The sequence below is a fragment of the Thunnus thynnus genome, chromosome 5 (assembly GCF_963924715.1).
Source record: "Thunnus thynnus chromosome 5, fThuThy2.1, whole genome shotgun sequence".
Classification (NCBI taxonomy): Eukaryota; Metazoa; Chordata; class Actinopteri; order Scombriformes; family Scombridae; genus Thunnus; species Thunnus thynnus.
Genome location: NC_089521.1, coordinates 9077786 through 9588452, shown reverse-complemented (window position 1 = coordinate 9588452; position 510667 = coordinate 9077786). Strand labels below are relative to the sequence as shown.

The 510667-nt window shown below is 39.9% G+C and overlaps 1 protein-coding gene across 1 annotated transcript; it reads right to left on the bottom strand.

Annotated features, from left to right (window-relative positions):
* Positions 1–93723: 93723 nt before the first annotated feature.
* cdh13 (cadherin 13, H-cadherin (heart)) lies at positions 93724–447266 on the bottom strand. Its single transcript, XM_067589068.1, has 15 exons — positions 447041–447266; positions 344880–345000; positions 320103–320314; positions 308615–308728; positions 286760–286765; positions 285955–286107; positions 263407–263551; positions 220661–220839; positions 177448–177588; positions 164658–164840; positions 164123–164376; positions 135970–136112; positions 119245–119478; positions 116585–116803; positions 93724–95348 (listed from the first exon to the last, which is right to left on the bottom strand). The coding sequence occupies exons 1-15, from the start codon at positions 447083–447085 to the stop codon at positions 95341–95343; spliced, it is 2157 nt and encodes a 718-aa protein (XP_067445169.1). The 5' UTR covers positions 447086–447266; the 3' UTR covers positions 93724–95340.
* Between the last annotated feature and the right edge of the window lie 63401 nt (positions 447267–510667).

Sequence of the window (510667 nt, the reverse complement as noted above, 5' to 3'; positions counted from 1 at the left end):
GCCCACACCCCATTGTTGTGAAATAATATATCACAGCAAGTTGACTGTGAAATTACATTTTATCTCTCCAAGGAGCCAAACTTTCTTTTCATTTTTGTCACACTCCCTGTCTCTCTCTCTGTCTGTCCCTCTCCCTTTTCTCTCCCTGTGCCGCTCTGTGTCCTAGAAACTAATGGAGTGAGAAATAAAGTTAAGGTAAATGGCTAGATTGATGGTGTTCAGTTGTGAAGAAGGGGGGAGGAGAATAAAGAAGCATAAAAAGGACAGTTGTTTAAAGGATGCCCTTGAGAGACGGTCTGAGTGTCTCTGGAGATATTGGCAAAAATAAAGAGACCCATACGTCTCCGTGCACAGATGTGCGTGGGGACATGGAAAAAGAGCAATACCGTCATGCAGTCACACGATGGAGAAAGATGCACACTGTGGTATGGGTTGCCATGGAAACAACAATGACATATTCCTCACCTGCTGCTGGCAGATACGGCTTGTTTTGAGCAAGCGGCAACCTACAGGGCTGAAAGAAGAAGCCAATGCGAAAGTGCCAATACCTGTAGTTCCTCGAATGGCCACTTGAGGCTGGCTCCAAAAGCGAGTCAATTCCTATAAACCCCCATGTTAAAATGCCCAACTTTACAGCAGAAAGAAAAATGTTTACAGCCTGGTACAAAAAAGGTTTTGGTCTTTATAGGTAATTTCCCCATTCATGACAACTGTAAATTTTTATATAATTCACCAATTTAAATTTTATTAAGGCTTAAAGTTATGCATAATTAAGGGCATGGCCGTATTGACTGACAGGTGGGTGCCATCACATACAAGTCGCTACCATGGTGACAATGTTGGTTAGGTGACATAACCATGACGTAACCCCAGATTCACAGAGTATAGCCATAGCCATTGCTATTTGTGTGTTTTCAGATCATTAAAGTTAACTGTAACATTTTGGTCACCTAAAAAAGTCTTGTTCAGCATTTGGTTGTACTAAAAGACCCTCTAAGGAGTCCGATGTTCTGTTTTTTTCCATTAAGTACATTTTATTTTAATGGTTTTAAGTGTATTTTTTGCTAGCGAAAATTAGAATTAGCATTATCACAGTTAACCACAGACTGTAAATGCACCATGCTAACCCAGCTAAAGGCTAGCATTAGGGTCAACTCCACCCTCTCATCCAAATATGAACTGTGTCTCAATTCACGAGCTGCATCTTTTGAAGGCTGCGTTTGAAGACTGAATGTGTCACAGCGGTTTGACCAAGGCTGTCTCATTTCGAAGGCTCCTTCAAATGCAGCTGAGAAATGCAGCCTTCTTTTCCCAAATTTGGAGGATCCAACAGAAGGATCCTTCACGTCCCAACCTATCTCAGAATGCATTTCGCACCATCCGGAAGTCCGTGCGATAAAATGGTGGAGATTTTGAGCCAGACTGAGCTGTAGGACTGTTAAAATGTCACTTTATTAAGTTTTAATATTTCTTCAGGCAAGAAAGTAAGCATTTCAATTCCCAATATGTGTTCAGTTTATCCAAATAACGCTTGTTTGTAAATCTGCTTGTGCCTTTTTGGAGATGTGAGGAGCCGCTGACCGGGTGAAACCAGCCGCTCAGCTGTTAGCAGCCCGACTCCTGAGATGATTGGCTGGTTAACATGTTCTCATCCCGGTGAGAACATGATCCAATGAACTGATCTGTGCAGCTCTTTGGTTAATTTACCGCTGGCTCTAATGTCTCCGCAGCGCTTTGATATATGATATAATTCCTTAAGGAAGACAAGTGGTCTCACTGATGAAATCCAACAATTGTAGCTGCTATGTTAGTTTGTCTGAATGTAAAGTGAAGCTTCATGTTTTTATTGGACAGAATAACAGCATCACCTCCGGGGCTCTATATGTACAGATATCACCACATTTCAATAAATATAAATGATTCAAATGAACAGATCAGTCTATATTAAATTCATTTTATTTTACTAAGCTATATGACCGTTTGAATTTTTATTATAGCTACATTACAGACTGAATAACATAATTTACATTTTGTCACAGTCCAGTCAGGTAGGTGTGTTGAAGCTGAGCTGCTGCTGTCAGCAAATACACTGCTGCAGACAGAGAATGGACAGGCTCTTCTCTCTACTCGAGAGATTGATTGAAAAATAAAACTATTTACTATACTATTTACATAAATAAAATACATAAGAAGTGGAATAACAAGGTATATGTGGGTCCTTAAAAGTTCAATTTTAGAAATATCAGACCTCAGAAAATGTGTTTATGTATACTTTGGGTCAGCTGAGCAGGGAGTTCCTGGGGTGTGTTGCTGGACCTGGATGGGGTGCCACAATAATAAAATTAAAAGTGATGGCTCCATTTCTACTAGCTGTGTCCCGATTGTCAACTGCAGCTGTCAAGGTTGCTAGGCGACAGGAGTGGCACTTCGTGACACAAGGATAAGGGCAGGTACAACTAGCGACACAGCTGGAAATCTTACGCAGACCAGACCGTCTCATTTAACAACGCTCAGTTCCGGCCTTTGCGGTCAGCGAAGGACAAGCCTTTGTAGATTGCGTCCTTTGAAGGATGTGGCCCCTGAATTGAGACGCAGCTATGGTCACTTCTGGCTCCAAAAATCCAAGATGGCGATGGTCAAAATGCAAACTTGAGGCTTCAAAACGGGAGTCCACAAACCAGTGGGTGACATCACAGTGGCTATGTCCATTATTTTTTACACTCTATGGGTTTTGAGTCGCCTTTTCCCGTGTAGGTCCAATGTCAACGACCAGAGCAGTTTGGGTTAAAAGTCCAGCAGTTTTTATTAACTCTTAACTAAAAAGCATATTACGCCATACAGTGAAAGTAATGACTTTTTAAAAGTAGTCAGTCAGGTATTTACCATAGGACTAAGAGGACAAAATGCTCACATGGTGAGCAGTTACAGCTCTGAAATCTGATTTATGGACACATTGGGTCACTCAAAATAAATTGATACAAACCTCCTCAGTGGAGGCTTTTCAGAGGACGAGTCAATTCATGCTGCACCTATCTGATGGGAAAGCTTTAAAATTACTGACAGTACAGTGCTAATCAAGTCCACTTTTAATGTGTTGAATGGAGTTAGTTTGAAAATGGCTGTTCAAATGAATTGAATCTGAACATATAACCAACCAATCAATGGAAGACGCCATAGCACACATCCTCCACACCACCCTATCTCTCCTGGACAAGAAACGGAGCTATGTAAGATTACCATTTATTGACTACAGTTCAGCGTTTAACAACATAGTTCCCTCCAGGCTCATCACAAAGCTCAAGGATCTGGGTTTAAACACCTCAGTGTGCATGTGGATTGTTATGGAAAATTCTAACTTAAGGGGCTACAAATTGTGTTATACTGGATCAAGCATGGACCTTGGGTCACAGAGTAAGCAACACTAAATCTTAAGCTGAAGGAGGCACTGTCTCCTCTCCTTGAGACTCAGAGCAGCTGTCTGTGATGTCTGGGAAGCGGAAGCCTTTCTGATAAAGAGTGAACCAGTGTTGTCACGGTAACCAAGGTCAGGGAGATGGCCCTGAGACTCCCCAGACACCACTGTTAGGTGATTGCACAGATTCCATTGGCATAAGCAGACAACAGCGGCTCCAAACTCCATGCAACATGACTGCACTAACACAGGTAAAAAGATCTTCCCTGTTTAGAAACTAATGAACCAATAGATTAATTTTTCATATTGTAGATGCATTCGGTTTGACCATTTCTGGGCGTATAGTATTTGTGGCATGATCTGTAGGGGTTTAAAGACCAAAAGACCTAAAGACGGCATCATGCACATTCAATTGTGATTGATAAAGTTTCTTTTCTCCGCTTGGCCAAGTGTTCAATAAATATTCTCAGCCTAAGAAATCAAAGGCTCCTGGACACTTTCTTCACTGATGAGTTGACCATTGATCAGCATTTCTCAATAATATGAATCCTTGACTTCCTGATGGACAGACACCAGGTGGTGAGCGTAGGTGGACACACCACTTCTACCCTCATCCTTAACACTGGAGCACCCGAGGGCTGCGTTTTGAACACCCTGCTTTATACACTGTCTAGCCACTTGCAACTTCAACACCATCATCAAGTTTGCTGACGACACAATGAAAAGGCTTACCTGAAGGAAGTAGAGGACCTGAAAAGCTGGTGTCAGGACAACAACCTACTCCTGAACATCAGAAATACTAAGGAGTTGATAGTGGACTTTGGAAAGAAGCAGGGAAGGAATTACGCCCTCCCTAATATCAACTCCTCAGTGGAGAGGAGGTACAGCTTCAAGTACCTTGGTGTCCACATCACTGAGGGCCTGACTTCAGCGCTGCATACTGACTCAATGGTGAGAAAGTCAAGGCAGAGACTGTTTTACCTCAGACGCTTGAAGAAATAAGGGGTATCCCCTCAAATACTGACAAATTTCTACTCCTGCACCATTGAGAGCATCCTGACAGGGAACATTACTGCTTGGTGCAGAAACAGCACTGACCAGGACAACAAGGCCCTACAAAGAATGGTTCGTTTGGCTGAACATACAATAGGCGGTACTCTACCCTGCCTAAAGGATATTTACACCAGGCACAGCAAGAATAAGGCCACGAGAATCATTAAACATCCCAACCAACTGGATAATGGCGTCTTCTCCCTGCTGTAAGAAGGTATTGGATACATCAGCAAGAGCCTCTATCCTCAGTGAGTCACTGCCAAAGACTGTCCTCCCCTCCAAGCATATATATATATATATATATATATATATATATACTATTCCTATTCTAATTAAAGTCTTTTTAATGCACAAATTGAAGGAACTGGCAGGATTACATTTCACTGTGATTGTACCTTATATGATTACATGTGACAAATAACCTTGATTGATTGATAATTACTTAGAATATCAATTTAACAAAGGAAGTGTTTGATAATATTAAACATCCTTGATCAAATGGCAGTAAAATTGGATTGCTATATTAGAACCTTTTGTAGACATTGGCTGTCATAGTGCAAATTTAGCAGCAAGTATTCTGATCACTGACAATCTACACCGTGGCGCAGTGTGTACTTAGACCAGTCTTCATTTGTATCAAATCAGATTGCAGTTTTGTCACATTTCCAGCCCAGCACGTTGATAATGGATTCACAGCCAAGCTCAATATTGTACTGCTCCGTTGTCTGACACATCTTAGTGCCAATACTTTCCAAAAAAAGCAGCACAAGACCTAATTACAATTGATTAGAAACTGTCTGCTGTGGAAATTCATGCCTCATCTAAAAATAATTCAGTAATTCAGACAATCTTTTTAATTTTTATTTTCAAGTATGATGGTGGTGTGTGTGCAGTGGGGGTGGGAGGTGGAGGGGGTTTATTTCATTTCTTGTCCCTTGTTCTGAGGGAATTGCTTTACAAATTAAGCTAATCCATTTTTTACAGATCCCAGTGACCAGAAAAGTCAGGGAGTGATGGTGGAGTGGTGGCCACGGCATTTTCATGTTCTAATTCATTCTGATAAGGTCTGAGATGTAAAAGCCTTTTGTACAGAGAGTTTAAAGGGACAACAATGGAAATAAGTGCCGGACCGTAGTATATATTAAAATGATACCAATGCACATGGGGACATTCCATAACTACTTGAGAATGGGAATGCTGTATACTGGCATGATTTTTGATTTGAAATGGTTTCAATACATTCATAATATCACATTTGGTTATTGATCAAAGAGCTCCAAAAAAATTATCTGAACACTTTGTTGTGTTTTTCCAAAACGAAAGGCTTCCTTTCATTTTACCGAAGTTCTCGATCACATTAAATGGTATGGGGTACAAACATTGGCACAGGACACAAACAAACATTTGAACTCAGCTCAGTCCAATATTTCCTCTAAACACTACACTACTGTTGAAAACATGTAGAGTAACAAACCAGCCGAGTCAGATTCAATCCACCAGTGGCATCCTCAAATGGGACAACTCTTACAATACAGTACAAAAAAATCTTAATTGTCACTTTTTGCACCACAAAATCAGCTAAACCTCAGCCAAGCTTAAAGCCCCTGAAAACTTGGTTTTAACTCTTATGTATTTGGCTGTAACATCAAATATTCATGACTGAAGCAACAATCAAAGTTAAAGTTTGGGGGAAAAAAACTTTGGATTTTATTTCTTTAAGTTTTTAAGTAAGTTAAATAAGTAAGTTTTTTTTTCCTTTTTTTTTGGTCAATTATTGCCAAATTCTGATTGATCTTGCTGCACAAGAGGTAAAATAGGTGTCACCACTCCTATTTTAAAACTAATACAGAACCACTTCAAACCAGTAAGAAGAGCAAAGATAAAGCAGCACAGGCAGATTACTCTTCTGTAAAATTATCAAAACTGTTTCACCATTGGCAGGAAACTTTTTGCTTACTTTTTTCATGCTTGCTTTTAAAAAAAAAGTCTGTTAAGTTTCTGATGTGTTTTTAGGGCATCTGCTCAGTTTGAATTGTGTCCACTGGAATTTTATAGGGTGTGGCATTTTATTATAACACTTACTCCTGACATTTGAGGAAATCAATGTACTCGCTTTTTGGGGCTTGAGTCGTTTTTTATGATGAGGACTTTTGCACACATGTTCTAAATGTCACTGTGGCTATTCATAGCAGTATTTGCAGGTAAGTGATGATGTGAGGAAAGTGGGATTTTCAGTTGATACTGAGAGAGAGAGAAAAAAAGTCTGCCCAAACACTGGCTTGTACCTGCAGGCCACTGACTTTCGTGTGTGTATGTGTGTGTGTATGTGTGTGTGTATGTGTGTGTGAGCGGAGGATTCATCCAAGTGTGCTAATCCATTCTTCCTGGTTGCTGTAGCTGGCCCTCCTTCATGCTTCTCACCTCACATCATCACCATTCTCCTCCTTCTCCACCCCCTACCCTGCACCCACAGCCCATCCAATCCCTTGGTCTGTCTTCAAAGGGCTTCACGGTTTAGGAGCAATCATGACACACACATACACACACGTTTCATACGTGCATAGCCACACACGCTCACAGGCTTACACACTTCCATTCGACTGCACCCAAATTATTTGCGTTTTAACCTTTAGAGGGCAGCAGTGTTTCATTCAGTAAATTGTCACACACAGTGCTTGGAGTTTGAACAATGCTTCACTGATGTGTTGGCTGGCCAAACACAATCTTTCTCTCCCTTTTCTAATTCACCATAATCTCTCTGTCTCTTCTTCCTCACGTCCCCTCCTTGCACACCTCCCTTTGTCTCTTTCCTCTCCCTTCGGGGTCTGTGCTGTTATTCTTCTCAGCCCACCCCACCCACCCTCTCTGTCCCAGTTGCGGAGAGAGTTGGAGATTGACAGATCTGCTATATCTGGTTATAGGCTGTAATTAAAACTCATTTGGCTTGCTGATGGCATTTTCCGCCCCCCTTCATCCATTGCAATTAGTCAGTATTAGTTGACCTGACGTCTTGTATCAGATTGGATTATTGAATTAAAAAAAAAGAGGTAAACAGAAAGAGGTAGCAGTGGCATCACCCAAGGGTGACAGCCACTCTAGGCCTGATACAGTTGCCAGACAGATTGAAATGAGAGCATGAAAACGCTCTCTCCCCTTGTCTCAGCCTCCTTCTGTCATACACACACACGCACACAAAGACTTTGTCCATTGATTCTCCTAGTTGTTTCCTTGGATCACAGAGTTTTTTCAAAACAAGTAAAACCAATTCATTCAGGGCCCCAGTATATGCACATATGCATATGACAAACACATGGTTCTGTTCCTGAATTCATTGATCAGGTAAACAGTCCACAGATCAGAGGTGATGATCACTCACAGGCTGAAATCCTTAAAGGCTCATTTACCTCTTCCTCTTCATTCGTCCTTCATCTTTTACCATCAATATCTGGACCACCTGGAAATACCTGAAACAATCTCTCTATCATTTTTAGAGCTAAAGTACCTCCTGCTGTGCATAAGTCAAATTTCCCAAACTTTTGACAGTTGCGAAACAAACCAGATGTTGAGAAATTTAGTAAAACAGATGTTCTGACACACATTTGTGGTGGAAAACTGCCTTTCCATGAACAGGCCAGTAATTGTGCAAAGATAACATTTACGTCAATAAGAGACAGTTCCCAAGGGAAGTTGGAAGGGGATGATCAGTAATGTCACATTTTAATTTTCTTTGTGTAATGAGTGAAGGCTGCTAGGCCATGTGTATTGTGAGAAATACGGAAGATGCCAAGTACAACTGATACATGTTAGAGAAGTCTGAGACACCATTGTTTTCTGAGATGAGTCATGTCTGGATTATTACCAAAGTGTGTTAAGATCAAGCAAGGTGGGGTTCAGCAAATAAGCTCCACATTAGGAGGGGTTATGAGAGGTATATAATTTAATGTTTTATTATTTTTCATTAGGTTATTTTGTCCCAGGTCAAAGCCTCGGTTTGCTCTGTATTTCACTTTAATGCACAGTAAACCTATTCACTTTGGACTCTTTCAGCTTCCAGTGTATTCTTTTGAATCTTTTTCATAACAAGTGGTAAATTAATTTCTGAATTGTGGGTGACCTGAAGATCTCTGGCCCATTTGAAGATTTCCCACGACACATTGTTCGCACCAGCTTTTTCTATCTCAACAAAACAAAATCCGTCTTCCTCTGATTGGAAAAATGTCTTGGATAGACAGACAAACCTTTTGTTTATTGAGTTTATTGAAATCCCTGCCATTATAGTTGAATGATGTCCCACAATGTAACCACAGCATGAGCTACTTCATAGAGATTCATATGCAGAAATAATGACATAAAACTTCTTGATCCACATTAAAGGGTTACTCCAGGGATTTAGAATTACACTGCCTTATAGTTTGGGGATATGCAAGAGACAGATTAAACAAGACTAACACCGTGTCTACACAGGAGGCGTAATATGAGCAGCACATTAGTAGAGCAGCATCAGTAGCTAGTAGCTACTCCATTTGTGTGTCTCATAAACTGTATCTCTATAGTGTGTCTATAGAAAATGTTTTCAGGCACAGTAATGAGTGTAGGTCACCAGTGTTTGGCAGCACTCAAAGCCCAACATGCAATCACTGTAGTTACATGCATAAAAGGTAGGAAAATACACTTAATGCACAAAAATATGTCTCAGGTTGCATATAACACAATGGAAACGTATCTGTTCTGTCAGACGCATGTGAGACGGACGAGTGACAAGCTCAGCTGAAATGCTTTCTGTGTACTTTACAGTCATTCTAACAACTATACTTAGGCACAGTGTTTTGAGCTAATTGCTAACATCAGCAGGCTACCATGCTCACAATCATATCTGCTAAACATATTGATGTTTCGCAGGTATATGTTATGTATAGGCTACCATTTTTGGCAAGTTAGCGTGTTAACATTTGCTAATTAGCACTAAACACAAAGTACAGCTGAGGCCTACGGTAATGTCATTTGTTTTGCAGGTATTTAGTCATAAACCAAAGTATTGAACAAACTTTGACTTGATAGTGGTGCTAGAGGGAAAGTCAAGGGATCACTAGAGTTATTACAATTCATCCTAATGGGCACATGAATGTCACTACTAAATTCCACGGCAATCCATCTAGCAGATGTTGAGATACTTCACTTGGTAAATGAAAACTTGGGCATATTGGTGGTGCTAGAGGAATAGTCAGGGTATCACCGAAGTCAGCATGCTTCATCTTCTAGGGACAATTTCAAGGCAATCCATCCAATAATTTTTGAGATATTTCAGTCTGGCCCACAGTGGTGGACAAACCTGCAACTGACTGACCAGCTAACATTACCATCCCTACAGCCACACCAAAAGAATGGTCAAAATCAATGCAGCAGAGGCAGAAATATCCTAACTTTTTGTGTCTATAATGGATTAAGCTCCAAAACCACTTCTATTCTACACTTCACTTAATACAACGATCAGACCTTCCCAGCCTGGTTGATGTCCACATCTTTTAAACTCCAAACCCCAGTTTGTAACACAGGCTTTCTGTTATAAAATTGTGGTCTCCAAGTCAAAGCTCAGATCACCCTGATGACCCCATCAGTTATTTTCTCAGACATGACAAAGCTGATCCACAGCTACAGAAGACATTATACAGCAGTTCACAGGCTGAGCAGTACTCCCCATCCGTTCCCCTTTAAATGGTTTGAAGAAGCCTCTTGAAAACCAAAAAAAGATCAGAATCTTTTTTTGTCATTATTCTTATTTGAAATAGAATATCTTGGGATCATTTATGAAGTCATGCTACCAATTAATATTTCATTACAAACTCACAGGTGTGTCATTTACACTCCATCTAAAGTTGAAATACCCTAATAGCATGAGAGACAAGCATTTTTAATGAACTTCAGCTTGTCTCTTCAAAAGATTCCACCATCTGATGAAATACGTATCACATGCAGCGACTTTTTCTCTTACTTTTCCTCTTTTCTGGAGACAAACTGAATAATGAGTCAATGGCTTTTCCTGTCAACACGGTTTGTCTTTTACAGTCACTGCGTGCATTCCAGCGACCCATTAAAGCTATAGACCTCCTCCATACTTTCAATCTCGCTCATGCATCTGCAGAGTTATCTTCAAAAATCAGTTTATTCTGTTTCTTTCCCTCAGATCAGCTCACACTGCACTCTCTCCGTCTCCCTCTGTCTCAACTGTGTGTCTACCTCCCTTCATCCAGACATGCACAGCGGTTGCAGAGCTGCATATTGAAAGGATATGCAGTCTCACTTCATGAAGCTGTGAGTCTCATTTAAATAGATGCAGCAGCTGGGCTGACACGCGAGCCTCGCCTCGTGAATCCATGCTCCTCTTGCAACAGGAGAGAGGGGAGAGCGGAAGCCAACAATGGTGTGACAAATTGCGTTTTCTTATTTTTCATTCCGCTGATTTATTCCTTCCCTCTACTGCACTGCCACCCATCAACAACCCACTCCCCCACCGACACCCCTCAGCCACTCCTCCATCCTGTTTCCCATCTTGTTCTACCCTTTGGAGCGGAAGGCCTATAGCAGTGGTAATGAGGGAGGTTAATTGGCCTTGCTGTGTCTTTAGGAGGCTCGAATGTAATGATGGCAATGATAGGTGGGGGGCGACAATTTTCTCTGGATGCCCACCTGCTTACCCTCTATTGTTTTCACATAATCTGAAACCTTCCCCACTGAGCGTCCTCTTCGTCTAGGCAGCGGGCAGATAAAAGAGAGACTTTTCCATGGGAAAACGTTCATACAGACACTAACACCTTTCATGCTGTTCTATTACTCAGGGTCACATTCTGATACTGCGTGCCATCAAAAAGTTGAGTTGCTCTGCATTACCAGGGTGAAATGTTCACTGTGATGGATTGCCTGTCTTAAGCAATTTTCTTTTTGATTTTTGATTTTCATAGTAAAGTGAATGGAAAGCATTAAGTGTATACTAGTATCCAAGTTTTGAACTTTATCCCAGTTTTGGTCATATTTGTGTTATGATGTGTACATGGATGTATACATTATGCTAACAGTTTCCAGGTTTTTGATTGTCTGCATTAGTGCAAAGAATCCAACCTCTCTGTCATTTCTGTGCTGACTGAGATAAGCTCAGCAGTTGTAGAGGATGAACCCCGTTTGGTTTCCAGATGCCTGGACTCTGCTGCAATTACCGATCTGCTGGGTTTGGCCTCTCTTCATAATTTGAGTTGAAGATGCACCTGTGCACTAAGCAGACATTAATGAGAAATCTGGAATAGATCTGACTTTTTCAATCCTGTCTTAAGGCAATAGTCAGGTGCCCAGAATACAGAAACAGATTTTGCTCGCTGTAATTGTGTCTCCTGTTCATATTGACCATGAAGAGATTTGTTCCTATGGTGCTTCCAATATACTGTAAGTGATAGGGGACAAAATCCACAGCCTTCATTCCTGTGGAAAAATACATTCCAAAGTTTCCATCCATCCATCCATCCATCCATTTTCCGCCGCTTACCCGAGATTGGGTTGCGGTGGCATTAGACTGAGTAGGAAACCCAGACATCCTTTTCCCTGGCAATGCCCTCCAGCTCCTCCTGGGGGATCCCAAGGCGTTTCCAGGCCAGGAGAGATATATAATCCCTCCAGTATGTTCTGGGTCTGCCCCGGGGTCTCCTACCAGTTGGATGTGCCTGGAACACCTCCAGAGGGAGTGTGTCATTCCAAAGTTTATCTGAAGTTAATATGAAGCTTCAGCAATCTGAGTTAGCCAAATCAAGTGAATATCTTGCAAAGTTATGAAATTTCTCTTCTGAACAAATTCCACAGCTCTGCAGGGAAGCACAGAGCTTTGGATTTTGGAAGATACCTACCTCATTTGTCTAAGATTGCCGAAGCCTCATATTAATTTCAGATACACTTAAGAATGCATTTTGACACTGAACCGTGACTTTGGATTTTGTCCCCCATCACTTCCATTGGAAGCAATATTCTCTTAGTGGCCAGTATGAACAGAACAAATGATTACAGCAAGAAAAAAACTTTCTATTGAGGGTACTCCAGCTAGCATATCAGGTTTCTCAAAACCTGAAGAGCTTTTTCATGTTGAAACCAGGATATGATGTTTATAAGAGCAGGACACTCTAAAAACTCAATTATAACCTGAATACTAGTGTGCATGTAAACGTACTCGTTGGCTGCCTTGAAGATACGGGGTCAATCAAAAAGCTCACCATATGCACTGGAAAATGGTAAGAGATATTCTTAAATACACACAATTTGCGGCCGCAGTAATGGATTTAAACATTTGAAACCACTACTGTGGTCTTTAAAGTGAAACTGTGACACTTTAAATACTGGGTCTTCACATCAGGCATGAAGAAGAGCAAAATTAGCTTGTTCAGAAAATGGAGTGAATTTAATCTACATAATTAATAGCAACTTCAAAAACTGGCTGTGAAAGGCACCTTGTTGAGAACATTTTTCATTACCCTTACAAAGCTGTGAGTATATTGTATAAATATACGACATGCAAATACCCTGCAGTATGTGTCTTTGCATGGGCCAAGGCTTGTTAATTGTTACACAATCCATGCATTTAGTCTGCAGGTATGTGTCTGATCTTTTTAATTCAACAACGGGAAATGACCATTGAAACTATTTTGTAATAACAGTAACTGCTCAATTTATGTTATGCTATTCCCCAGAGCACATAACTCAGTATCTGTAGAAAGAAGCTGGGAGGTCAACACGATCCATTATTCATCAACTATCTCTTTTTCTACACTTTACCCTTTCCTTCATCAGCACAAACACCTCCTTCCTCTTTATGTCCACTCCATCTCAGCCACTCCCATCTTTCCCCACTCTAGTCCCTTCATCCACCTCGCTGCTGCGGTCAGTTAGGCCACTGCAGGTGACCGATGAGCAGAGCCATTGATCACGATAAAGTCAGCCTTTTACACTTAATGAAATCCACATTCGCTCACTCCCCACATGCAAAGTGTCTGGAGGAGCTCCACCAACACACACACACACACACACACATATAGAAGTCGAGTGTTTGTGGGAACTTGATTAAATCAATACAAGTAGAGAGAATAAGAGGCAGGCAGATGGATGGATTCAGCAGAGCATATTCACCTGTTATACTTGTGCTTATTCATGATCAAGCATCTGTTACCTTTTCTTCTTGACTTTTTGCCCCCCGTCTGCCTCTCTGCATGTTTTTTTATGTGGCATTTATGGATGATAGCAAGAAGCCTTTGAATCTTAGCGAGGTGTTCAGGTGCGTCTTGACCAATTGGAAGAGTGTCAAGATTTATTTACGCAAACCCTGATCACACACACGCCTCAAAGTGCTTCATGAACAAACAAGGAAAGCAAACGGAGAGGACAGCTAATATGACTGGAGGTCAAGGAAACTGGAGCTTCAGTGGCAGCGCATAAGGCCTTTGTTGCTCCAAAGAAATAAAGCACTGTGTGTGTGAGAGAGAGACACATTTAGATTACTGATATTGACAATAATAACATGAGATTTATATTGGAAGGACATACTTAATGAATGTTCTCCCCACAGGTCAACAAGCCAAGTTGAACACTTGATGAATGAGGGAATGCCACTGAAACTATTGCACAGATTGCATGGATATTGCAGCAGAGAACAACAACAAAACATATACTGTTATAGTTTTGACCTTAGTTGTAAATGTTGTGCGCACAGAATATTGAATTACACTGTATTTCAACAAATCGAATTTTATTTGTTTGCAGCAAAATGCTCTTCCAATTCTCTCATTGCAGGTGCTGAGTGCTTTGCATCAGTATTTAGTGTGAATTTGGCCCTGTTCATACATGGCATTAACATGTGTCTTGGGTGATCCAATCACAAGTTGATAGCTCTAAATGTGTCAGTTCACACCCGGCATTAGAATGCGTCTCCACATGTGTCTTGAGTGACCACTTGTGATCAGATCTCACTTCCCCGCTTTATATGCAAATAAACATGTACATCATTTCTGTTTACAAAGACCAAATGCATTGTTGTTTTTAACCGGTGGGAGGCAGCAATGCACTTCCTGTGCCTAGTCTGCCGGAAGTTAAAAGAAGAAGAAGTTTTCCAAGACTTTGGTGCGTGGGGAAAAATCAAAACTCTTCAGCCTAAATGGAAATCAGACAGCGTGTTTTGTGTGTACTCAATCCATAAGAATCCATTTTGCCTGTTGTTTTGGCTTCTTGTTGTTTCGCCCCTTAATATGATGTTGTTGGAGCACAAATGAATACATACCTCCGCTTACGCAGAGGATGTCAGTTGAGTAGGTGGTCCCTAAATGTCATGTCATGTCAATCCCTAAATGCCAATCTCATCTGCACGTGTAGAAAAAGAAAACTGCAGTACACTTCACTACAAAAAACTTTTTTTTTTTTTAAGAAATCTTAAAAAAATAACCTATTACAATAGGTATTTTCATGACACTGAAGTAGGATCTACTAAGAGCCCATCTTCCTCCATGACCACTCCACCTGTTGCTCGCATCTGTGCACATGCATGTTAATTGGCTGCATAGAAACAAATCTAAATTTTAAATTTAAGGAAAACGTTGGCACTAATTATGTGGACATCAAGTCGGGCAGGTGAAGGATTTTTGGAGGCAAGAGCAGAAGGATTTAGCTTCCATCCAGCAGTTGTTCCCTGCTGAGTGTTAATATGCAATTCTGATAGTGAAGAGCAGCAGCATGTCTCTGCCTCTCTAGACTTGTTTGAGGCAAATTACAAGGTGTTGCATCCAACATGTAAGCTTTCAAATTGACTTATAAGTTTACACTTTGTATGATAGCCCCGGGACAACGACTGTCTCAGCCAATCAACGTTTGTGATGTCATCACATAGAGTCCTGCTGCCAAAAAAAAAAGGAACATAGGAGGGGAAAACGGCTGTGCAAAGAGACGCAAATTACAAGGTGAGACCAACATGAAAGTTTTCAGATTGACTTATTAGTTTACACTAGACTGCTAATAGCTTTATTATTATGAGGGTATTAAAATGCATATTTCCTTTTTAGATTGGCATTTTGCCACCATGGAAGTAAGCTAACATTAACTTGCATAGATGAGCTAAAAGTTAGCTAGGTTGCCACCAGCCAAAACTGATGAGCATTACTATCTTTCTGGTTCTAATTGAAACAATCTGAAGTAATATTTGTCATAACTTTGTAATATTTGTAATAACTGAAGAAGCAGCCAAACTACCGCTTTAGAGAGCTGAACGTTGCCCACAAGCATCCTCGTGCCTTTCATACTCAAACAGAAATGCATACGAAAGTGTGAGCTAGATAATATACATAGAACAAATAAACACACACTAATACTCACTGTATGACATTAACACAAAACAATGAATGCATGTTACTTATCGCTGATTATTAAAAAAACAAAAACAAAACAGCTAATAGAAAGACTGCATGCTCTTACTTTGAAATGCGGAAATGACGTCGTCAGCAGGCGATCGCGTGCTATCTGAAAATGTATGAGTGGATTTTCGTTCAGGCCGGTGGAAAGTTTGTTTCAAAACTCCGTGTGTGTAAAAAGCAAATCCACATGTGTAAAACTGAGATCCACAAATGTTTTTTCGATTCACAAATGCCTGTTGGAAAGTTGTAAATGTTAGAAAGATATTCACAAACGCTTTTCATTTATTTGTAAATTAATTTAATGTATTCACAGATATTTTTTTTATTTGTGGAATTTGTTTGTGTATTTGCAGATCTGTTTTACATTTGCAAAATATTTTTGAGTTTACAAAACTTTTTTTGTATTTGTGGAAGATGTTTATATTTACAGATTACACATTTACACACAGATTGTTGATCTGTTCACACAAATCATTATGAAACAAATCTCACTCCATAAGGTCTCCTCCTCTCCAAAAACAAATGTACATGGGCAACTGTAACAATACTGAATAAAGCTGTTTCACGTAAAAAATCAATGTTTCCCCAACGATGTTTGGCGAGCACCGGACTTCTGGGAGGGGCTGCTAGTTGAGCTGTTAACATTTGCTCAGCTTGTTTCTCTGATAACTTAAGATCCAGATGTCCAATGACTAAAATCCTTCATCTGGTTAAAAAATATAGTTAAAAACGACCAAGATCTAAAAACTTTATCATAAAAACTGACTTAAAACTGAATAAAAGTTAATTTATAACAGTTTCTGTCGAACAACCACAATGCCAACGTATTATCTTGTAGGTGTATACTCTTTGGTAGACACAATTATAGTGGACAAACACAATGCAGACACATGCATCTTGTGCGCACATACTCTTTGGTAGAGGGGTATGACACCATCGACAGGTGACCAAATGAAACAGTCCATTCATTTGATTAAAATGACAGATTTCTCTGGGTTTTAAAATTATTGGAAACATTTGGGATAATGTAAGCACACAACTCAACAAAATATATAACATAGGTCTAGTTGTTTTTAGACATTTTAATGTGGAATAGTTACATATTACAGCTTTAAAGCAAATCAATACATGGTACATTAACATTTATTAAATTAACCAGTCCTGTGCTTTAGCAGACCACACTGGGTCTGCAGAAGTAGCTCCTGCAGGTAAGAGCATGGGCAGAGAGAGACTGCAACGACTCTGCTGCAGGCTGAACCGTGAGGAGAAAAGAGACAGAGAAGAGAGGAACTTCTAGTTTTGTTAGTCTGGCTCCATGGGTGAAGTTCAGACTTGGTGCAAACAACCAAGGACTCTGGGAAATTGAGTTTTTTAAGGACTCCCTCTGTTTCTTTGAGTGTTGAAACATGTGGTTGGCCTGTGAGACCCAAACACTGCAGTAAACTGAATTTATACCCTGGCTCAAGCTCATGAACTTCAGTAAGCTTCCAGACACACATGCTGTCATTCGTTCATTCCATGAGCTTCATTACTTATACTACTTTAGTAGACAAGTTAAACAACAGTGGTGAAAACAAAAGACACACACCCCTGTTTACATCATAGGAACTGAGGTGGAGCGGGTGAACAGTTTTAAGTTCCTTGGAATCAACATCACACATCTCCACCCTAGTAAAAAAAAAAAAAAAAGCTCAGAATTGGCATGAGATGTGCACAGCCCAAGACAGGAAGGCTATGCAGCGGGTGATTAAAACCGCCCAGAACATCATCGGGTACCCATCATGAGCATCAGTGATATTGGTAAGGTGAGGTGCCTGCACAGAGCCCAAAGGATACTAAAAGACAATACCCACCCCAACCACAGCCTGTTCACCCTGCTGCCATCCGGCAAGAGATACAGAGGTACCATCAGACTACAGAGCAGCTTCTTTCCTCAGGCTGTGAGACACCTCAATTCATCCTCCGCACTCCAATATAAAATATTGTCTTATTTTTATGACTTATTATTTATTAATCCATTTATATAATTTCTGTTTTTGTGAGTAGCATAAAGGGACTACAAACTATATTTTGTTATACAACCTTGAGTTTTAAAATGAATGAATGAATCTTAAATCTTGAATCTTGAAATATAAAACAAAATGTGAAGCTGGAGTGGAGCTGTGCCCTCTCTGGATGTGGATGTCACTTTTGATTGTGACCCCTTGTTAAAGACAGGGACACACTGTCCACTGTGGCAGATGCTGAGGTAAGGGAATAATGCTTTTTATCACGGCAGATTAGCGATTAGTGTTTACACAGATGGCCTGTTTAGTTTGGAACAGAGGGACCAGGGCAGAATTGCTCTAACAGTTTAGCATCAACTAAATGCTGACTGAATAGAGCATTGTTTGCAATTTCATTTCTTAGATATGACAGCAAAACAACAGTAATACTGAAACTACAGCTAAATGCATGTCTGTGCACCTGGTTTCATGATGTCAAAGCCAAAAGCCCAGCTACTACCCTGGTCTCATATGCATTGCTGGTGAGCAGTGACCCAATATTTTTTTTATTATCTTGTGCAACTGTATCCAAATACAGCATAAGTCTTGCTCATGAGAAAGCATCCAATAGTTTCATCTACATGTATATGAGTCTAATCATCAGGACTTACCTTATTGGCCTTACTGCTTCTTTTTCAAAGATTTATGTAGTGAGCACACGTCCTCATTGAAAATCTAACAAAATATGAATTTTGACTACACAGCAGCATTACAGTGTGCAAGTTTGCCTAAAGCAAAGCATCTGAATCATCTTCTTGGTCTTTCTGACCTCCAAATAAAGCAAAAGATAACTGTATAAACCCATCTCAGTAGAAGTAACAAAAGTTACGATATTGTAACCCTGGTTCTATAAGCACAGACAGAGCCCTCTACTGGACTCTATGGGTAATACTCTAGAACTAGGGTTACAATATCGTAACCTTTGTTCTATCTCACACAGGCTCTGCCCTCTACTGGACTCTATGAATACAGTAGGCGGAGCCCGATGCATGTTTGCCCTGCTGCGATATGTCATCAGACTGCCTCACTGAGCCTGACCAGCTACAGTCCTCCTACTACCCTCCTACTACTAATCCCAGCTACTTAAGTGGAGCAGTAGGGGGTCCAACCCAGTCCAGTTAACATCGACCTGAGCTGGGTGAAAACGTGGCCTAACTTCACGGGGGTCATAGATCATACACCAAACACCTTGCACACCTCGGTTCCAAATCTGCTGCACCACCTCGGGGTTTAGTACCCACTTGTCTGCCAGAGGGCCGCCTCTTGGCATGAGGTCGGTGCTCCTGTTTTCTTGACCTGCAATGTGAAGGGCTCTCAGAGACAGGAAGTGTTCTGAGGCTCACAATAACAGGTTCTCTGCCATCTTCATCAGGGCTGCTGACCAGACTCTGCCCTGCCTGTTGATGTAGGCACTCGTAGTGCAGTTGTCTGTTCTCACCAAAACATGTCTTCCCTCAACCAGAGTCAAGACGTGTTGGAGAACCAAGAGCATGACCTGAAGTTCGACAAGGTTGATGTGTCAGTTTTCCAATGAGGGCAACACACCACCTATCACTCTCCCCAGACAGGTGCCCACCACCTCTTCAGGGACGCATCTGTGAACACCCGTGCGGCTGTGATGCTCCCTCCCACTGACAGCCATTTCAGCGCCGCTGACTTTCCCTGAGCATAAGCCAATTTCTGCGCAGGTCTGTCAGTGCTCCTCGATCCAGCCTGGGCTGCTTCGTGGTCAGGGGAGGGCTGGTGCTGCAGTGTCTCTGTTGAGGTGATGTGGGAGGTGGCTGAGATGGCTGATAGTGCTCTGCCCTGCCTGCGGGCCCTCCAACTTGCTGTGGGGTTGCAGCGATGCACCTCATCTCCTTTCTGGTTTGAAGAAGGCACAAGCAGCAGGTGACAGGTCAGCTGTGCTTTCTCCTCTTCCAGTCTCTTGAACTGCTGAGTTGTTAGCTGCCACAGCCAGCTGCGCGCCCAGTCTCTTTCCTGCATCAGCGGAGGCTACAACTTCCTGCTCACCACCCAGCCAGCTGAGTGAGGAATCAGGAGGGCTGCAAGGGCCTCTTCCAAGGGGAGGCACACCAGGACAGCCTGTCCCCGTGTGGCCTTGCACTCTCAGGAAGGAAACCAGTCCTGCCACTGGTGACTTTGTTTTCAGCGGCTCCTTCCAGGACGCTTTGACGCACTGCCAGATGTCCGGGAAGGGAGGCGAAACAATGGCTGGTTGAGCCAAATGAGCCTTCATGAAGCCAGCTGATTTTGGCCGGGTGGAGGTGGGGGCAAAGGGAGCCAAACACGCTCCATTGCCATGGCCATAACCTTCGGGAAATTGTGGCGACCTGATTTGGGCAGTGGATTTCTGAAGGTCAGTAATATTGCAGACACAGATGAGATGTTGTGGTCATCATCCATCGGTGAGGCCGCTTAGAGAGTCTCAGCCGTGGTGTTCAGCATTAGCGGTGGTGGTGGAGGGCCGGATGAAGCGGTGAGCTCATCTTTGCCACAGAGATCAATCTCAAGTTCCAGTTTGCCCTAAACGCGGCGGAGTGAGACGTCACACAGCCGAAAATGGTCCCACCATTGCTGGCACTGAACAGGAGGGAGTGCCTGGCAGTGCACGCAGGGCAGTGGCTGCATTATGCCACTCTCTGCATGGTCCCATCTGAGGCACTCAAAGCAGAAGAGATGCCCAGTGGCAGCGGCAATGAGACCGGGGCACAACAGGCAGGAACAAGCTTATAGCAGCAACTCCATCCACAGAGAGGTAAGATCAGTGAGCTGATTTTGCCATCAACGAAGAAAAGAGGATAGTGAACTGCAGGGAGACTGCTTTTATAGTGTGCCCGTCCTGATTGGCTGGCTGCGTAGAGGCAGTTTCAGTGGGCAATTGCATGCGTGTGATTGGAGGAGAGTATTACACATAGAGTCCAGTAGAGAGTGGAACCAGTGTGAGATAGAACAGTTATCCATAGTGTGAATAGACCTTTTTGGCTATACTAGTCAAAATGAGCAGCGCTTATGTGATGGAATTCTTCTGTGTAAGTCTGCTGTGTAGCTTCAGTAAGGGACATCTAATGTAGCTTTAAGAAAAAAAAGAACAAAACTGGCAAAGTCTGGTTTTGGGGTGTGGTGTTCAGCTCCTGCACAAGTCCACCATGTACTTCTTTCTGACCTTCTCCTGAACAGATAGGACTTTTAGGTGGCCTGATAGTCCTTTCTGTCAGATAAGTGGAAATTATTCATGATTTTGCTTCCACACGGGTCTGATGCACTGGAAATTATGGCATTTTTTTAAAAAGCAACAATAGGAAAAGTTTCCATCTTTTCTGTACACCACAACATTTTTCCCACAAGAATATAAAATGTACAGCTTCCATTTCCTGAATATTTTAATCTTGTGTGTTGTAAGCAAGCTAACTGTGAACAAGACTGTGGTACAGAGGATATTATTAGATATTGAATATTTTTTGTCTTATACACATGCTTCATGTGGTTTGAAAATTACATGTTTTCACTTTGATGTGGCATGAAACATCAGAAACCACCTCCATTAGTGGTTTGAAATAGCGGATCGAGAACTATTATCAAGACATCTTGGGTGCTTTTCCATTTGAATTTTAATGAAGTTAAACCCTATCCTCACGCACATACATGCACACAAACACAATAGCTTTTTAGCCATGTAGCTTTTTTCTAAACTTTTTAGAAAGACAAAGCACACACACATGCATTAGTGTTTCACAGCCTTGAAATGGAAGACCAAAGGAACATTAATGGATCTATCAAGCATCTCGCTGCCCTCCTTCCAACCATACAGACATCATTAACAACCATGTTGCTACTCTGCTACGGACAGCTTAACCAATCTAAGGCAAAACAGAGGAATAAATAAGTCTGCAGAGGAGAGGAAAGGAGGGCCAGAGCAGAGGGCAACTGACATGGATAAACATTTTCATGAATATTGGACATTGCATGTAGGAGATAAATATCACTTCCTGCACACATGCACTAAATGTACATTATGTTGCTGCATATCAAATGTAGACCACATACTTTAAATTTATTGTAAATCAAAGGAAGTTTGTAACATAAGGCTTGCTTCCTGTTGCCACTAGGTTGTGCTACACAAATGGGTTATTAATGCAGCAATACATTTAGTGGAGGTCGCCTGACATGCATATGCATTTTCATGAATATTGGACATAGCACAAAGGAGTTAAATATCACTTCCTGTGTCCAATATATGGTGCAAGTCAACACTCATTAATTATATGTCATGTTGCTGTATATCATGTGTAGACCACACCATGTAAATTTAATGTAAATCGGATGATGTCACATAAAGCTGACTTCTTGTTGTCAGGAGGTGGCGCTGTGACTATGACTCAATATTAACATGTAGTTGTGTTCAGGTCTGGACTCTTATCAAGCATGAGAAATCTGGGGCAGATTGGACAATGAACACTTGAGTTACAATGTAATGTACAATGGTAAAACATTGAAATGTGTCACATCGCCATGGCAACTGTGTTCAATGAAAGCTTACAAGCATAATAACTTTGCATTGCAAAGGTCTTTAGATGACACTGACCAAATTTGAGGTTGCTCTGGTTAATTCTCTAGGAGGAGTTTGTTAAAGTGCAATGCCTGCAAATGGCAAAAACTGCACAAAAATTGCACAGTACATTCAAAATGGCTGACTTCCTGTTTGGGCTTAGGGTATGGTTCCAAGAGGCTTTTTGTCTGGACATGATACATGTGCCTATAAAATTTGGTACATCTAGGTGAAACCTAATGTGGGGACTTCAACTTTGAAATTTTGTGGGGAGCACTATCAAGCCATTTTGCCACACCCATGCCCAAAACCCTTAAAACATATATTTTTACCACTTCTGATGCATTTGCAAAGTTTTGTGAGTTTTTGAGCACCTTTAGCCACTCAAAAATGCAATTCATTTGGATAAATAATATTTCCTTGCATTATAATAGGGCCTTTGCACCACTAGGTGCTTGAGCCCTAATAAGATATACAGTGGAATGCGTTTATAGTGATCATGTCCGTCCGAGATAAATTGATCACTATAAGCCGATGATTATTATAATCGATTTTTTTTCTTTTTCTTAATTTCTCATGCAGATTACTATCTAATTGACATTTGTATATTTATTACATGAATATAAAGAAATGAAACGGGCAGCTTCTCTATTTACTGAATTTTATTGACTGTTTCAAAATACAGTACAGCTGTTTCAAATGCTTGTTTCGCTGCTGCATCTCGCTGGCTCGTTTGTGGCAGTTTGTCATAAGCTTCAAGGACACTACGTTTTTCATTTAGTTAAAATGACTTTCTTTCTCCCATCATGATTTCATTGTGCATGCAGCCTCAGGTCACCAGCTGGCAGCAGACGGGTTGTGCGTTAGTCTGAGGGGTTGGGCGCCAAAGCGAAAAAGTTGAACCAGAAAACTTTTGGAGAATCGCAACCTATAACGCTGTACAACCCTACCATGAGGGAAGAGAAAAACATTACTAGGAAGAGGGGAGGACATTTCTCTTCGTTTGATAACGTTAAAAGTAAAGTTAGGATTTGCTGACCCCTTTTAAAAAAGATGAGAGAAAAAAAGAGAGAGAGAGAGAGAGAGGAATAAAATGTTATTTTCTCATTGATTCACGGCGGTTACAAAAATGTCCACAACTGCACCCTGCACCTCCACACAACCCTGCAGAGTCGCACTGCAACGTCTGATAATGGTGCCACAGCCGCTATCATCTTTTAATCTTATCGTCTCTCTACTGTTTTTCATTGTCTTCTACTGTCGTCTTCTTAATGTCAGACTGTCTTTGCTTTTGTATTGTACTGCCTTTGCTTTGTCTGTAAAATCAATTTGTTTTTAAAGGTGCTACATAAATAAAGATATTATTATTATTATTATTATTATTATTATTATTATTATTATTAAATACACATCATACGTATATTATGGGAGTAAGGTAAAAAGAAAATAGAGTTACCATAGTTTTAAATTTTTTTCCATATGTTTTGTATGAAATGACCTGTAATGAACATGACTATTGATTACTATAAGCAAATTATTTAAACAGCATTTGCATAGGAATGATTCTGTCCCAAGCTTTTTGATCCGTATCAGCTGTTGATCACTGTAACCATGATTACTATAAGCAGTTTCCACTGTATAATGTGCAATATTATAGTTTTTTCGATTAAATCCCGTAAGCCAACACAGGACACTTTGTCTCAGAGCAGTTCTTTTCTTAAATAACTGTCCAGCAAGTCAGATGGACATGTCATGAAAAGTCAAACGTGTGCCATGTATGTAACTGACATTTGCTAAACCCCTCCATCATACAGTGATAGCCCAATCATAGCTTAGCAACCATAACTAGGCTTGGCATGCTTGTCAAGCTTTGGATTTTTCCACATGCTGAGATGGTCTGTATGAAGCTGTAGTAAAAGACATACTCAGCATTTAGTCCAACTGTCATGAAATTGTTTTTATTTTCTGCTAAAGCATACATATCTGCTCTGTGCCCCACATGTTCTGTGTTGCCCTTTGAGAAAAGAATCACAGACCAAAATGGAGAAATTTATATTTTATCTTATTTGGTTTCATGATAGTGCCCCATATCCATTAATTCTTCAGAATACTGTTGATCAGATAAATAGATTAGACATAGATAAGGAACATGTTCCCATACAGCCAATCAAATCTGCTTCACTTTAAATCATATTTAAGTCAATGACGTCAAAGACACAAATTCGCCCAGGGTGGAGTGAACTGACATGAAGACGCATCCCTTCGAGTTGAAAATGTGTCAACTTGAATGAAGAATTTGTGCTTATCTTGGGCCTTTATGAATCTACTTCATAAACATACAGAACTGAGAGGAAAAAGGAGACGGACAGGATGGGAATAAAAGAAAGAAGCTGAGTTTCTGGTGAGTTTGGGGAGCCACACTTGGTAGTCCAGTATTACATGACACACTGCTCCTGAATCAGTTTGTCTCTTTCCCCCCTTTGTCCTTTCTTTAAATCTTGAATCAGTTGCACATTCTTTACTTTCTCCATGTCTGTCTGTCTCCACTATCACACCTTGCATTTCTCTCTCGTCTGCATCCTCCCTCCTCATTCCTTCCTGCACTTTGTGAATATAAAAAGCCTCAGTTTTACACTAAACTAAAGTACTTAAACTTGAATAGTGCATTAATGGATCAACAACCACTTAATGTCATGGGAAAACAGTTGGCTGTAACACTACAGCATAAAGCAGCAATTACCTACATACATTGGATAATAAAAACAACATTATTGTGTTAACTAGCTACTCCTTGATCATTTATATGACAGATTATTATTTGATGCAGAACATTTCAGATGTCATGTGTCAATCCTTTTGAGCAAGAGAGTTCATTTGTTTTAATTCAAACATTGCGTGAGTGAGTGGGTGGTGAGTAGATGGTTGCTCTGTTTTAACAGAATACAGTGGTGCTCCCATGAGAATGTAATGCTCCACCTGAGCACAAAATGAGCAATGCTAGAATTTACAGCAGAAACTGCTGGAGGGAGCCCAATTTTGCTGCATTTAGTGAACGCAAAGGGAACTGCATAAAAGCTATCTCTTAAAATTAACTCAAAAGCCAATAATGGATGAAAATGAACAAGAAAGTCAGAGAAAGACAAACAAGGAGATGAAAACAGAAATGAGATATTTGAAAAGAGGTTGCTCCATTCCTAAATGTAAGGAGGCAGAGATGATTACATGCCATTCAGAGTCCTGCCTCTGCCTCTCTCAGTCAGATAGCCATGACATGAGGCAATCCGCTCAGCTGTGATCAGGAAAAGTGGGTCCTCTACGCAGTGTGTAGATGTTGTGAATCTTACCTCACCTTCTCTGACTCTAGGCCTTGTCTCTCTTTCCATTCAGCCCCTTTTCATTTCTCTGCTTCTCCATGTTTCACCTACTTTACATCACACAGCCTTTTCCCTGTGTCTCTGCCAATCTTCCCTTCTTTATCTCCTCTCCTTATGCCCAGTGTGCCTCGATGACTTTGCATCTGATTGAGAATCCAGTTCCATTAGATGTAGATTACATTGGCATTAGATATATATTGCTTATAAAACCCAGAAGGCAGAAAGGTTTGCTTTAATACTTGTATGCTAGTCATCGAGAAATCCCCTGGTTATCTACACCACTATCTATGTTTCTTTCTCTCTTTCACATTAAACATGCACATGGTGTGCTGGCGACAGCGCTGCAAACATCGTGTATAATACACCAAGGAATGATGTTTGAATGTTAATGAGTCACTGATGCATGATATTTTTGATTTTTGTCAGAGGCGGAAGTTCACTGCAAGTCTTCCTTTTAACTCTCATTGTGCTTTCCATTATTAATAAAATGGTATTAGGCTGCCTTTGTAAAGCTAAGTATGCCAACATGATGGCATTGTAATATTCTATATTAATGCACAAACATTTCCTTTAGCGCTGTCCCCATGGTTCAAATACTTGATCTGAGAGGAGATGCAAGTCCCAAAAGCTGGAAGGAAGCTGAAAGGCAGGAGGAATGATATTCATGAATAAACTGCACAATTACCCTTTGAGACTAGATATTTGTTATCCCAAGAAGATGAAGACTCCTGAGCTCGAGTGTCACCGCTACACTAATTCTTACTTCATTACACCTCTTGTAGAGTCAACAACAAAGCAGAGAGAAACCAGCTGCAGTAAGACCCAGAGTGACAGCTTGGTTTCTTCATATGAATTGATGATTTATGAAGGTAAAACAGGACTCTCACATTGCAGCTGATGCAAGGTGAGAATTGTTGATTGGTAATTGATTCTGACAACTGCTGTTGAACTCTGAGACACATTTAAAGGTGCAGTGTGTAGAATTTAGTGGCATCTAGCGGAATGGACTTGGCAGAAATGGAATATAACATTCATAAGTATGTTTTAAGTAGTGTATAATTGCCTGAAAGTGAGAACTGTTATGTTTTTGTTACCCTAGAATGAGCCCTTTATATCTACATAGGGAGCAGGTCCTCTTCCACGGAGCCTGCCATGTTTCTACAGTAGCCCATAGGGGTGTGCCCGAATCCAAATATGTTATTTGGCAAAGCACAAATAGTGGGATTTTTTATGAGCATTTATTTCATACAAATTATTTGTTTTCGGGAAGAATGAAAAAACCATGTCATATACCAGCGTGCAGGTTGGTTACATCGCTATCTCAGTCTCTCTCTTCTGCTCCGCTGTTATGTCTATCAGCAGGTCTCAACGAGGGGAGTCACATCCACCTGCTACATGATGCACATTTCCTAATTTGGACATCACTCCCAGAGCAAGGGGTGTTCCCCCGAGATAAAGCTGAGCTACTGACACATGCAAAGTGTTCCCAAGGGACTCTCCATAACCTGTTGTTTCCCTTCTCCTTTCCACATGAATGTTCAGTATATCACAATGTGTTATTAATTAATTCCATTGCATTTCTTAAAGTTAAAAGTGCTGCCATACAGGCATTTCCTTTTATACTTTCACTCTGAACTCATTATAATATGCTATATTCATCTAAATATTTACTGAATAAAATAAAACTCATCTCTTATTTCTCTCTATTTATTAACTTCTTATCTCTTGTCTTCTCTCTCCCTGTTGGCCCAATACTTCTCAAATGTGTCTTTCTCGCTTTGCCTCTGCCTTCTCCAAGGCCCCCTTTTTAGAGTCTTTTCACTTCTGTATAGCATATAACATAAACACTGTCCCCTTTACTCAGGATAACCCACAAATCCCTGTCCATAGTGAGGCATGTTTATAACATTTAGTAATCAGTATATTGCTTCCAGAAAGAGATGTTGTTGAATCCGACAACTAAAAACTGTATCCTACAGGTGTTACTTTTGGGAAAGCCTTCTCCTTTAAAGTGTGAGACAGACTCAGTTAGTTAATGATGAATCCATATATGGTGAGTTAAGGGAGACAGGAAAAATCCTTGTCCTCTGGATGTGCCAGTAGTGTCAATAGAAATGGGAGAAGTCAGGCGATAAATGACTGATTATAATGTCCACGCATGACATGCTGCATTAACATATCAAATCATGCAAATGGTGAGCTGCCCTAGAGTTGCAACAAGGGGGAGCATGTGTATGTTTGCGTGTTTAAATTAGAGGAAGGAGAGCAGAACACACACATGTGTAGACCACATGTCTCAATCATTCTTTTTTCTCTTTCTAACACTAGCAAAGTCATTAGCAAACTGTCGAGTAGTTACAAAATGGCAGAATCATAACGGAAATGGTATCAAATCAAGCTCTAGAAACAATGTTTGTGATGGTACTGATTCTTTCCATCTGTTTTCATTAAAATGAAAATGAGACAGTTCATCCATCTTTCTGCCAAAGTGATATGCCTACATCTAGGGAACAAGGAATATGAAAGCATTCAATTTCCAATATCCATTCAAATGACTATGCAATGGTATGCACAGTATGTATTTCAATAAATTAACCATGGCTGAGGTCATGAAACCTTACATTTCTCATGGAGAATGGAAAAGAATTTCAAATAGTTTGTGGGCTTGAGAGAGAGATTTAAACACTGAAGGTGGAAGTCTTTCACATAATCTACTTAAAGTACAGTATAAAATGACTTGTATCTTTTGCTGCTAACCGTGTCAAAGTAATGCGAACAGAAAGCTAAATATTGTTACAAATTAAGCATTCACGCTTTATTCTAAAACGAATAACCACATTGCTAGCCCTTTAGTCCCCTAATATGAATGGAAAGCAGCATTGCAAGTTATTTGAAAAATGTAATCACACGTTCTATATTACTTATTAAAAGTTATTGCGGTACTTTACCAATCACTCAACAGCAAAAGTCATTAGTTACGTCACATGTTACTTTACTTTTGTTACTCAGCCCAGCTCTGTCAAAGCTGCCTTTTAAACAACTTCAAAGCCTCCACACCCACATGTTATATCTTCTGTGTAAAAGAAAATGAGATGTGGTCATTTAACAATCTAACAGCCTACAGTTTGGCGGTATTTACTGACCATCAAAAGCTAGGTTAACATTAGCCTCAGGGACTGCATGAAGTGCCGTCCTCTCTGTAAAGCTGCATTGTTCTCACACCCCCCAACTATGAACTAAACCAGGTGATTCCTAAATGTAATGCCTTACTAGTGGGTGACATTAGCAAGTCAGCTACTGTAAGAAGACAAAATGTGCAAATAAAACAACTTTGGAGTTTCCTGGAGTTGAATTTCTGTGGCTAACTGTATCATTTCCCACACCAAATTATCATGTATCAGATGCCTGTCCACTGATATCACCCCCCCCCCATCAAACTACTGGTAACATGGCATGTCAAAGTAAGTGTTACTGGGATTAGTAACTGTTATGTAATTACTGAATTTCAAATGTAATCTCTTATACTAATTGTTACTGAAAAAAGCACATTTGCCCATCACATCATAGAAAGCAGCCTGATTAGCTGTATATGCTTTCTTAAAATAATCCAAGTGCAAGTTAACCTGTACTCATTGACTTGACGGTAAACTATGAATAATGGATTTTATTTATCATTAAACTACCAAGAGTGGTGGCTTTTTAGCCGTTTTTACAAATGGCCATTTGCTACCCCTCCCCTGGGTAGTGACTGTCCAATACAGTGTGCATGGAGCTATTAGGTTGAAATTTAGGGGTTTTTTTGCCCATTCAAAAGCAAAACTGAAGATTAAACAGTGTGTTTATCAGCACTAACATAGGATGCAATCGTTAGCATGTTTGAATTTGAATAACTAGCTTACTACTAAAATGCGACTTGAAATACATTCATTTTAAAAATGTCCTTAATTTCAGACACAAGTAGCCAAAAGCAGGCTTCGCATTTATAGCCTGGGAACATGTATTTTGATGGCTGAAATGACAACTGTAGCTGGCTGCTTTCATTAGCTAGTGCTAGCTTATTAACATTAACTACATGAGTTTGCTGAAAACTCCATCTCCGGACAAATAACTAGTTTGGCAGTCATCTCAAGCAACTTCCATTTCAGACTGCAGAGCAGGACTAACGTTATTGATAGAACGGGTACTACAGCAGCTTCCACACGGTGGGTGTCAGTTTGAAATTAGTTAAGTAATGCTGCACTAACAATTGGTCTTAGAAGTAGGTAACAAGCTAGGCAAGCCAGCAATTGCAGAAAAAACATTGCTTAATCCATCCACTTTTGCTCTTGTACCTTTGGTTTTGGAAAGGCAATTCAAAGGCAGAGGGGCAGTGAACCTAAGCCTCAATTGCTTGAATTATTGCTCTCTTCCTTTCCTGCAAGTCACATCCCCTTGAGCTAGTACCTTTGCTTTCCTCTCCAGATTGGCACATTTCTTTTTCCTCTACGTGTTGCTGTGGTTCAGCTCTTCCTCCTCCTCATTTATCAGGCCAGAATCTGTAAATGTGCCTTTTGTGCTAGCCTCCCCTTTTATGTGACCCTGCTGGAGAGGTTGTCTGCATCTACTCCAGCTTGCTCACCTTCTTCTGCCATTTTTCTCCCACCTACCTCAGCTTGGTGGTTGGCCTGCTTTCACGTGAACTCCTTTTCTCCATTTTGCCTTGATCACTGTCAGGTCTTTCTCAGAGGCATGCTCTGATCTTATGGCTGTCCACTTCCCAGGCAGAGCTGAGCCATCATCTCAGACTGTAATGATTTAAATAATAATAGTGGAAAGTATGAGATTTTGAGGTGAGTGTAAAGACGTATAGGTGTAAAAACTACTCTGATAAGTAAATTGATGAGCACATTATAATAAAGTTGTAATAGTCATGAAGATGACAGCTATAACTATGATACAATTCCTCTGGAAACAGTTTGATTGTTATAATTCATTTTTTTACTGTATACCACTGAAGTTCAATTCAGTTAACCTCTTTATTGTACTACTAGAGGAAATTGTTGTTGCAGCAAGGCAGCTTAAAATCCATTTCTGGGTGAAATCCAGGTATCCATAGCTGGGTGTATTATTATGATAATGACGTTGTGGGGTACAGTGGATTGGGACATGTGTGGGTTTGATGAGGGTGTTGTTCGTTTTCCATTGTGTGTGTTTAGGCGACAGAGAGAGAAAGGCCTCCTGTTTAACATACTTGTGCGTGTGATTTCAACAATCCCCTAAGAAAGAAACATCAAGTGGTGATGAGTCATATGCTCGTTCACAGATTCAGGCACACGCTAGACGGTAAACCCGATGTCATTTTAGTGGATGAGAACTGGGCAGTAAAATAAGGTGAAGCCGTCCTCCGTGACTGAATTTACAACTGGATGTTATGCCCGGGCCACTACCTCTACCTGAGCAGCGCGTATGCGCTGAACTGCTGCGGCTTGTACATGTGCGGTGTCGACACAGACAATGTTGCTGCAGCCCTATCTTTCTGGAGTTTGGACAACAAGAAGCTAATAATTTTAAGAGGCACACCAAGTGCAGTTTTTCGTCACTATACATGTTGGAAATGAATGAATGACCTCACGTTTTGAAGGGAATTCAACATTAATTTTAAGTTTGCAATAGGATATTAAGAGAAAGCTGCATTTTATAGTGTAACCCAGTGGCAATAAAGGGTTAACTATTAATAATATATTACTACAATGTTACTGTTTTTTATTTTTTCAGTGAGCGTAGAGATGATCAGCCACTCAGAATTCATAGTTCACTAAGTCCCGCCTCTAGCTAAACATGACTGACAGATCACTACACACCTGCGTGATCAGGTGTGTGTGAGAGACAGAGAGATGTGTGTAATGGCGACAGAGCAAAAGAAAACTGATGAGTAGCATTAAAAAGTTTACAGTAGTTAAGCTTAATGTGGCTACAAGCTAACAAATCAACACAGAAGAAAACCAAAGTACAAGCAAGCAGGAGTTTGGAAAGTCCCATTTTTTCCTTCCTTCTATCTCGGTCTAATGGGCAAGCGTAAGAGCCACTTCTGAAGATCCATTCGATGGCGAGCCTCCTAGCTTGATTCTACCTGGAGCGCAGGATTAACTCATCGAATACTCCACCTGGTGGTAGGGTGGTGTTAGTCTCCAAGACTGCTACAGACAAATCCACAAGAAATGTCCACTCTATTCAAAACAGTCACAGGAACAGTCACAAACAAGAAACTACAGACAGTGGATTGACCAGACAAATATTGAAAGTGATCACAGAACAAACACTCTATTGACGAACTAAAGACTTTTATTTTAAAGGGCCCATTTTTAATTTTTCATTCATCGTTATTAAAATGTTGTGAGCTATCACTTCAAATCTCAAGTCACTAAAGATGCATATTGCAACTTACCTTGTTGTTTGTGTACTTCATTTATGGTTATTGCAGTCTATGTCCCTTAGCTCCTTACGAACCTAGACTAGCAGTGTATTTACCTGGAGTGGGTTACACAGGTTACAAAAGCTACATGCATTACTGGAATAATTACATAAAAATAGACACAAAATAATTTTATTTAATATATTTGATTCCATTCTTTGTAAACAATATGACACCACCATAACAACATCATGTGTGATTCGTTTTTCCATCCTGCCATTCTGTCAGAATGTGTTTGTGTATTCCATGCTGTCCAGGTGTTCTCAGTCTGCCTGAATCCATGTGAATGCAGCAATACTGTCATTCAGTCCTATCTTTCATAGGCTGGTAGCCTTATCCATTGCTTGACTTTTGCTCTGATTTCCATTGTCTTGATTTTTTCCCCCCATTAGTGTTATACTTAGGTATGAGGATGAAATTTAAGAGGACTTGTTGAAAGAAACCTTCAGGAAAGAAGGTCATACTGTTAGCAACAAAGTCCACCTTACAATTTGTCTAGACTGTAGAACAACATAACAGTCTTGGCTTTCCCCACATGTTGTAAAACACAGTAAAAAAAAACCCTTTTCATTCTCACTTTTATCTCCCAGTGTATGTATTAGGGATGTGCAGAGAGCCCAGTATTTGTATTTGTATCTGTATTTGTTGAGGCAGCAAAATTATTTGTATTTGTATTTAAATAAAAGTGGAGAGAGGCTTAAAAATCCTGTTTTTGTTTTTATTATGCTTTTAATTTTAGAAAATTCAAGTGTTACAATAAGTATTCATGAATAAACTACTTTATGAAGGAGGTCCCCACACCGGGTCTCAGACAGGAGTGTCCCAGATCATAGACGACTGCGTTGACTACTGAGCTAAAACTTTAATCATGGTCTCATTGCAGACAGACCCCTACTTTTTTATACACCCACAATACAGAGTCAGCACACCGTGTAACATATAGGGAAGAACTTCAAAGCCGATTATCGCTTTGCACTTTTCATTTATTGCGAATTTTTACAACCTAACATTGTGGAAAGGAGAAGGGGAACAACAGGTTATGGAGAGTCCCTTGGGAGCACTTTGCATGTGTCAGTAGCTCAGCTTCATCTCCAGGGAACAACCCCAACTCCGGGAGTAATCTCCATATTAGGAAATATACATCATGCAGCAGGTGGATGTGACTCCCCTCGCTCTTTAAACCTGCTGATAGACATAACAGTGGAGCAGAGGAAAGAGACTCAGATGGCGATGTAACCGACCTGTGCATGGGTATTTGACTGTTTTTTTTCTTCCTGAAAACAAATAATTTTTGAAAATATGTCTATGGAACAAATATTCTTAAAAAAAAACAAACACTATTTGTGCTTTGCCAAATAACACATTTGTATTTGGGCACACCCCTAGTATGTATGTGGGGAAAGAGAGAAATGAGTATACTGCACATTATGTTCATGAGGACATGATTCCGTCTCTGTGAGCCCGCAGGCCATTTTTGCATTTACAGGTAAGCTGACTGACAGGGTGCATCATAGATGTATATTACCCACCTGCATGATGTCTGGAGCTGCTAACTGTTTCATGTATTCTATCCCATCTGACTAGTAGACTCAGGGAAAAGAGCAGGCCCGCATTCTTAACACGCCATGCATTATGCAAAGAAACATTCTGTACACTATGACAGTCTTTGATTATTTTCTTCATGTTGCCACATCGCACTTTAGCCTTGCTTAAATTAACCCTCCCACAGCCATGATTGTTTTGTGAATTACACAATATATTGTTATTTTTGGTCTCCATTAGCTAGCACACAGTGGAGAGTGACAGGCAGTACAGGGAGAGCAAGAGGGATAATGTGCCCAGCCATTCAGGCCAAGGACATCACGCTTAGATGGTATAAGCCTTAAGGTGTGTTCCAACTCACATTTTAGAGGTGGTGTGACTGCATACATAGGCAAAGTAAATACGTGAGTGGACAAGGGTTCACTGACTGACATTTCACTGAGAGCAAAGTGAATAGAGAATGTGAGAATAGAGAATTCATGTTTGATCATCCTCTCTGCTGCAGAATTTGCTCATTTATTTCATGGTCACACTGTGGATTCACTCACATTCAGATTGAAATATAATCAATACTGTGTAACATCTTAGGACAGGGTACTGTTGTATGCCTGCAATAAAAAAAAAAAAAAAAAAACTTGACACAATTATCAAAGCAGAGTTCCAGGGTTCCGGAGTAAAATCATTGAGGCTTCTTCTGAAAATAGTGGTGGTTCACAAGTATTAGTTACAGTGCAGGGGCAGCCAAAAATATCATACACTGGGAAATCAGCGTTACATTTATAACTATTCTGGTCAGCAAGATGTAGACCCAAACTGAAAGTGTAGAAACTCTGAAACACTCGTTAGAGCTGAGGGGAATTGCAGGCCAGATGTTTACTGGAAACAGTCTTATTATCTTTAGTTTACTGCAGGATAAATGAATAATGAAAGAATAGTAAATCAGCGGGGAGATGGTTTTATGAGGGATTTCATTTCACTTAGTATCCTTCTGTAAGTTACACTAAATGAAATTCAAGTTCCTTCTTAGGCCATATTGAACAATTCAAGGTGTTACACAAACTACTAGTTGTCACTAGTGGAAACAGGAGAGACGGAGGATGGAGTCATATTTTGTTGGGTTAGTTTTACCATCTACCAATATCCATGTTTGCCAGTTTTACATTGTGGTAGGCTGGCTCACAAGCATGGCTTGTGTACATTTAAATGTAATAGAGACATAATTACTTAGTTACTTATGTTGGTTAATGAGTTCCACCTTTGCTTTTCCTGCTATGACAAATCAAAATTTAAAAGTGATATAGCGTTATGTTGCTTCAATATTTTAAGTACCCCTGTAGAATTGGGCCAGCATCAAAGTTTCCTACTCTACATGTATATGAGACTGTCCTCCCAAGAAAAATGTTACAATAGGTTGTGACGTCAGTTGCCCAAAAATGACATAGTTACATTTTAGTGACTGATGCCATCTAGCAGCCATAGTAATTATGACCTGGAGCAGTGGCGCAATTCAGATGATGTACATAAAAGTTGACAATTTTCCTCATTTGGAGGAGGTGGGGTGGTTTGTGGTTGTAACCCAATAATGGACTACCACAGGAGACAGATGTTCATTGTAGGGATGCACAATATTATCGGCACATCATCGGTATCGGCCGATAAAAGCTCTAAAATGAAATATCGGCATCAGCCATTTCTGCTCATTATGAGAGGCCGATTGGTTGCCATCTCCTCCATCACCTGACTGTGCTTCCCCTCCACGGACTGTTTCACCGTGACGGTCCCAGTGCTTCCTCTGCAGGCTTCACTTCAAGCTGCCCGTCAGACCCGCTGCTTCTTCTCACTTAAACTTGAATAACAATCCGGGGCTCAGTGCTCTGATTGGATCCACATGCAGAACCGGGGCTAACGTTAGCTGGGAGGCTAGCAGAGGTTAGCTGGCTGTGCTTCCCTCTGGCCATGCTGCGGCTAACGCTCTGGACCAGAGATTAAATCCTACACATTAATCCTGTCTGTCTAATGAACTCAATGAAAACTTTACTGCTCCACCCACTTGGCAGGTTCATTAAAGTTTTAAGGCTTCCTAAATTCTTCCTTCATATATTATCTTTGTTGATCATACTTAGTACAATCTATGTTTGCATGCATAACAGTCTCCTCAGTCATCTGGAAAAAAAATATGTGCATATATCGGTATCAGCGCATATATTGGTATCGGCATCGGCAATCGGCCACAGTGAGTTGGAAATATCGGCATATCGGATATCTGCAAAAAATCCAATATCATGCATCCATAGTTCATTGCCAACTGTGAATGTCACATTTCTAAATGCTAATCGGGACAGTTTTAAAAAAAACCGTAACTACAATTATCCCCTAACTTTAACCCTCTTATTAACTTTAAGGAAGTAGTAATTTAAACCCACACCATGAAGTAATCATTATAACCCAAATCATGATCGCTCCCAAACCACAATCGATTGATCATTTTAGCCCAAACCATGATCATTCCCCAAATCTAACCAAGTGGTTTTTGTACCCACACTTTCTCATTCAAGTGAATGTGAAGGTGTGTCCAAACCTTTGACTGGTACTGTTATTCATTTTCAACAATGGTTTGTACTGATTTTGGACAGTTCAGACAAATTATGTTGACCTGCTGATTACTGCTAAGAGGGGCGCCAGATTAAAAAATGCTCCTATGTGTTGTTTTTGGAGTGTATGGCCACACAATTTATTTGGTCATTTAATTTGGAAGACTTGTCATGTTTTTTTTTTTAATTAGTGTTTTCTTTTTCACAGTTCCCAGTCCCTTACTCATCCCATTTAGCCCAACATTTACACCCCTTAAAAAGATTCTCACAGGACCATAATTATACCATATTCATAGTCAGAAAAGTTAAGGATTACGGATAACTTCACAGCATATAATCGCAGTTAACGTGACACTTCAATATGAATAAATAAATATTCTCTATGTAGGCACTTTAAATTCACATACAGTAGAGCTGAGATTGCATTAAAGAGGTGCCAGAAGGCATTAATGTCTTCCTTTCTTTCCTTTTCCTTCTTTTTTTCTTTTTACTTACTTCTCTGCACATAAACAAGCATTAATGCATGTTCATGTCTTTCCTCTTTTCTTACACGCACAAATACACACACATTTAAAGGCAGGAAATAGTGAAGCTGTAAATAGACAGTTCTCTGCATGACTCAATTGTGTGTGTGGTTTCACTGTTGCGTGATTTGCATATATCACCTCATCTTCATGTGAGAATATGCTTTTGCATGATTGTGTGCACAGACATGCCTGCATTTGTCCATGTAAACACTACTTCTAGTTGTTTGACATTGAAAATGTAATTGTGCATTCAAATTCAGTCTGAGGTTGTGTTTAAAGACTGCTCTCTTACATGATGAGTCATGACAAATTATGGAAGTAAATTGTTTAGTTTTATGCTTTGTCTCCACAAATCATCGTGGACATGGTATTAAAAACTGGGCACACAGCAAGGACTGGCCATTAAACAATTACATGCAAATTAATGAACAAATAAACAACATGATCAATCAATAAATCCATTAAGTAGGCCAGTCTCACGGGAATCCCAGAGTTTGTTACATTACTGACTGAATGGCTCCTTCAAAAGAAGAGGACAGTTGGTAACAAAGTTAATGGCTTCTTAGCTGACATCTTAAATTAATATACGAGTTGTATATCAATTTGACAGATAGCCTCTTCACTATTAAATTATACTTCTATATCTTCTCCTCTTCAAAGATTTAAAGCACTTAGCACACAATGCACGAGATGATACTCAAGCTGAGAAGCTGCTCTTTGGCTGTTTAAATCCACTTCAGAATGATGGACATAAACTTCACTCACAACAAAACTCCAGGATTAGCTCTCCTCACCACACCAGCCTGGCCTCACAGTTTGGTCAATCAGCTCAATCAGATTGGAGACATTAATTGCTGGGCTCAGCAGCATAGAAGGACTGATTTCAACAATTATGCCATGTCATGTCACAGTGCAGAGTGCTCCGTCATCATTCTGCAGTGAAAAAAAGCCTTCTGTCGTTAATAGCCTTAAGCTTCTTACGATTCCCCACATGCCAACTTTCAGCTTTCTTCTGTAACATCCTGCCTGCCTTTCTATCACATTTTAATTTCCCTGATATTCATATTTCATTTCCTCGCTCTCTCTTTCAGTATCAAGTCTATCAATAACAGGGAGAGCTTAGCAGAGGACTGTCTTCAGATCAGTATCATTACCTGAAAACATTTTATTTTGGTTTGGAACATATTCTAAATAGATTTTATGGAGAAAATGTTTATTTCATTGCATTGCCTCTCAAATTCCTCAGCATTGTTTGACTAGTGTGCATTGCCATTGATAACACACTGGGTAAACTGAAACACTATGTATACTGAACTGCTGAAGAGATGGAAAAAAGCTCTGCTAATGGAGTTGTTACAATGATCAAAACATTCTCACAAGTTTTCATTTTGGCTTTAGATCCTTGGATGATTTCTTAGAGACTATCATTTATTTTTTTCTTCTTTCCTCTCCTATTAATTATCTCTTGACTCATCAGATTCATCTTGTCACCCTTTGGAGGGGGCCCGTCCCCTTGGTTGGAAACCCCTGCTCCATAGTAGCATCTTCAAAATGATGCATTAATGTGGTACTTCACCCACAATCATTTAAGTATCAAACACTCACCCCATACAGATCGTGACCAATGGCCGTTAAAAGAGTGGTCTTTCATTGTTCATGTGTGTTACAGTGGATTCAAAGACAAATCTTCTCTCTTCACCAACATATGGCAAACACTACTTCTGGCAGAGCTTTGTATCTTAAAAGAGGACAGTAGTGCTACACTGAAGCAGTGTATTCAGCTTTATTTCCTAATTTGCTTTTCTGGGCCCTGTTGGGGTCCAAGCAGCTGCTTCGTTTGCTTATGTCTGAGGAGAGCCATCTGATCTCTCCTCTGTATCCTAATCCTGTCCAAAGTAACAATTTCACATAATCAAATGTCTATTTTGCTATGATTCAAGCTATATACTGTAGTTTATGAAACTTTAATATGGCGAATGTGCTGTTGTAAATAACCAATGTCAGGTCTGCCTTTCCTGTGAAAAGACTTTGTTTCAAAGAGAGTGATCTGAGTTATTTGCCCATGCCTCAGCAGTACCAGTTTACTTGTAATGGACAGAAAAGGAACTGCGTAGCAGAATGAGCAGCAACAGTGACTGTGTGGCTGTGCAGATAAGAAAATCATCACAGAAAATCCAGGAACATGACAGCAGTGCTGGCCACACCATAACTACTCTGAGCACTGGGCAGTGCAGGGTAGAGAGATGATCACTTGACAAACTAATATGGCGCCAAAAAAAGCGATGTTCGTTAATTGAGAATAGTTTGAATTCACATTTGAGGAGTTATGCTGGAGGAATTTTCTCATTTATTTCATGGCCACTTCAGTGATTCAATCACATTCAGATGGAAATTATTTTTGAAATTATTTTCTGTCACACTTGTCATGACCACCTCAAAAACCATGGAAAATAATGGGTGACACAAAAGGGTTAAAGCAAAAAATACATGATTTATTTGAAACAACTAAAAATGTCAAAATGGTATTAAGTGTGGCAGCACGTCAGTAGTGTTGTGTGTGTGTGTGTGTGTGTGATAAAATAGTGAGTGGAGTGTTGTATGTTAAAAGGAAAAGCAAAAAGAAGGGGAGCATGTAGAGTAGGGGGCAGAGTTTCCCCTTTCTCTCACATCACGGAACAAGTGGGGTGTGCTCTAGGGGTGTGCCCGGATACAAATACATTATTCGGCAAAGCACAAATAGTGGGTTTTTGCTAAATATTTGTTTCATATGAATATTTTAAAAATTATTTGTTTTTGGGAAGAAAAAAAACAACATGTCAAATACCAGTGCGCAGGTCGGTTACATCGCTATCTCAGTCTCTCTCCTCTGCTCCACTGTTAAATATATCAGCAGGTCTCAACAAGGGGAGTCGCATCAACCTGTTGCGTGACACACGTTTCCTAATTTGGACATCACACCTGGAGTTGGGGGTGTTCCCCAGAGATAAAGCTGAGCTACTGACATACACGAAGTGCTCCAAAGGAACTCACCATAACCTGTTGTTCCCCTTCTCCTTTCCACAAAATTAGATTGTAAAAATAGGCAATAAATGAAAAGTGAAAAGCAAGAATCACCTCTGAAGTTGCTCCCTACACATTACATAGTGTGCTGTCTCTGTGTTATGGGTAGAGGTCTGCTTGCGTCTGTCTGTCTGAATAAAGTTTTAGCTCAGTTGTCAGCGCAGTCATCTATGATCTGGGAGGCTCCAGTTCGAGACCTGGTGTGGGGACGTCCTTCATAAGGTAGTTTATTCACGACCACATATTGTAACACTTGAATTTTCTAAAATTAAAAGCGTAATAAAAACAAAAACAGGATTTTTAAGGCTCTTTCCACTTTTATTCGAATACAAATACAAATAATTTTGCTGCCTCAACCATTACAGATACAAATACAAATACTGAGCTCTCTGCACATCCCTAGTGCGTTCTTAGAGTACTGGGAACACTGGGCCCATGTATTCCCAATAAACAACGACCTGATCACACCTGGTGGGCATCTGACACACAAAAGACAAAGACAAGCACCATGCCCAACAGCCAAAAGAGGCAGGGTCATCACACATTAGATAGGAAGGTAAATAAATAATAATACAACAAACAGTATACAACAACACACAACTGAAACAATAGAAACATCTCAATTTTATATATATCTCATTCACGGGCAGGAAAGTCAAAAAATTCAAGGGGACTTAACAGCAAATAATCATCTTTCAATGTGACACTGCAACATAAATAAATCGATATTCCCTGTGTAGACTTTTACTCTTGCATCCCTGAGGTTGCACTCAAATACCAGAGGACACAAGAAAGTGTTTGTCTTTTCTTTGCCTCTCTCTCTCTCCCCTGCTTTCATTTTTCTTTGTCCATGTTTCCCATCTTCACAAATACAAACATGTTTTGCATGACCGTTACTCACACTCTCCTTCTCTTTATAGCACATACACGTTGTAAGGAAATCGAATCTATGCACCACTTCAGAGTTGCTGTGGTAGCAGGCGACTCAAGCCCAGATGTACTTCTCTCCCTTCACGTCCTCCAGCTCTTCTGGGGGTAGCCCAAGGCTTTCCCAGGCCAGATGGGATATGTAATCCCTCCAGTCTCCTCTCAGTTGGATGTGCCCAGAATACCTCCACAGGTGTCCAGGACGCAGGGAGTCATTTAGGGAAGGGAGCTGATTCTTTTAATGTGAAATAGCAGCAGTGCTACACTGAGCTCCTTCTAGATATCATGGGTTCTTGACCTGTGCCCTGGGGTGAACCCAGACTGCAAAGGAGACTCATTTCAGTCACTTATATCTGCATTCTCATTCTGTCAGTCACTTGAGCTCATGACCATAAGTGAGGGCTGGAACGTATATCAAGTAGGGGCCCAAAGGAGACCACGGTCTTGCCTGGAACTGCATGGGAGAGGGAACATTGGAAGTGGTGTGACAGGACGTGAAAGCGGGGCAAGTAATGAGGAGTGCAAGCTAGGCTAACTGCTAACCCATACAAACTGGCAGTTCCAACAGTTATGCTGGCTAATGTTCGTTCTCTGGACAGCAAAATGGATTATATCAGACTTTTGAGAGCTTTCCAGCGCAGGCTAAGGGACTGCTGTGTCTCTGTGTTTACAGAAACATGGCTAGATGAAAACATGGACAGAGCCAACCCATCCACAGAAGATGCAATATCTACCTCACTTCACCTCACTCTGTCACATCTGGAGGGGAAGAATACTTATACTAGGATCCTCTCTGTTGATTTCAGCTCGTACCATCATACCATAACAGCTGGTGGAGAAGCTGAGGTTGTTGGACATGAACACTGGCTCCTGCAACTGGGTCCTTGACTTCCAGATGCAGAGGCAGCAGGGATGGCAACCGCACATCAAAATCCATCTCAGTAAGCACAAGTTCACCACAGGGCTGCATCCTGAGCCCCCTGCTGTTCATCCTGTTAACACATGACTGTACTGCCAGACTCAACACCAACCATATCATCAACTTTGCTGATAATACAACAGTAGTGGGTCTTGTCAGCAATAATGATGAATCTGCATACAGAATGGAGGTGGAGCAGCTAACGGCCTGGTGCATATCCCACAATCTCTGCCTCAACGTCAACCAAACAAAGGAGAGGGTGACTGACTTCAGGAGGGACGGCAGACATCATCCACCACTGACCAATGATGGCGCCGCTGTGGAGAGGGTCAGTAACATCAAGTTCCTTGGAGTGCACCTGGTGGACGACCTGACCTCAATGAATAACACCTTGGCCATCATTAAAAAAGCACAACAGTGGCTCCATCCCCTCCAGTCTGTCCCACCACCCTTCTCATAATCTGTTTTCCCTCCTGCCCTCTAGGAAGAAGCACAGGAGCATCTGTGCCAAATCCAGCAAAATGCTAAATAGCTTTCACCCAAAAGCAGGAAGGATCATTAACAGACTGTGCCCCCATGAACATGCCCACCCCCCCACCTACCCTCTAACCTCCTCATCAGTGCTGGTCACTCGTTGACACGCACCAGCTGTCAACATCGAACTGAGACATGCACTTTCTCTCCAAATGTACTTTAATGCACCATGCTGCTAATTTTTTGTTCTTTTTTTTCTCTTTGGGATACATGTTTACATGTTTTTATCATTTTGTAAGGGAATTTTTAGATATATATCTTTATCTTTTCTGTTGTTGTTGCACTGCTGTGGGCTAGGAGGAACAGCATTTAATTTTTCTGTGTATGCAAGTACACAAGAAAATGACAAACTAAATCTTGAATCTTGTACCATGACTTTGCATAAACCTCACACTCCATTTTATCCTCACTTGTGAACAATAACCTACAACCTAAATACTTCTTTGCTTTGCTTACACTGCTTTTCTTACATTGCTTCACCTGGAGCAGCACTGCTCCCAACTCACACAGATTAATCCTGGCTGCAGACTTAAAGGTGCTGACCATCCCAACTGCATGACCTCAAGGGTGTACTGTGTATACAATATAAGACATTGCACATCATATTTTACAAGATTGTCATGTGTTTTGTATGTAAAATGTTAATCTGCAAACTAAGTAACCAGTAACGTAATGCTGTGTTAAAAGTAAGTACAAGTAGGCTACTGAGAAAAAAGTCAAGTACATATTTCACTCTAAAAATGTTGTGGAGTAGAAGTAGAGTAGTATACACCAATATAAAATGGAAATATTCAACGTACCAATATGATTGTTCCTGCATTAACTGATTTTTTGGCCACCTGGGGAAGTAGAAACAAGCTATAGACACAACTTGTTAGCAAGCGGTTTCTTATTTACACATACATGAGACACAGCAACATTAGAATTCATTTGCAGGATGTTTCTGGCTAATTCCAAAATTCACTCTCTTTTTAGTTCTGTTTGCTCTCCACCAACTTTTGTCTGCTGTGTGGTGCTGGACAGGTAGCGTACAGTGGGTTTATCGGAACTTTGTTAGTATAAACAGCTGCCTGCTGCATCTGGAAATGATGCTAATGGAGCCCATGGGACTAAACTAAAACAGTAAAACCAAAACATTGAGCTGAAAGACACTAAAACACTGGCCTATACAAGCACCTAAGTTTATGAGCTCTGCACACAAGTTCAGTAGCTCAGCAACATATTATTTACGACAGAGTTGTCAGATTATGGTTGTTTCTGTAGCTTTCATGGTCTTTTGATATGCTTTAACAAAGAGGTAATGTACTGTGAATCATGGCTGAGCTGACAATGGCACTCTCTGTCACCGGTGAGGGGAGCTCCTCTGCTAAAAGCTACCAATTTGACAATGGTGAGTGTCAGTTCACTTTGAAGATTTGTTTATAAAGATTTATTTGTACATGTTTTGAATACCTCTATCTGCTAATTGCATGCACTCAGAAGGGCATAATACTGTCATCTGTCTGCAAATAAGATCTCCACAATGCTTGGATGAGTGTAGGGAGGATAATCACCCCCACCAAACGCATTTCCATTAAGACAAACAATTCCCTCTGCCAGGACAGTAAAGTCATGGACTGGTTCTAAACACTTTTCATCGAGTAAATTATCACCTCCTCTGTTATTTAGTTGGGAACGTCCTCTCACTGAGCAAAATTGAAAACTGGTTCAAATTGCAGAGTCTGAGGAGATCATCATGTTGTCATCTGCCAGCCAACTAAAATTACCACAATCATAGAATCTATTCAGGGAAGAAAAATAATCCCATCAGATACAATTCAGGCCCATTAAAACAATCACTTCATTGACCTGGAGCAGGGTTAAAAATACTACTTTATTAAGATGAGGGGACCTTTGTCGTCATGGTTACAATGATAACTACTTGGTTTATGGTTAGGGGACCCTTGTTATCATGGTTAAAAGAAACCATTGTTAACTGTAAGTAGGAAAAAGGAAATGAACATTGGCCTCCCATGGCAAACTCCCACATTTTGTTGACCACCCATCACCCCGACATTCTCCCTTTGTGGGCTCTAGCATAACGCCACCAAAACAATTAGTATGACTGCTTAAGGACTTTGTCACTTGATTGTGAACAAATGCCATTTTGGGACATTTGCTGAATGTTTTTCTTCAGAGACTTTATAGGCACTCTATCACTGTGAATGAAAGTGTAAATATGGCAATTGCACTTCAATAGTTAATATTTGGTGTCAAGTAACCTTCCTATTGTCCATCCATATCATAGAGTGAATGAAAGAATGTAAACACAGTTACTGTAGAGAATGTAACTGAAGTACCATACAGTATGATCATGTACACCTGTGTCATATTGTTATGGTGCTCTCAAAAGCTGAAATCAGTTACTGAGCTATGAATCAAAACCTATGCGGTAAGGTATCTTCTGTCAACTGTTGTCAAAACAGCCAGGTGCCCATATTAACATTGAAAGAATTTTCCTCACTGTATCATTCCTGTTCATACTGGCTATTTAGAGATCCCCTTCAAATGTGCTTTAAATGTAAGTGATGGGGGCCCTGGAAAGATATCTAAACTTGATTTGACAAATTTGAACGGCTGAAGCTTCATATTAGCTTCAGATAAACTTTTAAATATATTTTTGCACAGAAGGAGGATTTTGGCCCTCATCACTTACACTGAAAGTGCATTATGAAGGGATCTTCTAATGGCCACTATGAACAGGAGGAATGATTACAGCAAGAAAAACACATGTCAATGTTCATTTGGGCTCCTGACTATTGTTTTAAGACAGACTTGAAAACATTGTGAACCCATCATTTAAGGGCGTTTTCAAACCTGCACTTTTTAGTCTGGTTGAATCGGACTCTGGTTTGTTTTCCCCCTTGTGGTGCGATTAGGAACTGTTTGTTATTTATGAGAGGGAGGGGGTGGTGCAAAATGGGGGAGGCACAACAAATATTTTTTTAAGCACTGGGGAGGGACTTATGTTTTTTTTATGTTAACTTCAAAATTAGGGGAGGGACATACAACTTTAAATGGTTGCATTTTGTATTTATTTTAAATACATTTTTTCTTTTCAAAATACGTTAGAGTTAGGGTTTTACCACTGTGTGGTTACAAGACTCAAAGCATTTCAGAGGAAATAAACCATTCAAACTTGCCTATTCAGTTTGTGATGGAATATGAAGGGTTAAATGAAAGAAGCCCCTTTTGTCAGCCTATCAGAATTTTATGCCTCTGCAGTTACTGGGAAGAAAATGCTGCTTTCAGCTCTGTGATCGGTGGTCCACCTATAATTTTACAGACAGTCGAGTAATTCAAATGACAGTAAAATTGACAAATCATAACCATATCTTCCCTCTAAATAGGCGGACTTTGTTGTTACTACTTTATGAGAAGTTCAGGCTGCTGTGTGCTGTGAACGGGTCTGTACCATTACCACGCTTGTACACCTGTGCTGCATCAAATAGGCAGAGTCTACACACCACAGGACAGTCATCGTAACCAGTTGATATGCCTGATCTGCTGCCAAATTTCAGCAGTGAGAGCAGTGTTTACGTCACCACGACCACATGGCCCATACAAATACAATCAAGTCAAAGAAGATTGATAAGACAGAGAACTGATGAATGTCATTTGGGCTTACATAAAATCATATTGTGAACATTACTGTCCATGCTTGCAATTATTTGTCAGCTAGGAAAGCTACCATGGCTTTTGCCCTGTAGGCCAACATTGTTGTTTTGTCAGCTGACAATTATGTGGTTGCTGCTGCTGGCTGACAGATTACACTCCATTTAAATACATAGTTTAAACAGTTTTCCTGGCCTTCGCCGTTATGAAGCGGTGCACTGGCGCACTGAACAAACAAATAAACAAATAAACAAGCCGGCAGTAACCATGGCTAGTGAGGATTCTCCATGCCTTTTTCAAGATTAACTTTTAGTGAAAAGTTGGAGTTAATTGGCAAAGGAAGACTTTCACCAGAGCTAATTTCATGCGGAAAACCAAGGCTTTTTTCAGCTCAAGGATTTCGTTTTCAAGAAACTTTCATTAATGCATCATCAAGGGGGAAGTTTTTAAAATCTAATAATGGCTGCCGAGCCAACTGATATTATTCTGACCGGTGCTGCCACAGTTGTCTGTTACAGTTTATTTGGGAAAACGGTCATTAATATGTACATGTTGCTAATGTTGGCTTTGAGTGTCCTGTGATATGTGTGTGTGTGTGTGTATGTGTAATGTATAGGCTTATTAAATGTTGATAGTTTTGTGTCGTGGGGGCGTGACTGTTGTGCACCTTTATTCTGCTGAAGTGCACATAGCTTGATGATAGTGTGATGATGTGATTATTTCTAAGGAGGATTTGCATTTAGCTTAAGAAATTATCTGTTTGTTTTGGTGATAACTCTCACTCCCTCCCTGCTGTTTGCTTGTTACATTGGTTGGATTAAGTTAGCGTCTTATTTTTGTTTCAGAGCTGGAATTGTTATAGGTAACTTTTGCAGTACTAAAGGAGAGGATTCAGTAAGTTAGGCTGGTAGCTTGCTTTTTTTCCCCCGACGAGGGAAGGGGGGTCAGAGGGCCAAGGTTTAAGAGTCATGGTTCGCTATTAAATGTAATGGTTGGAAAAGGTCAGCCTTTGCTTTTTATTTTCTCCAATACTACCTACCTTTGTTATGAATATAATAAAATATGGTTATTTATGGTGGAGAGAGGGTCATGCATTTTCTCCCAGTCACTCAGGAGGCTCAAGGAAAAATATTTGTAGCTCTGGGGAGGGTCAAGATAAAAAAGAAAAAGTCATTGTACTTGGGTGCGGACCAAAACAACCATATTGAGGCCCTTTAAGGATGTGGTCTCAGCCTGGTCCCAAACAAATTCTGGAGTGGTTTGTTTGTGGTGGGAATGTGGTCCGACTTCGACCTGACCCAACTACTAGGCGTACTCTAGAAGTCTGAGCTAAATGGCTCCTGTAGCCAGGTGTGTTTTGCATACTGGGATGCAGACAGGTGAAGCTAGCAGCTAGCCAGAGAATGAATTGAGGTCTGACTTGGACTAGCCCAACAAAGAATGTTGGTTTAGGACCTAAAAAATATCCTCTAGCCCTCTTTTTCTGTGTTTATGTCCTTTTCCCGCAGCGACAGATGGATCTCACCAATATGCAGATTTAAAGTTCTCACATGGCTTGTAGTGATGCAATTTGGTTCACTTGGATTTTTCGCAGTGTGAAAAGAAACTAAATGGGGGGGAGGGGGGGGGAGTTATCAACTCATCCACTGATTTGGACCAGAGCAAACAAAGTTTAAGTATGAAAACACCCTAGGTCAAGTTTACAGTAGGGCTAGCTCTGCTTTCCCCTCTGTGAAATTGTTGGCATACCAAACTGTATAGCATATGTTTGAGTTTTTATCCATTATACAACTATATATGTAACTTTTGTATAAACAATTATCAGCCTTAATCAGTTAATAGTCTCTGAATAAAAAGATGTTGACACCAGCCAACATGTAACTCTCTTTTAATTTATGTCACTATTTATGGATATCAGATCTGGGTTCTGTTGGCATATAGACAAAGTGATCAGAAAAATCCCTATCCCGAGTGCTGAATTTAAGTAACTGAAAAGTATGAATTATATACAGACAAGTGACAAAAAATAAGATAAACCTGAATTACACAAACCTCCAACAGAAAAACTAAAGCACAAAAAACTAATCTCCATCATTAATTTAACCCTGCTAATATCCTACAGAACAGAAAAGTGTTGCATCAATCTTATAATCCCACAAGCTGCTGGTATGGTACATGAAATGGCTGTTGTAATCTTCCCTGTGCCTTTGTTCCTTTTGGCAGCAGGGATTTCTATCTTTTTCATCCACTGGCGTTTTGACTCACACTTAATCTGCGATTTCACACTGTTTCCATCATTTTCAACCGGGTGTCTTGGCTCCCATCAAAATAAAACAAATGAAAAGTGTGGCACGGAGTGACAATTTTCCCTGCAAAGTCGTACAGTGAAAATGAGTCTGCGGGAGGATAATGGCCTCAGTGGAGTGGTCACTGTGATCAGCCATTCATCTCCCTGCATGCTCCTTGATGAAGGAACAGCCTGTATTTTCAATCCAGTGTCAGATTGCAAAAGGGATAGAAGGCTGGACTGTTCATACACTGCGGGACACATAACCTAAGTGTGTGTGTGTGTTGATGTGGCCAGCTGGTAGGACATCAGCCTGTTGTGGTTAATTTGCTAGAGGGGGGTCCAATGCCAACTGAGCATCTCCCGTTTTACTGCTTCATTAGACACATTCAAACACACACATACACACACACACTGATGTTGCCCCTCAGTCGTACCATATACATGAGCATTCTGGTAAATTGCAGGGGGCAGATTAGCATGGTTAATTCACTTGTTGAAGAGGCACTAGGGCGAACAACATCGCAGCCGTATTAACCGAGGGCATTACACAGAACGCTTCCTAATGTGTGCTGCTCTGGAAATGTCTCATTTCAGCATGTCACCATCATCTCTGGACAGTTCTGCCATCCCATGTGATGCTCATTTAGTTGCCGTTTCCTGTCCTTGTTTTAGCCAGTCAATGTTGTTCGCCTTATCCCCAGCCCTCCTCTTCCTCTCTTTCTTTATCTGTCTTTCTCTTTCAGGTAAAGTACACAGACAAAGTCAAGTTGTTCAGAACAGCAGTGTCTCTTGATGAAAACCCAGGGGAAATGTGCTGGGAATTGCTTTCATTTTGTTAAAGACGGGGCTATTCTTTTCTTTTGTGTTTGGCACGGCCAGGCACAGCTGTTTGCGCAATTCAATACCAACTCCCTTATAAATGGATTTTCCTCCTCTGCTTTTCCTCAACCTCTTCCTCCCTTACAGCTTTATTGGGACTATGTACACAGTTGTAATATGTTTGCTCTGGTTTATTCGAAGAAATGGAATGGAAATGTTAAAACAGGTGGATGTTAATACAATTAAGACTATTTTAATCAGGAGAAATGTAGAATGAATAATAGATTATTTTTGGATCAACAATGACAAAATCTGGGCAAAGGTTAAGAAGACCCAACATGGAACAATCACCTTTATCAGTAGCAAGGTTGTTAGTAAGTGCACTCTCTGTTCTGTGGATACCTCTAAAGCCTGAATGAAATATTCATCAAAGGAAGCGCACTGGCTAAACATGGCAGCATGGAGACTGTTCTGTAATTGAGAGCACAGGGGATCCAAGTTACTCCAACCTGACAGAAGAGAGGGGAGTTGTGCCAGCATTCAGTGAGCTGTTTGTGTGGATTAAATGCTTGTGCCAACTTTAACAATTACTTAGCTTTTTAAGCAGTTTGTTTGGAACAATGTCCAATGAAAACTGAATTATGCCAAACAGTGGCTAAAGAAAAAATTGATCATAATTACTGATGCAGTGACATGTAGACATGATATACATATACATCGAGAGCCTCGTGCAGTACCTCAATGCTTCCTTTTCTCAAATCTTTCACACCTCATCTGGGAAAGCGAGAATGTAAATGTGAATCTATAGTCCCCAGGAATATAACAGTAGTTCTTTTTTTTTTTTTGAAATAAGGACATCCAAGTCATATCAGCTGGAATAGGAATAATAATACATGATAGAGATGCTTAAGGAGAGTGAGATGGGATCTAAAGAGATTTTTTTTAGTTTTTGCTTTCTGATAGTTTCCCATGTTTTCCATTTACTGTATTTGTCAAACTGTCATGTTAAAATACCTTTTTGAGGCATCTTATGCCTTAATAATAGTAGGAAATAATAATAGGGAAAGAAATAAAGAAATAAAGATATAAAGAAATAAGAATAAATAAAGAAATAAAGAAAGATAGAAATAAAGGTCCCTGGCCAGATTTGATGCAGGGACATTGTGGTTCATGGATGGTGTATTAATCCCTAAACCACAGGGATATCCCTCAAACTGTCATGTTGTGTATATTCTACAATGCTTATTGTTTTTTTTGATATAACCTTTCATTTTTCCAGGGTATTTTCACCCAGAGCCCCTTTTCAACAGTACCCACCTCACACAGTTTCACACATTCACACCTTGGAGCTGTCCAGTACAGCCACAGTCTCATCTGTTGGCCATTGAGCAGCTCCACTGGAGCAGGTGGGAGTCCAGGCCCTTAATCAAGGGCAGCTCGGTGGTGATAAATGAGGGAGGAGCGAGTACTGCTCAATCACTTTACCCGGCCAGATTTTTCTGATTTTTTACCTCTGCCCCCTGCCCTCTTACCATTCTCTTCATTCACACAACCAATATATGTGATTAAAGCCTCAATTCTTTTTCACTTTAGATTTTAGGTGTCCAACAATTTCTCTACTTTGTAGCAATCGGCCGGGTGTGTGGAGATGAGAAAGTATTATTGCACCATTATTGCATCTCACACCTCTCTGTGACTGTTCAAAATAATGAAACCCTTTTGCCTTCAGATGTAATTGGACAACATGTCATACAAACTAGTTCATTTTGAGCATACCCTGGTGTTTAGCATATCTCCTGCTCACTCTGGACTACTGTCTGTCAAATATTAGGTTGTTAATGCACACTACACAGTTAGACGCTTTTAAATATGTTTAAACATACAAAATATTTTTCTCTCCTTTCTCACAGGAAGGTCAGAGAACAGAGTCATCCACAGATAAGTGCCTGATGAGATGAAGTGTTTTGACAAAGGGCACTTCAGCAGGGTGAACACAAGTTACAATACACACAGGCTAAAACCAAGCTCTCTCTATATATATATTATATATATATATATATATATACATACGTACACATATATACACACATGCTGTAATGACTGCCGCTTTCTATGATGTTCATTGTATGTCTGTACCTGTCTGATGTGGGTAAAGCTCCTAGGCACTACAAATTGTGAGGGGATGTATTGTTTTGGATGAGAGGCGTTCAGAACGGTATGCTATATGAACATCAGAGATATTTATTAGTCACAAAGGACATCCAGCCTCAAGATGGTCTGTCAGACCATCTGTATACTGCTGTATACTCCCCTTCTCCCTTACCTTCCTCTGGATTAACAGACTGATTTGGCTTTATTTTTGTTCTTTCTCAGACCATCAGCTCATCAACTTCTTCACAAACACAAGCTGCAGTTTGGCGGATGCTCATCAGGTCATCCTTGTAACTCCTGATGGAACCTTTCTTTGGCCTGACTGTTAACACACTCCTACCACCTGCCTTGCTCCAATCAGCATGACTTCAAAGGCTGTTACAAACAGCACCAGGGAGATGAAATATCCCATTGCTGTTCCCACTTACATCTGTTTCCACCCAGTTATGTAATCTTGCATGGAGAAGCAAAGTTGCAGGTCACTGAAGTGCCTTGTGATCAGAGCCTTTATGCAGCCTGGGACATGGAACAACTCCAGCGTGAAATTGATGAGCTGATGCAGAACTGACCCAAAAGTGTCTGGGCAAAAAATATGGAGGTCTTATTTTAAAAGAGAAATATTGAAAAAGGCATGCAGAAAACATTCAAGGTTTAAAGGAAACATATTGTAGAAAGGTACTACATAAATAATATGAAAGTATCAAAACGCTCAGTCCACGGAGAAATGAACGCAGCCTGTATTCAGAAACTGGGCCTTTTAACAAGCTGTTTGGACTTCTGTAAGGTTGTGATGTCACAACTATATGGGCAGCGTTTTCATTACCATTATCTCCTCCAATGGGACCCCCCTGAAACAAACAAAATATGTTTATTTATGTTATTTACCTAATTTATGTGACCTTGTTTCATTTCAGGTCAGTGTGAGAGTCTCCACTGCATTTTGCTGTCATTGTCATTACACAGCCTTCCAAAGGTTTGATAATGTTATCCTTAGGGATGGCCATTTACCATTGAGTTTTACCCAGACCACTGATTTTACCTACAGTAGCTACAGTGGACTACAATCCATTACCTGTGGTTGGCCTGGGTGAGCGTCACTCAGAAAACAGTCAGGCAATCAGAAGAGAGGGGCATTGAGCAGACACAAAACCTCTTTTTAACTGTTAGGCATACACGCAACCTCACCCCTTATAATGTACATTCTCTGCCAGTGCATGAAGTAGTGTGCCCTATATGAAGCAAAGTGAAGAGTAAGGATATAGATGCCATACCCTAACTGTGCCTTAGCATATTATATTTACAGTAACTACAATCTTTTCCCATCCATATGTTACCGGTGCCAGACCTAGGGGATATCTGGACCGACAGCAAAGGTTACACAGGCAAGGGTGCACTGTGTAGCCGATAAAAACATAGTCTCTGGATTAATAAGGGAGAGAGCCAAAGTTAGCATCTTGCTCTAGCTGATGCTCATTTAATATTTAACACAACAGTATAAAACTGCATATTTCTCAGTTATGTCAGTTTTCTGAAACCTGCTGCTTCAAAGTTCATATTTCACATTCACACCAAAACATATGTTACAGAAATAAAATAAATGTTGAAACCAAATTCACAATAAACAATATAAAAAGAAAGAAAAATAACTTATTTAAAATATGACTTACATTTCTAAATGAATAAGAAGAGGCTTAAGTAAAATATAATGTGCTTTATATATAAAATATAGTCTAAGATATATATATATAATATATATATATATATATATATATATATATATATAAAATATAGACTAATATAACAGTACAAAAATTATATTACCCAAAACACACATTTACTTTACTCACATTACTACAATCACTCCTATTTTAACACATACACCACAGTTACACTCATCCTACACTGATATGACGTACACAGAACCTTTCAGCAACATTAGCATAATTCTCACTTGCACTTAACCGCTTAACAAAATGGCGCGAGCACGCCCCGCCATAGACTGTATGCGCCCCGCCAACGAGTGACCGGAAGTGAAACCGGTCTGAACACAGCATCTCTATTTACCGCTAACTCGCGACTGACTGGTTTATACTCTAAAACAATCTTTAAAACACAACTCCGTATGCTACCACATGCAGAGGTCTGTAACTTTCACCGACAAACAGTAGAGAACCGAAACTCACGGAGGCAAACACTCTCAATGGCGGCGCCCGCGAAAACACACAGCAACAAAAATACGTTCCAAATACATCTCTAAACCATGTGACAACTTCACAGAACGACTTGCAATGCATTTACATTAGATATTACACAGAGCTAATCATAGAAAGGCAAGTTTTAACATACCTGTGAATTAATAAGGGAGAGAGGCGCAGTTAGCGTGTTGCTCTAGCCAATGCTTATTTAATATTGAGCTGCGCATGAGCGGAGCAGGTATGAGTGATCTCCCTCAGGTATCCACAGTGGCATTAGAGCGCCGTGTACTGACATCTTTGAGTATTGACCTGATGTCAAAACAGAGTTAGATTAGTTCAAATAATTAACAAAAAATTAGGTGGTGTCTGTTTACATAAAAAACTTAACGTGGCCTTTCCAACCCATTACACATACTGTAGTTTGCATGCACAGATATTGTAGAAAGCAAGAATCTTAGAGTGGTTGGTTTAATCAATCAATCAATGTGTCTGCCTGGTTTGTGTGGTGTGTCTCGGCTGGGCCAGTCGAACTTTGGTGCAGACTACACAACTGCAAAGACAACTGCAAACAAGACCCTCCATTTCAGGAAATTTAGGTCCACTTCCGAGTGAACTCTGGTGCAGTTTGTTTGTGGTTTGAAAGCTAAGCAGACCAACCACAGGACTGTGTGAGAGTAGATACAGTATGTGAATTTAACATTAATAAAATAGCTGATAAACTATTAAGGAGGTGATGTATAGCATCCATTTATACAAGACCACTCTGTAATCAAGACCACTCTCTAATCATGAGCTTGTGTCCTACTCCATGTATTTTAGCTGCCCCCCAATAAAAGGTGAGTGAAACAAATGAAATAAAACGACTGCACAGGAACTACAGTAAACTTTTTTGCCTTTTCTTCACTATTTATGATATACAGGGTCCAGTTATAGTCTGGGCTTATAATGTGCATAATCAATCATTTATTTCTGAGCTCTTTGAGATAAATAAACACATTGTGGGTGCATGTAGCACTGGTGATATGATGACATGTTTATTGTTAACGTATCTGATGTCCACCAAAAATGAAACTATACATCAGGGCTGTGTGGCGACCACAACAACTGTGATTGGTCTGCATTAGCTACTTTGTTTTTCTTCTACATATTAATACAAGTTTTCTTTCCAATGCAAAGTGAATAAGATAATGTGAACATGATTACTTCAGGTATATAATGACACAGCACCTATGTGATATTATGGCAGTGGTTAAATCACACACTGAACTATAAATGAATCCCTGGACATTGTAAAAGTACACACTGCAACACATCCACAGAGAGGTGTAACATTGCCTTCACACCCACAGGCTCAAAACAATTCTGTTTGTGAGATAAAGGCTTATTTTTCATAGGACCAGTTAAATAAATGATTGAAATACACTGCAGTTACTATTATTGAAGTCAGCAAGCAATGGTTAAAATAGACAAAAATCCTTTTAGTTATTCATAGACTTGGTGAGATGACATGTTCCCTTTAGCAACACATTAAACACACACACAGACAGATGTTAATCACATCACTCCTTGTATTTGAGCATAAAAGAAATCATAGGTGGTGTTTTTTATTTCTGTCATAAAAAACTGTTATTTTCCAGACAACCAGCAGGTGATTAGTAAACGATTTCATTATTGTGATGTTATGCTTATCATGCAGACAGCAATTCTAATTTCAGACCGACAAAGATATATGGCCCCAAAGAAAGTCTCATTCTGCTACATTAATGTTAAAATTTGTTCTCTGACCATTATAAACACCACATGTTTCCATGAGGCATGCAAATACTGTATTATGAATATGAATCTACAGAAAGCCATTAAAAACACAGTGACATTCAGTATATATAACTGGAGAATAACAAACAAAAACAGCCGTGCCAAATGCTTTTCCTGGACTGAGTCAGATGTGTTGTTGAAGTATCTTTTGGCAGTATGTCAGATGTTTACTGTACCTCACAGCCCTCTGTCTTTTGGATAGGTTTACTGCAGGAGACCAGCTCAGCAGTCTGACCAAGGACAACAAGAGGTTATTAAGTAAATCTACTCTCAGCAATTGTTGCCTTCCGCTTGGCTCCCCCTCAGTCTCTGCCAGGGTCCCCCTGTGAGATATGGATTGTTTTCAAGTAACAGGCGGTGAAAATGGCCATCTCATTATTTTTAATGGGTGTTTGAGATGGGCTCCGTTGCAGTGGTGCGCTGTCATTTAGGTGCCTGGGCAGATAGGGGGATGAAAAGAAAAAATGTATGAGGTGCACAGGGGAAGGGGACTTCTCCATTGTGGTAGAGGTGTGTTCTAACTATCGTTGCAGCAACAAGAATGTCTTAATGTGTGTTTTTTTTGATCAGAGTCATACTGACAGAGTGGGAACGGACAAGTGAGGAAAGGAGGAGGAACAAGAGAAAGAGATCTGTCCACTGAAGCATAACTGTGTCTGCATCTGGCTGTAACCCAGGCGGCCACAGCACATGCTAATTGTGATCATTTTTCAGTCTACATTAGTCAGTTGGCTAGCAAGCTCATCTTTAAGCCCCCACCCCACTAACACTGTGATTAGGTACACATAGTGTATTTTTTATAACCCTGGAGCTGCCAGCAGCACCGAACAAAATGGCATTTTTTTCAGTGCATTTTCCATCTAGATGAGTTTTAATTAAGTCTCCTCTCTGTGCTCCCCTGTGGCTACTCTAATCAGACTACGGGAGCGTTGCCTCTTTCTCACATGTTTTGTAAAGGATCCTGTGGCCCCTGTTGGGCCCCCCTGTCTCAGTGTAACACCCCCTCTGTCAGTCCAGCTGCACACTGTGAGAGACACAAAAACACAGCCACTGGGTTGAGCATTTTCTCTACAGCAAAAGACAATCAGTGGGTGGTTGTCGTGTCATTGATTAAGATTGGTGAGGTTATTACACTGCATGGATATGCACAGATGCTCCCTGATGAAGGCCAGGCTGAAACATGCTGGACTACTAATTTGTAAAAGTAGACATGGAAAAAAAACTTTGAAAATAAGAAGTTTGCTTTAATCTTACTTTTCATAAAAGTTTTTTTTTAATTTGGCATGTATCACAATCTTAACATGGTAATCATTTCTGCCATCCATATATGTATGTATTTCCCAGACTGTATGTACTTTTGTGTACATATAAATATGTATTCGTATTTGGCTTAGAGTCTGTATGTTTATATATTTTTTATTTTACTTTTCTTTTTTTCACTTTTCTGAATATTATTGCTTATTAGTATTGGTTGGGTTTTCAAGATTGAATGTAAATCCCTTAGCCCATTGTTACTATGCCTTATTATGGATTCGCATTTTTTTTTTGGCATGTATGCATATATGGGGCCCATGCTATTGTTTTAGTGCCCTCTTTTGATTATATACAAGGCCTTATGTGTTGGGTGAAATGCCACCCACAGCTGGTATATAATTTAGACTGATAATGTGTTTGTCGGACCCTGATGAAGACTTAGAGTCAATACACATTGGTCTGCTTGATTGTCTATGCTTGAGAAATAAATTCATAAGATTATTTCACCTGAAGTTGGAGGGCCTTAGTTTTTTCCCCATGTTTATCTGCACCACTTAAGTACAAATATCAAACATGGCACTTTTGTTTGGAATTTTCAATGTGATAAAATGAAAGTTGGAGTGGAGAAGTGTTCAGTTTCTAGAAGAAAGGGTATTGTCTTCTCATAATTGTGTTCTTTCTTCCTATTCAAAAGGATTAGACAAAAAATCCAATTGGAGACGGTTGGAAGGTTTGACGCCTTATCATCGTTCAGTTCTCCATGTATCAAATTTGCTGCTTGATATCCACATTGTTCTCCATCTATTTATGGATTGGATCTAAATGAATTAATCCTTGATTTTCTCACCACCCTTTCTCTGTCTTTTTATGTGCAACAATGAGCAGTGTCGCTAATTAAAGTCTAATTAAAATTTGGTGTCATTTGTCCCGTTATTATCACTGTTTCTCGCTTTGGGGGTAAGGGTTAACACTTAAGGGTAACAGTTGAAGTTTGACAAACTTACCGACACATAGATATCAGTATGTGTGTGTGTGTGCTTCATGTTAAGTAGGAGAAAAAAGATAGTTCCTTTTAAAATGAGAGACTGCTGCTTGTTTTCATTCAGCGTATTGGTCTAAGCTGTATTTCCTTCTCATTATTGTCTAAAAGCAACATGCCAGTGTTTATGTGTGTGTGTCTTCATCCTGAGTGTTGTGTGTATCATTAGCAGCAGAACAAGACGATGAGATGAGATGACGAGCCCCAACTTTAAATCATACCAGTTAGAGAGAAATTCCTTCGAGATATCAAGAAATGTTTTAGGTTTATGTACTGAGCCATAAGCCAAATCGCCCACACACTCAAAGGCCCATATTAGCTTTGGCATATTAAGGCCTTTTTTTCCCTATAATAATTATAATTGTTACTAGATCACGTATTTCATACCAGTTGGGAATAGGATAGCTTGCAGTGATCTTAATGGATGCACAGGTGGGAAAAACATTTCTCCAATGGCTAGCCTGATGGACAAGCACATGTACTTGTCAATGCACAAGTGACCCTGTCCCTGTTCTTGTCCTTGGTACTACGGCAGCAACAAGGGCATTTATTTGTGACTATAAAACACACAGAGATACAAGAGAACTGATTAGTTTCCCAAAAAACATCATCAAGACTAAGATAATTGGAATTGTAATCTGACTAGCCCTCTTAAGCTTTAGAAGTGGTGCCCAAAACCACTGAAATGTAAGACCCTCTTATAAATGATCGTAGATTAGGTAGGTAGTCCTTCTGCCCATTCTTGTTTAATGGCTAACACAATGTCTTCACAACTGTGTAGCTAAAGCAGCATGATAGCAGAGCAGCAGAGTCAGTTGTCTGTTTGTGTCTATGCAGGATGTGTTCACGTACATTATTGAGTGTAGGTCATTCGCGTTTTGGCAGAGCTCAAAGACCAACAAATAATCACTGCAATTACATGTTTAAAGTTGAAGTGTAAAAATATCCACTGGTTTTCGGTTACATGCATAGAGCACAAATGAAATGCAAGCTGTTACGCAGCCTGTTTAGAGAGCTGTATCTATTAAAACAAAAGCATATCCGTTCTGTCAGACACGTGAGATGGACGACTGATAAACATTAGTCATGTTTATCAGTGACTTTCATACTGAGCGATTCCAAATATAAAACATTTCTTTTATATGGTTTACAACTTTTACGCTTTGCGATTTATGTATTTTCAATATAGCATGGCTTACAGACAGTTATATACGCCACGTTACTTTAAAGTGGATCCTGCATTTTCTTCAGTACCACATACAGCCGACGTTATGAAACTCTTTCTTAAGTGCTGCTTTGGGAAACAAAAAAAAATTATAGAGCGAAACACTTTACTTCCCAGATCGATCGTTACTGGGAAACAGGGCCCTGCTCATACCAATTTAGGGAGGAAATGGGATATTATCAATACCAAAAACCTTTTCTGATTAACTTGCTGAACAAAAACTACACAATGCATGCAAGCCTACAGTGACATGCACACTCACACACATACGCTGACATGCACACAATCAATAGCTTAGACCTCAAGCCATTTGAAAATTTCCATTTTAATATCACAATCCAATCCCCAATGACTATACCGACACTGAGAGGCCCGATCATTAAAACCAATGTGACAGGTGATCGTTGGATGACTCAACCTTACCGCTATAAATCAGTGGAGTGAGAATATGAAGCTGCTTCTATGAGGCATAGCTGCAGATGTTTTCACATGAAGAAATCTGTCCATGAGTTATTGTTTTTGTTGGACTTTCCAGCAGCTTAAGTCTTATGTTATGTGTTCCTGTTTTGTTCATGGTGGAAAACGGTTGTGAAGCACAATATTTCCCACACTTTACAGTTAGTCCTTTGAGCAAATGCAGTTAGAAAGTGATGTTATGTGTATGATCCTCTGCCTGTTACGCGGATCTCTATCTTTGTGTTTGTGTTATGTTTTGTGTGCATATGTAAAAATTGCTACCCCCAAGATTAAGATTTTAATCAGATTCACACTTACTTGTGTGCAGAGTAATAGCTGAGGAGATTTATGAAAAATCAGGTTAGGGAAGTGAGTTAGGGAAAATACCCCCAGTCAGCTGATTTGGTTGGAAGCAGAAAAGAAGCATTTAAAAAAAGAGGGCAAACAGAATATGAAAAGTCGTCTTCTTGATTGAACTTTCGCTGTGTTTCATGTTTTACCACATGCAGTATGGGTCTTTTCACTCCCAACTCTAACCAATTAGTGGATTACAGGGTCGTGCTTGTCAACAGTGAATGGAACCATACTGCTCGCAAATGATGCTGGGGACTCCTAACTCTCTAATCGTCGCCGAAACAGAAGCAGCATCGATACAGCAGCACTGGAAATAATGCTGCAGTACAGTTTTAGCATATGTGTGTGTGTGTGTACACTAAAGTACAGTACTTCATACTGTTCACACTTTTATTAATGCATATGTCTTGTGCTACAGATTGGGGAGAATTTGGGAGAGAGCATTGTGCATTTTTCAGACACACACACACACACACACACACACACACAGATGATAATTTCCTTCTTTCTATTAAAATTCAAAACAACTGAGAAATGCCTCTCAGGGATAAACTCATTTGGAAAAAAAATGGCAATTTTTTCAGCTGTGGGATAGCAGCATACAGTATGTATCTTTTCAGGAGTGCACACTGGTAATATTTGATAAATTATCCGTTTTACGGTGGCATTAATATTTAGGCAATTGCTGCTAAACTGGAAAAGAAAGAGAGGTAGAAAGACTGAGATAGTGCGGTGGCTAAAACAGAGCAGAAAGGAAGGAGGAGGTGGAGGGCAGCAAGGGATGAATAAGGATGATGAAGAACCAGGGTCCGGGCAAAGTTTATCCCCAGGGCTTGTACCGTGGCTCTGCTCCTCCAGTCTGAAGGCCCCTTTAGGAGGTTAGGGTCAGGCAGCTGCCCAAATCGATGGGCTGAAAAGGGACTGAGAGGCTCCATGCTAATACCTGCTCCATAATACCGCCTGCTGAATCCCTGCTGGGTAATGTCATCCATCACCCTGCTGCTGCCACCAGCACAGAGAGAGGAGGAGGAAGAGAGAGACGCAGCATTGTACAGATAGATAGATGGCTGAGGATGGCTCTTGCGTCTTTCCTGTATATCCCAGAGCTGATTTTAATAAAAGTGGTAATAGGGAAGCAGGAAGTCCCAGCACTGTGTCTCTGGCCCTTCAGACAGAGAGATAAATGCCAGGTCTTGCGGGTCTAGTGGGACAGAAAGATGTTAATCCATATATTACATATTACTTGCCTCAGCCCCAGCGTCACAGCGCTGATACATCATAGTAGCTATTGATTGGCCCCTGTCCTGACAAGGGCTGCTAAATGAGATATTTCGTCCTCGCGAGGGAAGCCTACTGTATAAATTTTCTAACCAGGGGCCAACTGCCTGGCTAGTGTTGTTTTGCCTCAAGTTTAATTTAGTTTCATGAAAGGTCTCGTTTTTCTGTGGGGCAAGGTCTGAAATTATGTGCCGTCTCCAGAGAAGAGTAAATTCCTTTTTAGAGACTCATACACACCGCCCTCATAGAGGCATTAAGCCATTTTCAGCTGCTACAACCTTTTAAATGTTTTTACAACAGAATATTTAACACTAATTCAAACACTTTTGAGCTGTAATGTGGTCCTCTGATTGATTATGGTCTGTTTTATTTGTACTTATTTACAGGCTTATTAAAGATTTTTAATAATGAATAAGAAGACAAGCGGCATTAAAATACATGACTAAGACCTCAGTCACCCTGGCATTTATAACAGTAACCTATTGGACCAAAATCAGTTCATTTCTGTTTAGGTAAACTAAATATGTCAGTACTTCTGCATTTAGTTGACTTGGTGAACTTTGACATGTATATATGCACCATTGGTCAGTTGCAATTTGTCTTGACATGTCGAGCTTTGTGGTGAAACTGGAGTCCAGTATGGAGGAAGCATATCATCTGTGTCAAGTAATATTTTAAGCCGGTTCAAGTTAACTGAACTTAAGCTGAATAATTAATTCAATGTGAAAATGTAAAACTACATGAATTATGTTACCTCAGCTAGAGATAACAAGTTCAATAAACCTAAGGTGTTAAGTTGAATCATCAACTATTCAGTCGCACTGACGAACATATAACTGTCAGATTTACTTTCCATTTACAGTACCTCAGTTTGAAGACTCAGTTTTTATTTGTCACAAAGAACTTACAGCTGTCACTGTTCATAATGGAGCTAAATTACAGCAGAGGCAGCACAAAGAAAACATGCAAGGCTGCTCTCAGTGAACTTGTAAAATTATAAGTGCTTGAGGGTTGGGAATGAATTCCACACTCTCCTTTATCATGGTTTGCATCGTTTTCATTATTATGAAAAGAAACAACCAAGACTTTTCTTAACATGTATAAAAGACACATACCAAGTTTCCATCATGTTTGTTTCAACAGTGCATGCTGGGGAGTCTGGTAATATGCTGATGATGTTTCTTTGGAAACTGAATGAGCTGAGTGAACTCAGTTATTCATTCCACTCAGCATTTCAAGTCAAAAGACTTCGGTTTGGGTGAACTCATGTTTATAAGTTCTGAAGTGGTCTGAAAACAGAAAAACAACATGATGAAATACAAGATGGCCACACCTCCTCCATTTCTCTCCCTCTACTGTTTTTGAATCTTCTCTCAAAGCTCTCTCCTCTCTTGAAAGGGAAGGGATTGAAGATGGCTGCTTAGGGTATGAGTGGTTTGTTAGGCTCCACTCTTATCCTTTTATCCTGCTTCTCCCTGCTGCTACTCACTGCTTTAGCCATTGCTTTTAAACTAATACTCACCAGTTTTTCCAGTAAAAGGCATATATTTTTTGTAATGCCCCACCAACTGAAATAAAAACACAAACTGATCAAAAAATGTTTAATGAAAAGGTGAAACACTGGCTGAAACAAAACCAAACCTGCGATCATTGATCACTGATCATGCACTCGTGCATGCACACATAGACATAGATATGAACACACAGAGAGAGGAACAGACACACATAGACAAACATACATACTCATAAAGACTTCATGTATGCACAAACCTATAAATATTATGCATATATATTCATATTGCCATGAATTAGGGAACATAGACAAACATGTATTATTATGTGCTCAATTTAACTCATGTATTTTTGGTAATGATGATATGTTATGACAATTTTTTAAGTAGATAAGCCTAATCAGCGACAGGGGTCATAAATAAGCCTGGGCTAGATATCCTATATGCAACACATCTATATCATGTTATTATAACCTGTTTCAATGTTTTTGCATTGTGCCTGACAAATGAACTAATAAAGAAAGAAAAAAAAAAACTCCCTTCGGTGTATTTGTGTGTACTCACCTCATGCTCATTACAGAACCTGCCATGCCTCATGTGCCCTCCAGACACCTTCACAGAGTTTACTCGCTTCTGTGAATTACAGTCACCTGCCTGCACAGCTGCTTTGCATGAACTCAGCCATCGTAACATTTATTACAATACCGTGCTCTTAGCAAAGCATTGTTCTCAAGCTTTCCTTGTGTTTAACCTGGCTGCTTGCACTGAAAGGTCTTCTTGCACCATTTACTCCACTGTCCACACTTGACAGTCTAATAAATGGTTTGAAATACAGTTCAAGCAAACATTGGCTGAGGTTTGGATTTTAATGGGTTTATTTAGATGTAACATATTACTTAAAATATCTCTTTTGAGCCAAGCTTAAGTTAGACCACAACCTTTGGGTCAGTTTCATTGCTTTGTTCCACTAGAGATAAGAGTATGTCATGGGTATCAGTATATTTACAGTCACTATCTCCCCGCAGAGCAGTGCTTTAACTGTTGCCTCCCTTATCAGTAGTGTCCTTCCTCTCCAAATACACAGAACATTTAAACCAACCCAATGCGCCGATCTAATCGCTCACACCGTATTGCTCTTTTTCTTTTCTCTTTTTACCTCTTTTCCTCTCTGCTGAAATGTTCTGTGCACAAATAACAGAGAGAAAAGGGCATTTGAGGTGAGAACTATACCTGTCAATGTTAGTTTCTAATGACAAAAGTGTTATTTCCCTCCTTTATTCTACTCACTATGCTCTATGTAACATTGTGCTAAAAGGTGTCACTGTGAGAAGATAAATGTAGTGTGGGCTATCTGTGGAGGCCAGCAGGAGGAGTGAGAGAGAGAGAGGCTATAAAGGCAAACATTCATTCTCATTAACTCTCAGTTGAATTACTTACCCAGTTGACTCCCTGTATCTCCAAACTGCACCGCTCTTCACTGAGCTGCCCTTGAGCCATCTTTAAGGCCACTGAAGACTTACTGTGTTGTTTTCCTGTCTTCTTTCTCTCTTCCTTTCTGCTCTGCACAGACACACTTTTGAATGGGTACACACATGCCGTTTTGTTTCTGAGCATTCATGCGTTTGTTGCCTAAAACGGTGTAGCAAAGCCACACCCTCCTCATCTCAGTCTGTGGAGTTGATTCATTACCGTTCTTCTTCTCACATGATTATGGAAATGCTGACTGAGGGGGGTAAATTGAAAAGAAAGGGGGATGATGCAGCTGCTACACGTAATAGATATTGACTTAACTATGATGCTGTGATGGCCAATTGATACACTATGTGGTGGGCACCTTACTGAGGTTCCAATTAAGGGAAATCACCTGTAGTTCTGTTCATTTTGTCTGAAAAGGAAGTAAAAAAGATACATCAGCACCTTTCAGTTTGGGTCCAGTTTGTTTTGACAGCATACAATATTTTCAACAGTTTTGTGCTTCAGACTTGTGTATGTGTGCGTGTGTGCTTCAGATTCTAAGTGACGATGCCCCTGTGCAAAAAGTCAGGTCTATAAAAAACTTTTTGCCCTGTTTCCCATTGCTTGTGATGAGCCCTGACCTCACTCCCCATCAAACACCTCCGGGATGAGTTGAGACAAAGATGAATCAGACTGTGAGCGAGGCATTATCACTGACCATCAGTACCTGACACCACCAATGCGCTTGTGGGTGAATGGGAGCAAAGACCTGCAGCCTGGTTCCAAAACCCTCCCTGAATACTGGAGGCTGTCATAGCAGGATATTAATGCCTATGGTTTTGGACAATTCAATACACAAGAGGGGATCCAAAAATGCCTGGAACTGTTGAAAAAAAGTCATTATAAATCTTTCAGAAGTACCTTTCCAATCCCCTTCAAAGTAATCTCCTTGAGATGTACACTTGTCCCAGTGCTTCTCCCATTTCTGGAAACATCTCCTGTAGTCTTCTTTTGTCTTTGTCACCATGTCTGGAGCCTCCTGTGATTCTTCCTGGATTTCTTTCATGATGGCAAATCTTCTCCCTTTCAGTCTTTATTTTAGTTTCACCAAGCTGTAGACATATGCTACCTAGCAGCAAATCTGATAACGACACCCTACTGCTGTGGTATTGATGGCTTCTGGGAATTTTTGGGTCCCCCCTCGTACGTTTAACAAGCATGTACATATGTAATACTCATGTGTCCATATACAGTGCTCTCTTTGAGTGTCTACACACTTTTGTCCATGTGGTGTACTTCCAGAATGTTTGGTCAGACCTTTCTCTTCTCTCTCTCCCATTGTGTGTCTGTTGAACAAGAAAATCAGCGTCGCCTGTTTTGTTTTCAAGAATTTCTGCTGGGACTGAGACAATATCGCCGAAACACACACACCAACCCAACAGACTTGAGTCACACACTCCAGATTAGGAGCAATCAGTGTAAATAATGTTTTGTTTCAAATCACCGGAGGGAGGCTTTCAGTCTGGTGGATAAATGAGTCATATGATAGAGGGACCCACTGAGGCCTCATGTGGGCCCAGATAGATCATTTGACAGGTTTGTGAGGTTATCAGAGGTGTTTGTGATAATGTCAATTGACTGAAGAAACCAAATGACGCAGGAATTAATCCAATGGTAATTAAGTGAACCAGTGCCAGCAAGAAAAAAAAACAAAACTGCAAGAGTGATTGAGTGAAGGAGAGAGAGCTAGAAAAAGAGAGAATAAGAGAGCAAGAGATCCACTGTTGATTTTTCTGTCTACGTTGTTAGACAGCGATCCGTCTTCAGGATCAATACACTCAAGATACAACAGTTAATCATTGAACACACAAACACTTTTACGTGAAGCACACAGACACACACACCCATGTGATTAGAGCAGGCCACGAAATTACACACACAATTATGTAGATTTAAGAATAAGGTAAGTAAAACGTGAAGATGGGGGGAGGGTTGGTATTGCTCTACACAATGTAAAGCCCCCTGGGGGAAATTTGTGATTTGTGATATTGGGCTATACAAATAAAATTGATTTGATTTGAACTGAAAATGGGTAAGGGGGGTATTGCCCACAGCAAGCTGCTGCCTCCTAGGGTTCCCCCTGGGTGAGCGGTCCCCTGGGAGGATGGACACTGTCCACTCTCAGCAGAAATGTTGACTTGCCACTGAAACCAGAGATTATTTTAGCAACAGTACATATGTAGTAGTCGGCAAGACTCTGATTTCAAACTTAATTCAACTCCATTGCTTTTCACATTTAATTGGAATAAAATTCGGAAAGAAAATAATTTGTGCAAAAGCTCCAAAACATCAAGATTGGTTAATAAGTCAGAAATAATTTCAAAGAATAGATCACAGGCTTTAAACATTGTTTGAACTGACACCAGAGCTTATCTGACACCAGTGAATAAGAAAATGTTTAATTCCCTTGCAGTGCATTTGAATTAACTTGCAAGGAATTTATAAGTGTTAACACCTTTAATATTAAGAAAAAGCGCTGTCATTTCACAATCTGTCCAGAACCATGATAACATACTGTATAACAAGCTGTATGACTAAGGCATACTGTATATATGATCCTGGGTCACAGCCAGTGTGTCATGAATAGCTGTTCCTGTTAATGACAGGGTAGAAATATCTGTCCATCATATATGTTAATCATTTCTGTTATTTTATGCTAACCATAGCAGCCTGACAACCAAAGGGCCTGCTGGTGTACAGCAGATTACTCATCCCTCTGAGCTGAACATGTGACACAGCCTACAGAGTGGAATGATTTTTTAATGACTTCCACAGAGGTGGTTTGTCTTAGTGTTTAGACGTAATGGAGAGTGAGCTATTCACTTTAAAATTACATAATTTGAACTATTTCAAACTTTCATAACTTCAAGTTCATTTATCTAATGACATTTTCTCTTGAAAAGTTAAAGTTTCCTGTTTGTAAATGTTTAAGAATATTCCTGAAGTTTGTTTTTTTTGCATTTATTTTAAGATTGCTGAATGTGTGTGTGAATTGTGGTACGTTTGTTTGTGTTCACAGCCTCCAATCCATAAATCTATGTTGTGTTCAAGTGTGGTAGAAAACTTGTTGTCAAAACTAACCTGTAAGCTGATATGTAGTCCCTCTGTCTGCAAGTAGTTTGACAGTTTGTGTAGCAACCTCGAAAATCTGAAGAAAAAGCTGGGCAGCTAATGCAGCCTTTCATACAGTACATCTCTTTAGAGTCTTTGAAGAAGAATCCTAGTAAATAGTAAATAGTTTCCAAGTTGTCTGACCTTGACAAACTCTGTGTTATAAGAACTTCGTCTGGTTTGGCTTTCTAAAACACCTGAAGATCTTCAAGTCTACTTCTTTGGCTCACAGCCGTATCTGTCCATTAGTGGAAAAGCATCTGTTCTGGGCTTTCATGCTCCCACACATTCATCCTGTGAATCATCCTTTTTTTGATGGGATGCCTGGAAGAATACGGAAACGTCAGTAAAGGGAGAGAAAAGGGACCCGCTGGAGATAGCTACTTGATACATAAGTAGTACCTAGGGATGGGTATTGTTAGGTTTTTATCAACACTATATATAGACTTCATAATATCTCACTGGAAACTCATCTAAAATGTCACTAACATAAATAATATTCCTGACATCAAAATACTGAGTGAAGTTTAGAAAGGGAGGAGGGACTGGTTGGGAGGGGGGCTGCCGGCTGAGTTTACAAGAATTTGCCAAATTTTAAGATACATGACAAATGAAGCACAGTTAGACTATATACAGACAGCTTTCGTTTTAGCTTGTTTGTAACAATTCGTTATTAGCTGAGCAAGCGTGCTGTGGTTGTGTAAAACATAGCAGCAATTGATGGGAGACTGTGGACACAACAGATGAAAATATCACTTTTCTACATGTTTATACATGTTTAAGTGTATTGATAAGGTATTGGCTTTTTACTCGCTAAAGTTTTATTGCACTTACAGTAACGATCGTATTTGTTTTTAACTCGAGTAAAACAATATCTTTCACTTCACCTGGTTCACTGTCTCTCTGCTTTGCTTTCTGCTCCGTGTGTGTGTGCGTGTTTGTGGAGGAGCTGAGCCCCAACACAGAGAGCAGAAGAGAGGACAGAGATGAGAGGCTGCAGCATGATAATAAATTACACCAAAACGTAAAATATTACCAATAAAAGAACTGACCTTAAATTAATACCCTGTTTTCTTAAACTTGTAGAACCAGTTCCAATTCAGAACTGGGTTTCGGGGGCCATCCTTAGTAGTACCAAACATGCAGATGATTTTGGTCTTTGAATGTTAGGGTTGTGGACAAGCCTCCATGTCAACCTTGCTTGTTTGATGCATGAGCTGTAGCATTATTAATGCAGTACACCCAAGCAAGACTTTTTCTGTTATATCTGTCTACATCTTAACAAAATATTGGCCAGTAGGTGCTCCTGTCTTTATCAATGAAAGAAGAAGTTCTTGAATGCTAAATCCAACAATAAAAGAGCATTGCCTTTGGGATGCACTGTCCTGGGGTTGTAGCAATTTGCACAGAAATCACCACAGTCTAAGTAAAACCTGCTTCTAGCCTGTGATTGGTGCATCTTCTTACTATCTTCTTTGCGATCAAAATGGGCTCTAAAAAGTTTCCATGATCTGTTATCTACAAGAGTATGTGCTATTGTGCATGAAAACAAAATTGTGACTATTAGAAATGAATAAATGAAGTTGCTGTCTACAGACATCAACTTGGCATTTTTAAGCTACTCTGTAACACAAAACTGCAAATATTAAGGCTCTAAACTATTCATTGCATAGTGTATAAGCATCATTTGTCAACCTTTCAAACCATATTTCAAGCATATGTTCACAAAGTTATCTTCCCTCTGAAAACTTCCCTCTGAAATAAATTTGACAAATTAAGTCAGTGCTGATACAGACAAATGTGCTTTTCAGGGAGGCTAGGCAAAGCAAATGTCTGACAGATGACATATTACTGAAAATACAATAATGTTGCCACAAAAAAATTACTTCCAATCAATAGAGAATCTTCTCCACAGCTGAATATCTTCCACTGCAAGGTCAGTGATGTGAGGAGCAGCAAGAATCAGTCACCTGTCACGCTGACAGAAAGCTAATAAACCAGAACACTCAGCAGTGACATGTGGTTTCAAGAAATGTAGGTACCTCATCTTCAGACAATCCTGCTATACATTCAAATTCTATTATACTTATTAATTATTGCTGCAATGTAATGGACAGAGGAGCAGTGGGATGTACTGCAAGAGAGGTCACTATTGTTTTCCGTTGTTCAACAGGATAGTAAATTGGATGTGTAAGGGGCCCTTGGCAGCTGCCTATTGTGCCAACAATGGTTGTGCCATTAACATTGCAGTCTCTTATTTGTACTTGACATAGACTGAAGAGAAGAAGTATTTTAGGGTCAATTATATAAACAGAGAGTTGTTGAAAACTCAGAGTGTAAAAAATGTTTAATTACTTACTTGTAGATAGCAATTAAAAACAGGAATGCAACACATAAAACTCAGTGTGACCTTGATGAAGACTGTATTGATGCTGGTATGTGTTGAGCTGGGTTTTAAAAAAAAAACTTTTATTCCACAGTCTGTTAAAAAAGAAGAAAAGCTTAATCTTTTCTCTGAGTTTTTTTTTTTTTGCAATTTTCTTTCACAACACTGCCAAGGAATCAAGGAATTATCTCTTTTTGTTCTCTTGTTTTTTGTGTTTCTCTTTTCTTATTTATCTCGTGTATTCCTTCAGGGAGGACAGCAAAGACAGAACCAAGCAAAACATGACAATAACTCTGTATAATACGATAAGTAGCTTAGCTAACCACTTTGCTGACACACAACCTCTAAACTGGTCTCCCAAATCCTCCGCTTCAACTTCAGGGCTTCTTGTGTCAAATCAAATTCAGGTATTAACAGGCAGAGGTTTGATATGAAAGCCCTGAGGTGATGCAAGATCGAGTTTGGAAAATGGTTGTAATTAGAGTGTGCAAAGTCTATTTTACAATTGGTAGACTGTGTTTGTCTGGTAATTCAGTCAGTACAGTGTCTAATTTAATACTCAGGCTACCGTCACTGCTGGCCAAAGTGATCTTCGACTTAACTGACTGTGTATTTAGAGCACATTAAACTGACAACAGCCCCTCTGCTAATCAACATGTGTGGATGTGTTAATTGCTACAGAGTAACATGAATAATGGAGCAGGAACTCCAGTTAGAAGGTATATAAACAGTTTTACTTATCATACTGTATATAAGCAAGTATCTCTTGAATGTTGAAAGTCCACATATTATTTCAGCAAATCTTTTTTGAAAATTCCTTAACAGCCTCTCTTCTATCAGCATGGCTACAAACATTATATAAAGTCTATGCTACAAACCTACAGAGGCCCTTGCAGGTCTCTGGTACTCTTGACTGTCACCTGGGAAACACAAAGCATTGATTAGCACAAGGCCAAATACTCTACATGACTATTAGCTCACATTGTTCATTGTATAAAGGGGTGGTGGACAACATTAGAAACACCTCTTAGTATAGCGCCATACTGTACAATTCAACAGCACCACAAACAGCCTCCAAAACGTTATGGTGAACCAACAAAAACTGAATACTATAAACCTCATGAAGGTGGTCATAAATGCAAAATTCAGATGTTGAGGACAACATCCAACAATGTGAACTTTCTCTTCTTCATCCTTTCATCACTTCTTTATCCCAGAACTTAGATGTTTCAAAGTTGTCTTCTTAATCCTCACTGAGGGAAGCAATGATGATATCAGTCTCAGGCTACAGCCACCGATAAAAGAGCATTTGATTAACAGAAATGACCAAAATGACAGAGAGCAGCAGTTTTGAAACCTAATTTCAGTTAATATGTGTGTGATCTTGTCTACAGCCAGGTCCTTCTCAGTTATTTCACTTCTTCTTAGTGGGAAAAAACTAATAATAAATCAATGAATACAGCTGATACAATTAATAAGGCTCACCTGTTTTTTCTACAGAGAAAAGACAATACTGGTGCTTTTTTTTTCAGAGAGCGTGAGATAGTGAGACGAATATTGACATTTGCATGCACATTCAAACTGCATACATTGTGCCTACAATATACAATCAACTTTTCCCATAAAATAACAAGAAAATAACACTAACTTGACCACTAACAGAGAGCAAATTATTCCACCGTATTTTAAAAATCGTATCTCTTAAGAACTATTAAGAACTAGCATTCACAAACCATAGGTATCATTAGGATAATGGTATACAAAATGCTGTGACTGCTGTTTGTGAATTTGTTGATTTGATTGAGGTAGCACGGCTCATTTCTGAATTACTGCCACAATGTTGACATTCATTTCCTCTGCGTGAACCCAATCTAGTGGTCCATGAAGTCAATGGGAAATGATTAGACCGAAGCAAAATGCGAGGCGGAGGACAAAATGTGTGTGTGAGTGTTATACCCTGAAAAGGGACAGAATCTATAAAGATAGTGTTCACAATGTTCACTCTCTGGCATCTTTATGGTGAATGCTTCAAACTTGTGTTGACAAGGAAGGAAACATATCAACAATGCAGCAATAATCATTTTCACAATAATTGTCTATTACCATTACATTCCATTTCAGTTGCAGTCGAACACAAATCATCTCAGTCCATAAAACTTCCTCCAAGGTCCTTCATACACAAAATGTGCATTTGTGAACAGTCCAACCAATCTCACCATGCCTTCACCAGCAAACAAGCAATATACAGATGAGAATATACAGAATTTCATGAAGCTCACAGCTACATAATTCTGTTAAACTTCCCTTTTAGTCTGGCAGACAAGGCTGCAACTCCTGCACATTAATCTTAACAACTTAATCCAAAATACATACGACAAGTACCTGTTTCGAGCAGCTGTTTTGGTAACAATTTCAATAAACGTTCCTATAACACTGTTCACATATACGTTCACAACCCAACTAGCATACGTGTCTATTCCTGGTTATAGCATGAACACCCACATCAAGATTACCCTTATGCCTCTGGATATGTCCTGGCAATCATAAATATTAGCTATATAAAATGTCTCTGTGCCTTGTTAACTTTCTCTGTTTATGCAGGAATTCAGTAAAAGTTTTCACCTACATGTTTCCACTTGGCACAGTTACATTGAAAACATGTAGTGCCGCCATTGCTAACTATCCGTAGCTGTATTTTCCTTAGTCTGTTTTCACCAGAATAACCCGGCCTATTACAGCACAATTACTAAAGACAACTGCTAACATGTTAAACCGAACTCAAAGTATTTACCAACTTATTTGACATGTTGACAACTTGAACGTGTTTTTCGTAACTGAAAAGGGAGAGAATCAATTAAGATAGTGCTCACGATGTTCACACTCCGGCCTCTTTATTGAGAATGACACAGCCGGGTCAAGAGCTCCCTCTTCTGGACATTTACAGACGTAACCAGTCAGTCACTGAGGACAGCTTCTCTGCTATCTACTCGGCAGATTTAGAGGCTTCCCTCGATTTAGATCAAAGACTGTTTTACTGTTTTTCATTGGCTTACTGTATATTTTTATTCAGGACATTTTCCTGTCTTTTCTTTTATTGCATTAATCCTGTTTGTTTAATTCTACTATTGAATTCCACACATGAATTTCTGTAACTTCACTGTATTTAAATCTCAATATTTATTCCAAAAATTAACAATACGTTTTAACTCTAACTTATTGAACTGCCATGTGCATGAACTTCACTCTACCACATGAGGCATTCGCCCAGCTGCCGAGTTCTGTGGCTCCTGAAAAAAATTAAAGGTAGAGTCAGTGATTCTGGAGAAAGATTGTTCAATACACTTTTTGTCAAATTCAGCGAATATCTCCTCATGGTCTGCTAGCTGCCCATTCTGTGTGTGCACTGAAAAAGTCTGAGTCACTTTGTTTCCCGTTTACAGCACTGGCTCTTTACACGGAAAACAAAGTGAAACAAAAAACAAAACACTATTCCAGCCAATCAGCAGGGGGCGTACATGCTCATGCACAGGACAGGGGGAAGTCATGAGAGCAGCTGTCTGTGTGAGGACATGACAGTCTACCGTCTCCAGCAGCCGTTAAATGGTGAGGGAGGGCTGGTGAACTGGAGAGAGAGAGAGGCTGTGACCAATTCACATAGAAAGTGTTTTCTCATGGAATAACTTCATTTTATTAAATTTATTAATCCACACTGAATTCGAGACAATCTAGAAGACCCCTCAAATTTCTTTATGCTCCGAGTCTGTATCTGTCACACTTAGTAAAACATAATCTGAGCAGGCAGCTGTTTAAATTACACAAATATCCTGCTGTATATGTGTATTGAACTTATTAACCATATCAATGAATCACTAAATACAAACACTGTTGATTTCTTCCAGTGGAGCTGACATGCAAACTATTTTGGTTCAGTAAATTTCGGCTTTCGTCAGCCTGGTGAAGGTAGTTTGTCTGGCTCAGCTTGAAAAGAGTCCATTGTGGTATTGTCAGGCATTGAGCACTTTCACCACAGGAATCGGTGAGTTCTCTTGTGTAGGAGAAATGTTCATAAGCCAACGCTCTGTTTCCTCAGCTCCCTCTATCATCATGTATTTAGTATGTCAATGTACAGTCAATATACCATCACACAGTGCAGGGGTTGTCATTGACATACCTTTATGTTTCTGCTGTCAGACAATTGCAGACATAAAAAAAATACTGAACAGATTGTGAGTTTCAGTGAAGCAGCAGCAGCAGGAATTATGGCCTTGGTTGCTATAGTAGGTAGCGTTTAAAAAGTAACAAATCACTTTTTTATACTCGACTAGTCATCACAACAGTGCCAGAAAGAAACTCAGAATTCTATTAAGTGTATCCATTTGCAGTTATTCAGCAATATAGAATTATATTGAATGACGAATGTTCAGTGCCAATGGATGGCATAATAAGACATTCATATAGCACAATGAAAATGAAGGTTGACATTTTTAGTTATTTAACAGTGACATGATTTAACTGTGACCACAGTCAAACCTTTAGTAGTTTAGATAGCCTAAGCTTAACTTGTTTTGCAGATTCAAACAATATGAACATGTAATCTGGGCATCATCATGTGTCCTACAAAAAATATTTTTGCAACACTAAATAGCTGCATATGAATAGAATTATTAGAGCTATAAGCCAATGAAAATACCTTTGTTGTGCGATAAGCCATCACAGATCCAACTTTAACCTGTTGAGAAGGAGCAGAGTTTGCTGCAGTATTTCCCCATTTTGTTTGCAACAAGTCACCATGTATAAAGAAAAAAAAGGGTAAAAGTAAGAGGTGATGTTTTTCTGACATTTTAAAATTTCAGTGAGGATGCAGACTTTTACAAAGCAATATGAAAACCAGAATCCATTTGGCATATGACAGACTTCAGGGAGCAACATTTGATTGACACCAGTGTGTGCACTAACATAGCTGAGAGGACAAGGATAAGAAAACATTTGTCAGAGTGCAGATTGCAATGTCATTTTTTCAAAATTTGTTGTATTCTAATTAACCTTGCACACACTATTTGAAACCTTTTGAGCCTTTGATCAGTATTTTTCACGTTTCTTTTTTCTTATACAAGCATCTTGATCAATTTGCTTTTTCTGACCCACACAAACACATGCTCTCAGTCATTCCATCCTGTAATATCAAGCCACAGACCTCCCGTCACCTCCATCAACCAAGTTAATGGACTTAGTTGGAAAGTCTGTTCTAAGGAGTCCAACCCGGCTTAACTTGATCAAAGCAATTACAGCTGGTGACATTGGAACCTTGCTGGCAATGTAAATAGCAATTTCGGATATATCCACATTACTGTGGACAAACATAGCCTCAGGTTCACTTCAGGCAGAGATAGCCTGCCAATTATCCAGTTATGAGAAACCAAAGTGATGGGGAAACTGGAAAGGCTAGAGTTCTTTTAATTGACTTTGTCTCCACAGTTAATAAGGTACGAGAGTAAAGGATAGACAGCAACAGCTATTTGTGACACCACTGGCCACAGTTAGACTTACATAAAGAGTTCTTCTTGGCTCAATAAAGAAGTCAGGTATTTGAGTTATCTTTGTTTCGCAGGGGGTCATGATGGCTGAATGAAACCTTATGTAGCAAAAAATGGCTTTTTTAGAAACTGGGAAGGTAAGATCTTCCCCTCTCTCACTACATTTTTTTCACATGCAGCTAATAATCTAAGTGTAATGCAAAGACTTTGTTTTGTAACTTGTCATCATAGTGTTTTGCGCTAATAAAAGAGGAAATTCATCCCAGGGTGCTGTTAATCTCCAAGCAAAGTCCTTTAATTGTAATGCAAATTGATGTTATTTGTAAATCCTTCTTAAATGGTGCTAATTCTGTTAGATCTACATACTTAACAGCAGAGAGCACTGCGGTTAAGTGCTACTCTTACCTAGAATTAAAAATCCTGCAATCATGTGAGAAATATACACAGCAACAGACACTTCACTTACAGCTCTTAAGCTTTAAAAGCATGCGTCTCTTCTCATTTTGCCTATAGAAACTGAAAGTGCAGTTTATGGCGCAGTGCATTGTCAGGACTAAGCTTTAAATACAACTCGATCACACAGCTGTCCCTTTACTTTCACAGGCTTTTAGTTTCTCAAATGAATATGAGGGAGCTGATTCATTCTTTATTCCTCTAAGGAGGAAATTTGCTTGCAGGATATAACAAACAGGAACATCACAACAACACAAGTCTGTTACAGTGTGCTCAGGCTATTTAAGGCAGTGATAGCTGAGAGCACAAAACTCCTCCCAAAGCATGTTTTTTTGCAGAGTGGTTGTCTGTATCTGCGGCCATTGTGGATAATCATATGTGACTGTGCAGTGCGCACATCACATGAAAAGATAGAGCGGTGACTAAAGTGCATATATTAATGTAAGAGCAGATGGACATGCACCTGCAGAGTGAGGGAGAGAAAAAGAGAAATAGAAGAGTGAAATATTTTCACTGATGTGGTGCAGAAATCCAGTTTTCTTGTTTTCTGTTAAATTATTCCTGTTAGTACTAATCACAGTCCACAGCCCATAAATCTACACATAAATTTGCCCCTAACGTGTTCTTGTGACCACCAGAACACCCACTGTGTTGCATCAATGTAAATCTATTCAGGGAGTGAATGTGCTGAGTCCATTCACTGCTCCTCATAGTTATCTGGAGGAAAATCACAGGCATCCGACCGCAAAGAGACACAATGAGCCCAACAGTGAAAACAAATTGGTACTCTGGGGAGCTCTGATGCCTCCTTTTTGCTCCCCGGTTTGGTGGGGGCGACATAATAAAATACTTCTGCTGCAACGATGCAGGTTGAGTCTGCAGAAGAGTGTGTGTGCGTGCATGTGTGTACAGGAATTGTAAAAATATGACAACTATCAGTATGCATGTTTAGGGTAAGCAGCTCAGCATGGTGTCCCCGCGTGCAGTTACTTCTGATATTATGTAGTTAAAAACATGCAAAGGTCAGTCTGAAACGCATCATGCTGATATAAATCCTCAGGATTGAAACTGTGTACAACATAAGTTAAGCATCTTGGTTATATTCTTTGTTGAATTCATGCATTGTTTTCTACTTGTATTCATAATCGCCTGGGGACATTTAATAGCATACCGTACAATGTATTGTATGGTGTGTTAAAACTCACAGACAGATGTGCTGTGTTCATAAGAGCCTCCCATCCCCAACAATCATCTATTTTTCATTCTTTTGTTTGTATGGCAAAGCCTCCTACTGTCTTTTTGTGTTTAACCAACCTGCAGAAACATCTCAGGGTACAACACACTTTAATCAGCATGTGATATTTAAAAGACTGCAGGGTCCAAGAGGAACTGATGTTAAAACTAGTATGCCATGTTGCCAAAGCTTCCTATATCCCAACAATGTAAAGCAGCTGAATTAATGAAAAATCCTCTGAGGCACTTCATTATTAGCCTTCACACAAGGCAAACTATTTCAATGCCTAAAAGCCATAAAAAAACAAACATACAAACACAAACAAAATTAACCGTAGCTGTTTTACATTAACATGGCACCTGAGAAAAATACAAAATCTGTATACTCTCATTCCCCTTACTGTGACCTTATTTCATCATTTAGAAACTTTGGTTAGTACACACTGAAAATCAGTTGAACAACACCTTCTTTTATTAAGTTGACAAAAGGTATGGGGATTGTTGATAAATGTAGTGTTTATCTATAAGGATACTGTTTTTTAAATTAGGCTAGTAATATATGATGGGCTATCACATGCAGGCAGATGTTGTGTTGTTGCTGTCATACACTGACATCAACAACCTCCATCTCTCTTTTATTGCCTCATTTGCATATCAAGGCCCCCAGTTTAACACCTTTCTGTGTGAAAAACAACACAGAAAATAAGACAGCTGTGAGTTAGTGACCTTGAAATGTATCAATGACAAACTGAGATGAGTTGGAAATCATTAAAAAAGATACTTCATACTGTGTTTTGTGTACTTACAGTATGTTGACTAGGCAAAATGGACTTGGAGAGGCTATTAAATGCAACATTTACAGCACATTAGCTGCGCATCTTTGCATGTAATAAAGGAGGCTGTTCTTTGTTAGTGGTTTGTTTGGCTTCACTTTCTGACTCTTTTACAGATGTCATCCTAATGAGGAAGGGAATGCTTAATGAAGTAAAGATCTACCTTTTCTGTGTGCCGATGTTGAGCACAAACTAACATGATTCCACTAACACAGGGAATAAAAACCCTCCAGACCACAAAAAACAAACCTAAGAATGATTTAATCTGTGAGTGAACAAGTTGAACATTTGGGAAATGGGCTTATTCGCTCTCTTGCTGTGAGTTAAAGAAGAGGACTTATAATACTTTAATGTTTGTGTGCTAACTATGGAACAATTTTTACATTTCTGTTTGTGTACAGATTAAACAAACGAGATACAATATGTTCATTAATGAGCTTTAGGGGTGCTGGTTGACAGATGTTTTAGCCTTGGACAGAGGTAGCCAAGAGGCTGACAATATAAGGCCTGATTAAAGATGTTTAATACAAACAACTGGACAGCTACAGCAACAATTAGGCATCATTCTCCATCAGAGCTCCCCCATGAACCACTTTTTCTCACAAAAAATAGCAAAAAAAATGTTTACAAAAAGAATATCAAAGGCTGCACAAGTTTCCTGTAGCAATGCTGTCAGATATTTTCATCTTTGGAATGTTTCAGGAGACAGATTATCAATGAAGTCTTCACAAAGGTACAGTTCAATGCATCCATGGTCACTGATTGTTGACCAGTTGTCTGCCAAAGTTTAGTTTCAGCTGACTGATGAACACTGATGTCTAACTGAGATGTGATGAAATGAAATGAAAAAGCAGAGAGAGACTGTGTCTACATTACGCTCTGTGGAAGGAAAAGACCTTGAGAAAGAAAAAAAAATGGATTCTTATTGCAGACTGTTAATCAAAACACATCACAGATAAAAGCTGGAGGAAGGCACCCCCCAGATCAAGGTCGATGTTGGCTCCTTCTCTCTTTTTGCCTCTTTCATCTAGAGCATGTAGTACAGCTTGACATGAATATCCACAGGGCCGCCAACTTGTGACTCCAGCTTGTAGTGAGAAATGTTCCTGTGGAATTTTTGTTCATAATAAAATGAGCATCATTCATTCTATTGTGTGTTTATTGGGTAACATTTTTGATATACATCCCCAATATTACACATATTTTTCTTCAAAACATAGGATAAGAAAGTCTCTCTGGTCTATTCCAATAGAAGTAATACCTAAATAAATTATCAACTCCACTGGAACGCGCATCGCACTAATTTGTTGATGCATGCTTTTGGTTCAGATGATGATCGGTGCATTCACAGACAATCCGTGAAGAGTGCTACCTTAACCTTGATAATTATGCACTGTAACAGTCCCATCGTGAGCAGAGTAGGTGATGAAGGACAGCACAGCTCACTAATCCATAATGATGAGATTAGAGGGACACCCCTTGCGTAAAAAAACACCAGCACTGACAACATGTCACCGGCCGTCGAGCACGTTCAACAATGAATAAGTCAGTGAGGACTCAGAAAATGTCATGCAGATAAAACTGAATAAAGGGGCACGGAGAGGCTGCACAGATGTCTGCCACTGCCGTTCCTCTGAGAAGAGCTGTGGATGAGGACAAAGCCCTCGTAGAGTGGGCACGGACGCCCTGCAGGGGATGCACCTCCACCACAGCATAAGTTTGTGTGACAGCATTACATGGCCGTGAGCCAAATGCTGCTCCGACAGTGACATACCTTGTGAATGTTGTGAAAGTTCCCTGTAAGAATGTCCCAGAGTGCGCACTGAGTTGGTGAGATGTTTCCTCTGCTTCACTCCTGAGGGGAGGGAAAAACCCCTCCAGAGAAATAACCATCGATCTAAAAGAGCTAGTGATGACCTTAGGCATAAATGAGGGATTTGGTTGCAAAGTTGCTGTGCTCCCTTCTTCTCTGATAGTATGACAAGAAGGTGAGACTGATAGCATGCATAAGTCACTCACTGTCTTAGCTGATGTCAGGGCTAAGAGGAGTGCTGTTTTCAAAGACAACATCTTGAGAGAGATTTGAACTATGGGCATCCCACTATGATGCCAAAGAATGCATGACAGGTCTCTGTCGCCTGACTCCTTTCAAAAAGTGCTTAACCAAAGGATCCGCAAAAAACAGATCTCTCTCCATAGCCTTCAACACAGGATGAGATGGCTGCAGCATACCTCTTAATCATCGATGGAGCCAGTTTCTTATCTACCAACATCTGGAGGTAGCTCAGCATGAGAGGCAGAGGACACAATGTGGGATCTGAGACGCTCTCCATGCACCAGCTCTGAAAAGCAGACCATCTACCTGTGTAACAGGCCAAACTAGAAGGAGCCCTTGTCCCCCTGGATAGTGTGTATCACCGCAGGGGACAGTCCTAAGCTCTCCAGGCGCTCACATTTCAGGGGCCAGGCCCACAACTGCTGGCCTATCACTGGGAGGTGTAGGATCACACTGTCCAGCTGTGATAGTGAATCTCTGCACCACGGGAGCTGCCATGGCTTCCCAACCAGCAGCTGCACCATAGTCGGGAACCATGATGCGATCATGCTTTCTGGGGCCACCAGGATGACTTCCAAATTCTCCTCCTGAACGCGCGCTAAGAGGTGAGGAATCAGGGGAACTGGGGAAAACATGTAAAGAAAAGCTTTGGGCAACAGGCAGTGAGAAAAGGTGTCCACTCCCTCACATTCATGGAGAACCACGGCTAACAGTGTGCATTCTCTCATGAGGTGAATAGATCCACCTCCGCTCTCCCGTATCTGTCCCACAACATCTGGACAAATGTGGGAGGGACCTCCATGTGACATAAAGTCTGTGGTTCTGTATACCCAGGATCTACTCCGCTCTGATGGAGTACCACAGCAGGAGGCTCCTGACTATTTCCAGCAGCTGAACTGAGCATATGCTGCCCTGGCGGTTTAAGTACACTGCTGCTGACATTATGTCTATCCTCACCACTACATCCTTGTCTGTCAGCCGTGGGGTGAAGTATCTCAACACTTTCAGCACCGTGGACAGCTCCAGGCAGGTTATGTGGAGAGATAGAGGCTCTGGCCATCTCCCCCCTATGACATGAGACTGACACATTCCTCCCCAACTGAAGATATATGCGTCTGTGTACACTGAAATGTGTGATGTAGCTCTCCCAAGAGGAACCCCCATCAACAGAACACAGGGGGTTTTCCAGTATGTCCGATCTGACTGCAGTGAGGGAGGAATGGTTGTCATGCATCTCTTGTGCTTTATCAGGTCATGGCAGCAACAGCTGAACCACCCTTGGAGCTGTCTCATATGGAAAAGCCCTTGAGGAATGACCACATGACTGGCAGACATCATACCCAGCAAGCGAATCACCGACAGTGCCATCACCACTCTGTGAGGTGTGATACGTGACAGAAGAGAGTTGAACACTTCTAGCTGGGACACAGCTTTGATATCATGGTAGAGGAGTTCATATGCCTGCCTAGATAAACTATTGACTGGGGGGGGGAGAGGGGAGCTCTTCCGCCAGTTTATGGCAAAACCCAGTGCTGAGAGATGCTGCATGAGCTGCACAATGTACCAATTGTCTAGGTAAAACAGCTCTCTGATGCCTCTCCTGTGTAATGGCTCCAGAGCTGTTTCCACACATTTGGAGAAGGTGCAAGGGTAACTGGTTGAATTGATACTGTACTCCTTGGAAGGAGAAACGCAGGAATTACCTGTGCCTGTGGATGATTGGCACATGAAAGTATGCATATATTAGGTCAATGGATGTAACCCAATCATCAGGTCGCCACATACTCCAGCATGTTTGACAGTGAACATGTGAAACAGTCTCTTCATTATGCACTTTCTGATGAGTGATAGGTCCAAAATTGGCCTCATCTCACCTTTTTTCTTCTTCTTCTTCACCAGGAAATAGTGGGAGTAATAACCCTCATTCTTCTCACCTGGAGGGATACAGGAGATAACCTCCTTCTCCAGGAGGTCCGACAGGTCTGCAACACACCAGTAAACAGCGGTGGGGAGGACTGGTGAACTGAAGCATGTAGCCCTTTCAGATATTTCTTGTCATCCATGCATTCATGGAGAGCAAACTTTGCCATGCTGGGCAGCACTCTGAAAGTGGGTGGGCACACATTAGTGGAGCCTCTGTGGACTTTGTTGATAACCAGTGCTGTGCCCTCGCTGCCACTATGTGATGTGAGCACTTGCTCGCCACAACACATGGGAGGGTGCAATGGAAAAGGCTGGCACTGGCTACAGTGCTCAAAGTACGGAACAGTGTCATCATTCATCTCAAAATGTTCAGACCCTGAGTCCAACTCATGCCATGGTGAAATACCCCCACCAAGTTGCACTGATGGGTGGGAGGTGGGCGATACCCGTTTATGGTCTGTTGAGCAAACTTGAGATGGGGATTAATACCTGCCCGTGAAAATGTGAGTAACCGGGCTGCCTCAGCAACTGACATTTGTGTGCACAGCGGAGGAAACGTGTGTGGGGAACCATGGCCTCAGTGACTGACGCACTGTGTATGTGTGCAGTGGAGGAAACATTTGTGAGGGTTGTCTGTCTTAGTGGAAACAGCCACAAAATGCTCAGTGGAGACAAAAGCAGACTGAATGGGAGGAAACTGCTCTTTTTAGTAATAAATGGGTGGCCCTGAAAAGGGCTGTTGTGTTCAGCAGGATCAAGACACATGTTCCCCATGTCCCATCATTGCCACTGCCACCATTGTTTGTGAGGCCGCTTGGCAGGTGGGTTGGACCAGGTTCACACTGGTCAATGGTTCTTGGTTGCAGGATGGCACAGAGCCTGTTGAGTCACAGCTGCTGAAGGAGGATATTGCAGAGGGGGAGGTTGCACCAGAGCAGGTGCATGCTGAGGCGCAGCGGCTGCAGGGCGCTTCGCTTTGGAGTGAGCATCTCGGTGGTCATGCTGGGAGCCTCAGGAATGCTGAGGCTCAAGTGCAGCTCTGCTTCAGTAAGTCTGTGTCCTTACTCTGTCCGCTTACTCGGCTGCTTTGTGCAGATGTGTAGTGGCACTCTGGAGGAGCAGATCAAAAAGTGTGGTGAGGCAGGTGGGGCTGTCCAGCAGCTCCCGTCCGATTTGTTTGGGAAGCTGAGACATAAGCAGCCCTGAGTTTCACTGCATTATCATTATTATGACTGTTAGCATGGTGATACATTTAAACACTTCCTCACCGTTAAATAGACCAAATCACATATCACTGCTGTTGGGACTCACTAGGGGACCACATGTTTCAAGACCCAAGAAACCTGAGACACTGGATGTTCACGCCTAAGGTGTGAAGCTCCACCCATGGATCCAGGTTAACAAAACCAGAGAGCCCCCTCCTCTCTCTCTCTTTCTCCGCCAGCTGTGGCAGGAACAGCTTCTTGCTCTCTTTCCCCTCATAGCTGGAGCAGCTCTCTGCTGGAGCAGCTCTCTGCTCTCTTGTGTGGCCTGTTCACGGCAGACACACACAGAACTCTTGTGTTCGAGACCCTGCCTAAGACTCAGAAACTAAGTTTCCTAGTGCCAGCTACTACACAAGTCTGCTGGCTGGTTTAACAAGTACAGGAGCCACGAAACAGAGTTAGTTTGCCGCTAACTCTAAACAAAGGAGTGACCTGGGCCCTCTGACCTGCACGGCCGGAGTGCCATCTACCCTGCATCTTTCAGCTTTGGAGCCAAACCCTTCTTAGCCTGTCTCTTCCATGGATTCACCAGCTAAGAAGCAGAACACCACAAAGCATCTCTTCCCTCATGGACTGGTAACAACTGGGCATAGCCTAGCAACATAGTGAAGCATAGCACGGCTAAGCAAGAATGTTTAACTTAATCAATGTACTGTACATGTATTGATTTGGCTAAGGTTATTCATTGAACTATTGTTGTGATGTCCTTGTTGTTCACAGTCAGGTTACTGCATTACCACACTGCTAGGTTAGCGTTAGCATGCTTATCACATGTTACACCCAGTAACTAGGCCTTGCATGCAACTAACCTCTTCCTAACCTGGCACCTTTAGCATACACCAATTGGCCTTGAACAGAGAACCACTCAGTTAAGAGGTTTAAAACCTAGTTTTGCAAACTTTGGTTCAGGCAGCACATGTGGTTCAAGACACCACATGGTCTGGCCTTTTGTCCCTCTGGTTCTCTTTGTCAGCCACATTGTCTGCATGCCATGTGCTCAGTCACCACGTGACTGCAGCCATCTTGCCATTGTCTAGTAGTAAAATATATCAATAAAAAATATGAACAATTCTTGTTAATAATTTTATTGATTTTAATAATTAATAATTATCTTGATAATCATTAATTATTGCTGATAGTCAAACTTGTAGCCAAGGCCCAACACTGCACATTATCATAAAAACAAATTGAATCACACAATAACTTGTTGCTGTTCCATCTAGGTGCTTAATTATCAAATCATAAGAGCTTTATGTTGCAGAGCAATGTCGTATAACTTTCCTTCCTTCTGTGCTTACGTCAATTCACCAACTTTAGATGCGAGATTTGTATTTCTGCTGCAAGGGAACCAAAATAAAAGACCCATAATATTAAAAAAAGGGCACTAACAAAATAAAGTGGTTACCTTACCAACAAAACTTCCTAAGAGTCATTTACAGGAAGCAAGATGGTGGCCAGGTACTATTCCAGCGGTGGGACAACAGGAAAAATGTGCTCCATATCCCCGTGGAGTCTGGTGAAAGGCTCATAGCGGGACATCGGTCCCTTTAGTTTTCCAGGGTTGGAAAACGCCACCTCCGTGTAGGGCTGGAGCTCTGTGAATTAAGGCCACACTGAGGGATGCCTGGACAGTGGTTCCTGGATGTAAACATCTCTGCCTAAGAGGCTGTTTGCAGGTGCAAGTTGGTCTGCTAGCACAGGGATGCCTCTCAGATCTGCTGCCATTTTAAATGTGCCCCGCAGGTCCTGGAAAAGTGCTTTCATGGCAGGCAGTTGGCTGGCAGGTTGTGGCGGAGAAGGAGAGAGCCACAGCTCCGGGGCTCCTGATCGTCGTGGGGAAGGAGAAGGCTGCAGCCATGGGGCTCCTGACCTGTTGTCATCAAGCTCCAAAGCTTCCATTGGGGAGGAGGGAGGGAAAATCTTCACAACTGTGCATGCGTGTGGGGGATAAACCCAACAGCAACAGCTCTTAGAGGGCGAAGCCTATAGGAAATTGAACCATGCCCTTGAGAAGGGCATCCTTGCTGTGTCAAGGTTGATAATACAGTTGGGATTATATTTAAAGAACAGATTTGGATCCTATTTTCAAGACAGATATAGAGTTTAGTGTTGAAAGTAGAGAGTTGTTTCCATTTTATGTGGCTTTTCTGTAGACCATTTCTAAAACTGTAATAAAGCTAAAAAAACAGTATACAAAACTTTAAATAAAGATTTCACTGAGGAAGTTAATGAAAGCAATGTAAAGGCCTACAATAATCTCGCTAAAGGCAATAACTGCATTTTTCATCAAGTGTAAAAGATATCAAAATAAGCATCCACCTCAAAAATAACCATCCAAAGAAATACATATTAGATAAGCGTTTTCAGACTTACAGATTATACCTTGTCAAGGGTGAAGACACAGTTGATGGATGTGGATACACATGACCTCTTTGCATTGCTGAGGCTTCAAACAAAATGGCTGTTCAACAACATGAGGCTGTTTAAACTGCATTACCCCATACACCGGTAGGAGGCAATTGGCAATGTTGATGAATTGTATTTGATCCTAAATTGAATGCCCATGCCAGACAATTTGCAATTAGCATAGGGAAACGCACCAATAAACCTAAATAAGGGCAGCAGACCTAGGTGCTGTGTGCAAACCATCAAACCAAAGTAATTTGACAGGTAATGTTAAACTCAGACAAAAGAAGAAAGAAAAAAAGGAAAGGAAAATGCCACCTAAGGGCAGTAAAAAGAAAAAAAAAAACTTTTCTTCTGCAGAGATAGAAACTACTCAATGAAGTTTCATTAAAAAAAAAAATCGTATTTTCAAGTGTGAGCAGTTGGGTCACCGGTCCAGAAAGGTGCAAAGCATGGCAAAAGATCACCAGTGCAATGAATGCTATATTTGCCAGACGTACCAGCTTTGGGAGGGGGGCAGGAAACTGTCAAGACAACAGACATGGATGAGCACATCGAAGCCATCACTGAAGAGGTTTCTTTGTTGGGGGTGAAGTCTGATATTCCACTGGATAGTCACCTGCCACAGCCAGGAAACATCAGCAGCATACAACAAGATCAAGTAGCTGAAGACAATGGTAAGCATCAATCCAATTTTTTAATCTCCAAAGGGAATTTAATTAAGTTGATTGCTTCATTTGATTCCTTGAATTTTACCTAATCTATAGCCTACCATGCCCATTTTTGTTTTAAGCTACATGCCCATTTTAAATAAGTGGTATATGAATAAATGAAACAAAGCATATGTATTAATGGTCTTTATTTTATTATTCAGATGCATCTGGCTCTGGTGCGCCATCCACTTCCCAGAATGTTCCTGGACCATCAAGACGATCCACCCGAGCAGAGATCATCTCGGAGTCGGTCCTACAAAATCAAGAGAAGATATTAGAGACTCTTCTGCATATCTCTTCTAGTTTTTCACATATTAATGACACTCTAAAATAAATAAATAATCTTTAAAAAACAAGAAATAAAAAACATTTATCAAATAAATGTCATTACAATTTTCTGCCTTGAGTATAGGTCATTTCACAATGTAACAAAAGTGATCTGCTTACATGTTAAAAAAGTAAAATGAGTCACTGTTGGGTTTCAACACTATGTCTCTGGTCAGGTCCCACAAAACCATCTACCCCCATGTCTTCAGGTTGTGGCGGGTGGGGGCACACCATGTTGCATTGCAATATTGTGTAGAACACAGCAGGCCATGGTTATTTTGCACACTTTTTCAGGTGTGTATAAAAGCTTGCCACCTGCTGTGTCTAGGCATAGCCATCGGCCTTTCAGTATACCGATGGTGTGCTCCACCACTGAGCGAGTGTGTGTCAGTTCCTGGTTATTGGCCATCTTCTGCTGGGTCTGAGGGTTGGTAAGTGGTGTCATAAGCCACGGTAGTAGTGGATTGCCCTGATCACCTAAATTAAAAGTTGGATTTATGTTGAATAGTAAAAATACAGACTTATGACAATTCTATCATATTATCACACTTACCAATAAGCCACCTGTCTCTAGCAGCACCTTGATCCAAGCACATACCCACCGAACTGTTGTGTAGCACGAAAGAGTCATATGCTCCCCCCAGCCAGCGGGCTACTGCATTTGAGATGTTATTCTGTGCATCACATATTATTTGGACATTGATTGAATTGGAATTGTTTTCTACTGAGGGAGGGGAACAGATTTGGGGATAGTGATACACACGAATACAGATGATCGTTCCAATAGCAAGCCAGCAATGGCATAAAAATTCCCTTTTATCTGGGTCTGTTGGGCAATGATATATGGAAACCTAATGTACTGTGGAGTTAACTGGATGATTCCCTGGAAAACTTTGGAGCGCACGAGTAACAGTGGACTGGGAAATGCCAGACCTGTCACCGATCTCTCTCTGGAAGGTCCCAGTATCCAGGAAACTGATAGAAGCGAGTACTTGCAGATGAGGTGGAGTGGGATTAGATTTTTTTGTCACTCATCTTAGTTGAGGCTCCAGAACAGCTCACAGGTTTAGAAGAATCTGCCTCGGTAATGGAAAAGGGCTTATGAGCCACTCGTCATGCTCAGCAAACAAATCTGCTCGATCTTTAAATACATGCTCTCTTCTCAAGGTTTGGTTGGTCAACACTTCAAGCAGTAGCAAATAAGCTATTGCAGAGTCAGTTGGGCACCACTTCATACTACTTTATATAGCAAATCCTAATTAATGACGTGTGCTGTCATAACTAATGATTGGATAGGGGTGTGTGGGTGAGTGTGTGTGTGCGTGTGGGCATATTGGTCTATTTTTTGTTGTTATTTAGGCTGGACCTAATCATCTTTAATAAGTGTAAACATTTAACACTATTGAATGAATAAATAATTGCAGAATATTTTTCGTCCTTGTTTTCATGACATGCTTTTCCATCATCATTATCCATATTTCATGGCACAAAACACAAGTTGGCTTTTGTGTGTATTGGCTTATGTGTGGTCCAGGGCACCCTTAAATTTTGATCTTAAATTGTTTGCACACTCAATTTAAGATCAAATCTGTGCATATGCACAATTCATGCATAAGGCCCAGTGTTTCCAACTAAATGACTAGTGGAGCCAGAACAATGACAATGCTAACATGCTTATGTTTAGGTAGTGTTAACCATGATCACCATCTTAGGTTAGCATATTGGCATGATAACATTTGCTAATTATCACTATGCTAAACTACAGCTGTGGCTGATTAGGAATGTTATTAGTTCTGCAATTATTTGGTTAAACTGGACTAACCAAAATGTTGACCTGACTATGGTGCTAAAAAAAAAAGTAACTGAAGAAGTTAATTTGAAACATCCTGAGGGCAACATAAATGTCTGAACCATATTTCATTTCATGGCAATCCATCAAATATAGCTGTTGAGACACTCTACTAAAAAACAAAAATGTCAACTGTCTCAATCACAATTTATGGTAAAATGGTATACCGTGGTTACTATTTTGTAAATGTATTTGTCTGTCAACATTTTTTTACAGTGCACATTTAAGGAGATAGTTGTGGATGGCTATGTGGGATGCTGTATCATCCCTGCTGAGACACATCCATAGCAATGACAGTTTGAGAGCAAAGTTCTGAACTTGTAGCATCGGTGATGGGGGAACACTGACTGCTGCTAAGAATCAGGGTGGCATGGCCAGCAGGTTGAGGTGAGTGATGCTACAATATCAGAATGATGAGTGAGAAAAAATAACAGTTGATGGATAGAAGAGGGAATATGAGACCCTTTAGGCCTGGTTGAATATATTGCTAGTGTAATTACCACCAATATCTGCCAATGGCCCATTCAGAATTTGTCACAGGTTCAGGGCGTTACTTAACCTTGCTAAGCCTAAGTAGAATGACAGTGAAAATGATAATTGAGACATCATTACAGATGAGGATCTTCTGTTAATAGGTGCTAAATGATCATCTAGGAGGGAATAAATGAGTCTGAATGGCTGAGTGGGAGATGGCGGATGGAGGATATTAGTATCATTATTATTGGATATTATGGTTGCTATTGGCATTTTCAGAAATAAAGTTATAGGAGCTGTCAGGAGGAAATCTTCCATGCTGGTGAAGCTATAAAGCAGCCACTCTAATTAGGAAGTGAAATTAAAATGCTCAGCCAATGGAGGGTTTTGTTTTGAAACCACAACGAGGCGGAGGAAAAGTCACCCTGCCTTTCCTCCAGAACATCTTTTTCTGCCATTTAAAAACTCATAAAGTTTGTTTTTCAACTTTGTAACCACTGTAACCATTAAACTTCCTGTTTGTCCTTCCCTTCAGTACTCACCTTGTCCTACTTTGTCATCTCTTGCATCTCAGAGAATATTTCTCTTAGCTGCTTTGTAAGCATGAGCTTCTGATATGAAGCACAAGAATGAGACATGACACATGAATTGGTTAAGCACAAGCTGATGAGCATATGGAAATATGTGCCAATGCATCTCGCAATATTCCATAAAGGAGGTGAATATTAAAGGCTGTACATGATTTAGAAACTGCTGTGATATTGTGTATTTTTTAAGGATGTACTATAACTTGCACCCACCATTTTAGTCTATTTGTCTACAGCAAAACTAGACTAAGAATGAATACATTTTAAGAATATGTCTGTTGAGTTGATTGTACTTATTGTCTCCCACTTTTACTGCCATGAGAAGGCTGCATTTGATCCAAAAGGATGGTTTGACACCTCTATTAGCTGTTGTTATGAGACTGACACACCCAAATCCAATATAGTATAGAGAAAATAGCAGGTTCTTTTTAGTATAATAAGCACTAATCAACTGAGACAGCTTGAGTGCAAATTGTTCACATCTATACATGTCAAAGTCAGAGATCACAGAATCCAGAATAATTGAGCGAAATAACAGCATTCCAACAGATATAAATTAATCTCTGTTGCGAAATGATGCACAAATAACAAAGGAAGACAACATAGGGGTGTTAAGGCTCACTGCTCATTAAAATAGCTTGGAAAAGTGTGGGGAGTTTTTGATGAAAGCTGATTGCATTAATTCAAGTTGACAGCTACGTCTGTAGCAGGCTGACATCAAAATGCTATCCAGACTTCACATACAGTGTTGTAACTCTATGTTGCTGAAGAGTCAAAGAAAAGTATTAAGAAAGTAGAAGTCATGAATAAATGAAATTGACTTTTTCATTTGAAGTTTTTACATCCAACCAAGTTTTATTGTGGCACTGAAATGATAATGTATGAACCAGAAATAAAATGACCATTATTGTAACTGCAAAATTATGCAAGCTGGCGTCAGCACACACTTCTGTCTAGACAGAAATCATTTTATTGTCTTTAATGTCCAGCACCTGTTTTTCCATGTTCTGCCCTGGCTTAACTTAACCTATATGAGGACCTCCATAATCGCTTCGACTGGGACACACTTCATTTCCACACCCAAGATTAATGTGTTGAAAGATTCTGGCATGATCCTTTATTTAAGAAAGCCCCCTTGTGTGCTTTCACTGATTTTACCAGGATGGCCAACCTGTTCTCATTCCCAGGTCATCAAATACCACTGCTTTGTCACGCCCCTCAGTGTCTTATTCCGACACTCAAAGTGCCCTTTAGCGTCTGTATGAGACACACCAGGCTTTCAACTAACTCCAATGTAAACCCATCCATAGCAATATTTGACACCCAGAGCAACTGCTCTGGCCATGCATTTACTCCAATGTTAACCCGACCGTGGTGCTATATGAAGCTATGAGCATTAGTCCAGAGCGCGGACTGGAGGACCAACCGCCCAGAAGTATTTTCCTCACTACCAATTCCCATGTTAAGGTTTTCTTTTAATTATATCTTTAACATTTCTCAACACAAAAATACAAAAGTGTCCTTGATAACTCAACAATATGATATATGATACAGTTAATGTTATGACCATCAGTTTTAAATAACTCTCCTTCGATTCTGAGAAAAAACGTTTTTTTATCAGTCAATACTGTCCTAAGTCAGTATTCAATCAATACTGAGCCATGTCATCCTTTAAAGCACTCCAATGTTGTGTGTGTGTGTGTGTATGTGTGTTTGTGCGTGTGTGTGTGTGTGAAAGGGGGGGTGGTCTCCATGAACCAGCTGCACACAAACATCTTAATCAGTTTGAAATAAATTCAGTAATAATGGTTTCATAACAGGTAACAAGGTCTTTGTCTCCATAGCAACATGGCTGAGGATCATGAGTAATGTAGCCTTTCACTATCCAAAACTGGCAAAAAAACAACCCTCTTTCTCAGAATCAATGGAAAAAAAATAAAAAATGATGGTCATGACATCACCTATCATATCGTTGAGTTATCAAGGACACTTTCATGGTTTTGTGTTGAGACATGTTAAAGATAACATTAAGATTCAAGATTCAAGAAGTTTATCATGTGCACAGTAAACACGGGCGGTTACACTGTAAAATGAAATTCTTCTAGTCCACTCTCTCAAGCAAAAAATTAAATTAAATCAAAATTTTAAAGTTAAACTCACAAACAAAGTATATAAGTTATATATAAGTTACATGTACATGTATAAGTCACAGTTACATTTACAGTATTGCACAGCACAGTATTGTGTGAAAAAGCAGCAATCCTGAAGTGACCAAGCAGCAGGTCATAAAATGCAATGTGCATTATTTCAAATATTGCAAATAACAGTGTGGATACCAGTCATAAAAAAATGCACTATACATTACTGAAAATAAGGTGAGATGACAGTGAAGTGACAGCAGCAATCAAAATGTATCTGTCTGTGTAGTGTTCAAAGTGCAACCAGTCAGAGGTTAAAAAACCTTAAATTTGGAATAGACAATGAGGAAAATACTTTGGGCGGCGGGTCCTCCGGTTCGCCCACTGGACTGATGCTCATAGCTTTGTATAGCACTGTGGTCAGGTTAACATTGGCATGAATGGAAGGCTGGAGTAGTTGCTCTGGGTGTCTAATATTGCTCTGGATTGGTTTACATTGGAGTTAGTTGAAAGCCCAGTGCATTTCATACAGACACTAAAGGGCACTTTGTGTGTCAGTATCAGATGCTGACGGGCGTGACAAAGTGTTAATTGATGACCTGGGAAGGAGAAAGGGTTGGGATGGCTAGGCTCTTGGGGGTCTTTCCAGCTTGCATTTCTGTTTAATGGTGAAATACCTACATGCAATCACTGTCTTATCTGCTGCGTGACTGAAGAGTAGTCTACAATACTTGTACAATATCGAGGAGCGGAACAGAAGAACAAAACAGAACTGCTCAAGTCATCTGTAGGTGGTGATTACCTCAAACGAGTTAACAGTGTAGTACCTTTTTCTAATATGTTCCAATGGGTTTGTAGCATTTTTTGTGCAGTTTGTGCAACCTGGACATCTCATATTTGGCACCTCTTGCATTTTTGATGAACACTCTGACCACCTAGAGTTGAAAACAATAATGCCTGAGCAGACCAATGCTGCTGCTTTTCTATGCTGTCCAACTGCAAGGGTGGAAGGGTCAACCCAACTGATCAGCCATCAAAAATGGAGCAAAGGCTAGTAGTTTTTTCTGCTGACAACACAGAAGAATTTTATCTCAAAGACAGAAATCATCACACCATAAACAAAAACATCAAGTCTTGAAAAATATTAGTGGAGTATTTAGAGCTTTGGGTATGTTTTTTGTTTGTATGTTACTAATTTGGTTTTAAATGCGTCAATGACACTGCTGTACCAAAAATACATAAGTGTGATCAGGATGAGAACACAGGGTGGAAAGCATCATGTTACTTTTATGGCATTCAGTGTGAATCATCTTACAGCTATCAAGTAGGCTAATTAGGCTAAACCATTAGATGGGCCACCAGTGAGGGCACCATGATCTTCTCCCTCAGAGAGATATTCCTACACGATCCAGAAAAAGCAGGTTTTCATCACTTCAGGTAATCATAATGTGCTGTGCAAAAAAATGTCTTCTGGGGTGTCTCAGTGGCCTAGCAGTAAAGAAACATACCATATACTGTGATGGCAATGTCCCCCGAAGTCTCTTCACTCCATGGTCACTCAAAACAACTCCTCACCACTACAACATATTCAAAATGTTACCAAACAGGTTCACTCTCCAAATTTTCTCATCATACTGTATCTGCCCATTTTTAGTGTCTCTTCATGGTTGCACAGAGGCTAAAAATGGCTTTTAGAGTCAGTTTTGAGATTTTATTGATTACTTTAAAAACATGCGTAAACATGGCTTGTGTGCCTGACCTTTAAAATTCCAATGAGCAATAACAGCACCCTGAGGTGTTTGGGCAGACTATTGCTTTCAGTCTATACTCAAGAGCAAAGTGTTCCTGATTGCCCTTGTCATTGAAAACTATGTCTATATTTTTTTTCTGTAATAAATATTCAGCTATTTGAATAGTAACCTTGTTGCTGATTGATATCACACATATTGACTGAAGCTATAACCAATACAGAGAATCTTTTGCTTAAAGATGCTGAAATTCCCTGTAGAGATGAGGTGAATTGCATCATCTGATGATAATGTTTGGTGGGTTTATCACTGTGAGTGACCCATTTCACATTATACATAGTCATTTCATCCATTGTTGATTTAAAAAAAAAAAAAAAAGAAGATTAGAGCAGCTTTAAGAAAAGGAAGTTCAGTGTCACCAATTAAAATTTCAAAGAAAAAGTCTGATGGTATTGTTTAATCTCTAAATGACTATATGAAGTGCAGTACAAAAATATTACAACCTAATAAAATTACATAAATGTTACATCTAATCATTAGCTGACACATAAAAAAAAACAATCTGATAATCAGCCTCCAGATTTTTTCATTAAAAAATGACTGATTAGGGGAAACTGACTAAAATGCAAAATGTAAATGTCACCCATGCATGCTAACACACTTGCTGTCATTAGTCAACAAATGGCCTTTCAGTGAACACATGATCTGCAAAACAGCATTGTGGGAATTTTCAGTAACGGCTTTATTAAATTAGTGCAAAAGACAGACGTAACTCATTCAAAATGTCATCTTTTTCTTTAAGGTGGTCTTCCACACGAACCCACACACGCTACGTTCTTTTGATGAGCGCAAGAGAGAAAAGCGAAACTATCCACCAAAACCATGGCCTCTGTTTTTGTTTTCTTCTTATACATCTTCTTGTGACTTGTAATCAGAGATGGGGAGAGAATAGGAGAGGGCAGAATTGACAGGAGACAAAATTGAACCAAAAAAAACAAACAAACAACAAACTTAACAAAAAAAGATGTTACAATAAAATAGTCAACACATCAATAGCATTAGAAATAGTGCCTAAAATTCACAGAAAAAAGGTTTCCTCTTTTTTTATTTACTCACTGTGTAGGTGACCAAAGAACTTGCAATCAAAGTACATAAGTTAATCAATACTGTATATTTATACAATGGTAAAAAATAAAATATTTATATAATAGTACTTTTTTTAAGGTTTACACCGTCACTATAAAGATATACTGTTTTCCACTCCATGACAACTAATGCAATAAAAACAAGCAAATCGAAGAAACAACTCCAGAGAGTTTGAAGGCTTATGGCTACCACCTTGTCCTAAAAGACCACAACCACGGCAGACAAAGAAACAGGCTTTGTTCTCTCCAATGAAAGAGAGAAACAAGATCAAACACAGTCTGTGACGAGAAAAGAAAGGAACACACAAAGTCAATGCTCTTCCCCGACCAGGACAGTAGCTCAGCCTTCGCAGTGTTCCCTGGCCCATCCAGAGACAGAGAGAGGTTGATAGATAAACATGGGGACAGGAAAAGAGAGGCAGATAGATAGTGGGACAATGTCTTGGCATGGGGAGGGTGAAGGAAGGAGGGATGGAGCAGAGGGGAAAAGAAAAAGTAGAATAGAGGTAGCTATGAGAGGAAAAAGAGGGAAGGGGGGAAAAAAAAGACAGCTGGGGATGGAGCAAAAAGTGGCAGATGAACTTTGGGAAAAGACCAGAGGTTTAAAGGTGAGGTCTAATATGAAATAGATTTATAGCTTTTGTTTTGTTACAATATCAATATACATAGTGTTTCAAGTATCTCCTACAGATGTGGCATGTTGCCATGAACGCTGCTAACACCCAATGTTTGTCTGCCAGTGTAATGGTGCAGTGCTAAAATGGAATACAATGAAAACTGTACAAAGAAATGAATTAATTGATGGTGTGGAGGGTGAACGTGGGGAGAGGAACAATAGACAAAAAGTCTAAGAGAGTCACATAGATTCAGCAATAGATGACGAGACCAGATGAGAGGAGACTGACAGATGCAACAACGAAAGTAAAGACGAAGAAAAGGAGATGAGAGTGACAAAAGGATAAGTGAGTGAATTAAAAAAAAAAAAAACAACAAAAATAACGCCAAGTGGTGTTATACAGCAGTTGTGCCGGTGGGGGATTGTGTGTATTTTCGTGTTTGATTTGTCATGGTGAGAAGACTTCTTCTCGCTTCTTCTTCTTTTTCGTCTTCTTCTCTCCTAAGCCTGGGTTGCGTGGGGGAGATAAGTCGTTGCTTTTCAGTGTTGCAAAAAGGACTACGGGAGGTTTCAGCAGAATCTACAGGCCTGGTGGGAGAGGAGATGAAAGCAGAGGAAAAGACAGGAGAGAAAGAGGGGTGAGTGGGTGGGGGGTTGAGAGGAGAGGAGGAAATGAAAATAATAAGAGATGGAGAGGAGAAATGTGTGGGAAAGAAAGGGGAAAAGATAGGCAATACTGTAAAGTCAAGGTCATCACTGAAGCAGATCAATGGCAATCAATTGCAGAGGACAGATGATGGTATCGCGTCATTAAAGATTCAGTGAGGACAAGACAGAGAAGTTATAATTGTTCACTCTTAGTCCACATTTAGACAGTATGTAACTGGCATTCATGTGAAAGTCCACCCTGACACTGTGTCAGCTTGTACCTTCCTTAACATCCTGGACAGTCCAATCAATATGGTTGAACACAAGCGAGCAACTCTCTTCTAAGTGAGAGTGCAAATAAGTACACCAAGCTTTTGATTTATCATGCCATTAGAGACACTTTCTGGAGTGGCTACAGTGAAGATTAATTGGGTACTGACATGTGCTTGTAGAATACTTAAATTTTTACTTCAGAATGAGTTCAGTTTATGGTACGATGGACAGCTCTGAGACAGAAAATATGACCATGTGCTCAACAAATTAGCTTGGACTCCCCACTTCCTTCGAAGAGGGGAATCTGGTTCGGCTCACTCAACATAATCTTTATGAGAACCTGTGAAATTCAAAGCATCACAGAACATATGTTAATTTTGGGGCTGATGCTGCATTTCCCCCTGTGATCAAGAGGTTTGATTGAGTCTATAAAAAGAGCGTAGGGTAGGGTATGTTCTCTGGTAATGTGACAGTTTGTCTCATCAGTCTGGTAGAATTGCTTACAACGAGCTGGTTCAAAATTTGATACACACAGTCACATAAATACACACAGCGGGCAGACTCACATGTAGGCTACACACACACACACACACACACTGCAGTATGGAATGTGAGAGTTTATTGATTGCCTCTCTGCCAGCCATCTCCTCCCAGTCTGCTCCCTATTTCTGACATGTTTGGAGATGGCTGCGCATTCGACAGAAACCCTCCTCACTCCTGCTCGCAATTTTGCTTGTTCTCTCCCCTCTTTCTCTTTTCCCTTCTCCTTGTTTTATCTGTTTTCTGATATGACTGGAATGACTAGGATGCTTGGGGCTTCTGCTACGTCCTTTAACTCTACTGTAGGACTGAGCAGAACTCAAGCAGTCAAACAACACATTAGATTAAAAGGCGCCTATTTGAAAAATAGTAGTTATACAGGTAGGTGCAATTACTACCAAATGCAGAGTTCATGAAAAAGTCTCTAACTAAATTTTAAATTGTGCTGTACTGAGGAAATGAACAGTTCACTACAAACTTACTTCATAAGTGCGCTGTGGAGAGATAAATCCAAGTCAGTCAATTGTTGTTTGTCGAGACCATTTGCTCCTCTATCAAACACCACCACGGCACAAATTCACCCCAAATCTTCTCTTTATTGAGCATTATATAACATTATGTTCTAAAATTTTAAATAATTGTCAAAACTAGCTTTCTTGTCATTCCACTCAACTAATCCTCTTTTTGTGTATAAATTCATAAGGAGCCCAAAATTGGAGAATGCCTTTCCAGGTTTGTCATTGTGAATTTGTATAGACTGCTGTGATAGAGTGCTGTTTGGTGATATGGTGCTAATTGGAATCTTTATAATAATCAGAGGGGAAACCTTAGGGATCTCTAGGCCTTCATAACATATTAGCATTTTAAATATTTTATTTAATCTCTTTCATTTAATAATTATTCTCTGCTAATTCTAATTTTAGCCTCATTTTCTATCAAGTTTGCTCCATAAATGAAAAGGTTACTATCCTAAAACCATGAAAATATCCAATCAGATTTTTTTGTTGTTGTCTCTAAGTGGAGAAAGGGTTAGCTGGCTCACTCATTGGTTAGGACTTCATAACTGGGACAGAAGGCCATAGCTCCCATAGCTGCATGTGTTTGTTTAGAAAGTGACAGGTGAATAAACAAATTACATTTTGATTTATAGTAGGTGGGACCAAAAATCATAGCCCTGGGCCTCCCTGCAGGCCAGAGCTACTCTTTCTCACAAGGTTTCTCTTTTTTCTGTCAAAGGGTTAGTAGATCAGCAAGAAAAAGACAAGTTTAATAACAATGTAAATTGCTCAGAACAATGTTTTGATTTTACAAAATGATACTATAACTTTAACACAAGGAGCAGAGCAGCTTGGACAGGAGAGAGGAGCAGATGAGGATGATGATGTAGCTAGCTTGATAGCGTTGCCTTTTTCAAGGTGGACTTTCGCAGAGAAGTAATAAATAACACAAATGGAAGGCCAACTCCAACACTGGAATTGACGGAAAAAGGGAAAAGTGTTGAAAGACATTTCAAGACTGACTATTATTAACGCTACCCGTGGATGACTGGCTGCAAGAAAACTAACAGGTTGTATTGCTGGAGTTGCCTTCTTTTTCCACCCTAGTCATCCACCTGGGCTCCTAATGGATATGTTAGCCTTACCAACCTAATGAAGTCAGCCCATCGTCACCAAAATTCTGCTTCACACCTGTAAGCTACAGTGAGCTTAAATATTTTGGGGATACCAGGGCAGACCTTCAGCTGGATGAGCAGCACTGCAACCAAGTTCTTGCCCACAACAACAAGGTCAGGCAGAACAGAGAGATAGTGAAGTATCTCATCAACATCTTGGGCCCTATCTTACGCCTGGTGCAAAGCAGCACCAAGTGCAATGCAAGTGGTTTTGCTAGTTTAAGACCGACGCAGTTGTCATTTTCCCATCAACGTCCACATTGTTTAAATAGCAAATGCACTTGCGCCCATCGGAGCACCCACGGGCGTGTTGGTCTTAAAATGAGGTGTGGTCAGGCGCATTGTTGGCGCATTGCTATCTTGAGGCAGCAGAGAGCGATTGTGCTATTGAACAACAAAAACTTGGTCTTAAGACAGTGGCGCAGTGTTTCACTGTTATTTCAAGGGTGCTTTATCAAGACAGTAATATGCGCCTACATAAGCAGGTGCACAACATACACTCTGCTTGTTACACACATGGATGTGCAACAGCGAACAGACATGCAAAGATTACAAATGAAAGGATAACAATGTGAAAGATTATTATTGTGTATATTAACATATTTAAAAAAATACAACAACGGATCAAACATGGGTCGGCTTTCCTGTTTCATCAGTACATGAGGACATGAGGAACACGGGGGAAATAAATAAGGTGAAAACAATGATTAACCTAAAGAAGGAAGTAATTCTGCACAGCTTCTAGATGCTGCCAGCAGCAGGATCAGCACCTTCGAGAGCTGATCAAGTCCTGATAAATGTGTTGATGATTCTTTACATGATTAAAATTAATGATTTAATTTTTGAACAATATTTAACAAATGTTCTTAAACATTTTTGAGAGTACAGTGATCAGGTTTCTATACTTTCAGCAATTAAAACCCCACTGATTTGATTTGAGGAGCAGCAGTGTGCTTGTTATGGATCGTGCGCTTTCACTTTGCGCATGAGCAGATCTGTCTCCTCTGCAGAGAAGCGCTCCTTCTTACTACTTTGCAAATGCGCCATCATAATCACAATCCGCCAAGGTGCAAGCACACCTGGCTCTTAAAGGGAATGGGAGATGACACTCTGATTGGTTTATTGCATGTTACGGCCAAAACACACCTGTGATTAATAAGGAGACTATGGACAGCCACTTTGAACCATGCGCCTGACGCATTGACCATTTTTTCCACCATTGAAATAGCAAAAGTGGATTTGGACACATCCTAAATGCACTTGCGCCATGTGCTTCAGACCTTCAAGTGTGCTTTAGATCGTTAAAATGGGGCCCCTTGTGTTTCTGGGGAAGCAAGAGCTTGAATTTAGAGGACATTCTGAGAACAAAGGCAACTACTGAGATGCAGGAGTTTTCGTCTGAATATGACATCCCCCTCGGCTGTCATCTTGATACTGCTACTGTTGCCTATCCCTCCCAAAATCTTTTGGAGGCATCTTGTGTCCAGCAGTTAAAGTCTGGAATTTTAATGAGGGAGAAGTAGTAGAAGCCATCTTAAGGATTTTAAAATGGCAATTATCTTTTTTTTGTGGAAAAACCATACCAAACTTTAAGTTTCCAGGTCAAAAGGGAGATTCATCAAATCAGGGTTTTTCAGTCAAAAGGCTGGATTAGGTCGTAGCACCACATGTGTATCTCCTGTGGCAAACTGAAGGCAGTCAGGGTGCACTAAAAATGCGTGAATATCACTGACCCGCTTAGCAGATGCCAGTGCCAACAAAAGAGCAGTCTTAAGTGAAAGCACTTTCAGATCTACCTGCTCCAAAGGCTCAAAGGGGGGTGACATAGTGCATCCAAAATACTTGACAAATCCCATGATGGGGCAAGCTGTCTGGACACTGGTCGCAGCCGACGAACATCCTTCATAAAAGAGCTGATGAGGGGATGTTGCCCCACAGCCTTACCATCAAAACCTACATTGCACGTTGCAATAGCCACCAAGTAAATCTTGACTGTGGAGAGGGCTTTGCCCTTATCCAGCAAGTCTTGCAGGAAGCTTAGAATCACAGGCACAGAGCATTGGAAAGGCACCTTCCTGAACACCAGTCCTCAAACACACGCCATTTACAATCATATAGCAACCTGGTAGAAGAGGCTCTAGCATTCTGAATGGTTGTGATGACATTCTGTGGAAATCCATCTGCATCCAGGTGTGGCCATGGCCAGTGTGGGTGGAATCAGGGCCAGAAGGGGAAATGCATGAAGCAGAACCTGGGGCCACTTGTGAGCCAGAGCATCTATCCCCATTGGTGCATCCTGGTCTCTCAGAGAAAAGAACACGGGACACTGAATGTTCTTCCTCGAGGTGCACAGATCCATGGTGGGGTGACCATAGCGTGCCCAGACCTGACTGGTCACCTCTGGATGGAGTCTCAATTCTCCATATAGAGGTTTGCCTCTGGAGAGCAAATCCGCCCCCCATGTCTTTACTACCAAGATGTGAGTGGCTCTCAGTGACAGATAATGCACACTGCTCCACAAAATCAGTCTGTGAACCAGTGTGTGCAACCGAGGGGAGTGCAGTCCACCCTGTCTGTTGATGTATGCCACCACAGTTGTATTGTCTGACCTTATAAGCACATGAATACCCCTTATAATGGGAAGAAAGTGCCTCCTGCCAGGGACACTGCCAGGAGATGTAGGGAGTTTATGTGGGTGAAACGAAGGTGAGGAGCCCACACCCTGTTCACCATCCTGCCCCTCATGGGTGGCTCCCCATCCCTGCAGTGATGTGTCCATTGTGACCACCTTCCTGGTCAGGACGGACCCCATTGGAACCCCTTGTGTCAAAAGACCGGGAGCTTCCACTGGTGGAGCACTAACGTACATTCCACTAAATTCCTCACACAACAATGTCCATGACATGAGTGGTCCAGGCCAGGGGATGCAACCCAACATTGAAAACCCTTTATGTATCAGTGGCCTAAGGGGATGGCCACTATAACCAATGCCATCAGCCCCCAGCAGCCGTAGGCATGTCCTGAAAGATAACAACTTCCCCCTGTGAAAGAGAGCCAGGCATGCCAAAAAAGCCTTCACCCTCTCCGCTGATAGGTGGGCTCTGAGGGAGACTGTAGTTTAAATCATTTCTCTTTGAAACTGCAGATTTCTTATGGCGGAGAAATTCGGAGTCTGTGCATACTGCAGAAAAATTAGTGCCCCGCAATCGAGTGGTTAGCTCAGTTTGGACATTTAAGCTAATATTCTCGTAAGCAGTTGTGTTGAGCCTTTGCTTTCTGAGTGAAAGGCGAGAGGAGGTTTTTGAATGAGTTGATGACGCTGCACCATCCCTTTTGTAGGGAGAGAATGTCCCTCCTCTGGATGCAGTCGTCATGACTGCCAGCCAATAGGGCTGGTGTAATGGTATAGGGCTTCTAAGGACTACAAGGAGGGGCGTACCCCCATGGTGGGATACAGAGCAAATGTTTAATAGAGAACATATATTATTGTTCCAAGCAGAGTATTTTTATATGTCTTACATGTTTGGAGGTTACTATTTCCACATAGTAACTAAAAGGTGTAACTGTTACATGTATTGCAAACTGAATTAACTGACAAAGCTAATGTTAGCTTGCTAGTGACCATTTTATAGTGTGTAAAGTGTAACAGAGGTAAGTGGCTGACATATCTAACCTGACACTGCTGTTTAATAACGATGTAAACTGGGAAGACTAAATTATTTTCCATAAAAATTATAGGATATCCCTCATATTACAAAATGTTATAACTGTAATGTGATGATCAAACAATGTTGGTTAGCTTAGCGTAGTATTACCCACTCATCCTAAACTGCATTGGATGATTTACGCACTTTGTAAACCTAGTACTGGATTTCTGAATAGCTGGTTTACTTCAATCCAGGGATTGAAAAATACCAGATGAATCAATTCAAATTTAAACTTGAGTTAGGATTGTATATCCTTATCACATTGTGCCATGGAATTGTATAAAATCTGTGACTGACTCATATGTAGCCTTTACAGGATAATGGATGGCAGATGTGTAATATGTGCAAATTACAGTAAATTTGTAGCAAAGAAAGTGAGACCTTGCACTGCTCCATTACCATGGTATATGGTTCTAAAGACTGTGACAGTGTTTAAGTACACTGTAAGTACAACTCCTTGGTGCACAAATGCAGTGGTTACTGTGAGGAACGGATCAGGTGTACCATAAGCATTCTGCCTTACTTAACAGGCTTACCTTTAAGCCTTGCCTTTTACTGCTAATCTAGCCAAATGCATGCAGCAAAATGTGGTGTAAAACAGCCAATTTGGAGGTGGCAATTTGTCATAGCTAGCGTTTGTTTCTAAAGGGTTTACTGTTGCATTATGCTTTCTATGATTCTTTTGTGAGTGCATGAGTGGGTTGCACTGTTGCTCTTACTATTGTGGTCATAGCTCTGCTGTGCTTTGTTTAATAAATTGGCAGTCAGTATCAGTCAGACAAACTCATCATGCGTTTCGACTGTTGACCCGCCAATATGTCCTCGTCTTTTTTTCTGTCTTTATCCTCCCTCATCTCTCTCTCTCTCTCTCTCGCCCTCTCTCTGTCTCTCTATGAGATTAGGGAGCAGTCTTGAGGAATGTGAACTATAATTTTCCCAGACATTCTGAAATGAATTGGACTGTACACTTCAAAAAATTCTGAAGCGATCGAAACATGGCTGAATGGGGTTGAATATCTAATAGGGTAGAGGGTATGTAACGGGTGGTGGTGGGGCCGATTGATTTTTTCTTTCTGTATTGTTTTTCTTCCAGTGCCCCCCCTTTCATAATGCTTAGGCCTAAGTGTTCCCAAAAAAAAGGAAATAAAAGTCAAGAAACACTCGAAGGCACTCGAGACTCAGATATTGGTTTTGCAAATCTAATGAGACAGCCCTGTTTCACCTCACATGAAGAACTGGATATAAAAGAGGCAATTCTCCCCCTCTGGCTAAAAAGTCAAGGCCTTGACATGAAAATACATTGCTGAATCAATTCACCTCAGCTTTCTCGCAGACACAGGCTATGAACTCATAGGTCAGGAACAGATGAAAGAGAGAATTAGGTAGGTAAAAGAGGGAGCAAAAAAGAGGGGAATGAACAGACGGTTGCTGAATATAATCACTATACCTGAGGTTGGCTTGGTTATAAATGAGTCACTTCATGTTACGTCTAGTAGAATTAGCTACAATAACATGCTGTGCTCCTGTAGAGAAGCACAGAGGGAAGTTTTATAATGATTCTTGCTACATTCTCAATGTCTTCTCATTTTTGTTGTTGTCATTCTTTAAATCTTCTTGCGTCTGTCTACTGTTTAGAAAAGGTTATCCATATAAAGTATAAATAGCAAAAAGTTTATATATGAACATCTTTGTGTGTCACTCTCCTGTTCCAACACTGCATTAAAAACAGTTTCCAGTGCCATAGCAAATGAACCAATTTCCATTTCACAACACCGGAAAGAAAGGAATACATTTTAACTCAAACCTCTTTTCGTCATGTATATGAATGACCTAATGCAGAGTATCACAGTGATTCACTGATGTTGACTTATCTCACCATCTCCACTTATTGTAAGTCTCTCTGGGTAAAAGCATCGGCTTAATGCGTAAAATGTAAATTTAACAAGCTGCAGGAGGCATGGAAGAATCAAACGGGACACTGGGGGGAACAGTAACCGTTTTCTAGCCTTTCTAATTGCTGAGAAGCGAGGAGGGTGACAGTTGATTAGCCCAGGTATGTCACGGCTGCTAGACGAAAACAGCGGCATTGCAGCATGAAGAAGAAGCATTACAGAGGAAGACAGAGAATCTGTCAGGGTAACAATGATTGTAATGAAAGTTAATAAGCCGTATCAACCCTGAATTTAATGAATTAACTATATAAAAATAGAAAAAAAGTTTCTTAAATTACAGGAATTTGTAAGTGAAAGATTCATCCCTGTTGCCCAGAAATTACATTTATATACCATACTACTAAATTGCAACAGTAAAAAGGCTTTGCAGGAAACATAATACTGGTTGAATTATGTTTTCTCTCAATGTAATAAGAAAATGTTTTTGATTAATGTAATTGGCAAGTTGGAAAAATGTTAATACTGAACATATGAGTAAAATGTTCAGTGACAGACAACATATTCCTTTTTTTTCCTGCCAAAATATCCAGTCTTGCTGTATAATAGACGCTGGCAATAACTACAGAAATATTAAAGTTTTTATGTTTATGTTTAGACTCTGGCAGCACTTGGTTAATATCAGGGAAAGACTGTGGTCTTGGTTTAATACAGTAAAAAAGTCAGCAGTGACTTGAGGCACAAACTGAAACCATGAATTTTCACTAACCTTAACCAAAGTGCTTTTATTGCCTAAATCTAACCACATGCAGGACTCACGATGCAAACCTCAGTCTCTGGTGCCACAGTCTAGTGTTCTGTATGCCTACCATCCACCCTGACCTCCTCCCTCCGAATTCGATACGATATACTGTATAATTGTAGCACTTAACGTTGCTCGTGAACCCAGCCAGCAATTATGTTTGCCAACACAATGTAAATGCCAAAACAATTTAGTGGAAAATATTAAAGGGTTAGATTTAATATTAAATAATTTTGTATGCAGGTTCTAATCTCATTTACAGTTTTGATGGCAGGGTGAACATTTTGTTTACATTTAGACACGGATTGTGTCATTTAATTGCTTTACAATTTCAATTCAATAGAACTTTATTTATCCCTGTAAGGACACTGTTTGCAGCAGCTCGCTACTACATCAACAGACAGTCAACACACAAAGGAGACAGGAAAATAAGAAAAACACTGTTAGTCAGAAAACTAAAAACAGCAACAATCTAAAAAGATACACAAGGTAACGAGCCATACAAAAGCATGAAAGGAAAAGAGAAATTGAGAGGGCAGACAGCAGAGGGGACACATTTCCTCATGATTTGTTGGTCACAAAAAGAACTCAGATCCCTCTGGTTCGCTCCAGTAATCTTTGAACAAACGTTAACAGTACTGTTCAGGCTGTTTCTGTCTTCCACTGTCAGACTGTGAAACCAGCAACTAAAAGAAAAGGTTAAAGGACTCTCAGGAAAAGATTGATAAAAACCACTAAGAATAACTGACACGAGTGAAAAGGAAATTAGTTTTTGGAGAAGAAGTACTCTTTGCTGCTTGCCGAACTATAGACTTTTTTCAACAGCAGATATGTGTTTTTTTAAATAAATAAACCTGTAATTACTCACAGATTACTTACCGCACTTCACTGAAATGCCAAAAAAAAAATCCCATTTAGTTTTTTTTTGTTTTACAAGTTCATGATGCTGGTAAAATGCATGAAGCTTCATCAGTATGGCTTCTCTGGACACATCTCTGAAATTATCATTTCAACCTTGGCTTTTCCTGCTATAATAAGTGACAGAATGTCTACTGTGAAAAAAAAATATCTCTGTGTTTACAGCCCACATAAGCTGGTTGTCAAATACTTTCAACAACTGACAATTTCAACATTCTCATCATGTCTGATGCTCTGTGTGATGATATCTCTGATGTTTCTAAAATCAATAATTAGCTCCATGATTTCATGGATATACTTCTAACAAGTAGGAAGAGCTACACTGTAGCTCCTGATTATGATCATTTAACGCGTTTGTATTTTATACAATATGTTAGCTTAAGACATTTATAATAATATTTGTGGTCATGGTGTCAGTGAAATGAGCAGAACATGGGGACATTAATGATAGCTTCCTTCAATTTAATTGACCCAGTGAACCATGACAGTTAGCCACCATGAAAAATACCAGGGCACTGGACCACTGAAATATAACACTACCATGATGACTGTTATCAGTTACACCTGGATTTGACAAGTCAAAATATCAACAGGACCACTATGGAAATAAGCAATTCTAACTTTTATCCTGTGTCATGCTTTAATTTCATACGTAACACTTTGTTTTATTTGCTTTTTACAGTTTTTTTGTTATTTTTTGGAAAAGCATGTTATGCGTAGGTTGTTTTATTACAGAATCAAACCAAATCAAATTTGAGGAAAAACAATGAGGAAGGTCTACTCAGCTCTATTTGCCCCAGCGATTAAACAGAAAAAGAAGCTTCCATGATATTTACAGACAACAAGGGTCAGACTGTAGAAATCAGATACTCGATGTTGTCATTCACATTGTCTACTTCATATTAACTCATCCTGTTGCTAACAAATGGCTTGTAAATGACTCTTGACTTATTTTTGGCAGCTTCAGATTTGGGGCTTAAATGTCCCTGTATATTTTTATATAACTGTTTAACAGATGTACCAACAAATGTACCAACAAGTCATTAATAATACATGAGTGAAAACATGTGTACAGTCTAGTGCGACTACTTTATATTCATAAACAATTTATGATGCCTTTAAGCATCACTTGCTAATGATCAACAAATAATTCACATATCTTCAGAGCAAATATGACAACTTTTCAGATTCCGAAAAGGGTAAATTATGTACATATAGCCTTCAGACCTAAACCAAAGTAAGTTGTCATTATGTATTCCATCTGTAGATCATACTGTAGTCTGTTAAGGCTTCTTCATGTTCATTATTGAACAGTGGTAGCTCACTTGGTTGTAGTCTGTTGTTCTGAGAAGCTGTACACCTCTTTAAATACCAGAGAGTGACTTTTCATATCTTGGTTCAAAGATCAAAAACTCTTCACAGCTTGAGCTGAAGGCAGAAACAACTCTCCACCATACACATCGCTCTGGTGCGCGGTCTCTTTAAAAGAAGCTGTGAAAAAGCTATATTTTTACAAGAGTAAATAAGCCCCTAAACATCCTGTCTCTCTAGCTGGAAGGGGATTAGTGTAGAGCTGCCGAAGGAAGAGGCTGTCAGAGCGAAGCGAGGGATCAGAGAGGAGAAATAGTGTGGACTAAAACCCCGGGAGGATGGAGGTAAATTAGTGGCATCTGGGCTGGGAGTTGTTTGTTGTGTTTAATGGTAAATACTTTGTTTTCACTCCGCCCTCTCGCTCTCTCTCCTTTACTCTTGGAATTACATTATTACTCTTGCTGAAATTACAGAGGAACACAGAGAGAAGCAGGGACAAGCAGTTTCTGTAGAACATTATTACAACCACAGACAAATCTGCAGCTACAGCCCATAATCCTGCATGGAAAAGATTTCAGCATGCAGTTTGAGCTTGTAGACCTTCCTAAATTGACCACATGCAGGGTGAATTGGCACAGTTCAGGATGACATGATTGTGCATATGTGTGTGTGTGTGTGTGTGTGTGTGAGTGCAAGTGAGGTAGTAGAAATACTGGTAAGAGCATCAACATCCGTTTCCCCAGAGATTTTCATTTTATCACCTTATTTCACATCCCTCATAAGCCAAATTCACACATTGCCACTTTGGGCAAAACATATCAATCTCCAAAGGCCGGCAATGTCCACACCTCCCATATGTGTAAAATACACATTATTTACATCCTGACTATCTTGGCCAACTTATTGCCTCCAGCCACATGCCAACTTTGAGAATTTCATTTTTAGCGACAGTGAGGCTGCTGAGGAGAGATAGTGCGTGCACTGCACAGAGCACATCAGTTCACATGTGCACTGATAGGGGGCAGTGTGGTCATCTGTGTTGGTGCGCCACCTGTGAGCTGCATCGCCAGCAAAAGTGGAGCGTTCCTTCTAGTAATTACTTCTAAAATTAGCAATAATTCTTATGAGTAGCTGTCCTTTTTCTGTGCGTCTGCAGCCTATGGGAGCATGTATTGACTGCATTTAGTTTGCCCAATTAGGAAGCCTTATCTCAGGTGAACAATGGATGCTTTCACATGAACATTTAACACCCCCAGATCTGAGAGTGTATGTGTATGTGTATGTGTGTTGGTCTTTATATATCTGCAAGCATTTCCCTCTACTGGAGTATAGGATAATACTTTATTTGTTCCCTATTTTAAGCTAATCTGTGCGTGTGTGTGTTTGTAGTGGATGTGTGTGAGAGTCTATTACACACTGATCACAAAAGAAAGGCTTACAATAGAGAGGAGTGAAAGTAGGGCCCTGCAAAGCCCTGGGATTTAGCTGCCAATCCTGCAACAGCAAACAAAGGTCTAGTAAGCATTAAAAGACACAGTATATGTTGGCGTTCACTCACCCTCCCTCTCTGTCCTGCAGGGTTACATACATTATTTAAGGGTCTGAAAAGCAACCCCAGTGGAGGCAGAGAGTGAGGACAGAAAGCCAGCCAGGACGTGACTCTACTTTTGGCAGCGTTGCTACGCTGAGCTGAGTTGAGCTGAGCTGAGCTGAAGGACTCAGTGGAGGATGGATGGATGGGAAAGCACGATCTGACTGCGGTTCCATACTCCTGTTTGGTGACGGCAACAGTAAATTCCCTACCATATTAACAAGCAAGCAGGCTTCACAGCCCACACATCATTTAAAATTCTTTTGGCTTCCAGTAGATGCACACAACAAGAGAAAATCTTTCAGTGGGGGAGAAATGATCCAGTTTCCTTTCTCTTCAACCTGTTTTGATCAGTTCTCTTGATTCAAGTGTCATTTTATGGAGACTTACAGACTTATCTTTCTCTTCCTGCCTTGTTTGTGTTTGAAGGAAATATACGATTGTGAATCAGGACGACTCCATCTGCGTTTTTTTTCCCGGGTTGTTCAAATGGAAACTCCCACTCAGCTGTTAGCAAAAAGCAGTGATGTGGGTTAGAGAAGCCCACCCCCCACCACCACCTCACACACATGCAGTTTGCTGACAGTGTCTTCCTAAAATACTCGCTGGCTGTATGTTAGAGTAGAGAAACTGTCTAGAAATACTACGAGCGATGTTGCAGTGCTGTGTCTGAGTTTGTGAGATGTTTATAATGCACTGGACAGAGCTTAGGGACACACAGCTACTGAGTGCTGAGAGCTCTGGCCCGAGCTTCAAGATGAATAACACCCGCGAGTCCCACCAAATTCTGCTCTATACCGGAACCGTTTACTGGCGGGAGGAGAGGTCAAGAGTTTATTTTTCAAACTTTAAGCAGCAGTAATAGTGAGTGCTCCGTCTGTGTGTCTGTAAGCATGTTTAGCAGAGCAGCAACAACAGTGAGTGTTCAGTCTGTGTGTGTGGCTACAGGCTAGGTGGGCTAGGGGGTATATATTGGTTTATATGTAGCAACGTCATCATGCAGAAACCTACATCAGGTTACGTGGGAACATTTTTTTAGAAGGGCTTGGGCAAATGGCATTTTGACACTAAAACAGACATAGTTTGACCAAAATTTGAATTTTCAGATTTGAATACATATGAAACACTACTGGGATACTACAGAATGATATAAAAACCTTGACAAAACAAAAAATAATGGACCCACCCTTTATAGTCTAGTAGGAAGGGGGGGTTCCCATGCACCCCACTGATATATTTTTCTAACTTAGTTTTTTGTAATCCTCAAGGTGTCTAGTAAACAAATTTTCATGTTCCCAACGCGAAATATTGTCCCATGGGTTCGTTTTGCGGCCATCTTGGCGGCCATCTTGGATTTCTGGCGGAAATTGAAAACTGACATAACTTTTGAACAAGACATCATACAGAGACAAATGACCCCATTTTTCTATATAATTTTGGCATGAGGAATTGATTGAGGTGGTTATTGTAGTGATTTTATCAAGTTTGGTAGATTAAAACTCGAAAAATAAGAAAGAAGTTTGTATAATTTACACTCAAAATCTTGCAAATTGACTGTCTACATATGGGTGTACATATGACGCTTGATAAATATATACACAGTGTTATTACACATCTTGACATAAAGAATAATTACTAAATAATGTGATTTAATAAAATTTATGAAGCATTTTATGGGTCCAAATACCACTTTTGTTCATGTTCCACAACTGTGGTCTTAATGTTGAGATACATAAAAATGAGCTAATTCAATTACAATATGACATTATTTCAAATGAAATATTTTCATATAAATATCACTTTAAACCATATTAAAATTCTTTCTTTTTGTTTAATGATTATTTATATGATTTTTTCACCCTCACTTCTGAGTCTTTACAGCAACGCTGAACAAATGACATAGTAAAAGTTCTATCTCACACAGGCTCCGCTCTCTACTGGACTCTATAGGTAATACTCTTCCCCAATCACACACATGCACAATTGCTCACTGAAATTTGCATGTACGTAGCCAGCCAATTAGGACGCGCCTACCGATTCAAATATCCTGCACCCTATATAAGCAGTGTCTAGCTACCGCATCTTCTTTTCTTCAGCAACAGCGAATCAGCTCACTTATCTCATTCTCCAGGGATGGAGTCGCCGGTACATGCTCATTCCTCCCGTCGTGCCTTGGTCTCATCTCCACCGGACATCACTTCCCGCTTTGAGTACCTCGGGTGGGCCTACACAGAGAGTGGCATGATACAGCCACCGCCCTGCGTATTCTGCTGAGCACTTCCTCCAGATCTATGCCAGAAACGGTGGGAACATTTTCGACGATGTGGTGTCCCACTCCGCTGTGACGAGAAATGGCAGCACAGCTGCGTGTTATCGGAGTAGATGGACAAAACACTGAGACTGGGTTATCCTCTCTAGTTCTGCTGTGTTCCTCCTCCATATTTGGGCATCAAGGAAATAAATCTATTCTCTCAAGAGGAAATAGATTTTCTCTTCGATGAGATCCAGCACCTGTTATCAAAACAAGGTGTTGGTCATTCCCACTCATGACAGACAGAAGGGGTTTTACTCTGCGTATTTCCTTTGTTCCCAAGAAGATGGGATGTTTCAAACCCATTTTGGATCTCTGCATTCTGAACCAATACATTGGCAAAGACGTTCCACATGCTGACCATGAGGAGATTGCTGGAACTGATTCAATCAGGCAACTGGTTCACCACCATCAACCTGAAAGGTGTTTATTTTCATGTCAAGGTGGCACCGAAACACAGGAAGTTCCTGTGTTTTGCCTTCCAGGGGATAGCCTACGAGTACAACAGGCTGCCGTTCGACTACTCCCCATCTCCCTGCACGTTCAGCAAGTGTGTGGACACAGCGCTGCAACTGTGGTGAGAGGGTCTTCTTCTATTTAGATAACCTCATTGTCATGGCCAGGTCCAGAGGATGGGCCATTTTCCACACAGCCAGATTAGTGTTGCACCTAACTCAGTTAGGCTTTGCCATCAACTGGAAGAAGAGTGCCAGATTCAGCCAGGCTGCGGGCTGTTCTGTCAGAACCCAGATGGACGGCACTGCAGTGGCAGTTCAGACTGTGGCGGTGACAGCTTTGACTGTCATGCAGGCATTGGGGCTCATGGCAGCGGGCCATCGAGTCGTTCCACTGGGGCTCCTGCACATATGCTGCCTGCAATGGTGGTTCAGGGTAGACTGTGAGAACAGACAACTGCGCCACAGTTGACTACATCAACAGGCAGGGTGGGGTCCGGTCTGCAGCCCTGTTGAAGATAGTGGAGAACCTGTTGGTGTGGGGCTCAGAACACCTTCTGTCTCTGAGAGCCCTCCACGTTCCGCATCTGGTGAACAGGGGCACTGACGTCATGTTGAGGGGCAGCCCTCTGCTGGACGAGGTGGTGCAGAAGATTTGGAACTGGTTTTGGAGAGTGAAAGTGGACCTGTTCGCCAGTGGAAACAACACCTGCTGTCTGCTCTGGTTTTTCCTGACACCGCAGGATGAACCACCCTTGGGGGTTGACAGGGGCACCGTGGTATGCAGTGTTGGCGGCCCAGCTCTGGTCTATTCCCCAGGTGCGGGGAGCTTTGGCCCAGGAGGTGGGCTCAATAGGCGTGCTGCCCATATTAGGCCAACGTCTCCGGGCTTGGCTCTTGAGAGGGATAGGCTGATGAGGGCTGGACTTTAAAGAGTATGGTCTAGACTTGCTCCATGTGAAAGGCGCCCTGAGATGACTTTTGTTGTGATTTGGCGCTATATAAATAAATTGAACTGAAATTGAATTGACTGTCTGCACAGGTTGTGCAGACTATCCAGGAAGCGAGAGCAGGATCCACTATTGCTTGCTACAAGGCAAAATGGTTGGGATTCCAACGCAGGTGCGAGGAGAGGAGGCCGGACCCCCTGACGTGCAGTGGAAGAGGTCCTTTCCTTTCTACAATATCTGGGTGATAAGGGGCTGTCTCATGCCACTGTTGAAGTGTATGCAGCAGCTGTTTCCTCCTCTCATGAGGGGTTGGGCAACAGACCTGTCTTTGCCCAACTCCTCATGAAGCGTTTCATGCAAGAAGTCAGGCGTGTCTCCACTCCTCAGTGGGAACTGCAGGTGTTGCTCGAGGCCTAGTGAGTGATCCCTGTGAGCCTCTGGAGCGCTCCTCTTTAAAGGTGTGGTCATTCAAGACAGCTTTGCTGCTTGCACTGACTTCAAGTGAGTGAGTGAGTTGGGCACCCTGTCGGTTCACCTTAGCTGTTTGCTGCTTGGTGTCTGCTTCTTTGCCTGACTACCGGATACGTATATGCAAATTTCAGTGAGCGACTGTGTGCCTGTGATTGGCGAGGAGTATTACCCATGGAGTCCAGTAGAGGCCTGTGCATTGCATTTATCTGCAATATTAGCAGTTTGGTATATATAGAGGATTTCCCATATATTCATGTCTTTGTGGTGGCCCGCCATAATATCAACATTGACCACCACATATTGATTTTCTATTTTTTTTTTAACCATTTAAAATGGGTAAAATCTTATTTCATAGTAGAGCTGCATTACGGGTGTGCCCGAATACAAATACAACCTATCCCAACCTATCCCATCCCAACCCTCATGATCCTGGACAAGGCTGGGAGAAGACTGAAGAGGGTAGTTTGGAACCAGTGTGGTCTTGTGGCCCTATCTTCCCCTCTTCCCTCATTGACTTACTAGAGAAAACTGCTGAGGAGGTGGAGGAGAGTGAAGAAGAGGAAGAGGAGCAAGAGATTGACTATGAAGAGCTTCTTAATGATGACGACTAAATATAGCACAGCACGATGAAAAAGTAGCATTGCTTAGCACCTCTGTCGCTTGTTCTGTCATGAAAGATTATACTAGGAGTGGAACACCTTCCTTTTATTTACTTGACTTATTTAACTCATATTTTGTTATTTTTCCTTACTCACTGTCAATTTTAGCTGACTCCAGAGTTTGTGTGGACCGTATAGTTTGGTATACATGTAGACATTGTATTTTGCAAGATTTTGAGTGTAAATTATACAGAATTTTTTCTTATTTTTTGATTTTTAATGTACCAAACTTATTAAAATCATTACAATAACCATCTCAATCAATTCCTCATGCCAAAATTATATAGAAAAATGGGGTCATTTGTCTCTGCATGATGTCTGGTTCAAAAGTTATGTCGATTTTCAATTTTTGTCGGAACTCCTATGTGGCCGCCAAGATGGCCGCCAAGATGGCCGCAAAACGGACCCATGGGACAATATTTCGCGTTGGGAACATGAAAATTTGTTTACTAGACACCTTGAGGATTACAAAAAACTAAGTTAGAAAAATATATCAGTCGGGTGCATGGGGACCCCCCCTTCCTACTAGACTATTAAGGGAAATGTGATTTTTTTAGATTGAATGTGGAACTGAAGTACTTGTTTATACTTGCCTCTTTCTTCAGCCCCTTTCTCTCTCCTCTCAATATTCTCTGAGAAACACTCATACATAGAAATATATTACACCAGGGTCCATGTCCTTATGCTGCCAATATATCACAAGTGAGAAGGTCCTAGTGGATGGCCTGGCATACAAAGCACAGGACTCTTGACACCAAGGGTCCACGGTTCAGGTCTTACATGCCACGCGTTGTTAGGTTTAAGCGATTAAAACACTTTTGGTTGGTTGGGGTTCAGGAAAAATTGAGGTTTTGGTTAAATATTGAAAAGGTCAAAGAATCAATGCTTGTGTTTGGGATCAGGGAGGTTTTATACAGGTCTGCTGGGATTAGGTCCAGACCTCTAGTTGTCAGGAGAAGACGTTGGAGCAACGTTTCACAGATACATACGGACATTTTGTCAGTTTGTGGACAGGTTTGAGAAAAATATTTGCTATTGTAGATAAAACGTCATCTATCTGGCATTATGTTACCTACAAAACTTCTTTGCTGATGCAGATTTTTAAATTTAATTTTTAGCAGACATAATTTGGGACTAAGAAAGACAGAGAGCTAAAACGGAAGCAGGGAAAAGAAAAAATCATACAGATGTGAAGAGTCAGAGGAATAATAAGAATGTACTGCTGCGTGGATGTGCATGTGCCTGTAGCCCAGTCGGCAAAAACAGAACAAAACAGGAGAGTTTAATCTCCACACCTATATACTGGTCTCCTTTTCCCCATCCTTCCCCTCTGGCTCTCTCCATTTTTCTTCCCCTCATCTCTCTCCTGCGGGGTCAGAGTTCAGCTTGGAGATGAGGGAATTGAAACAGGATCCTCTCTGCCTCTCTGTCAGACTATCTGACTATACACTGCAGTGATCAGTCCCCTCTATCTGTCCCCCAGCACAGGTCTCTGTGATGAGCTTGAGCAGGAGTCATCTCTCTAGGCGCCTGTGTGTGTGTGTGTGTGTGTGTGTGTGCGTGCGTGCAATTGTGTGTAGAGATGTTCTCTGTCTGAATTGGTGGAACCTCTGTTGTCCAGCTGTAATACTGTCTGACATTCCCAATAGAGACACACACCGACCCTGTTTCCTCTCTCTGTAATCTCCAACCTGCAGCTCCAGGGCAACACAGCTCACTGTTACTTCTGTTTTAACTATGCAAACATGCTTCAGTCCAAATGAATGGACATGTACACGGGCACAGGATCAGGCAGCTCAAGAATCTGTCATCTGGAGCAGCTATTTGGTTAATGAATGCCACTGTCTATCACGACTCTATTTACAGTAGTGTAATGAATGCTACTGTCATTCAGAGTAAAAGGACATCTGTGGAGAAGATTCTCCTAATGTCATCTTGGCATGTCAACCAAATATCATGCTTTCTAGTTCAGACACTGAGGCTGCTGCCATGGCAACCGCTGATAACAAAATACTTCTAAAAAAGGAGAGTGTGAAAAGCTAACTGACGGTTCCAGCTGCGATACTCTCAGGATCGCTGCCATAAAACTTTTCCGAGAGCTGGCGGCTTGCCTGTCAATGCTGACGCAGCATCGGCTTACGCTCATGATTCATGTGTTGCAGTGAAACTGCAGCTAATGGTCTATCAACGCTCCAGTGTGGCGTTCTCATACTGTTGCTTGCCACGCGTTGTCAGTTTAATTTAATACTTTGTGTCCTGTGAATCATGAGTTTGTAACAGAAGTTGCAGGTAAGTGCTCCAACTGCATCATGAGAGAACAAGATGATGAGTTCTTCATGGCGCAGCTTCAAACAAACCCTTCCCATACACGACACAGTCATCTACTATGAATGAGTGCTTCGAGAAAGATATGCATCAATCAAGCCAGATGCTGTGATTCACAGATACCTGGAGAAAATGAGAAAATGAGATGCAGAGATTCTGCCTCTAAGCAAAGGATTATGGGGAGAGTGTGGCTGATTGCTAAATAGAGAGCAGAGCGTGGTACAAGGAAGGAAAAACAGTGGCACACGGGGCTGAGGGATGAGAGTCAGGAAGCAGACATAATATGCAAACTGGAAGTGATCAACGGGAGATGTGACAGAGGGAGAGAAAAGATGTTAGGATCAATCGAACAAGACGAAGAAAAGAGAGGACAGAAAGCTGAAGAGAGAACGGTAGACAAGACTGTGATTTGTCACGATGATCCTCAGTGAAACATTTTACAGTCTCACAAAAATCAGCAGAGAAGACGATGGAAGTACAACACCATCTTTTAGGCCTAAAATCATAGTGTACCTTTTCTTTTATTGCCTTTTCCTTTTGCCTCTCCCCATCGTCCCTTCTTTCTCTTTCCCTCTCATTCTTAGTGCTACCCCTCTTCTTCTTCTCCACATTCTTTTACTATCCCTCCTGCTGCACCCGCCTCCAGTATACAGTGGACCAGATTATAAACTACAGAGAACAAGCCTAGACGGGAGAGCAGCATCCGCGGGCCTTAAAGTTGCAAATGAATTTTCTTCATACCAAACTAGCTGTGGGACGTCCTCCATTACATTTATGTTGTGAATGGAGGAGGCTGAATTATTCATGCTATTGCTAATGGCTTAAATGAGATATTCAGAGTAAATTCAAGTTTGACTTCCTGGGGAATGCCCTGGGCATCGCATAGAAAAAAAAAAAGAAACGTGAAAGGCACAAGACAGACTTTTAAAAAAATGAATGAAAAAATGAACACTTGCCATATGCAAGGGATGCAAACTGTATCAGTATTACTACATGTGCACACACACACACACACACACACACACAAACACACAGCCACACATAGACATACATTTGCTTATTTCTAAGAAGTCAAAATGGACTTACACATAAAGGACTACTCATTGAGTACAATGAATTGCTTCCTTTTTGGTTAAAATTTTCCTAAGAGTCCTTGGCATTTAACACTGGTCTTCATTGATTTCTCATCAAATTATGAATTAAAAGCAACAATTTTTTTAAAATATAAAACCACATGTAAACAAGGACACCATCAAATGAAACTCCACCTCTGCTTCTCTGTTGTCGTGTGATAATACTTACAGAGTAGGGCGAGCAGGAGTGTCACCAGCAGCACGAGAAGGCTGGCGCTGTGGGAGTGAGCAGAGCTGCATTGCATCTTATTCTTCTTACAGACGCACACCTGAACTTTGACCTCTGTGTTGTTGGACAAAGGTGGCACCCCCGAGTCAGTGATGAGCAACGGAAGCTGGTAGTTGGCTTTCTTCAGACTGTGCAGAAGCATGATTTGCGAGTGTGTAGCTGTGGGGGGACACACAGAGGAAGAGGGAGGTTTAATGGAGTGGATGTGCAGTAATCCCCCCATCCTGAATGTATTGTCTATATATTCTGCATTAACACTGCACAGTAACGGCTGCATATTGTGCAAAGCAGAACTAAATGAGTGTATTATGTCAAAAAACGTATATGCTTTCAAGTAAAGCGTTGCCAAGCCCTTCCTGACAGCTGAAGCGACAAATATTGGCACCAGTTAAACTGCATAAGATTGTTACATTTTGTTACATCATACTTTAAAAATCCTTAAGAGACACAAGAGGAAATACCGGAGCCAGTCACCTCATGCTGAAATGTGCCACAACTACTACTACTTGTCTGCCAGGGCTGTTAAAGTGACTTATAGTTTAGTATTGAATTAGAAAATGCACATTGTCCAACTGTGTGCTCAAAATAATGTCACAAAGCAACAGTAAGCAACAGTAAATATTTCAAAAACATATCCCCTCCACCTCTATGGCTGCTCTGTGTGTTTTAAAAATGCTAGAGTGCAGTGTGAGATGCTGAATTTTTAAATTCAAAGTTTCAACAAAACCTGATCAGCATGTGACAAATCAACAAACAGCAACTGTCAGCACCATCAGATCTCCCTCAGTACAATCAGATTCTGTAAATTTGACATGTTTTAAACAAACATACTTGATCATTTACTAGTGATGTGTTAAAGAAATTATCACTTTAAACTTCAGCCACATGCACACGAAAACACATACAGATGGGTGACAAATTAAGGCTTCATTGTGCCTTGGCATAGATTCTCCAACTCTATGGACTTCTATTGGAGGGATGGACAACATTCTAACAAAATATATTCCCTCATTTGGTCCCATAGGTGTTCAACTGGGTTGAGATCAGATGACCATAAAGGTCATGATTCCCATCATTTTCATACTCACTGAATCACTCAGTGACCTCTCTTGGCTTGTATGGAAGCATCTGCATTCATTACGTTTCCTCACTCATTTATTCAGGTTTTTTCCTGTTAGCTTTCTTGCAGAGGGTTAGATAAGTATATTGATACCACTTGATATACAGTATGTCCATTAGATTTAAGGCTACAGCCAGCAGCTGGTTAGCTTAGCTTAGCATAAAGACTGGTAACAAGAGGAAACAACTAGCTTGGCCCTTGTCGTTTTTGCACTTTTTGTACCAATTCAATTAATAAGTGATCTTTAGAGGTGCTGTTGAGTGGATTTTGTTATCTTTGGGAAGAGCCAGGCTAGCTGTTCCCTCTGTTTCCAGTCTTTATGCTAAGCTAACGGGCTGCAAGAAAGAAAATAAGTGCATTTCCCAAAATGTCAAACTATATTTCCTTAATTTTTCACTCATCTGTATTTTAAAACAAACTGAATTTAATTTTCAAAAGTATAGATTTTAAATTAGATTCAGATGTTAATACCTAATTCAAATTAAGATTTTGTGTGAAAAAGAATAGCATGCTTTGAAGTGTGTCTGTCAGTTCACAAACCACTTCATAAACAATTGTAGTGAGAAGGATTAAAACTAGTCGTTGCATGCCAGGACAAGCAGAAACTGAAGTTATTTTTATATAGAGATATACTGTCGAGGCATAACCACCACTTCCTACCTGTGGTTCTGCACACACCTTTAGGCACACACACACACACACACACACAGCTGAGACAAACACAGTGCTAGTCCGTTTCACTGGGAGCAGGCTCTTTCTCTGCTGGTCCTATCTGTCTCTTCCAGCGGTGGTGATTGAGGAGTGTCTGTACCTCCCTCTCCCGCTGTCAGTCACAACTAATACCTCTGGGCAGGTTTTAGCTCTGCTCTGTCACTCAAACACACACAGACAGTGCTGTCGGTCATGCAACCCTGAATCAATGTCTGTCCCCCCCCTCGCCCCATTTTACTTCCTTGGATCATTTTACTCTTCATCCTTATTGTGTGAGCCATTGCATCCACAGTTAAGAGCATTATGACACAGTATAAACATGATAATATGATAATGACCCTTGAATATTTGTGTAATGTAATTCTATGTTGTGCTTTGGCAGCTCTCTCTTACCCTTCCCTTATTTTCTTAGTTTATTTTATCCCTTGATTTCCCAGTGTGCTTTTTGGCAAACCTGTGAGAACAAACTCAAAGCTCTTGGTTTAAAGAAAATCAGTAATTACGGGAAAGAATAAGTGAGTCACATACACTGATGTGCATTTTGTGGTGTGGTCAATTCACATTATTGTTGGTGAACAAATGGCTTCAAATCTGCCTCTATTATGACAGATTTATTCCTGTGATTGCTGAAAGACTTGCCATTTTTCAGTAGGTGAAACATTTCCTATTTTCATCTCCATTATTACATTTCTGCTGGTTCAGCTCAGTTCACTTCAAGAACAAACAAATCAAATGTTGAGACGGAAATGATTTCAACTAAAATACTCACAGTTGACCCTGGTAACTTTCCAAGTTTTGTCTAGGCCGGGCTGTTTTCCCAGTTCTATCTTAAAGGGTGCAGCATTGGGCGGCAGGTCCTTGTCCCGCCCGCCAACTATGGCCACATTCATATCGTGGGCGTCTTCACACACTCGTGCTACTGATGGCACCACATAGGGGGCGTTATCATTGTAGTCTTCGAGGTTGATGACCAATGTGCCAGTACCTGTGGCTGGAGGGCTCCCTGGAAACACAAGAAACACACACTTATTAGGATAGGATAGGATTCACTCTGCAAAGTTGGTGCTGTAATGTTGGACCAGGCGCTCGTCATGAAGAGTGCGAACAGTAATGATGTGAAAAGAGCAATAATGCGATGTGGCTCTGGTAAAACATAGTGCACTCATGATTATTCACCCTTTTCATTCTACAATGTCAAAATGCTTTCAGCTGACATTCAAGAGCAAAATAAGACCTGAAAAACCAGAACACCAGTTAACTTAATAAGACCTATCCTGTTCTTTTTAACTCAGCTGACCTGATTTAACCCAAAAGAAACAAAACAGTTTGTCATTTCAGTGCCGGAAGAGAATGAATCACAGTGGCTCATGTTTTGCAAAAGAGCATTTTGACTTGGCATATGGCGGGCTCCTGTGTTTGCATGAGATTACACCTTTATTGAAGGATGCTGGGTTAAAAAGCAGCTTGGCTCCTCTCTATTACTGCTCTCTGTTTCACTGCGATTAGAGGTTATTAAAAAACCTACACGGCATCCAAAACAGCTCCAGAGGTCAGTCAGCAATTAACACCTAAAGACAAGATCTGTAATTGGAAAATGGGTCTCCTCCACCTTTTCAAGGTAAAAAAATAATATTAGTATATGTGCAATAAATGTCAAGTGATGCTGGGATGAAACCCAGTCTGGGTTTTTATGGTGCCATTAGAGAAAGCTTCATACACTGAGCAGAAAATTGCATTTCCCAACGTGAAATGGTAATTTGGTGAAAACTTACTTTTTAAGACAAACTTAAAAAACAAATTATTGAGGCAAAATTTGGGATGTTTTGATCTAAATTTCAAAGAAAAAATGTATTAAATTTTCTTATTGGGAAGGTTTGGCCAGAGTTTCATAATATACAAAACTACTCAGAAAACAGGTTACACATAATAAATTAACTATCACTAACTGCAGCCCTCAGTAAACGCTGTCTATATAACCGTGGCAGATTCACCACTCAACACGGGCATAGTTTCCACTGGGGATAGGGATGAGGGTTGATTTTAAATCTGTTTGTGTCTTCTTGCTGTCCAGCCTCCACAATTCAGATGAAACAAGAGAGGAGCTAATAAAAATGTTTATATGCTTTTATATGAGTTGCCTTTAATTTCTACTGTGCTCTCAGAACTTCAGGAGTGTGACAATGCAAAATGTATTTTTTTTAATTGTTTGTATTGTATTGCATTGTCTTTAATATTTTCCTGCCAAACTAAAATAAACTAAAATAAATCATGATTTGCTATTTGTTAGATTCATTTAAATACATATTTATTGCATCCTTCCCACTTCTGAAACTGAACCTACACCCTTGCCACTCAAATTGGTATATAGCAATCTTTGATACAATGATTCCTTGATTTCATGTCCGTTGTTTTAACTTGTTTTAAAACAAGAATTTTGTAAAATGGGTCAAATAGTTCGTAAGGAAACGTTCTCATCTCCAAGCTGTGGCTTTTTATTCACACACAACCTCTTAAACAGGCTGTGAAATCCCTGCATGCAGGCAAATATCCAAGTGCTAAGTATTTACTATTTATATAAATGCATGAGCGTACTCTATGTCAAGTGTAGTGGAAACCTTAAAGGCATGTGTAGGTGCTGATGATTCTCTAGGATAATGGCAGATACATTAACACAACACACACACGCACACACACGCACGCACGCACCCAGTCAACTATTGCTCTCCGCATTCCCACCAACTCACACACACTGTACCGTACTGCTCTCACAAGGTCAATTATAAAACTGAAATGCTCTCACTGCACTAGAAAAAAGTAGTAGTGATAATAAGTATACTTCAACCAGATTTTTCTTCTTTTTAACTCCTTCCAAAACACCATTTGGGTGTATAAATATTTGTAGTCAGAGAAGAGGGCACAGGGCACATATTATATAATGCATATATTTTTACCTGCTTTAGATTCCTTTATAACGGAGAAATCACAGCTGTTATACAACCAGTAGATAATGACCATGTTCTGTTTGTTTGCTGAGCGCAGAGCTTTAATTTCATTCTCAGCTGTGAAACCATCAGCAGATTGTTACTGAGAGAAATCAAATGTAATGGTAGCGAGTTTGCAATTTCTATTGTATAATAATTGTGAGATGTCTGCTATCTCTGCAGTCAGTTGCGTTTCTATATGTAGCCGAAGAATGACACAAAATGGCAAACAACCCCTATATACTGTAGATAAGTGCAGCTGTGACAATATCAGCAGCAGATCAAGAGCAGAGAAGAATAACTTAGCAAAAGCAGAGAGGAAATGTGTTCAAAAGCAAATCAAAGACAGCAGCACTTCAGGCGAGACTGCAGATAATCTATTATCACTCGAGACAAGAGACCAAGAGAGTGAGGATGGGGCTCAGCTCCCCCATCAGTGAGAAGATGTAAATTTCTACCCATTTGTGGTGGGAGAGGCTGTCTCTGTGCTTGGCTAGTTATAAATGAAGCTGTTTGTCTTCCTAAATGAATACTCCCCACACCTAATCACTCTATTTCTCCGCTCCTCTCCTATTCCTCCTTATCTCCATTGCATCATGCCTCTGTCATCATCAGCCCGCCTCCGCATCAATGGAGCTTGTCTGCTGGCCTCTACTTCACACTGCTTTGTCACAAAAGCTCTGATTAAACACACCGCAAGTTTCTAAAGGAGACGGGCAATACACCGATCCTTGCAGCTACAACATGTCCACCCATCTCTGCTTGTTAGGCACTAAAGAGAACATAAAAACTAAAGAAGGCGATATTTAAGAAAAAAGGGACATGGCACCAATGACACTGTTTGGCAGCAAACAATTCCTCTCTAAATATAAAGGTTTCAATTTCCATTTACATCAGTTACATTTTTACAAGAGAACACAGGCTACAGGCTAAATCAACATAAAAGAAGTTTAAAGTGTGTTCTCAGGAACTGTGTGTGTCTGTCATTTAAGGCTCAACTTCTTCCTCTAGATAAGAATTGTGTTCAGGGTTAATTACTAAATTATTGTGTTGTTTTAGTGATTGCTGTGTACCAAATGCTAATTATCACTGTTAAAGGCCATCTTGGTGGTATATAGTAATGAAAGGACAGCCACAGAAAATAAATAGTGTTTAGTTATGACAGTACTATGCAGTTCCAGCTCTGTGCTTACATTTCCATTAATTTATTTTATACCCAAGATTGACTATTCAGGTTATTGCTCAGTTATTTTCAGAAACTTGAAGGAATTATTTAAAGGACTCAGGATTTAGCGATAACTAACGGTGAGGTTGCAGATGGCTACGAAACTTGTGAAAAATGCAAAAAACGTGAAAGGCCCTCTCTTGAGCCAGTGTTTGGTTTGTCTGTTCCGGGCTACTGTAGAAACATGGCGGTGCAACATGGCGGGCTCCGTGGAAGAGGACCCTCTCTCTCTCTTTCAGCAGAGTCTTTGCCTCCTAGTCTTTATTACAGTCCATGTCCCCTCAGCAGTGGTTGACCCTGGGCTTTGCAATTTATTGTATAACTTAATCCCAATGTGTCTGCAAGTGAATTATGTTTCGTTGAATTTATAATAATCCAATTATCTTTAAGGCTCTTTTTGTATCTTGGTAACAGGTTAAAATGAAGTTGAATGGAAATCCATGCATCATTTTGCTCTGCAGCCTTCCTTTTTCTTCCAGAATACTTTCCTTTATTTAGGTTACAGGGATGAAGTCAGAAAGTTTTGAAACTTGCATAAGCATAAGTAACTTCTTTACTCATGTGAAGAGTGTTTTATACAAATGAGATAATTAATGATGTATTATTTTCACTGAAAAATTGAACAGTCGAAAGCTAAAATTAACTTTACAAAAGTGAGGATTGATTCTGATAAATTGGTTTCAGAGCAAGAATTACACTAATTAACGAGCAAGATTAACTTTAATTGTCTCCATCAAAGTCCCTCTTCAATATTAAAGGAGCAAAGCCTGCGAGCCAGTTCAGGCAGACAACTCCAGTTGCAGTGCTAAACTCACACATGACAAATTCTTTCTATTGTATTATTCATCCAATGCACCCTTTGTAATAAAGCGCCCAATTTAAGTGTAAAAACTACAAACTGTGTTCATACGCCAATATTCTGTTTAGGTGTACGAGTAATTTTATTTTATTGCTCTAGAAGCTTTGTAAATGTTTTACAGTTTTGTAACGAGTATTGTCATGAAAGTATTTATTGTAGACCTGTCACATTCTGTGATCTGCAATCCACTTAACAAGGTTGAAGCAGATGTTGATCAAGTGTATCGAATTGGTGTATCTCTAATTTTAAAGAATTAATCATTTAGATGGTGACGAAAAAGCATGATTTGAAAACTCTGTGACAGCAACAAACAGACCTTTTCTGATTTTAGAGTGCTCACTTATGTCTCACTCATTTACTGCTTTCAGAATACTGAAAAATATTTAAAATATTAAAAACTTGAGAGCAAGCAATTCATTCTTATCCCATTTTGAAGTCAGTTATATGTAAAAAAGCAGAAAAAAAGAGCTCTCATTCACAGGAAACACACTTGAACATTTTATGATTAAGTTTTGAAAAGCAATTTTATAATGTCTGCTGGCAACCAGAAACACACACACACACACACACACACACACACACACACACACACACACACACACACAGAGAAACAAATTAATATGAATATGAGAAAAACATTAGCAATATGAAATTATTCTCGTTGCTGGTTAATCATGGCTGAAGGTGGATACAATTTCAAAGACATTTGTGAACACATGATCTTTTTCACATACTGATCTGTACTATTGTAATATCTCAATTCATATTTCTATATTCTATATAACATTTGAGGTTGCAGCAGCCAAAAGTTGCAGAACACTAATGCATGTTTGCAGGATGGATGCAGCAAAGATCCAAGTCAAGGAATTTGTGCACAGGCTGACTTCATCAGCTCTAACCTCTTCCTTTAGGCTTTACCCTCTTGCTTTAGCTCCATCCTCCACCAGCACTCCCGACACCTCCACCTGCCCCTAGCTGGCAGTTACACAGCCCTGTTGTTCTCCTGTCTGCCCAGAGATGAGAGGAGCAAGCAGGCTGTTTGACTCCTGGGGCCGTCAGGGCTAATCCACAGCTACAGGCTACAAACTGTGCTTTCTTTCTCTCCCTTGCTTTCTCTTTCTATCTCTCTATCTATCCCTGATACACTTTGCTGCCAACACTTTGGCTTTAGGCTGATGCTCTCTTTCTGTCCGACTGTCACTTGTTGTTATCGCTTGATATTTTTTTTCTTTTTGTCTGACTTTCCCCTCGCCGCTGTTGTAAAAGAGGAATGAAAGACGAGGTTACGACCAGCAGTTGTTTGAAATGTACCGATTTCTGCCCCTGCATGCTGTGGTGTGTATAAAATCCATGATCTGTTTACTTCATCTTGGTGGGGTAAATGTGTTTTATGAGAGGAGCTAGGGCAGGAAGCTCAGCAAATTTGAAGGGGAAAAGTGCATGAGGATGTACAGCCAGTTCCATTTTAATTTTTGCCAAAGTCATACATTTGATCTGTTTTTCTTGCTGAGAAATAACTCTGCCAAGTGCACTATAGCCAAAAGTGAATTCATAGGGTAAAGAAAAGGTCCACTTGTAGAGTCACCAAGGACAAAGCTGACACAAGACTATTCTTATCTGGCCACATTTCTTTTTTCTCATTAGAATAACCATTAAATGCCAGGACAGCGTTGGTACAAACAACCAGTGGATGATGCCCTTGGCTAAAAATATTCAGCATTGTTATTACTATGATTATTTTCCTCAGCCATATAAAAGTAGATGATGAAGGAAATGAAATAACAACAACAACAACAACAACAGACCAGGAGCAGGGATATGAGGAATGGCTCATTGGAAAATGTCACAATACATCATGCTGCAGCTAAACAGTCTACTACTTCACAGGTGGACTACGGCGAGGTAATAGAGGAGAATGAGGAAAGATAAATGAAGGCAAAATCTAAAATGAGAAAGGGAGGAGATGAGAGCAGGACCAGGGAGCTTTAGAGGGTCTGCCACAGCAGAATATTCAACTTAAATTGAGTTAAATCTCTTTCTCATCACTTTACAGTGTCTCCCAGCAAAACAGGAGAAAACTGACTCTTTATTACCACATGCACACAGCAGCGCAGTACTGAGCCATAACACACAAGGTAGCACATACACTGCTGCATTTTCCCATTTCTCTTCATTTCTCTTCGGTGACACAAGTCCATTCAAACACATAGCGGGGGGTTGCACAATGAGTACACATTATGTTGTGGTCTGTAAAATAAGGATGAAAGATGTATGGTTTCACACTGAAGTACTTCTTTTGCCGTGGCAGCATGTTGAACAGTGATGTACTACAGCTGGTGCAAACTAACATTCCAGAGCCAGAGGAGGAATCACTGTGAAGTAAAACTACACAAAGTAATACACTAAACACACTAAACACACAAAACAACTCAGGAGAAAGAACAAGATAATCCCCACGTTGGAAGACATATATCAGGGAAAGAGTAAACTAAGACACTGTTAGTAAAATTATTATTAAAAACGATTCACAAAGCTGTTGCAGTTGGGACTTAATTTGAACTTTAAATTTTCACAGCAACCATTTTAAGAAGTGAAATTCTACAGAAGCACTCAAAAATATCTTGAGAAGCTGAGAAACACTGCCTTTACTTCTGAAACAGGAAATACTGAAGAATACCAGATTCTACATTACAGTAAAAACACAAAACTCTGCCTCAACAGAACATTCCTGATGCTCTGTGGATTGTAAATGGATTTAAATTGATTTTTTTTCTCCGGTGAGTGTATTTCATGCAAAGAGCAGGTGCAATCATTGTTTTGCTGAAGGATACGGTACCGTATCAGGTTTTGTATTTTCCAGTTTCTCTCTATCCGTTTTGCCACCGTGAGTCCCAGACCTTGTTAAAACTCCCTTCAGATAACCCGCTTCATTCTGTACCATCACTCATCAGTCTCCTCAGGGGCTTCAGCAAACACTATCACATGACATCCTGCTAATCTGATTGGCTGATCGGAACTGTAAATGAAACCATCCAGAGCCAATTACAATAGGCACAAGTCATTAAGAGAGATGACTTCGGGGAGAGAAGCGGTGCCGGGGACAGGTGCATCGCTGCTAGTCTGGCAAATTACTTTCAGAATAGAGTTTGGGTTATCAGTTGTTGGCTATTATACCGAGTGACTGGAGAAGGAGGGTATTGATATGGCTTAAAGTATGCGTACACTGCAAGCCCTTTTTCTACTAATTAAACACCAAAATTGCCTTCCTGGGGAGATTTCTTGTTTTGGTCTGCTCCCAGAAAAACATTGCTGAAGGATTTTTACTGTGATAAGCTGCCAGATCAAAATGAAGTACATCTTTAATTATTCAGTTTGTTAAACTCATACTATTCACAGCACTCAAGCAAGATCGAAAGGCCTAATGGGCCAATTTTTAATTATAATTTTAAAGCAGATTTTAAACAGTTTAGTCATGTTACTTCTATTTCATTGTGATTTGCTTTCTAGCTGTTCTACAAACAGCAGTGAAGCAAAATGAGTTACACATTTAAAAATGGCCAAAGCCCTGTATACCCATTACCAACTTACACAGGTGTTTTCACTTATATTGTCTGATTAGACCTCCCCTCAGAACAGTGTACTCATGAGCAGATTATATGATTGATATCTCCTTCACTCTCATGTTGCACGTGGGACAACTCATGGCTTCTGACAGTGCTTAATATCAGTATTCACTATTCTGCCCATTGTTGCTTTGCTTTCAAGTTCCTGGTATTGTGCATGCTGGCTCACTGTGGCACTGTCATGGCTTACTGGGACACTTGAATAGAACAGAGCCATTGTTAATGTTATTAGTATTAGTAACACCTGTGCTTTTCCTACTAATGACAAGTCAAGATGTCTGCTGTCAAAAAGGCCTATTGAACTTTTGTCATAGTGTCTCTAGACATCATGTCACCTGCCTGCCTTTTTGACCCCATTTACACCTGGCTTAAAATGTGATCTGTATCTGGATACGTTATCTGGATAAAGGAAAATGCATGTCAATACAGGTGTAAATGCACTCAAAATGCATTTTGATCGCATCGGCCAGACCACATTTGGAGGTGGTCAAGCTCACATCATGATCGGATCGCAACCAGGTGTAAATGCAATCTGTACAGCCTGACCACATTTATCAGAAAAAAAAAATCAGACCCGTCAGTTCCTGCCAGCTAAAGCAAGCCTAGCAAAAGCTACAAGTAGTAGCTGTAGCTAGAAATCTTCCCTTGCAAGAATTGATTTAGAAATAAATGACATGCATTCATGGCAGTGGTTTCCTTCACCTGGGATGTGCTATGTTTGTTGACAAGTCCGCCAGTTTCGCCTAGCTAGTTTGCACATTGAGATTCGATCACAATGCGGGCACAGCTGAAAAAATGTGTTAAAACCAGGTGTTAATGGGGCCTATCATGCAATTTGTAAATGAACATCTTGTCTGGATATGGAAAAAATAGTAAACTAGAGTAAATTAATTTGCATCTTGAGATCCCATCACAATGCAGGCAGAATTGAGATAACAAGAGCACTTATTAATACCAGATGTAAATGCAAAGATCCGTAGATTGGATATCATTATCCAGATAATAAAGATCACTTGTTGATATCAAGGGCGATAAATGGGGCCTTTGGATCATGTTACCTGCTAGCTCTCCCAGTAATGAGATAATGAAATTTGTTTTGAATCTGTAAACTCAGTTTTAGCCTCCGAGCCATGAGTCAATTGCTTGTTTTATCCTGTGATCCTGAACATTTCTTGGTTATTGTTACATTGACTTTGTATGTAAATCCCAGCACAGCTCCACCCAGCTTCAACCTAAACTGAGGTCTCATCAGCCAGAGGAATTGAAAGCACTTGTGCAGGGATAAAGTTTTAGTCAGTTTTCATTATACCACAGTCAAACCAGATCTCTATGAACAACCAAATTAAGGCTGATCAAATTTGCTCCATGATTCTTATCAAGTATTTATGTATGTATATGTGAGATGCTTCAGTGAGTTCGCACATGTGCAGGAGGAAGGGAATAGCACCGATATGACTGAGCTTTTCCCTGACCATTCTAACGGGGAAGGTGTTAATTGAGGTGGCCTTTACAGCAGCTTCAAAACTGTGAAGCTGTGTAATTAAAACAACCCCCCACCCACCACCACCACCAACATACATCGCAGACAGATACACACACACACACACACACACACTCCTTTACTCAGATGGTGCCTTCAACTCTTCATCAGGAACTAATCCTCTGACACATTTCCTATGTCAGTCTAATCACATACTTTCTAGATAAACTGAGAGACATCCTCTATCAGCCCGTATTTGCCCGATTCCATCATTTGACTTCATCTTTCATTATCCATCGTTCCTCTCCCTTTCCATTTCCACTACCCACTCATCTCATTTCATTTGGATCCCTGTCATTAAAACTACACCCAAAGCTGTTCTTATCTGTACAGAGAAAGCCCCGGTGGAAAATCCAGAGAGAGATGTGCCGGGTGAAGAGGTGGGGGCACTTTTTAAAATTTTGATCATATTGAATATACTCACTTCCTAAATAGCCAGTACTTTTTTTTTTTTCCTAAAATAAGTATCCTGGTATCACTGCACTCAGAAGTTCTGCTGCTGAGTGGGCAGAGGTGTGCTTGTTTTAGCGTGCCAGGCGTGGTGATAACTTCTGATCTGTGGATGAATCAGTATTCCAAGGACACCAGAGAGACAGGGCCTGACAACAGCCTACAACAGAGAGAGACGTTTCTTCCCGAGCAAAGCTGAACAAAGGTATTCTTTAATCACAGACTAGTCTGTTTACAAGGTGGCGACTTCCCCAAGAGGTTCTGCTACAAGTCAAGAAACGAAAGACAGAGGGAGTTGGAGAGGGACAGGAAGTGAGAAACTGATGTTGGGGAGGAGGTACTACAGTTCTAAAGTGAGAAAGATACAGAGCGTATTTGGGGTTAATGAGGCAGTGCGGCGAGACAGGGGAGGGAACAGAAGGCAAGACAGCATCGAGCTGTGATCTTCAGCTCTTTCCAGAGCATATCTCATTACACTGCCATTATCCTGGGTCAAGATGCCTTGATTCCCTACCCTGCACCCTTCCCTCACGCTGGCATCACCCCCTGCCTACTGCTACGCAGGGTCATAATTGATTGGCTGGGCAAGAACACATTTCAGCAAGGTAGTTAACCTGCTTGCCTCTGTGGCTGTCTCCATAAAGGGATTGACAAAAGAGAGATATATGGATGGAGTGAAAGTGACCTTAAGACAAGCAGGACGCGAGTAAACACTTCCAGCATTCATATAACCCTGTTTTGGTCATAGGCTGCTTCACAAAGCCAAAGATCTTCTTCTTCTCAAATTTTCCTTCCCAAAATTTCACTTAATTTCTCTGTTGTGTCATTTTTTTAATTTTCACCTTTCACTTTTCCCTCTGCCTCATCTGTTGAGCTTGTCTCATTTTCTATGTTTCTCTTTTTGTCTCCTTGACACTGAGCCCTCTATTACTATATTTACCATCCTATTAGACACGATCTGTACGTTAGCTCTTGCTCTCGGCTCCAGTATAATAGATACTTTGGAAAGTTATAGTGGGCAGTCATGGCTAATTTTTAGCATCTGCTAAAAGCCCTGTTCCAAATCCCCTATTAATCAAACATAGATTTATCAGTAACTAAATCAGGTTTTAGTGGAGTTTCATTATACATTTAAAATCCAGCCAGAGAACGAAAAGACTCAATACTGACATCCATCTTCACAAATGTAAAATATTTGCTGCACTATTCTTTTCTTTTCTATTCTATTCTTTTCTATTTACACCTCTTTGGGATGGGCCTGTGGATTTCAGCGCAATGGGCTGACACACCGACTCATTATGCTTTATTATTTCCCTGCTGTAGTTTGAGGCAGCCTGATCACAGCCGGCTAAAGACACAACATGAGTCTATCTATCTGCATTTAGCCTGCCAGGCTGCCTCACTGTGTGCTGGTGACATGACAGACACTTAGCAGTGAAACCGTTGTATCTGGGCTGGCCTGAAACAGGAAAATTACTCAGCCCATTACGAAAATGAGCGACACACTGGTTCCCAGCACTTAGTATGGCAATGAGGCAGCACAGAGGCAGACATCACACACAAAGGTGGACACATGTAGAGACACACAAAGGTACACACGCACACACACACACACACAGAAACAGAAGGTATCTGTGCTACTGACAGTTGGCCACCACTGTCAGTCTTTTTCTGTCTTTTGAGAGAAGAGATGATGAACCTATTATGCGACCCTGTCACAGAGAGATGGACAGATACACACACACACACACACACAGTCCTATTTAATTTTACATCCATCTGAGCACCAAAGAGTTTCGTTCTGTGACCCATTAGAATTCAGCATCCCCTCTGTTTTTGCCTCCTGCTTTTTGATTTAAACCTGAGGGGATGTGATCTGACTGTGTTGAATGCTGAGACTTATCAAACTGCTCAGTCTGAGTGAGTGCATGTGTGTGTAATACTTAATATTCCAGTAATTAACAAAGCTTTCTTTGACTGTGTAGAGGTTGTCTCACTGTGATACAGAAAGACGGACACACACACTCGCCCTCAGTCTAAATGAAGGTCTCTCCCTTGTACATCGATGTGTTCAAAGCAAACACTGCTTGGCTCTTCCGTGACTAACCTCAAGAGTTTTCAATAGCAAGTTTGGTGGCAGCAGACACCAAAGATTGCATGTGTGTATATGTGTGTGCGGCGCTGTGTTTCAGATGACTGGGGCTTTGATAATGTATTCATGCCTCCCAATGACAAATGGCTCCCACCAGGAGGCGGTTTAACATTTAAATGATGAGCAGGAGAAAACATGAACCACAACACACAGCACAGAGTGGATATGCAGGGGCAGGCCAGAAAGGCACCGCATGTACCAGGACAAAGACATTAAAAACCAGGATGAACACACAATCCAGTCCCTGAACTTTAATCCACCCACACACAAACACACAGATCCGCCAACACTGAATACAAAAAGGCTAATGTGAAGGAGGGAGAAGGGGGTAAGACGCGGGAACAGCTGGTGTCCCGACGGGGAATCAGCGAGCAGAAGAGAATTTGTTGGCATGCAAAACCAGCAGCTACTGATGAGAGTTTATATAAACAGCCCGTCAAGCCCTCTGCTCAGGTTGGAACAATATCTCCTCAAACAATATCGCGCCGCTCTGCCGGCCTGCCAGGTGCCGCTTGCCCGGGCAAAACTGGGTTGTGCCTTTTCAGTCATTAACTCAGAAACAGAAACACATGAGGAGGAGGTGGGAGACAATGTGCACAAATACAGATGCAGGGATGAATGTGAGCACCGGTGCATGTAAATAAACTGGGTGGATTCACAGTCACGCATGCATGTGCGTGTACGTGCGCACACACTCATAATAATGTAGGGCGAGTCACTCAGGAATGCAACTTTACACATCATGGAGTGACAAATGGCTACGTCTGCTTCTCCTGCAAGTGAAGTTGATTGCTATGGCAACAGAGTGTAACCTCCAGCGTCCAGAGTTAATGCTGCAAATTCTCCAGCTGAGATGACCCCTGACCTTGATATCAACATTATCATTACTTCACTACCTTGTTAAATCCCTAGATCCTCTCTTCTCTTCTTCCTCCTCTCCTCTCCTCTCCTCTCCTCTCCTCTCCTCTCCTCACTTCATTTTCATTTTCTTTCTTTGTCTTATTTCTGTTCACCATCTTCACCTCTCCTCCTTGATCCCAACTTCCTTTCTCTCCCAGTAGTATGTTCACTCACACTCACATCATTTACCATCTGTTGTTGCCTGGGGGGCCGCTCCAGCTGACCTGCCCTCATGCTATTAACCAGGAGCTACAGTCAATCTGTTGCTAACCATGCAAAACATTTACCAAGAGTATACTTCCAATTTCAAGCTAGCACACAAGGTCAAATCAGCTTAAACTGGCCATGGGACTGGCCCATGACAAAGGAAAAAAGTCTTGTTTCAGAAAAACTCAGACACATAATACAAGACTTAAGGTTACTGACGGCATATTTTGAGTTTGAGAAACATTCTATATTTGGTAAAGTTCTAATTTTAGGATTGATGCACTTGATTTTTGATACAACATGTAATGAAATATAGCTGGGAAAATTGTAGATAAATATAATGTAACATTGTTAAAGACGTCTCTCCAACCTCCGTTATTATGTCTTCCAATCGATTGTCTCTTATTACAGAATGTAATGTTTTCCCAAGGTCTTTTGTGTACAGGTGATTCTCATAAATGCCTCTCTTTTAACCTCTTCCCTTTCTGTTTGACACAGTAAACACTGTACATACTATTATGACACTATTTCTTCCTTCTTCACTCTCCCTCTCCTCCTCAGGGGTGCAGGGTGGATAGGTATTCATCTGAGGTCTCCACATAAAGATAAAGATGTAAGAGGTCAATCGATTTCCTGTTGGTAGTCTACGTAGGTGGGTTGTCATACAATCATTGCACAGATCGCTGTGTGGAAGGAGCAAATTTGTCCTGTCAATGACAGAGCGTGCAGCAAAAGAGGCGAGGCAGGGGTCGAGCGGACATCAGTATTCTGCTCATGTTTCAACTGCGTGCACACGCAAGCATCGCCACAGTAGGTTGTTAAAGGTGTGGGTGAAAGAATAAGGTTCTCCTTGGTTATATCTGTGATTTCTTGCTGAATAGTGGTCTATGGGAGTAGCATGGACACAAGTACCTCTTACACCTTCCCTCTTACATCTTAGTTATAAATAGGACTGGGTATAGTTGGAATTTTATGGTTTGGCTCAAGGGGTGGTAAGAATAGTCTGTATTTCTTAACGATTTTTTGATGGATTGCCATGTAATCTGTCTGTGTGTACAGACAATCATTGTCCCCATAGGATGAATTCCACTGACTTTGGTGATCCTTAGACTTCTATTTTAGCACCACAGTGAGATTGATATACTTAGTAAAATGTCTCAACAACTGTTGAATGGATTGTCATTAAATTTTATACAGACATTCATGGTCCCCAGAGGATGAATCCAATTATTGTTTTGATAGTACATCTAGTGTGAACAGCAGGTGAAGGTTTTTCAATTATCCAGTCAACATCTAACAGATGGATTGGCACAAAATTTTGTTCAGGTAATAATGGTCCTCAGAGGATGCATCCTAATGACTTTGATGATACCCTGACGTTACCTCAAGTGTCACCATGATGTTCACATTTGTGGTTTTGAGTGAAAAGTCTCGACAACTATGAAATAGATCGCTATTAAATTACACACGTTCATGTCTCCCTCAGGATGAATTTAGTGATCCCCTGACTTTTCATCTAGCGCCATCATCAGATTGACATTTAAATCTGTCCAATAGTTTGGTTTATAACCAAATACCTGCAAAACTAATGACATTCCCTTCAGCCTTTGCTATACTTTGTATTTAGTGCTGATAATGTTAGCATGCTAATACGCTAAACAAAGATTTTGAACGCAGTAGACATTACACCTGCTAAACATCAGTATGTTGGCGTTGTCTTTGTGAGCATATTAGCATGCTGACGTTAAGGTTAGGGTTAGGAGCTACTCTCAGTTTTGTTTTGATACTAGTGCCAATGAGAGAGAGTTTGAAGCACTGATACCTTGTTGTCTAAATGTTGTCAAAACACAAGCAACCAAACAAGAACTTCAGGATCCATTAGGAAAATCATTGTATTGAAAACTTCACAATTATATCAAGCTGTACCTTCTTACCCTGCGTCCTCTTCTGGCTCCAACACCAATCTTGCTCATTCTCCCTGCCCTGTCCACTCATAGACTTGGCCATTTCTGTCCCACTTCCCCAGCTCTATATCTATTTCTTGTTATCTCCTCTTATGTCCCTTCCTTTCTCCTCTTGCCTTGACCCTTCCACCTTCTCCTCCTGCCCCATCATTACTCCTCTTTCAATGCTCATCTTTCTGAGGCTCTTGAATTCCCCAGCACAACAGTGCTATTCTGCAGCCTACTAATAGAATCTCTCAGTTCCTCTAATGGATCTGTCAGAATCTCCCTGAGCACAGGAGACCAGATAGATTGATAGGGAGAGGGAGTGAGACAGAGAGAGAGCGGGAAGGGAGAAGAAAAGAGAAGAGGGAGAGACATGCTAGGGCTCTCTAGACTTTTCATCTGTGCCTTGGAAAGTCTCAGAGCAGCAGCTCCACTGACACTGCCAACCAGTGACCATATGGTCCGATAGAAGCAGTGCCACTTAAGGCAATCTCATTGTCACGTTGTACTAACAGTTTCACCACAGCCAGGTGAAACTAACAGAGAGAGTGAGTTCTTTCCGAGAGTGTAAAGGCAGGCTTTGTTTCTACTTTTTCATGTTTGCTGCCATGATTCTGCTCTGAAATATATCACCCAGGAGAAATTCTTTGTAAAATGCAAATGAGAATAAATATATGTTGAGAAGCCTTGTTGGCATGCTGCCACTGGATAGAGTAGATTCTTTATCAAACTGATACCCTTAAAAACACTTTTCAAAAATATTTGTTTAAAGTGAAAGTGAACCTTTTATAATTTTATTCTGTTGACATTTTTGGTATTACATTAAGCAGTTTGATCAGGATTTTGACAGTTTCTCTTGATTTTATGTTGAAGTTCTCTCTGGATTGTAGTCTTTGTTCCTTCTTCCATAGCAGCTATCACTTTCCATATGAACAACCCAATTATTTCTTTATTGTTTAAAGGGGACATATCATGCACATTTCCAGATGTATATTTATGTCCTGGGGCTCTGCTGTAAGTATCTTTGCATGATTTACAGTTACAGTTATTTATCTTATGCTGGCTCTTTATGCAGCCCCTCAGTTTAGCCTCTTTCTGAAACAGACCGTTTTAGCTCCTAGCTAAGGCCCCCTTCCTGATGAGCCCACTCTGCTCTGATTGGCCAGCTTGGGGAAGCTGCCCCTCAGCAGACTTCTGGTGGCTCGGAAGGCTATGTAAACAAAGAGTAGTCATAGGATTTTATTTCTTTTTCTCGTTCTTTACTCTAAATGGGAACTTCTCAAATACATCTGTACATGTTCGAGCCCGAATCCGAACAGAAATATACAAGTGAACAATGCATGGAAAAACCTTAGCAGCAACCTAAACAACAAAGATTATGGAACACATCATCACTTTAAGTGCATCAAATGTAGATTTCTTGTGAAATATCTATGTGGCACCGGTTTAGGAGAGTTATGTTAAAGCTAATCATCAACTAGCTACCAATTACTGTTGTATTACTGTATATCAGTTGGTGAACAATCTAAAGGTCTTACTGAATGTTAAAATGTCATATACTATTAATATATAATTAATCCTCCATCAGTTTCATATTCTGCGACTTACCATTGTCTGTGGCGATGAAGACAGCTGTGTATTTATTGTCATGGACATAAGGAGACTCACGGTCCAGAGAGGCTGAAGTGTTGACAGTTCCTCTGACTGGGTTCACACTCAGCCAGCCTGCTGGGTCTCGCAGAATAGTATACCTGAGAGAAAGTAAAAAAAATAAATAAATAAAGTAAGTTTTGACCATATAATCACCATAACATCAACTACATGGTGTACCTTGCAGAAGTTGTCTTTCTAGTTCATTTTTCTCCTGTACTTTTGGGCGTCAAACCATTTTAATATAAATAAACCCACTGAATTCCAACCAGAAACTTACCAACAGCTTAAAAAAACAGCTTAAATTAACGTTTCTGCAGTGACATATGGAGACTTATTTAATTTCAAGAGTGATTAGGACTATGACACAAGGCACTACTGGTGAACTTATGACTATAAATGCCATAGAAGATCAATTAAGAGTGAAAGAAAGTGAGATGCGTTAGAGTTGTATAGTCCGTTATAGATGTAGTAATGGTGCTGAGGGAATTAGAAAATGGTATGAAAATGGGGCTAGAGTCACTTCCTTTGCATAAGGCCCCCCTCCTGCGTGACTGCATCAGCAGCTCCTGCAGGGCTGAGGTTTGAAGATGATGGAGGACCTCTCCAAAAATCTTGTGGGCGAACGGCCAAGCAGGCATTGGCCTTGAAAACGAGCTGAAGAGTGGATCATGACCCTGCTAATGTGGCCACTCATCCAGCCACTGATGGCTGGTAGATGGTGATTGGAAGGAGCTTGCATCTGCGCTAATGTCACAAGTGATTGATTTAGGAGCTCTGGTGAACTACTTTCCTGCACACACACACACACACACACACACATACACACACACACACACACACACACACACATATACTCTACGCACATACCGTATATACAGTTTAAAGGGATATTCAGAGTTGTTTTTATTACACCTCTAATTTTAGGATATCAAAGTGTTAAAATACGTGTTCTTCCAGTGCTCCCACACTGGGCCTTGCACTCTGGTCTCCCAGACCACAGAAAACTACACTGACCACTCAGCCAAAGGGTTCAGGTCAACCAGACACACAGACCTGAAGCTATTTATACACCCTCGACACAGAGACAGACAGCAGAGCGGAGCAGAGGAGAGAGACGAAGACAGTGACGTAACCTCGCTACACTACGAGTCCTGACCTGCACGCTGTTATTTGACGTCTTTTTTTTTTCTTCACGCAAACAAATAATTTTTGAAATATTTGTATGACATAAATATTTGTAAAAACCAACTATTTGCGCTTTTCCGAATACCGTATTCAGATTCAGCTCCACCCCTAACATATATTCAGTTGTTCTGTTAGATGCACACAAAAACACACAAAGGCAGCTACTGTAAAAGTGTCTCAAACACACACACACACACACACACACACACACACACACACACACACACACACACGACTCCAGACTTTCTTTGACATAAGGCCATAAGGCCATAAGCACCAAAGTGCTCAGCAGTAGACAAATTGTCTCTGAAATGGAGCTCTTCAGCTAACAGAGCGCGACAAAGCCTTGGGAAATGGCTTTGCAATCAACCTTTGCTCACACCTTTCCCCTCTTACTCTCAATCACACACTTTCCCTGCCAGTGATTACTACTGTTAACCAACACATATGTTTTACTGTAACAAAAGAGGCACTGCTGCACTATTAATAATGACACATATATCAGTGTATATGCTCACTTTCTGTTCGCCTTTCTCTCTTTCTTACACACGCACAGACATTAAGCAAACACACATAGAGTAACCACATGATTCATAAGGCCAGCTCCTCCAATAAAACTGAGTCAGGCTCACAAATTATTCCCCTCCATATGTCTCACTCCTTCCATCACTGAATACACTATCAGACACACACTGTGATCTCTGTGTTACATGGCTTTTTAATCACCAGCACATTGTGACACAGAGACACCCACACACATGCACACGCACAAATGCACTGAAGGTTTCAGAGCATTGTGATGTTAAATATGTTGGGTGACAACATTCAAAAACTGATGTATGTTGGGACCTTTGTGACCGCAAAATATTTATGTCTATATATACTGTATATCTATATTGTATGTATCTTTCTTCTAGAACATGACCGGCACCTGACATCAGGTTGTCCTATATTTGGTTTTCTTTACAGTGGGCATTACATTCTCCCAGAGCCACTAGCATGGCTATAGACTCTAACTCCTGTTTGACTGTAAAATGTACCTGGGTCACATTCTTTAATAACCACATTTAAGACATGCTTATCAAAAATGTTAAAAACTAAATAGCCAATATATCGTTTTCAGATTTTTTAAACTCATAAATATTGATATTGGCCTTGAAAATCTTGTATCCTTTGGGCTAAACAACAACAACGATACTATCATAAACATATGCTCTGTACTGTAATACATCACCTACATTTTGACATGTTGTGCCCTGGTACATATTTCAGAGCAACATATAAATCCCTTCGTGGTGACCAGGAATTGAAGCCTGGAAATGAACAGAGCAGTCCAACCAGCCTGTATTCACTTTTGAAATCTTCTCTTAAAAGTCAATTTTCACTCCACATGAATTCACAGCCTGGTTTGAACCTGGGAATCTTTTTCAGACACGTTGGCTATTTAATAGCTAACAGCCAAACACAATGATGTTCTGCAGATTGTTGTGTAAAATATCAGGACATTATGGCTCTTCCTACTTCTGGAGAAGACTAATGTTTCTTTCTGCATTAGTGTAGGCTCAAAGGTAACCACTAAATGAGTCAGAGCCACTGTTCCTTCTCTCTGTGCAAACATGGGGACAGTCCATTAAAGCCCTTTAAAGGGCAAATTAGAAAGACATTAAAAAGCCATTAGGAATATTCATATCTGGCTATACATGTTTATCTCCAAAACCAGAGAAGGTCCAAACAAATCAGTCAACAAATGAGACAGCGCACAAACACAATGATCACACATACTCTAATTTTTGTGCACACGCTGAAGCACACATGCACGCACACACACAAACACACACACACAAAAGAAAACATGGCCTGTATTTTCTTGCTTGCACTGAGAAATAATTCTCAAGGCAGCATAGTGATTTGTCGAGATTTTTGCTTGAGTGTCAGAAAGTGCCATGTCGTGAGGCACAGACTGTGACCCCAATGTTAGAGGGAGCAGGCCGTAATATTGCCTCTTTCCACAGGACTGCCAGAGCTACATCCTTAGGGGCTGTACTGAGCTGCTATAGCTGGCATCAGAGCCCAGTCAGGATTAGTGTGTGTATGTATGTGTGTATGTGTGTGTGTGTGAAAAGTATGTATGTTTTGGTAAGGGGTTGCCCTTCGTAGTGAGAGGACAAAGAGGAGCCTGGTTGGGGCTGGCAGAAGTGGTGCAGGCAACAGACATAATACCAACCTATGAGTTTTTAAAAATTCTTTTACATAAGCCTCTCTAAGAAACTGTTATACTATCCTTTTAGTGTTTATTGAAAACAAAGGATTAGTTCAAATTAGGAGTCATTATGAGTCAAACTCACAATGACCTCATTTTGAGTAGCAAAAATATGTAATTTGAGAAAATTGCAGGCACTTGTTCAACTTTGTTAAGTAGTGAAAACATGTAACTCACCAGTATTTGACAAACATTGAATAAGACATGTACAGAGAACACGCAGGTAAACAAAAACAAACAAAAAATACAACCAACCGTAATATGGATACTACGAAAACCTGGCACGAACTCATACTTCATAAAACTAAAAAGGGAGTCTTGGCCGATACATATTGAGAATGTAAATAATTTACTCTGACAGCTAATTTAAAAGTTCTTAAGTGAGAAAAGAGCTTGACTGTAGCCTTCGTGGATGTGTTGAGACAGATGAGCTCTTTCTAACTCTGACCTAAGACTTGTTATCTCAGACAACTCAAAGGGATCTGGGAGCATGAGGGGGAAAGAGGCTTGCTGCCCACTTGCAACCCTGTTACATCAGGAGCAAAACGCTGGCATACATTGTGGGTATCTGTGCATGTTTGTGTGTCAACAGCAGGTGTGGGTGGGATACACAGAATGAGAGAGAAAACATTTTGTGCTAATTTAGACAATAGATAAAAGCTGAGGAAAGCTCTTTGCATAAATGCTGATTATTGCTTGTTTGTTTTCACTTAAGGTATGGGGCTGTCACCTCTTCTAAGTAATAGTAATGTAGTGTGGTTGTTTGTGCAGTTTGCTCTCTTATAAATACACATAAGTTTGCTGCATCAAGTATATATACTATTACTGTAGGTGGGTCTCTAATAGGATAAAGTAAATACTAGACAATGTACCTTTCTAATAGAGAAGTTGATCACTAAAGTGCTTTTCAATTTGTTTTATTTGATCCCATTCATGCAGTTTGATATTTGTTCCTCCACTTGTTGGTACATTGTGTCTGTTTTTAGACTCTTGATCTCATGAATTTTTTGTTAATTATCAGGAACAGACTTTTATTGTACAATTGACAGTTTGAATCCAGTAATCTGATATCAAAGGAACAATTCAGCTGCTTTAACAATGCAATTTGCTGTAATATGGGAAATCCATTTTTATCCCAATGTTAACATATAAAACATAGTGGTGAACTCCTCAGGCAGTACAAATGCAGCATTAGGAAAAACCATAAGTAGCATGATGCTGTTATACTGTAACTCCACAAAAAGTCTTATGGAGGAGGTTACAGTAGATGGATTGCTGGGCATACAATGTGTCACAGAAAACCACAGTTTATTTTAGTGATATTATTTTTGTTCATAATGAAATGAGCATCTGTGGTAAATTGACTCTTTCTCTCTAACCCTCTCTCTGGTCTTGTTTAAAGCTACAATGCTACAATAACTTTACTAACCTTGCTCAATCATCTTTAAACTTACTATTTTGTTGATATGCGTCAATGAGCCAGCACACTGTGGGCTTGTAAAATAATTACATATAGCCTATAACCTCAGTGTTCGACTTTCAATTATTCCCTCTTTCTCAGTCTGTTCTATTCAACTCAAAACTGCACAGTGGGAGTCGCGCAGACACAAACACACCTGTGCTCACATGCATGCACCAACTGTTCACAGCTCCCCAGTCAAATACATCCAAGAGCTACAGATCAGGTTAGGGTTTGCATGAAACTCCCAAAGCAGAAGCTGAATTCATCCATCTCTCCCCTATAGCTGAGCTGAGTTTACTGCTGTGTCAAGCCTGTGTAGGTTTCCAGGGGTGTGATAGATATTCACGTCCTCACTTCCAACTCCGGATGTGCATCATTAAGTTTCACAAAACAGCCATAACAATCTAGGACGTCTGGTAAGGTCATGCTTCTATACTAACTTTACTATCTTTTAGGAGGTAAACTGGTTTGGAGCAGTGAGGCATTGGTTCTCAGCCTCAGGGAGCTGTGAACTCATATAAAATGTACTTCACGTAAAAATATATGCAAACAAGTCCTGTTTTGCTTTTAATCTTCATAAAATAAGTAATAAGTAATAATATTAGTTTTCTTTTGGGCCCACTTCATTTAACAACCGACATTGTGTGAAAAAAAAAACATTCTCTCTTTTGGTGACATAGTTCATTACCCACACAGCTGTATCAGAGTATTGCAGGCATCACTTCATGTTCAGGCAGTTGTGAGTTCTTCAAAGGCAAATAATGAATACAGAGGTAGGGGCACCGGAAAGACTGAAAGATAGACTACTGTTTGGTTGATTAAAATGCCCAGCAGTAAGGAGAAGATAGTGATGCATAATGAGACAAGGATCAGTGTCAAACAACACTGGCGCAACATGTGTTTCCCAGGTGTTTCGATGAGATGATTCATATCGTCTGAGGCAAAGGTAAACGCATAAAATTTGAATATTTAAATGGCTGTGAGTATGTACATATAAAGAGAGAAAAAGGTTGTATACATCTACTCTGTTTGGTGACTTGATGAGCTAACCATTTTATATTCCTATGAACCTCTATTATAAAACTGAATCCAATTTATGAAACACTTACTCCAATGTAAACTCTATTTTTATCTCACTTATACCTCCTTTTACACATATACTCACACACACCAACACCCGACCCACACAGAAGCTTAGTCTTGCTATTTTAAGTGTCAGTGTTCCCTACTTTCAGTTTTCTGCAGTGCACTGCAACTTTGACAAGTGTACACTCATACACTTGGATGGCAATGACAGCATATTACAGGAAAACCTATTATGCATTTCTCTCACCCCCCCCCTCCCAACACACACACACACACATACACCCTTTCTCTAACTTCCTCTCTTGTTCTTCCTGTCCTCACTCTCTGTTGGCTCTTACTTTATCTCACTGTCTTTATCTGTCTCTCTATCACTTTCTTCACTCTCTCCTGCCAGCAAGATCGTCCTGTGATTGGAGTCTAACTTACTGAGAGAGAGGAGACGGCACAGAGCCAATGCTAATAGTCTGTTTCTATCTGAGAGCTGCTGAGTGTGTGTGAGCAATAGATATGAGAACATCAATCAAGAGACAATCCGTAAAAGTACAGAGGTTGTGTCGACTTGTGTTTGGCTGTAACAACTGTACACATCATCCAAATTTGCGGCTAGCAAAGCGAGAGCAGGAGGACAGAAAGAGGAGGGGGCTGAGCAGGGAGAGCGAAGATAAGGAGAAGGATCGAAGATGGAGATAAGACAGGGACGCACGATACTGGAACTGTGAATAAGTGTGTAATGAAAACGAGTTCTCTCCACTCTCTATGGCCTTCTCCTCCCTGTTTCCTCTCGGATCTACTTCTTCTCTGGTGGTGTCATCTGAGGTGCCAGTCAGTCCGGCACGACTCCAGTTTTGTTGCTGTACCCTCGCTGAACCCGTAAAGTTCCATTCCACAATCCTTTCCACAACTGACGCAACCCGACCAATTAATGTGAAACCTGTTACTTGACCTGTCCTGGATTTACATAGACTCAAAGCTCCTGGCATTTGCACCGCCAGGGTACTAAAGGGTACATAACAGCTCGGGGGAAATTAATTAATGATACAAATAGTGCTATGTGCAGATGACAGAGGGAGAGGTCTTGCACTTGCATTTCTGCCTGCTCAGACCACTGAATCTGGATCTAATCATAATTGACCTTCTGTGCTTTTCTACACACTGGTAAACTCAGATACCAAGTTTAGACAAGAGATAATTTGGAGCATTGAGGCCAACTTTTTACTTTAAGCAAATCGTCAAACCCTATTTGGAGAGGTCCCCGTACAATTGCCGACTGTTAGAACTATTAAAGATAAACATAAAATCCACCCCCGCCCTTTTTACTGTTTATTTTACCCTGGCCTGCCCTTGTCCAAGTTTATATACTACAATTGTTTTGTGCCAGATATGTTTTGACAAAAATGGAAGTGCTGCCTCGATTATGTTTAGTGAAGCGCTATGTTCTGGTTATCAGGATGAATGGTGGGTATACAAAGCACACGACCCTGACACCTCAGACTGGGTTTTGCATCATAAATCTTGTGTGTGGTTAGGTTTAGGCAACAAAACCACTTTGGTTAAGATTAGTCAAATAAATAGAAAAGAAGAAGAAAGTAATGCTTCAAGTCGTGTTTGACTTTTCCAATATTCATCCAAGACCACAATCTTCCCCTAACCTTAACCCTTGTATAGTCTTAAAGGCAAACTATGAAAGATTCGTGGGTTGCTGTTTGTAAACACAACATTCAAAGTTGGCCCCTCCTCCCCGGCTCAACTACATCAGAACGAGCTGAGAGTGAGAGAGAGAGAGAGAGAGAGCGGCGGTGGGCCATCGAGCTAGAGATTGAATGAAGAGAGGGAGAGGCGGTAGCTAGAAGAAAGCAGTGAATCAGAGAAATAAAATGTTATTTTCATGGCGGTTACGTTCTAAGGCACAAATAAACATGCCCACACCTCCACACAACCGGGAAGGTGCTGCATTGCCGGATTTGGTGTGAATGCAGAGCTTAATCCTGCCTGCTGTGGCCTCTCTGCTGTGTGTGTGTGTGCGTGTAGCTCAGCCCCGCCCTTGGTCAAACAGACACAGAGTTCCAACCTCACACCTGCACGCTGTTAATGGCTGGGGGGCACACCCACTGCCCAAAGGTTGATGCCCAGAAACGTCCAAAACACAGCAAAATAATAAGGAAATAAGAAAATACAGGCACAAGGCAGAGTCTCTGTACCCACACACTTCCAGTGGGTCATAAGAGGGGATTCAGAGCGATTATTTTTGTGTGAGTCTCTTTTTCTTTTTTTTTTTCTTTTAGGAAAAACCTACATAATATGCCTTTATCATGCTGTACTTGTCTTGTCTTAAGGGTCAAAAAATGACCCAACACACTAAACCCCTAAAGTAAAGCAGCTGAATTGAATTTTAAAACTCAAATCTGTTTTGTCATTCATCACAAACTTTGTGAATATCTGGGTGCAGAAAAACTGCATTTAATCAGTGGACACCACTTGTTTTTATTACAACACACCTGTCATTATTATCTTCTTTACTAAAGTAAAGGTTTACTAGTATTATTGCTATGGTACTGAATAGGTCTAAACATTATTTTTTTAGCAAGAGATAGTACTTGTATAGCCCAAAAAAATGGCAGAAATGTACAGAAAGTAGTTTTGAATGCATTTTATTTGAAAGGAAACAACATTCTTGACCTTTTTTGGCAACATACTGATATATTCTTTTATGCTGTACAATAAGGAATTCAGCAACAAAATACTAGTCTTCTTCCTTTTTTTGAACCACTGCCCCCACCCACAAGGTGTATAACCAACAATAATAAATAATAATAAAATAAGATAATAGATACAAAACAAAAACATGTAGAACATAAATCAATCAACTCTAATAAGCACAGGCAGGACAGCATGCAAGTATGTGTGCATGGACTTTGCGGATATATTTCTCAAATGTGTAGCACATAGTATTTGTTTTACAGTCCTTCTTTGGGGGGGCAGAATTGGCATCTCCTCCTCTTGCCTGCCCTAGCTGCAGCCTCAGGTGAATCAGAACAACCCCATGAACAGCTATCACAAGCGTTGCAGAGGCTGCTATGCGGGCGACACACTCCCTTCCTGTTCCGCTTACCAGGCATCCAGGTAGGGTTGATTTTGTTCCATATCATGAAGGCATTGTATGAGGACATATCAGTGATGCTATGGAAGTTGACCAGGGGCCAGCGGGCTGTCATGCTCCTGCAGCTATAAGTTCCAATCACCTTGTCCAAGTTGTCCACACCTCCTTTGTTGTGGTTGTAGTCCAGGATTATGATTGGTTTCCTGTCCTCATGATCACTGATCTCAGGCCTTTTGTGCAGTGTGCTCAGGAGGACCATATTCTTGTTCCTCTTTGGGAGGTAAGAAGCTAGAGTGGTGGTAGGGGTGAAGGCAAACTTTGGTGAGAAGGCCTCTCTCCTACAAATCAATGATATTACAACTATACATAAAAAAATTAACAGTGAAAATCACTTACATTACAGATATGAAAAAAAATTAACCTCTGAATGGAACCAGTTGCTCATTTTTTTGTTACCTCAGGCCCAGGGTTGTAGAGGTATGGCAGATACTCCATCCACTTCTCCCAGACCTTTCTCACAGCCGCCAGATTGTCTCTCACATGTCTTGCAAGTTTTGACTCACAGTTATCAAATCGTAGCCGTTTTGAGAGAGTGTGACAGACTTTCAGTGGCATCATGGCATAAATCGCCCTTCCACTCTCTGCATCCCAGAGACTAGATGTAGCCTCGCCTCGGGACCTATACACACCCACTAAGATTAGTAGCCCTATGTAGGCACGCAGGTCAATCTCATTCACCCTTTTCCATTTGTCTCCATATTTACAGAAACCCTCCAAATTTGTCATCTCCAGGATGAGTTTTTGATGGCAGGTGTGATCAATGTGTAGAATGTTGAGGTGATGTGTTCGGCATGGGAAACTGCATGTCTTGTGGGCCCTGGGGTCACCCTTACGGCATTTTGTGCTGCCATCCTACACTGGATGTCAAACAGTATGGTGACAAGGCCCATGTTATTTTGCTGTTCTTTGACAAAAATGTCTTTCTTTCACCTTGGGGGATTTCTTCTTCATTTGATGATGAAGCATCACGCTCTGGGTTGTATTCTTCCCCATCTGAAAAAAATCAGATCTACGACCTGTTGAGCACTGAAACGTGCATTCATGGCTTCAGCAAAGAGAGAACTGGGGGTACTGTCACCTGCAGCACCTTTATAGCCTCTGACTGCATTCCCCATCAGAAAACGATGCTTTCAAGAAATGTTTATTTTGTCTGAAACTGTTTTTGTTTTGTCTGTGAACTTGAGTCATGCGTGGGGTCGTGGAGGGGAGATGCTGCAGATTCAGATAAACTTTATCATCCCACACAAGGGAAATTTGTTTGGTTTTAGTTTTGTCTGAGTTCAATCAGTAGCATACATAATCTCAGTTTCTCATTGTTTGTGTGTGTGTAGTTTTTGTGTTGTGTGTATGATTTTATAACTGCTGGGTCAAAAATGACCCTAAGACAATCTTGTACAATTAGAAAAGCTTTTATGGAAATATGAACAAAGGCAATGTTTCACTTTTTCTAATGTTGGGGTCACTCTAGGAAAAGTCATCAAATTTCAAGTTGAAAAAAGATCATTTAGGGGGTTTTCTCTGCTGTTAAACATAGTGGTGGGTCATTTTTGACCCTTAAGACAACACTGTGAGCATCCAAACATAATCAGAAAGAACCAGAAAGAATCATGCTTTAGTTGCTACAAGTGGATATAAAATTGCAAGAGTGGATGTTGTCGGAAAAACAAGTAAAATACTTTAGTTCAGTTACTTTCTATTTTGACATTTTTCAACTTGGAAGATATGTTCACTCAAAAAGTTTCTTCATTATATTGACATGATTTAAAATAGGAATTCAGGTGACATTTCTATCAAAACCCATCTGCTGTGCAATTAGTAGTACATAAACATAATTTCTAGGGGACAGGGTTGCTGCATCTAATTGATTTATTTCTCTATCTACTGTATATCCATAAATTATATATATATATATATATATATATATATATATATATATATATATATATATGTGTGTGTGTGTGTGTGTGTGTGTGTGTGTGTGTATATACACACACTACATAGATTGACAAGCCCTCCCACTGACATGGTATAAAGGAAAAGAAAATAAGCACTGCATTTCACTTTGAACACGTTACTGAGCTACAGTGGGGCATTTAATGTGATATAAAACAGCGGTCAAAAACATTTGCAGAATTTGGCTTTGAAGCCATTGTGTTCAAAAAATAAGCGACAGCTTTGGGTTTGCCTACAAAGACCCTGATCAGCCGCTCTGGGCTGGATTTCGACTTTAAACTGAGCTGAGCTGCCCACTTTTGGCCAACCACTGCTCCAGGCAATGCGGACAAATTACCCACGTCACACCTGTTCATATTTCTGCTCTGTATCAGCACAGTGCAGCAGGTCCATACAGGGGAAATAAATGTCACAGCGCTGAGAAAGGGGAAAACAAATGCAGGTGCATGTCGCATCAATCATCCCGTCACAGACATCCAGTCGAGGTTTGTCTCCGTGTGAGGGAGTAAAGTATGTGAACTCAGAAAAAGATGTAAAGCGAAGGTGTTTCAACTAAGGTTTACACAGTGCTTTATATGAATATGCATGTTTATGAAAGGCTGATGAGTTTAATCAAACAGCAAACAGCTTTAGTCACTGATGACTTATGCAAGATGCAACAAGTGCATCGGGTGACGTTCTTTACCATACATAGAAAGAAGTGAAGAAAGTCAAACAAACTACCAGCGTTAAATGATCCTATCTGAATGTTGCAAGTGAGTTCCATCATTTTCTTCGTCTCCATGGGTGGCAGCACCAGAGTGGCCAGACTCTTTGTTCTGCCTGTCTCTTTTTGCAGTAACTGATCCCCTGTCCCATCCTAGCTTGTATCTGGGTGACAGTGTGACTGACTATGGATTCAACCTACGTTTGATTTTTACCTTTTACACAACCTCCAAAAGCCTCAAATCTCTCCGTGCTCTCTTCAGCCCATTGACTATTGTTTTGCTGTGAGCCAGGTAAAGTCTAGAGGAGGCTCTCTGCCAACTCCACTCAACAATTGGAGAAGCTCCCCTGAGGATGCTGAACAAAGACCCACTGTGACTACATAACAGCAGTGGAGAGAGAGGAGAGACAGTGGGCACAAAATCAAAGATGAAAATGAAAGGTTTGCATTGTCAATACTTTGCAAGAACAGAGAGGAGTATGCAAGGACACTCCTTTGATACACAAATGCACATTGAAGACACACAAGCTATGTACAAGTCTGTATCAGCACATACACATTGAGTGATACCAGTGTGTCGCCCTCATTGAGTGTAACAACACTTTCATAAAGTAGCAAGCTTGAGTAACAACAGAACAAAAAAAGTTATTATCATAAGGTGGTTAAGGTGCAAAATAGCACCTCTTTGCATCAGTTGAAAACCATAACCCTGTAATTAACAGGAAGAAAAGCAATTTACTCCTGCTTTGCAGCACAGCATCCTTCTCTCCCTGTTCCTCTTGGCATCTTTTAGGATGGTTTTAATTATTTCCTGGCATAGTGACTGTATGACTAAAGCCTCTCCCCTCCCCCACTCTCTCTCTGTCTCCCACACACTCACTCACTCTTCCCTCCTTTACCAAGCATTTGGCATGCTTTACTCATCTGCTAGAAATGAGAAACAAATCTAAACATCTGATTAGCCTGTAATCAGCCCCTTCTCATCCCAGAAGGATAGAGAGAAGAGAGAGAAGAAAATGGAGCAGACTATGACTCAGCTTGTTCTGCTCTGCAGAGTGACATTAACAAAGTGCTGTGGCAAAATGAAAAACATGCAACTCATTTCCTTGAAACTTTCTCTAAGGCACTAGGGCTGAACAATTAATTGTATTTTCATCGTCATCACGATATGAGCATGCACGATAAACACCGCAAAAGACTGCCTGAAACACGATGAATAAGAAACATTGTTTTATTCACAAGCGCCATGCAGGCCAAAGAGTGCTCTGCTGTGTTTTCAACATTATGTCTCCAGCAGCGGAGAGCAGCCTCTCTGCTGCACCGTTACCTCTGGGGAAAGCCATCGCTTTCCAAGACGCTGAGCGGGTGCAGAGTTTCTGAGGTGAAACAGACTAAGCACCGAGTGATTTTCTTCACCTCAGAGTTGGTTTAAGTTGTTTAAAGCTGCAGTGTGTGTTGGCCAGCTGGTCTCATTTGTTACTGCTGGAGTTCACTGCTCTGCTCTGTTAACGTTAGTCTCTGAGTGATGGCGTAGAAAGTTCACAATAGAACCAATCACAATGTTTGTTTACAATAACTTCCGGGTCAGAAACCTCTGTGTTGTGTACATACAATTTAATGGCACGGAACAGATGGGAGCGATGAACAACTGGGATATACTCTCAATTGAAGAGAAAATGGTTAAGTCTTATTGTGTATGGGAGTGCTGGGCAAAGAGAGAGAGTGGAGAAGGGTTCGGGTTTTTCAGTGTGTGTGTTAGTGTGTGTGTGTGTGTAATTCGTCCCACAGTCTCATAGTTCAATCTGCGCGCTAAAGAGTCCACTTTGTTTTCCCCACAACCCCAAATCAGTTCAGTTCAATCCAGTTTTCCAAACTTAAAAGAAAGACAACGCTTCGGGTTTTACCGCTGCTCCCCGAAAAGCAAAAGAAACCAAAGACACTAGCAAAGCAACACAGTACATAAAATAAGCACAGCAGAAATGTCAGATAGGTTGGACCACTGTGTTTAACTATATATCTTTAAATGTTACAGTTACGGCTGGAAGCGACGACAGAAATAAACAAGTCTGTGGATTTCACATATCTCCACAGTCTACCTGGAAGTGACTGTTGTTGTTAGCAAGAGATCATGGTGATTTGATCTATATTCTTCATGTTTGTCTCGCAAAGGTAATTATTTAGTCATCAAATCAAAAAATGCTTGTAACTGCTGCCTTTTTTGAAGATGAACTCTAGTGTGTGTGCACTGTAGACTGTTTGAGTGCTGCACTGCCCTCACAGTTGAGTTCTGCCTTTTTTGTTCCGTCAACATCATGTAATGAAGTAACATTTAGAAAATTGATTTTTGACATTTGTGAAACGAAACCTGCCCTGAGGGGTAGATATTTTTTCCTGATTTTATCTAATTTTCTCTTGATTAAGTGGCCCTACTCTATTTCAATTTCCCCACTCATACCATAGATCTCTGCACCTTGTTTGGCGGAGTCGAGGGTATTGATGATTGTAATGTGAGACATTACAGTTATTTTAAATTGCCATGTTTAATTTATATTTATTTAATGATTTAAGTTGTTTCCCCCCAGATGTTTTTTTTAATTTCAACACTGTATGGTAAGAGATGTTTTGGTTGAGTTTAGAAGAAATTATTTTAAAGGGAGCAGGGGAAATTAGACTTTAATTTCTTATAGTTATAATGCCTTATTTAAATTAATGTTCTGTTCAATTGGTTGGATATTCATGTGCAATTTGTTCAATAAAAGCATGTTTGAAATAATTTATTTCACTTTTTTGTTCAGTGGGCATAGGCTATTCAGTGTTTGGGGTCTATGTTAGCAGTGTACCTATTTAAGCAGAAAGAAATAGGAACTGTACAGCTAATATGCACATTTCAATATTTGTTTATTTATTTCAAGTCATATAGTCATTGCAATATTGAACAATGTTATTGCACATCACAGATTTTCCTCATATTGTGCAGCCTTAGACAGCACATATTCTTCTTGTGAATGATGCAATGCTGCCTCAGACAGTAGCTACGCTGCCTTCTCCCGTACTGCGTACCAGCTTGGTGGAGTAGAGGTTTGAAGAAATCAGGTACAGTATCTACAGAGCCATGTGGTAACCTTATAATCTTGGCAAATGCCAGTTTGATGCTACTTTAACATGTCACCCAGCAGATAGCACTGCTTAGTAAAGGACACAATGAAAGCCTACTAAAATGTTTATTACTGAGATTCACATTCCTTCCTGTCAACCACTTAGTTGATGATATATTAAGGTTATACACATGAGTAAATTAAGGAAGTTTCTTCAGTATTATATATATATACAGTACTGGTTTCTGATGACAATAACTGAGAATTTGCAAAAGTTTCAGTTTTTGACAACTGCGTCACACTACTGATTTCTTGTACTGATGTCTGTACATTGTAAACACTGACTTAACATCTGAAGAACGATCTCCAGCACACATGCTTTCCTTATTTGTTTTAATGTTGCACTTGAGCCATGGTAGGAACAAAAAAGATTTTGAATGTGTGGGTGCATTTTACCATGATTGCAAGGGCAACACACAAAAAATGCTAAAAGATTGGTGTGACAAAAAATACAATTTGTATTTGACAGATTACAGACAAGTATTTAGTGGCAGCTAGTAGTAGTAACTAGTATTTGTGTTGCATCTGTTACCACAGCCAGAAACATTGTAGTGGGAGAACCAGTGGAATTAGGGTGCTGTACTGAAAACTTAAGTTTTCATCTGCAAATGTCAAATGAACAAATGATTTCCAATGTCTTTATTGGTTGCTGACCGGCCATCGGGTGGGTGTTATGGGTACACACTGCATGTACACACACTGTAACAATATTTTTCATTTCAAAAGCTTAATTGCTGGGCACAGACCACGATTGGCTCCAAAATAGTTGCAATGTTATAAATCATACTTATGAAGCTTTGGCAAAGTTCATTAAGGAAGACCTCTACCCTCAAATTTTGCCTTTATTCATCTAGTGGGTGAATGCTGCTATTTCCTCCTGTTATATTTCTCTCTGTCATTTCCACTTTCCTACACTGTCAAAATCCCTACATTCACAACTCTGACGTCACCACACCTGACCAATAATCTTTCTGCCTGTGGTCCTCGAACTAATCAGACCCTTGATGCTGTTCTTTAAATATCCTTGCAATTCTGCCATTCTGTCTCTAAGACCTGCTATTGCACAACCCACCACCTCCCCATCACCACTACGATGTCTATGATATCCAGAGAGACTCAAGTGAACGTTTCCATCAACCACCTGCCGGTTCCACTCCACCACCACCACCGTCTAGACTCCAGGGGATCCTTTCCTATCTCGTAGGAGCAGCTTTATGAAGATGCTTCACAATGATGGAGTCCAATCTTTCCTTGTTTCTAATCTCAATAAATATTGTTATTCACTTTAAATTGATCCCTCCTTATTGAAGAAGATTCATGCCTTAAACTCAAATTAAAGTATTGCAGAAACTTTACACTTTCAGCAGATTTATGTGTAAACAACTTTCTTGTGTCACTGCACATACATCATTCTGCACAGTGAAGGTCAAACATATTTTTGAGTGGAAGGGGACTTAAAACAAACAAATTTAAAAGGAAATGAAACCTTTCTATCAGTTACTACTTTGTTGTCCAGCTTGAGAACTTTAAACCCTTTTTTTTCTCAACTTCACTGATTCTGTAGTTACCCCTCTTTGCCTTGCTATATCCTAAAAAGTTATATAATTACTATTCAGCTTTTTTTTTGAAGAATCATGTTCTACTTGTGGCCCAGTAGCAAATAAATGTTCCATGGCCTGCAGGTTGGAAACTCCTAAACAGCTTGATAGAGGATTAATTTCCAAATGTGGGTAATTATGCTGTTTGATCAGTGATACTGGCGCCTCTGAGCACCCTTTCACAGCACCATGTCAAAATGTGATGCCAAGGAACTAAAAAGCAAGAGAGCAGAGCAAAGTGAAAGAAAGGGAGGAAGCATTAGAAAAAAATTAATCTCTTCTAAAATCTTACTAAATGCAAATAGCTAGCACTGTTTAAAAAAATGCATAGTTGGTATATGGATTGGACTAAACTTCGAACTATGATGTCAACTGCCATGAACAAATTTACACAATTGCAGCCTTCAAATTAAGAAAAAGTTGGTAGTGTGTAATTTTGACTAAAGTTTCATACTGTAGGTTGCTGTTGATGACTAAAGAGCTGTTAAGGTGTCCACTATTACTGCAGCACACTTACTCCTGTAGACCTCTGATGACTTAGCCTACACACAAAGTTCGCTGAGTTGTATGGATGGCCCAGATACTGGGTTACTGCAGCTATTGGTTAATTTTTAATGTGATGTGTTGAGAGAAAGGGAGATAGAGAAGGAGACAGAGTGGCTTTAGGCAAACTCACTTGGTTGTATTTCACTTCTTTGTAGAAAACTTCTGGCCAAACAAAAGTGCTCTGCTGTTGTTTGCCCCTGGCCACTTTGAACTTTGGGGTAACTTTTGGAATTAGTTAGGAAAAGTTCAGCAAGAGTATTATAGATTTCCTCTTTACCTTCCTGTTTCATCCCGATTACCTTGTACTCTGTGCACTTTGCAGCAAACAGGATATTTAACTGGCCCAGCGTATCTGTCTGGACACATTTGCAGGCGGTCTCAGCCAATCAAATCTTCATTAATGACAGTCTACTTGTATTATTAAAAATGTGTGAAAGTCAGTGAGTGAATTCCTCCTGCCTGGCTCCATCCCATCATCATATCCTCCCTAGTGTGCTCTATTCGTATGTCTCACTGTCATCTTTCTGTCCTGTAATGCATCCTCTTTATCGAGGGCTTTCCACAAGGATATGGAGAAACCGGACAGTGGGGAAAAGTAGCCAGCTAGAGGGGTCCGGGGGCATGCTGCATGGAGGAAAATTTTGTCTGTAAAAGCCCAAATTTGGTGGCCTCTGGTACATTCTAATGCCACTATTCCATCATATACACTAATCTTAATTATTGTATATTTTAATGAGTTTGTCTACCTGATTGTAAACATGTAGTGAATTATTGTAAAGGAGAATTAGGCTTCTTGTGTGTTTTAACCCACACAGTCTGAAAATAACTATTAACATTTAAAACCATGCCTGTTCCTGACTGATCAGAAGTTTTGTAATTAAGAATCATTAGACCTTATTTATTATTTTTTATTGACACCTTCACTGTACGGTTGTACAAGACATGCCACAAAGATGGTTAATGCATTGTTTTACTAGAGACATAAATGCACTCTTATTCAACAAAAATAAACAAGGTTATTTTAAGGGGGAACAAGTTTTTAATCCTGTCTTATCTAGCCTATGTATTGGTTTTAAATTATTTATAAAATAAATCTATGCCAAAAATAACTCTGAACTAACAAAACACATGAATCAGTTGACTGAAATCATGTGGATCTACTGAATCAACTCAACTTCTAGTTATCTTCATTTTCATTTTCATCTTCACTATCATCCTGAGTGTGAGGCTGAGGCATGGCCTACATTTCTCATATGCCACAGGCCTGTTACTTTGACATCATTGCCTGTTTTACTGTGTGTTTGCAATGCGTCTTAGAGATGGCTCTGCTGTAAAATGTGCAATGTAGATAAAGATAATTCATTAATTTGTTCATTCATTAAGCCATAAACGTCTGTGTAATGTATATGGAAAATGCAGCACTTTCAGTGGACTTTTCAATAGTTATTGTCTTCAAGTTGCTGCTGTTGGTGTTTTCCAAAGTAGCCCATCTAATGAGGATGTACAGTCTAGGCAATCAATGCAATTCTTAATGTATTTTGTCATAGATGTTAATATATGTCAAATACCGAGGATGGCTCTCTGCTCTCTATTCGGCAGGATACAGCCTCTCAGCTGTGGGCGTACACACACACACACACACACATACACACACACATTCATATAGAGCATGTTTCTCTATCATCATGCTCACACTGTTTTTAAGCAGAGGCTAGTGGTCATAAATGTACTTGCAGAGTTAATCGCAACTTGTTAATTAAAACTATTTTTATTAGGCTCAAAAATGGATATAATAAAGTAGCTGGCTGGACTTAAATGAGTAGTTGACTGTTTGGCCGGCAGCCAGTGCTTATGGAAAGCTCTCTTTATCTCTCTCGCTCTTACTCTGTTGGTCATCCTACGCAGGCAGGGACAATTTCAGGAAGATCTGAAGGTGATCACACTGTCTGACCCCTCTCAGGTCAGCCTTTGTCACATTTGACACCCTTCCCTTCACACAGACTCTGTGGTCCTTGCAGTCTGTCTGTCCATTGATCTGTCTCACCTTCTCTTTCCTCATCTCTCTCCTTACCTTGGCTCCTCAAAGTTCCCTGCCAATTTTCATGCCTGACATTCAAGCTCTCCATCCTTCTTAACTTCAATATGACCAAAGTGAGAGTAGACAGGTGGCTGCTGAATAATGGATAACCCAACGGCTTGAGATTCTCTCTATTTTCAAAGCAAGGAGAAGAAAACAACTTAACTGTATTTCAGAGAAGTCATGGTAGAGAGGTAGCTGAAGTCTGCAGACCTCTGAGCTTTGGATGAACTGGGAAGTAAGGCACCATGTGACAACTTTCAGAAACTTGAACACTGGAAATGGTTTTTATTTTTACAGCTATTTGCAGATTTTATTTCTGTTGCTATGATTTCCAATCCAAATGTTGTTCAAAGCATTCTGCTTTATCTGTCTACAGCTTCTCTCCATGGTAGAAAATCCAGATGTCTGGTTGGTTTCAACCTATTGTCTGCTTTCAGAAAAGCAGCAATATCTACTCTGATCACTTGAGAGAAACAACCGCTAACCACACATGCTAGACAAGAACAAATATCAAGAAAAGAAATAAAAAGAAAAACACAATGTTCTTGTCTCTCCAAGGGTAGTATTAACTCTGCACAGACATTATACAACGCTGCACAATAATGCTATACAATGCTGTGTTCAAATTATGGCCATGAGTTTCAGTTGAGGTCCTTTACTTTCTGATGAAAACAGAGTCTCCTTTTCCCATCAAGCATCAATTACATCAGTGTAAATAGTTACTCAGCAACCAATGAAAGTCTTGTCACTGGAAATGAGACCTAATTAAATTAGCCAAACTTTCTTGATGACACTTCAGATTATTGGTTCCCCTCTTAACACAGCCTGGCAGATTGGCACCACAGGAGCATGAAGTTGAAGATAGGATTTGAAAAAGTAGACTGTCTGACTGAACTTTTCTACAAATTTCAGGGTACAAAACTACCCTGAAGTGCTAGATATTTCCTCAGTGTCAAGTGCCCACGCACCCAGCAAAACATTTCTGTACTCAAAAGGTTTACCAGAGATTTTTGTCAAAAGTGAGTTCAACTCTCTCCGTCTATCATGCACACTGTCATTACCTTGGTCTGATGTGGCTTTATTCTTGAGCACTCTAGTAAAACTATTCTGCTCAACTAAACCAGTCCAGAGGGCTAGAAAACCTGAAGGAACATGAGACAAATCCCCCAGAGCTTAAGACTTTGGCCTAAATACTGAACAGGATTAAAACAACACATATTTGCTATAATGGTGTAAATTGGGACTATCTAAGGTCAGTTTGCGTGAAAGTGGTTTTATATAGTGATGTATGAGTCAAGAGAAATTGCTTTGTGTTTGTTTTTTACTGTTCTTTTTACTATTCTCATCACTGTGCTAGAATAAGGTAAATTAAAAAACACAAGTAATTTGCCCCGAGCACTATTTTAATGAATGCTTTTTAACATTAAAAAAAAATCTATTAATAGTTGCATCATGTGATTTATAGATGCTGTGTGCAACATTTCTTTTATCATTAGGATTTAATTACATCTCCTCCAGAAAATGTTTTCCCTCGCATTGTCAACATTATGAAAGAATGAAGCAGTGATGAGATCATTAAAGCCAGCAGGAGCATTGGGGGCTCGTCAGAATCTGGACTAGTTCAAAGTGTTTGTGGTCAAAGTGTAACAGATTTCATTTATTTATTTGCTGAAATGTTACACCCTTGCAGGGAAATTATCTGTGCCTCAGCAACATTAAGAAAAAAAAATAGGTGAAGGAAAGCTTTCTAATAACCTGGATAATGAGTTAGTCCTGGCTCTGCTTGGTTCTGCTTGGCTGTGGGCTGAAAACCAGGCTAATGAGAACACAGCATATCCTGTTCCTACACACTACAGCTTTTTGAAGACTATTCATGCAGTCTCCATCTTCAAATACAACCAAAACCTGTTGTAATTTCAGTGATTAGCCTTCCAGTTAACGTTTCCATTAATGTTCATGGAGGTAGTAGGTTGTCTAAAGGCTTGATCTTAATTTCATCATCTTGTATAAAACATGTATTGTATGAAAACTGAAACTGCAGTGATGAATGCTTCACTAGGCAATTTGTGGTGAAATATTTACAGTTTATGGACAAGGTGTCATAATGAGTCCCACTCACAGAGGACATCTGAAATGTTGTTAGTCTGGACTTAGATAATACCTTCTCTTTATTTTATTATCTGTTACATGACTTCTATCATGTTGCTGTCATAATGTCACGATAGACCTTTTTCAAACAACTATTATTCAATAGTCTTAATACAAATATGAGCCATACGTATTTTTAATAAGGCTGGTTACTATGATCACACTAATCCACTGGTTATAAAACCCAATAGGCATATATAACCATTATGCTTCTGCCTGTACCTTTTCAGTCACTACTTAATACTTAGACTAATTGTATATTAGATTGTATATTGTATATACTGTTTATACTTATTGTATTATGTGTGATGACTGAATAAAAAATATTACTACTACTAAACTATGCCTACTTTTCAGTGTTCCAATCAAGCAGAGAGCAGAGTATATCTATGAGAGGGATTTAAATCAAATCCCTCTCATAGATATACTCTGCTCACATATTGTGTTTTACTTGGAAATACATCACAATACTAAAGCTAAAGACAATCTAACTTCTGTTTCACTGAGACTTTAACTACCATTGTTTTATAAAATTGCACCATAAGAGACACCTTGTATTTTAAATTGTGTCTCAGAGTGTACGTGTGTGAAAACCTGCATTTCCTTTAAGTTTATTGAGCTCAGCTAGTGACACGTGATTGTCCTGTGGAATATACCATATGATGAACCATCCCCTCTAATTTGGCATTATCTAAAATGCCCCCTGCAATGACAAATTTAGTTAAAGCAGTGTGGCAAATATTTTATTACCCATCTCCCACTGGAGTTTTAATCCTGTCTGAATGGAGCCAGAGTTGCACAGGTTTAAGAACTCGGATGACTGCCGCAATTATTACGAATCAAAGGAGGACCCCAGGTGACAATAGTCCTTTGCAAATAGGGCTTAGGTGCTTAATGTAATGGAAAGGTTTCAAAAAATTGAGTTGCTTAAATAAATTTAGCAGCTGGCTACTTTGTGTTCCCTGGTTTCTCCACATGCTGTTTCTTGACAGAAAGGGCACAGATCAGACTGTTATATAATATATAAAGTAGGCCTGTTCGTATGTATTATTCCTCCTAGTATTAACATAATTGGGGCCAAATCCACAAAAGAATTGCTCTGCTTTTGTGGCTACTAAACCTGTGCAAGTGAGACAAAAAGATAGCATATAATTCACAAAGCATCCGCAAAGGGTGAAATGCACCGCAAACTGCGCTGCCAAGCAAATAGCTTACCATGGTGCGTCTGCGCCATTTGCATTTATGTAAATTATGTCATATTCATATATTCGGTGCAAAATTGGCCCCTTTCTATGCAAACAAGCCTTGCTGCAAAAAAAGTCTAATTCACAAAAACCAGTGCTAATTGCCACACGCAACTAGGGTGGAGTTATTAGCGTCTTCAGATAGTTAGTGTTAACTGTGCGCACACTCACTGTCTCTCTCTGTCTCTTTCTCTTGCTTTAAATCTTCACGCTTGTGAGGCTTGAATGATATTGTATTTATACTGAATGATATTAAGGGTGAAATCTACAGTCAGACATGGGGGGGATCAAGTGGAGTTGTGGGCTTATCTCGGATTTAAAAATAAAAATAACTGCGCTGACGGAGCTTAGGATTCATCCATACAGTAAGGGGCTGCTTTATTACAAACAATTCCACCATATAAACCTGGAATGCGTGTGTAACAGCTTGCCTGTAGGTGTATAGCAAAACACAGAACATTAATTACAGTCAGATCCTGACCATATATCACGCATCCGTACATGGTGGTTTTCAAGACGCACTCCAAACACACTTAATTGATATTTGAATATTTTTTAAACCAAAAAGGGGTTGCAAACATTGACAAAAACTGTTCTATAATTCCTTTTAAACTCAAAAGATAACAAAAAAAACAACTACAAGTTATAGGTTATAGCCATAAAGTGGATTGATGTGCAGCCATATACACCGAGACATGGCCAAGTGGACCTGACTGCTGTCGCAAAAGAATTTGTCCAGCAAAATGAGTGCAGGGACTGGTCGTTGGGAACTGTGTGGGTGCACACACAGAACTGCACACTCCGCTTGTCTCTGTGTGTATATGATATTTATCTCCTGAGTGCTGACTCATGATAATAATGAATGAATACGATGCTGATTTGCACTTGCAGCAGGATGTGTTTTGGTTGTTTAGGAGATGTTTGTTCACTATTGTTTCATCTGTACGTTTATGTGTAAGTAGGCTTGGCCTGTCGTGTGTGAATTTTTGTGTTGGATCAGAGGGGCATGTGTATGCGCGTGTTCATCATGTATGTAGATGTAGCGTTGTGTGGTGTTGGACTAAAAAGTAACATTACTCAATACTCATACAACAGTAATATAGGTATGTCTGTTTCAGTGCATGAGCTATATGCCCCCCCTTTGTTCAGATGCATACTGTGGTCCATGCATTCAGTGACACCTGAACAACATTATTGTAAGATTCAGACATTAATGTTACACGTTTCAGACCTGCCTGAGTCACATTAATAGATGTATATTGATAGAAATCTCAGTAGATTATGTTGCTGATGCGAAATACTAGAGAAATACAAATACATGAAAGTTGGTTTGTGATTGTGGAGAGCTCTGTGTGTGTGCACCACAGCTAATTAAAGACACACAATATGAGGTTTTTGTGCTCTCTGCAGTTTTCATTATGGACCAATCTGTGTGCGGAAATATGGAGAAAAGCCTAAAACACTGGAAACAGCTCAGCTTAATCAGGTGCAAAACAAGGGCAAATTGCACTCAGCTGCAAAACTTTATTGGTGTGTTTGCGCTGACATATCATTAGTGCAAAATCTTTTCTGAATAGGACCTTAAAATGGGGCAGATTGCGGGTGCAAATGCTGCACAATTCACAGTGCTATTCGTGGGTGCATTCCATTATCTGTGGATTTGGTCCTTGGTATAACTGGCTAATGTTAAGGAAATACTCTTATTCTCACAAATATACACATACAACCTTGTGTATGTGTGTGGTGGGCACTGAATGCTGCTGACTCTGACCAGCGAGTAAGACCAATTGTGTTCCTTGTCAAATGCATTTGACCTACACATCCCAGGGGCAGACACAGCGAGACACACACACACACCTGCACAGTTATGCAGAGCCAGACAGAGGAGCAGAGAGAACGGTAAACAGATATCCTCCACTTTTTTTTTTCGTCATTTCATTCTGTGCACGCTCCCTCCCTGTTTCCAACTCTCCAAGTGTCTGTCTCTCACAGTGTCCTCAACCTGTCTGCAGGTTACAGTTGTGACACGTCAAAGTCACTGTTACTGGCGAAATGTCAGAGGATGAAATGACAACAAAAACAGAAGCTATGAAATAAATATAGATATGTATGCCAAGGATGAGAGGAAGACGGATAAAGTTAGAAAGATGCAGATGTGTGACTTGGGAGACAAACTTTTTTAACCTCCTCTAACCCGAGTGAGTCATAAAGAAATTAATTCCGTTATGCTGTTGCTCAGTAGCCATGTTTCCATCTAATGTCAAGCAAATTTTAAGCAAACTTTTAAAATGTAGCAAAAAAATAAAATAAAATAAAAAAAAGCGAATTAGGTGTGTTTCCATCAGCTGGCTTGGAGAAAATAAACTAGGTTATGCAAAGTGTGGTTTCATCAGAAGTTGGTGGTATAGGCTACGTTACGCATAGCTGTACAGTAGGAGAAGTAGACGTTGTGAACCGGAAACTAAACCAGACGTCTTGGCCATCTACGAGAGAAAAATAGAGATAGGTCTTCAGGAATTTGTTTCAATTGGGCAAGTTTTAATTGTTCTTTCATGTCGGCATGTATTGGCCATTTTTTTTCCCATATTTTGGGAATATCTGGGAAGACGCTGACAGTTGAGACGGCTGATCAGTCATGTGAGTTAAATGTCCACTACGTCAGAACTTATTTGGCAAAGGTGTTTCCATCTCCCATTTATAATGCATTAACTCTGTTTCAAAAAAGGCAAAAACCATCTCAAGCAAGTGTAAAAACTTAATGAAACTTGTTCAGATTCTTGCGTCAGAGGGAAGATTTTCTAATGCAGTGCAATTCAGGAGCAGAGGATGTGGTAAACAGGTTAGTGAGGACTATTAGCTGCTGAGCACAAACAGATAAGATACAATCAAGACTGAATGTTTTCTACCTCATATTTAGTTTAGTGAAAACATTTTTGCTGAGTCTCTCTTAACTCCTGGATAGCCTGATGCGTGAAATAAGTGTTTAGATAAAAAGAGGCAATTTGGCTTTTAACATCTGTTCCCTGCCTCAATATTTATACTGAAAGTGATATCAATTTAGAATGAAGATACTTAAAACTGCTCCAAGGGCATTTTTAGACCTGCGCTTTTTAGCCCGGTTGAATCAGACTCTTGTTCGTCTTCCTCCTTGGTGTGATTCATTTGGGCAGATCTGAACACAGTAATCATACTAAGTAATCTCTCTGCTTACAAGTTAATCAGCATACTGGGAAGCAAATAAGTAAATTTAACAGTTGCTAGTAACCACTGCGAGAATTACTTAAGGTACAGCCTGGACTAATGCAACAAAGAAAGTTGTTTTTGGCTAGACTTCCTTCTTCAGGACCTTCTTCCTGGGTTTACATTCATGCTCCCGCCCCAGACACATCTGAACAATAAGTGGAGTGAATGTTCTCACATGGCTTGTAGTAATGCATTTTGGTTCACTTGGACTTTTCTGTGTGAAGAGAAACTGAACCAAAGGGTAAACACAGCAAGTTTACCAACTCATCCACTGATTTAGACCTGAGCAAACAAACTATAGGTTTGAAATCACCCCAAGATTCCTTAAGCCTACAAGATTTTTAACCACACTAGTGATGTGGCTCCGGGGAGCAATGATGACTGAATCTGTTTGTTGGTCCATTACTCTGGCTTTCCCTCGTCTTTTCATCTAGCACCACCAGCAGGTTGGCATTTTTGTTTTTCGGTGAAATGTCTCAATAGATATTGGATGGATTGCCATGAAATTTGCTACAGACATTCATGGTTCCCAAAGGATGAATCCTCATGACCTTGGTGATAACTTGAATTTTGTGTGCCACCATGAGGTTGACATTTGTGGTTCTGAGTGAAACATCTCAACAACTGTTGGATGGGTTGCCATTGGAATTTTGATACAGACACGCCCCCCCTCCAGGATACATCTAGAGCCATCATCAAGTCAGGATTTTCATTTGTGCAAAATTTTGGTTTATGTCCATATACCTACAAAACTAATGACATTCCCATCAGTTATCTGGCATATTTTAGTATGCTAACACATTAAACTACTTTTTTGTTTCTTTCCTTTAAAAGTCTTGTTAAAATGTACATACTTCAAATACTGTACAGATGTATGCTTTAACAGTGACCTTTTGTTATTTCTTTTTTCTTTCTATATTTTTCATCCATTTCTGTTTGCTTTTGATGTACAAAGTCTGTTTAAAATGTTAAATCAAATTGTGACCATTAATCAATGTTAATTCAACTGTCAAGATTAAATAAATGCCCTAAGGTGGCCCAAAGTGTTGAACAGAGCATGTTTCTTGATCTTGCTTACAAAAAACCCAGAACAAAACAAAAAACTGCCCCAGTATTCAAGTAGCATGTTGGTACTACTGAGCAGAATTTGTATTCAAGGGCCATTTTGTGCTCTCGGACATTTTTAAATTTATATGGTTATGTGACTTGACTGGTGATCTTGGGGCTGCCACTTAACAAAGCTTTATGGGCACAGGTCTTGACTCCTACACAACATTCAGCGGAACAACTCCACATTATGTAGCATTTGATACTGACACAGTGACTACATTTTACAGCACATAAAGCAGCATTAATAATTTTAGCAGTAAAGTCACGATCTGGTGGGTTTTATTTCCTTGGATCATTATTATCCCGATGTGTTTACTTAACACTATTTTTTACATGATATATAACTCCAAGGGTAGAAAAAGAGCTATCTAAATTGAGTATAAATTAGGCCTGAAAGCCAATAAATGCAATGATGAGTTTTTCGTCCTGTAAAAGGAAGTGCAGCCCCTGCTATGGGGCTCCCTCCGGCAGCAAGAGGAATACTTTTTATTGTAGCACATAGTGAAACTAATGGCCTTCCTGTTATGATGATGATGGTAATATTTGAGAGAGGGCTTTTTTTTGTACCAGATTTGAAGCTAATGAGCTGCCCCACTCTGTGGCTTTTGAGTTGACTGGGGTGAATGGTTTAACCTATGCCAGTAAACTGCAGATTGTCTGAGCAATATTCATCTGTTTACACAACATGGGCAGATACAGCACTCTGAAAGAGCTTTGGAGACAGGGATTTCAGCAGTGGAGGAGATGTGCATCTGATGAGGAGATACAAAAGAAAAAAGGTAAAAAAAAAAAAAAAAAAGAGTGATGAGAGCAGGAAAATGATGACCTGACAGGCTAAAATTGTGAATTATTGGCATGTTTTTTACCTGCCAGATCACCTTGCTAGCATCATCTGGAGTGGGAATAATGCAAAGCTCACTGACGTAACAGGATTGCACAAGTATAAAAGAAAATTTAAGTGCTGCTCGCAGTGTTTCTTTAACACACAATACTTGATTGTGTAGCTTAGCTCAACTGAGAGACACTGAATGAAAATCAGAAAGCACATTACTGCCTACTGAATACTAAGCCGCAAGCTACAGCAGATGACACTGACATCACACAACACAGAAAGCTCAATCTCATTTGTTCTCTCTTATACACAAGACATGGACAGTTTTGCTGAAGCCCCTTACCTGATGCTCTGTATCTGTAATATATCTGGATCTGTAGCATTGAGTGAGGCCACAAAGCTGCCCACAGGAATGTTTTCCATCCTGGTGACTGTCAGGGGGTCAGGGAAGAAGACAGGACCCTCATTAAAGTCCAGGACTGTGACTTGAACAGTGGCTGTAGAGCTGGGGCCGTAGCCAACATCAGGAACTAGGGGGTCCTCGTTCTCTACTTTGATGAATAGCTTATGGAACGCTGTGGCTTCATAGTCCAGAGGCTAAACAGAGGAAGGTAATTGGGAAAGCAGAAAAAATATATGAATTGAGAAATGAGCAGGAGAAGGACAAGAATTAAAAGTAGAGGAAAGATAGCAAGGGCAGGTAAAGATGGAGGGGAAAGAAACAGAAAATGGAGATGATGCAAATGATACATTGCATTGAATATAGTGCACAGCTCATGATAAAACACACATTATTCATTGCACAACAGTGAAATTGTACAATGTGATTGTGGTGTTTTCTATTGCAGTGCATGAATGCACAGTTTCATATGCTTTACCTTGACAACAGACAGCATTCCTTCGTTATTGTCTGGATTAGTTTGGATTTCAAAGCTCTGTGTAGGATCTCCGTTGATTATAGAGTAGATAGCTCTCCATGCCCCTGTGGCTGGGTCGTCTCTATCATCTACTGTCAGGTTGACCACCACACCCGTCATGCCCTCATGCACATGAGCCTCGAACTGTTGGGAAACAGACAGACAAGAAGAATCAGTGTGAGTTAGCAAGAACAACTGAAGATACCTGGTTATGGAGACTGTCAGGGAACAAATCAGGCTAGTCTCAGACAGAGAGGACACAGAGATGATGGCTTTGATTAGGGCCTTCTGTTAGGAGCTGATTTATGTACCACTAAAGGTGTATTAACACTGAATGTGAGGTGATTTGTATTGGCAGCATGATTGCATTCTGAGTCACTAGAAAGACAACAGTGAATGTGAATGGGTACAAATTTGCTTTTGGTAGCACGAATCAAGGTAAAGGAGTCTTCTTGAGTTAATAATGTTTCAACTTCAGTGAAACAAATTGTGCCTGTTCTAAATCTGAATGACTGCACTTACAGAGTACAAAAATAAAAAGCAGAGAATATGGTGGAAAATTGGAGAAGGAATTGAAGTTCTTGGTGAGCTTTGAGGTCAATCACAGTCTTGTTTGTGCTTTCACACCTGTAGTTCAGTTTAGTTGGTTCAAACCAAGGAAAAAAAAATTCTAAAATGTTGCACTTTATTTCTGGTGTGGTTCACATTTATGAAGATTTAAAAACACCTAAATATAAACAAATCAAATTAAGAAATAAAGTGAAATACAATAAACATTTTTATATGGATTTCATTTTATGTATGCATTTACTTTGTCATAATTAAACGAAAAACATGTTTAAAGGATGTGTTTTTTGTCCTTAATAAGTGAATTAATTATTTTTCTGTCGTGACTGAATTTTCCTTGCCGCACAGAAACAAAAAGAAGTGTACAGGTGTATAGCATTTAAGTGTTGTTCAACAAAGAGCAGCATAGAGCTGCCTAAAATAAAAGCGAAGTAGTGTCATTAATTTTCATAAGGAGGTGCAGAGGACCTTTTTCTTTTTTGAGAGGGAGACACATCATCAATGCCTGAATGAAAAATAATCAACTGTCAAATCACGGTATGATGATGAATATGTAGAGGATTACGGACTAAAAAGAAGTATTTTGTACCGTAATATTATGAGGATGTAGTTACTGTGTGGTTGCTACGTTTCACTCGTTTAACTCATTTTTTATAACTGCTTAAATACACGGAGTAGGACAAAAGCTTGTACTGATGCGCATACATGGTTATCAGAGGATATTACAAAAATATACAGAATCTATATTCAGATTCTTCTCTTCGATCAGCAGAAGAATTTAGCAGTAGCTTAGCTTTGGAATTCTGCTAAAATCACATATCCACTATGCTGTTATCCACTGATGTGCTTCATCTGCTCTGCTCTCAGACAGCAAATAATCTGCACCTTGTCAGGTGGTCTCGATCTGGTTGTTTAGTCCACACCAGAGCTGGATTGACAGCTTTCACACCAACCTAAACAAACCAAACCAATGGACATTAAAGGTAACCTGTGGAGTGTTTGACCACTAGGGCAATGTTTTTTCGGAGTGGGTGTCCGTTTGGTTTATATCATGCACATACTGTACAAGAGGAGGCACATACACAGGGGTCAGCAAGCATGCAATGTGAAAATATTCCTGCCGGCAGTTTTTTGCTATTATACTGATAAACAAGCGGTCAGAACACGCAAGGAAGCATGGCAACGTGCCAAGTCAGACAAGGAAGAGGAGGACTGCATGCTAGCAAAGTTATATGAAATAGAATATACAATGCAGAATTTTAAATTTTAGGGGGAGAAGTGAAGCTTCTCTTTCTTTTCAGCTTCCTGTCCTCTTTTTGCCTTTAATTTTCTCCTCAGTCATACAGTTGTAAAAATGCAAAAGCTATTTTCATACTGAAAAGCTACAGCTGAATAGAAACAAACAAACAAACAAACAAAGAGAAAAACACACAGCACATATAACAGAAGAAACACAACTCATATCCTCCATCATTTATTCCTCACAGTACATCTAATTTATTTTTCAGTGTCAATCACTCCCTAGCTTTCTGCTCATTGCTGGTAGTGGGCCTCAATCAGATTCTTATCAATGCCAGCAGGACTCTCACTAAAGGCTACATTGTGAACAGCGGTGCCCTTGCAGAAGATCCAAGCAGGCAGAATTGCCATTCTATGTATGTGTGTGTGTGTGTGTGTGTGTGTGTGTGTGTGTGTCAGGACATCAGGACCATTATGGTGTCAGAGCTTACAGTGTAATCTTTCAGACACAGAACACTCTGTTTAAGGATAGCGCTGGTCCAGCCTAGATTACTACATCTCCTACAGCCCACGGTATTGTTGTTTCACAGATTACTCTCTTACCACTTTACGCTTCCTGGCTCCATGCATTTATCTGAGGAGAGACAAACATTGATTTCTTCTCTTTCCTTTCTTTTATCCCTTTTTTATTCATCCAAAGTTTGTTTCAAAAACATACCATTCACAGTCATTTAGGGTGCAGATGATAGAAACACATTGTTCTGTAAAGAAGGAGGTTATGTTTGTACCAACATGAGTATTGTTGGTCCTTTTGTCCTGCAAGCCTGTGGCAGTCTGGTACAAAAGCATTATGGAAAATTACGAGGGTTGTGTAAAGGCAGGCTGTTGCAAACATAAAAAAAGCTTGGTGCTCATTTAGCCTTAGCTTTAGTGAACAACCTTGAAGTGATGGAAGCCATTTTGCAAATATTACCTACATGCCACCACTGCAAATACCCGAAGACACGAGCACTGTAATCACTAACAAATACACGTCATCAGCATTCCAGTGCTCATCCTCCTCCTCTGGACTTCAAACTGCAGATAAAACAAACTGAAATGCAATATTAGCAAACTCTTTCTCTGTCTCCCCCTCTGCCACATGAACACACACACACATACAGACAACAGCCGGTCAGATTGGGTTTAATCATGTGGGGCAGTCATGTGGTTGGGTGGTTGGAAGAAACGCTGTATTCTGTGTGATGTGGCCACTGGGCCCCTGCCCTGCCGCTGATAAGGCCCCAATTCCACCTGGAGCACAAAGCAACCAGTCACCTGAAAGACTGGAAGGAAATGACTAACTACTAGACAGAGCTTCTGGCCTGAAATGACTTAAACACATTAAGAGAGAGGGGGGGGGGGGGTGAAGAGAAAAAAAAGGGTCTGCCTTCAAGTGTGTGTGTATGTGTCTGTGCGTGTGCGTGTGAAAGTATATGTGCGTGTTGGCTGTTTGCTGTCTGAGACTCCAAGCCTAGACAGAGCGCCACTTAACAGAAGTGGCTCTTGCTTGCTGCACTCTCAGAAAAAATGACCACATGACAAGGGCAGCACAGGCCAAGAGCCAAATAAATGAGCACATCTTCTCTGCAGCCTGGGGTCTAAAGGACACATGAAAACACACACTGTCATTCATACATGTACTTTCAGATCACAAACACACACACTACTGCATAACTCACACATAGATATATAGATATATAGATAGACAATGTCTGCAGTGGCCATAAATCACAAAACCCTGCACTTCAGACATTTAAAATTCCAAGGAGGAAAACCACAGTGTGGCATTGATTTTTTGTTTCCCATCTCCTTTTATGCCTGACTTTTTCAATAATCTGTCCCATAAATCTTCAAGGTAATGTCACACTGCCAAAAGATAATTGGGTGATAGTCATTTGAGGCAAACAACCTAAGAAGAAAAAAGTAATATAAATGGATAATGTCAAGTTTCGGTCAACAGTTTCAGCACTGTCATTTTGATTGTACCTATGATTGTGATGTTGGCTTATGTTTTTTTGTTTTTTTAATGTCATATGTGGACTAGTGTGACTTCTCTCCACGTTTCATGTGAACATGCTGTAGAAACGTGATGCTACAGCTAAGTCTGATTATCCATAAACATTTAAATTTAGTTTATTACTTAAAGGAACAGTAGTTTTTTCATGTTTTAGTATATTTACTAAAAATCCTGTACATCACAATAAATTAGAACATTTATTTTAACGTTTTAATTTGCCGCTGTTCCAAGCATCCATTGGTTTCCATTCACTTCCAATACAAAAATCTATTAGTACTTGACGCTTGCTTGAGTCGTCTAATCCATCACGGTGAACAAGTCAACAATCAAGTCTATGTACTTTATGTCAGTTGTACCGTACATTATTGTTATGAGGTAGTGGGGTGCGGACCACTCAGACCATTCTGCACTTAAACTGCTTTACCACAAAACAATAATGTGACACTGACACAAATAATTTGCAGACTTGATGTTCACTGTGATAGATTACACAATTCAAATGAGTCTCAAGAGTCGGCTTCTTGATTTTCATTCTGTATGAAAATTAATTGAAACCAGTGGCTGCCTTGAACAGCAAGACAAATACATACAGATCCATAATTGTATTGCATGCATTCAAAAGTCGTCAGCAAATATATAAAGTATATATATGATCTGTAGTTAAAGAACTGAACCTTGAAAACATATTGATATGGCCTTTTAAATGAGCATGTTTGAAAACATTCTGCATAATGGAATGTCTGCATCATGTAACACAGCTAGCCCTTGTAACACTGTCTTACCCTTGCTATTGCCTCATACACAGCATGTAATTTAAACATTTTCTCCACATTAAATCATATCTGTCTCTTCACTGGTTAAATAGCTTGCATATGACACTGCTAATCAGCTTATGTGACTGTCAGTCTGCCCACACACCTATCACTGACGATGAATAACTCACAGGTGCTGGTTGCCGACTGTGTGAACAAGTCGTAGTGAGGACAGTTAAGTCTCAGAATTAGAATCAGAACCAGAAATACTTTATTGATCGCCGAGGAGAAATTGGTTCATGTTGGGTCACGTCCAGCTGCTACAAGATGAGTTTAAATGAGAAACAAATAAACAAACCCAAGAACATAATATGGCCTCGAGAGTGCTTTCTTTTGCCGTGCAGTAATTGCCAAGTATTTAATGGGAATTTCAGCTGTGATTATTGCACCGATTATTGTACTTATAATAGTACCATGGAATAACATAAATTTGATACAGCAATTACCACGTATTGTCAAAGTAATTTTCAGTCATCACTCAAAAAATCCATGGCTAGTGCCAATACACATCTTAGTCAATATACTGTACAGTGGGAGTGCAGGTTCTCCCTGTTAGCTAGTGAAGCCCAATGGCTGTACTTTTAGCATTTACAAGGTCTGGGATGAAAATCTTTGTTGGTTAGTCCACCACTTAAATATTTCAACAACTATCAGATGGATTGCCATTTTCTACAGACATTCATGGTCCCCAGTAGAGGACGCCTACAAACTTTGGTGATCACTTGACTTTCTCTAGTGCCACCATGAGGCTGACTTTTTTGGTTTTTAGTAAAATGTCTTCAAATGGTCCAGATATTCATGGTGCCCAGAGGTTGAATGTAATAATTGGTGATCACTTTACTTCGCATCTCATCGTATCAGCAGGTCAAAGTTTTCAATTACCCAGTGAAATATCTCAACATCTACTTGATGGATTGGCACAAAAGTTTGTACAGACATTCGTGATTCCAATGTGATGCATCATAATGACTTGTGTGATCTCCTGACTTTTACTCTAGCACCACCATGAGGATGTGGGCTTGTAGTTTTGAGTGAAATGTTGTGACAACTATGGGAGGGACTGCCCTGATATTTGGTACAGAGACTATATGAATGAATGAATGAAATGTAATAACTTTGGTCATTTGATTCAGTGATGTAATAATTTTGGTGTTTCCCCTAACATTTCATCTAGCATCACCATCAGGTCAAAATTTTACTTTGTCAAAATACCTACAAATCTAATGCCATTCCCATCACCCTATAAAAGTAAGCAGTAATTGGTGGTAGTAATAAGAAAATTACTGGCAGTAGAGCAAAATTTATAGTTGGTCCGATCCATTCAATCAACTGGAAGTTTACAGTATTGGCATCAGCATCAGCATTTAATGGACCAGTGAGGTACCATTTGGTGCTCAGTATGTGAGAATGATTAACCTAAAACTTCTGTGACTCAGTCAGGACCCAGACTAGTAAACACCTGCAAGCAAAAGCAAAACAGCTGGTTGACTTCTGAAAACACAACATAATTCCACAAAACCTTCATTTGAACATTCAACGTACCTGTTTTCACGGAATACTGAAATTTTGGCAAAGGGCCCGAGAAAGAGATGTGAAGCCTTGAGATAAATATACACATCTGTCAGCTTTACCGAGTAACAATAAACACTCTTTGCCTCATTAACATTACTATGGAAATTGTCTCCTATTTCTTATACAGGTTTTTAATTTGTCCTTCATTGCCAGCTGGCATTGTTTGCCTGTTACAAACCAGTGACTCAGACCATTTTCTTCTAGTCTGAGTGTTATGTGCGGTGCTCTTATAAATGGATAGACACAGAGGGTATAAAAAAGAAAGAAAAAGGTGAGTGTGGTACTGGCTTTCAAAAACCATCAAATTTAATAACTTTTCCATCTTGTCCTCCCTCTCACAGGTATACACAAATAAACAGAGACACATGCATGCAATTAGAGTTAAGTAAACAAACATATGCTTGCCATATTCCTACAGGTAGGACACAGCATTATACACATGCCAGTGCACACACAAACACACAAACGGAGGCGGAGGGAGATCAACTTATTTCATTCCTGGATGTCTGTCACAATGTGTTATTAATACAGATGGCAGTTGGGTGCTGCACTGACAGGCAGCCAGACAGACAGTTGAGCAGCTGTTCATTTGTCCTAATGGAAAGTACTTTGTGACACGTCCCTGTTGCCCCCAAGATTTTCACTGACAGGGAACACACATAACAGCAGCCCATCACAATAAACCTCCCGAGACAAGACTATTTTGCCTCTGAGCAACATTTGCTCTATTGCCACATAACAGCAGGGAGGCACTGCAACAGAGGCATTTGAAGTTTGCCTTCCTGGGCATATTAGTTACTTTCACACCATTACTTTCGCAATGTCTTTTTTTTTTAACTGTCTCAAAATCCATCTCTTTTTTCTTGCTACATTTCTGGTCCTCTAAAGACTAAAATGACACAGATCCAAAAATGGTGCAACACCTTTAACATATATCTTACAACAGGTTTAAAAGTCTGGATGATGGACTCTTGCGCTCATTTGCTAGGTTGGGCCCCTGTGTAATAACAAAATACTGATGTAGTAGTCATAGAGGTAAAAGTCAGATTTAGAAAGCAATCTCCCTCAGTTAAACAGGAATCGTGTACGTTTTCAAGCAGCCACTTGTCTTTCCTTTATCTGCTTTCAAAAGCAGCTTAACTCTCAGTAGAACGAGGTGTAGACAGACCGAAAATCTGTAAAAAGGCACCATTTTCATTGTACCAGCATGAAGCTGAAATGAAACCAAGTGCACGTGATCACTCATCTTGCCAGACAATCCTATACACAGTGTCTGTGTACAGGATTGGCAACTCACCTCTCTGTCTAACCCCCCACTTGCTTTTTACTCGCCCCCCATCTTTAATCCTGCAGTAAGTGTACCTGGAGAGTTAATGAGCTTACCTGTGTCTTTATTAAATTTGAACAGCTTCTGCTCAGGCAGTTTCCAAAGATAGATTTTCGATGAATCTGACATTCAGCAAAGCAGCTTTTCTACCTTTGCAGAACATGACAGCCCTCAATGCAGCTGAGATTTTTTTTTTTAAAAAGGAAAAAGACTTCAGTAGATACAGGCACACAGCATATTAAATAACCATGCTTGAAAGCACTGACAGCCATTCAAGTGTTACAGCTGATGCATTACATTAGATAGTGTTGGACAGTCCGTCTCCAGCGGCCACTCTAGATAGTTCTGCCTCAGAAAATGTTGAAACTACCGGAAAACTGACAGTCTGACAGTCCACACTCACTTTCTGCTGTGTTCTCCCCAATGAAAGTAAGTTTCCATTGATTATTTCAACACAGGACCCCTATTACTACCTCTCTAGACTGCTAGACTGCTAACCATGACTAGCTCTGAGGAGAAAGTCTCTTTATAACTCTCTTTATATGCAAATCTTTATAACACTAACCTTTTCAAATTTAAACCTGTGCAAAGCTGGTGCTCAACATACAGCAAGAGATATGTAATGAACAACAAAATGATTGGACAAGTTCGCATTATCAAAACACCAAATAAGGGAATATCTTTTTGAAGAATGGTGTTCCAGAGACTTGTAGAATCAAGGCTGAGGAACACCATTCTTCAAAAAGATATTCCCTCATTTGGTGTTTTGATGATGGTGGTGGAGAGCGCTGTCTAATACGTCAGACCAAAATTTCCCATAGGTGTTCAGTTGGGTTGAGATCTGGTGACTGTGAAGGCCATAGCGTATGATTCACATCATTTTCATATTCATCAAACCATTCAGTGACCCCTCGTTCCCTGTGAATTGGGGCATTTTCATCCTAGAGGAGACCACTCCCACCAGGATAGAAATGTTTCATCATAGGATAAAGGTGATCACTCAGAACAACTTTGTATTGATTAGCATTGACCCTTCCCTCTAAGAGGACAAGTGGACCCAAACCAAGCCAGCAAAATGCCCCCCAAAGCATAACAGAGCCACCAGATCCTCTTGCTGTAGGGGTCAAGCATTGTGTAACGAAATATAATTGCACAAACATGGTTTATTTGTAAAATGATTTGACAAGGGGATCAGAAATGCTTTAGCGTGAGACCCTTTTTCAAATCTTAAAATTCTTTATGTAGAGGAAAACTGACAACTGACCAACAAACTTAAAGCTCAAATTGCAAAAGTTTCAAGGACATAGCTTACCAGGCCTTACTCTAACCTGCTCCATTTGTCTATGTCAGACACACACACACACACACACACACACACACACACACACAAATGTATGTTATCCTTTATGGCAGGCATCTAACCTGACATATAGTGCACAAATCCTTTCCTATTGGTTCTCCTTTGTGAAAGAGATTTCTGGCCAACTGCGCCACCGTATCACCCAGGGTAAGCGCTGTGTGTATCTCAGAGCTAGTGAAGCAATCATGCAAGACCCGGACTAATCCATGACACCCGTTAGCCATCCCCCAAGACAGACCAGCACTGACAGGGCCCTGCTGCCCCGTGCCTGGTGCTACACCCATCACTGCTAACGTCTTTATCAGCGGGACAGATGGATTGCAGGCAAGCATATTCTCCTGGTCATCATAGAGGAGAGCAGGGAGCTGAAGAGAGAGAGGGAGAGGGGGAAGCAGACAAAAAGACAGACAGGCACAGAGAAAGAGCGCGAAATTGAGTGAGAAAAAAAAATACAGAGACTGGCTGTCAGGGAGTTTGAGTGACAAGAATGATAAGGTCCATCATGGTCTTGTTATGAGGAGCAGGGGGAAATAGGCCCAGTCAGACACGGCGTGGAATTAGCTGAGCCAGAGCAGAGACGAGACGACGAGAGCAAGTGCTGAGGAAGAAAATGAAGGTGGGATCAGGATGTTGGTGTGGAGGGAAGAAAGAGTGAAATAGCAGAGAAGGCAAGAGCTGTGAAGGGCAAAAGGTGGTGGGTGTGGGCGAAGACAAGTGTATGTCAGTGTCTGCTCTAATACCAGCATTAACTGGTGCAAAAGTTTAACTATATCCACAAAAGTTCCCTTGAACAGTGTGAGCAAGTGTAAAATCAAATCCCACACAGCACAAAATCCCAGAAACAGTGCACCTAAGACTAAAAGTAAACATATAGGGATAACATAACCCTTGCTGAGATTGGCAGATAAAATTCACCAGATGAAATATCCATCTTCGTTAGCATACATATCTAACCTTTCAGTTGAGAGAATTACCAAGGGATTCCATATCATTTTTTTTCTTGTTTCCTCATAAAAGCAAGATTAGACCTGTGCTATAAAATTAATCAAGTCAGAGCCCAGTCCCCCACAGAAGGTAGCCAAATGTAATAAATTTCCTACTAAGAAAGGACATCTTAACTTATGATTTAAAATGGAAGATAGATTACGCTGAATCATCCATCCTTAAAAAGTACTTACCAAGGGGGAAAGAAATGGCAGTTTGGCAAACTGTTCAGCTAATTCTTACATCTTTCATGAAAGGGTTTGAGCATACTCTATATGTTCAGTATTGCATCAGTAATTATCAGTGTAGGTCATAACACAACATTTAGCATCACTCTTCAGCTGCTTTCAAGTCAGACTGAAATTGAATTGAATGAATACACAGTAATATTAGGAAAATTCAAATTTCAATTCAATTTTAAGTTGTGAAATCATTTCAAATGGATAATGAAGGCTACCTTACTATTCTCTGTGTCCTACTTAGATGTCAACATACTGATAGAGTGGCTCCAAATCCTTACAACTTTCTAATAATTAACAATAAAAAAGGGAAATGAGAAATCAGCGCAAGAAGTGGTTTGAAAGTTGATTTTTGACTTTACATTTTCATGTTAGTCCACCACATAACAACAGCAACAACAACTAATAAGAGCTTATCTACAGTAAACCATATTTGAGAGAAAATCATAATGCACCAAAATAATGTTCACTTGTTTTATAATTCTTTTACATAAAGCAAAAACTTCAACAACTTCAATGCAGAGAGATGAATTAAAAAGGGAAAGGAGCACAGATTCCCTGCTGGCTGATCTGAGGATCTATGCAGGAGTCGAGTGGTGGTTTGAAACGCAGACTTCAGAAACTATGAATAGCTGTCTCTTTGTATAGAGCTGCGGTAGGTAGGTCTGAGAAAAAAAAGAGGCACCCTATATAGGGATTATGTTTGCTGAATTCAAATAAAATGTCAACTCATAAAACCCAGCTACAGTGGATTTAATGAATAATAACAGGAAGGAACACAATTTCAGAGCATTTATTTGCTTGCTTGTTCTTTTTCTCTCCCTATTCTTTCTGTCCGACTCTTTCTAGTCATCTTTTCCTCCCTCTCTCTATCTTTCTCTGCTTGAGTCCTGCTCACAAGCTGGAAGACAGGCTTTTAAAGCTTATATCTGGTCTGCAGGAGGTGGCGTCTTCAAAAAAAGACAACTCAAGATTCTTCTGAATGAAGGGATTTTGGAAAGTTCTATGAAAAGACTTGAGTATTTAGTTGAATAATTTATATGGTGAAAGCTCGAGAGCTCCCACTGACACAAACCCAGTGCAGATACACATTCGCAAACACACTCACAATATGATGGCGGTCATCTGAGAGGTCATAGATGATTCATGGGCAGGTTAGAGGTGGTCAGGGAGAGTGGAGAGTAGAGGATTTATACAGGGAGCTTAGTGCCTTCAAACACTTGCTTTTTAAAAGCTCCATTTCTCCACGCTGTTAAACGGATCTCTTCCCAGTGAGAAATGAGAACATTAACTGGGACATGGACATGGTGCACTCTGCACGGCCCTGCCGAGCCCTCTGAGCTGTAACATTTCACATCTGAGCTGCGCTCCTTACAAGCTCCCCTGACAACCCCAATGCATCATGGGAGGGCTGTAGGGGAGGTTTGGTTGGGGCAAAGCATGATGTGTCTCCAAACCTGACAACAGCTGTGGGCATTTCCATTAAGAACCACACAACTCAATGTTACAAGTGCACCTTGAGGCGCAGGGAGGGTCTTTTTCTACAAGACCTCATTCCTTTTTTCTGTTTTCTCACCTCCAGAGGTGAGAAGGAGGGATGAAGAGGGAAAAGAAAACAGCCATGGTAGCAGCTTTTGACAAATTCATCACGAGGTGCCACAAACTGGCAAAAGGTGCAATTTATTGTGTGCTATTTTCTATTTTTTGTGCATGTACATTTTATTTTATAGCACGACTGGCAGGTCGCGGTTTAGTCTGTTAGCTTTTCACTAATGCCTTGAGGCATTGCTGACTAAACAAAACATCACTGAACCACAACACGTCTACTCCCACTCCTGCACGCAGATTCCCTTATCTTGCCTGTGCACCCACATCAACCAGTTACCAAGATGTGTTATTATGTGTTATTATTTGCCACATATGTTCTTTGCTCACACATGCATACCTCGTGATCTATGCTGGGCTTCCCCTGAGCTTTAGCAGACAAGGACACGAATATTTCTATATAAGAAAGATAAAGGTTAGACAAGTCCTTGAGTGGGTGTAAATACAAAATACATGAAATGTATAGGTGTATGTTCTGTGAGGTAAAGTAAGCATGCAACAGGTGACTCATCACCATGAATGGGTAGTTGTGCGACTGCATTGACATTTGGTGAACATTTGAATAGTCCATCTATCCATTTCAGTAATGCTTCCACGTTAGTCTCATACTCTCTACTATGTTAGTTAAAAACACATTAAAGTAGATCTGACTGTGCATTTTAGATGAAGAAAAAGCTCCACACTGCTCACGACAAGCCCCAGAAAATGAATCCAATTAGTTGTGCACAATGAGAGAGCCCTTCCTCAACCAGGAGTCCTTGGTTCAAGCTTGCTATTGGGAAGTATCCGCCCTGTTGACATGTTCTTGACAAAGTGCAGTATTTCTACCAGCTCTAACTGACTGTGAACTCTGACCTCCCTGGAGTGGTAAACAAACAATTTCCACACACTTTCTGTAGAAACTACATGTGAGCGACAAGGGGATAAAAAGAAAATGCTCTGTTCAGAAGAAGTAAAAGAGGAAGAAAAAAAAAAGATGTTTCTCACCAGTGGATGTGTGAACTCAGGGGCATGGTCATTCTTGTCTGTGATGGTAATGGTAGCCGTGGCTGTTCCCGTTAGGCCAACCTCACTTCCTGCCATGTCCTTGGCCACAATCTCTAACTCGTACGTTGTAGTTGGCAGTGTCTAGAAAATAAAAACACAGTGACGCAGAGTTAGAAAAGCGATACATAGATGTGCACAAGAAACACAAATATCCACAGAAGAACTAAATAAAGAAATGGCAGGGATATAAGAAGAGGAGAGGAGGTCTGGAGAGGAAGATACAAGGAGAATAATGGAGAAAATAATACCTTAGATAGAGTGCAACCAAGGAGGAAGAGGGAAGAGAGAGGCACAAAGGCAATGCAAGTACAATCACTTTTAAAGTATGGAAGAAAAAATCAAGGTCACAGTAGCTCATGCATGAGGGTGGATGTCACAGAGTTGCAGTAAAATATCCTTGGCGATTAAGTCTGTGAATATTAGAGAATCTATTTGAGAGGTGAATCATGGAAAAATCATTATTAAATGAATGATTAGCCATGTGAGTGATTAAATTAATCCACTCAGAGCAAAAGCTAACACTTATCACCATGTTTTACATTACTGGACGACCCTTTAAAAAAGCCTGAAAGCTCTCATGATAGTTCACTGGAGGCTTGAACCAACCATCACATTTACTGGATAACAGCTGAAAAAGAATCAGCACTCTGTAAATATGCACACTCACACTCACATAACAGTGTTCCAATAAACACTCTTATCTCTAACTATATCTCTAAGGAATGGTCAGGAATCCACATTTTAAAGTCCATCTGAAATCACATTTAATCATCCATCTTTGTAGTCAAACAATGTCAGTATGTTTTTTTAATACATTGGTAACTTTTTGTATTATTAGAATGAACAAAAAAGGTCTTTGGGGAAATATTAGAAATGCTCTTTTTTGTCTCAGCCAGCTGGAGGAGCATGTCGGAGACTTGTCTGATTGACATTAGCTGGCAGGCTACTGGTGTCACGCCACACAGAACAGAGACAGAGTAAACAAACTGCTGTAGCTACAAGCCACAGTTTGTTTCTAACAGGGATTTTGAAGAGCAGGGACCAAACTAGCAAATAATCTGTGACATTTACAGGTACGTTTACATGCTGTTTAATGTGCTGCAGCCGAGCAGCTAATTGTCTATCTAGCCTGCAAGCTGAAGTTAGTAGTAGACTTTTGTCCTGGTTTGTTTGGTCGCTTGTACAACATGCTAAGGTGTAGGACAAGAAGTGTGTTCATATTTGTAAGTTAGATAAGAAAACTTTAGCAGGAAAGCTAATGTGGGTTGTTGTTGCTGAGTCTGTTGTTCTTGTGTTGTGTAGCAGGATGCTATCAGGCTCAGTGTGACGGTCTGCCCTGCATATGATCGAATGCCACGTTATTGCTCTGACTTGCTGTATTGAAATAAGGTCTCCCTTTTGGTTTCACAAGACAGAGATCACAAGACAAATAATTTACAGAGCTGATAATGGTAGACAAATGTCATTTAATTCAGTTGGACTTCAAAATTCATACATCTAAGTACAGATAGTGTGGTGATAAAGAGAGAAAAAAAAAAAAAAAAAAAAAAAGCTATGCAGTACAGAATCAAAGTGTAAGCGTAGATCTATTATGCAAGGTATTACACTGATCCATTTTAAAGATTCCCAAAGGCTCAAAGTTGTTTTTTTACACACATTTTCCACAATAATTTGAGGCATCAAAGATCAAGGTTTCTAGGCCCTGTCTGAAATGACAAATATTTTCCTCCACATAATGTGTAAAATCATAGTGTTCACTTAGGGCCTCTGCTGTGCTTTAAGAATCTTCACACCTGTTTTTAGTTATTTTTGTTGTCATTGAGTATTAGAGATAAAATAACAAGCTGAACGTTAATGAAACCCAAATTCAACCAATGTCAAGTCATGCTTACAAAACAAAACGAAGTCTTATGATTCTATGTTCCTATGCAAACTAGGTCTGCTGAGGCATCTGTCCTTAGATATGTAATCCATTAACTGGCCTGCCAGCATCTATATAAAAATTTATGTAACAATATTTGAGAAATATAGTTTATACAGTGAGAGGATTGCGTTCTTAATGATCATAACAGCAATAATTTGTTGCCATAAGTCATGCCTAATAGAAATGTTGATTCTAGTGAATAAATAAAAGAAGGTAGGGGCTGTAAATCCAACATTTATTTATCTGCTTCAGTGTTTTCTCCCTACTGGGGGTGTTAACTGTCACATGCTGAATAAACTTCATCCATCTGTCTCACTGAAAATGCTGCTGGAGCTCTCGCCTGCATTGTAGATTCACCTCTGCTCTGAGTGCATGTCTACTCCTCTCACTGACCCCTGGAACAAAACAGGGGGGAGCTGTCACACACACATTAGTACACCAGAGTGCACACACACACAGAATCAGAAGAAAAAACACAACAAAATGATCTAAAATGTTATTATATGCTTAACTTTTCCTTGTTTTGTTTTTGCAATAACATCATAAAGAGAAGACAGACTTTTCATTAGGCCCTTGTTTAACACACTAACTGAAATGCCTATAGGAGGGCATTTATAGGCCAGTTGATAGCCAACTAAGGTACTGCTCCAGATGAGCCTGTTTTACAGTGTAGTTACATTAGACGGCTGTTCCAGCTCCTTGCAAAAGTGTTTTGTCAGCAAGGGAAAAATTAATTTGGACTTCATGTCATTTTTTTTTTTACAATGTTGCCTAGTTGGATATATGCAGTAAGTTCTGTAGTAAAATGATATTAGTGCTACATTATTTGTGATTTCAGATCACAGATGGCAATGATAAAATTACTTTATAATTGTCAAGAGCGTTCATCTCTTGCATTTGAATATACGTTGCTATTCACTACATACACTCTGATTATTAACTCCACCAGATGTAAGTCTGGTCCACTAAAGTTAGGCACGATACGAGATGAATAAATCTCGTTAGCTTCGCCACCATCTTGACAGTAGGGGCAATTGAGTGAGATTCAACTCTTTCTTTGTTTGTGAGGGGAGAGGGAGGTAGGGAGGGGTTTTATTTTGTGTAGTGTGATACAACAAAATGTTCTAAAAAACCCCCAATAAATTTAAATTGAGAAATTTGGACTTTTGGACTCTGTTTATTGTTCCTTTATTAAGTTTATACAGTTAAGACAAACCCAGGAGGACATTTCCTCCATTTCCAACCGCAAGTTGGGACATTTTTATAAAACCGCAACAACGATAGACGTGGTGTTTACTGTTGCCATGACAATGAAGGATGTGTAAATTTAAAGAAGTAGAAACCATGTTTCAAGTGATCATTTTAACCCAAACCCTGATCTTTTCCTAAAATTTACCAACTGGTTTTTGTGCATAAAACCTAACCAGACAGTAAGCACAGTATTTTCACACCATTATTTTTTAACAGTGATTTATAACGGTTGTTGCTGGCATGAAAGACACTTCCAACTGGAATTTCACTAACTGCCGTTATACTACATGTTGAAAAATGCATCTAATAATGACACAGATGGGTTTCATAGGAGTAAATTGAAAGCCTGGTGCGTCAGTATTAGATGCTGACCGCGTGACAAAGCGGTGGTATTTGAGGACATGGGAATGAGAACGGGTTGGTTCTGTCCTCATCATAGATATTGCTCTAATCAATTTCATCTGAGGCAGGCGGGGGGAGATCAAACGATCAATGGCCAGACACCTTCAGGCTCATTTTAATTATCACATCAACTAGAGTTTAGACAGAATCAAAGATTATTCACTGAAATGACGTATTGAGGTTAGGTGCAACATAATGTGTGGACACTTAGACATCTTGAGTGTTGAAACTGAATTTTCATTTTATTGATCAAGAGTAGACCATGGAAGGTAAAGTTACACGTAACATAAAATCCTATAAATGTCAAATTAACTAAACCAGGACACGACACCATTTGAATGCATTTAACTGCCCGTTTTTATTTACTGGGGACTTTCTATACAGAAGAAATTACCAGCCTAGAGGCTAGTGCCGCCTCCTGTTGTAAACTCCATCCATTCAAGCAGCTGCTCCAAGGGAGATTGTGGAAAGAGGAAGACAATAAACAGGTGTTTCTATCAATAGTTTGTCACACATAGTGGGTGACAGAGGTGTCCCTCACAACCAGCTCCTGCTCGATCAAACACTGTGCAGGCAGATGGTGCTCCACGGACCTGTGAGTTTATTAAACTCATGCACACAATCACACATATACACACACATGCCAACTCTAAGCACTCACACACATACACACACACCTGCACACAGACATACACTTTAGCCCTCCAGCTGGAGAAGAGCAGGGCTCTGGGATACCTGCAGTCTCAGTGGTGTCTAAACACATTGAGCGTGGCCTCCTCTGGCAACTGACAACGTCTTAATGAGTATTTCCTGAGTCTCAACTCAATTATAAACTCCCTGGCAGTACCTGGCCAAGAAAAGATGTTCACATTCACTCTGGGCTAGAGTTACAGCAACGGGGAATTTTCCCTCCAGGTGTCAGAAAACTTCTACTGGCATAGTGTTGATTGAGATACTCGTCTCAGTCAGCCCCTTCATTTTTCAGCCTCTTTTTAATTTGCCTGGAAACACTTGATTAGACTTTGCAAGCGGCAGTGATGTTATAGACAACTGAAAAGTTAACATTTTGCTTTTTCTCTTGTGGGATTTTGTAGAAAAAAAAATCTGATGGACGGCAGCATGTTCACGTCTACATAAAACATTGGTGGTCAAGCTCATACTCCAGCTTTATCTATTCTGTGTCTCTCCATACTGTAGTTTTAACATGTTTATTCATTTGCTCCCAGTAATTTTTCTTAATACCAGAGGAGTAGTCAAAAGATATTATCACTTATTAACGTAAAGTGGGATAATTTTGGGACTATATTATATCATGGTATGGTATCAAAATAAATAATTTCAAGCCAGATATAATTAAAAATGAATAAAATTTGTAAAGTAATAGCCTAAATTAGCTGTCCTGTGAGCTAAATGCTAATGTCAGCATGTTATCATCCTCACAATAACAATGCTAACATGAAGATGTCAAGCCAGTATGTTTACCATGTTACCATCTTAGTTTAGTGCGTTAGCATGCTAACATTTGCCAATTAGCACAACAGAAAGTATAGCTGAGACTGATGGGATTCATTTTGCAGGTATTTAAATAAATAAAATAAAAAAATAAAAAATGACATGATGATGGCACTACATGAAAAGTTAAGTGAAACTTGTAACTTGTTGGTGGCACTAACATCAGAGGATCATCAAAGTCATTAGCATTAATCCTCTGGGGATCATAAATGCCCGTACCAATTTTCATGGCGATCCAGCCAGCCTCTATCAAAGTGGCAACACTGATCTCAGCCACAGCACACAGCCCTGCAGAGTTTACTGTTGAATGTGGTATGTGGAAAAAGTTTAACAATGTGCACACTGGTGTTGATTGACTGAGTAAAGGCAGCATAACCTTCGTCACCTTTGCATCATCGAAATCGAATGTGATCTTTGGTGAACTCTTGCACTCAGAGTGACAGAAATCCCTGTATCCACTTTAAGAATAGCACTGCCTTTTTTTCCCAATGTGCAGTATAATTTTCTTTGTAAAATATAAGTGGGAGAAAAACTAGGAAGCCACAAGTGATTTCATTGAGCGATTGTGTTTGTGAAAGCTGACGTGAAACTGAACAAAGAGCTAATGAAGTCGAGCGTTTCAAATGATATGACAGGCCTTGTTTCAGAGACATCTGATCTGAGAATGACATTTCAGACCGTCACATTCTGCCTTGAAAGGATTTCATCAAAGCCCCTCGAGTAAGGGCTGATCTCTGGCACAAAGCAAGGGAGAGGATGAGAGTAAGAGAGAGAGAGAGGACTGGAGAGGGATAAGTGAGGAAAGGAAAAGAACAGAATAAGAGAGAAAGACAGCGGCCTGACATCTGAGACACCACATTAACTCTCTGAATAGGTGTGATATTATAATCAAATTGGCAGTGGGTTCTTTGTTCTCCCCTGGCCCTTCACTAGTGCTCGCTGTCAGCACCAAGCCACTGGCTATTCTTCAGGCCTCTTTTCAAATGCTTAGAGAAATGATGACAGACATAAAAAGGCTTAGAAAAAAGTCCAACTGGAGTTATATGAAAACCCACTAGTGACAGTATTTCTACAAGAGCAACATTATTCCTCTTACCTTTACACCTTCATCTGCTTCATCCCTCTTCCCCTCCACCTTTTTTTTCCTGGTGGAGAGCTCTTTTTCTCTACAATTCATACATTTTCTTTTGTCCTTGGCATTGAAAAGACAGTCTCATTATGCGACTACTAAACTGTATATTCAGAGGTCCTAGAATTGGGTCTGTTCCCTCTTTAATTAAGCTCTATTTTCTGCTTTTCATTCTTGGTGTAGACATTTGTTTGGGTATAAGAAAAATACACACAAATGTATGAGTTTTTGGGATGCATCTCTTGAGACTGTTGCTTCAGGTGTTTACATCCATCATTGTCAAAGCCCATTCATACTCTTTGCCTTTGTATTCCTGTGATGTATGGGGAACTGTTATACTAATCTTTATGAAGATGTAGGACTGAAAGCATCAGTTGACCTGTTTTCTGTCAGCATTGCTCAGGTAAAAGCAGAAACAGATGAAAAATACAAAAGTATCTTGACTGATATCCCAGAGGATATGAATATTATATCAAACTAGCTATGCACTTTTTTCCCCCAATTTCACCTCTTTGATCTTAAATATACCTGTCCTGTTGCCAAATGCTCAGAACTTTAAGTGGGGGGTATGGCTAGACAGTAGAGTAGACATCTCATTAGGTAATGGCGTGCTGTCTGCTTTGCTGTGCTTAGTGGGATGCAAGCCAAATTATAAGAAACACTCAGCAAGATGCAGATCTCAGATCGACTGGAGTAAAACCAGTTTACAGCTGGGATCACAAGCGTTTTCCCTTTCAAGTATTGTACAGGGGGTTGATTCTGTGGTGCACAGTAGGTGTGTGCGTTTGTGAATGTGTGGTTGATTCCAGCCATAATAACTCAATTCAAGGTACGCTAGTCACGGTGTGTGTTTGATATTTTGTAACTCCTGCTACTGCTGCCATGTCAGTGTTAAAGACAGAGTCTCATGTTCAATTTAGTAATGCATATGTATTAATAAAGTAATTTCTGACAATTATTAGACTCCAAACTTAGTCTCTCTCTCTCTCTCTCTCAAACGTTTTAGTTCCACTTCACCTCACAGGTCGCTGGCAGCCTCCTGCACTCCACCTCTATAGATATATGATTAATCACTTTGACAATAGTTAATTGCAGTAGGACGGCAGCCACGTGAGGCCCCTTATCTGGGCCACTGCAACCTACGCAAGTGATCTATTTCTTTCATCATCTTAAGCATGGTTAGCATTCCACTGGCGGAGAGAGCAAGAGGAATATGCAGGCGGTAGTGGGAAGGTGACACATTGATAACAGAGTTTAATCTATCTATCTATCTATCTATATATATATATATATCCTTTCTTAAGTACAATTCTAAACTGAAATTTTGATAACTGCTGTTCCTATGGTGAGATTACATCAATCAGTATGTGAGTTTGAATGGGAAAAGAGCAAAGGCCTCAAATCTCTTAATGACTTAAAATGAATGAATTTAAAAACCTGTGTTGAGGAGAGTTTAAAGAAAAGAATCATTGCATGAGACTGCAAGGGCAGTTTTCCATTTAGCCACGGAGTCCTCAAATTGAACTCAAAGAAATATTAAATGAAAAATAAATGATAGGACATTAATTATTCTTAAGTCTTACATGTGCAGAACAGAAGGAGCATGATGTAAAAGGTTGTCAGCTGTGAAATGCCCAAAGGTCCATTTTCCACACCTGACATTAAAAAAACAATCTTCTCTGTATAATGAGTAATATTTTTTTCTATCTTAAAAGGCTGTGTTTCAAAATGGTTGACATAGTGTTTAACAACATCTTTTCACTTGTCGCTATCTCTTTTGAAATTAGGATTTATTGATTTTTTTAAAAATGATTTGCATTTTAAACTTTTCACACCCAGCTTGCAACTACAGCCTTAGGCATGTCCCTCCAGATTGACCATGTAACCATGTCTCTACTGACTGATGCAGCATTTAGCTTTGAAAAGTTCAAAGAGAGGTAATATTATAAATAAATTATTAATCTCAATATTGAGATTTTCCTGTTATTATAGATGAGTGAGAATGAATCTGTAGTACATCAGTTTAATAAACATGTAGAGCAGCAAGCGTGCTTTACGTGTGATCTTACAGCTAGACCATTTTACTGCACAGGGTTTACCTGAAATCTCATTGGTAGAATTCACAGGCTATTATCTTGACTTCAGCCTCCATCATTTATAACTAACCTCGCCGCATACAAATGAGAGAGCAGTTAATCGACTGTAAGAATGAGATGATCCAGCCTTGATGCTAAACACACTGATACAGCATTATATTGCAGGAACGAACCTCTGCTGCTTGATTCTATTTTCTCACAGTGTCATGGTTCCACAAAGACCATTTTTCAAACTGGGAGCAGAGATATGCCATCTATCCCCCCGGGGACATCACTGCTCCAAAAAAAGACAATACATGACTCAGAGAGGATTGGTCAAGCTTTTAAACCTAAGGCGTTTCTTGGATATTTCTTGTTCACTATCAGTCACACAAAAGCAATAATACCTGACAAATCCTGCAAAAACTTCTTTGTATACATGTTACTTGGTGATGCTCACCAGTTAAAAGTCTTTCATTTGAAGACTAGAAACACAAACTACAAGAAGCAGTCATCATGGAAGTTGTATATTATCTCAATGTCAGTATTAGTGTAAAATTGCAAACAGTATCAGGGTTTGCAGACAGCTCTTCGGAACAGAGTATTGTATAAACACTATGTAAACCACAAAACAAACTGTAGTAGCAGGATTTAACTTCTATTTCTCATTTTAATGATTTAATACACAGCTCTGATTCAGCTCAAAGACTCTCTCTGGGATACTAATGCAGTCTGTTTTACATACAATTGCTGTGAGTTCATCAGAAATCTAAATAACAATAAATTTTGTCACACCAACTGCTGAACTCACTCAGTGAGAAAGACAAAACAAAACATAAAACATAGTTGTGTGACACATGACTCCCAGTTTCAACTCTATCACCTAGGGGGACTGAAAAGCACTACAATAATAGATTTTTCTCCAGCAAAGTAACTGTGTGGAAGATTAAATATGTAAATGGGACAAGATCCAAAATGACTAGAACATAATTTCATGGATTTGACAGAAGTGCCATTTCTAATATTCTTTCAGGAAGCAAGCCCAAGGCTTTAAGAAACAAATTAATCATCTTAAATGCCTTTCAAATTTTGTCGAGCAGTGCTGTAAAACTACCAAAAGCTACAAATCCTCCTGTGCCTTACCTCGTGTAGCTCTTGATATTCAGTTAGATTTATCTGACCGAGGCACTGTACGCTAATCAGTGCTGTGACACAAACAGGCAGGTTTGTTGCCAATTATATCATGTTACTTACAAGAGGAAATGTTTATTGTGTTGGCAATGAAGGCAACGCTATGGCTACGTGGTGAGCCAGCAGTAGTCTTACCTAGAGGGAAACGTCAGTATTTTCCAACCTAGTTCCTATTTTCCAATCTTTATCTGTCTAAGTGACTAATAGGGACAACAATTTGGTCCAGCTTTGAGCGAGAGCAGTTCAGTCAGCAGCCATGACAGGAGTGCTGGGAGGAGTTTGTTCTGTTTGGGTACAGAGAGTGTAGCTTAGTGTTATCTAAAAGATTTCCAAAGTCAAAAAATATTGCGGCTAGGGGGCTCTCTCTGACACACCAGAACTCTGCTGCAGACACTGACAGTCAGTATAAGCCTGTTGCTTTCTAGCCCTCCTTCACAGATAGTAGAGCTGCCTGTCTTGCTGCCCACTTTCCTGTTTCTGGTACTGCTCTTTGGCTTCTCTTGGCAGTAGCTCTTCAGCTGCAGACTGAAATACATTATAGCTGTATTTTGAGTGTCAGCCATAAACTCCACAATAATGTGGTTGTCTATTATCTATTCTATGGAGATACCAGAGCAAGCAGTTACTGATTGTCTTTATGAAAATAAACCTTGAGTTTTACTCACTTTCTCCTCTGGAGAAGTGAAGCCCACTTTTCAAAATGACCTCCTTGAGCAGATGTGTGTGGGAAACTTGAAAACATGAAAAAAATGTGCTCCACTTTCAGCTTGTTGTTTCAAAATAACACCTTTTTGCAGTAATTGGCTGGGATTCCTCACTACACACTCACAGGATATATTGAGATGGTTCTTTCTCATGCACTACACTTTGCTGTGTAATGCAAGGATTAAAGTGTTAAATCGGTGAATTATCCCTTTAATATATGGGGGCAATGATGGTAAATAACGTTCAGAATGCAGATGAGGGGTGGATGCAGTGCAGAAAGTCTTGAAAGTCCCATTCTTGTAATCCATTGTTTATTATGTAGTCTCTCATCTGCCAGTTTATCGTAGGGGTATAAAACCATTGTTCCAAAGCCAACTGAACGGGTAAATTGACACGCCAGATGGTTTGTTACACAGAACCATCTGAGAAGTCGTTCTTGTAAACTGTTTGGAAAAAGGCAGGCACTTTCAAAAAATACTTGGCAGTTGATTGGATGAACCATCTGTCTATCACCATCTTACCTTGCGAGGCAGCTGGATTTGCGAGATCACAGGATCATGCGAGAATCCTCACAGGACACTAATAGGTCCGAACCACTGGTGTTTCAGACACAAGCGCATAACTTGGAGCCTGACAAGATGGATTCTCGCAAGATCTCCTGAATCCAGCTGCCTCCCGAGGTAACTGAATGGAATCATATCAAATCATAACATAGGATAATGTATCAAATGATTGCTGAAAGAATTCTGATCTAATTGTATCCTTGTTTGATTAAATCAAAGCATAGTTTGCTGAATCTTCCCCCGGTGGGTTCACTAAATAATCTAGATTGCGCACGGACAACACACACCCCTTATAAAATAAAAAAAAAAAAGAAATTTAATGAGCCATTGTGGCAGGATTACCATGTGTGTGTCTTACTACAGCAGAAGATCTATACGCACAGTAAATACTACTTTGGAAGTATGAACTTGACAAGCACAAGTGTCAGGCTACGATGATTCCAGTCCTTCTCTACAGAGAACAAAATGAATAGTTCAAATGATTCAGCTGGAGAGAAACTCTGCAACACAGAGAGCAATTCAACATGCATTCAAGTGAAACATGTCCCAGTTTTCCCCCACGGCTGATGCTCAAAGGATTGTCAAGTGTGCTCTGTAGTTCTATATTTCTCTCTTTCTTTTACTTTCTTCTCTCCACTGATTTCATCTCTCATCCTCAACTTCTTCTAACCTAAGCTTTTGTGACTGCAGTTGCACAGATTTTTATTTTTATTTATTCATTTTTTGGAAGATAAAGTCTTTTTCTTTCTTCCTTTGTTTTCCTTGTATTTAGATGTATGCTATTGGAGTCCCTTTTGCCTTGAGTACAACATGAATTCCTCAAGGCATGTATTGAACAGGGTACCAGAAATGCTCCAGTCCATTTAGCTTTTTTAACCACATATACATGTCATTGTAAAGGTGCTGTGTAATGCTCAGATAAGGAGACTGACATGTGTTTACTGAGATGGTACAGTTTCTTGCTGAAAGTATCCATCAGCTCTCAGCCGTCCCTGAACACTTATAACTCTGGAAAGACTGACATATTGATCCAACATACAGGATACTCTGGGTAGGGGTAAATTTGATCTCATTAGTAGCCTGCAACATACAGTAAATACCCTGCGATAGACTGGCAACCTGTCCAGAGTATTTTTCTGCCTTAGGCCAAATGTATGCTGGGATTGTCTCTAGTCCCCCGAGACCCTGACAAGGACAAATACCTGCTATAAAAGATGGATGGATGGTCTCAGAAATCAATACGGCACAAGAGATATCCTCCAATAGCATGTGGTCAGAGACGTAAGGCAGATATCCATGTTTTTTTTTTGTAATGCAAATGAAAAACCCTCTGTGGATTAAATTACTAAATTGGGTATTTGACCATGTTGCTAACATGTTGCTGCGCAGTTTTGCATACATCCTTATTGAAGGCAGTGACGGCTTTCAGAGTCAGAACCTTTCATTCAAGCATATATTGGCTATGAAATTGTTCAGGGTGAGGGAAACCCTCCCATGTCTTATGTGTTGGGATAAAAATATTATAAATTTAAGCCAAATTCGGATTTATCCATCAGCAAGTCACAAGAAAAACACGGTCCAGCCTTGTGTTGTTTTTCACTTATAAATCATCAACTTTGTGCTCACTTTGGTTTTTATCATCTTTCTCTTCGACAGGAGTCAAAATTACATCTGCTGTAGCCCATCTGCTTCAACATTTGATGAGTTATGTTGTCTAACACACTGTGGAGAATTACATCTGAGCTGTTGTTTGTCATCCAACTGTTACTTTTTGGAAAAAAAAAAGAAAAAAGAGTCTTGCCATGCTTTCGCTCTTATCAATGATGCTTTTTTATTCTGCAGCTGACTATATGTGTGTCTAAAGCTGGTATGATCAGTTTAAAAAAGTCCTTTTTTTAGATCTTATTCACTGTTTGTTGCAGTCAGTTGCTTGTACAGAAAGAGATGTACGGCACCTAAATAAATTTCCACTGCACGTATACAGGTGACACATATGATTTGAGTCTACTAAAAGTGCACTCAGCCTGCACTGGACACTTATGAACCTGCCACAGGTTATTCTCTGGTTGACACTGTTCAGAGAGTCTCAAGTGTAAAACTGTAGCTCCATACACATCAGAGGAGGCTCGTCCATAGAGGCAGAGGAGGTTTCTCCTCCCCTATTTTTGAGAGGCAAGAGGGATATCAAAATATAAAAAAAGAGTAATTGGTTGAAATAAACCATTATCAAATCTCAGTATCATTTATAGAACATTTTTTCTCTACTCTATGGTAAAAATCCATTATTGTAATTTTGATTAAAATGCTTCAACAGCGACACCTGCAGGGCAGGAAAGAGGGGAAGTACAGTGTGTGTGACGCGGTGAGAGGAGAGCAGAGGAGGACGGGCTCCTGCTGTCCTCCTTAGAGCAGGATCTCTAATATTAATGTACTTTATTTTTATTCATTCACATAAAATGATGTTGCAAGGGAGGACGTCCTCACTAACCAATCAAGAATCAGATTACAATATTGACATTGCATTGGTCCAAATTTCATCTTCAATCCTCTACCACTGTACGCAGTAAAGCGATATAGATTCATATTTCATACAGTAGCATATTAGCAAAGAAATTGTAATGTGCAAAGCGTGAACTACTTTTAAACACATCTCTAAAAAATTACATTTTATTTAGTTTATAAGTTCCAAATTAACTTTTTTTTGGATTTATGTTTCCCTTTTTTTAATCGAGCACTCGGTAGCTATTTAGCATCATTTTAATATATTTGATATAGAGGAAGAATATTTTCTGTTGTAGATCATCTATATTAATATTATTATTATAAATAATGTTGTAGCAGTTGGCACAATTAGATAGTTTTCTTTTTCTTTTAAGATGATCTAGATTTTTTATTTATTTTTTGTTCATACAAAAGGTGCCAAATTAACAAAGCAAGCTGTTAAAGACTCAGTGAAATAGACTTTATAGTCAAGTGTGTAGGATTTCATCTTACCCTCATTCCCCCCGCAGGGCACAACCATTACAAATTGTTTTCAATAACTTCCACAATAGATTCTCATTTCTGGCTTTTCTGTATGTAACGTGAGGCTGTGAGTTGTTTTTCCTTCGGTCCTCCGGAACTCAATTTTTTGAGTCACCAGCCGCCACTGATACACATCACTGCTAAACCATAGAATTACACATAATTATGTTACATTATCATCACATAGTCAGTGTCAATATCAGTTTTCTCTGCATGCTCTCTCTCACTCTTTTTTATATGAGTCATGGAGATGGTTAAGAGTTTTTTAAACATCAATAATGTTAAAATAAATTTCCATTTTTAATAGAGACGCATTTCAACTGCAGTTGCACAGCATCTAACCCGTGTTTAACCCAGGACAGGATGGTGTTGATGGCTGAGGCATCTTGACCCATCCTGATTGACAACTAATACAGATTTATCCCACAGCTTTGTATTGTTCTGATTGGTAGTAAGCTTTAACACACTTTTATTGACTTGATAAAACATGTAATGCTGAATAAATAGGACTGATTATTATTTGGTGTGACGGCAGTAAAATTGTGATGCAAAAAAACAATAAAATTGCTAACATCTGTTGTCCCTCCCTCACCACATCTCTTGTCCTTTCTCTCATTTCCTTATTCTTTTAGTTTTACTGTGTATGTATTGATCGGTGGTGGTAGTGGTGGTGGAGAGCGGGCTTGCATTGCAGCATTGACCATATTTATCCCGCCTCATCAGGCCAATTAGTAGCAGGATGATAAGCTGCTGCAGCACCGGTGTCCCTCAGCTCTCTCTGATGAGTGTGGGGCTAATTGGGGTCAAGGTTGGGTTTAAGGCTGCAGTGAGTTGGAGCAGAAAGCGCAAGCTGGGGCTAATCTAATCAGGTGCACCATCAGACCACAGTCTAATTGCGTCATTTAGTGAGCAGTTAGATGTATATTGGGGACTGAAATAGTCCCCCATTACCACATACCCCCACACCACGAGCGGAACATACATTTTGTATGTGTGTGTGCAGATGTGTACAACTGTCGTTATGTGTGTCTCTGAGTGTGAGAGAGTGTTTGAGTTAAGTGCAATCATCATTCTGCGCCTGTCACCGTCAGAGCTATCAAAGGCCCATCTGGGAAGCATGCATGCACGTGTATGCATGCCGTGCGTATGTGTATGTGTGCACGGCAGCAGTCACAGATCCTCCAGTGAAGAGCCCAGGTGTTCCTGTTAAAGTGTTAATTAGATTAGTGCAGATCAAACGGGGGTGGCATTCGCTGGGGAGTAGAGGTGGTGGGGCCATCCCGCTGGGGCACCAGTTCCAAATACTCCTCGTCATCCACCAATTAGGATAAATTAATCATTCACTGGACTCATCTGATTGGTTCCCCTGAACTGCATGGTGACCCAATAAGAGGTGTATGCAGATTTCAGTAGAGGAGCGGAGTGTGTGATACAGAAAGGGTACAACAGACTGTAGACCTGTTGGAGGTTTAAACTGACATAAAGTGAGGGTGTTTCTTTAGAAACATAAATGCACATCTGTCCAGTGTCCTGTGCCGTCCATTACTTTACAATGCAAAGTGTTACAGTTATGCCATTTTAGATCATTCAATCTGTGTAGCAATAAAACTTAACAATGGAAAGGGGGTGCGATAATCGTTTAAATATGGAGATAATGGCACACAATTTCAGACTCTTCTGAAAAGGGGTCAAATTACTGTGGGAAGTAGGTGTGAATGTTGGATAGTCGTTTTTGTAAAATTTAGCTGAGGACCAGTCTACATATTAACTAAGTAAACAAATTGCCATATTTCCTCTAATAGTGACCAGGGCCTTTATTTACCTGAACTGCAGCGGGTACCAGGCCTTTATTGGAAGCAGTCATTTCACGGGGGTTGTGTGAGTTTTATTACACTAGTAATGTAATGAGAGTCAACAGGCTGCACCTACAGCGTAACCACGTTGTGGATTCGGTTTCAGAACCGTTACACCCCTAAGAGAAATGCATGCAGAGCCTATCTACAGACACAATTTAAGCGAGCCCATTAGAAGGCAAAATCTATATCTCAGTTCTAGACAAATAGACAGACAGACACGCACAAACACACATACACATCCGCAATTGATCTCGCTGGGTTGCCTTTCCCTTTATTCAAGTCCAGGAACATTTCACAATCAAACCAAGCAAAGTGTGGCTGTGTTCCCACAGAGCCAGAGGACTGAGGACCAGGAAGAGGAAGGAGCACATCAGCACTAGCACACATCAATTCCACATCAAGTAGCAGCTACTTACGTGGATTTGTACTGCACAACAGGGAATGACAACAGATGTTTGCTCAAACTCTTGAAATGTTTGTGTTCTTCCCTCTTCACCGATTACTAACATACATTACACTTTGGAGGGAACCTGACACAACACTATAGAGAGAAACTCACCACTCCTGGGCTTTGTTCCTGGGTTAGGGTTAGCAGACATGCCCAGGACACGGCGGTTATGTAACTACAAGGGAGAAACCCGTTGCCCCAGAACAGTAAAGAATATACACTTAGACCTGACAAACATAAAGAGGGAACCTCTGACTAAAAGGATGGTAACTTTGGAAAATATTGACTGGAATTGGCTAAGGGGCAATCCACCACTGCCAATACTTTTTAAAAACATTTCTGGAGTGTTTTAGATGTCCGTCACTCATCTGTCTCTCCAAACAGATGCGCTTCTATTTTTACAAATGGATCAAACACATCAACTCCAAGTGAGCACTGAGGAAGAGTTATTGTCTTTTTACATTCTGAGTCTATATTCTTTCAGACTTACTGGGGTGTAACCTTCTTTGACAGCTATTCAAATCTCATATTTTCTATTAGTTGTGAACATGTTAAATATATTCATAATGACATATCAAAAGCTACAGTTTCTCTGAGCTGTGACAACATTCTTGTTTACCTGTGAGCCTCTCTAGACACCTTCCTGACCTCTATACTTATGTGCACAAACTCAAATACTCACACTATGGAGTGTAGCAATTCATGGGCATTGTCATAATAGTAGGCTGCTGAAGGCTGGATCTATAATTACAGCTCATTGCCATTTTTGTCAGTTTTTTAACACATAAAATCCAAATCTGTGCAGAGGGGTGGTGACCGTGTGTTGGGACTGGTAGGAGTGTGTTTGGTTATTAGCAATAATTCAATAATTCATTCATTATCATAGATAATTAAAATTCATAATTATCATAGATAATTATGAATTATGACATCAATAGATTATTAATTAATAATTCGGGCACCAACTATTAAAGAACCTCATGGGGGGGGGACACAACTGTCAGATCTATGAGCAGCACAGTTGGTTATTAGCAATAATTAATAATTATCAGAGATAATTATTAATAATTTAATTATTTTTATAATTAATATGAATTACAGGGCATCACCCGGAAACCAAACAAGGTAGTCTCATAAAAGAGTTCACCTAGAATGTTAATATCTGAGAGATATCAATATTCATGGGTGAACAAAGAAGGGTTGAATTCAAGTGCTGACTCCCTCAATCAGCCACTTTTCACAATATATTAATACAATAATGACAAAAGAACTTCTCTTTAAAGATATAACAGTGTTTATTAAACTTAGGAGAATTAACAAAGTTAATAAATGCTTTGACCAATAAACAACTATTCTAAAATCTAATTCTACCCAAGCAAACAAATGACAGCTATGTACAAAGTTGAACACATGCAGGTGAATGCATGTGTGTGTGTGTGTGTGTGAGAGAGAGAGATGGGTAGGTATGTGTGTGTGGGCAGCAAGATGGCGAAGTGATCTGGCGTGATGATGTCGAGGGTTTAGACACGGACGTGACTATGGGAGGAAGTCATGTCACATGAGAACCAAATGGCGGAAGTGACAGAGGTGTCTTGGTTAGACAATAACAAGATGGTGCTGCCTGCTGGTCGGCGTCTTGCAGTCACCCAATTCCGTGTAAAACACACGTGTCTGATGGTGGATAACTAGGGACGTGTCCCATGTTATCTGACCATCAGATGTGTAAAAAGGTGTGTGTATATGTGCATGTGTGTGGGTTAGTCGCAAGAGAGGGAAGAAAGAGGAGGGAAGTGTCCGTGAGGGGGAGAGAAGTGGTTCCTTTGTTCAAAGAGAGCGTGTGTATGGACGGCAGTCTGTAACGCACGTTGTCTGGTTTCTGATCAACAAAGCAACTTACTTTCTCACTCACTGTGGCGCAAACACAGCAGTAGTCCCAAGCGGGACAAACACAAAAAACAGTCTAGCGTGGTGAACACAACTAAACAGGCAGCAAACTTCAAATACTCCTCAGAGTAAAACAGAACAAATGGACTCAGCGGTCCGTCAATTCACACAACAGAAATAGCAATAAAGCTTAAAAAGCTAAAGGCTAACAACAGCACTGATGCTGAAAATAACACACTATAACACTGTCTCTGCCCAGACTTAAACCTCTTACTTGGTCGCTTCAGAAAACGAGCAGGGTGTGTGTTTGAGTCCGTTTTTCGGTCCAGCTCGGTTCCTCGGCTCGGATGCTAACGGGGCCGTCCTTGCACTGTCAGCGGGTTTCACGGTAGCTGATACTTGGCGGCGTGGCAGAGAAAACAGCATCAAACTCAGGTGAAGAAGAGTGGAGCAGAGAAGTTATCCGTGTCTTCCTGAAGAAATCTGTTTCTTCCTTCTGCAGGAGGTGAGAGTGCCGGTTGCAGCAGCGGTCTCTCTCGGATCCGGTAATTGAGTTTGGTTGAACACAGGTGAAGTCTTGTCTTGTCCAGCAAGGGGAGAGTCTTCCAGTCGGTGGGGGAAAAGCACGTGCATGGGGTTACCTCCTTTACTAAACTGGGAGAGGGAGCAAAGCTTCTCCCAGCTCAGTAACAATGGAGAGCATGTTTCTCTGGGTGAGTTCAGTTTTTAAAGGGGCAATGATGTCACGGCTGGGTCATCATGACTCCTTCTGTGCTAGAGCATCTCTGCCAATGAGAGACTGTTTGTTGAGACCTTTTCCGGTTTAGTACCTAGGTGTGAATGAACAGTGCATGTTGGGATATGGAGTCTGAAATGGACTCTCTTGTTCTCAACTGGGCGCCATTTCCTGTTATCAGGCCTTGTGAGTTGCATGCAGGCCTGTCTTTGTCTCATGGAGTATGAGGCCCAACACCATGTGAAGATGAGATGAGACAGCAGCAACCAGCTGGATGACTCAATGAGCCTTTTAACATCTGCCGATAAAGCAAACAGTAACTAAAAACAAACTTCAGTTCAAACCATACTATCTCTGATGGCAGAATCAAAGTCAACACCAATGCACAGATTGTCAAGTTAAGTCATTATTATTATTATTATTATTATTATTTGTACAGCCCAATATCTCTGTGGGCCCACATCATCAACTATCCCCCATCAATAGCCAAAACTTTTCTAAAAATACAAGAGAAAGCAACATTTTCTGAAGAGCATTTATGTGTGCTTGCTTCTGCAAAAAAAAAAAAAACATTTGGATTATTATCTTAAAATGTTGATTCTTTAGAGCTATTGAAATAGTTTGTTCTTGTAGCTAAAGTTGAAGCACTTAAAAGAACTGAAGTTTTAGCTGAAACACTGAAAGAAGTTGAAATGGCAGTGGAAACAGGAGCACTGAAAAAAATGGAGGTGGCAGATGGAAGGTAAGCACTGACAGACATTGAAGTGTAAGATGGAGTGAAAGTGCTGAAAGGATCAGTTGAACTTAACAAATAGCCATAACTTCCTCTGGTGTTCTTCTCTTCCAGTAAATCAGCAGTTACTCTATGGTGTAGCTCTAAACAGAGCACTGGCACCACTTGTAGTCATCAACGACCCTGACCTGAGCCTGAGAATATGATCATTTTTGGGACACTATTCTCCACAAACTGTCTTGTACAAGACAAAGTTGTGCCATGCTTTCCTCTAAATGCCTCCCAAACCAGCATAGAAATAATGCATATCATATTGAAGCCAATTATATTGAATTGCATCACAAAAGAGAGTAGCTTTTAATATGGGGTTCAGCATCTAGGGAGCCCAATATTTGTTTTTTGTCTCCTCACTACTGAAGCATTCTTTCATTAGGGAAGAAGGAATACAGTGGCAGGACCACATACTGAGAGCTTAAGTCTGTCTGTTGACTGAAGTCTGTTTCACCACATCTCTCCAAGGACGTTATTTTCAGTGGGAGGGACTGGCAGAATAAAAGAGTGAAAAAATCCACACCCACTGACACACACCGATAAAAACACACAAACATCATGTATACAAGGCAGAATACACAGGGAATACAGTGCTGGAAATATACACAGCATATACACACTGATCAAACAGACATAAATTAACACCCACAATGATTATAGTATTAGTTTCTGATTTCTGATTGTTTTTTGATTGCCGACTCCTTAATTCATCATTCTATTCTCCTGTTCTCTTTGCTCTTCTCCTCCCTCTGTTCCTCCTCCTCTGTGTATTGAATCTCACCCTCCCCTCCATTTCCTGTTCACAGCAATAACGTCCTAATATAATTTTGTAGAAACTATTCAGCTCTTAAGTTGACATTATGAACAAATTTATGGAAAACATGGAAAGTCCCAATAAAGGTAAGCACTTGTTATTTTCAAAATGTCTCCTGAATGAGAAACATTTGATTATGAGGTTATTAATTATAGTGCTTTTAAAAAATACACTGAAAACTTCTTTATATTTTGCTCCATTAGCTGTATTTTAATAATAACTTTCACAAACTGATCTCTTCATCTATTTTAGTAAGAGTGGAGGAATTTTTATAAGAAATTAGTCGTGACATACCAGCTATTTTCTGAGATTCTTTAGAAATAATGGGCCCATCCACATTGTAAACATAATTTGTTCTGTCTTGTTTCATATGAAATGTCTTTATCTGTCATGGGAGTGATATGTTGTAACAGTGGCACTTGGGGGCAAATGGAGTGATCTGTCTCCAGCTCCTGCTGAAACGGGGACAGCTTGCTTATAATTGCTGGCAAATGTCACCACAGTTGATTACCAGTGATTTGTACCACTGCAAAGGGAATCCAAATAAAAAGTAGAGTTGATGAGTGCATATTTAATGAGGCTCATACATACTAATGCAGGCATCTCATTCTGCTCTATTTCCTCACATAAACATATGCAAATTCATGGTGCAAGTCAGTGAAAACGCAAGAAGTCATCCTAATGAATGAAATACAGAGATACAGTATAAGATGTCATTATCTCAGCTAAATGGTCAATGTGGAATTATGTTAGTTTACTACTTCCAGCTGTCAAAAAATGTCCACAACAGTTTGGGCCTGCCTTGAAAAAGTACTCTGGAAAAAAACAGACACATTTATACAATCAGATATGATGTTAGAAATTTAGATTTGACATTTGATATGAGATACTCAGATACCCTGAACTTGATGTGAAGATGCAGATTTACAATGACTGCATGTCTGACAGATGGTTTAAGTGTCATGTTCTGTGTAAAGCACTGCGCCTATAGGTCGCTTACAGTTACTTCATGTTCATAGTATAACCAACTGGAGCGTGTGTATGCATCTGCTTTAGAAATGATAATTTATGTGATCATCATTTGTTTATTTCGTGGGAGAGAATGGGGGGTTTTTGGTCGCGGCGAGTGATTTAATCCATGCAAACAAAAAAGAAAACATTTATTTCATTAACATTTGCTTGAAGCAACAAAATGAATTAGACTGTGGTAATTCCTTATACTAAGAACTTTAATTCTGGGCCAAATAGAAGGCCACCCAACTCCCGCTGAGCAGTCATTAAGCTTCCTGGTAATAAAACAAGTAAATGATGAGTAGATTAGTGGTTTCAAATTTTGGAAGCAAGGATAAAAATGGAGCTCAATTTGTATGCTAGTGTTCTCACTGAGCCCTTGCTGGCCCAGCTGTATGGAACCAGGACCCCTTCTGAGAGTCTAATGAAATACTTTCTTTGAGACACACAAACACAAACGTGTCACAGTAGGACAAATCCTGCCTGGCCTGCATAGTGAAGGACACACACAATATCGTCTGCTAGAAGCACATAAAATTATGTTTGTCCTAGTTGAGCGCGTGTCTCTGCTTACAGCTTATACAGTACTTGAATAATGCGCATAATCCCTGACAAAGCCAGGCAGGACAGTAATCAATGTTATGGTGACTGCATTGGTTTCAGGCTTTAAACCATGTTGGACATGCACACTTGAAGCAGTAATTTGATCTTGTATATGGAGCACAGGTTGGTAGTCCATTTCCTTGATAGTTGTCCCTCTATGCACAGCGTTGTCTACAACAAGCTGTTGACCTGCCATGCTTTATTTCACATGCACCTGTTTGGATTCACCAATATGTAAATCTGCCCAACTCTGAGGGTCCATCAGCATCTGCTGGGTGCCAGGCAGGGAATACAGATGCAGGCGGATAGGTATTTAGGAAGGCTTCTCACGTTTGCCGACTGAGGAGCAGCACAACAACTTGGCCACAGCCACAGTGGCTCCGACACTCATTCATCAACTGGATTGATTCTCACCAACCGCTGGCAATCTGACTCATCAATATTCAAAATCACACTGCCCTAAAATAGCTTCAGCCTCAGGATTTTAACCCTTAAAGTGAAGTGCTGTGATTATGAGAGAGATTAAGGAAGAGTGAGCCAAATCCTCTGGCTGTACTGGTGAAAGAGGACAATCAAAGTGACTGATGGCTTTAATTGGGTTTAATTGTTTTTTTGGTTTTTTTTATCGCTTTTGGCTTTATTTTTACTACTTTCATTTAGATAAAATAGGATTTTTAAATAAGGGCTTTTTCATTTTTATGGTTGTCTTGTAACTGTAAAAAAAAACAACAAAAACAAACAAACAAACAAACAAACAAAAACTGCCCAGGATCTGTAGTAAACCTGCAGCTAAAATGAATTGTTGGGAATTTCCTTTTCCCAATGTGATGTTGGTCTTTCTACTGCATCATAGTCAGACTTGTAAGGACGGGGTTAGGGAAATAAACAACATGTAGACCATTGCAGACATGATGTCTCAAAACATTAAACTGAATTTGTCTTTTTTTCTTAAATCCACCCACAACAAAACTACTGAGCTTCTGGACTAAATTTCTGAAAAATACTTTTACTCTTCTCCTCTGTGACCAGATCATCTGACTCACGGCTCAGCTATCTTCATTTTTTTATTTTGTGTTTTTTACTAGAACATCTCTCGTGAAGCGTGAAATTCACTTGCAAATGTATATAAATGTTGGTATTTCTTGGCAATTGACTTCAAATTCATACATTTTTAATGATGCACTTGTTTTTTTATTGATTAGTTTTTTGTGCTTGTTGTTAGGTAGAGGGAGAGTGAGAAAATCGAGGGAGGGATGGAGGGAGAAGGCCCATTAAATCTCTGTTTTGGCCTCTCCTGCTCTCGCAAATACTGTGTATTAATGCGACCAAATTCAAAATGTAGTTGTTTTTATTTACTAAATTTTCTGTCTCTGTCGTCCGATAATGTGACGAGCATGACATTTGACTGTGGTTTATTGATACCAGCCTATAATAACTACTAGCCTATTATAAATGTGACTGTTGAAGAACAGATGCTACGCTTCCTAAACATTTACATTGGACACTGCAACTGTTACGGAGCCGGGACTGAGCCGAAGCACAGCCAGAATGTGATACAGCCGATTAATGTTTACATTCAACGCAAGCGTGACTCTAATGATAAATGTATCCAAAACTACAGTCAACACAACTGCAATCTCCTCCTAGTTTCAGCTTCATTCTTCCCTGTCTGTTATTTCAAGCCCTTATGGAACACAGCATTATAACTAATCCAAAACACGGCTGTATGCCTTGTCCTTGACCTGCTTGAATCCTGCTTTCAGCCCAGGATTCTCTGCCTGTGGCTGATGTGTGATCATCAAATTCAATTCAAGAATTTCAATTACCAGTGTTCTGCGTAAAGTGCAGTCATTGGCTTTATCCAATAATACTTAGAGTTTTCTTGGGGCATGTTGCAGTTGTTTCAGTGGGAAAAAGAGTGTGTTTCATGATCACCAGATATATCCCAATGGCTTCCACCATAAAGAAACTAAGGCTCCAGTTGATGCACCCAGTAATGCACTTAAATGCACATTTGCTTCCCATGCTGATCCACTCTCTCTGAGTTCCTGCAGTCACCTCGCCATCCAGCACTGCCCCAGAATCTATAAAGAAGTCTGGACAATGCATAGTTTTCCCTTGAGTCATTTATTTCATGGTGCCACTTTTCACCTGTCTCACTTGGGCACTGGCATCCACAACATCTATTCAACTATGTGATGAACAATTTCTGCCCTAAAGTGCAGGCAAAAGGAAACATAAGAAGGTTCATCCAACACGTCTGTTTCTTAGTGCGAATGCAGCAAACGCCACATCCTGCCTAAGGCTTAATTTGACCATTACAGTAACTGTTGAAGACAGTAGCCAAACAGTTTCGCACAGTCTCAATTGTATATGGATCAATGGCAATTTTGTGAGCAATCTTCCCAATTGATTGTATTAGTAAGTTTAAAATGAGCACTCTATACAGTATGTGCCGCTTTACCAAAACAAGCATCCATTATTTGTAGTTCTAAGAATGTCTGAATCTCTAGATGTTTATTGATAATAATGTGACTAAAAAATGTTTAGTATTTGTTCTATTCTCAACATGTCTCTGGTGTGGTGAACATCAGTCAGCATTAGTCCATTTGCAGGACCTTGATAGAAGTATTGTATCTACCTGCCGGTATGTGACATCTATGCACGAGTCAACAGCCTCCACAGTACAGCCTACATAATGTACTGACGGCTCAAAACATGGATGACAGTTATTCACAGCACAGCTACATGTATCTAATATAGTTCAAATGAAAAAAAAACATGTTGTAAGTTTCCTTTTTTATCTTTGAGGGATTTATATCAAAGTGAAATTGGGCAATCACATCATCCACAAAGAGTATGTAAGCTTTTTGAATAGGATCTGTTCAAATCTCCATAATCCTTGACACCAAAATTAAACTGCACTGTTTGATCGCTGAAGACACACTCCCCCTTGAGCCTCTCCTCCCACTTCAGTAAAATAAAACTAACAGACAGACGAAGGAAGAGGAAAATAACAAGACAAAAATGCCCCAATGCCAGAACAAGCGCTGCCAGATTCATATTCACAGACCCGACACTGCTGGGAGATGTACAGTATACTTACAGCTAATTATTCCCATTTTATGCTTCCTCCTTTCATATGTATCATTTAACATCAATGGCTGAGAATGAACCGGTTTTGTCATATTTTGGGCTTGGCACTGTACAAAGCACTGCACACACTGATATAGGACACAGCATTAGAAATCATTTTTATCATCAATTATCAGAGTGGAGATGAAGACTTCAATTCTCAAAGAGACAGGCGCACTCACAGCCTCATCCTTCACATCCCTCTAACAGCACTGTATATCAGGATCCATCCCAACAGTATATTATGATCTATTTTGAATAACAGTGTAGTCCCTTTCTGCTAAATGGAGCTCTCACCTGAATGAATGTGAAGCTAGAAGATAAGGAATTCTCACAGCTACACAGTACAAGTATGTATGTCATTTCCCAGGCAGGTAGGTACATTCATCCCACAGAGAAGTTAATTTTCCCTGTGGCCTAGTTTTATAGGATGGGTGCCAGTCAGAGAGAGTTAAATAAGCTCGTCATTCTTCAGGTGGTCACTAGACACAGGAATGGAGTCATTTATTTTCCTAAAATAAGGGAGAAAGGGTGCGCAACATGATTCCTAATCCTTCTTGTTGACAACCCAATCAGTTAGCGTGGTTAGGATGTAACATCATAGTGTTGTGGAATTTTTACAGCATGGTAGTATTGATATATGGAAAGAGGCGAACATTAAGTTTCTATTCTGACCAGGTAATATGATGGCCTTTTAATTGGAAATTGTAAGTGATGAAAATATCAACTTGGTGCAGAGGGTTTTTTCCTTTTTTATATAGACTTGCTCCTTTGTTGTAGGAATGTATACATCCATAAATCTTCATTATAAAACTTAATTATTTTCTTAGGAACTGTAAAATATTTGGTGATCATCATTTTGATATTAAGGCATGGTCACACTAGCATCGAAGTCCAAAGGAATTGCTGTGATAAGCAGATTTGCTTACAGTAAATCACTGCAAATTGTTTGCATCAGTCTTATTTGCATCTCTTTGGTGAAGTTATTCACAACGTCGCTGTATCTTTTGTAAATAATGTGTCATGCTTAACGATGATACAGAGATCATCAGATTTCTCCCACAAGCTCAATGGCAAAAATGTGGCTACAGGTGTTCATAGAGGTGAGTAAATGATGTGTTTGTGTGTGTCCTGGTACATGGTGAGTTTGTGAGTGACTTGCGTTCCTTTTTTCTCTGTCAGGGTGCTGCTCTTATCTTTGCGGCCCAGAGGCCACAGGACTTATCAGGCACACATTCATCTACACAGTTCACTGCCAAAACCCAGAGCCGCTTCCTTACAGCTGGGCTATGGTCTCCATACAAACCTCTGTCCCCAGGTTTGTACTTAGGGGGGAAAAAAGTCAAATATTGACTCCATTCCACTGAACAAACTTCAGAGGAAGTTTCTGTGGTGACTGTCTCACAGTGTGGCTGCTGTGTAGCTCTACAAGCTTGCTGAGCCATGGGATATTGTATCTCCAGGTTTCAGAAAAGCAAGGACGTCTCTCCTGGTCTTTGCCTTTGGCCTCACTTGCCATTTGAACACATGCCATTATATTCAGAGTGTTCAGATTGCCCCCTTTGATGGCTCATTGTGAATATAGTTTATAACCATTTAATGGACAGAGTTCACATCATGCAACATTGAAGAAGTACCGTCACAAATAATTAAAGGTGTGCTGTGATTTTTTTCTTGTAAACAAAGTTACGCTCAGATTTCATGTTACAAATGCATTGTGTGCTTCATTGAGATTGAACAAACATGTCAAATGCATGACCTTACAAAAAATTTGCGAAGACAATTTTTTTCAGTACATCTAATTGTGTTTTACTGAGATCCGTGTTTGCTGGTTTCAGTCTTCTTCTTTCTTGTCTTTGTTGGTGCATTACGACATTTCTTTGCACGTAACAGCCACCAACTGTCGATTAGCGAAATAATGTGAAACTGTTGGCAGGCATGTGTATTGCATCTCCTGCATCAAGCCCCCAGGAACAGCGCTGGACAGTGAGGTAATTTTGGCATTAGTGGCCACACTATTGCAGGATCACGTCACTCATCTGGCATAAAAAGACATTTTCGAATACACAATCTTTACAAAAGGCATGGCTGTAACTGACTATGTCTGTAATCAGAACTGGATCCATTCAATCAAATAAAATTAAGAAAGTATAGAATAGTATTACTCAATTATTTTCATGCCATTCATGTGTGTAGGAAGCCAACGGGAAGTGAGCTGGGTCAGCCAGAGGAAGTCTTTGATGCATATGCTGTCAACCGGCTCAGATGGACTCTAGTGCACATGATCTAAAGGCCCCAAAAAGAAGAAGCCTGGAAACCTTTTTAAGTATGCGCTTAATGAGCAACTTTCAAAGGAATGAATACGGTGCCATATCCAATTTTCTTAACACATGTATGGCATGCATGCCTTTGCTCATTGAGGGTCCTTGGGCACATGATACAACACAAAAGGGGCACCCATCCAAAACATTGCTCTGTCCACAGGGTACTTTTAATTACAATCCATTAGGTAGAAATTTATAGCAAAAATACAGAGGAACTGAAAAATAGGATGGACAGTATCAAAACAGGGCTGATATGAATGTAAGTGATAGTCAAATGGAGTCTATTTGAATTTCTTCACACAAGAGAATACAAAGAATAAATATATCCTAAACAACAGGTATGAACATTTCTTCAGTGTTGTGTGAAAGAGCCACAAAGAACAATAAGGTCAGTCGAGGCATTTCCTCACAGAATATAGAGATACCTAAAATAAAAACTACAAAAACGTGGCTGACAGTCAATATTGATCTTTGAAATCTATTTATGTTTCCCACTGTTATTGTGGTCTTATTTCCTAGTCATCTACTGCTTCCTGTGGGATTCTGCTGAATATATTGCACAGAGACATCTAAGATAGAAAAATACACCAATGTATTCTTTGTACATTTGTCCGGGGAGAATAGCGCTTCTCAAACCAGCGAGAGGGAACAGTAGGACGACGATGCTAGTTTGAGTGCATTCAGTCCAACTCTGACTCAGACTGGCTACAAATAGATGAAACTAGATTAAATGGAAAGTGGCAGGACAGAACGTTTAACTCCCTATTTGACAGTCAGTGGGCAGTGGGCTTAACAAAATAAAAGCCAATTTACAGAGTCCCACTGCTGGGCACCATGAGGAGAATTACTGTATGACCTCCGCACATATGCTACAATTTGTGTCAATGCCAACTTCCCCTTCTCATTTTCTCTTTTTGCAGCAGAATGAAACTATCACCACAAATCCTGATCTATGTCTTTACTGAAGTAGGGGTGCAATGGCCATTTGAAGGGATCTTTACACGGGGGCTGTTAAAGATGGTCACCTAAGGAGAGATAGGCCCCGATTGCATTGTGTCTGCTTTAGTAGAGGCAATGAAGCAAGCTGAATTTCATCGGCAAAGAGAAAGTGGCATGGGGAAGGGAACAATAAAAAAAGTACTGAGCACACAACAACAAACTTTTCCAATCAATGCACTTTCTCATGGAGACAGGGTGAAATTAATTCTCGCCTGAAGGGCTATTGTAGGGGGGAGGTTCACTGGAGAGTAAGAGCTGTTGACAAATACTCTTTATCCTCAGGTCAATGAGGATGGGAAAAAATAAGGGATGAAAGTGAAGGAGTGAGGGGAGACAGCAGGAGGAAGAGAGAGAGAGCAAGGAGGAGAGAGAGATAAGAGGAAGGTAAGAGTGCTGAAGCTCTCTCTAAGTCTAATGACAGTGCAGCGTCACCAGGACCTCACTGACATTACTGAAGCCCTCACTTCCACTTAGCATAGACATTTCCCTCCAAGCAGCGACTGGTTGTCTCACCCTAATTATTCTCCCCTCAACCTGCATGCCTCACTCTGCTTGTCACTCTCCTTCATCTCTCTATTCTCAGGTCTCACCCTCCTGTCCTTTCCTTGCTCCTCCTCTCCGCTGCCCTTTCAATACCTCCTTAGGACACAGGAAAAGTCAGAAGTCTCCACTCTCGTAGATTACTTCTGAATTTTAAAAAGGTCTCGTGTTCTTTTGCTGTGTGCGTAGTAATGTGAATGAGCCAATATTTGAGTTTGTCTCATATTTTGCATTTATTGCCACTTTAGCTTTGTTTGTTTTAGATAAATTGCACATTTTACATCTTTCAGCCAGCTTTTAAGGTAGGAGTCATGAAGCTTACAACATTTTTAGCTGGTGCAGCGAACATTCATGATGTTAAGGATTAGTTTTATTCATAACAGACACTCTGTGCCTGTGCAACAGTGGTGGACTTTAGGCTGCTTTATACTTCTACTCCACTACATTTCAGTGGGGAACTACATATATCTGACAAATGTAGTTACTAGTTACTTTTCAGATTAGGTTTTTACATAAAAATGCATTCTTAAAGATAAAATCAGTGGTTCCCAAACTTTTGGAGTTTGGACTCCTTGCAAAAAAAAGCAATATCTAGTTTGAGCCCCTTGTCACAATCCAGATGTCTATGAGTTTTTAAAAGTTGCAGCAAAGAATAATTCCCTGTTAAACTTCTCACATGGTTTTATCTTAATAAGCGTTTGAGGCTCAAAGAGGAAAAACTCTCCAATATTGGTGATTAAGGAGATGTCTAAAAAATGAGTACAAACTTTGTTTTTTCCTCTTTCCTACCCCATTAATCATCTCAACTCCTCAGGTTTATCTTATGAACCTTTGGAGGAGGCCACTGGATTAAACTATTGAACTCTATTCTGTAGATCCCCGGTGGTGGAATGAGTTACCAAACTTCATCTGATCTGTAGAGTCCCTCTCAATCTTTAAGAAAAATACTAAAGACGCAGCTCTTTAGTGAACACCCCTGCACTTGATGGACTGAAAAATAAATAAATAAATCTGCTTCTATGCATTCTATGAACTCTATGCATTGCCTCTGCCACTTGGCACCTACTTCCTATCTACTGTTGTATCAACTCTCAGACGTACGTAGCTTTAGGTTAAAAGCGTCTGCTAAATGAAATTGTAATTGTAAATTGTTCTGCAAACAGTTAAAACCTTGATCAGCTAGTGAAATGCTGTCAGTATTAGTAATCTGACAATGTAACAATAATACAAAATTTACATAATCAGAACAAGTACTTTTGCTTTTTACTTCAATACTTTAATTATATTTTCCTGATAATACTTACTTTTACTATCAAAATGATTTTGAATGCATTGTTTTGTCTGGTGTTGTTCACATCAGTTGCCATGAAGTGCCTAAAGAAACTGGTGCTGAAATTCATGGACTCCATCATTCCTGTGACCACTGATCCTCTTCAGTTTGCCTACTGGGGGAACAGATTGGTGGATGCTTTCCACTCAGCCCTCGAACTCTGTCTACCCCACTAAGTTAGTAGCACAGCTGGCAGATCTGGGGCTGCCCACTCCTGCCTGCAATTGGATTTTAGGTTTTTTGACAGAAAGACCTCAGGTGGTTAGGGTGGGGAATGGGGTATCAGCAGCGCTGAACATCAGCACGAGAACCCCCCAGGGCTGTTGCCTCAGCCCTAGACTCTTCCCTCTACACTCATGACTGCCTGTCCACCCATAACCTTCGCTACATTTTCAAATTCACAGATGACACAAACATCCTATGACTTATCAGGGGAAACAATGAATCACACTGCAGGCAGCTGGTGGACAAGACACTCACCTATGGGGAGGAAAACATTCTTGTCCTCAACAACCAAGGAGCTAATCCTGGGTTTCAGGAAGAAAGCTCCCCCTCTGCAACCTCTGTGGATTAAAGGTACTGAGGTGGAACAGGTCGACAGCTTCAGGTTTCTGGGCCTGCACATCACCACCAACCTGAGCTGGACGGTAAATCAGCCACTGTCAAGAAGGCACAGCAGCGGCTCGATTTCATCAGGTCACTGAAGAAAGCTGGCCTGAGCCATCAGCCTCTTACCCAGGCCTATAGAGGTCTTGTGGAGAGCGTCCTCACCAGAGGTATAACTGTGCGGTATGGAAACACCATGTTAAAGAAGAGAAAGGCTCTCCAGACCGCAGACAGGATCACAGGAACACAGCTCCCCTTCATGGACACTCTGTTCACCCTACACTGCAAGAAACAAACCTCAGGCCATTCTCAGACACTCACATCATCCTGGACACTCTCTGTTAAGTGAAGAAGCTCCACCAGCTAAGATACCACTGACCACAGAGCATCAGAACAAACAGGAAGTGCTTCCACAACAGTTTCTTCCCAATGGCCATCAGACTACACACACACACACACGCACACGCACGCACACACACACATGCACACATACTCCATACTTTTAATTGTGTGTATCTTTTTTATTTATTATTATGTGCATATTCTATATTGTATTTTTATTACTTTACTTATTTATTATGTGCATATCTTTATTGTATTTTTTATTACTTGACTGAGAGATCCGCACAAGAATTCCAATGCCCCTCTACACCTGCAAATAAAGTCTTGAATCTTTAATGTACTTTTACTTGTAACTGAGTATCTTTACACTCTTGTATTAGTAATGTTACTTGAGTGAAGATCTAAATATTTTTTCCACCACTGCTGTGCAAAGACAGAAAGGGGAAAGAGCATAAACACAAGATGCTTTAATGAGAAACACCAAAGGTTCAGTTGGTCCTCTGGAGTAAACAGTAGAATGTCCTCATGATATTAGCCAACCTTTTCATTAGCGAAACTGAAAGGTTGTGAACTCTAAGAGGCAAACAGTAATAGGAAAACAAAGTAAAGGAGGGAAAACGGAGTTCAAGGTGATGATGGAACTATTTTTGTCTTCTTCTGCACAGCACCAGAAAACTTTACTTCATCGTCTCAGAGCTAATTCTTTAATCACAACTTGATGTGGTAATTCAGTTGACAGACTGAACTTCGCTATTATCTGCCAGCTTCTCAAGCTTTAGACTTTAAACAGATTGTGTTACTGCAGTGTTTCTACTCCTGTGCCACATGGACATAAATAATGGATGTTTGAAAAGTCATTACAGGACTCTGGGATGCCAAGCAGGTTACTGAATGTACACTGCAGAAACTCATTGCGCTCCCGCAAAACACGAGGGAAGAGATGACTTAGCTGTCATTTTATGTGCTGATAAGAAGAAAACACTGTTTTGCCTTTTCTTTAACTACTAAAATGTATTTTACAAAGGAAAAAAAAGTCAGATTTGGGTAAATTGTGAATATTAAGAAGAGAGTGTTACAGGGACAGACAGGGAATGATAAAAAGGATCTGGACTGTTCAATCATTGTATTTTCATTTATTATTTGGCAACACATTACACATTATACTGTAGTTAATTTACAGTATTAGTCAACCATTATAATTTCTCTTATAATTTCTCTGTGCTTAGTTTGCATTACTGCAACTGTGTTTTTCTATATTGCAATTCATTATCTATTTATATAACAGTATCTAGTGATGTGTGCACACAGAAGTTATAGTTGCTGTTAGCTACATTAAAATACTTATATCTGCTTACAACTAAATTACAGTGTGTTTTAAACCATTTATTAAATGTCTGTATGCTGCTTACAAATATGGGGACTTGAAGTAAAGTGTTACCATTTCTTTGATTAATGATCCACTTAAAGGCCTGTCCAATTGGCAAAAATGAAATTGTGCATCAAGACTCTTTGTAAAATCATAATCATGACATGAAAAGAAAATTAATCACTGAAAAACACCCACAAAAAGAAAATAATCATGATAATCTACTTTAATTGCTTATTTTGACACATTTCCACACGTTCTTCTGCAACGGGATATTTTTCTCTCTGATAGACTGTTAACTCTATTATCAAATTTGTCCTGCCTTATTCCTCTCCGTTGTTCCATCCCCTTAGTGTCTTAATGATCACATTTTTCATGTTCATCCTTCTTATTTCCATTTTCCCTCCTTGCTTGTCTCTTCTAGTCATGCATCTCTTGTCTACTCTTCTGGTGAATATAATTCTCTTCCTTGTTGTTCTCTCTGGTCCCAGACTTTCATTGACTACTGTCGGTGAGACTCAATTAAAGCAAGGGGAAAAAAAATAATAATAAGATTAACAACACACACTTTTACCCACAATGCCCAGGGGGCTCAATTTATCTTGAGGAATGCTCAGCCTAAGAAAAAACTGTGATTGACACCTCTAACCTTCATTGGGATGTAATCTTCATCTTTAGCACTCAGAGATCTAATTAATTAGGGGGAATCTCATTTCCTCACTAATGCAACTGGACAGAGGCATGATAGAGGAGGGAGAGAAGGGAGGAGGAGGAGGAGGTGGAGGAAGAGGAGGAGGATGCTGAGGAGAGGAAGGATTGAGAAGGAGGGGGAGAGAAGGGGTACCGTATTTCATCAATGCCTGTGAATGCTGTCCACCTTGTTCATTTCGAGGAAGAACAAGCAAACGTGAGGTGGTTGGGTTCACACCAACTACAGTGTATTGATTACAACTGCCAGAACTCTGGCTACTGGCCATCACATAAAGAGGCAGTACTCTTTATAATGGGATCTCTTGGTAATGTACTCAAGCGTTTCACTTTCTTTTCTGTACTTCTTCCTGTGTAAAAGACATCATCTATGTGTGAGAAAGGGTTATCTGATTGTATATCATATCATTTATGAGACAAGAAGCAAATATCAGGCAGAGAAACACACACTTGAATTAAAACAGGAAAATTACTTAGATGCATGTATTTACTTTCAACTCTGTTGAATTCTGCAGGAAGCCTAGTTTTCCTATTCAAACTGATAAACCCTTCACCTGTTGTTTTCACGAGTGTCACCGTAACGGCAGCCTTAAAGATCCCCTCTAGAGATATATTAAGAAATATAAAAATACTCTGCTTGGAAAAATAATCTGTTTCTGATATAGTTTTTCCACAAAAAAAAGAATAATTAACACATTAAAGTGGCAATCTTGAAGATCTCTGAAGATTTTCATTTAAATAAATGTCTGTTAAGCCACTATCTATCACCAAATGAGGTAAAACAGTGGTGATTGAGCCTATAGCCCACTGATGAAAGCCCTTGCATTTGTAGTATTATCAAAGAGTATGATAATTACAAACCGGGTGTTGGCGGCGACTTTCCCACCATGCATTCAAATTAGCAGAGCTAACGCAACAGACTCTTCATTCGTTTGTGTGTGAAGCGGCTTATTTATTCTTTTTACTCACAAAGCTTTTATTGCACATTCAGTAACTGTCTCTCCTGTGCTGCGCTGTGTGTGCAGCACACACATGGAGGGCTGAACCCCGTCCCTTGGTGCTCCTCAGAGCAGAGGAGACAAAGTAGTGCAGCCATAAATGACATAAATTAGCTACATAACATAAATAAACAGTCTCTGCTGTGTTTTTCTGTCATTTATGGTCGCACTATATCCTCTCCTCTCCACTGCTCTCTTGTGTTTCAGCGAGGGCTCTTGTGTGTGTGTGTGTGTATATGCTACAGAAGAGGACATTGAACCAGGTGAAATACTCGAGTTGACGACAACTACACTCGTTACGTTACTGTAAGTGCGATAAAAGCTTTGCAAGTAAAAAGCCAATAAGAGTGATTTATTCATGTTATCCGTGCAAAAGAACAACACATCTGCAAGTACTGCTTATTGCACACGGTGCTGCCGAAGACAACAAAATGATGATCTTCGAGATTCGAGACCACTTTAAATTCCTTACAGCATCTACTCTTTCTTCCTCATTAAAAATGTATAAATATGTAAATATATTTCATCTCAAAAGTTTAACTGCTGGACACAAGATGTCTTCTACTTTACTTCAAGTCCATTCTCAGTGTTTGTGCACTGGAGGCTTCAAGTTTCCACATCACACTTGTGTATATTGCCAGGTTTGGCTTCCAGAGTAGTTGTGATGTCAGAAATTATGCTTGAAGACCCCTAAAAATCTGATTTTCAATGAGCACAGAGAAACTTTCCACTTTCAGCGGAAGAATGTGAAAACAGCCCTCTAGTGTCAAAGATACATCATTCTCAGAAACAGCTAAAAGAGAATTTTTTTAGAGTCAAACAAAACTGAGTGGCGGTTTAAATGTGACTTTGCCATCGGCCACTACAACGCACTGACTGTATTGCAAAGACTTGTACTTTCATCATATTGTATTCATCTATAAGTAATGGGCATAATTTCACAATAAAAGTCACATTTTCTTTGCATAATTTATTATTCTGATTATTTCAGTCTCAATGATCTCCATTCTTTATATACATAGTCTAAGGGTGCAAATGGATCACAAATGGTTTGGAACATATCACGGTTTTCAGTCACAGATAGGATCATGTTTCAGATCAGCAAGAAAAAAAAAAGGGAGAGAAATATAACTTTGTTTTCCGTTTACTCTGTGAAACACTTAAAAAGCAAAGAACTTTTGCCCATTGTCTTAAATGAAAACATCATTCAAGATTTCCAATGTTTAAATAAAAGCTTAAAATATATAAAATATTCAATACTTAATTGTTAAATTAAAGTGCAACATGAAGCATGATACCTTCTTCCTTTAAACATGGTAGTGAATGAAACCACAGCCTGTGTCCACATCATCAAAACTTGATGAGAACTTACAAACATGAACACACGTCTTGTCCCGTAGCTTAGCTTGTTGAACGAGCCACCCAACATACAAACATTCACCAGGGAAAAGTGCACCGCTAACATCAGTTGGCAGTTAGATAGCTAATTAGCTGCTCAGCTGCAGCACATTAAACAGCGTGTAAACATACCTGAAAAGGTCACTTCGGATGCTGGTTTGGTCATTGCTCTTCAAAACCCCTGTAAGCGAAACACTGTCTGTCCATGACTCGTAGCTACAGCACTTTGTTTACTGTGTCTCCAATGAGACATTCAATTTTGCAATTAAGTTCACATGCATGCGGAACCGTGGGGGGGGGGGGGGGGATCTGTACGAATCACGGATCAACTATGTTCTTTTACATCACTAACATAGTCCCCATCTGAGTTAATTTTGTTATATTAGGAGAAATATTTCAGAAATCGAGTACACTGGAGACCAAAGCAACACATACACACACACACACACAGGCAAACACATTATATCCACTAGCTAAATTAAAAGAGAAACACAAATCAATCTAAACCATCATTCTTTTTAATCATCACCAAAACTATCAATTTGCGGAACAAACATCTGTTACAAACCTCCCTTTATGCAAGAGCAAGATAAAAATTCATTGCAAGCTACTTCATACGGGACGCAACAGTGTATAGTAGAAGTATTCCATATCGACTATTTTTGAAGGGTAAAAAGACCTATGAATATATTTCACACTGCTTGTAGTCTACAGTGGCTGTACAGTAGTTCATTTATATACACTGGCTGTATTTCATTTATGCACTGTAGGTCTTGATTCTCTCAGCTCTTGCAGATATACACTTCTGTATCTTTAAATTACTTCCACGCAACTCTGAAGCTACCGATATGGGTGAAAAAACATTTCTCAGGCTGGTGAATACAAAGTGTCTTGGGTTTGTTGTTGTTGCTATGAATAAAATCGCTGTGCTGTTGCTACAAAAATTGTTCTACAGCCTTGCTACTGCCTCTGCACCCATGAACCTTCTCCAGTCTCACCTCTCCATTAAGTTTCCTACTGGAGATTGCATCTTAGCAGAAATCGAACCAGCACTTCACCCTTTCTCTGATCATTCGCCTTTCTTGTTGGCCACCGCACAAGCTGCCCTGCACCTCTTCACACCGACAACAGCTCTGGGTTTCCATGCCTCTCTCCTCCTCATCCACTCTGAGGGCCCGCACCTCTGTCCATACTTGCCTTCATCTCCTTCCAACCAGCTCATTTACTTGCACCTTTCCAATCTCCAAATCATAATAGGGGAATGAAAGGGAGTTTATAAACTGAAGTGCACATCAGATCTGCTGTAATGAAATCTTATCAATGTGTTCCCTGTGCTGTATTATTTGCATATAAATGACATAATATAATAACTCTCTCCGGCCTCTACCTGAGAGGAGTAAATATTTCTCTGTCTGCTTTGTCTCGTTGCTGTGACACGAGGAAACGAGACGCTAATTGAAGAGAGGAAAGCATCTTTATGTGACGACTGACATTCAATTATGTTTGTGGGATCAGATTAGGTGGTGGCCCTAGAAATGTTTGAAAACAACATTTTGCAGAGCGGCAACTCCGAAGGCAGCCGAGGATGTAATTTGAATGGCTGTTTGAGGCCCGTGCTGAATGGCTCTGCTCTGAATGGAATCACTACGCTATGACCTGCGAGTAATTGGATGTCCAGAGTGAAGTGTTGACAGAGAAGGGGGAGGTGAAGCTGACAGAAACAAAAAAAAAGAGATAGACAGTGAGGCGGGGAGACAAAGAGGAGAAATAACATAAAATGAAAATAAGCAAGAAAACAACACGATGAACAGGCACTGCGGGAGGGGGTCAATAAAGGAGGGGGAAGAATTACAACAATGAAAGCAGAGAAAATGAATGCAGTTTTCCTCAAGAGTGGAACCTGCCAAAGCTTCAGTTGTCATTCATCACAGCACACACAGGCGTGTAGCCACTCTGGCCACTGAGCCAAATAAGCCATTAGACAGGATAAGCTTTCTTATCAGCCAAACGCTGTCAGGAAGCACACCGCCAAGGTCACACCAAACAAACAGCAGGTCACTTTACTTACAGCCAACATTACATACTATACGACTGATCAGGGACAATTGTGTACATTCATCCATCTACCTGTCATTCTGAATAGTTAAGCATAACAGAGCAGATAATACAGTATAATGTAAACACATTTACACTTGTGCAGGCCACAGCAAAGTAGTCCTTAGTATACACAGCACACAACCAAAGATCATTTGCTGACAGATGATGAGTGCGGATCAACACAGAATATCACCCACCCTGTCAGCAGAGATTATTTCTTCATGTACACAATATAGCAGGCTGCAGACTTTAGCCTTGACTCAGACTGAAGAACAGAGCTTTTGTTTTGTTCCACGTGTAGATCTTTTTTCAACAGTGATCGTTAAGCACTACTTTTTCTATCTGAAAGTCACCTTCATGAAAAAAAAAAAAAAACATGTACTGTATTGGTTGTTAAAATGTGTTTTCTGTGTGACAGTATAAAATGGATTTAACAAGCGCTCACCACAGATAGAGGGGGTAAAAGACAAAGACAACAAAATGAAAAAATAAGAAAACGTTAAGTTTTATCTACTTGAATATAAACATCACAACTCCAAACACACACACACACACACACACACACGCAGACAGACATCCATTTTATCTCCATGTAATTCACCTTTGTAGAACATGGAAGGGGATGGAGGGGTCGGCCGACTCCATCGATTGGCTATCCTTAGCAGTGACAGCTCCCAGATTGGCCAGAGAGCATTAGAGTCAGAAAGTCACACTGCCATTAGCAGTCTGTCCTCTCTGGTTACAGCCTGCCTGCACACGGACACTCCATAGACTAAAATAGATTACAATGATTGGTGTGTGTGTGTGTGTGTGGGCACAGACAGATGTCTGCTTCTGTGTGAATGTCTAGGAAATTTAATCACTCTATCACTGTAACTTATCAAATACATTCTGTATGAACTTAAAACTAATAACCTTAGCACTCTCCTTTCATTTTTCTTATTTAGTTTGAGTTGTTCATTCTATGAGCATCCCCTCCTCATGTCTGCATTAAGGGAAACTCACTGAGTGTGAGCGTGTCTCTGTCTGCACTGTTCAACTAGTATTCATCATGTCTCAAATGATGGTATAAATCAGAATGTATGAATCAATATTTTGTTTGCGTGTGTTCATTTGAAGATTCGTGCTCAATGCAAGTTACTGTACATAGCTTATTGCAAATGAATCACATTAGCATGATAACAAGTTGACCTGCGCATATTCAGCTGCGTCCACCTTCTTTTTTGATTCACATCTCTGCTCCTCCAGTTCACAAGCCTATGTAAAGGATGAATTGCGGTTGGACTGTAACAACGGGGTGTGGGGGTTGCATGAAAGCACAGCTGACTGAGGAAACTAGGGTTAGATTGATAAATCAGCCAGCGAAGACATTGTGTTCTTCTTTAGTATGCACGATCAAGACAGGACAATATCTTCAGTCTGGACTAACATCTGTGATGACATTATGTTTTCTCCAAACAGCTGATTTTTCTCATTAACAAACTCGTTTTCGCCAGCACACACTTGTGGATATAGACGCTGTAACACATACACACACAGGAATAAAACATAATTCAGTTCCATCTCTCAGAAAGATAACATAACACCCCGCACACTGCCTGTGTCAAGCTGCCATACGCTTGCCTTCACATAGAGCAAAGAGGGTGGAACGTGCTTATTAATATTGGCGCGAGATAGCGACCCTTTTCTGTCTCATTACCAGTCAAATTCCTTCTCTATTAGACCCCAATCAGAAACAATAAGTTAAAGTCTGGAAAGTCCTTCTACTTCCTATATTGACTTTTCTAATCCTATTAAACATTATCTACATGTGCAAAAAAGTAAAATAATTTGAACTCCAAGGTGCAGTACAAGCTACACTACGCAGTAGAAATATTCAGTTTTATTGAGAAAAAAAAGGGTGTATGAGACTAAACAGTTTAATAGGGACATTTTTGCAAAGTAGATTGACTTCTTCTTCTAACAGCGTTCTGATGATTGAGAGATTTTCATGTGCATCCGGTGCAAGATACTGTATGAGCACTCCTTCGTCTTTTCAGACTTATGAAAATGGCCTCATGCCCTAGTGATATTAGCTGTCAAAAATTACAGCCTGCCATTGATCCAGCACCGCCGTGTGTCAGAATAATATAAGACAGTGAGGAGAGATATGTTTAAAGTAAAGTGAGGAGAAAAACAGAGAGCGGTGGAATAAATGTGCATATCAAGACAGGATTTTACACCTCAGAGAAAGCACTAGAGGGAAAATCAAACAAATCTCAATGTGACAAAATTGATTTTCCAATTTTCTCCGGATTACTTTCTGCTTCCCCGGGGCAGGTGAGGTGCCTATCCAAATACACTTAAGGTTCCACCTGAATTATGTCTGAGGAATTCAGAGAATGGAGGGGCAAAAGTTTGGCCATCTCTTCCTTTTTTTCCCTCTTCTTCTCTTTTTATTTCTCTCTGTAACACTGCACAAATGTGCTGTATATGCTGTCCTCAAAAACTATATTCTGGATGGCAGATGGAATTGATGTGTGTCATGCCTTAGCCATATTTATGAGAACATGGTGAAGTGGCTGGGTTAAAATCTCTCCTGATCTAGAGGACAGTTTAAATCTTATGCCTTCTGCACGTCCATCTTGCTCTGCTGACTGTGCTTTTGAAGAAGTCTCTCTTTTTTGGCTGGACCAACCCTATAACTGTGGTTGTCCATGAGTGAGTGAGTGAGTGAGTGAGTGAGTGAGTGAGTGAGTGAGTGAGTGAGTGAGTGATGAAGTTACACCATTGGTCAGCTGGCCCAGTGTTGGAGTTTCCCCATTGGCTGTTGTTCTTTCAAAATGAATCAGCGTGAGATAATGGAAGTGGTGGACAGCAGCGTGACACAGACTGAGCAAATATACTCATTCTGATGCTCTGAGCTCTGACATTCAGGTGTTAAATGCAGCAAAGTCGACTAAACTCCTGTATAAATAGAAACGTACCAGCATCTCTACTTCTCCTCCTCTACTGTCCAGTGTGATCGACTCTCTGGCTGGCAGCGCTGTCAGCTGCCGGCAGGAGAGAAAACTCCGTGGTGCGTTTGGATTTTATAACTGAACTAATACCAGGACGCAAACTTTTATTTCTTTGACATTTTCCATCACAAATGATGAACAACAGCATTAAAACACGAGTCTTGCAGGTAAAACATGAGACTCGTGTAGCTGTTATATCAGTTTAGTGTGGGGTGGTTGCTCTGCAGATGCCCTTGATTTGACTGCAACCGTGATAACTGGGAGGAGATAAGCCTCCTGAATTTGCACCCAAAATGCAGTCAAAACTTTCATTTACAATTTCAACCGCAGCCTCCATGATCATCGACCGGGAAAGAGGCAGAAAAAAGGTGCATAGAGGCATAATGGAGGGTTAAAGCACCCCAAATAACAATCACTGACAAAACACTCAATGCACAATGTCATGTGATGCTACTTCAGTACACTTTACCAGCAAATATTACTGGGACCACTACAGAAAATTGCAGATGAACATTTAATATCCAGGAATTTACATTACAGACACTCTCACTGACTATCCCTGTGACAAATTGGCCACAATTTCACACATTGACCATACATGGTCCAGTCATATACTAGATTTTGACCTAGTCTTGTTATTGAGATGCTGCACTGCAGCTGGACTGCTGCTAAAACCACTGAGGATGTTTTTGAAAAAAAGCTAGCACATTAATGAATCATGGGGCTGTAGGGATGAGGGGATAAATACAAGACTTGTAGATAAAACATAGCCAATCATACAAGGAGCTTCAGGCTTATATCACTTTTAGGTGGCCTTGTTTGCAATCATAATATAGTAATAATATAGAGGGCTACACTATTGCAGACATTATAAGTTATAGCTGTATGACTGTTTAGTAAAAAGAAATCATCATACTGGATTTCACTTCTTTTGCTTTGATAGCACTTGAAATGAAGGAGATTTCATGGACCTTGACACTTTGTGTGGAGTCTTTCACACAGGTATATAATCGACTCATTGCTTGAAATATTATAGAAAATCCTTTAACGCCGTGGTGTTCTGCTCATATCTTCATTTAAAGCTCAAAGAGACAGTCTACTGAACCTTCAAAAAAGATATTTTGACAGACAGATCTGTGTCCATTGACTTGCTGTAGAACACGTTTTCCATTATGGCACAGTAGAGGAAAAACCACTGATGCCAAGAAGGCCTTTCTAACAGCACTGATACCTCATGAAAAAGGAGGAAATAGACTAGAAAACCCAGAGTCATCACAGTTTTTTTTACCCTTTTATGATCCTTTTGTATGGGATAGTGCACTGCATCACAGTAGGTAACGCCTGAACATGCACATCTCAGTTTTGCCTAACCGAAGGTCAAGCATGACTCCAGTGTGATTATATATATATAACATATAACTTGGGTCTCAGGTGTTGGTCACTCTGAGGGATTTACTGACAACTTCAAAAATGTATCAGCTTTGGGTAATAAAGTGACAGAAAGAATCTGTACCTTTTGCAGAGATTTATTGAGGCCTCAAACAGGCTGACAATTTGGCCATAAACCTCCATCAAAGGCATTCAACTGCATATTTGAACACCATCCTGTTAGAGACTGTAATAAATCTTGGCTGCAGACAAGTGGAGAGTTATCTTTTGAAATGTCCTGGAAGAGAAATTTCTCAAAAGTCTCGCATTTCCATTACAGAGGAGAAACCACAAAGACCAACATAGATCTCGATTCATTCAATCTCTCACTCAACTCACAAAACCGGCATTAACAGTGCTCACTGCATTGATTACATCTCATTTCATCATACTTTTAATCAATTATGCCTCTATTAAACAGTTTACTGTAGCTATGGGAGCGGCTCATCAAGGCAGTTAGCTGCCATGGTTCCAGCAGTTCCGGATGGGAGGTTTTCAGCCAGGCTTGTTGGACACCACCAGAGCCGACAGATGAGTGTGTATCACCTCAATTAAACTATGCGCTAAGTGTCTGACAACAGCTAATATTCCTCTTCCACCAGCGAACCCAATCGATGTTCTGGCTTTCGTCACACTGCTGAAAAAGCAATCATCCCGTTGTCTCGCTCTGGTTAGAGGGGGAAATGGAGGGGCGCTCATCTCACTTATGCGCCTGCTTACTGAATTGCACCAGCGCTGCCCCATACAGACACACAAATACAGGTGCCCCAAAACGCTGTATCTATACATACACATGACATCCTACAATGTGCTTTCTTCACTCTGCTAACTGGGAGAATTGGTGACATGTACAGAAAGAGTAGATGTACAAGCTTCCTCTCAGAAATGCCTACTGCTTATGACAAGAACTCCAATTGGAAAAGGACCAGCACTCCATCCAGTGAAACACACACATGCACACGTCAACCCACCTCTCTGTCAAGTAACGTAGGGGAGATGACGGTGACAATATCGCCTCTTTCTGCATCAATGTAGAACATGTTCGGGGAGGGTTTATCTGGCGACTGCCTGACGATGTTGTAGCGCAATGCGGCGTTATCTGTGGCGGGGTCGTCTGCGTCGAACGCCGTCATTGTCATCACTGTGGTTCCTGGAGAAGACAGTGAAGAAAAAGGTTGAGTCTGAACTCAAACATACTTCTCATGTTCAATATGTGTGTGAGAGAGGGAGCTAAATGATGGTTTTGTAAATAAAATATTTTTACTGGAGTGAAACACAATTGAAGAAGCTACATGAAGATTTGTTTTAGTTTTCTCAGTCCTTGCTCAGATGGGATGTTTTTGCTCTGGGGTTGATGAGTTAACAGTAAAAGGATTAGGTTCAATTCAATGTCTAAAGTGTTGCATTTCTGAGTGTGTAACCAAAATGCTAAGGAAAAAAGCTTTTGAATAAATCTCAAATAGTGCGGCTGTTGAGTCTAGATTGTGGTGTACATGATATTTCTTACATATTACAAATCAATATGTATTGTGTTCTGGCTTCTAAAATTGGAGCAATCATGAGAAATGCAATTTCAAACTTCTGCTGCCCAGACAGCTGCTTAAAAAGTTAGCTTTTCCTATTAATGTGTTTTCTCCCTCGTGTCAGCTCTAACAGCAGGGTGCATTTTATTTGGTAATGGGAACAAAAATGGAAATCCTGCCTGCTGCAGCTGAGCTGAAATAGGAGGCAATCCTTGACACACCCTCAACCCTCACTCTCTTGTCAGTGATGAGATACACTCACAGCAATTCAGCAGGACACACACTCAATCCACTACATGCACGGAAATGCACATGCACGTATGTATACATTTGTGAAGGCAAATGCACAGATAAGTGCATCCATGCGTGCATGCACACACACAAATATAGACCACTTTAGGTGGTGTCTCTTCTGAGTAGTGTTTTCTATTTCTCCAGTGCAGCAAAAGTGTCTATAAACTATATCTCCATCCAGTGCTTCATGTTCTTGCTGTCATCAATTTGCAGTCAAACTGGTTAAAATATCATCTGCTTAGTACCTCTTTGATTTATTTAAGCTTTAGGTTTGACTCATTCTAAGAGAACCGGTGACTGCATTCTGATAAAGTGATGTATTTGGGATACAGATGGATATTTCTGTCATTCTAAAATGACACCACTAATCAACGAGGATGATGATGCAACAATCGCAGCTATCAACAATAGCCGCAAATTTTTAAAAAAAACCAAACAAACAAAAAGAACACCTTAACCTTTAAAATTATTTCCTTTTCTGAAACTATTAAACCCAATCAAGTTTCATGTACAGTATTTTCTGGCACAAAAGCCTTTGTGATTTTCATTTGACCCACATATTCTCCTAAGCACCAAATATCAGCACTGCGTAACATGCTTCATAAACATCAATCTCTTTTCATGCTTCTTCTTAATACCCAACAGTACTTTGCCACAGTACATTAGCCAAACTAGTCAAATAAGACAAAAAAGGGCTGCTAGAAAATATGCAGTCTACATTAAATAACTGTGGCTTAATACCAAACGTCTTTAGTCCAGCTGAAGGTAATGGGGGGCAGAGAAGTGTGGGTTTTATCCCCTTGGCATTTGCACTTCAAGGTGAACTATTAATGGTTAAGTAAACCAGTAATCCTTCCCGTGCAGAATAATTACACAGTCCCATCTCCTTCATTACCTATACTCTGTTCCACTTCGCACCTCAAAAGCCACACTATTTGAGATGACTCGGTGAGCGTGCGCACAAACACACACGGGCGCACAGTCATCCACGCACACTTTTGCACACTGACACCACACCAACCGGCAGCGAATTAGAGTGTTAAAACAATGACTAAATTGGTTATCCTGAACAGATCTCAGTGAATTATGTTCTCATTTTGCTGGCAAACCAGGGTCTATTGAACGTAAAACAATCATATTACATGTTTTATGTGTTATCAGAGACAAGCTGACCCTCTCAATCCTTACTGTCTTCATCAGATACCATAATTCCACTCACAAATGAGCATCGTGTAACCAATAAGCATTTGTCAGTCCCTACAACACGGCCATCAGAATCAGTCAACTTATATGATAAACATCTAGCATTCTCTAATGGGACAATGGGGGTGCATATAATTCTAACGCTGACGTCCGTTGTGTTTAATCATAAAGTGGTATCATGTGGGTGGCCTCGGGGAAGACTCATTGCCCTCTCTTATCAGCTTTATCCTCTGGCAGGAGCCAGGGTTCAATCAATCTTAACTGCATTGGATGGTTATACAGAGGGATGGATGTGAATACACAGGACTGCCATTACCTAGCTATCACTGGGACCCATCTGCTGCTCTGCTGCTCCGGCTCAGACCGGATAAGAGAAATAAATAGAGATGGAGATGGTAGAGAGTTTGTAAACTATCAAGTTACTGTGTAATGAGGTGCATATGTGAGGTGCTCACATATGTGCAGAGTTAAACACCAAAAAGCAGAGAGAGAAGGGTTATGTGGTAAAAGATCACCAATTCACACATGAAAGGACAATGATTGACACACTAAAAAGAAAGTACACACAGATACACATGTTGTGGATTGATTTCATCACACAGGCTGGTGGGACACGGCTGTGTTGCCTACAGCTAACTCCTATATCTTTCTGAAACACCAAGGGAAATCAGTGGGGGCCGGCAGATCTGCGGGTGCCACTAGGGATCTGACACAGTGTGAAAAGCCAAGATGAAGCAAGAGAACATAGACAAGATAGAAATAAGGGTAAACGTGATGCTAGTGTATGTTTGAGTCAGCTGCGTGTGTGTGTGTGTGTGTGCATGCTATCTATGTGTCATAGTGTATCCGCATGTGTGTGAGCGATTGAAATTTCATCTCAAATTATTCAACCTGTACAATGGCTATTCCAAAACCTGAAATGGGATTCATATTAATCAGACTAAAGTGACTAAGAAAGACCAAAAGCTGACCCATTCTATTCTCAAGTGTGAATGGGATCAAAGGAAGTTCAAAGATGAATCATCTTATGCAATACCAATACTGCTGGGATACATGACAATGAATTACAAGTACATATTCCTAAGAAGCAGATAAATGTATGTGAAAATGTTTGAGTGAAATCCACAAGGTGAGTAGAAGGAGAATTAGAAACTGCTGTCACTAAACATTTGATGAACCTGCAACAGATTTACGCACTATTTTGGGCTCTTAAATATTGACAAACATTTTGTTTGTCAATATTTACTATGTAGCCATGCTGTGGTTTTAGAATAATGAAATGACAGAAATGTCATTGATGTTGTGGCAAAGTTAAAAAAAAAAAATTGTGTCAATTTTTATTTAAGCGAGTTTAGCTGTGCAAAATATGAGAGGCCGAAGTGGAAATTTTTACAAATACCCGCTCAACCTGATTTATCATTCTCGACTGAGCCCTGCTGCAGAGAAAATTGTGTCTAAAATTGAAGTCATTTGGTTCGTCTTCAGTTATAGTTCAGACACTGTACACACTTTAGTGATAGCAGCGAAGAGTATTGCAGCAATTTAAAAGATGTATGTAAAGTCAATTTGCAGGAGCTCTCCGTTCAGCACCACACTCAGACCAGTAATGCAAAAATGTATTATTTTTCACATTATTTTACCACACTGCTTTCCTCAGAGGCCTTTTGCTTGAAATTGTATTATTTTTTTTACTTTTAGTGGCAGGTCCTGCAAATAAACTCAAATGCAGCTCATTTGTGTGACTGAATACCCTGTTAATTTGGAAAAAAAAAACACAAAACAAAACAAAAAAATGGGATGATGCAGGACTTTGTGCCCCTGATGCAAATTTGTAGTAGGCTTATTAAGTATCCCTATGTTTATTTTTTTCATCCATCAAATTTACATCAAAATAGCATGTAAATAAAGTGCTGTTCTTCTCAAACTACCTTGTCTTGGTCCCAAACTAATATAGCCTAATGCAGAGGCTCCTGACTGGAGTCATGACACTCCAGAAGGTCTCATAAGTCTGAGGGGGGATTAACCATTGAGCATATTTTTTCTATTTTCTCTTATTCCTGCTTTTCTGTGAAATAATGGAGTGTGTTACCTCCCCGAGCCTTTGAAACTAAAATTAAAATGTGCAATTGCTTTCTTCCACAGAAGACGTTTTGACATGTCACAGTGGGAAAACCACATGTGTAAATAATGAAAAGAATGATGTCTGAATTCCATTAACTGCTTCAGTTTTAGGGTCCTGGTATTGTGCATGTTGGCTCACTGTCACACTGTCGTGGCACTTGAAGAGAAGGGGCCATTGTTAATGTTATTAGTTCCACATGTGCTTTCATACTATGACAAGTCAAATTGTGTGTTGTGAAAAAGGCTTGTCTAAGAGGGAAATACATGATTTTTGCAACTGGTGATGAAACTGAGACTCTACTCAAATATCTTTGCATGATTTCCAGTTCAAAAAATTCCTTATTTAACTCATACTGCCCCTTTACGCAGCCCCTCAGTTCAGCCTCTGTCTGAAATAGGCTGTTTAACTCCTGTCTCTATAAGCCCCCGCCTCCTGATGACCACACTCTGTTCTGATTGGCCAGCTCTTGGAAGCTGCCCCTCGGGAGACTTCCGCCACCTTTGGAGGCTACATCAACAAACCATGCAACAAACTATAGTAGTAGGATTTCACTATTTTTTCACATTCTTCACTCGAAATGTCAACTTCTCAGACACATCCGTACGTTCGGTCCAAAATCCAGTCTGAAATATGAGAGTGCAAACACTCTCGCAAACAACTTCAGCAAACAAACAAAGGCTGTTTATGGACATGTGTGATGAGCTGACGTCAGCTCATTGGCAAGGTAGAAAAAACAGTTGCAAACAAAGCTTTTAGAAGGCTGAAACCTTGGCTTTTGACTTGCAGGGAACATTTCTACATACGTTAACCTCAAGTTTTGGAACTTTGACCAACATAGATATCGGACATCATAACAATATATAGATAACAGAAAAATCACAAAAATCATAATATGTCCCCTTTAAAGGGTCACAGGACAAAAACATTGTAAACTATTCGTCTTATGTCTTGTTTCCACAGATATCTTATTTTTCAAATCTGAAACCAATTCTGTTGCCAGTGGTCAAAATCAATAGGGATAGACATTTAAATGAAAGAGAATAATTAAATTGTTGTTTGCTTACTCAACAAAAGGAGATTTATTGCACTTTTCAGCACACTTTATTGTTGAAACAACGATTCAGGAGAACACTTACAGAAGTAGCATGTGCTTCTGTCTTGGGATTTTCATTTTTTGTCGACCCATTTATTCCCACTAGTGTCTAAAATTCCTGGGTCCTATTGAGCTGGAAATACATACATTCATGTTTATTAAGTGGTAAGATGATAGTTGTGAAATTAGTGCTTGTATATTGGTGAAGCAGCTCTCAGCAGCGGGGCTATCTATTTGACTGAATGCTGCATTGTACTCTACTTGTCAGCGCTGTTTGCCTCAGTATTGTTACAACTACACTATCTACCCGGGACTTGGATGTTGGCCTGTCTGTTTGCCTCTGTGTCTTTTGTCAAACTCACTCTCTTGTCATTTCACAGAGATGATTCTAAAGATCTGATTTTCTTTAGAGTAAATTATTTTACGCCTACACTTGAAAATGTGTCTTCTGTTGTAGTATTCTTTAAAGCTGTCTGACTTTAATCTTTCCAACTTCCTACTTTTTGCTTGTATGGTCTTTGTGCACCATGTCTTTGACCTTCAGTGATCAAATGATAAAAAAAAAACTCTGTGTAACTGCTTCATCTCTGTCTCTGTCAGTGTGTGTGTATGTGTGTCTGTTGTATATTTGAACTATCTGCCACACACTACACTGTAGATTGTTCTCTGCCTGTCTGAACACACATTTTTTACATTCCTCTATCCCATCAAACTGATTTGTATACCTTTATTTCTTAACACATTATCAGCACTGCACTGTCTGTTTGCCAGCTTATTCATTCCATGGGACTTCACCTCTTTGTCTGCTTACCTGCCCGGTTGCCTGCCTGTGTGGCACACTGCCATCCCTCTGCACTATCCACAAACCTCCATAAAGAATCTCCTGTTGAACAGACTGAAGACTCTGGACACTTTGTAATAACTGTGACTCACTGCCAAGTGTCAAAATGGAAGATTGGGCATCAAAAAAAAAGAAAGAGGAGACAAGAAAAGACAAACACTTCATTCACTGTATACACAAAAATAGTTATTTTTATTTCCTCTGCTTTAAGAAATAGGTATTCATAATGAAACCTGTGAGGATGACATCACTTTCTGAATGGTGTTTCATTAATTATGTGAAGCCAAACATACAAAACTAAGAGCTAATTTTTTTTAAGGAAAACTGAGCGTAACAAACAGAAAAGATGAGGCCACTGTCTAAAAGCACTCTGAGTAGCAGCACTGTATAAAGTATGAAAAACTATGTCGTAAATAATAAATATATTGTTGAATGTTTCCACTAACATACAATATATATTCAAAATGTGAATTGTTTTTTATTGGGACATTAAGGGTCTTTAGTCTTCATTTATACTAATTAAAAATATATGAAAAAACAGAATTACTACCATTGCTATGATTGTATGACATAATTTCAATTGTGTATATACTGTGTATTGATTTAGAAATCAGTACAAGTGTTTTTCTTTTGTGCAACCACCACTGAATATATAACACAAATTATTTGTTTTTTTTCTAAAACATCCATCTAATACCTTACTCTGCATTACACTGAAAAAAAAAAGTTAAAATCAAGATAAACAGATTGTTTTCCTTTTTCTTCTTCACTTTATAAACTCTGTAAAAACCCTGCACACATGCGTTCCAGTGCATTCTGGTCCATTTTCTGCATGCAAATGTTTTCATAATGTGCCCAGATTGATTAACAACTTGATTCTAATTTTGATCTTTTATTTGCAACATTAATAGTGACGGGAAGCTTTATTTACAGTTAGGAAGTGAAACAACCATTCTTTTGCTCAAAGTTTTGCCATTCAGCTATTCACAAAACTTTTCCAAATAAATAAATTTAGATGCAGAACAGAGAGCGGCTGAAGCTGGAGATGTGGAAAGCTGTTGTGGAGCTCTGCTGTGCGGAAACTAAATATGAGATAATGAGCCCTGAGCTGACAGTCAAGTGAATGGAGTGAAATACAGTCCAGCTGCCCTTTCCTGCCTCCTCCACAATGCAGTTTCTCCTATCTTCTCAGCCAGTGTCTGCTCAGGCCACAGCTGGACTATTGGAAAAAGCTAGATAATAAACAATTTATGCTGGATACATCCCAATGTAATCCACTAGGACGGAAGAACAAAATACAAACATTCAGCATCTTATGAGTGAAATAAAAATCACTGTGATACACCAAACGCATTTATGGATTGGAGGGTAAGGTAAATATCTATGAAAATTCAGATTTTATATGACAGACAGATAAGTAAATGCATACATTTGGGCTAGCGGATTTAACTGCACTTTTTCAAAGAACTGATTGACAGAAAGGACAGTCAGTCTGTTATTGCATTCATCACAGCCAAGCAATGACACATTTGCTAATGAGAATATAAATAACCTGCTAATGAGAATATAAATAACACACAAGCTAATGAACTGAGGAACCTGACAAACAACACTTTACACAATGGCAATCAAAACTAGGTAATGAACTCACATCTTAACTTGATAATTGAAAAAATAATTCAATTGTATTAAATCATTAGAAGAAAAAAAAGAGCCGGAATAGGAGGACGAGCAAGAGAGAAATCAGAATGAATATCATAAACAGCTGGCATTGATATCACAGGTATGTAGTATTAAAGTATTTTAAATGTCATGCCCTCATATTGTTCACAATCTATGAATCAAGTCTCTGGACCAAAACATTTTCATGGACTGATGCATTTCAGTGAATTACAGTCTATAAAGCATTTCATTGACAATAGCTCAGCATGGTTAAACAAACACCAGAACCATGTGGTTTTTTCATTTGAATTATAATGTGCCCCAATGGACCACTTGAAATTGTTCAAATCGGTAGTAACTGACATAGCCAAGTTAAAACATTGGCTCTAACATCTGAAAATGGTTTACAGTCTACAGCAGAAGAAATGATTTGAATTCACCATGTTTTTATAATGCCCTTCTGGGTTTCTTTATCGATCCATCCATCCTACGGTTCATTCTCTCTGAATTGGTGTGATCTCACACTCAATTTGAACCTATTATTCATGATTATTCATGATTTTGGACAGTTTTCAGTCTTAATCTGGTTTTAACATTTATGAAAACAGACATGTACAGATACAGCTGGGGATATCTGTGAACTGAAAATCTAACCTTTCACATCAACCACTGTTTTTGGGAAGGGCACTGACAACACCAGAGAGTAACTCTCAGGATTTCAAGGAGCATTTTGAGTTTAAACAAATACGATCATTTATGCTCATATTCGCATGTCTTTATTTAAGGCACAGTTCCAAATGTCCACAAAGTTGGTTTTACTAGTAACTACAAACACTTCTGAAATGGTCATCGACATTAAAAAACTTTTGGCACTGTTGATGTTAGTGTTGAATGAAATGCCAAAAGCCTTACAGTTACCATTAGCATTTTCTGTCTTGCTCACCTTGCCTCCAGTAAAGCCTCCAGTAATTCCATTTCTATTCCTTTAAGCTAGACAATCATTCATTAGTCCATTTGTTCCTTTAACCAGCTTATTCCAATCCATGGTCACAAGGGACTGGAGGTAAGCACTGTCTATACAGACAATGCTTTTGGGCAATTTAGTGTCAATCATACCACCTAAGCTGCAGATCTTTGAAAACAGGAGAGGAAAACAGTTTCTGTGTTTGAGAAACACAAAAGAATATGCTAACCTCATATGGTGTTAATAACCAAATCATCAGGCTGTTTTGCATCAGAAAAATAGTCAAAACAGTACAATATTCAGAACTGTTAGATTGGATGGGATAGCTTATCTGTGTGCATGGATTACCATTGTTTTTTATCGTGTTCGAGGTCTATCGTTTGTCCCAGTCACCAATACCATATGTGTATACATGTACATACTACACAACTATGTCATTTGGGATTTTAATCAGGATTTTCCCTGCCATAGCTGATTTCACTCTCCCTCGTATTTGCATATTTCTGCATGTCCCCTCCTCTCCCGCTGGCATAATGAATGCTCAGGGTCCCATGGTGCAGCCAAATGTCAGGCCCTGAGGCTGGCTCCACTGAGCATAATGACCAGCTGAACCACCTCCTATCATGACCTCAAAAAGAGCAGAGAGGAGGGGGAAGCAGAGAAAAGTCAGCTAGATGTGAAAAGAAAAGAGGGAGAGAAGGTAAAGAATGAAGACAAGAGCACGACATAGAAAAGAGGATTGGAGGAGACTGGAGAAGTGTTTAAGAACCAAATTAGTTAAAAGATGAAAGACAGGCAAATAAACGACTATTGTATGTAGCAGCAAAGGGGAAAGAGATGTGAGAAGAAACAAATTATGTAAAAGGAAGCGAAGCAAATACATGAAAGCGTAAGGAAGACAAAACTGGGAGGAAACAGGATGAACAGCTGTTGAAATAGCGTGTGTAGGAAACTGAACAGGAAGTGAGACACTGTTCAAAAAACGAAAAGTTGAACAGAGGAAATGGGTGGCTGAGGGTTAATGAAATGTGATATTGTCAGGATGCATCAAAGCTGTTGACTCAGCTGTGCATAGTACACAGTTGCAACAGTAATCAGCAAACTCAATAACAACCTAGGGTGTACTGATTAAGGGAAAACTTCAGCAGCCACACCACATGATCCCATCATCATTAAAGAAAATCTAATTACCCCGTAGCTGTGATGCCACCAGACATGTCCAAATGTTTCATGCTTTTAATGCTCTGCCAAAGAGAGCCCCCAGAATATCATTTAAAAAACAAGTCATTAATCTGAGGAGGCATGGAAGTGACAGTATATTGCTTTCGTTTTCTTAAGCTTAATTAATCATCGTGGAGTGTGCACAATTAAGACAGCAGATCATATCTGATGCCGCCCAGCATGCTCCTCCAGCTGGAGCTACCATAGAGACATGTTGGATAGATCCACACAGGCAATCTCCACGGAGACTGACAGAAACACTGGAGGAGCAGAGAATGTCTCCACTGGGACAGGTGCGAAAAATGACAGATACTATCTTCATAGTCGGCAGGTGGGTGGATAGTACAAACATATAGAGACAATAGAGTGGGCAACCCTATGAGGGACCTAAATTGTAATAATTTATTGGTAGCAAATTTCTACCCCATCGGGTTTTAACAATGCTGGTGGTTCTAGGGATTGCAATGTAAATTGGTTGGTCCGCCATCTTGCTCTAGACTGAAATATCTCAACAATTAGATGGATTATCATGCATTTTTGTAGAGACTTCCATGGAATCCAAAGGATGTAGCCCACTGACTTTGGTGATCCCTTGACTTTTCCTCTCGTGCCATCATGATGTTGACATTTTTGGTTTGCAATAAATGGTCTCAAAAACTACAGATAATCATGAAATTCGATACAGATACCCATGGTCCCAAAAGGATGAAGCCTAATGACTTTGGTGATCTCCTGATTTTTCATTTAGCAGCACCAGCAGGTAAATATTTTCACTTATCCGGTGAAATATTTTCATGTCTAGTGGATGGATTAGAACACAATTTTGTACAGATGGGTACCTAGAAGATGAATCTTGATGACATTTAGCTCAAAGCATTGCTGTGCCTGAGGGCAGCATCATGAGCCGCAAACATGGCTGTAGACTATTCTTCATCTTTATACCTGATTATCCTGTTATAGGTCGCAGAGGGATGGAGTCTATTCAAACATGCACTGGGCAGGAAGAAGCAGGGTAGAGGTCAGCAATCTATCATATAGCTGAGCCCTTATATAGTAGGTAAACAAATTCACATTAGCTCATAGTGCCGAACTAAACATGCATGTGGCCAGTCTAATCGATGCATTGCACCTCTGTCTCCCTCATTTCTCACTTGTCTTTAAGTGTGAGTTTCTGAACCAAGGTTGAATTGTAAGGTGAGACTTCAGTCTTAACTACACTAAGGAATATGGACTGAAGGCTCAAGGTAACTCATTAAAATGCAAGACCCTGGAGAGCTATTTGAATGAAAGATCACAACCTCTCACACAGGATTTTATGCAGGAAGTATGCCAACTATTAGGAGACAGATTACACAAAAGAGCCAGACAATGGTAGACCGGAAAAAAGTAAGGCAAGATTTCAATGAGCTTAGAAAAAATCAGTAAAGTAGATTATTTAATTCTTTCTCCCGCACTCCCTCCAAGCCACACCTCTTGGCTTTTAATCTATGATATTTCCCACTTCTTTTGGTCATTTATCAGCTTAAAATCTAAATAGCCACTTGGTCCTGGTTCATACCATCCAAATGATCATAGATTGGCCTCCTTTTTATTAAAACATATACTTATAGATGGGTGGCAAATTAATGCCATGAGTGGTCACTGAATGGTTTGATAAGTATGAAAATCATGTGCATCATATGCTATGACCTTCACATATACCAGATTTCAACGCAGCTGAACACCTATGGGAGATTTTGGAGTGACATTTTAGTCAGCGCACTCAGCCATAATCATCAAAACACCACATGAAGGAATATCTTTTTGAAGAATGCTGTTCATCCCTCTAGGAATCTATTTCATATAAAGTATATGTATATCCCCAAAAGGATTATGTAATTTTGTGTTAATTTTAGGGAAATTGTACATTTTCCAATTAATTTGTAATGTAGCCTGCCCACTAATTTAACTTACTAGTCAGACTGGTCAACCAGCTGATGATCAGTTGGTGAGATAATATAGCATAATGTTTATGTATCTAATTGGATCTGTCTGCTATGAAAGTTACCAATCAAAAGCTTTAGAAATATTCAAATTAGATGTTCAAAGCCTGTAACCAGTCACAGTGCAGCAAAACAATAAATAAGAAGTAAATGTGATGATAAGGTATATCCACTTGAAAGAATTCTTGATACCATGCAACCTGAGGAAACACATGCAGTTTAAGTTTGCCTTTGAAGATTTTAATTTTGAGGCTTTCCTCAATAAACAAACCACATGCATATCCTCTTATTTAAATCCAGCATGGCAATGTCTAAAGTAAACAGTTTTGAGGCACAGCATTCATTTAAAGGACCAGTGTGTAAGATCTTTGTTAACTTAGAATGAGCCCTTTATATCTACATAGGGAGTGGGTCGTCTTCCACGGAACCAACCATGTTGTACCGCCATGTTAGTAGCCCAGAACAGACAAACCAAACACTGGCTCTAGAGAGGGCCTTTTGTGTTTTTCATGAGTTTTGCAGCCACTGTAGGTTCTCCTACATGCTTGAAAGGGAGGGGGGGGGGGGGTTCAGTTGGTTGCAATCTGCTACCTCACCGCTCACCATTCCCTTACCTACAGTTAATATTTTGTTATGGGGTTATACTGTACATTAGAATTAGCATTTCATGAATTGAGAGGTGTCTGCTGTCTATAAAAACTTCACTGCACATGGGACCTTGCAAGATGCTAAAATTATGAATGCTGTACCTCATCCTGTTTAAATGTTGAGTTTTCTGCCAGATCAGTACAGCCATTCTGTTAGGCATGACAAGGCTGCCAGTGAATGAATTTAGTTGACGATGTCCCTCACAAGCACAGTAATGCAAATGTGTATTGTATGTGTGTGTGTGTGTTTGGGTATAGAGACAGGTGTCAGCTTGACTGAGTGCGCTGCGAGTGCAGCAGCCACTGGTCTGTGGAGATGAGAGGACACCACTGACTCCCAGCTGACAGGGTAGTCTGAAGTGGGGTTTCAGCTGCAGGGAGGAGAAATATCTGCAGTACGATCCTTCCCACAGTGACACCTCTGTGCCAAATCCCCATGCAAAAACATGCATACATCTGCACACATGCAGACAGGCGTGAAAAAAACACAAGTACAAATATATACAGTACATGCAGTCACACCGACATTGATGTAGGTCTCACAAATGCACAACATGGGACAGGTCTGTTTTACTGGAGCTGCCGACGTTTTATTTGCTTCCTTTGGTCCCCTGAGCATCAAACAGTAAGTTATGGTGTGGAATAACAAGATATAGCTATAGGCAAATTATATAGTTAAATCAGCACATTTCTCCTCTGAATGTAGATAAGATTAACAATAATGTTCCATGCAGTCATTTGACTCCAAGGATGATAACCTCCTATATAATTCTCAAAATGGCCCCAGTAACTCAGCTGGGAATGTGTGATTCACCAATCCTCAATCTCCCTGCTCCTTCACCATTGAGGTTCCAGCTAATGACTCCACTCACTAAATCAAGACAAAAGATACTTCCCCTTTAAAAAGACACTTCAATTAATTACCTCCGGAAAATCCCTCTAATTCTATACTAGGGGCTCAGTGAATAAAACTGAAAACCTATTAGTGGGCATTCATCTGATCTCACCCAGGAAAAGGAGGCAATCAGTGTGGAGCAGCTAGCTACTGTACAGCAGAGCAGAGGGATGAGAAGGACACGGGAGAGGATGCAGGGCTTGGAATGAGTCAGCTTTAAAGTGGATCAAAGCTATTAGTAAGAGAAGGGTCTTGTTTGTTAATTTATAGGTTGCACCATTCGATTTCATTCTACAGGTGAAATACCTTTGATACGCACTGACCACTAAGCAGCCACAATTTGTGAATGAAAAAACATGGAAGAAAATAAAGAAAATGCTGATACAGTAGTGATACAGCATAAGTTCCATGCCTTAAGTGTCTGAATAGTGGATATAGATACTGAGTTTAATTGGGTTTATGTCTGAAAAAAAAAAAAAAAACTGCTAAGATACGCAACTTCCTCCTAACCTCCGAGGTCTGTAAAAAATACACAGTCAGAAGTGAGACCTGAAAGTTTAAAATGCCTTTAAAATGTGTTTTCCTTTAGCAAACTCTTTTTTGTCCATTTAATTTCATCATGAACTGCAAAACAAGACTAAGAGTGAGAAACAGGGATGGAGACAGAGGTGCAATGCATAGATTAGTCACACAACAAATATGTTAGGTACTATGAGCTGAAGATAAAGATGAAGAACAGTCTACAGCCATGTTGGCAGCTCATGAAGCTGTACATAGGCAAAATGATACTTTGAGATAAATGTTAATGTCCAATGCTAACATGTTCACATTGATAATGCAAACATGCAGATTTTTATCAGGTGTAATTTTTACAGTGTACAATGTTTAACATGTTAGCATGTCGAGGTTAGCTAAGTAGAAACAAACACAAAGTAGAGTTGAGGCTGATGGAAATTAGTTTTGCAGGTATTTGGTCTTAAATCAAAGTAGCCTATTGGACAAATTTAAATGCTGACCTGATGATGGTGCAAGAGTCAGGGGATCCCCAAAGTTATTACAATTGATCCCCAGGGGGTCATGATCGTCTGTAAAAATCTTATGGCAACCCAGTTGTCAAGACATTTCACTAAAGAACAGAAATGTCAACCTCATGGTGGTACTAGAGGAAAAGTTTAGTTAGGGGATCACCAAAGCTCCATATAAGATTCACACAACTATCTATCCAATAGTTATTAAGATATTTCCACTTCCAATTTGGTCCAAACTGGAAGTGGCATGGCTCTGCCATTGCTAAAAATGCTATTTACAGCATTCTTAATGCATAGCACATAGTGTAACATAGGCTATCAATAATATGAAATATAGTAAAAGACAAATGGAAAAATGGAAAATTATCAGGATTGTGTGTGTGTCTGTGTTTGAAAGAGAGAAAGAGAGAGAGAGAGAGAGCAGATTATGCATGGAGGGGATAATGTTGTCAGTTGAACAACCACACTATATAAGAGGGTTATAGCTCTAGGGGATGATAAGGCAAAGGAAACCAACCACAGCGCAGTGAGATAATACCGCCACCCGGTCCAAGAAATGAAATATACAGTACAGAGTGGAGAAAATAAGTGGAGGGGGCATGAATCTAACAGTCATCTTTTCCACCCAAAATACACTTTACCCCAGGGCATGCATGATGTCTGATGTGATGATAAAGTTATATTGAAATAGTTGTAATATACATATGAAACAGCAACTGATATGTATCGCCATGAAAACTTTACACTGCCCTCAGAGATCTTAATATTTATTAAAACAAAGTGATAAGCGTAAACTGAATTTACTACAGTCAGCAAGGATCCATAGAAAATAACAGATTTTCAAGGGCAATAATACACACATACACTGAAGCTGAAAGAACAAAACTTGTATAGTACATGGAAGAAACACACCACACTCTACACATAAGCCTATTTCAATTACCAGTAAACTTTAAAAGAAAGAAAAGAAGTGACACAATGAATGAGCGAGAGTAGGACAAAGTCATGAGTTAAGCGGCTGTTTTAACAGTCTATTGTTCTCTCATTGTTCTTGATTTTACCCCGTAGCAACACCATTAATGGCATTAAAACAATCAAAACTTGATTAAGCACTTTATATGGAGTACATTCCTCAAAGCAATAGTCTTATCCATGTGTGCTGCGTCCTTGAATTATCTGTCATCTTCATTCTTTTCAGTTCTTACATGAGCGGTTGCAGGCATTTGTTCGCCCTTGACTTGGAGGGTTATGATCGTGACCATTCACAGTATTCACCGAGCTTCCTACAGTACAGAATGCTGGAGGACAGTGCGCTGACAGTGACTGGAGGATGATATAGCAGGCTGTTAGAAGGAAAATGCTTTTTACACTCTTGTGTGGAAAACAGTAAGCATGCTTTGTAGAGCCTGAAACAAATGCTATTTTGCATTTGATATCAAAAGTAGACACAAAAAGGTACTTGATACTGCAACTTAACTACAGAAAAGAATCAGAAAACAAGTTTCTCTTATTATGTCCTCTCTCTTACATCTTTACTGCCACGATTGAATGCGTTTTATTTCATAGAACTGAAATAAAAGGGAAATAAGCACCTTAGGAACTGTCAAGTTTCTGTTCATGAACTACTGTATTATGTGCCCATGTCATGACAAAACAACTGCAGTAATATGTTTAAATTAACAAACCAGCATCTGGAACACACTTAGTGTGATCCTTACTTACACTGAGTGTCTGACTTAGTGGTTGGTTATGCATAAAGGCCATACTTCCTGTATTTTAAAATAACAGTAAGTAGGTGATGGTAACAGATGATAGAGCACTACAGAAAGATGAGGAAGAAAAACAAGTGGAGGAGACATTTTCACCAGAAATAAAAGGCATCTTGGTTTCTAAGTGGCCATGTTTTCATAATGCTTTCAATAACATTGGTCATATTTCATGCTCTCTGGATACTGTTTCATTTTTATATTTTATATGTCATATTATCATATTTTAATACTGCTCATAATACATACTGTATATGTAATCATGGTTACTGAGAAAAACTATAAACTACAGAGAGAGACAGAGACTGAAACAGAGAAAGAGTTAAATCCCTCGATGAGGAGGTATAAAATGAGAAAAGGTTTTGTTGTGATATTGTTGTGAAAAGATAAGAACACTGACAGATGTTCAAAAAGTTGGCTAGAGGGTGTGAGCGGGGGCAGAAATCTTTCAGTCTGACCTTTAACTTGTCAAAAGACGTACCATATTGCTCTGATGGATCCTCTGATTTCTTCAAATCGAGGTTTTGCTCTTGGCTACTGAGTGTTGTATGATACAAAAAGCTTTATGTATCCTTGTGCGTCACAGAAGAATAATGCAATGAAAAAGGAGCCTTTGAAGTATGCAGGACATAGTTGAATCGATTTCCATTTAAAACTATCTATTTAGAGCAGTGCTCTCATCCAACTTTGATTCCATCAATGATCAAAGAAGACAAATAGAGGTCAATTTTCGTCAAAATACCGACTAACAATATGTTGTTTTCATGTACAGTAGAACACAGTACATATCTGTTAGAGCATTGAACACTTATTTTACATGATTGAATATTATTCCAGGGAGCTTTAAGAATATACAGTGCATATACACTTAAAGCTCTTAGCTCATGTATTTTCTTGAAATCAAACCCCTTCATGTTGTGTGATGTGGTTACTAATGCTACTAATCTCACTGAGAATCAACACAAAAAGGCAAAAAGGCAGTATGCCATCTGCCCTACTAAGAAAAAGGACCAAAAACACCACAAACAAGCAAAGCTCCCCCACACACATATACAAAAATAGGTATTGTAGCTTTGGCTCTGCAAAGCCGCTTGAGTAATGAAAAAAAAAAAAAGTCAACATTGTCTAAAGAAGGAGGCCACAATGTGTAAAAATGAAGCAATAATGCAGTTGAACATCCATGTCTTTATAATTGCCTAGGGATTAATTGGGAGTTAAATGAAAGTGACACCACAAAACATAGACCTAATCTTGTAGGCAGGAGGTATGTAACAATTGACGGTCTGTAATTTTGACAGGCAATGCCAACATCGCTGACACTTATATATGTATTTATTTATTCTCCCACATGTAAATGCCAAATGTTGATCTTGAGTCCTGGCAGAGGAATGTAGCAAATGACTGTACATGTAAGAATATGACTGTTTCTCTCTCTCCGGCTGTTTTGTTAAAGCAACATACAAGCTAGCAGCCAAGAATAAGAGACATTGTTGGCAATGTAACGTACAGCATTACATTTTCGTCCAAACAGTCCACACTTGAGCTGCGTGAACCACAATACACTGCTGAGGAGATTTTGCATTGGAAGCAAGAAAGGACTGCTGGCTCGAGTTTAATAGCAGCTCTGTGGGAGAGTCACAGGAATGGACAGACTGGCTGGAGAGGATCAGGCTGACAGTGACGGGTGATGGATGCTGCACAGCCATAGAGCCCACAGAGATTGGGGGTATTTGTTGCAACAAATAGGATTGTGCACATTTTCTACTGTAATCCGTGACTGAAACCGAGGAGTAGAGGTCATTGTGTGTTACCGGGCATCAAAGTTTTGACGCGCACATGGACAGTGGGGTCTTAGAAAATGTCCTCCACACAACATAAGGATGAACTGATAAAAGACAACTAGTGAAAAAAAAACAGCAGCTTAACTGAGAGGTCAAATGGGGAACAAGAAATTCCCTTCAGTTCAAATGCTGAATTAAAAACTAACAACATAAACACGTTTGATAAAGAGTCACATCACTGTATGAAACATATCTCTGGATTTGCATTTTTGCTCCATTTGAGCCACATTTTTATTTGCTGTATATACGTCTACTTAAAACTATTGCTAGCATGGCTGAGCACTCTCTCTGCTCTCCAGCCTTGGTTTGATGTGCCACTTCTTGAAATAGATGCACTGATGCAAGACCATTGGTAAAGTAGGTATAGGTGGGAGTCTGGTGCACAGTGCAGGAGAAAATACACTGAAAAACTAGAATCTGACACCTCTGTTTCTCTCAGTTTCCTAACATGTTATTTCTATCAATACTGGTCCACAGCATTTATTTTTAATGGAATATAAGGCATCACTAATCTGAATCATCTCCAGTACTCTCTCCTGCTACATCCTTTTTTTCATTGAAACACAATAACTAACAGCTTTACAACTGATTGCTCACTGTTCAGTCGATGTTTATACATACAGAACGGCATTCGATACAGAGTACTGAACCTTCTTTTCTCCAGCTAATTTAAGTTTTTGCTTTTGAAGAACATCGTGGATCCCTGTTATCTTCACCCTGCAGAAAATCTAAACAACCCTTATACCAAGTGGAGGCTGTAACATGTTCAGTGGCAAAGATAAGAGTCAATTTTGACAATACAGATCTGTATCACGAAATTTAATCTCAGGACACCTGCTGTATAAAAGCACATGTTCCGACGAAGACAGCTAACGATAAAACACAATCACCTGTTATGTGAAAAGTGAAGATCCAGGCTCCACTCCTGTTACTCCCCTTTTTTTGGTTTCACTTCTGATGCAACCTGAGGCAAGACCAAAGTGCATGCTTAATATTGTGGCCAGTACACACTCACATTCATGTGGTCTCTGACTGTTTGAGATTTAAACTAAGAAGTGAAGATGCACACTGTGTCCAATAAATACCGCCAGGGCAGTAATCACATTCAAAGTGTGTGTTTTTTTTAATTTGATTTACATCATGCAAAAATAAATAAATAAAAGGATAAGAAAACATTATAAAATTTGTGTAATGTAATTAATTTAGATTGTAAATATAAAAATAAACTTTATCATACAATATGCAGTAGCTGTTAATAATCTTGATTAATGATGATGTTGCTATGGTCTTTCCAAAGCTTGTTTTTCAGCCTCCTGATTGGAGTAATCGACCCACAGAAGGTTATAGCAAGACAATCTTGCAAGTGTCATAAGCCTCCTTAGTCCAGTCAGCAGCCCAAGGTCAGCAGGGGTCCCGCCTCCTCCTGGCAGTAAGCCTTTACTGTCAGAAACAAATTGTTTGATAGGAGCTCTTTTTCCACTTAATCGCAGCCACCACAGATGTGCACATACACTCATGTTCTCACACACACACACACACACCCACACACACACACACACACACACACACACACACACACACACACACAAACACCAACAAAGGACAGAAATCTCATTAAGATCAATGAGATTGCCAAGATAAAATGTCACTCAAAAATATATTAGCCATGGCAGACCGAATCTCCAGGTCCATTAAAAATACAGAACAACCTTCTGTACCCATGAGCCTTTAGACATTTTTGATTGTTTACATCCATGTCAAAGGAAAGAAAAAAAAATATATATATATATTTATATATATAAAATTCAGAGTCGGTGTAAATACCAGGATGCTGGATGGTATATTATTTATCACTCTGGCAAGAATGCAGGAGTGGCAAAGGATAGACTACACCTAATGTAAGATGCCATCATTACTGTAATTTCATTACAAGTTTGAGGTCATTGTTCCCCTAGGTGAAGATGAAAGTGAATGAGGCAACTCGGTGTAATCTACTTTTCTGAGGAGGTCAGTGAACACTGTGATTAGTGGGACAGGCATGTCAAACCAAGAGAGACAAAGAGGGTTCTTGGCAACACACATATACTATCCACACATGCATACATACTGAAAGACCCATGCATGCATGATATATGCAAATCAACAATTAAAGCTCTCATACAGTTTGTAACATGTGGCCTACTTTAGTATGACATAGCACACTTCCCTCTAGGACTGTACTGACTGCTAGACTAGCACACTGTAGATACAATACATTCATCAAACACCATCAATCAAAATATGCTACACAGCTTTAAATAACTATCTGTAACATTCACAGCTGCTTTTTTGTATAAAATGATTATGTATGTTATATAAAGGCACATCGGCATATATGTAAAAATATGCAGCACAAAAACAGTCAGTCAAAGTCAAAACGGGTGATCTGAAGTTAAAACCCAATGTCAGTGAATGTGTGAATATGTGTATGTGTGTGTAAATGGTAAATGGACTGTACTTATATAGCGCTTTTCTAGTTTTCCAACCACTCAAAGTGCTTTGCAATACATGTCATCATTCACCCATTCACATACACATTCATAGACTGATGACAGAGGCTGCCATGCAAGGTGCCAACCTGCTCATCAAGACCTGATCTAATGCACATTCACACACATACTCACACACCGCTGGCATAGCCATTGGAAGCACTTTGGGGTTCAGTATCATGCCCAAGGACACTTCGATATGCGGACTGGAGGAACCAGGGATCAAACCGCCGATCTTCCAATTCGTGGATGACCTGCGCTACCTCCTCTGTGTGTGTCTGTGTGTGTGTGTGAGAAAGAGAACGAACTAATAGAGTTAAATTGTCAGCTCAAAAAGCAGGGCACTTCTACTGAATACTGTATCTCTCTATATAAAGCAAGGAATAATAAAGCAAGGAGTCAGTCTGTCTGTATGTATGTATGTATGTATTTATGTATTTATGTTTGTCCTTCACATATCTTGAGAACCGTTCGTCCGATCTACTTCATACTTGGCAGGTGGATTGCTGGGCAATCAAGGATTGATGTGTGAAGTTGTTTGGGTGAGCAGTTCTCAGGAAATGTATAAAAATACATCATAAATAATGTTGATTTGCTTTTTATTCTGCCCATGGACCTAACAAAGCAGAACTACGGACAGTGCCACTCTGCTATTGCAATCCACATTATGGTCAGAGATGGGGTTACGCCTGTAGTAATAAGAACTACTATAGAGAATGAATTGAAAAGGTTTAGAGAGGCAAATTCTATTCCTGTTCCTCATGTGAGGGAACTTTGCATGAATGTTCAAGACATAGTGCAGATAGCCTGCATGTGAGGTGTTTAGGGAGCATCGGTAAATTGCAGTGTCTACTGATAGTCTGCATGTGAGGCATTTAGGGAACGGGCACTGTTCTCTCTAGGTATTAAGAAATCAGCCCGTTCTGAACAGGCACTGCGCTAGCTCAAATAAAAGTTAAATATGTTAGGGGAGTACTAATAATCAAACATTGTGCCAAACTATTGCATTAGTGTTTATAGGTAACAGAAAAATACTGATAATTGGCATTCAACAGAATGTGAACCTCCTCTGTAGTAATATTTAATTAATTTTAATTAATCAGTTATTGTTCATTTTAATGTTTTGTTGCTTTGTACACCTTCTGCATATGTATGTCTGTGTGTGTGTGTGTGTGTGTCTGCACTCTAGGTACCTGTGCTTCCTACTCTTCAACTTTCTTCTGGCAAATTTTGCTAGTGGTCTGTTGAAGTCATTTCTGTGTCAGCATTATAAATACTTATGCACTATGTTGGATGTCAAGTCTGAAGTTGCTGACATTTTTTTTTTTTTGCTCTGCACTCTTCAGTTCCTGTCACAAGGCCTTTAGTAGAAAAGGAAAGTGTACAGAGTTCAGCGAGAAGACGTATCCTTAAGGACACAATTATGATGTTCTTACTAGGAAAAAAGGCAAAAGAGGTCGGAGGAGTTAGCGAGCAGACCTCTTTGTGAGAATCACTATTAAACATCTGCATTATTGCATTAATGATTTTGTTTTATCAAATATAAATTGTATTTGTGATGTTTTTTTAAGAATAATCTCCTTTGTCAAATCATAATATCAAAAATTATAAATGTCTTTTCATGGTGATGAATACAAAACCACAGCATTATAAACTTCATGGTCCCAACTAGTTGTTAGAACCAAATTCATAAAAAATGTCCCCAAACATTACAAAAAAATTACAGGGCAGTTGTCACATTTCATGGATAATTTAAACATGAAAAAGGATGATGTAAAATGTATTATGGAGCATTTAAGGGAAAGACAATCTGTGTGAGCAAGATGTGATTATGCTGATTATCCTTGGATTTATGGACAGTAAATGTGAGTAATTACTCACATTAAAATAAACCATGGACAGATTATGAGACAATCAGCCCCCTGGGCATATAAAAGTGTGACACTGAAAGGCGTCACAGGAAGAACATACAAAAACATACAAAGCAAGAACTGTTATGAGTAAAAGATAAAAGTCCAGTGAGACTCCCTTAAAGTAGAATACTATTCATTACTCTAAAACTCTTTGAACAAAATGCTCACATCAGCATGCTTGCAATGACAATGCTAACATGCTGATGCTAAGCAGGTATAGTGTTTGGAAGTGGCTATTGGTGTGGATTCCTGTGTCAATAGTCCATTTATTGTTGGCATGGAGTTACTGTGCATGCACTTTGGTATTGATTGCAAAAAGATCATATGATCCAATTAAAATTGTTTCAAAATGGAGGGACGTTTTTACTTGTAGGTAATAGGGATGTGCAGAGGGCCCAGTATTTGTATTTGTATCTGTGTTTGTTGAGGCAGCAAAATTATTTGTATTTGTATTAAAATAAAAGTAAAAAGAGGCTTAAAAATCCTGTTTATGTTTTTATTATGCTTTTAATTTTAGAAAATTAAAGTGTTACAATAAGTATTCATGAATAAACTATCTTATGAAGGAGGTCCTCACACCAGGTCTCGAACTGGAGTCTCCCAGATCATAGACGACTGCGCTGACTACTGAGCTAAAACTCTACTCATCACCACATTGCAGACAGACTTCCACTTACATACACCCATAACACAGAAACAGCACACCATGTAATGTGTAGGGAATAACTTCAAAGGCGATTATTGCTTTGCGCTTTTCAGTTATTGCCTATTTTTTATAACCTAACTTTGTGGAAAGGAAAAGGGGAACAACAGGTTATGGAGAGTCCCTTGGGAGCACTTTGCGTGTGTCAGTGGCTCAGCTTCATCTCTAGGGAATAACCTCAACTCTGGGAGTGATGTCCAAATTAGTAAATGTGTGTCATGTAGCAGGTGGATGTGACTCCCCTTGTTGAGGTACTGGTACTGAGCAGCAGTGCGCACAACTCCAAATCTTAAGATTGTATCAGGTACACAAACAAAACAAAACAACGGCACTCACTAATCCATCTTCTTGTGTTTTTTTAATTGTGGACAGAAAATTAACGCGTTTCAGCGTAAAGCCGTCATCAGCGTAGAGAACAAAAGAAATAACAATACAAATATAGATCAGGTGAGACCCAAAGTCCAATCAGTGACAAGACCATATAATTATACAATAAGATCCATGTGTGAAAACCCACATGCAGCCTCCTAAAAAGGGAAGAGGTGTGGCCTCAGTGATCAACATGAAAGGCAACCGGTGTCACGAGCCTGAGAGAAACAACATACAGGACTGAACTTCCCAGACAGGAGACTCACATCAAGCATCAATACAAAAATGGCAATGCAAATCAACAAATACATGAAGATGCCGATGAGCAAAAAAAACAGTTGGCAAAAACACAACAAAGCAACAACCTGCACTATATGTGTATAATCCATTAAATATCTAAAGAAAAAAACTATTATAAAATGGATCTATGCTAAAAACATCCCAAAAATTACACAAGAGACCAATAATATGCATAGAGGGCTCCAAATACTGGGTAAATAAGGAAATCCCTGAGAGATCTCCAAACGAGGATCTGTCTATACTAGGGACTCATAGCATAAAAAAGGAAAAAAGATTAAGAGCTATATGACCCTATAGAAACCGATTAATGAGAGGATTAATTAATTTGAGGATTCTTTTTATTTGCAGTACCAAGGAGTCAGTATGGGTAGTGCATGTTCACCCAATTATGCCAATTTATTTATGGGAAAATTTGAAGAGGAATATATTTATCACAATAATCCTTTTTTCTCTCTGTTGAGATGTTGGTTTCATTATATAGATGATATATTTTTCATATTTTTGGGTACTGTTGATCAACTGGAGGCTTTCAGTGAACATCTTTATTCTTGCATGCCTACTATAAATTTTTCATTGGAACATAGTAGAGATTCAGTGTCATTTCTTGATGTGCTTGTTAAGAAAACAGAACATGTTAACACCAGTATATACAGAAAAGAGACCGATAGAAACACATTTTTACACTTTAGCAGTTACCATCCTCCTAATATGAAGAAAGCTCTTCCATACAGTCAGTTGTTGAGAGCTAAAAGAATCTGAAGCAAGGACAGTGTTTTTGAAGAACAAGCTATTGATTTGTGTAATCGGTTCAGAGACAGAGGCTTTAATGATCACGTGATTGGAAAGAGTTTGGATGAAGTGAAAAATTTAGACAGAAATACTTTATTGGTCCCTAAAAGGGACTTCAAAATCGTGATGGGTACTACATTTTCTCCGTTATCCAAGGAGATAAAAAAGTATGTTATTAAACACTGGCACATTTTATCTAGTGATCCCTCTGTTGGTCATTCTTTCAAGGAATTTCCAATTTTTGCCAATAAGCGGGCTAGGAATTTAAGGGACACTTTGGTCAAGGCTGATTGTTATGTGCCTCCTCAACATCTTTTGTCTAACCCAGCAGGAGGTAATTTCCCATGTTTAAACTGTGCCCAGTGCAACGCTATGATCAGAGGTGACGTTTTTTTACATCCCCACACAGGCAAAAAGTTTAACATTAAGAGTAGGATCTCCTGCGGAACTAAATTCGTTGTGTATCTTTTGAAATGTCCTTGTGGGTTAGCATACATTGGTAAAACTAAACAAGAGTTGAAACTGAACTACAAGAGTAGCATGAGGAAAAAATATGAAAAATCTCCAGTGGCAAGACACTTCCATTCAGCCGGTCATGATGTCTGTTCCCTCAAATTTCAAGGTATAGAAATGATACATCCTTTCAAAACAGGTGGTAGTAGGGACACACTTTTGTTACAGAGAGAAGCATATTGGATCCACACACTACAAACTGAAAGCCCAAAGGGATTAAACGCAGAACTGCTTCTGGGCTGTTTTCTATAGTCTATTTTCTTTATTATTTATTTATGTATTTTCCTTTGGGGGTCCTTTTGTACATTTTGATTCCCCATTAAGATTCATATAGACACTTCCTTGTCTATCCTTGTCTACTATTTAGGTAGTTGGATCCATGATACTTTATTGTGCTCTCTGGCTAGTATTAAGAGGTCAACAAGGTCAGACTAGGTCCCTTGTACATGCTATTTATCCTCATTGGATCTTAAATTCATCAAAACTTAATCAAAATTTTTTGTCCTTACATTTTTCCAATACATTTTTTCTACATTTTTTCTATTTATTAGGATTATTTAGCTCTTAATTAAAATTATAATTATGATTAAAATTTACTTGACATGCTGATTGCCCTTCCTACATTTGCCTTATATGGTTGTATAGATTGTTGTTTTTTCAACAATATTTTTCTATGATATTTATCTATGCTCTCATTAATCAGTTTCCATAGGGTCATATAGCTCTTAATCTTTTTTTCCTTCTTTATGCTATGAGTCCCTAGTATAGACAGATCCTCGTTTGGAGATCTCTCAGGGATTTCCTCACTTACCCAGTATTTGGAGCCCTCTATGTACATTATTGGTCTCTTGTGTAATTTTTGGGATGTTTTTAGCATAGATCCATTTTATAATCATTTTTTTCTTTAGATATTTAATGGATTATACACATATAGTGCAGGTTGTTGCTTTGTTGTGTTTTTGCCAATTGTTTTTTTGCTCATCGGCATCTTCATGTATTTGTTGATTTGCATTGCCATTTTTGTATTGATGCTTGTTGTTTAACGACACTAAAATGCCTGATGTAAGGGTAAAAAATATCCAGTTAGTGGTCTACAAGAGATATGGCAATAGATTCTGGAAACTCATTCCTGACCAACAGAACAAACTAATATCGGCACAGAAAACCAGTCTGGACCAACGGCCTTTGGACTACTGGCATGGAATCCCATTCCATGTCAATAAATTATTGCCAGTTCCGTAGCCATAGCTGGTGCCATAATGTTTGGCGTGTTCATCATTTTAGTTTAGAATGTAACGATGCTAAGATTTGCTAATTAGAATGAAACAAAATGTACGGCTGAGGCTGATGGGAATGTCATTAGTTTTGCAAGTATTTAGCCATAAAGTATGAAGTATTGAACAAATTGAAATTTGGACTTGATGATGGTGCTAGATGAAAAGTTAAGGGATCTCCACAATTCATCCTGAAAGGAACCTGAATATTTGTACAAAATTTTGTGCCAATCCATCCAGAAGAAGTTGAGATATTTCACAGAATAAGTAAAAATTTTGACGTTCTGGTCATGGTGCTAGATGAAATTAGAGGATCACCAAATTCAAAAGTTTATACAAAAATTCCTGTTAAACCATCACATAGTTGTTGAGATATTTCAGTTTGGTCCAAAGTGGTAGAACCACCAACCAACCATTAGACAGAGCGACATTGCCATCCCTAGAGCGACGCCGCTAACACGGCTAAAAACTACCTTTGTTCATAGCTGTAATGTACATATGTGGTGAGAAGCTCCCTGGTTGCAGCAATTTTTTTATGCAGGCAAAACAAGCATATCTAACATTTGGGGAAATCTACAGTAGTTTTAGCAGTCAGATCGCATGGTTTCCGCAAGTATTTTCTGCCTCAAATGTAAGTGTGTTATGAGATGTGAGATTATATTAAATACAGCACACAGTTGTTTCCAGCAACAGTATATATATATATATATATATATATATATATATATATATATATATATCATCTTTATTAAATCTTACTGTATTGCTTCTCAAAATGCGGATACAATGTTATTATGAAAACTTTGTTGTGAGAGCACCGAGGGAGTACAAATTTTGAATTAAAATGTCTGAATCCAAGATAAGATGAAATGGGAATAATCTTTGCTTTTTTATGTATTTCATTACATCCATTGTTACATATGAGAGCCTATACAAAAAAGCAAGTAAAATACTATCCATTATTTTTACCTGTCAATAACCATAAATAAAATATGTTGCACTGGAGTTGCCATTTCAACCAATTACTGTCTAAGTCTTTTGGGAATCTATTCAGATGCCGAAATTACCTCTTGTTCTCAAAATCATAAAAGCATTCATGGAGGCAATTAGAAAGTTCTCTGTTGTGTGTCTAGAACATAAATACTGCACCAGTGTTTCCTCATGGGACAAAACAAACCAGTGCGTTTCTTGATAAATGAATGCAGAAAAAGCAATTTTTATAAAGCTTCAGGGAAATATGACTCTGACAGCATTCTATTTTTATCAAGCGCTGTTTTATTTTCATCGCTAAACCATTTTTCAAGCTGTCAGAGAGAAAATAAAAATAAATGAAGAGAAGAAAAGAAATACACCGAAATCCATCTCACCATCACTCCACATGGCCACATCCATCTCAAACCTCTTATCAATACAGTCATCCCTCTATAACAGGTAGTTACTGCTGTGTGAGCCTCTCTCAAATACTTGTCTTTCACATTGTCCCATTCCTATTGATTTCTGTCCACGCTTTCACTACTTGGTGGCAAAATGTCATATGAAACACAAATTCCTTTGCTTAAAGGTGATGTACAGCATGTGGTATGATATTGAGGATTTGACAATTCCATTACTTTTGCTACCACACCACATGTATTTTGACAAGATTGGTGACCACATAATCACAACTCGCCACAATGATGACAAGACCATTTAATTCCTGACTGATGGATACATCTCTTTGCCCTGTAGAGTTGATTACAGCAGAGAATGCACAACAGGCTGCTCCCTTGTTCTCATGTGTGGACTTTGTCACCTCTGCTTGTCTGACAATCCCAGATCAATACTCAATCAAAGAGTTTTTTGCCTTCAGCTGATCTGTTGCTTCTTAGTGCGAAAGCCCAGAAACCGAGTGCTGGACTACTTGCTGTCATTTAAAAAAAAAAAAAAACGTAGAAGGAGATGAGAGAGGAAGGTAGAGCAGGAGTAGCTAAAGGAGATTCTCAGTGATCGTCTACTGTGCAGTACAGCGTCACTCAAACACAGAGGGATGAAAGCTGTAATTTGGAAAAGGAAACAGTGCAGGGGAGAGTGACAGTCTGACTAGATGGAGAAGACTGTCTCTTCCAGTCATATTCCCACCACAACGCTGTACCCACATCAGTTTCTTAATGAAAGAACTGAAGTGCCATACTGCCTAGACAAAGATAAGGATAAAACTCTCTGTGAGCATGTTTGTGAGACAACTTCCACTCTAGTTCAAAACCCCACAATATTATGCGGGCTCATGTGCGTCAGTCAGAGTGATGATGAATAGGAGCTAAATAGGAATCTTTTCTACATTCAATAAAAACACTAAACTTAAAGTCAACATTTCCTTCCACTTTTGAGATGTCCTTAGAGTAAACAAGCTATAAGCACACAATTCTTTCATTCTCCTTTTTCTAAAGCTCCACTGTACACAGTAATTGTCAACAATACTGTATGCTGAAAGATGAAAAACAGAACAGGATATCAGGATATATAAATGTAATGGTAAGAGAGTGGAGCTATTATGTACTGTACAAACAGGTTCTGTTTTGTGGTCATGATGGATCCAATTATTGAGGAAGCATCTGGTCATTGATAGACTCCGCTCTGTATGGGTTTATAACAAAATATGTATGAACAGGGACACTGTCTGTCTTTTATATTCTATTCTAAGACTCGAGTATTATGTTAGAAGATAGGTGATGTATTTTGATGGTAATGGACCATTTCCTGAATTGTGAGCAAGAGAATTGTGATGCATACAAAACTATCAAACCACCTTGAGCTCAAAAGCTACAGTAGCTGTACATTACTCTTAATTACACAAAGTAAAGTGGTTAAACTGCTCCAACACAACCAGCCTACTGTAATTGGAAACATTTTTCTATTCAAAAAAGGCTTTTTCAGCTAACAGGAGCTGGTTTTGTGATACAGGAGAGCTAAAGTGGCTGGGATTACTCTGGTGAAACAAAAAGGGGGGATAAACTAAATTGGAGAACCTGGAGTGCAATGGGGATTTTGAAAGGGGCAATGGCTGTCCTTTCTTGTCAGAGAGGGGGAGTGGAATTGGAGCGATAGGGGAGAGATTGGTTTGTCTGGTGGGACTCTGAGGGTTTTGAGAGTGTGACTGTGTGAGTGGAGAGGAGCAGGTTCCCCGCCGAACCGAAGAGAGGGACGGATAATCAAGCCCAAGTTGATGTGGGACTTTGTGTAGGAGCAAAGGAGAATAGAAACTCTTTAATAGATTAGCAGCGCTCAAGTACTGGAACGGCCACCAGGGAAGCTGAGAGTTGAGCCATTGTCACACCTTGAATTCCCAATCCTCTATACACCTTCATACAAGTATAGTTTTGGGGCTCCACATTATGCTTTTGGGTAAGTCTCTCTCTCTGAAATTAGGGATGAATTCTCATCTACATAACACTCATGCATGACCAGAAGAAGAGAGAGAGGGAAAGAGAGAAAAAGAGTGACAGAAAGCTGAGGGAGAGAGATGGATGTAGATGCTTTTTAGCTTTGGAATGACGCAGGGAACCACATAAAGCCCGCAAGGGAGCAGAATAATTTACTCCAAACCACATAAATATATTCAAATAAAGTCCTATTCACATAAATTCAGATCAAATCACTATTGAAAATAAAGCCCATTTAGAATGCAATTTTTTCCCTCTCAGTGGTGTAATGCATATCGCTCCCTATGGTAATTCAAAAGAAGATAGCTCAGTTAAGACGGCTCAGAAAATCAATGATGCCTTACTGGTGAAAAGAGAACAGATGCATATAAATGAGTGAATAGCCTAAGAGCTTTTCAATGGATTGGGGCTTGCATCTCTATCCACTGGCCATAAGGACTGTTCAGAATGCAGATTTTCACACTGCTCTTTCAATCACTCATCATTTACCATACAAGCTTTAATTTGGAAAATGTCACTGGCGTATCATCTAATAATTTTCCATTTACACACTGCAACTTGCTAGGACTAAACATGAGTCACCAAGTAATTAGGGGAAAATAAAAACTGACCAGGTGGGCTTATTACTTCACTGAACCAAATGGCATCATGTACATACACATCCATAAGTGCAAGGGAGAAAAAAAAACTAATTTATCCTAACACAACAATGCCCCAGAGTTAATTGGGCAGCAGCCTCAGTAGATACCTTGGGCATTAATTTCCCTGGCTTTCTCAGGCTGGCAGGCTGATAATGAGGCATTGTGGGACAGCAGGTCACCTGTTAGGGTGTTGGACAGACTGTTCTCCAGCTAACAAAGGGAGAGAGACAGACAGAAAGGTAGGAACAGAAAACATAATGGGACAAATGGGGACCATCATGCTTCAAATTACCTGCCAGTTTTGGTGTAATCTATCAGTTGAACCATTATCTATCACCTGAATCAATCTCTTTCTTGCTTCCTCTGCACCCACAAACTACTGCTGGCACTCCACAAACCCTCAACCTCAGCTTCTTCCACTAGCCTTCACAAAACTTACCAATGGTACCTACACTAGCAATTACCTATTGGTTCTCTTCCCCTTTTACTTTACTGAGGTTTTTCTCCAGCATGCTGGCAGTATCAGGTTCCTGCCTGCCACCGCATGTGGCAGTCATGATGCCGCAGCAGAAGAACACCCTGAGATCAAGGGAACCCAGCAGGGGAACAGGGACGGACAATAGGAGGACAGGTCAGAGTCCATATTAATGACTGCAGTTCAAACAATCCTGTAACTCAATGCTGGGGACATTTTCAGACAACTGATATATGGTTCTAGACAAGTGGTCAGCACAGCAAAGTAGGTCTGGCCACAGTATGTTGTCCTCAGGCCCCATTTTCATGAAGGAATATGGGTTTGTGGTTGCAGAGAATTTGTTTCTTGTTTGTTTTGTTGTTGTTTTTTTTGGCTACATCAGTTGTTTTTTAATGTGAATTCTACTGTTCCAGTGTGGGAGTAGCGCTGGAGGTTGTATCTACTGTAGTTTTTATGTCAAAGATGACTAGAGTGAACCATACGGGGGTGCATTACTCAAACTTACTTTACAAATGCTGCAGGTCAAAATCAGAGAAAATTGTTAGGGACACCAGCCACCCCAACAATGGTCTCCACTCCTTGCTGCTGTCAGGGAGGTGCTAATGATCCCTTGCACAGAGAGGCTAAAGAGGACTTTTTATTCCCTCAAGCTGTCAGAATCCTTAACATTGGACCTTGCTTAAAGTCTGTATATCAGGATTGACTTTTCACATTAATGACCACTTCACTCGTGTTCAAATTTCATGCAGTGTTAGACACAACTGTGTCTAATTGCTCATTTTTAACTTAATTTTTGTACTTTAATGTTTTAACTTTTAATCTTAAAATTTTTGAATTGTTAATTTGTTTGCACTTACGTTTTGTGAATAATTACTATTGTATGATCTCAGGCTGACGATGTAGATATTTACTACACATCACTTGTATAATAATGTACAGTATATGACAAATAATATTGATTTGATGAGGGGGTTTTTCTGCCTAAGTAAACCTAAAGACATCACATAAACTCTATGTTTGAATGTTTGCATTCTTCAACAGACTCACATGCATCTCATTAAAATCTTATGAAAACTAGCATTAGAACTATTTTAATGTGATTAACTAAAGATGCTAGTAAAACAGTCTGAAATGCTTTACTGACACATCTAAAGTAAGCAGTAATCATGTCTAAAGAGTCCACTGTGCTATACAGTTCCTGACAATATTTCTCAGCCGCAATAGTCTATACAATGTAAGATGGCCTTCCCTTTTACTCGCTTTAATCACAACAGTAATCCTTTAAGGGCAGCACTAACTTGTCTGCTTTTGTGAATACCAGACTGGTGAGCTAGTTTTGTCATGTAATTACTCTTACCATCCATAATAACAGTGTGCAATTATACAAGGACATACAATAGATAGCGAAAACCTGCTGTTCACACAGTTCCAAGACCTTCAGAAAAACTGCTGAAATATTGTCACTCTAAATTACTGCTATTTGTCACCAATTTCCCCATCAATCCTGACCCTGAATCCTCATATTAAAAAGTTGCTGGGGTTCCTACAACTGAATGCATCATCTCTACTTCAACTGGCCCTTTTCAACAGATTTCTTACTTGCACAAGATAAAGGGCGTGATCACGTTGCTCAGTATAGTAGAACTGTAGTTGTTTTTGTCATTTTTGATAGCGTTGAGAGAATTTGTGCAAATTCTGTTTTTGCACCTTGTGATTCTGGAGAGAGTATCAGTTTCCTCTCTTGGGCGAAGCTGGTCCAACTCACTATTCCACGTATCAAACTATTAGCACACAGGTGCTGATTTCATTGGCCATGATTGATGTCAGCCCCTCAAACACCCACTGATAATGTACTTCTCCTGATCCCTGTTTCCAACAGTGCCACGCTGACATGCATCTTCTGTAGCTGTGAGAGAAAAACAAACAGAGTAACCACACTCTGTGCACCTCGACTGTGCTCCGCACCATGAGTTCATAATAACAGGTCCCCTTGGGTGAAATGAGTAAGCATCTGTGGAGAGAGGGGGTGTGGTGAGGAGAGGAATGATGCACAGTGGTACTAGAAAGATATTCCTGTGTGTGTGGGTTTTGTATAAGTGTGGGTTTTGTGTGATCAGCCATAGGTTGGGCAATACCATCATATATAATAATACACCATGATATATTGCTACCTTCATTTGCCAGGTTTTAATTTACTGGATTAGCCAAAAACAGACATTCTCATCTGGTTATTTTATTTATAAATAGTTTCTCAATAGACCATTTACACTGAAGACATTTTGACTTTTCACAGCTGATAAAGCTAAAAAGCCCAGGTGTGAGTAATAACAATAATAATGTCACTGTTCCATTAAAGTGTCCTAGTTAGCCATGTCAGAGATATATAAGGATCGTTGAACTGTAACTCCTAAACAGAGACATCATTGATGTCATTAATCACACCTGTGCATTTTATCTCATGACAAGTCAAACTGTATGTTGTGATGCCAGTCTATTGGATTTTCAAAAATCTTCACTATATGCTGATATAAAATTACAGATAACATGACACAAGTTTTAATCCGTATTAATCCATATTGCCCACCCCTAAGCTACTTACACTGCCTGTGTGTGTGTCAGAGCAGAGAGCGGAGCAGAACAGCAGACCAGATCCATCCCTCTCTCTCCCTTCACAGCAGGAACTCGGGCCTTAATTACTTCTGATATAAACACAAATTAGTCTGAAACACAAACAGAGACTCAGTTATGAGTAATATCTTCATTTATACCCCATCATGTCCAATTAAGCAAGATATATCACCTAGATACTAAATTTAACTTGTCTGCATGGTGTTGGCAGAGGAAAGATAAACACAAATTACCAAAAACATGACAGTCACAACACAGTAATTTTCCAGCAGCATACCATTTCATCCCTAAAATTTAGATCAAACGATTTCCGCTGTGTGAATCCATTGACGAGGTGCATGACTTTCAGTGATGATAATGTTTTGTTGATGTTGGCATAATGACTCCCAAGTGACTCTCAAAACAAATAGTGATAAAGAGCTATATGACATAGTGGGAACAATTTATACATGTATCATCACCTTACCTAAACTAGATAATAGTTTAGTGTTTAGTGTTTCACCTGCCTTCAGTGCAATACTGAAATTAATTAGATTACCTAGATTTTGCATATTTTAGCCCATTTATTACAAATTACGTATTCATTGCTACTGACTATTCTTAAGCCATGTGAAGATCTTTGAATTTACATTTTTCCCATATCCTTTCATTATGCATTAATTAAAACTTGCTTGAGTGATGCAATCCATCATAGTGAACATCAACTCTATTAATTTCTGTCAATGTTCATCATTGTTATAACACAGTGCAGACTTTCCAAATCAATTAGCACTCAAACTGCAAAGATAATGTAACTTTGAAATATAATGGATTACACAACTATTCAGGATATTCACAAACTGTACAACTCAAAATGTATGAGTTACCAGATGTTCACACGGGGATTATGTTGGTGATTTTGATGTGGAGAAAATGCAAATACGACAAGTGTGTGAAACTTCACTCACTTCTAGATGAGCTGCAACCCGGCAAAGAAATTAACAGTCCTTCTAACCGGTGTAAATATTCAAGTTGATGTGCTTTAAGGTACACACATAAACTAAAGAACAATACAAATATCAGCTTTAAGTGTTTCACCAGAGTGGACAGTTAAAAAAAATACTTATATTCATCATGAAGCATCCTGAGATCAAGCAATATAGTGTATCTACAGTATTTAGAGGCAACAGTAAGGATCACATTGTTTAGGAGCTTAATGTACCCAGCTGGTGAAATTCCCTTACCTTTCCTTTTGTTAACAAATCCCATTAAAAGACTAAACCCAACAATTCATTGATCCAACCAACAGGTATTGCCAGCGTAGTCAAAGCCTGATATAGCTTATTCCTCTGTGCCATAAACCTCCATTGTTGTCCAAAACACATAAGTGAGCCACACTGTTGCACTGGGTGACCTACTTCATTACAATGAATATGGGCACTATAGTTTATTTATGTTTATTATTTACATGCACTGCTCTGCTGCTGTAATTGTGTAGTGAAAATGTACTATTTACTTCGGTTTGAGTATCATTTGCTAAAAGCCACAGTTCACAGCTGTTTTGGACAATTACAGAGTCTCTTTTTGAAAATAAACTTTATTTTTGTTTATTGTCTTGAAAAATGTACGTGTTTTGTAGGAACTATTTGATGTGAGGCTGAAAGCCAAAGACAGTGTAGGGAAGTCAGAAAGAAATGAGAGATCGGGTCTTTTCATGGGATTGTAAACAAAAGAAAAATACAGAAAACACCAGCCTTATCATTTAAAATAAACCCTCAGCTAAGTCAGTTAGGATATCTGCTTGTTGATGATTGAAAAGTGAGAAGGTGAATAAATCACTGTCAGCAATACATTGACATTATTGCAAGAGCCCAAAAAAATCAGAGATCCCCTAATGAATTGGGGCAAAAGCAAGTAAGTCAATATCGGTAGTTATAAAAAATTTGGTACACAGGGTTAAGATGGAAAGAATAGCATAGAAAATATGAGGGGAGAGAGAGAAAAGGGAATAGGTTGTTGTGAACACAAAGCCCAAGGGAATTCAAGGCATGAAGGAAAAAGAAAATGAGAGAGATAAAGAGGAATGGAGAAAAAATGAAGAGTGGAGGAGTGAACAGAGCAGGAGGAGAGGGCTTGCCAGGAGACTCAGGCTTTGGCTGCCTTGTTATCAGTTTGCACAGAAATGTCAGAGCATTGTGACATTCTCCCCTACAGCTTCCCCTGCTGCCCAGCCACTACTGTGTAATACACACACCATGCTGCTACAGATCACACACACACATTGTGAAGGAGCATGTTCACACAAATTCACTCAAAAAGAACATCAACACACAAACAACATATGCACATACGGTACATTAAGTACAGTATCGCTTCACTCACATGCATGCCTTACGGAGCTTTTTTAGGAAGTAGCATTGGTGCGAAACATTGAAAGTTTTACAGCACGACAAACAGAAAATGCTGTAGCACTGAGACAAAACAAAAAATAAAAAGACTTTTTATAAAAAGAAAACATGTATTTCTTTAATGTGCAGTTCATCATTTTCGCTGTGCACAACACACATTGAGTGAGACAGTAAAATGTACAATTCTTTGAGTACAATTTGCACAAGTGGAAAGCTCGAACAAGATCACATACACACTCACACCGAAATAAATGTGTCCAATGTTGTTGTGGTAAAAGGCAAGTCAAACGTTCAGAGATGAACAATTAATTCTGCTGGCCTCTCAAAACAGTTTGGCCTCCCAGACCTTTCAGACAAGGATATTCACAGACTGCAACATAAGCTGCAAGGAAATTGTTTTTTTACTCAGGGTTTTATTAGACTTAATATTTTTTTTTCCCTAGGAGGGTTAGGTCAGCTCATTTTTCTCAAGTGTGCAACCCCTGCGGGCAGTCTCACTCCTTTAGGTCCTGCTCATATGGCTCCACCTGTTTTTGGCAGGCTTGCCCTCTAGGAATTTCTTATTATGTGCTCAATTCCTTGTATAAGTTGAAACAGAGCCAAGTTAAGAATAGGGGCACTATCTTTTTTAAACACTGGCGCTAGCAGATATGATCATGCATAACTACCTGACTCTACAAAGCTTTATAGCATCTTTCAAATCATTGTTTTGGTTTTCCGGCCAACAACGTTACTGTTATGGTCCATTCTAATCCCTCTCATCAGTGTCGTTTTTGACTTAGGAGGCAGCTGTTTTTGATTTTTTTTTTTAGCAGAAAAGCTCTAAAAATCCACTGTACACTACCTGCCTAGCTTCAAATGGCAGACAGACAAAATTAACAACTAGCTGTTGAACATGGTGGATCATTTAACTGCTAAAAGAGTCAGATATTTCCCTCAGGGGTTGTTGGACCAAAACAGTGCTAAAAGGAGAGTGAATATTGGACTTATGTTTATTCATCAGGGAGCCAGAAACACAACTCTAAATGAATGCTAATGTTGCTCCATATCTGCAGAAAGTGTAAGCAGGGAACTGTTTGCTATTTTTAAAGTATAAAAATGACTTGTGTTGATGCCAGCGTTAGACCTGTGCCCGCAACAAAAAACATCAATATCCTTTCTTCTCTGTCCTCTTTTTACACAAAGAAAAAAAAACACATATCACTACTAACAACTACATGTTAACCAGCACTCATACCCAAGCTGCTGTGCTGTGGCACTGATTAAATCCTTATGTTATGACCTGTAATCGTCTGACATACTAAAGATAAATACAAGTTACTGACAACAGCTGTGGTCTGTGTTCGGGTATTTTGAAATTTAAAATCAAGGATCACAGAGAAAGTTAGAGGCCACTGATTGTTCCTCTTAGCTTTACTGCCACACAGCCCCCAACCCCAAACACTAAAACATCAAGCCGGTCAATCTATCAATGGTTTAAGGTATTTTGAGTGTGTTACTCAAACAAAGCACCCTTTCAAAATATACCTCTACTGAGCAGGAAGCCCACAGGGAAAACATGAGGTGTTCAAAACAATTTGAATGATTGATTTATTATTAGACAAATTACTGCAGCTCAACAGACATGTTGGCTAAGCAGCGTATTTAGTACACAGATTTGCAGGCATATGCAAGAATCATAGTCTTCAGAGCTGCATCCTTCATCTTATCTCGGAGCTCAATTGGATCTGGCATCCATGGCAACTAAAGTACTAAGGAGCTGTCAGATCAGACCATAACTGATAATAAAATCAAAGTTCAGATCATTTTATTTTGCTCACTTTGGTTTATTCAACCAGGCTATAATCCACTCAGGATATAGCATTTTACAGGAAGCTCGGAGTTATAAAAAATTTACTGAATGTCTTTGAGATATATATATATATATATAGATATATATTAAAAAAGGAATACAGTATCATATAATTGCATATAAAACCAAATTCAATTCTACCAAGTCCAGTCACAAGAAGGTCTCTAGTGGTGGTGCTATCAGATCTAACCCAGTAATGTAAAATTAGGTTTTTTTTAAGTGTATTGGTGCTGAGCTTGCAGAAGTCAGAGTTAACTTGTCTACTAAACAGAGTTAGGGCTAAAAAGTACTATGATGATTCAGGTGTTTTGTGAGGTCTGGTCCTCACTGAGCAAAACTAATAAGAGATTTTTCTGCTTGGGATTTGCCATATTTCTGATTTGTTCTCTGTGGGCTAATTTTCTCACTGGTACTGCTAAAAACACAGTCAGATATATATGAATGCACACACTGACTCGTAAACCTCACACATGGATACTGTGTTAGGCAAGCCAACATTTAGACAGTTACAGTAAATGCACTAACACATGCTCTGCATCAGGTCAGGAATCCACATTGTAAAAAAACATGCATGTAAGCAAGGAATGAACAGGCAATCGCATAATATTATTCTCAGTATCAGAGATTCCATCATTTAAACCCTGTTAATGCTGGATAAAAGCATCAAATTCACTTTAAATTGGACTGCATTATTCTAACAAGATTCAGCTATGCAAGTTTGTCAGCCTATTATCATGTTTTGTATATCCAGTAACGACATCCTATTGCTTACCTAATATATACCATAGCATAAGCAATGTCTGCATTAGAAATTCATAACACAAGTTCAGCATGAAGTTGACAACTGCTGAAAATGTCTCTATGGGAAGCTCTGTTTGTGTGTGAGTGTAAGTCTTCGCTCCTCTGTCTGGCTGTTGACTGTTAGCTCATATCTGTGAAGCTCTGTTGGTGATTAAGGTTTTAGTCTGTTTGCCTTTTTGTGCTAATGATGTGAGAACAAACACAGTGAGAACCACGCACAGGTTTTTATTTTAGCCTTTCATTGTTGTGTTTTCTACTTCTGACCATATGACAACTACATATGGCAACGACATTCAATTATGTATTTCTCCAAACAATCTTAAGACACCAGACAGGTAGACCCGAGGAGCTCTTTGTTCAGTGAATCAGTGGAGCACAGTTCAAGGTGAACAGCAGGAGCACACAGAGTTTTGCTGATTTCGTCATCAGTGGCATGTGGTGCAAGAATGACTAAGAATACATTTCAGTGGTAGGAACTACCAGTAATAAATGCAAATCACTTCTTCTTTCCGCCTAAAAGCAGTACAGTCTGTTAAATGTCCAGAGCAGGTCCACCACAACGCCTCTTCATTAAAGAAACAATCTTTCATGTGTTGGAGGTGTAAAATCACATCATGTAAATCCAGATCCATTTCCATTTATAGCAAAACTGTTCAAAAATAAGAGCCAAACAGCACCTGGCAGTTAACATCAACAGACAGTTTATCTAGGATGTAACCGCCTCCACAATTCTGACCTAAGTGTCATGTCATATATAACTTTTGTATGGTGGTCGACACACATTCACACCACAGCTGTACATACATAAAAAACATTTCTAATTTATGTTAAAATGCTTTAACGACTGTATAATCAAGACTGTAAATTGTGCTAAGGCACAAACAATCAACTTGTGTAAAGGTGGAAGTAGAACTTTCCTAAAATAGAATCACTGTACATTCAGACAGCATTTATTTATATTCAATCTGGGTGAGGGCACAAGTGTCACCTTTAAAAAAAAACTGTGATAGCAGTGACAACTACTCAGAGAACCAGAAAAAGGCTCTATGACGTGGTGACAAAGGCATGTGAAGATTTACAGAAGAAGCCACATGTGAAGAGTATTCTCAAAGCCTGCCATATAGGTAATTCTTCTATTTCCCCTGCCAGCCACACTATTGAAATGATTCATTTTGAGGTATGTTATCCCATGGCAACACTTGACCATAAGATGTTAGGATGGAGGGCAATAAAGCAGAGTTTCCTACCACTAAGTCAACAGAGCAGAAACCTGTCAGTACACACTGTTCATCAGAATGAGGTAGACTGGAAGTTGTCAAAAACCTCTATAACTGTAGAGTTTGCTTTCTAATTTTCTCAAACGTTATATAAAATGATATATTTCCAGACATAGACAGAAAGACATACAGTAACTCAACAGAATAAAATGACTCACTCCTACTCATACTGATCTACTATGTGATTTTAATGCAGGAAGAAAGTATTTATTGAGAAAATATGTTTTTGTTACAATTTTTTTTTTTTTTTGTATAAGTTTTGGTTGTTTCTACCACTGATTAAACCAACTGTGTATCTTGCGATGATGGCTGGTGACTAGATGCCTACACCATTGGGCGAGAGAGGTTGTCTTTTGAATCTGTGTGTCTTCTCGTCCCCTACAATTTCGTCAGGTACAACCCTAACTTGTGGCCACAACAAAGATTGAAATTTCAGAAATAACACCAAATCAGCCATCCAGCGAAGCGACAGAATCTTCAGGATTAGATTGTAGTAACAGTAGTGATACCACACACGCTTGAAGTTCAGACATGCTGAGGATGCCTTGCTGAATGCTGGGATGGTGTGATGTGTGATTACAGGGCCTTGCAATCAAACCACCAGGTATTCGCACTGTTAAATCTGTATTTACTGGATTCAGACTCAAGGATCCCATCTGCCTCATCTCGACATACATAACATAATCAGATTATACTGGTTCTATCAGACATGTTTTTACTACAGCTGAATGACAATGAGGTGTTAACAGTTTGACAAACTGCATTTCTCTCCTTCCTACAGCATCAGAGGTATGGCATTTCAGTGAAGGTGTTGCTGCAGCATAGCAGAGGGGTAAATAGAGTGCGATGCTATATAATATATATGCTATATAATGTCATACAATGCCATATAAAGGTATATTTAGCCACTTCATGTAATAACTGTGTGTGGGTGTAGCATCTTTCAAGTTATTCTGATGTCATAAGGTTTAGTGGGTAGAAAAATCCCAGTTAAAATTGTTGTAGCCTAGTTTTCAAGGATTTAAGATCCTTCCCAGGATGGATGGGGGCATTTCTTTTTCTACCACTGTCTATTTTGATACTACAGATGTCACTTATTTCTGTAAACTGTTCATCCTTTACTTCAACCATTTGGAAACATGGGTGTTTTGCAGTGTCTTTAATTTCAGCCCATACTGTTACACCTGGGATTGCTCTGTGTGCAGAGTCGATGAGGATACAGATGCATCCGTTACTTGTAGCTAACTATTTCAACCTCTCTGCTTGCTCGATAATTAGTTTCCATGCACTTTCAATAGCAACATGTGGTGTTCAGGTGTGGTGTTCAATATGTGGAAATATTTTAATCGAATGTTATTTCAGTTTTTGTACCCCCTGGGGTACAAGTAGCCCTGGTTGGAAAAAAAGAAAAAGTAAAAGAAGCAATACCACAATGTAAAAGTACTGTTACAAGTAAAAGTCCTGCATTCAAAATTGTACCTATGCAAAAGCACAGTTTTTAAGTAAAGTTATTTTCATTATGAAGTATATTATTGAATGTAATTGTTGATGCATTGATAATCAAGCAACATTTTGAAGTTGTAGCTGCATGAGGTGGGGTTGATTGGAACTACTTTATATTTGTACTGTTTTGTAGTTCTATACCAATGTATCCTGTTTTATTTGTTGATCATGTGTTTTGTATGTAAAATCTGAAACTACAAAGTGATTAATATCTACAGCTGCCAGCTAAATGTAGTGTACTGTACCAGAGGGGTTTCCAAAATCAGACCAATATGCTTAACCTTACACAGTTTTAAAGTAACTATTGTTACTTTAATTTTCAAAGTTAAATTCAAATGATATTTTTAAGAGATATTGTTGTCATCAGAATCACATGTAATAAACAATACAATAGATTGTGATTATCAAGTCTTAAGAACTAATTACTGGCATAACCTACACGTACAAGTTAAATCTAATATAAAACCTTAAACTAGGATGGCTCTTTGAAGGAAGCAACTTGTCAGCATACAAGTGCCATTAGAGTAAAGCTAGGCAATAATACTCCAGCCTTAAGTGAGGAAACTCCACCGGTTTATTATTGCACTTCTATAACACTGTCTGACTCACGATGGACAGTTTAAAAAAATTTAAATCAATACAGCAGAACTAGAGATATCTTCCTTTTTCCCATACATTCTTATTCCTTGTCAAAACTTGCTGCCTGCATTACTCACAATACAACTCAAGCACTAACAGCTGTTTGGAGATTTGGGTGTGTTACTGTGTGCTCGTGGCGGCTAATGTAGCCTTGAGCCGCTAGCCTCAAGCAGAGATAAGGAGCGAGTGAGAGAGGTGTGATAACCTCAATTCTTTCTAACTCCACCCCCTCCCCCCAGATTTCACACAGCTCCTTCTGCAGCCATAAAAGTTGGTGGGACTTCCCCTTTAAGATGTAATGTAGCCCATGAGATCTATGAGTCCGTTTACAGTTCTGCGTTGCGGGACAATTGCATTAACAAGTTAAGCTCTCACATGAAAGATGTCTCCCTCTATGTTTTATTATTTAGACATATGCAATGCCCTTTCAACCCTATCACCACAGAACACACACATACAGCTAAGGATATAAACATAAACTTCATAAGCACAACCGCACCTAGCCTCAGATAAGGGGACGTCTCGAGTGTAGCAATTATAGTGTCTGTGTGATATTGCTGTCAAACTAAATCCAATAAGAGCCCAGTACTCTCCAAAGTCCTTCAATATAACAGTGTCACCTACCTGTAGGGGATCCCTCGAGCACCTCTCCTGCGTAACGTGTTTCTTTGAAGATGGGCCGGTTGTCGTTCTGGTCGATGACAGTGATCAATAGTAAGGCCGGTCCCTCGACAAGGTTTCCAGCGAAGTCTGTGGTTGATACTTCCAGCTGTGTGGATGAAAAGATACAAGAGTTCATTTTCCTCAATTATGATGGTGTTCAGGTGGTAACTTATATTTATAGTAATCTCCATAACACTATAAGGGGCTACTGTATCAGTGGTAGTACTGTACCGTAATGGTGATGCTTAATAGCTGAATTTTCAACATTTGTCAGATACACATAGCTGCTATTAGTCTATTTTTGTTACCAGTAGTTGGCAATCACCCTGGATTACAATGAGGAAATGATTTGTTCTTGAATGGCTATGAAGTAACTGAGGACTCATTTTTTAAACTCCCTTCATCCTTTCTTCTGTCACCCACTTCAGTCCTTCTTATATATATTTTATAACAATTTCTTGCTTCTCCTTAAACTTGAAAAAAGTATTGCACTGTGACTCTTCAGATTCTTTTACAGGCACTTACAGATAATACAGATAAAACCTTTCACTCGAGCCCTCTCCTCCACTTCCTCTCTGCCTCCTCCACCTTGTCTGCTCCTCCACTGCAGACTCCTCCATTGGCCCACATCACATATTTATGCATTCAGCTTCTCCTTACTCTGCAGTATTGCTAGTCATCCCCAAGGTTCACCTAGGGACTATGCCAGCTTAGCAGAGTACAGTTAAAATATGCACAATATCCATTCAGCTAACAAGCAGCTATTAATCTAGAATGGGGCTGTCCTGTTTAGTCAGCCGATCTCTTTCTCTGCTTTATTATAATGCTCTCTACTTGTCTTACACTTAAACAAGACAAATCACAGCCTTGAAGTTGGGTCTCACCATGGACCATGGAGGGTAAATATGCAAGTCAATGAATATACAATTTTAAATGAGTTGCATTTGTCTCAGAGACATCAATTAATGTTGTCAGAATATTACGGGCAAATGTCACAAATTTTCAAACATAAATGTTTATACATTTCAGTAATTATGATATTTTCATATCACAGAAATAATTAACAGGTGATTCTTAAATTCATCCAATCCAAGTAATAGGTCATCTTTTTTTTCTTTTTTTTTTAAGTTCAACCTACAAGACAATTTCAAATTTAGCTTACAGGTGCAACTCACAACTAATAATATAAATAGAATTTATATATATATTATATAAAGACATAATTTAAGATTACATTGCTGGACTGATAAATGGATTATTTTGATTTTAAAGGTCACAAATTAAATGTTTTCAGTGAGTCACAGCCTTTTAAGGTTCTAATAGTAAATCCAGTATCGTGGCACTTTTGTCAGGCAAGCTAAGAGAAATGAGGAAAAGAATGACTTCTTCCAACACAATTTCCAGAAAAATACTCTTGTTGGCAAGCTTCACTTGCTAGGGGCATGTAACCGGTCAGTGTAAAAAAAAAAAAACCACACACAGCACTCACACAGTTTTTGCTGCCTGTATTCATAAATACAAGTAGCATTCCGAATTAACACATTATTCACCTCACAGGAAAACAGGAAAGCTTTTCCTTTAATGTGCTACATGTAGCCTCATTAAAAGTACCATTATCAAATTAATTGGGAAGGCTTAGTGTGATTACCATAAAAAAAGGAAACCATAGCTGACATGACTGGTTGGCTTTATTTTGTTTATTAAGAGAGGTTTTCCCAGCAGTGGTCTCTTTTGTTTACTGTAATTATCCAAATGAATGTCTCAGAAAGTATGCAGTATCGATTTTAAAGTGCTATACAGTATGTAGCACATTTGAGTATAATGACTTAATAGAGGCTACAGACTGGAAAAATCAACACACCTACTGTGCAGTATGCATAAATGGCAGAACTACCAAAACTACTATGTATGCTGTACATTATGTCAGAGTGCTAGTGACTCAACACATAATTAGCTGTATGTTTCTAATGCTGATTGCAGCATTAGGATCACTTTTGATATAATTTAAGCATGAGTGCCACTAGAAATCCTATCTGCAGTTGCGGCTGCACCCTATGAAGTCAGCGATCCTATAAAGATACCATATGTAATGGCATTACCTCCATTTCAATCTTAATCTGTGGTTAAAGAGATCACTTCGCTTCCTTTATTAGCGCTGGAGCAGAGCTGTGGAGATTTATCAGAGAAAGAGAGAGTGTGCAGGAGCGGGTCCTCCTTTATCTATAGCATCACATTACATCACCTATCAGTAATGCATGACATCAAGCAACCTCTCTATATCACATGGGTCATGCCACTCCACTCCCTCTGTCGCACTCCTCTGTCTTCCTCTCCCTTCGTCCTCTCTGTCACCATGGAGCCTGGAGCATATAGTGTAATGGCATACATGCAGCTGAACTAAGTGTTTTAGGGGTTAGGGACCTAATGGTTTCATATATCATCTCATCCTCCTTCTCTCTCTTTCCTGAATCTCAAGTCTCTCTCTCTCTCCCTCTCAGTGCCTTGAGAATATACCATAGGAGGCTTTTCATGAGAGGGACCATTTCCCCTCCATCTCCATCCTGCACAACTGCTGATTCTCAACTAATGGTGTTCTCTACCCAGCATAGTATTGTCATCCTATCTACTCTACAGCTCAGGCACACACACACACACACACACACACACACACACAGCATCACACACGCTATATCATTATACTGCTGAAACGGGTGTACAGGGATCTACATGGCAAAAGAATCACTGTCCTATGCCAACAAGTAAATGCACGCATGACTTCATTCGCCCTCACACACACACACGCACATACGCTTTAACACACTCCCCCTTTTCTTCTCAGCATCTCTGAGCTGTAATGAGAACATTAGCTGTGAGGTGCCTAGTATCAGATCATTTGAATGGAGGATCACACCAACAACACAGCAATAACCTGTTTGGCAGCTGGAGGGAATTCATAATCAAACACATATCGTCTCGGAGCAAAGAAAATGGTGTGATCTTTCAAACAAAGCCTGCCATGAAGAGCTTTGATTTGCATGAATTTCTTTGAGCTGTTCAGTAGGACATGCACGCATCTCAGATATGTCACAGCTCCATACTATAATACAGTACATGTTCTAGACTGGTTTTGAATGTGCAGCGCATTTACACTGACAAAGTGAAATAATTAATTAACTAAAAAATACTAGTATGGACAGTAAATTGGCTTGAGTTTTGAGTGTGGTGTTGGTGGACAGTAATGTCTCACAATGTATGATGGCGAGACAGCATCACAGAGTTCTCTGAAATAAAGAAATAAAGAAATTAAGTTAAACATTTTCTAGGAAAAAATAACAGCTCTTTATTAAATGTAATAGTTGTGAAGTGGGAAGAGGCGTTGGAAGACTGGGCTGGATTCTACCAGATAATGTAATAATCCTATAGTTTAATGTTATGACCGCCAGCTTTAATTATTTCAACTTAATTTCTGATAAACCATGGGGTTTTTTGGAGCCTCAGCTTGTTGTTTTGACATTGAGTACATCAGAAAACCAAAAAGAAAGTCTGAAGTTCTGCCTGAAGCATATGCAAGTAGTGATGAATTACTATCACAGATTTTTTTATACTTTGTCTCAAAACAACAATTTTTTATCAAGAACTCTGCAGGCTGTACAGTAGACCAGTATTTGTATTTGTATCCTTAAGGCTTAAAGGCTCAAAATCCTGTTTATGTTTTTATTACGCTTTTAATTTTAGAAAATTAAAGTGTTACAATAAGTATTCATGAATAAACTACCTTATGAAGGAGGTCCCCACACCGGGTCTTGAACTGGAGTCTCCCAGATCATAGACGACTGTGCTGACTACTGAGCTAAAACTTTAATCATCGCCTCATTGCAGACAGACCTCTACTTATTTATACACCCATAACACAGAGACAGCACATTGTATAATGTGTAGAGAGGAACTTCAAAGGTGATGATTGCTTTGCACTTTTCATTTATTGCCAATTTTTTACAACCTAACATTGTGGAAAGGAAAAGGGGAACAACAGGTTATGGAGAGTCCCTTGGGAACACTTTGCATGTGTCAGTAGCTCAGCTTTATCTCTGGGGAACACCCCCAACTCTGGGAGTGATGTCCAAATAAGGAAATGTGCGTCATGTAGCAGGTGGATGTGACTCCCTTCATGAGACCTGCTGATAGACGTAACAGTAGAGCAGAGGAGAGAGACTGAGATAGCAGTGTAACTGACCTGCGTGCTGGTATTTGACATGATTTTTTTTTTCTTCCCAAAAACAAATAATTAAAAAAATATTTGTATAAAACAAATAACACTATTTGTACTTTGCCAAATAACGTATTTGTATTCTGGCACACCCCTACTGTACTGTATGTGAAATATGGAGTGTGGTTAAATAAATGTCCTTGTAACAATGGGAAAATTCATCAAATATAACTTGTACAAAGTGCAGTACCTTTCTCACTGTACACTCACCTTGGCACTGACACTTTTGTACTTTATAGTGATGAGTCTTCTCTAAAAGCTCTTTTTTAAGGAAATGAATCCTCAGTGGTCCTCATTGATTGGAGGCTTGTGCAAATCCTCACCTACAGTATGCACCCTTCCTCTCCTTTTACAGTGATCTTTGCATATTGAAAGACTGCAGAGAGAATATGCATGATTTTGTCTGTGCCTGACAGACATAAAACGGGTGAAAGTGAATGCATGTTTTTCAGTATGTATGTGGGCACTTTCTATTAGCATGTGGGAATATGTGAAATAAGGTCTTCTGAGACCCAATCAGCCTGCAGCGTATACTGTACGTTATACTGCACATACTATACACAATACCCTCATCAGTCACTTCTATCTCAAGGAAACTGCCAACAGTTAAACTCAACAAAAGGACGATTCCCACCATATATAACACATATAAATCACACTTCTATGCTTTAAATCTAATTCAAATTTGATTTTATAAAGTTATTGTCTTTCTGCTGAAATGTGTAAGGAAAATGACCCATTACATTTGTGAGGCAGCCAGTCAGGATGACAGACAATGTGTGTGTGTGTGTGTGTGTGTGTGTGTGTGTGTGTGTGTGTGTGTGTGTGTGTGTGTGTGTGTGTGTGTGTCTGGAGTGGGGTGAAGTTGCTTGAAGGGGAGGTTTAAGCGAGACCTGAGGCATTGCATTCCTCACACTCGCCTGTTAATAAAATGATTAGGCTATTTTGTCTCCATCATAGATCATAGCAAAATATTTTCTCAAGTTGAAAATCAGCATCTATATGTGTGCAAGAGACGGCGATGATTTCATTTGGAGGAAAATGACTCATTAAAGGCAAGGAGAATTGGAGAAGATGGGCCTTGCTCGTGCCAGATCAGCGGCAGTCAGTCACAGTGAAGATGATCAACTCTGTGACCATTACCTCGGTGTTTATTGGCTGACCTGCCCCAGCCTTTAGAGTGTAGATCTGTCTGTTAACGTTACAGGGTTTCAGTGAGCATCTCTCTTTCCTCTCACTTCCCTCTTTCTATCTCTCTTTGTCCTGAGACTGTGTCAGAGAAGCTGAAGCAAAGCTATTTTCTCTCAGAACTGAGGTCATAATCACACTGAGACCTCGCTGTGTTTCCATGGTGTAGGGGTCTCCATTTGTTTTAAGGCCTTTCTAGGAAGGTTTGTTATTTCAGTGGTACTCATAATTATTTGTCATGAGTAAATCATGGTTAATTTATTCCAAATTGGTTGTACATTATGAATGTCATCTATTGCCTTTGCTACAAAAGGTTTTCTTCATCTGTGTAAAGCTAATTGACAAGTACTATTTACATGTACAGCACCAAACCTCATGTTACATTATTTTTTTTACACCAATTGATTCATCATTTTTTTTAGAAAATAAGTTCAGATCAGTCAATTATGAAAATAATCAGTAGTTGCAGACATATTGTAGTTGGATTTTTTATGTTGTAAGATCTTAAAATACACCACATGCTTTTGGAGATGGCACGTTTCACTTATACTAGTGAAGAAAAGCCTTTCAGTCTTCTTTTCGATTTCCATACACCTTCTCCTACAGTTCAGCAGGGTGTGATAACAACAGAGAGATGTTTTTTCCTCTTTCCCAAAAGATTTTCACTTTTCCCTTCTATTCCTCTCAAAGCTGAGACCTTGAGGCATCAGCTTCCCTTAAGGCCTTTTCATACATTCTGCGTTCTATGGACAGCTGCAGACTTGCACACAGACCATGGATGCGGTTGCATTCATACTATTTTCAGACATCTGCAGACACAGACACATTCCACACATGAGCACTAGTAAATAAGTTTGCAGTGTGATAATTTTCCAGAGTTGTAAAATCCATTCTGTGAGTATAACAAACTGCTATGCAGTGTTTTTCTGATCAGCCTTTAAACGTAATAATCTGTTACTCCAACCGGACTTGCTGGATCATATTTCACTGTCTCACCAGCACTTTAAACAACACACCAACACAGCCCCTTGTATTGTTTTACACAGGGCTGTTTTCAGTCTGAATGTAGCTGAGGAGTTTCTGTATGTTGCACAACAAGAAAAAGTCGAAAAAAGAAAACCTCATATTACATTATTTCCTTTTTTTAAGATTACTAGATAATACTGACAGAGAGAGAGGCTATATCACCACAGCCAGTTCAGTCCGCACAAAGTGATGGGTTTTTTTTACATTGGCATTTTTTTATAAAGATAGTTGAGAGAGATCAGAAGGGCAGGGGAGAGAGAGGGAATGACATGCAGCAAGGGGCCCTGGCTGGATTCAAGCCCAAGCCGCTGTGGTACGGACTCAGCCTTGATGCGTTGTACATGCTCTACCAGGTGAACTACTGCGGCACCGTCATATCATTTCCTTTTTAAAAAATACAAATACAACCTTGGTGTAGGACTGTGGCTTGATCCTCTTCGGCACTGAAAGGATTCAGAGCTATTCATGTTCAACACAGCAATCAGTGATATAAAAAAAAAAAATGCTGCTCTCATTTAGCAAGAGACAGAATACACACACACAATAATGCTGATAAATGTAGACAAGAGTAAATTAAAGCAACTGAATATGAATCCTTTGGCTTGTTTCAATTTAAATTTTTAATAAAACCTAACATTTCATAATTTTTTACATTTCTTCTCCTCTCTTCTTCTCTGTCTCCAAGGATACTTCCTATCTTTGAGTCTTGAAAGGCCTTTGTGACCAGATGAGAAGCTAGGTTGATTACAGGGGAGGGATATAGGCAGGAGTGTGAGCTGAAGCCCCAGTCAATTGGGCACTTGGCTTATTGTGGCAGAAGTGGGCTAACGGAAAAGGTAGCTGAGCTGGGGCAGCTTTATCACAGCCTTAAACACAGACAAGAATAGGAAGAGTGAAAAGGAAGTGCTTGGTGAAAAGGGGCAGAGTCATGCATATGGAAGCGTCTCAGTTGCCTTCCACTGCTATCGCCTCATTTCACATTCACTCAGCATTCATCTCCTCCTGAGCCATTCAAGTAGTCCTCCCTTTGCTGGGGAGGTGAATTCAAAGGGGCCCTGCCCGCCTGCCGTTTTCTTAAGATCCCAGTGAAACTGCTCTGCGGTAGCTCCAAGGTGAATAGTACCCAGCACCTCCTAAACAGTCCTGTGGCTCAGCTTTTATCAGCAGGCTGTGCTCAGCACGCTGTGCTCCACCCTGCAAAACCCTGGTCCTGCCCTAACACAGTTCAGACAGTCCCCAGGAGGGAGAGCTTTCCCTCCCTTAAACCCTCCTCAATGCTCTCCCTTGGACACAGCAAGTGGGGCATAATCTGATCATAGTGAAAACTTGCTGAATTGTTTACTGTGTAGTAGGTGTGTACATTATTCGGCAAAGCACAAATAGTGGGTTTTATACGAATATTTGTTTCATACAAATATTTTTAAAATTATTTGTTTTTGGGAAGAAAAAAGAACCGTCAAATATCAGTTTGCAGGTCAGTTACATCGTTATCTCGTCTCTCTCCTCTGCTCCACTGTTACATCTATCAGGGGTATGTCCCAAATAGACTCTCCATAACCTGTTGATCCTCTTCTCCTTTCCACAAAGTTAGGTTATAAAAATTAGGCAATAAATGAAAAGTGTAAAGCAAGAATCACCTTTGAAGTTCTTCTACATGTTACATGGTGTGCTGTCTATTTGTTACGGGTGTATAAATAGGTAGGGGTCTGTCTGCAATGAGTCGATGAGTAAAGTTTTAGCTCACTAGTCAGTGCAGTCATCTTTGATCTGGGAGACTACAGTTCGAGACCTGGTGTGGGGACCTCCTTCATAAGGTAGTTTATTCATGAACACTTATTGTAACACTTTAACTTTCTAAAATTAAAGTGTAATAAATACAAAAACAGGATTTTTAAGCTTTCCAATTTTATTCAAATACAAATACAAATACAAATAATTATGCTGCCTCAACAAATACAGATACAAATACAAATACTGGGCTCTCTGCACATCCCTACTGTGTAGCTCCAGCAAGCTGAGTTTGATTGGTCAGCTTAAGTTAGAATAGGAAACTGAGGGTGGGGTAGAGGAGGGTGGGATGTAGGGAGTGTCACTAAGTTAAACATACAAATTACAGCTGAAAGATCATCGATATTGTTGATTAATCAATTATAAGATGAACTGGAAACTAATGCCAAACATACTCCGGTTCCAGCCTCTAAAATAGGAGGATTTGCTGATTTATATTGCTGTAAATTGAATATCACTAGATTTTTTGACTGTTCATCAGAAGAAAGAAAACACTGGAAGATTGGGCTTGGGCTCTATGGGTGTTTTTCAATATTTTCTTATATTTTATAGACCGACCAATTCATAGATTTTTCTGGAAAATAAGTTCAGATCAGTCAATTATGAAAACAATCATTAGTTGCAGCCTTACTGTAGTTGGATTTTTTATGTTGCAAGATCTTAAAATACACCACATGCTTTTAGAGATGGCACGTTTCACTTACACTTGTGAAGAAAAGCCTTGCACTCTTCTTTTTAATTTACATACACCTTCTCCTCCAGTACAGCAGGGTGATAACAACAGAGAGATGTTTTTTCCACTTTCCCAAAAGAATTTCACTTTTCCCTTCTATTCTTCTCAAAGCTGAGACCTTGAGGCATCAGCTTCCCTTAAGGCCTTTTCATACATTCTGCGTTCTTCGGACAGCTGCAGACTTGCATGCAGACCATGAGTATTACAAACTGCTGTGCTGTGTTTTTCTGATCAGTCTTTAAACGCAATAATCTGTAACTCCAACTGGACTTGCTGGATCATATTTCACTGTCTCACCAGCACTTTAAACATCACGCCCACAACAACACAGCCCCTTGTATTGTTTTACACAGGGCTGTTTTCAGTCTGAATGCAGCTGAGGAGTTTCTGTATGTTGCTGAACAAAAAGAAAAAGTAGAAAAAAGAAAAACGACAGCTTAATGAGGATAGGAATACAGCACATTCATAAAGTAGATGAGACAGGCATTCCTGTTCTCTTCATTCATGTTATAGAGAGGTTATGCAAGTAACCTAAGTTTGCTTTTCTAGCACATGTGCAGTTGACATACTTGCTATGCATACAATCCTCGTTATCACAAATGTTGGGCTGTGCGTGCAGATGTCCGCAGAGGTGCCACGCGGGCCCTTGCGGCCACGCCAACGCAGAAAGAATGAATTGACCTTACATACACCCACTGGGATGGTGTACCCAGTTGATCCAGCGGTCCTGTTCACATCTGCTGCATCTACCTTCAAACACTTGAATAAATCTATACCACTGAAAGTAAGCCAAGGAAGCAGGCTGTCGAGAAAGAAGCACAGCTGCTAAGTGTGTTCGTTTTGAAGCTCTCACCATAGCATCATAGCTCTCTGAGAGACACGGAGAGATCAGCAGGGAATGGGTGAGAGTTTCCTGCTGAAGGGCACATTTTTCTGCAAAGTGAGACCACAACTTCATACCATCAAAGTCAGTTAAACTAAAAACTCCTGGTGCTATAATATACCCATCATTTACAACATCAGGGCTTTTCTGAGGCACTTTGTGTTTGTTTTCAGTGGATAAAATGTTTATCAAACTCAGGATGTAATTTGTTTTGATTTGATACACCCAACCATATAATTTAGTCTAATACAGTCTAATATGATCCCAGTAAGATCCCCAGTACTCTGCAGGCTGGGTGCTAAGACATTCATAAAGCCTGTCCTACAGTCAAAATTTTACATTAATGGAGATTCTTATTGAAAATGAAATATCAGCATAGTCTTGCATATAATCTACATGTATGTCTATGTAACATATGCCTCTTGCATGTTACATTAAATACATTAATTGTGCTTTAAATGGTCATTTTATGCTGTTATCTTATATTTAATATTTAATACTTGGCTACATAGTATCCAAGGTAACGATGCAGCTATAAAGCCCATCACCGGGGAACAAGTCAGACCGGGTTTGTATCCCCCAGGTGAGTGCGTGACTATTGGAAACCTGTAAATAATAATGTATAGCTGACCTGAGATAGACTTTATTACTAATTATAATCATGTTGACATTCAGAGTAATTACCTATGTGAACTGATTCATCTGTATCAATAGTGTCTTTGTGTAATCTGTAATATAGTGAGTTTTTGATCCTGGTCAAGGTTAGACCGTTGGCCCTGTAATTTGTTATTTAACGGTTATTAAGTTTCATCGAGGAAATCATTTATTAGTATTGTAAGTTTCCTTTGATTATGATTTTATTTATGTTAAATAGTTTTACTGAGACCAGGCTTGTATCCTCCAGATCCCAAAGTGCTTGTAAGCAATAAACAGACATCATTGAATCGACATCAGAGCTGTCCTGGTTTCTTCGTTGGAGTCAACTGACGTTACTAACTGTCAGCCGTTAGTCCACCATCATCATCACAACACAAAGCAGAGACTGTAGGCTGTCACTATTATCAGCCATATAAAACAAACTTAACGGGAGCGTTATAAACTGTGAGGCTAATATAATCCCCCGTTACATCTACAGCCCTAAATCTTTAAATGGAAATGTGTATGCCTTGGTGGTCTGATTTGTAGTGTGCTTATAAAGCTGGTGTTAATGATTTTAACCCCTATGACTAGCTGCTATCAGTAGAGATATCTCAGAAAAGCTAAATTATTTAGAGAATGTTAATGTGCTCATTGGCAAATACATCTGCGTTTAGAATATCGGATTGTTTTTTGAAGATTTCTTTTCGGTCTCTTATTTCAGAGTCACTGATCTCAAATGTTACTCATTACATCAAAAGAAAAGAAGCCCTTGGAATGTCAAAGAAGATATAAATAGATGGTCTTTGGAGGGAGAGAGATTGAACGAAAGATGGAAGGTGAAAAAGAGTGGGGGAGTTAAAAGTATAGAGAAGATAGAAAATGATAGAAAAGATCTTTCATTCAGCTGGCCGTCTGGCAAGATAAAAAATAATCCTGCTTCTGAAAGGCGGTGAAAGAGTCACAAAGGCTCTCCCTGGTGTATCATGGTACAAAATAGCCCCCCTCCTCTCAAAAGGTATAATTCAATCTCCTTTTGTCTGGCACTGAGGGTACTGTGTGGAGGGCCGGCGGAAAACTTGGCTTACCTGTCTACTACTGTCTCTGCTACTTCTTTGATTTGTTTATTATTTCTCTTTAAACAAGACTCTTCATATCTTTTTGCAAAGCCATGTTGAAAATAATGCCACGACCAACATCTATTGAGCCTCTAGAGGAATGTGCTTCTGTGGCATTGAGTGATAATATGCAAAGAAAAATAGATCCCAAGTGTTCTGACACTTCAGACACTTTTTTGATCTCCTCTCTCTTTTATTAGCAAAGAACAATGTGCAAAGCATTCGGGTAGTAGCTTCTCATTTTTAGCCAGCGCTTTCGTTGTTCAAATGACAACCGTCACCGGCGGCAGGTCATATATCAGCAGTCATTAATTGAAGTTAATTCCGTGAGTAACTTGATGACCGAACAAAATTAAATTGGGCTGTTGTTGGGTTTGTGTGCTCTCTGCAAGCTGGTGTCTATACTCGGCCAGAGATTGATTGTGAGGAAAAAAACTCCACTCTGTAACCTCTCTAACCACTTTTCAAGTGTGAGTGGACTGTTTTTGTAGGTCCAACGACACCAACAGAGTCTTCTCCACTAAAAAACACTCTCTACAATCACATCTTTTCAATTTCAGGGATCAAATTCTCCCAGTTTAACTTTAATTTATGTCAGATGAATAATTTAACTTAATGGTTTTGAACCAGGAACTTTTAGTATTTGGATCAAGTAGCTGGTGAACAATAAGGTGTGCCAAACTGAGTAGGCTACACATTATTTCAATGTGCCACATGTTTAAACAGTATTATAAATCTCTGCTGCTATGCATATTATCATTCTTCTATGTATAGTGAGCATGTTTGGCACAAAGTGCATGTTTGTGCAGCTTGAGTGTGCACTGGGCAGCTGTGTCATTTAGGTAAATACAAGTGTTATGTCGGACTGGGTATCTCTAGACACCCGATATTAAGGAACTCAAACCTGGGTAAAAAAAAAACCTAATCGTCACAGCCACATCCCTAATTAATACTAGCCTATATCTTTTATTTTTAAAATAGTTTGATCTACAAAGTGTCACATATTACACCCTATCAAAACAACAAACAAATGATTTTCAGCTGAGTGAGTAAATAATGAATGTCTTTTCATTTTTAAATGGCCTATCGTTTTTGGGAATTGGTCTCTTCTCACTGTATTTACTTTTGCACTTCCCTTCGGATAGATTCCAATAATCCAATGACCCATTTCAGTCCATTCCCCGCCTTTTGTGGTCAATGTCAGCCATTTTAGTAGATAATTCGGGGAGTGTTTCTGTCTCTGGTCTCTACAGTTGAAAGCGGAGCTGCCCTGGTACGAAGGCTGAGTGCATTAGTGGTTGTGCCATGTGCCTCGGCAGGCGGCGGACAGGCTGAATTAGTAGCGGTAATGCCTGAGGCTGAGCAACAGGGCATTCACTGTTTAATCAGGTTATCTGGGAGTAGGGGCACAGCAGTGTGTCTGCAGGGGTTTAAGGGGGTTTCTGGAAGGACAGCAGGATAGTGACACAACTCTCAGAGCTGAATGATCCTGACCTGAAGGAAGGCTTAAAAACAGGAAGAAATGTTAAAACTTTGCGGAAAATCTCTCTGAACTGCACTGCAAAAAGAACTTCAAAGAAAGTTTCTTTCATCGAGTTATTGCTTACACTTGAAGATGTCTTTCGAAAATTAATAATAAATTTATTAGCTGTTCTAGAAACCAAACAACAGATGAAAAATGGACATCCTGTATACTGTATGTGTGTCTGAGGATAAAGCCTTGCAAACATATTTAACTGGACAATTATGCCTGTGAAATAACAAATTAGCTATAGACCACAGGCATTATCAGAGGAGGCAATGGTGTGTGACCCCTGTGTTGTGGTTATATTTCTTAAAGGTAAGAGCTATCATGGTGGCTAGAGTTTTGTTTGCTCACAAGGAGCAGGCAGTGGTCGTGTTAGTGCTGATGGTAATGTGTGTGTGTATGTGTGTGTGTGTTTGCCCTTTATCTCTTGCCCACATACAGGGACTAAGTGCACATCAGGCCTGTTTTCCTGTGTGCAGGGCAGCGTATCCTGCTCTCCAAAGCCCAGGAAATTACAGTCCAGCCAAGCAGAAAACAGGAGTGGGATTTGGACAACAACAGACTTCACCTGTCTTAGGCCTCAGGCTCATAAAGGTAGACCTACTGTAAATGAGGAGGGTGTGAGATTGCTATATGAAACAGTGGTATATGTCTGTTTGAAGTGTGTGGATGTGAGTTTTATGGTACAGCAATGTGACCGGCTGAGAGTGTATTCATTTATCACCACACCCTCCCATTTATATTACACTTCCCTTTAGCACTCTGCACTACTGCACATACATGAGCCAAAATAGCATCATTTGCTACCTTGTTTGACTGAACGATGTTTGGACCTGTAGGATATATAGAGATATCTAGATAGAGATATGCACAGAGATATACATTCACACATAAGAATACACAAGTATACAAGTAACCACCAGAAACTGTAGGTCAAACGTTTGGGCTTTCACCTAGTCACTGCTCTTTCACCTCAGCAACTTGACAAATTAATCAAAAAATCCTCTCCCTCTGACACCTTAGCAGAAGAAAATAGCATCAGCAGAGCAGGTAGAGCCAAAAGGACAGATAGAGAGGGGAGCAGTGACTGTAAAATTTGATTAAACAACAAAACTGTGCAGGCATTCATGAAATCTGAGCCTTATGCCGCAAGGTGTACGGATCAAAACCTGCAAAGTCACCAAATTAGCAAATTGTGGGAATTATGTGTTCCGTATGTCTGCAAAAATGAAAAGGCTAAGAATTTTAATACATATCTGCGAGAACCTGCCCTGAAATGCTTTAACTAGCATCTTTGTACTGTATGTGTACTGTGTGTAAAGAGGGGATTATTATAAATTAGCTATTATATTTAGAAGAAATGTTTAGAGCAACACCGGAGCGTATTAGCAGGAGGTAGAAGGTGGAGACTGAAGAGAAAAGCAGCAAACCTGTCAACAGACCCCTCATTCCCCCTTCAAACTATAGACCTGGGTATTATATAAACAACAGTGAGTAGCTTATTAGTGCTGAAACAGTCATCTCTCAAATGCACATAAAATGACAGTTTTCTTGGAATGCACTGTGATGTGCGTGGGTTGTGTCATTGTGTGTCTTCCGTGCTTGAAATGCAGTCTGTGCGGTCAAATGTTATTCATACTAATATCATTCATGTATGTTCGAATAGAATGTAGCATGTAAGGAAAACTATATTGTCCAGAATGTCCACAGCTGGTAGCAGCTGTCACTCTGTATTTGTATTTATGTTATTTATACACCATTCTATTGCTGCATTACAGATCAGACCTCTGGTAGTGTCAGCCTATAATATAGATTCTTTATTAATTCTAATAGAATGGAATTTCATCACAAACTATTTGTGAGTATTATTATTGGACATTACTTGCTTTCAAGGCTGGATAACCAGTTCCCTGTAAAAGCAGCGAGCTGACAGAAACCAAGGGGCCCCGAGCTCACTATTGTCACTATTTGGTTTGTAGTAATTTAAATCAATGCAAATGTGTTCTCCAAATTTTACAGCACAGTATCAACTAAAGCCTTCACTAAAAGTCCTGCATCAGTACCTCATCCTGAGGATCCATCCTGTAGACGGACTCTGAGAGAAAATTTAGTTTTAAGAACTTTATTTTTTAAGTAAAATTACATGCATTAAACTTTCAAAGGTTTAATACCTATAGCCCAAGGCTGCTCTCTACAAAGTAAAAAAAAACAAACATGTAAAACTCATGTCAAGAGTCAGAGTCAGATGAACAAAGGAGTGATCTGTCAGAGGATGCAACTGTTTGATGTCTACTCTTGCAAAAATGGGTAATTATAGTTAAAACTGTTTTGCTTTACTTATGCAGTTTGACAACCTAACAAAACTCTTTTGAGGGAACAGCTTTGTACAGTTTTTGAATGAAATTCTAAAATTCAAAACAGCTGTCAATTCCCAACTTGGCCTTTCTAGAGTTGAGATAGGTCTATATGTTTTTTTTAGTCAGTCCATCCTTTGTCAGTGTGTACTGTGGCTTGACAGGCAGAATATGGGAGCAAAGTATGGTGCCTTTTTAGATCTGCTGTCAAAGGACATCACACGGGAGGATGCCTGCTTTCTACTGCAAGTCACAGGCTGCAACACCAAAAACAGGATTAGGACGACTTTTGAAGAAATTCTAGTCTGTCTCTCAGAATAATTTTCATTATTTCACAGAATAAATCTCAGTATAAAAGAAAGTAATTCAAATAATTACATTGTAGCCAAAGACTCTTTGGGTTTTATCAGTATGATTGACTATTGAGGCTTTTAAGAGCCTGTTGTATGTGGAAATCACAAAGAAAGACAAGAAATTTTAACTTGAAAGTAATGCCCATTGCACCATTTGTAGCTGTGTGCTTTTTGTCTCCCTCAAATCTCAGCATCTCCAAGGTAAGCACGCACAAAGGACTCAATACACTTATTGTTGTGATGACCTGCATTACTGAGGGTCATCCCTCTACCTGTGTAAACAAGACTGTTATTTATCACTTCACGTTCTATCCTTCCTCCGTTCTAAGCCAATTAGAGATCTTCCCCGCCACTCTCGACCCGACCCAAGCTCGTCATAACCGCGTTGATAAGCCTTGTCCTCCTCCCCATGCCCCTCTCCCTTCCTCTCCATTTTCCATCTCATTAACATTCATTTTCACCCTAAGTGAGCTTAATAAGAAAATAATGTTTGACATTAAATCCTTGTGAACATGTGGCCCAGCTGATCACTGTCTGTTCTTCCACAGCAAATGTTGACTTTGTTAGGGGTTTGTTTGTTTGTTTGGTTGCTTACGTGGTTCCTTTAATAGCCTACTTAGAATTCCTACTTTCCATCTGTCTTGAGCTGACCTCTTGCTATTGTTATGCTGAAGTTAGGCTGTGATTTTCTTAAATTTTGCTTGGTTTGTGCTTTGACCTGCAACAGTTTCTGCATCCATATATTCCATGCTGAGCCTATACCACGACATTTAGATACCAAGGTGGTTAACTTTGTTGATTTAATCTTTTTCAAAGCCAGTGGCAATATTATTTTGATATGTGATGACCTTGTGGGGAGGTAAGAGCAATTCTTTGCCAACAGCAATCAATCGTTATCATACCACAAGATAGGGAGATGAAGGAAAGAGGGGAGTGAAAGGAAATGTTCAGTACAACCTTGGTTGTCTATACAGCAGAACATTGATGCAGTACCGAATACTGACAAAGACACTCCTGAGCTTAAACATAGAAGGAGGTAGGTAAGTCACAGGGTCTTAAGCAGAGCCCTTCCAGAGGGTTGGTGTTTACTCATATTTGCTTGCACAGACATGAGACTGACATATAATCCTGAACGCGAGGATCCACACTCTTCATCCAAAACCACATCCACTGTAGTAGATCCTAAAGAAGTGTCTCTAGAGGAAACACGATGGTGTTCTATCATCTCTTGATGAATAATAGACTTGACATTTTCTGACATTTGCTTTAAATGTCGCTTCAAAAACATAATAATGGATCAGAGATTTATATGATTATCTCACATGTTTGTGTCCCAATCAATGGAACTGTTAAATAACGTATTAAATTGATATCTCAAATTTCAACACACATTTTTCTGTAGATCAATGATGTTCGATTGAACAAACTGTATATATAACAGGTACATATAACACGCCACGCAGCAGTGAAATACCCTGAGCTCTTGGTTTCACTTTGCCGACAAAATGCCTTTAGAATAATGGTGATTTTAATCCACATATGAATATTTTATGTTTCATCCTCACAAAAAGCCATTAGTGCCAGTGAGGAAAGGAGACACCCTAAATGAATGTGCCTGGGACAGCCTGCGAGGACCACTTGGCACAATAAAAGTAATACAGTCTTCATTCTGCACACACTGTTGGACCATCAATAAAAAGGCAAAGCTGAATTTGATAGGAGACCCTTATTCTGAGTCATGACTGGGGCACAGACTTACTATCTCCTTACGATTAGAGGAGAGAGCTAGATATCATGCAGGCCTGGCTCAGAAAAGGATGAGGACGGGAGGAAGAAAAGCACTGAGAGCGTGTGAAGCCAGTGTGTCCATCGTGTGTGCAAGTGCATATGCATGTACAGTATGCAGTGGTGGATGAAGTATTCAGATCCTTTACTTACACTAAAAGTACCATTACAACAATATAAATACTCAATTACAAGTAAAAGTCCTGCATGAAAAATCCTACTTAAGTAAAAGTACATAAGTATTAGCAGCAAAATGTACTTAAAGTATTAAAGTAAAAGTATTTATTTTGTCCCTCTGATTGATATATTATTATATATGACATCATTAGATTATTAATACTGAAGCATCAGTGTTAGAGCAGCATGTTACTGTTGTAGTTGCTGGAGGTGGAGCTAGTTTGAACCACTTTATATACAGTTAGCTGGTTTAGTCCAGTGGTTCCAAACCTAGGGGTCGGGCCCCTCCAAAGGGTCACCAGAAAAATCTGAGGGGTCGTGAGATGATTAATGGGAGAGGAAAGAAGAAAAAACAAATTTCTGATACACAAATCTGTTTTCAGTTTTTGGACTTTTTTCTCTAGTCTTTGATTGTGGGTGAAATATCGGATCATTTTGAACATTTATTGAAATGAAACCATGTGAGGATTTTAGAGGGAAAAATCACTATTCGGTGCAGCTGTTAAAAACTCAGACATCTGAAATGTGACCCCAACTACACACTGCTTTTTGTAAGATGTCAAAAGCCAAAAAGGTTGCAAACCACTGGTTTCATCTTTAATAATGTGCTGTATTTTAAAAGCGTGTTATATCATCCATTGTGTCAAATCTTCATCTGAAAAGTCACTACAGCTTTCAAATGAATGTAGTGGAGTATAAGTATAAAGTAGCATAGAACGGAAAAACTCAAGTAAAGTACCTCAAAATTGAAAACTTAAGCACAGTACTGGAGTAAATATGCTTAGTTACTTTAGATCACTGACAGTATGTGCACATAAAGATATAGCAGCTTGCCTTCGGGGATTACAACTATCAGGTTGGAAATAATGATGATCATTAGTGATGGCCCAGACACAATGAAATGTATAATTGATGTTAGAAGATAATTTACTCCAGGCCATAGAAAGAATGGCATATTAGACTGCCTCAGTTTTTTTTCACTATGATGGAATTATTTAGCCATTGACTGAAGCCTTCAATTCTGTCTCTGAGCTTTCATAATCAGACTATGAAGAGAAAATCACTCAGAGGTGATTTTTTTTGGAAAGCAGACTTTCTTTCATTTCAGTCTAGAATCACAAGTCAGATACATAATGAAGGCAAGTGAATTCGCTGTGGTTAAAGCTAAAATCCATAACTTATTTTAGTTAATGTTATTTTATCTGTTATCTACACAACGGTCTGTTATTAAGATGTTAAGATGAATTGAATTATTTGCTCTGGATAGTGTCTTGTTACTATACCTCTCTGACACTTTCAGTAAAGTCTGTTTCTGTGTCTGTTCAAACCACAGCCGTTGCATGAGGAGGGACGTGTTTTCCATCTTTTTTTTTTTTGTAGTGTCACAAAATCCACGACACAATGTGAATACTGGAAACATTTTTTGAAGGCTTTAAACCAATCTTAAAGAAGCAGCGTTTATCAGAGGTAGCAAGGAAGCCAAAGGTGACAGAAACAAATCACCCAGAGATGACGGTGAATATTGGCTCAGAAGCCTTTGGAAACAACTAGCTATAGTAAGATAAGGGTTTCAATGTTAATTCAGCTTCTTTTGGACAGGCAGTGTGCACAGTAATAAAATTCTGTAGCTTGCTGTTTGACTAAATCACCCTTATCTTGCAAGAGACCCGCTAGCTGTGCATGGACAACGTTAGTGTCAGTCAGTGTCAGTTATCTAATGTTGTCATGAGTTCATAATGATCATCAAATGAGGAAGCAGTGACAATATTTCAAATGGAAAATATGTAATGGAAAATCAGCTCCTTATCTGGTAATACTTTGTTATACATGTGTGGTGGACAATTTCTCTTGAAAGATTATTGTGCACTCTCATATCTGTTGATGTTCTGTACTCAAATGTGCTTAGGATAAGAGGATGTCAGCCGGACATTTAATCTTCTTGTTTGGCGTTTGCTGACAAGTATCAGCGGGGTGCTGCAAGAATGCGATGAGTCAGGATGCAGCTGGAGAGTGTTTTACTGACAGATCACAGGATGTTCAGGGCAGTCTGTGGCAGGTGTGGCTACCAGTGTAAGTATGACTGTTTGGCTGTGTTTGGAAGTCCATATGCACACATATGTGATCCCGGAATAAAATCTGAGGGAAAATCTCTCTATGTGAAATCTGCTTTTATTACAAAAACTTCCATGACATTGTTAATTAATAAATAATATTCTAATAATGTGTGTATCTACAGTTCTGTTAGCTCTGCTATCTGTGTTTGCATGAAGTTTTAAATTTCAGGCTATTCGGATATTTTTTCCATAATTCTGTCGTCTTCTTCTCTCTGTCTCCTCTCAGCTCAGTCATTGTGCCATTAAATATTTCTGAGCTGAACTAAACTTTTCCATACAGAACACAGTCAAATCTTCATGGAGAAGGTCCCCAGACCCTCACTATCTGCTTGTCTCTCTTCTTTCCTGTCCTCTTTTCCCTGATCTCTCTCTGTTTTGTCCCCCAGAGTTCCCTGTACCAACTTTTGTTATGGCCAACCAGGACCCAAAAAACTTTATTCCACCGAGCTGTTACTAAACTTTCAGGAAATACGCAAAAACTATTAGACGAGTGCGACTGCTTTGAAGGTGTGTGTGCTTGTGTATCTGTGTGTCTATAATCTTTGGTAAATGATAGTAGCAATGCTGACAGAGTGGAAAAGGTAACTGCCTTAAGTTTAAAAAGGCGTGTAATTTACAGCTTGGTTGGAATAACTGAATTCAGTGAAATCTGTGTTCAAGGTCATTTCTCTCAAAGATTTAACATTTTCCTCTCTAAAGGCCAACAAGGGACCAGGTTCAACTTCTTTTAACAGTGCAACCTCTTTCACCTATTTAGCAGATGATAGTCTGTCACAAGTGTTTAATCAGTCCTTAAAGGAATAGTTTGACATTTTGGAAAATATGGTTGTTTGCTTTTTTCCCAGGTGATAGATAAGAGGATTGATACCACTCTCATGTTAGTCCAAAGGAAAATCCACCTATCAGCACTTCTAAAGCTCACTAATTGACACGTTACACTCTGTTTGTTTAGTCTGTACAAAAACAGGTGTAAACATGACGCATTGTTACATCTATTTGTGTACATACAGTATTAAACAAATTAGATATGATGTGTTAATTAGTGATCTTTAGAAGTGCCAGTAGGCAGATTTTGTTACCTTAGGAAAGAGCCAATCAAGCTGTTTCCCTGTTTCCAGCCTTTAAGCTAAACTTAGCATAAAGGCTGCCGGCAATAGCTTCATATTTAACATACAAATGTGAGAGTGGTATCGATCTCCTCAACTAACTCTCACCAAGAAAGCAAATAGGCTGATATCACAAAATGTCAAACTATTGCTTTAACCTTTCTCAGTGGCTTCAGTAACCTGTTTATGTTAAATGCACATAAATGTACACGCTCAGAATTATCAAGTTAAGATCACACACCTGACTTACTGTCATATGGTAAGAGTTAATGTGGCATGTAAACAAGCTGCTTGTTGGTCCTTTTACATCTAGTTTGCAACACATGAGTAAACCCAGATCTTTACAGTGTCGTGAGCACATTGTGTGTCAACAGAGGACATGACAGTAAGAAATACTGTTTCTATTACTGCATCATCATTTCTTGTCATATTCACCTATAAAGGAAGGCGGCAGCTTATATCTTTTTATACTATTCTGCTAGCAGACTATTCTATCCATTAACTGGTGTATTCATTTGGATACAGGGATGCCCACTTACTGGGTGTTAAAGGTGCTTGTAAATAACCTCAATCAGACCAGAACTACTGAAAGCCAATGTCCTGGTTACACCATGCATGTAACAGTCAGCACTGATACCAGAGCAAGGACAGACTAAAAAGGATATATGGTGAATATGTGTTTGTGTTTGCTCCGCTCAGCCTTTGTCTCTGTTCCTCTCCCGTCTGCTCTCCTCTCACATCTGTTGCTATTTACTGTGTGAAATATTTCTGAGTTTTTACAAAAGCCGGTTAGCTTATCAACAGCTTGCACCCAGCTGAACACCCTAACTCACGTCTGGTTTCTGAAAACAGAATAAGATCAATTGACCGACTTGAAAAGTAGATTTTCTCTGCCCCTCTCTCCCTTTCTGTTCTACGAGAAACGCTTTCGTCAGGCAGACAACCCCGAGGGCACCAAACCCGGCAGGCACCTCAAACAGGCTCTAATGTTCTTTTATCATAAAGGAAAGCACTAACTTCCAACTGATTGCATCAATTCAGCCTTCACTAAATAAGGAATCCATCCATTCTCAAATAGTGCTGCCAATAAATGTATAGCGAGGGAAAGAGAGAGAGAGCACTTTCACAAACCAGCCTCTAACTGTTCAGGTTACTTCAGTACGCTGAACATATGTTTAATTTAAAAAGAGATAGTTCAAAGTCAATTTTGTATGTACTTTAGATTCTCATGAATAAAAAGGAAATAATCGGTGAACAAAATACGGATTACATGGACACCAAACATGACAAGGAAAACAATAAATGTGTCAAAAGAGAGAGGAAGAGCGCCCAGGTGGACAGAAAGGACAGGAGGGAAGATACACACAGACACAATAAGCACCAGAGCAAGAACAAAGACACACACACACACACACACACACACACACACACACACACACACAGGCGTACTGACCTCGTAGGAGTCAAAGTCCTCTCGGTCCAGTGAGCGGCTGACTGACACCTCTCCTGTGTCTATGTCAATGGTGAAGAGACCTTTGGGGTCCTGGTCAGCACCGGGGCCTGTCAGTCGGAAGATATGGTTCCCTGACTTCTCTGATGAAATCACCTGCAGACACACACATGCACGCACACACACACACACACACACACACACACCAGCTACTATAACAACTGTAAGCCTTTCCTATTTAATTTTGAATAAGCCTATTTCCTTAAGCAAAGAATTAAGGAATTACTACTATTTTTTTTTTCTTTTTCCGAGGGACAGCATAACAAAAAACACTTTTTATTAGAATTTGTTGATATACATTTGAGAAGAAGGAGTTTACTGCGCCTTGAATGGTGATGCACATGCCTGATAGCTACCAATTAAAAATTTATATCAGACAAGACTTTGATTTAATTTCATCATTTGGCAAATTCATCTAATGTAAAATAAGACAGTCAGCATTGTCTCCATGAGCTTCGGAGGCCCGCTGTGACCACTTATTAATGCATGGTAGGATTCCTTTTAGGTAAGGAAAGTTGAACAGTTAAATATAAACATCCATCCCTTAATAATTAAACTTGAAGATTATGCAGATTATCTTTGTTGTTGTTGCGCCATGGGAGAGAAATTCCGAACCAAAGAACCAGACAGCGTACAACAGTGATGTTTTAGACCAGTCCTGCCAAATTTGTGAGCTTACAACGTCTCTCTCTCATTCTCTCAGACAGGAATGATCTGACCGAGGGACTTTTTAGATAGATGTACTCACATGAGACTGCCGTAGCCAACGGCATCCGCAGGTAGCCCAGCAACAGGAATGTGCAGGTTAAAAAAAGAAACACACAGAAAACAAAGCATGTTAGATTTACATAGCACAGAGAAAACAGCCGTGGCTTTGTTCAAGTCACTGGTTAGAGACACAAAACAGTAGAATATAAACCCATATTGTCAAAGTGTAATGTGTGGACAAACACAAGATTATTCACAGGATAACTAGTCCACTAAACACTTGTTGATTTGCTGCAAAGTGACAGATAATTAAACGCTTCCAAAGAATATATATATATATTCTTAACTTAATAATATATATTCTTTAAAGATCTCCTCCAGACATGTTTTGAAAAATATTTTTAAAAAATACAATCCTTTGAATAATAATTTGTAACTAATGTCTTTATTCCACAAATAAGTTTAATTACCTCATTCAAATCCTTAAAATGACTATTTTACTAATCTACTCCTTCTTCCTCATCAAAAATCCAAAGCCCATGCATATACGAATATTTTTAATTTCAAAAGCTTCACTGTTGGATGCAAGATATCTTTTATTTTTTACTTCCATTCTCAGTGTACTAAAGGTTTCGATTTTCCACATCACGCTTGCGAAAGTGTGCATAATTGGCTCCAAACTCGTTGTGACATCACAAATCCTGCTCTTAGGTTCGTGCCTTAAACTCAGATTCAAGGTGCGCACAGAGAAACTTTCTCCCTCCATCAGCTGAATGTGAAAACAACCCTCTAGTGTCAAACTCTTCACATACATCATTCTGCATAGTGAAGCTCAAAACTGAAGGAAGACGAAGAAAAACACATTTCTGAGTGGAGGGAGACTTTAAGATTGGGGACCGAAATCACAAATTGTCATTAGAAAAATCACTAGCGTACTCTAGAATCAAAGCTGAAATTCAGCTCTTTATTAAGTTTTCACAAAACCAACACCACAACAATATCTCACTGTTTAAATCCTTACAGACTTCCTGAATACTTTCAACAGCCAGTGTAGACTGCACCCAGTATATACATGTTCTTCTGGGCTTCAGCACTGTCACTGTGTGTCAAGGATCTAAACAGTCCCTCTGCACTGTGCCGTGTGATCAGAGGGATGCCATGAGGTCACCTTTAATGAGAAGGGCATCTAAAATGAAGGCCTTTCTACTCCCCACTTGAAAGAGCATGGGAGATGAGACTACAGTATTACAAGCCTATGCCAGATGAAGCTCAAGCCCTCTCCAAAGCTCTCTGGCATTTATCTTGACTATTGCAGTGCCTGTTCAAAATGTGCCTGTTCGGAACGGGCTGATTGCTTGGCCTCCAGCCGTTGCTTCAACCCATAGAAAAAAATATACAGTCAATGTGAGGTGTGAATGAGTGTATACACCAACAACATGAAAGAAACTAACATTCTATTATACACAGATGTTAAGTATTGTTAATAGTACTGTTCACTGTCTACTTTTCTCTTTTTAGAGCATGCCATGTGAAAAATCTGTTCTCTGACTCTCTGTACAGCTCAGCTATGATCGCTGGCTGTGCTCATGCCTATGGTTTATTATGGAGTACGAAAAGCAGAGACAAATATTTTTTTGGTGTAAACAACTCATGCAGGGACTCACTATTTTCAATAGTTTTTCATTATTCGACTATGAAAAGCTCCACCTTGAACAGGCATGACTTTTACTGTGCAGTATTAATAGTTTTACTTCAGAAAAAAAAGTTTTGAGTTCTTCTTCTACCCCTACCAATACAAATATTCCCAGTTAGAGAAAGGGTGAAAAGTAGCTAAAGCAAGACAGCATTTTCCTGAAGCCCCTGAATCACTAAATCCGCCCCTGAAAAACACACCCAAGATGCAGAAACGCCGGTGAAATACACTCTGGTTCACTGGGCGTATTAGTCGCTTGCTTTGACATAACCATCACTGTTATAAAGAAGAACAGGGATTTAATTAATGGAGGTATTTTGCTGGCGGTAACGTCATGAGTGTTCTAAGTTAGTACAACAAACTTACACAATTTGAGTTACAATCATGGCAGAGTGGCACTGTTCCTGTAGGCTATCCGTTTGTGCTTGTCGACTTATGCTCAACTCAGTCCGCAGGGTCCTGAAGCCCCACCCTGCTGCTGCACAAAGCACTGTTCGCTTGTTTCATCAAAGTTTATTAATATTGAATGTGTCGTGTGTCCCAAATGGCACCAAATTTGACACTGCATGTCTTTGGGTCCCCAACAATACACCTGCCAAGTGCGAAGCGGATTGGATGAACGGTTCTCAAGATATGTGAAGGACAAATATACATACATAGATACAGACAGACAGACAGACGGAGAGTCCTTGCTGTATAGTTAGATGTCCTGCTTCATCTTTTCCCTCTCACTCCGAGCTCCTTGCTCCCCCACTTGTTACTCTCTAATACGTCCATCCTTGCTCTTCTGCTGAGCACCCATATCTTATTTTCCATTCATTTTCCACTTCTCTGCACCGTCTTGTCCCCACTCCCTCTGCTCTTTCTGTTTGGCATACCAAACCATGAGAGTGGAAAATGTCAAAAGTGTATCAAAAAGACAGCAAAAGGCAGCTATTTGTGGATGATATTCATTAACTGAAAATGTCTCCTCTTTTCTGCTATATCTACCTCTTCTGCTCTTGTCTTATCTTATTGCTCCTCTTTTTCACTTCTTTCTTTCTTAGCTTTGTTCATTTTATTGTAATCTGGGATATTTTTTTAAGGGCAGTAATATCAAGGGAGCTTCCCCTTACTATGAGTGGCATACAAATCCCTTAACATCTGAAGTTTAACATTAACTTGTAGTTTCTTTTGAAGTATTTTCTCATATTTCTATCTTCGTGAAGACATAAATCTCAAACTATACCTATGGACATACACAAACACACACACGCACACACACTCACATACAGATGCAATGGCTGTCATTCAGGACAGAGATATTTCTGAGCAGTAATCACAGTGGCAGCCAGCACCTGCTGAGTGTGACAAACTGGGTCAAATGAAGAAAACCAAAAAAAGAAGGAGGTGCAAAATTAGCCGGATTCACAGATGGCTCGGCATCAAAACTTGGATAGATGCGGGTCGAGTGGAGGAAAAAAACATGAGGACACAGAGTGAAAGAGAAAGTGAGAGAGAAGGAAGCGGCGTGTGCGAAAGAGGGGAGATCACTGATAAAGACGCAGTAACTTCAGCTGAAGAGTAAGTGAAGTGTCAGGAGAAGTTTAGTGTGATTAGGAGATGCCTCTGCAGGGGAGAAGTGTAATAATCTGCACTGCACATACACACACACACACCCTGACTTGCAGGCATGCTGGCATAGAAACGTGCACCTAGTGGCTTTGTCTCCGCTGAGTCCCTCTCCCTCTGTGTGTGGGAGGACTGAAGGGAGAATCTCACCTCTTTCTATCAACTCTCATTACCAGCCGAGCAGACATGAAAGACAGTGGAGCTAGTGATACTGCAGGAGGATGACAGGAGGTGTGGCGCTTCTCCGCAACACCAAACACCTCTGAGCACACAGAGAATGAGCACCAAAACAATGTTTCGTCACTGGAGTGTGTGTGTGTGTGTGATTTTGTGTGTTGGCTTGTGTGTATTGAAACCTTGATAACACCTACGGCTGTCTATGTTCCTGTCATGTGTCAGGTGGGGCAACAAACAAAAACGCTTGGAAGAGCAACACAGGTATGTATAAATATGTACACACCACAGACAACTTCTCAGGAAACCTGTTATGTAACTTTTTTTTTTATGTGTGTGTGCGTGCATGCTTGTGTACGTACCTCAAAAATCAAGACAAAAATCTACCGCTTGAAGCAAAGTATGCCAAAGAGAGTGTAAAGTTGGCCAAAAAAAAAAACATCATCACACTCAATCATTATAATGCAAATTCTGTGTACACACACACAAACACACCCCAGACAAACACATACGTACACTCCCCATGTCCTTGTGTTTTTTGAGGGAGAATGTGGGAGAATTCAGTCTGTGTGCATGTGTGTGTGTGTGTTGTGTTGTGTGTGTGAGAGAGAGTATACAGTAGCATCCCTCAGTGTTGCTTCTGTTATCCCTATCAAGGTCACACAGGCAGCTGCGAATGACAATCACTGGCCATGAAAGGACTCTTGGGACCAGGCCAGCCCTTGAGTGTGTATCTGTGTGTGTGTATTTGTGTGAGAGAGGTAGAAAGAGGGGGAGAAACTGAGAGAGAGAGAGAGAGAGAGAGAGAGAGATAGAGAGAGAGAGAGAGAGAAGGAAGCAGGTCTGATTGTGCCTGTGAATGGGAGTGCATTTCTGCGTGTGAGACCCCGAGTGTATAAGAATGTGTGTACAGTGTGTGTGCGCGTACAACCGTACAACCATGCCAGGCTTGGACCAGTGCTCTGCCTGATTGTCCCGCCACTCCAGCCTGCTAATGAGATGGACGAGGCGAGGTGGAAAGGCCTGCTGAAGACACCAACTGCTAGAACCAGCAGAGTTCTTAACACTGGACAATGGGGAAAAAAATGGCGCTAATTAACTAGCTTTGATTGGTTCGCCAACCCTCCGCTAATCATTACCCATCAGCCACTGTATTCTGAGCCAATCACAACAAGTCTAAGAGGGGCCAACAATCAAGAGGGACCTCGTTGAAAAAAAAAGCGACACGAAGAGACAAGAGTGTCATTATGCATCAAGTCTGTGTTAAGAGGGTCAACAGCGACTGTTGCAATGGGAAATCCTGCTTTTGAGAAGAAGCTTTCATTTTATAATGTCCAGCTTGTCCTTGCCTCTTCATATGCAATTTCTTTTTTAACAACAGGATGCTTTTTTTTATTCACGTAACCATAAAAATGACTAACTTGTAGTACATTAAGGAATATGAGTATATATTTTAGACTTTTTAGATAAAAAGTTGCATCCATTAAATATCATAAAAACAGCAGATCAAAATGTGACAAAAACAAGTAAATTCAAAGGTATCCAAGGGAGAATAATAAAGTTTAATGGCTGCAGCCACGGAGAATGGTTATGGCTGTCTGTGTTAGCTTGCTCAGACAGCAGGATGAGCAATCACTCAGTCTTGCTTAAGCTCATGCAAGGACAGCATCTCATGGGCAGTTCACACCCAACAAATCTGTTTTTTATTGCTTCCACTGGTTTTTTTTAAGCTCCTCTCATCAAAATGGATTTCATATCTGCTTGATGTGTCTGGGGTTCCAGACATGAACTGGAATTTGCGTCAGATGGTTTTAACTCACCGCCGGGCAAACATCCGCCATAAACAGGCATGATTAACATTCTGAAAGACAGACAGGGAGAAAAAGGCAGGAACTTTCTGGTCTTCCTGAGACAATTAAGAGAATCAATTAGACTAAATGAGGAGGCCCGCAGGCTGCCTGCTTTCTCATGTTGTAACATCTCACAACACAACTTGCTCACTTTCTGCTTGGAAGCTCAGATAGAGTCCTGGTATTGAATGGCTGTTTTTAGTCAGAGGAGGAGAAACAACGAGAAACAAAGTGTGGGAAAGAAAATAAAAAGAACGAAACAGAGAAAGAAAGGAAGAAGAAGAAAGAGTTGACAGACACCAGGTAGAGGGCAACAAGAGAGCAGAAGGAGACAGACTGACAGGCAGAGCAAATCAGGACATGCTGGGTGCTGAAACAATGGAACATAGGTGCCAGACATGTCTATTCTCCTTACTATATTAGCTAGGGCTACAACCAAACCAGGCCCTCGTTCCTCTCACCAACAGTTTTTATTGGAGCTGTCATGTCAAGCCAGACACATTCTGTTGATTTGTGAGCCGGACCCTGAGGCAGGGAAGGATAAACACAGGTTGGATAACTGACAGCTCCAGCACAGCATGGAGAGTTAAGATAGCTTTAGAGAATGAAGTGTTTGATAGCTGATACTGACACATCTGAGATTTTCATTTGCTATTTAATGGGGCACTGTGTGTGTGTGTATGTGTGTGTGCGTGTGAATTAGTGAATCTGAATCACTGGCTATTATAGTCTTTTAGGAAGTACTAAGCATCCAGTAATGAAGCGTTCAGTCATGCCTTTTTTGCAGTCATGACCGCATATTCATACCTATGGGAAATTAAGCTTCCCATTGTTGAGTTGCCAATAATCTATCGTGCATTGCTTTAGTGCTTTTACAACAAGAAAGCAGGCTGCAGGCTAATCACTGACCCATTACACATAAAAAAAATACAATGTGAAACCTGATGTGGTGGGTTGGTTGGGTTTAAACCAGTGTGATTAATTCCAATTAAACTAGATCTTGTCTGTAGTTTGTGAAATCTCAGGTCTTACTAAAGGCACACAGTAAAATATAAAACATGCTTAATAAATACCACCACCAATAAATTCCAACTGCTTTTAATCATAGCAGTAGCGTGTGATCATGGGCAGATGATCAGACTGACTAAAAGCCAGACGACATCCTACTACACATCACAATAGCCACAGACTTTGAACAACAAACCCACATGAGCTTCCCTGCTAAAGTTTTCTTCTTATCTGCAATCTCACTAACATGAAAACATGTGCACTTTGGCTTACTGAGTAACTGACTGAACAAACCAGGGAAAGCGCACCACTAACTTCAGTTTCCAGACTAGATAGGTAATTATCTGCTCTGCTGCAGCACATTAAACAGCATGTAAATGTGCCTGCAAATGTCACTTCGGTCTGTTTGGAAGCTGACGTGGTTCTTACTTCAATACCACTGCTAACAACACTCTGTCTGTCCATGGCTTGTAAGCTACAGCTTATTTCTATGTACTTTGTATGAGTCTGCTTGCTGCTGTCAGTCAAACACATGTGAACTCACCCCTCCAGCCACTGAGTAGAAAAAGAGCATTACTGATTGTAACGATGCTAGCTCGTGTCCTCTAGAGAGTAGGTTGCACTCAGGCAAAACATACATTACACTGTCAAATTCTTTAGTTTATTCCATCAAGCCGGCACTAAGGAGTGTGTAGTTAGGCTAATTTACCACTGCACCACTCTTACTTGCACTGTAATCAGGTGTATGCTACATTCATTTATGTTTCAGTATACAAATGTTTGTTGTGCTCCATGTGCTCCACTTCATATTACCTGCTGGCCAAGAATCCAAACTGCCAAACAGGAAGTGGGAGGCTCCAAAGAGCTTTATAATACAGGGGGAGCCCAGACTGTACCAGGTGGGTTGGAGTGGGGTGGGATTTGTCTTTTACAGTACCCCAAACAATAAGTATGTCAGTGTTTCTTGTGTTAAGACATTCAGAATAACATGTAGATTTTGTCCATATTGTTAATGATTAGAAAGGTTATTTAGATTACTTGATTGATTGTAATCTAACTTTTTCAGAAGAGGAGGGGCTGCCTGTATAAAAGACAGGGATAGAAGCTCCTCATGATGTTTTTTTAATTTGCTTAGTTCAGGTGTGGACCTGCTGCTAGTAGCATGTGCTAGCCGCCCCTAGCCATGGGCCTAGCTTAGATATTTAGGTTTACTGATTTCAGTTTTGTAAATAGTTTTTTCACCACCTCATACGAAAACCACCTTGACCTGCGTTTTAAAATCTGGGCTGTATTCCAGAGAGCAGGTTTAATGAACTCTGAGTCTAACCTGAAGTCTGAGTTAATGAACCCTGAGATGGAAAACTCTGAATTTTGTTTCCAGAACAGCTGACCTGAGTTCAATCAACTCTGAGTGCGTTCACTCTGTGTTAAGCATGTGCGTGGTGAATGGAGAAAGACTCTTCATCAATTGTCTCCAATACTATGATTCACTATGGCAACAGGTAAATAAAAGGCAGAGTCTCCATTTTAATTCGTTGGAGGTAGAAACATTAATGTGTGTGTGTGGACTGTGATCATTTATCTTAAAAAAGAAAGCAGTGACAGAGCCTGAGTCAGAGCTGGGAAAGGAGTTAATAAGTAACACAATAAAGTTTTATTCAGCGTAGTCCATAAAGTAATAATTCACTAGACTTGAATTTCCTTAACAGATGATAAAGTGGTGGAATCTTACTGTGTATCAGGCTATACGTTGCATTTTAAATATATTTATTCAGCTTTAATCTGACAGGGACAGAGACGAAAATATAACTGAAGATTTTAAAGGAATATATAGATGAAACAGATAAGACATATTTTATATAGAGACATATGACTGTAACCTCAGTCTGATCCAGTAATAATGGGTTTGGTGATTTGCAGTTGAAAAGGTACAAACTGAGAGTACATTTTGAGACGTCTATTTGTGTCTTGGCTTAAAAGCATTCAGTGACTTTATTTCAACTATTTCAACAAATTTCAATTTAAACATAGTCACTGAAATGCTGTTAAAACAACTTCAGATAATATGCACCCTATTTAAAAGACAATGTAAAACTACATTTAGTTTGTAACTAACCACAATCCTATTTATAAATATGAACATAATCTCCAATATGACATGAAAACTATGATTGATGAATATTCAATCACTGAGACCAATCACTGTGTGTGAGTGATGGACATAATTATTCATTGATCTTAAGTATCTAAAGCTTCATACAGGTTTTAAAGTGAGATTACACATTATGTGCAAGTAACATTTCAGCGCAGGAACTGCTCCAACAACCTGACAGCTGCCTTATCAATGTGCACAGACATGCAGAGATTTTACTCTGAGCTGAGGGATGAATTCATACTGTGTAATATTTGAATGAGGGTAAAATCTGCTGTTCAAAGAAATGACTGATGCGCATAAAAGTGGAAACTTTAGATAGTCCTTGTGTAACAAACTTATATCCTACCGGGATTTTGACTCTGACATAAAGTAAACCTCCGCTAATGAATGCTTTTCAATGTATGCCTTGATATCGACTGAATGAATGAGGAAATTAAATGTTGTGACAGCTGCTTCAGGCGCTGCAGGAGAGAGGAGAAACTCGGGGTTTGTTGAAGAAAACCTTTAGAGTAAGTTACCTCCGTACCTGGCCCAAAGTTTAAGTTCTTGCTCTCATCCCCTGGTGGCTTCTAAAACTAAACGTACACCGGGTGGAGATTACACCTGACTCCCAATCTTTACACTGATATTCCCCCAAAGATTTTCTTTTCTTTTCTTTTAATAATAAAGCAAAAACAAAAACATGTTGACATTATTTTGACTGCAAAAAGGGACAACTAAATGTGATTCAAGTTGGACTTTAGTAATGATGAATGACAACTCTGTGGAGCACACCTAAATATTTGGAGCAATCTCTTTACTGTTACAGATTACAGGATGCTGGCCTTGTCTTTAATAGGTAAGCTAAATCAGTATCCTTTATATAGGTACTGTGATTTTCAGTTGGAGTCAGACTTTTGCTTTGTGTCTGCACACATGCTGAACAAAACATGTCAGCAAACACAAACATATTCATCACAAAAAGAGGGACAGACAACTGTCTGTCAAACCATTGGTCTTTGGTCATCACCTGTGATTGGCCTAACACAAGATTTAATAAGATTCCTAGTTTTCTTGACATTAGGAGAATTGCAATTTGAGACCTCCATGAGATGAAGAGGAAAACTGTTCAAAATTGGAGTCAGCTGATGTCTTGTCATTAAACAATCAAATAGGTGCCTGAGGACTCTGTCACTATTATGACCAATCTTAAACTTATATTTCAGTTAAACTTTTTAAAATATGCAACACTTCACCATTTGTTTGATACCGGCCATGATAGATTCAGGTAAATGCATGTTTATATGAGTTACTGGATAAATAAGGACTGGGTTTTTTGAACAGGATGGGTATTTTCTGGAGAAATGAGTAGAATGTATCTGAGGTGGGCTCTGATACAAAGAGTATCAGCAGATTTCCAGGGACAGTGCTGGGCTGTGAGGCGATTTTGGTGTATGATTAGTGTTGCAGAGCATATGACACATTTAGTCCAAAAAGACTTTTCCCCATTCACAATCACCACCAAAGAAACAGCTGTAATTTGGTGTCACCAACATCCTGAAATTACTCTATTATCAGAATTGGATTCACTGGGTTCATACAAAGTCTGAGCTGTATCAGTCCATTATTTTCATGTTTTTCATGGGTGCAGGGATATGGAGCACTGGGAAGGCCATAGAGAAAAAAATAACTAATTCGATTTAGTAATTCGTGCTCTTGATTTAACATATTTCACCCTCATGCCATCCTCACGTCCAGCGTTCATCCTCACTATGGGTCGCTTGGATTTAATAAGGTTTTATTTTGATCTTGGACTAAGATATGAGGATGTACTTTAAGCACAACATTGTGTTATCTGTGAGATCCCTTATAATATAGAGTGCAGAATACGGGATAATGGACTTTTTTGCTTTCACACTTTAATGCTCATGTGGATCTCATCCACTTCATAAAAACTCAGCTTCAGGGTTGTGGACATGGATATATTATCAATCCACCCATCCATTTTCTGTTGCAGCAGAGCTGGAGCCAATCTCAGCTGACTTTGGGCAAGGGGCGGGGTACACTCTGGACAGGTCTCCACTCAATCACAGGGCTGACATATAGAGACAAACAAGAACAGAACCCAAGCAGGTACAGGGAGATATATATATATATATATATATATATATATATATATATATGTTTTATATTCTCTTAGTACATCCATGGAGCCAGGAGCACTTCCTGGCTGCCTTGGATAAAGCTTAGCTTGAATCAGGAACTGACAGGAAATGTCTTCGTCATTTTTTTCAAACTTCAGGCTGACTGGCAAAATAGCTAAATCGAGAGCATGAATTATTAAATCGAGAGCATGAATTACTAAAGTGGGAGCACAAATTACTAAAATGAGAGCACACATTATTAAATTGAGAGCAAAAATTTGTTTTTTTTTCCTTCATGGCCCCACCCAGGCTCCGTACATGGAGCCAGCAAGAGGTCAAAAAATGTTCAACATATGGAACCGGTGAACAACTTTAACTGGACTGGCCATCTTGGTTCTCTTAATACATCCAGAATGGCAGGAAAATCATGATATATGCATGTTCAGACTGATTATAGAATCACTTAATGATACAGTACTGAGCACGAGGACAAATAATTTTTCCTTAAACACTGCAGTTCCCCAACTTCCTATCCCCCGCTGAGAATTATGCCAGATGCACACTTAATCCCAGACATGAGCAAAAAGCAAGGAATAAACTACTTGAGGTATGATTGATTTATCTTACCAAATACTTAAGCAGTCTAAAAAATGGTCCTATCAGCAGTGACTGAAGAGGCGGCTGGCTACTAAGAGGAACATTTAAGCATATCAATTTCATTGCATGCTCCAGCTGCTGTGTGAGTTGTTGTGAGCTGTTTATAGGCCCCCAAGGGAGGGCAGGGGAGAGACCTCTGTATCAAAACAATTCCACAGCTAGCAGGAGGTGTGACATAAACAACAAGGTTCTTACCCTTACCCTGTGAGTCCCGCTGACAGCCAACCCACCCTTGCCCCTCCAGCACACACTCACACACTCCACACATGTGCATGCACGCGCAGAGTCATACATGTCAAATCATAGCCCTTGCAATCTCACCTCTCCCCTGAATCCTACTGCTTATCTCCTGGAGAGAAGGAGGGTGCATGAAAAATGAATGGCTGCCATATGGAAGTGGTAGGTTGCATAAGAAGAGGGAAGCTATTGGTGTGGAAAATCAATTTCACCAAGTCGACAACATATAGCTTCTATTGGGTAAAATAGCCCACATTAGCCTGTCTTCTCATGCAAAGCAAAAAAGTGGAGGTAAAGGAGAAGGATGGAGGGATACAGGGATGAGAGAAAGCTGGAGAGACTTTACGACTGACAAGTGGAGGGAAGTGCAAATGGGGAAGAAAAACAGGCATAACAATGGAGGGAAAGTAATTCATGTCATATACTATACACTATGCGTCCAATTCCTCTCATGACTATGTAAAAGTACCACACGGGCTATACTCATTAGCTGACACTGTAGCTCAATCCACAGCAGGACCATAGCATACAGAGATAATTTGAGTCCCCTATGGACCGAACTTATCTGCTGACTCTCATTCCTCTCCACTCTCTCCCTGCAGTTCCTCAAGGGGAAAAATGTGCACAAACCCCTGAGGACTTTGGTTGTCCAACCAAAAGTATCACCTAGCGATTCGACACATGCATGCGCATTCACTAGGTCTACAGTCCTCCACTACCGACCAGGCCCTTGAGATGCGTCACTGGGACCATATTGAGTACAGTGCTGGAATAAGCAGGAAGCACAGGCTCTGTACGCTGTGATTGCGGTCTCCAGGGTACAATTATCTATTATGTGCAGGGCTCAGTGTGGGATATTGTTTTATGTTAGTCTCTGCAGGCACTGAGAGATGTGGTTGATCTCTTAGTGCCCAGTCTTATCTAGAACAAAGCTGCTTGACACGCAGAGATACATCAAAGCTTTGTAACACCGCGGGAGAGATAAATGTACAGCCTGTACAGGGTCTAAAATGTATGGTTTTTGGTTGACCATTATGTTCTATGTTGACTCAGGTGAAATGATTTACCTGCTGCACAGACTTCTCACCATTGCACATGAAATAATGCAGTTGCTCTGCAGAGGAAATTAACTGAGGAGCTTTTGGAGGGGTTCCATGTATTATGCAATGACACATAATGCGTAAATATAATCGACATCATAAATAATAAGTCGCGTCACATCATCTTTGGCCTGTTCCAAAGGTGTTAAGCTGGACAAGAAAAATCTTTCATCAGTGATAAAACACTGCATAATGTGACTGGGCCTAAATAACAACATTTAAAAGTGTGAAATTGCTAATAATATGCAATTTATTTACAAATTATAAAATTATTATTATTATTATTAATTATGAATAAAAATAGCTAAGACATTGTAATCCATAAACCATCATCATAAATGTAATTAAATTATTAATATATTAAAATTGTCCTGTTCCCACTTGTAGATGACAATAGCTTATACATCGGAATGTCCATATTGGAATGTGACAGCGATTAACTTCTCCCATCAGATTTGGCCGATATGATTAAGCAGCAGCCTGTTCAGTGTGTCCTCACAGCCTGATAGTTCAGTAGTGATAAGGAGGGGGGGGGGGGCTCTGCTGTCGCTACATCACATCCCGTTGTGGACAGAGACGAAACATGATGTGCACCTGGCATAGCAGTGGGGATTTATTTAGATCAATTCCACAGACCTACACATTTACCAACTTTTTATTTTGTTACGGACATACAGCGTGGTAGGTGTGCAGACTGTATACAGGATTCACAATCAGGTTCAAAACGGTTGTGCCAATGACATGTTTACCAGCCAAATCGGCCTTCTCTGGCTTCTGCTTCTGAAACTATTGTTTGCATTTCACTAGCAGCAATGTTTTTCTACATTTTTACCATCACAGCCCTCTCTGCAATGAGTGACAGCTCTCTCCACTGCTGCACTAATCTGACAGGGTTTTCTATATAGAGAGAAATGGGAGTGTGATAGTATGCTAATTACTGATAGCAGGCACGTGCCTGTCAATTTAGAATAATTCTGATTCACTAACATACGCACAGTAGTAAGAACAAAATTCCCCAGTGCGCACATCATGAATCTGATGGTAATTTTGCATCTGTACTTATTTTGTGCACAAAGAACATTTCTACATAATGTAATGTCACCGCTTTCAATGTCCACCAAAAATCTTAATGACAGCAAGGCTGATAAGACTTCAGTATAGCAAAGGATTAAACTGGATGTCAAACAGTGATGCTACAGACTAAAACATTTTTGTTTTTCTTTCTCAGTCATTAATAACGTGAACTGAGAAAAACGCAGTCTGTCGCCATTGGGAACATTTCATCTCACAAGCTTGTCTCAAATATGTCATGACTCACAAATTAAAAGTATGAACATGGAAGTTGTTTCATTCAATCTGCAGTTGATTTAATTCTGCTGTTAATTGCATACAATGTCCCAGACAAAAAAAAAAATGATAAAAAGGTCTTATATTGATTGGACTTCTGATAAAAAAGGTCTAAGATATATAAAAGTGTAAAAAGAATTAAAAGATGAGGTAGGTAAAGTTAAAAACAGAGATAAGAGGGAATGGTAATATGTTATGAATGTTAACATAGCAAGTATGAAATAAAACTCTGTATATACAGCAAGTCGAAAAGTAAGATGATAAACTTTTTGCTAGGTTGAGCCACACATCATATGAAGGTTTCAAATATATCAAAACATTTATGTGCATGCACAACATAAATGTTTTATTATCTATCACCTGCTAGAATACATGAAACATTAATAACTCATTACTTTATTAGCATTTAATACAGCGTCTTAAAAATAAAAAATAAAAATGTGTGTGTTTTGTTGAGATCTTGGTTTTGGCCTGTAAAGTTGGTACTGTATGCTGCATAAGTAATTCAATAGAGAAGGTAGAAGGTAAGAAATGAGCAGAATGAATCAATATTGCCAGAGTTCACTACAGGCAACACAAGAAACCCACTATGTGCTGAATCACATGCAAGAGTGAACTTCTTCAGGCAAACATACACACACTCTCTCTCTCACACACACACACACACACCTTTCTTTATAAGGAGAAAACGCCATTTTCAAGTATCATGAAGTGATGGAATTTTACTTTAACGGTATTTTAACATTCAACCTCATCTTAAATAACTAAAGCTGGAACAGAACATTTCTACAACCTCAAAAAGGGGTTCTGCTTTTAGTCATTTGCATTGCCGTTCCTTAAATTGTACTTAGATGTTCAAGCTGAGAATGAAATATGGAGGAAATATGCCTGTGCTCATCATGATATTCAGAGCACAGAATCTGACCTTACGTTTCTGATCGGGGCTTCATTTCCAAAAAAAGACTGCTCTTAGATGTAAATAGTGTTCCTTAAAAGATAAGCGTGATCCTATGATGTTTCATTCATTACCTACATTCATGTGCGACACCTTGAAATAACCTTTTTTTTTGGTGTAATTTTGTCCTTCAACATAGCCACCATACTAAATACGTTCATTAAATATGTTCCCATTCAGCTAAAATGGTAGGAAAACATGATATTACCCAACTTTCACATTTTTACAACATCAAAAAATAAGTCGGCACTAATGATACAACACTAGAAATGAATTTGGTTAATGTATTTCTCAGATATGAACACTTCATTGAATAGTGAAACTGTTGAACTTTTGAACATAAGTATAAATATGCATTTTAAATACTCCATGAAAGACTTCTTATATTATGTACATGCTGACACGTTATTTAAAGCACCTGTGAAGACCCTACAGACAGCGGTTACCTTATTTAATGCCCACATGCAAACTGTTTGTGTGTTGAATGTCAGTGAGCTCCCTCTCTGTCTCTGATTTTGCTATTGCTATTGCATAAGATACAGTACTTCCCCTTCAGCAAAAAATAATAAGTAACCTCAGATGTACTAATGATTATTCATATTTTATGCTCTATGAATAACAGACTTGTTAACCTCAACATTATTCATCACTCATCCTCATGCATTTTAGCCCAATTTCAATTTCAAAGTCATGTTAAATACTTAAGGATCTGAATCAGTGCCCAAATGAAAATATCTTCATCTGGAAATCAACATTTTTATTTCAATCATGGTTTTATATGAAGGAAGTTTCTAGTTTACAAACCACCTTACAAGTTCCTAAATGGCTAATTAACTTCTGACTAAAAGATCTGTAAAGACGTTCTAGGACTGCTTATGTTTAATGTTTGGCCAGTATCAGTAAAACACTACATTAAATTTCTACGAAGCTTAAACAATCTTGTATGAAGCTTCTTCTCAATCAATTGGCAATATCTAATCTACAAGAAGATAGATCTGATTGATCTTAAATTGATATTAAATGAAAACAAATCAATGCTCTGTTCCAGCTGTTTCTAATACATATGTTTTGGGTAAGCCAAACCCATCTATAATCAGTCATCAGATAAGTAAGTAAGTAAGTAAGTAAGTGAAACTTTATTTATATAGCACCATTTTTAACACAGGTTACAAAGAACAACAACCAGTCATCACCCAAAGTAATCCCTTGAAGTAATCAAATGTTATAGAAAGGCCATCCTAAAAAAGTGGATTTTTAAAAGTTGTTTAAAAAGGACAACAGACTTAGCTGATCTAATGGGAAGGGGGAGATTGTTCCAAAGTCTGGGTACCAGGGCAGATAAAGTGTAGTTGTCTTTGGTTTTTAGTTTGGCATGTGGTATGGCCAACATGTTTTTGTTAGATGACCGCTCGAAGGTGTAAGGGCTTAGTAGCTCAGAAATGCAGGCAGGAGCTAAACCATGTAGGGTCATAAGTGATTAAAAAAAAATTAAATTCAATCCTGGACTTCGCAGGCAGCCAATGCAGTGAGGCTACAGTAGAAGTGATGTGAGGTCTACGGCCAGTCTTACGTAATAGCCTAGCTGCTGCAATTCATATTAGCTGAAGACGTGCCAGGACAGCTTGACTAAGGCAGGTGAAAAGGCAGTAGTCAAGGCCGATAATAATGGTCTGATTTTTGCAGTGTTCCTTTTCTCCTTTTAGTTGAAAATAACAGGATTGAACCAATTTGTTGACATGGTGTTTGAATTTCAATTTAAGGCCAAATGTAACACCAAGATTCCTAGCATTAGTTTTGACATAAGGGGCAAGTGGGCCAATACTACAAAAAATGCCATTTGTAGTATTTTCAGAACCAAAAATGAGAAGCTCAGTTTTGTCAGAATTTAGTTGAACAAAGTTGAGAGACATCCAGTCCTTTATCACGGTTAAACAGTTGTGGAGAGTGTCAAGGTTGCTAAAATCATCTGGTTCAACTGAAAAATATAGCTGAGTGTCATCCATATAACAATGATAGGATATACAATCAAAGCGACTGATTATCTGGCCCAAGGGAAGCATAAACAAGGAGAAAAGAATAGGACCTAGGATTGACCCCATTGGCCACCCCATATAACAGCGGAGCAGATGAGGACACATAGCTACAATTTGACAAATATGTCATAAACCACTCTAGAGTGGTTTATGACATATTTGAGATGCCAACGTATGTATTTAGTCAATTAATGAGTGGATGGAATGGAGTGGTCAATGGTATCAAAGGCAGCGCTCACATCGAGTAAGACCAAGATGGAGAGTTCCCCCTATCAGCAAGCAAAGGATGTCATCCATGACTCGAAACAAAGCAGTTTCAGTACTGTGGTTTTGGCGAAATCCAGACTGAAATTTATCAAAGATATTATTCCCTTCAACAACTTGAAGAAGTTGCTTAGTAAGAAGTTTTCAAGTATTTTGGAAATGAAAGGTAGTTTTGAGATGGGTCTAAAATTGTTCAAAATGAATGGAAGAAGGGCAGGTTTTTTAAAAGGGGTTAGACACTAGCTGTCTTAAATTGATTGGGGACATGACCAGAGGTGAGGGACATGATTATAATACTGAGTACAGCAGGGTCAATGACAGGCAGGACCTCTTAAAAGAATTTGGGGGGTAAGGTAGCGAGATGGCAGGAAGACAGGCACAGATGAGAAATTGTCTCTCTGAGGTTGTGCATGGTAATGGGGCAAGATGTCTTATATCATAGTACTCTGAGATTTAGAACAGGTCACAGCTTTAGAACCATCACTGTGTTTGACTTGGCCTTGTCTTTCCTTAGTTCTTTCTCTTTGTGTCCTTTATGGAAAACAGCCCGTGAATTGTGCAGTAAAAACACACTGCTTCACTAGGTTTTAAAATTGGCTTGTTCTGGATGTTAACAATTTTCAGCTGAGTGTGGTACAGCAACAGTCATGTTATGCCGCGTGAAAAACTGCAGCATGATCTGAAATTGGATCACTTAATTTCTTAGGTTGATTTTAAACCATTAATTGAATCCTCAACTACATCTAACTTGTCCTTTCTTCCACTAACTTCATTAACCAAAAACATAATCAGACCTGCAGGCAACATTGAGATTTACAGTATGTTGCTGTATCCTGAATATAAACAACATACATTAAAGAAGTAAAAAAAAAAGCAGACTTGTCCTTGTATAAAGTGGTCAATGATGGAGGCTTTCACTGTGTTTTCCTCATCACAGTAATATATTGCTTACATGTCCAGGCAGCAAAGGACTCCAATACACAGACCTCAAAAGGTCTTCAATCTATGATCACGGGATTTCTTTGAGGCATAAATTGAATACTGTCCCCTTAATTTAAAAAATCATTAAAGCTTACAAGAAAGCAATGACTTATCTATCTAGAAAGCAAAACCATCTGACGTTTGCCATACACACTAATAAAACTATCTACTTTGTTTTGACAAATCCTAAAGAAAATCTCTTCAATCTTTATTTAAAATAATATTTGTAAAGTGTGAGCTGTAGCTTAACTAAATGGCAGCCTTAAAGAAAAGGTAACCATTCACTGAAAATAAAAAATAAATGCACTCATGATGATGATCATCATCAGTCAACTACAAAGGCAAGTTATTGCTGTGCTTCCATCCACCCTGTCATTAATGGAACCACAATAATGTCTCGCATTCTCAAACCATTCTTCACACTGAGTTTTAGTCAAATGATAATACAGACAAATAGCCCTTTAAAACAACCTATTCATACAGTACAACAGTAGTCAGAAGAAACAGTATGCTAACCAGCTGCAGCCATTTAACTTTTTGTTCAAGCAGGAGCAAAGCAGCAGGAGTCTGCTCAAAGCGTTTTTACAGAGTGATATACTCAGTCTGTGCAGGTGGTCAGCAATTTTTATTTCAAATACACTTCCTAGCTAATGTTACATTAAATGTATAATATGTAGCTTTCCATACTGAATGTTTCCAGAAATGGTTAAACCCAGAGAAATCTGTAATTTTAATCAAGTTAACGGTCTGTTGCATTTTGTCGCCTGTCAATGACGTCATATCCCCCCAGAGTTGTGGTTGACCACCAGAAGCTGTCATAAATTGACTTTTCATCCAGTTTTAAGCCACACTTTTACAATACACTGTTTAGATCTTGGTCATTTTTAACTCTATCTTTTAACTGGATGAAGGATTTTAGTCACTGGACATCAGAGAAACAAGCTGAGCAAACGTTAGCAGCAGCTCGGCTCGCAGCCCCTCCAGACATCCTGTGTCCGCCGAACAGCCTCAGAGAAACACTGAAACTGCTTTATTCAGTGTTATTCCAGTTTTAATCACCGGGTCTGTTTGTTTTGGAGAGGAGGAGACCCCAGTGGATAATTCGGCTCCCGTTAACAACCTCCTGAACGTCTGCATCTTAAATTATCAGAGAAACAAGCTGAGCAAACGTTAGCAGCAGCTCAGCTCACAGCCCTTCCGGACATCCTGTGTCCACCGAACAGCATGAGAAAAACACTGATTTTTAACGTGAAACTGCTTCATTCAGTGTTTTACTGATTTCAATCACCAGGTCTGTTTGTTTTGGAAAGGAGGAGACCTCTGTGGATAATTTGGCTCCTGCTAAAAACCTCCTGAACGATGAAGGAATCCTAACCGGGAGAGGCTGACTGCAATGACATCAATGGTGGTTGTTTAACAATGAAGACAACATGATCCCACGCTGCTTCACGACATCATCTGATTGAGAGACTCCTAGCGGCAGAAATTACATAATGTGCATTTAACTAAATGTCACAGGATACGAGATAATGTGAGTTAGATGAACCCTCTCTCTATGTCCCTTTGGTAACTAGTTTCTTTTCTAGTGGTTAAATGTCTCTCTGTGGCTGTTGTGTGTATTTATTTTCTTAACAAAAACACAGCAAACAGATCATGTGATGTAGGTTGTTTTCCTGGACACATAGGTTTCCGTGTTACAGTGTGCTGTCTGCATGAACGTCAGCAGGAACAGAGACAGATTCATTTAGAATTTATCCGGATTTTAATTTATTGGTTGTTCAGTCACTTGTTGATGTTGTGTGATTTGTTAATGAGCCTGAGCAGAAGGTCTGGTTACCCGTCAGATTTTTTTCTGACTATAAGTAACAATAGCACTGTAGGCTTTGTAGGTCGTGCATATAGAAAAGAGTATGCAAGTCATGAATTTGATACATGTATTAATACTTTTTGATGTGACTATAAACTTTTAGATCTGGTAATGTTTAGTGTTCAATCTTTTTATTATTCAGTACTGATGTGCACCTATATTAGAGTATAAACTTTGTAGTACTCCACATATGTCTGTGTACTAAGAAAATACATAGATAGCAAGTGTAAATTATGTATCTACATTGTATTATGTACATTGTCTCTTTCTGATGTGAACATGAATCTGTGGTCACAATGGAATGATACTACAAACTTTAAGTTGTTCACTTTGTTGGTAAAATGATTATCCTACTTTGTACTTCTTATTTCTTTATAAAATGTGTCTGACGTGTCTTCTGAAGCACTCCACTGCTAAAACGAGCGCTGAGCGAACAGCTGGCCCCAGTCTGGCCTCTGTGGTTTAAATGGGCTAGAACCTCCACTGGGCAGCTGTGTGTGGCGTTCATGGTTTCAATTTTTCTGTGTTTTCTATATTGGTCTGGTATTTTATGAACTCCCTGGGAAGTTTAAAGGTATACTATGCAGGATTTGTTGGTTGGAGTTTGTAAGCATTCAAAGTTGGCCCCTCCTCCCCAGCTCGACCAGAGCGAGCTGAGAGCAGAATGAGCGAGAGAGAGAGTGAGAGAGAGAGAGAGCAGCAGTGGTCGAGCAAGCTAGAGAGTGAATGAAGAGAGCGAACAGCGCTGGCGAGAACAAAGCTGTGAATCTGATAAATAAAATGTTATTTTCTAAATGTTTCATGGCGGTTACATTCTAAAGCACAAATAAACACGCCGACACCTCTGCAAAGCCCTGCAGGACGGTGCTGTATTGTCAGGTTTTGTGTGAATGCAGAGCTTCATCTTGTCTGCTGTGGCCTCTCTGCTCTCTGTGTGTGTAGCTCAGCCTGACCCTCGGTCAAGCAGACACGTAAACCTGCAGCTCTTTATACATCCATGACACAGAGACCGAGAGCAGAGCGGAGCAGAGAAGAGAGACGGAGATAGTGATGTAACCTGGTCAATACGCTTTTAGTACCAACCTCACACCTGCGTGCTATTGTTAGCTGGGGGCTACACACCCACTGCCCAAAGGCTGACGTTCCCACACCTTTACGTTTAAGCTAGTATGTTGAGTGTCCTCACTGACTTGTGTATTATCATAATAATATAACATGGTGTCAAAGGGATATTAGCTTAACTGAAATCCCACCAAGCCAAAATGCATTTATGTAAACAGATTATGAATCCACCAGAGTACTGATGTGATAAAAAAGGAATTAGAAAGAAAATTTCTTCCGATACCTGCAACATATTTTATACATCTTATATTTTGAACAGTCAGTACAAATGAACTTTATTAACACTAACACTTTATTAAAACTAGATAAATAAAAATAAGAAATCAGTACAGACCAAGAACCTCCTAAAACATTTGGCTCCATAACAGGGTTGAAAATGACTTTAGGACCCATGTGAGGCTCGTCTGTGATTTTATGGCAATTATAATCTCAGAAACATAATTTCTCCTCTCTTTCCATATTGCTATATTATATATTTAATCTTGTCTAGGGAAATATGTAGCAGATAAAGGAGCACAACATACCCTTCTTTTTTTCAGGATAAATAAGGGTAAAATTAGCAAAAATGACCAAACTGTCACAGGCCATGACAAACTATTGTCCTGTACCTTCTGGGTTTAGCATTTCGAATGCAACTCTTTTGTGCATTTTTAGTTATGAAGCTGTAGGACTTGGATGCAGTTGGGAAAAGTGTATGATGTAACCATGCATTTCTTACCCTGCCAATGACCTTGGGGAAGGAGGCTCTCTGGTTCTCAGTAACGATCATAGGAGGGACCAGCAGGGATCTCTTAGATCTGTATGGCAGTGTCTGGCCAAGACCCAAGATGTCCTAAAAAAGAGAATCCATGTTGTTAAACTTTTCATACCCAAAATAATCCTTAACATTCTGTGCCTTGCTCAGTAAAAAAATTCTTCTGTGATGTGACATCCCTTATAATTCCCACGTCAACTCTACCTTGTCCAATATTACTTGTTTGCATCTGATAAGCAATTATCCCAAACTCTACTGACAGCACATAAACACACACACACACAGCAAGCAGTCAAACGGATTAGAAATGTTGATAAAAAATGCTGAAACAAGCTTGGAGGGATTCCCAATTCCTCTTCTTGAGTACAGTATGTACTATATAATAAGGAACGCAAAGAGGCTGTGAACCATGCATCTGGCAAGTAGCATCATATGCTTTAAATGGATGGAGAGGAGAGGAGATTCTCTGTGCAAACATGAAATAACTGTCTCTGCTGCTTTCACCACAATTTAATTCATATTCTTTAATTCTTTATTCAGCCCGTATGTTTAATAAGGACAGGGAAGAGGAGAGAAAAAAAAAGCTAAGCAAGAGCAACAAAGACTATAAAGAGAGACAGTAAAAATGAAGAAATGAGAATGACGGCTTTGGCAAAGCAATTGCAATGTTCATGCAGACAGAGCCAATCTGAAATGTTGCTTTTTTTTTTTTTTGCTCTTGAGAACACAACAGCATAATCTAATTTCATCTTCCACCCTCCTGCTGTTGTAAACAAAGACATGGTTGTTACTGTATAATATAGTGAAAGATTTCCCCCACTCCTCTTCATTCCTACGATCTGCTTGGATGTTGACGAAAATAATCTGTCACTGACACTATGAACGGAAAGCTGGAATCCTGGCTGCTAACATAGAGGTGATTACCTACAGGGGAGGACAGTCAGACAGTCTGTCTGCACACCTGGATACAAGCCTAGTAGAGACATCAAGTACACACACACACACACATACACAAAATGCTCTTGCTTACCCATATAAATGGGTCCACAAACCATGCATGATGTATGCTTTATTAGACATAATTAGACATTACGTATTTTGAATTCTAAAATAATAAAAATGACATTGCACTGCAAATATCCATTTCTATACAGTGTGATCATCCTTTACTGCTGCAGACTATTTAAGGTCATTTATTTTGATTTAATTGATTTCACATAACTTTAATTTAAATGCATTTACATTTTGTCCTCAGCTTGTCTCTGTATATGTCTCTCAAGACCTACTATCAGCACATACAATTAAAGCTTCCCCAGCAGTGCAGCGCTGCTCAGTGATGCATCTTGATCTCCCAAATAATCACAAGTCAGGTGAGAGGGAAAGCGATAACCTGCATAGAGAGCCGATCAGCCACCTGCTTCCAAAAGAAGGTAACCCAAGGACAATATCAGAACAGGTATATGAAACTCTCCTTTTCACCCCAAAAGCTACAGGGACTTTTCTCTGCTAGCTTCTATTAGTTTTGGTGTCATTTTGTTGGATGAAGTGAAATAGTTTACTTTTGATTTAGCACACAGTTAACAGCAAGAATTACCCACAGCGGGAAAAGCTAGGTTTTATTGGATTTATCCTCATAACCTCCATCATCAGAGAGAAGTCTTTTGTTGCTTTTATTCTGTTGCTTGCACTCCAAAAAAGAAAAGATTATCAGGCGGGAACTCCTCATTGATACCAAAAGGTTTCCTCAAAGCAGCCGTCCTTCAAAACTATAGGTGGTGTGTTCAGATCTTGCAATAATTGATATAGGGATATTAATTTCCTGATTAACCTTCGATTCAATGTCCTTACGAGGACAGTTCATTGTCCTCATAAGGGCAGTCACTGCTAAAACTGTTGAGCAAAATGACAGAACAATGACAGAGAGAGAAACAACACAGCAACAAGCCCAGTCGCTGAGCCCTGGTTTAAAATGACAACACAGTTTCAATGAAAGGGAAAACACAGACCTGCGGTTTTTGTGGTTTAATTTGCAATGCAAATAGTCTCTTTTGTCCTTCATCTTTTATAGCCTACTGTGCAACACTTTATTGACAATGTGTGTGTGTGTGTGTGTACGCATTAAGGTGGTTGTGTGCGTGTGTGTGTGCAGGGGGCTGTTTGTGTGTTTACTGTTCACACTGCTGTTCTTGGCTGACAGGGACTCTGGCACCGCTCTCACCCCTGTCAGAATGACGGAAAGAGAACAGGTAAGAGGGAAAAAGCGAGGCATTTGTTTACAGGACACTCAGACAGAGAGGGCAACGCTGCGGCCGCTATCCGGCGAGCACTCGCGCCACTAACCGCCTCATCCCTCCACTCCTCCCACCCACAAAGGTCAGAGAGAACACAGTGAAACAGTAATCATAAACACAACCGGACCAGAACAAACCAAAGACACACTGAGTGGTCTCTGAAATGGCCACTCTTATCAAACCCACTGGGGGATGACCTTCCAAATGCCAAAGACAGAAATCTCAAACTGGACCTGAAGCAGTTAAACAAAACACTGTGCAAAAGTGTGAGAGATTATATGACCTATTTTGTGTCTAAAGAGCACAGTCAGTGGTGTGTGTATATGTACGTGACCGGTTCACAAGCGAGGTGATGGACTTTTAAGCAGTGCCTGTAAAAATCCGGCCAGAGTCTGAAGCCCGGGGATGAGCGCATCAATCCCATCATGCACAGGTCTCAGCTGTGTGATATGTGTAAAGGAGGGTAAGAAGAGCTGAGAGGCAAACAGGCACCATGTGGTATTTTTAGTGGCCGGATGTAGAGGCTGGAGACAGGGGTTAGGGCTAAGATAGATCACGCTGTCAAATCCACGTCTTCACTGAGCTGAGATACAGTGGATATGGAGAGGGAGTGATGGCGCTTTAAGACGTATCAATGTTCTGCAGGTGGATCAGAAAGGCATGTTCAGCTGGATACAGACTACCGTTGAGGATGGCTCACCACAGGGTATTCTGGGAGAGATAACTTACAGCCCTACTTTGTTCCTTCTCATCTTTTCGCCTGCCACTTTGCAGCTCCCCCTCTTTCTTTTCTCTCGCTTAACCACAGCTTTTCTTCTCTCTTTGCAGTCTGCACGTGTGATGAATAGTGTTCTTACAGCTTGGTGACACCATAAGAGAAGGAAGCCATGAATCTTTAATGTGTCCTGTTCATAAATTACTGCTGCACCATCAACCCTGGTCCATCCTTAATACATTTGCTTCTCTCCCTGTCTCTCTCTCTCTCTCAGATGATCATTAGGGCATTTCAGTGTACTGAGTTAAAGGTGGTTAGGTCCTGTTGAAAAGATTCGAATATATTTCATTAGTCGGATGCAACAGGAAGAGGCGAGTGTAAGAGGAGAGCGTACACGCCCATGTGAATGTTTACAGTGTGTATACGCATGCGTACTGTACTACAGTATGTGAGGGAGATGGAGTCTTTGACATTGTCATCTGAGCTACTGAGTTACTGTGGCAGCAAAGTCACGTCCTTGTCCATTCTGCCATTTTCACTCTCAATGCTATATTGAGAAGTGTCATTACTCATTTCTGACAATGTGTTGGAGACCTGGTGAGAAATGGATTATATCAAGGCCAGCATCGACCAGTGGTGACAGGGATGTACAGCTATTCAGCGTGGAATAAAATCTTGGCTATGCGGCCAGGTCAAGCAATCTGTCAGTTCTCCTAATAAAAAGTTAAGCTCACTCGTATAAGTATCAGCAGTATGTATATGTGCAAAACAATACATCCCGACACACACACCCGCCTGATAAGATGTCACTCAATGTGAGTGTTGACAGCATAATGTTTCACACTTTGTCTAAGTATAATCAACCAAGTGTAAACACTTTTCATCTTAGTCAAGTGGAATATAGCAAGACACTGATGACTGATGCTTATTTTAAATATTTAATTAGCTGAATTAATTAATACTGTGCCAAAGTGATTATATGTGTGTGTACCTCACCTCTAGATAGTGCCGTACACTGTTCACTCACAACAATTCAGATATAACCGCTTCAGGCCGAGCTCATTATAAAATGAAGCCAATTAAATCTGCCGCTTTTAGACAAACATTTAACCTAATTGCACAGACAGTGCACATATTAAACGTTAGGTCCTTCAACTTACTTCAACTCATATCATATGGTTCATGTGTTAGAGCACATCAATGTCTGTAATAACATCATACTAAAATTATATAACATGTTAAAGTCACTACAGCAGCTATGAAAACCAGTAGAGTTCTAATATTTATGTGCTTTGGCTTCTATGTTTACAATCAAACTGGCCCTCTATCAGTAAAAGAACTATAATTTAATTATACTTACCAACACTAAATTGTATTTAATAGCCATATTGAACAAGAAAATGTTAGCGAAAAGGCTTTAAACTCTGGGGTAACGTTAGCTGGTTAGCTAGCCAGCACTGTTGATTATTTAACGTTAGCTAAGTAAAGAAAGCTCATAAACATGTAGCTACTCTTTTTACTTACACTGTTTTTACTTAGCTTTGTAAAAAAAATCTCCTTATGTCACTCCCCAGTTTTGTAGAACACATTTCAGTGTTTCAAATTTGTTTTGATAAAAAACATAATTTAGCTGCTGATAATAGCAAAAGGCAACACGCTAATACTAATGTAAATTACTTGTGGGCTAAAACAAGTGATGTTCAAGTGACTTTTAAAAAGGAAATTCTGAAGTTCTAAGTTATTTACAAATTTAAAAAAGTTTTTTGGTCTGAGCCGGTTGGTTGTTCATACCTCACTCTGCGGTTAACAACAACATCACTTCCACAGCTGCAGCCGAACCTGCTGTTACTGTGTAGTGCTTTCTATCTGGAGGGAACCAAAAAGCCTGAACAGCGGGGGTGTAGCAGAGTATAAGTACAAATTAAAAACATAAAAACATACAGAAAAGCAACTTTTGTTGATATGCAATATCATTAAAGCTAATTGAAAACATTTACTGTAAAAAATAAATTGAATATCTTCAAACATTTGAGGGGGCCCGTGCCCTCTTCACTTGAATGAGTGTGACCACCATACTTTGAGTTTATCATCACTGTAGCAGAAAATTCGATCTGTATTTAACATTTTTATTCATTATTATTTATGAATTATTCATTTACCATTCATTTTTCACCCAATGGCAATATCATATTAGCTGTTACGATTATCAAGATACTTTTTCTTCGTCTTGAAACCCATTTCTTAAATAATGTCTGTTATCCTCTGCTGACCTGAAAAAGTCATGCATGTGATGATCCATGTTTCTCTCGACTTCTGTCAGAGTCAGACTTTTCTCTCATCTGCAGCTGGTTCAGCATCCAGGAGGGAGGCTTTTAACTAAATCTAAGAGGTCTGAGCATAATTTTCATAATCTAATTTTAGCTTCTCTGCTTCAGTTGTCACCTAACTCACCTAAAATGTTAACACGAGGTGAGCACCTCCTCATATCCATGCACTTACACATAGGAGTCTCACCTCCCGAGACAAGACATTGCTAGTCCTTTCAAAATCCAAGCTAAAAGTCAATCATCAGTAATCGCATGTTTTTTTTTTTGTTTGTTTGTGCAGGTTTTCTTCTTCAGACACTGCGTTTAAATCAATCCTTAAAACACACACTAGAAATGTGTTTATGCTTAATTTGTCTCACTCCTATGAGAGACTGTGTCTCAGCTGTACTCAAAGCCTTAGATAGCTCAGTAAAGATAGAAACAATATGAAAGCTATTCGGCTGTTTGCATTCATGCTTATGAACAGTAAAGCACTGATGTCTTGATGAAAGTGGAACTGGATTAAATCCCAAAATGGAAAACCCAACACATCCATCCACCCATCACATAGGCTCGTAAAATTATGTGGAAATGGTGGTTTTGTAACTTGAAAAATATCACTAGTTGAAAAAAAGTCTTTTTCAGGTGTCTGAGTCAGATAAATCTAGTTAATCAAAACACCAGTGGTTTGAAGATCTTATCAAAATGCAGTTCAAGTGCTTGTATTACTTCATTTTGGTATTTCTACTGACGTGAAACAAAGACTTTTTACCATTAGCACAGCTCTTTTAATTATGCGCATCAATAATTTCAAGGTGAAGGTTTGTTTTGCTGCTCTTGTAAATTAACATGACGTTAAGCCTTTTTCTTTCCAGTTCACTCACTCCCACGCATAAAAGCTAACAAAACATGTGTAAGTTAGCAGATATATTAAGCAATTCTAGAAAATGATGGAGGATGAGGAGGAACTCACATCAAAAAAAAAAAGTCAGACAATAGACAAAGGCAGTAAACAGAATTAACAACCTACAGAGCAAGCTACAGAGAGATAGTGTGAGTGGGATGGAGAGAGAGAGAAAGATTATTTGTATTGTGTTCTGTAATGGTAGCTGTTGTACTTTGGTTGCAAGATGTCACATTTTAGTCATCCCGAGAAAGCCTTACTGAACATTGAAAGCTTGGTTAGAGAAAATCTATTTGCCGTTGCAGGATGAGGATTTTGCTCAGGATGCAATATTACATTTCATTCAGCGCACGAAAATGGATGAAACATAACAAAAGCAAAATAAATAGGCTTTTGGACTCAGATTATTTGGCCTCTTATCAGTTGTTACATTTGAATGGTGCTTGTTTATGCCCCCTGAAGGCAAGAAAATGTTCTGCATAACTGTTGTTCTGCACAACACAACCAAAACAAAACGGGATAATACACACACACAAAAAAAAGTCCATATCTTGGAGCGTGCATTTGTTAAATTGAAATGCATTCTTCCATTAATTCACATATTGATCGGTTGCAAGAGGAATAAATTACTCTTTGAATTCAGAGTTTTGCTCATAATAGGAATCATTCATCAGCTGCTTCTCTCCCTCTGGGCCTGTGTTACAGCAAAACTAACAGCTCACGCTGAGGAATTAAAAACTGATTCTCTCCACCTTCGCTCACAGCACTTATCAATTATCACCAGCCAATATTTTATGCTACAATACAATACATTTGTTATGCCAATAAATTCACCATGGAATGTTTCCGCTCCGTGTTAAAGAGGAAACAAAGGGAGGTTTGGGCAAATAAAAAATTTAACTTTGACAAGGAAATAACAAAGAGATTTCATTACGAAAATGTAATTTCAGGAGAAACCTACTCTTTGTTACAATAATTGAAAAACAGGGGAGAGTGCTAACTCAGATCGGAGATTTGAAGCTCAGCATCCCAGTCAGTGTTGTCAGCAGAGCCATTCCACAAGTCAAACCCCTGGCTTATTGGAACAAGCTTTTAAATATGCCATGAGTTAGTTACAGATTCTTTAGAAGCTGCTGCCGCTCTGAACACGTGTTTGATGGGCCGCTTGAGACGGTGCAGAGGCGCGGGGTGGGGAGTGAGGGGGGAACTACAGGATATGGACAGAGAAAGGAACAATAGATTTTCTGATGATATGAGCCCCAGAGCTTGAAGAGTTCCAGCAGATTAATTGATAGTGAAATAATGAGAGCTTTCAACCACCCCGCCTCACTAGAGGAAGGACTCTTCCTCTCTTATGCGTCTATTATCTTTAGGATGTCTCCCTCTCTGCTCGGCTCCTCCAACAACCTTTCTTCATCTTTGTTTCTTTCTCTACCCTTTGCCTTATTCATGAGCTCTGTGTCTGTTTGTGCTCTGCAATTAGAGTAACTCTACTTTAGGATAGACGGAGACATTAAAGCATTTGTCCACAGGAAAGATACAATATTAATCAGGGATATCAATCTCCTCTGATACAGGCTGATATTTTACAGCAGGAGTTCAAGGAAACAAAAAAAGGTGAAAAACATTGTGGAGAAAAGTTTAGTAACTAGTGGAACTTGTGAAAGTGATCCACAAATAATAAGTATAAGTAATGGAAAGCAAACACACACACACAGACTCATGCAGAGGACAGACCATACGGTCACATTAGTCACAAGAAACTTCACTTTCCACACATAACTTGCCAAAGACTAATTCACTTATATCATGAATGACTCGCCAAGGTAACACCCATGGACTAGCTAACCAAATAAACGATGGTGAAAGGCACAATCAAATGAGAGCCACATCATGCCAAAAGGGATGGAGACATTCATTATGCTCAGGGTTGGAGAAATAGTACCAGCAGGACACTGGGCGCTGCAGCAGAAAGACAGATGATCCCTGAGAGGGGAAGGGAACACAAACTGTACCTGCAGTCCCTGGAAACTTTTCCTAATCAACTTATTTGGACTAAACAGAGGGAGGATTTAGGTGTATGGAGGATATGAACGAGGGAGAATGGTGTTTATTCATGTGTATAGAGTTCTGAAAGGCTGTCAATTTGCTGGCTACAGAAACACATTTCTCTAGATTACACAAAACAAAAGGACACATTTGCAGAGAATCAAAGCTGAGTTTAGGGGTGCAGGCTTACAGGCCAAAGTCCCATATAACTGGAAATGGCCAGTGTCATTTTTCATACTCCAAGCTCTGGTGCAAAACCATGTGCAACTAGTCAAAAACATTATAGCTGTTTATATTTCCTTGTACGAAAGTGCCTCGTTTCTCTTTCCCTCCATGTGACCTCATACATAAATGATGAACAAAAAAACATGAGTAGAGGGAAATATGCACATTTGGATATTCATCAAAGTTTAAGTGGTGTATTCTTACATTCAAGACAAATTTGTACCAGACTGACGCAGAGCATGTGTAAAGCATATGTGAAACCCGCGGTGGTTCCCTTTCACTTTCTCTGCAGCGCTGCAAACATTTCTAAGTGTCAGTAATCTGGATCAATAATCTTGACTGTCTACCATCGACACATTAAGTCCATCAGTCTGTGAACAGATTCAGTGCTGGGCTCAGTTTTTGTCGCCATCTGCAACAGTGCTAGAGACTGACACATCTCTAGTGACAGCAACTAGTATATGCTCATAGGCTTGGCAGAGCACAGCAGCAGCTGTTCCCTGGCCTCCTTCAGCGGCTTTTACACTTTCCCCTTTAGTAAATCAAACCCTTTTCTTTCAAGCTGTTATATGGTTCTCTTGGTGGATGTAACATCATTCACATTTTTTGTTTCTCCCTCCATATGTCATCTTTAGGATTTAATGCCAATACTTGTTTTGCAGAATACTATTTTTTCTTTTCAGGGCACAGAGTATTACCTGAATATCAGGATTCCTCCAGTTATTTTCACTTTCTTTAAATGTCTGTTTGGTTTCAAAGATTATGCATGTGGGTGTTTCCGTACTGCCTAATATGGCATCTCTGAGGAGGTGCAATTATGTTAATTGATGATAATTAAGGTCGCATGAACATGCTTCATATGTATGAGTGATTTAAATTCATCAACATATGCATGAATATGACTGAAAAGTGAAAACACATGTCTCTGAACACTTGAGGGATTTGGTTTTTAATGTTTTTAATTTGCAGTTGCAATCATTAATGTATGAATGTTTGGTGAATGGCGCCCAGTGCCCGTGTTTATATCTCCAAGCAAATTTCTCATGCTAAACTCTCTATCTTGTTGCCTCATTTGAAGGAATAGTTTGACAAATTGACATAGACTTAATCACTTTGTTCTTGTTAAAATGAGGCAACAGCCAGCAGCCAGTTAGCTTAGCTTAGCTCAAAGGCTGGCGACAGGGAGAGAAAGCAAACCTGGCTCTGTCCTATGAATAAAAAAATCTGCCTAGCACCTCTAAAGCTCACTAACTAACACATTTGTTTACATCCGTTCAGGAACCATAGTGTGAAACTGCCACACTGAGGTGTTACAGGGGGTTATGTGTAAGGCAATTTCGTGTGAGTGAAACAGCCGATGCTCCCGGATGTTACTGCTCCTGGCTCAGAAATAGTTCGGCACACAACGCCCCGTACACCTCAACGTGTCATTTTTACACTCTGCTTCTTGTACTGATTAAATAAATGAGATATAATGTGTTAAAGGTAAAGTCAGCGATTCTAATCCAATATACTTTTTGTCAAATTCAGCGAATATCTCCTCACGGCCCGCTAGCTGTCCGTTCTGTGTGTGTGCTGAAAAAAAATCCAGTGTTCATACACAGCACTGGCTCTGTAAATGGGCATGTAAATTCAGTGGCTTGGACTGAGCTACACAACACTACTCCAGCCAATCAACAGCAGGGGGAGTTCGTGCTCGTGCACAGGACAGGGGGAAGTCATCAGAGCAGCTCTCTGTGTGAGGACATGACAGTCTCCCGTCTCCAGCACCAGTTAAATGATGGGGGAGGGCTGGCGAACTGGAGAGAGAGAGAGGCTATGACCAATACACATAGAAAGTGTTTTCTCACGGAACAGATACACTTCTATTTTATTAAATGTATCAATCCACACTGACTCCCAGACAGTCTCACAGAAACCCACCATGTTTTTTTTACACTCCGAGTCTGTTTCTGTTGCATTAAGTGAAGCATAATCTGAGCAGGCAGCTGTTTTAAATCATACAAGAATCCCAATGTACATGTGTTTTAAATTCATTTACCATATCAGCAAATCAATAAATACAAACAGTGTTGTTTTCTTTCCATGGAGCCGACATGCAAACTATTTTGGTTCAGTAAATTTCTGCTGTCAGTCAGCCTGGTGAAGGCAGTTACCAGGCTGCTGTCTTCTCAGGAGCTGCAGCTGACAGACGGCTGCTTCTGTAGACAGACACGCTGAACGCAGGTCGAGTGAGAAGAGGGGAGACTGCAGAGAGGCGGAGAGTGTGGATGGACTGTTGTGCTCACTTGAGACAAAAAAAAAAATCCGCTCGTGATAATGTGTGAGAGGAACAGAAGTGACTCTACAACTGACGCGTCGCTCTGGATTCCACCGTATTTCTCTTTTGGTCGTTGCCTTGGCAATGCGCGCCCATGAATTTGGGGGGCGGAGCTTCTGAAGGAGCACGAAAGGAGGGGTGTATTTGATTGGACGTTTAGTTCAAATATCAACAATCTTTCTCCAGAGTGACTCGACCTTTAATTAGAGAGTTTTAGAAGTGCTGGGAATGAATTTTGTAACCTTTTCGAAAGCTAACCGACTGCTGGCGTTAGTTATACATTTGCGCACAGACGTGACAGTGGTATCAATCTTCTCATCAAACTCTGGGCAAGCAAGCAAATTAAGCATATTTCCCAAAATTACAAAATTTTCATTTGAGGACAAATGAACCAGATAACTGTAAATATATAACAGCTTGTAAATATTCCATAGGGAGTCCTATTAATTTAGCAGCATTTCGCTGTTTATTTGAACACTGCTACAGTATGTCCAGCTTTATTTATCACACTGACCTTTTCAATCTGTAATGAAGTGTAACCATTTCAATTTGGAAAAGTGTAAGTGTAAATGAAAGGAAAGTGCTGTGAAACACATTTGTTTATGCAAACACACACACACACACACAGCAATCTCTACTCACCCTGAGAGCATGCGGCGACTTAAGCGGTAGTCCGGTGATGGCCACCTGTGCCGTGTCATCTGCATGTGCACTGAACCCATGGATGAACATGACTGGCCCGCTGTACGGGACATCTCGCTGAGGAACCAGATTCAAATCCCCGTCCACGTGGAAGTTGGGGTCCGACAACTCAAACGCCACGTCCTCGTTACCCGCACAATCATCAAACTCAACTGGAAGAAACACATAGAATGGGTAGATGTTACGTCATCACTCCAAACAAATTACAAATAAAAGAGAAGTCAAGAATAATCAGCCACTGAGGTATATGCTGTGCTGTAAAGAACTTGAGGGTTTGCCAGACGATCCACAAAAACAAGTATTTCTCAGATATAAACAGATGCCCAGAAAATAAACAGATACCCAAAGAAAGAGTAGGATGTTCTGAAGGGCTCTGTCAGCTAGGCAACAATAAAGTCAGTGATCTCTATTCACACAAGCCTCCTGCAATATTTATGACCCACTGCATAACATTCTACGCATTGTAGACTTATTAATGTGGCTGACTTGCTTTTGCAGTGCTGTTGCTTTTATTACAGTGAATGCAACGGCTCCCAGTTGCGGGGCTGAATAAGAAGAAAGAATTGAAGTGTAGGAAAAGAAAAGTGTCACCTCTGAGTTATGTGCATGTGACGCGTGCACATGGGAGCTTGCCTTGTCTGACTGAGGGAGATACCGCCAAGGACTCTACCAGGCTTTATCCCTTCTGATCATGTTCATCCTCTCTTTATCTCTCTCACACACTCCCCTCGGTGTCGCGACATGATCCCCATGTCCTCCCCCACCCTCAGCCCTGACAATCCTCCCCTCCCTCATCCTTCACGTCCTCTTTACCTCGGCATCCTGCTGATGCTTCCTACTGTTGCCGCTCCTGGAGGGAGGGGTCCCAGAAGTAGTCTGCATGCGTGGATGTGTACACGTGTTATTGATTAGTAAAGCAGGTGCAACAGGAATCACATGGTACTGTACAACTCTCAGCGTGGGTCTGAGAGAGCAAGGAAATTTCAAGCCTCAGAAGTTTCTGCCTCAGACATATGGTGGCTTATATAAGTCTGCGTTATTTCTTTTTCAATTCTCTTTGAGTTCAGGAATTTTCTGCAATTGGAAACATGATGCACAGGATATTCCATATGGTTACCATTTACAATGTGCCAGCATGTTGTCTGTCTCCTCTCAATCAACTTCACGAAAACGATTTATTTATGGTAAAAACAAGTAAAAATGTAGATGAGAATGATTATGTTTCTCCACTCCTCTGGGGCAAAGAAAGAATGCTAGGCTGTCAAGGTATCGTCCTACATGATTCATCAATTACTGATGTGATTCTGTCAGCTTAACATAACAAAAAACTCTGTGGTACTGTAGTTCATGACCAACTGAGGGAACTCCTTCACAAAAGATCTGAAAGTCTCTCATCTCTGTGTTCTGTTCACATTGGGGACTGAACAGGCATCTTTCTGAGGAAGAAATGGGTTTAGATTTAAGCCCATATTTATCAAGTTTCTCAGAGCAGCTTGTGGATCAGTGGTGCCTCTCTGAAGATAAAACGCCACTCTCTTCCTCGGTGCAAAGGCTGCGAGCCCTCTCTGCTGAACCAACTCGTTAAAAGTTGAATCTAATATAACTGGCTTGATGTTGTGGTGTTGAATGCTTACCACCTCACACTTACAATATATTTGAATCACTGCCATACCAATATAGTTTATAAGCACAAACAGTAATTAACACAACCAATGATCTGAGACAGTCTGACAAAAAATTCTGTTAGTATAAGTGTGTATGTGTGTTTTTAAAAAAAAGCAGACCACTTGTAGGAAATTAAGCTGGTTGGGTTAAGCAGTGTACAGTCTTTGGTCTCGAGGGGGGTCGTAATGGTAGATACAAGGTACTCAGCATTAGATACTTTATGAAATTTGCTACATACAATGAAACATAAATAATCTATAGCATCAGAGAGTTACAGTGTAGGGTCAGGAAGGGTTGCCAGCTCTTCACTGCCAGTTAACACAGAGTGGGATACAGGGCTTTGATGCTGATGAGAGAGGCTGCTGGTCTTCTGTCCTTCTGTTCAAGTTTCGTCACATGTGAAGATCAAATGAAATGTTTTTATCAAAAGAAGAACAAGAATATGAGAAACTTTTCATGTTTTAGTGAGAAATTGAGAGAACATGTATGTTTTATGATGGCAGCAATACGCTGCCTTAGCAAACAAATAAATACTTTATATATTTTTTAAAAACTCAATAGCGAGTGCAAAATTACTAGTTCCACTAATATTTCTCCTGTAATACACAAGTTTGCAAGCAACATCTTAACTGCACGGCACACACTTTCAGTTTACTGGAAATAGCCACTGCCTCCTCATTATGGGGACAGAATGTTCACAAAGAATCACAGCCCTCACTGCATTTGGGCCTTAATAATTAATGATCTTGATGTATACATAATACCACACAGTTGTGGGAAGGCTGTTGTTCAATTCAAGTACAATGGCAACCCATTGCTGTAATTAACACCTATTGTTCTACTGCTGAGAGTACTGTAGCTGTTGTTGTTCATGTTTCTCAATAACGGGATGCAATGTAGCTGGGACATAAAACAACTTCCTTGAAGACTCTACTGCCTAATTGCTCTCAGTCAAGTGTCTACCTACTCTTCCACCCTCCCCGTGTTTTACCTTGTAAAAACAATGGCTGTGTGTCTGACTTAAACTCATCAATCTGTACCTATCTATCTCCCATCACCTCAGCACCAAGTGGAATGAGAAAAGTCCATGGTTAGCACTGCCTGACTATAAAATCAATGGACTGAAGTCTATCAAAAAAACTAATTTAGTACACTTAACCTTTGTGACTGTTTAGTCTGGCTTCTTTTATCTGTCTCACTGCAGACATTTTAAAAATCTTCCCTCTGGACAGAACTGTTTTGTGCCATATGGAGCAGAAGAAGAGAATACAGGAGAGGAGAATAGAGGAGAGGAGGAAAGAAGATGGGAAAGGACAATGAAAAAGAAAATGACAGTAAAGGCGAAGCTACAATGGACACTGAGAAAGAGCTACAAAGTCAACAACCTACTCTCCAGGGAAACAAGGCTCCATCTCAAAATTCAACTCTCACTTCTAAGCCAAAGCATGAAAGATGTGTTCATTTCCATTCCCATTACAAGCCTCAGATTTATTTCAATAACATGGGCGCGCTCTTTAGAGCCTGCAAATTGCAGCGCCAAACAGTGTCAGTGGCATTTCAAAGGCAGCCAGAGAGTGTTTGATGGTATTCTAATGTTGTCAGGTTTGGGGGGATTTCAGAAGAGAGCATGGTGAGCTGGCGGCTTTGAAGTCAGGCAACAATGACAGAACGCAACTTACCCCGCTTACCACCAGCACCACCACGCACCCACTTTCTTTCTTCAGAGTGCTGGCTCAGGGTTGAAATAACTGTGCACAACATGGATTAGGGTCGCCAAAATCCCTCACTGATGACTCAAGAAGAGAAGGTTGGCGTGTGTGTGTGTATGGTTCAACTTTTTCCTCAAGTTTGACATTCAAGTTCCTTTCAGGCCAAAGCCTCCCGTGGAGTCTGTGAATGGCAAATGTTCCAGAAGCTCTGTCACTGAGGGCAATGGTTATTTCAGGCTTGATTGTTACCATCAGCTTTCTTGGCACCAGAAACAGCAATTCAAAGTTTTCATTTAGCAAGAGATCTTTGGGGATTTCACACACCTACTTGAGTAATTGAATTTACTAAAGAAACAACAATCAACACCTTTTCTTAACATATTTGGTGTTTTACAAATAACACATTTACCTGTCAGCCAGTGACAACATAGTCCGAAATTCTACATTAAATACCTACATGAAGTTATGTAATATTCTTTATACACAAAAAATTAAATAAAAAATACATTGCATGCTCATCATGTCAATAACCCTCTAAAGGATAAAAATGACAAAATGGTCCAACAAAACCATCAGAATAATGAAAACAAAACATCTATACGCAACACTGCAATCTTGATTTTCTGCCTCTCATTGATTTGACATCTAACATTATCCAAGTGTATTTAAATTGGCTCTACTCTCTTTGTCAGCCACATAAATTGGATTTTTTTCCCTCCCCTGTCAGGTACTAAAGTTTTCCTTTGAGGTGTTTTGAAGACAATTTTCTGTCTTGTAACTAAATGTCAAGTCTCCATGATGGGAGAGATGGGAATCAGAGGAGTAATCTCAAAGGTGGCAGCACGGGTGTGTTTGAGCTGATAGCTGCCGTGTCTAACCAGACAGAATGTGCTCAGCCTCATAAAAAAGGCTCAGGAGAACACCATTCTCAAATAATCACCTGGCATAAGGTGCTATAAGAGCTGCTTTTGAAAATGTATTTGCACCCTGAATTGCATTTTACCCCAGAGTTTGCTACCACAGAGCATTGTGTAAAAGTCATTATGTGGATTCAGTGGTAACACGGATTGGGCTATTCATTTAGGAAGATAACAGTTTTAAGGATTAAAGGCAAGAACTGAAGTATAATTTGTGTCATTTGGCAAACTATCCATCCAAATGTCGACAAAAGGCAAAATGCAACCACCAAAATTCAAAACGCAGCACTGGAATCAATCTATCCATGTGTCTATCTACTATCTCTGTCTATCTTTTAATATGAGAACTAACGCTGAACAACAACAAACCTAAATTTACTGTTTTTTGATGCTGTTAAAGGATTGTTTACAACAGTAGACACCCACAATAAATGTTGTTGTCCCTAATGCTCAAAAATGCACTTGACTGTATTGGGCCATGCCTGGTTTCTATTATAAACAGCTGCGATCCCCTGCAATCTGGTTGTGTCCCAGCTTACTTCAAACATGCAGTTGTTCAGCCCCTCCTGAAAAAAAACGAACCTTGATCCATACAGTCCCCATAACTACATCCATAACTACTCTCCTCCTACCTCGCAGATAGGAGTTTTTCTGTGTCTCTTGGTCCTTTCACGTCTGAAACTGCTTCTCTTTCCTGTGGTGTGCCGCAAGGTTCCGTTTTGGGTCCTATACTCTTTGCTTTATATATGCTCCCCCTCAGTCAGGTTATCAGCAAATTTAGCGATGTTTCCTATCACTTTTACTCTGACGATATTCAGCTTTATGTATCTTTTAAGCCTGATAACCCCGATAAATTGTCTGTTCTGCACAACTGTCTGACTGCTGTTAAGGATTGGATGTCAAACAACTTCCTACAGCTTAATACTGACAAGACAGAGGTTGTCATCATTGCTTCTGACAGTATAGCTCCCAAGGTAGCTAAGAGTATTGGGTCCCTTTCATCAGCTGTTAGGTCAAACTTAAGAAATCTTGTTGTCATATTTGACCAGGCTATGCATTTTGATCAGCATGTTAAATCATTGACCCGTACATGTTTTTTTCCATCTACGAAATATCGCTAAACTCAAGTCCATCGTATCATCGGAAATGATCATCCATGCGTTCATATCATCCCCTTTGGACTATTGTAATTCCATTTTCACTTGTCTCAGCAAAGCATCTCTGGACCGGCTACAAATGGTCCGAAATGCGGCTGCAAGGCTGTTAACCAGGTCCAGCAGGATGACTCACATCTCTCCTATTTTAAGTTCTTTGCATTGGCTTCCCATTCGTTTTAGGATTCATTTTAAGGTTCTTGTCATTACGTATAGAGCCCTGCATGGACAGGCTCCTGAGTACATCATGGATCTTATCCATCCCTACGTCACCAGTAGGTCACTTAGCTCATCCAACCAGGACCTACTGGCTGTCCCTCACTCGCAGCTGAAAACTAAAGGTGATCGTGCCTTTGCATTTGTGGCTCCAACACTATGGAACTCTCATCCTGTACATATATGGTTTTTTTAAATTGGCTTTTGTGTCTTCTTGAGTTATCTGATTGGTGTGTGATGTGTAATGATCATTTGTTCATGTGATTCTACTTGTGGTACCTTTTTTTTTTTTTTTTTTTTCTAATTTTAACTTGTGGCATATGTTTTTACTATTCTTTTTTTCTATGTATGTTTTTATGGTCTTATTTTCAACTCTTAATCCAGTGAAGCACTTTGTGAGTTTCATTTCTGTGAAAGGTGCTATACTAAATAAATTTATTATAATGTTGCCCTCAGGTATACACAGTATCTGCTTTGTACTCCACGTCACCCAGCCTTGCCCTAAAAATTCAATTTTTATACTAATAATTATTCCCACACTTTTTATTAACATAAAGAAGAAACAATGTTAATGAATATCTATAAATATAAAATATAAAATGCAAATATATTTTTTGGTAAGGGCAGAAAAGTTTTTTATGTACTTATTTTGGAGCCACAGTCCCTCATTAGTGTTTGACATTCATTATATTTTTTTTTTTGTTTGTTTTTTTTGTTGTTGTTCCCTGTCACAGTGTACAATTCATTTCAGCTAACTGAAAACATCTAGATAATTATAACACATGATGTGTGTGCCCCTTGAGTGTTCTTACAAATAACAGGGCTAGAAAATGTCACTGTCAACTTGTGCCGCGAGAAAAAAATATTCTATTGTTAATGTTTAATTTTCTTATCTTAAGCTGTGATAAAAACTGTCAAAACATTAGAGAAGTTGCACTGTGCAGCGCTGACATTTTTAAAATTATTTACTTGAGGTTCAGAGATTGTGTTGAATCACTGGCTTAGAAATGTGCAAAAGCTGATTATGATAAGCTGGCACTTACAAAATAGATCAGTCACTAACAGCTTAGCAGCTGACTTGAAGTCATTCTACAAACTGTGCATAGTCAGAGGTATTTGGTCCCACAGCACACTCATGCGAATCAAAATCACCATCTTTATATGGAGAGGTTTTGTTTGCTGTTGTGCTAAATACAGCAGCTGGACTGGAGATGGTTGTTACATTGATCCGTGAGGCTCAACATCCAGAGATGGTTCATTCTGTTCTGTTTTAGTCTGCTGTCTGCTGCTCTGTGGGTATCCTGAGGTTCTTGTTTCTATCTCTCTGCTCCTGTAAATCAGTCAAAAAGAGACAGAAGAGAAACAAGACAGTGAGCGAGAGAAAGAGAGTAATTATGGTGGAATAATGAGGGCCAGCTCAGTGCTCTCTCACTCAAGGCTCAGGGTGATCTTCTCCTTGTTATTGCCTTGAGTTACAGCCTGTCCACCTTACCAGGCCAGGGATGCCACTGCCACTGCCGCCAGTGACACACACAGGTACACCCACACACACAGATTCCACAAAATAATGAACCTAATAGAAGTCTCACACTTTTTTATTGGAGTCTCATTTCAAGCTGACACCAGGCATAATTGATGCTCAATCAGCACCACATGAACACCCCAACTGTAAGTCTAGTTCTTCATGTTAGACTTGTGTTCAAATCCACAGCCAAGACTGCCACATTATCTATAGCATGTTAGCAACTCTGTAAGGCTGTACTTAGTGAGGCTTTAAACTGAAAACAGCCCTATGTTAAAGCATTGCAGGGGGCTGTGTTAGTGGGGGCTTGTTGTTTAAGGTATTGGTGAGACAATGAAATACAATCCAAGAAGTCCAGTCAGAATTACAGATTAATGCGTTTGAAGGCTTATGAGACACCAAAACATTTCACAATGGTTTGTAATACTCACAGACATAATTTTACAACTCTGTAAAGTTTTCACAGCGACAATAGTGTACTAAATGCTAGAAATACAGCATTCACATTACAAAGTAATCCAACAGGAATGTGCGCTTGCATGTTGGCCAACGCAGTGCGTTGATGTCACATTGCATTGCAGCAAAAGTTGAGTCTGGCTCAGTTGTGTTGTTTTGTCAGGAGGCCGCTGCATTGACACCCCTGCTGCATCAACAGGCTGCCCCCATTCAAATGAATAAAAGGGCTGAGTTTTTAAACGTAGGGCTAATGTTGGTCTGAACACAGCCTTGGGCACAGCAGTGCTTTGCGCTATATGCTGATGCTTTGGTTTTAGTTTGTTTTGCTTGTTCACCGTATTTGTTTAGCATCATGCCAACATTTACTAATTAGCATTCAGCACTACGTACAGCAGAGGATGTCATTAGTTTTGCAGGTATTTGGTTGTTACCAAAGTATTCAACAAATTCAAACGTTGACATGATGATGGCGTAAGATGGATAATCAGGTGTTCACCAAAGTCATACACTGCAACCTGATGGGAGAATTTATGCCTGTATGAAATTTCATGGCAATCTAGCCAATAGTCATTGGGAACTTGGGACATTTAAGCCAAAATCACAAACATCAACCTCATGGTGGCACTGAAGGAAAAGGCAGAGGATCACCAGTTCACAAGGCTTCATCTGAAGATCCCAAATGTCTGCACTAAATTTCATGGCAATTCATCCAATAGTTGTTGAGATATTTCAGTCTGGACCAAAGTGGTGGACTGACCAACAGGCCAATATTACCATCCTTGGAGCCACCAGCATGGCTAAAAATGCCAAAAACATACTTATAGAACATGAAGTTAACTGTTTAGAAAAAAGAGTTTAAACATACGTGTCTCTTCAGTGAGCTGCAGCCACTGTTGCGTGCAGCGTGCTTCAACCCTGCCTCTTAGTTTTGGCCAGATGTTATGATGCATGCAAAGCACAGGTGGATTTGCAGCTGCATCACAACAGTGGGGCTGCAGATATCAGAATTTTTCCAGATTCGTTGGCCTCAGTGCCAGAGCCAGGCCATGCTAAATTGCTGTGACTAATTTCCAAACAGTATACATTTGCAACCATAAGTGTACGCACACACTGCATGCAACATTAAATTACTGCAGTGTTCACGCACCTGACAGATGCATAACTATCCATCTACTATCTATCTATCTGTGGGTTTCTCCTTGTTTTATTTAATTGGGATATTTGCGGTTATGTATTCAGCCTGGGCAAAGCAAGACAAATCAGAAAGAACCTTGGGTTTATTAGAGTTTAACAAGGTTTTGTGAGCATCTTTTCTCTACCATAATTGCAATGTGTATGTCCCCTAACGGATGGCAGGACTTTTGATTATAATCACCCATGTTCATCAGGATGCAAACAAAGTCACAGACTCCTCTCCATCGCTCACTCACAGTCACAAACTCAAACAGAAGACACCAACAGAATCAGTCTCTCATTATTACCAGCAGCGCTTCATAAAGAAGTCTGAGGCAGATAATGACAGGAAATTGCACTACTGACATTTCTGACTGAAAAAGCCTGTATCTTACATATGCCTCAATTTAAGTGCATGTGTGTCCATTTATGATTTGAGTGAACCTGTCAGCCTTTCTCTGTGAGTGTAAAGCAAGTAGGAAGGTAAACATAAACAAACATGTTCACTTAAAGGTGCAGTGTGTAATATTTAGGCTGTATTCAGACCAAATCAGGCAGTGCGTTGAAAACGCCAGTCCTCCCATTCCGTTGAATGGTGGTAGTGTGGCTTGGCTGTGGCCGTTTTGGCTGCTGCGGCACTGCACCGGACGGCGGTGGCCATCACACCCAGAGATCAGACTGATCAGAGTTGTAAACTCTGCCATGAGGGAGTACAAAGACATTACTAGGATGAGGAGAGGACATTTCTCTTCAATATGATAACGTTAAAAGTAATGTTAGACTTTGCTGTCAGCTCCTCGACTCATTTTAAAAATGACGAGAGAGAAAGAGAGAGAGCTGAGAGCACCAGCGAGAGAGAGAGAAAGAGAGAGAGAGAGCAGCTGTGGTCGAGCGAGCTAGAGAATGAATGAAGAGAGGGAGCACCCACCCCCTCCCACCCTCTCCCCTTCCAAGTGTGTAGGATAACCTACTGTGGATGCAAAACTTGTAAAAAAAAGCAAAAGGCTCTCTCTAGAACCAGTGTTTGGTTTGTCCATTCTGGGCTACTGTAGAAACATGAAAGTGCAACATGGTGGGCTCCATGGAAGAGGACTCGCTCCCTATGTAGACATAAAGGGCTCATTGTAAGGTAATGAAAACACAATGATTCTTATTTTCAGGTGATTATACACTAATTAAAACATACTTATGAATATTATATTCCATTTCTGCCAAGTCTGTTCCACTAGATGCTCCTAAATTCTACACACTGCACCTTTAAACTCAATTAATTCATGCAGCAATCCTTGAGCTAGTCACCCTATCAGTGAAAAGATATATTGTTCAAGGTTGTTCACAGTGAATAACATGCATACATAAAACTGACAGCAACGGTAAACATCCCGCTGTCTTCACGCAAGCTGGAACTGTTTAGGCCTACAGACCTGGTCTTTGAAGTTGCCTCTTTCAAGGTTACACCTGCTTAAATATGAATTCATTTAAATTCCTATTTCAGAACCCATCGTTGCACTCCTCAACCCGGTTTTTATGTGAAAATATAAATGAAAATGTATTAGCGTATCTATGCTATTGAGATACCCTGAAGCCTAGTTTGACAAGGTTAACCACAGCAACAGATCTGAAGGGGAGTGAGTGAGGTTCATTCTAGCACCATAACCAATCAGTCTGTTTGTTTGTCAGTGGTTGGGCAAAGCGCTTCATCAAAGAGGGCCAGGGCAGGGATGGAAGCCGATTCAGATGATCACAAACACAGGCACAAACATAGTCATATAAAGACACATCGAACAGTCAATCAGCTGCAGAGCTATGTAATTACTGTACATCTTTGCTTATGAGCACCATCAGCAAACCAGATATTAAGAGATTATACGCACTGTGATAGGCGCTTGACAAATGACGATCTAGTCAGTCCATCCAGGTAGACAGCCAGGCAGCTTGTGCAATGAACTAGATGACCTCAAACTACTCTGCCAGTCTGTCAATCATCCCAGCCACAACTGACCACTAGTCCATTACTGTGATGTGCAAGCAAAGCAGCCAGACAACCAGTCACAGAGCCACATGAAACCGATGGAAATCTGAACACATCATCTGATCAATAAACTACAGATAAGCTGCCATCAGTTGGATGGATAATGATGACAGATAATGTGTGGTTTGTCGCATTTATTGATAATCAGCTCTAAAAAAAAAAATAATTTTGAATTTAGCTCCAAAACGAATCCTAGAGGTCAGGAGTCCTTTGAAACATATGATTGCAATTGACAGACCAGCTGGCGCTACGGAAGCAACAGGGAAAGCTCTGAGTCATAGAAAGTGTCAGTGATCACTTGTTGACTACCGCAGCAGTGATGTAATCTTACTTGACTTCTAAATGTACTGCAGCTAAAATTAGATTTTGTCTCTGCTTGTTGCACATGATGACCACTGACAGGATCCCTTCCCTGAATCTGTAATCAAACTTGACTGGGGCTTATAGTCTTACTGTACACTAAGTAAGTTCAGAGGTAAAAGTTTAAAGTCATGAGCATGAAGCGTGTCTACTCTCCAGTCACAGTGTCCACACTTACAGACTTTGAAGCACTTCCCAAAAAGTCCATGAAGGCTCAGAGCTGTCCTGCTGTGAAAGTGCTGGAGGGCTGCCTCGCGGACGTTTTGAGCCTTTTATGCACACTTCCTTTAAGTCTGGAGTGCTGCAGACTTTGCTTGAGGGAATTAAAAACATTCCAGAGCATTCTGACATTAAAACTGGGATGACAAAATAAATAAATAAATAAATAAATCACTGATACCTAGCAAGAATGAGTTTACACATATGTGGCAACATTACTAATAATATTACTAATCACATGTATTCTACCATTAAAGTCAGAAAGTGAGCAACAAATATGACATATGAAGTATATAGTTGCATTACTTACACACAGAAATTCCTCTGCCCCACTGAACATGTGATTTGACTAAGTGCTGTTCTATTGCTTATACAGTATTTGGAGTGTTGTGCCCTCCTGTACTCACACACTTGCATGTGTTAAGTACTACAGTGTATAAATAAACATTATTATCATTATTATTATTGCTGAGCAACTAGGTTAATTAAATCTGTGAGGGTTCAGTGCCTTGGGCTTACGTGAACAATATACTACAGTTGAAATCGGCACATTTCTCGCAGGCATAATGGAATGATGTGACCAAGAAAAGTGTCCCCTCGAGTTTTAAACACCACAGTCTGGGCAAACCTCAAGTCAGACCTTTTTCCAATTGTAAAATCTGTTTATAAGTTTGTTCTCAACCCCTATGGACATACACCCACAAATGGTTAACAAAGTCAAGTGATTTCTTGCATTTTGTACACAAGCACAAGGTTCCAGTTCAGCTGTTGTTTATACTGTTTTGATTTCTGCATTAGCTACATAGAACACACCGAGATGAACTAAATCAATTTTCTGAACCAGCTCTCTGTAATCACAAGGATCTATAGCACCTGCTGTTGTTACATTCCATATTGCACAGCTTCAAAATCTCAGCATCCCATGCGGTACAATTATCAGTACACGGTAAACATAACTGTAAATACTTCTAACTGTGCATATACACATATGAGTTCAATTATCTTATGTATGCTGATTTATGAGTTGTGATGACCAATCACCTCTTTTTCTGTGCTTTGTTGGTGCACAAAACTGTGCTTGTATTCGTTATGAATAATATTCCTCTTGCTGTATTATCAGCTTTTAGTATAGCCACAGTGTGTGCTCATTTCAAATTTCAATATCAGGGTTTCAGCCATCATTGACTTCAGCTTTTGGAATGGAAGGCCAGACCTCCAGAGAGCACACCAGCTTTGATTTTGAAATAAGCATAATGGAGCCCTAAGGGTGGACACTGGGAGAAGGACCATGAGTACAGTCTTATTAGGTTTTTGAATGAACAACCGCAACAAAAGATGTGCTCTGTATATTCATCAGTGCTGGTGAAGCCTGTGAGTGTGTCTGTGCATCTGTAAGGATAAATGCACAAGATTAGATGAGATGCCAGATGGAAGTGAGATTAAACATGTGATCGTGTGTATATTTGCTGTGGCTTCATGCCTCTCCAATAAAACACTCCCAGAGCAGCTAAAAGTACCCGTGCACCTGTAGCATATGTGCAAATACGTTCACGGATGTTGTTAAGGGTCTATTTTGTCCTAAGCAGAGGAAGGAATATTTGCCAACCCATTTAACAGCAAAGCAAAAAAGGGGGAAAACAACTTCCTGCCAACTGCAGCAACACCCAAACCTGTCAATCAAACAACACACGCACTGGAATACACAAACACAAAGAAGCACACATACAGTGAACAAATCCATAAGCAAACGTAATTTCACACACAAGCTGACATCCTGCAACACAGAGGCACCCAGCAACGGCAGATCAGGCAGATCGATAGCCTTTCAGGAAGCCAGTAACACCCAGGTTGAGCCCCTGAGGCTCTAGCCAAGTTACTCAGCACTTTTCCTGGCCACTCAAGAGGAGCCATGCTGGGCTCTGGGCCAAGAGCCAAAGACAGGAAAGTAGCATATGAGTAAGAACAAAACTTTTGACACAAAGTAATTTTGTCACTTCTATGGCAACAGCCTTCATTGTCTCCTTAGTGAGTGCACAGTTCACTTAAAATGTCTGATTGAAGGTACAGTCTTTGTTGGTGAAAGTGCTCTGTCAAGGATCTGCAGGTTTGAAGGACAATTTTTTTATATCATTTATGCTCTGCATTATGGTGTCTACACACAATCAGTGTAGCTGGAAATCTTGTTTTCTGTTCACCTTAATTTTTATTTTTGTTGTGCCAGAGTTAAATGTCATACGTGTGCCTGCATTTAGACCAAATAATATTTCAGGCTTTTATCGTATATTGAAAGGGCAGAAAAGAACAACAAATGAAAAGATCTAATGAAACCATTGGGGACAATCCTGAATCCTAACTCTGGAAAGCACAAATGATGTGTTTCAAACAAAAATGTTTTACTTTATGAAAATATTTGAATACTTTGGAAAGTATGACCACAGCTGAGAACATATTCTGTTCTGTTTCAGACTCAGCTACTCCATTTTGAGTGTCAAACCCCCCACACCCACAGATATACAAGTAAAATGAGGGGAAAAAAGCATGAACATGTCACCATTCAGATATAGTATGCTGTCTTCTTATTCTGAGTGACATTTTAAAGTAGCTAATTTTAATTTAGGTTAAACACAATGATGGTGCATGAAAATGGAAAGTAAACTAGACTCGACAGCAGGTCCAACTCTGAATGACACCTGTATTCATTTGGATAATTTGGGGATTCTGTGTCTCTGCCCTACAAGTGGCAGGGTGCCAGTGTCTGTGGTCTTATCATGAGGGAACAGATATTCTAAAATAACACAAAACGGCTGCCTATGTCTTGTCACTGAGATGGAACTTTACTGCTCATAATTAGAGTAATATTTTTTGTAGTGCATCAAAATAAAGTACACAAGGAATGCATGGGAAATGGGCTATACAATAATGAGGTGCAGATACTTGCGTGGATGTTTTGTGTGCAACAATGAAAGAAAGAGAAATACGTGGCTCATTTGATGGCTGTCCTCTGCAGCTGCTGCTGACAAAACCCATATTTATATACTGTAAACATAACTCCAAATGGAAGAAACAATTGTGTGCAACTACAAATACACACACACACACACACACACACACACACACACACACCCAGTCCTGCATTTGCAGACAAACACTTACACAGACACACACATTTATTACCTACAGCAGACCATGTAAATACAGAGTTATAGCACATTAGTGCTGGATGATATAACAACAAACCTAATTATCTGACAAAATTAAATCAGCTTGATAATCTTTTGATAAAGTATGCAGCATAGTTGCATCATTTCCAACAAGGACTGGGCAAGTGACAGCCCTATGAACCAATCAAAGTGAAGAACAAAGACAATCTCCTTCAAAGTAAACAAAACATCCTTCTAAAAGGTAAAATTAACAGACTTATTAGTTTTATCAAATGTACAACTGTTTTATGTTTTAAAAATGATCTCAGGATTATAAAGACAGCTAATCTTCACACAGAGCAAGTTCTCCTGAGAAACAGTAGGAGTTATAGTAAAAATGGTTTGTAGGAAATGGGTACAGTGGTTATTTCCCTCCAGAAGAGCAGTCAGACCCACAATGCTAACAACCTTATGGGATATCCATGTCCAAAATATAAGGCCAACTCAACAAAGAACACTGCAGTTCACTTTTTTTAAAGTAAAGTGAAAAGACAATTGGTAGACTGCAACATTCATGGGAATACAGCAGTTTCTAAAAAATTTAACACATTAAATGAAATTTGTCTTGAAGACAAGAAAAAACTTGCTAGTAGATTCATCAAAGTTTAATCACTAAAAATGCAGTTGTAGAGTTTATAAGAGGAGACAGCTGCACTACAAGTAAATGTAACAGCTTAAACCTCAATTTAAACATCAGAAAAATATTAAACCATCCCTTCTGGCTTAAAGTTGTGTAGGAAAAAAAACAAACTCATCCTTATGTAGGACAGTTAACCCTAAAATAAACATAGAAGAAATACCAGACCAGTTTCAAGAGACAGCGAAGACTGATGAATCTGTTCCACAATAGGGCTAACTTTGGTTTCCCAAATCTTGCAAACACTTGTTGAGTTAGACAGCAGTGATGCACAGCTGACTGGCAGCAGGCAACAACAGGTTAAACAAGTGGTCAACAGTTACAGCATTTGAAACAGAAGACCATAAATGGCTTGTTCTGTTGGAGACAATTACATGAAGGAGTTCACCATCTAAAGCAAGCAATACTATTAGATTTGTCAGAAAAGCTGTCAGATAATCTGAGCAGCAACAAGAATCCTTCTGGAAGAACTAACCCTCCTTTAATTAACACATATGTGACCTCTAAATCTTAATTAAATCACTAATACCAACTTTCATAATTGGTTCAAATGCAGATATGCTCACATGTGGTTCATATTAACAGTGCCTTTTTGAGTTTCCTTGTAAACAACAAAAAGTTATATTTACATTCCGGTTTTTCCCACATAAACTCACTGTGTGTATCCTTGAGGCCTAACAGACATATTTGAGTGCAGTTCCATCCTCATAACATCTGTAAGTTTACATTTAAATTGTGCATTATTTATATCCATGTTTGCATCCTTTTTTCCTCCTCCTGTTCATTTTGGGCATCATTACAGTATGTTCGTTGTCCAGATACAGCTGCCTACTTTTAATCATCGGACCAGCATGACACTGATGGCGGGATGTGAGTTACATCACCTATGCGCATGTGTGTTCTCCTTTTCATGCATGGTACAAATAAACATTACTTCATAGCACTACTAATGCTCAAAACCTCCACAGGGTACCTTTAATATTTGAGAGTATACACATTTCAGTGGCTTCTGGCATGCAGTACTTGACATTTAGCATCCTGTGTGTACAGTATACTGTATATCTACTGGTTATCATCCCAAAACCAGCCAACTGGTTGTGAAGGAGGTAAGAGTAAAGATATAGAAGAATATAGGTCAGTGCTACATTGTTTATATAAATTTTTTCCCCTCAAATTATCAGTAACTTTGTTAATGGTATTAAATGTCTATATTTGGATCATTATATTAAACCTAATCTAGCTCATGGTGTAGTTAAGTTAAATAAAATAAGGTGCACCTCTTTACAATTTCTGTAACTTTTAAAGCCTACTCACACATCCACTAGCCCACCCTCATGTTTGTCTCAAGATTTGATCCTTGGCCATTTAATACAGAATTTAAAAAACTGTCTCTTTAAAAAGGAAGCTACAGGATGTTCAGAGCAGGCTCCCAGCTGGTGCAAACTGCTCTGATTGACTGCGGTCTCTAATCATTTCAGGCCATCACTTCCTTTCAGAATCAAGATGTGCCAATGTCTGGTCAGAATAATGTAATATTAATCTTGACAGTTCGTATCTGCTTGCCAAAACCTGCTCCCTAAATTTCTTCAAAGCTGCAATTAAAAACATCATGTTACTAATTGATGAACACCCTCTTAGTGAACAGCCCGCATTGAATTAAACATGTGAAGTTTATTTTTCATTCCAGGAGTGCTGTGAATGTTGTTTGTTAGACCTACTAGCAGATGTACAGCAATTTGCATCAGAAATGTAAATTTCTTCCCTGTTAAGTAGGTTAAGCACAGCCGGCACATAAGTATAGGGAGGAAGCAAGAGTGATCTTCTTCAGGGATGTAAGAAGGAAAGAAGAAGACAGGACAGACACAGAAGAGAGAGAGACACACAGAGAGAGTGCATCAAACGATTGCCAATTGCACCATGATTGCAGATGGGGTCTTGGCACTACTGTCATTGTGCCCCTCATAGACTGTGATTGCAGCCTCTACAGGCAGTCTCTGAGGACTGCTGGTGCCAGTTTGTGTGCCAGTGGACCAAGATACAACTTCGCAGCCAGCAGCAGGTGTGCTGACAAAAAGGTGAGATATCTATCTCAATGTCATGCAAGATGAAATACTATAAGTATAATCAAATTAAATATAATTAAAGTAAGTATAATCAAAAAAAGAATACTCTTTAGCACCAATAAAGTAAGCTAATGTAGCTTAAATAGTCAGATTGACAGCATGTAACTGAAACACAAGCTGATGTGGTGCCTTGTTGTTGTTGACTACATGTGTTTTTCTGGACAAAAAGACAACAACCTTGGCTATAATTAATATTTCTATATTAACAATTGATCAAATTATTAATGTCAAAGGTGTTGCTCATATTGACAAAAACCCTCAGGGAATTATCATCCCACTCTTCCCTCAACTCTCAAGAGCGTTTTAGCATCTCTCAGCTCATTGTTTTGTAGTTTCTGGCTGCAGCAGGCAGCTGTTTTCAATGTTGTGGAGCATTTAGCCGCTAAAAAGCCATATATGTATTGTTAGTTGATCCCAAAACTGACCCAAAATGAGAGTGAATAATAGACTTACTTCATCAAAGGGCCAAAAAACAACTACAAATGAAAGTTAATGTTGCTTCATATCTGCTGAATGTGCAACTGTTTGCTAACAAGTTCACCATATCAACTTAAAAGGTGGTAATATTTTACTTGACAGCTTGTTTCCACCGACCCCAAGTGGCCAAAAAATCAGCAAATTGCCGCTTTATAGAAGAATTCAGGTTAATCACAACTATAGTTTTAGCCATCATTTCACTACAGTTTAATGGAGCCAGAAACATGATGATCAGGGATGTTGTAAACAAGCCAACAGTTTAGCCAGATTATAAACCACTTTATATGGAGGTAAAATGGTAGCCCCAGTAATAATCTCATTGAACAGGATGATTGTGTGTGTACAATTATGAGTACAGTGATGGATGTTTACCATAAACAATTTGGATAATTTCACGAGCCGCCTTATTTTTTTCCACCCAAATAAGTCTGATTAAATTGCGGGTTTGTTTGAAACATGTATGATTGATTATGATATTTCTTGCCCTTTTTGACCTGTTTTTAACGATGCCGCCATGTTCCAAAATCTCAGCATTTGACTTGATGAATATAGAAATGATGGCCAAAACTATGAACATGACACCCAAGTTGTAATAAACCTTTAAGGAGCAGATTTTCCTTTAAGTATAAGCATATTACTGGCAGGTGTGTCTGAATTTTGAATCCCAAAACCTTAATTCCCACTTTCCTCATCTAACTTGATTTAACCACATCAAAACTCATCTAGCATTACTCACCGTCACTCTGTATTTTCATGGATTTGAATTCATAAGTTCTGCTGCATGATATCTGTGTTATTCACTATAAATTATATAAATTATAAAGAGCCATACAGCAGCCCATGAAGTAGCTGATAGTTATTCTAGTCAAAAACTCTCATGGCATTTCCTTGTGTCACTATTATTTCTGATGTGCCATAAAAGGATATGCTGCCACTTCAGCTTTTTATTCCTCTCTCACTTCTCCCCTCTCCTTTCCACAGCCTCTACAATTTACACTCCTCATCCTGCAACATCATTCCCTCCCTCTTCCATCTCAGCCTTCCTAACTACCATCTACCAGCAGCCTCCCGTCACAAGTTGACCCATATAAGGGTGAATGTAGCTGTGGGCCAGATAAGTCCACTAGAGACCCACATGGATTCTTTCTTTATCTTCACTCCTTACCCACACTTTCACCTGTTAGAAACAAACACCGTGCCCACCATACATGTGTCCGCATTCACAAACATACTGTACATAGAAACACCCACCCACACACTCACATACCAGTACACATATACACACTTGCATACCCACCCTAGTAACGGTCTTTCTTGTAATTACAGTAATTTGTCAAAGCCGCACCTTGATTTATGGTCAAATTAAAAATACACCGGAAAAGAAGCTGCGAGTCCTGGTGACTCCGGCTACAGAGGGTGATTAATGCTCCGCCATTACGGGCATAAGAGTGGCATGATCCGGATACGCACCCTGCCATGCAGAGAGAGGCGAGACAGAGCATCAATCCATGCATCCACAGTCTCTGGTAGATAGAGTGGGCGTAGTAGGTGTCTGCTTGGGGTGGCATCGCGTGGGGTGGGTTGAGCATAGTGTAGGGCAGGTTATATTGCCAAATTTAGTAAGTAGGGCAACAATGTGTGGTGCACAGCTGTTTTAACTCACAGTAAAGCTAGACTGTATGTAGCCTCGCTCCATCCCCATCCAGGGAATCTCCTTTATAATTAACTTTTTGCTTTATTTATGCAAATACCACAAAAACATTTGGCTATGGGCCCTGAAACACAGTGCCATTTTGCTGGGGAACTCCAATAAACAGATGAGTAAAATATGTTTTTTCTATGGTAACTGGTAAATATACTGCCTGTATTTCTCTTTTACTGGGGAACATTTGATGGCTGTTTGTCTGAAGTAACAGTGGTGAAATAATGAGGTGCTAAATGACATTGCAAAAGGGTTGAAGGCTGCACAACAATGTCGACATCATGCAGTGAATAATGTATTTGGTGGGCTGGCTAGAGAACAAAAGAAAATGCACCACAGCAATCTCCTCCATGAGCAAAGGATATAAACACTTGAATGAAGTGTGAGCTGAGGAAGTAAGCAACCTTTAAAGCAGAAAATAAATCACAAAAGTCATCTTTCATACGCTGCATGATGGAGTATTTGTCCAAATATGATGCATCTTAAGGTATGTGTGTGGGTGTGCCTGGCTATGATGTAACAAATTCCCTGAAAAACATCATTGTGTGCTGTGAGCAGTAGAGGACAGCAAACTTTATCATCTAAACTTGGAGAGCAGAGCCGGTAGGAGAGAAGCAAAAATAAAACAGATGAGAGAGCTGTTCCATTTGTCCAATTTATCTAAAACCACTTGGCTATATCAGGATTCAAGTACTTTTGAATTGCCTTGATGATAAAGTCAGAGGGAACACAGGCTAGAGACAAGAATTGTGCCAGCGAGGAGGTCTTTGGAGCTCAGTGCAGTTAATATGCCTTGGGCCTTGTGCCAACCAGGAGAGCTCTACGTTTGCAGACTGCTACTGAACATGAAATAGAAGACTTACTGCTAGTAATGCCGAGCCTGGAGAGGGCCATCTCCTTCAGGTAATTTTTGTTCTTCTTCAAGTCAAGTCTTAAGAAATGCTTAATTAAGAAATATGAGTGATGCTATAGAGAAGGCTAAAGGCTGCCATGTTTTTTAGGAGTAATCATGTTTGGTGGTGGGATTGCAGAAAGCCCCACAGAGCCACCCCATGGTCTCGCTCTGCAGGATACAGATAAGGTGGCTCTCTTCATTTCTTCTCCGTATTTTATCGGCTGTCAGCGCAGTATGCCGTATAGCTTCTCAGTACACCATAAAATCAAAACTGTATTTTCTCTTCAGGTTTGCAAAAATGAACAGAACTCAATGCCTTTTTAGGATGGCCTCTGCAAAAGGTATACCCCTGGTTATAAATACTCATGTATAGAAGTCCAGTTTCTACACAGAATTACTGATATTATGAACCATTGTTTCTGACAGCTTGCCAGGTTGGTAACAGCAAACTGCATCAACTTTACTGCCACCTCTGCAAAGGCAGCAGTGAGGCAAGAAACAAACAGCTTGCAAAACTTAGGTGAGCTATAACACCATCTCAAAATCAATACATCTCACTGCTGTATTTCTCTGCATCGTGGCAGCACCCACTGAGAGAAAGAAACGTTTAACCATTAAAGTAACTTTTCAGAAGTCAACACCTACTTTATCCTTCAGTAAATGTTGTTTACCAACGGGCCCGCTTATAATGCGTCTTGACCCTGTAGAGATGTTTGGTATTTGCAGCACTCTAAAGAAATATGGTACTTCTAAAAGTGCATGAAGTTTAAGCCCCCATTCTAATTCCTCATTCAATCTAAAGGCATGTGTCTTGTAGAAAACAGCTTATTTTCTGCACATCTACAGTATGTTTCTTCATGGCATTGTTTATTTATGCAGAGAAACAGAGAAAACCTCATGTTGAATTGGCGGCGTAGCATTTTGGAGCAGATAAAGGATCAATTTGAGCACAGTTATTTCATAAATTGGAGTCCATTTATTCAGCAGAAATTGCATTCCTCACCATCGGGTCAAACATCTCTTACACATAAATAAATTCAACTCTTTGGTAAAAAGCAATTTCCCGACTTTTCTATTAAGCTTTTATATATTGAAAGTTCTGCTTTGTTTAGAATGGTTTTCATATTGAGCTGTAAAACATGATGCAGATGTATAGATTTTAGTATTGAGTGTAATCCTTCAAATCACCATTTGGTACATAGAGATACTTGGATTTTACATGACAAACAATAACAACTATTGAAAGATGACAGCGCTGATGCCACACAACAATGTGAAGGTCATTTCCCTTATATGTTCTGTCTATAGATAAAAATCATGTCTTTATATTTATACAGTTTGAAATGAGATGTTTTCTGAGGTCATGAGGTAAGAAAGAAAGAGATATATTCTTCATTGGCATCTGTAACCTACCCTTTTACATTTTCTTATACTGTATGTTTCGATTTTCACTCGCATCAGTTTTTCATGTAAGTAATGACCAGCTGAGTAAGAGAAGAAGAACAGGTGATGTGATTGGAGGACAGACAAAACAGAAAGACAAGTAGCAAAACCAAGACCCAGAGGGAGGAAATGTATAGTCGTAGTCATGGAGTGATATAACAAACAGCGCAGAGCGCCAAGAGTGGGAAAGACAGGCAAACAGTGAATGTTTGCACACTTTATGTATTTGCGTTTGTTTCCTGGATATGACCATTAGCCATCAGCTTGAACCCAGGTCTGCGCCAACAGGTATCTCCCGCTAACAGACCGCCCCTTCACTGGTAATTATACAGGGGGGTCTACAGCAGGTGGCAAAGGGCTGAGCAGAATTTACATAAATCTGCATGTGTCACAGGGCCTGGCTACAGCCTCTGGCACTCTGTATGAATCATGCTCACACTCAGCAGACAATTTGTTCAAATTTAACAAAATGGATGGTGGGAAGTGGTACCAATGCCCTCTCTGAAACCCGTTCGGTGAATGCATTGAATTATTTGTTCTAACAAATGACTTTCCTTTCCACTTTTTGCACATATGTTGCAAGCTGTGGACACTGTCACGCCATGTACATGTACTGTTATTTCACTTTGTTAGCTGATTGATTCATACAAGGATTACAGAGCAGTCACTGACATAAGCAGATACCACTTACACATCGTCCAAGTTGAATGCTGAAATTGTGTGCCTGATTTGTTTCCTTTGTAGTTGTCTTTTATACGTTGTTTTCGTCATGGTCTTATTGTTTTTCATGTGTCTTTGTAAGTGCTTTGAATCTTTAAGAAACACTTAAAATTAACCATAAAGCACATTTCTGATATGCTGTTATGTGCAATTATAAATGAAGAACACGACACAGTACACAGTGCAATTTGTATGCAAGCTTTCATCTATGTGTGTCTCAGATATGAGCATGCACATGTATATTTATGTTTGTACCCTATGAGTGTGTGTGTACACATGTACAGTATGCATATGTGTGTGGGCAAAGGCATGCTTATGCGTCTGTCCAGGCATTGAGACCCCCCATGGTGAGAGGTGTTTCTGCTGACAGGAGCATATTGAAGGTAATGGAACCACTCTGTCGTCCCAGAGCAGAGCACTAAAGCAGAACTGAGTTCTGTCTCCTACTACACGCACCACTGAACCTCCAGATGACAAAATCCCTCGCTGGCTGACCGAATCAAACACAATAAAGCTGAAAAAGAGAAAAAAATGAGATTGAAGGAGAAAATGCTCAGATTTGTCGCATTTTGCTGCCTAAGTGGGAAAGTATGTATTTTCAATTGTAAAAGCTGTATATCAGTGGGGTGGCACTTTAAAAAAAAAAAAAAGTTATATAGCACCTCTACAACCACTGCATGACACTTCAGCCATATAACAATTAAACTTATTCATGTGCCTGAAGCAGGTAATAATAATGAGGAGAACAACTCAGTGGGATGATGAAATAAATAAAGAAGTGCCTGAATAATGAAAGAGGAATGAAAACATGTTCCACGATAAATGACAGACGGCATTACAATCTATAAATTATTCCCATTTGAATTTACATATTTCCATTGTATTTCATCATATTGTACAAATAAAACAACAACAACTCACTGCAAAAGTGAATGAATTATTGAGCAAATGAATTAGTGAGAACTTCCTCAGCTCTGTAGTAAAACGACCGGTAGCTGACATGCCGGCAGCCATAACTCACAACCCCAGAGGAGCAGACTGCTAGCCAGAGGACATTATTGCTGATCTCTGTGGAGACGGAGTGGAGCTGTGCAGATAGGCACTGCTGGAGGGTCCCAGAGGAGCAGACTGGACCAATAAGTTGTGGCAGCAATATAAAGTTGAGATTGGACTTCTGTGGTCTGAGTTTCGCAATGGAGTCTGTGGGGAATCCAAACGGCCACTTCAGTAACAAAAGAGTGACAAGGCTGCCTCCCCACAGGCTCAGAGATGGAACTGAGCCACCATGATAACGACCCCTCAGCTGTGAACACCATGACCTTCCTCTCAACTACCTCTCATATCTTTCATGTTTTGATTATAAACCTGCTGAGATCAAACACATATTTCTGCATAAGGGGGAAATACAACTCAAAGGCTGTTGAGGAGTTCTCCAGCAGGTTATATTGACTCGAGCATGGTAACCAGTGTATTGGGTATGAAAAGCTCTAGCAAAATAGTCGCGAGGCAAACACACATGCATTTGAGTACACAACACACGCACAGTTCACTTTACAGCCCAAAGCTGCCCTCAGGGGAGGAACAAAAGAAGAAAAAAAACACTTTGGTAAATATCACCCAATCAAGGGGAATAATTCATTTGCAGACACAAATTATGTTGTTGTTGTCATTGTGGTGCAAAGAAACAACCGCTTCTGTATCCTGTTTATAACAAGAATCCACATGAATTCTAATGAATGTGAAGAACAAAACAGCCCGTACACACACACACACACACACACACACACACACACATACACATACACATACACACTGTCACCTTGCCCACTGACCGGGAGAAAGCCTGGCTTTTCTCCTCTCAGCTCCCCTGGATATGCTGCTATTCAAATCCTCAGGAGCCAGACAGGCAGACTGAGGGTTTATATGCGTATGTGAGTCTGCACACCCACATGCAGATTTGTGTTGAAGAATGACACAGAGAGAGAGAGAGAGAGAGAGAGAGAGCGAGAGAAAGGTAGCAACAGAGTAACATTCAAAGCGAAGCAGAGAAAGTTAGATTCAACACGGCTATGTTTGCTGTGTCCATTTTTAACTGACCTTGTATAAGTGGCTGGCCTTTCTGGAAAGGTCCACTGTATGCCACCTGGTATTGTTTGACCTGGAAGCCAGGCACACAGCCCTCATGGCGTCCATCCTGTTGGGCACCCACGTGGGCAACCTGCGACACAGAGAACAGAGGGAAGGTCAGAATAATACACATGAACACATGGTTTCTGTGCAGATAAACCTGACAGGCACGGGCAGGAGGGAATAATAATAAATAAATGTTTCCCTTTAAAAAAAGGTAATCATCAGTAATCCTGAATAAACAACATAAGGCTGAAGAAAATACACGAATATGTGGTAACACAAACAAACAAACAAACAAAAAAAGACTTCCGCTTGCACAAAGTTTCTTAACTATGAAAACAAGGGACTAGTCTAATGAATGTAATTGCTTTTGGGTTTATTGTGGAGATAGAGTTGAGTACTTGTACCACCAGAATGACTTAACATATGCTCACTGCTGATGAGTGGCTAAAAAGTAACTGTACAACAAGTTATACAGTTCAGAGGCAGCTGTGATGATTTGGTTGTGTAATCATCAACTAAAAATAAACACTTTACATAATAAATTAATGTAGTCATACCATTTTTAATTATTGCATCATAGTTTCACCACACATAGAATAGCAAACTAAACTAGGTCAAGATGCCATTTGGCAATGATTTTCGAATTTTACAATTCAATTCAAATTACATTTATTCAATTCAAAAATTATACAGCGACAAAGCACTTTAACCACTCTTTTGAAAAACGACCTTCTCTTTAAGGGTGGGTGTTCCAATGGAGACAGACTGTAAAGTGCTGTGTCTGAACTGATTCTCAGCTCAGAGAGACCAAACATAATCTAGATAGGAAAAGATTCACAGCTGAGCAAAAATAACATTTCAGGTTATATGTAGGTATGCGATGCATTAATTGAAAGATAAGCCTTATGTTGTTTCTTTCAGATTGTACAGTGTTTTTTTATTTACCACTTCGCAATGTCTTATTTTCAAAAGAGAACCATTTATAAATACAGCTGAGGTTTTGAAATCATTTTATTAGCTTGGATGTTTTTGTTTGTTTACATTACATTTTCTCCGGATGTAAAGCTTAGATAGTCTGTCAGACAAAGTTCTGGTCAAAAATATTTTTAAAGCTGGCAGATAAAATTTGTGGCTAAAACTTCAAGCCCCCATACAAACACTCATTGCTCACCAATACTGACAAATCCCCAAAATAGAAGTTTTGCACAAAAAAAACCCAAAAAACTCATGACATGTGTATTCTTTGCATTAGGCTGCAACATGCAGGCTAGTGTAAACACCAGAGCTCGCATCAAAGAGTCTCCATTGTAGGCCAGCTTGCCAAGCTACAAATCTTCCACTCAGTGCATGCGTAAGAGTAACAACTTGGGTCCTATTTAGGGATGTGACTATCAAAGAGATACTGTACATGCTGCAGCGAGCTGGGCCTCACACTTGACCTTTGTGAATGGACTGGATGGACATCATTGCACTGGCCAAAGACTGGACTTCTTAGGCCAGCAGTCAGTTGTGAGATAAGCTCATCTTATGTACAATATGGTAGTCACTGTATCTCCATAGTGTTGTCAATATGAAAAGGGCCAAAAGTTGGAAGTCCAGTATTAATTTTAAATGATGTTTTGACCTATCTTTAGGCCCTGCAGTGGGTATCAGGCTGTGCTGTCAAAATCTGTTTAGCCCTTAGGTGACACCATTCTGTAAACCTGGCCTGACGTACCTTCAGACTGCCTTTGAATCCACAGCTAAACAAAGAGCAGATACTCAGAGGCTTGACTCGGCCTTATTTCTACATTAGATCTGCCTAGACTAACCAACACTGGCTGGCTCCACTGGCTTGATAGGCAGTTTCATCTAAATGGCCATGGTCCACTAGTCTAGCCACCATCTCTTCTTATCTAGTGCCACTTCTCTTACAAATAGCCACTAGCTATATCAAAATCTTTTCACACCATCAGGCAAACAGTGAGCTGCTCTTTAATTCTACATTTGCCCAAGCGAAAAGCAAATGCTCAGCTTCTTATGTTTGGAAGAAAATATGTGGTTTTGCAACTCTTGTGTCACACGAGAATTCCTTTTTGTACTGTACATACATGAAGTGAGGAAGACATGTCCTTATCTTGAATGATGGATGACTCTGTGCCGATCTCTTTGATAGTGAGCTGAGTGACTTCACCTTAACACAAGCTTCATGACTGGAGTAGTGAGTATATAGAGCCTCCTCATAGTGAGAAGCCCCACTCCTATAATCGGAGAACAGGGGTCAAGAGATAAGTAACTTCGAGCTCTTTATGTATTGGCAATAGCTTTGGCATCATTGCGCAATTCAGAGAACTACTTTAGAAGCAGAATTGTGTATGTTGTAATAATTGACAGCTCTGAAACAGATACGCACACCTAACCAACCCAAGTGATTTTCTGGAAACACCCCCATCCCTAATATGTAGGTCAGCCTAGCATTGTGTACTGTGAAACGATTAGTTAAACACTGTAAGGCTGCAGACAGAAAGGAGGTGAAAAGATCCATTGATCACTAATAGACCCACCAAGCACTGTGAAAAGCTTTCCATACTAGACTGAAATCAAGCTGGACAAGGCCAGTATCAAGTCAGGCAAGGGGGTAGATGATAAATGGAGGATGAAAGCCTCAGTAAGTAAAGTGGTCAGTCACATTTCAGTAAATGCGATTTTGTATATCATGTTATTATTTGAAACTTTTATATTAAAACATTACAAAATGTGACAATTCAGTATCGACAAGTAAATATTGTGTTTTTGCACAAAATCAAAATCTGGGATATTATTGGGCTATCTTCACACAGTGCTGTAATTACATAAACCATATAGTATGGCATACATGACACTGATGACTATGCATGTGCCAAACTGTGCCATCTGTCACCAGTGTCAACCAGTGACATCGCACCTGCTCATCCTCATATCTTTTGACCCTTCCTCTTGCAACTCCCCCAGAGATATCAAGAGAGCTTCAACATGAAAATAATAATGAAACACTGTTCTTCACAGAATAATGATCCTTTATAATATGCTTACATATTCCCCTAATTCTACTGACAATCCTGTATCACAGTAGTGGTGTTATGACATTATTCGGAATGAATATGAAAGAAATACAGTGAAAGGCTCCCAGGTATGATTTCCATCCACACAGGAGAAATTGATGTTTCAAGAATTTACCAAGAAATCTTATCAATATCAATATTTGACTCATCAGTTACACACAAAGCACAAGAGCAGTGCAAAATTCACTAAAACTGTCCTTTTTTATCAATGGACTGTTTCAGTTGTTTGGTGTCAGTAAGACAAAGGGAAACACTGAACGGAAATGGTACAAAAGCCCATTTATGTAATTTGTCTATTGTTAGATGGTATCTGTCATTATGTCAGTCTCACTTAATAATAACAATCAGTTGTCGCTATTTTGCTTTATTAGGGATTTCAGCAGTTTTCAGCACTTAATTGGAAAAATGACTCAGAGCCCTATTTTTCTTGAAGCGCTATGACAATTTGGTGTTTTCCTGGCCTTAAAATTCACTTTGCCTGTCTCAGTGGTATTTTGCTGCCAAGTGCAAGCCGTACAGTGCACAAGTGGAAGGAGAGGTGCAATACGATGTAAGGTTAATTCAAAATGAGGCCATGCGTTTTGGTGGAAAGTGGGTCTTTGATGCTGAAAATACATGACTCAGAACCATGTCTGTTTCTGGCCAAACATCACTTCGCTGGCAACTTACTTGAGGAGAGTAAGCGTCTAATGTTGTCATGCTTCACTGTGATTGGCACAGCTGTCAGAGCAATGAGACCAGTGATCTGACTGACTGAGAGAGTATTTATTAATCACTACACTCTCCGACCTATATTCCATTTCACTTTGTGCTGCTGCACATACAGGAACCAAAATGGCAGGTGCACTTGAAGATGTGTAGTAGTAATGAGTAATGAGCATTAACCACTAAGTACAGCTGAGGCTATTTTGCAGATAATTGGTCAAAAATGACAAATTAAAATTTTGACCTGATGATGGAGCTAGATGAAAAGTCTGTAGCAAATCTCATAGTAATCCAACTGATAACTGCTGAGAGATTTCAGTCTTAACCACAAATGGTGCTATAAGAAAAGTCAGAGGGTCACCAGAGTTGTTAGGATTCATCCACTGGAGAACATAAATGTCTTAACAAAAGTTTCTGGAAATCCATCCATTAGATGTTGAGATTTTTCAGTGGTGGACTGACCAACAGGCCGACATTGCCATGGAGCAACACCACTAGCATGGCTCCTGTAAAACACTAGATTACAGACAACATGAAAAAAAAGGACAGATATATATCATATATTAGGGAAGATACAAGAATCACACCCAGCAGCATCTAGGCTGTCTATGGAGATCTGTCTGCATGATGAACAAGCTTTGGCAGACATTCAGCCATAGAGGTCATTAGATGTAATGCCCCTGCAAAGTAATCACTGCACCCAAGGGACTTAGTGCTTTTCCTTCAGGTGACAGAATGTTCATTCAATTCCATCACACAGCTTCCTGACAAGGCAAGATTACAATGCTTGTTCGTAATCTCAATCAGGTTGACTAAGGGGCCAGAAGCCTGTGGGCAAAGCAAGGCTATACGGCACACATACGCAAATGCAGAAAGAGACATTACCATATGCACACAAATACATGCACAGTGATATAAGTCTATGTGCACACAAGCATGTGGATACCTGCAAACACACTGCCCTCAACAGGAATCAACAACATGAGCACCCATTTTAATGTCCATTAAGGGGGAAATATTATAGTCCAGCCCCAGTAACTCACAGTAGGACAGCGAAAGCATTAAGGCAAAGCAATACTAATGACAATGTTGTTAGAAAAAGGGAATATTATTGTGGACAATATTTTCCATCAGGAAACCATTTATGAATGTACTATACGTGTGAAGGTTACATTATAGCAGAATGAACTGAAGCTTTTTCACAACTATGTTCATCTATCGCCACCCTGAAAATTTCTTTTTTCACAAGGAAGAATTAATTAAAAATATAATCTCAAAGGATTGTGTGGACATTATTTTACAGAAGGAGATCCATATCAGGATTTGATATGCACTGTCGGCTCCTGTATGCGCATATGTGTGTGCCTCTTTGTGCGCACGCATGTTTCTGTGAACTCGTTTTGTTTTCATGCCTGAACTGTATGCAATAGATATGAAAGGACCTGATTCATATTCATATGTGTTTAAGTTAGTTTGCCATTTTATGTGCAGTGGGACTTAAATTATCAGCACACATACACACACACACACAAAACGAATTAGTGTGCAATGAATACAAACATTTACATCTGTTTCCAAGGGAACAAAACATGAGCATATGTGCACCCACAGGCCTTGTTTCAGAGTTCAACTATTAAGACTCTCTGTGGTGAATATGTAATGTCTTTCATACTGTGATAACTGGATCCTGACCTTGATGTGCAGCAGGTACACAACATAACAAAGGACCTTTAATACACTATCCCATAAAGTGTAAAATATTAGATTTTTTTTTTTTGATCCTGCGTTGAGACTTGGTTCAACAAATGTTTATTAGAATCAACAGAAATTATGAATGAGGTTATATTCTATTATCATGTAGTAGATTCTTAAAGGAAAACATGTTAACTGTGTTCTAATTAATGAATTGGTTGCGCCAGCTGCTCTTAAGTTCAAACGTAGTCTAGTTATGGTTGTGTTGTGGAAATTGCCTGAAAACACTAAATGCACATATGAAATAATACACAAAACACTGCTGGGTTGAAGATTAAAAAATATTATTGTACAATAAGGAGACAGAGCACACAAAGATTTGCATCAATTCGTCTCACCAAACGAAGTGCAAATTTATTCTATTATAGTGAGAGAAGGAACAGAGAAATGTATGCTAGATAAGAACCACATCTCCCAAGGACACAGGAAGGCAAGAGCCCTAACCTGTCTGTGGCTTTTTACCCTTTAACCTGTCCTGTTTACTCCCAGACCCAGGATGTTACTTTATCTGAGCCTAAACAAGAATGGAAAGAGAAGAGTGGGCCTCCTAAAACACATTCTTTCTAACAAGGACATGCAAACATTAACAAAGCAAGCGATCATCATTGCACAACTCTGCACATTAAAATGATAAGCCAGTCCTTTGGTCTGTCATTACCTTTACAGTTGCTAAGAGGTATACATCACTAAATAAAAAATGGTTAAAACGCATAAATTAGTTCTTATACAGCTATTAGCTGTTACTAAATTTTAAATCTGGCAACTTCCAGTTGCAACTGTTGCAGTTAACTCAACCAACTGGGAAAGCTAATGTTAGCTTGCTAATGTGTGACCTGTTTAGACTGAAGAGTAAATAAAGTAATGGAATATGGTGGACACATCTGATGTGACACTTGATGAAAGGGCTTTTTCACAATTATATAAACTGAGAACATTTCAAATGACATTTTACAAAAATACATAACATACCTCAAATTACAAGATATCATGTCAATAACAGTACTCTACATTGCCAAATATCATTGGTTAGGTTAGCAAAATTAGATATTTCCCACTCATTCTAAATAAATAAGCCAACTTCTATCTCTCAAACACATATTTTTCCATGCACGCATTTATTAATTCAATTTATTAATATTGAATTAATAAATTATTAATTTATTCCAATTCAATCAGTTACTTTGGAAATTATGTTATGTCCCAATTTAATAAATCACTATTTTGAAACTAGCTGATAGAACTAACAACTTATGAAGGACTTTACACACAAAAGATACCAATCACTGTTTTCCCATGAGTTAAAACTGTGGTTTCTACCTGCTGACCGCTTGTTTCTTCCCCTGTGTGGTGTCTTATTATTCAAATATGCAGTATGTTCTGACAGCATGTCTCTTGAAATTACTTCATATCACATGACACAAACTAAATGCTGAAATAAATGTGCATTGTAAATTCAAGGTAATTATTTGCAGACAAAAGACTGTGGCCTAATTAATGTTTTTTTAAGTCCACGGTTTTAAATCTAGCTATGCTCACTGAGAGTCCCCAGTGCAGACAATGATCAGAAACAGGACTGCCTGCTGTACACCAACACATGCATGCCAAAATATATGCACATGCTCAGACAAACAGGCACAGTGTGAAGTGATTTGTAGGACACAAATCACCTTTACCAGAGCTTCAAATATGTTTTCTCTTGAGGGGTCCAATGAGAGACATTAATTGATTTTTGTGCATTTCAGCTTCAGTATCTTGTGTGTTTGATGTCTCTGTGAAGGCTCCATTGTTCTGCAGCGACAGGCTCTGTATGACTTTGCCAGAGCTGAGCACTACATAGAGGGATTACTATGGTCCAGTCTAAGGGAAACAAAGAGCCTTGGGTGCACGAAAACAATATCTATCCAGCAGGCACAATTATCATGCTCAAGCAATGCTAGACCCGCGGAAAATTGTGTATTGTGTACCAACTTAATGAGATGATCGACACAGAGCCAAAGAGATAAATAAATCTGGAAGTATTTAGCCGGATGTGTGGACAAAGTCCGAGAGAGAGCAGTGGAGCAAACTGCAAATAGACTGGTAATCCAGAGGATAAGTGTCAGAGTACAGGATCATTTGGATCAGGAGAGTATACATCCAATACTGTCAGACATAAATAAACTTTCAATGCACGTCCACCTGGCATCCTATTTCCTCCTTAATGTATTATTAATGACTATGAATTTGCAAATCCCAAAACAATGCAACAGGTACAGCAAGCTATACCTAGATCATTTCCCAACCTTTATTGTCAGACATAACCATGCAGTATTTTTTTCATATTGAAGTATTGTTTGGGTTGTTTTTTATGTTTCCATTCGTACCACTACCACTTGGAGTGGCAGAAGTTGTACATTCCAACCAGTTATCATTAATCATTTATCAATTAGTTTTTGCTATCTACTTCAACTATTTATACTTTCAGCAGTTTCACCCATTTATCCATTCTTTTAGCTATCCATTTCAACCTTTTAGCCATTATCCAACTAATTTTAACACACTCTTAATCACAACATTGTCAAAACGTAATTTCTGTCTTATCAAATGGTTTGATCTACTCCACAGTCTTTCCAAGCAACAACCTGGCAACTATTACACCTACTACTGGTTGGGAATCATCTTGAACACGAGTCAATATTATTGTATTTAAATATAGAGGCGAGAGAAAGAAATGGCTAGAGCCCTGAAGAGAGAAATTAGACACAGAGGCTGGATTGGTTGCATATAGATCAGTTTGCATGAGGAGAAATAAATACAGCTACCTATTGACAACCACTTGGAGTGCAGGTCTTTAGGTTTATGTTAGCTCTCTAAATGCAGCCAAGGAATGCTCAATCAGAAAAAAAAGGATCCATACGCTTTACCTTCAGCATTTAAATCATGCTGTTCTACTAAAAGCTCCATTACCAGCAATAAAGTAAACATTCTAAAAATGAAAAGGGTTCTGTTTTACAGGGGTATTTGCAATGTAGTAAATGGTAAATGAAGTAAAAAAAACTGCAACATGTGCTGTACAGAAATTTGAGGGCAGTACTATTGATTGAAATGAGAGAGACGGATGACTGAAGGACATGTCTGAGTGGCTTCTGGCTGCTGCTGATGTTGTTGTAGCTATGATGCCGGTCGACTCATATTCACGCAGAAAGAGCAAGAACAGGTCAGCTCATCACTTGGGAGTTTGACATCTGATTCAGTTCAAGTGTGAAGGACCAGTCAGGTGATTAAGGCAATGACTTGGCAGAGCACATAGTAAATGTCACCTCTGGTAGAAATCAATACCGCCTCAAGAATCCACAGTGCATCTGATAGATAGAGATGGAGAGGGCCACTATGCCTGATATTTGCTGAGAGGGTAAGGGGGAAAGAGGCTGTGATAGCTGTTAGAAGTGATGTGTGAGTATGTGCACATGCAATATGTGTATGTGTGAATAAACACGACAAGACAGTGACGGAACGGAAAGAAGAGTGAACATGTTTCTGTAAGTGTACAAGTCTTTCATGCATCCAAATGTCTTTATTACTGTATTTAGATTTGTTTTAGTCACTTTTTTTTATTGAGCTGTATCTAGCAAACAGCAGACAACCTGAGGACTTGAACCCACAAAAGAGACACTGCATCCATTTGCATTTGTTTTATAATTACACACTTTGTTTTGCCTGTAGCTGTCTCTCTCTTTCAATTACAAAAAAATAATTTAAAAACAATCTACAGTTTAATATATTTCTGTAATATGAGACAAATTGTTTTCTGTGGAACTGAATAAAATCACTGTGACCTTCATACCTACTTAAGTGGCTCCAGCTGATGTATATTAAACCTTCTGTATTGTTATATGCTGCATTCTGTGTTTTTGCATGTTTCTCCTTGTGTGTTTGTGTCACTGAGTCTGAATGCATGTCTGGATGTATAGATTTGATGATGATCTGGCAAGCCAGCCAGCATGTGTGCATCTGTAGCAGGTGTGCATGTGTCTATGTGTCTTTTTTGTGAGTGTGTGTGTGTGCATACACGTGTCTGTGTCTCTGCATGCATGCAAGACTGTTTGCCAACGATCCAACCAGTCAGCCAGACAGCCTGCCAGTACCCTGACATTTCATCCAGCCACCATCCCTCCTTCCCTGCTCTACATCTCCCTTTCCTCCTCAATCTTGCTTTGCCTCTGTCTCCATCAAGGTAAATGTCAGTGCACACACCTCAGTATAGGTCTGGCTGACCCATCCAGGCCTGGCTACATCTACAGCCCAAGATGAAGCCAGAAAACCAGAGGAGAGAAAGAGAGAATCAATCAGTCTGGGCCTCAGACACCTGCAGCTGGCAGGTTAGCCAGGCATGGAGGACCTGAGTCATGAAACCATCTGGTTCTCGGCCTGGGCTGCCGAACCCTGGCCACACCTGCTGGGCCTGTAAAACAACACTGGAGCAGTAAACACACAACCATGCCATAGAGGAGGAGCAGTGGAGCGAGGACAGAGAGAAGAAAAAAAAGCACCTTTGCTGCTGGTGGGTGGTTGTTGTCACTGTGTGAATGTAACATTCAGGGAGTAATAAAGGAGAAAGCGAAGGTACAAGGGAAATACAGAGGCAGAAAAACAGTGAGTCAAACAAAAACAAATAAAAGATGTGGAGGAAGATATACAGGGCGAAGACGAGATACCCGTGTTTTAATGCATACAAAAATACTGTACTGTAAATACCATATTCATTGCAAAACCATTGTTCCCAGATTTGTCTGACAGTACAATAAGTCAAAGCTTATGTAAAAAGGACAATGGTGAACCATGAGCCGAGTTAGATGTCTGGCCAACTTTGCTCAAATATTTATCAAATGGTACGTTATAATGTACTAATCTCATTTAAAGTTAAGCATAGAGTTTGAACACAGTTTTTATTTGATGGTGTTTGAGTTTATCAGGCATTATGTGACAATGCTGCAGGATTATGTGTACATACTGTACAGTTGGTGTCGTAAAATGAAATTGGTTGGGAAACACTTCTGTAGGCATTTAACTATGTGTATGAGGTCTGCGTTCACAATGTGTAACAGGCTAATGTGTGTATGGGCAATAAGAAGGAGGTTCCTTCCTGATAAGGTGATCATGAGTCAGCTGAGTCCAAAATCATACTGCTGCTGCACAACCAGCAACCAGCATGGGAATTCAGGAGAGGTCATGATCCACTCGTTTGTCTATGAAGTAATATCTATCCAGCATCCCATTTCAACTTGCTTGAGATATGTCAAGTGACACAGCAAGGGTTTTGAGTTAAGACTGAACTGGTACATTGGCTTAAAGGAACGAATGGACTGGCAGAAATGGAATAAAATATTCATAAGTATGTTTTAATTAGTGTATAATCCCATGAAAATAAGAATCATTGTGTTTTCATTGCCTCAGAATAAGCCCTTTATATCTACAAAGGGAGCGGGTCCTCTTCCACAGAGCCCGCCATGTTTCTACAGTAGCCCAGAATGGACAAACCAAAGAGAGGGCCTTTCGCATTTTCCGCAAGTTTCGCGGCCACCCTAGGTTCTCTTACATGCTTGGAAGGGGAGGGTGAGGGGAGGGGTGCTCAGTTGGTTGCAATCTGCAACCTCACCACTAGATGCCACTAAATCCTACACAGTAGTCCTTTAAGTACCCATTAATAACCCTGTGAAACCATATTTACATCCTCATGTAAAATATTTTTGCAGAGTAATGGCATACAGAGATTGTTATTTGCCTATATTCATGTTTTCAGTTCTAAGTAAAAAAACAAAGTAGTTAGATTTCAGATTCATTGGCTGAAAAACAATCCACTGTGGAAAGCTGTAAATTTCAGTCAATAGATGTTAGAGTTAAACAAAACTAAACAAAAAACATTGCTGGTATAGAATGAAAGTATTTCACATTGACTGCAAGAACACTGGGGTTTCAGAAAAAGGCATGAGCATGAAACCATATATTTACCAATCTATTTCTATTCATAGATCCCCCACTCACAGCCCAGCTGAGCTAACAGCAAGCACTCTTCCCTGGCACGTAAACCCCCCCTTGCCTCTTAAAGAGCAGGGGACAGCAGCGAATTGGCCTGCTGACTCATTCAAAGCATCGGAATAGCTTCCTGGCACTGGCTAACATATGATGAGGACTATTCTCACACCACTATGAAACTGATCTGACTTTGAAACTTTTAGTGTTACATGTTATTCAAGCAGGCAGGTCCCATTGCGATGCAAATCCAGCATCCCTGGGGGGGATGTAGAGTTGCGTGGTAAGTGAGCTGGCATAACCCTGACAGTACCATTTCCTCACTGTCAGTCTGCTCAAATCCCTTTTCTAGTTGGCAAGCTTGTCAATACTTCCACCTCGCACACCTCTCACTTCACTGCACAGGAGCGGGGAGAGAGGTGTGAAGTGAGGGATTGAAAAACAACAAGAGCGTCAGCTGCAGGCACCAGCTGCTATACAGCAGAATTCATTTGAATGCACTTTATTTCTTCCCTGTTGCGATTTGGCATATCAATCCAAACACTTTCAGCTATATCTAGATGGCATGTTCATTCACCTTGACGGGGGTATTTTGTCTAATAGTCTCAGTAAGTAAACCTGAAAAGACCTGTTTTTTATAAATATATGAGTGACTTTCTCTTGTCTTTGTTTGAGTTTGTTGTGTCTAAACAACAACCACAGCAAAGTTTTACCAATGAACCTCCTGGCTGTGGCAGTGACAGATGGAAACTCAATGCGATGAGTGGACTCCTGAAGTTAAAATGGTGCAGCATTGACAGGGAGGTTACACCCTTTCAGGTGCTGTCAGTAAGAGCTGACTTAAGAATGGCAACGCTATCACACTTTGCTCTAAAAGGCTGCAAATTGCAATACAATTCAAGTTTGAATGTCTCTAATCAGGGGCTCGCTCCTAAACACAAGCCTATCAGAGGCTGGCATCAGTCAGTGATGCACTGAGGTGAACGAGAGGAGATAAAGAATAGCAAAGTCTATGAACGTCGATTCACGAAGCCTGCGTTATCGTTCAGCCTGTGTCTTCAGCTATTGTTGGGCGGCTGGTGGGCTGCACGCAGGTATTGGCTGGGGTGGTCATTAGAAGTAAAGGATTGAGTGTTGTGTTGTCTGTTTGTTTCGTTATCAGCTTACCTTTCTCCACTCTAGCTGACCTCCATTCATCAAAAGTACCTGCCTGCTGCTGATACTCTCCCTTCAAGCTCTCTTCCTTCCACCTTGAATTGACCTACACCAAAACCTTCTCAACTGCTTTTTTCCCCCTTGTTTTTGATCTAAGCAAAGATTCCACCTCTTCTTCCTTTTTTACTTTCCTCCCTCACATTTCTTGCTTCTTACAACTTTTTTACTCTTCTCTATATTTCTACTCTTTAATTTCCTTGCTGATTGTCTGTCTTCTCTTCATCATCACTTCATTCTGTTAGAATTCATGTCTTTGTCTGTGCTTTCCCCCTCTCTCTGTCGAATCATATCTGCATGCTACAGTTTGACACCTAACTAATCATGCCTATCTTCAACAGCCCAGCAAGGTTAAAAAAACACTTCAATTAAAACTTGTTTTGATTAATAATCCACTGGAAAAGGCTGAGACAATCAGCACACTATCAAACTATCCACCTGTAGAATAAAAGATATCCTCTAAAAAGCGAATGCACTTGATTGTCATTTTGCAGTCTTTCACTCCCGATTACACGATGATTACTAAGGCGTGTGTTGAAACTGCACCGGCATTAATGCAGAATACCCAGAGTACGCCATTAATAAAGTAACCAAACTGACACTTCAAAGGACATTTATACAGTATGCAAATGAACATCCTCAGTCATATCCTGTTATCTGTTTGATGTGACTTCTATCTCATTCTTTGTTCTACTTTTTACACGTTCATTTTCACTTATTCCATTGCTACTTTCCTGTAGTGATGGGGGACAGCCACATGTTCACATTTCTCTCACGCACTGGAACACTGATGTGATTTTGTCATTCAAGCATTAGGAGACACTTCCTCCAAAATGAGTCTTTTCGTGCACACTGAGCATATGGAGGATGGAGAGCAGAGAAGTGGATTTTGCTGTATGAGCAATTTTAGAGATTTCTGTGGATGTTTAGATACTTTATTTCCTAAACTGGAAAACTTGTTGAAATTGGAATCCACTGTAGTTGGCGTCAATACAAACCACAACACAGCAGCTTTTCTCTGTGAAAAAACAAGCTAAATTTTTTTTTACAAGCCGAGCAGGGGTAGATGGATTTTGGGATCACTTTAAGTAAAAGGACAAAATCTGCATTATCTGTTTACAACTATTACAAGATGCAAAGTCATTAAACAAAATCGATATTTGCCCAAAATGCTTCTCTATTCTTTGAAAAGAAAACCCCTCCTATAAACGCATACAAATGTATAATGCAAAGAATTCCTAACACAGGTATGTTTAAAAAGAGACTGAAGTACAATGTTGGTACACACAAAACCATTAGATCTTGTCTACATTTCCCTGGTAAACTTAATAAGCATTGAGCATTACCATTGATTGTATTTGGGGGACTTTTAGTTTTGTTTCTCTTGTCTTTCCAACAAAAAGCAAAGAAACAATATAGCGTAATTATCAACAGCAAATAAGATCACTCTAAAGAAGCAGCGCTTGATGCCATGCTTCATAGATCAGATATGGAAAAGACAGACAACTGAAGTGTGAGTGTACATTTATCCAGAAGGGGTTTATTTCTCTTTTCAGCCTGGGAAGCAAAACATGCAGTAGATCAAACACAAGTGGTATCTATAAAACAGAATTTCCCCAATAACCTATTTCCTTTTAAAAATAAATTCAAAGACTTCAGGCCTCATAGGTCTACAAGAATGGACATTGTGCTTTCACAAAGTCAATTTAAAAACATTTTCCCAGACACAGTACTGGAATTTGATTCTTTTGATGGAATGTCAGAGGGGAGCCCCTAACTTGATTTACGGAGGAATAGGAAAGTACATTTTCAAATTCAGCCGTACATCCAATCCCATTTGATCCTGACAAAAGTACACTATAAATTGGGAATCATATTCCAGGCTGTTTCCCAGCTGTAGGCTCACACTCAGCTCTGATTCAGAAGTGGATAGATTATTCTCAAGCAGGCAACGCTGTCTGTCTCCATTGCCCTTGGAAGATATAAAACAATATGGATAAATATGCTGTGCAGGGTCTCATGCTGGTCTGTTTGCCACTACTGCTGAATGACTCCAGCTTCCCTTCATTGAGGAAATACTAATATTTGACTCGTCAGACACTATGGCAAGGAATCACTTTCTCACACACGATCCATACTGCATTTTACTTCTTTTTATCAGCTGCAGGTCTTAGACCTAACATAAAAATAGTCTTTTGATTAAACAGAGAAATAAGTTGATAGATTGAGTATTCAGTTCAATATTGTGTTATTTAACAACAAGAGAGTTTTTGAGCAGTTTCCTTTTACAACGTGTTGGTGTGTCACTAGTAATTGTGAGTAAAAGCTTGTGTAGTGTGAGCTTTGATGAAGCTGCTTGAGGCCGAGGGGTCATCCATACCCGCCTTAGATAGTAGAGCTGCATCATTAGACCTACAGCACAGTTTTCCATCACAACCCTGTCCCTCTGTGCTACTCCCTCTCTCTATCTGTCATGTGGCTCCTCTTTTAGAGAGGAGAGGAGTCACTTTTAGTCATCTTTAGCCTCTGCTCTTGATCACACAGAACTGGCAGGTATTGTCACAACCCTGCAGCCATTGATCTTGCCCTCAGTGACAACCTGAGGTGTGTTTTCACACACAGTCCTCCCACCTTTCATTTGCAAGCTCTTAACTTGATTTGGTCCCTTTGACTGTATCACCCTTACAAGATCAATGACACAACTGATTTGGTTTTGACTGGGCTAAGAGAAGAGTATAATTGCCTGTGTGTCACATCTTAAACATTGCCTAATCAAAACATGTTAAAAAAAGACCCTAAAATACATAACAGTAGCCTCCATAAACCAGAATGCTATGCAGCCACAAGACCTGTTGCATATTTTTATAGGGTCATCGTTCTCTATAGGCAACAATTAGCTCGAAGTTCACTTAATATGTAATTTGGATATTTGGTCCTTGTTAGCTTCTGTACAGCAAACAAAAGACAAAGATTGATTTATTTAGGTGTTCGGGAGAGGGATATAATCTTACCACTGGTTCCTAAAGTGAAGAAAATGCGAATCAGTTTTCACTTTATAAGCCATTAAATGGGTGCGTGATTTTTTATGGCACTTCCATAAAGTGGAGGCTAGACAGATTTTAAAAAAGAACGTCCTAAATTGAAGCAACAGAAGCAGAGAGAGCCTGATTTTAAGTTTCCTGGTTCCTATATTTCCCTTAACGCAACCAAAAACATAACTTTGTTTGCCTGGGAAATGGCCGAATCCTTCAAACTCAGTGCTCTGTGTAATGCAGGCTTTCTGTTTTGTCTTCTGGGTTATTGTCTCAGACTTTAGAAATCTCCCACCAGAGATACAAAAACAATCACACAACTTTTTTTTACAAGTAGCACAAGTAGTGCTCCTCATGAAAGGTAAACTGAAGCCCCTTTCACACATGGACTGTAACCCTGAAATTTTGCGGACATTATCCGGAGGAGTTGTATGTGTGAACGAAGATGTCCGAATCAGTTGGACTGGATATTAAATGGACTTTACACTGTCAGCTCCTTAGTACAAAGTCTGTGTAATGTCTGATTGAGCCCATGTGTGAATACAGCAGTGAATTCTCTGGGGAATTCACAGCGAGCAAAGGGCTACAATTGCTTGCTGCTGTAAGTGCAACAAAATCCAGCAGAAAGGGAGACGGTACAAGCAATTTAACAAACAATTGTTGAACAAGCAGAACATAACTTAATACAACATCTTTGACTCCAGGTGGTCAACTCCCCTCTCATCCACAGCCGCTATATTTTACACATGCGGCTGGCGCTGGATAATTGTCTACATGTTAACCTCTGACCACTATGTATTAACCTCAGATGACTACATATAAACCAAAATGTTAACCAATGACTGTTAACCTCAGATGATCAGTTCATACATATTAACCTCAGATTACTGTTAACCTCTGACAAAAAATGTAGTAACCTCCGATGACTACATATTAACCAGATGGCTACTAACTAACCTCAAAAGTCTACATATTAACCTCCGATAACATGTTACCTCCGACGACTTCGTGTTAACATCCAACGACTACGCTAACCTCTGACAACTGCGTATAACCCTCTGACTACATGTCAACCTCCGATGACTACGTAAACCTCTGATCATATATTAACCGAAGACATATTATCCTCCGAGGACTACATGTTAACCCCGATGACTACATATTACCTACATGTTAACCTCAGTATATGTGTTAACCTCTGACAACTACATGTTAAGCTCTGACGACTACATATTAACCTCCCACATTAACTTTTGACAACTACATGTTGACGACACTTAACCTTCGACTACATGTTGACATCAGACGACTGCAATATGTATCATACATATTAACATGCAACAACTATGCAGTAACAACAGATGACTACATATGAACCTACCTGGCAACTATGTATTGACAACTACATTAAACTCAGACAAATGCTTATTAACCTCAGACGACTAAATGTTAACCTCAGATGACTACGTACTAACCTCCAACAAGTACATACTAACCTCTATGTATTAACTTTAGACGTTAACCTCCAAAGACATTAACTTCCCACATAACCTCCACAATATTTATTGGTGGAACTTGCCTTTAAAATTTTGACCTAGTTGGTTTGGAGACAAAAATAACAAGACATGAAGTAGCTGACTGCCAACATTACAGTAGCCACTTTTGTCATCAGATGGATGATGCCTCCAAATCCAGTCGCTGCAGCTTTTAATGTAGGCTTTCTTGGTTGATTTAGTTTCCAGTTCCATCATGTCTCTTATTTTACAAAATGATTTTCTCTACAATATGTACAATGAACAGTTTTCACTTTGGCTGAGGGGCTGTAAACACCAGCTCAAATGTTTAGCAGATGTTTAATAAATGTACCAACAAATTATTTATAATAAATTAGTAAAACGTGCATTTAGTTGATTAAACATTTATTAAGCCAATTAACATTTGGTAATGATATTCTGGCAAAATTATTCCTCACTTGTCTATCAGATATGAATTTTTAACTGTTACACATGATACCCTACTACCCTGGTATGTAACTTGTTAATGAAATTATTCATGTTACTTATCATTATTGCATAGGTTTATAATGATTATGAATTTATGTCATTCTTAAGTGTTTTTTTTTATTTTTTTTATTGTATAAAAAAGTAAATGTACCTCGAAGCATTAATGTACAATATATGAAAGTGGTGCAAAGATTCGTACAGAATCATTCTGTATACAGACCACTGAAGTGAATCAGAGTATTTCTGTGCAGGATCTTGAGGCTCTGCTAATAGCTAATGGATATATTTGGCTGTATTTGATGTCACTGGGCTGCACTAATTGCTTGTTAATCCCTTTTCTCTTGTGTTATGACTACTGTATCTTTAATCAGACAGTGTATTGAATAAAAAAATATCCTTGCCACACAGCAAGGAGACTACCACAATATCCTTTTTATGTTATGTTCCCTTTTAATTTCAGAGGCACTCAAGACCAATTAAGTATAGGACCAGTCACGCTTATATAGATGATTAGATTATGCAATTAACCCTGAGGCAAAATGATAGAAATTATTTCATATAAAATGAAAAGCGGCAGCAATTTCATTCAGTGTATGTGGACATAAGAATATGGGTAAAAACACTGTGTCTTAACAAAGAATTAATTTAATCTTATATTCAGCATTATCATTACGTGCAGTGCAAGGATGCTATTCGGTTGTTTCCGATGCAGTCTAAATAAAAACTTGTTTATCTTGTACATTGCTTCACAAGAGTCAAGGTAATTATGTGTATTTAAGAAAATTCTTGAAACAAAGTACTAATATGATATAACCACAATGAATATATCAGTTTATACACATTTTTTCACCAACTGCACAAATTTTCTCAAAAAATATTCTAAAAATGTTCTGTTGAGGTAAACACTATAAAGACAAATGTCTCTTATGTATTTTAAGAATGAACATGTCCCCAGTTCTGTTCCCTTTAGTGGAGTCTGCATATTCTGTTGAGTGTTTACAAAATGGTTTCAAGATTCACTGTCAAAAGGTTCAGAGGTGGCACTTTTTAAATGTCTTTCTTTTGCTACTTTTAATTGAATAACCCATAAGTGTTTACAATTGGTCTTTTGCCGACAGCAAGGCTATGCCAATAAATATGACTGAGCATTAATGAATATTGTAGTTCTCCCAGTTGAGCTCCAACAAGAGAGTTTCACGATTCTTACCTGTCTGCTCTAGTCTGCCATTTCTCCACCTGTCCAAAAGATGCCTCCAGACCTTCCTTCCTGTTTACTACACCCACCTGCTCACCTGTTCCCACTCAGTAATTGTCTGCACCTGCTGCCCATTCTCTCATCAGCTCATCAGTACAAATACCAGTCTCTATCATCCATTCCCTGTCAGTGCTTCTCGTTTCTCTATTTTGTGCCTTCTCCTCTCCTCCTGCCTCCTGTCCATCCTCCTGCCTGTGACCCGGAAATCGATTTCAGTGCGTCATGTTTAAGGATGTCTCAATTTCTAAAGTGCATCTAAAGGAGAGAGGAGCAAGGCGAGAGGATGCTTGCCAGAGGAACTATGTGCGAGGATGCACAGGTGTATCCTTCACAGAAGTCTTTTCAGCACCCATGACGTATAAAAGAGGCATGACATATATTTTGTCGTGTGTTAAATAAAAAATAACAATGTATGAGATCTGTACATTCTTACAATAGACAGATGATGCAGCTGTGCTATACTGTGCTATACTATATATTATAATTTATGTCAAATTGATGACGCATCTCAGGTGGGAGGGAGTAAGACATGAAGGGAGGAGGCCAGGAAAGGAATCGAGGATGTACAAACTGAGATATGAGAAGAGGTCATAGTTTCTTCCATGGACTCTCTCGCCAATCTTTTCCTGATCTGGATTCTGCCTGTTCTTGCACCTGTTCCTGCCTCATCCTGTTGTTCAGACTTTCAGCCTGTTTCTGACCTTCCTGCCTGCCTTTTCCCCTTTTGGACTGTATGTGCCTGATTTCGGACTCATTGCCAGCTGATTAACTGTCACCTTGTCATTTGTGTTTTGAGCATTAAACCCCCTCATTCAATCTGTCTGTCTGCAGAGTCTATATTTGGGTCCTTCCCCTGTCTGCCCCATTCTCATTTGAGACGGAGAGGAGGGAAGCTTATGTGGCAAGAGTGTCTCCCACTCATCTTCCAAAAATTGCCACTAAATAAGTTGTAATTTTAACAAAGTATGATGAAGGCACAACTGTTTAAATATTCATGTCCTACATAATATTCTGTATTACTCTGTCCGTCTCTGCTGGTATGGGCAGAGCTCTGAGGACTAAAAGTGTTAAAAAGTCAAAAGAAATATACAGAAAAACATTTTGTGAATATTTATTTATCCTGTGTGGGATGGCAATGTCCCCATAATCTTATAGAATGTATCTTTTATTATGTGTACATTGCAATTCAATGCAGAAATAAAAATGCTTGAGCTGGGAAGAGATTACACAGTTTTTCATTTTTAATCACTCATAATACAGTTCCATAAAACTCCCATGAATGCAATGAAGGGTTTACTTTTCACAGTGATTTTTTGCCTCTGTGTAATGTACTGTATAATCATTACAACCCTCATCATTACAGCCCCAATCAGCACTCCAGTGGTAATGTTATTTTCATCCCGCTGCACCAGTATTAACACAGCATACTACCTGTACAGTAACTGTAATATTCAAACACGAATAGCAGTGTTTATGAAGCCCTTTTCCACTCTATAGTAAAAAGTATTAGAGCAATAAATGTTACTGCAGTCCCCTCCCCTCGACACAGTAGTAAATATTGAATATGCTGGATATACTGCAGTGCTGCTGTATGGAAATAATTGTTACAGAGTAGTAAATGTTTCCTCGGCCCCCTCCCGCCCCGCTGACCTTCCTGGTGTCTCTGGCCCTGAGATGGGATGTTAATGCCCGTGTCTGGACAGCTGCCACCCTGCAGCCTGTACTCTAATGGATTGATAAAAAAGCTCTGAGCACAGAATCAATCATGATATAAACCTGGAGTGAAGCTTGTTAAACTCTAAGGAAAGTTCCTCTACCCTAATGCCCCTAATCTTCAGCCATTTGTTGTCTGACAGAAAGATTGCAGTTGTTACCATCCTCCTGCTGTGCATTAGGAGGCCAGAACCATTTCAGGTGATGGGCCTGAGATGGATCTGAGGAAAGTAGGGAGTTCGTTTGACAGGTTCTGTTATGCTGTAGAGAAATGGGAGTTTTAACTTGTATGTAAAAAGAAGCAATATGATGGGTTTTATTTTATGTTTTATAGTAAACCTTATTGGCTTTATATCTACAGTATATGTATGTCTGCATTCCTCTCTGCCTGGAACAGGAAAAGAACAGTGTGGATGTCCTACAGTTTGAAAATGTGCCACAGAGAGAAATGAACTTCCATTGGACCACAACAAGGAGACAGCAGAGTGAGCCCCCTTACACGGGAGTATATAATAAAAAGTTATACCCAATAACATCACAATGTGAGGATGACGATCTGAAAGACAGCGTCTTCTTGTGAAAAAAGGCAGGTTGCTGTTAGAGGCCTATATGTTTTTCATTGTGAACGTCACCACCATCAACCAGATTTGGTCATGGATGAGGCCATTCATCTGAATGTTATCATAATCATGTTGTATTTTAATACAATTTCATGGACTTAATTGACTCTGGAAGAGCAATCTCCTTGAGATCCAGCCTGCATGAAATATGTTAAATGGTGGAAAAATGAAATGAAAGAGCGCTACCCTGGACTGCCATACATGCAAAACACATAATAAGATGGTATTCAGAACGCAGTCAGAAAAATAAACACAGTCGTCATTGAAGTAAGCAGCTTTGCGATCTTAGCGCTGAAGAGAAGTCAAGCTTACAAAGACATTCAAAGCAAAGTGAAGTGGTGAATAAGTATGAAGCCTTTATGAAGTTATTATGTTACATTATGGTGGTTAAAGCTCCCTCTAAGCTGAGATGCAATAGTAGTCTTTATCCATGCCAAATGTCTCAATAAAGGCTTTTTAGATTCTTCTGACATCTTCACAAGATTGTCTTCTCTACAGTTCCAATGTCAATACCGTACCAACTACAAATGAGTGTTTAGCGCCGAGATTTTTTATAACTGAAGTCTATTTTAGAGCAGTTCACAAACTAAACCCCTATTTTTATAGCATCGTCTTATTTAAGAGGTTATATCATTTCCTCTCAATCTCCGCCAATAGCTCACTTTCTATAACTGCCATCTGCATCCCACATTCAATCGAGCTTAAACATCCCTTCAAAATTCACATGGCAATGGCAGGGTGAAGAGTGGAAAAATGGCCAAATAGTCGTGCTGAGCTTTTGTCTGTATAAGCATTCAGCCCTTCCTGTAGTTATTCCAATGCTCTGCCTTTAAGCAGCATGCTCACTGACCCTAATTCCATACTGCTCTGGTGTCATTCTGAAAACTGAATGTAACCAATTCCAGGGAGCAAATTGAGGGGCTATCAATTGTAGTGGCGGGGCGTGTTGTCACTACGGGTGTGTCATAGCGGAGATGGAGTGAGGGCAAGCGTAGGAGACAGGGAAAGGGGGGGGGTATGGCTCGAGGGGGTTAGTTTGGCAACATTTCCGTGGGTCAGACACTATTCTATTGCTCCACAATAAATCTGATTTAATATCTATTGTGCTGCAGGTCCTGCTCGGGTGCGAGTCGGTACGGAGAGAGAAAGAGAGAAGAAAAAGAGGGAGGGAGGCAAACAGGCGGAGTGGTATAAATAAAAAGTGAAAGGAGAGGAAGCAGAATGGGATATTGGGGGCATTGTTGTATTAAATCAGAATAATAAAGCTGTGCATGCACAAACAGTATCAAATAGAGACGTCTGGGAGCCGTAGAGCCACAGTTCCCCACCAAATGGTATCGGCAGTCCACAGTGACGCTGACACAAGGACACAGCTGCAACAGCCAGTTTTAATCAACACATAGCAATGCAACTCCCACTCAGAGAGTAAAATGGCTTATACCGTAAAAAGCCGCTCTGCTTCTGTAGGCGCAGAGGCTTAAAGTGTTGCTGTGAAATAACAAGCTCCACCATTGGTTTAAAGTGTGTTGTAACCTGTTGTAATGGTGTCAAACTCCCTATAGCAGTCTTGTCAGGGAAGAGCACACAGTTTGGATGCTGCATATGCTAATCGCTGCCATCGCATCCACTCTTGAGTTTTATATTGCTGCTTTAAACCATATATCCTGAGCTCCATAATATATTGTGTGCTTAGATGATTTACTGGTAAGTGATACAGTGTAATAGCCTCATTGCATTTTGGAGAGAGGAGAGGAGACATATAAACAATCGCTATTGGCTGCCATCACTAGTATACGTACAGTATGCACAGACACACAAACTAAGCCTGTGCCAAAGCAGTGGCCTATTATAATCACTATGTTAAAATCTCATTGGATCCCCCTTCAGTCCTTATGCATATAGCAACCTGTTTCTTATGGCAGGAGAGTTTGGCAACGGCACCTCTGCAGGCATTACATTGACAGTTTACCGTTATAAATGATGGCATGCATACAGATTTCTGTCAAAACAATTGGCTGCAGAAAAAGCAGATGATGAGTGTTAGAAGTTATTTTAATGTCCTCTACATGTATAACCACCATGTAAATAGATTTATGGCAGTTTCCAATGCTACAAGTTGGGCACCGGATAGAGCAAAGACCTTACTTTTGGTCTTCAAATGAGCCAGAGCTACAGATATGTTTGCTTGAAGCAGGGTTCCAGGTCAGAAGAATAAACATCTTATTTAGAAACCAAGCTGTTATGGTGTAAGAGCTGCTGGACTGAGGGGAATTGTGTAAAATAACTCTGAAACAACTGCTGGACTAAACCAAAATAGAGCTTTCCTCTCAAAGGAAAAAAAATGGTCAGGCAACAGCAGTTGAAGACCTTGTGAAGGACAAATACCAAAGCCTACCATAGAGCATTGTAGTTTGTGAGGCAGACCACCATGAAGTCACTGTAAAGTAAGTATAGAGATGATTTTATATCCATCTTAAGATGTGATTATGATAGAGTAAAATAACACAATCTGTTCAATCTGTCAAATCCCAATTGTGACAGGTTGAATTGTCTTTTGATTACACTGTGATTACCCAGCTTTATGAGCTTTATGCAGATGCCAGATGCCAGGATTAATTCACTTCATTATTTTCATGTTGGTTATGTGTTTTTTTTTTTTTTTTTTATGTCAACATGTCAGAGTTACATATCTTGAGTGTTGGCATGATTTGCATCGTTTCTGTTTGTTTGAGAAGACCAATTTCAACAGTGTGATGACCGAGTATAGCTGTATAGTCTACCTGTGTACCTTGCCTCAGATTTAAAACTGCACTTTTTGTACAATTCTCTTTCAGGAAATCCTCCATTTGGTACATTCCTGCACCAAGGCAAAACCATGTATGAACTCACATTATCCAAAATTGATCCAGTCTTTTTACAAAACATAGTCACAACACACAGTATTGATGCATTGAGACAGTTGCTGTGCATTAAAGAGCTCTAATCAATAGTTGGAAAAAACGTTTTCTAAGCCCTCTCTTTTGTCTTGCATGGCAGTTCACCATCAGTGCCTGATCACTTGTCTTCCTTTGCTCATTATGGCCACTCGGATGGTTACTGTACATCTGCCAGCCCGTGTCATTATAGATAAAAATGTTGCTTACTCAGAACCCCCGTTCCCACCCTTCCCGTGACAGCAGAATATCAGCGCTTGACCACATATCCCTTCCTTATTATGGGCACTCAGACAGAGTTACATCAGCTGGTCAGTATTCCAGCTCGTCAGCTCTATTTCTGATGAAATGCCACATTGCGGATGTGAGGTCAGCGCACACTGAGATAGTTGTCGCTTGTATACACAGTATACACAGGTCATTTGGTATACTGTGGGGTGTAGCACACTAGATGTTAATGTACAACAGTCATTAGGTCACTTTGTAAGCTTGATTCATGATAAATATGGACTAACAATGGTATCCAAGCCTTTTAAATGACGGTTAACTCATTCAGAAGATATTCTTAATGGACATCAACATACCAAATGGTAATGCTGACTATAGATGAGCAACCCCCAATCTTCTAATCATTAAATTCTGAATGGGAATACATTAAATGCTGACAAGATCTTCAAAAGAGCCAGTATATGTGGCTTTCTAAGCTGAAAAGGAGAAATTATTGCAACAACATTTGTTGCATGCATAATGTCACACATATCCAGCAGACAGTCTTCCACAGATGCCCTTGGTTACAACAAAACAAATATAACAAATACAACAAAAAAAATGGTTCTTAAAAAGCCAATAAGCATGGAGAAATATTTTTTTTGTGGATTTAGTCATTAGATCTAAATGAAGAGAAAAAAAGATTAAAAAAACAAATATCTTTTAATCTGTAGGCTGAAAAAATTATTCACATACTGCTGCGGTTTTAGGGGGAAAAAAATCTTTTAGCCAGTTTTACAATCAGTAAGTCTTTGCTAGTACATTCACATTATCTCTCCAGCTTCTACATACATTCCACTCTGCACCTTCAAAGCATCCAAAAATACTCTGCACTGTTTATTCTTGCGCTACCTCCTGCATGGTGTTTGCTGCCTCTGTGTAGCTGAGGTTACAACACCGGGGACTGAATAACAGACTTCATCCGCTGCAATAATTAGAGTCAATATGTCAAATTGATTCTGGTCAGTCATGTAGCTCACTTTACTATGCTGTGGAACAGATTAACAGCTTTGGTGCTGGAGAGCAGTACTGACCCAGCAATGCAAAGCAATTGTTTTCTGTGTGTGTGCATGTGTGTATGTGTGAGAGAGCTAGAAAACCGTTTCTGTGCTCCCTCTGGCTCGCTAAGGTGCTATGATGTTGTTTGATTTCAAAATCAGCGCTCCCTAATCGAACAAGAAATGGCTTCGCACTGCCTGGCTGGAGATAAATGAATAGCATGCGGGACAGCAGCAGAGGTTGAACTGGGGTCAAGCACCATTCTGCCAGACAGCCCAGGAGACTGCACTACCTGTCACAACACAGATAGCCCCAGAGAAGGATGGAGAGAGAGAATTTAAGCAAGCATGGGAAGGAGCTAGCAAGAAAATCCATCTGGGAAGGAGAATAAAGGTAGAGTGAAAGACAGAGGTAGAGATACAGCTGTTTTGATGAGGAGGAGGGGTGGATGGGGGCAGAGGGAGCAGATTTATCTTGAGGACTACATCCACACCAATATGTTTTTGTTTTAAAACACATAACTTTTGCTATGTTTATGCCTGGATTGCGGATACGGATTGTGTTTTAGTCTGGACAGGCAGAAACGGAGACTTTTGAAAACAATGACGCATACACCCACGTTCGCTTTCCTGATTGTGTCTTATCAGTCAGGACGTGTCCTTCCCTGATTCCTCACATCCCTATCACGTGACAGTTCCACTTCATCATCAGTCCAAGCAAAGAAATCTCTGGTCTTACTTTTCACCGTTGTTGTTCTTCCTCCGTATTATTTTCTGCAGCTAAGCAACCAACCGCAGAATAGACAATGTGCTCCCTGTTTACACTGGCACACGCATGCCCAGTGTAGGTGAATCATATGTGGTTATGTGATATGCGTTTTCAGACATGTTAGTATGGACGGAGATCATTTTAAAACGCCATTTGAAAATGAAAACGTATTAGTGTGGACAGGGTCTAAGTCTCTCTGATAAAAGCTGCTTAGCAGTGCCATGTTTGGCCTCCACCCCATTCAGCCAATGGGGGTTAGAGCAACCACTCATCTGTATTACTGGAGGTAGGGTGAGGCATGCAGTGTGAGGAGAAGATGGTGTAAATGTTGGGTCAGTGGGGGACAGGAGGATAGTCCGTCGAGTGTTATCCCCGACCAATGTCCTTCATCCATTGCCAAGGCTGCAGACATGAGGGGGGCTGCCCATTAAACAGCCCCTGTGGGGGTCTGTGGTGTAGTGATGGTGGTGGCTATGGGGGGAGGGGGGAGGGGGGTCTCTGGCACTTGCTCTGCTGACAACCGTGTTATTGAAGGGTGGGGACGTAATTAGAGGGCGCACCAGTGAGTACAGAATGTGGAACATCATTAACAAGCTCACATTGTTGAAGTGGGGACTGTAATTAAAGGGTTCCCACAGCAGTGGGAGAGGCTTTGATTGGAGAAGTAGAGGGACAAAGTGATTTTGCTCATCTACTACTAGTGGCTGTTGTGACCTTCACACCAATTGGCAGTAGACAGGGGGTGTGGATGGCACTTGTGTGTTTGTGTGTGTGTGTGTGTGTGCATAATGTATGCACTTGTGCATGTTCAACAGTATGTATTTTGACTTGATGAGGAATGAAGAAAGATACAAGGTCAATTAGACACTGGAGTCTACAATCTATAACACTGTTCATCTGAATAGGAAAGAGACAGCGGGAATCACTGATGGAACAGCCAATTCACTGTTCTTCATAAGTAAAAGGTCAGAGGAGAAAATGTCCATTAAAAGGGGAGGAAAGAAAGTTATATTCAAGCCCCTGAGGGCTAGAAACAGAGCACAAGGCTGTACTGTGAATCCACTGCCTGTCCCTGTGGACACTTTTGTAACTATTGAATGCGTGCAAAACGATTTACCGTAGTTCCTTTCCTCTCGCCTCGTGACTATTTTAACTCGTAGCATGGGTATTTGTGGATTTCTTGCCTTAGCCAATCACTCAGTTCTCTTGACACGCTTGGATCTTATGGGGGTTAAGAGTCAGTCTGAAATCTGTACATAGTTTTCTCTGCCTGTGAAACAAGGATTCCTGTCTGTATCGGAAGCTTGACCCAATGCTCCAAAGACCCGGAACAACATCAGTCACCCAGCAGATATCCAAGGTCAGAGCTACAACTGTCAGGATTCTTCCTGGCTCAGAATGGGCCTTTGGGGGCTGACTACGTACAACAGTCAGCATGATCAGTATGCAGTAAAGGCAATGAGTCTGTGTTACCTTATGTGACAGAAATATGTGCATTTTCCTTTTATTTCAGACCATTTGATAAACAAAAATGTCTGTTATGCTTGAGTAAATGAAACGCCAATTAACAAAACTGTATACATATACTCATATTAATACATAGAATATAAGCTGAATTTCATTGGAAACTTACCTCACAGGTGATCTGATAAAGGCCAAAATGTGCTGAAAGAGATAACTGAGGCGCCTCATTTGATGCACGTCATTTGATGCTCCTATGGAAGATTTGAAATGCCAACACCGTAGAACCAAAGTTTTGTCCTGTTGTTCTTTCTATGTACTGCTGCATTAGTTGGATGTAATGAACGAATGAAAAGGAGAAATGCAAAGGAGGTAAATGAAACTAAGAGTGTCTGTTTCCACAGTAAATCATCTGTTGAGTGTTTGATAGTTATTTATTTGTGCTTTAGAATATAACCGACATGAAACAATCAGAAAGGAAGGTTTTATTTCTCGTTCTCTACCACTGCTCCCTCTCCTCGCTCGACCACCGCTGCGCTGTCTCTCTCTCTCTCTCACTTACTCATGCTCTCAGCGTGCTCACGCTATCTCTCTTTTTTGGCTGCAGAAGAGACAGCTTTGTTCGCTGGGTCCTCATTTGATGCTGGTAAATTGAGAGTTGGAGTTGGGGCGTCAAGGCAGTTTGACATGCCTCATAACGCTTTTGGTGCGTGTTTGGTGGCCATCTAAAACAATAGATGAACCTCAAAGCGCACGTGTCAGACACTCGCAATGCATTTGGGCCTGAAGGCTGTTTTCTGCTAACTGTCTCTAGTCCAGAGTTGCCCTTTCATTCATACAGCACACAGCGGGAGATTGTCAGTGTCAGACACGTTCTCACCTACTGGAAACACTCAGTGTTTGAATTAGTAGAGCTATGCAGGAGGCAGGACATGACGTGAAACTTAAGCTGTGGTTGTGATTCAGCATTTTTAAGATTTTCAAATAAATAAAACGGCTTTTATTTTAATGAGAAATCACAGAAAGTCCTCTCTCCCATTAGCATGAGCTTCACAGAAGCGTTCAGGCCCAGTCAAAACAATGCAGCTTAGCAGGCTTATCCAGCACCAACCACATTTGTAAAATATAGTGTCTGTGGATGAGAGGGCAGTTGACTGCTGGAAGTCGTGGCAGTTTTTAAGTTTATGTTCTGCTTGTTCAACAGCAGTTTGATAGATTGCTATTAAACACATTCAGAGAGGATTTTAATAGCTATTTTTATTCTCAATTCTTGTCATTTTGGCGCTGGTTAAAATCTCTTTGGGGGGCACCAAAAGTTCCTCTATGCAGCAAAAACCCTGACTCTGGATGTCTGGTCTGGTTTGTTTCCAATAGAGGGGCTTTGGAAATCAGAGAGATGTTACTGCCCTGTACTGCTGGTAGAGGAACTTCACAGTACATTTTAAAAAGCTTGTCAAAATACATCACTGTGAGAGAGACATAAACAAAAGACAAATATCATGGGCTTGTAAAGTACTTTCATGCAGTCCTTCAAAAAACCAGGCTGATGATTCATAGCAGAGAATAAAAACATAAGAAATCCTGCACACAAAATTGTCCCACAATGAGACACTAAATAATAAAAGGACATTAAAAAGCTTTAGAAAATGATTGTCTTATAAAAGATGGAGCCTTGGTAAACACCGTATTATACTTTTTGCTGGCTACTGCAATTATATTTCCAACATTGGACTGTCCCTCCAGGAACTGCAGGAATTTCCAAATTTTAAGATCACAAGTACTTGTGACAACTTGTAATTTTCTTCTAATTCTAAAGGGTGAAATTGAAACAATTATTGCAAATTTTAACAATCACTATGCTTCAGAACAATCATTACAACCCCAGATCAAATAAACAACCCACCTCCTCGCAAATGAATGAAAGCCTCTACAAGACATTGTTTTCAGGAATGCTCATCAACTACTCTTATTACCTAAAAAATCAATCTTCCCACACCAGAACTCAAACTTGAAGATGTGTTTTGCTCTTAGTGGAACTAATAACACAGCCTATTATAAATATCAGTGAGTCATTTGTTGTAACTAATTTAGTTAATAGTGTGAGCTTCGTGGAGATTGTCACTGAAGATCGAATACTTTATTGTGATGCCATGTGTAGGTCATCTATCCTATTATAACTTTTAAAACTCTACACATGTACCAGCAGAGGCACAAATACAGCAGGGAGGCAGAAAAAGTTGCTGTGAATGCTTCGTTCTTTGCTAGCACAGTTAGAAAAATTGTCATGCTCCTCTGTGAGATTTCTCTCTCTGACCGAGCCAGACTGAGGGGAAAGAGTCAGTGTGTTCGTGTGTGTGTGTGTATAGTTTGGAGAGTGTTGCAAGAGCAAAAAGTTTTGGCCTTTTAAAAAAGAGATTTTTTTTGTCATCTGACAAATATATGACAGAAAAATGCTCCCCAAACACATATATATAAGAGCAGTCTACTTTGTCTCCTGCTTTTGTTGCATTGAGTGTTGATTATTTCACTGGAGTGCAGAATAGAAACAGACAGACTCACACAAAGACGTATTAGCTGCATAATGGACGCTCACACATTTAGATAATACCATGACACCCATAGACATCTAAGCCCTTCAGCCAACACTAGCTCCATTAACACCACTATTAGAGAGGGGCAATTGATTTATTTACCTGCAAAGCCCGACACAGCATATCAGTCAACCCTCGCAAACCTACACATGCTGTTATCCAACTCCAAAGAGCCATTTTAAAAGGGAATTGATGGTGGAGCCTATTTTGCAGAAACAATGACTACTGGCCTCTAAAAAAAAGCTGACCTGATGCACTAAGAGATGGAAATGAAGAAATGAATTTAAAAATATGTAGAAAAGGTGCTTCTCTCAACTGCACGTTTGTTCTGTTGTGTCTCAGGAGGGAATCTATGTGGCAGACAAAGGGAAGCTGTAGCAAGGAGGATGCAAATGAAACAGTCTATGGCAGTAAAAAAAGCAAATCGCCAGCAGGCTGATGTTAAAGGCAACATGCCTGAATAACACAAATAACAGAGGATATTGTTCCCTTTAAAAACATCCACTTTGGAGTTGGTATAGCAACCTTTTCATGATGGTATGTAATTGAAAAGCATACATTCATCTGCAAGTGCATGTAAGTAAAGGTTGCACCATCCTTTGCATGCATTTACAACCAATGTATGTTCTGTGGAGTGTGAGGCATGTGTTGATACATACTATGTGTGACAGACAGGAGAGGAAGTACAAAAGTGAATACGAGGAAACAAGGATGGAAAGAGAAGTTCTGTCTATCTTTGTTGTCTGAAACAAAAAGGTTCAATACCAAAAGCATTCCTTTGACAGCAGGTATATGAAAGCTGACTAAATACAATCAGATAGTGTCGCTGGCTGACATTGTGTGCCGTTCTGTCGGCTGTGGTGTAAACACAAGCTGAAGCTCAGATGAGCAGAGAGAGATGGGAGTTTAGAAATCATATCTGGACAGCCACATCCCTGCAGTTGATAGACTGGCCTCTCAGTTTCTCTTTTTCTCTGTCTTTATATCTTCTTTCACTTCCCTGAAGCATGCTGAGGTCGTATGAGTTTATCTGTTCTCTGTTGAAGGCACTCCATCTCACAACCTTCTCCCCACTGCCTCTCTCTTTTACACCAATCTATTAACTGTCACAGCCAATGCAAGCCATTTGGCAGATGTGACAATCAATATACACTCTGATAAGCACAACCCTGTGTCTTGTATGTACAACAGCAAACACTGGTGGCAAGATTCAGTTTGCGGTGCTGTAACTCCATGAACACATGCATGGCAGCCCAAATGTGACACGGTTAGGGCCATGCACTACCTATCAACTTAAAATTATGCACAATCATGCATGTGCAATTAAAAATGTATGCAGAAAAAAATAGATTACTGCATATATAATATCTAATATCTAAATCAAGACGATGTAGATAGATGTGCCAGAAGGAGAGATGCAGTGTCCTGCCTGTCTTGGCCAGGTCTTTGTTTTCCATTAGTCAGAGTTATAGCCCCTAAGGCACTCTGTGAGAGCACTTAAGGTTGGTGATAAATACACACAGCCACTAAAACAAAGCTGACTGATAATTCAGGGACAGCACACACCTACATCCCCCTTGGATCATCAGTCCTGGGATCCAATGCAGCACCCTGCTCTCAGAAGCTCTCTCACAGACTTAATAGAGATGGCCTGTATATCACCTTTTGAGTTACAAATGAAGGGATAGCATGAAGGTCCCTACATTAAAAGTTGAACTATCATGACAAAATTATTAGTGATGGTTTTATAATGACAAATCAACCACCATGGGGACTCATGATGTCATCTCAAAAACTTTCCATAGATGATCGATCCTCTCTGAGAAGTGATCATCAATGGTGCCGAATGGATGTAAATATATATTGAAATGGAACCTGGTCAAATTACTATTTGAAAAGTCTTCGATTGGCATGTAAGTGAGGACCTCATTAATCTGGTTCTGCTGGCAGGCTCAATCAAACATTGAACTAGCCAACATATTGGAGAGTCAAGTCAGAGTCAATGCCAACAGTTAGGTTGGACGCTTTTCAGTGATACTGTTGGTAGATATATATGTATTTACATATATATATGACAAAACACAAAATAGACATGAGCACAGCTGAATTCAAACCACCATGTTTCATAAAACGTCAGGTAACGCCTGACTCTCAGTTTGTACTCCCACATGTGGTTCGTTGTCAAAAGAGAGGCAACGAACATTTCGTTGAATTCTGAAATATGTAATATTACATTACATTGCTGTATTTTCACTGAAGTACCAACCTCTCACACAGCAGTGAGACACACAGAAAGAGAAAAACAGATCCAGGAGAGAGTGGAAATGCCTTTGACGATGTAGTAAATCACATTGAAATAAATCTTTCACTGCTCAATGGGTGAAATTGGATGTGAGAGATGAGAGCTGTGATATGTGTTTAGCATTCACCAGGTGTAAACTGCTGCTGTAAATGAGGGACTGAAGAAGCGATGTGAAACTAAGAATGAAACAGAGAGGGAGGGGGGGGGGGACTGGGAGAAGGCTGATATTTATTTATTCAGGCCAGGGAGCATTTAGGTACTAGCACTTCAGTGAACAAGCAATCAAATGGTGAAAAACACAGCCTCATTGTTGACATAAATCATAATTATACCACAGGCTTACACTGCAATTCCTGATATAAGAGCAATTTCAATGGGGAAAATTAAACAAGCGCTGTTGTGGTGGAGTACTGTATAATCATAGTTTATAACTGTTGTTGAACTGAGTGGCTTGTTTTAACCCTGTAAGGCCCACTGTTGCAATATTACAACAATTACTTTTAGCTATTTTAAAAAAAAATCTGTAAATGCTTTTTTTTTTTAAAGACCACATTTACATAGTCAGTGGGTCCTATTGTTTATCCTTGCAATGCTATTGGATAGTAAATGTGTTTATAGGTCCGGCTATCTGGCCATCAACTCACACTACCTGCAAACTTTCCGTCAAGCTCATCTTCTTGTTTTATTGGACCAGATTTGTCAAGAAAGAAGTAAGCAACATGGCTTGAATATTTTTTTGTGATGATTACAATGTCTAGAACATGTAGATACTTAATTATCATGGAATACATTCATCAAATTTTGAGCGTGTTATGTCTATGTTGTAATTCTACAACACTGGGTTAGAGTGGTGGTCAAAACAGCATGTGCACCTTATACATTACATGGGGACACTGCACTTCTCACATGTTCACATATGGAAAAAATACTAATAGAAATATAATGTCTTTGATGATTCACTATAACTAGGTTCTAAATTGGTTTTCTCTGTTAAAATTTTGAGTTTAGACAAGAATTGAACAAATGAATAAACTGTTTCTGGTTGAAGTATTTGAAACTATCTGTAGCAGAAACTGTTTCTGTATCTTATCAGTTAAAAAAATAGATTTAACTGATCCTGGGCTTTTTTTGTTTGCCCAAATAGTTGCCTGTTACAGGTTCTGACTGTTCTGAATGTTTTGGTTGTTGCCTTGTTCAGGGACAGGTGTGAATGGTCCTGGTGTGGGGATGTAAATGTTCTGGGGGGATGGAAGTACTCCTTTAGGTATGATAAGTAGAGAGCATAATAGGCTAGTCAGACAGTATTGTGTGAATTTAGTGGAATGTGTAAATGAATTAGGATAAATTTGCATTGATATTATTTAGCCTGGAAAATACTTGGCTCTCAATCCTGAACACTTGGTCCACCATCCTATCTATTCCTTCAGGTTATCTCATACAATATAATACTTGTATGTATCATTAATATATATATTTATTATTATTTGTTTTTACTTTTTCCATTTCTGAATGCAACCAGCAAAGACAGATCTTCTATACAGTGTGCAGGATGTGACTGCTGCCATCCAAAATGGAGAAAGTGATTTTGAAATGGAATCAGACAACATTGATGCGAGTAATGAAGAGGCAGATGAAGATGCCGGTGAAGTGGACAAAGAAAACCAACCCAATGACTTCCTAGCCAGTGATTATCATCGAGCCCCAACCAAACAAATACACCATGCCCCGTGACAAGGTATTGCTTGCTGAAAAATCGCACATTTCCCAGTAGAGACGAAGAGAGGACGCTGCAGACACTGCAATGAAGGATAAACCAACACACTATGCAGTACGTGTGATGTTCATCTTTACTTTTCAGAAGAAAAGAAGTGTCTTTGGGACCATCATTGCATATGAACATGACTGAACACTGAGATGGAGATGAAATTCAGTTTTGTAATTACAATTTTATTCTGTTTTTTTTAATTAATAAATGACTATTCATAAAAAATATGACTCCCAGCTAAGCCCAACGTTGTAATATTACAACATTTCCCTAAAAATTTACAAAAAAAAATTTTTTTGCTAATTTTTTTCTATATTTGGGCTTTACAGGGTTAAATATATGTGAGGTTAATTGTGTGTGCGTTTTTGTATGCATTGTATTTACGTTTACTGTACAATGCAATGAGTGGACTTCTGACATTAGTATAGGCTTGTTAAAGGAAAAGGATCAGGGAAAAAAAATCTACTATTATATCCTCTCAGACAGTTATATTCTTCAGTATATATGCAAGTTCAGTGCAGTCCACCATGCTGTTGCTTCTTAATTATGTAAATAGAAAGGTACAGAACTGCAACTTGTAATTTTAATGATAAAATAATCTGGCAATTAATTAGTTTCTGAAAGTTGTGAAAATGCACATTAGAATCTCTCAGAGCAGATCTTCAGGTGTAAAGTCAGGTGTGTTTTGTCTGACCAACAGCCTAAACCCAAAGACATTCAATTTAGAATGATACAAAACAGAAAAATGCAGCAAATCCTCACATTTAAGAAGCTGGAACTTTTTTTTCCTCAATAAATGACACACACAATTAACTGATTATCATAATTGTTGATTCGTTTTCTGTTTCTGTTCATTTTCTTTTTGAGTCTTATACAGAGTCTAAACAGACGAACACATGTAAGTGAGAACTGTCAATCAGTGACCACCAATCATTTGAAACACAGCTAACTGTATCATGCTCCTTCACACAAGCAGACTACACAGGAAATCTATTGAGATGTCTGATTGAAATTTAGGACAGCTGCCTTTTCATAATTGGATAAAGGGGTCACCATCCACGACCTGAAGAGAACCTCTTCTGAAGGGTTGTATCTCTGGCAAAATGAAGCACCTTTCAAATTCCTAGTGAGAGAAAGAGAGACTGAGTAGTTACAGCTACTGTCACCCCATCACCTGGGGACCATTCATCAGCTCACCGTGAGAGACTGAATGAGGGACGAGAGCGAGATACTCTGAAAGAGGAGGAGGAGATGGAGGAGGGACAGGGAGCTGACAGGTTGGTGTGGTGGCAGGGGAGTAACAGGCACAGAAGGTCTGAAAAGCAGTGAGCTGAGCCAGACACACACACACACACAAATGGACTGTACCCAAAACACACACCACATGCACAACAGTGCAGTCAAGCTGTGCCCACAATGCATGCAAGTGTGTGTACACACACTCAAGAACACACTTTTCCTTCATCTGTTTTAGGCTCTGTTGAGCTGGTGTAAGTTGTGCAGTCCCTGATTAGAGGCTTTTACACGTGGCTGAGAGCAGCACTTGAAGCTATGCTACATTTTCTCTTTTTTTTTAATAAAAAGGATGTGGATGGATTATCCATCAAGCGTTTGGCTTTGTGTTTGTTCATTCATCCATCACACTCAATAACATAGACGTGACTGAAGGGGGGTGTGTATGTCATGTTTTCAGGTTAGCGTGTTTCGTTTGGATTTGAATGTGAGAAAAAGGGAGCGAGAGAGAAAGGCAGTAATTGGGGAGAGCTAGGTCATGTTTCCTGGGTTTTATTCAAGCTCAATGCATCGTTTACAGCAGAGATGTGGTGCAATCATTCAGCGGTGAAATTACAGGTGGAAATGTTTAAGATTTCCTTGGCTCTTTCTTGTCTTTCAAGTACCACTAATTTCGATCCGTTTCACCCCTTGGATTCTGTAATCTTTTTACATGATGAATTTGTCCATCAGTGCAATGTATTATAAATTATAATTCAAAGCTGAAAGAGAAAAAATGTTGCAATAGTGAATTTAATTTGCATTAAAACCTAAATTTGCAGCTCTGTTTAGCGAAAAAAAAATGACAAGATGATGATGAAATTGTGTATTTTGTTAAGAATTTCCCTGGAAAACTGGGCATAAAGCATGGTGCTGTGTCTGCTACTGTACTGACAAGACATTTCATACAAGAAATTGGCATAAACACAAACTGTCCTCTGTGGCAGTGAATTGGATCTGTCATCGTCTCAATGGAGTAGGATTGGAAAAATAATACAGAAATCACTCAGAATCCTTGTAATTACACACATGAGAATTTAAGTATGCATAGAGACACACACACACAATCTCTGCTTAAAATATTCACTTCTTTTTTCTTTTTGCAACCACTAGCTTGCTACTCCATGATGCCAGAACATAAAACAAAATTATTGCACAAGAAAGAGATTCAGATCAATTCTCAGTTGATTTGACAGGTCAAAAATGAATTGTGTCTTCCAAAAATATACTCTGCATGTCAAGGCAAGCTGAGAGAAATCAGATTCAGCATGAGTGTTTCATCTTAAACGGAGAGTACCTCTTCGGTTACATGCAAAAATTGGGAGTCTGCCAGAGGAGGCTCGTCCATAAAGGCAAGAGGGAGACGAACAGAACATAAAAAGAGTAATTGGTTGAAATAAACCATTGCTAAATCTAAGTATAATTCATATCCATAATCTGTTATTGGCCAAAACATCTAAAATGACGAGGACATCCTCCCTAACCAATCAACAAGAACACAATATTGACATCACGTTGGTCCGATGACATTTATCAAATTTCATCTTCAGTTCTCGCTCACTAAAAAAATACATTTGTTTCCCTTTTTGTTAAATCGAGCATTAGATAGCTGCTTGCATTAGCCAACGCAACAGTTAGCCTGTAACAGACCTGAAGGACTGTTGTTAAACTAACGGGAGAATGGATTCGGACTTGAGGATGTGGCGGCAGCAGGATGCCACCAGGCAGCAGATGGAGAGCTCTGCTCTGCTGGCCCAGCATTGGGCCCCACTGCCTCAGCTGTCTGGGCTGGACACATGGAGGGACTAAGGTGACACGCTATGGCAGCCTGACTTTCCGTTGCTCTGAAGTGAATTCCTCGCAATAAAAGACAGTTAACAACATAATTTAAATGACACAACCGTTTGTCATTGTTGCTAATGATAACAGACTGGTTGACAAAGTTCTGTTAACAACAAACAAGATGACCACCAGCAACAAATGCAGTGAGGTGTTCTGACATGGACACTTCATCTCCATGAAAGAAAAAAGAAGACATCAGATAACGTGAGTCAGGTACAGCCTCTCTCTCTCTGTCTCTCAGGTCGCTAATTTCTTCTCTAATGGTTAAATGTCTCTGTGGCTGTTGTGTGAATTTATCTCCTTAACAAGAACGCAGCAGAGATGATAATCATCTTGTGCACATGCGTCGGCGTTGTGGTTGTCCACCAGAAACTCTGTCATAAATTGACTTTTATTCCGTTTTAAGCCACATTTTTACAATAAACTTTTTTAGATCTTGGTTTTTCACTATATCATTTAAGTTTTGGATCTTAAGTTATCAGAGAAACAAGCTGAGTAAACGTTAGCGGCTGCTCGGCTAACACTGAGTCCCTCCCAGACGTCCTCTGTCCACCACACAGCATCAGACAAACACTGATTTTTAACATGAAACCTCCTCAACGATGAACACTGAAGGAATGCTTACCGGGAGAGGCTGACTGCAATGATGGCAATGGTGGTTGTTTAACAATCAAGACAAAAACTCCCATGATGCCACGCTACTTCACAACAGCATCAAACTCTGTCTTTTGTTTTGATAAAGAGACATCTAGCGGAAGAAATTACATATTGTGCGTTTAACTTTGTTGGTGAAATGACACATCTGAACCACTCCAGGATTTAAATGAACACCTCTTTGTTTGGAAACATGTAAATGTCTTTAAAGAAGCAGACTTTTCACCACTCAGGGGTTTTTGTTTTTGAAAGCAAACTGTTTTATATACCATTCAGTCAATTAAATATAAAATTGTCCCCCCTCTGATTTCATTAGGTAGGGGGCAATGATATAGTATGATGCAGTTTGTTGTAAGATTCCATGTTACATTCTGTTTGAATATGGGTTGCTATAATTCAACAGGTTATGCTATAAATTATGTTGGTGTATGTGGTGTTTTAAAATCTTCTTCTATGTGCCCCTTTTTAACTTAACTTTTTAACATAAGAACATAACATAACTTGAACATAAGAAAGTAGAGATAAGTAGCCAACTAGTGTAAAATAACATGACGCCGTGGGTTGGTTTTCCTTCTGTCCTCCCAAATTTTTCGAGTCACCAGCCGCCTCTGTACAGTATGTCTGCATACAGAGCATACAGCATATACAGTACTCAGTCACAGACCCTGACCACAGTCATACACATGCAGCCTGTACTCCATTGCATTTCAACTTTAATTGGGATTTTAATTGGAAGATACTTTGTCTTTGTCAACTTTTTTAACTATATATAGTCGGATGAAAATACAGACTGCATAAAAAATGTGAGTGAATCTGGCTTTTTAAATGACAGTTTGGGCTTAGCTGTAACCGTCTTTACACACAATCCGTTTGTTTTTATTGAGTTTCATGTTTCTACTAAAGCTCAGAAAATACTTCTGAACATCAAGATCTGTGCTGAACTGCATTTGCTACCCTGTCTTCTGTTGTAGGATTCTGTTCTCCTCTGAGCTGATTCCACCTGCTGTGCATGTGTGTGTGTTCATGTGCATCCATGTGTGTCTTCACCATGCTAAACAAGTCTGTTTTAGGTTCACATGGTTTGTTTTTGACATCTCTTAACAGGATGCTGTTTGTCTGAATTCCAAACATAGTGTTTCTCCCGCTCCTGCTGCTGGACTAATTTTGAGCTGCTTAGAATAAGGGCATTCATTAAGTCTGTAAAGTGTGTGTTAGAAAGTTGCATACTGTGTGTGTGTGTGTGTGTGTGTGTGTGTACTCTCCATGAGTCTGTGAAGAAGAGTAATATGAGGTGACAAAGCTGCAGGAGACAGTCGGGGCAAAGCATCCTCTTGCTCCAGCAAGCACCTCAGTGCCAGTGTGTGTTATAATGTTAATCCATGTTGGCATGTGCCGTGCATTGACAGTGCTCATATTAAATCTAAGGAAATGCATGGGATCACTTTAAATCTTTCCTCACCTTTTCTTTCCTCCTTGTCTTCTCTGGCTTCCTTTCTCACTGTTTTGCTGCTTTTTCTGCCAAAAATGATTTTGGAACAGTAAGAGAGAAGAAATCTGAAATTTTTAAATTGGCTACTGATATGCCTGGTTGTACAGCCTAATCCCCTGATAGTTCTTAGGATTTTGTGCTAAAAGCAAAGAACACTAGTTCATTGTGCTGTCTGAGAATACTGCAACGTAAAAATGTGTCACACAGATGGTGATTAGCAGTTGTATTTTCATTTCTCTGACCTTTAACTTGACTTGAATCATATCTCCGTCACTGCATAAATATTGTTTTCTCTGTTCATTTGTTGTTTTTACCTCATTATGAAGGTGCCATATGATAGATAAGTGTGGAGATAAACACATGGCACATAAATTTAAAGGGAAAAACAATACATTCAACAACACTATGGCTAATTACATCGTCCATTACACTCAGAGCACACAATTATTTACATCCATCAACATTAGCTGCGTCTAAGCCAGGGAAGATGATGATGAACTCATGCTGGGGTCTGCATAACACCAAATTTGAGCAAAGCTACATCTAATACAACTCTGTGATGCTTTGATCATGGATGCCACATGTTCACGCCTTACCTCTGGGTGTCTATAATGTCTATTTTGAGAAAAGGGGAATGTTTGTGAATTAAAAGGAATAGCTCTCACGATCACAGAGAATGCAGTCAGAAATATGTGCTACAGAGCTGCACAGGGGTTTAAAGGTTCTCTATCCCTGCTCATGTACACGCCTGTGCAGTAGAGTGTTTGTTGTCGGTGTGTAGAGTCAGATCCAGACAGACATTACAGATATTGGCGCTGCGAGTTCCGCTCCCTGTATCTTGGTCCAGAGCAGATGGCCACGGATCCATTCAGCCAAGGCCTTAATAGAGCCACAGCTGCTGGCAGACAAAGTGAATCTCTCTCCATATGCACTTCCTTGGAAAACACAGCACTGTTCTGTTTGCTCTGCTGTGGGAGTGTGACACAGTCCATAAGCTGTGACTCAGACCACTGATACTTTACCATTTCATACCAGTCCACGCAGGGCAATTTGTTGAAATTTAACAAAGGCTGACAGTGGACAGGTACACCCTCCTGGCCACATTCAGCCATAACGCTGGCATTAGCAAGATGAAAATGGGATCAATATTGTGACCTAACAAGAGTCAATCTATCTCCTAAAATTTCCACCTGCGAGAAATGCAATTGTGTCTGTGGAGTTCCCGGTGCCCGTATTGAACTCATTAATATAAAAGTCCTTTCTTTACTCCTTAATGGATATTCAAGTATCCTGTGTGACTTTATAGTGCTGCAGGTATTTTTATATGGTTACTCTAACAGTGTAAACTGTCATTGTTGTTATTCCGGAACACACCTGATCTGATTCTTTTTTTTATTTGCAAAAGTAGTTATTGCTGCGATAACACTAAATTACAATAAAAGCACTTGTCAAATTTCAATTAGAGAAAAGCATTTGTCTCAGCAGGAGACGCTTTGATGAAATCCTGCTGTATTTTGGCTGATTATTACAGATACATTCATTGTTTCTCATGTTTCGTCTCTCTCTCTCTCTCTCTCTAACAAAAGTTTTATCTGCCGTCTCTTCTGTGTGGAGGTAGCATGTTATCTCTGTATTTGCAGGTTTTCTCTTGGTGCTCCTGTTTCTAGACATATTTCTGCATGTGTTTGATCTCCAAAAATAGGTCCCCAGTTTAGCCAATATCAATCTGAACTGTATTATATATATTCATACGATTTGAATATCAGTAAATGTGTGTTAGCCCTAGGATTGACCTTCCAGTGTCAATGCCATGCCTTGCATGTGCTGGCATAATGTTTGTCTCTCTTGTGACCCTGACAAGCACTGAGTGGGGAAAATAAGTGACTGAGCTCCAACAGGCCAATCCTTGCAATTCTATGTTAGGAATATGAAGTTGTAATGGAACTTTTTAGTCTTATGTTACTTTTACGTTACTCTCATGCAAAAACTGTTTTATGATTCACATTTTTATACTTAGATGTGCATGTGATATGTTTTTTTTTCCTTGAATAACCCTTGTGTGAGAATGCAGGAATGTATTTAGAAGCAGGAACTGTGTGGTACGACCTTCAACTTTTAGTTCCTGCTGACAGATTGATGGGGAGGCAGAACTCCCCTAGGAAGAGACTGTGATAAGAGATGGACAAAGGACCAACTGTTGTACAATTTATTAACTGCCAAGGTGTGTTAGCCCTAGGATTAACCTTGTGTTCAATGTCATAGAGTGTTCTACAACATTCTGTGGAGGGCGTGGCTATTACTATAAAATCTGAGGGTTTGACTTCACTCTTGGTCTCACTGTCTAACTCAGACTGTGATTCCCATGTGCAGATGAAGTTGGAATAAAACGCTGAAAGACAAACTCGCTCTTTGTGAAATCCATTTTTATTATGGAAGTTCCATGACAGAAGTGTGACTGCCATTATCACTATCCTGACAGACAGAGGCGTTAAATTTACAGCACAGGTGTTAAGAGGGTGAAAGCACTGGCAAGAGCAAAATCACTGCCAGAGAGGAAATTTGTAGATCAAACTGCACTTTATCTTGGGAAATGTAAAGGTAGATCAACCAAGGAACTGACAAGAGAGCGGAGAGATTTAAAACTTAAGACAGGTGAGGGACAATGAATGCTAACCAACTGGGAAAGCAGGGGGCTTTACATTTCTATTCAGAATTAAGTGAATCACTCGAGAGCTTTGTTTACTGAGTGTGAGTGAACATGGATCCAACAATCCCACCTGCTGCAAGGGGGGAATCACAAAAACACAAAATGCATTCACATGGGCACGCACTTGTCTTTGTGTGCCCCGGAAGATCTACAGGAGAGAACTCATTAAAGTTACAACTACATGTTTGTGGCAAAGAGAGTGTGGAGAGAAACTTGTTGCCTAACTTCAGTGTCTACATCAAAGTCCAAGCAATCTATAAAGTACTAATCTATTTTGGCACTCCACAGCCACAACTAAGACACTGCCCCCATTCAGTTACAGACACACACAATCACAAACGTACTTCAAATGGTGTGCTGCTGCTTTAAGTTGTTATCTGGCTTTCTGCAGCAGTCTCATCCCAGGTGTCTCATGGTGAGTGAGTGTCCACTAATGGCTCCACTTGTTCAAAGCTGCTCCTGTGAGTTTCTGGAAAAGTTTGTGTTCATTAACACTAGAACCGCCAGGGGTTGCTATGTACCTAAAACTACTAACAGCTCAAATTTACCTGTGCGCCTGGCTACAGCATTTCTACTACTAAAAAAAATGTGTAATGTATCATTGTATTAAAGCATTGTCTTCACAAAGCAATGTCTAAAGTCACAAAACGAGTTTGTTTAATCATCACCTATGTTTTGGTCCTCTTGTTTTATAATCTAAATATCTTTAAGAGCACTAATTGTTTAGCATGGCTGTCAGTAAATGGGTATTAGAAGGAAATATTTGCACATTTGGGTGGAATGATATTATTATAAAACAACATTCATCACATGATGAGATAACCCATGTTATTTAAATGACCAAAGTAGCCTAAATACCCCAAATGGACAAAACGGAGTGAGGCAACGGGCAAATCATGCTTAACAGCCTATAATAAACAGTAAAATGGCAAAACAAAAGTGAATGAATAATCAATTAGGTAAAAATAAGTTTTACAAACAATGAACGTTTGTGAGGAGACTAAATTATCGTCATTTGAACACATTCAGCACCTTGAATGTGCATTTTCCACCAACAGCTTTCCTGCACTTGGCAAAGGTTTTTTTGCAGGTCATTCTCTTCTGCTTATAATTCAATTATGACTTGACGTAGTTGTCAGATCACACACTCAAACGAATGCTGTTGCCTAGCAACTTAGATTGATTGAACATAAACCACATGAAAATAAATGCATTTCAGGTATGGATAAATTTTACCCGGTGGCAGTTGTAGGTATAAACTCCAGTGCTTTTAATCTGGATTCATCTTCACTATTTTTAACAATAGGGGGTGCTTCACAACATTATTTTATGAAAAGTCAAATACTGGGGGACATGAATATTTTATTAAAACAGAGTAACGTACGATTAAAAAAATGCCACGGGTAAATTTTACATATTGGTGGTTCTAGTGTTAAGAGCGTGCATGTTGAGAGGGGGATAATCTGCAGATGTCCTGTCAAAAGAAAAGATGGAGGAAGTAAAGGAGTAGTTGTGAGAAGAATGAGAAAAACATGGGGGGACACCAACATCAGGCAAAGTATGTGTAAATATGGCCCATCAGTGCTGACGGACACCAAGTAATGGGATGTGACATGGGTGGTGCGTATAAGTACAGAACCAAAAGAGGTAATATGAACAGAAAGGGTATGCATAAAACTTTGTCACATGTCACCTGATAGATACTGTCTGTTTTTTTCATCAATATACTAAGTTATAAATCCTAAAAATTTAGGGAAGAATCTTGAATCTACTTTGTGAAGTGGAGTGAAAAGGAGGCAAAGATGAAGAGGTAAATGAAGTGGCGGTAGTAATCATGTGGATGGTTTGACATTTACTGAGGGTTGTAGGAAGTAGTGTAGGAAGCACCTTGGTCAGGTGAGGAGGATATCAACGAGACTAGACAGTTTGTCGAAAAAGATGAGCTGGAGGAGACGGTGTGAGACAAACCGGAGGATGCTTGAAATCAATAAAGTGGATTTGTGGAGTGGGGACATCGAGGGGTGCAGAATGGGGAGGAAATGGCACTAAGGACAGATGGCGTTTAAACACCCTCTATGCTGAGAGAGCTGGGGACTGTGTCAAAAAATCAACAGAGGGAGTATTGGTGTCCAACTTCTGCCATGGTACATGGCAGCACCCCATGGCACCAGTCTGGACAGGCTGCACCATCTGAACAGCATGAGCAATCTGACTATTCATCTAGGCATGCTAGAGCAAACACAAACACACACACGCATGCACGCACACGCACGTGCACACACACACACACACACACACACACACATTTATTTAAGTAGTGCCTCTGTTGGGAAGGGATACTGTCATGTTGCTATACTTAAGAGCACCAAATACATCCCAGAAAGTCTATTTTCCCCTTAAGAAGAGAGCAATCATAAAAAGTATAAAAGAGAAAGCCCATGACCTGTTGTTCAATCAAACACTCCACTGAACACACAAACACAACCTACAGACACCAAAGAGGACACAAAAGCAAAAACTAGGACAGTCGCACTCTTCTGTCAATCTCTTATTCAGTCACACCTTCAAATCATTCCCACAACATCAGCCACACAGCAGGACTGTCTGCAGCCATGACAATGATGATTACCAACCTCTTTGACAGAGACATGCACCAACAGCGCGCCAGTTCATGAAGTGCATTGGAACAGAACTGTCCTCCAAACAACACAAATCACAACAGCAGTCAAACTGCCCAAATGTATGTGGTCTGCACACTCATGTTGAAGAGAAATTCTGTTTTCATTCAACTTCAATCTTATTTTTGCAGGTTTGGCCATCATTCCTATTGGTAATGATAACCTTGTACTTACAAAGTCTGGGAATGCAGTGACATCTAAAAATGACAGGGCCTACCCACTTGGCACTCAGGCCCACCCAATCAGAAGGCTTCCTTTTTTGCTGGATCATCCAGTGAATAGCAGTCAATGAATTCTGTTTCAATTTCAAATGTGACTATGTAACCAAAAAAAATAAAATAATTCTTGTTTCTTGCTTCTTGTTTACCATATGATGATGTTGATAGGTCAGATTTTTGGAGCGGCAGTGCATTTCGCAAATGCTAGATTACGAGCAGCCCCTCCTCTTTTACTCAATGTACACAGCCCACGCATTGCACAGAGAAGCATGCTTTCCGCTAGCTAGCTGCTTAAAATTTATTGTAGTAGTTAAATGTAACTGCTTTGTATGGCGCAACAAAGCAGTTTGCTTAAATTTGTCACAAAAAGACGTTGTGAGGAGGAGCAAGAGACTAACCCAGTTTCCCTCTACAAGTGACAAGTAACGACAAGTACGTGGCTGCTAATTCAGCGCTTGACAGGGAAACGGCTGAAGCAGCAGCCACATACATGGCTGACGGAGCCGCATGTGATTCTCCAATGACGACCTCCACTCCTCCATGCCAAAGCACAGGTACCTGCAGCGTGAAGCCATGCACTCAGAATTTTTTTTTTTAGATATTTGTGTGTGCGTGTATGTATATATATATATATATATATATGTGTATACATATGTGTATATATATATACTTTGATATTTTATGTACCTTAGACCACATTTAATTTAGTTTGAAATAGGCACAATTTATCTATTTTATTATTATGATGAACAGAACAGGCAAATATTAATAAACAAAATCATTTCCCAAATTTACTTGTTTATTGTGGGCACACAATTTATTGTTTGTAAAATGAGCAATTATTGTTACATCTGTTGTGTTATGGGTCAAAATTGACTGCACTTTCCTATGAAAAAAGGAGAAAAGTCAATTTAACTTCCAAAAACAACAAAAAGACAAGAAGAACAAGTGTCATCTCTAGAAAGGTGTGTGTGTATTGGGCCTGATGCCAGACTCTTAAGGGGGTATTTAGGTATTTATTAATAAATAATAATTTATTTATTAATAAATACCTAAATACCCCCTGTTTAAGCTTTATGTATCTATAGAGAAATAGCAAAAACAACAACATTACTGGCCGAGATACATGTGACTTTGCTTAGCTGTTTTTTCAGGACCATGGACAGCGCTGTTTGTTGCATGTAGAGGGTTCATGCACTGCATGCGAAATGATTAAAAATATATATATTATACCTGTATAATATAATAAATGAAAGCTATCGCATGGTTAAATCAATTTATTTTATTTTATGAAAAAAAATGCCCCCTCACAATTTTTAACTGCTCCTTCATGGCTCTGGGCCTGGTGTGTGTGTGTGTGTGTGTACATGTGGTCTGTGATAAGCTACTTTTGGGGACAAATTTCAGACTTACAACCAGTTAATTGGGGACGGCTTGTCCGATTGGGGACAAGAGCTGCGTCCCCAATTGGAAAAAAGCTGACTTTTGGGTCAGTGGTTAAGGTTAGGGTTAGGCAAGTAGTGATTATGGTTAGGGTTAGAGTAAGTCTCCAGGGAATGAATGTAAGTCTATGTAATGTCCCCAAAAGTGACTGTGATCTGATATGAGTGTATGTGCGTGTGCGTGCATGTGTGTGGTTTATGTGGCCGCCCTGCCAGGCTATGTTCAAGTGTCATTTTTAACGTTACTGAGCATGTTGATGCCAGTGTACCTATAGCCATATGCTTGATTAATGATGCTGTTGCATCTGTCAGCTGTGTGTGTGTGAATATATGGCCGTCGTGCCAGGCTATGTGATGCTGTGCCTGTGACATTACCTCTGATGATGTATAAGGCTTGTATGATTAAACTGTGGTGCATTCAGGCAAGTATAGTTGTAACCGCCTATTTTGGTTAACATATGCATTTCAAAACCTATTAAGTATGATTGGTCATGGACAGGCTAGGCCCACCTGATTTTCTCTGTGCTCACCCACACTGTGATTTCTGCCTACGCTACTGCTGGTCTGATGACTGTGCAGATTTTAAACACTCCCACAGGTTAGCCACACTTATTTGGAAGAGGAAACTATGGCCAATTGAAAAATTGTTATCCAAACTGCCTGTTGTAAACTCCCATCACAGTTTAAAGACCAGTTTCCTCATACAACTTAATCCTCACATGCTTTCTCGAGTTGTGAGCACACAGTCTTCCTGTGCAATGACAAATCATTACCAAAATCACAGGTGCACTCACTTTCTTGCCCATCATATTTCATTGTCGTGATGTCACTGCATTGAGAGATCTCAGAAATAACTTTGGTGAGCAAAATGCTATCATAACAAACACAAATGATGGTCCAAACAACCGAAATAAGAACCAAGTTGTAATAAACTAGTATTTACAGTGACAAACAATATGACTGGATGAACACATGGACAAAGTGAAAAATTCCAGGTCGTCAGTAAACTAGTAGCGAGTGTCAACATGCAGAAAAAATACCTTCTTAGAGAATTTTTTGGTTGAATTTTGGAGTTTCCATCTGTGTATAGGTCCACGAAATGAAACTGATTTTTTGAGCTGTTTATGAGAACTGTTTGGTAAAAACCCAATATTGAGATGGTAGATGTGAAGACTCGGCATTTCATTAAATTATCTATCTGACTGTGGGCAACCATGCATAGCCCATCCCTCTAAACAACCCTCTGGGAGGGTTTACCCTCTGATCAAGGTCTCTCACCTGGGAAGCCTCAGAGCACATCAGGCCGACTGAAGTGAATATAGATATGGGTAAATGAATTATGAATTATGAATGGGCATAAATCCAAAAGGTGAAAATGCAATAGCTTTTCAAATTAAAATGGATTTTCTAACCATCAGAGAAAGTGATAACCCTTGGAAACTTAACACAGACAGTGACATCCTATAGATGGGCGTATAGAGAGACTGATGGGAAAACATAAACATTAATATTTGCAGGTCAACGCAACTCTGTAATATATCACATAGTGCAAACTCTGGTACTGCATTTTGTGAGTGTACTTTTACAAAGTGATATATTTCAAGAGATCCTTCATGAAAATACTTTAAAATGGCGCTACTTTAGAGAAAAAGGAGATGGATCGCACCTCACAAGAACATACTGTATTAACAATTTTAACCAGTGAATGACACCCATAGGTGCCAAATTGTGTATGAAATCTGTGAAAATTCTGAGAATTAAAAGACTGTTCATTCTGCCTCACACACACACACACACACACACACACACACACACACGCCTGCAGAACTGCAACCCCAGCCCAACAATTCTGCTATCTGTCAGAGCTATTCCCATGTAGGGACAGCTGAAGTTGATCTCATTAACTTGCCCTTCATTCAAACAGCTAAGTACACACAGACACACAATTGGAGCCTTCACAGCACAATCAAATCCTGATGGAGGGAGAGAAAGAAAGACAGAGGGGGGTATGAGTTGGAGAGAAAGTCTGCAACAAATACAAGGAAAAAAGGAGAGCAGAGGACACACAGAGAAAGAAAGCAGAGCACAGAAAACAAAGTGAAAAAGAAAAGGGGAAGAGAAAGGAGACTTCATTACTTTCTGAGCCTGTGACAAGTATTTTACTTTAGTGTAAGCTGATTTTCCCTCTCACGTACAGCAGTGGATTGGCTCAGAGTCAGAATCTTTCTGCAAAGCTATTTGTTTCCAGTATCCCTAATAAAGGAATTAATGTTATGTTAATGACTTTTCAGCCTATTACTGCACTGCTGATGGATCCATCTGTACTTGAAAATGTCTTTTCCTCCAGAACCCAGCCGCATGGTTATTTGTGTCACAGTCTTTGTCAGGTAATTTATGGGGGGACGTTAAGCTGTTAATACATTGTGTTACAAAAAAGACGACAGTTTAATGGCATTGCGTAGATGAGCAAACTTGCCATCAATAATGCCGTATAATGAAGCCTGCTGAAGGCCTGTTGGGAAGGGAAAACAGTGGCTGCTCAAACTTTAAAGAGAATACTAAGAGTTTGCATGCTTGAGAGTGTGTGTGTATGCTCATGTATGCAGATGTTATTTCATGTGTATATGTGTGCACTGGATTCAGAGTAAAAGAACAACTGAATTAACAAGTTCGGGCAAGAAGCAGATGGTGCAGGGGAGTGGTGTAACAGAGCAGGGACAGTGTCTGAGTAGCGCATGTGCCTGCATGTGGGTTCAATCCCCTGGTTGGGTTTAATGGCAACAAGTCCTCCAAATGAAACTATCAAATATGTTATTTGACCATGTTCACTCCCTGTCGACACACAGGAGCATTTTTTGATCTGTTGCCCTTATCAGCAGTAATTGGCAAGACAACATCTATTGTCTGCTTTCCAAAGCAAGTTATAAATCACTATGAAAAAATAATGATATGATGTGACACTATGGTTAAGGTCTGGTTAGGTTTATGCACAAAAATCACTTGGTTAGGTTTAGGGAAAGATCATGGTTTGGGTAAAAATGATTACTTTCTTAAGGTTAGAGAAACATGTGGTGTGGATTAAAGTTACTTCCTTAAAGTTAGGTGATCTTTGTCGTCATAGTTATAATAATAACCATGTGGTTAAGGTTAGGGGATGATCTTAGTTATGTAGTTGCAGTTAGAAACGGGAAACAAACAGCGGTCTCATGTGGTGTTCCACTGTTGGGTTTATGCCTACATCTAGCTGTCCTCCTCTGAATGAGGACATTTGTCAACATATACATATATCACCTGAAGTTGGCCACTGCTCCAGGTCATAATTACTATGCCTGCTGGTTGGTTGGCATCTGTCACTCAAACACAACTAGCCTATAGGTCATTTTTAGGTGGCTGGAATTATGACCGATTGTGTCGTTTTTCTTTGGAATACAGTCTCTTCAATGGCCAGCTCTGTTTAAAACCCTGTCTAGGTAAATAAAGTACTTGAGTTTGCTAAGCTCAGAGACTAATAAATCTCATATCAAAATCTGTAAGTAACATTCCCAAAGGCCAAAATGAAGCTTGGCTGGGCACTGGTCAAATTTTCTCTGGTTTAGATCACAGAACTAAACTGAATTTTCAGTTTTAGTTACATTATATTTAACTTTCGAATCCTGAAAGCTGAACCTAAATGGAATTGATGAGGGATTTGAAAGGATTCAGATTCGATAAATGTATTTGCTTCTGGATTTAGATTCAACAAAATGCTACCAAATCCCAACCCCATTTTGTTAAGGGACGGGAAGCCAGTGAGGGATCATGTTCTTGTTGCTGCATTACTGATCACCAGTTGGTTGGGGCACCTGCACAGAGAGGTGTTGGGATCTGAGAGGATTATGTGAACCTCTTCACATTATACCCTCCTGGTGAAGATCCTCCCTGGCAGGTGAAAAGAGGCAGCTGGCAACTCTGTGTGCATTGGAGGAAGCATGTGGAAAGCCACAACGCATGGGAAGTTGGCAATGGGGAAAATTGTGAACAAAAAAGTAGAGGAGAAGGAGAAGAGGAAAGTTAAGAGAAGAAGACAAGAAGTGATGATAAAAGCAAAACAGAGTGGGAGACGTTACATAAAAAGGATTATGAAAGAGGTAATTCTAGTCATGAAATTGTTTATTGCTGTCATCATTCGCCCAATCTCTACAGCTTGTTCTCTTCATATTTCCCAACCTTCTGCTCCCTTTGTCTCTGTCCTTCTGTCCTGTCTCAAACTGTCCACATCTGAGGAGTGTTGCTGTTATGAAATGTTCCTCTTTTTTATAGACTTCAAATCTAAGAATCTGTAGGCAGTTCTCTGCTTCCTTATCTCTTTTTGTCTGCCTCTCTTTCTCTAGTTCTGCATTGCCATCTGTTTGTTCCACTCAAACTGCAGTGAATGCATGAACGACCAATTTATATCATGAATTGGTCAGCTTGTGGGTTTATGATTTCTTCAGAAAGGTCTTGACAGGATGTAGTCAGTTATTTGGTGTCTGGTTCTGATTAAAATGGCTAAAAAGCCTAGTCAGTAGGCTTTAAAAGGCACATTCACATGTGTACGTAAAAAAGAAGACTAGAAGCATGAATAGACACATCAAGTCACAGTGATGTGTTTGACAGAGCTGGAGAGGGAGCCTGCATGAAGTGTGAAGGACAACTAAAATTTGCTGTTGGGTTCCGTTTGGTGTAGACAAGGGATAATTTTTCTGTAACTGCCATCCTCCCTCTGATGCCCACTGTGCAGTGAGAAAACATGGACTATCCATTCACAGGCACACACATACATAATGACGTGTGCATTTCACATACACACATCCAATTGATGAATGCAAAAGCTCCGTTCAATGGCTTGAGTGGAATGAAACTTTATCAAAAGCAGATACTTTTTGTTGAAATCACTGATCATGTTATTTGACATTTCAATAGGCCTGGGGGGATTTAATCCCTATACAGGAGTGTCATACTGTAGAGCAGAGCTACACTCTACTCCTCGACAGTAGCCTCAGCTCTGTCTGCATCAACCCTGCCCTGCATTCATTCAGACAACTGGGAATAAAATCAACTAAGTAGTAGAAGATTAAGACGGATTATAGCTGGTGTGGTACATCATCTGAATGCTGTCATGTCACTATGGAGATGAAGACTCACAATGGTATGTGCAATATGCCAAGTGTGTATGGACAGTCAAACTTTTGTGATGATAAATACTAATATTGTGAGGATGTACAAATGTATCATCGTACATGTGAGGTGAAATAAACATCAGAGATGCTCTGCTACAAGCAGAAACTGCAAGAGCTACTTAAAATATGGTGTTGCACGTTATTCCTCTTGGTTCTTTGGTGGCAGGGTGGTCAGAGCATTCACATTGCTGGGAACCCTTCTGCATCTCCAGCAGGTATCTCAGGGTCACAAGCATTTTGCCCCATAGCCTATACACCTCACCTGAATGGGGCAGCGAAGACTAAATTAGCCTTCACCTGCAGAAGGGTTCCAACTGTGGGCTCTCATCAACCACAACCATCTTGAGCTAGTCTCAGATGCTATGGCATGCCATCTCAGTGGCTTTCTTCAGTTGCTTGGGTTCCAAACCAATCTTCTGTAAGAAATACCACACTGATGTTGCTGTGAAGCCGTGGCAGCCAACTTCGATGGGGAGTAAGACTGCGTGCCATCCTTTGACAAGAGCCTCAACGATCAAATCGTGGTACTTGGCTTTCTTCAGTTGGTGAGAGATGGCTAGCATGACCTCCCAGGGTGAGTTCAGCTACTAAGATGGTTTTTGTATTCCTGGATAGACTCCAACCATGTCTGGTCAGAGTGAGGTTACTGCCATCTCTTACGGAAAGACAAGTCTCTTCTTCAGGTCCACTTGCATCTCTCAGTCAGAAGCTTGATGCAAAATGGAAAGTGGGTTCTTGGCATTTGTTCTTGCCCTTTGAGCCTCATGAGCCCTCATTCCCTTTAAAAGGATTGTCATGCCTCTACCTGTATCTGCCTTCTCCCATTGCTTTGGTACATTCAATCAAGATGTGATTCAGGGTGCAAAGGGTTGCTTCACACTCCTTGCAGGATGGACCTTCTTCTTTGTCTCAGATCTTTAGGTTGTTTGGAATTGGCAAGAGGTCAGCCACAGCACACAGGAGGAAGATCAACTTGCCCTGATCAGTACCCCAGAGTTCTTTCCAAGACAGCGATCACTTGAATGCCTGGTCCCACTGCATCCACTGTCATTTAACTGGCGTGAAATGACACGTGAAAAGGTTAATAATGCTGCATTGAATTGGTATATCACCTGCATGCAAGACTTTGGCGTATGCGCTGCACATGATTTGAAAGTGTAAAGTCATGTTATTTGTACGCAGATTGTGAGACTGGGTTGCTTCCACACATTGCACATACATTTGTCTGGAAACTTGTCAAATTTCAGTGCTACATCAATGCATATAGGCTAGAGTAAGTGGTGTTTGAGTGACTAGTGAATTAGATGAAATTTTTAACTCCTTATGCACCATAACAGGTGCCTGTAGTGGTCATACCCACATCTTTGCATGGCGTATTGTATATCACATCCTGACTAGTTGCTTCATAACAAATGATAATATCCTAAGTGCAAAATATTAAGATGAATAACAAAGAGAAACATATTTTGAAAATGAATTTTAATTTAGACATATGTGTAGGATGACGCAGTGTAAAGTAACAAAAAAAAAAACAAAAAAAATGTTTTCAGCTCATTTCAATTCCCTCAACAGCTGCTAGTGGTGGTTGACTGTTGTGAACTTTACTTAGAAAAGTATGGAGGCATATAAAAGCATATTGCATACTGTAGTGGTTGCTTAAAAGTTATTTTAGCAACTCATAAAAGGTATTTTAGCAACTCATTACTGAATTAGTGCATTTAGATTGAGGATTTTCTGTTACAGTGTTGCACTGTATGTGTTCACAAACACTGAAGCAAGATATAAAATAACTGTACGTTTGAGTTTATCACTTATGGTATATCATCTTGTCAGCCACTTGTTCAAATGTATTTTGAAATGTTCTTTTGAAAGTTTCTCTCTTTCCGTATTTCTTGTTTTCTCATGTTCTCTCTGTCTTCATCCCTCAGCTTCTCATTCATCAATTTCGGTGGGTGACAAGGATCCTCTACAAAGGTACTGGAATAAATGGCCCCCTGCCCTGCTATCGACAGGCTCTACTCAATTGAATTTAATGCTTGGCTGCCCTTGTTTTTTCTTTCTCCGTCTCGCAAACAAACTCATTTATTCTAATTTTTTGATGTCTCTATTTGCATCTACGAGCTCTAACATCAGCTCCACCCCCTTGTGGGGTTGTGCTTGACTAGGGTGGCATCCATTAATTAACCACTTAATCAGAGCCAATTAATGTAATAATGCATGGCTTGATTAACAAAATTGCTATAGGCATTTCAAAACAAGGTATCCAATATTTAACACAAATGGGTTGGGAAATGGCAGGTAATTATTCCGTGCGATGTTAAGTGAATATCGATGGATAACATTGTGGTAATGTGGCTATATTGAGCTTGAGAAGAAGGGAGAGAATTATTTTGTCAGTGCAACTGCAAGCGATGACAAGCTGTCAGTATAGTGTTAACAGAAAATGAGACCTAGCTATGACAACTGGCTGACTGTCTGAACAGACGGTGACTCACATACATTAGAGGACAGAAACTATATTGATAGAGAAGGAGAGAGAAAGTCTTTCACCCTCAGACACACATGCTGATATATACGTGTCATCTATATATGGTGTAGTATTTCAGACAAAAGTCACAAAGGAAAGGAAAAGGCCTTCTCAGCTAGTCTTAATTATGAGGAGGCATTCCTTCAGTCTGAGTACACCTGGGGACCAACATTCCCTCTGTCCATCTCCTCTCTTTCTGCAGAGTCCAGCAGTCTGCCTCCGAGGAAGAGGACAGAAGCTCTGCGAAAGATCAATTTGTTGTCATCTTCTGTCTGGGACACTAGCTTGCTGGTTCATACAAATATAGAGAACCACACACATGTGAATGCTTGCACACCCTCTACAGTAGAACTCAAGACTTTCCATCCCAGTCTCCTCCAGAACATTGCACTCAATAACGGCAAAACCAGAGCTGCAGAACAGAGTACAAACGGGCAAAAGAAAATCCCCGAATCTGAGAGCTCAGTGTTGCGAATTTTCTGCCTTCCTGGATCACAGCGTCTGAGCATTCAGCGACGCTGCTTCAAATATACACACAACAGCGCTCATACACACAGACACACACAGAGCAAACACAGCAGCTGTCAGTCACTCAGCTAAGCTTTCTCAGATACTCAGCCGCTCAGTCAAACTTAAAAAACTTGTTAGTGTCGCCTCCCCTCAAGGCACTGAGTTCATAACTACCTTGGAACATATGAGTTATTGATCAGATCAATCAAAGCTGTGTTCTAGACACACAAACACCTCTTATTTGTCCCAGAGAAGAGGGAGGTGCAGCAGCAACAATGACTGAGTTACCTTGGCATTTTGTCAGCAGCCAAACAAATATCAAGATAGTTTCACAAAGGTTCTGAAAACAACTTGAAATGGTTTGTTGAACTGTTTTCAAACTATGTGGAGAACTGAAACTGCCAACATTAAAAATAAGTAAATAAATGACTCAATATATAAATTATTATGGCATTAAATGCACCAAAAATAATATTAAAAATAAATGTAGGCATTCATTAATTGATGAATGTGACATAAATTGATATTTCTGTTTTAATTTCCTTCTATATTTATTTACCTTTGTATAAATTCCCCTATTTATTTACTTTCCCATTTAATTTTCCATTTTATTTATTAATTTATTTATTTTTAAATGTATTCGTTTATTATTTTCCGTTTGCGTTTTTCCTCCTCTGTATTTTCCCAAACTTATTTATTTCTGCATTTCTCTTTACATTTCTTCATGCATTTCTGTGTAGGAGTTAATCTACCCTTGGTAATTAATTCCCTTAATTAATTGCCTTGTAATAATTAGGGCACCACCTCTTTTAAGGGAAATCTTTTATGTCCAGAGGAAACATTAAACCTTACTCAATTTGATCAATTAATCAGTCTTATAAAACCATAGGTTCTTTTCAAAATAGTGACCTCTGTCTGCTGTGCTCAAAGAAACCACAACAACTTCTTATTATAAATGAAGTAATTTATTCATCGCTAAATGTCTTAATGATATCTGATAAAACATAGGATCATAAAGCAAAAGAATAATAAGGTCTTTAAATGATAATGGAAAACAGCTATTAGAGTTATATTATTCTTTATGCATTTGTATGACAAACAACATTACATGAATTACATAATGATTAAACATTTAATTCACATGAAATTCAGGTTTGGCTCAGATTTGGCTGAAATACAAGAGAAGCAGTGAGATATCACTCAGGAATGTGAGCTAGAGTTTATGACAGTGGTCTGTGGAGATAAAGAGACCAAAAAGGAAGTTTTCTGGTCCAAATGTGTGTGTAGTTGTCCGGTTCCAGTGACCCCAAAGCTCAGTTTATGCTTCTGGTTCAGGCAATACTTTTAGTCATTCGGTCAGAAATGGTCTCTCAGGAGGTCTGTTTAACCTCCATTTTGTCACAGTGTTTGATTTTGGTCACTGTCATGCTGTCAGACCCCCACTTGGATAAGAGGTCAGTTTGTGGAGGTCTTAGGTGAGGTATTCACCCCATGTCTCTGGGATTCACTCACCTCCTCACTTTGAATTAAAGAGGGGTTGTTTCATCTAAAGGGCTTAAAGAAAAGAAAGCATGGTGTCCTACACCTGCTTCATTATGCAAATGAGTGGGCTGTCATTCAAAGTTTGTCATGGGGTCAACTTTTTGCCTGTTGGTTGAATGACAGCAGAGTGCATAGATGACTATGTGGATGTATGAAGTTGAGTAATGGGAAAATGTTAATTCTGAAGGACTATAGTTAACAGTTTGAGTCAAGCATAGAGGCTGTATTATGTGTAGCTTGGAAGATATGGTGAATTTATGATATGCTGAATTTGATGAATTTACTGTTTATCAGACCACAAATGAGACAAGAATTAGCACAACACATCGACTCTCTTTCATTCGCTCTGTTCTTTACTGTCTCCTCCTGTTGGAGATAAATTAATGGAAAGCAGCTGTTGGTTGTTTTAGATGCAAGGCGGCTGTATGGCAGCTCAGTGATCCCAATTTCTCCCTTTTCTTTTTTCTTTGTCAGATCTCTTTTCCTGGGACTGCTGCAGCTGCTGCTGCTGCAACAAGGTGCCGCACTGCTGTATGCCGGCCACAGCTCACCACAGAATGGTTAGACATGTTGCCAAGGTACCATTTGAAATGCAGTTTCGGGACATTTTGGATGTTAGCACCATCCACCAACACCAGCTTCTCTCGTCTCAGCAGCTCCCAGCACCAACACTGCACCTGGCTGCCCTGTGAAAACAGTGGACCTCAGCAACATGTCTTTCTGTCCTGTGGTGCACTGTGGTTGGCATGTGGTGGTGCTGCAGCAGCAGCAGTCCTGGGAAAAGAGATCTGATAACGAAAAGAGAAAAGGGTAAAATGGGATCCCTGAGTTGCGAGATGGCCACCTCACTTCTAAAACAACCAACAGCTGATTTCTGTTTATTTATCTCCAGCAAGAGAAAGTAAAGAAGAGAGCGAATGAGAGAGAGTTGGTGTGTTGTGCTAATTCTTGTCTCATTTGTGGTCTTGAACAGTAACTTCATCAAATTCAGTACCCCATATTGCTATATTTTCCAAGCTTCACATAATACAGCCTCTATGCTTGACTCAAACTGTTAACTCATCGTCCTTCAGAATTAGTGTTTCCCATTACTCAACTTCAGACACCACATAGTCATCTATGCACTGATGTCGTTCAACCAATAGGCAAAAAGTTGCAAAATGAAGCAGAAATGCATAAAGAAATGTAAAAAGAAAAACGGAAATAAATAAATTTGGGAAATAGGGGGGAAATGCAAATAATAAATAAATAAATAAATACATTTAAAAGTGAATAAATTAATAAATTAAATGGAGAATTAAATGGGAAAGTAAATAAATAAGGGAATTTATACAAAGGTAAATAAATACAGAAGCATTAAAACAGAAATATCAATTTACTCACATTTTTTTGGTGCATTTAATGGCATATTAATTTGTTTATTGAGTCATTTATTTATTTCTTTATTTATTTTTGATTTTGGCAGTTTCAGTCCTCCATAAAAATCCCCACAATTCAACAAAACAAGCTTTTCCAACAACAGACATACTGGTTAAAACATTAAATTGCATTACCATTTAGCCTCTGTAATATGCTTTAAATAATCTTCTGGCAGATCTATTAATGATACACAGACAGCATATGACAGCTTAACATGAGTTAAAATGTATTCTGAAACTGTGGATGGATTGTTGAAGTTTGCTTAGTGTGTATTTATTATTTCCCAAAGACAATTCTTAAGCTTCAACAATCTGCAAAATCATAATCTGTTTATTTGACCTCTGCTTATCTCGTTTTATTTTATTAATTCAAAACCATTCTACTGTGTAATTGTGTAGTCTGGAAGACTTGCTAATGTAATCATAAAAAATGTGCTTTTTGATTAGCTCATGTAAACACTGCGGTCAAAAGCCATTGTAATTTAAAGCTGAATACCAAAAAAATATGGTGGCACTCCTGTGCGGCTCAGATGGGAAGTAGATCACTGCTGTCAAAATCCTCTTCTAGCAGATCAACCATTAAATTGATATAATAGTTGCGTTACACAATGTTAAATAATGGGCCTTTTTGAGATGCAGCACCTTGTAATTGTAGGTACAAGGTACACATATATATATTATACTGATATTTCAGTGTTTTAGTTTTTTTTTTAAATTTAATTTCTGCTTGAACAACAAAACCAAGAAGAGTCATATTTGGTTCTAGATTAATACATAGTCCTGTAAAGTATAGTCTCACTTGGGGTTTCGAATACAGAATTATGCTGAGCTGAGGGTATTTGTGGTAAACATGTAAACAAAAAGAAACAAAACATACTGTGGTGCATAGAAAAAGTAAACCCTAAAATTCCAATAACACTACCAGAGAAATACAGTACACCTCGACCAAACATAACAGCTCCACAGTGACCTTCAACATGAATACTTTAACCACTGTCACTGCTCTGAACACCAACTGTAAACCTACACATGGCATACACCATTATCACATCTGACAGTGACATCTGACAGTGTTGCCATCACTCCTGGTGTTGTTATAGCTGCATGTGCAGAGCATAGCTATGCTGCTCTACAGAATGGGAGCTTCATGCATAGGTTGCTTCATCAATAACTCATACAGCAGCTCGTTTCACCTTACTAGCAAGCAACCTCCATGCCTTGCAGGCACTTCCTGCAAAGCGTGAAACAATGCGGCAACGGGGAGAACTTATTAAAAATATATAATCTCAAGAGACAGAGTGCTCACTCAATACATGAGCAGGTGTGTTTGTCATTGGCACCTGTGTTTATGAATGCATGTATGCATGTATATGTGCATTTGTAAATGTATGTGGATATTCTGTCTGTCTGCTCTGGAGGCAGTGCTGCACTAACTTTATTCCCCCTGCAGGTTCTCGCTACAACTATAGCCTGTGCAACATACAGTACATCCTAACAGTGAAGGGGCCAGATAATGATGCAGGTCCTGTCATGTTTCATGCATTCTGATAAGGCAGCCAACAACGAGGAGGAAAGCTGGTGAGCAGCCTACAGGGATGACAGGCTACAACTACCAGTGAACCGTGTTGGTACACAGCCTTCCTCTTAACAAGTTCACTGTACCACAGTGCAAGTCACAACTCATAATGTAGCAACATAGAGACAGGTGAACATCTTGAGGGTGGATGACACACATTCGATGTTCCTGCTGCTATATCTCGAAGCAGGGATTTTTGGAAACTTCTTGGGATTTTTGGGAGCCCTTCCTGAAGCAAGAAGAGCTGCGTGCATCATTGCTGGGTGAAATGCACCAATAATTTCACTTTATTGGCCACAATTCTAAAGTTAAATATAGGTTTGGCTAGAAGTCGCTACAGAAATACAGTGGATATTAAGGAGTGTAAATTATTGGAGAGCACCTCTGTCGTGACAGATCGTATTACTCAGTGATGCAGACCACTAAACCATCAATTTGTCCACCTGTTTCTTGTTCTGTGGTATGTCTTTCTTTCACACCCCTACACTATTTCTTTCGGCTAATCCCCCCTCTCTATCGCATTTCTCATTTCTCTTTTGATTTGGCTCTCTTCTCTCTCTGTCATCTTGTCTCTCAGATTCCTGTACCCCATTTCTATATCTCAATCGCAGAGGGCAAAGAGAGAAATCATGCGTAATATCAAACTGCAGTGCCCTTCACTAATGAAAATTAGGGGGCTTGTGTTGGAACAATGTGAGTGGTGTCTGTGTGTATAGGGGGTTTCTTTCTTTCCTTATATTTTTTAATGTTTCTTTCTTCTTCCCTCCTTCCCTGCTTCCTTCACATCTGGCATTCTTTTTCTTCTCTGCTTCTGCTTCTCATCAGTACCTGGTGCTACAGACGACACAGTTATTATTCACTGAGCGCGGTGCAGCAGCATCTTCACGTATCACCGACTGGTCGCATCCTTAAGACCCTGTATGTCTTATCTGTTGGCTGGTTAAATGGCTGTTTGTGCGCCGCCAGCTGAGCATGAGCTGTCAAGTATGCAACACACTCTCTGGAGTTCACGGAAGTTGTTGCACACCAACCCTGCCCTCTGCAACCCCATTGTGCCGACTGAGATGGCTCTGACAGAGCCGTCTTCAATAATTCAGTCCGAATCAAAGCGAGACAAAATGAATTTCAGCAAAAGACATTACTTTCCACTTGGAGGGAAACATAGTTGAAATTCAAAGCTGCAAGTCTTTTACATGAGGTGAGAGTTCAGCTAATAGGGTATAGTGCTGTGAATACAAACTGAAATCTGAGTGATAAATGTAAACAAAGCACTGTGACATATGTCACGTTCTCATGTCTGTCCTATGTGAATAATGCAAAGTCTTGTTATGATAGATAATGATGTTCTTCAAAGTGAAACTAAACAGCAACTACTCAATGGAATTTTTTTGTTCCCTTTCTTCTTTTTGTTTCAGTATAGACTCTGAGGGTGTATTGTGTGTATAGAGTATGTGCATTAATTTAAATTTTAAAGCTGTGAATATATGTGTGAGTGGAGGTGCCTATGATATTATTCTTGTCTGTCTCCTGTACAGTACTGTGCTCCCCTTTCATCTCCTTACCCCCTGAAGATTTACGTTTCCTAAGATGGTGATGGTATGTTCTCCAAAGACCCGTCCTACTCTGCCTCTGATTGGGTAGTACTCGTTGCCTTTGTTGGTTAGGTTGAGGCATGAGGAGTGAGATGGTTAGGGTAAGAATATTGGGGTCAGAGTCAATCAGAGGCAGAGTAGGGGCGGGTGGTTGCAGAACACTCCGTCACCATCCTAGGAAATGAAAACCTGCCTACCCCCTACCTCTAAGCCCCGCAGTGGCCCAGCTTGGCGGCCCCGATGCTCTCGTTAATCACATAGTGTCAGGCCCTTAATAAGTCCTTGACGGGGGTTTCGCTGCGAACGACACTCTTTATCAAAGGTTTACACTGCCAGTGTGTCCTGGAGAATGATTGATCCCACCATGCTCAGGTCTGCCCTTCATGCTGACTGACGGAGCGACACCCACACAGCGGTAGACAGCGAGGCAGAGGTGCACGGACATGTGTGCGACTCAGAACGTGTGTCTCGTGTGTGAGGATGAGAGCGTGTTTGGGTGGCAGTGGTGCTGTGCTAGCACCAGGGGTGATGGATACTTCTGCTTGTTTCATTTCTCTCCCTACCAACCAACCCTACATGATCCTGCATCTCTAAATGCAAAACACTCCCATTATAGATGCTGTGATAAAGTGATGTTTTAACCTTGCCTGCCTCTGGCTGGAAAAGAAGAAGCCAATCCACTTAACAAATGAAGTAATATCAGGAATCGGTTGGCCTTGTTGCTTTACTTATGGACATTATACTAAATGTTGAAGCATTATCAGAGCTCTGCTGGCCTTGTCCTGAGGTAGGCAGGACATCTGAATGAGTTAGGCTGTGTGACCGGAGGGTTGCAGGTTCAATCCCCCGGACTGGCAGGATAAATCAGCTCCCAGGATAAATCTGGGTGGGGAAAGTGAAGAGGCAGCACCTCATTACTACCACTGAGGTGCCCTTGAGCAAGGCCCTTAATCCAAAACTGCTCCAGTGGAGCTGCTCAGCAGCCAGCAGATCAGACTGTGTTTGTACTGGGGCAGCTTCCAACTGTGAATGTGTAACTGTGTGTCTGTGATCAGGGCGTTCCTGAAAAGAGAGAAGCACTGCTCCCAGAGAAATTCCCCTGAATAAATTAAGGTTAAAAAAATAGATGAATATCAAATCCATCAGATACAAACTTAACTTGACCTGTCCTTAAATTTATCAAAACACGCAGACATGCAGTTGAGAGAAAGGACAGTGGATACTGAAGAAGGAGATTTAATACACAGTCTACTAATCTATCAGGATGTAGATTTCACATTTCATATACAGTATGTACCAACATTTTGTAAAAATATCAGGGTAACAAGAACTTGTCAAATAATCTTAAAGATCTTAAATTTTGTGCAGGTAATAGGATTTGATAAAAGTTTCAGAGTAGATGGAAGATTTGAGATGATGATCTTTTTTAGTGAAATGAAAGACAATCAATGAATCTGATGGCTGCACATACAAACAGCACTGGATTTACAGAACAGGGGTCTCATTTATAACCGTTGCATACACACAATCCGGAGCCTGAAGGCCTGAGGTGGTGAATTGAAGCCAGATTATAAAATAATCCTCTCACATATTTAATTTCACTTAAATATCAAACATGAATTATAGATCCACATTATCATAAACATTCAAACCAGCAGTGTTATCTGTACCTGTGCTTGTAGTGAGCTGTAACTATTCCATGAACATCTTTCAATTTGAAAAGATATAAGCCAACTCAAATCTTAAATCAGAGTCTGCTCAACATCTCATCAGTGCTGTCTCAGCCGGAGTGCAGAGGAGAGGGTCAGTTGTGGAGCAGCACAGCAGCTGCTGAGATGAATGATGCCAGGATGTGGCAGGTGGCAGGATTCAGGAAAGTCTGGCATTCCTTTCCCCCAATATTAACCCTGAATATACTGATTCCTTTTCACCTCGACCATATTAACTAACTGATGAAATGATCGTCATTGGTTGTAGAAATCCAAGATGACGTCAAATAACTAAAACTAATATAACTTAAAAACAATTGCAGAACAGAGTGCTAATAGATTTCTAATATCTTCTAATACTGTGCATATATCACCAGGTATGGTTTCAGTTTCCGTATAGTTTATGTGTGTAAAATTGCTGCAGTGAACACGACTGTGCTGTCAGGCAGCACATTGGAGACTCTGCGGTGGCTGCCACACACATTCTTGCCTTTTCCAGTCACCTCACAGGCATATCTTCACCACCTGCGCTCATATATAGACTTACTTTACGGACTTTACTGACTTTACGATCCACAGGAATGTTTATTGAAGTTGTGGATGTTTTAGATTACACACATAACACATAACTTCAAGAAATCCAAAAAAACGAGGAAGTAAAGCAGTAAAAGTCCGTTTACGACGGCGGTCCTGCAAGTGACAAGTGAGAGGGCACGTACGCTGACTCTCAACACTGATTGGCCAGGCATCTAAAGTCAGAGAGACTGATTGGTCTGGCAAAAGAAACACATGTACATCAATATTCATGAATAATTTTGCATCAATCATTTATGGTTGAATCTGGGCATGTAGATATCTGGGATATGAGGCTGATCCATGTGCGCCCCAGGTGGACTGTGATTTATAAGGAGAATATTCGTGTGTACGGACGGTTTTACAAATCTTTTTTGGGGGGGGGGGCACGCCATTTTCGGCTTTTGTGTGCACGTACACTTTTAGTATGGATCGTATGCACTGTTTTATAAATGATACCCCAGGATCTTTAAGTTAGCTGATGGAAGACAGTTTTTCTTTTTAAAAAGGCAAAGAAAAAACTGTACGGTGGCAGGTTGACGTCGGTGAGGAAGGGAAGTTGAAACTATAGGCTGTGGAGCAGGGAAGTGAGGGAGGATTCACAAGTAGAGTGAAGAAGAAAAATTCCTTTGATTGCATGCTCCCTGATTAATCATTTCTCAATAGAGTAATTTGTGAGATAAGGTGGAAAAAAAAAATCATTCTGAGAGGAGTCAGTAAAGGTTGGACTGATGCCTGCCTTGCTGTTAATACATTAGAGACAGTGTGTCAACTTTTAGCACATAACCAAAGAGTTAAATAATATTTTCAAGGTGGTCATCATTGATCTAAGAATTATAATTGAAGCTTTCACCACTTGGGTCCAATAAAAACAAATTGGTTACACTTGTCTCCATTAATTTGCTTAAAGTAAGTACACAGACTGAATTCTATGAAACCATAATTATAGAATTAAGAGACACATGGTTAATTAATTCTCTTTGGTTTCTTTGAGGTTTTTAAAACAAAGTGCATCCCTTTGGAATATGAAGTACCTGTGTTGACTGTCATTACCATTTGGTGAGAATAAAGACTCAAATTAAAAGTCAAGAAAAATGTCTTTGTATTACTTTTGATAACAGGTTTGTCACCAGGTGGCTCAGCCAAACAACACTCTGACCTTCAACACAGAGAAACAAAAATCGGCACAAAAAATCCTCCAAACTTTGAGCACCAAATCTCTGTCATTATTCTGTGGCTGTGAAAAGAGAAATCACATAATGGTTGGGGGATATCACAGCCAATTGTACCAGCAGACCTGTTTGTAAATGGCAGTGCGGGGACATGAATGGTTCCAGGAAGTTCTCTGAATGAAATCTAAAGAGAACAATTTAGTATTCTCTGGGAAGACGCCGCAGGCAACGCAGCGATTAGGAGACTGACTGTGAGGGCCTACAATCTAACTCTGCACTCTTTTCTGACCGCCACTCTTTCTTTCTGTTACACACACACACACACACGCACACACAAACCTCTGCCATGAGGTGGCAGACGCACCATCTGGTGCAATGGGCAGGGAGACAAGACAGAGAGATTGAGAAGGAGGGACATTAAACAAGCGTGTAATGGTTCGCTGTTTGCCTGCTCTGTCCATGTGTGGCTGTATTTTGCCGAGAGACTCTCTCTTGGATGCGAAGTCTGTCAACGTTCCCACCAGTGTCCCCTCCCACAGCCCCTACAGGTCACTACCACCCGGTCTCCACAGACATTCTGCCCAGATAGCCATGCTTTTTGTTCCAAGGAACAAAAAAAAACAGCACCTGTTCACAGAGGCCTCTCATATTGTTCCTGCAGACCTTTCAGCCAAGATGTGCCTCTGTAATCATCTCAGTAACAATTGAGGAGAACCGTAATATTTTTTGCTGCAGGTATTGGTTCTTGGACAGATATGGCTGCAGGAAAATAACAAATGTGATTCTAACATGGCTAGTATACCTCTGCCTACCAAAAGAGAAAGAGAAAGAGAGAAGTGGAGTGTTAGTGTAAGGAAATATATGTAACCCACTATAACCTTCCAGTGGAAATGGAACAGCGCCTGATCAAACAACTGCTATATTATTCCTTTTCAGCTAAACAGCCATGTGAACACAGTTCCATCCATTGTGTGCAGGAGGTAGAGTATAGATTGAGCAATGCACATACGGAGTAATAGATGGAAGTGGAAAAGGAAATGGCAGCAGTGGTTAAAGTCAGCATCTAAAGTTAAAATAACTACAATTTTCCCCCTCACAATGCTGCATACTGGCCACAAAGTGCCTGGTGTTTCAAAAGTGTGGGTGTTTATCTGACCAAAGCTCTGAAGGCTGGTAAACAAAAGAGCTCTCATGCTGTTCTGGCAAAATAGAACATGTATGAAATTTGTTGGTATTCAGACTACCTCCTTTACAATGTAAGGAGGTAGAGGGGGGACAAGGATACTGTTGAACACATAATAGCTACAAATGTTAGATCTTCTTTCACCAAGGTTTTTCTTTACATGTGAGGCTGAATTCAAAATGATTTGGCACAACAAACAGTGCAAAAATGCGTTATTGGCTGTTTTGATGCTCCAGGGTGTCATCCCACAGCTTCTCCATTTTGGCTTTATATCCTCAAGCTGTTAGTTCCTTTGTTTGTGTATTCAGATTTTGATACCGCACAGTCAACTCTCTCCGCATTTTGAAGATTTTTCTATTCTACATAAACACAAAGAAGCAGAGAAAGAGAAGTATTACGACCATATCTACAGCACAGATTCAGGTTAACTGTGTGAAAACCAACTAGGCTTTTTGACAAGGCTGCTTACAAATCAAGGGCAATACTGGAAAACACTTTGACAATTTCTAAGACTCTCTTAAAGTCTGCCCTCAGGGATGCAAGCTACACAATGACAAACATTCATGTGTGAGGCCACGCATTACCAGCCATTCGAAGAACTCCAAAAATCCTTGACTTCCTGTATCCAGTTTGTCAAAACGGGTCTGTGGTGAGAGCTCCGCCAGACAGTACCTCTATTTTCTGGTGTTACTGTACTCGTGATGAATAACCCCACATTTGTGCCTAAAGGCAAATTCCAGCTAGAATTGAGCTCTATCTCCATCCTGTTGTTTCTCCAATATGTTGTCTCGTCTTCTTTTGGCAGGCAGTTGTCATGCATTCTCTCATTCGCTCAGAAACCTTACTTCTGAAAGGAGCAGTTCTGCTGGCCTTGTCATCATTTTTTGTTCCTCTGAATAGCGTTTTGCTGTTTAAGTGCTTATAAATTGAGATTGCTGCATTACATGTACTTGAGCTGACTTGTGAGTCTTGCAGACTCAGCCTTTATCCTGAGGTTTATCAGGCATCTGCTTTACAACTGCTTTCCAGGATACAGTACATGTGCCAATAAAATGTGTTTTATTGAGTGTGGGGTTGGGATTTTAACTGCTGAGATATCTAGTATTCTCCAAGCATATTCCATCAGAGGTAATAAAATGTTGATGTAAAACTTTTTTTTTTTCTTAACACACAGATACAATTATTCAAGGCTAAGTTTTGTGTCTACTACACTTTACATGGAGTCGCACAATATTAGGACAACTAAATGAGATCTAATATCCTAAAGCTCTCGTTAGTATTTTCTGGGCTTTGCACTGGAATCAAGCATTCTACCTTAAGTACAAATCATGATCGCCAGCATTCCTGACTCAGTTTCACAGCCAGTTGCCACCCACTGATTGCAGCTCCCCCCTCTGCAGAGCAAACACCTTCCACATACTATATACATGTCCAATATGCAGCTAGAAGGTGATGTGGTGGACGTCTTTTTACCACCATTAACACCAGAACCTGTCAACTCATCACCCCAAATACCTGTCAACCATATCAACTCGAAGCCCCATTTTTGACAGCACCCATGACAGGAGATAGTAATAGCTAATTCAAGGCCTTAGGTGCTTGTCAAGCGATAAAGATCGATCGCCACCCGTCACACACTTTCAGTGAAATAATGCAGGAGAATGACGGTTACTCGATAACGATCAAACAAGCCACAGCAGCATTCCTTTTCACACTGTTAATCTAAGGCTTGACCTAGTCATCAGTTAGCTCATGTATGTAGCGGCTGTTAATAGATGTTCCTGAGATCCTTGCATGTCAAACGCCAAACGTTCTCGGAGCTGTGGGCTGTCACACCGCCACATGTCAAAACCCTTGATGTACGAGCCACTTTCTCTCTGCTTTAATGCATTTAAATGGAGCTGTGAGTCCAGCAGGGCCAGCCCAATTTCAGAACCAGCGGTAAAGGCTCAATCTCATCTACTGCCCTGGTGGACGGAGCGTGTGCATAGGAAATGAAATTGAAAATCCATCAGGCGCACCCACATGTACACACATATACATACACACATATGCACACACAAGGCTTTTTCTTACACAGACTCTCTCCGTTACGCACACACCGTCACACACTCACACAGGGTCATATCTCACATTTCAAAGCGTTAATAATAATAACGGATGTGTGATGAGCTGCTGCCTGATGTAGAAAGCTAATCCAAGCAAAAAAATAGATTTACTGGAGTAATTGAACTACAGTCAAAGAATTATGAGAGTGAAAGAGCTCCAGACTGCACTCAGTGTAAAGGTATTCTAACCCTGAATTTAATTAAAATCCTTTTTTTCTCCGTTAGACTCCTCATAGCATGTGTGCTCTAAATCATAAAGTCAAACCTACTCACTTAACTTGCAAGGCATCATCAGCTTTTTTAAATGAACGTGCTGTTGATACGAGCACCTTATATGAAAATCACCAATGCACGTATGGAAATGCATTAAAATGTAAATGGAGTTGGGTTTTTCTCAAAGCCAAATGCTTTCAGTTGTGAAAAAAGTGGCTCCAACAAAACATGTAAGGAAGATCAAGTACATTTTCTTTCTGTTTCACAGAATCCTTTTACATCAGTGTCACTGAAAACAATGACAAAAATATTCACTAACAACCTTTTTTCACAATAAAAACACAATTAAAACTAAGTAAAAAGTTACCTTTGAAAAAGAGAACTGTGACGAAATGTATTACATTTTGTCTTTCACAAAAATGTGAAAGACGGATGGATGGACAAATTAATTAATTAATTACTCTTTGAATGCAAAGTCTTATTCAACAACCTGCATTCATCTGTGGAGACTGTAGCCTATTAGTGTCATCTATATATATCTTAATATAGTATATAATATATCTTTTGTTCAGAATTTGACTGCCACGTGACCTATCGCACTTCCATTAACAAGAAGCATCAACATTACTGAATGCATTATGTCTCTGTCAGTAATGATATCTGCCGTTACAGGTTAATTGAAGAAACAGATAATTGGACTAAATTCACCTTCGGACTAAAATGTATTAAGTTTTTGTTGAGTAGACTTAAAGTAATAAAAATCAAGGGACTAAAATCTGACCAAAACTAAGGCTCAGTACCAGCAGTAAAAACTGGACTATGATCCAACCTGGCCTTACAACTGCAGTATATCTAACACCAATCATCAACTTCACCCAAAGAGCTTGAAACCTGACTTTAAATGATTGTAGACATTCCAAACTAAATATTTTTGCCCTCCCTGTTTTCTGCTGATAACAAAAGACAAACAACAGAGCTGTGGCAAACTCCCTAGACACTGGATTGTGCATGTATGAATGTGCGAGTATGCGCACATGTGAATTCACAGTGAGAACATCTGCTTTCATTGAAAGAGCACAAACATTTGAGAACCTGTCCCCGTCCTGCCAACACCTGTCTTCCTGAGTGAAGCAATAGACACATCCACAATGGATGTGAAGGAGGAGAGGGAGACATCAAGAGCCAATGACATGTAGCTTTGGCTCACTGTCACTGAGGAAATGTCAGCAGAGCACACCACTAGTTCTCAGTTAGGCAAATGTCTTTCTGGCAGGGAGATTCTGTGAATGTTTGGATGGTTGGTTGACCCTCTGTAAGCCGTGCCGGGGAATGTAATTTCTGTTGTAGTGTTCTGCTCAGAGGCCAAGGGCAGGGTTGATTTGACTGAGTCAATCCAGAGATTCAAATTAAAATGCCTCTTTCAACACAGTCAACATGCTTGTGCTACAGAAGGAAGCATTTGCTTTAATTCTCTGGTTGGCTTCGGGCATTGCTCCAAAGCAAATACTACTACAGGATCAGTCAAGAAGTCATGTTTGTGAGACTAGTAACAGCATTTCACATGGCCTAACTTTACAAAATGAACAATATGACCACCAGACATTCATTTAAATTGCTGCAAACATGCAATGCAATTCCAGCTCCTACTCTGCCCTATTCTGGTTTTATGTGTACATACAAATTCTGAATCAGTAAATCACAAAGAGATGAACTTATTCTCATGTATATAGTGTTCTCTTTCTCTCTCTCTTTAGTTAATCTAAAGATGTACTATCAACTTATGGTAACATGCTTGAATCTCATTAAAGAATCTTAAGACCCGCTTTCTGAGAGTTGAAAATTCTGTTAGAAGTCATTTGCTGCAAAGCTCAAGACCAAAACCTCCAGCAATGAGCAAAGCCAAAACCTAACCCCTGATGACGAGACTATTTCTTTGATTTCAAAGCCTCGTCTCATGAATCAAGATCAACATAGTTAGGAAATCTTCACTACAATCCTGGCTAACAGCTCTCATAGAGGTTGTTATTATTTCACACCTCTGTCTACACAGAACGTTTCCAACAAATAATGAGTATACTCACATAAATGGTTGCATCAAAAGACTTTTTCATGGCAGCCATTTTAACATGAGAAGCCCATTGACAATGACTAAATCCCTCTAAGCTCCAGGTTTCTGGTATTGTGAATGCTGGCTGAGACACACAGAGCCATCATTAATGTTTTTCCTCACACCTGTGCTTGCTGTAACAAGTCAAAAGGTCTGCTATCAGAAAGGCTTAGGCTATTTAAGGTGACTTAAAACTAACCCTGACATAGCCGCAGCTTAAGGTTGGTTCAGACACCTGTTTTTATCTTACATCTTGTTGCAATGTGTGAAGTATTTTGGTAAGCCCTGAGTCAAACAAATCTATTACCAAAGTTTCTCCTTCTCTTTTTTCTTATCAAAGAGCAACGTTCAAAACATTCAGGTAGCAAGGTACCCATTTTTAGCAGGCAACTGACATTGTGACATGTCACAGTAGGAAAAGCACAGGTATAAATAATAACACTGATGGTGGTTGAATTACATTTAGCTTTAGTTTTAGAGTCCTGGTGTTATGCATGCTGGCTCACTGTCACATGGCCATGGTGTTACAACTGAGCCATCGTTAACATTAATAGTAACACCTGTGCTTCTGTCTACTGTATGAAAGGCCTACTCTCAGTTATGCCAATTAGAAAAGGCAACAGTTGCCAACGGATGAGCTGTAGCTAACTAACATTAGCTAATTACAAGTCATTTAAAGGCTAAAATAAAACCAGTTTATTATAATAATAATTTCTTCATTCATCATTTATTTCCCTGCTCTCCTGTAAAGCTCTAGGCAAGAGTCAGTTTTTGGACCACAGAAGAATGTTCTGTCTGTTAACACATTCATACAGTTTTTTGGCTCACCAGGACGTTCCAAGACACTGTGTTGTCCATTTCTGCAATAAAGACATCTGGTGACGCTTTCATTTCTTCAGTGGCAGCAAAACACATTTTCTAACATAATTCTGTAACATATTCATCATTCAAGACTAAAAAACATAATTATATGAAAAGTTTGGCTAGTTAAGATCCCAGCTAATACATTTGTATTAAGTATATTCAGTCTCAGTGCATAACCACAAATTACTGTAATTTTTTAAAAATACAGATGAAAATGTAAGGGTGAGTTTAACTAAATTACTTGTTTTCTAACTTATTCTAGTACGATCTATTCATGTGCCATTTATTCAATGGCAATAAAAAGTTTTGAAATGTGATGCTAAAAGCATTATTATTCTCAGACCAGGAATGACTTAATACTGAAGAAATAGTCCCAATGAAATCTGCTGTCGAATCATTTAAATATAATATTTCAATGCTATATGCACAACTAAGCACTTTCCTCTGGAAAGAAGTGCTTATTTGTGAGTTGTTGCTTAGTTGTTAATTGTATGTCGCTACATGTTACTACACTATGGTACAATAAACAGGGATCAACTGAAGTGTTGTTTGTTCCGGCTCAAGCATAATCCATGTATCGATCATTGTATGACTGCTGTGAATGCAATCATGGAATCACATTGGCCTTTCAGGTGCACTACCTCAAGCCTAAAGGGATAGGATATCTACTCAGTGAGCAATGCAACTGTAGGCCACTGACCAAAGCTGGCGAAACCATTCCTTCTTGTGCCTTCTAAACTTTCCCCAGAGAGCAAGCCTTCGCTTCCTCAAACAGGTTAAATTGAATTAGGACATTCTAGCAGCTGGCAAGTGTGAAATTGAGTTGAAGTGTACCCCGAGGTTAGGCGTGTGAGATGCAGGATTTAAACACCCCAACAGAATAGAGCGGGATCAAGCTTTTTGTCTGCAAGCTGAATTCTAAACAAGCAACAGGAAGGAAGATAAGGGACAGCTGGATCAACTGCTCAGTTAGGGCAGTAAGAAGGTTTGTGTTTGTATGTGGGTGGGTGCGCATGCGTGTGTGCAAGCGTGCGTTCAAGTGTGCGCATGTTTGTCGATGTGCACTGGGATTATATCACCACAGGGACAATAAAGTCAGTCAAGTGATATGCAAGCTATCTGGAGAGAATTTCCCAGCAGAAGCCTTAATCTCATTCCTGTTGTAGCTTATAGTGACTAAAAACACAAAATCTCCCAGTCTCAGCTGTTGAGAAAAACACATACATGGAGAGAAACGATAACATACCCTGTTGGCCTACATTTTTCATCTGGTATTCATCTGTCAGTCACAGCTAATGCAGCCTGTTTGTTCAATTCACCTTGTCTGTTTCATTCAAACCAAACTAGATGCACACAGAGATTCAGGACCCTCAAGGTGCAAATATGAAAAAAGTCAATAAAGCTGCAGCAAATCTATAAGAATACCTCTAACAATACCAAACTCAATTAATTAGATAGACGATTGTTTCACTCTTGTTTATTGGGCTCTACCTGCTGAGCTGGTGTTTGGCTAGAGAGAAGCATGGAAATTTATTGGGTATACTGCAGACTGTTTTTTGATGTTTCCCCTCAGTGTGCATCCTACTGAATACTTCTTTCTGCTGCCATTCATTTGTATGAGGCAGGGGTTTCTATCCATCTAAATGAACACAAGAATCTTGCTTCTAACCATCCATCCAGTGTGTGGTCTAAATCATCTGCATGAATGTGCCCTGGCCTCACACAATGTTGCTATCCATCACAACACCGCCATGGCCCTCGTCTGCAAATCATAACACTGCATACAAACGTCCTCTAACTCCTGCAGCAACTTCCATCTCCTGCTTATCGCCTTCTTTTTCCTCTCAACTATGATTAGTCTCTCCTTGCCTCTCACTCTCCCTTTTTCTCTTCTCGTCCCTCTTCTCACACTTTTCCTCTCCTCTTGTTTTCAAAGGTTTCATCCCTTTTTTTCCTTCTTGTTTCCCTGTTTCCATTTGACCCCTGAAGTCAGTGCAATGCTTCCTCCATCTCCCACATAACAGTCATTTCCAGCCTTGATGCCAAGTGTTTGTCTTATCAATCACATTTTCTCATCCATTCTTTCCCTCTAGCAACGGACTGTTCCATCAGTCACCGCTCAACACCCACGTTCAACCCCTCTCACCCTGTCGTTGTGATGGTTAATTCCATCAGTCACACGCCTCTCACACACCTTCACCAAGCCCAGCCACTTCCATCAGAGCGTTAATCCATTTAAGAAAGAGAGCAGCTTCTCGCTCCACTGGTGTGACTGCGAGGTGAGGCCAGAAAGAGAGGGGAGGAGAGTAAAAAGGAGGCTTTGTCAGAACAGATATAAATGCCATGCCACAAAGCAAGGACGATAATTAGTATTTTATTGTCAGGTTAGAGGGAGTATCAGCTGGAACTGAACCTGAAAATCAGTCTTGAACTGGGGGTGAGGCTGGGACAAACAGTGGGATGGGAAGGGATAAAGCTGGAAGCACAGTGCGTATGCCCAGATGAAGGCCTTGGGCAAATTTAGGAAGGTTTGGGCCTTGATTAAAGACCCTGATTGAAGCTGGAAGTGTTCTGCTTTAAAAAGTAAGGCTGTGTTGTTGTCCTAAAACCGTACTGCTTTAGACACAAGACTAAGAGTCTACAGCCACATTAGCACAGCCCTGTAGCCAGAATGGGGGGGACTTTAAACGTGGTTGAAAACTATACTTTTACACAGTAAAAATGCCAATACCACTATGAGACAAAAGAGCCCCTCATATTAAGGTAATGCTTAACAACCCGTACTATAACACAAAAACACATTACAAACTTGTTAATTACACACTCTTAACAGAAAAAGGGTTCGCTCAATGTCTGTGTCAGAGCACATCACAGCGTAGCACAAGCATTTCCTAATTCAGACTTAATGAACAAAAACAAGAATGTTGCTGAAGCAAAAGCTGATTAATTTAACCAAAATGTCACAACATAACAAGCCTGAGTTTAAATGGGTTTGTAATCTGTCCTGAGCAGTGTGAGCATTGTTGGCATCCGTAGCGAACCGTGACTCTTAAACCTTGGCTCTCTGATCCCCCTTCCCTCGTTGGGAAAAAAAGCAAACTACCAGCCTAGCTGTGCTCTCTCCTATAGTACTGCAAAAGCTACCTATGACAATTACAGCTCTGAAACAAAAATTAAGACTCTAGTCCAGCCTTAGCAATGCAAAGAGCAAAGAGCATGGATAGAGTGAGAGTCATCACCAAAATAAAAACCAGCTAACTTCATAAGCACACAAGCTGTGTGTGCACTTCAGTGGAATATGGTGACAAGAGGCCCATGACAGCCACCCCCTCCTACCACACAAAACTAACAAAATTTCATGTAAGCCTACACATCATGACAGCACACACACAGCCAAGCAACCTTTAGTGACATGTGCATAATGACCGCTGAATTGGTAAATTTACAGATTGACGGGTAATGACTGTATTCCCAAATAAACCTTAACCTATACAAAACAGTGGCACCGGTGGCCAGAATAACCCCCCCCCCCCCATTAGCTTTGTGGGTATTTGGTTAAAAACCAAAGTACTGGTCAAACTAAAACTTTGACCTGATGACAGCACTATATTGAAAGTGAAGGGATAACCAAAGTTCACAATTCATTCATGTCTGTACCAAAATTCATGACAATCCATCCAATAGGTGCTGAGACATTTCAATCAAAACCACAAATGTGAACCTTATTGTGGCGATAGAGGAAAAGTCTAGAAGGATACATAATCTGGGATCCTTGAAGGTTTGTACAAAGTTTTGAGCCAATTCATAAAGTAGATGTTGAGCTATTTCATGGTATAAATGAAAACTTTGGCCTACTGCTGGTGTTGGATGAAACGTCAAGGGGTCACCAAAGATTAATTCTCTGGAAAACATGAATGTTTGGACAAAATTTGATATTAATCCATCTTGTGATTTTTGTGATATTTCAGTCTGGAACAAAGTGGTCAACCAAGTTATAGACAGACTGCCACGCTGACCTGGCTGTTTCTAAGGTAAGATATTCATTAGCACTTCTTGGTTTACAGTTTAACCGTGATGCTTTTTCATAGTGACTAATTTACTGATTTAAACAAGCTCATATGGTCTTCTAATTCCTCTGAATAATTAAGAAGCTGACTTCTCACATTGATTCAACACAAAAAACTGGCAAATGCATCTAAAAAGATATTGAAAATCTGCTTGACCCTTGCTTGGGTCATTGTACCTTGGGAATGGTGGACCACATGCTAACTCTGATTAATTTGATTATACTTCAAATAAAACACTTTTTATAGGAATCCAAAAAAGGCAAGTCTATTTTTACATGATCCAAGCAAAATACCCTGCAGTAATACCCTCACTACTATAAGTTAATGGTAAACAGTTGATGTTTTACACATTTTAATCCCTGAGAAGAATAAATCATGCCAATAAATCATAGTACCAGGAATATTAATATGATTGCAGTTTTTTTGCATCTCTGCAATTAACACCTCTTCAACATTCAACATACTGTATTTTACCATCAATTATTCCAGTCATAGTCATGCAAAATATCCTAAAATTACAGCTCACAGTCTAATACTTAGTACTAAAAACGTGTGGTGTCTGCATATCAGTGTGTGCAAATTACTGATATTAACGAACTGTAAAACCTGGAGAAAGAGCACTGCTGAGGCCGATGGAGGTTACAGACAGCCAGTTGAGGTCTGTTACTGGCCAAAAAAAAAGGGGTAATGAATGTGAACTGCACTGAACTGAGGTTTGATGATGTGGAGCTTCCGAAATCTACCCTGCGTGGAGAGACCAATTTCAAATTCTCTGCCTTCCTGTATACTCAGGAAACCTCAGGAAGCCTCATATAGTGTCATTGCCTCCTGAGGCCCCTGTGGAGGAAGAAAAGGCTCATCAGGCTCTATGGCAGTGGACCCACATGGGGAAAATAGTAATTATAATATATATGTACTGTGTCAGTTTTGATTCTTTCATCGTTATTGTGAGCTTCCAAGTATCTCTCAAAGGCGATTTAATGTGCCTGATCTAATGAGTTGTGTACCTTAAAACATTCTATAATATTCTCTTTCATATATTTACTATTTGCTCTCCCCTGCCTTTCTACTTTTAATCTCGCTGTTCCTCCCTTGTGAATTCCTGACAACATCCATCTCATTTTATTTTTCTTTCTGTCTCACAATCAGATGCTGCCAGTCTAAATCTATGGCCGCCTTAAGTTTCACACATTATTTAACATCCTAGTAGACTGTCTCTTTCTTTTCATGCCCACCCATTTCATGAGGTTTTAAATCATCTCATCTCAGCTCCCTCCCATCGCTCTCTGCTCTCTGCTCCTCCTCTCTCTCCTCCACCTCAACTTTCTTTCCCCGTCACCCACACTTGGCTGCTTCCCTCACCTCAGTTGACCTTTTCAGAGAAAGAGACCCGCAGACGGAAAAAGAAACTCCAGAGAGAGAGAAAGAGAGAAAGAAACATCACATGCAGCCATCGGAAGCTTCCTCTCTGCCGCCTGTTATTCCGCAACATTCTCACCATGTAGCTAAGATCGCATCACCCCTCTGAGAGTGCAAGTATGTGTGTGTGAGTGTGTGTAATTTCCATAAATTGAGAGTCAGTCTCAAGTGACTGGCCTGGGGGCTGATGATCAGTAGCACTTCTATCCTCCCTCTGTTGCCAACCTCAAGGGGACCACACAAACACACATGCATATAAAGACACAAACTCACACACATGCATGCTCGCACAGTCTCACTCAAACACACATAGACGCATGCACACTACCGCTCCTGGGACTGTCAGTGCCTGAGGCTTGTCTCCGTCTCCCTTCCTGTTAGTCAGTCTGAGTCTTCATAAGCTAGATTTCCCTCTTCAACAAGCATGTGCTTCATTCTGACAGCATGCTGTCTGAGAAAAGCCATGAGACAAAGTCTAGCCACTCGATGAAAACGAATATACAGTGGTGCAACACAGAATCAAAATTCTTTTCTTCTTACAAGAGGCTGACAAACTGTGGATAGTGAGACAAAACAGATTCCTCAGTCATTTAGAGCTCTCTGCTGCAGCGGATAGACATACAAACGAGAGAATGAAGACACATGCACAGCAAACCAAAGCTTTGTCCTGGTTTTCTGCTTCATTCCCACCTGCGGCCCATTACTTCCCACCCTCTGAATGCTCCATCAAATTCCCTCCTTCCTTCTCCTCTTTCTTCTCCTATTGTCCCTGGTCTTGCTGTAAAAGAAGTGTGATTTGTTATTCTCAGTGGCATGGCCTGCTATCAGACAGCCCCTGTTGTTATCATAAAACTCAGAGCAGGGAGAACAATATCGAGGGATGGGTTCAAAAGGGGTATCAACAGAGTCTGCAACTTTAATCTCTTACCTTCCAAAAAGACCAATAATACAGTGGAAACCGCTTGTGAGAAGATCCATCCGGGTCAAATTGATCACTATTAGCGGATGATTATTATAACTGATTTTTTTTTCTTTTTCTTAATTTCACATGCAGATTACCATCTAATTGGCATTTGTATATTTATTACATGAAAATTAAGTAAAGAAACGGGCAGCTTTTTACTGAAATTTACTGACTGTTTCAAAATACAGTACAGCTGTTTCAAATGCTTGTTCTTTCGCTGCTGCATCTCGCTGGCTCGTTTGTGGCAGTTTGTCATAATCTTCAAGGAGACTACGTTTGTCATTGAGAGAAATGACTTTCTCCTGTCATGATGTCAATGTGCACGCAGCATCAGCCTCAGGTAACCAGCCGGCAGCAGACGGGTTGTGCGTTAGTCTGAGGGGTTGGGCGCCAAAGAGAGAAAGCTGATCCAGAATAAACTTTTGGAGAAATGCAACCTGTAACGCTGTAAAACCCTGTCATGAGGGAAGACAAAAACATTACTAGGAAGAGGGGAGGACATTTCTCTTTGTTTGATAACATTAAAAGTAAAGTTAGGCTTTGCTGATGGCTTCCCGACTCCTTTTGAAAAAGACAAGAGAAAGAAAGAGAGAGAGAGAGAGAGAGAGACAGAGAGAAACAGTGGTCGAGCAAGCTCGAGAGTGGATTAGGAGAACGAGCAGTAGTAGCGAGAAAGCCGGTGAATGAGAGGAATAAAAGGTTATTTTCACCCCAACCCCGCACCTCCACACAACCCTGCAAAGGTGCATCAGAACATCTGATAATGGTGCCACAGCAGCTAAATACATATCATAAGTGTATTATGGGAGTAAGGTAAAAAGAAAATAGAAATACTGCAGTTTTAATTTTTTTTCCATATTTTTTCATGTATGAAAAGACCCAAAATTAGCACTGTAAGTGGACTATTGATTACTGTAAGTGAATTATTTAAACAGCATTTGTATAGGAATGATTCTGTCCTGAGCTTTTAGATCCATATATGCGGTTGATCACTACAACCATGATCACTATAAGTGGTTTCCACTGTAAATAAAAGGACTTGTCCTTGCTCATAATCCCTCCTTCCTTCTCCACCTTTTCTCTATTTCTCCATCATATTGAAATCGCATTACGCATTGATGAAAAGGATTTAATTGGATTTTACAGGTTATATGCCAAACAGCTGTATCATTTCAAGGGTATCATGGTGTAGAGAGCCTGGGGTGAGAGTTGAAATCCCTCTGAGAAGAAAAGATACATGAGGCAGCACTGCAGTCAGTGATTCCTCCTCCCATTTCAACTGTGCCGCTTGTTATTATCTCATCACTGCAGTTGTAGCAAGGGTTCTTCTTTTGCCCTGTGATCATATATATACACATATATATATATTATTGATTCATGTTTCTTTTTTTCCAATTGACTCATTGTTTAGTCTATAAAAAAGAAAATACTGAACATTTTCCATCAGAATTTCCCACAACCTAAGATGATGTCTTCAAATTGCTCGTTATGTTTGACCAACAGTCCAACACACAATTCAATTTATATTCAAATCTTGAATGTGATGTCAAAAAGAAAATCAAGGGTGTTGTTGGTTTTAATATTGGTTGGGACTTTTTTTTTTTGGTTTAGATTTTCTTGTTTTCCTTATTTATGTGTGCTCACATGCGCATAAGAAAGAAAGCTTCATTCTGCAAAACAGTGGCTTTATGCAACATGTATCTTCTTTGCTTATATAACTTTATATACACGCTCTATATATGCTGCTCTGTTTTACCCAACTGTCTGCTCTAAGTCATTTTAAAACCTCACCTGAGATTATGTAATGTCCTTCCTTTCAGTCTGCTGATTTGACTACACAACTCAAGAATGTCCAGAAGCTACTAAATTGGTGCATTCATGACAGAGCCACAGCATTGTTTAAACATTATCTCCAAAGCATCTCAAAAACTCTCACTTTTTTATTTTTTAATCACTTTATGTTTATGTATCCTCATTTCATATAATCATTTTTATGTTTTATGTAACCTCTTAATCTGTGTCTCACCTTATTTTGACCATTTTAATTGCAGTAAACATAATGCCAGCATCTAACCACAGAAATCCTGTAGTATTCCCTCATAAAAGGGAGAGGCGTGTGGCTGCTGTTAGTAAAGCCATAATGCAGCATGCAGACCTTTACCCACAAAGGGAACAGTACACCCTCCTGTAGCACACTGACCAAAATTAGCTGTCAGCCAATATGGTTTATTTTCTAGGATTATTCACAATTCTGTGATGTTTGAAACATTTACCAACACCACCTTCAAATCTATGGTGCCTTTCCATTGTATATAATACAGCAAACCACATAACATCCCATTATGTTCATATCAAAAACAAACAATCCATGTATCATAGATGCATGACTTATACGTGATTTACCATATATGTATTTCTTAGCATACAAAAATACATACAGTACCACAGCTTATACTCTAATACAGGTACAATAAGTACAGAACAGTGCTGATAACTAAAATGACTGAACAGTCAAAACAGATCTAAAGGTTTATGTTCACATCAAAAGGTATCAATGGATGTATCAAATATGTGACTTTCAAACTAGTCTAGTTACTTTAAGCTCATTATACAGCACAGCTTAAAAACAGAAGAAGAAGCTGGCAGGAGACCTTCAGCGCAGGCTCATTTCAAGTCACACACAGTCAACAGGTGACTGAACAACCAGTGAATTTAAAACTGGAAAAAATCCAAATTATTCAAAGCCCTGCAGGCTCTGACCTGTGATTATGTCTCTGTAATCAGCACACCAGCCTCAGTGTCCAGACAAACAACCTACAGCATAGTAGGCAACATAATATGACCTTGTGTGTTCCTGCTAATGAGTTAAATGCACAAAGGCACAGAGAAACGTTTAACCCTTGGGAAATAACCCAGCAAGCAAAGAGACAGAGAGAGAGATTTGACTCACATTTTTTTGATGTTGCAATCCATCCGTCTCCTTGCTCTCATGAAGATAAAGTATCCATGTCATATTTAATGTCCCACTGCATGTGTTGCAGTTTCTTTCAAGTTTCTTTTCCTGTGACGTGTCCACAGTTTCTCAGTGACATCACAGTGATTAATTGATTGTTTGATATTTAACTGTTGTACAATCAAAAAAAACCAACTTCACCTTTCTTCCTTACAGTAGGTTTCAGTGAGGGTCCATCATCGAGTTTGACCACACACACCAGCTGACATTTACCAGCTGTTACAACCTGGAGGGGCACTGTTTCACTTATTTGGGCAAACTCAATATAAAATGGGGAAAAAATAAAGTGGCAACCAACGAGGCTGAAAAATGAAGCCAATGCGGAAGTGCCAAAAACTGTAGTTCCTGGAATGGCCGCTTGAGGTTGGCTCCAAAAGTGAGTCAATCCCCATAGACCCCCATGTTGTGTTAGGGTTAGCACTAAAATGCCCAACTTTACAGCAGAAATAAACATGTTTACAGCCTGGCACAAAAAACAGTTTTGGTCTTTATAGCTAATTTCCCCATTTGTGACAACTGTACAGGGGCTGATTTTTTTTATAACTCACCTGTTTAAATTTTACAAAGCCATAAAGTCATGCATAATTAAGGACGTGGCCGCTTTGAGTGACACGTCACTGGCCGCTAGGTGGCTTGTTTCAGCAACCAGGCTTCATTCGGCCCACCTCAGCTCCACCTCTTTGCCCATTTTGGATTAGCCGGGAGTTAGGCGGAGTCAGGCACTGCCAAGATGGCGACGGCCAGAGCCGCCCACTTGCATGAAATTGAAATGAAAACCACTTTTCAGGAACCAATGGGTGACATCATGGTGGCTACGTCCATATTTTTTACAGTCTATAGGAAAGCTGTGACTAAAAATACCAAGTGCCACAAGGGGGTGTAGCCCACAGTGTAGTATAGCTTGAGAGTCGTCAGATTTCAGATATGGGGATTTATTCCCCATATCTCCCTTTTTCACTCTTAAATTAAAAAGCTTTTACATTTTTTAAATAATGTTTTGATTCTTAATATTATGTTTTTTCCAGTTCACTTTTTGTAACGCAACGGATCATATTTCAACTAATTTTTCATTTTTCCGGTTTTGGTGATAGCCTGCCGGAACTTCCTGTAATTGGTCCGAAAGTCCAAACCACCCAAAAATGTTTTCACACCAGAAACGAACTGAACCATGGTTCAGTTTTTTCCGGACCGAGACAACCTCTTTTCGTCAGACCAAGGTTCGGCTCTTTGGTCCGGACCATGGTCTGGGGGAGGTTTCACATCTGGACTTGTGGTTTGGATCAAACTGAAAAGTCTGAAAGTCTTGACCAAATTAGGTAGGTGGGAAAGGGCCTTAAGTGAACTGCAGGAGTCCTTTCAGTGCAGTTAGTTATCAGTGTGCAGATAGGGCCATGGTGAGTGGAAAAGGGTGGCCTGGAGGAGCTGCTGAATGTTGTGCGATGGTGTGAGTTAATCTCTATTTCTTTCTCTTACTGCACACACACACACACACACACACACACACACACACACACACACACACACACCTGTTTCCCAGTTGTCTGCTATTGCCAGCTACCAAAGACAGGCCTTAATTCCCTCCAATCACAACTACAAAGCCCAATCTCTGCACCCAGAGAGAGATCCAGCAGGATAAAAAAGATAGCTTCAAACCATTCTCCTTCCAAGCTCACAGCTCACCATAATAGCACACACACACAGCCACGTGTAAGGCCCCTGTTCACTAGCCGACCAAAAAATGGGAAATAGGAACCCACCCACACTCTAAAACACATACGCATGCCTGTTTATTGTTTGTCAGTTTTCATATCCTTCCTTATTTACTCTCCCCGTAATACAACAGAGTGAAAATTAAATAATGGAAAACAAGGCTGTGCTTTATTTGTTATTTCTCTCCTTTTGCTTTAAAGTTATTGAAAACTTGTTCTTGTCACCATTGTTTACCACTCGGCTTAAGGGAAAATTGCATCCATGCGCTTCTCCTCCAAATCCATTTTCCATTTCTGTTTTCTCTGGGAGTAATAGAGCAAGAAGTCAGGTAGCCCCTGTGCAGGAAATGCAACCAAAGCCAGAGAGCTGCAAGGACAATATACATTACCTCTCTTCAAGTGTACTGATGACAGTCTTTTGATAACAACCCTTCAGACATCTGACTTAATGAGTGAAACATTAGTTGTATTGCATTTGACAGCCATATTATCCTACAAATGGGTCCTTTTTATTTCTCAGCTGTGGGCTCACATTAATGGCTTTTATTGGTCTTCATATACCAAATACATCATAGTTAAAAGAGAGAAATGAAGACATGGGTGCCACAGATGAATGTAAAGAAATGACGCTATAAAAAGCAGAGCCAGTGAAAGCATCAAAATGAGCTGGATGGATTTTTCACAATTCCTGGCTGGAAGCTCTGCCTTTAACACTTCAGCTCCTGTGCGGTGTTCAGCCAGCCTGCAGCACCCTGGCTAATGCCTGTATACAGATAGATGATCCAATGTGAATCCAAATCTCTCTCCAAATCTCTGCAGCCATGGCTGGTAATATGATAATAAAAGGGGTGTTTAGAGAACACAATGGCTGCTACTAGAGCTCAACTGAAGCTGAGATAATGATGGAGGAAAATGTTTGAGCTTTGGGAACAAAGCCACAATTGTACATCAAACTCATGTACAAGAGATTTGACTCCAGCATTTAGAGATTTCTGTTTGGCCATATGGGGACATGAAAGATAAGTCATATTTGGTAAACGAGGCCATTTCATTTTGGGATATGGCATTCTTTCCACATTGAGTAATTGAGGATTGTCATGTTGGGAAGTCCAGGACATCACACAGCTGGTTGTCAGTGTGGGTAGATATGATGAGAATTGATAACATTAGAACAATTATACATGTTCAAAATCTACCAGTATGGACAAGGACCCGCTTATTTTTTTGGCATTATTCCTTCTTTGCAGAGAGACAGGAAAAAGGAGGGGAGAGAGGAGTATGACATGCAACAAGGTTTTGTGGCTGGAACCGAACCACAAATGTTGCAGCTATGTGGTACTGTATGCATCTTAAATACATATTTTTTTTATGTTACCTATATGTAAACTGTATCCTGAAAAAAAATAAAGCTGCAGTAATCAATGTATTATTATATTATCTATTTTAACAGTGAGACTAAAGACTACATGTAATGTGTAACTCATAGTGACAAAGCCACAGAGAATCATCACCCCACTGCAGTTCCCCTCAGCTGAAAGTTTTTACTGTCTTTCAGCTTTTTGATTTGTTTTTACTGCCTGCAATTTTACATTTGATTCAGCCTCACCACTCTCATCAGCAACATTTAAAGCCACAATTGGTTGCTTCTTTCAGTGAAAAAGTTCTAAAAATACAAACAAAAAAACACTGTGCACTACCTGCAACAAACAGCAGACAGACAAATTTAGCTACTAGCTGTAGTGGAATAAGAGATTCCACTCTGGAGTTGGTGGAGATGAATATTGGTCTTTTTTGTGATGTTGCCAGTAACATGACTACAAATACATGCTGAAAATGTAGAGACTACTGCACAACAAAGATGGCGGAGCAACCAGAGCTGTAACGTTGTCACCCCTCATTGCTTCGGGTATACTGAAGCTATCTATAACAGCTATCTACTGTAGTTGAATGAAAATGTCCTAAGCTATCAGGGTATGTCTTAAATAATTTATGTGCCAAAATGCTCAAATCATACTAAAGTAGAATGCGTTGACATTGATTTTGCCATACAAAAATAAGTTTGCATCCATAACACCTCCTGCATGACGGCTCTGCTTTGAACAGTCTATTGGCACTATCAACCAGAAAAGTAGCGAGCCGCAAGCGAGAGAAATACCAGAGAAGAGCCACGAAATATGGTGCAATGCAAAGTTCAGCCCCATTTATTATCAGTGGGCGCGAGTGAATTGCTTCTTATAGCACTGTTGGAAAGCAGGTGACGTGGAACTGACCAGTGACATGAAAAAAGCAGGGTTGAAAGTAGAAAAATGTTAAGTCAATGCAAAGAAAAAGTGATTCAGTGATGACTCAGGAAGCTTAGTCTTGTAGTGTGGGGATAAATGCCTGTGAAGATTAGGATTGTAGTTTTTGGGATCCCTCTTTTTTATGTCATCATGCCATAGGAATTACGGATTCAAACAGAAACAAAGTGCTGCTTGGCAAATCCCATAAATTGATAGAGTTGTTTGTTGCTCAATTACATCAAGTTTGCTAGCAAGCAAGCTACTCACTAGCTTGTGAGCATTTGACATGGATTTTTGACACAAGATTGAATAGTGGCGCAAAGACGATATATCCAATCTTATGTCTAGCTTTAGGCAGAAATATTAAAAGCAAATCAGTCAACTGACAACTAACTTTCTGAGTTTGCAAAAGATGGTAGCTACTTCCACATTTGTAGTTTCCATATGTAGCAATCAATGTACAGCAAAAGAGTACTGACAATGTTTCATAAAGAAACAACCCTAATTGCTTCTGTAGAAAACTTCCATCTCACTGTGGATGTTTGTGTGTGAATTAGTGCCAAGTTCAGGGTGGTTTCTGGATACTCTGGATAATGGTATGCACTGAAAAGTTTTGGTTTGCATGTATTTACACCAACCTTTTTAAATGTAATTCCTTTCCAAATGCTCCAAACGCTCCTGGCACATTAAACAACCAGGTGAGAGCAGGACTATAGATGAGAGACAGTCGCAGGTGGAAAGGGGTGAAGAAATAGATGGGAATAGAATATAGGTAGTTTCTTTAGAGACTGCAATTTGTCATTCTACGCAGCAGCCTGTGAACACTCTCACCAAATAAATATTCATGACAAGTGGAAAGGGTCGTTCACTCTCGTCCTCCCACCACTGGAAAAAGCCTGGGTAAATCTCCACATGAGAAATGACTCTGTCAGGACCCATTTCAGAACCACAACTCAGCGACCTTGTCCACCCACCGTCCACACATCAGCACTGCCACAGAGGCTCCATCTTCTGTAATTCCTCTATCTCTTTCCTTTCTGCCAACCTGCTTTCACTTTCCCTCTGCTCTCCACCTGCCTCACCTTTTCTACCATTCTACCATCATTACCTCCACTCTCCTGTCTCTCTTCCAGTCCCTTTCTCTTTTCTTCACTCTTCATATGTCTCTTCCGCTCTTGATCTTTAACTACACTGAGATTAAAGCAGAGTTGCTGGTCAGACTGGTAATTTTGTGTGGTGAATGCGGAGCAGCGTCATGCTATGACATATTAATTCTTCTTTTGCAGAGGGGAGCAAGAACAAGTTTTTGAATCAAAACAGATGACTGTGGAGGTAGAAAAAGAGAAAGACAACAAGAACAGAGAATGATAGGAGCATGAGATTAAGAATGGGACAAAGATAATGAACAAAAACAAAAATACAGGTGAAAGAAAAAAAGAGAAAGGAAGGAGGGTGAAATGTCTTGGGGACTTTGGACCTTTCCAAAACAGTGTTAGGGTGTCAGGGATTAAATTCAACCTGAGAACTAAGAGCCAAACTGAGTTAATCTGAGCTACATTGAATGTGGAGTAGCTTTCACACCAAGCTGTAAAAAGCCCACCTCTGTCCTGTTGAATGAGGGTCACCTAGTACACTTCAGTGTAACACCAGTACACATGGACATGTACCGTAGCGCTAATCTGGAACGATTATTTCAATTATCGATTAATCTGATGATTCTTCTCTTGATTATACAATTAAATGTTTTTCTATTAAGAGTCAGAAAATACTGAAAATGCTGGATATAATTTCCTAGAGTCAAAGGTGATGTCTTCAGATGTCTTGTTTTCTACAACCAACAATCCAAAAATCAACAATATTCAATTTACTACCTTGTATGACAAAGAAAAGCATTAAATCACCGCATTTGAGAAGCTGAAACCAGTGAATTTTGGGCATAAAGAATTTTCTAAATGTCTAATCTGTCTGATTATCAGTTGTAGTTCTAATAATGTACCAGTCAGAGTGAATGGAAAGCACGACATGCTGATCATCATAAAATGGATATTTGGTTGGTAAAAGCAAATAACAAAATATTTATAATAAGCCAATGGATATTAGCAGTCTTTAGTCTTCAAAGCAAGACGTTACTATCATTTTATCAAAATCTTCCTTTTGTTGGGAGCAGCATCAGTTCCTGTAATCTACCAATTACTAGATGACAGCATTAAAGATTTAAAACATGTAATGAATAGAGTAAATTATACATCTCTCAGGTATGTGGACAAAGAGCATGGTTGTCAGAGTGTGTATCTGTGTCCTGAACCTTTGCAGCTGAAGCAGGGTGTTCTCCAACTGTCAGTTTCCCTGAGTGGAGCCAGGGAACAGTGGAGACATGGAGCTCTCATCCAGAAACACTCATTAGCACTTCCTTTTCACATTTAAGACAGCCTGGATATGTGAATGGTTGTGAGAAAATGTGCAGTAGTGTGGGATGAGAACAAATGAGGAGAGGTCTATGTATGGCTGAGTGTCTTTTACCTCCTCTGATGGGCAACTGATTAAAAAAATGGATGTCATGTATAACCCAAATGAAAGTGATACAAAATCCTGTGGATCCTATTAGGGCTCTGTGGGGGCAATTAAAACAGTAGTGGATACAGATGAACACACTCAGACAAACACACGCACACACACACGCGCACACACACACACAGATATAGTATTTCAGATGCTCATGAGTCGCAAAATAAAAGTCGATTCTCAAGTGTTTCGTTCAACGTCAAAGTCAAGCCTTAAGTTCCAGAGGGATGGGAGGAAGTACAAGTCAAGTCTGACAAGAAATGGTCGAAACTCCAGCAAGACTTGTAGTATAAAGAACAACTTTATTGTGAGACACACACGTCCAGGGTCCTTGGTATAGAGTCAAGAGAACAATATGGCTATTTCTAAAGAGTTCAATTTAATATTTAGTAATTAATAAGAGTATATAGGAACCACACAATTACTAACTTTACAGCATAATCCAAAAGATAACATAACAAGAGGGAGAATTGAACAATGTTTTCTTATTTTAAGTTTTACCTCTTGCTTAGCATCATAAATCTCTGTCAAATTAAACAATAAAACAAGTACGTAGAAGGCAGATCGAGTGTCCATGTCGATACTAAACATGTCTGTTTTTAAATTTAATAAAAAGACATTGTAATTGTTCTTTAATACGCCGTTTGGATGATGTTATGAATTCAGTTCAATTCAGTGATTTTCCTCATATCACTGAAAAACTGGATGAAAAACCTACATCATATACTGATTCATCTTGGCAGCATTATCTTTATGTCTGCTCTCCCACACAGTCATTATCACTTCTTGGCTAAGTCAAGTTACTTTGCAACTTGAGCATAAAACAGCAGAAGCAGCTTCCACCCACCCACTGCAAAAACAAAGTTAAGTGCTGGAGCCTCTTCACATTCAGACATGGAGAGAATAAATTGTCTCTGCTTTTGATGTTGAGAGTTTTCAAGAAGCACCTGTGCAAAGTCAAATACTTGACATGTGCATTTCAATTCAGTGGGCTTTATTGGCATGAAAGTTTTGAGAACAATGTTGCCAAAGCATCAAAATACAATTTGTCCAAATATTTGAACAGTACAAAATAACAATACAAACATTAAAACAACATTAAGATTGATATATATTAACCATATTAAGATTTAGATAAAGTATATCCTATGCATGTATTTGTGTGTGTGTGTGTTCCAGTACTGTCTCAAAGAGCTACACTAGTCCAGTTCAAGAGCAATGTTTCATTTGTATTGTATCGCTGTTTCTGGTGAGAAAAATGTTGTTGAAAAATGCCACACATTTCTCTGTTCTCTATTTCTCTGTTTTGCGTCTTCAGGTTATGCTAACCCATTGTTGCTAAGTTTGGAGCTAACCCCCTTCACTTTTACAGCACTTGGGGAAACAACAGACGTGACTTTTTAGCATTTATTAACTGACACACTGTACTGTACATTAACTGCCAGACTGACAACTTACTACTAACCTTTTCCTCTTCTCCGCTCACATCCACTGTCACTTCTCTGCCGCTCGCTCTTTCCTACTCGCTACGCAAACATACTACGCAATACCGTACTCCTTAACAGAGTTATGCTACCAATAGTTTCCTAGGTAACGACACAGAAGTTGACTCACATACCGAACAGTGCTGCACAGACACTCCCAAACGCTATTGATTTCCGAATGAATGGATATTTGGCGTTATTTTTGGCATTATAAATATTTTTTTGGCCTGGCAGGGGTTCTTGTTGTGATAATTATAGGAGAAACACTGATTCAGTAAATGTTCAGTACACTCAGTAAACGTTCATTAAACATTGAGTACAGTTAGACCCAGCAGTCTCCATTAGCTTGTGAAAACAACGGGGGTGTTTTGAATACACCCCCGTTGTTTTCACAGGTAATTTGTTAGTCTGTCCCTCCCGCCACAGGAAATAATGGATTAATCCTGGAAAGCTGTTGATGTAGCACTTTTCTCCTTATGAAAGTAACACGGAGATTATTCGACCAATGAGAATTTAGTCGTACGAGAGCATATCAACCAACTAATCGACCAGTAGACCAGGAGACTACAGCCCTACTGGTAACTAACTGGAAAGTTGCTGCAGGTGCATTACAAGCCAAAAAATACCATGTTATCTGATTTAAGCTACATTGCTCCTCATTGCTGTCACCACTTTGCGTTATTCTACGCCATTACAAGCTGAATACTAGTCATTTTAGCTTATCAGTCTTTTCCTGTCCCCACAGGCTCTGAGAACATGTCCTGTCCCTTCTCCTTACCTAAATTTCCCACAGTCTTCATTTTGATGACAGCAGACACAGAGATCCTCTTAGTAACCTAGATTTCTTTAAAGAAATGCAGGAAATACGCTCCTTGGCTTTCTTGCCACAAGTTAGATGAGAAGATTGATGTCACGTGTGTATGCATGTGTTTCTGTGTAGGATATAATATGTGAGCATGGGGATTTACTAGGTAGGTGTCTGAGTTTGCATCAGACACTGAGAGACTGTCTGTACTCCAAGTGAGCCAGACTAGGCCAAGGCAGAGTATCATAAATCACAGGACAGAGCCATGTTAATTTAAGTCCGTGTCCTCTGTAAGTAGGGAACACGATACCGCTGTAATGAATGTTCATGTTCATGTCCTGGTTACCGAAACATAAAATCCTGTGAAGCTGTGGGGATAAAGGCTCATGCACAGAAGCTAAGGCACAGCTTGAACTGGAAAATGTTAGCAACTATTGACATTTTTCTTTTTTAAACATTTTTATTTATCTTATCTTATATCATTTTATTTGTATGTCTTCTCTGACAAAACATATAAAATTAGATTAAAAGTAGAGTCAGTCATTCTGGAGAAACGTTATTTGAACTAAACACCTCAACAAATACACCACTCCCTTCATGCTCCTTCAGAAGCTCCGCCCCCCAAAAATTTATAGATGTGCATTGCCAAGGTAACGACCAAAAGAGAAATGTGCTGGAATCCAGAGCAATGCGTCAGCTGTAGAGTCACTGATGTTGCCTCTCACACATTATCACAAGTAGTCCATCCACAATCTCCGCTTCTCTGCAGCCTCCCCGCTTCTCTTGGGGAGCTGAGAGGACAGCGGCCAAACAAGCTGCCTTCACCAGGCTGACTGACAGCAGAAATTTACTGAACTGAATAGTTTGCATGTCGGCTGAACCAGAAGAAATCGACTGTGTGCGTATTAGGGATGTCAACAGTTGACTATCAATCGGTTAACCGCTGAGAATATTTTTGACCAGTTACACATGTCGGTCTGTAGGTTAATTTGTATACATACTCCGCTAACGGCTGGACAACTATGTGTTCACAACATCAGTTATTCTTTTTGAAGTACTGGTGTAAAACCGACTTCTCCACGGAGTGTTGTATTATAGGTTGTTTGTAGCATTAATGTTTAATCAGTTTATAGTGAGTGTGTTAGAGTCAGTCAGCACTAAAAGTGTTTCGTTAGTCCAGTTTAACCTGCAGGAGTTGCTGAAGGCTCATGTAACATGTTTTTCTGCCACAGAGGAAATAAATTCATAGCGAGTGAAAACAAGTCCAAAGCGTCTTCTGACGTCTCTGCTGCAGAAACAGAATATGTCAAGCTGCTAAATACCACAGTGACAGATGATAAAGAACTCAAACTCACAAACAGGCAGTCATATTAATGCTAACTGCCAGAGAAAATAATTTTTTACCGCTTCCAAGAGCCTGGCAGGACAAAGTGTGAGTATGTAACCAACCAACCATGATATAAGTTATACTGAAAAAGTAACGTTACTTCAAAAACAGCTGTTGGACAAGAGGGGGGGGGAGTTGTCTTATAATCAGGATCGCCTTACAATCATAATGTTATTTATATTCGTACTTCCGAGCATGTTATGCCATCGCGAGCATCTGTGACTAAACGCATTGAAAAACACTGAGGAGAAGGATGAGCTAAAAGTCAAGCTAACATTAGCTCTGACGACCGACTGCTGGAGAGCTCTCACAAACAAAAGCCACATTACAACTTTTATAAAAATGAACCGGCTGGTTATTGGTTAATGGGTGTCAGTCTGTGTATTTATTGAATCATTGATACAGTTAATAAATTCAAAACACATATACAGCGTTCAAAAAGATTCTTCAAAAAGATATTCCCTCATTTGGTGTTTTGATGATGATGGTGGAGAGCGCTGTCTAACACATCAGTTCAAAATCTCCCATAGGGTGTTCAATTGAGTTGAGATCTGGTGACTGTGAAGGTCATAGCATATGATTCACATCATTTTCATACTCATCAAACCATTCAGTGACCCCTCGTGCCCTGTGAATTGGGGCATTGTCATCCTGGAAGAGACCACTCCCATCAGGATAGATATGTTTCATCATAGGATAAAGGTGATCACTCAGAACAACTTTGTATTGATTTGCAGTGACCCTTCCCTCTAAGGGGACAAATGGACCCAAACCAGGCCAGCAAAATGCCCCCCAAAGCATAAAAGAGCCACCAGATCCCCTCACTGTAGGGGTCAAGCATTCAGACCTGGACCAGTTTTTCCTTTAATCTATCACCCGTCTGTATCTATGAGCATGAACACCCCCTGTTGCTGATTGGCTGGAGTAGTGTTGCATGGCTCAGTCATGGTCACTGTGTTTACATGCCAAATTATAAACTCTGTTTACAGAGCCAGGGCCGTGTATGAATACCAGATTCTTTTTTCAGAGCATACACAGAACAGACAACTAGCGGACCAGGAGGAGATATTTTCTGAATTTGTCAAAAAGTGTATTGAACAATCTTTCTCCAGAATCACTGAATCTACCTTTAATAATAATCAGTATTACATAATTCCATGTAAAAATCTGATGAAAACACAATTTGCGGCCACCACCAAGTTTAAATGACAACTGTGCGGTGAACCTCAAGCAGGAAATCTGGAATTTAAAGTTTATTTAAACATAATGTTAAATGTTTTCAGGATTGTAGTCACTCTGTAAAGTTGCTCTCTAACAGGAAGTTGTCCGTTTTGGCCGTGATAAAATAGCTGAGGTTTAACAGCAGTAGTCAGTCCACTCATTTGTGGCTAATTAAATCCAGCAGAAAAAAAACTCTTAGTCAAATACTCCAGGTGTCTTTGTGTACACACGCTCTAGCTATGGCTGAAAAGGACACTCTCTTTTCTCCTCTGGCTCCATTAGAAATAATTATCTCCCATCGATCTTCCCAACCCTCCGTGGAGCAGTAACATGAGCTTGTACTGTCTCAGCCTTCAACTGTCTGTCAACAGTGTGTGTGTGTGTGTGGATATGTGTGACCTACACATCCCAGGTCTGTGCAGTACACTGTTTGACTTGTGACAGCTTGCTAAGAGTTCCTGTAATTCGGTAGGTGGCTTATCCCAGCACCGCAGCAGAGCGTGTCTCCTAGTGAGACTCTAGGAAAGGAAGAAAAGCCCTCTTTGAGCAGGTCAACCACAGGGGGCCCTGTAATGGTGAATGCACTGATAACCGGCCACCCGGTGTGACTCTACTGCGGCGTGAAAAACCAAGCCGTCAGTATGGTGGCCACCACAGCAGAAAATTGTGTCCAGTAAAGCGTGCAAGGTAGGGAGAGGATGTGACAGTGAAGACATGCAATCCTAATGAAAATCAGATCCAGTCACCTCGCTCCTCAGAGAATCTCTGCGACAGGAAACCTATAGCGAGGCTGCGGCTCCCCTATAGCTGATAAGAGAGGTGAAGTTCAGATAATGAGAGGGGCGGAGGCCAGCTCTATGATACAGGTGCATATCACTGCTGTCAGGTGTAAATGTCTTGTGTCTTGAAAATGCAATCCTTCCATGAAGTGAAAAATAGCAATGACAACCGTGTATTTTTTCAGTTGTTTGAATTAGTCACAGCTGGTATCTGAGGGGGTGGATGCAGCATCTCTATGGAAATCACTGCACTCACCTTACCAGGCCTCAGCCAAGCCACGCTCTCATCTTTACCTTCATTACTGCTGTCTCAGCCTTCCCATGAGGATCACAGCATAACCAACTTCACCAAAATCCCTTAAGTGTGCTTGCAAATAGCTATCCAAGCACTTATCCAAATGGACTGTGAGCTCAGTGCCCTAAACTCTATCTTTTAATTACTTCAGGTCTCCAGGACAAATTCCTGCATGGATCACCCAAAGCAAGAGCTCACTGAGGTGGTCTAAGTGCTTTTTGGAAGAGTCTCATTTGATCAGAGCATTTTTGCAAATAGTGGGTGCAGATGAGTATGAATGTCATGAACATATACTGTTCAACACATCTGTCTTTCAATCAACAGCAATGTTTCATTTCCCCCAGAAATAGTCTATGACCTCTTAATGACTAACATTCTACACAAGCAGGCCTTTTGTCTATACGCCAACCGAGCAATGGGGAAGAACCATCTTTGTAGATGAGAACCCTTTCATTTCAAATGAAGAAAGCTCCATGCTGTGTGTACATGTGAAACTGGAATGTGTTGAAAGTGTAAAATATAGCAGCTCTACAACATTTCCAGGCCTAAATATGGCGTAAAAGCAACATCAAAGTGAGGATCATCTCCTCAAAAAGAGTTCAAACTGCTTCACGATATGGTAAAACCAGTACATACAGAACTGTCAAGGACGAGGTCATTACTAGTCCAATGGCATCCTCCTTTCCTTTTTTTTTCTCCAATTAATTTTTTTGTCCCATCATTTAAGTCATTTGTAAGCTCAAAGCTTTGGACCTGCCTGCATTCATATGAGATAAACCTCTGAAGGGAGGACGATATTAATTGTGTCAAAAGGAATTCAACTGAAGTGGCAGCCCTCTCTGTCAGTGGCAGGCAAAAGTTGGCTCTCTCATTTCCCCACACGCTGACATCAAAAGCAATAAGTGGGAAGAGCTATTCTAATTGCCTTGAAGCGACCTGCATGCGTAGGCACCAATATAGTGCTTTGTGTGCTCGCTTCAAATGAATCCTCCAATTCCTGTCTTTTTCTTGACAGTCAAATTCAGGGGTTTAAATGGCCACTCTACCTCTACAAAGCACCTTTGCAAAAACACACATACTAGGGTCCGTGCTGGCATAAATGCACACTCAAACACTCTTGCAGAAATACACCTACACACCTATGTATGCACACCCTTAAATTTTAAACACTAAGTAGATCTAAGTGGCAATTATCCCTGACAGCCCTTCAAAGAATAACTGGCACTTTGTCGCCATCTAGTCAGCAGGGGCGGTACTGCGTGCACCAGGGCAGACAAAAAAATGATTTCTTCTCAGGGGTCAACTACTTCTCCTGCCTAATGTCTCCTACAACAGTGAAGCAGCGATAATAATAATAATGTTTAATAGAAGCTAACAAATAGGGGAAAAATTAAATGTAAAAACTGTTCTGTTATTTTGTGTGAAAAGAGGAAGAAAAGACTGGGGACATATCAGGAGGGGAAGAGGAGAACTGAGGGAGGGGAAATGAACTGATGAGAAGAAAAATGGGTTAAGAAATGTTGTGGAGCAGCAAAGACAAAAAAGGATAAAGTGAGTAAGCTTGTAAAAGTCAAGAAGACCTTCTCAGCTATCAATTCCGTTTAACAGCAGAGAGGGATTTGATTACTTCAAAGACACTTGCTGAACACAGACTGAAGTGGAAAAACCCCAGAGTCATGTTGGGAGAGACTGAAAAAGTAGGGCTGATGCCTTCAAAAAAAAGAATCTCATCAGATGGTCTGAGAGTAAAGTGGCAGAGTTAAAACAATGTTAAAGTCAAGGTGATGATACATCTTGTATGATTATCAAGCTTTTAGATCATAGGTAGCACTCTTTGCTACTTTGATTTTTGCAACAAAGATGTAGCCCTGTTTCTTTTTCTTTTTTTCTTCAACAACTCTGCATTTGATGTGTATTTCTAAAACTGACCTTGAGATCAGCTTGGAATCAACTGGAAAACGGCACAACACAGAAACACGACACAGAGAAAAAGAATTATTTGGGGGGGAAGAACTAAATAAGCGCAGCGGATTAAGAAGTGAAACATGACGAGCTTTTGTAAAAATGCACTGGTCAGCAGAAATGTATGTGTGCATCTGTGTGTGTGCATACTAAACGCAGCCCAAACAGCATTCACGATTAATCAGCACGATACAAGTCTCTTCCACCAGCTAATCCTCTATTCTGTTAACCATATTTGCTATTTATATATATATATAACTCAACAGACACTTACAGTACACTGCAGGGCACATTCATTATACCGTTCTGACATCCTGCTTTGGGTGGTATTTCTGTAACAGATGGCATTATCTGGAAAAATTCTTTATTGTAATATTTATTGTTTGACCACCTTGTAAAAATGGCCCCTTTGTTAATTAAATTAAAAAACCAATTCAATTTAATTATAGTGCTTCCTTTAGGCACAGGAGGCAGATGGTGCATGTGTTTAGGACATTGGTGTATGTTCAAAATCATTTTCCTGTTAAGGAAATGTCAGAGATTTCATAAGTCGTGCTTGAATAACTGCCTTTACCTCATTCTGAACAAGGAAAACTCTGTATTAGTATGCTGGAGGGAGACTAATCCATAGGGGGTAGTGCAAGGTAAGCATACAGCAAGTCATGCATCACATACTCTCTGTTGAATGTTTAGATATATGCTCAGAGATTTCTAGACCTCAGAGAAGAACTCCAAAAGAAAACACACACACACACACACACACACACAATAGTTCTTTTAGGTGTTCATCTAAGTATGTGTGTAACTGGGGCTGGTCCAGGTTGAAACCTAGTGGTGTGTTTCCACCCCAAGCTACTAATGGATAACTGTTAGCATTTTGAATTTTCCTCCCCAATGCTCCATTTAGTTTGATGAGTGCAAGTAAATATGAGGGCAGAAAAAACAGGGGGTCCGTTTATTTTGCTTTTTCTCTTGAATAAGAGTTTGTAGACAAGTGCAGCATCAATGTCTCTTTGATTTATATCAAACTCAGTATAACTTCTCACCCACCAATTTAGCTAGCTAGTGGCCAGGGACACGCTGCTATAGCAGGACTCATCTATATGTAGAGAAACACTGCTAGGGAGCAACTCACCTACCGATACATTCATGAAAAATCAAGATCAAGTGCAGCTGAAAGAAAACTCCATCGCCCACTTTCGACCCTGTGGCTACAATTAACATGCAGTCAGTGATGAAAAGCTAGCTATTCAGTGACCTATGCTAAGTGCCTCTTATTCGTGACTCAAGAACGATCTCCGACACATCTATTACTCAACCTAAATAAAAGTGCATCACCAACAAAGGAGCACTACTCACTAAAGAGGCTAATGCAACTTATAGTATCATTGCCTTTCACTGTCATCAGCAAAACTACTCTCTTGGAAGAAATGGGACCTTGCAGTACCAGCCCTTTAACATGAATACTCCCACTGTGCTGCTGGCGGCTTCACACACTTCGTAGCAATGGAGAGGAGTCATCGCAATCACGCTGAAAAAGAAACTTGTGCCGCCTGCCAAACATAGACTCGAGCTTGTGTGTTTGTGTGACAGAAAAAGAAAGGGGAGGACATATCTGGATGTGGTGTTTGTGAGTGTGGAAAAGAGACAGACAAACAGAGTGGGTGAATAGCTCATGAATATCTGTAATGTGTTACAGAGAGTGTTTGTCAGAGCGGATGGTGGAGGAGGCAGGGGCAGAGACACGGAGAGAGTGAGAGACGGAGAAAAGAGAGAGGGTGTGAACCATGCATCTCTCTCTCTCTCTCTTTCTCTGTCACAAATACACACTTGAGATTTTGTATGTGGTTGTCAGAGGATCGCTTTTTTTTGGGAGGAGGGTGGCTCCTTTTCGGACACATTTTCTTTCAGCTGTTATCTCTACCTGGGTATCAATATGGCTCTTTGTCTGTCTGTCACCTATTTTATCTGTGTGCTTGTTCATCTGCTTGTCTGACCACAAAATTGACCAGAGGAGAACAAACTGAGATGAAAGCGTGATCAACTGGAGGACAGCATTGCATTGTACCGCTGTGTCCTTCAGACATGGTTACTGAGGCCTTTTGTGTGTGTGTGTGTGTGTGTGTGTGTTTGTCTCTCTTTTCTGCTTTCTCTACCCACTAACACTCATCAGCACTCACAAATAAGCCATTAATCCACTCTCCTAGGATGTAGGGTTTTCTCTTTTTTTTTTTTTTTTTCTTTTTTCATTTGGCACATTTCACGATTACACCACGCAATGTCCATTGGCGTTTTGCATAATTAGGCCACTTATATCAAATGCAGGCAGATTCTAATGGAGCGCTAAGGGGACATATTTACTTTAATTAATACTCCCACTATCTCTACCCCTCATCCTCCCTCCCTTCATCCCCCTCTCATCCACTCCTTCCTCAGGAGAGTGCGGTGGCTACGTCAAGGGAAAGAAGATTGAAGAAGACTGTGTTTTCCTCAAAGGTCACACCCTCCCACAGTAGAGTTAAGAAAGCGTTTGACCTTATAGCCCATTACTGTGCAACACCGCTCAACCACAATCACAAGGGAACCTATATGGATAAATAAAAAAAACTTGGTTTTGATGTTTTAGACTCTCCCATTAAAAGAGAAAAATCTGTTCAAGCGAGCAGGTGTGCACATGTACAAGTGTGTACTGGTTAGGTGTGTGTGTGTGTATGCATGCATGTGTGTGTGTTTCATTTACTGGAAGCCTTTAGAGTTAGATGTTTCCTGTCAATTACAACTGACTCCAAAAAATATCCAAAGAGCAATCTAGTACAACACACTGTGGTTGGCTTGGTGCTTTTACCCAGGAAACAGCACCGGTAAGTAGAACGGGAAGGAGACTGAAACCTCAAAGCCCCGTACGAGAAAGCCTATTAGCCAGCTGATTGTTAGAACCACAGTAACACCAGGATACATTTAGACAGCAAAGTCTAGATTGGTGTTGGACTGCTTTCACTTGAACCCTTTCATACTCTGTTTTTTATTCTGAGTGTGAGTATTTGTGTGTCTCTGTGGGCTGTTAAAATTGCAAACTTCTCTGCAGTTTTTCTAAACTCTAACCCTTTATTCCGCCAAGCTCCACTATGGGAGCTAAAACTCCAGACAGCGCCGTGAGATGAGATGAGGGGAGAATGAAAAGAGGGGCAAGAAAGTGTGAGGAAGGGTGTTGAGGAGAGAGACAGGGGAACGTAAGAAACAAAGAAAGAAATCATCCCTCTACAATGACTGGCATTCCTCATTAGTGTCATCATTAGCCTCTGTAGCTTGTCATACTGTTGCTCCTTAACCAGACTCCATTATAAAAAGCCCATCACTGAAAAGGACACTTCACACACAGAAGCCTTCTTGGGGAGAAACAAGAGGTTAGCTGGGGGTCTGCTTTGAAAGGATGATTCATTGTAACCGGTGATGGACATGATAGGCTCTGTCTGCGTGGTACATAAAGAAACCACAGGAAAGTAGATTGTGTACATATAAATACAACATCCCTCACTGTCATCTAAAGAGGAAGGTCACAGTCTATATGTCCTACAAACCTACAGGTATATATGATTAGAAATTACTTTGAAATGGAAAATGACAGACATTAAAAAATTATAGTACTGAATACAGCATGGAGCAATTGTGTGTGTGTGTGTGTGTGTTAATATCTCAGACCTGTTGCTGCAGCCCTGAATAATAAATGGCACTGACATACCAGGAATGGCCGTGTCCTCTCTTTTTGATAATGTTAGATCAATGGACTGCCTCCAGGACTGAGTGAGGGTGAGGCAGAACCGAGTATGGGAGTCAGAGAGGAGGAGGGATAAAAGGATAAGTGTGGGTGTCAGGCATCTTTTGGTGTGTACGTATCAACACGAAGGTCAGTCCATCTATGAGTAACAGGACAGACACCATGGCAACTCTCTGTCTTCGGCGTCACACTTAAACATTTTTCCTGGAGACCCTGACCTTCCTCCTTTTCTCTATCTCTCTCTCTCTCTCTCTCTCTCTCTCCCCCTCGCCTGCAGGGGCTTAAACAGGAACTTTAACAGTCCGTTGGTCACTGCACCCATAAACGTCTATGACAGCAAATCTTCCCGCAGACACGCCCAGGTGCCAGCCCAGAATTTAAACTGTGAGTATAACTGTCATCTTCCACGGGTGAGAGAGAGATAGAGACAGAGATGAAGAAAGAGGGAAAAAAGAGAGAGATAGAGCGAAGGGAGAAAGGGATGCTGAGCATCTTGAGGACATAAATGGGGGATTAAGGTTGCTAAATCATATCAATTAAGGTAAAGGACTAGTATCAAAGCGTGGGAGGACTCCCAAACTGAACAAAAGCTTGAAGAGGGGGAAAGATACACAAGACAGACAGAGAGGAGGGAAGACAGGGAGGAGGACTCAAAGTGGGAAAAGGAGGAAAATTCTTGCACCTGCAGCTCTCAGCTGCGCTGTGCTTATTTTGAATCATTGCTCCACCCGGAGAGACTGCTTAGCGTTTCATTTAGAAAACAGGGATTTATAGCCAAGTAGGGGGCTGCTACTGGCGTGTGTGTGTGTGTGTGTGTGTTTGTGTGTTTGTGTGTTTGTGTGCAAGGGTTGTGCGTGGTGGGAGGAAGGTAGATGTGTATGGCAGCTTACTGTGGAGAGGAACTTGGCTCCCTACCTGAGAATCTATAAATAAGATTGTTCGATCCCACTGTAATATGGCAAGATTGGACGCTCCTGTGATTCTAAGAGGGGAGAAGGCACAAATTTTCGTGTGGACGTGGACGATGAGTCAGGTGGAACGGCGTCCACATGTTGCATACAAATGTGCATGTGTTTTGGGTGCGTGTTTCCGAGCAGGATGTGAAGCAGTGCGGAGAAAAACGTTGACATATGGTACATGTTTTCGGCGGTTTGCATTAATGTGTGCTTGATTCGCTTCATGGACTCATTTGCATTCGGGGTATTCAAAATATTTACAGCTACTACTTCAGCCAGATGAAAGAGAATCCCCCATGGAGCCGGATCAGATTGTAAATCATGCAGCCAGAAGTACAGGCCAAAGGACGACCAGAACCATGCAACTAACCTGCTAGAGATCTGGCACTGAGTGTGTGTCTTCATGTGAACAGCAGCAAGCTCTGTGTATGTGTGTGTGTGTGTGTGTGTGTGTGTGTGTGTGCACAGAAATACAGATTACAAAGATTCTCTTCTTGCAATTTTGAAGAATCTCTTTCTTAGTCTCTTCCCGGGGTTAGTGAATGAATCTAGTCAATGGAAAGTCTCCTCACAAATGCAGTAATACAGATCTGTGTTTGTGTGTATGAGGTGGGCGGTGAGTGTGTGTGCAAGAGGAGTCAGGTCATAATCAATAAAATAGGGAGTTAAATAATAGTGGATAAATAATAGATCATGATTCAGGCTAATAGTGCCAGTCTGAATCATGATCACCTCAGATTAGAGGATCGAACTACAACATGGAAATGAACCGATGGCTTATCCAATTAAAAATGAATAACTACACACACACCAGAATACGTGAACTAAGCCTACACAGGTCAAACAAGAAATACCAAATGAGTTGTGCTGCCTGCTGCCTCTCAATACATCTGGAGGAGAGAGAGAGAGAGAGAGAGAGAGAGAGAGAAGGGGGATAAGAGAAAAGAGAGAAGCAGCACAACAACACAGTTTCCCAAATGAGCTGTTTGCCTGCCACGCTTCAGGGCTCTCCCATTGATGCTGTGTTTAGAAATAGTCTCAGCTAGGTTATTTTAAAATTAGCTCCCATTTCACCCTTTGTAGGATGCCACCACAAGTGCCACTGTCATTAACTTAAGCAATTTGCGCTTTTACTGATCTTTAGAATTTGTGTTTTTTTTTTTCTATCTGCGGGAAGAGGTCAGAGGTCGAAGCAACTGAAGAAGATCATCCCTGCAGCTTGATTCATCTTAGCTCAAGAAAATGCCAAGAGGGCATGATGGCCATTTGACCAATACACTGAGCTTATTCAAGCCAAAAACGGTACCAAAGTGTCAAGAGGTGTCACAAAAGCATCTAACTGACCAGCTCAGCGCTGCCCTTCTCGATTTTAATAGTAGTCTAAAGACTGGCTTTAAGAAATAGCTGCTCCGAGTCTCCCCCCCCCCCACCCCACCCCAAATATTAAAGTCAGATCAAACGGCAGAGTGGCGCTATCACAGTGGGAATTAGGGCTTTATTAAATATCCCTAGAGAGTCCACGTCTACGGAGAATGAGTAAAATACCCAGAGAGGCGCCACAAATAACACAGCAGAGCGGCCAAGTTAGTTCTCAGCTTCTCTTTCTGTCTCTCTGACACCCCCCGACGCGTCTCTCTCTCTCTCTCTCTCTTTCTCTCTCTCTCTCTCTCTTTCCTCCTCTCCTCCGTCAGCCTGTGTGCTTCTCACATCGCTTCCCACGCACACACACAAGCCCAAAAGAAACGCTCAAGTTGGTGGCTGAGCGGAATATAGATGCGACTGGAGACAAGAGCTGGAGCCGTGATTTGCACATAGACATAAGATACACCCTGCGCTCTCTTTCTCTCTACTCCCCTCTTCTCCATCCTCCGTTTCTTTCCCTCTTTCGACTAAATGTGAAAGGCATTCCTAAACTGAGCGACCGCTGCAGATTGCCAGATCCGACACCTTCTGCCCCGGACTCGGTGCCATGAATGACAAGACGTGCGCGCAGAAGGACTAAACGGGGATAAACTTGCTCTGGCGTGGCACCAATGTATCTGGCAGCGCAGTTTGAAGGCGCTGTATGGTGTGTGTGTGTGTGTGTGTGTGTGTGTGTGTGTGTGTGTGTGTGTGTGTGTGTGTGTGTGTGTGTGTGTGTGTGGACTCGGGACAAACTTGACAAGCGATTATCTATTTGTGCCATGAACACAAGAGTAACCCAAGCGTCAGTGAGTCAGTCTTTGGATAAACCGGGGGGAAATCAGACGGATGCAAAAAGTCGGATCCCTCAAAGTCTCAGTGACATTGTCCCCAAATCAACCCCCCCACCAACCCCGACTCCCCACCACACACACACACGCACTCTCTCTCAAACACACACACACACATCTCTCCTGTCTTACCTGGTGGATGAGGAAAGCCAAGAGAATGCGGAGTCCAATCTCCATGGTCGGTTTAATTTCTCTCGGTGTGAAACAGAAACAGATTCAAGACAGGTTGATAGAGGTTGGGTCAGCTTTGCTCATAATTCCACTGTCCAAACGCCGGAGAGAGGGGAAAGCCTTTCGCCGTGAGCCGCCAGCTGCCAACTTCCCCCAAACACAACTGCAGTCTGATCAGCAAAGCATTGGATAGTGAAGGCGAGACCACGACCAATAGATTTATGAGGAGGACAGGAGGAGGGGGGGTGGTGGTGGTAGGGGGGGGCGGAGGAGGTGAGATGGAGCGAGAGGGGAGAGGTGGTAGTATGAGGGGAGGGGAGGGGGGGGGGCGCTTCGTCTCAGTCAAAGTGTTGGCGTCCCTAATTTGTTGTGGTCCGTGACGAATTTAGACACCCAGTTAATTTCTGGAGTTTGCAATGATCGGCAGGTGCAGGAGCAGCAGGTTCCATGAACATCACACGCGATGTGCCGTTTTTTTTCCCGATCAGACAGCTTTATAGCCCTTATACCAGCATCTATAATTCGTCCCCTTTTAAAGGTGATTTACGGTCCTACTGTGTATTCAACGCAAGAGCGAGGAAGGCGCACGGCGAGCCTCTATTAAATGCATCCTGTGTATGAACGCACACAATAGCGGCGACGCCTGCGGGGCACCCTTAGAGAAAGAAACTTCAGTAATATGTTTTAGCAGCACCGTTCAATATTACAATCAAAATATGTTATGAGCGTACATAATGGTTCAAAACGAATCTTGCTGTTTAGGCTCAGTGTTAATATGACTATATAGGTTACACTCCTCTGAATAATTAGTGACTTTAATATTCTGCTGTGATTTTTCATTTTTGGTTATGAGAGCTGTTGTTTTCTTCCTAGCTCTATTATGAATTCTTAATTTGTGTGGGGAATATAGTTTCGTTGTTTGTCAGATGAAGCGTTTTCTTTTCAGGCAGTGTGCTTACCTCAGCCTAGAGGCATATTCCCCCCCTTCTGTCTTGTTGTTTCTATGAAACTCTTTGCCTTTTGAGAGGGTTAAGTCCAAATTTCTCCCCGATTTTTCATTTGGTCTTAATGAAATCTACTGAAATGCAGGGCTGCAACTACTTTTATTTTCATTATCGATTAGTCTAGCAATGGTAATCTTGATTAATCTATTAATGGTACATCTGTCAGATACTTTATGAAAGTATATATAATGATGCTCTGAAATAGTGAAAAATGCCCATTAAAATCCGTCAGAGCCCGAGTTTACATATTTAGTGTCTTGTTTTGTTTGGCCAACAGTCCAAAACCAAAAAAGATTCAGTTCACTAAATAAGAATATGAAAACCAGTGAGCACCAAATGTGTATCCATCCACAACAGAAGATAGTCCCTGACAAGTGTACTATTCACTGCTGTTTGAGTAACACTTCAAACTACAGTACCCTGCTGTTTTAGGAAATTATTTAACCTTTTTTAAAAAAAAAAAACTTATCCTTTAATTAAGAAGACAGCAAGCTCCATGCTCAGGTGTCCTTGAGCAAAACACTGAGTGGCAGAGCTGTGTTGTTCTGTAGCTGACCATGACCTCTGAGTTTCCTGTTGGAAATAATCAATTCATTACCACATAATTATTAAAGTACATAATGGCTTATTTGAATTTAACCCTGTGGCTGATTTAAGTCCCGATAGCATTCACCATATTGCTGCATTCATACAGTAAATTGCTTTTATTTGGTCTTTTTATGATCAGAGTCAAATAGGCTCCACCGTCACTAGAATATCTGGACTGCTTAGTTATTAAAAGGCTGATGTGAAAAGAAGCATTCAAGTCAAATGCATTTGCTTACACTGGCTAAAAAAAAGTTGTCACAAGATTTTTGAGCCTGGGAGATGAAAATAGTTTTAGTATGTTTGAGCTTTAACTTTTAGGATTTCCCAGTTGTTTGTTTTTCTTTTTCAATTTCGCTCCTTGAGTTTACAGCATAAAAAAATAAAAATAAAACCCACCAACACCAATAAAAAAGAGAGAAGAACAACGGTCAAGGTTTAGACATCAGCTCTTCCAGACAACGCAGAAGGTTATTCAATGAGCACCAAACTTTTTCTCATTCTGGGCCCAAAGGTCAGATGTCTGTTAAAGTAGCCCATCGGTCTTTCTTAGGGGGCAGAACTGTCAAAGAGCACACTTAATCTTCATGCAAGGTACCCTTAACCTCCAACACACAGACAAATCATAGAGACTGAAACAGACAGATGAGTCTCCTGCACAGAGGAAGAGCAAATGAACTCTCAGATAATGGAAACATTCAGAGCTTCTGCCTCCCTTTTCTATCTCTCTGTCTGTTTTTCACACATACAAATCCCTTCTAAAGGGTGTATATTATCAGTGACAGATTTCTGCATATATCCATCTTGAATAGGGGAAAGGAAAAAGGTTAGCTTCATACAAAAGTCAGGTGGGGTCTCAGTATATCTCTCAGTGTAGAAAAGCAGTCAAATTCTCCCCTTCCCTTTTCAATGGATGTGAAAAATGAGGGCAGGAATTGTTGTGACGCCTGAGGAATTGCTTTTCCTAGACAATTTTTCTGCCATATTCATTTATCAGTAAAGTAAAGGCCTTGGGAACACATCACCAGTGACTGCCTGGTTCAAAGCACACAAGTTCAGCTATGGAGGAGTCAATGCACATATCCTTGAAAATAAGATGACTGAAATAATCAATTAAAATGCCATGGGTGGATGAAGAATGAAATGTCAAACATTTCCTGTCAGATATTTCGGAATCGTCCCAAGATATTTTAGTTTTGGGAAATCATAGAAGGAAAGTCATGTTCGGTTTGTAAGCCATGGCTGAGTGAAATCAACAAATCATGACAGAAACGTCTGTTTGGTGGCACAGGAAGAGAGGGACTGGCTCAATCAGGTTGACAGCTTTTAGGCTCAACTTCATTAATCCAAAAATGCTCATGACTCAGTTTTATAAAGAATCCTAATCTGGGAATGGGAATTGGCAAATTATAACGCTCTTCTGTCTGTTGAACTGAGTTTTTGAATTTTGAAGGTTGAGACGATTGCTGAATTATTAGGAAAAAAATCAACAATACTTTATGACATAAACAGTCATCGATCTTTCCTTGAATGTTTGTGTGGGACTGAGCAGATCAAGTGCATGTGAAACACATAGAATGTGAAATTAAGTGTTTTGTTTTCCAAAAATTTTAGATGCTCAAGGGGAATAAACTCCTTTATCATCACTTCCACCAGACATGACAGAAATTCAAAGTTTGTCTTCCAGCAGCCAACTAGTGTACTGTCAGACTGTTTTTTCAGCAGCAACCTTTCAACTAACCATGATAAATGTTTGTATATTTAATATTTACTTAATACATGTAAATCATTTAAAGTGCATCATTTACATCTACATCTCTATAAATAATAAAGCTCCAACTAATGATTATCAACAAATATTATTTTGAGACTTTTGTACCAAATAGGTCATTTATATGTATCTTTAGTCCTTGGCAGGACATAATGGTTTCAATTTGTTTCTCTTTTAAGTATGATGCATGCTCCACAACAACTGCCTTTAACAGAAGAAGTAGGCTCTTCCCAACACAAGATTTATAATATTTAAAGCAGTACACCGATTTAGTGTTGCACTTCCACAAAGTTAGGAAGCCTGCAAGACACACATTAAGAAAAAGAAATGTCTAAATCAATGCAGCTGAGGCTAAGTTAACCTGATATTTAGTCCCCAGCATAATTTAAGTTTAAAAAAAACAACACTGGATCCTACATTTCTCATAATGCAACTTAATAGCATATTTAACCAGACTTTCCCCGTAAATGCTCACGCTTTTCAAACTCCCAAACTGCCCCAGTTTGTGACACAGGCTTTCTGTTGGAGATTATGAAGTCTCAAGCCGGGATAACCCCTGATGACATTACTGTGACATCATCAGGGTTGTTTTTTCAGACTTTGCAAAGCTCCCTCCAACATTGTCTTAAATATACTACAGTGTATCCCTTTCCATTGGGTTTGGTCGATTAGATTTACTCTGTGAATATATTTGAGGCAAATATTGTATATGCACTATGCAAACTTTACCGTGACTGAATTAAGTTACTCTTAAAAAAGATCATTGGACTCAGGCCATGCAGGTGGAATGCAGAAAGACTCAGAGAATAATGCTACATTTGACTGGAATGACTAGAAAGGCTTAGAGTAACATTTGTATAATAAATAATGAAGTTGTCCATAAAATACTGAATACCACACTCTCTTACTACATACCTCTACACAATATAAATCCTCTACGGTCCTGAAACCTTGAACTGTACCACAATATAACCATGTATACATGTTTCCAATTATTCAGATTCATTAGGCTAATCATCCGTAACAACAACATGAACACACTGGGGACATGGGGAAGCAATTAGCTCCATTTATCTGATTTAAGCCACAAAACCTGCTCTCTCTCTCTCCTCCTCTGTCTCTCTCTCTCTCTCTCATGTTATAGCATCTGCTCTCCATAAAGGTAAACAAAATGGTTCTTTCTGCCTTTAAGTATGATGATGGTATTCTATTATTTCTCAGATAAGTGCATTTTTTTGGAGCATACATGAGAATTGGACCAGATCAAGCATTCTCATTTCTGCGTCAGCATAAGCCACACGTCACAGAATATACTATATGAGTTCATCCTCCCCAAGAAATATTACCACTAGATGGGGTGAAAGTGTTCATACAAGAGTCACTAATCTTTCATCTGGAACATATGGACATCAAACTTTAACTGAGAGATGAAGAAACACTTAAAATTTTATTTGTTAAGAAACCACCTAATTATCTCCTGTGAGTACAAAACAAGGTCATTCAAGGTGAAGAAAACACCTGCTTTAACTGAAGCAAGTGTTCCACAACTACTCTTTTTTTACAGAGGGAAGAGGGTCCTCTTTTCTCTAAAACAAGCTCAGTGAGTGGAAGCCATAGTAAAGAGCCCCAGGCCTGAGCCCTCTCTTGTCTCCAGAGGCCTACACCAGGAACCAACCATCCTCTTTGTAGATGCAAGTGTAGTTCTGAGGAATTTGCCTACGCAACTCCCTGTGTAAATATTCTCTCTTTTTTCCTCCTCTCTGTCTACCTTTGCACACAACAGACATGACCGACAGAGGGAAGCGAGGAACACGCCATGTTTTCCTAAGAGAAAGATAGCTGGATCACTGAACCTGACATCCAGATGCCACACAACAATTCTTTTTGCCTGGGGAAAACAAGAGTTGAAACTACGAGCTTTGAACTGTAGGCAACACAACAAACAAAAGGATTCCATGCATTCTGTAACATCTGGGAAGAGAAAAAAAAACAATCAATGAAGTCAAGGTAGAATATTCACTGATGTGAACTTGCTAATACTCAGAGCAAAGGAAACATACACATTTACAGTGTATGGCCAAAGTATGTGGATGACTCGATATACATACTTATTATGTGTTCTTCTCATCATCAGGTGTTTTTTGTGGTTTGATTCCTTTGTTCCAATTAAGGGATTTTGATCTAAATGCTACAGAACACAATTATATTACTCTCCACCAATTAAGATTTGTCCTCCTATAATATTGTCAGACTCACAATAGACAGTTAAAAAAATAGGGATCAAAATTGATGCAGCAGAACCAGAATATTATCTTTTTTATTCCACATATTCTTCTTTCTTGTCAAAAATCAGTGCCTACAACTTGACTGTCAACAGTTTGGTCGTGGTTTCAGTTATGTTACCCTTGTAGTGGCTAATGCAGCCTCAAGCCACAGGCCTCCAGCAGGAATGAGGAGCAGGCTACAGAGGTCTGGTAATCTCACTTCTCTCTTATTCCACACCCTCAGATTTTTTTCATTTTCAAACTTGTAGTCTTCAGCCCCAAACGCCTGAAATTACATCCCTTGCGGCAATTTATCAGACCTTGGAGCCACAGAAGGCTTTATACATTTTTTTTCACAAACAGTATGTAGAAGTCCCCCAAGACCTGTTAACACACTTTGATGTGTAAAATTGGTGGTGTTCCCATTTAATACACAATAGTGTGCTTCTAACTTCATGGCAACAATTCTGGAAAGGCCCTTTGCTGTTGACAATGCTGTGTACACAGAGTGAGGTCAAAAAAAAAAAAAAAAAACTAAGCTGGATCTAGCTGACTAACCATGTTGCCCAGACACTATGTTTGTACCCTACTCATTTGCAACAGCATCTATGTTTTGAAAGAAATGTTATACCATCAGGATTGTAGTTGTCCATCAATATAATGAGAAAATGTTTTTAATTAAAAAGTATCTGCAAAGTTGCAAACTGTTCTTACTGACTGTATCTACAAAACTGACAACACATTTAATTTGTTTTCCCTAAAATACCACCTGTAGCAATAAAATTTCCACTTGTCCCAACAAAAGCATTATTACATTTTCATGGTGGTCAAGGGAAAGATATAGGCCTTAATTAGATAATAAAAAAGTCGAGAGTCACTCGATGTATAAACAGAAATTGTTTATTTTTTATGTATTTCAACTAAAACCACAATCTTTTCTTAATCTTAACCAAAGGATTTTTGTTGCCTAAACCCAATCACATGTGGGACTCAGGATTCAACCTCTGGTCTCTGGTATTAAAGTCCTGCACTTACAAGAACATAACACTTTCTTGACTGGTAAAAACACTGCCAGTGAACATGTTTAGCAATTACATTCACTTAAAAAAATGTATCTAGCAAAACAAATTTGCAGTAGCTTAACCTAATTTCTGGGAGACAGGGTTGAACTGGTGTGCACAGAGCCCTGACCTCAACCCCATTCAACACCTTTGGGATAAACTGAAACTCTGGCTTTAAGCCATGCCTTATCGCGGAACATCAGTGCCTGACCTCACCAATGCTCTTGTAGCTGAATAATATATGGGTGTAATGTTCAAATATCCACATACTTTTGGCCATACTGCTACAGGATGATAATGCAAAAGACAAATTGATTACAATTTCACTAATGATGGATCAGATGTAGAGGTTGACATCTAAAATTGGCTTGTAAGTTATTTTTTAAGATTTTTATCCCTTTGATTGGAATTGATCTTAGCGGTTTTACAAGTCTTTTACCATTTTGTCACAGCTTTGTTGATTTCATGAGACATCCCTGCTTGCTTTCCTATTAGATTACACTTTGTTTACTGTTCCAGCTACTAGCTTGGCAAGGCTTGTTTTTAGCCTGGTGGCTAAGCTAACTAACCAAACAATGCCAACTATGCTCTGTCAGGACCGTGTGCTACTCCAGAGAGCAAACAAAAAGATTGCTGACCTTAAGGAGGATATTCAACAGCTTTTTGATGAACTGCAGAATAAAGACTCTCTTTTACCCAGCTTAATGGACGTGGCCTCTGGGCAGTCCAAACAGATTTCCTCTCTCAGTGCAACCAGACATGGCCCGTGGCATAGTCAATACAGGCGAATGCTAATATTTACTAGATTTTCCTAACACTATTTTAATACTATTATTTAAAAATATTACAAAATAGATACTATTTTCTGGGCTGCCCACAGCATTAACCCGTCGCAAGACCCCTTCATGTATAGCAAACCGCATGCATCATGTGGGAGAAGCACTCATTGAATACATGTTTTGTGCATGACTGCTACGTGTAGGGGAGACATGGGCAATTGTAACAATTTTCGGTTTTGATGTCATTACTCAGAAACTCTTGAACTATTTGGATACATTTTTTATTTAGGTAACTTGTATTTGTGTTCTACTTGTTAACAGTCATCAAATGTTTTTACAAGCAGTGTTAGAGTCACAATATTGATTTTAATACTAAAAGTCAAACGTAACATCTGCCCCCCTGTGCAGGGGCGATTGTAACAGCATATGGGGGCAATTGTAACAACACACACAATACCTTAATATAAATACCATGACCACAATAAACTCCCAAGAATATAGATACTTAAAACAATTTAATATCCATTGAACAATTAATTCCAGTTGAACTAAAACAATATAATTAATCATAATTATACAAATATAAAAACAATTTCTAATGAATAAGCAACACAAACAGAATAAAAAAAAACAGAGTTTCCCTTCATCAACATTTAGAGACATCAGTTTGCCTTTGGCAGGCACAGAGGGATCATCACAGACAATGTGCATAATGAGTTTCATGGTTCTGTCTCGTTTCTGATTGGTGCAATTTGAGATGTTGTTGTTGAGATGGTGGTGGAATTGGCTGTGATGCAAAGGGCACCAGCTAAAATCTTGCTTAGGGCACCAAATTTACATGCAATCATCCAGGACATAGTTCTGTGGGACCCCTTCACTTGTCCACAGCTTTCCTCCTGCTCGTCACCTAACCATCAGCTGCCTTGTGCCAAAGTGGTGGTCTGTGGTTGCAAGGGATACTCAGACAGGGCTGCCTCACCACCTCACCTAAGCTTCTCCAACCGCTATACACGCCTGTCTGATGACACTCCTGTGGTTCTGACTTGTCCTGATCTGGACCCCTCTCCGAGAATGGCACCTACTGACACTGCAGCTTCTTCACCACTGGTGGCTAACAGTATTTGGGTGATTCACCACTCTACTGTGAAGCCAAATCAATAGCCCTCATCTCGAGCAATGACCTCCTCTTCCTGTTGTTGTCATCAGATGCTCTGGAAATCTTCCGTGTCTTGAGCCAACAGGGAAATCCTCTCTCAAGTCTGATGTTTCTGACTCACCACAACATTCGCCTGCTCGGACCCCTCATCCTCAATTCGGACTTCAACACACAGTGTGGAGACAGATTGTGCGCTCCCTTGCCATTAGAACCCACAGCCATCATCTCCTCGTCCACTTTTCTGGCCAACCACATTAATAGTTGAGGATTCCATAATCAGGAATATCTGTTTTTTTCAATACAGCCACATACTGCTTCCCTGGAGCCACAGTCACACAATCATGCAGTGTTTCCCCTATATTCATTCAGCACTGGCGATGCCACTGCAAAATTGTGAGCACCAATGCTAAATTTCACATGATCATAAATATCAATGGGCTACTAATGATTTTCACTCATACACTGTACGAGCACGATAACACCCTACGTTATTGTGGAATAGTTTTGAGTAATCCTCCCTCTCTTCATTCTTCAAAGGACATCTACGTGAGAGGTAAGCCCCCCCCCTCCCCTCCAATCTCACAAGCAAGCAGCCAGACCTCCTGCACACTCATTCACAAATCACACATCAACAGGTGACCGGACAACCACTCAATTTAAAGCTGGATAAGTTCCAAATGAGTCAGGCTCTTTCCATGCAAAGTTGACCTCCTGACACACATGAAGTGTTCCCAAGGGACTCTCCATAACCTGGTGTTCCCCTTCTCCTTTCCACATAGTTAGGGCATAAAAAATTGGCAATAAATGAAAAGTGCAAAGCAAGAATCACCTTTGAAGTTCTTCCCTACACGTTACACGGTGTGCTGTCTCTGTGTTATGGGTGTATAAATAGGTAGCAGTCTGTCTGAAATGAGGTGATGAGTAAAGTTTTAGCTCAGTAGTCAGTGCAGTCATCTATGATCTGGGAGACTCTAGTTCGAGACCTGGTGTGAGGACCTCCTTCATAAGGTAGTTTATTCATTAACACTTATTGTAACACTTTAATTTTCTAAAATTAAAAGTATAATAAAAACAAAAACAGGATTTTTTCTTTCCACTTTTATTCGAATACAAATACAAATAATTCTGCTGCCTCAACAAATATAAATACAGATACAAATACAAATACTAGGCTCTCTGCATATCTCTAGTGTCCAGGCAAACTACCTACAGCACATTGTATGATCTCTGCTGCATTCTTGTCAAGGAGATAAATTCACACAACAGTCAAAGAGACATTTAACCATCAGAGAAGAAATTAAAGACCAAAGAGACAGAGAGAGAGAAGGTGTATCTGACTCATGTTATATGATGTCTTCTTCTTTCTTTCATGTAGTATCCATGCCACAATGTCTCACTGCATCTGTTGCTGTTGGTCATCTTGTGTGTTTGTTAACAGAACTTTGTTGCTGGTTGCTAACCAGTCTAATACCATTAGCAGCAATGACAAACAAGCTAACTCTCCTGGTTGTTTTATTTAAATCATGTTGTTAACCCTCTATTATTGATGAGAAGAGTTCACTTCCGAGAAGCAGCTGAAATCCATTCTCCCATTAGCTTAACAACAGTCCTTAACATTCCCTCAGGGCTGCTATAACAAACTGTTGTGTTGGCTAACGCAAGTAGCTTTCAGCTGTTCGATTAGAAAAAGGGAAACATAAATCTGAAAACAGGAAATGTGGACTCTGTTGAAAAGGCCTACGTTATAATTTATTTTCTAATATGTTACTGTATAAATCTATCTGTGGCCTTACCATACAGTGGTAGAGAACTGAGGATGAAATTTGGAAACTGTCATTGGACCAGTGCGATGTCAATATTGTATTCTTGTTGTTGATTGGTTAGGGAGGACGTCCTCCCTTGGAGTGTCATTTTATATGTTTTGGCCAATCATAGATTAGCATAAAAAAGTGCATTAAATTGATATAAGAGATCTTTCCCTGACACCTCTTCCTAACATAGAGCGAGTGAGCAAACTGTAGCTGTGACTGTAACTAAAAAATTTTCCAGATAAAATAAAAATAGGGTTAGGTGTGCAGAACTTTCGCAAAAATAGAGCCAGGGTGAGCGGTTTTTCAAATAAGCGACACGTCACTCAGCCTGTTTGCTGACGCATGGAGCGGGTTAGTGTGAGTGTGTGTGGTGGATCGGATGGAGCGGAGGGACAGAGCCACTGCTCGCCAACAGAGTGCCAGGGAGCGTTGAAGCCTCTGGAGGAATAACACCCGGAGGCACACAGGATTCTGGATCTGGAGCTGTTTACCGGATATAGGAGAGCTCAGAGTTTGTTTTTTTTAAACTTTTGGGATTAAAAAGTTGATTTATCTTAACGCTTACCTTCTCTTCGCTCATGTTGACTGCTGATTGGAGGGGAAACAGAAACGTTAAGGACGTCAGTGTTGATTTTGACCAATGAAAACAGGGTTAGATGCATGAAACTTCACAAAAATAGAGCCAGGGCCAGTGGTCTTTAAAACAAACAACACGTCGCTCAGCCTGTTCACTGATGCGCGGAGCAGGTTAAGACATCCTAATTGCGAAACACTGATGTTCGCTCGCTCGTTCGCATCACATCCAGTTAGGGATCGGTGTAAGGAGGACAGCAGGAGCCCGTCTTCCTCTGCTTTCCTCTCACTGCTTCACACAGACTGCCCTTTCCCCTCCTGCCACACTGTAGGTGGCGCTGTTGAAGCATTTTAATCAGAGCCGCATTAATGGATTTTTTCCAAAGAAGAGAGAAAAATTATTATATAAATCATACTGAGATTTGTAGACTTGTAAACTGCTCCGTGACCGTTCACAGCAGTAGCAGAGTAGCAGCACAGAGTAGCGGAATGAGACATCTGTCCTCCCTCCTGCTCTCTGCTGTAAACAAACGCAGCTGCTAGAGTGCAGCTGCTCTCATGTCTTCCCTGGTCTCGGTGCTTGTTTTTGGCAGGAGCTCTCCTGCTCTCTGCCTGCTCAGCCTGCTCTCAGTGTGTCTCCGGATGGCAGGTGGGTTGCTCCAGTTCTGGCTCGTCCCTGCTCCTGTGTGCGCTGCAGCCTCACCGTCACACACAAGCTCTCTCTCTCGGCCGCACATTCGCTATGCACTGAGCTAAAAGGAGCTACACTACTTGTATAACACATTTTAGTTTGGAAAACATCTTAAAATTCTTTTTTAAATTCCCCAATGCTTAGGCCCAGCGGGGGGGTTACTCTTGCAACACACGGGTTGCAACCCTGAGTTGAGCTAGTAGTTTGCTTTTTTTTTACCACAGAAGGAGGGTCAGAGGGCCAAGTTTTAAGAGTCTTAGTTCGCTATTAAGCGTAATGGTTGGAAAAGGTCAGCCTTTGCTTTTTTATTTTCTCCAATCTTCAATACTACCTACCTTTGGTGGGAATATAAGATATGGTTATTTATGGTGGAGGGAGGGTCATGCGTTTTCCCTCAGTCACTCAGGGAGGCTCAAGAAAAAATATCTGTTGCTCCAGGAAGGGTCAAGATAAAAAATAAAAAAAACAAAAAACAAAGTCATCCCCGTGTGTTCTATCTGTGAAGCACTTTGTGACTGGTGTCTGTGAAAGGTGCTGTATAAAAAAACTTAACTTACTTACTTACTTAAATTGACATTTAATTTAAACCAATGAGACTGATTGAATGAACACTTCTCTTCCCATGCTACCGTTTGAAAGTATAATAATTCTCCATAATTTGAGCCATTGTGTGTGAGGATCGCATGTTTTGTTCCTGCTGCAAAAAAGAGAATACTTTCACAGTGGGATAAAGGGTATACCTGACTTTGACCTTGTCTAGACCACTTATGGCATTCAGAAATGCACTTTTATATAATATCATTAACAATAAAAGGCCACGGTTTTGTTAACTGATGTTTCTAGTGTTCTAGCTGAAATGATATTGTGTACAAGAAACTCAATGACCTTATGGCTTCTAAAATCTGCCCTTTTTGCTTTGGAACATTGTGCTCATTTAAATAAATTTAGCTTTTATATTTCTCCACACCACATCCTGAAATAAAACTACCCTGAGCACTTTAGTGAAGATATTTACAACCTTCGATCCAGAGCCGGCCTGGGAAGCTGGAGCAGATGGTAAGTAGCCAACGAGTGACTGAGCATGGCCTCGTTGCGATAAACTATTGTTATAGTCCAGAATAAATTAGGTTTATAACCATAAAGCATCCCAAATGGAGGAGATAAATCAAGTCATCTTGGGCTGATTAGACATCCATTCATAAAGTCTCACTCTTGCATTCAGTTATGCATTCATGGCCACAACTCTTTGTTTACTCTCATGTTTCACATTATCACACATCTCACAGTCACAAACATTGCAGACTCCACAATCACACACTCCAATCAGATGGGTTTTTTTATTCATTTTCAAGTGTCTAAACAAACACGGTGCTGCAGTCATAGCGAGAAATGGGACAAGATAGGCAGAGTCAGGACACGTTTTCCGTACTTGTTCCTGCATGTTGCTGCTTAAATGTTTTGGAGTGTCAAAAAGATATTTATTTCAATTTTTATCTTAAACTTTGGTCATCCAGTTTTAGTCACTCACACAAACAATCACAACTGGGAGCTGCAAAGAATGACAGTCTTGTTCTGCTGGTCACTGAACTGCTGGTCTCTACCCTCCATGTGGTCTTTCCTGACACCATCATTTAATTGCATAGCTTATGGAAGAGATGCATCTGTGGGGTTTTGATGCCTGCTAATATATATTTCTGTGCAGGCATCATCCATGCAGAACAAGCCAGAAACCAACATCTTTAATCTATAGTGTTGATATGAGAGCAGCTGAGCGCATCAGTGACTCTATGCTGGTAGTGTACAGCTAAGTATTGGCAATGACAACACCATTTCATTTTAACACTACTTAGAATTGCGGTCCTTCATTCTTATCATTTTACACATCATAGATCAGAGATAGCTGTGTATGTAAGAAGCTGATTCACTGCCAGTCAAAGAATATATGGTTTAGAGAGGGAATCTAAGGCTGTAGTTGCCTGCATATTATTTTTCCTCTTACTATTATTATTTCATATTATTATTATTATAACATCCGTCTACCCTCCAAGTATGAAAGATTGATTAGATTTTTGAGCTCATAATGCAGCTCATCCTCATATCCTCATATGTGTGGAGGGAATGACAATAGTCTCTGTTATTAGAATAACGTTTCTTTTAAAGCAAAACCCTAGTACTGCTAATACTGCTATTTCTGTGTGCTTGGACAGTAGTTGAACTCTTTAAAAATAAACTGTTGTCTCTCTCTGCCTTTTTGACACAGTAAACACTATTTATCTGAACCTACTTGCCTTGTCTGTGAGTCACACTTTAGGATCCAAACCTTGACATACTGAGCTGTAAGTGACAGTGTAACAGAAAAAATAAAATAAAATAAATTCATTATAAACATTTAAAAAATAAATAATTCATTATAAAGAATGAAATAAATTCACATTAGGAAATATAGAAGTTGAGCATACAAAACATCGTTTCCAATGGACATTTTGGCATGGCTGTGAATGAACTGAAAGAAAAGGCAAGAAGGGCTTTTTCTGTCATCAAAAGAAAAATTCTAATTGACATTCCAATTAGGACCTGACTCAAAATTCTAAATTCAGTAGTAGACCCAATAATGTTAAATGGTAGCGAAGTGTGGGGTCCATTAACCAGCCAAGACCTCCCAAAATGGGAAAAAGGGAGTTCACAGACACAAAGCCAATAATGCATGCAGGGCAGAACTTGGCCAATACCCTTTAATAATTAAAATTCAAAAGCGAGCCATCAACTTTTATAAACATCTCCAATCTAGCGATTCCCACTCCTACCAGTACAAAGCCCTTCAGTGCCAAGAGTTGAACAGAGATAGGAGCCCCCTCTGCCAGCTGGTCCTAAAGCTCTGCCCACACACACCAGGGCTTCAGGACGGACACCAAACAATCTGGCCCAACCAAATCATCTCAAAACAAAAAGAAAATTATATCAAATATTGAAACAAAACCATTAAGCCACAAATTAAATTAAAATTCTATTTGACCCAAAACAGAGAGTACATGGTGGCAGAGTACCTGACCACCGTGACTGATAGAAAACTAAGGAAAACAATGACAATGACAATGTACAGACTGAGTTGACACAGCCTGGCCATAGAAACAGGCTGTCACAGGCAGAACAGGCTACCCAGGGAGGCCAGGCTGTGTTCACTTTGTCATAAAAGAGAGGTGGAGACAGAATCTCACTTCCTACTATACTATACAAAGAGGTTTTCTTTGAAAAAATAAATAATATATAGTCTGAGTTTATCCATCTCCCCAATCCTCAGGAACTGCTCTATCTATGTGGGGAGAAAAGTCAGTGTGCAGTAATGCTGCAAAATACGTTGAATCTTGTCATACACTAAGAGAAACAAGCTCAGTAGTAAATGTTCCTGAGTGATTACATCTGTAAAAAGTGTCTTGCTTTTATCATATTGCATTTGATATGATTGTTGATATTTGCATATGATTGTATATTTATTGCTAATCATCTGTCAGTGTTAATCATTTTCTGTACTGCTTTGACAATATAGGTTTCTGATCTGTCATGCCAATAAAGCTTATTTGAATTTTAACAGTGATAGTATGTTACCACACTTTTCTATGTAGAACTTTGTATGTAGCATTTCTTTTTTGTCTTCTTCCTTTTGAACCCATGTCCCTACAGGAAGTTGGATCAACCAATCAACTTCTTTGATGCAAATGTCTAACAACTAAATACATCAGTAAACTTCAACCAAAGTGCTTGTCAGGTGGTTGAATCCCACACACCTCTCAGATATGTGAATCAGGGATCTGACAAATTTTGTAACTTTCTGAAACCGACATTCCAACAAACTTGCCAACTTCACACAGTGATTGGCCAGATGTATGGGGGGCAGGGCAGGGTTAGAACTTCTCTTTCAAATGTTCGTTTTTCATGGTTTTTTCATGGTTCACACAACTATTTCTACAGTATGAATGTTTGTGTCTGTAAATGTGTGCCCTTGGCACCATATTTGAACAATCATCTCCCCGACAGAAAAGTTATAAACACTTTTGCCTTCAGACATGGTCATACAAAGTTCATTTTGAGCAGAACCCGACCTTAAGAACACACTCAATGTGAAAAACAACATTCATTTGTTATAACAGGTATAGAAAAGTATACCCTTGCTACACTATAGAGCAATTGCATCATTGGAGGCAAGCTCATATTTTTTCCTTTCATATTCACTACACGTTGTAAAACATCCAATGTTGGTAATATGAAGCATATACCAGTCAATACTGCATGTGATGTTGGTTGTTTGTCAGCACAGGTTAGGCTAGTTCTATCTCACACAGGCTCTGCCCTCTACTGGACTCTATGGGTAATACTCTCCAATTACACACATGCAATCGCCCACTGAATTTTCCTTGCACATAGCTGGCCAATCAGGATGTGGCTACCAATTATGTATGTCTCACAGAATAAAAGGCAGCGTCTCACTAGGGTTCTCATCCTTCTCAATTCAGCACTCACTGATCTTATTCCTTCATGGATGAAGTTGCTGCTCCAAGCTTGTTCCTGCCCATCATGCCCCACTGCCGACAGGCATCTCTTCTGCTTCGAATGCCTTGGGCAGGACAACGCAGAGAGCAGCATAATGTAGCCACTGCCCTGCGTGCACTGCCACGGACTTTCTAACACCAGCAACAGTGGGGCCATTTTTGGCTGTGTGACGTCTCGCTCCGCTGCAACGAGAGAAAGCCGGAGCTCAAGATAGATCTCCACATTGAGGATGAGTACCCCGCTTCGTCAGGTCCTCCACCACCGCTGCTGCCAAACACCTTGGCTGAGACTCTCCAAGCAGCTTCGCCAACGGACAATGACAAAAACCGCTTGTCTGTGTATGCAACATTGCTGAACTTCGGGAATCTACTGCCGACTTCAGTTCACTATCATTTCCCGAAGGTCCATGGTGGCGGAGCATGTAGAGCTGTCACTGCCCATGCCTATCCTGCCCAAACTGGTCAGTTGGCTACGTGAAGACTTTTACAGCCCAGCTCATCCGGCTCAACCTGCCTTTGTTTCACCTCCTGTGTAGTAGCCTCCTGGAAGGAGCTGCTGAAAACAAAATGACCAGTCGCAGGACTGATTTCTTTCCTGAGAGTGCAGGGCCACATGGAGACAGGCTGTCCTAGTGTGCCCCCCCTGGAAGAGGCTGGCTGGGTGGTGAACGAGAAGCCGCAGCCTCCACTGGTGCAGGGTAGGGACATACTGGAATATTTAGAGAAAATTTTCCAGCTGGGCTTGCAGCTGGCTGCGGCAGCTAATAGCCTGTTAGCGTTTGCCATTGCTGCGGCTAATACACCGGCCCAATTCTTCTGTTACTCAGCGCTTCAAGAGGCTGGAAGAAGAGAAGGTGCAGCTGAGCCATCATCTGCTGCAGGGCCATCCACATGAACTCCCTTGCTCCCTGCACATTCAGCAAGTGTGTGGATGCAGTGCTGCAGCTGCTGTGTGACCACAGCATGAGGGTCTCCTTTTACTTAGATGACATCATTGTCATGGCCAAGTCCAGAGAATTGTCCATTTTTCACACAGTTGAGTTGGTGCTGCACAAAACCCGGTTAGGCTTCGCCATCAACTGGAAGAAGAGTGCCCCTCAGCCATGCCAACAGGCAGAGTATTTGGGAGTTGTGCTCAACTCGGTCAGTCTGTGGGCCTTTCTGTTGGAACCCAGACAAATGGCCCTGCAGCAAGCAGTTCTCAGATTGCGGCAATGAGCAGCAATGACAGTTCTGACTGTCATGCAGGTACTGGGGCTCATGGCAGTCAGCCATCCAGTGGTTCCACTGGGGCTCCTGCACATGCTCCACCTGCAACAGTGGTTTGCCAGCCTGCACTTGGATCCCAAGATGCACAAGCACCACATGGTGAATGTTCCCCCATCAGTACAGGAGGACCTGTGTTATTGGGAGTCCCCACAGCATCTGTCAACAGGGACGCCACTGGGTCGAGTGACCTACTTAGAGGTGTTCATAGATGCGTCCCTGACGGGGTGGGGGGGCACCTTCATGGGGAGAGCAATAGGTGGTGTGTGGCCTTCAAGGGAAATCTAACACATCAACCTCCTCGAACTTCAGGCGGTGCTCTTGGTTTTCCAACACTTCCTTACTCTGGTTCAGGGGAGACATGTGTTGGTGAGAACAGACAACCACACCACAGTTGCCTACATAAACAGGCAGGGCAGAGTTCTATCCACAGCCCTGTTGAAGATGGCAGAGAACCTATTTTTGTGGGCCTCAGAACATCTCCTGTGTCTGAGATTCCTTCACATTCCAGGTCCAGAAAAAGGGGGTGCCGTCCTAATGTCAAGAGGAGGCCCTCTGGTAGATGAGTGGGTGCTGCTCCCCGAGGTGATGCAGCAGATTTTGAACTGATTCAGAAGAACAAAAGTGGACCTGTTTGCCAGTCTAAACACCCGCTGACCCGCTCTGGTTCTGCAGGATGATCCACCCCTGGGGGTGGACGCGTTTGCACACATGCCATGGCCAAGCAGGCTTTTTTACACCTTCGCTCCTCTTCATATCATTCCTCCTCTGCTGAAGAGAGTGAGACAAGAGCATCTGTCGGTCATCCTGATAGCCCTAGACCACTGTTCAGCATCATGGTATGCAGAGATGACCCAGATGTTGGTGGCACAGACCTGGTCCATTATGCAGATTTGGGGAGGGGGGGGGGGGGGGGGCTCTGTCCCAGGAGGTGGGCTCAATATGTGCGCTGCCCACAGTGGGCCAACCTCTCCAGGCTTGGTTCCTGAGAGGGACAGTTTGATGCAGGTTGGACTGTCTGCATAAATGGTGCAGACAATCCAGGCGGCAAGAGCAGGATCCACCATTGCTTGTTACAAAGCAAAGTTGTTGGGATTCCTACACTGGTGCAGGGAAAGGAGATTGGACCCCCTGTCATGTGCAATGGGAGATGTTCTCTCCTTTCTACAGTATCTAGTAGAAAAGGGGCTGTCTCATGCCACTATTAAAGTGTATGCACCAGAATACACTTTAATAGTGGCATGAGACAGCCCTCCTGTCATGAGGGCTTTGGCAATAGACCTATGTTTGCCCACCCCCTTTTGAAACATTTCTTACAGGGGGTTAGGAGACGACACCTGGTCAGCCCGCTTCCCCCTTCGAACGGCCGTTTGTGTGCTATGGAGAGGGAGTGGCCTGTAAAGCCCTATCCAAGAAGTGCCTAGCTAGTTGGCTTTGCGACTGCGTCTCCCAAGCCTACAGGCAGTGGGTAAGGACCCCTCCACTGCGGTCCGAGCACATTCTACACATGGTGTAACAGCGTTTATGCCATTATTCAGTGGGGCGAGTATTGAGCACATATGCACGGCAGGGTCTTGGTCTATGCCTTGTCCATTCTTGAGATTCTATCTCTTGGACATTACGGGCTCCTTTTCAAGGTCCATGCTCAAAGGGGCAACTCAGGACTTGTGAAAAGGGTGGTGTGAGTGTCAGCTGTGGTTACTATTTACCACTGACCAACGCTTGTGTTACATTAATGTTTTTGAAATGATTTTGATTGATGTTACTGATTTTTAACCACTGTTAAGGCTTTAAAAGTCAGTTGTTCTGTCCAGCATTTTTGGTGGATGGATTGTGTGTGTTATGTGATTAATAGCCTGTAGCAGATGCTTGTGGGGCTTTAGAGTTTAAGTTGTGTTCTTATCAATCAAATTGTGTGCACCACCAAATTATGTACAGGTAATGAATGTGCTGGAGAAAGACACAAGTGGAAAGGATATTGATCTGTCTCCATCCCACTCATTAAGAAGCCTCTTAGAGAGTAATTTCTACTTTCCAACCTTTGCTGCACTGGTCTTCTCATTTTGAGTGCGGAGTGTTTGATTGTGGGGTGTTGTGTACCAAGATGGACTCTCTAAGGAGTTTTAGAAGTTCAAAATCCTGCAGAAAGAGGGTGAAATAAACAGAAAGGTACACAGTTCAGTTGTATAATGTATTGTTAAAAATTCAGTCCCCTGCATGCACAGAAAACATGCAATAGCAAATATGTTTTATCAAGGGGTATGTTTTGCTTGTGTTTGTCCATTTGCAAGTTGCAGTGCATTAAGCTCTGTAAGTCACTGTAAGTATACACTAAGTAAAATAAATTTGTATACTTGGATAGCATAATGTAATTACAGAAATGTTTAATGCTGACCCTAAATGTCATTAAAGTGAGATATAGGTTAACTGCTATTCTATGTGTAGAAGAGATTTTGAAGCACCTTGAAAACAATTACACACCTAATGCACTTTCAGTGTAAGCGATGGGGGACAAAATCCATAGTCCTCACTTGTACTACTCAAAAGTTTATCTGAAGCTAAATTGAAGCTGCAGTCATCCAAATCAGTCTTTTCAGTATAAAACTGTGTCCTGTTGAGTAGCAGCAGAATGATGGTGGTAAAAAGGGGATATTTGTACTAAAAAGGCTGTAATTTTGGAAGATATCTACTTGATTTTTACTAATATGGACAGCTGAAGCTTCATATAAGCTTTAGATAAATTTTTCTTTTTGTTCTTGCACAAAGCAAGAAGTGTGGATTTTGTCACCCATCACTTACATTGAAAACACATTAAAAATGGACCTCTTAATGGCATGAACAATTTATGCTTTCTCTCAGTCTATTTACTTGCAATCCCTCATACACACAGTTACAGTGTAACAGTTATATGTTATCATTTATGTCAATTAATAATTTCATTTCAGTATTACACCTTAAATTTGTCAGATATATTTACTGGCACAAAATAAATAGTGTCAACAATTCCACAAATATCAATAATTTCAAGATAATATTTTTCAACACTGGATTAAAAAGTAACATACAAAACAAGTGCGACTAGGTATTGGAGATTTAACCATCTCAGATGGAATTATTTTGACCCATATAACAGAGAAGGAAATAGCAGAGATCAGGTTTCCAAGGTTAAAAACAATTAATTTTATTAAATGTTAAATATAGAAACCTAAACACTAACATTACTAAAAAAAAGGAAAAGAAAAAAGAGAAGAAAGAAAGAGTTTTAGCTATAAATACAGAGGCACTGTCTACACCAAGAACTATTAGTCAGGGTCAGGGTTGCTGTCTACCAAGCCGAGAAAATTTTAGGGGAAGACACACTCTGGGCCGATGCACCAAGAAGTTGGTGACATTACACACACACACTCACACACACACAACTTAAGATAAGAGTAATTTGGCCTAATGTAAGCATGTAACTATAGAGTAAAAAAGGCCCAAGGATTGAGCCAAGGGGAACAGCACATTATCTTGTTACATACAGTTGCCAAGTGACACATCCCAGATAGCATATGGAAGTGGACCACTTCAGGCAATGATGCGGCACTGCTGGCCTTCTTCTGGCCTGGACAAAATGGATGTGAGCCTGAAATAGCCCACATGTAAAAAAGCAAATATGGCCCAAATATCCCAAATCATCTGTGGCATTTTTTGGTAAAGATGCAGTGCTCTCAGGTATGTGAATTCTGGATGTGGGCCAGTCCTGGTTTGTTCTTGGTTTACATTAAGGCTTGCTTGTGGCTAAGATCTGGGAAACAGGAGCGGACCGCCCAAGTGCCATCATTCCATGCGGTCTGGTGTTTGATGTGGGCCGGATCTGGGCCGCCACAATTTTTGCTATCTGGGATAATAGTCTTTTGCTAAAACAATCCCAACTTAAGGCATACTAACTGCTTTTTTAAGAGCTCACAACACAGACGAGAAGTCCAATGGATGAAATCATAACTACGGATCATGTCAGCAAACCCATCTCCATGACAACTGAGTAATCTCCATTCAGCAATGAATTATATCACGCTTTTAACTATATCTTTTAGTCGGAAGAAGGATTTTAGTCATTGGACGTCTGGATCTTAAGTTACCAGAGAAATAAACTGGGCAATCGTTAGCAGCAGCTCGGCTAACAACCCCTCCAGGAAGTCCGGTGGTCCCCAAACATCGTCGGAGAAATATTGATATATTTAGGTGAAACAGCTTTAATTCATATTTTTAACGATTTTTATCTGTGTGTACGTTTGTTTTGGGAGAGGAAGAGACCTCTGTGGATAACTCGGCTCCCGGGAGAAACCGATCGAATTTCTGGATCTTCCGTTATAAGCGAAATAAACCGAACAAGTGTTAGCAGCAGCTCGGCTAATAGCCCGTACCGGATGTCCGGTCGTCGCCGTACATCGTCGGAGAAACACTGATTTTTTTAAGTAAAACAGCTTTAATTAGTACTTTGACGACTCTAATCTAATCGGCCGAACGTCTGGATTTAAAGTTATAAGAGAAATAAACCGAACAAGTGTTAGCAGCAGCTCGGATAACAGCCTGTACCGGACGTCCGGTGCTAGCTGTACATCGTCGGAGAAACACTGATCTGATTTTTTGGGTGAAACAGCTTTATTCAGTGTTTTTACCTGTAATCACCGGGTCCGTTTGTTCTGGAGAAGAGGAGACCTCTGCGGGTAATTCGGCTTCCGGTAAAAACATCATGAACGATGAGCACTGGAGTAATCCCATCCCGGTGAAGCTGTTTGTTAACAATGAAGACAACAACTCCCATGATCCCTTGCTACTTCACACCGTCATCACACGCCGTCTTTTGTTATTGTTTTGATCGAGAGACCCCTAGCGGCTGAAATTACATATTGTGCGTTTAAGAGATATTAATTGAACCACTTAAGAGTTTTTTCAGTTTTTTGGACTATCCAGTGGTGCCATATCATCAGCCATATCAAAGGAAGCAATACGATCCTGTTTGACAATAGCAGAAATTTCAAATCAGCTCCTAGAAAAATATCATCCAGAACCCCAGTGAGAGCAGTCATAGTATCGTAATGAAGCCAAAGTTCAAATTTGAAAATAGTGTCCAAAGACTCGTATCATATGATCCCAGCATCCCAGGTTTGATTGTGGCCGAGGACCTTAGATGCACATCTCATCCCTCTTTCTGACAAATTTATTTCTACATTATCAACCTGTAACATTTGCTGGCTACATTTTGTTTGCCATTTAAAGTAAAATATGGATATAACCAATTACTGTTTTTTTAATTTTTCATTTCACTGTGGTGTGTACATGTGTATAATCTAAAATGAAGCTAGGTGACATCTTTAATTGTATTTATGTAATTGCGTTTCAGTTGTATGGATTAAAATGTTTGTTTGTTTTTACAAGCAAGTCCACTATCATTCACCAGCCATTTCATTTACAGACGAGTTGAAGCAAAGTAACAGATGGTGACAGGCAGTGCTTTCCAAAATGAAACAAATCAATTGGACTCACCGTGCTGCGCACCTGCCAGTATGCTGACATGGAGGACACCTCTCTCATGAAACATACAGAGATACCGAGTGATGGCCTCGTACCTAAAGAGGTAGAAAACCCTCCCCCACTTTTTCTCTCTCTCACACACACACAACAGTTGCAGTGACATGATTGACAAACCTAAAACACAACATGTAAGAAGCAGACACACTCACCTCCATCAAGCTAGAGGTCTGTAGGGAGAAGGCTGCTCATTTACTGACTCGATTGTGAATCAGAGCCGTGGTATAGACGGATCAATGGTCCTAATCAATGGATTAATAAGGCTCTCATTGTCAAGAGTCACAGTCTCTTCTGACAACCACAAGCAGGGTTGTCAGAGGAGAAAACAGAAAGTTTGATGGTTTGACACATATAGATGCATGACGACGAAAACACGTAAAGCACCAGTTGATAACTATCCCCTTACATCAGACACAATTTATATTAAATCTTTAAGTAGCTCAGGCTTTTCTGTTAATGAGCCAGAGTTGCCATCATATCCAAGTGAAAATTACACGTTACATCTGGCCACATAATTTATTGGCAATTTCTGCTCTGCTCTTAATTTCTGATATTTGCCAGCTGTCTGTGCTGGTTTACCGCTCGGAGTGTGATCATGTGGGCGGAAGTATCCATGGATCTCTATGAAGTGCTTATACTCAGGCATGGTCAGGAATTCTAATGTCATATAAGTTAGAGTAAAACATGTCAAAACTCAGCACATCAACAAAACAATTATTATCTACAACACATTCGCAAAAGGTGTAATTTCCATAATTTACCAAGACAAACTGAACTCAAATTACCTCATTCATATTCTCTTTCACCCTGATATGATTTATTAACAAATATAGACACAATTGATTGGCTACATCTGTTTCCACCCACTTTATCAGGCAATGATGAGGTCACCACTTGATCAGATTCACTCAGATTAAATTTATAGACATGTTGAATTTCCTGCAATGCTTGAATGCCCAAATCCATTTAGAGCATCTGAAGAGGAAACATTTCACCTATTAAACATTTAAATCAGGTGGGCATTCTGGTGCAGTAGATATGCAAGCGTTACAACTGTTTCACATTGTCTCTGTGTGTAGATTTGCGTGCTTGTCTCTCAAATTAAACCAAACATCACTCTAATTAAAATGAATAAATTCTGTCTCAGCAGCATTGTGGCTCTGGATAACGTGCATGGCTGTGTGTGTACTCAAGCAGAGGTAAACAGCTCGACCTTGTTTCTTCTCTTTTCTTTTTGTGTTTCTTCAATTTCTACTCCATTTCAACCTGGAACATGCTGCACATATTGCAGACAAGGTGTATATAGAAACACAGCTTTCAGAACAAGTGAATATTTTGATCATGTTTGTGGTTGAGCTGGTGTCCCCCACTCCTTGGCTTGTCCTTCTTGCGGCATTGTAAAATACTGAGACTATTGACAGACAATATTAATCCATAAAGCTCTTGCTGTTTGCCAAACAAGTCCTCCAAATTAAATGACAAAATACACTGTTTGTAACTGCCCAAATATTTTGTTGACCCATCTATCCACCCTGACATCCTTCCTCTGTAAACTTTGTGGCTCTATAACAACCACTTTCTCCCGTGCTCCCAATGTAGGAAGGTTGTAATTCCTAAGGCCACTAAAGGGCTTTGTAACTTGAAGGTTCACAAATGTAATTTCTGGGGGGGAAAGACTCTGTTTACACCTCACAATTTTTAACTCTTTTGCCAGACTCTGCTGCATTTGCATTGCACTTACCGTATCTAAAAGTAACTTTTTGACCTGGGGCTGTATTTCAATGATGGTGCAAAGCTGGTAGAGGTGTAAATGCTGGCAGATTGCCCATTTCATTGGGCACAAGACACTTTTGTTTGAGTCTGTGGCTTGAAAACGATTTGTCTGCTTTGAAATGAGCCCTGCAGCACAAATGGAGTGTCAATAAAGAACAGGTGTCACAGCGTAACAATGCTACTCATTTTGGTATTAAATTATGATTCACTTTTGAGCCCCAGAGAACAAGACTTGGATAAATGTAGAGGTATTGGACGTGGCAGTCATCATGGCAAAAGTATACGAACATCTAACCGAATGTGTTTTTATGTACCTAACTCCACGATCAGACTGCCACCTGTTATATTTTATTTTGCTTTTAAAAAGAATAGAGATATGTAAACTTTTTTAAAGAAAGAGTTTTTCTTTTGTGACATTGTGATGGATTGCCCGCCCCAAGCAAGTTTCCAGTCTCTACAATTTGATTCTTATAATGCACAGGAATTAATGGGAACCAGCAAAGACACATTAAAAGATCTAAAAACTATTATAAGCTTTGGATGAAGGTCATCATTAATATAAAATAAACCCAGTTCCCAGTGTGACTTGTAAATTCTGCCAATGGACTAACATAGAAAAATAAGAAAAATAATAGATAAGCTCAAATGAAGATGACAGATCTAACTCTTTATTTTATTTTGAGGACACTGGTGCACATCACCAAAATTTTTCACTCTTCTTCTCTGACACCATTTTCGACATTTTCCAAATTTGACACAGTATTACCAAGCTCTGTGAGGTTTCCAAATCTAACAATGTCTCCCATTTACTCAAGTGTAGGTTCAAATTGTTGCTTTTCAATGTCTTTATTCATTCTGGATGAAGATATAACCTTTCCAAAGGTTTAAATCTGCTTTATTCTTGTAGTTAGTGAGAAAATTTTGATGTTGCATCTACATGCTTGTACTCACTGTGCTCTCTGTGTTTGTTTGGTTGTTTGTTTGCTAGTATCCATGTATCTTCTTTAAGTGTTTTAATGACTGCAGGCTATAAGGCAAATTGTCCCTATAACACAGAAAATGTTTACTCTCACTTTTTCTTTTCTTTTCAACACACTATCCGCCTATCTACCTGAGCGCAGTAAAAAGGGACCGATAATTTCAAAGAAGCCAAGTCTTTGTGTATCTGACAAGCCTAAAATTATTAGTTGCAGAATCTTTTCATGGGTTCCTTTTTTCAGTGAAAGTACAGAGCAGTTGATTTCAAAAGGCTTACATGCAGGATTGTAAATATGCTGCAGTTGAATGAAGAGAATGACAGGCAAACGGATCATATCCATATCCATAACCATATTTTGTTCTTGTTCCTCTTCTTCTGTTTTTACACTTTTCTCCTGATTTGGAAAACCCAGCTTCTCATGTCCTATACTTGTTTCAGAGAAGGAATATAGTTCAAGTGTAGATGCCTTGTTGCTGACAAGTTGTCTGTGATTCTAGACCATCTGGGTTGGGAAGGAGGTACACATTCACTCTGGCCTTAAGGTCCCAGCTTCACCAAGAGTACACAGTGCTCAAAGCTTCACACTACCCTCCAACTTTACACTACTACCCACCACACTGCATACAGGTGCTGTGACTAACTAGTACAATTGGCTAGTGCAGTGACAAGGATGTGATACCTCAAAGGCTTCCCACTGGTGCTGTCAAGCTTTAACCAAGATTGAAAGTAGAACTGAATACCTGAACTTAAGATACCATTATTTACAGGGATTTCATCAAATTCCCTTCAGACTTCCAGGTGGAAAAAACTTCAATTTAAATAAAGGCACCTTCTCCAAACTTCGTTAATGCTACTTAACTGTCAACTTTTCATCTGCAGCCGGTTATTCCAATTACTTTTCATGCTAAAGTGACACCTAACAGTTCAGCAGGTGGAGTATGGACTGCATAAGATTAAGCCTTAACATTTCAACTAAATGACCAACAACATTGCTCCCAAGCCTTTCCCTACTGGAAGAACATGCGTCCATGTATCCACTTGGACATGGAAACATACAGGATTAGACAATATGGTTGCTATTGTTTTTCCACATCAAAGATGATGCACTTTTAAGATGAGTTATTCTACCATCATTATTCTTCAAACACATAATTGAATGAATATAAAAGAATAAAAAAATGGCGAGAAATCCCGGTTTTGAGCCCAAAGGCGCATTTAGTTTTTGAGTTACATTGATAGCTGTGGTGAAACAATTTCAAATGGTTGGCTGATATAAATTGCACTTTTAAAAAACAATCATATGGGAAACGCTAGATATGAAAGAGAGAGAATGAGAAGGATAGTATGAGTGAGAATAGTTGCATCATGACAGCAGGCCTTTCTGAAGTTCTGAGCAGCTGCTTATGCATGATTTAAAGGACTGTCAATCTTAAACTGACAATCAGCAGAACATATAGAGACAAATATAGTTTTTCTAGTATGGGTTGACAGTACTCTAAAGGTTGATGCAATATATTTGTTTCAAATGGTCACTGACTTGAGAAAAGAAACAGCTCAAGAGATATTAAGAGATATTGGTAATTTTTTTTTTTATCGACTGAAAAACCTTTTCGCTGTACATTTGTGTGTCTTCATTTGCAGTTGGGCATTTGTGTGGGTGTACAATTGGTCTTTCAATTTTGATGCAAGGCTTACCTGAATAAAGTAACTGCCTTTTTGTGTACTTCTACATGTACACTGAAATGGTTCTCTTCTTTGTGTATATGTGTATTCAGCTCTGTATGCATACGTGTGTGTACATATGTACATACATATGTACCCTCACTTCAGGCACATGAATACCATACACACATATCATCATTGTTGTCCTAAGGGTACGCTCTGTCCTTTGACATTTCTGATCACACTGCATAAAGACAACCTGAGGAATACACACAGAGACAGCGAGACAGAGAGGGAGAGCACAGTCAGGGATCTGCTGTCAGTCTGCCTCAAGACCAATAGATCAAAAAACAGAACAGAGTTCCAAAAGATCACAAAATTGTCTGACAAGAAGGCGTTCACTTTATTCTGTCTTTATTCCGTGATTACAGTTTTCTATGTGCCTGCCTATATCTTTTCTGTGTGTAAACAGTTTTGCTTCTTCCATTTCTATCAAACCAAACAACACACTGACCAGACATTGTTTAAAGGTGACCATCATAAAGCAAAGAGGGCACAGAGAGGAGCGTGGGTAAGACAGTGTAAGGACACAGAAATCCTTGCAAAACAGTCTGTGTTGCACACATCTGAAATAATGGTTTCAAAAACAAACATTACTCTTTTTTCCATTTTATCTTTGTCTTCTATGTGTCTTACTGCCTCTTTCTCTCAGGAAGTGAAGCCTGTAGTGGGTGCCAACTTCTCTCCCACGCTCTGTTCTCATTGAGGAAAAAAAAAAAAAATTACAGTCTAACATAATGGCCCATTAAGGTCTCCCTTTGCATTCGGTTTAGAGGCAGTATTGGCTGTGAAGCCCTGTCTCAAACTCAATTCATTAGGCTCTGAAACGGCATTGCTTTCCATTAACAACTATATAATGACAAAATTAATAAAACAATGGTGTTTTATCACCATTGAGGATAAAAAAAGGAGTCACTGGCTCATTGACACTGGAGAGATTTAAACTTTATTATCCACACTGATATGACAACGCTGACAATACCGGATTACTGAGCTAATATGTTATCCATGTAAACACAGGCCAATGAGGAGGAAATTATATCTTTGTGAGTGTAAACCAGATGTCATAGTAGCACGTGATGTTTATGATTAATGTATGTTGCATTTTTTCAATCAATCGCTACACGTGACTAGTTCTCCCCGACTTAATTGCTGTCTATTTATAGTGTTATTCCAACTCTGTTGGTGTCTGCAGAACAGAGGATGATTAACCAGGCATGCCTTGAAGCGGGTCAGAGGCAGTCACTCTGTTCTTGTGCACAACCCTGAAAACAATTTAGCACCACACTCCAAGTCCTTGAGATAATTGCGATTCAATGAAGTTATACATAAGATGACAGAAATGATGATGAATGGGTGGCTGCGCTAATAGAAATGACTTCTCTGAGGGATATAGAAATGATTGACAGTGAGGAATAAAAGCTGGGACAATCAATGCCTATTGATTGATTTCACAACGACAGAGTTCAGAGAGAGAGGCAGCCAGCAAAGGGAAAGGAAGATTATCAAAAATATGCAGTAATGCTGTACTTAGAAGTTATAAATGGATTCATGAATCATACCCTATGATTAATTATTATTCTAGTACGTAATAGTGTTTAGAAGAGGAAATTTCAAACAGAAGTGGTACCTTGGCTAAAAATGTGATCAGACACCCACTGGTGCAGGCATGTATTAGACCACTGCCATACACATGGAAAATCAGGGCCGGATGGATGGATAGCTGGTAATCTTTGGTATAAGCAAGATTACCAGCTTGTTTACACACATGCTGCTGAAATCAAGTGATGGCAGCAGTCTTTTTTTCTATTGAAATTAGCTTTCTGTTTGCTTGTTCTTTTGTTTTTTCATTCTTTGTTCTGGATTCAGGATATTAGTCAGATGAGCAGTATAGCATGTCGCCTGCTGAGTTTCCGTTTCTCACTGTGCTCATCAGATCCCTTACAGCACAGTTTGGATGGAAGCACACTGCAAAGTAGGAGGACAATTATGATGGCATACGCTGCATTACACACAGTGAATCCCGTTGTAGTCATATTGGCCCATCAGAGAGATAAATGTATATATATCACCAAAGGGGTTTGCCGTTTGTAGTAACAGCATGAATACAGTGTGTTTAGTCAGACACAGGAAACTGGCGACAACATCTCACTCATATGGAGAGTCTGCCTGAGCAGGATTCTACCTTTTCAGTACAGACTGCTCCCTCTTTCACTCACATTCCTCACATATATACACATTTTCCAACCACATCTCCTGTTGTAGAATGTACTTGAAAATACATTACCAACAACTGCTTGTTTTGTGTTTGCTTCATTGTTGAATCTCCACTCAATACCTCTGTTTAAATTGTAATCATGGTGCTTTGTGTGCAGTGTACTGTAGCTGCTATAAGGTTGCAATTATCTTACTTAGGACTAGCAATACAGTACATTCGCCACCGCAACCTCCTCTAAATTGCACAATTAACCTGATAATGGCATGCTGCAATGGAATAGTTCAGGGGCAAACAGCTTGAGCAAAAGAAATGATAAGAAGCATATCCTTATCTTAAAGACTTTGCCTGACTGGATAAACACAAAGCACCCACAAGCAGAGTTCAATAATTAGATCAATTAAGCCAGTGGGTAATCAGATGCAGAATGAGCCAAATCACAAAAGCTTCCTTTCAGGGTGTGAAATGAAGGGGCCAAGTGAACCTGCAACTCACATTGTGCTGATTGAAGAGCAGCTTAATATGGACTCGTTTGTGAATAACACACACACACACACACACACACACACACACACACACACACACACACACACACACACACATTGTTTCTGAACCTAGAAAGTAGGGATGTGCAGAGGTCCCAGTATTTGTATTTGTATCCATATTTGTAATTGCAAAATTATTTGTATTTGTATTTGTATTCAAATAAAAGTGGAGAGAGGCTTTAAAATCCTGATTTTGTTTTAATTAATTATTTAATTAATTTAATTTTAGAAAAATAAAGTGTTACAATAAGTATTCATGAAAAACTACCTTATGAAGGAGGTCCCCACACCGAGTCTCAAACTGGAGTCTCCCAGATCATAGATGACTGCACTGACTACTGAGCTAAAACTTTACTCATCACCTCATTGCAGACAGACCTCTACCAATTTATACTCCCATAACACAGAGACAGCACACTGTGTAACGTGTAGAGAAGAACTTCAAAGGCAATTACTGCTTTGCACTTTTCATTTATTGCCTATTTTTTAATTTAACTTTGTGGAAAGGAGAAGGAACAATAGGTTATGGGGAGTCCCTTAGGAACGCTTCACGTGTGTCAGTAGGTCAACTTTATCTCCGAGGAACAACCCCAACCCCTGGAGTGATGTCCAAATTAAGAAATGTGCATCATGTAGCAGGTGGATGTGACTCCCCTCGTTGAGACCTGCTGATAGACATAATAGCGGAGCAGAGGACAGAGACTGAGATAGCGATGTAACCAACTTGCGCGCTGGTATTTGACATTTTTTTTGTATGAAACAAATACTCATAAAAAACCCACAATTTGTGCTTTGTTGAATAATGTATTTGTATTCAGGCACACCCCTACTAGGAAGTGCATAGTAGGAAACAAGTATTATCTTGTTTGTTTGGTGAGAAAATCACAACTAAAAGGCTACTTAGACTCCTCTGCACTCTGAGAAAGTCAATCAACCCATTTTATTCATATGCATTTCCTGCTCTTATAAGGTATCAAGGCATCTCTATAACAACACAGCCCTCCATCTCCTCCCTTGTCTCTATTTCTGTCCATATTGGCATCAATGTCTGCATCTATTTATTTACCCCTTGCTCGCCCAGTAGCCACATTATATGGACATGTGTTCTCATTTTCAAGGGAACACACACACGTACACAGGTAGGCGTGCACAAGCATCATTACGGCATTTAAGAAAAAACTGTCTCCCTTTAAGCACCTTGAGGCTGACATCAATCTTTCTCCTAAGAGGAGGGCTAAAGGAAAAATCATTATTGCTCAAGATGCTAACCTTAGCAAGCCTGTTTTTCATCTCCTGCTTCTTCTCACGCTGAATACGGCAACACGTTTCCTTTGGAGACAGACGCTCAATACCTCAAAGTGTGACTTATATAATATGCTCTGTTTGCTACAGTTGGATGTTATTCCTTGGCATCTTCCACTTACAGGCATTCTGTTGCCTTTTGATCTCTCTCAAGATGGAAAGAATGAGCTGAGCTGGATCTCTCCATGGTGCTGAACTATTTCCAGCTGAACAGCTGCCCTCAGGCCACGGCAACTAGAAATATGCACCGACAGTATGAGACAGTGCTATCCACGGTGCAACAACATTGCATAGACACCGAGCTGTCACTGGCTAAACTCACTTCTAGGGTACTACTATAAATGCTACCGAAACGGCTCTGTTTATTAATTCTTCTTCTGATATAAAATCAGGCTAATAGGCAGTATGTGAAAGCAAATCTAATTTTAGCACCATCAGGAATCTTTCATTGTGTGGATAATTTACTTTAGACTAACAATGCGCTTTCCCTCCTGATGTCTATGAAATTGTCACAGAACTAATACAGAGCTGCAGTTCACCCAAAAATTTAATTGTGAATGTATTCCAAGTGCATCACCTGGAAACACTTTGAAAGCCAAATGAAAGTCATGTGTGTCAGTGCATGTTCATGCTCCAGCTGTGGCATCAACCAAGATTATTCTGTCCTCAGAGCAGATTAGAGACACATATGTGAATACTCTGAAGAGGGTTGAAGGCCACATACCATTTATCATCTTCAAATCGAGATATCTTATTCACACAAGTGTGACAAACTGAGAGAACACTGGATGTAAACTTTATTTTACATTCGTTGTCTTCTGTGCTCATGTTTTGTAACGAAGAGGTGAAACTCAATCACATGCAGCCCAGGCATGTGCAGAACGCATGCAAACATAGATTCATATCACCTTATTTTTTTCTTTGGCTCAGTTTATACACAGCTGGTGCAGGTCTTTTGTATTTTTGAGAGAAGATGAGAGCCCAAGCTGGAGTCCATTATTGTTTGTTTGCATGTAACTGTGTATGCAGACGGGTAAAGGGAGAATATACAGATTGCCTCATTGGTTTCTGTGTGGGGTTAATGGGGGTTTAGAAGAAAATATATCAACTGGAGTACATTTAGAGGTCAGTGGGTGTCAAGAAATAGATATGCAGCCATTAATGGTCCCACTGACAGCAATAAAATACATAAACTATTTTCTCATGCACATACAGTGCATCCACACATAAAAGTCAATGCATGTAGACAGGGAGATGCACACATAAACACTTTGAGCTGATCCACATTCGCAGCAGGAGACTAGTTACATTTCACACCCAATTAAGAGGAGTAGTGCATAGGAGTCCACGCTGGTGTCCATTCATGTGTGTGCATTTGTTTGCACATGTTTATGTGTGACTGTGAAAGTGCAGCAAAGTGTGTGAGACAGAAAAGACAACTCCACTGCGGAATACTGCCAGGAATTTTTAAGCACAGTGTTTAATTACAGAACCATTAGAAAGTCTGCATGATCCATCCTGTCAGCCATCCTTCCGCCCTCTTTCATTTTAATCGAGGACATATTATCGCAATGTATGCTCCATTTCATAATTAGACCTTTCGCATAATAACTCTATCTCTCATTTTTTATGAAAATGTCCTCAAAATAGACAGTCATCGGTGTGTCTTGCTTTCATTTCTTGAACAAAAATGAGACCACTCAAAACCACATTAACAGCTGGAATTAGTAGTGGAATAAATCCCTCTTTAAACCATACTGAATGAATACAAATAAACATAGAAAAACATGAGTGGCTGTAAGAAAGACATTGTCATTCACGTATTACTTATCACATATCCTGACTGAACAACAATGAGCTTTTTCACAGATATAAATCACATTTTAAAAATATGTGAAACTCTCCTTGCAGAGAGGCTATACATGCTCATATATTGGAATGCTTAATCTACTGTTACTAGCTCAGGACCCTGCTAATTAATTTCTTAGGAATCCCATACACTAAAGTAGTATTAGAAAAAGTTGCACTTATAAAAGCTGCGATTAAAGAGAAGAGGGTTTTGTAGCATAATTCCACACAGCACAGAACATGCTGCACCAATATAGAAAGAACATAATATCAGAACATTTCAGGAATACTTTTGAAACTCTTGAGTGGTAATGCATTGATCTTAAAGATGACAAAACAATCTCAATACTAGGTCCATTTAGTGGATTTCTATCACCATTTTTTTCTGAGCACCATGTTTTTTTAAATAATTTATTTGTGGTGAGAAGTTCCTGCTCGTTTATCAAAAATGTATCTATAAAACAAGTTAACAGACTTTTTTTGCAGCAGCAGATGAGTTTTAAATATTGCAGGGAGAACATCCCCGGTTCAACTCTGACCGGAGACTTTTGTTGTATGTCATGCCCCTCTCTCTCCCCTTGTTTCCTGTCTGCTTCTCTACTCTCAGCTGTCCATTAAAGGCAAAAATGCCCAGAAAACATATCTTTAAAAAAATATTACAGGGAGTAATGGAGCAAGAAAGGACCAGCCACAGTGAGCTGTTAGATGAAGAGCTGCAGGCAACAAGCTGCACAGCTCCAACTCCTCAGCAAGGTAACCAACTCCTTTTACTGTGCTCTGCTGTTGTGCTGAAAGCCACTTAGCATGAAATCAGATCTCAGTTGTTCATGGAATGAAAGAAAAATGCCATTATTAACTGACGTCTTTTTAAAAAAAAAAAAAAGTGTTTGTTTGGCTGTGCTGCAAACAGATACACCTGTTGCTCCTCTGTTGTATTTCTGACAAAGTAACTGCTTAAGGAGTGTTGGCTGCATGTGATGTTACCATGGTAACCATGGGTCTCGCCATAGGGCTGAAATCTTAAGGAGTATAATTTTAAGGACTTATCGACCATGTTGTTTTAAAAGGTTGAGGTTAAGGTGAGGTTAAAAGTGCATTCTTGACCTTAGAAACAACAGTTGAGAAAACAATCTCTCACAACATTAATTGCTGTTATACTTAAAAGTCAAATGTCTTTCATCCAGCTGTTTGGCTCACAAATGGCACATCTTCCACATGCCAAGAGCCGTGGATTACTGTCTTTTACAACATATCAATGAAGACATGTTGAATCTTAAAGAAGAGTGCTTTTTGCAGATGTAACAGAACAAGCCAGATCAATGGGATTTCTGCAAATGGCAGTGCAGAGAGATGGATAGATAGATTTTCTCCAGTCACAACAAGTTGTGGTATCATTGTGATCTAATGAAGGTATTGTTGCAGAAGATGCTTTGTATGTAATCTGTGACTGATTTCTCCCTGTATGATTGCTGATATGCGATCTAGAAAGAAGCATCTGCTCTTTGGTTCAGAGGGAATTAAACTAATATTAATGTTTATCATAGATTTTTTAGATAGCCTTCTATGTGAAATTATTGAGAGGATTCTGCTATCAAGCTCCATTGTAGTTGACAACTTTGCATCATATCATCTACCTTAAGTTGTTTTGTTCATGAGAAAAATGGAACAGACAAGAAAAATGGGATAGAAATCAAGATACACTGTTGTCACATTATATTGTTTTGAATGTTTTAAGGTGGAATTTTCCTTTGAAAGACATTAGAAGTTAATATTAGGCTGTAATGCAGTTTTTCATCTGCTCTCTTGTTTCAGCTCTATTGTACCTTGATGGGTGGAGGTCAAACTGCAAAAAGCAAGGTATCCAAATGGTTAAAAAATACATATTCACAGTGTGTTTGAACTTGTGGGACTATAACTTAAATGAGGTCTTTTGTCTTTATAACCATTACACGACTGCTACATTTTAGCTGTTAGCTTGTTTTCATGGGCATAAAGTTGAAATACAGAAAAACAATGGCTGCCCCAAGGCCAAGAGGCTATGGCTGTCACCATGAATTAAATTCCCAACTCTGCCTGTCACACCCTCCCGAAGGACTTCTATTGTCAACACAGATTTTCATAGTATTAATTTCGCTTGTCTTTTTCACTTTTCACAATGCTGAGAAACATAGCGTATATCATACACACTGCATGTGAGCCTGTGGGTTCAGTGATACACAGACACATAATCACAAGAAACTACACCAACACTTACAGATAAATATGCACATATTTTTTACTCTTGGTGACAAGCATCACACTCAGCTGACTGGTTTTATGCATGCTACTCACACTGGATGCACCAAAATATTGATTGATCCTCCAGCTCTGTTTGTGACTCTCTGACTGTGTTTGTTTTCATCTCTATCAGGGCCTATTAAGAAAAAAAAGCTGGAGCTGGTTTCTTCCTTTTAGAAGGCAGGGGAATATTGAAAGCAGCTCAGCACTCTGCCTGCTTTGAAATCCAGGAGGCAGGATGATTGGATAAGTATTCACTGCGCATCGCCGTCCCTGAATGGCCTCATCTACCTTCGCTCTCAGCACTCTGCGCTCACTCAGTGAAATCCATGCACATTCACCGCGTCTCTAATGGATGCAATGGACTCAGTGAAGAGAGAGAGGAAGACAGAGAGATTTGTAGCTCATGTCGCTGAGGGTACATGTGTTGAACTTGGACCTAAATGACACGTTAAATACTGCCATATGTCGCATCCCACTGTCGCACAGTGACATGATAGCACAAGAATTCCTGGGACAGATTCCAGCACCCATTTTCCTCAGTTGCCTCTGTTCTCTCTGCCTTCTCTCATACCCATTGCACTATCTTTTACATTGTCCAAATGGGCACCAATTTAGCCACTGCACAATGCACCAGGGAATTAAATGTTGGATCCCACTGTGTTCAGTAATTACCTTAATAAATTCACAGAATCCAATTAAATCTATGGTATTTCTCCCATCAGTGCATGGTTGTGGAGGAACAGCTTTATCTGCAGGTACACAGAATTTGTGGAAGACTGTTTCACTGCTGACAAACATAATGCAGAAGACGCGGGGAAGGAGAAAAGTACACAAAAAATAAAGGGTAAGTGTATGTGAGTGTTCGTGTGTGTGAGAGACTATGTTAGAGAGATAAGATGTAGGGGGGCATATGGACTGTGACTTCCGTGCAGCCCAGCAGGAGGTGTCCATGGAGCTGTCTAGCAGTGCGTTAATCTAGCAGGTTTTAATGGCAAAGGCAGGCAACAGCCAACAGCTCTGTACTCCCACAGCAATTCCACGAGTGCAGGCCTCTCCAGCAGCCAAATGGACTGTGGCTATAAGCTAGAGCAGCCTCTGCGTTTGTGTTCATGCATGTATTTCTATGCTTACGAGCACCTCCTGTCCCCCACAAAATAAAAATGCGTGGAGAATCTTCTGCATTGAGGTCATTTTGCAAATCCCTGCAAAAAACCCTCTTTTTTCAGGTGAGGATTTGTTACTGTCATGGTTGGAATTCATGATTATGGTTAGAATAATCACAATCATTAGGTCAGTTCACTCGGTACTGCTCCTCAGTCCCAAGTAACATTAAAACAAATAATAATTGAAGCTGATTGTGTTGTGTGCTCTGTGCCATTGTATCTTTACTGAGAAGCTAAAAGATTAAAGGACAAGATAAATGTAATAAAGTCAGAGACAAACTATTTGATTCACCTGATTAAAATAATAATACACTTCAAATAAGGGCTTATTAATAATGACTGAAATAACTTTCATCTTCATGCTGTGTTTCTTGCTGGAATAGATTCATATCCTTGCTCAAAACATGTGATACTGAGTAAGCCTAGGCAATCTGAATACTTATTATGCAAGGTCATTCATTATAGTATAATAGAGAGCCAGGCCTAGCGCCAGTAAAATTACTTCTTCTCTTGTTTATTTTAATTTACATACCAATTTTGGAGTCATCTTTTTGTGTTAAACCATGAATTTCCTGGACCCTATTAATTTGTGTACCTCTGTTGTTTAGGATTAGGATTTAGGGTAAAATATAAAATGAGGGAAAAGGCAGGATTAGGGTTTATGGAATGAATGAGGGTCTAATGTATGTACATATGTACTTTCTTCCCCCATCTACATTGCCAATTGTGCGTGTGCCTGCTTGTACTTGTTTGCTAGAGAGAGAAAATGAGAAAGACAACTTAAACAAATAGGCCACCCACAGAGGCACTTACATTATCAACACAATGACATTTACACAAACACAACTACAAACACAACTACAAACAACTACACAGAGAGACACACAAGACCTTAAGTGGTTCCAGTATTTCTGAACGGTTCCCTTTCAAGCTAACCTGCTGAAGTAATCAGAAGTACAATAAATACCAGTAGGCATGCAAAGAATGGTACAAAGCAAAAACAATTTTCAATTAGCAATCTTATCACACCTCTGTGGTGTGGGGCCACTGCAGAGCAGAGACAATGGACATACAATGCATTTCCATTCACAGCAGTCTGCCTCCACAGAGCAAACCTTCTCTAAACAGGCTGGCTCAGTGGATGTAAAACACTCTCTAATTAGTGTTTGCCCCTTATTTCCTTGTATTCATTGATTGGCCATTGTACTAAGCACAAAGGTGGAAATTATACATTTTTGTGTCTGCAGTTAATGTCAAATAGCTTTCATTAACTTTGTGTCAATCCAGACTTAATTAAGATTACACTTAATCAAGCTTGTATTTCCTAAAGAGTGGCACATGTGTAACTTACCACAGTATACACATGGATGTAAATTCATACATTTACTTATTTTTTTAACACATAATGTGTTCCATACTGCATATAGAATACTTGACACCTAAATACCATAGTTTTATGTTATCACTGCATTCCCTTTCAGATTTTTAAAAGATGTCATTTGTGATGTGCATCTCGCAAAAATGTTATATTTTCTGCTACATTCAGTATTGCAGAGTGGTGTGTGTAGTGCATTATGAACATGGGCTGCACTGTTTGCGGTTTTGACTACATAGTGTCATTATGGTGACGTTATAATATAAATTATCTAACCATTTAGACAAAAGTGCACTCTGTCTGGCAATAGACAAAATGCTCATAGCTGAGCTAATGATATCATCTGTCCCCTGCTTTCAATGGTGCCATAACATCTGTGAAATTATGAACTGAATTTGAATTCCATGGATTTTGTGGGGATTTTTGTAAATGAAGATTGGTATGAGTGGAATATTTCAACCATACTATCTGCTCTGGTACTTTACTGTCATGATCACATTTGCAGGATTGTTCCCTCCTAATACTAAGGACTCTATCACTCTGTCAGCTCATTACAAAAAAGAACACAGAAAAGTTTTACTTTTCTAATCTAATCTAATCTAATCTAATCTAATCTAATCTAATCTAATCTAATCTAATCTAATCTTATTATTTTATTGTGCTGTTAATCCCTGCACATGAACCTTTGCTGAAAAACCAGTCGCCAGAAACATCAAAGTTTGGCCAAAGGGTGCAGTTTCAGTGCTCCAGGACTGCTTTGATCAGACTGATTGGAACATGTTCAAGGAGGCTGCACATGTAGGGGCTGTGCAGACCTACTGTAGAGGGATATGCATCATCTGTTACTGGCTACATCTGCAAGTATGTGCTTGATGTGATCACAAAAATGACACCGCCCAAGAAAAGGCCCTGGACAAATGCCAAAAGTCTGTTCCCTGCTCAAAGCCTGAGATGCCACATTGAAATCTGTTGACAAATCAGTGCTGGGAACAACCTTACCAGCTGCATCGAGAGAGCCACAGTCCTCCTTTGGAATTAAAATAGATGAAATCATCAACAAAGAAGATGCAGCACATGATGCACGTAACAGGGCATTCAATGGAACCTAGAAAGACCCTATGACACCTCAACAATAATAAAGTCAGAATCCTGTTTATCAACTTCAGCTCAGCATTTAACATAACCATTACGTTGACCTTACTGAGCAATTTCACTGCGCTTGCACTGAATACAGACCCTTGACCTTCTGAGCAACAAGCAATTCCATTATGATAAACAGTGGTGCATGCAGCCCAGGGCTGTGTACTAAACCCGCATTTGTACACTGAAGCGATGTTGAGCAGTCAGTCACAGGAGTGTGGTTCCTCACTAGTTAGTAATGAAGGAAGTGAGACAGCTCAAGATCTGATGCAGACAAAAGTCTCTCTTAATGTCTTCGTAACAAAAGAGATGAAAGCTGGCTTCAGAAGTAACCCAGGCCCCTTCTTAAAATATGTGGAAGAGCAGTGGAGGCAGTGCACAGCTTCAGATTCCTGAGAATGTACAACACAGACAACCTCTGGTCTCCTTGAAAGATGATCATTAATGCCTCTACTTCCTGAGGACACTAAAGAAGGCTGCTTTGTACTCAGCAATCACGACCAGGTCTGGTTTGGAAACGGAACTGCAAGAGGTCAAGTGGGAGGTCCTACAGTGGGTAGTGAAACCTGTTAAGCTCATTACAGAAATGACTCTACTCATAATCAAAGACAGAGCAGTGTATTAGGCAACACCCTACCCTATCCATTCATGTCATGTCTGTTCCATTTCTGTCTGGAAGAAGAAGATGTCACACATCAAGAACTACAGAATGTGTAAGGGTCAACTCAGTTGTCCCTACACCTCAAAATTTCATTCACAGCACACCTCCTACTATGCAGGAGTTGTTAATGTCCTCTGCAAAAATTCCATCTTTTGCACAGAAGTGGTCACAAGTCTACTCTCTGGTTTGTGATGAAATGTCCATTCAAGCTTAGTCTGATGATCAATTGACATTTTGTTTTAACTTAATTTTTCAGTCTTATATTATGTTTATGTTTGCTGTTTTTTTTGTTTAGATGTCCCAACCAATCAGTACCTGGTGATCAATCTGTGCAGCTGAAGTGTCCTTACAGCCTTCAGGAATGTTAAAGGTAACACATTCCAATGAATATTGCATGCTAATGCAGATGCAAGTGCAGATCAGTTGAAGAGTCTGTAGTGTGTCAAAATTCAAACATGACATAACATTTTGTTATATTATTGATTGAATATTGTGGAACATTCTCTTTTTGACATTGTGGACATGTTGTATGCTGTGTGCTTTAACACACTAACTGGCTTTAAAATATGTGTATAGAAGCTTTCTTCATGGGTTGCGTTGTGATTTTATTGTATTGCTTTTTGGCTTTTTTTGACAAAAGCAGCCTGCAGTGAAAAAACACCCTGAAAGTACTACTTATCTCACTGATAAGTAATAATTCAGGGACTAACTAAGAGTTGGGAGCTAAAAAAGCACTTGGATACATTTATGACTTCCTGCCAGAAGTAGATGTCACCACAAATGATAGTATTTAATATTTCATGTAATGACATATCCATTAAAGAAATATTGTATCTCTCCCACTCTTTTATCTGCCCAAATATTTTGCTGGTCTATCTTAATAACAGTAGTGAAGTAGCCCTGTCCTTCACCCTGAGAGTTTTAAATGGACTCCGCTCTTTCCAGACGAACAAAGGCTCTGCGTCATAAATACTATTTATTCATTGTGATGTCAGCAATGTTGTTTCCAGATAACAAGAATGTTTTGTATCCCTTATCCCCGTGTTTTGCAGTTGTGAGCCTTCTTGTGAAGGAGAACCTCGTGCCTGTATTTGCATTTCAAAAATGAAGGACTTGAGATGGCTGTGGTCAGAAAAACAGTACATCAAAATGTCTGTCATCCCACTTAACTGGGTAATGGGTTTAATGGTAATAGGCTCAGTAATTCAAGGGATGAGAAGATGAAAAACACAGGAAAGCAAAATGATAGAAAGAACAAAGGACAGATGGAGAGTGGTAGAGACAGGGAAAATATGTGAAGAGCAAGTTGAAGAGCCTACCCTGGAGATGTCATGGCACTGCTGGCATGAATAGAACAAGAGCACATGGAATTACAAACAGAAATCATATATATTGCAGAAAAGCTTCAATGTGGCTTGACATAGAGGGCCCTATCTTAACGATCTAAAGCGCATGGTCTGAAGCGCATGGCGCAATTGCATTTAGGGTGTATCCAAATCCACTTTTGCTATTTTAACGGCGGAAAAATGGTCGGTGGTTCCAAGGGGTTGTCCGTAGTGTCCTAATTAATCATGGGTGTGTTTTCGGCGTAACATGCAATAAACCAATCACAGTGTCATCTCCCATTCCCTTTAAGAGCCAAGTGCGCTTGCACCTTGGTGGATTGCTATTATGATGGCATATTTGCCAAGTAATAAGGAACGCTTCTCTGCAGAGGAAACAGATCTGCTCATGCACACAGGGAAAGCACACGATCCATAACAAGCACACTGCTGCTCCTGGACCCTCCCGTGGTCAGCCCCAGACCACCAGTTTAAGGTCCTGTTCATTAATTTGTTGCAAATTTATCTTTGTTTGTTCTTTTAATTACAGCTTTGGTTTCTTTAAAATCATTTCGTTCAGTCATGGAGTAACAGGTCAAATCAGTGGGGTTTTAATTGCTGAAAGTATGGAAACCTGATCACTGTACTCTCAAAAATGTTGAAGAATATTTGTTAAATATTGTTCAAAAATTAAATCATTAATTTTAATCATGTAAAGAATCATCAACACAGTTATCAGGACTTGATCAGCTCTCCAAGGTTCTGATCCGGCTGCTGGCAGCATCTAGAAGCTGTGCAGAATTATTTCCTTCTTTAGTTTAATCATTGTTTTCACCTCATTTATTTCCTCATGTGTTCCTCATGTCCTCATGGTCTGATGTAGCAGGAAAGTCAATCTGTGTCTGATCCGTTGTTGTCTGCCTGTTTAAATACCTATGTGTATTGCCATGATTTGGTCAAATAATTAAACAATTTAATCCATCATTACTGCGATTAGTTAATTCTGATAAATATTATGACTAAGACATGTATTTTTTAAAATATATTAATATACACAATAATAATCTTTCACATTGTAATCCTCTTATTTGTTTCCTTTTGCATGTCTGTGCGCTGCTGCGCGTCCTATGTGTCTAACAAACAGAGTGTATGTTGTGCACCCGCCTCTGTAGGCGCATATTACTGTCTTGATAATGTGCCCTTAAATAACAGTGAACACTGCGCCATTGACTTTAGACCAGGTTTTTGTTGGTCAATAGCGCAATCGCTCTCTGCTGCCTTAAGATAGCAATGTGCCAACAATGCGCCTGACCACACCGTACTTTTAGACCAACAAACCCATGGGCGCACTGATGGGCGCAAGTGCCTTTGCTATTTTAACAACGTGGGCGCTGGCCGGGAAAATGACTACTGCACCAGTCATATAAAAGCAAAGAGACTTGCGCTGCGCTGCTCTGCTCCGGGTGTAAGATAGGGCCGAGAGTCTACAAGCCTCCAGAACTATATACAAAGGATGAACATTTTTTCAACAAATATTCCTTCATTTGGTGCTTTGACGATGGTGAGGGGTGCTGTCTAACATGTCAGTCAAAAATCTCCCATAGGTATTCAGTTGGAAATTCACTTGATTTTCATACTCATAAAATCATTTGGTGACCCCTCATGCCCTGCAATTTAGGAAGAAACCACTCCAAATCAGATTTTACTTTAATTTCTCAAATTTAAAATTTAAATTTACAGTGTTTGTATATTTTGTCTTAGATAATAATAGACACTTTCAAACAACCTTATAACTAAATAACTTTAACTAGACAAAAGTTTTAGATTGCATTCCACAAATCACAGTGTATTTATTTAGAACATTGTCCTGTCATGAAACAAATACATACACTTTCACTAAGTAGTTGAAGATTTGTGGCTCTGAAGTTGCAAGCCTCTGAATAAAGCTGAATAAATCTGACTAATATGTTGGCCAGTTGGCAACATTTGTCATTTGTACAGTTATGCAGGTTAATCTTTTTTTTGCTTTTTTCCCTCAGTGGCAAAAAATAACACAAGCCTGAGCTTATATATTGATTACTGCACAAACACAGCATCAGTGATGAAACTCTACCACTGCAAATCGCTCCAAATGTACTGTGCATCTACTGTATGGCTGAGATTCACTAACCCAGGCTATGAATGTATTATGAAAAACCGAATATTCCAAGATGGCACCACATTCATTCTTATGAAAGCTGAAAGTTTTTTTTTTCAGGCTTATGTGGATTTGTGTGTTTTGGGCCCATTGAGCATGTGCAGTACAGTCCTCCTGCCGAGCTAGTTGAGATGCTGGTTGAAAGCATGTATATTAGAGACTTTCTGTGGCCGAGCCAGTTGACTTCCTATTGGCTCCCTGGACGCATGAAAGGCATAAAATAATGTAACATCAGGATGATGTTATGCCCTTTAAAATAGCTTTTTTAGACTTTGAGACAGTTTTACAAGTATGGAACCATCATGGATAAAAAAATCATAACAAAAAGGGCAATAATTGACCTTTTACAGATGTCTCTTTTACAATGGTGGTCTATGGGGAGAATGCTTTTTGGGCAGCAGGGGATTTTTTCACTGCAGTACTGTGAGTGGCCACTGTGTCAAATATGCTACTAGGCTGACTGGAAGAGCCGTACCCAGCTCTGCTAATGCATCCATGCATGGTACTCATGAGCAGCATGTAGCTTGCAAGCTCATTAAAGACCTCTTAACAAATGAGCTCAGGATGTTGCCTATGTTGTACATTGTTTGTACATAAACCCAATAGTTAATAAAGCAAAAAATACAATTACTATTAATAATGTAGCTAGTATCCTCATACCCAGAATGCAACACTCTCTTTAAGCAAAAGGTCCATGAGGCTCTCCTTGACATCTACCTATTTGGATGGCATTGTTACTACTGATAGGTAAGTACTGTATTGGTACCCCATAACACACTGTAATCTATTCAGCTGTAATGAAGTGCTACTAACAGTTTCCTAATGAGGTGCCCTGGCTCACTTCTCCTTTTGATACACAAGCTATGCAAACCCCTTCTCATGCACAACATGGGGTCAGACATGACCCGTGTTCATTTCCTCTGTTATTCCATGCATGTCTCAGTGTTTCTTTGCTAAATCCTTTTAAATTAATTTATTTCATTATTTAATATTACAAGTATTAATTAAGCATCTTGTTTTTGATTACCTCAAATCATTATTTTCATTTTTCCTTTCTTACTTATTACTGTGAACAGAAATAGTTTTGGTATTACTAAATTAAATTTACACACATGGGTCAAAAATTACCTGTGTATGCAAGTGTGATTTAATTAAAATAAAGACATACTATAATAACAATTTTGTTAAAATAATTATTTTAGCAGTGATTTGGAACAAACAATAATACATTTAATATTTGAAATATGTTAATTTGTCACACATAACATACACATATCACTGATAACCGATAACAATGATATGAAACTGTAGTATAACTGTAGAGAACTGTGTGAAATGTGGTGAATATGACTGAATAAAAGAAAATAAAACTGATAAAATAAAATCACATGGGTACAGCACAAATTGCCATTTTAGTGCTGACATGCCTCACAAATGACAACTACGTGTTTGTGCTCCTTGCAAACATACCTAGTGCACTGGGAACACCAGCTGCTGACTTTTCTGTTTCTGGCTGCTGCACAGATCTTGTACCTCTTCCTTTTCACTTGGTCCTCCTGTCTGATGTCCTCCTGTGGCTGGGTGGTGGCTGCGTTTAGTTTTTGGTTTTTTTGTCCCATATCTTCCCATTGCCTCTGTAATATGCTTTTAGAGGTGGGGTGTTCCCTTTATGCGCCTCTTCATATGTGGCATGATAATCTCTTTGCCCAGCTCCTTGATAAATGGCTGCTGTGCATTGGTCACACAACCCATATAATCTGGGTGTTGTACAGTGTGCACATGGTGTGAGTGTGGGAAAAAGCACATATGTAACCATTTTTGAGGGAGAGGGCAAGAAGGAGGGATATGCAAGGAAAAGGATCTGAGGAAGTTAGCTCTAATTACTAATTATGTTAACTAATAATAACATTATAACATAACTAATAATGTTTTGAGAAGAAATAAGTTAACTTTTTGGTTGTTTCTTACAGTACTTTATTCTTGGGTTACCAAGGACCCCAGTTGGCCCTTGTATGTTACATATGTTGGTAGGATGAGGGTTAACCTTAATGTTCAAATATTATGTACAGTTATCTTTCACAATATATCAAATATTTTCTTAGGTAAAACAATTGTAAAATACTTACATAGACTTACATGCATCAGATGTGCAAAAGCAGCCGTGTTGAGTTGTGAAATGTGTGGCAGGTGAATAGTTGTCTGCAGTAAATAAGTTCCTAAGTGCAAACATTTACAAACATCAAAATTTCCTATCAAATTCTATAGTGGATACATATGGGTTATTTTCGACTCATGTATGTAAAATTGATGTAGAAATACAAAATTCATTTACAAAACCTTAAACAAGAAATCAGGAATATTAAATAATAAAATACATTTATTTCAAAGATATAGCAAAGAAACACTCAGCCATGCGTGAAATAATATAGGGAATGTATATGGGTCATTTTTGACCCATGTTGGGCATTAGAAGGGTAGCGCTAAAAAGATTTTTATTCAAAAGGTAAGAAAGGAAAAATGAAAATAATAATAATAATAATTTGTGATGATCAAAAACAAGTTAATTGAGGAATATCTGGAATACTGAATGATGAAATTCATTTATTGCAAAGATATAGAAAATAAAAACTCAGACAAGTCATTGAGGTATGTTGTGCATCAAAGGGTTAAGATAAAACGTGAGGCATTGAGGCCCAAAGCGCAATCATACAGAATCCTAAAACATGAATATGTTGCTTGTTAAGTATGCTTTCAAGAGTAGACGATGTTCCTGTTAATACTGATTTCCCATTTCAGGAGTAAAGTGAAATGCATCTCTGTCATTTTTATCTATCATATATATTTTAGTTTGTAAAGTGGTCTCCATTTTTCCATTCATCAATGTAAAGAATAGAAAGTATAATTAAAGAGCAATCATTATAAATCAGCCTCTGTCCAGTTAATTATTTTCACAATTTATATTATACTTTGCTATACTAATACTCATCTGTAAGTTAGTGTATTGAAAAGCTAATTTAGTCCTTAGTTTTTCATTTTACAAAGACTTTTTTTTTTTTAAATTAATTTAATTTAATTACCTAAAGTCTTGTACTACTGTCTGTATTAAGAATGAGTTTTTAAGGTCATGTACTCACTGGTCACATAGAGAATTCAAAATGCCACTTTTTTTAAAGCTGTTTTTAATAAATTGTTTATCTGTGTGGGTGGCATTTGCTCTAGTAATTTGACGAAAGCACAATTATCATCCATCATTTGGTGTATGTAGCCTATGCTTTGTAACCTATGGGTATGTCAGCCTTTAGACCTAGATCCAAATAACTGCCTGTGGTACATAATGTTAATTAGGTATTAATAAAAATAGACCCATTAGGCGAGTTCTTTGTTTTAAGCACAGGTAATAAGCAACTTTTCATAAAGTCACTCACAGCAGTCAGACTCTGCGGCTAACACACTTGCTTGATTTACATTCCTTGATTTTTCATAAAGATGGCTATAGTGTAGTAATGCATTTGTCTCACAGTATATTGTCATGACTTTAATTTGTTTGATTGATGACTGTATGTTATATGGTCTGTCTAATTATTGTATTTGGACTGAAAAAGAGAGTCTAAGTGTGGTTTTACTGAAAAAACATGCTCTATGCGTATAAATAACATGAATAAAAGCTTAAAGTCTTTTAATTTTCTATCCACATATTATATGTGAAACACATAGTTCCACCTGTATGATGTGTTAAGGAGCTCCACACTGCATTCAAAATCTAGCTGGGAGGTTTAAATTGAGCATAAATCCACCAAATTAAATGACAGAATATATATTATTTTATTGCCTTACAAAATAACACAGATGAGAGGCTGTTGACAGATTGTTTGGCTGTTGAAGGCGTTTCAACAAGTGATTAGTGTACTGGCTCCAGAGCCTGTCCTCCCAAGAAAAACAACACTAAAGGTCATAAATTCAGTTGCCAAAAACGACCTATAGTTACAGATGCCAACTAGCAGCCATAGTAATTATGACCCGGGGAAATGACGTGGTTCAGATGACGTCAATATAAGGTGACCTCCTTCTTAGGAGGAGGCGGATGGGGTGGATAGCTAGATAGTTAGATGGCAAAAAGTGGACTTAGCTGCAGGAAACCACTGTTCACCTCCTGTTTCTAACCGTGAGTGTTATGTTTTCAGAATGTCGGGACATTTTTTTAAAAACTGTATTGTGATGTTTACTGTTGCCATGATGACAGAGGTTGCCTAACTTTAAGGAAGTACTAACCACATTTCAGGTTATCATTTTAACCCAAACCATGATCTTTCCCTAACCCTTACCAAGTGGTTTTTGTGCCTAAACCTAACCAGACCTTCACCACAGCATTGTCACACCATAAGACATTATAATTTTTAAACAGGGATTTGTAATGGTTTTGTAAAGCAGCATATTATGCTTAAATGGGTCATTATGAAAATGCTCCAATGGGTCGTATTGGAGTGCAGGTACAATCAACCTATGTGGTTGTTTAATTTGGAGGGCTTGTTGTGGCTCCATGATGACTGTCATTCTGTAGTTTGCTCATTCCGCATTTGTGTTATTTTCTCATTCATTTCTATGTTTCTGGTTTCAATTGTAATTTTTTGTTGTTGTTGTTGCAGGCAGAGACTGCTGAGTTAGATTCTCTGGTCTGGTTGCCTGTTATACACACAGTATTTAGAGATTTTGATAATTTACTGATTATTTTTACCATTTAATTTTTATCCACTCCTACATCTCAAACACACTGAACTACTGTTGAAAACATGATCCAAAACAGCTTCCATATTTTCCTGTTTAAAATCTGAAGCAAAGACCAGTGACAGCGGCGTGTTTCTTCAATTAGATGTCTGAGGGTTTCATGTTGACGTGATGATTGATTGTAGATGATTGTACAGCCAACATGAAATTACATCATCCTAAGGAAATGCCTACTGAGCCATGCAATACCACAAGGACCAAAACAATCTTTTCTTTTTAATGTCTTTTGTTTGTCATTGTGTGTTTGCCTGCAAAGCACTTTGTTTAGTAAAACCCTAGATGATTAAATAATAATTAGTTTTTTATCATCTCTTTGCAAGTCTCATTTACAAATTGATAAAAGGCTTAGTTGAAACAGACAGTAGTTTTGACTTTATTCCTAGAATTAAACATTTTAAGTATTTATATCACTAATTTCATGTAGAGTGTGAACTGACCAACAACATTAAACTGCAGTCTCGCACATTAAAATGATAAAATACAGAATTAAATTGTCACCAACTTTTGCTTTTTTTCTGCTATTAACAGCCTATTTGAGGCATCTATCTAGTCCACACGTGTACTCAGGCAGTATGTCATTACAACTAATTAAACTGATTTCACAGCAGTATATTAATGAGAACATCCCAAACAGTTTTCATGACAAATGGAAGGTGTGATAAAAGCAGATTAAGTTTATTCAACTAAAAACGATGTGTGTCTCCAATTTACTGAGATTTTTTTGGGCAAAAAGTGGCATTCATAGTTCACAAATTGTAATGAATAATTGAGTAACCATGACTAATTCACGGACAGTACTCCAAATTGTAATACTACTGGGATGCCCTCTTAAAAATTGTCATTGATGTCTGCTGCTTCAGTCAAACTGTGGAGCAAATAGACACATTAATGCATGCACACATACACTTACACCCATCAAACACACACACTCACTCACACATTACTCATTATGAAGCTGACTATGGAGCCATGTGTGGAATAAAAAAATGTTTACACATTAATGTGCTACACCAGTTTTTGTGCTTATCCATTAAACTTGAACTGAATTGTGAAATATAAATAATAATGATACTGCAAATATTGTGCATGTTTTTCCATTTTTCTAAAGAGGGTAAAAAAGTTTTTGGCATCAGTTGAGTGATAATTGAGAGTCAGCCATGCTAGGAAACATGCTGTCAACTTCTGTGGTAAACTATTGACTGGAGAACATCAGACTGTGTAGCCTACAGAGATTGACAAGGCTCCTCCCCCCTTTTTCAACATGTTCACATAGCGCAAACATTTAACAATCAACCATAAGCAATTGAAGCTGTCTGCCTCTTTACAGCATTCAGCAACTGGCAGGACCCATTGTGCTGTCAAGTCTGTATTCCACTGAGGAAGAATGTAGCTTTATCATTAATTCCCATTAGAAATTACCTTTCATACATGCTATTTTAAGAGTGCTGTTAGCAAACCTCTTGCATTATAGAAATGAGGGTGTCTAGTCAGTATTAGCTAATGTTAGCTACCATCAGATTTGGTGATAATCTGGTGGTAATAACTGACTGAGCAACGGGCAGTCCTGGGATCTGAGTTACATACCAAGTCACAGACGAAAGTATGGAGTGCTGAGGTCAAACCTATATGTTGTCAAAGCTGCCTGGCAGCTTTTAGACTTTAAGTCAAATAGCAAGCTATTTTAGTACCCACCACACAGATACTGCACCAATCAAATACCAAGTACAGTAATTACAATTTTGACCAAAAAAGTGCATTGCATATACAGATTTCTGGAAAAGTGAAATTTAAAATAATTTTGAACTAATTTGAAGATAAGTTAGACATTTAGACATTAATTTAAAAAATAAAGAAGACCTTCTACCTCTGCCTTATGCCCCTCAGTGTCTCATTGTATCCCACTTTAGCAAATGTATCAGTTTGTTTTAGTGGAATTGATAATAAAGTTTCGTTATGATAAACAAAGAAATATGCAAGGACATATACTTTCTACTGCTGGACACTCAACAACAAAGTGAAAAATGTGTGTGCGCACACACATAATCAAATGGGCATGTTCACTATATCCTTTTAAATATTGTTTATTCAGAGACATTACAGATTGCAGGTGAGTTCAAATCTGTCTTCATACCAGCACTGCTGCTGTCAGAATTCCATGAAGCCATTATCGTCTTCTCATGTCCCATTTTACTGTATATCCTCTAATGCGTATGATTTCTTTTCATGCATTCTTTCCTTCTCTCTTTTCTCCTTCTCTTTGTCTTCTCTCATATGCTTCTTTTCATTTCCTTGTGTCTTGTCCAGATGTCTCCACACCTTTTTCTTTCTCTCGTTTTTCCACTGCCCCCTTTATTTTTTCCCCAGTCTCACATCTTGTCCTCACCTTTCTTCTCTCCCCTTCTTCTCTTCTTTCAACCTGTCTCCTTGCCATCCTCTGATGTCTATCAAAGTAGGAATAATGAGAGGTAATATTTCCAGTGCATAAACTCACTCAGGCTGTTCCTGTCATGCTCTGTATTGTCATGACTCATTGCCTCTTTGGCAGTGAGTCAGCATTTGGCTTTTTGAGTTTTAAAGGTAATGACAGCAGAAATTTAAAAATGTCCTTTGCTGTTTTGTTGCTGATAAAAGCATATGCATTTTAACAGGTAATTAGATGTTCACTGTATGAATGGTGTGTTTTGTTAAGACACACATCATTTCTCTGGGTTTAACTAGGTTAAATCTCTCTCTTCATAATGGCAAAATGATTCCCGTAAGATCTGTGGAACAATGCGGAGGTGTGGCTCACACTCTCACTCTGCTTCTTACTCTCCTTCTCCCTTTCTATTCTATCCCCAACCGTCACACAGTTATACACTCTGCTCGCCTCCTCTCCCTCTCAACATCCACGTCCTCCATTTTCTCCTCTCTCCACCTCGTTCACTTATCATCCACCTTGTCTCCCTCGCTGCCTCTCTTCCTCCTCCTGCCCTTCCTGCTGAACACCTCGTTGAAATATGAGATCATAGATGAATTTCATGACGAGTTGTGGCACCTTGGTGCAGAGACGAGGCTAATGAGAGGCAATTACCAAGATGCAGAGCTCACTAATGGACTTTTACCATCGTTTGTCTCCAACTGATCTTGCTGCACTCCTCCCTACGTGGGGAGGGGAGTGGGAATATGAGAACAGTGAAAGTGAGCTGCATATGAACTTTTGACAAGTGATCAAGTTAGAATGTCAAATGTTTCCCCTTAGCTTTTTAACACTTAGAAGAAATATGTCTAAAAATAACTAACTTGAGGCAACAGTACCAATGATATCAAAAAAGTTCTCCACACTATTGTCATAGGTTTCTTGGTTTTAATGCAAACAAGTAATATGATATAATGGTTGTTCAGAAAGCCATCTCAAACTGGAAAGGGCAAAAATAAAACCCCAGAATGGACTCAAGGCATTACACCATCATTAGCTGAAGCAGTTAGCAGCAATATTGTACGGTGTATGGCTTGAGGCTTGTGTATATTTAAACTTGCAATGGCAAGTTGAACTTCAGCAATAATGGTTTGGATAACCTATTAAATTATAAGCATATAATTATACAGGATGACTGCAAATACGTTAGTAAAATGGATTTAATGACTAAAGTCAAGAATATTTGCAACCCGTCTCCTAGAAAATTATGTTCATATACTACTAATTTGTCACCACAACGTAAATGGGAAAACTGGCAGTATATAAATGTAAGAGACAGGTTTGATATTTGTATGGCCACATCAATGTCTCATTAGGCTTCCATACCCACATCAGAAATGGTTTCCAAGTCAGCCCAAATCAGTAAGACAAAACAAACTCAACACGAAGAGAAAAATTGCATGGGTGAGGAAAGTCAAAGGGAGATTCCCCTGGGGGTGCAGTAGGACCGTAGGTGGCAAAAAGGCAATTACAAAAATGAAAAGAAAACTGGAACAATTCCAACTGAGGTCCAACAATAGGATTATATTATAAGTCCAATATTAATGAAGCAAGACCTACATAATAAGTCCAATAAATGAGTGTTCAGTTAATAAAAATAAAGCGTAATATGAACAAAAGTATGAGGAGGTTAATGGAGCCAGATCCTCCAGCTAACCTCAAACTAGACGAGCGCAACATAGTATAACCATACTGACAGTGCACACCAAGGATGGCTGCTGCTGTAGCTTTAGAGAGTGCTTTAAACAATTTAAATAATATTTAATAATTTGAAGATTTCAAAGGAGCCGGCTTCCTTAATAACAGCAGGGTGCTAGGGTAGGAGGGGTAGACGCACTGGAAGGCTGTATTTCATTGAGATTTTGTCTTGATAACAAGGAAGCTCCCCTACTGAGATGTTATAGCATGCAAAGGAAGGTTCAATGGGTATGTCAGGCCAAGATCATTTCATATTTTATACATTAAGAGAGCACTCTAAAATCAGCTCTATAGATAGGAAGCCAGTGCCAGGAGATAATTATATTAGTTACTGTATATGTTCAACTTCTTCTGCTACATGGAATATGGTCATTGTTCCCTCATAGCTCCTCACCACATTCCTAAGAATGAGGACATCATCACTGACAACAAAAATCAAGTCATATAGCCAGGTCACCTGTACTTGACAAAACCTTATGACTATACACATTATCAGATATATTATATACAAAATATTAACGGTAAGTGGTCTCAACGGTTAGCTAAGGCCTTTTTGTGTGGCCTGCGTAAAGTTTGCATGTTCTCATTACGTCTGGGTTTCCTCCATTTGATTTAGTTTTTATCTCACAATCCACAGACATGAAGGTTAAGTGAACTGTGGCTCTAAATTATTGGTAGGTGTGAATGTAAGTGTGAACCAGCTAAAGGAGCTCACATTAGGTACAAATGCAGCACAAATTTTGTGTCAAAATACTGTTGGTTTGTACTTTATCTACACACTACTAAATAAATGGTAGTTGTTTCAGATAATAAAGATGTCAGGACTTAAGTGTCAAAATGTCACCACTGTTCAGTGTATAGCAGATTTAAGAGCTGTAGGTTGTTTTGTTTTTTTAAAACAGATTTTTTATGGCAACCTGACAGCAGCAGGAACAAACTGTGAACACAATGCTATTATCACCTTTTAATTTGATGTGGTGAACTTCTTAGCAAACAGCTGCCTATTTACACATGCAACAGATATGGAGCAACATTGGAGTTTCAAGTTTCTGACCACCTGATGAATGTTAATTCAGTATTCACTCTCCTTTGAGTTCTATTTTTTCATCTTCAGATATTCTGAGAGAAATATCTGGCTCTTTAGCTCTTCCAAAATGGATTAGCCTTTGTGCTGAAAACAGCTGCCTGAAAACTATGCTATGAAAGTGGTGAGAGCGGCCAGAAAACCACAACAATGAGCTAAAAGGCGCTATAAAGCTCCATAAAGCTGAAGGGTGATAGTTCTCTATGGTTTCTTAACGATGATTAACTTTCACATATACAAGTAGTCATGTGATTCATTGTTAATATTATATAAATATTCAAATAATCCTTTTTTTCATATTTTGTGCATATATTAATTTTAATATGAATGTATACCATTTATTCTGAAGACCAGCGTGCATACTTTAAGTTCTGTTGTTGCTGACAGAGTGCCTTTACTCAATGATGAGACCACTGACTGTCAACAACAACTGTCATAACAAATCCTCCATATTAAACAACAAAATACTTCATAGGTCCACATTTTGCGTGTCATGTCTAAGCATTTTAAGTATTTAACGCTGTTGGTAAGGTTTAGGCACACAAACCACTGGGAAAGATCATGGTTTGGGTTAAAATGATCAGTAAAATGCAGTAAAAACATCCTGACACGACGGTAAAAATGTCTGGTTTAACAGCAGTAAAATGCCCGAAGTGACAGTAAAAATGTATGGTTAAAATGTCCCGACGTGACAATAAAAATGTCTCACCTTATAAAGGAAAAGAAAGTCATATTATATTGACATCATCTGAAATGCATCACTTCCCCTGTCACTCAAACGTAACTAACTATAACAAATGGTGTGTTATTTATACGCCATTTGGTGATATCAGGCTGGCCATTTGGGGGCACTTGCTGAAATGATTGTCATTTTTCAGGACAGTCTCATCATGTAGAGGTTACGGCCATTTCTGATGGCGTTTTTCTATTTGAAGATATTCATTCGTATTCTCTTGGCGTGGCAGTTCTTCACAGTCATGGCAGCTGTAGTGAGTGGTTACACCAGTGTGGAGGCGAGGGGCTGGTGTAAGGTGAAAATGACGTCAGTGCACACCCTCTATTGCTGTGGTTCAATTATAAAGCCTCCTGCTTCTATATTGATGGAGGAGCAAGACATGCTTATTTCCACACACACACATACACACACAGACAAAAAGCATAGAGCTGGCCCTGAGAGAGCTACAATGGCCTCAATCACTCCCTGTCTAGCATATTGACTGGAAAACTTCTCGAAGGGGTCTCCATGAAAAAATGGATAGCTGTGTTGTTCTCCTCAGCCTGTCCTGGCATTGTTATACTAGGTGCATTAAGGGAGTCAACAGGCAGTGGAAAATCACTCATGCACAAACTGTTTCTAACTGCAACCTTGCTCCTCAGAGGAAAATATATCAGGAGAAGAATGATGTTGAACATTGATCCTGCGCTGTGCCTCCAGTCTGGCCTCTCTTTGTGACAGGATATGACAACATAATGTAGGACCACAGCCCATGACAGAGCAGGGAGCTTATATCATAAATCAAATTCAAGTAGAGGTTGAAGGCTTTAGTGAAAGTCACAGGATTAGAGGGAGCTGGATGGAAAGAGACTACTTAGACAAGACCAGTGGTGAAAATCTTTATTAAATCATAAAAAAACAGTCGACTTTTCTAGAGAAAGACAGTGAATGTGAGTGAAAAGAAAAGGATAGAATAAATGATAAAAATACCAGACAGAGATGTACTTTATTGCTCTAAGTGGCAAAGCAGCAGTGCTCAAATGCAGTCTGAGTTCCAAGTCTACTCTCAAGATGTTTTATTTGATTGCGTCTGACTTGTCTCAGACTTCTAGGATGTTTTACTCAAGCCTCTACTTTCACGGCAGTAAACTGAAACAATAACGTTGCAGCAGTGGATGTTCACCCCAGTATTAACTTAGCTGTCTGGCACTGGATCACACTGTGGAAGCGGGTGTGGCAATCCCAATGTAGATGTGTTAAGAATATTACGCCCACACTTTTCTGCTCGGAGTCATGCTTTATTACCTGTGACAGACAATTGGCAGAAAAGTTTCTTACCCATAACCCGGAGAGCCTCTGGATAGGACAGATGGATCCACAGAAAGCATATGAAATGTCATAAACTCACTGTTGAGTAGCTACTGCAGAGTTACAGCACTGTAATAAACCAACTCTGCAGTTCCCATCAGCTCTATGGAGATTTTTAGCATCTTTTTCAGCTCACTGGTTTGGTTTTATAACCTGCAATTTTGCTGTTTTTAGCAAAAAAGCTTCCCACTAAAGTTGGTGGAGGCCAAAACAGAGCTAAAAGGACAGTGAATACTCAATCAGAATCTGATTATTAGCCAAGTATGCAAGCATACAAAAAATGTATCTTGGCGTTTGTTCCCAATGCTGGATGTACATAAGTGTAAGCAGGCAATTGTTTGCGAACGTGTTGCCATAAAAACTTAATAAGATGACTGTGTGTGTTTACAGATTGTTCTGCTGCCCCCAAGCAGCTAAATAATCAACTAATACAACTTTTAGAAACAAAATGCTGATTTAATACTAAAAACAGTAGGGGTGACAAAATTAAGACAATTCCCGAGAATGGGGAAGTTAAGTATCTGTGATGGATAGATGGATGCAATTGGATGATAATGATCTCACTTTAGCATGGAGAGTCAGTATCCAATGTTTGATTGTACAGTATGAGGGAAGAGAGGCATTGGCTTTTTGTCAGCTTATAAGATGGCATATTTTACAGGTTTCATGGACTATCAAAATAAGAGAGAGCCTGGAAGAAACTACTGAGGCTGAGAGAGAGAGAGAGAGAGAGAGAGAAATTCTCCTGAAATTGTGAGAAAAAAATAGCGTCCTGAAAAAAGGACATGATGTTTGGCAGTCTTTACTCATTCTCAAGCCCAGTTGGACTTGGTCTTGACTCACTCTGTCTTGGACTTGTCTTGGAGTTTATTAACTAAAGCCCTGGCAAGCTGCTTATCTTATCAAGTTGTATAATTGATGATCCTTCCTCTCAGAATGAAGCCGATCATACAAAGAGAATACTGGTTAAAAAAAAGACCTCTCACCCGTGCCTATTTCCTCTGAAGACCATCAAAGATGTGCTGATGTCCAGTACAGCATGACAGCAGGGCACTGCCACTGATTAATCAACGTCTAACTCTCATCAATGATCAAATGGCAGGAGAACACAGTTGTGAACATCATTATGTAACATCATTATGTAACATCATGGTTATGATTATCTAAAATCATAGAAGAAGTGAAAATGTGGTGAGGCAGCTGGACTACATGCAGATGGCAGCTAATTAGAAAAGCCACTCCCTCCTTACTTTTGCAGCACCAGCGCCATCAACATTTAAAAGTATTTTAGGCTGTAAATATTGTACCAAAATACTTTGTAGCTCTAAGCATCCAGTGCATTATCTATGTCAACATATACTGTGAGTGGTTTCTATTTTGGTGGCTCACAGGAGGTGTAGAGGTAAGAATGAAATAGCATTGCCTTTTTTATTGCTTTTATGTGCAATACAATACAATTAGTATTAACCACAGGAAGAAAGAAAGAGAAAAAGAAAGCAAACAAAATAATATAGTTAAAATCCCCTGGGAGGGCATCTCTGGTTGGGGTCCAAGGACAAGGAGGTGTCAGGGTGGGTCCAGGGCGGGCCAGGTCAGGACAGATGGGTGAGAGCTGAATTTTGGCAGAATTTTTTTTTAAATTTTGTTTGTTTGCTTGTTTTATCCCTATTTTGGATTCTTTATTTTTAGCGCTTTTCCCCTTCTCCTCATCCTTGCTTTCTTTGCACTTCTTTGCACAGCACTACCTCTAAATCAAACACCAAAAGACAGGGTGGCCTTTTCAAGCTTCCCACAGTATTTACTACATCACTGCCTCCTTTGCCAATACTTAATTACCACACCAGTGGGAAATAATCAATTATATCATTGTGGTTTTCTTTTGTTGGCTTCTTACCACCCTGGGAAGAGCATTTTCTGTCATGACATCCATGTTCAGCCAACAGAATTTACAAAGAAGCAGATGCTAATCTCTGATCACTGACCTTTAGTGTAGAGCAGCAGTGATGACAGTCATAGGGATAATGTTTCTTCACCGTCATCTTGCTTTTTATATGGTAAATGTGTGTATTTCAACAATGCCAGAGTAAAAGAGGACAAAGCCAATCATGCAGGAGATATGCCTGTGGGCCCTCCATGCTAACTGACTGTAATGGGGTGCCTTCTAAGGCGGACAACCCCTGACTATCAGTATTAGGGAAATGAGAGTGAAATGATGGGGTGGTGGCTGGTGGGGCAGGTGGTGGGGGGTAGGGTAGAAGGCTCTGCAGGCCATGTATTAGGTTTGAGTTTTAATCTCCATGTGGGGCAACAAACTGAACCCAAGGCTTTCTAAGATACATTCTTTTCTGTCTCTCTCAGTGTCTCCCTCTGTCATTCACACTGCATGTTATAACATTGATGATGTTCCCTCATGCCACTCATTGCTGAACCATTTTCATAATTACAGGCTCTCCCAATGTGTGGCTGGCATCTAATGGGGAGATGAGTTAAAGTCTGTGATGCTAACCATTCTTTTTTTTCTAGTATACAAATTCAAGTGAGATCAGCCACCCACCAGTGTGTGCAGTCAAGAGTGTGAACACACTGGCAAGTGAGTATATGCCAACTTGCAAACGCATGCATCATATGAGCGCAAATGTATTATTTATCTGTACCTCCTTCCACCCATCCACAGTGAGTCATCAGGTAGTGAAAAGTGGTTTGGTTGTGGTGTGTATATAATCTTTTCTGTTGATGAGAGTTTTTGAAATCTATAGTGCTGTTCTCCAACCTAAAAATTCACAAAATAACACAACAAGGAACTACAAGTATTCAGAACACCTGTTAGTTGATTCTGTTAAATGTGTGTCATGTGGTCAGATGATTGAACAGGTTGTAAACAAGCCAAGTTTAGCCAGATTATTTTAAGCACTTTATTTTGACTTGAAATGTTGGTATATCCATTATCACAAGAAAAAACAATTGTGCACACAACTACAGAAAGAACAATAGCTCAAAACTAAACAAGAAAGTTGGTCTGTAAAGTGTTTTGTTTTGACCATTCTAAATTACTGAGAAAGCTGTCTTTATATAAACTATCCTTAAATGTAAATGGCCATTTTGACAGATCTGGGTTCAGACCACTTCAGAGCACTGAGACACTGATGAAGATGTCCAAATTTCATCTAAATACTGATTCAGGTAAATCATCAGTTCGGGTACTGCCTGATCTTGGTGCAGTATCTGATACTGTCGACCATTAAATATTCTGGACAGACTGGAAAAGTGGGTTGGATTATCTAGTACTGTCCTTAGCTGGTATTGTATTTGGAGTAAGTAAGTTTGGAGCAAGTTTGGACACACCTGTACTGTATACTTTTTCTTATACATATGTATTTGGAGCAATTTCGGGTTGTCTTGCTTGAGGATGTTTCATTATGTGGACAAGAGGAGCATGAAGATCACCCCACCAACCTTTTGATTAATGGCTGACCCGCTCTACCAACTGAGCTACAAACACTGTACTCTTCCGTTATTCTTAAGGATTTTTTGGGGAGTTTCTCCTTGCCTGATTGAAGGACATGAAAATTGGTTTTGTTTCCTAAAATAGACCTGTGAAGACCTTTAAGAATACAGTAATTAATTAGTACTTTTGGGCCATACAAAAGTGGGTAAATCATGTGATATAAAAAATAAATAAATAAATAAAGGAACTAAAAAAAAAGCCAAAAGGGAGCATATAAAAGAAAAAGCAGCTGGAAGATAGCAAGAAAAAGAAAGGGAGGGAGAGAGAGAACTTGTAAGGCTCATTTGTCATCATTCTTAGGACTACTATTATTGACTTATCATTCTTACTTCTATCTTGAACTTAACTTATTGTGGTAATGTCTAAACTCTAACAATGTCAAAATCTTGATCTCTCCGTTTGTGAATTAAGTTTACATCATGTTCAAACGTCAGTCAAAGATGTGTCAGGCCAAAAAGATGAGAGAAGTACAGAGGAGAAGTGGGGAAGGTGATAAAATGGCTGCAGTTTCAAAGAGGCTGCTTTTTGTATGCAGAGATGCCATCTTGGTTATCTGGCAAAGCACAGTGTACAACAGGATTATGGCCAACAGCTAATGAGCTATTTAGTGCTGGCTTTGCTGCCAGAAGAGATGGTCCTGCTGGCCACCTAATTTGTACACTCATACAGTACAAACAAGTACATGCATATGACAGCACACACATACATGGCCAGTCGAGTTCTTTGAGGACTTGACATCTAATGTGAAGTCAGTAAATGTCATCTTTGTAACCGATTAGCTCTAGATAGAAAGGATGAGACTGTTAGTGGCTGTGTTGGCAATTTGGCAGTTTCCATTGCTCTTTTTTTTTTTAAATCCATAGCTGCATGTGTGGAGGGTAAATTCATGTGGACATTATTGTCTGACTGAAAGACATTTGCTTTAGCTGTTGTTGTAGCCCTATTTAGTGATTTAGACCGATAAGGCAAGTATTTTGAGCCATATCTAGCAGAATGCCTCTATGTATGGTAAGATTGGGCTGTCGGTTGGTTGGTCCACCACTTTGGTCAAGACTGAAATATCTCACCAACTATTGGATAGATTGCAGTGACATTTTGTCCCTACAGGTTAAATCCTACAAACGTCAGTGAATCTCTGACTTCCTCTAGCACCACTGGCACAATGACATGGCTTTTAGTGAAATGTTTTAACAACTGCTGGATGAATTTCCATGAAATATGGTATAGACATTCACTAAAGTTATAATATAGAATTATTATATCCTTGGTGATCCCTTAGCTTTTCCTCCAGCTCCACCACCTGCTGTACTTTAGTGTTAATTTTAGTATTTAGTTTAGAAAATAATAAACTTAAGTTTAGTGTTAATTAGCAAATCTTAGCTTGCTAACATGCTAACCTGAGATGGTGAACATAAACATTACACCCGCTTAGCACCAGCATTTTTACATTGTTGTTGTGAGCATGTTAGCATGTTAACAACATAAGTATTTAGCTCAAAGTGCCGCTGTGCTTAAATACAGTCTCACAGAGCTGCTCGTATGGCTATAGACTCTTAGGGTATTTTTAAACTCATGGTTTGTTTGTTCTAGTACAAATCAGTGGATGAGTTGGTAAACTTTGTGCATTTTCCCCTTGGTTCCATTTCTTTTCACACAGAGAAAAATCCAAGCACTAGCAAGAAGGTCCTGAAAAATGACCCACCTGCCAAGTATCAAAATTCAATGCACTTCATTGCACAAGTCCAAGACAGACACCGATTCATTCTCCAACTAGTCATCTCATCTGCATCCCAATAAGCAAAGTACACCGGGCTCAAACTTACCTTGTGGTTGGGTTGGTCACATCAAATGAACCATTGCAGTTAATTTGTGACCATACAAAGACCCACTGAGGATGTCCACAGCTGAGTATTATTGCTGTATCTGCCCAAACTAATCATACAAAAGAGATAAGAGGGAAAATGAACCAGGGTCCGATGCCTTAACTGGGTCTCAGGAAACACACAAGCTGGCAAATCACTTCCATCTCAGTGATAGTCTTCTTTTTCTTTTGCTTTCTTTCTGTTCCTACCTATACCTGGTCTTATACTTTCTGATCTCCATGCTGATCAGTGCAGGCAAACAGTAGGGAGAGAGACACATAAAGATGGTGGAAGGAAGAGAGAAAGAGAGGTAAGAGGAGGCCGCAGGGAAGAGGGAACTTGTCGTAACAACCTTTTTTTTTACAGTGTTACAAGGAGAGCAGACCCCAGATGAAAAGGGTACATTTTACACTCTTTCTGTGTATCTCATTTGCCTCTCTCTCTAGCATTCTCTTTACCTCATGCTCATTACCTCAGTGCCTTTTATCAACAGCGCATGTGAATTTTGCTCCATGTCTTTCTCCTTCTTTACGATTCTTTCTTATTTATAACCCTTTTCCTGCTCCTTCCCTGTGGGTGTGGATGACAGAAGCAGAGAATCATAGATGCCCAACAGCCTTCCTCAGGCCTCTGATTCATTCTGCTGTTTTCTGATTACAAGGGATGAACAGCAATCACCTGAAAGAGACAGAGCTTAAATGATCAAGCTTACCCTGCACTGAATTTGAAAGTTGCTACAAATATTAGTAGTTTGTACTTGAGGATATCTCTTCTATTCTATAAATGATCTCAGATTCAATTACTCTCTATTGATAGATTCCTAGTAAAGCAAATTTCAGAGAAATCAGGCTATAACGTGTGATCTAATTGTTCGATCTTTTCATACTATGATGTAATGTCTTCTACTCATTCAATTTACTTCATTAATTTCTTGTGATACAAGAATCTGACAATAAAGTGTATATATTCTGTTATATTCTATGAAAGCAGTGGACTAAAAAAAAGGTAAAAGAGATGATGTTGTGTAGTGAATTACATGACATATAAAACTGCATACATTGCAGTTGGTTCCATATATTGTGGAATGTAAATGTTTAATGTGCAAATTTTAGGAATTATTTTATTTAGCATAGATAAACTGTGGCACAGAAATGACAAATGAAACACAATGCCACACAACTGTTATAGGGGTTATAGGTGCTGCGCTACTCCTATTACTGTGAGAGAGATACCACAATTTTTATCAAACTTGACGGGTTGAACTCTGTGACCCTGCATCCAATCAGATCATTCCTTTTTCACCAAAAGTCCAACCTTCCTATTCCCCGCCCCCCAACCAATCAGATCGTTCCACCTCACCAGATCCCGCGTTCGTGTTCCCCACCTCCCTGACTTATCAAAAATGTAGGCTGGTCCTAAACTCCGGTTCAATGAGAGGGAAGTGTGAAGTGTTGGAGCCATAAAAAAGTAGAACATTTTAGTCTGAAAAACAAATCTAAACACGACCAAGAGAGTCACCAGTTCCAGGGTGATCTGCGAGACACCTGTGACCTGCTATCAAGAATCAGTCTCATGGGCAGCTCCCAAGAGGCAAATGTTGTGTTTTTGCCAGGTTCAGACGCCACTGCCTCAAGTGCTTCAGGAGGAATGGACTTTAGAATCCGGAGAAATGTGGGGCTATGTGTCCAACTATAGTGCGATTGAACTGTGTTTTTTAACAGTTGGTGGAAGGGGAAAGTTTCTGACCCCTCACAGTGAAAGCAATGCTCACCTCAAATGACTGGGTGGTATTAAATCTGGTGGCATTAAAGATGGCTTTATCGTACCATCTATCAGGTGTCCAGGGGTAAGGAACCCTTGGACCTCTTCCAAAGCAGTCAAACCTGGAGGGGCATGGTATTGGTGAAAAATTCCCTGTTTTTAGACAGTTCCTCCTCCGTTAAACAAAACCCCACCCTCCATCACATTAATTGTAACCAACTATGACTAGTAGTGCTCGATTTTTGCAGTAATGCGGCAGCGAAGGGGGGTGAAATAATTTATCTCGGAGTAGCTGCAGTGTGCACCAACAACTACTAGGTGGCATATGCAAGCAGTCCAGATGCAGTGTCTGTCTGTCTTTTGTAGTGTAGTCAATACAAAATGGTGACCATGGTTGACAAGCAGACACAACAGGGGAACAGAGAAATGCCATGAAACAGTTTGAGAATTAGTCACAGCAATCTGTTATATTTTATGCTGGGCCTACACAGTATACTTACACGTTCCACAGTCTTAATTTCATAATGGACATTTGTGTTATGACATTTAAACCAACCATCCACCAACACGGTTTAGACGTTAAGATGTGAAACATGAGTGTTTCATATATTGTTCGTCAGGCTCAGAGAACTGGTTACTGATGGGAAGAGAGTCCAGCAGAATTTTGGAGACTTCCTCCTCGGTCATAGGGGAGAATGAGGACAGTGTGGCCCTGTTAGCTGGGCCGGTCTGTAGTTTGAACCAGCGGAGGGTG

Bases quoted from the DNA above. Each gene is read 5' to 3' on its own strand.
- cdh13 (XM_067589068.1), bottom strand. From the start codon at position 447,085: ATGGAGATTGGACTCCGCATTCTCTTGGCTTTCCTCATCCACCAG. The intron at 320,315-344,879 runs GTCAGTTAAAAA...TGTTTCTTCCAG, and splicing joins AGGCCAGCCACTTATACAAG to TTGAGTTTGATGATTGTGCG. The intron at 136,113-164,122 runs GTAAGGGGCTTC...ACTTTCTCTCAG, and splicing joins TTACAGATACAGAGCATCAG to GTATACTATTCTGCGAGACC.